We start from the raw sequence: 576,716 nt of genomic DNA, 5'->3' as shown, positions 1-576,716 counted from the left end.
ATTGGAAGTTTTTCTACAATATGCCTAGGCATTCATATACAGGGTATGAAAAAAAGCCCATCAATACTATTTGGAAGTAGTTGTCAATTGACAACTCAAATCTTCTTCAAATCAAATCATACTTATGACATTACTTTTTCATATCTGTTTAAATTTCATTGCATAGTCTTTACTTTGTACTTTTTATTTGTTTTTTAATCTATTTATTAACTCCTTCATATTTTCAATTATTTGTGTTCAATATTTACTTTCTTCTTTTATTTGACATGTTTCTTCAATTGGTCTTAGGGTTTTACACTCAAATTTAAATAGAAATTATTTAATTTCTTTACTGAAATTCTCAGTTATACAAGTCATGCTCAACTGTAAAATCTGCCCTTGCTTTTCGCTCCATTCTTTGCTCCCCTCCCCCGGAAGCTCAAAATTTTCAAAATGTATTCTATTTGTTCTAATTGGTCTTTCTTATTTAGGAGTTTGATCCAGAGAAATGGCTGAGTGCTTTTCTCTATCTTTTCCTTACAGCTCTGCCAACATTAAAGTCTTGTAAGTGGTGCATTATTCATTCATGGTTGAAAGTTAACTTTCCTACACTGGGTGCTTGTGAAAAGAACCCCTGTTCTTCCATGTTTTTATTGCTTCTGCCTTGAAAGTCTCAAGCCCTTTTTTCAGCCTGATGCATAACGGGAAGTTGGGAAACCAGCTTAGGGTTGATGACACTGCATATACACTTCTCCTTGGCCAAGCTCTTACTAGTACCTGCTACTCTCATTTCCCCTCTGAGACTCTTAGTGTTTTGATTCAGCTGAATTTTTAAGTGTGTATGAAACATTTGTCAATATCATTTTCATCAGCTACACAGAATGCATCAGTTGTTATCTGTTTATTAGACAGTATAGCCAATTGTATCAATAAAGCCAGATGACCTGAATCTATCATGCAGGAATTCTGAGACAGGAAGAAAGTAGTTGGGGCCCATTGTGCACCCAGAATACCTTTCCCAAATGTTTTCAGAGACATTCCTCAAAATGTTCAGTGTGGTCCAGAAAGTCAACATTTATACAGCTTCACCAAACTCCACCGTACCTGTGAGAAATTAAATGAGGCTCTCATCAAACTAGTTTACAGACTGAATGAATGAGATACTGATTGTCTGGATATTTTTCCAAATTAGTACCCAGAGCTATGCTTCTCTCTTTTTTCTTCTTTGCACTGAATTTATGCTTAGAAAAATACTTCCAAATCAGAAACTTGTCACACTTTAGACATAGCTTCTTTGTAAATTTCCTTCCCTCCTCCCATCATCCTAAATAGAACTTTCTTCATCCTCATGACTCACTGACTTCCTCTGGGTCTATTGAAGATGAAATGCAGGTTCCTTGTCTCCAGGCTTCTTTTCTCCTTAGAAAGGACATGCTTGCATTTCCCTACAACAATCTTAGTTTGGTGTCCCCATAAAATGAAAAGTCCCCAGGAAGCCATATTGTTAGAATTAGATGAGAAATATATGACTATTATGACCATTATGTTCACACAATAATGCAGAAGCTTGAGGTAGGAAATTTTTCTCTGCTGTTTTCACTGGGAGAGCTGGAGAATATTAAGTTTTTTCAACAGCCAGGAACAGTGGCACATCCACTGAGCAGGTGGCACAGTTGTCTTCACAGAGGATAATTATTCTGATTCATAACAGATAGACCCAAAGGTGAAATGACAGTATGTTTAAGACTATTTTTACCAGTAACTTTCCATATAGGTTAAGAAAAGACTCTCTCATGAATTCTCTTTCCTATATTCAATGCTCATTTCCTGTTAACTGTGGGGGTTTTTACAATGCCAAAATACTCACAGCATGGAGGGTTTTGAAAAACTCAATGTCTAGGCAATACCTTATGCTAATGAACCCAAAATATCTGCACGTAAAATCTATGAATACAGACTTTTGACATTCCCTAAAGTGTCCAAGGTTCAGCTATGTCTGAGCATAAAATCTTACTGGTTCCTTATTACTGAAATGGTTGAATAACATCACCATCATATTCATGACTTGGTAACTTTGTACACACATGAGTGAGAGTGTACATGTATCTGTCTGTGTCTATGTATGCACATGGGTGAGCATGCATATGTATGTACGTATGTGTATAAGGAGAGGTTGACACTGAGAGTCTTTATTTAATTGCTCTCTAGTTTGGAGGACAGTCAAGCTCACTGGTTCTGCTAGGAAGCTGGACAGTGAGCTTCGAGAATCCTGTTTCTGTCTCCAGCACTGGGATTACAAGAGCCCACCATCCCACCGTGCTTCTTTTGTGGGTGTTGGGGACCTGAACAAAGTTTCTCATGTTTGTGGTATAAGACGCTTACCAAATGACCCATCTCCCCTGTCCCCAACATGGGAACTTAAAAAATATCAAATCCCAGGTACCATCTCAAAATTGCCACATTAGAATCTACAGTTTGGAAATACCCTATGTTGACAAATACACATGCTTAAACTTAAAAGCACAACATTGAGAAGAGATAATATGTAGAAGATAGTATACAAATCTATTCATATATTAGATATATCCTCCCCATCTAGTTGAGATAATATGTAAATCTCTTATCAATCCACAGTTATTATATGCTATGTATATATGTGTGTGTCATATGTGCTTCATACGTGTACACTCTATGCCGTATTTAATATCCAGATCACTTATTAAGCACATACAGCACATAACATGCAATTAGTCTATTCTCTTTAGTCTCTTGAAATAAACTTTATACCAAAATCTCATGATGCAAGAGGAAACATAAGTAAAATTGATACTGAGAAAGGTTCAGTTTGAAAACAAGCACTAGAATTTTTTTCTAGATCTTTCATAAATGTTCACTGAATTCATACAAAGCATTCAGTGTTAGAAGATTGAATAATAGCAAAATACCTTTATTAGTAAGAAATATGTAAAAACATGATAATATCATAGATACATTCTAATTTTAGAGCACCAGAAGACTAGATTAATGACTAGATAGATAGATAGATAGATACCAGCAACTTAAAGTTGAGACATATAAAAAGATAAAAATATTAGAAACTATAAGCTATAAGAAGAAACTCATTTTAATAAAGCTACAGCTGAGGCTTGAACAGGGCTTCATCAGAAAGAATAAGGAAAAAAAGGCTCAGAAATAGGGAGAAGTTACCATGTTTTAAAAGCAGAAGAATTTCAGTATGATGGAAGAACAAATTAGAAAAATGATGGCATGAAGACCCATGGGAAGGAATTATAGACACAAGCATTGAGAGTCCTGAAGACCTGGTTGGCAAGGAGAAAGTGGACTTTATTCTATGCAGAATGGAAACTCACTGGTAGGAATTATTGATAATGTTTTAATGGAGTAAGGGGGGAAAGGAGAGAGAGAAAAAGGGAGAGAGAAAGAGGGAGGGAGAGAGAGAGGAAGAATAGGAGGAGAAGGAAAAGTAGCTAAGGGAAGGGAAGGGGAGAGAAAGGAAGGGAACAGAAGAGATGGTAAGGGAAGGGAAAAGAAGAAAAGAGAAAACATTTGTGAATTATTCTAGCCTCCATACAATGGTGCAGAGATCTCTACTCCTTCCATTTTATATTTTTGCCAAATTAAAAATAAAATGGCTTCCCAAGCTACATTCTAGAGGAAAATAGCTCAGAACCTCACATGTAGAAAGCATTTATGCCCCACATGAGTGGGGGGCATGACACATTCCGTTAGTCGTCACGCTCTGGACAGGTACCTCTAACTGCATTCAGTAAGAGCCATCAGGTTCAGTGACTAGTTGGATGCCTAAAGTAAAACTTCAATTTTTGACTTTTTCTAGTGGGTGTCTGTAGGACAAGATAAGAACCTCACACCTGCTTCTGTGCTGGCACCACTCCCTTAGCTTAAAAGGACTCCATGACAAGGATTCTGATACCATTGCCTAGCTGAGGAGACTGCAGACAAAGCTCCAGTTATTACTCAACTAAGGAAACTGTGTGACAAGATTTCAGTTGTTTTTATTTTTTTTATGAAAGATTTTTTTTTTTACATTTTCATTCACTTAACATCCTTGTAGCCCTATCCCTCCTCCCCTCCCAGTCCCACCCCACCTTCCTCCCTCTTCTTCTTTTCCTCAGAAAAAGGTAGCTCCCTTCCCACCCAGCCCAGCTCATTAAGTTGCTTCAGGACTGAGCATGTCCTTTCCCCCTGTGGCCTGCCAAGGCAGTCCCTCCAGGCAAAAGTGATCAAAAAGCTGGCAAAGTGAGTCCCTGTCAGATGCAGTCCTCACTTCCTTTACTGGAGGATCCACATGAAGCCTAAGCTGCCCATCTGCTACATCTTTGTAGGGGGCGTAGGTCCAGTTCCTGCATGGTCTTTGGTTGATGCTTCAGTCTCAGCAACCTCCTCTGGGCCCTGGTTGGTTGGTCTTGTTGATTTTCTTGTAGAGTTCCTGTCACCTCTAGATCCATTTCTCTTTCCTCTCACATTACCATAAGATTCCCTAAACATTGGACAATGTTTGGCTGTGAGTCTCAGCATCTATTTTGAGGCACAGTTGGGTGGTGCCTCTCGGAGGAAAACACTGTCAGGCTCCTGTCTGCAAGTTTACCAGAGTGTTCTTTATAGTGTCAGAGTTTGGCCTTCTTTGATAGGGTGAGTCTTTGGTTGGGCCAGGCATTGGTTGGACATTCCATCAATCTCTGCTCTATCTGTTCCATATTTATCAATGCACTTCTTGTAGGCAGGGTAAATTTTGGGTCAAAGTTTTTGTGGGTGGATTGGTGTTCCCCTACCTCTTCTATGAGACTAGTAGAGGCTGTCCTCTTCTGACCTCTGCTACTAGGAGTCTCTGCTTGAATACCCCTCATATCCTCACAAGAGCCTACCCTGACTTAGGGCTCCAGCTTGTCACAGAGATGTTCCAATCCTCATTTTCTCTTTACAGGCTTCTGTCCATTTGCCCTTGCTCTCCCCAGGTCTGTTCTCCAACCTCTTAACTCTCTGTGCCTCCTCTCCTACCTTGTTCCCTTCCTTCAGCCTCTACTTCTGTCTAGTCTGTCTCCCCTTCTGACTGAGATTTATGCACCCTCCCTAGGATCCTCTATGTTACTTAACTTCTTTGGGTCTGTGCCTCATATTATGCTTATCCAGTGTTACATGGCTAAAATCCACTTATAAGTGAGTACATACCACATGTGTCTTTCTGGGTCCGGGTTACCTCACTCAGGATGATCTTTTCTAGTTCCATTCATTTACCTATAAATTTCATTATTTCTTTGTTTTTAATAGCTGAGTAGTTATTCCATTGTGTAAATGTGCCACAGTTTTTTTATCCAGTCTTTGTTTAAGGGACACCTGGGTTGTTTCCAGTTTCTGGCTATTATGAATAAAGTTGCTATGAACATAGTTAAGTAAGTGTCCTTGTATGATGAAGTGTTTTTTGGATATATGCCTAAGAGAGGTATAGCTGGGTCTTGAGGTAAAGCTGTTCCCAATTTTCTGAGAAAGCAAACTGATTTCCAAAGTGGTTGTACAAGCTTACACTTCCACCAGCAATAGAGGAAGGTTCTCCTTTCTCCACATCCTCTGGAGCATGTGTTGTCACTTGGGTTTATGATCTTAACCATTCTGATAGATATAAGATGGAATATCAGAGTTGTTTTGATTTGCATTTCCTTGATGACTAAGGAAGTTGAGCATTTCTTTAAATGCTTCTTAGTCATTTGATATTCCTCTGTTGAGAACTTTCTGCTTAGTTCTGGGCCCCAGTTTCTAATTGGGTTACTTTGTTAATTGGTGTTAAATTTCTTGAGTTCATTAATTATTTTGGATATTAGCCCTTTGTTGAATGTAGGATTGGTGAAGATCTTTTCCCAATCTATGAACTGTTGTTTTAAACTATTAACAGGGTCCTTTGCCTTATAGAAGCTTTTCAGTTCCAAGAGGTCCCATTTATTAATTGCTGATCTTAGAGCATGAGATGTTGGTGTTTTGTTTAGGAAGTTGTTTCCTGTGCCAATGACTTTGAGGCTCTTCCCCACTTTCTCTTCTAGTAATAGATTTAGTGTTATATTAAGGTATTTGTGTTATATTAAGGTATTTGTCCACTTGGATTTGAGTTTTGTATAAGGATATAAATATGGATTTATTTTCATTTTCTACAGGTAGACATCCAGTTAGACCAGTGCCATTTGTTGAAGCTGCTTTTGTTCCCCCATTGTATGGTTTGGGTTCTGTTTTTAAAAAATTAAGCAATAATCAGTATATGGGTAATGTCTATCTTTATTGCTGAGGTGTGTTTATTTTATGCAGCAGAAAGATGAGTCATGATTTTGAATCCATTCTGTTAGCCTGTGCCTTTTTATTGGGAAGTTGATGCCATTGATATTGAGAGATAATAATGACCAGTTGTTGTTACTTTCTGTTATTTTTATGTTGGTGGTGGTAGTGTGTGTGTGTGTGTGTGTGTGATTCTCTTCTTTTTTTTTTTTTTTTTTTTTTACTGATGTGGGGTTATTTATTTCCTGTGTTTTTCTGTGTGTAATTGGCCTCATTGGCTTGGAGTTTTCCTCCTAGTATCTTCGGTAGGGCTGGATTTGTGAATGGGTACTGTTTAAATTTCATTTTGCCATGGAATATCTTGCTTTCTTCCTTTATGGTTTTGCTGGATATAGTAGTCAGGGTTAACATCTTTGGTCTTAGTGTCTGTGAAATATCTGTCCAGCCTTTTCTGGCTTTTAGAGTTTCTGATGAGAAGTCAGGTGCAATTCTGATAGGTTTGCCTTTATATGTGACTTGGCTTTTTTCCCTTTCAACTTTTAATATTCTCTCTTTCTCCAGCAAAATTAATGTTTTGATTAATATGTGGAGGCATGATTTTCTTTTCTGGTACCATTTACTTGATGTTCTGTAAGATTCTTGTATGTTTATAGGCCTTTCTTTCTTTTGGTTGGAAACATTTTCTTCTGTGATTTTGTTGAAAATATTTTCTGGGTTCTGGAGCTGGAAGTCTTCTCCTTCTTTTATTCCTATTTTTCTTAAGTTTGTTTTTTTCATAGTGTCCCAGATTCCTGGATGTTTTCTGTCAGGAGCTTTTGAGATTTAACATTTTCTCTGACTGGTGTATTCATTTCTTCAATTGTATTTTCTGCCTCTGAGATTCTCTCTTCCATCTCTCACATTCTGTTGGTGATGTTGTACATGTAGTTCCTGTCCTCTTCCATAGGTTTTTCATCTCCAGGAGTAGCTCAGATTGTGTTTTCTTTATTGCTCCTAGTTCCACTTTTAGGTCTTGAATAGTGTATTAATTTCCTTCAGGAAATACAGGAAATGTAGTTTCCTGTATTTCTTTAAGGGTTTTGTTCAGTTCTTCACCTGTTTGATTGTATTTTCCTGTGCTACTTGGAGAGCTTTATTTTCTTCTGTTGAGGCCGCTATCATTTTAATCATCTCAGAATTGAAACCTTTTTCTTGCACTCTGGGTGTGATAGCATCTGCAGGGCTTGCTGTGGTAGGTTCCTGGTTTCCAGTGCTGCCATACAGCCCTGAGTTCTGTTGCTTGTGTTCTCATGCTGGTCTTTAGCCATCTGGTTGACCCTGTTGTCTGTTGGTCTCTCCATTGGGTTCACTGTCTGTGTCCCAGGTGGGCCAGGCAGACGGGGATAAGGCAGAAAGATCTCCAAGCCGAAAGCTGGTCCGGTGCCAAACAGGCCTCTTCGGGATGGTGACAATGGGGCTTAGGTCTCGTGCCCAGCTCTTCTCCACTGAGTTCACTGTCTCTGCTGTGACCCAGGTAGTCCAGGTAGTGGGGAGCAGGCAGAAAACTCTCTAAGCTGACAGCTGGTCTGGCACCGCCCAGGCCTCCCGCGCCCTGTTCACCTCCACTGGGCTCTGTGTCTCCCAGGTGGGCCAGCAAGATGTGAGCAGGCAGAGAAGCAATATTTCAGTTCTTGGTATGAGTGAATATTATTGTTTAGCAAAGGAGACTGCATGACAACGTTCTGTCTCCTAGTTGAGTGGATACAGCCCCAGCTGATCCTTTGGTTTCTACAGTGGCTTTTGGATACACTGACTTGTCTCCTATTGTCCTCAAAACATTGGTCACTGAGATGGTCTGGGAGAGGGAAATGAGATGGAAAACCTTATCAAAAGAAGTAATATAAAACTTACATATTTGAAAGTTAAAAGATATCAATAAAGATGAAACTACTGGGCAGGATGTCCTAACTATGTCATCAGAGATGGGATCGAGGCCAAGACTGTGAAAGTAAGCTTTTTTGTTTACTATGAAGTGAAAACATTAATAATGTTTATAGAAAGAAATAAAATAAAAAAATAAAAGTAGAAAGAAAGAAAGAAAATGCATTTTTGAGAGTTAAGAATCAAGGAAAAAGAATGATTGTATAATTTAAAAATCATGTTAATCATTAGAAGCCCCATTGCATTTTACTGGAAAGGCTTAACAATAGATTATAGTGTAGCTTGTTTACAATTTTTAATTTGCTTATTATTAGTTAAGAATTAACCTTTTTCAGATTCTGAATAATTTCCTACCCATAACCATTTAGCTGAACACGAGGCTTCTCCTTCCCCATTTAGTTAAACTTTGTCTACTTGGCCCAGGATCCATGCTCACTGAACTTTATGATTGTTCAAAGATGTTCCGATTCATGTTGTATGAATAGTTACCTATTAGATATTATTTGAAATGCAAATATAGGTCGATGTAATCACTGTTGGAAGATATAAAAATGAACCCCATGGCCCTGGGAAGTCTGTCTCCTCTGTAACCTGCCTCCCAAGTGCAGGAAGAGATACTACATTCTCAGAGGCTCAGAAAAAGATCCAAACTTCTGTCCAGGACAACTTCTTTACATCACCTGCTACATCCACCCTTCTCAAGGCCTGACCTCTGCTGGAGCTGGTATCCAGCACTTCTGGAACTCTATTTTTGCTATAGCCACTGTTAAGTACTGTAATTGCTGAAAGACTCCTGCTGGTGTTCGTTGTGGACTACAGACCTCACCAGACACTCTGCCTGTCCTGAAACATCATCATTTCTTTCCCACACATACCACCTTGAAGTGAGCTTGAAGTACAGTGCTATAGAATAACAGCATCGGTCGGCTTCACTTGGGACCACTTTAACCTTGTAGATATGTTCTAGTGTGTGAAGTGGTGGCACGAGCTACACATACATTTGAAGCCATAAGTCAGAAGGTATGCTAAGCATACAGAACAATAAGTGGCGGATTTGGCCCCTGAGGAATTGAGTTCTTCCACACCAACCTGGACTTTGTCAGCATGTTTGTGAGAGAAAACATCTGTCATAATAATCATCCCTTTTTGGGGGGTTCTGTTACTTTCTGATTAAGGGATTCTCAGCATCCCAGTAACTCTGTGTCAGTGTTTCAAGAGCAACTTCATACACACTATTTGATGTAAAGAGCAGTTGAAAAAGTAAGTGTCAGTGAACCCATTCCACAGACAGAACTGAGGGCAAAGGAGTTATTTGGTTTGCTTAGGGCTGATAATAAAGTGTCACTAGAGAAGAGGTCGGGGGTTTCGGAGCACTCATTCTCAATCGACATGCCACCTTGTCTCCCACCCAGCCTGAGCTCGAGGACTCAGGGTTGGCCAGAGATTCCCTGGTGAAGATATAACAAAAAACCACCACCCTCCTCACCAGAACTCCCTAACGCTGTTTCTCTTGTCTCTGATTTTCTGCCAAGGCTCGTGCTTCCTGTTCCCAGAAGTTGATTCTTATCTTGAACTCCAGTTATGGTAGTCGGACTTCTGGTCTCTTTAGCAAAGTCTGAATGTCCAGCGTATGCTTGCTCCCCAAGCTTCTTTGGTCATTGGTGGAGTGGCTGCCCTGCCTCCCAACCATAGTTCCTAGGGCTGTTCCCTAGATGTTGTCAGTAGCACATCTTTCTCCTCCTGTTTCATCAGATCAAAGTCCTGGCTACTCTTCTAAATCATAGTTATTCAATGTGGCACTGAGTACAATGACAAAAGGTTCTGCATTGGCATTAGTGCTAACTACCTTCTAAGCTGAATGCATTGCCTAACTTGGCCAAGCTATCGTGTCCTCCATAAAGCAGGGACAGAGTATGGAGGAATTTGAATGATGCATGAAATGCTAGCACACAACACCACTAAAAAAAAAATGCTAGCTTTAGTTTTGAAGTTTTCCATCCTTCTCCTCTTCATCCTATCCTCATCTGAGATAAATCTGACCTGATGGCATATATCATGTGTCTAGGCAGTGTTATTGTTGGGGTTTTCAATGGAATTACTTCAAGTCTAGTAATTTGTCTTCTTGTCACTTAACCTCTATCAGATTGAAAGGCCCTCAAGGAAAAGTACCTCTCATTCATTATTTCCCTGGAAATTCATTGCATATGCACACATTTTTGTTAGACTGTTGAAGACCATGAAGTCAAAATGATTCATTTTGGAAATAAGAAAATAAGGCTCTGCTTAGAGAATGTGCCGGTGAAGTCAGTAGAGAAAGTTAATGGCAAGATAGAATAGCAAACCAAGACACATATATCATGTCTGTGTCTTGTTATCACTGCTTTTATAATCTTTCAAATGCAAGAGCAGGTGTCCCCTTATTTAAACCATTCCTTCCCTCCTAGGTTAATCATTTCTTTTTTAAAAATTGTTACTTTTTATATTAATTACAGTTTATTCACTTTATATCCCAGCTGTAGCCCCCTCCCTTATCTCCTCCCAATGCCACCCTCCTTCCCTCATCTTCTCCCATGACCCTCCCCAAGTCCACTGATAGGGGAGGTCCTCCTCCCCTTCCATCTGACCCTAGCCTATCAGGTCTCATCAGGACTGGCTGCATTGTCTTCCTCTTTGGCCTGGCAAGGCTGCTCCCCCCTCAGGGGACAGTGATCAAAGGGGTAGTCATTGAGTTCATGTCAGAGACAGTCCTTGTTCCTATTACTAGGGAACCCACTTGGATACTGAGCTGCCATGGACTACATCTGAGCAGGGGTTCTAGTTTATATCCATGAATGGTCCTTGGTTGGAGTATCAGTCTCAGAAAAGACCCCTGGGCCCAGACATTTGGTTCTGTTACTCCCCTTGTGGAGCTCTGCCCCCCCCCAGGTCTTACTATCTCCCCCTTCTTTCATAACATTGCCTGCACTCTGCCCAAAGTTTGACTATGAATCTCACCATCTGCTTTGATACCCTGCTTGGTAGAGTCTTTCAGAGGCCCTCTGTAGTAATCTCCTGTCCTGTTTCCTGTTTTCTCCTTCTTCCAATGTCCATCCCGTTTGTCTTCCAGAGTGAGGATTATCTTATCCAGGGTCCTGCTTCTTGATAGCTTCTTTAGGTGTATGGATTTTAATATGTTTTATACTATATTGTATGTTTAATATCCAGTTATAAGTGAGTATACACTGTGTGTGTCTTTCTGCTTCTGGGGTATCTCACTCAGGATGATCTTTTCTAGATCCCACCATTTGCCTGCAAATTTCATGATTTCCTTGTTTTTAATTGCTGAGTAGTATTCCATTGTGTAAATGTACAATTTCTGCATCCATTCCTCAGTTGAAGGACATTTTGGTTGTTTCCAGGTTCTGGCTATTATGAATAAAGCTTTTAAGAACATGGTTGAACTAATATCCTTGTTGTGTACTTGAGCATATTTTGGATATATGCCTAGTAGTGCTATAGGTGGAGCTTAAGGAAGCACTATTCCTAATTGTCTGAGAAAGCCCCAGATTGATTTCCAAAGTGATTATACAAGTTTACATTCTCACCAGCAATGGAAGAGTGTGGGTTATTCATTTCTTATCTGCATCTTCTGGACACTATCCATGACTATAACATCTTTTCTCACATATTAGTTTAATTTTGTTTCTAATTTCACTAATGTGAAATCACAGTTATCACAGGATTATACTCAGAATCTGTTACTCCCATATTATCTGATGTAGTTTTTAAAAATTGAAAGTTGACTCAAGAATAGGTGTTGAATTTAACTAGAAAGGGTTAATTCTGGTTTTTATTACTCTGAAAGGTGTACATACTGGCTCATACTGTCTTACAGAAGGGGCAGAGAGTGCCATAAAATTTCACTTGGATTCTTATAGTAAGATAACATTTGTTAAATTCTTCTAGAGTTGTTTGCATATAGACATCCACAGCGACAATACACAAATTCCACTTCTCACCATGTCTTATAACAATCAGAGAATTGCATTGCAGTTGGACCCCACTCTCGACAATTCATCAGCTGAGCACTAGGACACTATGGGAATATTACTGAGTGCTCCCAAATATACATTTTTAGAGAACACCAGGCAGTCAGCTGCATGATTGAAAATCACTGTCTAGATTCACTTTGCAAGTTCAAGATCCTTCAGAGTTTGTGTCCACACTGAATATATTTATATCCCAGGTACCTGAGATGGAGTGAGCCAAAGAAAGTGAAGCCCCTGAAAAATGACTAATTAGGAGGAGGAGAATACATTTAAACAAATAAATATGTATCCATATAAAAGTTTAATACTAGGGTATATTAAGGTACTAGGCCCTCATGGTCTGAGCTATGTCCTCTGCATACATGTTATGGTTATGTAGCTGGGTGTTCTTGTGGGACCCCTCACAGTGGGGTGTGGGATGTATCTCCAACTCTTTTGCCTGTTCTTGGGACCCTTTTTCTCTTACTGGGTTGCCTCAGCCAACCTTGGTATGAGGGTTTCTGCCTAGTTTTATTGTATCTTGTTATGATGTGTTTCATTGATATCCCTGGGAGACCTTCCCTTTTCTGAAGGGAAATAGAAGAGGATTGGATCTGGGGGAACTGGGAGGTGTGTGTGGGGTGACAGGAGTGAAAGAAGTAGAGGGAGGGGAAGCTGGGTTCAGGATGTATTAAAAACAAAAATACAAGAAAATTAAAAATGAAACCAAGACGCAAACAAACAACCAAACTTTAAGTTTATAAGCTGGCACTTGGCCTGTGATTACACAGATCTAGCTTTATTTTTGAAATAGAGAAAACAAGCTTTATTTTTACCACCATCCTCTCCGAATGTGCCAGTGTTTGTCTTCCTTTTCTGACTTTTAATATCTGACTCAGTTCTTTTTGATTGCCTGGGCAGTCTGTCTTACTAATGAACCCAGAACTTAAAGGCTTAGATCTCAAATGTTTTGTTTATTTTTTGTTTGGTTTGGTGACAAGATTTCATTATGTATTCTAGACATGTCTGGGTGTTGCTGTGTAATCCAGGCTGGCTTGAAATTTATGCTGATTGTCTTGCCTCTGTCTGCAGAGTGCTGGGGTTATTGGTGTGTACCAAGGCTATGTCTAGAATTTAGTTCATATTTACCTTATGTGGAAGTGGTTAACTCACCAACTTGTAATGTGTAAAAGTGAAGAAAGAAAGAGAGGAGGAGAGGAGGAAAGGGGAAATGGGGAGGAGCTGATAGAAGAGAGGTGGGAAGAAAAAGGAACAAAGGGAGGGGAAGGAAGGGGAGGGAAGGGAAAAGGACAAGAGGGAAGGGATGGGTGAGGAAGCAGCCTGTGCCATTTACAGGTGATCATCTTATTGCTGTTCAGCCCTAGAGAAGACACGAAGTGCCTGTCAGCGTGGTGAGTCAAGCCGCCAGGCATGATCAGAACTATAACCAAGGCCAAGTTGAGCATTATAGATCTGTGCTCCACACTCTGCCCCATCCCAAGTCTTGTGTCATGTTTGTCAGTGGCAAAACTGTGTGAAAGACTGAGGAGTATCTGTAATGACGAAACAACAAAGTACTAAACAACAATTCAATAATAATGAATTAAACATGAAACAAGGATTCTTGTTTCTTATTTAATTGTCATGTCTTTTATAAAAATTGATGAATATTGACCAGTTTTTCCATTAGAACTGCAAGGGACTAATTACTGAGGAGTACTCGAATATCTTGATAAAATATAGCAAATATCATAAATTATTTTCCTATCAAGTTTTCTACATGCTGTGATAGAATCTAGTTATTAAGTATTGATTTAACTTTTACTTAATTCTGTCAAATTGTCATAAAGGGCTTGTAGGGGTATTTTACACCCTCAGAGTACTGCGTGACACAGAGTATTGGGTTTATTCCAGAGTGGATATCTTGGTTCTAATTCCAGGTCCATTGCTATCTAAACACTAAGCATCAGCTGTTTTAGACTCATCAAAGTAAGTGAGAAGTAGCAGCATATATATCTTCAGGCTGACAATGATGTGCACAAAATTGTTGCTCCACAGCTAGCATCCAGCTTCCTGCAGAAGCTGACTCACTAGGAAAGGCGATGCAGCTAACTGTGACTGTCCTTTCAAAGCCCTGTTGATCACGGCAGCTTAAGACCCTACAGAGAGAAGTAAAGCTGAGGACACCCTCAAGCCCAAACAAGTAGTGTTGACTACCTTGTACTTAGACATGGGTGGTAAAGAGTCCTTCATTCTGCCCAGATGCATGAAGTCAGTTTTGTTTCCTGGTTAAAGATGTTCTTCCTCCATCTGACCCTAGCCTCTCAGGTCTCATCAGGACTGACTGCATTGTCTTTCTCTGTGGCCTGGTAAAGATACCCCCACAACACACACACAAGGGGAGGTGATCAAAGAGCCAGGCACTGAGTTCATGTCATGCCCCTGTTCCCTGTTCCCCTTACTAGGGAGCCTATTTGGTGACTGCCATGGGTTACATCTGTGCAGGCATTCTAGGTTATATCAATGGACTGGGAAAGGGGCATAGGAGAAAAGGAAGGGAGGGGAGGATTGAGAGAAGAAGGGGGGCGGGCGGGATTGGGAGGGGGCAAGGGAGGGGGCTACAGCTGGGATACAAAGTGAATAAATTGTAATAAAAATTTTAAAAATAAAAAAATAAATAAGATATTCTTTCTTCTTCTCTATACTCCATTAGGTTATCATTTTATAGTACATTCTTATGAATCTTGTCTTTCAGAGAAGTTACGTAAAAACATGCTATGGTGGCAAAAATTACCACCACAGCTGAATAATAAAACGTCACATTTTAGTTCAGCAGATGAGCTCTAAACAAAGGGCAATGTTTCTCATCCTTCTTTATACCTGAAAGTATCCATGTAACGAAATTCTGGCCATCCCCCACTCCCTCTCCCTCTCCAACTCTCTCTCTCTCTCTCTCTCTCTCTCTCTCTCTCTCTCTCTCTCTCTCTCTCACACACACACACACACACACACACACATCAATGTAGGAGATTTGAAGCACTTTCCATAATGCACCTCTTTTCCACTTTCTTCTTTATCCATCTGCCCCTTGTACTGCTTAGAATGTAACCTCTACCATTTCAAATTATGGGTAGGGATTGATTAACCTTGGCAGAGGCTGAGCCCCAGAAGAATCCAAGAAGCACACCTACCAGAGTACAAATTCAAGAAACGTACTTTTCTCTTCTTTAAAACATGGTTGTTATTGTCGAGTTTTTTGGAGCATTCTTGATGTTGTTATTGTTCTTCGTGCTGATGGCATTCTTGTTGTTGAAACACTCACATCTAAACCAAAATCTAACTTATTTAACCACACAATATAAAACATGTGTGTTAGATAAGATTTCTCTCAGATTTGGACCAGTACATTGATGATGTTCACATCTATATTTCAATATAAAGTTCAGTCTGGAATTTGTTTTCTACATGGAGTGAAATAAGGGGACATTCTATGGCAAAGATTTCACTAGCTGGAGGTATTAATCAGGAAAAGTACAAATATTGTTTGCTTAGATACAGAATGTTCCTGGGGGTAGAATGGCAATTTTAATCCAGGCTGTTTGTCTAGAATGATGTTCTATGACTTTGATCTGATCCACAGGGAATTGTCCTCTTACAATGACGCATGATGAGGCTGATTGCCAGATGCTTTGACATTTGCAGAGGAAACAGTTTGCAGACATCCTGGCCTGGAGCAACACCCGCTTCTGCCTGAATACTCACTCACCCAGGGCAGGAACAGAAAACTCTGCAAAATGTCATAGACAAGAAGGAAATTAGCAGAGGGCCAATTATCACTTGGAGAAAACAAGCTAATGGCAATGGCTGCTCCCTAATAAAAATCTTCAAGGTAACTCTTTCCCAGAATCCAAGGTGTTCAAAGGGGCCTCTAAACCCATTCGAGAGGGGATTAAATTAAGTTCCGTGTTTTCTCTTTATGGGATGGATATACCTTTTCCAGAGAGCTTCAAAGATGTCAGTAGCTTATATTGTTCTAGAAGTATACAAAAAGTAACATATGCAACTTATGTTGGTTTACTGTGGTACTGTAAATCTAGCAAAGAATTATTCTGACAGGATGCTTGAATGTCTGCTTCCCAAGAGTGATTGAAAATGTTAGGCATGGATCTTCCCTCCAGTACTCAAGAAGGATTTGTACAGGGATGCTGTTACCTTTCTCTGGGAACGTTAAGCCTTTCCTAGCTTGTCCAGGTTCCAGCTATATGTCTGCTATGTTTTCCTAGTATTGTAGATTTTCTCAATCCTTTTCTTAGCTCGGTTTGAAATCTGAATGCTGCATGATGCTTACACCTCCTTACGTCTTGCTTCTCAGATGATCTGCATGCCAGCTCCTGGAAATATTATTCCAATGCTTCTCATAATCAGTTCTATGCAAATTACTCTCAAAATTCCTTTCATGCTTTTAATCAGTTATGGTCTGCTTGTATTATAAGACTGTGATATAAAACATGAAAATCAGAGTGTTTCAAACAAAACAAAATGAAAAGTATTTTCATTTTAATTTCTTCTCTTTTTCAGTATGTCTGCCTCAATTAGTGACCATGACATCACTTTAATTTCTAGGATACAGAATGCAGAGCTTATTATCTGTTCCCCTAACACATGAGCTAGTCACAGTCCTCCAAACAGCTGACTTACCCCGAGATCAAGCACAAGGAGCTTTCTCAGATGGATACAGAGGTCAGGAATCGTCTTCCCAGGGATGCCAAAGAGCAGATACCAGCCCTTACGACTCCACACCCACAATAATTCTTGTGTTTAGCCACTTATTTTCATTCTGATAGAGTCTATCCATTGCATAAGTTTCTGTTTGTTCATCATCATAGCCTGTCTCAGTCTCTTTCCAATCAAATAATCCTTCATCTTATTTCTGGAGGCATCAGCTCTAAAAAATATTCAATCCAAGCATTTATCTATTAAAAAATAAAGTTCAATTGAGAATCCATATTTCTGCCTTAAGCATGTATCTCAACACAATATGTTTTGTCTTCTCAATGAAAATTAGGGAGCACACAGAAACCTAGACAGTGGAATGCACAATACCTGCACTTATAAAGTCTAGACTGAGCATAGCGCAGCCACAAACAATATTAAACATCAAATCTCCCAAATCCAGGACCATCATGGAGTAGCAATAAAAAAATAAATTCCAGCTATAGATAGTGATTCAAAAGTAATTCCAGTCATTACAAGTTATTCTTACACAATATTACCAGAAATTCAATTTATATCCTGCTGTAACACTTCACAATATATATTTTCCTCTCTTGTCCACTAAAATTCCACTTTCTCGGGAAATGTTGTAGAGTTTATTATTTGTTTACTCCTTCAAATTCTTCCCCAGTGTACCCAAGTAGCATTTCAGTTTTTCTTTCTGGCTTCAGATTTCAGGGCTTTTGTTTTGACTTGTGTTGTTTTAATCCATTACGCATATTCTGCAACATAAAGCAAATATAGGAATTGATCCTTGTAACCCAGCCAGTTCTGACAGAATGCCTTGTTTTATTCAATAAATAAAGGAATAAATAAATTAATAATTGCAAGAGTAGCACCTGCTGTAGAAGGAAGACCTCTTCTGTTGAAAAATGGAAGCAATACATTTTTGAATATTTATTTTTTAAAGCATTGTATTTCAAAATTAAAAGAAAATTGACAATGGGATTTCTTAGCTATGATTCTCTATTGTAGAAGAGGAAGGAAGTGGGGCATGCCAGTGGAACAAAGCTTTCAGATGGAGGTGGATGGAGTTGAACTGAAAGAATGAATTCCTTTACAGAGGAAGGTCACAAAAGCATCCCATTTGAAGCAGGACATAGAATAGGCCCGGGATTAAAAAAATTACAGTGTCTTCATCTCAAGGCTGGAAATATATGCTCCATGTGAATACATGACTCACCTTGGAACCACAGACTTGTATGCAAAAGAGAAGGCAGCAGAACTCCTGGCCTGGGTGTAGAGCCAGACTCACCACGGACCAAGAAATCCAGAAACTTTGGCAAGAGAAACCAAAGAACTGTCAACTATAGCTACCCAGATATGTATGTAGAGAGAAAGGTAACATGTATCTCTCGCTGTCTGTTTGTCTGTATCTGTGTAACCATGTGCATTTAACATAAACATGAAGAAACATCATAGAATGTAAAGAGTCACCTGAGACCTGGAGATCTCAGATGCATTGGGTAATTAGAAATGACTGTTGGCCATCCTGTGGAGGTGCACACCTTTCATCACAACCCTCGGAGGCAGAGGCAGGTTGATCTCCGTGAGACAGATCAGAATGGTCTACAGAGTGAGTTCTAGGACAGCCAGGACCATTCATTAAAACCCCATCTAAAAAAACAAAGCAAAAAATCTAAATGAATTAAAAAAAAGAAAAGAAAATAGAAAGGAGAAATAACTATTATTCTTACTTTCTACATCCTGAGTTAGACGCCTAACTTTTGGAAAGCCGGCCTTCCCCATTAGAAGGAATGGAGAAAATAATTCAAATGAACTTAGAAATTGTTGCTTACTGTGTGCAAAGAAGGCATTAATGAGATCCATGGGCAAGGAGAAGGAAAGGGAATTATGGGCTGAATATTCCTGCTCTTTCAGCATTAATTCAATTACAATTTTTTCTTTTTCAATCTGACATATAGATGTAAAATTTCATGAATTATTATCCTCTGCTTCCCACCCTACACCATTACCATCAGTGTGATGGACCGCTTTTCTTTTCTTTTCCTATCTTTTTTCTTTTAGTCTTTTCTTTCTTAACATACGAATTTTCACAAAACCACTAACTAAAGAATAAAATACCTCTGAGTGCAGCTACCTATCTTTTCCTGTAACTATCTAATTAAAGGTAAAGTAAATATTTTCTGTTTCATTCTATCATTTTTGTTGTGGTACCTCTATCTGGATGCGTATGTGTGTAGACGGGTACTGTTTTTCAACCTTCAAAAAAGATCCAATATTATGAAAATTCCCAACAAATTGCTTTTTATTTAATATGAAGCTATGAAAATCATTCCGGTTGGAGTGTTTAGATGTATTCATTTGTTTTCATGGTTATGTGAAAACCCAGTGTGCAGACTATTCAACCATCCTGTCTTATGCAACACAATAACACCACAATGTCGCGACCACCTCGACCAGCAAGGAAGGCACGGCACACGAACTCTTCTCCAAGTAGTTTATTCAGGAAGGTTGAGCAATCTTCTTCTCCCAGGAGAGCCCTCCCCAGTAATAAATACCCTGGAGCCAACTAATCCCAGGAAGCCACGTAGGAAGCGCGGATAGGTAGATGGCAGATCATCAGACACACCACAGCCAATAAGAAGTTGTTTATCCCGAGAGCACTCGCCGTCGGGATGGCGGAAGGCGGAAACCTGCGCCATCTTTAGGGCGCGGCACACGCAGCTCTCCACACCAGGATCTCTGCTTTCACTGAGGCCCTTACTTCTCTTTTCTTCAGGATTATGTGATCACAAAAAGTGTTGGAGTCAGAAGAGACAATAAGGCAGTGATTCCACACAGTTTAAAGTAAAATACAAGTATATGTCACATGGGACAATCACACTAAGGTAATAAAGCTACCAAGTCAAGAAGGAACTTCGAGAACTAAAAACTGTGTTTTGAAAAATTCATTTATGCTGACTGAAAACATATTGGACTTCAGAAGGAAAAAAATGGATCATTCCTCGTGGTCCCAGGAGCCCGCTGCAACTAGCTTAGTCTAAACTTCCAACTTATGGTTGGAAAATATTCTGTCTTGAGGCAACAAGGTGGAGAGTAACAGGAGACACTCAACATCGTCTGGCCTCCACATGCACAGGGAGGCTGACACACACACACACACACACACGCACACACACACACACACCAATTTAAATAACAACATGAAGGAAAACAAGGAGCAAGGAGATGTGTGGCTTAGACACTCATTAGCAGGGGATTGCTTCACAGACACAAGACCATGGTTTTTCATTAATTTATTTTTTATTAGTTACAACTTATTCACTTTATATCCCAGCTGTAGTTCCCTCCCTCAGCCACTTCCAATCCCACCCTCTTTTTTTTTCTACTCCCATGCTCATCTATCATATTTGAGAAAAACATAAATACATAGATTTAAGAATGTTAAGAATCCCATATAGGCTAACAATTTATTTTTTATTACAATTTATTCACTTTGTATCCCAGCTGTAACCTACTCCCTCTTCCCCTTCCAATCACACCCTCTCTCCTTCTCCCCCTATGGCTCTCCCCCAGTCCACTGATAGGAGAGGTCCTCCTTCCCTTCCCTCTGACCCTAGCCTATCAGGTCTCATCAGGACTGGCTGCATTGTCTTCCTCTGAGCCTAGGCAAGACTGCCCCCAACCCCCTCCCAGGAGGAGGTGATGAAAGAGCCAGCCACTGAGTTCATGTCAGAGATAGTCCCTGTTCCCATTACATGAGAATCCCCTTGGAGACTGAGCTGCAATGGGCTACATCTGTGCCGGGGTTCTAGGTTATATCCATGCATGGTCCTTGGTTGGAGTATCAGTCTCTGCAAAGACTCCTGGGCCTTTCCTTTTTCAGGGAAAGGTAAATGGAAACCATCTTTTCACGAGTATTAAAAAAATAAGGTAATGGGAATAAATGAAAATAATCATGAGTTAGTGAAAGTAATCTGAGGTAGTGGCTCAGAATGAGGTCTTCAGAGCTAAGTTTACCCCATTTCCATTTAAACCTCATCCATTTCAATTACTAGTTCTATAAATATGAGTAAGTAACTTCTGTAATTCAATTTCCCTTGTACTGACAGTGTCAAATTATTTCAATAGATTATGCATATTATATAAGCTAGTATGTGAAAAGAATTTAGAGCATAGCCTTGGAGACCCTAAACACTTACAGATAATTTTAAATAAAATAAGAAGCTTGGAATAGCAGGGTTGAAGAAATACAGGAATAAATAAAATATAAAGATAAATAATATAAAAATGAATGTTTTTTTTGAAGCAGGTCTCTCTATATAGCAACTTACCATGTAGACCATGCTGGCCTACATGTATCTGCCTGCCTGTTCCAAGTGCTAGGAGTAAAGACATGTGCTATTATGGCCAGCAGAATGTATTTTCTATATAAGATTTTTTTATGTATCTCTGCTTCCATATCCTAAAATTAGACAAAATGTAGTGGGTATTAAAACATAATGACAATTCCACATTTTCATGTTGACAGTGTTACTGATATTGAATTTAATATTCAAAAGAATATGTCTTTATGTAAAATATTGTTTTAAAATCTAAACAATATTTATTACTTGAAAATTGGGTCCTGGTCGTATGAATTGTAATTCAATTCAGGTATCAGTTCAAGTTATATCTTAAAGGTATAAATGTATGTTTATAGCATATAATTTCCATATATTATATAGAAATGAATTATTTTGTTACTATTCTAATTTAATTTTGCAAAAACCTAATTTGACTTTTAAAATCAGTGGGTCAGTTTTAACTTTTTAAAATATATGTGGCCACACTAAAAACTGTTTTAGTTCTATGATAAAAATTCCAGAAAAGCTCCACAAGGAGAGCAACAGAACCAAAAACTCTGGACACAGGGGTCTTTTCTGAGACTATACTCCAACCAAGCACCATGCATGGAGATAACCTAGACCCCAGTACAGATGTAGCCCATGGCAGTTCAGTATCCAAGTGTGTTTCCTAGTAATGGGAACAGGGAATATCTCTGACAAGAACTTTGATCACTGCCCCTAGAGGTGGGGTTGGAATGCAGCCTTACCAGGGCACAGAGGAAAACTATGCAGCCAGTCTTGATGAGGCCTGATAGGCTAGGGTCAGATAGAAGGGAAGGAGGACTTCCCCTATCAGTGGACTGGGGGAGGAACTTGGGAGGAGAAAAGGGAAGGAAGGCACAAAGGGAAGGGGCTGAGGGAGGGGGCTGTAGCTGGGATTCAAATTGTAATAAAGTTAAAAATAAATTTAAAAAAATCTTAAAATAAAAACCTCCAGAAAAATTTTACAAAATCCAGATTTATTTCAAACTCTTTTGTTGTTATTCTGTGTTGGTATAATGTTCTTTTGGAATGTATACAATTTACCCTTGCTCATTCAAATGCTGATTTCACTACCCCACTATCTGGTTTCAATCTGGACATTGTATTGTGATGTATATTCTAAGCATCACCTGTCTCATTTGTGTAAACACACCACCATTTGTTCTCTGTGTTGTCAATTAAAACAATCAACCATAATGCTGTGCAATGGAGAGAATAGGGTGAGACATCCTGGACCTGGAGAAGAGAAGGAGAGAAGGAAGAGAGGTCTGCAGGTGAGGACTTGGAACCACTTGGAGACATGAGCATGACTAAAAGCAAGTAAAATGGGTAAAATCTGAATGGTAGGAAAAGCTGGAGGTTTGGAGTTTTAGGATGGAGTAATCATTGCCCAGCATTGTGCGTAAGGTTAATTAAATAAACCGTAGTCTCTGTGTGGTGATTTGGGTTACAGCTGGTTTAGGAATAACTACTGTTTAACAAAAAGATAAATCAATAGTAAGTACTAATAACCCACAACATTGTTGCTATTATTTTGTTTAGGGATGGGATCTGGGTGTCCCAGGGTAACCTGGAACCACCTTTGCAGCCAAGGATGATCTTGAACTTTGAATACCACCTGAGCTTCATCTCCACCCACACCTTAAAATCTTTATTATAAAATATGATGAGCACAGCAAGTGAGCTTTATAAGGGATACTTAAATTTAGTTATTCATTAGAAAATCACTATACGCTTGGAGACAGAAGTGAATAAAATGTACACAGTGCCAGGTTTTTTATTCCTATTACCCAAAAGCTCTGAATTGACAGAGCATTTATATTTCTGACTCAATAGAAATTATAAAGAAGTCAAAAAGTTTCAAAATAAGCTTCAGCAAAAAAAAAAAAAATACTGCTACTTCCTTCCTACTTTTCTTATTTCTTATCTGTTGTTTGTCTTGCATATACAACATCACTATAAATTGTCTCTAGTACTCTGGAGGACACACACATTCCTTCATATGTCTCTGAATTTATTATCTCTTACAAACATTTTACTTAAATTCATGTTTTTCATACTTTTGCAGTCACCCCTCCTCTGACAATAACCCATTAGCAAGAAGACTTGCAGCAGCTAAAGACTAAATTGGAAGCAGATTCTAATTCACATACTAAATTACTTTGTGACTTTTACAATACTAGAGGATCACTTCATGCAATAAAACACTGCAATTCTCTGATCCCCCAGAGTATAACTATAGTACAGGTCTGTAACCCTTGATTTATTCCCATAATCTTAGCTGTCTTCGGAGTATTTTTATTTTTGTACAAAAAACTCAAAATAGTACAAAATAATTCATTTCTGATCAAATTTACTGTACATTCTCCTCATCGTCAGTATTTCAATTTTAAATATATTTGTTACGTTCTTTCAGAGCCATGAGTCACCAACTTGCCACCTTCCCACTCAAACCCAAATCAATTTTTATCTCCAAATTAAACAAAAACTTTCATGACACTTATGAGAATCTTTTTCTTCCAATTATCATCACACTTAACATGCAAACATTACCTAGGGTCTACTTCAGAACTAAAATATTGATAGAGTTTCTGAATTTGCTTTCAGGAATGAGTAATGAAATTCATTTCAGAATGTACAGTCCCATTTTCTTTGTTATTCTGTACTCCTTTCTCTTTGTTGTTCTGGAGTCCAGGATAATGGAGGGGAGTAAACCAAGAGATAGTTAAGTCCTGTTGAGTATGTGGTATCTCTTCCCTAAATCCCACAGGATTAGGAAAGTACAGGTTATGGCTGCAGGAGAAAGGCACAGAAGATGAACCACAGAACAGAAAGGAGGCTGCTACCTCCTTAGACTGATATGGCAGTTTTTCTTAGTTTCCTTTTTTCTTTTCTTTTTATTTCATTTTGTCTTTGTTTTCTTTTCTTTTCTCTTCTATCTTCTCTTTCCTCTTCCTCTCTTTTTCTTTCTTTTAAGCATTTCTTCAGAACATTGAGTGTAGCACAATTAATTATTAATATACTTATATTAATAATTAACTATATTAACTACTATTACCATATACTTGAGACACTTTTAGTGAAAAAAATCAGGCTGGGTTAATACCAGCATGTTCAAGGGAAGAAGGATCCACCCAGCCTCTCCAGCACCAGAAACAGAACTATTTTGTCATCTGGAACACAGGGGGATGGGAGAGAGAAAGTTAAAATAAACACATTGCTCTCTTTATTTCCTAACACAGCTTTTACCTGGAAATAGTATTTGACTCTTCACAGGTGCCTCCTACACAAAATTTCAAAAAGAATTTTTAAAAATCCTTATATTTTTATCATAAAATCCTAGACCTGGTAAATACAGGATGTCCTCCACAAAAGGGTAACCAACAGTTGGATGTAACACCTGTCTCATCATTCTGTATTATATGGCCTTCTCTTATCATTGTTTAATGAGACAGAATCACTTCTAAAATAGCATGCAGACAGGAATTGCATTATAATTATCTATTTGTAACATATTTGTTGTGGGCAGGTAGAGAAACACATGTGGCTAAAATATGCCATAACAGTATTTTTTTTAAACGGTACCTTTTGTACCAGGAAAGCTGTAATATTTTTCTTCTTTTTATGAAATAGTATTATCCTACAGTCAGCATATAAACAACCAAAAGCTAACCAACCATTGGCTCCTCTGTGAATGAAAACAGTCTCTTGTTCTTGGTCACCTCATGGAGTGGGCCTTAAGTCAAATCAGACATCAATTGGTTACTCCCATAAACTTTGTGCCACCATTGCGCTAGCAGATATTTTAAGGACAGCATTGTAAATAAAAGATGTTGTGGCTAGGTTGGTGTTTACATTTCTCTTTTGGTAGCCTAGAGAATAACTTCTCATACCATAGACAATAGAATACAGAGATGAAGGTTTTATGTATGCACCAGCTCTACCTATACATGTTCAGAGTTATGTGACCTAAGATAAAAAACAAATACTACTGCTCAGTAAAAATAATGATAAAATGACTATTAATGATATTCTGCTACTCATAGACAGTTCGTTATTCATCCATCATCAGAGAAGCTTCCTCCGGCAGGAGAAGAAAACAAATACCCATAGCCAGACATTATTCAGAAAAACTGATCTTGTAACACACAGCTCTAAATGGGATGTCTCCATCAAAACCCACCCCACAGAGCTCAGGCAAACCTGAAGAAAATTAGGCAGAAGGGGTGTGGGAGCCAGAGAGAATGGAGGACAGCAGGAGAACAAGGCGATCTTAATCAACTGAGCAAAGCTCATTTGTACTCAGAGACTGAAGCAGTATGCACAGAGCCTGCACAGGGCTGCACCATTCCCCTGCATTTATATTATGGCTTCCAGTTTAGTGCTTTTATGGGATTCCTGAGTGTGTGAATGTGTGGGTCTCTGGTCCTTGTGCCTTCTCTTGGGCTCTTTTCCTTTTGTTGGTTTGTTTTGTCCAACTTTGGTGTAATAGGTTTTATTTTAACTTGCTGTATTTAATATATTTTGTTATTATCTCTTAGAACCTGTTCTTTTCCAATGAAAAGCAGAAAGGGGGTGGATCAAATGGGAGGGAAGGAAAGGAGAGGGGAGGAGAAACTTGGAGGAGTAGGGGAGAGAAAACTGTAATTAGGTTATATTGTATGAGAAAATATCTATTTTCAGTAAAAGAGAGAAGAATGAAAACCATCAAGCCTAACCACTCATTACTGACAGTTGTCTTCCCCTTAATCACGAACGCTTCCATGGTAATCCACCAAGTGCATTTAACCTTTTGACATTGCCATATCAGGCTGCCATCTGCAAAGTTCACACGAGAATCTCTCAGTGATGATACAGAAAAATGATTTCGAAAACATGCATCATCCCCTCATATTTTATGTAAGTGTATGATTTTGTGTTGGTCTGCACTCATAGCCATGATTTTTATTTTTCCCAATTTTACTTGTTCTTGATATTTACCTACAAAGAGATCACTGTGTGGTATGTATATATTTGGTGTGGAATAGCATGAAGATTGTACATGTCCATAGATGTTTATCAAAGACAATCTCCATGAAAACAGTAACTCTCCATACACTATCTGCGCAGTACTTTATCATCATAGTATATAAAATAGTAGCATATTTGAAAACTGTGGTGGTTTAAAGAAAATGGCACCCATAGGCTTATCCGATTGGAACTGTTTAGGAAGGATTAGGAGGTGTGGCCTTGTTGGAAGAGCTATGACACTGAGGGTGGGTTTGAGGTTTCAAAAACCCATGCCATTTCCAGTATTTGTGTCTTTTTCTCTGTTTGGTTGTGACTGTATCTTAAAATGTAAGTTCTCAGTCAGTTAGTACTCTAACAGCATGCCTGCCTACTGCTGTGCTCCCAGCTATGATGATCATAGACTCAACCTCTGAAACTGTAAATCTGTAATAAGGTATTTGTATGAGTTGTCTTGGTCATAGGGTCTCATTACAACAATAGAAAAGCAGCTAATAGTATAATAGCATGTTTTTAGTGAAAAGGATCTAGTAAGCATCATTTTTTTTAAATTCTTAATAAAACAATAAATGTTCATATTATTATTTACTACCAGTCTAGTTTTTCTTAATTGTTTAAATTTACATTTTAGGGCATCAAGTGTGATACAGTATATATGCGTATCTTTTCCTCCAAAATAGTGAACATTATGCCTCAGTGATGTCTGTTTCTCATTGATTTTCAATTGGTATCCAATCATTACTCATTTTTTTCCTGTTGTATTCAAAGAGCTGTCACATTCAACATTCCCCACTAGCCAATTATTCAGACTATTAAAACCATGTTGCAATGTGAAAATTCAGCCAGATTGACAATAAAAATACAATTTCAGTAGCTTAAGTTCAAAAAGATAAATAAAATTAGATTTTTTTTCCATGACTAAATGTTGAGGACATGAAGTTTAGCTGAATGATTAGAGTATGAATTATCTAACTTCATTCTTATTTGCTGTTCTTGCTGTAGAACCTCACTGTGATAACAGATGGGTTTTTTCAGTTCTATCTATATACATTTTCACAGCAGTTTCAGTCAAATTTCACCATAGAGGCCCAGAGCCAAGACTCTTTCTTTGTAATGAGGATTCTAACAGCAGGAACAGGTGCTGACCAGCAGCTCACCACAGGCTCCCATGTAGGTAGTGGAGGCCTTTGGAGTCCATTCTGTTCTGATAGTATAGTTTGTTCTGATACTGTCGCCTTAGGAATTCCGCTTTTGTGCTCCCTCCTTTGGGGGTATCCTGCTTATTCCGAATCCTACTTTCATGACTACATTTCTACTTCATATATAAAAATGTATATTTTCTCTTTTTGTGGGATTTTCTAATTTTTTATTTCCTTTTCTTCTTATTTAGTAATGATTGAAAGGCTCAGTTCATTAGCCCCATTCCTTCGGATGTGACATCCAGATCATTTTTTCTACATTAATTTGGGTCTCATTCTGCTAATAGTTTCTACATGTCAGTTATCCTAAGACCTCTGTCCAACAATAACTGCTGACCCCAATGACAAATGTAGAAGAGAGTCAAATTGTGTCATTTATTTTCAGAGGAACTATTTACTAGACACATACAAATATTATTTAGCAGCGAGCAAGAGCTGACCAATGCTAGTTATAGCCACAGGTGCCAGGTCGCCAGCCTACTGCCAGCTCACCAGTGGGCTTATCTCTAGCAAACAGATAATCAAACTAGAGATTAGAAAGGACACAAAACTTAAAATGATCACTGGTCTAGTAGAGAGCAGAGATGGGATTTAACCCAATGGCTCCTAAATCTAACTCTGGTACTTACTTTTTCCTGCCATGTTTTCCATAGGCTGTCAAGCACTCAAAGCAGAAGGGAAATAAAGACTTTTGGTTAGTACCTTCCTCTGTTAAGGTTCTGATTTTAAGCTGTCCTTAATTTCCCTATGCTTAAGCTTTCTAACCATTAATTATTTGCCACTAAATGAAGTTGTCTTTAGAATTTATGAAATTATGCTTCAGGATAAGCATAGACATAAACTACTGCACAATTGCTTTTAGCCTAAAATGAGTCAGAGTGCATCTAGTGGGAATTAAGCAATAAATCTTAGGAAGATTCTAATATGTGTTATTTTTTGTTGTGAGACTGCGTGGTGCATTGAAAATGCATGTATTGCAGACAAGAAATTATATAATGCCTCTAAAAGAGGACTGCATGATTGGTAGCTGTATCTGAGAGAGATGAGTCCTTTGGAAATCAATGGAGACATACAGTCCATTTATGTGACAAAGCAGAGCTTTACTAAGAATATCTTATTTCTACTAAACCACGCTAGTGGCATGTAATAATTATTCTAAATTGTTTTTGTTATAGCATTAAACATAACCTGTCACATATTTTAGTTATGTTCACCTTTGCTAGGGAAAACCAAGAGGAAATGCAGTGGCCCCACCTTTGGTGAGAATAGGAGCACCTGCTTTATATATATTTGTGTTTAGAGTCAATTGTAGCAATTCCAATTTGCTTGTACCAGCATATCATCTCACCTTCTCTCTCTCCTCAACCAACATGGCTAATCTTTTTATTATGACTTTTATGGAATAGCAAAGCACTTGACAGTTCATGTTTTAAATTCGATCTTAAGCAATAACCATGTTTATTTCCTCTTATGCTCTCTCCTTTATCTTTTGGCACTTATTAAACATTTTTCTTTAATTACTTTTCATGCAAAATAGCAGATTTTTAAATGGCATTTCCATGCGTACTTGGTTTGGTTTGGCCCTCCATCTGTCTTTTCTCTCCTCCATCTCCCTGTTCTCATCCCTGTTTAAACCCATCCACTCCCAGCAGCTAACCTTTTACTTTCATATCACATGTGCTCAGTGACCCTCATTTCCCATCTCTTTTAAAGATCCCTTTATATCTTAAAAATAGTTGCCTGGCATCTCTCTCATAGGTTTGTATATATAAAGGCTAGAAGCTAAGATCTGGATATAAGAACATGGTATGTTTGTATTTCTGAGCCCAAGTTACCTCAACTTAATATTTTCCAATTGCACCCATTTTTCTGCGCACTGCACAATTTCATTTTTCTTTATGGCCGAATGACACTCTATTTTTGTATGTACCCCATTTTCATTACGCATTCATCTGTAGATAGATACCTAAGCTGATTCCATTTTTTTGCTGTGGTAAATGGAGCAGCACTAAATGTGGTGGCCAAGTTTCGTGTACAGACCTTTGTGTACGTGGCCGGAAGTGGCAGAGTTGGCCACCTTATTTAAATCTTTTGAGAAAATCTGTGGCACGGATCGCCACAGATGCTGTGTCATTTGTCACTCCCACCAACAGTGAATAAGAAATACCATTTCCTCACACTCCACAGCATGTGTTGTCATTTGTGATGATAGGCACTCTGACAGGGGCGAGATGGAATTTCAAAGTAGCTTTAACTTGCATTTTCCTAATAGCTCAGCATGTTTAACACTCTCTAAAATGTGTCTTAGCCATTTCTCTTTCTTCTTTTGAGAATTCTGTTGTTATAGTTTTTTTTTATACCAGTTGGGAACCATCGAGACACACATTCAATGGGGATTCCAAAAACAATTGTATTACATCTGACTTATTTATTACTCTAGTTCTATAATTGAACACAAGCATGACATGTGACATGAAAAACATAATAATGGATGTCTGAAAAGGTGTGTTTATTCTTTTTAAACAAATGCATAGTTATAATAATGTTTCCTGGTTTTTCAAGCTCAGGTGACACTATTGTAGTTTCAAATAATTTCCTACAGATATTACAAATTTCTTCCATATCTTGGAGACAAGGGCAGAGGATAGAGGGTGAAGAACATTAAAATAAAATAAATCTACTAACGTTGTAGAAAGTGTTAGGCAGAAACTATGATGTGGAAAAAAAAATGAAGTTCGTGTTCTAATAGGGCATCAAGTCAGAAGATCTAGCCAACGATTTTTTTATTTAACTTTTATTAATTATACTTTATTCATTTTGTATCCCCCCATAAGCCTCTCCCTTCTCCCCTCCCGGTCCCACCCTCCCCCCTTTCTGCATGCATGCCCCTCCCCAAGTCCACTGATAGGGGAGGTCTTCCTCTCCTTCTTCCTGATCTTAGTCTATCAGTTCTCATCAGAAGTGGCTGCATTGTCAGGGTTCTAGGTTATATCCATGAATAGTCCTTGGTTGGAGTATGAGTCTCTGGGAAGTTCCCTGTGTTCAAATTTTCTTGTTCTGTTGCTCTCCTTGTGGAGTTCCTCTCCTCTCCAGCTCTTACTATTTCCCACTTCTTATATAAAATTCCATTCACTCTGCCTGTCAGTTGGCCATCAGGCTCAGTATCTGCTTTCACAGTCTCCACGGCAGAGGCTTTCAGAGGCCCTCTGTGGCAGGTTCCTAGGTTGTTTCCTGTTTTCTTCTTCTGGCTTTAAGAGGCCCTCTGTAGCAGGTTCCTAGGTTGTTTCCTGTTTTCTTTTTCTTCTGAGGTCCATCCTCTTTGCCTTTCAGGATGGGGATTGAACATTTTAGTTAGGGTCCTCTCTTTTGCTTAGTATGTTTAGATGTACAGATTTTAGTGGGTTTATTCTATGCTGCATGTTTATATGAGTAAGTATATACTGTGAGTGTCTTTTTGCTTCTGGGACAACTCACTCAGGATGATCCTTTCCAGGTCCCACCATTTACCTGCAAATTTCATGATTTCCTTATTTTTCATTGCTTAGTAATATTCCATTGTAGAGATGTACCACAGTTTCTGCATCCATTCTTCAGTTGAGGGGCATCTGGGTTGTTTCCAGCTTCTGGCTATTACAAATAAAGCTGCTACAAACATGGTTGAGCAAATGTCCTTTTTGTGTACTTGAGCCTCTTTTGGGTATATGCCTAGGAGTGGTATGGCTGGATCTTGAGGAAGCACTATTCCTAGTTGTCTGAGAAAGTGCCAGATTGATTTTCAGAGTGGTTGTACAAGTTTACATTCCCACCAGCAGTGGAGAAAGGTTCCCCTTTCTCCACAACCTCTCCAGCATGTGTTGTCACTTGAGTTTTTGATCTTGGCCATTCTGTTGGGTGTAAGGTGAAATCTCAGGGTTGTTTTGATTTGCATTTTCCTAATGGCTAATAAGGTTGAGCATTTCTTTAAGTGCTTCTCTGCCATTCGATATTCCTCTACAGAGAATTCTCTGTTTAGCTCTGTTCCCCATTTTTTAAGTGGATTACTTGGTTTGCTGCTTTTCAGCTTCCTTAGTTCTTTATATATACTGAATATGAGTCCTCTGTCAGATAAAGGGTTGGTGATGATTCTTTCCCGATCTATAGGCAGTCGCTTTGTTTTGATGACTGTGTCCTTTGCTTTACAGAAGCTTTTCAATTTCATGAGTTCCCATTTATTGATTGTTGCTCTTAGAGCCTGTCTAACCAATGATTTTTAAAAATCTAGAACAAGAGGTAGGAGATTCAGAACACAGGGAAATGGGGATGACGTCTAAATGGTTACTGCTGGATTGGGGGGCTCTAATATGTGTTTGCAAAGTTCTATATGGGTGACACTCTGAGGAGTGAAAAAGAAAAATTCTGGAGGAGAGATGCGTGGCAAAATGCTTTCCTCCAGAGTAAATGAATGGCATTATTACAGACCTGGGGTCTTCTGACACCTTCAGGTTGTCTCTAGAATGCAAAACAACCCAGTCAGTCTGTAGAAATGATATGTTGCAAAATTATTCAGCAGCTTTCATGAAAAATGGAGATATGCAGTTTCTTTGTTCTCATCAGGGCATGTTCTCCTTTCTTTTTTATTTATTTATTTTTTCTTTTTTTATAATTTTTATTTTTTATATTAATCGTAAGTTATTTACTTTGTATCCCAGCCATAGCCACCTCCCTCATTACCTCCAATCTCACCCTCCCTCCTCATCTCCTTCCTGCCCCTCTCTAAGTCCTCTGGTAAGGGAGGTCTTCCTCCCTTCCATCTGACAGGTAGTTTTTCAGGTCTCTTCAGGACTGGCTGCAGTGTCCTCCTCTGTGGCCTAGCAAGGCTACTCCTCCCTCTGGGGTGGGGGTAGATCAAAGAGCCAGCCACTGAGTTGATGTCAGAGACAGTCCCTGCTCCCCTTAATAGGGAAACCCCCTTGGATGCTGAGCTGCCATGGGCTCTATCTGAGCAGGGGTTCTAGGTTATGTCTATGCGTGGTCCTTGGTTGAAGAGTCAGTTTCATAAAAGACTCCTGTACCCAGATATATTTGGTCCTTGTGGAGCTCCTGTCCTCTCCAGGTCATACTAACTCCCTCTTCTTTCATATGATTCCCTGCACTCTGCCCAAAGTTTGGCCATGAGTCTCAGCATCTGCTTTGATACACTGTTAGGTAGAGTCTTTCAGAGGCCCTCTGTGGTAGGCTTCTGTCCTTGTCTAAGGGAAGGAAATGGAAAACATAACCCAACAAGGGCAACAAGAAGAAGGAATTTAAAAGAATCAGTCTCAAGCAAGGCTTACCGTGGATGCCACTGAAATGTGATGGTTACTCATGCAGCTGGGTACTCCACTCAGCTTTGTCTCAGATGAAGACTCAGGATGTTATATGTACAGCTATTTGCACTAAACGCACACTTTCAAAGTCGAGAATTTTTAAATGTCAAGGATGTTGGCACTGGGATATTTGGAGCTAACACTGTCAGAAGCGAAGCTACATCTTGGTTGTAAGACATTAACCATTGTTTACAACTCAGTGACTCATTTAAACTTTTCATAGATAATAAGAATTAATTATCAGGCAGATCTCAGAGAGATTTTAGAAACAAACGCACTGACCTCATCTCATTGTGCATATGTAGTCAGATCTTAAATACTACCAAGTTTAGTGATGTATAACTGTAATCTCCACTTCTAGCACCCTAAGACTGAACTGCTGATATCCTGCCAGTACTTCAGGAAATATGACAGGAGGAGATGATAAAGGGATGACATTTAAAGGAAAAGGAGATATCAAACCAAAATAAATAGCTAGATTTTTAAAACATTGCAATCAACATTAAAATGGTGGTCACATAATAATTCACATAAACAGTCCAGTTCTATTCTGTCTGTTCTATTTGCCCAAACCTGTCTTTAGGGAACATCCAACAAATAATTGGTCCAACCTGAGACCCAACCCACAGTAGAGAGTCTCTGACACTGTTAATGATGCTCTGCTATGCTTACAGTCAGGAATCCAACTTGACTGTAGCATAGGAGGCTCCAACCAGCAGCGGATTGAGATAGATGCTGGGGTGAAACTCCTGGGGTCCTGTTGAAGTGTTGGTGGGAGAAATGGATGGACCTGAGGGAACCTCACAAGTAGAGCAACAGAGACAGCTAGCCCAGTTACATGGGGTCTTACAGAGACTGAGACATCAACTAAGGAGCATGCATGGTCTTGACCTAGGCCCGTGCACATATGATGGGCAGCTTGGTCTTCACATGGGGTGCCTGGCGAATGGGCGACATGGACTCTATTGCATTTGGATTGCTTACCCCTGGCAGTCCTGTCTTGCTGGCCTCAGGGGATGAGGATATGCTCAGTCTATGTGACTTGATGTACTGGGGAGGGCTGATATGGCAGGAGGGGCTCCTCTTTTCTGGGGAAAATGGAAAAGGGAGGAGGAGGAAGAGGGACAGGGGAAAGGGATACTGGAAAGAGAGGAGGAAGGGGGCACTCTTGGGATGTAAAGTAAATAAACTGAAATAAATAAATAAATAAGAAGCTTGGTTGTTATTAATTGTACCTAATATTTATTAACCTCTTTTATATTATTTATTTTACATTACTTTATGTTTTCCTCCTGTAGAAAATCAGTATGTGTCAAGTATCCAGTAATAGTACCTCCTCTGAGAATCTTTTCTATAAAAGTGCCTTCAGTGAGTTTTAGCATATTGCTGTCAAGCTGATGTTGCAATTTCTATCTAAAAATGGACCTTTCAGAGCTATCATTATGCTTTAGTGAATGAAGCAACCTTCTGTTTCAGGCAAGGAAAAGTCAAGGAGAGAAACAGGGGCTGGATACTGGAACAGGGTGTTACAGGAATGCAAAGTGAACACCTCACAGAAGGCTCTCTCTTTGCTCAGCTCCCAGAATGTCTTTTACAAGTATTACTTCCTCTTTATTGTAGCTGATTTTTTTCAATGACAAAAAAAGAATCACCTTAAAGATGTTTTTAAAAAGCCATATGTAAACTTTTCATCAAAATGTACTCCAACACAAGCAATGCCATAGCTCTTCTTTGGTGGAGAAAGTGGAAGTTTCTGTCTTCAAACAATATCCAACATGACCTTTCTTCCTAAAGTGTTAAGAAACTTTTAGCATGTTAAAGTTCTGAATTTTTTTATAGTAAGGAGAACTGTCCTTCTTCTCTTTCTAGAGCTTCATAAATGAGTTTGGCCACAGAATGCCTGCATTGCTTAGCATTGACTATTAATGTATTTTATGGATCTCTCTATCTATTACTAAAATATCATACATGAAGGATAAAAAAGAAAAGAAAAAGAATGTAATTTAACCAAGCCAAAAATCTGGTGCACAGAATTTCTTCAGAATATAAGGATCAAAGAGACTCAAAATTCAGATGATATTTAATTAATTAATTAATCAATCAATCAATTAATTACAGTTTATTCACTTTTTATCCCCACTGTAGCCCTCTCCCTCATCCCCTCCCAATCCCATCCCCCCTCCCTCATCTCCTCCCATGCCCTCCCCAAGTCCACTGATAGGGGAGGTCCTCCTCCTCTTCCCTCTAGTTTATCAGGCCTCATCAGGCCTGGCTGCTTTGTCTTCCTCTGTGACCTGGTAAGGCTGCTCTCCCCTCAGGGGATGGTGATCAAAGAGCCAGCCACTGAGTTCATGTCAGAGACAGTCCCTGTTCCCATTGCTAGGAAACTCTGTTGGAGATATTCCAAATTCTGAGTCATTCTAGGCAAAGCATCTATTTAAAAATACAGAAACACATCCTCTCCAGCATGTGTTGTCACTTGAGTTATTCATCTTAGCCATCCTGATAGGTGTAAAGTGAAATCTCAGGGTCATCTTGATTTGCATTTCCCTGATGACTAAGGATGATGAACATTTAAGTGTTTCTCTGCCATTCAACATTCCTCTATTGAGAATTCTCTGTTTTAACTCTGTACCCCATTTTTAAATTGGATTATTTGATTTGTTGCTGTTTAACTTCTTGAATTCTTTATATATACTGGATATTAGCCCTCTGTCAGATAGAGGGCTGGTGAAGATCCTTTCCTTATCTGTAGGCAGTCCTTTTGTTTTGATGACAGTGTCCTTTGCTTTACAGGAGCTTTTCAGTTTCATGAGGTCCCATTTATTGATTGTTACTCTTAGAGCCTGTGCTGTTGGAGTTCTGTTCAGAAAGTTGTCTTATACACTCACTTTGGAAATCAATTTGGCGCTTTCTCAGACAATTAGGAATAGCATCCTCAAGATCCAGCTATACCGCCCCTAGGCATATATCCAAAAGATGATCAAGTATACAACAAGGACATCTGCTCAACCATGTTTGTAGCAGCTTTATTTGTAACAGCCAGAAGCTAGAAATAGCCCAGATGGCCCTCAGTTTGAATAGATACAGAAATTGTGGCACATTTACACAATTGAATATTACTCAGCGATAAAAAAAAAAACAAGGAAATCATGAAATTTGCAGGTAAATGGTGGGAACTGGAAAAGATCATTCTGAGTGAGGTATCCCAGAAGCAGAAAGACACACAGGGTATATACTCACTCATAAGTGGATATTCGACATATAATATAGGATAAACATACTAAAATCTGAACACCTAAGGAAGCTAATCAGGAAGGAGGATTCTGGTTAAGATGCTCAATCCCTATTCAGAAAGACAAAGATGATGGACATCAGAGGAGGGAGAAAACAGGGAACAGGACAGGAGCCTATCACAGAGGGCCTCTGAAAGGCTCTGCCCTCCAGAGTATCAAGGCTAATGCTGAGACTCAGTGAAACTTTGGGCAGAGTGCAAGGAATCGAAGGAGGAGACAGTAAGACCTGGAGAGGACAGGAACGCCACAAGGAGAGCAACAGATCCAAAAAGTCTGGACACAGGGGTCTTTTCTGAGATTGATACTCCAGCCAAGGACCACTCATAGAGATGGCCTGGAACCCCTGCACAGAGGCAGCTTTTGGCCGTTCAGTATCCAAGTGGGTTCCATAGTAATGGGGACAGGGACTGTCTCTGACAGGAACTGATCGGTCTGCTCTTTGATCACAGTCCCCCGAGGGGAGAGCAGCCTTACCAGGCCACAGAAGAAGACAATTCAGCCACTCCTGATGAGACCTGATCAGAGGAAAGGTGAAGAGGACCTCCCTTATCAGTGGACTGGGAGAGGGACAGTGGTGGGAAAGAAGGAAGGTGGGACTGAGAGAGGAGGAGGGAGGAAGGTACAGGGAGATACAAAGGAAATAAACTGTAATTAATAAAAAAATGAAATAAAAAATACAGAAACATGCGTGCACACACAGATATGTAGATAAATAAGTTAGGTCAGAAATTAGAGCAGGAGTAATCTCTCATCATGATGCCCTGGGTTACAGAAAGTTATGACAATTGTCTGTATGCTCATGTTTCCAAGTGGTTCCAAGTCCTCACCTGCAGACCTCTCTTCCTTCTCTCCTTCTCTTCTCCAGGTCCAGGATGTCTCACCCTATTCTCTCCATTGCACAGCATTATGGTTGATTGTTTTAATTGACAACACAGAGAACAAATGGTGGTGTGTTTACACAAATGAGACAGGAGATGCTTAGAATATACATCACAATGACACAGGGCTGGAGAGATGGCTCAGTAATTAAGACTGTGCTGCTCTTGTTGAGAACCTGAGTCCAGTTCCCAGCACCGATGTTTGGTTGTTTTCTTTTTTTTTAATTGTATTTTTCTTTTTTAGTTACATTTTGTTAACTCTGTGTCCCCGCTCCCTCATTCCCTCCCCAACCCCACACACCCTCCCTGGTCTCCTCCCTGCCCCTTTCCAAGTCCACTGATAGGGAAGGACCTCCTCCCCTTTCATTTGACCCTGTTTTATCATGTATCTTCAGGGCTGGCTGTAGAGTCCTCCTCTGTGACTGCTCCTCCCCTGGGGGGAGGGGGGAGTCAAGGAACCTGACCTTGAAATCCTGTTAGAAATAGTCCTTGTTCCCCTTACTTTGGAAAACTACTTGGTTCCTGAGCTACCTCAGGGGACATCCGAGCAGACGTTCTAGGTTATATCATACATGGTCCTTGGTTGAATGTCAGTCTCAGAAAAGACCCTGTGCCCGGATATATTTGGTCCTTGTAGAACTCCTATCCTTTCCATACCATACTAACTCCCCTTTTTTCATATGATTCCCTGCACTCTGCCGAGGGTTTGGTTATGAGTCTTAGTGTCTGCTTTGAAAACACTGCTAGGTAGAGTCTTTCAGATGCCTTTTGCAGTAGATTCCTGTCATACCTTCAATGCACATCCCAATTTGTCTTTCTAAATGAGGATTGATCATCTTCGCCCGTGTCTACTTTCTTGATTATCTTCTTTAGGTGTGTAGATTTCATTATGTTTATCATATCTTGTAGGTCTATATAAGCGAGTATATACCATGTTTGTCTTTCTCCTTCTGGGATACTTCACTCAGAGTGATCTTTTCTAGATCCCACCATTTGCCTGCAAATTTCATGATTTCCTCCTTTTTGATTGCTAAGTAGTATTCCATTGTGTAAAAATATCACAATTTCTGTATCCATTCCTCCACTGATAGACATCTAGGTTGTTTCCAAGTTCTGGCTATTACAAATAAAGCTGCTACAAACATGGTTGAACAAATGTCCTTGTTGTGTACTTGAGCAAATTTTGGGTATATACCTAGGAGTGGTATAGCTGGGTCTTGAGGTAGCACTACTCCTAATTGTCTGAGAAAGCACCAGATTGACTTCCAAAGTGTTTGTACCAGTTTACATTCCCACCAGCAATGGAGGAGGGTTCCCCTTTCTCCACAACCTCTCCAGCATGTGTTATCGCTTGAGTTTTTCATCTTGGCCATTCTGATGGGTGTAAGGTGATATCTCAGGGTCATTTTGATTTGCATTTCCCTAATGGCTAATGAGGTTGAGCATTTCTTTAAGTGTTTCTCTGCCATTCGATGTTCCTCTTTCGAGAATTCTCTGTTTAGCTCCATTCCCCATTTTTTAATGGGATTACTTGATTTGTTGCTTTTCTGCTTCCTTAGTTCTTTATATACACTGGATATTAGCCCTCTGTCAGATAAAGGGTTGGTGAAGATTCTTTCCCAATCTGTAGGCTGTTGTTTTGTTTTGATGACAGTGTCTTTTGCTTTACAGAAGCTTTTCAGTTTCATGAGGTCCTATTTATTGATTGTTGCTCTTGTGCTGTTAGTGTTCTGTTCAGGAAGTTGTCTCCTGTGCCAATGAGTTCTAGGCTGTTCCCCACTTTTTTTTCCAACTGATTTAGAGTATCTGGTTTTATGTTGAGGTCCTTGATCCACTTTGACTTTAGTTTTGTGCAGGGTGATAAATATAGATCTATTTTCATTTTTCTGCATGTGGACATCCAGTTGGACCAGCACCATTTGTTGAAGATGTTGTCTTTTTTCCATTGAATGGTTTTGGCTTCTTTGTCAAAAATCAAGTATTCATAGGTGTGTGGGTTTATTTCTGGTCTTCTATTCGGTTCCATTGATCCTCCTTTCTGTTTCTATGCCAATATCATGCAGTTTTTATTACTGTTGCCCTGTAGTACAGCTTGAGATCAGGAATGGAGATACCTCCAGATGATCTGTTGTTATACAGGATCGTTTTGGAGATTCTGGGTTTTTTGTTTCTCCATATGAAGCTGAGAATCTTTTTTTCGAGGTCTGTAAAGAATTGAGTTGGTATTTTGATGGGAATTGCATTGAATCTGTAGATTGCTTTTGGCAGGATGGCCATTTTCACAATGTTAATCCTACCAATCCATGAGCACGAGAGAACTTTCCATCTTCTCATATCTTCTTCGATTTCTTTCCTCAGAGACTTGAAGTTTTTCTCAAACAGGTCTTTCACTTGCTTGGTTAGAATCACACCAAGGTACTTTATGTTATTAGTGGCTATTGTGAAGGGTGTTGTTTCCCTAATTTCTTTCTTAGCCTTTTTGTCTTTGGTATATAGGAGGGCTTCTGATTTTTTTGAGTTGATTTTGTATCCTGCCACTTTGCTGAAGGTGTTTATCAGCTGTAGGAGTTCTCTGGTTGAATTTTTGGGGTCGCTCATGTATACTATCATATCATCTGCGAATAGCGACACTTTGACCTCTTCCTTTCCAATTTGTATCCCCTTGATCTCCTTTAGTTGTCTTATTGCTCTGGCTAGGACTTCAAGTACTATGTTGAAGAGATATGGAGACAATGGGCAGCCTTGTCTTGTCCCTGATTTCAGTGGGATTGATTTAAGTTTCTCTCCATTGAGTTTGATGTTAGCTATAGGCTTGCTGTATATTGCCTTTATTATCTTTAGGTTTGTGTCTTGTATCCCTGATCTCTCTAAGACTTTAAACATGAATGGGTGTTGGACTTTGTCAAATGCTTTTCAGCATCTAAGGAGATGATCATGTCATTTTTCTCCTTCGGTTTGTTTATGTGGTAGATTAAATTGATGGATTTCTGTATGTTGAACCACCTTTGCATGCCTGGGATGAAGCCTACTTGGTCATGGTGGATGATATCTTTGATATGTTCTTGGAATCAGTTTGCAAGTATTTTATTGAGTATTTTTGGGTCAATGTTCATAAGAGAGATAGGTCTGAAGTTCTCTTTTTTGGTTGGATCTTTGTGTGATTTAGGTATCAAGGTGACTGTGGCTTCATAGAATGAATTTGGAGTGTTCCTTCTGTTTCTATTTCGTGGAATAGTTTGAGGAGAATTGGTGTTAGCACTTCTTTGAAGGTCTGGTAGAATTCTGCACTGAAGCCATCTGGCCCAGGGCTTTTTTTGGAGGGGAGACTGTTAATGACTGCTTCAATTTCCTTGGGAGATATAGGGCTATTCAGTCTTTCTACCTGATCTTGACTTAGTTTTGGTAGATGGAATCTGTCAAGAAAATTATCCATTTCATTTAGATTTTCAAATTTTGTGGCATATAGGCTTTGGTAGTAAGACCTAATAATTGTTTGGATTTCCTCAGTGTCTGTGGTTATGTCCACATTTTCATTTCTGATTTTGCTGATTTGGATAGTTTCTCTCTGCTTTTTAGTTAGTTTGGCTAAGGGTTTGTCTATCTTGTTGATTTTCTCAAAGAACCAGCTTTTTGTTTCATTGATTCTTTGGATAGTTTTATTTGTTTCTAATTGATTGATTTCAGCCCTCAGTTTGATTATTTTCAGCCGTCTGCTCCTCTTGGGTGTATCTGCTTCTTTTTTTTTTTTTTTTCTAGATTTTTCAGTTGGGCCATTAAGTTGTTTGTATGTGATGTTACAAATTTCTTCTTGCAGGCACTTAGTGGTATAAATTTTCCTCTGAGCACTGCTTTCAATGTGTCCCATAAATTTGGGTATGTTTTGCCTTCATTTTCATTGAATTCTAGGAAGTCTTTATTTTCTTTCTTTATTTCTTCCTTAACCCAGCTGTCATTGAGTAGTAAGTTGTTCAGTTTCCATGTGCGTGTCGGCTTTTTGTTGTTCCTGTTGTTATTGATGTCTAGCTTTAGTCCATGGTGGTCAGCTAGTATACAAGGGATTATTTCAGTCCTTTTGTATCTGTTGAGGCTTGCTTTGTGACCCATTATATGGTCTATTTTGGAGAAGGTTCCATGCTGTGCTGAAAAGAAGGTGTACTCTTTTGAGTTTGGGTGAAATGATCTGTAGCCGTCTATTAGGTCCATGTGATTTAGGGATTCTGTGAGTGCTTTTATTTCTCTATTTGGTGTCTGTCTAGTTGATCTGTCCCTTGGTGAGAGTGGAGTGTTGAAGTCTCCCACTATTAAGGTATTAGGATCAATGTATGATTTAAGCTTTAATAATGTTTCATTTATGAATGTAGGTGCTCTTGTATTTGGGGCATAGATATTCAAGATTGTGATGTCCTCTTGGTGGATTTTTCCTTTGATGAGAATATAGTGGCCCTCCTTATCTTTTTTTTATTAACTTGGGTTGAAAGTCTATTTTATTAGATATTAGGATGGCTACTCCAGCTTGTTTTCTGGAACCATTTGCTTGAAAAACAGTTTTTCAGCCCTTTACTCTGAGGTAGTGTTTATCTTTGTTGTATAGGTGTGTTTCTTGGATGCAACAGAATGTTGGATCCTGTTTCCATAACCATTCTGTTAGCCTGTGTCTTTTTATTGATGAGTTGAGTCCATTGATATTGATAGATAATTGTGACCAATGCATGTTATTTCCTTTTGTAATGGAGTCGGTGATCTAACCCTGTTTCATTGCTTGTTTTCTTTTCATTTTTGTTGGGATATTATCTGTATGCCCTCTTTTCTTGGGTGAATTTGTTTTCGTTGGATTGGAGTTTTCCTTCTACTATCTTCTGTAGGGTTGGTTTGTTGTGTAGATATTGTGTAAATTTAGTTTTGTCATGGAATATTTTGTTTTCTCCATCTATGTTGATTGAAAGCTTTGCAGGGTATAATAGTCTGCGTTGAAATTTGTGATTTCTTAGAGTCTCCATGATATTTGGCCAGGCCCTTCTGCTTTCATAGTTTCTGATGAGAAGTCCGGTTTGATTCTGATAGGTCTACCTTCATATGTTACTTGGCCTTTTTCCCTTGCTGCTTTTAATATTTTTTCTTTGTTCTGTAGATTTAGTGTTTTGACTATGATGTGACATGATGTGTTTCTTTTCTAGTCTAGTCTATTTGGAGTTCTGTAGGCCTCTTGTATATTTATGGACATCTCTTTCTTTAAGTTGGGAAAATTTTCTTCTATGATCTTCTTGAAAATATTTTCTGGACCTTGGAGCCTGGAGTCTTCTTTTTCATCAATTCCTATTCTTCTTAGATTTTGTCTTTTCATAGCATCCTTGATTTCTTGGATATTTTGTGATTGGAACTTTTCTGATTTTACTTTTTCTTTGAGAGAAGTATCCATTTCTGCAAGTGTGTCTTCAGCTCCAGAGATTCTCTCTTCCATCTCTTGTATTCTGTTGGTGATGCTTACTTTTGTGGTTCCTGATCTTTTCTCCAAGTTCTCCAGTTCAAGGGTTTTCTCATTTTGTCTTTTCTTTATTGATTCTAGTTCTGTTTTCATGCCTTGCACCATTTCTTTCATGTGTTTGAATTTGGATTCCTGTCTCTCTATGATGGCCTCTATTTCTTTGTTCATTTCCTTTTTATATGCCACTAATTTTTCCTCTACTTGTGTATTTATTTGTTTGGCTATGTTTGCCTGTGTTTCTTTAAGGATTTTGTCTATTTCTTCTTTCTTTACCTCCAATTGACTGGCCAACTCTTTGAAAGATTTGTTCATTTCCTCCTTATGAGCCTCAAATAATTGGGCAAGCATGGCTTTAAATCATTTTCCTGTGCTTCTGATGAATTGGAGTATTCATTGATTTTGGGGTTTGCTGGTGACATCATGATGTCCTGATTTATGTTGGAAGTGTTCTTTAGCCTACCCCTGGCCATTGGCTTATCTGAAACCTTCCCTGTTTGTTTTTGGATTCTGCAGATCAGACTGGTGCTGTCTCTCTCTGGTGTCTGGAGAGTTCTTCAGGAAGCTGAGCACTCTCAGGGTGTGCTGAGGACTAGCTGTACCTGTGGGAGGAAAGTACGCAGGTGCAAACAGGGCAAATGCAAGTGTGTGCGCGCGCGCGTGTGTGTGTGTGTGTGTCTGTGTGTGTAAGTGTGCGTGGACGTGTGTCTCGAGGGACAGAGTGATGGTTAATGTTGAACCCTTGAGTGTGTGGGAGGGGCTCTGCACTGTATATGTTGCAGGTGCTAGTGATGATCGCAGCGCAATTTCTGGCATTAACTGCCTTAACTCCTCAATTAGACCCACAGAGCAGGAACTTCAATGTCCCTAGTGCCCCTCTGTTTCCCAACGTGGGTATGTGGGTGGGAGGGGGCTCAATGCCAGGCTTCTGTTTTAGAAGGACCCAGGATCTGGGGATCTGCAGATTCTCAAGGGTGCACTCACTTACAGGCGGGTCACTTGGCAGAGATCGGGATATCTGGGCTCTCTGCTATCTGGTTTGGCCCTGCTTCTTTGATGTGCTCCGCCAGTTTTGTGCTGCTGTCACTGCCAGGTTCTGAGGTCTTGCTGCAGCTGGAGATTTCAGGGTGGTCACGTCAGTAGGGATCGGGATAATCAGGCTCTCTGTTCTCTGGTTTGGCCCTGGTTAGTCTTAAATTGGAGGGCTGTTGTGCCCCGCCAGCTCAGTGCTGCTCCAGCAGCCAGGTTAGAAAGTCCCGCTGTAACTGGAGACTGGGTCGCTAGTCCCGATGCTTTCTGGGAAGTCCTGGGGTCTCTTCACTGTGCTCTCCAAGCTTGGGAGGCCCAGCACCTGGTGTGTCCAGGTTGTATGACGTTTCTGCCTGGTTTTAGTGAGTATATTGCGTATTCTCTGTCACTGTGGGATTGGGCGGGCCATACTGTCAGTGATCGTGATCCTGTGGAGCTAGTATGGCGTCTAGCAGACTCGGGCCCTGGGAGGATGGTGCAGCCGCTGAGTGAATCTGGGACTCCGGGACAGGTACTGTTGGCCTTTGCCGCTAAAGGGCTTGGAGCTCCGCCTCAGGGGCTGTAGACCCCAGGCAGTTAGGTCTGCGCTGAGAAGGACCAGCCCGCTGTCCAATGTTTGTTATCCCACAATTGTCTGTAGTTCCAGCACCAAGAGTTCTAATACTTATGGTGTCTATGGACATCTGCACCCACTTGCAAAAACCCACACATAGTCACACACATATCAAAATAAAACAAATATTCAAAAGGTTACATATCAATGAACTAAGAGAATAACTCTCTGTGTCAGTGTGAAAACTTAAGCGTGAGCCCTTGTACCCATGTGAACAAGCCAGGCACAGTGACACATGCTTACACTTCCTGCCCTGGGAGGGAAGACAGAGAGGGACCCCTGGAGCTCCCTGGGCAGCTAGCCCAGCTACTCCGACAAGCTTTAAAAAAATTCAGGAGACTGGAGAGGTAGCTCAGCAGGTAAGAGCAGTGGCTGCTCCTCCAGAGGACATAAGTTCAATTCCCAGGAGCTGCATGGTAGCTCACAACAATTTGATACCCTCCTCTAGCCTTCAAGGGAACCAGGCGTTCACATGATGCACAGACATACAGGCAAAACAGCCAAACACATATACACAATGAATAAATATAAATAAAAATGGATAGCACTTGTGATGCAAAACAGCTGAAGTTGTCCTTGGGCCTCTTATACTATAAGTGTGTGTGTGTGTGACACATACACACACAAACACACGATACTCTTGAGTTCGCTTCATATTTGGCCATTGCTGATTTTTCACCAACTTATGGAGCCTAATGTTGAATAACAATATGGTTTCAATATTTTAAAAAAACCTCTTCCAGCTCAAAAAGGAACTGAAAACCCATGTTACTTTAAATAGACCAATGTGCATTTGGCTATGAGCTGGTTTTCTAGCCTTTCCACTGAGAGCGCTTGACTGTTTCACACAGCTATAGTCCTGAGACAGCAGGATTTAAGAATGACCCTGATCAATACTTCAGCATTTTTCCAGGCACGGTGATGTATGCCAGTAATCCCAGCACTCGGGGAGGCAGAGGCAGGGGCAGGGGCAGGGGCAGGGGCAGGGGCAGGGGCAGGGGCAGGGGCAGGGGCAGGGGCAGGTGGATCTCTGTGAGTTCGAGGCCAGCCTGGTCTACAAATCTAATCCAGGACAGCCAAGGCTACACAGAGAAGCCTTATCTCGTAAAACAAAATGATCAAAACCACTCCAGTATCCACCAGTGAGAAGGATAGGAAGGTGAGTCTGCTCAGACGTCCCTCCCTGCTCTGAATCACCCCTTCAATCTACGTCCCGCTCCGCATCTCTTTTAATGCTGTAGCAGCTCTCCTTCGTACACTGATTCCAAACCTCTTTCAGGCAAGTGCACAGCCATCATCGCGAGGGCTGAAGAACAGGTGGGGGCTTCTTTACAAGGGCTGTGCTGAGAAGTTAGGGCTGCCAACAGGAGGAATGTAGAGCAGAGACAGCTGCAAGGCTGTGATGCTTGTCCATCAAAACCTTAAGCTAGATTCCTCCAATCATGACACACCGAGCAAGGAGCTACTCAAACTTAGTTCAAACTGAGGAGCAGATCTCTACTTTCTACTTCTTCTAGATGCGAGCCTGAAAAGCATTTGCCCTGGGTGTCCCATAGCTAGAAAGAGCAAAAATGAGTAGATGGACCCAGTATTTGAATTACTTAAATGAGCAGTTCAGAACAGTCATAAATTGTAATACAATGGCAGCAAGTTTCCTTTTCGAATTACCTTGAATTTCTGTGGAAGTCTCATTATTTTCAGGTTCATCTTATCAGATCATTAAGAACCCACTGCAGCCGTCTACCTCATCAACAACCAACATTTGTTAGTAGCTCATTGTACTGGCTCTGCTTGAAGCCATTTCACAGACAGAATGCCTGTCCAGAAGATTTACTACAGGGACCTATACTTCTAACAAAATGAAATGGAAAACCTGTTGGGCCATTCGCTTGCTGTTCTTCAATGGAGGGCCTGATTTATGTGTCCAAGCTTATTTCTATGGTAGAATTAGTAAAGACCTGTGTTCCAATTTCTATTGTTGTCTGTATTACACAATAATCTATTACAGTTCTAAATTCATTTTTCATTTTTAGAGTCATTAAGTTTTACAAATACACTTATAAAAATTCCTTCAGAGCCATCTAATTTTGTCTTTTTACAGCGTTTTCTGGTAAAATTCTAATTTTAAAACTTGTCTTGGAAATTTATGCTTAGCAGAAAAAAGAAAGTTTTGAATTTCTGAATCTGCGCATGAACCTGGACTATAAATTGGAGGAATGAAAAGAGACTGGAGACAGTGGTGCGGCTCATCAATCTGCCACACTTCTGCGTTTGTTCCTACTTTCCGACTCGGATATTATGCCGAGGGTAACGCTTCAGCTTCTTCCTGTGAACATGTTCTGCCAAAAATGCTACCAAAAAAGAATAATGTTCTAGAGGAACCCAAAGCTTATGCAAAAAAATGTAATCTACTTATAATTTTAGTTGTTCACATGCAGTTTTCTGAAGAACAATTGTTCCATTGTATTTGTGGTAGTTCAGCATCTTTTGTTGACATGCATTCTTAGCTCTGATTTGGTCAGCTAGAATTTCACCTTTCTATTCCCTGTGACATGCACAGGGGCTTCTCTTTTCTCTGGGGACTGTAGTTTCAGGCCTCAAACCAACATCCAGGCAAGCAAATAACTAGCTGGATCCTTTCTATGACCTTGCAGCTTCAGTCTGTTTTGTAATGGCTGTGAACCATTTTCTACATAGTATCAAGTATAAAATGCTTTCAAAGAGCTCATTTCTTCCCCATTATGTAGATGCAGGTGGAATAGTTTCCTCCTTCTTCAGTGGACAGGTAATATTTTATCACCTTACTTGAATGATCTGGTAGATTCACATGGAATCTGAGAAAAATTTGTTCAGACTATAATTCCTTTGAGATACATTTTGCTAATACAGAACATTAATTGTAACTAGAAAGACTAGAAAGTAATAACCAAAACAAAGAACACATTTCAGATTGAAGAGACTTTTTTAGACTTTGTAAGTTTGGGAAAAATATTAACAAATATTAAAATAGCCTACTCTGTAGTATTTTATGCATCTAGTATATATTTCTTATAGATTATCCTGGTGTAAGTCTACCTGGCTGGTTAAAGATACAGCAGTGAATATAAACAGGTATGCTGTGCTACCTCATGATGGTCACAGCCTGGTTGAAATTCACCATATTCCCTTTTATACATCCATCTATATGCACAACTCTCTTGTTGCAGAGAAATTTTAATCTAGCAACGTGGCTACTCTGGCAAAGGATCACATCCGAAGACCTAGGCCTATGTGATCTGGCTGGAATATAGACACACCATTAGTCCACACCTTTAATCCCTCTGGCTGAAACACAGAGATGCCTTTAATCCCAAACAATAGTGTCTAAGTGAGAGGTCGACAAACTTGTAAGTCAGAGAAACATTTGACAGAATGTGTCAGAGAGAGGATACATCCAACTCTCTCAAGAACAGATGGAAAGGAGAGGCTACTCAAGAGAGCTCCGGGAGAGAGAGATTTTGTGGTTCCAGAGAAATAGAGCTCAGGAGTACAGTACAGTACAGTTCAGCTGAGTGCAGTTCAGTTCATGGAGGTCAGAGACAGTTTTTCTGAGCAAAGCAATTCAGAGAGAAGCCAGTTGGAATCAATTAGCTTGGAGAGTTTTGAACTAGAGGTGCTGACTTGAACCAGCCAGTTAAATTTCCTGAAAGAATTAGAAAAGGTGACCTTATTCAGCAGTAAGTCTCAGAGACTGAAACATATAGGATAGCTAGAACAGAGAAAGAAATGCTCTGGGTATAGCCCACACTGTGTATTTGTATAGCTTGTGTATATCTTTCATCTGAGGTCATAAAAACAACATTTACATCTTTTTTTCCATTTTCTTAATTTCTATAAATATGGTCAAATAAAGTAGTTAAATAAGATGGCACCAAAGATTTCTGTAGCATCATGTTAAGAGAAACATTAAGTCTGTCACAGATGATTGATCTAATGGAGTCTTCCACATGTACCTTTCAATTCAACAAAAGCAGCGGTAACTTCATTTAATTATATCAGTAACTTTTCACATATGTATATAAGAGACAGGGTTATTCAGTTATAACAAGTAATCATAATAAGTAATGAATATTTTTAGGGCATAGCCAATTTTTATTAATTTAAAATATTCAAGAATTTCTTACAGCATCGTTTAATTATTTTTACCTTCCCCCAACTCTTCATAGAACTACCTACTCTTTCTCTTCCTATACAACTTTTTGTCCTTCTGTTGTTGTGCCACATCAAGGACAACTTGTGATGCCCAAATATTTTTGATATGTGGTTTTCTATTAAGTTGTGGTTAACATATCAGAGCTACATTTTCAGAAAAAAAAAATGACCTCTATCTCAGCAGCAAACAATTGCCAATAGCTCTTCGTCTAGTGATGAAACTTGATCTCTAGCTCCCCTTTTCATGTGGTCTGTGATCTGCATGTGCTTGCATGTGGTCTGTGTTGATCTTGCACAGGTCTTGTGCATGCTATGAAAAATGCTGTGAATTCATGTGTACAGATACCCTGCTGTTTCCAGAAAACTCTGTTTTCTTCTATTTCTCTACTACCTCTGGCTCTTACAATCTTTCTGTTCCCTATTCTACAGTGGTTTCTAAACCTTGGAAGAAGGAACATATATTTAACTCTGCAAATAGAGCCTACTCTAATAAGTGTTGAGTAGTGCCTTGATGTATAGGTAGAAGGACAAGCCATTAGGAGTTGGTTTCTACTATGTTAATTTAGCAGAATAATAGTAAAAAATTCTTTCTTAAGGTCTATGATCAGTTTGGTCATAAGTTCTTGACCTAGCAATGGTGTTACATACAAGTTCCTTACATCCATTCAGAAAGTGGTTAGCTGCTACCATTACATTCGTGATACTATTGCACCTCTGGCTGTGTCTGTCCAGGCTGGTCTTCACTCTCCTTCACTATGATCAGAGCTGTGTGAGGTTAATTATAGGTTTTATTCTATAGTACTGTACATAGTACTATCCAGCACTATGAAAGCTGCCCGGTAAGGAAGAGGCTACTGGATCCTACCAGCTTTATTTCTCCATGTTCTATGACTCAAAATAGAATGTCATCAGTAATAGAGTCTTGCCATCAAATTCTGGAGGGTAACACTGGCTATAGCTCATAATGTTTGAGATTTTGGAAACCATATTGCTCAACATTCCCAAAGGAATGAGTATCCTTTTAATAAAATATCCACATGATTTCCCCCCTTAAGTGAAAACTTTAAAATATCTCTGTCTAGGACAGACTTCTAATTTCCGTATTATATGTCTATATTTTTTGCAGTTGAGAGACACTGTAAAATGAAATACATTTTTCCAACCATTTTTTAAATTGTATGCCACCATTTTCATTTTCAGGGATGCATTAACGATATTAGACACATTACAAATGCATTTTAAAAAGCAATTTTCACAGGTGTGTGCATGTGTGTGTGTGTGTGTGTGTGTGTGTGTGTGTGTGTGCATGTGTGAGGGCATGAGTGCATGCGTGAGTGTTTGTGTTGGAGCTAGAAATCAGGGCTTAAGGCATGTTAGGCAAAGGTGAGCTACAAACTCAGCCATTTCACAGATACAGTTTATAAATACCTATTGAGGATATAATCCTATATGATCCCAAACAGTGAATGTTTTTGTATATTCTGTCTTAAAAGCCAATACAGATTGCTGAAAAATAGAAATAACATGTTAATAAGTGTAGCCACTAATCTTTTTTTTTTTAAATTCACTTTACATCCTTATTGTAGCCCTGTCTTTCTTCCCCTTTTACTCCCACCTTTCCTCCTCCCTCCCACTTTCCCTCCCTTTTTCTTATCTAGCCCAGTTTATCAAGTTGCATCAGGACTGAGTGTATTCTTTCTCTTGTGCCCTGACAAGGCCGTCCAACCAGGGGAAAGTGTTCCAAAAGTTGGCAAGTGAGTTTCAGTCCAGTGCAGTCCCCACTTCCCTTACTAGAGTACCCACATGAGGCCTAAGCTGCCCATCTGCTACATCTTTGTAGGGGGCCAAGGCCAATTCCTGCTTGGTCCTTGGTTTATGCTTCAGTCTCAGCAAACCTCTCTGGGCTCTGGATAGTTGGCCCTTTTGGTCTTATTGTGGAGCTCCTGTCACTTCCAGGTCCTTTTCTTTTTCCTCCCACTTTTCCACAAGAATCCATAAGCATCAACCCAGTCTTTGGCTGTGTCTCAGCATCTGTTTTGAGGCACTGTTGGATGGTGCCTCTCAGAGGACAACTTTGTGAGGCTCCTGTCTGAAAGTTTACCAGTGTCAGGGGTTGGCACTATCCAATAAGTTGGGTCTTTGGTTGGGCCAGGCATTGGTTGGACATTCCATCAATCTCTGCTCTATCTTTATCCCTGCACATCTTGTAGGCAGGGTAAACTTTGGGTAAAAGTTTTTTGAGGGTGGTTAGGTGTTCCCCTCCCTCTGCTAGGAGACTAGTCTAGTTAGAGGATGTCCTCTTCAGTCTCAATGGCCTCTGGTACTAGGAGTCTCTGCTTGAGTCTCCCTCATATCCTCCGAAGAGCCTACCCTGACTTATGTCTCCAGCTTGTCACAGAGATGCCCCCACACTCAGTTTCTCTTTTCTCTGCAGTCCTTCTGTCCTCTCACCCTTGCTCTCCTCAGGTCTGTTCTCCAACCTCTTAACTCTCTGTGCCTCCTCTCCTACCTTGTTCCCTTCTTTCAGCCTCTACTTCTGTCTATCCCATCTCCCCTTCTGACTGAGATTTATGCATCCTCCCTCGAATCCTCTATGTTACTTATCTTCTTTGGGTCTGTGCCTCATAGTATTCCATTGTGTAAATGAACCACAGTTTCTTCATCCATTCTTTGTTTGAGGGGTATCTAGGTTGTTTCCAAATTCTGGCTATTGTGAAAAAAAGCTGCTATGAACACTGTTGAGTCCTTATTGTATGGTGGAGTGTCTTTTGGATATATATCAAGGAAAGGTTTAGCTAGCTCCTAAGGTAAAGCTATTCCCAATTTTCTGAGAAAGTACCAGATTGATTTCCTAAGTTGTTGTACAAGTTTACACTCCCACCAGCAATGGAGGAGCCTATTCCTTTCTCCACATCCTCTCCAGCATGTGCTGTTGCTTGAGATTTTGATCTTAGATATTCTAAACAGTGTGAGATAGACTCTCAGAGTTGTTTTGATTAGCATTTCCCTGATGACCATGGTTGTGGAGCATTTTAAAAAGTGCTTCTCGGCCATTAGAGATTTTTCTCTTGAGAACTCTTTAGTTCTGTGGCCCATTTTTTAAACTGGGTTATTTTGTTTTTCAGTGTTTGATTTCTTGAGTTCATTATATATTTTGGATATTAGTCCTTTGTCAGATGTAAGACTGGCAAAGATATTTCCCCAGTCTGTAGACTGTTGATTCATTCTATTGACAGTGTCCTTTGCCTTACCGAAACTTCTCAGTTTCAATAGGTCCCATTTATTAATTGTTGATCTTAGAGCCTGTGCTGTTGATGTTCTGTTCAGGAAGTTGTCTCCTGTGCTAATGAGTTTGAGGTTCTTTCCAACCTTTTCTTCTAATAGATTTAGTGTATCTCATTTTATATTAGGTGTTTGATCCACTTGGGTTTGAGTTTTGTGCAGGGAGATGAATGTGGATCTATTTGCATTTTCTACATGTAGACATCCAGTTAGGCTAGCACCATTTGTTGAAGATGCTGTCTTTTATCCATTATATGGTTTTGACTCTGTTGTCAAAAAATCAAGTGACTGGAAGATGGTTGTTCCTGAAGGAGGCCTCCTCAGCTTTTTGGGTATGGTCACTGAATGGCCAGTGCTTCTCAGGGATTTGCCACAGCTCACCTCAGGTATATGGAGCTGTGGTATAACTGTGGTCGTTGGTAGTCAGGGGGGTTCTCTTTTCACCGGGAGAGAAAGTCCTGGAGACAGCTGCCCTACCAGTGGGTTTCTTGCTCTGAATTCAGTGATTTACTGCTGCTGCTCTTAAGCTGTGTTTGCTGGTTAGTTTAGCTAGGGAGACAGGTTGTGCCTTGGAGCAGTATCTGGGGCTGATCCCTTGGATCCCAGGCTTCTGTAGTTCTAAGGTTGAGGTTGTAGCTCTGTGCCCCAGTACCCAAGCAGTAATCAGCGACCAAGCATGCTAGAGTATCGAGTATAATCAGCAAAATGGTGAGCAGAGATATGAAAAATAAGTTGACAGTGGGAGTTAGGACAACTGAGCCAGAGGTCAAACTCAGTCTTCCTTAACTTACAGGATCGAGGGACTCCCAGAATTTACCTCTTATTCACTGAACTAAAGGAGTAAAGTTTTGACCATAAGGTAAAGAAGTGATTAACAAGATGCAGACGAATCAATATATTCCCAAGTGCTTGAATGCGCTCAGTGTCACAGGTAGCACTGGGGCTGTTCTTAAGGAGCTGAAAGAACTCATTGACACCGTCATGCTGGGGAGGACAGGCAGAGGCCTAAAAGCCACAAAATGGCAAACTTTGTGGAAAAAATTCTAAGCATCCTGCATAGGACATGATGTCCACAAAGTCTCTCAAGACCTTAAAATATGAAACATGATTTAAAAAGAAGTAGAATAAGTTGATCCTTTAAGGGATCTCTTAAAATGTTAATTATAGTTATTTGTGTTACGATGAGCACAGCTTTATTATGGCAAGACACATGTCACTATTATCTGTGCTTGACATGTAATGGGACTGAGTACACATATGTGCTCAAAAAGACTCATTACAGCGAATGAATGGATAATTTGTCTTCTTACCATATTTGGAGTCAAATGTGTGGGATGACCTGCTAAACCATCCATGTTTTTCAAAATCCCATAAAATCAGACAAATGGTGGTCTTGAGATTCTACTACAGGTCTAGCTTTGTCTTTTTCCATCCTATAAAAGATATCTTCAAATATTAAAAATGTTAATGAGTAATTATTTTAAACCTTTCCATTTGAAACAATCACACTCCACCTGACTTCTGATGTGAGAAATAACTTTAATAATGAAACACAAAAGATAAAAGGTGACATAATTAGTGAATCATTATTTCTATTCCCACAGGGAACATTCTATTCATTATTTAATTTTATTTGAATATACATACACACACACACACACACACACACACACACACATATATATATACACATATATATAACTTTTGCCATAGCAATGATATGTTTTGATGGTGAAACTATTAACTCTCATGGGAACAAAAAGTAAAACACATAAGAATCATAGAATCATAGTAAATATCCTTTTACTTTCAACAAGTTATTTTGACAAAACTAAGACTCCAACCTCTAGTCCATGTAATAAACCAGCACATTAACCTCTCCTGGGAGCCTGCTCTGGGGATTTTCCCCTCTAGTCGCTACAAAGGTAGTGACTTAGAGCCGAAGCTTTTGTGAATGGGTTAGTGACCCCCCCTCTCCGCCCCCCCTCCCCCAGGCCTCCACCATGATACGTATCTTTGGGTGAAGCTTGCTTTTCTTTCTCAACCGAACTGGTTTAGGCATCTCATGTTGTCTACCTAGGTGGATCTTATGTGCACTTCTTGTTACTTTTGAGGATTCCTCATGCTCAGAAATAGCATGAATAGTACCAAGTTCACACGAGTAGCGTTCTCTGCTTTGGTTTCTCTACCCAGACTGCCTGATTTACTCACTTGCCTTGCTTTTCTTGCATCGTAGTATTCATTTCTTCCCTTCTCTGTATGGGTAATGGCTGGATTAACATGTGCTGTCATGCTTTGTACTGAAAGGTAGCCTTATGTTTGAATCTACAATAGACTGTGACATAAATAACAGTGACTGTGCCCTATGGAGACTTCTAAGCAGTTAAGATCAGAAAACTTTGGAGCCTCCTTTCTCACACACTCAGCCTTAAAATATTCCATCACAGTACTCAGCAATTATATTATGAGAGTTTCAAAGAACACAGAAAACTGTACATAGGACCTAAAGTTTATGTGTGTTTTGTTTTTTTTGGTTTGCTTTTCTTTTTGTTTATTTTTAAATAAATTTTTATTTTTTTAATATTAGTTACGCTTTATTTTTATTTTTATTTTTATTTTACTCTGACATCTTTTATTTTATTTTATTTTATTTTCAATGCAGTTTATTCAGGAACCTTGAACAATCATCGGACCCTGGGGAAAGCCAGCCCACAGCTTAAATAGCCTCTGGGTAGCCAACCCCAGCGTGCCACATGGGCAATGCAGATAGGTCCACATACATGGAAGCAAGCCAGATCCTCAGCCTTAGCCAAATGTGGAGTTTTTTGTGACAGAGAGCACTCACCATCAGGAAGGGGGAAGGCGGAAACCAGCTCCATCTTTAAGGCGTGGCATTACACAGCTCTCTACAGCTCCCCCTTTTTGTTTTAGACGCATCAGGCAAGAGTAGAGGTCTGATCTCTGATATTAGAAATAAATTGGGACTTTGTACCGATGTTCATTTAGGTGTCATCCACCCAAAGAGCATCAGACCCGTCTAATACCTTTTTCTCAGAGGCGGGACCTGGGGCATCAACCCGCATGCAATCAGACTTGCTCTTCTCTGGGTCCAAAGCGGCTGACCCTGAGTGCAGTGCTTAGCCTCGCATCCTGAGCATAACATTTTAGCTTTTTATGGTAGCCAACCATGCTTGGGGAGACTGTCCTGCTTCAATGGCTGTAAAGGCCTGAATGATCATGGCTGCATTACGCTGTTATGAGACTCTAATCTTGCATATACACCACAGGCAAACCAAGGAGACCAACACCAGAAAGCCTGCTAACCCTCCCATGCCCGCCCATTCCTTCAGATGATTCATGGCTGCAGCAATCCATGGTGATAATCCTGTGACTAGTCCTGTGTCCACTCTGGTAGAATTTACTGTGATAATGGCCACTCTCAGCTGCTCCATCGTAGTATCGAATTCTCCAGTCCAATTACCTAAAATATAGCTAGACAATTGTTTAGACAGATTTGCAGCACAGGAAAAATTCTCATGTTGTATGCTAGTGACACAAAGTCCAGCATACTTTCATTGATAGCCAGGTTGAGCAATTTGCCATAAGGTATCAATTTGCTTCTGCACGAGGTCAATCCTCTGATTGAACACCATCAAGCCTCCTTTTAGTTGAGCATTAATTCCTTTTTGTACATCTAAGGCATGAGCTACATTGGCTAAAAGATTATTCAGGGTCTGAGCAGTCTGCACAGTATGACTCATGGCTAATTTTCAAGGCAGGGCATCTTTGTGAACCCTGGCTCTCCAGTATGTCTGTAGACCAGGCTCACCTGGAACTCAAGAGATCCAGCTGTCTCTGCCTTTCAAAAGGGATTAAACGAGTGCACCACCACACCCAGCTAAGACTTCAGAGCCGCAAGAACATTGATCTAAGAGTCAGCATTTCATTGAACCCGCTTAAGAGATCTAGGACACTGTGTTCCAATAGACTCCTCAGACTGCACTTTCAGCTGAAAAACTGAAACCACCACATCAGTCAGCGTCCTATTACTATAACAAATTCCCAGACAAAATGAAGTTAAAATGAGCAAAAGTTTATTTTGGATGAATTTTTATATATTAATATTGCAGGCCATGGTCAGTTGACTGTGTTGCTCCTGGGATAGTGGTAAGGACTGTGGGGGAGTACACAGTGAACCTAGCTGCTCAGATCATCCTGTCTGCAAGAAAGAAAAGAGTAGAAATAGGTTCCCATTATTTACTCAAGGGCAAATGGCCAGAAGACATTCCACATACCTTAATTATTAAAGCACCTGTCAAATGAACTCAGTGGCCAGCTCTTTGATCACCTCCCCTTGGGAGGTGCAGTCTTGCCAGGCCACAGAGGATGATGATGCAGCCAGCTGCATTGAGACTTGTTAGGCTAGGGTCAGAGAAAAGGGGAGGAGGTCCTCCCTATCAGTGGACTGGGGGAAGGGCATAGGGAGAGAAGAGAGATGGTGGGTGGGACTGGCAAGAGACAAGGGAGAGGGCTACAGCAGGGATACAAAGTCAGTAAATTATAATAAATAAATTAATCAATCAATCAATCAATTAAAAAATAAAAATATAAAAAGCACCTGTCAAGGACCCTGTAGACTAAAGACCACATCTTTAGAACATGAGTTTTAGTGCCATACATGCAAAGGCCATAGGAAGCAATCATCTGAGCCTAGTGAGACCATGAAGTCACGAGAAATAATAAAATGGCTGTTTCTTTAGAGCACTAAGTTGAGAGGCAGCTGCTCCACACCAGCTAAGGCTACATCAGCTACACACAGCTAAGGCTGTGTCTACAGTGATGGACCTGGATCTTTTTATCTTTCTCTCTCTGCTTCTAACTCTAGCTTTGTAGTTTTTCCCTCCATAGTTTTTATATTTTCATATAATTCTGTTTGATTCCAAACAAACTGAGGTCTGCAGAGACAGATGTATCTTTACATTTTGACATTTTTGTTGAGTCTGAATATCTTCGGGGGTAAGGCTGGAGGGTGCACAAAGCAATTGGTTGTATTGTGGCATTCTTATACATATAAGGTGTTTATATTGTGTTCATTCATGCTATGTTGTTAAATGCTTTTTTACATCATTACTAAATTATTTGAGTAAACATTTTTGGAAAAATGAATTTAACAAAATGTCAAATAATTCTGCATTTTTGACAGTTCCAATAATGTTAAAAAATATTGACTCCAGTTGTAACAGTTGGGCTCATAGTCTGTGTCCCTGATTAAATCCATCCCCAGTTAGAGCTATTTCACTGTGAAATTCATCATTTTCTTGCGAAGATTTTTCAGATAATTCCCCAAGTTTCTATGTTCTTTCATCCAAGTGAAACATTTAGAAACTACTTAATTGTTTTTGTTGTTGTTTTGGTTTTGTTTTGTTGTTGTTGTTGTTTTGTTTTGTTTTTCTGGTCCCTCCTCCTCTTCCAAGTGATTCTTCCAAATTCTGTGAGTAGAGGCAGGTGTATTTGCTGTCATACAATCTCAGAGATCACTTCTGTGTACCTAGAGAACAGGCTTGTTAGATATGGTTGTTAGATATCTAAGTCTGCTCAACTCACCTTGTAGACAAGCCTCTTCATTCCTTTTCTATGAAGACGCTCATTGGTCCTGAAACCAATGCTGCACAGAATGGTCTCTCTTTTAATTTCCCACAGCTCTGTCCTTGTATTTGCTAAACATATCAAAATTTATCATTGTAGAGAGAGCTTATGAATCAATCATTTAACCAATTAATTTCTAAGCTTTAAGGACAAATTGTGTGCCTTGAGGACCTTTCTCGAAACATTTTCCACTACTGTTTATCACTTAGCTGTGCAAAAGATTTTCATTTTCTTTACAAAATAATTAGCATTAATCTATGCCTTTTAGATCAGTTCCTAGAAATCATAAGTTAGACATTCTTGCTCAAAATATCCACACTGAGAAACTAAACTGTGGGAACATTTTATATTTCAAGTACTACAATGCTGACTTTTATCTCTTTTCATCGAAGACTTTTGTCAGATGAGAAACTAGACTGAATGGCTGAGAGCCAATTAATACAATCCTTTTTTTTTTGTCCTTTCAGAATTCAACTTTTGACCACTTGAATTCTTCTCCTGTAAAGATGCTTTTCTACTTCATACAGAGGAGTTACTGCAGTCTCTATTTTGTGTTTCTTGTTCATGTCACATTAAAACCTTCAGGAAAGCCCTCAACATCACCACCAATTGGTTTATTATCTTGGTTCAAAAGAACTGCTTCTTCCTGAGGTTTTCCATTTAAATCTTTTAACTTATCTATTTGGCATGACCCTGGTTCCTTAGTAAAGCCAACACTAGTGGAATAAAAACCATTTTTGTACCTGCACCGTTACAAAAACCTTAAACATGTAGCAAGAAAATGCAGCTATTTATTTATTTATTTATAGAGAATTTGATGGATCACTTTTTAAATGCAGCAATTTAAATTAAAAAGACTCATCTATGAGTTTTCTGGCATATTTTCTACCACCCCCTCTTCCTCTTCCTCTTCTTCTTTAAAAAAACATAAAAAGTAAGACCTACAAAACCATGGAATATGAGCACTTGGATCACTCAAACTACGAATCACCAATTTGATGAGATGAATAAGCCACAGTATTTATGATATTCTAATAGTGTGAGAAAGTTTAAGTAGATGACAACAATGTATTTATTCTGTAGATGGAGCATGTGCAAAGCCTGTGTTATATTCAGATGCATGTGTTCATTTATCAGTTGGCTGAAGGTCAACAAAAGAGAAATTTGACTGAATATGTAAGTGTAAAATCCACCAAGGTATAAATCATATTTAAATGACTGAGAGTGAGTGAAAATATACAGGAAAACCTGAAGCATAAGGAAAGAGAAAACAGAGATGTGTGTCAGGGTATTTTACCAATGATGCAAAACAGAACTAGATCTCAAATCATACAATCCACCCAGCACCAGACAGGGAAAAATTGCTCTACAAAGTGAGTATTTAGGTGCATGAAATGTAGACATAACTGATACAGAAATAGTCCATGGTTTAGCTGCTCAAAAAATATGAACATAGCTGGAGAAAAAGAAGTGCATGATCAAGTTAGAGTTATTTGCAGAAGCAATGGGAAAATAGAATGTTTATCTCTGGAATCCCACAGTGCCTATTTGTCAACTTTCTTTCTCTTCAACTACTTCTCCTCACAGGGCCTCTGGGCAACAAATGGACCTCTAGTTTATACTCCTCAGAGGAAGCAGAAATACATTTGTCAAAGCAGAAGCCTTACGCTTATGGTTTGAAACATGTCTTTCCTGGTCTTACCTCCCAGCACACTGCTCTAATAAAATGAAACAGACTAGGCCCACTTGCCTAGTATAAATGCGACCCTGTATTCAGTTCCTACCACAGACAAAACAAAGAAACCTGGCTTATCAGCACTTCAACCTCTTTTACAGTTTTTAGATATTGGTGGAAGTATGGGGATGTCTATAACAAGATGTTTGGAGAAAGAGTGATAATACTTTTCTGGAGTTTCCTTCTTTACACACGTTTTTACTTCCAGAGTAGTGTGTTTTACTATGTACTTAGTACCTGATAAGACTTGTAACATACACTGTTGAATATATAAGCAAGTAGGATCCTCATGTCACCATTCCTTCACTGAAGATACCTGTTTAGGCATTTCTTCTGCACATCCTGTTTTACTACAAAAAAATAATTAAAAAAGTAAAGATCTCCAGCCTTCATAGGATGGGGACTGATATATCCAAGACAGGAATTCCATATTTCCTGTCAGGTTCCAGCTTGGAAAGAATCTTGGCATCTAACTCTGACTAAGGAGATAAGCATAAAAGGCTAACAAATAAGCCATGCACATTCTGAAACACAGATTTTGTTTCTGAAAACAAATAATAAAAAAAGAAAGGGATGCTGTTTGGCTCTTTGGGATTTTGTTTTCTGGAAATGTGATGGTTGACAATGCTACAGCATTTGAAAATGGTGAGATATGCCAAATGAGAACACACCTGAGATCCCGAGGCAACGCTTGTTCAAACATACATTTAAAAAACTTGTCCTGTCTCTGATCTTGTCAAATGATCTTGTAAGAGTTGTCATTTTTATAACTCTGAGTTTAATTACATTATTTGCAGCTAAAATCCAGCTCTGTTACAGAGCTCTATAGAGTTGGAGTGAGGAGGAAAGGTTAAAGCTCATACAAACACATGCAGCCTTAGCATAGCCTTACTTGGATATAGAAAATAAAGACCATTGATGAGTCTGGGCTTTTTAAAAAATGACGGTCTTAAAAAATGGACCAGAAGAAAGTCCCTGATACCAAGAGATCCAATTTCTTTTTAATAGTATTAAAAGTAAAATACTTGCTTGACATTTTAAAAATCATGATGCAAATAATTCCTGAAGTTCATTGACTCATTAAAAAACAAAATGTGGGAAGGGTGAGTAAATTTCTCATTTATAGCAAAAGTCAATGTGAAAACCGTTCCCTGTTTCAGCATTATCTACAGAAATGTCAGCTGTTCCTCACACTGCCCTAACAATTTTAACTCAGTCTGTGGATTCTCACAGCCACAGACTAAGCCCTTTTAAATCCTTGTTTTTACCCCTTCTTTTGTTTCTCACCTTTATTTCTTTTTCTTTGCTTTAGAGCAAATTCATCACCATTTTAAAGGCAAATTCTACATCCTGCCTTTCCCCAAGCCTATTTCTGTGTGTTATTGTTTAGAATATGTGGGACAACATTCCAAGAGGAGAAATGGAAAACTCAGGTTTCTTTCAGGGACCAAGTGTACAAAACTGTGAATGCTCACACTTCATATATTACTATTTTTTTTTTTTTTTTTTGTTCTCAAAACTTCACAGCTTCAAGCTGTGGGAAACTCAACAGGGTGGATGACCTGGTTTCCACAGCAGATAGCTTATGGAAGGGAGGAGGAAAAAGGACAATGTGAAAGGGGAATTAGAAATAATTTTAATTTTATTTATGTTAATAATTCTCTGACCACATTTTGGAAGTTATTAACTTTCCAAAATTGCTAAAATATTTGCAGATGTAATTGTACTTAAAAATTTTCTCCAAAATAACAAATTATTGAAATTGGGGAGTGAGGAGGTAAAATTATAGTGTATTGTCTTTTCCCATTATCAGAGAATTTGTTGGGAAGAGAAGAGAAGAGAAGAGAAGAGAAGAGAAGAGGAGAGAAGATGAGGAGAGGAGAGGAGAGGAGAGGAGAGGAGAGGAGAGGAGAGGAGAGGAGAGGAGAGGAGGGGAGGGGAGGGGAGGGGAGGGGAGGGGAGGGGAGGGGAGGGGAGGGGAGGGGGAGGGGAGAGGGAGGGGAGAGGGAGGGGAGAGGGAGGGGAGAGGGAGGGGAGAGGGAGGGGAGAGGGAGGGGAGAGGGAGGGGAGAGGGAGGGGAGAGGGAGGGGAGAGGGAGGGGAGAGGGAGGGGAGAGGGAGGGGAGAGGGAGGGGAGAGGGAGGGGAGAGGGAGAGGAGAGGGAGGGGAGAGGGAGGGGAGAGGGAGAGGAGAGGGAGAGGAGAGGGAGGGGAGAGGGAGAGGAGAGGGAGAGGAGAGGGAGAGGAGAGGGAGAGGAGAGGGAGAGGAGAGGGAGAGGAGAGGGAGAGGAGAGGGAGAGGAGAGGGAGAGGAGAGGGAGAGGAGAGGGAGAGGAGAGGGAGAGGAGAGGGAGAGGAGAGGGAGAGGAGAGGGAGAGGAGAGGGAGAGGAGAGGAGAGGAGAGGAGAGGAGAGGAGAGGAGAGGAGAGGAGAGGAGAGGAGAGGAGAGGAGAGGAGAGGAGAGGAGAGGAGAGGAGAGGAGAGGAGAGGAGAGGAGAGGAGAGGAGAGGAGAGAGGAGAGGAGAGGAGAGGAGGTATTGCTGGCAGGAGGAATTTGTGCTCACACAGATAAATATAAATACTAGGGATTCCAGGAGCATAAACACACAGGTTATCTCTTTAACAGAAGTGATGTATAACCTAGGAATGGATATAGTCAATAGCCTGATGGTCTGTGCTATCTGAGGACCAGGTCACATCTGACTACGTTAAACTTTTATACTTATCTGTTATTCTTCCTAGATCCTTATCTTGAAAATTGTTTCTCAGTCAACAGTACCCATCTATATGGAGGAGACCATAGATGCTTTGAAGGGTTTCAATATTATGTCTTAAGCTTTGATGGACACCCAGCATTGAGTTGATTATCATCCAGAAATTTTCCTCCAAAATTGTGCTGTTCTTTTTTAATTAATTAATTTCTTTTTTTATTCACTTTATACCTTATCATAGCCCTCTCCCACCCTCTTGTCCCTATTACCCTACTTCTCAGAAAAGGGGAGACCACAACTTACCAGCCCACCAGAGCATATGAAGACATATCAGCACTGACTACATCTTCTTACCCTGTGACCTGGTGAGGCAAATGTGCCTAAAATAAACTTCCCAGTGTCAGAAACTAGTAGTTTGAAATAATGTCAGCTAATGAGTCATGCTGAACTGGATTTATTTCTTGCCTCCTGGCCATGACATTTGCAAGGATCACCATAAAGAGAAGGGAAAGTAACAAAGGGATGGGAGAGGGGAAGGGAGAGGAGAACAAGGGAGAAAAAGAGAGACAGAGACAGAAAGAAGGAGGGACAGAGGATATCTTATAAAAGTAGTTATCAGGTGAAAAAAAAGACACACAATTGAGTAATTTATTGAAACCACTTGTTTAGGCATTAGAGAGATAATGCCAGGTCCTGGTTATCAGTGATCTACCTGAATAATTCTTTTTTATTTTTTGATGAGGAATATATTTTTATTAATTTATTATTTATTAATTACAATTTATTCACTTTGCCTCACACCTGTAGCCCCCTTCCTCAGCCCCTCTCCCTTCTCCTCCCATGCCCCTCCCCAAGTCCACTGATAGAGGAGGTCCTCCTCCCCTTCCATCTGACCCTAGTTTATCAGGTCTTATCAAGACTGGCTGCATTGTCTTCCTCTATGGTCTGGTAAGGCTGCTCCCCCATTAGGGGGAGGTGATCAAAGAGCCAGCCACTGAGGTCATGTCAGAGACAGTCCCTGTTCCTTTACTAGTGTATACACCTAGATGCTGAGCAGCCATGGAGGACATCTGTGCAGGAGTTCTAGGTTAAGTTCTATAGTACAACTTAAGATCAGGGATGGAGATACCTCCAGAAGATCTTTTATTGTAGAGGATTGTTTTAGCAATTCTGGATTTCTTGTTATTCCATATGAAGTTGAGAATTTTTCCTTCCAGGTCTGTAAAGAATTGTGTTGGTAATTTGATGGGAATTGCACTGAATCTGTAGATTGCTTTTGGTAAAATGGCCATTTTTACTATGTTAATCTTGCCAAGCCATGAACATGGGAGATCTTTCCATCTTCCATAACTTCTTATAATTCTTTCTTCAGAGACTGGAAATTTTTTTCATACAAATCTTTGACTTCCTTGGTTAGGGTTACTCCGAGGTACCTTATGTCATTTGTGGCTATTGTGAAGGGTGTTGTTTCCCTAATTTCTTTCTCAGCCCTTTTGTCTTTTGTATACAGGAGGGCTACTGATTTTTTGGAGTTAATTTTGTATCCGGCCACTTTGCTGAAGGTGTTTATCAGCTGTAGGAGTTCCCTGGTAGAGTTTTTGGGGTCACTCACGTATACTATCATATCATCTGCGAATAGTGACACTTTGACTTCTTCCTTTCCAATTTGTATCCCCTTGATCTCCTTCAACTGTCTTATTGCTCTAGCAAGGACTTCCAGAACTATGTTGAAGAGATGTGGAGAGAGTGGGCAGCCTTGTCTTGTCCCTGATTTCAGTGGGATTGCTTTAAGTTTCTCTCTGTTCAGTTTGATGTTGGCTATAGGTTTGCTGTATGTTGCCTTTACTATGTTTAGATATGTGCCTTGTATCCATGATCTTTCCAATAGTTTAAACATGAATGGATGTTGGATTTTGTCAAAGGCTTTTTCAGCATCTAGGGAGATTATCATGTGGTTTTTTTCTTTCAGTTTGTTAATATGGTGGATCACATTGATGGATTTCCGTATATTGAACCACCCCTGCATACCTGGGATGAAGCCTACTTGGTCATGGTGGATGATATCTTTGATGTGTTCTTGTATTCGGTTTGCGAGTATTTTGTTGAGTATTTTTGCATCAATGTTCATAAGGGAGATTGGCCTGAAGTTCTCTTTTTTGGTTGGGTCTTTGTGAGGTTTAGGTACCAAGGTGACTGTGGCTTCATAGAATGAGTTTGGTAATGTTGCTTCTGTTTCGATTTTGTGGAATAGTTTGAAGAGAACTGGAGTTAGCTCTTTTTTGAATGTCTGGTAGAATTATGTGCTGAAACCATCAGGTCCTGGGCTTTTTTTGGATGGGAGACTTTCGATGACTGCTTCTATTTCCTTGGGGGATATAGGATTGTTTAATTGATTTACCTGGTCCTGATTTAGCTTTGGTAAGTGGAATCGATCAAGAAAGTTGTCCATTTCATTTAAATTTTCAAATTTTGTTGCATATAGACTTTTGAAGTAAGTCCTAATGATTATTTGGATTTCCTCAGTGTCTGTAGTTATGTCCCCCTTTTCATTTCTGATTTTGTTGATTTGGATGGTGTCTCTCTGCTTTTTAGTTAGCTTGGCTAAGGGTTTGTCTATCTTGTTGATTTTCTCAAAGAACCAGCTCTTGGTTTCATTGATTCTTTGAATTGTTTTATTTGTTTCTAATTGATTGATTTCAGCCCTGAGTTTGATTATTTCCAGCCATCTGCTCCTTCTTGGTGTGTCTGTTTCTTCTTTTTCTAGGGTTTTTAAGTGAGCCATTAAGTTGCTTGAATGTGCTGTCTCAAATTTCTTCTTGAAGGCACTTAGTGCTTTGAACTTTCCTCTTAGCACTGCTTTCATTGTGTCCCACAAGTTTGGGTATGTTGTGTCTTCATTTTCATTGAGTTCTAGGAAGATTTTAATTTCTTTCTTTATTTCTTCCCTGACCCAGCTGTCTTTTAGTAGCAAGTTGTTCAGTTTCCATGTATGTGTAGGCTTTTTGCTATTTTTGTTATTACTGAGGTCCAGCTTGATTCCATGGTGATCAGACAGGATACAAGGGATTATTTCAATCTTCTTGTATCTGTTGAGGCTTGCTTTGTGACCAACTATATGGTCTATTTTGGAGAAGGTTCCATGAGGTGCTGAGAAGAAGGTAAATTCTTTTGTGTTTGGGTATAAGGTTCTGTAAATGTCTGTTAGGTCCATTTGATTCATGACCTCTGTTAAAGATATTGTTTCTTTGTTTAATTTCTGTTTTGTTGACCTGTCCTTTGTTGAGAGTGGGGTGTTGAAGTCTCCCACTATTAGTGTGTGGGGATCTATATGTGGTTTAAGTTTTATCAATGTTTCTTTCACAAATGTGGGTGCCCTTATATATGGGGCATAGATGTTCAGGATTGTGATGTCTTCTTGGTGGAATTTTCCCTTGATGAGTATGAAGTGTCCTTCCCCATCTCTTTTGATTAATTTTCGTTGAAAGACTATTTTATCAGATATTAGAATGGCTACTCCTGCTTGCTTCTTGGGTCCATTTGCTTGAAAAGCCATCTTCCATCCCTTTACCCGCAGGTAATGTCTATCTTTGTGACTTAGGTGTGTTTCTTGTATACAACACATTGCTGGGTTTTGTTTATGCATCCATTCTGTTAGTCTGTGTCTTTTTATTGGAATATTAAGTCCATTGATATTGAGAGAGATTAATGACCAGTGGCTGTTAGATCCTTTGAATTTGATGTTGGCTGTGGTCATAAGGTTGTGTGCTTGGTTGCTTTTTGTTTTACTGTAGTGGGGTTATTTATTTCCTGTGTTTTCTTGAATGTAGCTAGCTTTCTTGGGTTCTATTTTCCCTTCCAGTGTCTTCTGTAATGCTGGATTTGTTTGTAGGTATTGTTGAAATTTGTTTTTGTCATTGAATATCTTGTTTTCTCCATCTATGAGTACTGAGAGTTTTGCTGGGTATAGTAGCCTGGGCTGACATCTGTGTTCTCTTAGGGTTTGCATGATATCAGTCCAGGCCCTTCTGGTTTTCATAGTCTCTGTTGAAAAGTCAGGTGTGATTCTAATGAGTTTGCCATTATAGTTTACTTGGCCTTTTTCCCTTGCAGCTTTTAGTATTTTTTCTTTGTTCTGTATACTTACAGTTTTGATTATTATGTGGCAGGAGGATTTTCTTTTCTGGTCTAATTTATTGGGTGTTCTATAGGCCTCTTGTATTCTTATTGGTCTCTCCTTTAAGTTGGGGAAATTTTCTTCAATGATTTTGTTGAAAATATTTTCTGGGCCTTGGAGCAGGGAATCTTCTTTTTCCTCTATTCCTATTATTCTTAGGTTTTGTCTTTTTATGTTGTCTTGAATTTCTTGGACGGTCTGTGTCAGGAATTTTTTAGATTTAACATTTTCTTTGACAGATACATCTATTTCTTCCATTGTATCTTCCATACCTGAGATTCTTTCTTCCATTTCTTGTGGCCTATTGGTTATGCTCACCTCTGTAGTTCCTGCTTTCTTCCCTAAGTTCTTTCTCTCCACAATTTCTTCATTTGTATTTTTTTTTAATTTTTCCAATTTTATCTTCAGATCTTGAGCTGTTTTGTTGGTTTCCTTCCCCTGTCTGACTGCATTTTCATGTTTTTCCATCAATTCCTTCAGCTGTTTGTTTGAGCAATCCACTGTTTCTTTTATTTCATTCAGTGATTTAAGCATTTCCTCTCTAAAGGCCACAGAGACTGTTTGGCTGCAGCTTCCCGTATTTCTTCATGGATGGCCATAATCTCCTTGTCTTTAATTTCCTCCATTTCTTTACAGATAGCCATGATCTGTTTGTTTTTATCTTCCTCTAATTCTTTTTGTATTTTATTTGTTTCCTCTGTTATCTTCTTCATGAGCATAGATGTTAGGTCATGTCCTTGAATTTCATTTATGCTGGGGTGTCTAGGACTATTTGCCCCTGGATAACTGGGTTCTGGAGATGCCATATTGCTCTGGCTTTTGTTGGTTGAACTTTTACGCTGTCCTCTACTCATTGGGCTATCTTAGTTGTTTGAAATTAGTTTCTGGTTGTTCCTGGACTCTTGTAGTGGAGAGAATCCTTTTGGCAGGAAGATGGTTTTTCCTGAAGGAAGACTTCTCAGCTTTTTGGGTATAGTCACTGGATATCCGGTGTTTTTCAGGAGTTGCTACAGCTAACCTCAGGCATAGAGACCTGGGTAATAACTGTGGTCCTGATTAGTCGAGAGGGCTCTCCTCTCACCGGGAGAAGTCCTGGAGACAGCTGCCCTCCTTCTGGGTTTCTTGCTGTAAATTTAGTGATCATCTGCTGTAACCTGTGTGTCTCGTGGTTTGTTCGGTTTTGTTAGGGATAACTGGTTGCCCCTTGGAGCAGTATCTGGGGGTTGATCTCAGGGTTCCCGATCTTTTGTAGGTCTGAGATTGGGGCTCTGTGCCCCAGAACCCAAGAGGTAATCTGTGGCAGGTGAGTACTGCTCTGGTGTCTTGGGGCGCAGAGTTCTGCCTGTAAGGTGTATTTGGTACAAAGCAGGCCTCTGGGCTGGTGGAGCGTGCACCCGCCTGCTAGTCTGCGGGAGCTGAGTTTCCAATCACTCTGTGCTCCCTGTTTGGGCCCAGATCTGTGATGGCTGGCCGTACTTACCTGTTTGCAATCTGCAGGCTGCTAGACTTTCCCTAGGTGACCCCAGCAGCACAGTTTCTTCCTTCCCTGTGGGGTCCTCTCCGGACAGGGGTTCCCAGTCCCTGTTGTACTGGGGCGCGCAGCTTGTCTGTACCCCTGAGCTGAGTGTGCAGCTCTCTGCGCAGCAGGAGCTCAGTTGTGTTGGCGATGGGTACCCGCTGTCTTAGAGACCTTCTGGGGAAAGACTGGGTGACCCGTGATCAGAATCGCAACTTTGCTTCCCTGTGGGGTTTTCTTGCGACTGGGACTCCCAGTCTCAGGCACCCTTGTGCCCACGGATCAGCCTGGGAAAGTGATAGGGACATGCAGGCTTGAGGCTCCAGCCCGGAGACACAAAGCCCGTGATACCCGGGATTTCTCCTGGGTTCTGGCTGGGTAACCGTGAGTGGTCGCGACGGATTCCCACACCGTGGGAGCCTCCCCTCACCTGGGAAACACGATTGATGTAGTTTTAGGGCCCAGAGTTCAGTCTCCTGGTCTCTGCACGGAGAGTGCTGTCCTGCTTCTCAGATGCGGTGTTCTCTCGGCGCCGCCATCTTGGCTCCCTTGATTTGTTGCTTTTTAACTGCTTGAGTTCTTTATATATTCTGGATATTAGTCCTCTGTCAGATTTAGGGTTAGTGAAGATTGTTACCCAACCTGTAGGCTGTCATTTTGTTCTGATGACAGTGTCCTTTGTTTTACAGAAGCTTTTCAGTTTCATGAGGTTCCATTTCTTGATTGTTGATCTTAGGGCCTGTGCTGTTGGTGTTCTGTTCAGGAAGTTGTCTCCTGTGCCAAAGAGTTCGAGGCTTTTCTCTCCTCATTCTTCTAAGAGATTTAGTGTGTCTGACTTTATGTGAGGTCTTTGATCCACTTGGACTTTACTTTTGTGCAGGGTGATAAATATGGATCTATTTGCATTTTTGTACATGTAGACTCCCAGTTAGACCAGCACCATTTATTGAAGATGCAGTCTTTTTTCCATTGAATGGTTTTGGCTTCTTTGTAAAAACATCAAGTATCTGTAGGTATGTGGGTTATAACTTCTGGGTCCTCTAGTCAGTTCCATTGATCCACTATTCTGTTTCTATGCCAGTACCATGCATTGCTCTTGAGATCAGGGATGTTGATACCTCCAGATGATCTGTTGTACAGGATTGTCTTAGCTATTTTGTGGGTTTTTTGCTTGTTTGTTTGTTTTGTTCTGTTTTTCCATATGAAATTGAGAGGTGTTCTTTCAAGTTCTGTAAATACTTGTGTTGGTTATTTGGATGGGAATTGCATTGAATCTGTAGATTACTTTTGGCAGGTTGGCCATTTTCACTATGTTAATCCTACCGGTTCATGAGCATGAAAGATCTTTCCATCTTCTGATATCTTCTTTAATTTCTTTCTTCAGAGACTTACAGTTTTTTGTTTCATACAGATCTTTCACTTACCTGGTTAGAGTCACACCAAGGTACTATATGTTATTTGTGGCTGTTCTGGACAGTGTAGTTTCCCTAATTCCTTTCTCAGACCTTTCATCTTTTGTATACAGGAAAGTTACTGATTTTTTTGAGTTAATTTTGTATCCAGCCACTTTTGCTGAAGGTGTTTATCAGCTGAAAAAAATCTCTGGTTGAATTTTTGGGATTGCTCATGTATACCATTATATCATCTGCAAATAGTGATGCTTTGACTTCTTCCTTTCTGATTTGTATTCGTTTTATCTCCTTTAGTTGTCTTACTGCTCTAGCTAGGACTTCAAGTGCTAAGTTGAAGAGATAAGGAGAGAGTGGGCAGCCTTGCCTTGTCCCTGATTTCAGTGGAATTAATTTAATTTTCTCTCTGTTTAGTTTGATGTTGGCTCTAGGCTTGCTGTATATTGCCTTTACTATGTTTAGATATGTGTCTTGTATCCCTGATCTCTACAAGACTTTAAATATGAATGGGTTTTGGATTTTGTCAAATGCTTTTTTGGCATCTAAGGAGATGATCATGTGGTTTTTCTCCTTCAGTTTGTTTATATGTTGGATTATATTGATGGATTTCCATAAAATGAACCACTCCTGTATGCCTGCAATGAAGCCTATTTGTCATGGTGGATGATATCTTTTATGTCTTCTTGAATTTGGTTTGCGAGTATTCTGTTGAGTATTTTTGCATGAATGTTCATAAGAGAAAAAGACATGAAGTTCTCTTTTTTGTTGGGTCTTTGTGTGGTTTATGTATCAAGGTGACTGTGGCCTCATAGAATGAGTTTGGTAATGTTCTTTCTGTTTCTATTTTATGGAATTGTTTGAAGAGAATTGGAGTTAGCACTTCGTTGAAGGTCTGGTAGAATTCTGTGCTGAAACCATATGGTCCTGGGCTTTTTTTGGAAGGGAGGTTTTTGATGAATGCTTCTATTTCTTTGGGGGATATAAGACTATTTAATCTATTTATCTGATCTTGATTTAATTTTGGTAAATGGAATCTATCAAGAAAATTATCTGTTTCATTTAGATTTTCAAAATTTTGTGGCATATAGGCTTTTGTAGTAAGACCTAATGATTGTTTGGATTTCCTCAGTGTCTGTTCTTATATCCCCCTTTTTTCTGATTTTGCTGATATGGATAGTTTCTCTCTGCCTTTTAGTTAGTTTGGCTAAGGGTTTGTCTATCTTGTGGATTTTCTCAAAGAACCAGCTCCTGGTTTCATTGATTCTTTGAATTATTTTTTTCTAATGCATTGATTTCAGCTGAGTTTGATTATTTCCAATTGTGTACTCCTCTTGGTTGTATCTGCTTCCTTTTTTTCTAGGGCTTTTATGTGTGCTCTTTTATTTATTTATTTTTTATGGGCTTTAGAGGTGTTTCAATTAAGTGTATTCACTGTTCTTTTTTTTTTTTTACCCATAAACCTTTCTTTTTTTTATTTTTTATTTTTTATTTTTTTTCAGTTACAGTTTATTAACTCTGTATCCCAGCCATGTCCCGATCCCTCATTCCCTCCCAGTCCCTCTCTCCCTCCCTCATCTCCACCGTGCCCCTTTCCAAGTCCATGTGCTCTTTTATTTATTTATTTATTTTTACTTTTAAAATTTATTTATTAATTACACTTTACTCACTTTGTATCCCCCCATAAACTCCTCCCTCCTCCCATCCCAATCCCTCCCTTCCTCCACTCTCTGCACACATGCCCCTCCCCAAGTCCACTGATAGGGGAGGTCTTTTTTTCCTTCCTTCTGATCCTAGTCAATTAGGTCTCCTTAGGAGTGGCTACATCTTCTTCTGTGGTCTGTAAGGTTGCTCCCCCCTCTGGGGGGAGGTGATTAAAGAGCAGGCCAATCAGGTCACGTCAGAGACTGTCCCTGTTACTATTACTATGGAACCCACTTGGATACTGAACTGCCATGGGTTACATCTGTGCAGGGGTTCTAGGTTATCTCCATGCATGGTCCTTGGTTGGATTATCAGTCTCAGGAAAGACCCCTGTGCTCAGATTTTTTGGTTCTGTTGCTCTCCTTGTGGAGTTCCTGTCTTCTCCAGTTTTTACTGTTTCCCACTTCTTTCATAAGATTACCTGCACTCTGTCCAAAGGTTGGCCATAAGTCTCAGGATCTGCTTTGATAGTCTTCAGGGCAGAGCCTTTCAGAGGTTTAGTTGTACTTTTAAGTTTCTTGCATGAGATGTCTCAAACTTCTTTCTGGAGGCACTTAGTGCTATGAACTTTCCTCTTAGTACTGCTTTCATTGTGTCCCACAATTTTGGGTAGTGCTTTCATTTTCATTGAATTTTAGGAAGTCTCTAATTTCTTTTTTCATTTCTTCCCTGACCAAGCTGTCATTGAGTAGAGAGTTGTTTAGTTTCCGTGCGTATGTAGGCTTTTTGTTATTTCTGTTGTTGGTGAGGTCTAGTTTTAGGCCATGGTGGTCTGATAGGATACAAGGGATTATTTTGATCTTCTTGTATCTGTTGAGACTTGCTTTGTGCCCAAATATATGATCAATTTTTGCGAAGGTTCAATGAGGTGCTAAAAAGGAGGTATACTCTGGAGTTTGGGTGAAAAGTTCTGAAGACATCTATTAGGTCCATTTGCTTTTGGACCTCTCTATTTAGTTTCTGTCTAGATGATCTGTACCTTGGTGAGAGTGGAGTGTTGAAGTCTCCCACTTTTAAGGTTTTGGGATCAATGTGTGATTTAAACTTTAATATTTCATTTAAAAATGCGGTGCTCTTACATTTGGGGCATAGATGTTCAGGATTGTGATGTTCTCCTGGTGGATTTTTCCATTGATGAGAATAAAGTTTCCCTCCTCATCTTTTTTTAATAATTTCGGTTGAAAGCCTATTTTATTAGATATTAGGATAGCTACTCCAGCTTGTTTTCTGGGTCCATTTGTCTGAAAACCCTTTTCTAGCCCTTTACTCTGAGGTAGTGTTTATCTTTGTTGTAGAGGTGGGTTTCTTGGATGCAGCAGAATGTTGGATCCTCTTTCTGCAACCATTCTGTTAGTCTGTGTTATTTTATTTGATAGTTGAGTCTGTTGTTGTTGATAGACAATAGTGACAAATGAGTATCAGTTTTTTTATTGAGGAGATGGTGGTGTTACTGTGTTTCTATGCTTGTTTTCTTTTAATTTTTGTTGTGAAGTTATCTACATTCTGATTATTCTTGGGTGTAGTTGATTTCTTTAGATTGGAGGTTTCTTTCTAGTATTTTCTGTAAGGCTGCATTGCTGTGGAGCTATTGTTTAGTTTTGTCATGGAATATTTTGTTTTCTCCATCTATGTTGATTGAAAGCTTTGCTGGGTATAGTCATCTGTGTTGGAATCTGTGGTCTCTTAGACTATTCATGACATCTGCCCAGGCCCTTCTTGCTTTCATAGTTTCTGTTAAGAATCTGGTGTGATTCTGATACGTCTACCTTTATATGTTAGTTGGCCTTTTTCCATGCTGCTTTTAATAATTTCTTCGTTCTATAGATTTAGTGTTTTGACTATTATATGAGGAGTTTCTTTTCTGGCCTAGTCTATTCAGTGTTCTGTAGGTTCCTTGAATGTTTATGGACATCTCTTTTGTTGAGTTTGGAAAATTTTCTTCTATGATTTTTTGAAAACATTTTCTGGACCTCGGAGCCTTGGGGTTGCTTGTGCCGCCATGATGTCCTGATTTTTGTTGAATGTGTTCTTAAGCTGATCTCTAGCCATCTGCTTACACATAACTTTTGCTGTTTGTTCCTGGAATCTGTACTTCAAACTGGGTTCATCTGCCTTTGGTGTCTGAAATATTCAGGAAGATGAGAGAGTTCCCCTGGTTCGAGAGCAAATGTTGGTGTTTCAGCTGTAGCTAAGGGAGGAAGGTCACAGGAACATGTGTGCAAGCGAGGAGTGTGTGTGGACGTGTGCCTTGAAAGACAGGGTTCTAGAGCATGGAGATACCTGGAGAGGATGGAGCACAAGCATAGGAGGGAGTGCGGGCACCATTTGCAAATGCAGTGCACATGTGCAGGTGCCCTAAATGCCTCAGTGGCCTACAGGCCTGTTGTACTGTCCTCCAGGTGGTCAGATCTCTCTAGGTTAAACCATCTTGGGTCCAGGAATTGTTTCCCTGGACTCCACTGGAATACCCACAGAACAGGGCTTCAATGTTGAGAATGCTGTCCCAAGGATCCCTATGTTGCCCACAGTGGGGGTGTGGGTGGGAGGGATCCGATGTCTGGCTGCTAGCATAAAGGGCCCATGGATCTGGGGCTCTGTTTGCACTCACTTGAAAGTCCACTAACTTGCTTGCAGGCTTAATCAGAAAGCACAGGGGTTCTTCCTGTTTTCTACTTTCAGATTTGGGCCCATAGAGACAAGTGAAAATGTAGGAGATCAGTCAACTCAGTGGTGTCCACTGTTTGTCCACAGGGCAGGGAGTCTGGTAATTGGGAAAGCTGCCTCTCCCTTCTCAGTCACAGGCTCCTGCTTAGGGCAACCACTGCCACCTCCACAAAGCAGGGAGGCAATGCTTGGGGCAAGAAGAAGTGCAGGGGGTCAAATATTTGCCACTCTCAGGCCCGGAGATGCCCATAGGTGACCCGGATCCACTGTCCCAGCTCACAGGTTGTCCCCTCTCCCAGGAAGCCTCAATGTGGATGTTCTGGCTTCACCTGCCCCTCCACTCACTGGTTTCAGAGTCTCTGAGCCTGTGCCCCTCAGATATGGTGTACGCAGGTCGTCGCCATCTTGGACTTCTCTGAATAATTCTTCATAGGCATCAAAACTTCATTTCAGGTTCACCACAAAATGAATTGCAAGATTCTGAAATATATTTAAATAAATATTTAGATAAATTTTTAGATTATGACTATATTTAAATTTTTAGATTCTGACTATATTTGAAATTTTCTCAGAAAATATGAAATTATTTTTGTTATAGTGATACACTCCTTTATGAAAGACCTTAGGTTCAGATTCTAATATCTTCAGATTATTCATTCGTTTTCACCAATTTGACTTTGTTAATTTCATGTCTCAAGGCTCTGTTACAAGTGTTTTTCATAGTTCATTTTCATTGGCGATACATTACATTGCTAATTTCAAAGTTTGTAGAGCTGGTTTTGGCCTTTCAATAATGAAAGTTGAATTGCTCTCAAACTAACAACAAATGTGGCTTTGCTTTAACTTAGCATTCACCTTGTACAAATTTCACTACATTGAAAAATGAAATTCCTTGCTTGTCTTTGAACTTTGTTATTTTTTAAAAAAATACTTAAAATTCAGCTTGGAAGAGAGCATGTTCAAGAATAGTAAGTGTATGACCTTACATTCTAAATATATTCCTGAAGAAGTCTACATATATACATATATTACAATATGTGGAGGTAACTAGACCAATGGTTTAAATTATTTGTTTTTACTTTGTTGTCATTGTTTTAATATGTGTGTATGTATGTATGTATATATAAAGTATATGTATTTGTTCATGTGTTTATGTATCTGTGGAAGTTCAATGTCAGCTTTCCCTACTTTATTTTTAAATATATTTTTAATTATTCTTTGATTGTTTTATACATGTATACAATATATTTTGATCTTATTTATCTCTCACTACTTCTTTCAGCCCCTTCATCATGTCTCTCTGCTAACTATAGGCTGTTTTTAATCTACTGAGGGCAGTTACTGCTGTCCATATATGCATGCATGTAGGGCCATCTACTGGAATATGAACAGCCTACCAGGAGCTACACCCTATAGGCTTTGTTTTTTAAACCTACCTTATTTATGGTTCCTTAAGCCTCTACCTCACTTCCAACTCCCCAACCCTAGGTAGAAGTGGAAGAGGTTAGCAGGGAAAGAGAATGTAGATCTCTTTAGACTTAATTCCTTGGGGTGATTACACTCTTCATGGCAGGATCTACAGAAGTCCACCAAACCAGCCATCATCCAGCACAGCAATCCAGCAATACAGAAATAGCGAAAGCAGCAACAAGGACCAGCAGCAAGGGCAGCAACAACCGCCTTGAAGCATTCTCTGAAATGTTTCTTTCTAGGAGCATCTCAAAACTACGTATGTTCTCTCTCTTTCTCTTTCTCTGTCTCTCTCTGCTCCTGTTTATACCTTCTCAGAGTCTACACCAGGATGTTTCTCAGCTGGCAAATCCACACCCCTACATGAGGCAGTTTTCTGATGACAAGGATCATGTGCCCTCTCAGAAGGCTTTTATCAGCTGTGGATTCCCAAATCCCCACTTGGGATTACAAAAGCATATTTACATAACATAACCAATACTTCTACTACAGCGTTGAAAGAAAATTGACTTTCTCTCTCTAGTGGCTGTCTATTGCCAATAACTCCTCTGCTAGTTTTGGAATTTCATGAATCTCTTACCCATTCAAGCTAGAATTTTGAATTGCTTGATCTTGTAAAAGTAAACAGAGCCACTGTGAGTTCATTGATGCCATGAAACTGCCATGTCCAGAAGACAATATTTGAAAAAGTCTTTCTCGACTTTTAACTCATAAAATCTTTCTGTCCTCTCTTCTCAAGTTACTTGAGACTTGTATGGCAGAGGTATAATACAGATTTCCTATTTATGGTTGATCACTACATAATTATTTATTATTTGCACTTTGACCAGGGGTGAGTCATTGTATTACATTCTATTCATTACAAAAAGAAGGTTCTCTGCTGAGCATTGAAAGCTGTACCAATCTATGGGTATAACAATAAGTAGTTAAATGACAATTTCATAGTATGTCTATATACCAACATAATTGTAGGCTTTCTCATAGGGCCTATGATTTCTATAGCCAAGGTTTCCTGCCCTGGAAATGAGCTATGACCTACAGAGTGGGTCTTAAATTTAAAAAAAAGTGAGTGATAATATTTATGCCACTATTACACCGATGTGCATATCTTGCTAGGTTGGCCTGTATTGTTCCTTACAGGTTTCACAGCTACACAAGATCTTCGAACACTTTTCTCACCCCACATCCTGTATACCACCTTTCGGTTCTTGAAAGCCAGGGGGTAGGGAGGAAGCTTCCAGTTAAATAGCAGTACTTCCTTTCCCCATGTCCCATGACCCAAATGTAGTACATATTATTTTTGGGTTATTTCTCCACTGAACCTGAATTTCATTAATTCACTAAGTCTGACTGACCAATGAGATCCAAGGATTCACTTGTCTCTCTGGCTCAATGTCTGACTGCATGCGTGCCCGGAGAGCACTTTGTGTGCTCAGCCTTCTTCCCAGTCCCTGAAGCAGAGATTTCAGAGCACAGAGCAATCTCATATATAGGACATTTATCTTTTTATATAATTCAATAATCTGAGCCTTTATCTTACAATTGAAAAGTCCTCTAAGTATGAGTCTTTGTAAAAAATAGGGAACATTTTTCACTGAAAAGCCCAACCTCCAAGTTGTTTGCTTTTCTGTGATCACTAATATATAGGCATGTGGTCAGGCAGCCAAATGCACCTACCATGGATTGAGAGTTTGAAATTCATAAAATTAAGAAGATAGATCACTGGAGAAATATTTGTTAGCACCATTGAGGTCATTGACAGATTGGCCATACCAAGGTGGAAGCTAGAGTATTTTAGCCTGAGAGTGGTGTTCTTAACTGGGCTGCATCCCATAGTTGTGTTTCTTTTTTTAATCTGGCTGCACAGAGATCCTTTAAACTTGCCATTTTTCTGGTCTAATCCTCTTTATCAGCCCAAACTGTTGGTACATCATTAATAGCTTTATCACATCATATCTCCATGATTATGCAAAGATGTTAAATCATGACTTTTAAAAGGATGACGTCAAAGAAAGGAATTGTCCCTTTCTAACCCAGGCCTTTCCCATCCTGATCAACCACTCCCAGACCCAGGATATGTGAATATTCCATGTCCCTCTGTGTTCATGTAGAGGCACCACAGCAACTTGGAGGTATAGCTTTTTTTACCTGCCTTGTCAGAACCATCAGGTTCCTTGTTGAAATTATATAATATGTTAATCTCATTTTTTTTACCTGACATTTCTTCAACTCCTGATATATGACCCCAGCCAGTGCATTCATTTTTTCCTTAGCTATGTGTCATTAGTCTTCCTCACAGGTGAAAAATTTCAATAATTATAGTATCATTTGGTGCAAAGAAATGCTTAAGTTATACCTATCACTGGTGACAGGGGCTTCCCTGGCTGTCAAGAAGCTGTGTGATTAGCTTTAAAACACACATCTATAATGTTCTGATGAGCTGTTATCACTACCATCTCACAGATGCACTTTCCTAAAAGTAAATTTTAAAGAAATAGTCCACAGGAGGTATTTTGAGGAGTAGTATTGAAGTCAACAAGTCAGCAACTGTGAAATGGAATAGGAAGAAGTGGATTGGGTAGAAAAAAAATCAACAAAGCCATCATTTAAACTATCAGTCAGTTCTTTCAGAGTATTGAAGAAGAACAAATAATCTTCAGAGTTGTTCCAGACAGGAGAAAGAAGCTGTGGTCATTACCCAACTGTATCAAGCAGCATCCCTCACCTCTGCCAACTCCAGAGAGCTCTGACATCTGAGTGTTGTCTGCCTATATTCTCAGAATCTCTGTGAAGTCATCATTTCATGTCCTATCTGAAACCGTAAGTCATGCACTTAAAGAATATACATCAGAGAAAGGACAGTGAAAGTGAAAATGGAGCCATATGGTGACTCCATATGGGTGGTTTTAGTACCACTGTGACAATTAGGGGAAGATGATGGGAAACTAGAAAAAGTCATTTGACCAGATTATTTCAAAATACTTTTCATCTAGCTGAATGCTCATTATTATTATTATTATTATTATTATTATTATTATTATTATTGCAAATCTAGAATAGTTGCCAGATGTTAAATAAAAGGAGAAAGTTTATTTGGGCTCATTGCCCCAGGAATTTACCTATCATGTGAGTGTTGAAATGGCTTACAGTCTTAGGAGTGAGCGTATGTGGCAACTGCTTGCTACATGATAGCAATCTGGAAGCAGAGAGCTTAGGAAAGAATTAGTGTGGCTATAGTCACAAAGGCCAACCTCCGAAATCCATGTTTGCCACCCCCATAACCTCCCAAAACAGTGTTAACAATGGGGGACTGGGAATTCCAACACATGGGTCTTTGCAGGATATATCAAACTGGAGAAAGGGCATGACACTATATGTGTTTGCAGGTACTATTATTTACTCAGAGTGTTGACAAAGTCTACTGTACAACGGTGTTTGTATAGAGAAAACACATAGTAAGGGCAATTAATCTGGTCTTCATTGAGAATTCTGGTAGCTAAAGGGATATGGAGAACTTTTGTAGCAGTGATGGAACTGTGACAACAGCAAAACATAAAGAGATAGACTGTTGTCAGTACACTGGAAGGACTTTCAATCCAAAGAGTTTTTATTTTGTTTGTTTTATTTTCATAGTTTTTTTGCATCAGAAATAAATGTTTTAAGGTCTCAAGTTATAATCGTATCCCCTCTGCACCAGGACAAATCAATCAGGGAATATTAAATAGCTACATGACCTAAGTTGGTGCATATCTTTTAAATGATAAAATAATGTGACCTCAGTGAGGGAATTCTTAATAAACTTCGAATTTGTTGGCTAATACGTTTCTGCTATAACTTTACTTACCCATTACCTACAGGTGTTCAGCATCTAATCCTAAAAGATCTCAGAAGAAAAAGAGCTACTTCTTCTTTCACGTGCTTGGCCCTGGATGTAGCTGACGTTTTGCTCTGTCTTTGCTTGACCTGTGTCAATGTCCTGAAGCTACTGCTTCTCTTCCTTTCATATGTTAACTGTTTGCAGTAGGGGGCAGGATGGTGAACCCTCACTTATCAATCATTCTGTTGCTAACTAATGTGTCTTCCCAGGTTCACACGAGTCTCAAGCTGGTCACAGTGATGATGTGAGAGTTTTCTGTGAGTCATTTCAGACTCCCTGGGAAGACATTGCCTGGCCTTATATGCCATCTGCCTAGCCATCTGTGTCTTCTCTTTGGCCTTAAAAAGAATCACTAGACCCTGCTAACTTATTATATGTTCCATTCAGGCAACAGACATCATTAAATGACAACTTTGTGAAGAAGGATCTACAAGGTGAAGCAAGGAAGAATTTCTTCTGAGGGAAGACTTTTTGCACCCTGGGAAGAATGTCCACAAAATATTCTTAATGTTAAAAGATGTACTTGAAAATCTGTATTCCATTCAGCATTTCAATTATCAAAACATGGTAAGAATATTCATCACCTGTATACACAGAATTTACATGCACACATATGCATGATGGCCGTGATGTGGCAGTTGAAATTGTCAGTGGTCAGGTAATTATCCTGGTTATCAATGAATGAAGGTGACACTGTTTCCATTTTTTGATGTTTTACCTTTTTCTTCTCCTTGAGTGAGCAAACCAACTCAGAAATAAAATTATAGACAGACTTAGCAGAGGAGAGAATCCTAAAGGAGGCACTCCCTTTAACCTGTCCCAAAAGGTCATGACATGTTCTTTCCACTCCCGTGTAATAGGCCATGTTTATATCAATTTTAAAAATACCTGCCAAGAAAAATGATGGACAGAGTACCCTTGACAAATTCTTCACTGTGTAAAGTGTTTACACAACATACAGTACATATATGTGTAGATATTTTTCATAGTTATATGCCAGATGTTCGATTGTTACAAAATAATTTCATTTAATCATTCACAGGGACTCATGATTTAATTTTAATAACTTCATCTACACAAATAAACTGAGGCTCAGGGGTAGTTTTGTAATATTTGCATTTATACTTCGAAATGTTCCTACAGGATTTAATGTATCTTGATCATATCTTCCCTTACCTCCCTCGGAATCCTACCATAAACCTCTTACTTTATGTCTCTTTTTCCTTTTGTTTTGTTTTTTAATTTTTAACCCACTGAATCTGCCCATATTCAGAGAAGTGTGGTGTCAACTATTGAGGCACAAACAACCTATGTGGCAAAATTAAACAATGCAGTAAGTAAAAACCCAGTAAGCAACAAGTAGCATCTTGCAAAAGAGCAGGTTCCAAAGGTGAAAATGGACGTAAGGGAACACACAAGGCACAGTGAAGACCATGGGAAGGGCTTGTAACACTGTCAACACAAATGAGCACCTCAAGGAGTCACGACTGTAGCTCAAAAAAGGAGAAGAAAAGAAAGAGGGGTGTTGCTGAAACTAAATGATGCCAAGTCGAATGAAAGGATATTTTAGGGGAACTAGTAAATGTGGCTAGGACTGGAAGGAAAAAGGAAAAGCACTCAAAGAAAAACATACCTTGGCCTCTCTCTTCCACTCTCCAGTTTCTGGAAGGTGACAGTGAGATGCCAATGAAAGAAGCAAGAGAGCCCACATGGTGAATGGTAGAAATTCGGCACTGAGGAGAGGACAGACAGAACCACCAGTTTAAATGCCTTGCTCACATTCACACAGCCAGTGAGAGGCAGTGCCAACAGGCTGTCAACTGCTTTCTCCTGCTGTACAGAGCATGTGGCTTTTATTATGGCTAACCATTTTTCTGTAAATTACTTAATAACTATTTCAGAAGCCACACATATATTCAGAACCAAACAGAATATTTATATTGTATACTTTATAAGAATTAAATTTTTATAAATTGTAGTGTTTTAATACATATTAATTAATGTATTATCAATTAAAGTATATAATTAATTAATTAATGTATATAATGATATGACATGCTTTGTAGTATACATATCAATAAATAGTATATTTTTGTAGGGTTTTTTATTTTTAAATTTTTAGAATTTTATTTATTTTTTATTAAGTATAGTTTATTCACTTTGTATCCCAGCTGTAGCTCCCTCCTTCAAGCCCTCCCAATCCCATCCTCCCTCCCTCCCTCATCTCCCATGCCCCTCCCCAAGTCTACTGATAGGGGAGGTTCTCCTCCTCTTCCCTCTGACCCTGCCCTATCAGGTCTCATCAGGACTGGCTGCATTGTCTTCCTCTGTGGACTGTTACTCCAACCCAGGACCATGCATGGAGAGGACCTAGCCCCCTGCTCAGATGTAGTCCACAGGGAGCTCAAACTCCTTGTGACTTCCCTAGTAAGGGGAGCAGGGGCAGTCACCAGGATGAACTCCATTGCCTGCTCTTTGATCACCTCCCCCTGGCAAGGTGGCCTTACTAGGGCACAGAGAAAGAGGTTTCAGACAGTCCTGATGAGACCTGATAGGCAAGGTTCAGACAGTAGGGGGGGAGGACCTTCCCTATCAGTAGACTAGGGGAGGGACATGTGAGGAAAGAAGGGGAAGGTGGGTGGGATCAGGAGAAGATGATGATAATAGTAATAGTAATAATAATGAAAAAAGGTCGAACCAATCCTTTAATTATTTCCTATGTGCTATTCTTTGCCAGTGATATTTTTTTAACAATATTTCAGTCTTTCTTAGTCATTTTTCTATTGCTGTGAAGAGACACCACAAACAAGACAACTTACAGAAGAAAGAGTTTATAAGGAGCTTATGGTTCCAGAGAGTGAGTTCATGAGCATCATGGCAGGGAGCTTGGCAGCAGGAAAGCAGGCATGGCACTGGAGCCACAGCTTTGAACTCATGCCTGGCCCCAAAGAGAGATACAGATAGAGATGGAGGTAGAGGGTAAAGGGAGAAAGAGAGTGAGGGGGAGGGGGAAGGGGCATAAAGGGGAGGGGGAAAGGGAAGGGAAGGGGGAGATAGAGAGAGAAAGGGAGGGGGAGAGGGAGGGGAAGAAAGGGACGAAGTGGGAGAAGGGGAAGGAGGGGGAGAGGGAAAGGGACAGAGACAGGGAGAGACCACTAGTACACTAAATGGGAATACCATGAATTTTGAAACCCCAAAGCCCAACCAGTGATAAAAGTCTTCAAACAAGGCCATACATTCTAATCCTTTCCAAATGTTTCCACTAAAAGGGTAAAATATTCAAATAATATAAGGATCACTTTCATTCAATCCACCACACAGTCTCTCAACTATTATTATCTGTAACAGTGTTACAGTTAGGCTGGGGTTTGTGTAGTGTAGTGCTCATCTCACTTGTCTGACAATGCTGTATTTGTATCTATTAAATATCTTGCCATTTCTTATTTAAGTTCAAGATTGTATATTAAAATGTCTGTGCTGTAAATCAGAATTTTCATAAATATTTTTGGAAAATTTTAATGAAATTATAGAAGTTCATCTATATACTAGAATTACTAAAAATTCTCCAAGATATCCAATGAGAATCTTGAGCGTGAGTGATGATGCTGTCAGTATTAAAACATATTTAAGTAGGAAAAACCTACTATTTTCAGTTATAAAAATACAAAGAAATTAGCTTGCAGATATATAATTTGCTTTTCTAAAACGTAGAAATAAAATCAAACTAACTTTAGCACATTAAAATACGAAATGACACTAAGACCCCTTGATTCCACGGCCTCCGTGTGAAAGCTGGGTCGTGAAGCCCAATGCATGATCTCTGCTCCTTTTATTCAAGTGAGTGGTGTGTTAAATGAAAAGAACAGACAGCAAAATGTTAAATAAATTATTTGTCAACACTTTTGAAGAGGAAGTTATTACACTTTTTTTTCACAAATTGCTTTTTGAAGTAAGCAGGTTGAACATACTTGAGAAAACATTGGAAAAGATCCAGGATGTTCTGGAAAACATGAACTAACAAATGCAGTTAAATCTGTGGTACCAGATGGTAGCTACCTGAACTTTTAAATTAACCCAAAGATGAAACTGTTGAATTGTTAGCCAAAATAAAAACCCTTTCTTTAGAAGCACAATGCTGCTTAAAAATATATATATATATATAGTTATAGTTATAGTTATTTTTCCAGTGCCATCCTGAACATGAGAAGATTCTCCTCGGAGACTGGACACTGAGGTCAGAGATCATTGTTAAATGTTGAATTACTGCCCACATTAATATTTCTGATTTTAGAGAATGTACTACTGGTTCAGTGAATTTACTGAGACAATAGGAGGTGCATATCCTTTCATTCTAAACAGTGGTGAGGTCCCTGTTTGGTGTTTAGTACAAAGATTCTCTGGAAAAAAAAAAAAAAAACACATCTTAAGAATATTCCCAAACTCACGGACATCAGTCTAATACCTAGGGAAAACAAGTTTATATAATGACACTTAACATTTGATGGATTTTTCAGGACTTCCTTTTGTATCTTCTACCTCAAAGTAGGAGTTTTGCCTCAAAGAAAATGGAATCAGAATATGTCATCTGGCGTCTTTGTCTTTCATTCCATTGCAGCGGAGGTCAAACCCATTGAAACTGAACAATGGTAAGTAGACTCAAGGACTCAAACCATAACTATCAAGTGGAAAGTAGAAACCAGTGAAGGAGGAAAAGCTCAGGGAACATTAGAAGATGTTTCTAAACAGAGCTGTGCTAGAAGTCAACAAGGTGAACACATGAGAAACCGGAACTCCATTAGCCAGAGCAAACTGGGAAAACAACAAGACACAGAAGTGAAGATGCTTTTGGCTCTGAGAGCAAGAGACGGACTGCACTGTTTGGGAATTGCAGTGTTGAATGAAGCTGGCCTGTCTCACCTGCTTGCTGGGCAGCCATCACAGCTGAGCTGGCCAATGGAGTAGCATGAAATGCTGTCCTGTTTCTGTGGACTAGACACTATCAGAGAAGCCCTCCTCCCCTACCATCTGACCCTAGCCTATCAAGACTCATCAGGACTGCTTGCATCCTCTTTCTCTGTGGCCAGGTAAGGCCACCCCACCAGGGGGAAGTGATTAAAGAGTGGGTAATAGAGTCCATGTCAGAGGTCTTACTTCAAAAGCCTATATGTCATAAATGGACAATTTTCTTGATAGATTCCACTTACAAAAGTTGAATCAAGATCAGGTAAACAAAGTAAATAGCCCTTTATCCCGTAAGGAAATAGAAGTGGTCATCAAAAGTCTTCCATCCAAAAAAAGACTGTGTTTCTAAGTGAGGATTGATCATCTCACCCCGGGTCCTCTTTCTTGTTTATCTTCTTTACCTGTATAGATTTCATTATGTTTATCATATCTTACAGGACTATATGAGTGAGTATATACCATGTGTGTCTTTCTCCTTCTGGGATACCTCACTCAGAATGATCTTTTCTAGATCCCACCATTTGCCTGCAAATTTCATGATTTCCTCGTTTTTTATTGCTGAGTAGTATTCCATTGTGTAAAAATACCACAATTTCTGTATCCATTCCTCTGTTGATGGACATCTGGGTTGTTTCCAAGTTCTGGCTGTTACAAATAAAGCTGCTAAAAGCATGGTTGAGCAAATGTCCTTGTTGTGTACTTGAGCAAATTTTGGGTATATGCCTAGGAGTGGTATAGCTGGGTCTTGAGGAAGCACTATTCCTAATTGTCTATGGATGTAGGAGAAAACAAGTAACAGGACAAGAGCCTACCACAGAGGGCCTCTGAAAGACTCTACCTAGCAGTGTATCAAAGCAGATACTAAGAGTCATAACCAAACCTTGGCAGAGTGCAGAGAATCATATGAAAGAAGGGGGAGCTAGTATGACATGGAGAGGATAGGAGCTCCACAAGGACCAAATATATCTGGGCACAGGGGTCTTTTCTGAGACTGATACTCCGCCAAGGACCATATATGGATATAACCTAGAACCTCTGCTCAGATGAAGCCCGTGGTAGCTCAGTAACTGATTGGTTTCCCATAGTAAGGGAAACAGGGACCATTTCTGACAGGAACTCAATGGCAGGTTCTTTAACCTCCCACCCACCAAGGGAGGAGCAGTCCTGCTAGGCCACAGAGGAGGACTTTGCAGCCAGTCCTGAAGACACCTGATAAAACAGGATCAGATGACAGGGCAGGAGGTCCTCCCCAATCAGTGGACTTGGAAAGGGGCAGGAAGGAGATGGGGGGGGATTGGGAGGGAATGAGGGAGCTGGATACAGCTGGGATTCAGAGTTAATAAAATGAAACTAACAATAAAAATAAATAAATAAATAAATTAGATGAGGAGATGAGGTGAATTGGCCAGGCTTGGAAGGGCACTAAATAAATAAATAAATAAATAAATAAATAAATAAATAAAATAAAACTGTGAAGAGTTTTTCCTAATTTATTTACTACAATTTAGTCACTTTGTGTCCCAGCTGTAGCTTCCTCTTTGTCCCCTCCCAATTCTTCCCTCCCTCCTTCTTCTCCCATGGCCCTCCCCAAGTCCACTGATGGGGAGGTCCTCCTCCCCTTCCATCTGACCCTAACCTATCAGGTCTCATCAGGACTGGCTGCACTGTCTTCCTCTGTGGCCTGGCAAGGCTGCTCCCCCTTCAGGGGAAGGTGATCAAAGAGCAAGCCACTGAGTTCATATCAGAGACAGTCCCTGTTCCCATTACTAGGCAACCCACTTGGGGACTGAGCTACCATGGACTACATCTGTGCAGTTGGGAGTATCAGTCTCAGAAAAGACCCCTGGGCCCAGATTTTTTGGTTCTCTTGCCCTCCCTGTGGACTCACTGTGAAGAGTTTAAGTATTTAGAATTATTCAATTTCATGTGTATCTTGAAATAATATGAAAGATATGTGAAGATTTTGATTTAACCTCTAATTTGGCAATCCACTATTGTGGGAGGGCGGGTGGGAGAGGAAGAGGGAGGGAAAAGGGAAAGGAAGAGAAGAAGAAGAAGAAGAAGAAGAAGAAGAAGAAGAAGAAGAAGAAGAAGAAGAAGAAGAAGAAGAAGAAGAAGGAGAAGAAGGAGAGAGAGGGAGAAAGAGAGAAGAAGGAAGAAGAGGTGGTTGTTGAGGGAAAGGGAAGAGAGAAATAGAGAGGTGGGGACGTTCAACACAGTGATTTGATTTGATGTCTGTGCATTTTTGTTTGTTTCTGTTTTAGACACAGGTCTTATTGTGTAAACCTGAGTAGCCTGGAACTTGATATGTAAACATTGGCCTTAAATGCAGAGATAAGACTGTTACTACCTCCCAAGTACTGGATTAAAGGTGTGAACTACTATGCTCAGCACATTAAGGTATTTTAATGGTATAATGCTGACACATATGTCTCCAAGTATTTTAGCACCAGAAACCAATATAAGGGATGAAAACGTCAGTCATTATTTTAGATGAAATTCCACATGCTTCTTATACAAAGTCTTAATCCTCATTATTTTTCGTCTAACAAAAGGAAAAAAATTAACTATCATCAGAATAAAGTTATGTTTCTTAGTTATACTCATTAGCCCATCTTCTCTTCCACTTGAGTATTTCTCATGATCAGATTTAATAATTATTCATGAACGTCTATCTTCTTAAAGCTTTGGGCTAGCCTAGTTTTGTCCACTTCTGGCTTCTAGTACCTGGGATACTATTTGACATATGATAGTTCCTCAAAGAAGGAGTTAGAGTACAAATGCCAGGTACTGGGGACAACCGTGTTCAGGAGACACGGTGTTGAGCAATATACGCAGCCAGGAAAAGGAGTTAGGTCAGCACATCTGGGGTTCACTGACAGGGTCGGAAGCCTGGCTTCATAACATAAAGTAAAAGCAAATATTTTTTCATTATATTTTAGAATTAGAAGTATACAGTTCACACACACACACACACACACACAGAGAGAGAGAGAGAGAGAGAGAGAGAGAGAGAGAGAGAGAGAGCAAAATGTTTCCCTAGTGTGTGCAAGGCTCTAGGTTCAATCCCAGTACCAGGAAACAATGGTTAAGGATTAGAATGAAATATAGATAAAATTAAAGATACATGACTATAAGAAGATAGTTCTAACAACTGTGAGAGATGATGGTAGTTAATATGCAATTATTGTAAACATTATTCTTTTGTTTTATGGACTTTATTTTGTTTGGTTGTTTTGAGACAGAGTCTTGTCTCTCTGTGTATTTCTGGCTGTCTGGAACTCACCGTGTAGACCAGTCTGACCTTGAACTCAGACTGCTTTTGCCTCCCTAGTGCTTTGCAATTGTGCTTCTTTAGAAATTGAATTAGAAATATAAAATAATGAATTTCAGTTTTCTAATGATGCATGTATTCTATCCTTGCGCTTAATTGCCTATCTTTATATTAGCCTTATTTTGCTCTTCTGGACATCCAAACTTGCACTTACACACAACATTTAGATAGTGTTAGATTACTCTTACAAAATTGTCAATATCTCCAAACTTAGGAGCCCAGCAGTGTCCATAGTCCCTCCAGATCAAACATTGAAATATACATTAATATGTACATATCTCTCATCATTGCTTATTTCTCTGGAGTCATTTTAATGATCATAAGCTTATACTGGTATTAGAAATGCTGACAGACCTTCTCCAGGCTCTCAAGACATCTTCTGAATTTGGCTGCAATTTTTTTGCCTTATGGGACAAGTTTGAATCCTGTGAATCAAATTTTAATTAAAATAAATTACTTCGACTGTAGGGTTTCTGATGTTTTTAGTAGCATGGTTTTAATTATTCATTTTAAGTAAAGATCTGGGTTGAGGAAAAACTGGGAAAGATGAGGGCTATTTTTTCTTGAAAAAAAAAATGGAAATGGAAGACACAGGTAGAAGTCAAAGGTAACCAAAGCTTATGATATCTGGTTTTTATTCTTTTTTTAAGTAAAAATATGGAGTTTTAAATTATAAATACATATGATTACTTCCTTTTTCTGAAAATCAGTAAAGGAAAGGAAATAGCTTCGTCTTCCAGTTGTGGTATCTACTAGAAACTGGCAGCAGAGTATACAATGATCTGTGTCATCTGATGAGAGGATTGGCAGGAATGCCTTAGCTTACAGTGAGCTGTCCAGAACTTCTAGCCGGAACTGATGACACAGATAGTTCTCTCACAAGATCCAGTTGTTTCCACCATTACCCAGGAAAGAGAAATGAAAGATTATCAGAAGAAAAGGGAAAAAGAGTTTGAAGAGATGCGGTGTGCTTCCACCAAGGATCCAGGGGTTTTAGAGAGCTGTTAACTTCCGGGACCAACACTCTGGTTTCCTGACTCCACAACAGCCTCACTCAGCTCAGTGAAGCCACAAATTCTGAGGCAGCTCGAGTGTGCTGGGAACATGCTTCTTGAGCCTCAATCTGAGTGTGCACCTGATACTTTTCTAGACTTCATTGTGCAATAACCGGCAAAGTAGAAGCAATTTAATAACCAACTCCAGTAGTGCTCCCAATATTAAGGGGTGATGGTAAGAGAAATTAATTCTGGTTTATTATGTTGAGCCCAGTCAGTGCACAGGGAGGATACATGCCCTGCTTCCATTCTCATAAACCAAATTAAGTTGTTCTACAAAATAGTTAGACTTGCGGAATTTTGGAGAAAATACATAAATCATTAATAATAACTACATACTCATTTCAGAGGGATTCTGAAACAAGTTGAGAGGGGTCATGGAATTCATAATAGTAAGAGGAATATCTTGGATGCAATAAGAGGAAAAACTTTAGAGTTTTTGAAGTATTTTCTGTAATCTGTCTCTGCCTCTGATTCTGCTTATCTCTGTTTCTGTCTCTTTAGTTCTCTGCCTCTGTCTGTCTCTGTCTTTTGTGTCTTTGTCTCTCTCTGTCTCCTCCCTCTCTGTCTATGTCTCTCTGACTCTATCTGTCTACCTATCTATCTATCTATCTATCTATCTATCTATCTATCTATCTTCTCTCTTAGAAGACTGAACTGGATGGATCTCCCTTCACGTAGTGTGCCTTTTGAGAAAAAGCAGAGCCTGAGTGTAAAGCACAATACAAAAAATATTTAAGAGGGCCTAAAACAGACACCCCAGGTGATCCCTAGGCCAACCACAGTTACAAGCAGGAAAGTACGCTAGGCTCCAGGAGGAATGGTGGAGACTGCAGGTGCTGTTTGAAAGTGAGGACTAGGTAATCCATCTGCCTGACTTGCCCTTTAAATCTCTCGTTTGTTTAGTATGAAGATGAATGGGTCCTGCAGATTCTCTGTCTGTTAGAGTCGAAAACAAGCTTGTGCCAACTACAGATGTCCCGGATATGGTATTGTTTCTAAAATTAGGATGACATTTTAAATCTTAATTGAATAAGATCACTGGTCAGGAATAGGCATTTTTCTCTATTTTTCTTACTACATTTCATTCTTGAGTAGGTAATTTATTTACCAGTTTGATAATTCATGTCACATAAAACCATACATGGTGAGGGCTGTCTTTTATCACTGACCTGTAATCACCCATTTACTTTCTTGATTGCTGGCAATATCAGTGTTTCATGTGGTCCATCAAAGGTGTGCTATGCCAGTAGAAGGAGGTCCTTTTTATTCTCTTATCTTGCTTGCACAAATAACATTATAATAACCCTCTTCATACTGTCCTGCATTAGCAGCTTGTGTATCTTGAAAAATATCATTCCAATTCAGTACATTAAAAGCTTTTTAAGTAAGTGCAAATTGTTTCATTGTATGAATATGCTATTTTCACTTAATTTCTTACATATTGACTGACACATAAGTTGTTTTCAGGCTTTTGCTGTTACAAGTATTTTCCAATGACTACTCTGTCCACTGTACCTGTAGCAACTATAGAATAAATTTCCTGAAAGGGAAATGTAAAGTCAAAATGAAAATACCCTTGTGATTTTGATAACAGTTGCATTCCATAGAAATTGGAACAATTTAGACCCTGTCCATTATTTAGCTATGTTCTTATAGTCTTGATTTTGCTGCCCTTGAATAGGGAAAAAAGAGCTGTCGTGTTGGTTGTGGTGTTCATGTCTCTTATTAAGAGTAAAGCTGAGAATGGTTCAGATGTGGAAGGATGGTTATATGTCCACGGTGCCATTTTATACTCCCCACATAGGAAACATACTTTATGATCATCACTGGTCATGCAGTTGGGCAGCAGCAACCTCTTGAGATTCTACTTATTTATCTTTATTTAGTTAGTTATTCACTTTACATCTCAATTGTAGCCCCTCCCTCCTCTCCTCCCGGGCTTCCCTCATCACCCTAACCCCCTTCCCTGCCCTTAGAAAAGGAAAGACAGCCCCACTCCCCAGCAGACACACCCCAGCCCATCCAGTCTCCTCAGGACAATGTACGTCCTCTTTCATAGTTTCCTGGCAAGGCTGCCACCCCAGGGTGAAGTGATTGAAAGGCATGCAACAGACATGTCAGAGACAGCCTCCAGCCCCTTTCTGGGAGGCCCACATGGAGGCTAAGCTGCCTATTGGGTATATGTGTGTGGAGGGTCTAGGTCATGCCCGGTCCTTGGCTGGCACTTCAGTCTCCTCAAATCTCTCTGGGCCCAGGTGAGTTGGAACTGTTGGTCTTCTTGTGGAGCTCCTGTCACCTCCGGGTCATTCTGTCCTTCCCACTACTCTTCTAAAAGGCTTCCTGTGCTCTATTCAATGTTTATTGCTTAAATATCCAGTCCACTGATAGGGGTATAGGAGGAGAAGAGGAAGGGAGGCTGGGATTGGGAGGGGACGAGGGAGGGGCTACAGCTGGGATACAAAGTGAATAAACTGCAATTAATAAAAAAAATAAATTAATTGACAGAGGGACAAGATGGCGGTGCCAGGAGAACACTTCGTCTGAGGAGCAGGACAACATTTTCCATACAGCAACCAAGAAACTGAACTCTGGGCCCTAAAACAACAGTGATCGTGTTTCCCAGGTGAGAGGAAACCCCCACGGCATGGGAATCAGTTGGGTCCGCTCTCAGGTCACCCAGCCAGAACCTGGAAGAGATTCAGGGTCCCACAGGCACTAGGTCAACCAGACCAGAGCCACATGCCTGAATGTCCTGATTACCTTCCCAGGCTGATCGGTGAGCACAAAAAACACCAGAGACTGGGAGTTCCAGTCATGAGAAAACCACACAGGGAAGGAAGGCAACGGGACTGGCCACGGGTCACCCAGTCTTTGCCTGGAAAAGGTCTCCCAGAATGGCGGGTGCAAGCTGCCATCACTGAACTGGGCTCAAGCCGCAAGCACAGAGAGTTATTGCACGCCCAGCTCTCTGGCACAGACAGAGCTGTGTGCCCCAGGGCACCAGAGACTGGGAGTCCCTGTCAGGAGAAAACCCCACAGGGAAGGAAGGAAATGGGGAACCGATTAGGTCATCCAGTATATCCCTGGAAAAGGTCCCGCAGACCAGCTGGCGGGTGTGAGCGCTGCCAGCCCAGAGGCCTGCTCTGCACCAAAGATTCTTCACAGACAGAACTGTGAGCCCCAGGACACCAGAGACTTGGAGTCACTGTCAGGAGAAATCCTCACAGGGAATGAAGCAAAGGGGACGGACTTAGGCCACCCAGTATATCCCTGGAAAAGGTCCCACAGACCGGCCCAACTCAGGGACCTGCTGTGCACCAGATAGCCTGCTGTTACCAGGAGAGCAGTACTCACCCGCCACAGATTACTGCTTGGGTACTGGGGCACAGAGCCCCAGCCTCAGACCTACAAAAGCCCGGGATCCCCGAGATCAACCCCCAGATACTGCTCCAAGAGGCAACCAGTTATCCCTAACAAAACTGACAAACCACAGGACACACAGATTACAGCAACAGATCACTAAATTTACAGCAAGAAACCCAGAAGGAGGGCAGCTGTCTCCAGGACTTCTCCAGGTGAGAGGAGAGTCCTCTCAACTAACAAGGACCACAGTTACCACTCAGGTCTCTATCCCTGAGGTGAGCTGTGGCAACTCCTGAAAAACACGGGCCATCCAGTGACTATGCCCAAAAAGCTGAGGAAATAGCAAAAAGCCTACACATATATGGAAACTGAACAACTTGCTACTAAATGACAGCTGGATCAGGGAGGAAATAAAGAAAGAAATTAAAATCTTCCTAGAATTCAATGAAAATGAAGGCACAACATACCCAAACTTGTGGGACACAATGAAAGCAGTGCTAAGAGGAAAGTTCACAGTACTAAGTGCCTTCAAGAAGATATTCGAGACAGCTCATTCAAGCACCCTAATGGCTCACTTAAAAACCCTAGAAAAAGAAGAAGCAGACACACCAAGAAGGAGTAGACGGCTGGAAATAATCAAACTCAGGGCTGAAATCAATCAATTAGAAACAAATAAAACAATTCAAAGAATCAATGAAACCAAGAGCTGGTTCTTTGAGAAAATCAACAAGATAGACAAACCCTTAGCCAAGCTAACTAAAAGGCAGAGAGACACCATCCAAATAAACAAAATCAGAAATGAAAAATGGGACATAACCACAGACACGGAGGAAATCCATCAATCATTGGGACTTACTTCAAAAGCTTATATGCCACAAAATTTGAAAATCTAAATGAAATGGACAATTTTCTTGATCGATTCCACGTAAGTGGAATCTGAATCAAACTGAATCAAAACAGGTAAATCAATTTTCTCTTACCTTCAATCAGTGCATGTAGTGAAAATTTTTAAATTGATTATCCAAAACCCTTGTTATTCTTTATTTCCAGCAGATATGAATCAACACAGGGAGACTGTTTTGGAACATACCTTATAGCACCTGCCTGTATCCCTCTTCTTCTTAGCAGGGAACATGAATGATTAAAGAAAAATGAGATAAAGGAAATAAAATTGATCTGCAAGCCCAGCTACCCTTTACCTATACGCTAGGTACCCATGAAAGTACTTTAATAAACATTTGCTTAAGTGCAATAAAAAACTTGAATTTTTGTTTGTTTTTGCTGCCCAAACAGAGGTTGTAACACTGAAACCTACATGTCCATTGAATTAGTTAGTACAAAAATATGATTCATGGATAACAAGCCAAACATGGAGAAACAGTCACTGAACACATAGATTGTGCTGTTAGTAAATCAGATCAAGAACACATGACTGCAAGATTCACCAAAACTATCCAACAAAATTAAACTTTCCTTGGGCCACACAGAAGACAACTTATGAGTTAATTATGCAAAAAAGAAGATGCAGCATTTGAGATACCTAGAAACATACAATTTTGACTACCAAAATTATGAAGAAACTTTCCTAAGGCAATTTCACTTTTGCAGTGGTTCTTCAATGTCACTCCTTGTTATGGTAAGCTCTATGAGCACGGTTCTTCTTAAAGGCAAGAATCACTGAGTAAGGTGTATCTTACTTCTTATAAGAATTAACTAAGAAAACTCTGTAGCCATACTAGAGTCAGGCACTGGTTTAAATATTAATTAATCAAATGTATTAATTGATCACATGCCTGAATAGAATGTCTAGGCATAAACAGAGATTTATGAAAATGATGGAGCTGTTCAGTCATAGTTACTAGGTAAGAAAATTCACAGAAGTGGGCATAAGACCTAACTCATCCTAAGGTGTCTTGTTGGAAGATAGAATGACACATTTTACTGGCTCTTGCCTAAAAGAAATGCCTAACTACATCAAATGTTTATGCTGGCCGGTAGTTGCTTATATTTTCTGAGTTGTTATAAGTTAAAAATAAATTTTACTTTTAAGATCTAGAGTGAGGTAAATGATCAGTCTAATAGAATTCAAATAATGAATGGAAAAGTTCATAGAAATTTTAAAAGTCAGATACTGGGGGTGTGGAGGCAGAGCAAAATGAGCTATTTTTAAGAAATAACTCATGTAGCTAAATTATGTCTGTGATTTTGTAGAATTACCCAGCCTTGAAAAGTCCCATGGAATACAGAATGAGGTCACACAAACGTCTCCACTGATCCAGTCAGCTTAGCTTTCGTAGCAATGAGGTTATGGAAATCGACGAGCGGTGCTGCAGCGTGCTTCCCAATGTGCAAATCAATCCACATCTAATTTCTGTTAGAGTTTGTCCATGTTTAAGAGACGAAGGTGGTTAGCCAGTTAGGAATAGCTTGCAAAATAATCAAACTTAATTTAGTAAATAGAAAGAAGTGAAATCAGGTTTAAAAATAAATCATTTTAAACTCACAATTCTCAATAGTCTAACAATTAAATTCACACATTTTTATAGTTTATCAATTTAAAAAAACATAGTAACCTACAGTGAGTAAGATGTCGCTATCCATGGCAGGGCTTAGGTGGCGGATTGCAGTACTTTTTTATTATCATTAAACAGTAGTATATCTCCAGAAATTTGAAAATTTATAGGTATTTATTGCTATGAATGACATGACACATCCGTGTAACCAATACTCAAAGGAAGAAATAAAATGTCATCCAGCCTTGAAGGACTCATTACTCCCCCCTGCTATGGAGGAGTTTCCAGTGTCTCCTAACCTGCAAAAACAAGCTAAGGTCTAACACTGTAGATTCCTGTCCCGTTTTGAAGCTTGTACTACACGCCCCTCCGTGTCTGCCTGAGGTAGTTCAGTGTTTCAGTGAGTTTCTCCCAGGCTGTCTTTAGCTTGCCTCATGTCTATGTTAAGGTCTAATTTTATCAATAGCATCTCAAATGTGTGATAAAGTGCTAGCTGTTGAAATGGAACAGAGGACAGGTCTGACTCTCAGAAGTATCAGTTCATTTTCTGTTCTTCTAATCAATAAACCTCCCTACTTACCAGCTCTGTGCATACACAGTCCCCAGCTAGTTTCCATACTCCTCACCACAGCAGTCAAAATATAGATACTGCAGGGCACATGGAAGCACCCGGTGTTCCTCTAAGAGACCGCCAGGGCACATTCTAGTCCTCTGTGCAGGGGAGAAATAATTCCAGTTCAGGACATGAGTGGCAACCTCGTGAAAGTATTTCATGTTGTGTCAGAAACTCTCAGGAGGTCACTCCCTTAAGGTGCAGTACCTCTAATTAAAGAAAATTCTTTTTTCCATAATAAAGCAATAATATTTGGAATAAAACGTTTGAAAGGTGCAATCGGACTCCAAATTGAAAGACTTATTGGACTCCAAAAAAACTAGATCTGCTTCTGTTTTTAAATCATTCTAATCAGGATCTTTACCAAATGGAACAGTTGGCTGGGCTACCGCTCAGTGCTAGATCACTTCCCTGCATGCACAAGGCCACAAGTTAGATCCTTGGCGCAACAACAATAAAATAATAATAACAGCAAGGTTGTAGATGTGGACATTAAACATAAATATTGCAACAACAAATGCATCAGAATAATTTAGTTGCCAGGAAGTAAATGGAGGAAGAAAGTCTATAACCACCACAGAAGCCCTCCTGCCTAGCAGCCAGCACCCCTCACTGTGGCTGGCTGGGTGTCTATTTTTAGTTGTCTTCTGTTGCTGAGCCAGATGAATGCTGCTCCTTCTTTCGTTTTTGCTTTGGATAATGGCCAAATACCAGGATCTACTATTCTTTAAATAGCTGAGCTCCCATCTGTTCACAATAGGGAAAAAATCGAAATGAGGAACATGCCCTGTCTCCTGGCCACTTCCATCTATTAGACTAAGAAATGTTTGAACTGTGTGTCATGTGATTTCTTCTCCTTCATTTCTGAGGTAGGAAATTAGAAAATTGGCAGTAAAGCAGGGATTTTATAGCAACACATAGTCCACACTTTTCATGAGGAAAAGTGTGTATAATTAATAATAGGTGAGATAAGAGTGGAGGAAAACCTTAACTGGGGCATTCCGATACTTTCCGCAGGTGTCTGTGTTGTCTTCTCCATTTCCTGGAAAGTGATTCACATGTCTAGTTTGATCCATGAATGCATTCATAAACCAAACAGCTAATCTAGGGACTGAAGTAAGGCTGATATCATAAAAATATATGAATCCCCATGGAAGAAAATGTGAACGATACAGACTCAGTTGCCCACCACAGAATCTCATGCCATTGGATGCTGTGTTTGATGCTGTCCTTCCAGCATGACTCTTCTTAGGATGTTTTAATATTTTTTTTAAAAAAAATTGTAATGTAATCACATAATTTCTCCCTCACCTTTCCTCCCTCCAATCCCTCCCATGTATTTCTACCCCATGCACACTCCTTTGATATCTTTCAAATTCATGGCCTCTTTTCAGTGTGTGCATGCGTGTGGGGGTGGGGTGGGGGTTGTGTTTTAAAGCATATTTTGAGCTAACTTCCTCCACAGGTGCTTCTTGGCTGGTGGGATAAACAATACAGAGTGTTACAGAGTGATACCATTTCCTTGTCCTTCTACCAAGGATGTCCCGCGCCTCAACTACAATATGCACACACAGAGCCTGCTCAGTCTGCATGATGTTATGTATGTGTACATGGCTTCAGGGCGGACTGTTTGGAACTGCATACGTACTTACTGTGCTCTTCCCCAGGGAAAGCTCTTTCTCATGCTCTCAGCCTTTCTTAGTTGCCTGCAGCGCTTTATCTTTACCTAGGTTGAGGGCCCTGAGCTTTCTTCTGTCCATGTTAGGAAGTCATAGGTGTTGTCCTTGTTCAGGTCATGTTTAAGCCACCATGCTGGTGAGATTTACTGGATCTTTTAGAAATGACTCAGCAGTTTTCAAAGGTCTTTACCTTGCAAGTACTTTTTTATTTCTCTTGGTTTGGACTGAAATGACATACAACACCCTCACAAGTAACTGCTAAAGACCCAGCTCTAGCTATGTAAAATATTTATCTGAAGTGAAACTTGACAAAATATACTTATTATGCCTTTATACTTGTTATAACATGTAAGAAAGTTGAACACACAAGAGAGAGGAAGTGAAAAAACGAGCAACAGTGAGAAAACAAACATCTCAATTAAAAGATGAGGAAAGATTCTTGGTCAACCCTTCAGCAGAGAATACATACCAATGACTCTCCAGATTACTACCAACACATACTACCAGGTAGCTGCACCTTTTAATGACAATGAGATGCTACTACACCACTTCCACTGGTTCAAATCTAAGGAACAGCATGCTGGCTGGGAGCTGGAATACAGAGACACTATCTCACCTCTGAGGCGAATGCCGTTGTGCAGTCCCTTGGGAAGACATTTTGTCACAGCAGTTCTCAGCCTTCCTAATGCTGTGGCCCTTTAATACAGTTCCTCATATTGTAGAGAACCCAACCATAAACTTATTTCCATTCCTACATTATAACTGTAATTCAGCTATGGTTATGAATCATAATGTCAATATACGTGTTTCTGATGGTCTTAGGTGACCCCTATGAAAGGGTCATTCAACCCCCAAAAGGGTTGAAAACTGCTCGTTTGTCAGTTTTCTACAGAACTAAACACAAACTGGTCAAGAATTGTTATCTTTTGTATTTGCCAATGAGTTGGAAACTTTCATCCATTCAAATGTCTGCAGGTGGATCTGTATAGCATTTCAAAACCTTGCAAGCAAGCCAGATGTCCAGTAAGAATGTAATGTGAGATTAATCTCTTCAGGTAAACATAATTAGGTGGTAAGAAACCTTAGATACTTATTGATAAGTGAAATAAGCCAATTTGAAAAGGCTATGTATTGTGTAACTCCAACTAGGTGACATTCTAGGAGAGGCAAAGCTTGGGGGACAACGAAAGTTTCAGTGATAACTAGGGTCTCAACAGGAAGAATATAATGATGAATAGGAGAAATACAGAGAATGCCTGAAATAGTGAAGATATTCTATATTGTACTGTGATGGTAGAAACCAATTACGTATTTGTTGAAACCTATTGAACACACAAAGAGCAAGCTTTAATGTAAACTTCTACTGACATTAGTTAACCACTACATAGCAATGTTAACTCCTTAAGTGCAGTGAATATGCTGCATTAATATGAAATGTTACTAAAAGGAGAAAAACAGCTCAATGTAAGCGGGGATAGAGGGATGGTTAGGGGTGAAAGCTATACAGAAAACTTTTTTGCATATGTATGTGTGTATGTTTGTGTGCATTTAGCAATATTGGACATACATGTGAAGGCATGAGTCCACATGTGACATGTGTGCCTGTGCATGTAGAGGTCCAAAGTTGACCTCACATGTGCCCATCATTCTCCACTTTATTTATTCAGTCAAGGTCCTTTGCAGAATGCAGGTCATTCAGAGGGTGGCTGCCTAAAACCAGCTTGCCAGGACATCACTTGTTCCTGACTTCTGAGTTCTGAGATTACAGGCAGCTGCCACAATGACTCAATTTTTTATGTTCTTTCTGGAGATCCCAGCTCAAAGCAAACATTAGATCTACTGAGCCATCTCCCAAGTCCAGACAGTTTTTTCCCTCTCTCAATTTTTTTGTAAAACCTAAACTAGCTTAAAAACACACTGTCTAGTAAGTCTTATAAATGGAAAGAAAATAGGTTGATTCTTGTAAGTGTGGGGTTGTCTCTTGAAAATGTCAAGTGCTTCACATAGTCTGTTTCACACTTGTCCGTGGTTTGTCTCATTATCTCCTGTGGGGAACGAGTAGAGCCAGGTCTGGTTGAGATGGTTTTCCATCAAATATAAAGGAGTAGCCTCAAAACCGTGGAAGTGACTTTCTGCTTCCTCCTGGGCACAAACTAACAATGCATGCTAAAACTAATATTTTTGGAGTATATTTAGGAGTCTCCTGTTTAGGAGACTGAAATAAAATCTCTATTAAAATTAAGACCAGGTGTACAGAAGTGACCACACTTGTTCTGTGGTCACACACATGGCAGGAATTACTTTGTAGGATGTAATTATAGCTGTCCACTTTAAAAAAATCATAACTTTATTCTCAAAATTAAAGCCAAAATATACCACCATGGATGCCTGTTCCTAATAAAAGGGTGAAATTTTTATATTAGCATATCTGTGGTAAATTTCCAGAATTGAGGATTTCTAACTGATGAGAAATCTGAGTGAAGATTGAGTAGAGAATGAGGTACAGACACGTTACTACCACAGTCAAATGTCATCGTGTAGACCTGGGGCATTCGTAATGGATTGCAGAGACTACTGACCCGTACGTCTCTTCAAACCTAGTTGCCACCAGGAAGGATCTTCACACAATTGTTCTTTCTGTGACCCTGATCTGCATCCCTGCAGTGTGTTCATCTGCCTTTCTCTTTTTAAATGCAATTTCAGTTGCTGCTTCAGACTGTAGGCTCCTCTAGGGCTGTCTTTAAGACCCATTTGCAGCTCAACTGCCTGTCTCGGTGTGTGTTCAGTAAACACATGTGCTTGAAAATGACAGTATCCATATTTTTTAATTCTCTGAAATTACATTTCCAAAGTATTATAAGTAGTGATATAACTTCTTGAAGACGTGAATAAATGCATACAAAAATCCTGTGGAGTCCATTACTGGTCAGTCAATTCCTCCTGAACATGAGGGCCTGTCCTAGAGTGGCTGACATACCCCCTGCCGTTCCATTTCCCTCTCCACGCAGGGATAAGTGACACGTCAGTGTTAACATTTGACCTAGGATGTTAGGCTAGGATGTCTTTCATTTATTCATTAAATCATTCATCCATTCTTTTTTTTTTATTAACAAAATAAAATATTTTATTTTGCTAAAACCAAAAAATATCACTTCTGAGATGGACAAGACAAACCAAAAGAAGGAAAAGAACTCATTCACTCACTCAGGAATCCCTTGAAACACTAAACTGGAATTTTTTGGTTCATGGTTTTATTTTGTTTTCTTGGCTTGGGGGGTTTTGTTGTTGTACTGCGATTTTGTTGTTTGAGACAGAATTTAAAGTTGGGTGGGTAGGTAGGGGAGGAGGATCTGGAAGGACTTGGGGGAGGAGAAATATAAAAGTATATTTAAATTTAAAATTGTTTTAAATAATTAAAAATAAAATATACTAAAAGAAGATTATTCAGGAAGGAATTTTGGCATCTTAATGCCATGAACCTTCTTCTCCTTAATAGAAGAGTTTGAGCTACATAATCCCCAAGAGTTAGCTGCTTGAGGTGATATTTAACTAGTTCTTATCTGTCATATTACTGTGTTAGGCTGAGTGTTTCAAGAATAGCAATAGAAGTTTCAAAAAAAACCTGAAATCTTGTGTTGAATTTATTTTTTATTGCTATATATTGTTATATTTTCCATTCATTACCATTTGCTCAGAAGCAGAGGCAGTGTTGTAATTTACTGTTATGTGCTATGATATCATAACCATGATGCAGTAATGACTTCCAATGTCTTTCAAACTCTGTGCCACTATGCCCCACCTTGACCGGCATTAATATCATTTATCACCACTCACTCCTTATTTTTCCAGCTTAGCTGAATGTCCTTGTTACGTGTTTTCAACCATTACTTGGACTCTTGCTAACTGCAACCTTTGCACATGGCTCAAGTGGAGCTGGGCATTCTTTTCTTAAAATTCATTTTGTTATTCGTACTGTGTGTGTGAGTCTGCATGTTCATTTGCATGTGAGATGTGAGTATGTGCTATGTACTCTTTTTTTCTTTCCTTTTTTTTTTTTTTGCTATGTACTCTGAACTGCTGAGCTGGGATTCTTTTTACCATTGCCACTAGTGACTTCCTACTCATCCTTCAGCTCTTCCTTTACTCATCATTTCTTGACAGAAGCCTTGTGTGACTCCTTCCCCGATGTAAATTTTGTTCCTTTTGTTATTCATTCTCATAGAGTACCCAGTCATGCACTCCATTATGTCAAGATCTTCGATTGTATGTACAGTATTTATTTATTTCTATAGAAAGACTTCCCTCCCTCACTACGCCAGAGCATCAGAAGCAGAGGAACTTTTCTGAGTTTGTGAAAGGCCCTCATTATTTGCTAAGTGAGTGGATCAAGTTTTAATAAGACAGGAATGAAAATAGTATGTATGGCACTTCTAAAGCTATAGTCTTTAACAAACTCATTAAAAATCATTATCCAAAATATACTTTAGGAAGAAAGTATGTTTCTAATTACAGTAGCCTCTAGTCTTTTTATGTCATAGGTAAACATTGTTCTAAAATAATCCTTTATTTTGTACTTAGAATGCTAAATACTTTTCTGATAGAATTCTAAGCCATTTTCTAAGCAGCAGTCCTTTGAAGACAATATACACACAATCAAACATGGAATTGTTTGTAAAAAGGCCAATAATTTCCACTTTTAAATAACTTTATAGGTTGTTAATTGCTTCCTTACTTAGTCTGGTAAACCTTCTTACCTAACATCTCCAGTTAAAATAATTCAATAGTCTCACCTGGTCCTGGATCCTGCAAGTTATTGTGCCGACATGTAGGCAAGATGTGCCTGCGGGACAATAGTGGCCGACTACTTATGAGGGTAAGCAACTGTTCTCTTGACTGGATTTGAGCCCTGCTCTGCAGGAGGGGATTTATGCCTAGTGTTACAGAAACGGTCAACATCCACAGCTGAAAAGCAAAGGGAGCTACTGATGTTAAACAGTCACATTGCCATGCTGTCCTCTAAATAGTTATGCTTAAATCTGCATATTTGTGCTGATTTCAGGTATGGTCAGAGAGCCCTGCTTGAGCTGAGAGACAATTGGCAGAGGACGGCTGCTGGAGAAAGGACTACTGCATACGGCAAGCACTAACTGGACTTAATGGGTCACTCGAGAAGGGAGCTATGAGTTTAAGAGGGGGACATGTTGGCGATTGGAAGGAGTTAGGGAAAGTTGGAGGGAGGGAATTGGGGTAGATATAATCAAGATATATGGTTTACATAAGTTTCAAAAATGAAATAAAATATTATTTAAAAAGGAAAAGTCCACATTGATTTTATAGCAGCAAGCTCTGTATTTTCTATAACCATCAATTGTTGCTCAACTATTTAATTGATCTTTACAAATATTGGGTGTTGCTTCTAGAGATTTAATGCTCTTTCTATTTTTTACACTATCCTTAGTCAAGCACAGAGCTCATGAATTACATAGGTAATTCTTGCTAAATGAGCTAATTACTAGTTATTTTATTGAATAAAATGTTTTATGAAATCCCAGAAGATAGTTTTGTTCCTCCTGTTTCCACTGAGAATAAGGGATGGATGCAGAAATGGTGATGGAATTTTCATAGTGGGCTAGTGATAGATAGAATTTTCCAGGGGGAACTGATATTTGTTTAGCACCAATTATGTGCCAGCATTTTAATAACTACTTATCTCATTTTGTATTCCTGACAAGCTCATAAGATTGTGACTGTTATTAATCTGCAGTTAAAGAAATCTAGGACTAGATCATCTTCCTCCATGGCCTGGCAAGGCTGCATCACCAGGGACAAGTGATCAAAGAGCAGGCAGCCGAGTTCATGATAGAGGCAGCCCCTTCTCCCCTCACTCAGGGATCCACATGGAGACTGAGCTGCCAATTGGCCACATCTGAGTAAGGGATCTAGGTTGTCTCCATGCATTGTCCTTGGTTGGTGTATTAGTCTCTGCAGGACCCCCTGGGCTCAGATACTTCAGCTTTGTCAGTTGCCTTGTGGAGCTTCCTCTCCTGACCATGTCCCTCTATCCTCATCCCTCTCTTCTTCCATAAGACTCCCTGGGCTCTGCACAAAATTTGGTTCTGATTCTCAGCATTTGCTTCAATCCTCTGTTGGGTGGAGCCTTTCAGAGGACCCCCTACAGTAGTTCCCCATCCTGTTTCCTCTCTTACACCACTTCTGGTATCTATCCTGTTTGCCATTCTGATGAGATTTAATCATCCTCCCTAGGGTCCTCCTTAGTGTTTAGCTTCTTTAAGTCTGTCGATTGCTCTCCTGTGTGATAGGGCTGTATCTGCTTATAAGTGAATGTATACCATGCCTGTCTTTCTGTTTCTGGGTTACCTCACTCAGAATGATCTCTTCTAGTTCCATCCATTTGCCTGCAAATTCCATGATTTCTTTGTTTTTAATAGCTGAGTAGAATTCCATTGTGTAGATATATCACAATTTCCTTATCTATTCTTCCACTGAGAGACATCTGGGTTGTGTCCAGATTCTGGCTATTACAAATAAAACTGATATGAACATAGTTGAGCAAACCAGCCAGCTGCAGCAGCAACCATGGATGCCTATGTCTGCCTACTCCTTGCTTTTCCTACCACCTGCCACTCATAAAATCATTTTTATTTACTGTCATTCTTCTGTGGGTGACATATGGATTTACATGGCAAATCATCTCTCTACATGCCCAAAGTACCTTCAGGTTGGTGCTGTTCTCAGGCACTAAGGATTTGCATGTAATTCAGGTATTTTTAATCAAAGAAGCATAGTGAACTGGCCACAGTAATTTGCTTAAGGAACACAAAACCTGAGCATTGCCAAAAATAACCCCAAAGTCAGTTCCAGCGCCTCCTTAATGTGTGGTCATTTCTTGGCCATAGTCACTCCAAGTAGTGGTTATTCCAGCCAAAGAACTTCTCTGACTAAGAGGGTATTACAAAGGAAAGCAGAGCTCTTAGGATGGACAAAGAGTACCTATGAGCCTGGCAACAGTATGTGAGCTTTTGAACCATGTTTTACCCCCAAAGCAGCATTTACTTTTCCCTGAGAATTTCAGCTAGATGGTCTAATGTGTGAGCTTTCTGAGTCTCAAGCTGAGCTTTTCTGACACTTGTCACAGACCAGTGACGTCCCTTTATGACAGTTACTGTGGACAGAAAGGCTTAATTCTTTAAATATACTTCCTTGTACTTCTCTTTCAGCCTGTGTTCATTTTTCTTTGCCTGCACCAATGTTTATTTTTTACAATAAAACACTAATGCACAATGAAAGCAAAACAAACAAACAAAACCAACTAACCAACCAACCAACCAACCAAACCAGACAGCTGGCTTCTACATGAATTTGAAGAATTTCTGTATTTTTCTAAGTTAGCAATTTCCTTCCAGTTTGCATCAGAGTTCATCCCACTGGCATGCCACACTTTTTCTTCCCAGTTCATTTTTTGTCATTGTTGCTTCACACAAGTATATACCGTTATGTTGCTTGTTTTTCTTTCTTCCCCTTCCCCATTACTTCACTACCCTTTTGCTTCTACTTTCATTTCATATATTCATGTCTAATTTTATGCACCTCCATAAGAATCTAGGAACCACAAATGGGAGACAAAGCATAGCATATTTATGTTTCTGTGACTGGATTAATTTGCTTACTCTGACTAGCTCCTGCCCATCCACTTTTTATTTTTTCAAACATTGTAATGTCACTCTTCTTTACACCTTCAAAAACTCTATTGTAAGGCAGGCACGGTGGTGCACGCATCTAATCCCAGCAGTTGGGAGGCAAAATCAGATGAATATCTGTGGCTTTGAGGCCAGCCTGGTCCAGGATAGCCAGAGTGACATAAAGATCATACAAATAAACAATTAAAAACCAAAAAAAGCACACCATTTTTTTTTCACTTATGCCTCTTGTTAGTCATCTGGCATGGTTGCCTAATTTTGCTGTTTCTAATTGTGCTTAAGTCTGCCCCCTGCACACTCCATGTCCTGGACCACAACCCTATCTGCATTCCTAGTGGCCAGCAGGGACCATCAAATGGGACCCTTTGGCCCACAAATTCCAGTCTGCCTTGTCCTCCCAGCAAACTCAGCAGTGGTGAGCCTCTCCCCATCCTCAGTACACCCCATTCTCTGCTCACACCCACCCTGCACAGACAGGCAAGACACCTATGCCCCACACCCTTACCTGCTGGGTCCTCCTGGGAAAGCCCAGCAGCAGCACCCTATGCCCTGTCCCCTTCGCTCTCCATCTGGACCACAGCCCTATCAGTATTCCTAGTACCTGCTGTCTTACCACCCCACGCCCTGCCTGCTGGTCTTCCTGCAACACTCTCAGCAAAGGTCAACTGCCCCTGCTTCCTGCACTCCATTTTCTGGACCACAACTCCGCCTGCACTACCAGAGGCCTGTCAATATCAGAGACAAGCAGATGGCTAAAGACCAGTGTAAGACACTCCCAACAAGATCCAGACAAACACGACACTCTCAGAGCCCAGCTCTCATGCTACAGCAAGCCCAGGAGATCTTAGCACAGCTGAAGCCCAAGAAAATGACCTTACATTTGAAGATGACAGAGGTCTCTTCACCAACAGAATACAAGAGATGAAAGAAAGAATCCCAGACATAGAAGATATGATACAAGAAATTGATACATCCAGCCAAAAAAAAAAAAAGGTCAAAACATCCAGGAAATTTGGGACTCCAACAACAGTAAAAAACAATAGAAAGCCTACAAAATCATGGAAACTGAATAACTCTCTACTCCATAACCAATGGGTCAAGAAAGGATTAAAGGAAGAAATTAAAGACTGCTAGAATTCAATGAAAATGAAGTCACAACATATCCAAACTTGTGGGACACAAGGAAAGTGGTCATAACAGGAAAGTTCATAGCACTAACACGAAAGTTCATAAAGAACTTGAAGAGATCTCATACTAGCAATTTAAAAGCACAGATGAAAGCTCTAGAACAAAAAGAAGCAAACACACCCAAGAGGAGTGGAGTACAGGAAATAATCAAACAGTGCTAAAACCAATAAATTAGAGACAATGAGAACAATACAAAGAACCAACAAAACCAAGAGCTGGTACTTTGAGAAAATCAATAAGATAGACAAACCTTTAGCCAAACTAAGTAAAAATCAGAGAGACAGTACCCAAATTAACATAATCAGAAATGAAAGGGTGTACATAACAACAGACACTGAGGAAATCCAAAGTATCATTAGGTTTTACCTCAAAAGCCTATATTCCATAAAATTGGAAAATCAAATGAAATGGATAATTTTCTTGATAGATACCATGTACCAAAGTTAAATCAAAAGCAGGCAAACAATTTAAACAGGCCAACAAACTCTACAGAACCAACCAACAATAACAAGAAAAGTCCATGCACTCTGCCCAAAGTTTGGCTATGAGTCTCAGCCTCCTCTTTGATACCTCTATCAGTAGAGTCTTTAGAGGCCCTCTGGGGTAGTCTCCTGTCCTGTTTCCTGTCTTCTACTTCCAATGTCTATCACGTTTCCTCTTCTGAATGAGGATGAGCATCTTCCCTAGGGTCTTCCTAGTTGTTTAGTATAGACTTTAGTATGTTTATCCTATATTTTATGTCTAATAACCACTTATGAGTGAGTATATACCATGTGTGTCTTTCTGCTTCTGAGTTACCTTACTCAGGGTGATCTTGTCTAGTTCCCACCATTTGCCTGCAAATTTCATGATTTCCTTGTTTTTAATTGCTGAGTAGTATTCCATTGTGTAAATGTACCACAATTTCTGTATCCATTCCTCTGTTGAGGGACATCTAGGCTGTTTCCAACTATGAATAGAGCTGCTATGAACATGGTTGAGCAAATGTCCTTCTTGTATAGTTGAGCATAATTCATACATAGACCTAGGAATTGTATAGCTGGATCTTGAGGTAGCACTATTCTAATTTTCTGAGAAAGTGCCAGATTGATTTCCAAAGTGGTTGTAAAAGTTTACATTCTCACCAGCAATGGAGGCAGGTTCCCATTTCTCCACATCCTCTCTAGCATGTATTATCAGTTAAATTTTCTTTGGGCAGAGTGCATGAAATTTTATGAAAGAAGGGAAAGATAGAAAGACCTGGAGGGAACAGGAGTTCCAAAACAAACAAACAAACAACAAACAACAAAAAACAAAACAACAAAACAAAACAAAAAACTTGGGCCCTGGGGGACCTGGCAGGCTCTCTGATCACTTCCCCCTGGGGAGATGCAGCCTTGGCAGGCCACAGAGGAAGACCATGAAGCCAGTCCTGATGAGAAATGATAGGGTCAGATAGAAGGGGAGGAGGATCTCCACTATCAGTGGACTAGGGGAGGAGCATAGGAGGAGAAAAGGGAAAAAGGGAGGGAGGTGTTGGTAAGAGATAAGGGAGGGGGCCACAGCTTGGATACAAAATGAATAAATTGTAATAAATAATTAATAAAAATTAAAAAAAACAATAACAACAAAAACATGGACCAGATGGTTTTACCACAGAATTCTACCAGACTTTCAAAGAAGAGCTAATACCAATATTTCTAGAACTATTCCACAAGACAGAAAGAGAAGGAATATTGCCAAACTTAGTCTATGAGACCACAGTCACCCTGGTACCTAAACCATGCAGAGACTCAACAAAGAAAAAAAATTCAGACCAATTTCATTCATGCACATTGACACAAAAATACTCAACAAAATGTTTGTAAACCGAATCCAAGAACACATTAAAAACATCATCCACTATGATCAAGTAGGTTTCATCTCAAGGCTGGAGGGATGGTTCAAAGTACAAAAATCTATCATTGTAAGCCACCATATAAACAAACTAAAGCAAAAACTAACTCACATGATAATCTCATTAGATGCTGAAAAAGCCTTTGACAAAATCCAACACCCCTCCATGATAAAAGCACATAACTAAACACAATATACAAGTCAACAGCCAACATAAAATTAAATGGAGAGAAGCTTATAGCAATTCCATTAAAATCAGGGAAAAGACAAGGCTGCCCACTCTCTCCAAATCTATTTAATATAGTACTTGAAGTCCTAGCTAGAGCAATAAGAAAACTAAAGAATATCAAGGGAATACAAACTGTTTTCCTTTCCAATTTCAGAAAGAGATTTGAGAATAGCCACAAATAATATAAAATAACTTGGTGTAACTCTCACAAAGTAAGTAAAAGACTTGTATGAAAAAAAATCTTCAAGTCTCTGAAGAAAGAAATTGAAGATGGAAAGATGTCCCAAGCTCATGGATCAGTAGGATTAACATAGTAAAAATGGTCATCTAATCAAAAGCAACTTACAGATTCAATGCAATTCCCATCAAATTACCAACTCAATTCTTTACAGACCTGGAAAGAAAAATTCTCAATTTCATATGGAAATTGTTTAAAAAAACTTCATGATAGTTAGAAGGATCCTGTACAATAAAAGAACTTCTGGAGGTAGCAGCATCCCTGATTTCAATCTGTACTACAGAGCAATAGTAATAAAAACTGCATGGTACTGGCATAAAAACAGACAGGTTGAACAGCGGAATCAAATTGAAGACCCAGAAATAAACTCACACACCTAAGAACACTTGATTTTTGTCAAAGAAGACAAAACCAAATAATGGGAAAAAGAAAGAATCTTTTACAAATGGTGTTGGTCTAAACTGGATGTCTGTATCTAGAAGAATGCAAATAGATCCATATTTATCACCTTGCTCAAAACTCAAGTCCAAGTGGATCAAACAACTCAATATAGAACCATATACACTAAATCTAATAGAGAAAGTAGGGAAGAGCCTTGAACGCATTGGCTAAGAGACAACTTCTTGAACAGAACACCAACAGCTTAGGCAGTAATATCAACAATTAATAAATGGGACCTCATGAAACTGAAAACTTCTGTAAGACAAAGGGCACTATCAACAGAACAAAACAGCAGCCTACAGAGTGGGAAAAGTTCTTCACCAACACTATATCTGACAGTGGGTTAATATCCAAAATATACAAGAACTCAAGAAATTAAACACCAACAAACCAAACAACCCAATTAAAAATTAGGGTACAGAGCTAATAAAAGAATTCTCAACAGAGAAATTGCTAACAGTCAAGGAGCACTTGAAATGTTCAGCTTCATTAGGTATCAGGGAAATGCAAATCAAAAGAGATTCTGAGATTCCACTTTACACCCATTAGAATGTCTAAGACCAAAAACTCAAGAGACAGCACAAGCTGGTGAGGATGTGGAGAAAGGGGAACACTACTTCTTTGCTGGAGGGAGTGCAAATTTGTAAAATCACTTAGGAAATCAATATGGTGGTTTCTCAGAAATTTGGGAATAATTCTACCTCAATACCCAAAAGATGTTCCACCATACCACAAGGACACTTGCTCAACTATGTTCAAAGCTGCTTTACTCATAACAGTAAGAGACTATTAGAGTCAAGTATATGTCCCTCAGCCAAAGAATGGATACAGAGAATGTAGTACATTTACACAATGAAATACTACATAGCAATTAAAAACAAGGACATCGTGAACTGTGCAAGGAAATAGATGGAAGTAGAAAATATCATCCTGAGCTAGGTAACCCAGATTCAGAAAGACACACATGGTATACACTCATTTATAAGTTCATATTAGCCATAAAGTACAGGATCTCCATCCTGTAGTCCATAGACCCAAAGATGCTCAGTTACAGGGAGGGTCCAAAGGAGGATACTTAAATCTCACTCAGAAGGGAAAATAAAATAGATATCTGCAAATAGATATCTGTAGTAGATGGAGGAAGGAAGCCAGGTGAGAGAGGAGCATGGGGGTAGGGATAGGGAGGGAGGGCTGTGAGAGAGAATGGAATATGGGTGTGGGGGAGCTCATCTGTGGGATGGGGAAGGCTCCAGGTGATCTATAGTGGTGACCCTAGCTGAGACTCCTAGCAGCTGGAGAAATGGCGCATGAAGTGCCCTCCTCCGGTAGTCAGACAGGCCTTCCAGGGGAGGCCTTCCATAAATCCTGTGACTCAGCCAGTCAATGAGTGACCCAAATGGAGCCATGAGAGAGAGCCCACCACTGACACTACTAATATTCTGCTATGCTTGCTGACAGGAGGCTAACATAACAGTCATCTGAGTGGCTTTACACAGCAGAACTCGGGGAATCTTTTTTTTTTTCATTTTTTAAAATTCTTTATTAATTAGACTTTATTCACTTTGTATCCCCCCTGTAGTTCCCTCCCTCCTCCTGTCCCAATCCTTCCCTTCCTCCACCCTCTGCATGCATGCTCCTCCCCAAGTCCACTGATATGGGAGGTCTTCTTTTCCTTCCTTCTGACCCTAGTTAATTAGGTCTCATCAGGAGTGGATGCATTGTCTTCTTCTGTGGCCTGGTAATGCTGCTTCCCCTTCGGGGTGGGTAATTAAAGAGCAGGCCAATCAGTTCATGTCAGAGACAGTCCTTGTTCCTATTACAATGGAACCCACATGGATACTGAACTGTCATGGGATACATCTGTGCAGAGGTCTTAGGTTATCTCTATGCATAGACCTTGGTTAGAGTAGCAGTCTCAGGAAAGACCCTTCTGTTCAGATTTTTGGTTCTGTTGCTCTTCTTGTGCAGTTCCTGTCCTCTCCATATCTTACTGTTTCCCACTTCTTTCATAAGATTCCATGCACTCTGCCCAAAGGTTGCCCATAAGTCTCAGCATGTGCATTGATAGTCTGCAGGGCAGATGCAATTCCCATCAAATTAACAACACAATTCTTTACAGACCTGGAAAGAAAAATTCTCACCTTCATATGAAACAACAAGAAACCCAGAATTGCTAAAACAATTCTCTACAGTAAAGATCTTTATGAGGTATCTCCATCCCTGATCTCAAACTGTACTATAGAGCAACAATACTAAAAACTGCATGGTAATGGCATAGAAACAGACTGGTGGATCAATGGAATCAAACAGAAGACCCAGACATAAATCCACACACTTATGGACACCTAAATTTGACAAAGATGCCAAAACCTTTCAATGGAAAAAAAGACAGCATTTTCAACAAATGGTGCTGGTCTAACTGGATGTCTACATGTAGAAAAATGCAAATAGATCCATACTTAATCACCCTGCACAAAACTGAAGTCCAAGTGGGTCAAAGACCTCAACATAAAACCAGACACATTAAACCGCTTAGAAAAAAAAGTAGGGAAGAGCCTTGAACTCATTGGTGTAGGAGACAACTTCCTGGAAAGAACACCAACAGCACAGGCTCTAAGAGCAACAATCAATAAATGGGACCTCATGAAACTGAAAAGCTTTCGTAAAGCAAAGGACAATGTTGTCAGAACAAAATGACAGCCTACAGATTGGGAAAGGATCTTCACCAACCCTATATCTGACAGAGGACTAATATCCAGTATACATAAAGAACTAAAGAAGTTAAACAGCAAAAAGTCAATTAATCCAATTAAAAAATGGAGTACAGAGTTAAAACAGAGAATTCTCAATAGAGGAATATTGAATGGCAGAGAAATACTTAAAGAAATGATCAACCTCATTAGCCATCAGGGGAATGCAAATCAAAACAACCCTAAGATTTCAGCTTACACCCATCCGAATGGCTAAGATCAAAAACTCAAGAGACAACACATACTGGAGAGGTTGTGGAAAAAGGGGAATCCTCCTCCACTGCTGGTGGGAATGTAAACTTGTACAACCAATCTGGAAATCAATCTGGCACTTTCTCAGACAACTAGAAATAGCGCTTCCTCAAGATTCAGCCATACCACTCCTAGGTATATACCCAAAAGATTCTCAAGTACATAATAAGGACATTTGCTCAATCATGTTTGTAGCAGCCTTATATGTAGCATGTATTGTAACAGCCAGAAGCTAGAAACAGCCCAGATGCCCCCCAGTGGAGGAATGGATGCACAAAATTGTAGTATATCTACACAATGGAATATTACTCAGCAATAAAAAACAAGGAAATAATGAAATTTGCAGGTAAATGATAGGATCTGGAAAAGATCATCCTGAGTGAGCTATCCCAGAAGCAGAAAGATGCACACGGTATACACTCACTCATATAGACATATAATATAGGATAAACCTACTAAAATCTGTACACCTAAAGAAACTAATCAAGAGGGAGGACTCTTGCTAAAATGCTCAATTCCTATTCAGAAAGGTAAAGAGGATGGACATCAGAAGAAGGAGAAAAGAGGGAACAAGTCAGGAGTCTGACACCAAGCACCTCAGGGAATATTATGCAAGAGACGGAGAAAGGATTGAGAGTCAGAGAGGTCAAGGATACCACAAGAAAACCTGCAAAATCAACTAACCTAGACCCATAGGGGCTCCCAGAGACTGAACCGCCAACTAGAGAGCATCCATGAGAGGGTCCTAGCATCACCCCCCCACACATATGTAACAGATATACAGCTTGGTCCCTATGTGGGACCTCTAGGAGGTCAGAGGCAGGAGAAAGGGCTTTTCTAACTCTGCTGCATGCCTTTGGTTCCCTTTACTTAACTGGCCTTGTTTATCCTTAATAGAAGATGGACCCAGTCCTACTTGATATGCCAAGGCAGGTTGATACCTAGAAGTCTCTTCTTCTCTGAAAAGGAAGGAAAGGGGGCAGGGAGAGGGAGAATAGGGCAGAGGGAGGGACTGGGAGGAGACAAGGGAGAACTTTCTATGGGGATGTGAAGTAAATAAAGTAACTAATGAAAAAAAATTAGTCGTTATTGTTTTAAATACAGGGTATTCATATCATTGGAAACCCACAGACATTTCTTTTATTACTAAAATGAGTGAAATAAATAAATAAATGGGCTTGGCTAAAATGACTAAGCAACAATTTCTAGGGTTTGTCTTTTAAATTGTAAATAACATTTCTATCTCATTTCTAAATCAATGAAGTTTCAGAGATTCGTTTTCTTTCAAGGAAACAAACTAAATAAATTCAAAATTAAGTGAGCTGAGTTATGAACTGTGGACTGTTGATATTGTCTTACTAAACATCCTCCCTTGGCTTCTTCACTTACCTCCGAAATAGCTTTTAAATCACCCTTTCTGCTTCTTTATGGGGCATAGTCTTTTACCCTCAGTAAAGGAAGACATTAATACAAAAGTGATTTCTAAAGGCAAAAAACCCCAAACCAACTGTACTTTTCATGAAAAAATTAGAAGAGAGAATACAGAGGTGGCAAAAGATAGGTAGTAATTTGTAATTAAAATGGAAAAGCACCCAGATCTATCCCTTAGATTGGATTTTACCCATAATCTAAATATGATAGATCTGACTGCATGCAGTCAACAATATTATTCCCATGATAATAATTTTCAGAAGAAAAATAAAAGATAAAAGGAAATCATATCTCTGGCAAGAACATTTTATAGAATTGTGTTTCCTTTTTGCTCTCTGGTATATATTAATTATACAAATTTCAGGTTTGTTATGAAAAGTTTATACATAAATGTGATGTTTTAAAGGATTCCACTCAACTCATTCTATAATGCTGAGTGGTTCTGTCCACTTACATACCTAGCCATGTATCTATTTATCTATCTCTATATCTCCCTACCTACCTACTTATCTATCTATCTCCTATCTATCATCTATTTACCTATGGATGGGTAGATCATTTATATCTATATATCTATCATCAATAGATAGAAAGATAATGATATGTACACACATAAATATCCAAGAAAAACAAAAGACACATCTGAAACTTCTAAATTAGCCTCATGATTTTTATCTCACCTAATGTTCAATTAATATTATTTTTTGAGACTGGGTTTCTCTGTGTAGCCTTGGCTGTCCTGTACTCACACTGTAGACCAGGCTGGCCTAGAACTCATAGAGACCCACCTGCTTCTACTTCTTCAAGTGCTGGGATGACAGGTGTGTACCACCATGCCCGGCTCAATAAATTATCTCAGGATTATATATTTATGTGTTTTCTGTCACAGTTTATACAACTTTGTTAATATATCTCTTGCTATAATCTCCTAGGAATTAAATTCTATTATTGGCTTCATTTTCTGAGACAAAACAAAAATATGGGGTAGCTGTCATTTCCACATCACTGGTCTAAGAAGGCAAGTACAAAGTACAAACTGGAACCAAAATTGATGTCTTTTGATACCAAAACTGTGATGTTCAAAAGGAGAGCTACTTCTTTTTTTTAAGATATATTTTATTTTTATCAATTACAGTTCATTTACTTTGTATCCCACCTGTAGCTCCCTCTTCCCCTGCATAGGAGCTACTTCTTAATTTTCAATTCATAATAACAAGGCATTATACCATATTCATTTAGTGTGTACTATTAATGTATATTCTGAGATCATAAAGAGAGAAAATTATGAGAATCAATGTCTGCTCCAAACGGACAACAAAGTGGTGTAGGTGAGTCCACTGTGAGAAATGCTGAGTGTTTCACTATCTGTTCCAAACTGATAAGGAAGACGTGTAGCAAAAAATAAAAATAGATTAAAAAAATAAGTGTTGAGTGTTTCAATGCAATGTCCAAATTAGGAAATTATGCAAACGCCCACATTCTCTTTCATATTTACATGTATCTCTTGTTGCATGTGGCTTCTATTCTCCTTTCTCAGGGACTGAATGGGAGTCATCACAGCAAGCAATCAAGCCCAAGCAGACCACACAGCACTGACAGACTATCGCACAGGCGGTCTGGGAGCTAGGTGTTCTTATAGCAGACACATTCCCACTCAAGTTTCACAAACTGATACCTTTGGGCATGGAAAGAAGAACTAAGGAAGTTGTGTTGTGACGCTATTTCATTATCTCTCCGATTGGGTAGCATTTCTTGAGAAACATTTCATAGGCAAATATTTTGTAGAAATACTTCAGAACTACAATTTATAAGGTTTATAATCTCCAAAACACAATGGAGCAGAACTCTGTTCAGCTTTCTGTATGTATAGACGATTAATCATCTCTTTTCCTCTACCTGACAAGAACTTTTTAGCATATGTTTACCCGCATTTCAAATTTCTAATTTGCTTTGTGAAAAACAAAACAAAACAAAACAAAACAAAAAAATCTTCTAATGCACTGACTGGGTGCACTGTGTAGGAATGAAGAAATCTGCCTGCTTCCAGTTGGAGGAAGGGCCGAAGGATACTGATTTATGCCATATGAAGGAGAGAGCATAAATAGAATAAAAGGAAGTAAAAAAATAAACAGACCATTTAAAGACATTGGGAAGAAATGACAATAAAATCAGCTCTACCGATTCATCCCTGGCATTTACACATTTCCCAGTCTGGCCTGGTATTTAGCCATATGGGTGACTTATCGCCCCAGCTGGGTGGTGACTTCCTTTCAGCTCCAGCACCTAGCTCAAAGCTCCATTCCATACCGAGTGCCAACACTTCCTTGGCTGTCTATACGTCACCCAGAACAAAATCGATCTTAAAAAAAAAAAAAAAAAAAAAAAAAAAAAAAAAAAGGTGGGAAGATAAATATTTCTGGTTTTGTGAAAGACATAACTAAAAAGAGGAGCACCCAACCAGGGATGTGAAGGGAAGCCATGGCTCTGAGGTGCTGTGGTGCACAGGGAAGATGATGGCTGACTCTAGCTAGAAGAGGGATGAGACTCATTAGTTCTTGAGCCATCCTTGTTTATGAGCTTTTCATGTCTTCCATTATCTAGCAAAAAGACTAGAAAAGGTACCTACAAAACTTCAGTAGAAATATAAAATTAGAAAATGATAAATTATCATCAGAGGAGACTGGTTAAGACTGTGGTCCTGGGCTGCTTTCAGCCTGGGTCATAGGTACTTCTGTTTGCAGTGGGCACCAGTCCATCCAGAAATGCTGAGGAAGAGAGATCGAGTGCTTAGCCTTAAATGGGATATCTTTGTCAAGGCAACACTTTCCATCAAGGCTCAAGGAACACTGAATAAAAGAAAATGGAAATAATTCAAGAGCTGGAGGTGGAGAGGAGTGCTAAGGAAGGCTGTCTACTGGGCATGACATGAACTCACACCAGTGGTCCTTGCTTGCCTGAGACTTGCACAAGCTCAAGCCCGCCCAAATTTCTGCACAGACAGAGTGTGTGCTCACCAGGACTGGCACTAACTGAGAAGCTACTGGCATTTGCTGGCTGCTAGGTGAGAGAATCATTCCTCTGTGAGGGTGGGGCAGCTGGTAGGTTTCTTGTGCTCCAGCAGGTGGCCCCAGGCCCATTCATCTGTGGACAACACTAATTGGATTCAGTTCGTTATCAGAAAATTTAAAAGATAGTCAGGATAGGGAGGTATTAAGGGGCATATGCTAAATTTTGGAAAGGGGAAAGTGAGGTTTATTATCATATTTCATTATGTTCATGTATAAAATTCTCAGAGTATTAGAAAAATGAAAATAATAAAGAACAATCATGTCTTTTTTCCCCAAATGCAGCATTGATAATGCTGTTGGTGCTAGTGACATGCTTTTGTATACATGTCCCCTGGTGGCTACTATGTGCCTAAGCACTGTGCAAATTTTGAGGGATTATAAAATACAATACAAAAACAAAAGGCAACCACATACAGCCCTACCCTCCCATTTGATCAGAAAATAAAGAAAAAAACTAAGTGACTACAATTATAGTTATTACATAGCAATGAGTAAAACATAAGAACACTGAACAATAAGAAACAGTTATTAGTGGTGGGTATGAGGTGCTTGGAAAACAAGGGCTAATCTGAATCCACCGTGAGTTTGGGGTAAGTGACAAAATTTACTCGCCTTGCACTAACTACCCAAATGTAGCATGTACATGTCCCTCTCATGGTCTTCTGCATAGGGTGTTCTGTTGTATACGAATAGTCGTTGTGTTAAAGAATTTCTACTCCTCTGGTGTCTTTTTTCAGATGCTTTGTCTAAAAATACACTTGAAGAGCCAGGTGCAGTGGCACACACCTGTGATCCCAGTCCTTGGGGAGGCAGAGGCAGACGCAGGCAGATCTCTGTGAGTTTGAGGTCAGTCTGGTCTACAAAGCAAGCCAAGGCTACACAGAGAAACCTTGTCTCAAATAAGTAAGTAAGTAAGTAAGTAAGTAAATAAATAAATAAATATACTTGAGGCCTGAGCGCATATATCTTAATGTTCACACACTTGCTTACAGTATTTTATACACACACACACACACACACACACACACACACACACACACATGAGCGCGCGCGGGAGAGAAGGGGAGAAACAGAAATATATGATAGGTACATAGATAGATAGATAGATAGATAGATAGATAGATAGATAGATAGATGGTAGGTAAATAGGATAATTAGATGATAGATAGATAGATAGATGATTTAATTATTAAGGAAAATATTTTTTTCACTTGTCTGCCATTTGTCAAGGCAAAACATTCCATATTTTCCTATTAATACCTCTTTTTAAAAAGTCAGACATGAAATAATGCCTTGGACTTGTTTTATTTTTGTGTACGCCCTCTTTTATTTCCTGACCTCCTGTCTTATTAGGTGCGCTGTGTTTTGACTCTTCATTGTTTGCTCGATGCTAAGTGGTAAAAGCAAACAACAAACACACAATCAACATCATAATTGCCCTATTATGACCAATATCTCCCCAGCATGTCTCAAAGTAAGTAATTACCCTGTCCTTTTTCATAAGTGTGAGTCCTTTCAAGCACCAGCCGTGGGGAACTGAAGAAATGTGTAGCGTTCATTATCTATTCCAGCCCATCCTCTGTCTTCCAAGTGATTTCAAATCCAATCTTGTTTTAGGGGTGCTCAAAATGATCCTGAATTATAATGCTTTCCAGTAAAACCATCTCATCTATGTGGAGAAGATGCCTTTAATACTTACAGAACACTTGCTTATTCTAGGTGCCAGATTTGTGCTGGAAAGAGGGTGGTAATATCTGTTCTCACAGAGCACAGAAGACTAGAGTAGCAGGATCAGATAAATAATTAAAAAAATATTTTCTTTTCCATTTACCCCCAGCAAGTAACTTCTTACAAAGGCAACTAGTATATAATTATCCAGCAGGTCCTGTTTGCACAGTTTAATCAGTGTGTTGTCCATGTTGAAAGCCGGGGCTGGTGATTCAGCCAAGGAGCCCTGGACTCTATATTACGCTTCTCAGAATGAACTGATCTTGTCCTGGCATAAATTGATGAACCCCATGCTTCTCTAACAAGTCAAGAGAAAATTGGACACTGCTGGGACTCTGCGAAAGCAAGAGCTTAACATTAGGTATCAGGGGATCCACTGAGTTATTCAGCAATGAGGTCACCTGTACAAATGAACAATTCAGCCTTTGAGAATTCCATCTTTGTTGAGGATCCTCACAGCTCCTGTGCAAATTGAACATGTGACTTCTGTATAGGATGTGATTGTGACCACTACCTTGTACCTGAATTTGGTAGTAACTGTCTCTGTGATTGCCCTGAGGATATGGTATTTATTTATTCATCTTGAGATTGTAAGACCTGGAGTCTCACAGCTCAGGAGCTCAGGATCGCGCCCTTCCCAGGAACATTCACAGACCACAACTTGATGCAAAAGCAAGAGGTTTATTCCAATCGTGATGGGGTCGCCCCTCCAAAGACAGGAGACGACCCTGAACATGCAAAGCACAGGGTTTTTATACCTGAAAATCAGACCACTTTTGGTCTATACACTGATAGGTCAGCAAGAATAGCATAAAGATAGTTTACAGCTGGTTGTTTACAGCTGGTTGTAGATAGTTTACATCTAGTTGCTTATGGTTTTTCTCAGAACAGTTCACCCTGCCCTTCAAGAGCTGTCTGCACCTGGCTTCAATTCAAATAATCACAGTTGTTTTTCTCATTCCTGGGTGGTCCCTCAAGATATTGCTAGGGAGGTTGATATCTAGACAGTTCGGTGGGGTTGGTTTTTGTTAGCAGGAATTGCTTTTTGTCTGATGTTCTGTCCTGCCTTGATACAACATTCATGAGCTGGGAGCTAATACCAGTTGCTGAGTTTACCTTCACCAAGGGAGTGGGTATTCATCACAGGTTGTGTCAAGAGCCATGGTGACCTCTGGGACAGACCCAGCATATGGTTTCTATGCATGAGCTGCCAGTGAACACCACAAGGTCAGAATTAGAGTGCAACGATCCCCAGAAAGATCTGTGTATCCCCTTTTCTGGACATCTAGGCACACTGGTAACTAAACACAGGCACATGTGGAAAACAGCAGAGAGTACAATTAGTTACCTCCGAGTGTCACCAGGCTCCAGTGACTCACACAGTTCCGAGATGTGGACAGCAAGTCATCTTTTGTCATGACAGCTCATTAGGTGGTCTGTGTCTACCACAACTAAGCTTATTTTGGTCTAGTGGTTAAGTAGAATCTTAATTATGATGTTTGCACTGTCCAGTTGTGAGGACATTATAATCTTTTACCCACTATGAAGATCTCCAAAATTCACAGACTTTGGGCTAACTAGACTAGCCCTCACCTGTTACACTAATTACACCCTCCTTCATTCTAGTGTGTGAGATGCCACTTACAGTCCTCCACAGCTATTGTCATCCATTGTCCTTAAATCCCAGAAACCATTCTGCTCATACTAGGTTATGGAGTCTAGATCACTTTCATAGAGCATTTCATTTGGTTATCCACATATGCAATGCTGAGTAAATGCAGGTTATCGTATAGAAAATCTCATTAACAGCCCTGTTAACTTACGTTTGCTCTCTAATTCTTTCCAGCTCAATCAGGTCATCTAGAAGGCCCAAGATCCTTTCTTAATCACTCAAAACTATTTTTGACATCATGAGGCATGAGTTACAGTACAGAAGCAGATAGAAGAAAAACATTTCATTATCTCACAGAGAAGAAATTATCCACATGGTTAAAACTCATAAGAGTAACCAGAACTGTTAGTTGAACAAGCCATCCTGTGCCTCCAAGGACAACCTGTAGAAAAACCTTACCAGATGGTCAATAACAGAGGCCTAGTGCTGCAGGCTTTGTGGTGACTGCCAAGCAGAGAATCACATGCTTCTGTATGGGATTGGGGTGTTGCTGGAACACTTTCTCAGCTTTGACCAAGGATGAAGAACACAGGGGGCAGGCACATCTCTATGCACTGTACCTAGAAGTCTAATGGTCAGTGTGTTCCTCTCTAGATATTCAGTTCCAATTTAAATATTTGGACTTGCACCTGAGACTGATTTCTTTCCTTAGGCTGGCTTCTTCTAACCTCCAAAAAAAGTAGTGTGAACACGTGCTGAGCTGGATCGGTGCCTGTCTGGACTGGCACTGCCTGGAGCACTAGTGCTTACTAACGGGTACTTGTGTCTGTGTACTTAAATTAAGCACCATTCCCTTGGGTCATTTTTGCCTATACAAGCTAGATTAAATCTTCTAGAATATACTCCCCAAACCAACTAATTTTTTAAAAGTTTTACCACACTTACAGTAACTCTATCAAATGTCTTTTGTTCCATGTTGAACAAAGGATCCAGAAAAACAGAAAATAACTATTTAAAAAAATACCACATCATAAAGATCTTGCTTAACAATAGATGTCCATGAAATATTTTTAAATTATTGATAGAGCCTTTGCTTCACTCTCTTAAGCTCTTGACCTAACAATATGTTATTGTAACTTAAAGCAATGAACATAAGTGCCACAATTCCTGGTTTCAGTAATACTGTATGAAAGGAATGAGGTATGTGTTTAAGAAAGGTTATTTTAAAATGAACTTCAACTTAATGTGCATATTAAAATGAGTTATTTAAAGTGCATTGTTAAACTTACTGTATATAGTACATATGAAATCATCCTCATCTTTGTTCTTGACATTCATAATGTCACTTTGCAGAAAATAGTTTATTTTCATGCCTTTATCCATGTGCAGTCCAGGGATTGATGACTTTATCAAAATGGCAAACAATTTGGTGACAGTTGTTGCAGTTTTCATCCTGGCCTTGTCTTTATAGTTTGGGTGGCATAAACGGCACTGACTATTACAGCAGTGTGGCTACTATTGAAGGGAGCCTGGGAAGAGCAACAGTCAAGATGTTTACTTTCCTCCTTGGAATCCAGACAACTGAGCAGTCAATGCCAAAACTGAACTCCTGGATCTCACCATTTTCTAGACTTATTCATAAATTGTCATATCCCATCAAATTTAAAACAACATCAGAAACATCCCAAGGACATGGATACATAGTAATTTCAAGGATATTAAAACATCAGATATTTTATCTTGAAATCAGTAAACTATAGTAGCCAGTCCTTTGTCCTTTTGTCCCTCTGCACTTTTATCTGGGTTGCTTGTTAACCATCTTCTTGGGCTCACAGTTGTCTTTTTTCTTTTCTTTTTGCTGTTTTCCTTCTCTGAGAATAGATAGAAAATCAATGAGAACTTCAGGGTCCAATTCTGCTAAATGACTCTGCCCACTCCTCTCAGGCAAGAAGTCTAGGATAGAAATCTACTTCTGGCTGCTTAGGTCACAGTTTTGGCCTCGGAATTCACCTTCTATAATTTAAAATATAGTTTCAAGTAATTAATAAGCAAATATGTGTAATGCTAGTAAGAAAGATCTCATTTATTCTTCATCCATTTTGTGCTGTTGACATCTCACATTTGACAAAATTAAGGCATTAAAGTGGCACAGCACTATTAACTGTACTAACTGAAGACTTTATTGTTGTGTCTCAGTGATGCCCTTTCGAATCCAGAATTTAAATAAAGCAGCTACTAGAATTATTATTCTTTGTGCCTCTTTGGTCACTTTGAAACTATAGCAACCTTTTTTTTTTTTTATGGCTATGGGTTTTGAGTGGTGCTGGTCAGGTGTTTTGTCAAAAATCTTTTACTTTGAAATTGTCTGATTTTTTCCCCCTTGGATAAATTGGAGTTGTAGAAGTTGAGAAAGAATTCTAGCAACCCAAGGTGGCCTTGTCACTCACAAGCTAACAGGATGCCACACATGGCCCCCTGTGACATCACTGGGGATGTAACCTGCCTTACTAGATTGGGTACTGTCGCCAGTTGTCTCCTCTAACGTGTTGTCCTTTTGTTTGCCATAGTCTATACTGTTTTTTAAGCAAGCCGTTAACTTCTCTGAAACCTTTGGAAGCAAAACTGATGGAACCTATTTAGTGTCCTAGGACAGTAAAGGCTGTGAAGATGAAAATGCTGAGTGAAAAAGGACAGATACGTCTCTATGTCCCTGGTGCTCACAGGAGACTCCTCTCTTCTTAAGGTTTTATCTCCTACTATATTGCACCAGAGAAATTAAATCTCACTTTTCTTCTAAACCAGTTTAGGACAGATTCCTATACATACAACTAAAATCACGGTAATTAACATACTGTTTCATCAGATTGTTAGGGAATTAACATAAATAGCATCCCAAGAGATTGTACCTAACAAATGACATGCCACAGAGAAACAGCTAATGTTAATGCAGCAGCCTTCCTTTTGAATCATTTATGTTCAAATGCTTTATGGAAAAAATACTACATGATGGATCTCTCAGTGATGCTTGATAATTTGAGATTTGTCACTTCAGCACTGAATGTTATAGGGGGAAAATGGCAAAAGAACAGCAGCTCTATCGAGGCATTGCTGCTTGCTCAGTTCCTAAGTCATGTTTGTGTTAGACTTAGACACACAAAAAGAGCAGCCTGATATTTGAAGTACATAATTATGCACATTCTTCTTCCCTGAGGAAAGGAACATCAGAGCTAAGTCTTTTAGGCATGAAGCATCTTTGATTCACAAATACTGTGGGTATCCGTAATGTCCCATGACTTTTACCTACAGCAATTTTAGCCTTAACATCAGGGGTTGGGAGGGGGGCAGCATTTATATCTTTAGTGCATTCCTGAATTGATCTGTTATGACACTTATGTATAGTCATAAATGCAAGAAGAACTGGGGCAAAAGTGACTCTGAGTCACTCTCATTTAATGCTTCCTATTTGATTTTTTTTTCACAATAGAGAAATAACTATCAAGAAGTTGAACTTTGAATAGCTCTTTAATGAAGCTGTCCTGATATTTCTGTTTCTCTTAAAGCACTAATTTAAGAACATTTTCACTTTCACCTCTTAGTTCTGATTTTCTAAAGGCACATTTAGTGTGAATGACATGCAGCAGAGAGAAACCGAATGTGTATGGGTCTAAAGTAGGCTGGCCTTGTGCAGCAAAAGCAGAACATGCTTAGGGAGCTGTGTCAATATCAGACTGTACAAGAACTATTTGACACTCATAACCAAACTTTGGGCAGAATTCAGGGAATCTTATGAAAGAAGGTGGAGTTAGGAAGACCTGGAGGGGATAAGAGCCCCAAAAGGAGACCAACAGAGACGTAAAACCGAGCCCTGGGTGCCCTGAAGAGATTGATACCCCAATCAAGGACAGTGCATGGAGAGGCCTAAACCCCCTGCTCAGATGTAGCCCATAGAATCAGTGTCCAAGTAGGGTACTTTAGTAAGGGGTACATGGGCTGTCTCTGACATGAACTCAGTGGCTGACTCTCTGATCACCTTGCTCTGGGAGGTGCAGCCTTGGCAGTCCACAGAAGAAGAAGATGCAACCAGTTCTGATGAGACTTGCCAGGCTAGGATCAAATAGAAGGGGAGGAGGGTCTCCCTTACCAGTGGAACATGGAGGCAGAGTGGCATTGGGACGAGACCACAGCTTGGATACAAAGTGAATAAATTGTAACAAATGATAACAAGAAAAGAGACCTATTTGACAGTGTGGCCTAGGCAATACCCTAGGCAATCAGATACTTCTGTTAACAAAAACAAAGGAGGAGAGAAGAGCTATCCCTGGACAGTGTAGTGGCAAAGTCTGCAGAGGGTGCTGCCACATCTCTAGACCTTTCTACCTGTCCTCCACTCGCTGTAACCAAGTGAGAAAAATTACCCAGCATCCTCTTTGTTTACGGCCAAAGGCTCTTCTAACAGTGCATGAGTGCTTCTGTAAGCACCTATTGAACACTGAGAGTCAAAGTATGACAGGAATGTGTCATAGCGCCAAACCTCCAATATCTTTCAGGTCAGCAGAGAAGTAAAATTAAGTGTACTGATAAGTGAATAGAAGAGAGCTTAGAGTAAGGGAAGACCAAAGAGCTGCAGAGAAGAGATAAAAAGCAACGGGATGGTCAGAGCAACGGTCTAAGTAGGAGCAGAGATATGGTGTCAGAAGCCAAGGGAGGAGTCCACAGAAGACCTTGTACGAAGTAAAAGAAAATATTCTACATTCAGGGACTTCGCTGTGTAGTCCAGGCAGATCTCAAATCTGTAACCCTTCTGCTTCAGCCTCTTTAGTGAAGGGGTCATGGATGGGTACCAACATGTATAGCTGAAGGTTTTTTTGTATAACTACAAAATGCAATTTAAATGAAATAATTCTTACACAGTATTCATTTACTCCTAGAAAACATTAAAACATATAAATATGAGTCCTTTGGGACTTAATAATTTTATGGAAGAAAAGAAAAAAAGAAAGAAAAGAAAGAAAAAGAAAGAAAGTCCTACCAATTATTTAAATAATTTTAGGCATGGGAATGGAGCTTGGTTTGTAGAAGGCTTACTTAAGCCCTAGATCTCCAGTACCACATAACTGGGCATAGTAGCATAAGCTTGTAATCTTAGCATTCAACATTCCAGGCTGAGAAGTTACACTCAAGGCCACGCTACTATACATAAGACTATGTCTCAAAAAAGTCAACAATAAATAAATAATTCTAATAATACTTCAGAAGAAAAAGACAGCAGCTGTAGGAACATCCTCCCCCTTCCAGTTGAAGGGCAAAAAGGAAAGTGTTTATTTTCCATTTCCACATGGTCTAAAACATTTTCAAGTATATTGAACCATAAAAGAAAGAATACGCTTTAATAATATGGTAACTATATTTTTCCTATAGAGGCAGACTGGACTGGAGGCATCAGCTGTCCACAGGGCTCATTAGACTTCTTTAATGAGTGACTCCTCTTTGGAGGCAACAGGCCCCCAAATAAAGATGAAAAGGCAACAAAGAGGAAACTAACTTGCTTTTAAGCAGACAAATCAAAGTATACACATCTGAAAAAAAAAAGATAGAAAATATCTCTTCAAAGTGTTATTCTTTTGCTCGAATTCCCTAACTCAGACCAATGGACAGTCTAATGGAATTTCTCTCTCTTTTTGACTGCAAGGAGGCAAGACTCTTCAGCAAGGCAATGGATACTGTATCTTGTGTTATTCATCCCTTCGCCTACTAGATATTCTCCTTTTGAGAAATCTGTCTTCCTTTAGGGCAGACAGAGTCATTTGTATGGGACTGGACAGATAATCATGGTTCTAGTTTAAGACTGGTCTGCTCATGAGAGTGAAAAGCTTTATCTGTTTTGACAAAGAAACTAAGATTTCCAACTTTGTTGCATTGTGCATGAATGAAAACGCATTTTGGTCATAATGGAGGAATGTTAACACCAGCACAGCAAGTAATGCTTAGTGCAAAGGAATTGTGCTCTCTCTGCTGTGATCAGAAAGAAGGTCCCTCCTCTGTGCCCCTGAGTTATGTCAATCAATGGATACATGTTAGTGACCATTGAGTTGCTGTCACTTGGCACTCGAGTCTTGAGTGCAGAGAATGAGGAACTATACCTTTATGTAGGAACCAAAAAGGGCTTTAAACTGAAGGCATGCCTTGCTCTGTTGCTACATATAGTATGCACGCAACGCCATAAAAATGTTAAGCTCACATCCCCTCAAGAGTGCCTGGTGAGAACTGGAAGGGTGAGGACAGCCATGTACACAGCATTTATTTTTCCTCTTGTTTCAGTCCTCACAGGAGGGGATGAAAGGGTTTTGTAGATAGCTTTGACGGGATGGGCCAGTTAAGGAAAGACTGAATTGTGACTGTGGGTGGAAGAGTCCACTTAGGCGCGTACCTCCACACTGATAGACATACGCCTTCATAGGACTGTTAAAGATCTGTGTGACTTTGTTTCTGCTGGCCATCCTTCACTAATTTTTGATAACGAATATACGTTTATTGAGCATGACTTCAGCAGCTCCCATAACTTCCGTAACTCATTCTGAATGGTCGGGGATCAGGGAGTCATGTTCAACAGAATGCAAAATCTAGGCTCAGAATTTCCTTCTTAAGTGTAGAGAAAAGAAGATTACAAAATTCACTGTCAGATACACTGAGACCGACTGCTAAATTTTCTGATCTCTTAGCTATTGATTCCTGGAAATAAAAGGCTGTATTAAAACTTGGGTAATTTCTGGTCCAGCAGATTCTGGTTTTAACCAGGTATTATTTCAAGCAAGAGTTGTCTCCAGTCTTCAATGCCAATGTCCTTTGTCAAACATTCCTAAGTGATGACTCTAATTTGATGAGCGTGAGAGAAAAAGCTAAAACTATAACTTGACCCAGGAAATATTTGAACATTTCAGTCTTATAATTTAATTTTTTATTAATGTTTTAGTGTACAAAACAATGGATTTCATAATGACATGCACGTACATGATTGTACTTTACTCAAAATCATCTTCTTTCCTATTGGTCCTCTTCTCCGCATAAACAGTCCCTCCTCCCTCTTCCGCTTCGTTTTTTTACAGAGAGACAGACATTTCACTTTAAAAGGAGGGAAAAGATAAAATAATCGTCAAAAATCTAGGTGTGATATAGCAGAGATATAGCAGAGATAGTGGGAAATAGCTCATTTGCAGGTCAGTGGCTTGGCGAGGCCTCTGGGCTGATTTGTCTGCTCGAAAGACGCTTAGGAAACCTGGGGCACATCCTGGGAGAGAGACATCCAAGATGATTCCTGTCTACCCAGCTTTATTTTGCCCCTCACTCCACCCCCTTATTTCGCAGGCAGAATTGGAAAGGTGGGAGGGAGCGGTGGAAGTAGAAGGTAGCGGTTTGGGAAAGTCAATTACAGTTCAGGCAACAGGAACAGTGCCTCCAAGGTCAGGGTGTCAACCAATTATGTAAAATCCTGCGGAAATAGAAGTCGGAGAAGCTGAGCCAACTCTTGCATTTCAGCTTTCTCCAGAGCCCCCTTCCACCTGCCGCCCCATGCCACCCCTTGGCCAGGTCTTTGCATTTTGCCCGCCTTCCCTCATTTTTCGTCCCAGTTCCAACAAAATAAACCTGAAAAACTTTTTCCTCCTCTTAGTAAGTCACTAGCAGAGGATTTTCCTACAATTTAAGACCAGTTTTTCTCAGTGTCTCTGTCTAGACCCCGAAGCTAGGGCTCCTGGGCAGATCCAGAGAGGGTGGGTGGGGGTTGTGTGCGGTGCCCGGCAGCCTGGGGCTGGGACTCTGCGCCGGCTACCCTGGCAGGTGTCTGTTCTCGGGTCGCCGTTTCCCAGGGCAGGGGTCCAGCAGGACTCCAGCTCCCGGAGCCCGAGAGCCGCTGCGGGGACGCGCGGCGAGGGGGTGCGCTGGTAGCGGGTGGCTTCCTTCCGCAGGAGCTATTTTTAGCAGCTCTTCGCCCCCTCTTCCCGGGGCCGCCGGCGTGGTCGCCTCCAGCTTGCGGCCGCAGTTCTGCAGCTCAGCGCCGCCTCCCCCTCCGCGGACGGCTCTTGGTAGCTTCCACGCGGGCAGGTCCGGAAACTGAGCATGTCTGCGAGCGCTCGGCGGCCCCGGCGGCGGCGGGGGTAGAGCCCGGCTGCGTCAGGCTGAGCGCAGTCCGCGCGCGGCCGCGGGAGCGCAGCGCCAGCGCCGCCCGGCCCAGCCGAGAGGGGCGCACTCGCCGCTGCGGGGCTCGCACTGCTCGTCGCAGCCCCCTCCCGCCGACCCGCAAGTAAGTTTGTGCGGCTCCTGGGCGCCAGGGCGAGGGATGGGCGCCGGGGGAGCTCGGGCTGGAGAGCGGGAGGAGCGCCTGGACACCCGGAGAGCGGGCAGCCTTCTGCCTCCGAAGCCCCGCGCTTCTCCCGACCGCTGGGCAGGTTGAGAGCACCTGATTACGTGGATACTCCGGGAAAGGCGAGGATGAGCAGACCCGGAGGGCAGGACTGGCTCAGGGGTCAGGTGAGGGGCACTCGGGAAGGAAGAAGGAGCTGGTGAGGGAGCGGACCCGGCAGGCCAGAAGCCGGCCAGTGCTGGATGGGGAAGGGAAGGTTTGGGGTGCAGGAACCTGCCTGGGAGCAGCCAAAAAGGGAAAGTGGGTGTCCCTGGGAGTGAGAGAGGGTCAGAGAGCAGAATAGCAGGCCAGCGTGTCCTGAACCGGGATGACAGAGGGAAAGAAGATAGATGGAAAGTGGGGCGTGTGAAAAGCGGATTTGTAGGAGAGCAAAGGACGCCAGTGGAAGGGCCAGTGGGCGCTTGATGGGCGGGTGGACTTGGTTAATTTGGAGAATCAGAACAAGCTTCAGTAGATATGATGGAGAGAGGCAGGTTTAATTCAAGCCTCCCGAGGGAGTGTGTGAGGCAACATGTTGAGAATCAGCGGGTGCAGAAAGTGGCCTGGAAGAGAGGGTTGGGAAGGTGATGAGGGATTTGGGGGAATTCGAGCAAGGAGTAGGGCAGGGTTCATGCCTAGGAAGCACGCTGCTGGCCGGTCTGCAAACCTGGGAAGAGGGTTGGAGGATTTTCTTTAGAAGCTGTTCTTTGAGATTCCCTTGCAGCCTGAGTTCCTCCTCCATCTCCTACCTGGCTCGGAGGCTCCCTGCTGATATGGACAGTGATGAAGCACTGAAGGGGTAATCACTTAAGGGGACCCACCAAGTGCTTCGTTTTTGGAAATGTGAATTAGGGGTTCCTTTTAAGCAATGTGGGCCTGGATTTGTAAATCACACAGAGGGGGAGTTGTGTGTGTTGTAGGCCACGGGAATCCCTAGTCTCATAAGGGGTAGGGGAGATGTGTTTTGGGCTGAGAAGTCTGCAGCATAAGCAGGGAGTATACATCCACGCTTGTGGGTGTCTGCTGCCAGCCAGGGGTCCTCCGTGTTGCTGCAGGGAGATCCAGGACTCCAGAGGTACCCCAGCTCAGGATTAAGGGAAACATGCTTCCCTGCATCTTTTCTGCTCCTTTTGCGGGTTACGTTCTTTCCTGGGCCAGTGATGTGCTTCCATAGCCTCTTTCTAGTTACCTTGTATTGAAAACCTTATGTTGCTTGTCTTCCCTGATTTCTGTGCTTGGAGGATGAGTCTCAGGTAGGGCTGTTTCCATCACCTACTCAGGGAAAGAATCCTAGGAGTCCCTCTGTCAGAAGGGCTCTGGAACCATGAGGCCTTCTTAGAGGAATTGGTTCTCCGGGGGTCCACTGGTTCTCTCTTCACCCTTTGCAAGTAACATGATGATGATGACGACACCTATGGACTGAGTAATCAGGCAGCTTCAAATGGACTGGGAGAGGCAGTGACTGGAGTGAGAACAGTGACCATAACTTAACTGCTTTTGGAAAGGGACCTTCTTTCATTTCCGGTCGTGTAAATAAATCACTTAAGAAGGAAAAGGCTAGATTAGTTCAATAAGCAGTCCAAAATCTCATTGCAAAAAAGGCTCATTTGACCATCAAAGACTTTTATGCAGCTAAATGAATCAACAAGGACCTGCAGGTTCCAGGATGAGAAATGGGAATGAAGAGATTGATGTGAGCACGACAGTGTCTTCTCAAGCTCCCGTCTAGCTGACATGCTTTGTCAGTGGTCCCATTGTAAAGCTGCCTTGCTAGAGTAGGAAGTTAGTTCTGGAGCCCTGAGCCATCTGGATAGAAAGAAGGGAGGGAGGCTCAACTCTGTGGCCACAGGCTCCTGCTTCAAATGGTGGGGCCTTGAGATGATGTGTCATGACTGAGATGTTTAGCACATGGAACTGATGTGCGTGTGCGGGGGGGGGGGGGGGGGCGAGGGTCAGAGGAGTTCTTTTTTTTTTTTTTTTTTTTTGCATAGTCCTCTATGGTGCGATAACAAAGAAGACAGTACTGTTCTAATGGCTATTTCACTTCATTGGTTGGCCCAGATTTTTGAGTCACTGTTTGAAAATGTGTCTATTTTTCTAGAGATCTGGAAAGTGGCAAATTTGAATTAAAAAGGTTTTTTTTTTTTTTTTTGCTGTCATCATCTGCTTTTATCACTGTGTGTTTTTAATTGATTGTATAGAATATGTGATTCTTTTAGAGACTGTTTCTTTTTTCTCTTCTTCTTCAGAACATAGTTCTAATAAAATGAAACTGTAGGTTTGCCTGTGTTGACTTGGGGGAGGAGGAGCATATGAAGAGGAGGGAGGGGATGGGAATGGGTGTTCAGCAGAAACAGAGGCAGGAGTCTGAAAATCTTGTGAGTGGGTAGAGGTGAACCTTTATTTATTTACTGCTAAATTTAGTGTGAAATGAGAAGATCCTTCCTCCCAATGTCTTTGTTTTAAATACAGAGGATTATATGTGCCCTCCAGCTACTTTCTCATGCCTGGAGTTCTGAGGTAGAGACCCAACCTTAGAATTCTATGGGAGGATTTGTCCCTAAGCCTAGCTAAGCTTCAGCAAACACTCAGTGAGATCTGCTGCCCTAAGGTAAAGACATTAAAAAAAGTGAGAATAAAAGAAATGTCAGTCTAAGTAGAAGAGAAATCACTTTGTGTCGCCCCAAGAACGGAAACGCTTGATAGGTTAGAGCAGTGTTCCTCGGGTGAGGGCACACTAGCAATGTGTGGAGACATTTCTGTCTTTTATCAACTTTGGGAGAGGGTGTTATAGGCATTGTACAGGTTACAGCAGGAACTGCCATTAGCATTTGATGCTGAACTATATGGTCCCCACACTGGATGCCAGCGCAGCTTAGAAACCATGGCTTTCTGCACTCCTAGGATTATGAATGGTTCCTTTAAAAACTGACTCCTGAATTGACCTTTGACTGCTGCCTGTCTGTGCCATGGCATGCACACCCACACAATTGAATAAATGTTTGTTTTAAGGTGTGTGGATATTGTTTCCAGAAGTGCGTCTCAGCATCAAACATTCATTTTCAGAGATTTCGCTGCAAAATGGTGCCATGTCTGAACTCCAGTCCGGAGGGTCTCCTGCCCCCTTGTGGCCATCATGGGCACCAAGCACACATATGGTACACATACTGGCAGACAAAACACTTCAGCAAATAAAATAAAAATAAGCACATCTTAAAAAAAAGTAATAAAAACTTAAGCTAGGGAATCCTCAAAGGCTGTTTCTAGGCATTTGTGATGTGAACTGAATGGACAATTGTTTTGTCAACAGAATTGTTGTGCAGTATGCTCCAGTGTGTTTCCAGTTGCTTTTTTATAAAATAAAATGTTAATTTGTAAATTGAAATTAACTTAAGATAACGATCAGTAAAGTTTTTCTTTAGTGAGTTATTGAGTCAAATCAGAGGGGAAAATGTTAGATGAAGTCTCATGAAATATTCCAAGGAGAAACCTTAGTGTTCAGATATCTACACAGAAAGGTGGGAGACCCGGATAACTTTTCTGTGTTTAGTTTCCATATTAAATCAATAGAATGCTGTGTACTGAAGGACAACAAGCTTTGTGTTAGCAGCACAATGCACAGGCTAGGAAAGAGGAACAATAGCTGGCACCCATTAGTGAAATGAGATGTGGTGCTGTTCGCTCACAGCCTGCATGCAGGACCTGAGAACACTTCCTGGCTAAGGGCTTTGCCATCATCACACTGAGCTCTAAAGAAAGTAAAGGTTTGCTCAGGGCTTCTGTCGCTCTGCTGGCTTCACTCTCTTCACCCTGTTTATCCTCCCTTGGTTCCTTTCAGATTCATTCTGAAGGGATTGTCATTAGAGCTGCTTCCTTCCTCTCCTGTTCTAAGAGCTGTGCCTTGCACTTTGAGACAGTAATATCCCTGAGGGATTCCTGCAGAGTGGAGACATCGTGCATCTACCAAGTCCTTGGAGACCTGTAGCCCTTCTTCTCCTCCCTCTTCTCTGGTGTGTACAAACAGAAAGCTCTCACCTCTGTCCTGGGGAACAGAGGTTTGTCTCTTGGAAAATGGTTGTGGGGAAAGCCCTGGTTTTCCACAAAGCCAGCCTTGATTCCCACACTGGCGTTGCTATTGGTTTAAGTTGATTAGTTATTGGATCTTTCCCAAGAGAAATAGCGGAGGAAGACAAAACCAGAGAGCAGCACCAGGCTCATAGAAAAGCCTGTCATTGGACGATATGAAAGTATGAGATACACAATATGAACCAATGATATTCATATGTATTAATATTAAAGTGAGATATGACAACAGCAGATTCTGTCTATGATTTGAGGTCTTTGGATTTGTAATAACCTCTGTTTTGTCTATTATTTCCACTTTATAAAACCATATCTGTTTAGGATGATATTTTTATTCATGTCACAAAAGGTATTTATGAAAAAAAAACAAAAATGAATATTCATTTTTAAATTTTGAGCAGTTGTATAAATAAATAATGATTCTTTAAGAGACTTCTGAAGAGTTTCTGATATGCAGAAAGCTAAAGAGACCATTAAGGAGAAAGACTGTGTAGATCTGTGTGTGTGTGTGTGTGTGTGTGTGTGTGTGTCTGTAGAAGAGACAGCCAAGGAGAGAGTGAGATTTGAGTTCAAAGAGGTCAGTCCTTGTCTGCTTTTTTCTTTCAATGGGAAGTGGTTATTGATTTTGTTTGACATCTGAGTGAGGAGAGATGGTTTTCTTGTGCAGATACTTGTTGAATAGATCGTGCCTGTATGGTTACAGTTTTTACCACCGTGGCATAGCAGGTAGTATTTGTTAGAGTGAAGCAGAGGTTCAAATGAGTTCATCCCTGTGAGGCTCGCAGTAAACGTTTTGAAACACACATTTGTAATACACACACCATTGTGTTATACTGTTTGGGATGACCAAAGTGCCTGAAAATGGAGCATGTTTTCTTCTACTTTGGGAATAAGCTGTAGATAATGCCTACATTTAAAATCTTCAGAATATATCATAATGCAGTTTTTGAGAGATAGTGAGAAAGTATGTCAACCCTTTGGCAAATATGCTGCCCATTGGCATGTTAGTCATCATCCCAGCTGGAAAAGGAAAGTGGAGATTTATTCCATCAGTGTGTGTTGTTCTTGGTGATTTCAATAACCAGAGTTTGAAATTAATGCTGTAGCATAGGCAAAGAGAGTTTCTGTTTTATGTTCTACTTGAGTTTATAAGCGCTAAGACTGATGGGTAGCAACTTATGGGAAATGAAGCTTTCCTTGTGAAAGACACTTAGTTCTATAAGTGCTTCCTCATTACAAGAAAGAAGGAGATTGGCACACCTCCCAAGGCTTTCACCCTTCAGCACGATGTGTCTTTCCTATCTTTAGAATGCTCAGTATGTGCCGCTGTGTGCTCTCAGGTGAAGTTTGTGATTTACAGTCTCCCTGGCTTCTTAAAGAAGACAAAAGGCCTGCGCTGTTTACCACTGAGCGCTCAGGGACTGTTGTTGACAGCAGCCTATTCTCTTCAAGGACGTTTTATGCCCTTGACATTTGTCTGGACCATCACTAGCTAGGAAGACACAGAGCTCATCCTTCTGGATTGTGAAGCCTGATTTCAGGGACCTTGATTTGAACAACTGTGTTTAGATGTGCCAGAGTACCGCCCACCTGTTTCCAGGGGTCAAGGTTGGTCACGAGCTTTGCAAACAAACCTGGAAGTCCTTACTAGTTTATGACTTCAGGTCATTTTTATATTTCATGGAGCTTCAACCTCCTCTTCTTTTAGAGAGAAATAGTTATGTTTTTCATTCTGTTTGACTTGGTTACAGTGTTAGAGGAGGTAATCAGAATGATCAAGGACTCTCTTGCTTTATCTTATTTGGGATGAATATAGTTACTTAGGTAACAATATCTCAAGACAAATATGCAACTATGGATAATATTTAATTAGGACTTTTTAAAATTCAAAACTGGCTCTTGTTGATAGTTCTAGCATCCTGATTATAGTGCTTTAAAAAGTGATTTGGTTTCATTGCATTGTGCATTCTTGAAGAGTTTCAGGTTTAAAAAATTTGGAAACATGGTAGAAAGGCAGTCACTGATTGTAAAAACCTTTTCAAGATGAGTGTAACCATGCCCTCTTGGGAGCTTTGTTTTATTTTAAATAATTTCTTATTTTTAAAATTTCTTTCAGTTCTCTTTTTGTATTTTTTTGCACTTTTTTCTTTTTTACAATTTATTCATTGTATATCCCAGTTGTAGCCTCCTCCCTCAACTTCTCCCAGTCCCACCCTCCCTCACTCTTCCCCCCATTCCCTTCCCCTAGTCCACTGAAAGGGGAAGTTGGACCAGCCACAGGCTGTAGGTCTCTACTGCTAAATCTGCAGCAAGAGAATTCTGCTTAGCTTAAGTTTTTGCTTGGTTTTTGGTTTGAGTTTTTTTTTTTTTTTTTTTTTTTTGCTTTGATTTTTGGTTGTTTTTATTTTTGTTTGAGGTTTTGTTATTTATTTGTTATTTCTTTTGTTCTTACTGACTTACTAGTTTGCTAAGGCTATATACTGTATATAAAGACTGCCCCTTTAAAGCTCCTATTGAGTAAAATGAGTACATTTTTATGAATAAAAAAGTGTTCTCCAAAAAAATATGCAACTTTATTTGTTAGACCTATCCCATTGGAATTATTCATTCATTTCCTGGGTCATGGTTAAACTATAGCAAGCTCTGCTATATTTTAAAGATTGCTATATTTTAAAGCAATATTTTATAACTCGCTGTATTTTAAAGGATTTAGCTATATTAAACTATAGCAAGTCCTGCATCATTAATGATGGTGTATTTCTAGTGACTGTTCTAGAGTTTCAAGATGAATGGAACCAGTACACATTACTTCTCTTCCTTCAGTAGGCAACACTAGACTGTGTGGGTAGGCACTGCACTTAATAAATACGTGTTAATTGAATAGGCTACCGTTCTTTCTTTCATGAGATACTTGATAGCATCACTCCACTGTTTTCTGACAAAAGTGAGGGACAGAAATCATTATGCAAGCTGTGAGCTAACATAATAATTCATCATCCCTTGATCCTAGACCGACCTGGCCTTGCTCACTGCTTCTACCTGCCAGATTGCAGTAGACAGAAGGCTGTCGTGATATATGCACTGAGTTCTTCTGAGTGTGCACAAGCGTAGACAGCTAACTAACTGTACCTCTAAGTTCATCTGTCAGGTCTTCGTGTATCTAAAAAAGAAGTTCACTTCTTACTGGGACTGTTTGAAGGAGAGAGGGAGGAGGACAGAGAGACAGACAAAGAGATAGATGAGAGACAGAGGCAGAGACAGAGAGAGAAAGTTGCAGTAGTTTTCTAAGATTAAATGTGGCATAATATTTTGAGTTAATACATTAATGGACTAAAGCATTTTCTTCTCATCTGTTTTGAGCTATTTGCATAGATCACATTGACAGGCTGTCATAAGTGCACATCATACGTTTATCAGGAGAATGTTGACCATGACAAATGGCTTCAAGTTAAAAAACTTTCTTCTGCTTTGTTTGTCTAAGTGATTTAGTCAGGTAAATAAATGTAGCTGTATTATTTTGAAGTGTTTCCAAATGGAATAGTAAAATCGCATTTCTTTTCGTTTTTAGAGTTAGCATTAAGGCCACTATAAATGTAGTCTACTCGTGACATGTCGTTGTATCAGTTGGATTTTCCAAGAGTTACGGACACTGAGATATTTTAACAATCAGTTTGGGCTAGGCAGGTAGCTCAGCATTGTGGCACTTTTTTCACATATTTAAGGCCTTATGTCCACTCTTCCACTGCAAAAATAAGTTAGCAAAAACATATTTTTTTTTTAATTTGAAAACTACGAAGATTAACAATGCATTTATTACCTGTTTTATTGTTTTGGTATCTTAAACTGCTAAGGAGCTCAAGACTTCTTTTTTATATAACTAATGTATCATCAAAGTGAGATTTTAACATGATGCTCTTTCCAGCACATTCTTTAATACATTTAAATTAGAAAACCTATTGAGGACTGTACTGAGATAGCAGGAAACCATTTAAATGATTAAGATCTAGTATTTAGTTACCTGAAATTAGAAATTAATTTCTAACAGGGAAAGAATTCATTTGTTTCACTGAATGATTACATCTACACAGAGCTATTTATAAAACATCCCATTATTATTTTTGAAAATCTTCTATTTCATTCAAGAAAAAGCCAGTGGAAAACTTAAAAGTAGCATAGTAACCGTCATTGATTTCTAGAAAAATCAGACTAATTTGATGACATTGTTCATAATGCTGTACATTGAGTCTTACATTCCAGTACTAGGTATTCATCCTGCTTGTCATTGAATAGCGTGAGAAATTTTTGGGGTGGTACTGGAGTACATAAACTTTTTGGTAGCTTTAACGGAGGTGAAAATTAAATGAATTTGAGAAGCTCAATGGGAAATTATGCATTTATTTCCTTTAAGTTTTGGTTTTGCTAAGACAATAATGGATGCATTATAGGGTTTGCATGAGGACAAGCTTTGAGGCAGTCATTTGTGATACTTGGGAGAAAGAGTAAAGGGACTGTTATAATCTGCAAATCACTTAAATGAATCAAATAGAAAACGGATTATAGTTAATTTAAACAGAAAATCACTCATAGGACCCTTATGGAGGAGCTCATGGAGTTGAAGGACAGATGAAGAAACTCTTAGCAAAGGTTGCATGGCAGGTATGAACGAGTTCTAGCTGTTTCCCGTCCTTGTGTCTCTGCCCTCAAGACAGGATACAAGGAGAGGAGGGAGGGTAAGGAGATTTGAGATGCAGCTCCTGGCTTCAGTGGTAGATTTACATGAAAGGGAAAACAAAGACATGAACCACCACCAATTCAACCTCCGAAAGAAACCTAATCTAAGTAGCTGTCTGCAAGACAAAGACATCATAATGGTTCCTCTGTCTTCCTCTGGAACCCATAGTATGTCTCTAGTGAGCTTCTTTCCAAAGAATATTAATCCAAGATACATGCCAACACTTTTTTACTCCTGTCAATGCAATATATTCTTGGGAAGAGAAATCTAAGATTGGGTTTGGCGTGTTGGGGCTATGCAGAGTGGAGGTCTAGATCAAATTCAGAACTTATTTTTGTGCCACTTGAGGAAGAGGGGATTGAAAAATTGAGCAAAAGCCAATGAAAGACCAAGGACCATAGGGCTTCAGCCTGAGGATGGATCCAAAGACCCTCAGTGTTTACAGCAGCTGTGCTCATTACTGCCCTAAGCTGGAAAGAACTCACAAAGCTATGGTTTCTGCAGCGAATAAGCACATTATAGTCGTGTTCCGTAGGCTAGAATAGTAGTTGGAAAGGAATGCAGGGAGTATTGGTGGTTTCATCTCTGTGTGGATGACTACTGAGTAGAACCCAAAGGGTTGGAGACATGCAGTTCCATGAAGATGTAGCACGTTAAGAATATAGAAAGACCAAGCTGCCCATCAGCTACATATGTGTAGGGCAGAGCACCTGGGTCCAGTCCATGTATGCCCTTTGGTTGGTGGTTTAGTCTCTGTGAGCCCCCATGGTCCTCAGTCAGTTGATTCTGCTGATCTTCTTGTGGAGTTCTTATGCCCTCCTGGTCCCACTCTCCTTCCCCCAAATCTTCCAGAAGACTCACCAAGCTCTGCCTAATGTTTGGCTGTGGGTTTCTGCATCTGTTTCTATCTGCAACTGGGTGGAACCTCTCAGAGAGCAGTTATGCTAGGTTCCTGTCTGCAAGCAGTGTCAGGGGTTGGCTCTCTCCCATGGGGTGGATCTCAAGTTGGGCCAGTTATTGTTTGGCTATTACCTCAATCTCTGCTCTATCTTTATCCCTGTACACTTTGTAGGCAAAGTAAATTTTGGCTCAAAGGTTTTTGTTTGGTTTGGTGTCTCCCTCCCCTAGAAGTCCTGCCTGGCTATAGGAGGTGGCCATCTTCAGTCTCCATATCCACTGTTGCTAGGCATCTTAGCTAGAGTCACCCCCACATCCTCCCAGGAACCTACCCCATTGTGGGTCTCCAGCTTGACCCAGAGACACTCTCCCCACCGGTTTCCTTTCTCTCTCCCAGCCTTTTACCTCCCATCCATGTTCTCCCCTGACCTGATCCCCACCCTCTTTCCTCTTCCCACCCTCTCTCCCACCTAATTCTCTCCCTTCATTCACTTCTGATGTCTGAAGGAGATGGAAGCATCCTCCCTTGGGCCCTCCTTGTTACTTAGCTTCTTTGGGTCTATGGATTGTAGGATGGTTATCTTGTACTATATGGCTAATACTCACATTAGTATCTTCATGAGCATCCTCTAGCAATTAGAGTGGGGGCTGTTCTGATATGAACTCTGTTGTCTGTTTTTGAATCACTTTCCCCTAGGTGATTTGCCTTGTCTGGCCTCAGTGGAAGAGGATGTGCTTAGTCCTGATGCAACTTGATATACTCAGTTTGTGTGCATGTGTGTTTGTGTGTAGGATCCCCTTTTTTAGGAAAAGGGGCGAAGGCAGAAGAAGGTGGGAAGGTGAGACGAGGAGAGGATGGATGGGGCTTCGATAGAGATGTAAAGTGAATAAATAAATAAATTAATAAAAAGAAATAGACTAAGAAGTAGATAAAGATGGTTATGTGAAAAACTGGAATACGTTAGCAGCATGGATTATCAAGATGGAATACAAAGCATGTACTGAGTTACCACAGTTCTAAGGAAAATATTTGAATGTCATCTGACCAATTGTTATATGTCAAACACTACTTATTTTAAGTACGCAATCCCTGTTTTAGAAGTTGAATGTTTCTATAAACACATGTGCAGCTTATTATTTACCTTGAACACAAAGATTAGACATTATTTAAAGTTAAAAATTCTTTAAGATAAAGCAAATATTTCTCTCAAACAAAAGCTGTTACATTGTAAATATCAGGCCCAAGTAGAATTCAGTTAGTAAATGAAGATTGGTAGAGAAAATGCTGTTTTTCTTACAGCTTACCAACCTCTTAGTAGAATTTATCATTTCATTGTTTTGACTTTTTCTTCTAAAACACACCAATATTAATGTTTGTATGACTTTGTTACCAATTAAATTCATATACATTAGTCTGCAGATATTTTCAGCAATCATTTATGCTCACCATAGTATCAAAATTATTGTTTATGTCACATTGTTCTTACATCTTTTTATTTCAGGTGTCATGCTACAAACTTGTCATTTTAAATTTGGGTACTTAATTTCCATTAAAATACTGCATACATTATTCTGAGTACAGGTTATAGCCTTTACTAGATTCCTAGAGACATGCCAGAGTGGATGTAGGAAAGACTGCATGACTTCAGTCCTACTTAAAGAATTATTGGGAACTAAGGAATTCTAAGAGTTGGAGAAATAGTCTTCACTCAGGAAGAGCACACAATGTGTTAACCGATACCAAATGGTCACCTAAAAACATGCATATAGGTAACATTATACAGGCTGAGGATGTAATATTTAGGAAATATATGTATAAGCATATTAACATATGTGTATAACAACAATTAATGAAAAAGGAGGTTATGTATGTTTGGAGGGAAGAAAGGGAAGGGAAAATTATATACTTATATTATGATATCAAAATAAAAGATAAAGACTTTAAGCTCTTTCTTTGGTACAAATCATTTGGAGCAGAAAGCTGGACCTATTGATTGTTAACTGTTTAACTGGTCACACGTGTGCCTGAGCCACTAGGTCCCATGTATCAGTCTGTAGGAAACAATACATCTTCTGGGCAGTCATATTATCTGTGGTTTCTCTAGACCTTGCTCTACAGTGAGATCCATACTGCTCAGGACAGGACTCATATATAGGGGCTGTCCATCACCTTCCATATGTGGAGCAAGATTGATGGCTCAAGATTTTGGAACCCTTGCTGCACAGAGAGGCAGCGGTGACAGATGCTTGTCTAGTAGGTTCAGTCCAGGTGTCTGGGACTCTCTAAGTGGATATTCATGCTGGACTTCATAGATAAAGGATATTTTTCTCAAGATTTAGATAACATTTCAATTACTTTGAACATTTGACCTAGGTTTGACTTTAATGAATGTAACTCCCATTGCCACAATCTCTATTATCCTACTTGTGTTCGCTCTTAAACTTAGCGGTTCTGTGGGCTTTCATGCCAGAAAGAATCATCCAAGTGACTCAAATTCCAGCAAAGATAGTTTTCCCCTGGGCCCCTGAGCAAAGGGAAGGATGCTTTTCCCACGAGTTGAGTTCACAATCACATCACTGTCTATTCTAATGATAAATGTTTTTAGCATCACCAGATAGCTCTTTTTATTATTGGAATCTTTAAATAAGGCTTGCTTCCTCTGGGGCAAAATATACTTTATTTAACTTTTATTATTGATGTGGGTTTGGCCTTTAAACATCACAATTACCTAGGAATTTCCTGAAGTGCAAAAATATGCTCTAACTGTTGCCATCTTGTTGTGTTCCAGAAATGCAGGGCATAGTGAAATCTGCCAAATCAAAATACATTTTGGCAGAGGTCTTAAACTGAAGTCTTAAACTGCATGGAACATTATTTAGCCCTTTGTCCAGCAGTCCCAAATACACATTGCATCTTTCTAACAATTACCTCAGACTCAGGTATACAGTAGGCACACAGCAGGTGTTTTTGAGGTACCTTGTGGGGGTGGTATGTGTGGGAGATATTACTTTTAATGGATGATGTGAGAGCCAATCGGGTGTGGTGAGACTTGTACCAAGGAAAGGAAAGCCTCTTTAGGTTCCAGGCTGGTTAGGTTCAGAGGAGGAGGCGAAGGATGCTCCCGGCCAAGAAAATAGCAGGGTACATCAAGAAAATGAAACAGTGGCTGGGACAGGCATGAGGTCGAGACCTAATGGGAGTGTCGGGTGGCATAGACTCTTCTAGGCAAGGGAAGGGATTTTGGTTGTTGAAGTGGAAAGCAACCTTCCCTCCCCCCCCCCTTTATTGACACACAAGTAATTATATTTATTTTCCACAATAGCTAGCATTATAAAGGGCAGGATTCTAGTATGTGTTGAAGAAAAAGGTATCATCTTTAAACACTGCAGACACGGCACACATCCCACAGTACGTGTGCATTCTTACAGGTGCACACTCACTTCTGGGGAGGACACTTCCAGCTTCAGTGCTAGCACTGTATTCTTTGAGGTTCTGACCTAAGGGACTTCTCACCATTTGGCTTTGTCATTTGTCTTCTTTGAGAAGTGTGTGAAGTTAACATAGCTGGCGGTCTTTCTCTTACCCAGATACTTATTACCTAATAAAAAGCAGACATATTAAGGTGCTAGGGATTTTGCACAGTGGGATGCTTTGAAAGGTTCCCCAGATAAAGATGTTCAGGGGTAACTGAAGCATTTCTACAGATGTTTGTCTGTGTTCTTGGCATCTTTCCCAACAGCATGTCAACAAGATCCTGCCATAGTATCAAAGTTTTGTTCTCTAGAGGGTCCTTTTTTGTTATTGCACCTCTGCATGAATGTGTCTTTAATCCATTTAACCTTCTTTTGTGGACAGATTTGAGCCAAAAGCAACCTTTTCAGCCCTCTGGTTGATGTGTAGGTAAACTGAGCCCTTATCTCTTGTTACTAAGGGTTGCACATGTAATCTAACCAGTCACTGTCCTGTCACCTCTACTTATATGTGACTTGTTCAAAGGTGCCTATTGACCGAAGTGGAAGGATGATGAGAGGTCAAACCCCTGAGAGTGGTCAGACATTAAAGACGTCTTTACCATGGGATTTTCAGTGAGGTCAGTATTCTTTTTAGAGGCATCACTCATCTTTGTCACCAAATGGAAGAAAGCCAGTGAATATGAAGTTGGATCAGTGAAAACCAGAACAAGTAGAAATGTACATCCCAACCACTGACAGCCTGACCTGGAGCTGCTGTGACTCCTGCATATGTGGCTTCTTAAACACATCATTTTCCACTTCTATTTGGGCTAATTTGAGTTGTGTTTCTGTTTCTATCACTGAAAGGAAACACTGATGGTGTCTATAAGCAGAATATCCTATGCTGAAGTGGCAGCAGGAAGCAGAGGCCTGGAGATGTCATCTGGCCTAGCTGTGGCAGGTGGGAACATTTCTTTTGCTTTGAGTCAGGAAGAGTTTTAAGAGGTATCCAAGGATAGGAGCGCTTTTTCTGTTGCTATTTCTTTTAAATGGCATAGAACATGTTGACAAATCTATGTACCTTCTGAGGTAGCAGAATCCTAGATTGCCTGAGAGACAGAGAGAGGAGACACTGTCACCATGCATTAGAGGAACACACGTAAGTGCTCATTGGCTGCACCCCAGTCACCGCCTTGCTGTTTGAAATCCGTGGAGACACTAGGCTTTTATGCCTCTGCGTGTAGCATGAGGCATTCTAGATCTTTTGTTCAACAAGTAAGATATTATAGCCCTGATAATGACTCCTAACTTGAATAACAAGATTAAAAGGACAGACAGTAAAATAATAAAATAATAAAGGATAAATTCTTTTGTTGATACTGTATTTCTAGTTATTCAGCATTAAAAAGCCACTTATGCTCTCATTCGGACATAAAATAGAAGCTATAAGTCAGTCATTTTGGATGCAAAATCCCGTCAAAGCTTCTTTGCATTTGGTACCCTAAGTGATCAGCTTCTTACAGGCACTTCCTTTGAGCAGGGAAGGGAAGCTACACAGTATGACCGTATGAATGAATGTTTCAAGTCTCCTGTGAGAACAAATGGAAAATGAAGGAATTACATGATGCTCTCTCTCCCATCTGCCTGTGAACCCTTCTAAGACCTCCAGTGGATGCTTGAAATGGCTGATACCTAACCTACACTCTTTTTAAAGTTTATTTATTCACATTTCATGTGATTTATTCACTTACATTTTACGTGAATCTGTGTTCTGCCTGCGCATGTATTGTGTGATGCCACCAGGTCCCCCAGAACTGCAGTTACAGATGGTTGTGAGCTGCCATGTGGGTGCTGGGAATTGAACCTGGATCCTTTGGAAGAGGAGCCAGGGCTATAACCATTGAGCATTTGCCCCTAACACCATCTTAAATATAATGCAGGCTCTGTTTCTTCTTTCTTTTCCTCAGTTTCCCTCCCCTCTTCCTCTTCCTTCTTCCCATCCTCCTTCTTCTGCTATCTCTGACCTCCTCCTGCTCTCTTCTAAGATAGAGCTGAACTATTTTGTCTAGGCTTTCTTCCACCTAGTGACCCTTCTGCCTCAACCTCCTAGTGCTGAAATCACAGGCACACTCTATCACACATGACCTGGCACTTTATATATATGTATAGGTATGAAAAAGTTTGCTTTACAAATTAACACAGTAAAAGAGTAACAATAGTAAGTAATTTTAAAATATACCAATTATGAGATTATACTGTGATGACAGTAAAGTAAATGTGATTATTCATTGGTTAACTATGAACTGAATGAAACCTTAGAAAGGAAATTGTAAATATAGCGATGAATGTGATGAAATTTCTGGTGCAAATTTATCCTACTTGCTTGCTTTTAATCTTCTAGAAGAGAGACATGACATTTCTATAAATCAGGACTGTTTGTGGCTAAAAGGAGTCTGGGGTATGTAGGCTATTATTAAGACTCATTTTATCTTAGATTAATGCTTGTTCTTATGGATAATTTCTGTTAAGAAGCGTTGTAAGATAATCACTTAGCTAAAAATAGACTCTGGTTACTAAGCTGTAATAAGAAGTGAGCTGCACATTGTCTTCCGGTGACCAGGAACCACAGTCTTTCAAGACATGTTAGGAATAGTCTCCTAGCATGAGGAGGAAAAGTTAACCCAATTTCCAGAAGGTCTTAACATACCATCATAACAGGAAGAACAGGCTTTCTCTTTATCAGGAAATTTACTGGGAAAACCATTCCATTTCCAAACAAAAATGGTACCCACGGAGAGTATTGTGAGTGATATGATATAAACAGCATTTAGCGAAGCGATCACAAGCTTTCTTCTTAGAGACAAAAAGAAGGAAACAAGCAACACGGCTGGCCTTGCACCCTTAGGTGAGTGTGAGCGAACAAAATGAAGAGCTGTATTCGGGCGTGGAAACATTGTCCTAGTATTGGGTTGTCAGCTGTTGTTTCCTGAGTCTGTGTAGCTCACAGAACAGAGCCCTAGCCCGATAGTGAGCCTCCTAGTCTCACAAAGCTCGCATATACAGGGGAGTGGCGTGTGAATCTAGACCCATGTTTTCCCTAAGTTCTTCTACCAACAGCAGGTTGAAATGCCCTATTGTCATTTTCAAGAACGTGCAGAATGCCTAGGCAGCTGGCTGGAACTTTTGTAGTTGGGCTATGCAAACAGATGGCGTTCCTGGCCAATGCGAATTTTACAGTAGACTACTAGGCAGGAGAGCGTTCGACTTGGAATAACTACCAAAGCAAAGACTTTATTAAGCTGACCGAAATTCAGAGTAAATGACATCAGCTGCAGCTTCAGATGTGGATAAAAATACTTTTTTTAAATATTTATTTCCTTAGTTTTAATTTTTATGCTCTATAGAATTTATTATGTTTTTTTCTTTATTTATACCATCCTCTCCTCTACCTTCTTCTGTAATTCCATCCACTCCCTCTCAAATTCAGTTTAACACACACACACACACACACACACACACACACATGCAAATAAATGTGTAAATATATTTAGTCTTGCTCTTATAGATGTGTTTTTAAGACTGACCACTTGTTAGGGAGCTCACCTCTTGAAAGACTTATTCTCCCTCTCTCTGCATTGATTAATGGCCTGTGCTGTTCATGTAGGAGTGGAGCCTTGTTAAAAATCCCCATCGGTATTGTCATACCGATTGGTATTGTTGTTGTTCAGTTCTGATTTGTGCAACCATATGCTGGGATTTGAGAGGTGCAGTTTCTGGGAAAATACATGTGTGTGTGGCATCTTTTAATAGACATCCTAGTCATTTTTAATTTTTAAATAATTATGACACAATGAGTTTCTCAGGCATGTGTATTAAATGAGAGCATCTGAGTGACAGTATTTCAGTAATACAAGACATGGCTTTACATGCCATGTGTAGCGCTTGCCTGACTCACTGTATAACAATGTTGTCATGTGGCTTAAGATAGACCTATTAATTTCTTCTACTTGCTTGTTTACCATCACCTGTTATTTATGATATTTGCGATATTTGGCAAGTATCTGTGAAATCTGAAGACTTAAATATGTTTTACCAGCTGATCACTTACCTTCCAGTAAGTTTCTTGCTTGTGTCTATGTTTCTTGCTGAGTCAGAGCACTTATAGTATCATTCAGGGTTTTTTCTTGTTTGTTTTTTACCACAAGATGCTGAGCATCTGTCTTAGGGTTTTATTGCTGTGAAGAGACACTATGAACACAGCAATCCTTATAAAGGAAAACATTTAATTGGGTCTTGCTTACAGTTCAGAGGTTTAGTGCATTATCATTATGGCTGAAAGCATGGTGGCCTGCAGGCAGACATAGTGTGGAGACTAGTTGAGAGTTCTGTATCTCCATCCTCAGGCATTAGGAAAAGAAAGAGCCACTGGGCTGGGCCTGAGAATTTGAAACCTCAAATCCCAGCCCTAGTGACATGCATCCTTCAACAAGGCCACACCTACTCTAACAAGACCACATATCCTAGTGGTACCACTCCCACTCCCTATTAGCTTATGGGGTTCATTTTCACTCAAACAACCACAGCATCTATAACGGCAAAAGTGCCTGGTCCGATAACCTGAGGAATCTGTAGAGAAACAGAAGATGGGCGAAACATTGATCTAGCCCTTAGGGAAGAGGAGAGTGAGATAGAGCCGTTCTCGTGCTTCATGTGCCTCCACGGTTAAAGTAGAACGCAAACCAGTCTTCTGAGAGACCTCACAGCCGGCCCGAGGTCCTCTAGCCTAGCCATGTCATGGCTGCTGTTTCTAGGGGCAGTCCCCCAGGTGATGCTTCCATTAGTCCCTGCAGGTGTTCCCACAGCTGTGCCGGTCAGCAGGGAAGGTCCCGAAGACTCGCGGTCTCAGAGCTAGCTTCCACTGCCATCTCCCTCCGGTGGTTCCAGTCAGCACCTCATGCAGAGCCTCCTGAGGGTGTACCCAACTTGCGGTGTTCTCCCAGCACACTTCCATTTTCTTTTCTTCTCTCTCTTTCTGTCCCTCTCTGTCTCTGTCTCTCTGTTCCCCCTCTCTGCCTTGGAGTCACCAATACCTCTGCCAAGTTTCACCTAAGATGGCTTCCTTGAAGATAGCTATCTTACCGCTAGTCCTAAAGGTAGAAAAACAAGGAATTAATGATTTTCTGAGCTTATCCAGACAACAGTGACGTTATTAATGGAAATAATAATGTGATGCCATCAATAATATTTATTGGTGACTAAAATTAGGTGAACCTCTGCCATATGTGGTTTTCCTCTGTCAACTATGGAAAGAGGATATCATTATTAGCCCACTTTGTAGATGAGTAAGCCAAGAAAGAAAACCCCATCAACATTTTATTTTATTTCTACCTTTAATAGGAAACACCTATAAAACCAAGTCCAATAGAGTGCTTCTTCTCCCTTTAGCATCCTGTGACAGACTAAATGCTAGTTATCACCTTGGTTGCCCAGATGACTGGAAACACTGTTCATATTTCAGACAGAAAATATTTTATCTAGTATCCTATCCTATGGAGAAGCAGTGGATGTATGTTTCGTTGGCACTGGGTTAAAGGTTAAAGCTGGAAGCAAGCACAAAAGAGGGGGAGATTAACAAAAGGAATTCAAGTATAACTTCTCACCAGTCCGTTACAACTGTTGCCAAATGACAGCTTACTTTCTATTTACTTATTTAGATCTGAGTTGGTAACAATTGCTGTGTTGACATTGTTTATTCTTGGAAAAATTATTCACTGCCTGGGAAAGGAGACTATGGGACGACTCTAGTCAGTTTCTTCACTGGATTCAGAGGTACTAACACCTGAAATTGCCATGTGCCTTCAGTGCCATATTTATTTATCCATTCTGAGGATCTAATGAGGTTGAATCTACTGTGTTATCAGTACTGCAGTTTGTACAGAGTGGTCTGTGAAGCTGATATCTTTACTATTGATATGATGTAAATCAAGCCTCAGGATGGGGAAGACATGAGATAGACTTTGAGATTATAAAATATAGATATGCTATATCTTAGGTTAGATAATTTTCTTAATGGAAGGGCACCACCACTTATTAAATATCTGCCACTACCTACTTCATGTAGGTTCTTATTTTTAGCAATCATGATTCATTAAAAACGTGGTTGTAAGATACTTTTTCACAGATACACAATTCCTTGCCTAAAATAGCTTGGGAGGAGTGTGTAGAAGTCAACAAAATTAAGGAAATAAAAACAAGTTATAAGGTCATCTAATGAATACAGAGGTTTAACGTGGAGATGAGCTTTAACAAGCGATTGCCTTTGCAAATACAGAAAATCTATCATTGTAAAAGTCAATGATACAGAAATGGACTACAGATAGTCCTTGTAAACAAATTTTGCAGTTTATTTGGTTGGTAAGCAATAAAATATTCTTCTACAATAAATAGGATTTGTTTCTGTGTCAGATGTGGTCTTGTTTACTGACGCATGTCGAATAGGGATTGGGGGAAAATGATTCCTTAAAATAAGAATCCGTCACGATCAATGTAGCTTCTGTCTCTAAATTGCCTGTGTTTTCTGCTTTCTTTCTGTTTTAAAAAGTAAGTGGAATGGAACTAAATTGATGCAAAAATAGATACAGAGCCAAAAATATTCAGCGATGGAATATACACGTTACTGATTTGATCTGAAACAACAAATATTATTTATTTTATTTAGCTGAAGGGAAGCATTTCTAAGAAACCAGTAATAGAAACAGGAACTAAACATATCAAAAAGCATTCTGTGTTTGTTAAGATGGTCCCTGCTAATGTGTACAAACTGGCTGACTCACGCCTCTGTTTTCAGAGGCGCTGAGAAGGATGCATTTATGCATATACATATATCAGCCCATAAGTGTACTGTATATGTGTCCGCATTTATGTAAAACAACACTGATTACTTTTCTAAATAAATAGATACAATAAGTTTGGGATAAACTACATTAAGATGTGTTTGAAGTCAATCCCCAGAATCATAATGTCTTAAACTATAAAAGTGTACTCCTTACTTCCAACATATCCATCACAAGTTCCTAGACTTGCCTGCATCTGGAATATTACCTGTTTTATAATAAGTAAAGGAGATCATAATAAGTCTCATAATATGTTAAGGAGCTTCTGCCCACTTGCATTAGTTCTTTTCATATCATTAAAGTAGGTCAATATTAATAAAGAATAACTAAATACAATCTTCCTACAGAAAACATATCGGTAATGATAATGCACTTCACTATAGCACCGTAGCATGTTATAGGAGCATACAGTGTGAATCCTGTATCTACTCAGGACAATACTGGTGAGTGTTAAATTCATCAAAACTCCAGTGACATTACTTATACAGTAGATTTATAAAACCCCAAAACTCAAATGGGATCACAAAATGTCCTGACTAGCCAAAGTGATCCTGTAAAGATATGCTCCATGTTATATTAAACAGCATGACATGGGCTCCCAAACAGACACACACAACACAGCTGGATCTAGACGTGAAGCTATAGTTCTGCAGCTGTCTGATTATCAGTGTGTGCCAAAAGATACATTGGAGAAAGGATGCCATCTTTATCAAAGGGTGTTGGGAAAACTACACAATAATGTGAAGAAAAAGGAATCAAAATTCTCACCTGCTACAAAAACCATTTCACTATGTATCAGAGATCTCAGTGTAAGACTTGGGACTTGGAATCTACTTGAGGCAAACATGGGGCAACCTTTGCGAGATAGGTATCAGCCCCTGCACAGCTCAGAACTTAATAACAAGAATTGAGCAATGGGTTCAATCAACTTAATAAGCTTTGTCCCCACAGAGGCAGTGATTACCATAGTAAAAAGAAATAAGACTACAAAATGAGATAAATGTTTCCCTGCTAGTCGTGAGCAAGTAATTAACATTCAGAGTACATAAAGAACACAAAGAATTAAACAGAATAACAAATAAGCCAGGCGTGATGGTGGTGCAGACCTTTTATTCCAGCACTCATGAGGCAGAGGCAGGCAAATCTCTGTGAGTTTGAGGCCAGCCTGGTCTACAGAGTGAGTTCCAGGACAGCCGAGGCTACACAGAGAAACCCTGTCTCAAAAACAAAATAAATCAAAAGAGTAATAAATCATCCAACCACTAGATGTACAAATGAATTGAACAGAGAGGTCTACAAAGAAGTACAAAAGGTCAATAAATAGGTGAAAAAAGTTTCTCAACATCCTTGGTTATAATGGAAATGCAAATTAGAGGTGAGGTGAAATTGCACCTCACCCCTGTCCAATCAGTTAACACAAGAAAACAACAGTGGCAAATTGTAGTGTGATGTGTGTGTGTAGGTGCAAGGTAGAAATGAACTCCGATACTGTTGGTTGGTACATGAATTAGTTCAGCTAGTGCAGACATCGACGTGGAGTGCTTGCAAAATAAAAAGCAGAAGTAAGTTGTGCTCTAGCTGTTCCACTTCTTGTATAGGAGGAATGAAAGTCAAAATCCACTACAAATTTTTGCACATCATGTTTACAGAATGATTCCCATTAGCCCGGTTATGGGACCAGCATGTGAGTGAATAAAAGAAGAGTGACACACAGTCATATTTTCAGCCAAAAAGAAAAAAAAAAGACATGTTATTAATAAGAAAATGGATGAAAGTTTAGATGATCAAGTTAAATAAACAATATTTAAAAAGAAAAATACCACATTTTATTTTGTATGTGAGATCTACAATTAATGAAAACACCATCAACTATTTAAGCAGGGTTAAAGTACATGTGTAAAAATATAATTCAACATTAATTTATAAAATAATATGCTAAAAAATCAAAACATTAAAGTCATTGTAGTTTTCAGAAAATAATTATACCCCAGAGAATTGCTTTCTCCTCTTGGTGATTTTTCCTGCTATTGTGGATGGTAGACATAAGTAAGAATAGATACTATTTCATAGTTTTTGCCTAATTGTCTTTTTGTTTCCTTCTCATATTGGTATCATGTCATTATTTAAGTAATAAATGTTTACTCCAAAAGCCAACTTTTCAACCAACTTGTACCTGTTGAAAATCTACTCATTGTTACCCTGCCCTGTGCTTGATAGATTGAGATTGAACTCATAAAGAAACATTCTTTGTTAATGATTTGACGCCTGGAGGAAACAGTTAATATTATTGAAAAAGTGAATTATTTAAGAAGAATAGGAGGACAAAAAGCAGATCACAATTCTGAAGCAGAGACAGGTATGTAAAGAAAGTTTTTACACATTTCTTTGGGTAAGGTTCTATGACGTTATGATATTTACTATTATTTAGAAAAGGTGGATAGTATTTGTCAAGAGACAAGGACTGAGGGAGGGAAATGCCTTTGAGGCAAAACAATTGCATAGACAAAGCTAAACACTATAAAAGAAAGAGTATCAAGTTTGAGCAGTACAGCTATTTATAACTGTAGTTTACTTTTAGAACTCGAATAAAGAGTAGTTGAAAATAAGACTGTTTAGGTTGATTACAAATTAAGAAATTATCTCATGAAACATGTATTATCCTATCAGACTTTCTGAACTTTTGAGTGTCCTCCTGGACCCCACAGCTGTCCACTCAGACCTCTTCCTTTTACCCATCCTGTTCACTTGAACTGGTTCTGGACCAGCTTCAGGCTTTCTTTGCATCCACTGCCTCAGATTCCTATGAGTCCTAATCTACTTTTCTTGGTGCTCATCCAAACCTGTATGTAAATGATTTTTCTTGATGGCCTTTTGTTTGTTAATTGGTTTGTTTTCTGGATATAGTGGTCTAGCTTTAGAGGGTGATCTAAGAAATGTCCTTCTTCAAAATCACTTTCTTATGTTTTTCTGTGTTTCTGTTCAGTCTGTATGATATCCCATGTTGACAGGACCTGATGTTCATGTATTTAGAGAATTGGGTTAATTCACCACTATGAGTTATCAGCAACATGAAGCACTGTTTTTATGATGTTCTGCACATATTCATCAAGAGGCATTCAATGTCTCACCTGTGACATTAGGGCTGTATGGGGAGACATTTCAGAGAGGCCGAAAGATCAAAAGTAATAACCAAGAAAACTATTATTCTTTCTTACAAACCAGTGGTTGTGATATTGGAGGAGGAGCCCCATACATTATGTGTTTAAAAAGTTCAGTTGAATTAAGGTTGAGAACACTGGGCATCAATATTTCACTTCCCATCAAGGGAATGACCTCTCCAGGCTCCTCTTTTCAGGGACTTCTGTGGAAATTTTTGTGGCATTTGTGAAGAAAATATCATTCTTCAATTTTTTTTCCTTACTCCTTATGATGGAAGGACTAAGTTTATAACTGGAATAGTTCAGGGAAGCAATGAAGTCAAGCAAGTCTACTTTAGGAACTAAAAAAAATATATCATACTTGTTTGGTTTGGGTTATTAACCTTCTTGGACCTCAATTTTCTTATCGATTTAAAAGGTAAATGAGTGACAGTTTTGGAAAGTTTCAAAGATTTACAGGGCTATTCTGAGATGTATATGACATAACACAGAGAAATGTTGAGCCTTTTTTGAAACATATAAAACGGTCTTGTTTTCTTCAGATAGCTGTTTTAAAATACATACAAAAATACTTATTTTCAGGAATCAGAAATAAAAATGTAGTCTTGTTCATTCTTTCTTTCTAAATGAAAACAAGTTTTCCAAAGCAGAAGAGATAAACACTAAAATCAGTTTTTTAGAATGGCTGATTATAAGGATAAGAATGGAATAGTCAAAGAAAGAAAAGCTAAATAGTAGGAAGAACAAGGTTGTCTGGGGGGGGGTGCTGGTGTCTTGATTTTTTGAGAGTTCATGGCCATATCTGACCTATCACTGAGTAAAGTTCTGGAGTCATTCTTCCATTAAAAGAACTTTGGGGATACAAAGTGAATAAAGTGTAAAAAACAACAACAACAAAAAAAAAAAAAACACCAAAAAACTTTCTGGAGTCATTCCTCCATTTAAAAAACTTCCTACTGTATTTTAATTAAGCAGTTTGTTTTTCCATAACTTTTGGTTCAGTAAATTTTACAGCATAGGAACAGTATTAAGTAATAAATATTAAAAATTTGAAATTATTTAGAAATTATGACAACAGTACAGTGGTAAAGTATAGTAAAATAGAAAAAAGCTATAAAGTGAATGTTTAAGTTAAAAAAGGGAAAAGGTTTAAAGCATATCTGTCTTTTCTGAATTACAAATATGAAAAGGGATGCCTGGAGTAAGTTAGCCTAATATTTTAATTTTCACATAAATATGGATGCATTTGCTACAGATTTGAAAATCTCCATATTTTTCACGTACAGAAAAGGGATAAACATTGGAGATTCACTCTGCCAGGGACTTGGAAGTTTTTGTACCTGCCCTCATTCACTCAAGTAAATCTATTAGATTAGAAACCAGGATTCCAAGTCACTGTTGGTAAGAGCATTATTTGCTTTAGAGTGATTAGAAACACAGATTTCTATTTAATGAATTAGTTTATATGATTTGGAAAATAATACATACCAGATATAAACCTTTTTTATTTTAGACAGGGTCTCTCTATGTAGCCTCTCTGTGCTGGAACTCCTAATACAGACCAAATTGACTTCAAACTCACAGAGATCCACCTGCTTTTGCCTCCTGAATCTAGGATTAAAAGTGTGTACTACCACACCATGCCTGGCTGTAAACTTATTTTAATAAAAAGTTAAGTGAATGTTGTAAAATTAATGTGGCTTTCTTTCCAATATTCATCAGATGAGTACAGTCGAATATGTAATTTGTTTTCTAAAAGTGAAATTCATCCTTGGGAATTAATGCGTTTGTGTTTCAGTTATCCTTGCTTTGAAAAGAAAAACAGTAAGATAACACCTCTGTTCTTAAGCTATGTAAATTCTTTAATAATGATTGCATGCATACTAAAACCACTTAAACTGTCTCATATTTCATAAACTAAAATGATTTCACTATATATCTTTTTTTTATTTTTTAAAGATACTTTTGCAGGGAAACCGATTCAATCAAGTCTTTCTGACTACAGCCTGGAATCCTGATTAAATCTGGACAGTTTTAAATTAAATCCTCTCTAATTTAGTCCGTTACTTTATCAAGAGTTAATCTGTTTTTAGTCTCTAAATAGTAACTGGTCTTCTATGATGAACACTAATCTTGACCTTATTTCCCCACATTGCCAGATATTTGCTGGATTCCCTGTAAAGGGCAATCAGGCAGAAGATGCACGAAGATCGGTGGAACAGCATTTGCCTAGCATGTAGAATGTTCTCTTTCCAATATCGGGCAGCACACAGTTTCCCCAACAAAAATTAATAATAATCAAATGTAAATTTAAGCAGTAAAATATAATCAGCTATCTTCTTTACCCAAGTTCACATTCTAAAACTTGGGCTTAAAGACATCTTTTTCTTGGATGAAGGTTTTCAATTTTGTCTTTCGTGTTGTGTAAGTCTAAACCAGAAATTATTCCAAATAGCTAAAATCTCAGGAATAGTTTAGAAAAAAAGAAACAATTAATGAAGAAAGAGGCCATGAATTTGAAAGAGAGCAAGGATGAGCATGTAGGAGGACTTGGGAGAAAAGGATAGGGAGAAATATGGCTATTTTTAAGAAACCTTAAAAGTAAAAATGTAAAGCCAAAATGGGCATACTTGTACAATTTGTATTAAAGTGAGAAGTAGGTATCTTAGAGAGATGTATCAAACAGATTCTGTTTTGTTTAAAGTCTCTAAGGCCAAGGTATGAAATAGAAATATGGTGTGAGCTACATGTGCTGTTTTAATTTTTCATGGAGTTAGGGCCAGCAAGATGGCTCAGAGAGTAAACACATGTGCTCCAAGCCTGGTAACGTGCGTTCCATCCCAGAACCCATGTGGTAAAAGGAGTGAGGAGATGCACATGTGCGTAAATTCTCCTCTCAGCTCCACATGTGTGCTTTGGCGCACAAGCCACCTCTCCCCAGAAATGAAGGAATGTAATAAAAATTAGTAAATACACTTTTTTTTTCTGGTAGAAAAATAAAAAAAAAATCAAACATAAAACCAGGTGGGTAAAATTATTTTTAGTAATACCCTTCTAGCCCAAGGTAATAAACGTTTGTTTCAATTTGTAAGGAAAGCCATTACTGTAGTATTTCCCGCTTTAGTATTACCATCCAAATATAGTGCATACATTCCACGAAGAGCACATCTCAGGTAGGTTTAAAGATTTAGCTCCTCCGTTGTCCTTTTCAAGTGCTTGTTGGGCACTTCCTGCAATTTGTAAGTAGTGCTTGATTAGGGGAAACATTGTTGCAGTCTCCGCCTATGATTAGAGAGAGTTTCCGTTCCGCTTTTGGAGTCACTGGTTGGAAATCATCATAATATGACTGGCTATGTCTCGTATTTCAACTAATATACAGTTAAAAGCCCCATGCTCAGTTCGTATGCATTATTTTACTGAAGATAAGATGTAATCTTCCACACCAGGAACTACCTTTCGTTTGTTACATTCCATTTTAAGTGGTATAATGTTTAAAAATGAAAACAATGAAAGCTACACTCAGAAGTTTCGTGCCTTTGTCTTGTAAGTGAGCAGAAATTACTAGCTTTCCCAGCTAAAATTATTACATAAAAAATTATATTCACTTATGTTGACTATGTTATGGTACTTTCTTTTCCAAGAGCTGCCTCTGTTAATTAATTATGCTTTAATAATTTAGGCTTTTGGCTTGTTCACTACTTTTATTCGCAAAGTCTCTGCTATCTAAATTCTTTCCCCTAATATTAAAAAAGATATCTGTAAGCCTGGCGTGGTGGTGCACACCTGTGATCCCAGAAATCTGGGAGGCAGAAGCAGGTGGATCTCTGTGAGTTTGAGGGCAGCCTCCTCTACAAAGTGAGTCCAGGACAGCCAAGGCTACACAGGGAAACCTTGTATGTAAACAAACAAACAAACAACCCCCCCCCAAAAAAAAAACCTCAAAATGTATTTATAAAATTAAGTATCTATGGCTTAAAATGTAACATGGGTGGATGTCACATTTTTTTCTTGTGTGTTTGTATGGGTATGTGGTTCATGTATGTGTGTGTGCGCACGCATACGTGGTTGCGGGAGTACACATGCTGCCACCGGAAGAGGTAGATCTCAGTGTCTGCTGTCCCTGTCTACCTTGTGTTTTGAGAGGGGCTAGGTCACTGAACCTGCCGCTCACTAACTGACTGCCTTGGCGGGTTGGTAACCCCACTGTGCTCCTCGCTCTGCTTCCCCAGTGCTGTGACTGCACTTTCTTTTCTTTTTCTTTTTTTTTTTTTTTTTTAATGGGTAAACTCTGGGCCTCGTGTTTATGCAGGAAGCTTTTTACCTACTTTTTACCCACTGAGCCATCTCCATAGTCCCAACGCATTTTGGAGCTTTACTTTAGTGAGGGAGGTTTAGTTAAACACTTTTATATGTTAATAGCTCTGGCAGAGTCAAACCTTCTACTTAAATGAATCTAAAGTAGCCTGGGTAGATTTAGGGATCACTCTGAGAACTTGCTTATTTCTTTCACTATAGGAAAAGTCATATTCTATATGTTTTACACTAACTTGAGAAACATTAGATTAAAACATTATTTAATGCTTTGTTTAGCTGTGGAGAGATGTTAATTTCTTACGTTCTTTTTTTTTTTTTTTTTTTACCTTTAGGCATCCCCCAAACATGCCTGCCTTATTCTCTCCTATGCCTTTGTTCATACTTTGTTGTTTTAAATTTCCCATTACACCTCTTTTCCTCTGGGCCCCAGTATCTTCGTGAGCAGTGTCTGTCAAAGATTCAGTATGTGTTCTGTATTTTCACTTCATCGTAATTTGTAATCTAGACCCAAGGGCTCTTCCTTCTGTTTGATAAATGGCAACTGGTATAGAGGGGGTTTTCTTTTCTGGTTCTATCTAGCTTGAAGCCACAGCTGATACCCTAGTGTGAAGACTAAGGATTCCTCATCTTCCCACCACACCCCAAGAGTGTCTATTTGGCTTGGGCTCTGGGAAAGTGTGGTGGGTTTTCCCCTGTTCTGATGTCTAAGTTCTTTAGAATTTGCCCTATCCTCAGACATTTTTACTACAATGCAACATGAATTACATTCTTTACGTTTTGACGATCCTTTGGTACTGTTATACAGATTAATGTTTGGAAATTTCCTGCACCTAAATGACTTGCCTTTGGCAACATTAAAGGAGTCTTCTTCTTTTTTTTTTTTTCTTGTGGCTCCTAAATTGTAATTTTGGACATAAGAAGTAGCTTTAGTACCCATAACAGATAATAATAGGAGTGAATAAGGCAGGCATCTTTGAGGAATGCCTGAAGTTAAAAAAAATGAATATAGGAACTTATCAAACTTCTAAAGCTCAAAAAATTAAATAATATTTTAATCTAATGATTCTCAAGTTAGTCTAAAATATTTCAAATGTGATTTTTATTACAGTGAAAGAACTTTGCAATGATTTTTTATCACAAAGTGCTGATATATAAATTCTTAGAATTAATAATTTTATTACATTATTATTTATAATAAAAGGCATTTTAAGGCTGGAGAGATATATTGCAACTTGGCTGCTTTAGGCATTTATGGACCTATGATAAGTTATTGTATTTATTCAAGCCCACATGGAAAGCTTTACTTACACAGCACCTGTGTGTGGATTTTTATAGCATGCATTTTAGGGCTAGAAATTAACTTAGAAGTTGAATTTAAGAATCATTAAATTTTCATTTTAAGTAGAGAGACTAAGGTTCAATAAACTGAATTAATCCTGTTCAGCCAGATGCATAGAGAATAGTTGTTATTTATATTAACTGTAAACTGAGGAAAAAAAAACCCAAGTCTTCACCAGGAAGGTTAGATAATCAAGTTTTATATCAATGCAATGGGACACTACCTCATAATAAAGAGAAAATGATGTGTTGATACAAATCATGGATATCTATGCCTTTATTTTGGGCAAATGTATAACATATTCAATAATTCTATTAAGAATTTCTAGACTAGATAAAACTAATATAGATGATAGAGATAAGAATATGGGCGTCCTTTGGGACATAGAAATTTATCATAAGGGAAGTGGGAGAACTTTTTGGAATGATAGACATGTCCTATACCTTAATAGCAGTGTTGGCTATGAGTTTATACAATTAAGTAACCATAATTCAAGTTTTCACTTTGTATCTTCATTTTGTTGCATGTATCTTCAAAATACAATGTATATATTACTTTCTATTTTACAACTATGTCCAGCCTAGAATAGAATGTAGATATTTACAAGATTGTCATAACAAATGACAACATTAATAAGCTGAATGGGGGAGATAGAAAACATTGCAATGATGGAAGAAGGGGAATCATTGTTGGCTTCCTCTTGTGTAGAAGGGAAAAGGGACACTGACACTGTGTCTATGATCAGCAACAGCTGGCGATAGGAAGACAAAATGCTTCTTTGATAAACCTGCCTTCAGTTTTTAAAATTTTTGATTAATATTATAGTACATATGAGTGTTTTTCAGTCCAAAATTTCACTATATTCATGAAGTATGCGCTGATCAAATGAAGCCTCCCATTATCCATCCTCTAACCACCCCATTTAAGTCTCCTCTGATCACTGTGTTCTCCTAGCTGAGTCTCATTAATATTTTATCTTGCATGTATGAGATAGAACATGTATTTCTTTGTCTGTTTTATTTCACATAACATCCTCTGGTTACATCTATCTTGCTGTCAATGACGAGATTTCATTGTATATGGATAAATAGTACATGATTGAGTATTATCATATACACCACATTTCCTTTGCCCATTCATCAGTTGACTGGATTGATTCCATATCTTCACTATTGTGAATGGTGTCATAGGGAATTGGTCATTCAGCTATCACTTTGTATGATTATTTTATTTTATTATAAACATAAATACAAAGAGGGATATATGGACCAGCCCTTTAATTGGTCTATAGTTGGTGCAGAATGCCAACATTGTTCCTCATACTGCTTGTATTAATGTATATCCTTACTAAGGGTGCATAGAAGTCTTTTCTCTTCACATCCAGGAAAAATGAGCTCTTATTCTTTATCTATGTGGGGTGTTTTTTCTTTATCTATGTGGGGTGTTTTGGCACTACTTATTATAATTGTATTTAGTTTTAGTTTTCATGATCAATAATGATACTGAGATTTTTCATGTTGTTTGCCATCTGCATTTATTCTTTTAAGCATTTTTTGTTTTGTTCTGTTTGTTTTGTTTCACTTGGGGATAGAGAAATTGTTTGGTGGTCAAGAACAGTTTCTCTTCCTGTAAAGGTCCCAGGCATGGTTCCTAGCACCCATGTGGTGATTCGCAATCATCGGCAACTCTAGTTCTAGGGGACAGACGATCCTTCTTTGATGGCTGTGGGCAGTGCTTCCATTCTGTGTGCATGGATACAAGCAGACAAAAACCTGTACATTTAAAATACAATAAATAAATACAGAAAAGACTGGATCACTTTTAATGTTATTTAAAAAATATTTTATAGACTAGAAATATCCCCATTTTCAGAAGAATATTTGAAAGTATTTTCTCCCATTCTGAAAGGCTATCTCTTCACTCTGTTGACTGAGCAGGTTTTCAGTTTTATATTATTGATTTTTCTGTTTTTTTTTTAAACTTTGATCCTTGTGCCTATGCCAGATTCTTGAAGTGTTTCCCTATCTTTTCTTTTATTGTCAGAGTTTCAGATCCTTAGCATGTATTTGTATTGTTACTGTCAAGAATCATCCAATTTCTCCCTCTTCTGATGTCTATCCCATTTGCCTTTCTGAGTAAGGATTGATCATCTTACCCAGAGTCCTCCTTCTTGCTTAGCTTTTTAGGTGTACAGATTTTAGCATGATTATCTTATATTTTATGTCTAATATCCACTTATAAGTGAGTATATACCACGTGTATCTTTCTGCTTCTGAGATACCTCACTCAGGATAATCTTTTCTAGTTTCCACCATTTCATGATTTTCATGAAATGTCATGATTTCCTTGTTTTTAATTGCTGAGTAGTATTCCGTTTTGTAAATGTACAACAATTTCTGTATCCATTTCTCAACTGAGGGTCACCTGGGTTGTTTCCAGATTCTGGCTCTTACAAATAAAGCTGCTACAAACATGGCTGAGCAAATGTCCTTGTTATATACTTGAGCATGTTTTGGATATATGCCTAGGAGTGGTATAGCTGGATCTTGAGGTAGCACTATTCCTAATTTTCTGAGAAAGTGCTAGATTAATCAATCTGGTTGTACAAGTTTACATTCCCACCAGCAATGGAGGAGGGTTCCATCCGAAGAGGAAGGAAACAGGGAATAGGACAGGAGCCTACCACAGAGGGCCTCTAAAAGACTCTACCCCCCACCCCCCAAAAAAAAGACTCTACTCAGAAGGGTATTAAAGTAGATGCTGAGATTCATAGCCAAACTTTGGGAAGAGGGAAGGGAATCTTAGGAAAGAAAGGGGAGATGAAAGACCTGGAGGGAACAGGAGCTCCACAAGGAGAACAACAGAACCAAAAATCTGGGTGCTTTCTGAGACTGCAACCAAGGACCATTCATGGAGATAACCTGGGACCCCGGCACAGATGTAGCCCATGGCAGCTCAGTCTCCAACTGGATTCCCTAGTAATGGGAACAGGGACTGTCTCTGACATGAACTCAGTGGGTGGCTCTTTGATCACCTCTTCCTGAGTTGGGAGGGTGGCCTTACCAGCCACAGAGGAAGACAATGCTGTCAGTCCTGATGAGACCTAATAAGTTAGGATCAGATGGAAGGGGAGGAGGACCTATCAGTGGACTGGGGAAGGGGAGTGGGAGGAGAAGAGGGAGGGAGGGCAGGATTGGGATGGGACTAGGGAGAGGGCTACAGCTGGGATACAAAGTAAATAAATTGTAATAAATTAAAAAAGAATCATTCAATTGTAGATATGTTCCTGTGTTCTCTACTAGCTGGGGTGCATGTCTGTTTAGAAGGAATACATGAAGTTTAGTTACTGTGTCTGTAAAAAAGTATCAGATTTGGGCACAGTTATGGTTTGAGTTTTGCCCCCTTTCTTCAGGATTCCCTGGGCTCTTTAGAATGCTGTTGGAGTTTTGATAGGTGTTATATTGAGTCTATAAATTAATTTGGCTAATGTGTATATTTTAGTACTAATTCTTGCAATTCATAAGCAATCTATAAGTAATATGATGATTTTCACTTTCCATGTCTTCAATGTTTTTATCAGTGATTTGAATTTTCATTGTAGAAGTCTCACTTCTTTGGTTAAATTTCTTCTTAGGAATAGTTTTGTAATTATTGTGAAGAGGAACTTTTATAAGTCTTTGCATATATTGTTATTATTCATCTATGAATATGCTACTAATTTTGTATGATTTTGTAGATTGTATTTCTAATTTTTTTAATTTAATAGTCTAAGTAAATCTTTAATTTTATTCTATCATCTACAAACTTGGATATTTTAACTCTATTCAACTATTTGTATGTTTTTTATTTCTCTTAACTTACTCTGTCTAAAACTTCCAGCATTATATCAAACTCAGAAATTTTTTAAGGTGTTGGAACCATCCATGTTATAGCATAAAAAAAAAGAGGAGAATTGTTTGTAGTAAGCCATGAACATGCTCAATCATTGCTTTTTTGTATGAGTTTCTCCACTAATAAATATATTGTTAGGGGAACATAATATTTTGATTAAAACAATTGAAAGTCATTTTCTCATACCTTTTCAGATATCATAACATACACACAAATAATAACAAACCCCACTGTTTTTAGCACTCTAACTCATCCTTTGTCAGCTCTTTCCTTCCTTACCACAGTCACCATCATCATCTGTTTTGCAGAGTTTGCTTTACTCTGTTGCAGGTGTTTACATATGTTCTTACATAAAGTTCAGACATGCCACATTCTTTGTTGCTTAGACTTCTCTAGTCTTCTGTTTCACTGATCCATGCCATTTTGGTCCCATTTTTACTCTCTGTTCTAATCTGTATGTGTCCTCCAGTGAATGCTGGTTTCGTAAGGCCACAAAGAGATGCCTGCATGTTTATAAGCTATAACTTTGGTGGGTAGCAGAGTGGCCTGGGGTATAGTTGATTTTCAGGAATATTTTAAGTGAATGGTTTGATTTCTGAAAGTAGTGTCATAAGTTTAATAAGTGACCTGATTGCTGACTCCTAAAGAGCCCTCTCTGTAAAAGGGCACAGTTTGTGTATTACAGACATGGCTAAAAATTCTCAGAATGATATGGCAGAAAATTCTCAGAATAAAGGCAGAAGGTAGCACGTTAAGTTTCTGAAAAGAAATGTTAGCTGGTATTAGGATTTTCCACAGAAATGTAAACAATAGAATTCATACAAGTATATTGAAATATATCTGAGGGTCTGAGGGGAAGGATGGATGTCACAGCTCAAAGAGAAAATTCACCATTCCTGTTCTTGTTGTATCTAGACCTTCAAATGATTAGAGAGACTTCTGTAATGGCAATTTTCTTTATTCCAACCACCAACTCACTTTCTAATTATCTCCGGAAGCAGTCTTACACATAACCTAAATCTAGGATCTTTGCAACTATCCTGATGTGTCCAACTGTGACCCTGTTTCCTACTAATTATCAAGTACTAGCTTGGCAAAGCTAAGAAATAAAAGGTGAAGAATTTCTCCCTATTTTTTGTGCTTTGGAAGATTCCTCCCTGTTGACTGCTTTTTATTTAGATGAAAACTCTAAGAAGGAAAATGCACATGAATATCCATTAAACAAAAGGCTTTGTGTGTATCTCTATTGATTAATGCCACAAAACTTCTTTTGTTTTATTGTAAGGCTGTAATTCACTTGACTCTGTTGCAAAAACTACTCAGTACTAAAAATCTATAAAAGAAAATTGAAAGTCACTTAAATGGGTACCTTGATATAGGAAAATTAAGTACCAAATATTTAATTACTTTTTCCCTTATTATTTATGAATTGTTGACAGTTAAACACAAATATTTCTTAGTTTGATATGAGATATAACTTAGATTGAGCTATTATGAAAATCTTTAAATTGACTCTTGGAAGTATATGTACATATGGTCATGGTCTCTTGACAAGACAGAATTATGCAAATCACTTATTAACAAATGCAATTTGTATTTCTCATAAAATTTCTGTTTTGTGTAAGTAAATTAATTTTCTTCATTAGATGAGTGTAAATACACTCATGCAATCCAAAGTTTTTCTGAAATAGATTCTTTCTTGAAACCTACTGTCTTTGTTATCAAGAAATCCAATCTATTTAATTGAAAAATAGGTGATGAATAATCTCTGGAACTAAATTTTTAAAACTTAGAGCAAGTGTGCTGTTCAAAAAGTATATATTCAATGAAAATATTTCAGTTATGGACCCCATTCAGGATAGTTTCTACAAAAAAAAAAAGAACTTTCTATTACTCACATCTATGAACAAAATTTAAATTTTATACTGAGCAAAACATCTACAGAAAAATACAATCAAATGTGCAACATCATAGCAAATTACCATTCACGAACCTATATGCACACCTCAAATTATATATACTATGTACGTATATGTATGTGTGTGTTTATGTATGTATATGTGTGTATGTATCAGGCTTATATGTGTATATTCATATATACATATATATTGTTATGTGTATACACACGTGTCTAATACGTGTACATACTTGTATGTATCATATATACCATATATACATAGACAATATAAAGTAGGGGAATACATTTTAAAATCTCTTATTCCATTAAACTGTAACAGACCCATGTCGCAGATCCATGGTGACCTCATTGAGTATACTTTACTGTATGTTCACTTTATTTTGGTCCTTTACATGAATATGTGAATAACTGTTAATATTTTGTCATGTGATTGTCAAGTTTTTCAGAGAATGATATTTTGAACTCTGTCGTACTAAGCTGGTGGTGTTCTTAGAACTGGGAGGTGGGGATAGTTGTGGTGGGTGGGACCATTCTCCATTATAGGTATTCTGTGGTGTGTACTAATTTTCCATTGTATTTATGAGACCTGACTGTTGGTATAATGTTCTTTTAAAATGTATATGCCTTACCCTTGTTAATTCAAATGCTGATTTCCCCACCCCCAACTCTCTGGTTTCAATCCGGATATTGCATTGTGATACTCATTATAAGCATCCAGTCTCAACTCTGTATAAACAGGACAAAATAAAGCAACTAGATACAATGTTGTGCAATGGGAGGAGCCAGAGGACAGGAAAGAGGGGAGGAGCCAGAAGGCAGGAAAGGAGTGGGAGGAGAGAGAGGAAGGGAGCGAGGAGAGCAGAGCTGGAGGAGAGAGCTTGGAGGACATGGAACATGAAGCAGACCTAAGATTTCACAAAAAGCAAGTATAATGTGGGAAATCTAAATGTTAGGAAACTGAGGGCTTGGAGGTTTAGAAGGGAGGAAATATTGCCCAGCATTGTGTTCTAGGTTAACTAAAAACCCAGTCTCTGTGTGGTGATTTGGTTATACAGTTGTTTAAGATTAGCAGCAAGCATTACTAGAAGATAAACAAATAGTAAATATTAATAACCACCTACAACACCTGACCTTTACCTGTTTCTGGGGCCTCAAACTTGAGTTTAACTTTTTGTGAAACTAAACTGCCAATGGCAAAATTCCTGGGCTCTTTAGGGCTGCGTTTAAGGCCTATATGCTTTGTAGGTGATCACACAGCCCCTGCCAGCCCACCTCCTTCATGAATGTCTTCCCCATTCCTAGTTTTCTGTGACTGAAGAATGAGTTGAGTATGATTCCTCCTGCTCCTTTATGCCATCACACATTCAGCTTTTCCACATATGATAAGGCAGTTTCCCTTCACTGTTCTTTCTGTTTCTACCACCCAGCCTCCTCTCTCTGCCTCTCTGTGCCTTCTTGGTTCTGTTATTACTCTGAATTTGTGTTTTTTTTTTAAAAGCTCATTGAAAACTCTAACCCAGTTTGCCCTCTGACAAATTCAACCATGTTTTCAATGCATCCTAATTATAATCAGTACCTCCCTAGTCTCCTTCCTGACCTTATCTACCCCTCTTTCTTATAAGTCTATCTCCCACATGCATGTCTCTGCTTCATGACCCTGTGAATTGAACTAGGGCTGTGTATGTGACTGTAGGTCTAAAAGTATCCATTGCAGCTTGGTGGGCTCACTAGTAGGTACACAAGGGAATACAAGGTCTCCCCATCTCCAACAATGTATGTTTTGCTACGAGTTCCACAGGTTGAGTCCTTCCATCATCGCTGACTGCTGACACATGCAATCTTATGCAGACCAATGACAGGCAACTGCAGCTGCTGTGATTCACAGTTGCAAAGACTGTCATTCCCAGAAGGTAGCTTTTTGCAGTCCCCTTCCACCCCCAGATATTCTGGATCCTATGTTCTTTCTGCATCCTCTTTTTTTTAAAAAATTATTTATTTATTTATTTATTACAATTTATTCACTTTGTATCCCAGCTGTAATTCCTTCCCTTGTCTCCTCCCAATCCCACCCTCCCTCCCTCTTCTCCTCCTATGCCCCTCCCCTAGTCCACTGATAAGGGACAACCTCCTCCCCTTCCATCTGACTCTAGCCTATCAGGTCTCATCAGGATTGGCTGCATTGTACTCCTCTGTGGCCTGGTAAGGCTGCCCCCCCACCATGGAGGAGGTGATCAAAGAGTTAGCCATTCAGCTCAATCTCCAAGTGGGTTCCCTAGTAAGGGAAACAGGGGCAGTCTCTGTATCCTCTTTATTGATGTTTCTGGAGCCTTCAAGTAAGTGATATATGTGTCTTGGTTATGGCAGAGCACTTAATAGTGACTTATTCTCAGTACCTCTAGCAGAAGGAAAGGCCCATTCGTTTAGAGGTCATTGGTGTGCACTTGTAAGAGGGACAAGAGGCTACCTTGCTTTGCACTCACTGATGTTGTAAAGAGTGGATTTTATGAAACTTTAGCATACTTTAAAACCAAATGTAGCTGGATAACCAGTTTTTTGATGCAGTTTCTCTTACTTCATGAGCAAAAGCTCATAATGATAGTATTATCAAACACCATCCTGATTAAATTAGGATAAACAGCTGAACTCAGCTTTAGCTCAGTCTGGAACAGGTTTAAGTCTCAGTGGGGATTACTTTCAGGAAGAAATGGGAGTAAACATAGGAGAACACTTTGTTTAGTTCAGGAAATATCTTCCAGGCAGTCCTGGTCAAGGAAGTATTCCTTTTGTACCCAAGATTGCTTCCTATAGCATACTATTCAAAGGAAAAGCATATCTGTGCGCAACGCATATTGTGGAAACTCCCTCCTGACTATGCATTCTTCATTCAGCTAGTTAATTTAAGCTTATAATATTATCTCAACATAGATCCTTCTCCAAATATCCCTGCCCTGTGAGGCTTACATTTGTTTAACACTGCACAGTTAAGTCTTTTTAATGTTTTAATTTTAGTTAAAAAATAATTATATCATTTCCTCTTTTCCCTTTCCTTCCTTTAACAACTTCTATCTCTTCCCCTACTCCCTCTCAAGTTGGTGGCCTGTCTTAGATATATATCTTTGTGTCTATGTCTCCATCTATGTCTCTTTCTATGGCTACAGCTATGTCTCTGTTTATCTCTATCTGACTATATGCATATATGTATATAAGTATATATATGCAAAACTATATAAATTGCTATATTAATAGCTGAGTAGTATTCCCTTGTGTAAATGTACCACAATTTCTGCATCCATTCCTCCATTGAGGGGCATCTGGGTTGTTTCCAGATTCTAGCTATTAATAATAAAGCTGCCACTAACATATTTGAGCAAATGTGCTCGTTGTATACTTGCACGTATTTTGGATATATGTCTAGGAGTAGTATATCTGGATCTTGAGGTAGCACCATTCCTAATTGTCTGAGAAAGTGTCAGTTTGATTCCAAAGTGGTTGTACAAGTTTACATTCCCACCATGTTAAGTCCATTTCATTGCTTGTGTATATGTGATTTCAGGGTTGACTTTTTTTTTTAACTGAATAATTGTAAGAGGCTTGTCCCTTGAGATTTATAGACTAATTCTCTCTCATCCATTATTAGTTGATGTAGTTCTTTTGTGCAGTGAAATCTTTATATTTAAAAGATGTGACAATTCTTTGAAAATCTGAGTACATTTTTACCTATCACTATAGAATTTTTTTTTTTTTTTACTCACTAAACAACATTTTGAGAAATAAACATCTACAAAGCATTATAGGTTGGAGAGATATTAGCTATCCATTGCTATGCAACACATTTAGACAGCTGAATAGCTTAAAAACATGGCACCTGTTTCTCATATGCTACAATCTACTATGTTTGTATCTCCTCCAAGTTTATCTGTTGGAAGCCTCACAGTGATGAAATTAGGTGGTGTGACTTTTTGAAGTTATCAGGCCACAGGACCACAGGACTGTGCTTTAATGGATGGGATTAATACCTAGATGAAAGGACTCTGAGGGATATTTGTTGTCCTGTCTACATATGAGGGCTCAAGACAGTACTGTTCTGTAAGCTAGCAAGTGGACCTTCATTAAACATCAGATCTCCTAGATCCTTAACCTTAGACTGCTGTAATCTTAAGGCCAGGAGAAATAAAGTTCTGTTTTATAAACCACCTTGTTTATTGTGTTTTGTTAGAGAAGAAGTCCACCTATATGAAGATGGCATCTCACATATTTTCTGTGTATCAGAGTACTGGAAGCAGCTTGTTTTGGGTGCTTTTAATTCAAGATTCCTCACAAAATGGAGTTCATTAGACAGTCAAGCCTACAGCTGAGCCATGTCTGATGGTGGGTTATCTTCTAGATGTTTTATTTACCTGGTGCTGGTGGTTGGCTTGAGGTTTTCCCAAATGGAGCACTCTGTGTATCAGCTTGGCTCTCACAAGTGTGATCAATGCATTCAGAGCGGGCAGATTTGAATGTCATCTATAACCTGGCTTATGATATCACATTCTTTGTTTCCTAAGAGAATAGTTAGCTCAATGCATTCTGGGAGAGGAAGCACAGTAATGCAAACGACAGGGACGTAAATCACAGAAGGCCATTCATTCTGTAAGTTACTGCCACACTGGAATTTGTCCAGTCTCCCTCACTCATTAGATTATGCTTGCCTGACCAGTGTTTGCAATTTCAGATGAGTTAAGTCTTGCAGTGTTACTCAGGAAAAATCAAAATGTTAGTATTTTGAAAGATATTCATAAAATTAAGTCAACCCATCAGCCAACATATTTCGTGATGTTCTATGAGTTTCCTTGGCAGCTAACTTGGTCATCTTATATGGGTCCTTATATTCAGCTCTGAAAAGGTACCTTTTCAATTGTTACAGGTCCTCACATTGTACACGTCTGCTCTTTTTAAATAGGTAACAGATGACCTCCACATTGAAATTTCTCTCTGAAGGGCCAATACACAGAAAGTATTTTGGAGGAATTTTCTCATTTAAAAAAAAAAAAAAGGTCAGTAGAAAGCTGGGCAAAAAGACCATCAGAGATTTCTTGGCAATGCAAAATTTAGTGAAGGGGGGAGAGATTTTTATTATTTTAATTTCAGTATGTATTTCTAAATTTTTATTAAATATTAAAGTAGTCACAGTACCTGGTGACATCATTTTATGATGGTTGAATACTAACCTTCTCTTGTTGAGAAATAGTTGCCTTCCTTCGTGGTGTGGAGTTAAGGTTCTGTCTTGTAAATTCCAAACTCTTCTAAGTTCATAATTTTTTTTGGTTGGGGGGAGATTGTTGTTTCAGTTTGAAGTCCACTAGAAGCCAATATAATTAGGGTACAGCATATTCTGTCTTGCAGCAAATTTTAGAAACATGTAAATGAGGCACACTATTTACCATGGTCATTTGATTTTCATTTGGTTGCTTTGAATTTAATGAGGTTTTCTTAATTTGGTGTCCAGCAGTTGATGCTGCATTTCACTGTGGAAGGGTTTGATAACAACTTCAGTTATCAATTAAGGGATACATAATTCTATTTGGTGGGTAGAAGGAGCCACGCTAATCCAATACAGAGTTTTTTTAACCACTGTTAAAACAAAATGAGTTCTTCCAACTATATCATAGCACAGAAATACATTATTTCTATGGCAGGAGTCCATGGCCAAAAAAGTGTGATGAATATGTTTATGGAACTGAAATAGTGGATGTAGGTAGGACGTGTAAGACTCCCTGCCATATGCTGTTCTCATCAAGCAGGCCTCAACACTGCAGTGGTGACAATTTCAGCCCTCACACCCTGTAATAGGATTTATTCTGAACACCGGTGAAATCAATAACACCATTCTTTTCTACTAGAGAAATCAAGTGAGGACCTTGGCCCCTGCTCAGATGTAGCCCATAGACTCAGTCTCCAAGTAGGTTCCCTAGTAAGGGGAGCAGGGGCTTTCTCTGATGTGAACTCAGTGGCAGACTCTTTGATCACTGTCCCCTCAGGGCTGGGCAGCCTCACCAGGCCACAGAGGAAGACAATGCAGCCAGTCCTGATGAGACCTGATAGGCTAGGGTCAGAGGGATAGGGAGGATGACCTCTCCTATCAGTGGACTAGGGGAGGGACATGGGAGGAGATGAGGAAGGGCAGGTGGGCATGGGAGGAGATGAAGGAGGAGGCAACAGCTGGGTTACAAAGTGAATAAATGATAATAAATAATAAATCAGTAAAAATTTAAAAATAAAGTGTTAGCATTATTGTTGCTGTTGTTGTTGTCTTCATCCTTTTAGTACAGACTCCTAGGAGGATGATTGAATCCAACAGTGTCCTTAAAACCAGTTTTTATAGTTCTTATGCAAAAAAGAGAATTTTAATCTCATCAACTTTTGGGGAATTTTAAGTACGTAAACAAACAGAATTTTTTAGATCGTCATAGAGCATGTGAACCTCATGTGAACAACCAGATGGGTTGTTCTTAGAAAAATCCAGTGTTTCAGAGAGCTACTTTTGTTTATTTAAGATGAGGTCATTAGGCCAGTGTCTGTGAAATACAAGCTTGCTGTTCTTGATAAGAAATGACCTCTCAAAATGGATATTTTAGACCAGAGGCAGTCTCACCAGTACTTAAGGAAAGGCAATATTCGATATGTTAATTAGTGATGGAACCGAATATAATATGTTCCAGTCTAAATTTAGGTTTAATTATTTCCATATACATGAGACTGAGCACAGTGTGCCCACTGCCAGAACTGAAGTTAAATGCATAGAGAATTTGAATTCTGTGGCTTTTCTATGGTGTGGACTTCAGTGATGTTCACATGTATGGAATGAATTGTTTGAGTCTCCTCTCTGTCAGGCAGTAGGCTCAGAGCTTTGTAGTTGAGAACCTATAAATTCTTACACCGGGGCACACAGAGGCTCAAGTAAGTGATCTAAGGTTCTGTAGTCAGTGACACACTGAAGGAGGAGCACAGAGCCTGCCCAGTTTTGACTTCACGTGAGCTCTCACTTCTGGTATATATACAGACACAGAGAGAATGCTAACAACCCATGGTAAGCCATGTGCTCATCAGAGAAATAACATGATTTAGATGAAAATACTAAGGCCTTGCCTAGATTTTTAAAAGATGCTGGTGTTCGTGAGAATATAACACTATGCGGAATCTCAGTTTTATCTCTGTGAGGGCTGTGGTGTTATTGGATTGAAATGAGCGACAGAGAAATTTTATTTTATTTTTTATGCCCATGGGTCTTTTCCCTGCGTGTATACTTGTGTACCACATGAGTGCCTGGTGACCGAAAATGCCAGAAGTTGGCTGACTGGACCTGGAGTTAGAGGATTGTGAACCACCATGTGGATACTGGGAATGAAACCCAGTCCTCTGAAAAGCAGCCAATGCTTGTAACCACCAAACCACCTCTCCAGGCCGCCTGTCCCCAACACAATTTTAAAGAATATAAAAATGTATTTTGTTAGAGTTCTGGCTTCTTTTTGTGTTTGTTTCTATTTTCCCCTCCCCCACATTTGGCATTTACTAGAGTGGCATTGCAGTGATAGAAGGCACATATTATGGAACAGACAGTATCAATTTTACCTCCTGTCTTTTCAGTTTCAGGACTACCTTAAGTTTCCATTTGTAACTGAAGTTAAATTGATGTAACATATTTTCAACACCAAGATAAAATGTAGGAGGATTTCAGTTGCTTAATGTTCTCCTAAATTTATTGAAACCCCAGTTAACATTTTGCATGCCATTGTTTTTTAATATCAGATTTGAATCCCTGCTCATCTCATAGTTAAGAAATATCCATAACCACTATTATTACTTCACAGCTAAGACATAATGAATAGTTTACTTAGAGTCACAGATATGTGGAAGAATCAGAGCGGTGGAGCTGGCCATCCAGGTACAGCTAAGTGACAGAGGTCTTGCATTGCATGTGTTAGACACCGGCTTCTAACCCCATCTCTTCTGTGGCAGTAGATGAAGTCACAGGACATCATTTTCACCTACACTGAATGCCTATTCTGATTCCACAGAGAATAATTCTGGGTGAGATTAGCTGGAAACAAGAGGCAGAAAGAGTAGATGTTAAAACATTATATATGCAGCTACTTTAAAACTTTCCCATGAAATTTAAAGGAATTATACTGTATCCAGTGGTACAAATGGTAATCCCAGCTACTCTGAAGACTGCAGCAATAAATCAGAGTGATTTACTGAGATCCTGCCTCAAAATCAAAAGAAAAACAGTGGTTTAAGGCCTGTTGATAGAGTGCTTGCATAGTATGTTGGAGATCATAGGTCTAATTCCCAGTGTGTTAAAAAATAATAAAGCTATACATTTATTTCAGTCATGTGGATCAACATTGGTAACATAATGCGTAAAGAAACTCCTAACCACCAAAGAAATGAAGACATCTGATTGGGTGGGACTGTAAGCCCCAAATTAAGCATCTTTCTTTCTTTCTTTCTTTCTTTCTTTCTTTCTTTCTTTCTTTCTTTCTTTCTTTCTTTCTTTCGTTCGTTCGTTCGTTCGTTCTTTCTTTCTTTCTTTCTTTCTTTCTTTCGTTCTTTCTTTCTTTCTTTCTTTCTTTCTTTCTTTCTTTCTTTCTTTCTTTCTCTTCCATTCCTTCCTTCTCCCTTCCTTCCTTCCTTCCTTCCTTCCTTCCTTCCTTCCTTCCTTCCTTCCTTCCTTCCTTCCTTCCTTGGAGATGGGGTTTCTCTGTGTAGCCTTGGCTTTCCTTGACTCACTTTGTAGACCTGGCTGGCTTCGAACTCACAGAGTGAGTTTGCCTTCCAGAGTGCTGGGATTTCAAGCGTGTGCCACCATTCCCTGCTGCATTTTCTTTTAAAAATTTCCATGAATAGCAAAGTAACTAAGAGACCGTGGATTTGTTCCCCAACACTACATAAGTGAGGCATAATATTTACATCTATAATCTCAGTAGTTGGAAGACAGAGGCAAAAGAATCAGGAGTTTGAGGTAATTTTTGACTATAGAAGATTGAGGCCATTCTGGTTTGCATGAAATACCAACTCAAACAAACAAGCAGACAGACAGAACTCCAAAGCTTTTTGCTTTATCTGTTAGATGTAGCCAGACATGGACTAATACAAATATCCAGAGACCTTAGTTTTCTAGGATGAAATAGTTGCAAAATAATGACACACATCATACTTTGAAGGCTACAATCAATCTTCATTGAAAGAACACAAACTGAAGACATGCAAGGCTGCTTGGCCAATCCTGCTTCATTATGGTTCACATTTATCTGCTGTCTTTCCTCTTGTAGTTGCTGGAGATCATAACCTTTTACTTACAGTGATGTTTCTATGTGAAGGAAGAGAACTGAACTCACAGTATTAAATCCTATTAGTGTTTCTTTGTTTCTTTTGGATCCCTGTAAAGATTATGTTGAGCTTCTCCAGTACAAGCTTAAGAAACAGTGAGTCTAGTAACATGAGTGGCTTTAGTGTATTTGTTTCTCTTTCAAAATATAGTAAAATGGATATATTTAATTTTGAACATTATTGTGGACTTCTTTACATGAAAGTTAATGCAAACATGATTGAGAAGACAGATTCAGTGCTTTGTTTTGGTTTAAGTGGCCATTCCGAGTTTAAGATGGGATTTTAAACATTGATGAGTTGTAGTAATGAATTTTGCAGAAAGTACAAATAATCTTAGTGGATATTTCCCATCGGTTCATGCCAGAGACGACTTTCTAGCTTGGATGCTGTCAGAGCACATAGAGAGGGGCAGGGCAGGGAACCCGAGAGGGAGAACAAAACGATCCTCCTGGCCCATCAGAGTGCTTCCCGACATGGCCTGTTTTGAATTTAGCTGCTATAGAAGAAGGCCTTGGCCTATGCTTCTCTAAGAGACCTTCACCACAGCTCCCTCTCTCACTGACCATTCTTTCTGTCTATTAGAACAAAAACTTTTTTTTAATAGCTCAAAGACTGTGTTGTTGTTTTCTTCAATATTAAAACTCAGAGAACAGTTTTTCACCAGCCACAACAAAGGATGTCAAAATTCCAGTCTGTCACTTGTAAACGAGGAAACCAAATAAACAAAGAAAATGAACTGGTTTCATTAATAATAAAATTAAACAGGGAACAAAAAGTTTAATATAGGTCAAAAGGCCATGGCAAATAAACCTGGCTGCATTACTTCACTGTAGTCCCTTTTCCTTAAAGGTTATGTATCCTGAGTGTATATACTGCTTGTAATCCTGCAAAGAATTCTACCATAATTGTAATAGGATCAACAGTGCAAATTATATATATACATAATGTCCTCATAAATGTACACATGCAACTCTAGACCCAGGGCCTTGGAGATAAACAGCTAGTGCTCCACCTCTGAGTTTTATTTCTAATCCTTAAAAGCTGTGGTTACTGATGTTTATTGCAACTATTATTTGCTTCCACTTTAACGAGTTGTCAGAATTATGCCATCTCTCTGAGTGGCAGCTTTCTTTGAAGCTTTTTCCTTGTTGCGCTATCTTTGGTAGCCTCTTGTGTGGTACCTGCCACTCTGTACTGTTTCCATCCTTCTTCAGCGCTCTTGGAATTGTGGTCAGATCCTGCCTAGCATTCCTATTCCTTCTCAACAGACAGCTTGAGTTTCCTCTCTTGAGAAACGTTCTAGTATTATTCTTTTGCTGAATGGGAGCTGATTTCCTTTCCTCTTTCTCTTACTTACCCCATTCCTTTATTTATATAAAATGGTTCCATATATATTTTCTCCTATTTCTAAGTGGTTGGAGAACAAATACAACTTTCTTTTTAAGTTTTTCATTGCTAGAGCCTTGCATGATACAGAGATTAATCAAATGGTATGTCTATCTGTAGCTGTCATTTAGCAATTGGGAATGTCTCCCTCATCTGTTAAATGAGGGAGGAAGGATCCAAAGTGCTCCTTCTTCGGCATTGAGTATATTATTCATGTTGTTTAAGTAGGTGGATTATTTGAATAGTTCATATTTCAGTAGTTTCTGTATTCCCAAGGCCATTTATATTGTTCCTATGTGCTACCCACAGTCTTTATCATAAACCAGGGGCTTCATAATGATCTGTTATACAATTAATTAAACTAACTTAGCTGTATCATAACCATTTTCTTGAAATCAATTGCTTTGAAGGCTCTTCTTTCCTTGAGATCTTCCAGAAGAAGTAATTTAGGGTTGGTGTCAGTCCAAAAACCTTCCTTGGAGCGGATGGTGTGAAATTGAACTGTGCCCAGAGAAACAGATGGCGGAACACTGACCTTCCTCCTTAAGGGGCCAGAAGGGCAGGCAATGAAGAGTTTTGCTTTCACTACAGAAAATCACATCCCACTAAAGCAGCTCACGTTCAGAATGGTGACTGGCCTATTTTGTATTCAGAAGGAAAGCAATTTCATGAAAAAGGAGAGTCCTTTCAGAGAATTAAACTTTTTGTCTTGGTTGGGATCGAAGACACAAAGCACATCTTGTGTACCCCAAGGAGAGCAATTATAGCTCTTTCTGTCTAAAAGAGGAAACTCAAACTCCAAGGGAATTTTAAAAGGCCTTACCTGGTGAAATATGACAGTTTGCAGAAACCCTTTCTGCTTCCATTTACCCTTTCAATGAGGGAACTTATCTTCCTGACAAAAAATGTATTAACAGCAGCTATAGCCATTTCCCCTCAGGCCATGTTATAGGGGAATATTTGAGAGGATAACTCCCTGAAGATAAATGGTTTCCTTGGAAGCCTTTAGCAGGAGGAAGAAAGGTTCTCCTTTATTTGTTATACTGTAGACATTTCTGTGAATTGGCCAGTTATCCCAGGTGGAAACTCAGCAAAACTGTTTGATGAGTGATGACAAATGCCTTCAGAATCCTGCATCATCATCATCGTCATCATCATCATCATCATCATTATTATTATTTGTCCTCATTTAACGATAGAAGCAGGATCATGAGTGAGTGAGTATAGTCTCTTTTTTTATGTTTTCACATTGGATAAATTTTGAGAAGTGACCTTTTGTGGACTGGTGGGAATCTGAGCAACCGAATTAGTTGATATTCTGGAATATACCTCTTCATTTTTATGCTGGTGCTCATGGGTATTGGAGCTGAAGTGGTGGCTATAGACATTCAGTGATGGCAATCACATCACATAACACTATGGAAACCTCCTGGACACCCTCTGATATAGCTAGGTGGATGCTCAAATCATAGTGTTCTAGACAGTCCTTGGTGGGCCGCACTTTCTTTCTGTCACAGATCCACAGGTATTTGCTTCTCCATTACTGCCCACTCCTGCCTTTGCATCTCCTTATTACAATTTTATACTTCCCTGAGTACTTGTTTTTACAATGGTGTTCTGGATATATCAAAGACAGGATGGGAACAATGTTATCCTGGGGGATTATGAGCACTTACATTTTACCATTTTAGCAGCTGACCTGGGAGCCCACATTTCTCTCACTCTGCCTGGAGCGGCGTTAATTGAGTGTTACCTTTCCTTTAGAATTCAGAGGACAAATATATTGCACTCTATAAACTAAGAGTTTTCTGTGTATACCAAGTCTCTTCCAGCTCTGAATGATAAGTATGAAATCATTGTAAGTCTCATTTGTTCCCTCTTCTGCATCTACCTTTCTCTTACTCTACCTTTTTATTTCATTCTTGATGAATAAAGAATTTTATCAAGAATTTCATTCTTGATGAATTATTGATTGCTTTCAGCATTTGGCAGATGTGTTGTATTTGTTACATTAATATTTACTATTGGTATATCTTTTAGTAAAGCTGCGGTTAATCCTGAACAACTGTATAACCAAATCACCACCCAGAAACTGAGATTTATTTAATTAACCTAGATCACAATGCTGGGCAATAGTTATTCCATCCTAAACCTCCAAGCCCACATAGTTTCCTACTATTCAGATTTTACCCATTATACTTGCTTTTAGTGATATCTTAGGTCCGGTCCATCTCTCTACGCCGTTCCAAGACCTCTCCTCTAGCCTCTGCTTTCCCAGCTTCTTTCCTGCCTCTTCTCCTCCTCCGCCTCCCACTCCTTCCTGTCCTCTGCTCTGCCCCTCTCCCTATTACTCCTTCTTCTCCATTGCTCAACATTGTGGGTGGTTGTTTTATTTTGGCATGTTTACACAAAGTTGAGACAGATGATGCTTAGAATAAGTATCACAGTGCAAAGTCTGGATTGAAACCAGAGAGTGGGGGAGAGAAATCAGCAATTGAATGAACAAGGGTAAGGTGTATACATTCCAAAAGAACATTATACCAACACAGATGAATATATTAACGTGCAAAACATGTAATAATAGAAGTCTATAAAAATTCATGTGGCAACACCACTTTTAAAAATCTAGGATCTATTTGAACTCTGCCAATCATTTGTTGAAAGAAATGATCTTTATATAAAGTGAGTTTGAAATCACAACTTATACAACAGAGCTTCATGAACATTTTATCTGCTGATGAGTCAAATGGCATTAAGTAAATTCCTTTTGTTATGGTTTTGGCACACAAGTCAGATTTCAAAGAAAACAATGTGCTTTGCAGTTTGACTTGGGGGATAAAATTTCAGGGAAGCAGGAATGAGACTGATAGCAACTAGAGCCCCAACATGCAGGAGACACAGGGCAGAAGCAAAGGTTTGAAGGAGCAGAGCTACTCGCTGAGGGCGGTGGTGCTGGGAACATAGTGTCTCTAAACAACCCTAGGTTTTACTCAGTACAGAGAACAAACTTATTCATATTTAAAGGTGTTAGATTGTTTTGGGAAGTTACTGGGTGAACAGTGAGAGGTACGAGTGGGAGAGAGAGGAAAAAACATAGCTGCCTGCCAACTAAAGGCACAGGTCCAGATTCCCCTCCAGAGCGGGTCTAATTCACAGTAGAAACACTTTTTACGTCTGCTCACAAGGGGTTATTTTATGGAATGGTGCATATGCAAGTGTTATAAGACAATGATTTCTTTAACTGGAAACTACCAGATATGTATTGTTTGGTAGTGGAAAATCTTGGCACTGACTTTCCCGAAGAGGGTGCTACTTTCTTACTTTGAAGGTAGATTGGTTGTAATGCCTCTTTACATACTTCTTTGTGTATATTTATTAACTCAGTTGAATAAATGCTGAGTAATAACAACATATTATATGACAGAGTACTGAATAATGCAAAGAAAGAATAGAAATGTCTCAATATCTGTATTGCCAAGAATGAAAGCCTTGCTTTTATTTGTTTGACACTTTTGTTTCAATGTATTTTTTATTAAGTTTTTATTTTTTATGTTAATTATAGTTTATTCACTTTCTATCCCAGCTGTAGGCCCCTCCCTTATTTGCTCCCAATCCCACCCTCTCTCCCTCATTTCCTCCTAAGTCCACTGGCAGGGGAAGTCCTCTTCCCCTTCGCTCTGACCCTAGCCTATCAGGTATCATCAGGACTGGCTGCATTGTCTTCCTGTGTGGCCTGGCAAGATTGACACCCTGCCCCAGGGGGAGGTGATCAGAGATCCTGTCACTGAATTCATGTCAGAAACAGCCCCTGTTCTCCTTACTAGGGAACCCTCTTGGATACTGAGCTGCCGTGGGCTCTATCTGAGCAGGGGTCTAGGTTATCTCCATGACTGATGTATTTTATGAATTAGATGGCAAGGTTGTATACAGAAGAGGGCCTGTCACTATGTGTAGGCAGTGGAGTCTTCCCCTGCCTCACCCTGCCCTGGTAAGTGCCCCCTGTAGACCTCAACCACACATCTGTTGAACCCTCACCATATGCCACATTCTCTTACATATAAGAAAGACAAAAGAGAAAGAACATTTTGGAAATATTTAGTAATGAAGGCAGAACCCAAGGCCACATTTATTCCAGGCAAACATCTCACAGCTGAGCCACATATATCCCCAGCCTCGTTTACTTAGCTCTCAGTCTGTTGTCAAGTACCACATTCTGCCAATGTTGGAAGGAGACTTGTTCGTTGGGGCGTCAGACGTGGCTGAACAGTTCATAACGCGGACTGCTTTTGCAGAGGACCCAAGTTCAGTTCCAATCACTAACATTGGGTAGTTCACAATCACTGTAACTTCAACTCCCAGGGATGTGACACTGTCTGGTGGCTTCTGTAAGCAGGAGAATTTTACATAAACACACAGGCACACACACACACATACAGGCACACACAGGCACACAGCAAAAAATAAAATATTCTTTAAAAGAAAACATGGATTTTGCTAATACTACCCAAGCCTATGAAATTTCTCTTTATTTGTAATCTGCACATGCTTTCCTTTGTTTACTGTGACTGTTCTTACAGAGGGCCCCCTTGACCATGCTGGAGATACAGCAAAAGCTGAGGACTGAAATACTTTTCTTGAGTGTGACACCAACTCTGATCTGAACCTTTACAGAATAACTTCTTTTCCTTGTTTCCCCTTCCCAACAGTAGTTCCATCTACGGCATAGGCTTGTCGTGAAGGCCGTGCTGGTGAGTATATGAGCGCCCCCTTTGCACAGATGATGGACATCCTTATGCATGCTTACTCTTTAATCAGCCTGGAATTTTCCAGTCACAGTTATTTCACTCATTCAAAATATCCTATTTGTATCTGAATGTGCTAATAAGATGTTAAAGAGAAAACCATAAATTATATTTTACATTTATACTTCTGTGCTTTACATTTATGCTTCTATGCAAATATCAGAATATCTTGGTTTCATCTACTTTTCAAAAATGTGTAGTACATTTTAACTCAGTTTTGCTAGGATATAAAACTTCCTCTAAAAAAATCGTATGTGAAAAATTGTAAAGGAATAAATTTGGATACTATCTATGTAAAGTAAAGTTCATTTTCTGGCTTATAGTAGATGACAGGTGTGCTTAGAACCATCAACATTAATCAATTGTACGGACTCTGGACTAGGGAATGTATCTAAAGTAACCTGCATTGACATCTTCAGAGTTATAATAAATGTGAATGAATAGTTTTGACTGATAGCTGGTAGTATAATATTTGATGAGGATGGAGTAGAGCCCTTTGACATATGTCAAAGTTCATTTTCATTATACATAATCCCTTAATCATTCATCTGAAGAGCACTGTCAAGGTGGATCCTCTATACTAAGGGAAGAGCGGCTCTTGTCATGCTTCAGAGTGCGAAGCCACAACTCAGAAGGTGCTGGGTTTCCTGGTTAGGAAGTCTTCCCAGTAGACCTGGATATTAGTATTAGATATTAGTATTCAGTGAGACAAGAAGAAAAGGTAGGAAAGAGATGTGGAACAAAATAGATCTTTTCCTAACGTATATTCTACCTTTCACAAGTCACAATGGCTGTTTCTCTATTAGAGATAGAAAAAGAGTAACTACTGAGTCTCGCCTGTTGTTAGTAGACTTTCATTTATCTAATCCAGAGCTGGCTCACCTTTTCTTTGCTCATTTACTTAAATCTTTTCCAGAAAGTCATGGTAACTTCTGGCATCCCATCTTACAGCATTTGTACTGTTACATTGGTATCTATATTAACTACACTGGGATGAGACTTTTCTTTATGAGCTGTTTTATTTATATAAATTCTTCATTAGTTACATAAAGTTTAATTTTAATTTATTTTATTTTTTTTAATTAGCAAATCATAAGACCTTCTCAGGTCATTGTGCCACAGGAAGGACTTGAGAGTCTTGGGTACTTAGTACATTGGGGCACCTCCTTCTCCTTTCTTCTTCTTCTGCTTCTTCCTCTTCTCCTTCTTCCTCCTCCTTCTCTTCTTTTTCTTCTAATGGCTCCTACTGCCCTTCTACATTTATCTCTTTCATTTCATCCTTCTGATTTCCTCAAACTAAAGAACACTATGTATGTCTGTTATGCTTTGACATGTTAACATTATTTTGGCTCAAATTATAGTACTCGTAAAAGTTTTCCCTCATACGCTTAATTTTCCCTGTAGACAGCTTTTTTGATGATTACAGACAGAGTTATAAATTAGAGGATCTGTATTACATTTGCTTTCATTCAAGGCTGTCACAGTCATTCTTTTATTATTCATCTGACAAATGCTTTTAGATGCCATGACATTGGCTTCTCTAGGTACTTGGAATATATCAGTGAACACTCAAGATAGGATTTGCTATGTACTTTTATAAAACAGGAATACAGCATAAATAAAAAAATTAAAAACATTTAATGAGTAGGGCATGGAGAAATTTCATACTAGCATTATTAAGCTTAAAATATGTAGTGTGCTACCAGGGGCTGAAAGTAAATGGAAGTTGCTGGGAGGAAGTAAGAGGCAGTGTGGGACAACTTTAAATATGGTAGCAACAAAGTGGATTCTTGAGAAAATGGCATTTGAATACAATCTTGAGGGGACAGGAGAGTGACTTGTGACAGTGACAGTGAAAGGAGTATTTCAGACAGGGAGGACAGTCTGTGCAAGGACCATGAGTTTGGAGTGTAGGCTGGCAGCACGCAGAAGCGTTTGGAGTGTTAGTACCTGGAGCAGAGTGACCAAAGGAAGGTAGCGTGAAGTAAGACAGAGTGACAGTAAGGAGGGGCAGAGAAGCACCACAAAAACGTTGTAGGGCTCTAGCAGCACCTTTGATTAATTTTTATGCTAGAAACATTCTGTATTAAAAATGACATATTATAAGAATAATACTGTGATTAGTATATATTAATACTTTGTGAGAAAAGTAATTTGATTATTTTATATTTTAAGAAAAGTCACCATTATACACTATACAATTAATTTCCATCTATGGTGAATTTTCTGCTTACAATGTCAATAATGAACTATAACATAGAAAAATTTTCTCTGTTTGACCCCTGGATTGCTTTCTGTTGTGCCACATTTAGTTTGCATGAAGAGTCTGTGTTGATCCGGGCATTGCTCTCTTGGTCAGTATTTTCCACGAGATAGTTCAAAAGCAAATGGAGGACTTTGTAGGAAATCAAAATGTAGTGAACAGTTTCATGTCTTCCCCAAAACTGCAGTGTGAGTCTGGCAGAGGCTACTTCTTGCTCTTACTCTTTGACTTCATTTTACTTTCAAAACTAATTTCATGCGTTTAAATGTTAATTTACTATAAGAGTCTTCAACTTTAAATCCAGGGTTATCTATTATCTGCTGTGCTAATTTCTTTTCTGATTAATTGCGAGCATAGCGACACAGCACAGAAATAGCAGAGGTCAGAAGCTTAGTAGATGAGATTCTGATACAATGTATAATTCATGAAATGTACTCACTCTTGTGTTCCATCATCTCTAGTTGAGATGTGCTTTGCTGAATGCTCTCTACTTTGCTAAAGACAGTGAATTGTTCAGCTTCCTACTGGTCTTATACTTGAGAGAACATAATTTTGTCTGTTTTGTGGTTTACTGTATTTCTGAATATTGCTTCTAGAACATACCCGTTTGGTTTTCTCTCTCCAGGTTCGCTAATACTCGGTTGCATTATGCCAAAGGAATTTTGAGTAACAATTAATAATTGAAGTTAATCTAATGACTAGAAAAATAAAAATTTGTTTTACTACATAATGGACCTTTTAAAAGCCAACGCTGCATTATTTTGGGTTTCAAATGAATGAAAAATTTGCTGTCTTTGAATTGGTCCACAAGATTCTTCCAGAGCCAGTGGCAGAAACCCAATTCAAATCAGCTTGTTGTAAAAGAGATGGGAAGGGAGTGATTTGAATCTAGCAGATCTGGGGGGTTGAAACAATACAACTTGGATTCTAGATGTCCAAGTGTCTCCCTCACATAAGTAACTTTTAATTTCAGCATCATTTTTAAGACAGCAATTGTCAGTAAATTAGAAAACGGTCACCCTGCAGAACATGGCCTTACAGCTAAAAACCTCAGAGATGGGGCCGTGCTTCTCCTCCCTGCAGTGTTCACAGTGGCCATTCTCGCTCATGATACACACCTGGATCATAATCTTCAAGTAGAGGAGTGTGAAACAAACATTGTTGAAGTGCTCAACTGAGGCCTGCAGACAAAGTGAGAAGCATGAATTGTGGGTGTGGAGTTGCATCTGAGAGGCTAGCATAAAAGCCAGAACGTCAGCCCTTTCTGATTCCAGGTAATAGGGTGATAGTTATGTTTTTATTATTTTATTTTTCACATTTTCTCATTTATCTATCTATCTATCTATCTATCTATCTATTATTTATTTATCTGTTTATTTATTTATTTAATCACTTTATAGCCTTGTCCCCAGGCCCCTCCCTCATGCCTTCCTTCCTCCATTCTCCTTCCTTCTTCTCAGAGAAGCAGAGGAGTGGAGGACCCCCAATAGGTACCAAGCCACTCTGGCAGCAGGGCTATTTGCATCCTCTCCCACTGAGGCCTACAGAACTTTTTTTTAAGCAGTGTGCCAATGCTCCATAGAGCCATGGACAGCTCAAGCACACCTGTAGTCAAGAAGCAGAGCCTCTGAAAGGACTTTCTCTGCTGACCATGCAGTGTACTCATGTAGGGATTTGTAATAGAGGAAGTAGAGTAAGGCATATTTTTGTCCAGTCAAGCAGCATTCTTTCAAGTGTCAAAATATAAGACTCAGGAGCCTGTTTTATGTAAGACAGTGAATTTTGGCTGTTCCATGAGCTATTTGACAGTGGCCCATTGTCAGTATTATGAGGCTCTTTTGATCCTTCTGAAGATGTGTAATCTAATAATAGTGTTTTTAGTGACATTTTTTTTCTCAATAAAAGTGAATATTAGGCAGTGTTTATTCTTTCTTGCCTTTTCCATATGGTAAAGTATCCATTCAAATAAACTATTCTACTCTGAAGGACATAAATAAATTCACTAAGCAAAGGATATGCACCTATACTCTTGGGCAGCTCTGTAAATCTGCTGTGAAACACATAGCACAGCTCTGTTTGAAGCTGGTTAGCTGGTCCATATAATTAGCAACATCAATCATATATTCATATATTATGGAGATGACAATTTTACCTCAGCATCAAGAATAAAACAAAAAGGAACAAGAAAGAGGAAAGAAGAAGGAGGAGATTGTCCTTTGAGAGGTTCTGTTTCTTGACTACAGGTGGGATTGAGATGTCCATGGCTCTATGGAGCATTGGCACACTGCTTTGAAACAAGTTCTGCAGGCCTCAGTGGGAAAGGATGCACTTATGGACAGGAGTAATATCACAACAACATTCCTTATCGCTTGCTATCATTTTAGGTCAGAAAATCTGATATGTCTTAGAGGTTATCAAAAGCATATCTCATCCCTTAGTCATTGTTTAGAAATCTGAACACCTTACCTTGAATTGGCACTCTTGGTTGGCCATTGCCGATTCCCAAGTCGATGGCTTCTCGCCAACAGCCATGATTGGATTTTGGCCCTGCAGCTACCTTGTCTGCTCTGAGGTATGTCCTCTCCAACCCATGCTTCACTATAGGTTCAGGTTCGCCGTTCTGAAGAACAAAGCCGTTCTTGGTACATCTCCGTATGGTTGGTACTCAACAGTGGCCTGCCCACAGCTATTGGGGAGAACACAGATTTTCCCTGGCTCTTTGAATTAGATTTTGATTGCAGGGCAGAAGCTGTTCTCCCTGCGTAAAATCATAAAAGTGAACTTCTTATATCTTAGTTTCTTCATCAATAATGGAGACATTGAAATAATATCAGCCTTATAGATTTGTCATGTGAAGAGTCAATGAAGAAAAATATCTGTGTGATGCTCGTCATGACATTAGGCCTAATGCTGGGTGTGCCTTTCCATGGACAGTCTTTTCGACATCCCTCATATCTATCTAGCCTATGGTAGCCACAGTACATGTCTGTGTATATTCAGCTGTCCATTTCTCTCACTATACTAAGGAGTTGAAAATTCGCAGTCATATTTACCTGAGTTTAAAGTCTTCACTGTGATGCCAGAGGATTACTTGTGTAGTTCAGACAACTGTTCATGCTTCACAGCAGAACTGGCTTCATGAACTTGCTTCAGCTCGGTCTCTGAGTGAGGGGGGAGGTGCAGAAGCTGCATTGCACAGGATATCTCACCGTAAGGGCCCATGTGCTGGTGAGGCTGCTGTTTGGGCTGAGTGTGATAGCTTCTTGAGAGACATAATCCATCCATTTAACTAGGTAATTTTATCTAACCCTCAAACTAAATGGTTTAAAATTTTTATTTGTGGGACCAAAACATTATCTCCACAACACTTTTTTTTTTCCAGGAATGATCTTTGCCTACTGTTTTGTGCTTGAAGAAAGGGTTCACATCTAATGGGTATTAAGAACATGTAGATTGTGGGTTGTCTTCATAAGACCCCTCTTTTGGGCACTTGGAAGAACAATGCTAATTATAGTTCTCAGTTGCTGAGATGACCAGCTGTAACATCCCTGCATGAAGACCTGGTGCTCTCTTCATCAGTAATGGAAAGCTTAATCAGTGGTCTGACCCTGATAAAACCATCAGTTTTATTTTTTTCAACAAAGAAATGTGTGGTTGCTTCTGGAAAACTTCTAAGAACTTGGAAATAGTAAATGCCTATAATCTCCACAAGGCAGGTTTAATAATACTGATCAAATGGCTTCTTAGAAATAACAGTCGAGAGATGAAAAGCGTGAACGGCTGGCAGGAATCGTCACTCACATTGTACGCTGAGATGATGGAATTTCCCTGAGCACAGAGTAGTGACTCAGTGAGCCACACAGCCCATAACTCACTGCAGTACAGTGGGCAAGTCATGCTGGAGGCTCACTTCCTTCTTGTATGTGACTGACTCTTCCTTCAGTATTGTTTGACCTATTCTGTAAATAATTAAGTTCCCCTGATCTCCTGCTCTCAAGTAAGCCAACATCTCATCCAATGACAAAAGACTACTGATGTGTTTAGTTGCATAACGTCAACAAAACACTCAAAATTAACTTTATGCAGGTGATAGGGCTCTTTCCCATTAGTTGATTAAAATGAAGTATTTGAGAATTTGCGTCAAGTGTTAACAATTGAAGTTATTGTTGCCCCTGATTAATTTGGCAGTGAAATACATATGTGGCTATGTTTAGTTTATTTTCAAACTTGTTGAACCACAGTGTTTCAGATGTAAAATAAATTATGCAGTTATTTTAAATGTTTCATATCAGCCTAATAATACAAATATAATATGCTATGGCGTTGAAGTTACCCATTTTCGATCACAGAAAGAAATCACATAATAAGTTTTTATTTTGCAAACGAAACTACTGAGTGGAGTATCTTTAAGGAGATGTTTTTGGCATTCCTTGTATGAGCACGTCTCAGAGCATAGTAAAGTTTCCTTCTTACCCATGCACGCTAGTTTGTTTGCTTGTTTTCATAAGGTGGGCGGTCATTTGAGGGATGAAATTTAAAATGACGTCTTATGTTAATGGACTGTGAAGCAAGTATGAGTAATGGTCAAGGGGGACTTAACAGAATCATAAATTAGCAGCTTTGAGATTAGAGCCAGCTGTTCTGGGTCTTAAAGATCTGTATTTGCCACATTTTGTCTTTGTGCTGGAACTTTTCCAGTCTGTTCTCCACTTTTTTAAACTTGAGGGAAGAAACCTGACATTTGATTGCTTGAGTGTAGGCGGTTAAGACACTGGCTGTGCTTCCTGGAAGTTGCTGATGCCTGCTCCTGCTTGATGCTTATGAATCTGAGCTTTGGTCCTACCCAGTTCATTGTTGTCAAGATGCTGCAGGTACTAAGGCAAAAATTGGCTAACAGGAGAGAGAGAGGGGGAAATTGGCTTTGGAGATGTGCACCATATAACTGATATCTGGCCTGCCATGTGTGTCCCATACTTGATCTTCTTTGGGTAGCATGCCACCATTTAAATTATACAATGAAATTTCCCCTTTTTCTGTATACAACTTAGGGAATACTTTTAATATCTCCACACTTTAAAAATCATTATTGCCATCAGGTTCTAGAATACTCTGGTACTCTCTATAGAATCCTCTTGCCATTGACAGTGACTTTATATTTCTCCTTTTCCCCATTCCTTATGCCCGTGATCTGTTTTCTGTCTGTATGGGCATCTGTATTATGGAGATACAAGCAGGATTCTACAGTATGTGACCTTTGTGTCTGATCTCTTTGTTCAGCATGTTTTCAGGTTTCATCCACATTATAACATATATTAATATGTTGTTCCTTTTCATGCCTGAATTGCATTCTGTTGCATGGCTGTACTGCATTTTGTTTATTATCACTTGTTGGGATGGATTTATTTTATTCTTTGTCTTCTGTAAAAATGTTTCTGTGAACATTTTACAATAAGTTTTTGCACAAGCATGTGTTTTCAATATTCTTGCCTAAGAGTAAATTTGCTGATCAGATGGTAATTCTGTGTTCAAACTCTGAGGTCCTCTCAATGTTTTCCACAGTAACTGTGTCATTTTACATGTCACAAAATATGAATGAAACTTCCAAACTATTAACATTGTGTCCAACATTTTAATTTTGTTATAATTTAAAATTTAATGGAGTCACCCATCTTTTAATATTGAAATTTAAGAGGTTTTAAAATGTATACTTTCTGTATTCTAGATGCTTACCAGACACATATATTTAGAAATATTCTACCCCTCATATACTTAACTTTGAGGCAAAAAAAAGTACATAGGTTTGAGGAAATCTGTTTGTTTGCTTTTCTTTGGCTGCTTGTGATGCGTAATTTAAGCTAAAAAAACTTTCACTTGTCTTTTCTTTGTAGACTTGTATGCTGTGAGCACTTCCATTTAGAGTCATGATCTGTTTTCTTTTTAATTAATTTTTTATATTAATTACAGTTTATTTACTTTGTATCTCAGTTGTACCCCCTTCCTCATTCCCTGCTACTCTCACCCACCTTCCCTCATCTCTTTCCTGTCCCTCTCTAAGTCCACTGATAGGGCAGGTCCTCTTCCCCTTCCATCTGACCTTAGCTTATCAGGTCTCTTCAGGACTGGCTGCAGTGTCCTCCTCTGTGGCCTAGCAGGGATGCTCCTCTCTTGGGGATTTTGGGGTGGGGGGAGTCAAAGACCGAGCCACTGAGTTCATGTCAGAGACATTCCCTGTTCCTCTTACTAGGGTAGTCACTTGGATACTGACCTACCATGGGCTACATCGAGGCAGGGTCTTTAGGTTATATCCATGCATGGTCCTTGTTTGGAGTATCAGTCTCAGAAAATTCCCCTATGCCCAGATATATTTGGTCCTTGTGGAGCTCCTGTCCTCTCCGGGTCTTTCTAACTCCCCTTTCTTTCATATGATTCCCTGCACTCTGCCCAAGGTTTGGTTATGAGTCTCAGCATCTGCTTTGATCCACTGCTAGGTAGAGTCTTTTGGAGGACCTCTGTGCTAGGCTCCTGTCCTGTTACTTGTTTTCTCCTACTTCCAATGACTGTCCCGTTTATCTTTCTAAGTGAGGATTGATTATCTTACCCCAGGTCCTCCTTCTTGTTTAGCTTCTTTAGGTGTACCAATTTTAGTAAGTTTATCCTATCTTATAGGTCTAGTATCCACTTAGAAGTGAGTATATACCGTCTGTGTCTTTCTGCTTCTGGGATACCTTACTCAGGGTGATCTTTTCTAGATCCCACCATTTGCCTGCAAGTGACAACACATGCTGGAGAGGATGTGGAGAAAGGGGGACCCTCTTCCATTCCTGGTGGGAATGTAAACTTGTACAAACACTTTGGAAATCAATTTGGTGCTTTCTCAGACAATTAGGAATAGTGCTTCCTCAAGATCCAGCTATACCACTCCTAGGCATATATCCAAAAGATGCTCAAGTACACAACAAGACATTTGTCCAACCATGTTCGTAGCAGATTTATTCATAATAGCCAGAACCTGGAAACAACCCAGATGCCCCTCAATGGAGAAATGGATACAGAAATTGTGGTACTTTTACACAATGGAATACTACTCAGCAATTATAAACGAGGAAATCATGACATTTGCAGGCAAATGGTGGGATCATGATCTGTTTTATATTGGTTTCGTATTTGGGGAGGCTGGCATCTGAGGTTGGGATTTGCATGCAGGAGGCCAAATGCTTCAGGACTCCAGGCTGACCAGTCTCTTCTAGAGAATCACTTGGCTGCTGAGGAGGGCTTTCCACTAGACCACTATTATATCCTAGAGACCTTGGCGTTTTCATTGTGCCCATGCCTCAGTGCTGCTGTCGCTGTTTCCCCGTGGTAAGGTGGGGAGTGGAGGTCCTCCCAAACTACTCTTTCTCGAGATTGTTTTTGGCTTTGCTGGGTTCCTTGAATTTCCAGGTAACCATGGAAATTTAAAAGTGAGTGTTTTGTTTCTCTATAAATGAAAAAAAAAAAAAAGATGGGAATTTCATGGAATGTGCTGGTAATGGTAGGACTGACATTGTTAGAACCCGAGTCTTCTGGCCCACAGCCCCGGAGAGCTGTGCTTATTTGGTTTTTCATTTCTTCCAATAGTGTTTAATGGTTTCAGTTTTCACATATTGTAGTTTTTCTTTTAAGTGAACTAAAGAGTCAAGTTTTCTATTTTATAAGTGGAATTGCTCTCCTGATTTCCTTTTCAGAATGTTCGTTGCCATATATAAAGAAAAAAACCCTGAATTTTGCACTTTGATTTTGTAGCCTGAAATCTCAGCTCATTTAGTTGAAGAATAGTGTGTTTTGAAAACTCTTAGAACCTTATGTGTAATAAATATGCACATGAAATCTTATTATCTATAAACAGGTTTATTTCCCGTTTCCAGTCTCTGCTCCATTAATTTCATTTCTCTCTTACTTCTCCTGGATAGACCTTCTAAAAGTGCTAAACATAAGTGGGAAAAGGAGGTATTCTAATCTTATTCCTGAACAAAGGAGAAGCTTTTCATGTTTGTTGATGAATATGATGTTAACTGTGAGGTCTGAGTACCGTGAAGATAAGTAGCAGGCAGAACATGCAATGCAGGTAAAATGCCCATGTAATGCATATCCATCACGGCAATAAACAAACAAATACAAAAAGCTGGTACAGATCTTAAGGAGATTGTCATCAAACAAGATGAATAATAACCCCTGTACCGACCACTAGGAGTCATCCAGGCTAAACTGTAGAAAGCAGCTCCCCCCTCCCCACTGTACAGGCAACATCCTAAGAGCGTGACCAGCCATTTTCCAGGCCACGCTGTGGGAACACTCAGGAGCCATCATCCAGGCCACACCCCGTAAGTGCCGGCACTTGCTGCATGTTCCCCCTTTCTGCTGTCACTCTCTCATCTACCGCTTTTAACATTTGCCCAATCCACTGCTGAAACTTGTTAAACTTAGTGCTGTCCTCCAGTTTACCCTCCATCTTGAGGTATGACAGTGCATGTTTGATCACATCGTTATGGCATATTCTTGTCCGTGAATCTGTCAGTAGCTTTCTCTGACTTCAATGATAAACACGAACTTCAGCCAGAACTCCTTAGTACACAACATCAGCATCTTCTCTTCTCTCTTCCTCTTCCCCTCCTCCTCTGGCTCTGACTTCCCCTTCTCTTTCATTTCTCCTCTGTCATGTTCTCTCTCTGTCTCTCTCTTTTTGTCTTTCTTTCTCTCTCAACTATTTTTATGCCCTTTGTGATAATACCACACTCTCTGTGGCCTTTCCGTACCTTATTTCCTCTGCTTAATTTACCAATCCACACAGCTTCAACCTTCAAAAAGCTCCAAAGCCTTCTTAAGGAGGTTTGTCTAGACTTAGGTGTACACTGGCTTTGCATCTGTTGTCCTTTCTAGACCCCAGATGAAAAATTATCAATCATGTTAGCATTTCATTTACAGCTGTATCACGCACTGTCACTATGAGCTTGCTGTAATATAACTTTGTGTTAACACTCGGAATATCCCAGGATAAACATTCATATGTAGTAAATGCTCAAAAATATTTGAATGAATGCATACTATAACACTAATGTTCACACTGCCCTCCAGAACCGAAGACCAAGTCTTACACCATTCTTTGTGGGAGGTCATGACTCACTTCTGCACTTTGTCCCACTGTGTATGTGTCATTATAATACCCACTTCACAAGATTAAACCAGTGGGCATTTCTAGATCATTTGATTCCTATTTTGAGTGGTAAAATTCTTCCCATTAGGACAGTTGGCCTCTTAGTAAATTTTTACATGGCTAGCTAGACACTAAAGATAAAAGGTAAAAGGATAACTTTAGTGCAGGCATCCCTTTCCTTAGACCCTTTGGCAATAGAGCAAAAGTTTCAGGGATGAAGGAGATGCGAGGACCAGTTCCTCCAAGCCACATCAGGCGCATAGTAGTAAGGTAGAGCAGGGACAGAAGAGGGTGCCAAATGGCTCTCTGGGGATTCTTGTAGTGGGCAGTGTAGGGAAGAGTGGCAGTGTTCTGGTAGGGATTCAGAAATGCCATTAACAGTTCAGAGATGGGTGTCCTTCCTTGGGATGCCCTGGTGCTGGTCACATGAGTCACTTGCTGTGGATGCCATGGGCTGGAATGTACTCAATCACAAACCGGCCCCCTTAGGTCCAAGTGACCGATTTCTTCGTAGTGTATTACTGCCTCATGTTTGCGTTTCAAGGTAAGGTAAACTCAAACTGATGAATTAAAATCTAAATGCAAAATTAGATTTCAATTTTGGGTAGTTTGCTGTTTCCATTTACCACCCCCCATATCTCATTCCTGTGAGGAAAGCATTAATGGCAAGCCTCAATGATATTGCCTTCAGCTTTCTCTACCAAAAGTGTGTACTTCACGGGGAACTGCTGTGCCAAGCTCAGCAGATAAAATACCAAGGAGGAGAGTTTTTGAACTGTGACAGATTGCAAAGCCTTTCAGTATTTCGTATCATTGTTACTGGGTTAAAACGACTTCTTAGTGCCTTGGAAATGTTTACATAAACCAATGCCATTACTAATAGTCACTGAAGCTAATTCATATTTTGTTGGACAAATGTCTATAACGTGATGATAGGGTATAATATGCTTTAGTAAATTCAACTTATTTGTATTTTGTGGGTGTAAATTTAAGCAGTTAGATTACACAGTTTTCTAATTGGGAGATAATCTGTTAATTATAAAGCAAGAATGAAAATATTTAGATTTCTAATTAACATGACAGTACAAATATGATTTATGAATATGATGTTTTTTTCCAGATGGGATTTTAATTACGGTTTTTAAAAGTCAAATATCTTTAATATATGTTATGCTTAATTAATGTATAACTGTGAAAATATTATGTAGAATTTTATAGCCTAAATATATTCTGCACTCTTGGGTTTATGACTAATACAAATAAATTGAAAGTAGAGCTAATGTGAAGCTAGCACACACTACTTGAGGGATGCAATGCAAGAAAAGTCAAAATATGTTTGGGGTATTATAAAATACTTTGTTTGCTGTGCCACACAGTTGGTGACCAAGGTCAGCCTCCTTGTTCCACAGAGAACAAGTCTGACACTGTTAGACAGAAAGCCCAGCTCACTGTGCATCACCGTTGTAATATTACTCTGCTCACTTCAGAACAGCCCCATCGATGCCTGTTGATCTAGGTCCAGGAAGTTTTAAAAGTTTATCAAATTTGTTATTTAAGTTTTTTATGTTAGAGTTTCAAACACTAGAGGTTTAAAGAAAAAAGTGAAATAGTCTCTCTAATGAAGAAGTGGAATCCAAAGTTTAGACAGCTACCTTTTCTTATGTGGCAGCATGCACAGAATTCCTTTTTCTGTGTAAGTGATTTTCAATAGAATTTTATTTCATTATTTATAATTGTGCATAAGAAGAGCCCAAAATTATGACTAGCTATCTGAAAATATAAAGTAACATCCTATTCTAGAGGTCGAGGAAAACAAATTCTTAAATATAGGTGGAAATCTCTAATCATTGTAAGTTTGGTTATACTTAAAGCAATCCGTAAGTGTCATTTGTGTGTGAGTGTGTGTGCGCGCACGTACATGTAGGTATGTATGTTTTTGCCTGGGAACATGTGTGAAAGCCAGAGGTCAATCTTGGATGACATTCCTCAAAGGGCCATCCATCTTGTTTGATTATTTGTTTCTGAGCAAGTATTTCATTTTTTAAAACAATATATAGTATGTGTATGTACCTGTTGGTCTGTATGTACATTCCATGTGTGCATATCACATGTCCGCTGAGGCCAAAAGACAGCATTATGCCTGGTACTGGAGTTATAAACAGTTAGGAGCTACCTGATGAAGGTGCTGGGAACTGAACATAAGCCCTCTGTATGAGCAGCCAGTGCTCTTACCTGGTGAGAACATTTCCATCGTGAACTAGAATTTCTTTTTCTTTCTTTCTTTTTTTCTTTCTTTTTTTTTACTGTTTTCAACCAAAGTTTAATGTAGAATTTCTTAAAGACTTGGAGCTCACTGAGTAATACAAGGTGGCCAGCCAGTGATTCGCAGGTATCTTCCTGACGTAAAGAATAGCTTTTTAATATGGCTTTCAGGGATTTAACCCAGGTACTCATGCTTCTAGAGAAAGCGCTTTACTGACTGGTTTATCTACTGAATTCATACAAATCTCAGACTGTCAATGTCTCCTAAATTCCTGTGTTTTATGACTCGTCTGTATGGCAATTCCATTTAGATCACCTTCATACATGAATATAATTTAGGAAGCTTCTTTCTTATTATTCATATCCCCTTGATCTTTTTCAGTAGCCTTGTTATTCTAGTTAAGACTTCAAGAACTATACTGATTTAAGTATGGAGAGAGTAGACAGCCTTGTCTTGTTGCTGATTTTAGTGGATTTTGAGTTTCCATTTAGCTTGATGTTGGCTGTCTGGTTGCTGCAAATTACCTTTATCACATTGACATGCATCATTTGTAGGCCCATTCTTTCTAGAACTTTTAGCATGAAGGGGTATTGGATTTTATCAAAGTCCTTTTCTGCATCTAATGAGATAAGCATGTAGCTTTTGTCTTTCAGTCTGTTTATTGATTTCAGCCTTCAGTTTGAATATTTCTTCCTGTCTATTCCTTTTGGGTATTGTACTTTCTTTTTTGTTCAAGAGCTTTAAGGTCTGCTGTTGTTACTAATATATGACCTCCTCCCCCCTTTTTCTTTTAATATAGGCACTTAGTGCTGTGAACTTGTTTCTTAGAACCACCTTCATTGTGTCCAATTAGTTTGGCTATATTTTCATTTCTATTTAATACTAAATAATTTTTTATTTCTTTCTTGACTTATGTTTTCATTCAGTAGTGAGTTAACTTTTCATGAGTTTGTAAACTTCTGTTGTTTTCCTTGCTGATATCCAGCTTTAAACTCTGGGGGTCGGTGTTTTAGTGTCACAGTTGCTGGAATGAAACACTGTGACCAAGGCAACTTGGGGAGCAAAGGGTTTACTTGGCTTATACTTCCATAACACTGTTCATCATGAAAGGAAGTCAGGACAGGAACTCCAACATGGCAGGAACTGGAGGCAGAAGCTGAAGCAGAGACCATTGAGGAATGCTGCTTACTGGCTCCTCAAGGTTTGCTCAACTTGTTTTCTTATAGAACCCAGGACCACCAACCTATATATGGCGTCACCTAAAATTGTCTGGGCCCTTCCCCATCAATCAATAATTAAGAAAATGCTCCACAGGCCTGCTTACAGCCTGATCTCATAGAGGCATTTTCTCAAATGAAGATCCCTCCTATCTGATGATTCTAGCCTATTTTTTTAACTCGGTCTTTTCCCTTGATCTTTTAATATCATTTCTTTGCTCTGTATGTTTAGTGTTTTACTATGTATTATGGGAATTTCTTTTCTGTATTTGGTATTTTGTGTGCTCCTTGTATCTTGATAGGTACCTTTTTCTTTAGGTTGGAGAAATTTTCTTCTATGATTTTGTTGAAAATATTTTCTGTGCCATTGACCTAGGGTTTTTTCTCCTTCTTCTTCTATTCCTATTATTCTTACATATTTTTTTTTCTCATGCTCTCCTGGATGTTTTTGCCTGGTATATTTTAGACTTAACACCTTCCTTTTATTGAAGTAGGTTTTCTGGTCTCTAGTAGAGACAGATAATCCTGGCTGTTAATGCTTTTGTTTTTATTCAGGTTTCTAGGCATCTGGGTTTCAAATGATTGTAAAACTAGGAGTTTATATCTGGCCTTGTCTTTGGTGGATAAGTTCTCTTCCTTGTCTGCTCTGTATTCTAGGGATATGTTATGTCTGTGGGTTATGTGGTAATGAGGCCTTCTGAGTCTCTGCCAGGTATGACTGTGGGGGATTATGGGTAGAACTTGTTTCTCGGTAATGAGAGCTAGCTGGTAGGAATGGGGATTTGGTCAGAAGGGCAGAAAGCTGAGAGAGTTCACAGGAGGAAAAAGAAGCTGGGTCTGCCATGAGGATCTGAAGATATGATTCCTGGTAGCTGTGAGCACAGGGTTTCCAGGGAGAGACTGTCTGTGGTATTGGTGGGTGAGACTAAAGGATAGGGTGAGGATGGAAGGCTGTAGATTTGTTTCTTCCCCTTTAATGGGGGCACAGAGAAAGGGCTGGTCTGTTCCCAAGCTAGGGCTAGGGTTGGGGGCCAGGGACTTGGAGGATGGAGTTGGGGGATGGATTGGAGGACAGGGAAGACAGTGAAAAATTGCCTCCCTGATTCCCAGGCTGTCTGGCCAGCTGGCTTTTAGCAGGGGTGGGGGATGGGAGGTGGGGAGTAGGGGGGTAGTGGAAGAGGAGCTGCCTCAGTTGTTGCAGCATGTGAAACAAAGGGGAAAATTATTTCTGTCTTGGTATTCTTCCATTTACTGTTATTTCTCTGGTTCTTAAGGGAAGATCTGTAGTTTGGATTTCATTTTTGCTGTTCACAATGAATTTCCATGCTTCTGTTTCCTTAGAGAAAAACTGCTTTGAATATGTACTTTTGGGGTCTGTTTCCCCATTGTATGCGTTCAGCTCAGAGCATTAATAAACTTAACAAAAACAGGTAGAACCTATAAGCACAGGCCACTGTGAACAACGACTTTGCACAGCCATTAAGAGCAGCTTATTCTGCCCAACCTCACAGCAGTGAGAGCAACCCACCAACACCAGCTGAATACTGAAATACTCTACATTGTCTGCCTTCTCTCTGAAGTCTAAGTAAGCACAGCATTTAGCTTTACCCCTTTATTAGTAAACACCAAGGAGGAGCTGCTTTTTTCTCCAATATGAAGGTGATGTAACTGAGACAGGGAGCTTAAAGCCCGAAGGATTAGATGTACTAAGGTAGTAACAAGTTGGAAATATGATGAGCACTTCAGATATTGTGATGTATAAATATAAATTGACTAAAAATTATCAATAAAAATAAAGCCTAATAAATATTAGTTTTCATTTTCTAATGTGTAAACAATGTCCTTTGCACTCAGATTATTTCTTTTATCAAGATCAAGTTTATAAAACACAGTTTTCTAAGATGATTAAAAATATTTTACAAGCCTATACTTCTGTAGGGGAGACTTAGGATCATCATCGTTCATTCAGATTTTTCCAAAGGACTTGTTTTCTTTTAACTCTTCCATGATGGTCCTGATATTTTTGTTGCAGCTCTGGGCTGTGACTGGAGCAGTCATCAGCAGCTGGCCTGTGATTGGACCAGTCATCAGCAGTTGGTCTGTGATTGGAGCAGCTTTCAATGGTAGACAAAAAGGAATTGTTCTGATTCAAGTAGATCCTAAAAATGACCTGCCAAGGGTCAGTAATTTGTTGAGACACACTAAAATCACTTTTGTGCTGCCTGTTTGAGGCAGCATAGTGTGCATAATGATATGCTTTAAAACTGCTGCCTGAAATACCAGACATCCTAATTTTATTTTTGATACATTTTCAACCCTTCATTGTCCATAAAATGTGAGAATTTAGGTTGTTCTCTTTCAAACTTTGTCCCAAATTCTTACCTCTGTTGAGCTTTCCCCTCTCTGATTATATCTGAAATCAAAATCTGAGCACCTCTAGAGACATTTTTATTTACAGCATTTTTGTATCTTGGTTGGATATGTCCCTTTGATATTTTGTGTTTTCTTTTCTTTAATAGGACTTAAATCATGCAGTGACAACAGTGTTTTCCTTTTCTCTACTGTAATTCTGGCACATATAACTGTCCCTGTCGTTTGAGCATGTGTTGAATAAAGGAGGGAATATAAGAATTCCCCCCAAACCATGATTTCACTTTATGCTTCCTATTATAGTGTTAGAGCCTTAAACTTTTCCTTGGAAGCCTTCTGTATAATTTTACATTTATAGATGTTTGCAGAGCCTTTGCAGCAAACCTTGCAAATCCCAAAGCCACATTAGGCAAACTTGCATCATTCGTAGTGCACAGATCAGCAAATAGAAACAGTAAAGGAATTGAGTAAACCCAAACTTTGACATCATTTTTGACTCAGGAGAATAGAAAACATGCTTTCTTTTTTTTTCAATTCAATGGCTTTTTAAATTTTTTTTTTCATTTTTGTTGGTCTTGTATTCTTTTTAAATTTTATTAATTATTTATTACAATTTATTCACTTTGTATCCTGGCTATGCCCCCCCCAATAGTCTCCTCCCTCCATCCATTTTCTCCTCCTATGCCCCTCCCCTAGTCCACTGATAGGGGAGGTCCTCCTCTCCTTCTCTCTGACCCTAGCCTATCAGGTCTTATCAGGGCTGGCTCCATTGTCTTCCTCTGTAGCCTGGCAAGGCTGCACCTCCCCTGGTGATCAGAGAGCCTGTCACTGAGTTCATGCCAGAGACAGCCCCTGCTCCCTAGGGAACTCAGTTGGAAACTGAGTATGTGGACTACATCTGAGCAGGAGTTTTAGCTACTCGCCATTAATGGTACTTGATTGGGGTATCAGTCTCTGCAGGGCCCCCAGGGCCCAGGTTTTTTGTTGTTGTTGTTTTGTTTTGTTTTCTCTGTTGGTCTTGTTTTGGGGCTCCTGTCCTTTCCAGGTTTTTTAATCTCCCTCTTCTTTCATAAAATTCCATGCACTCTGCCCAAAGTTTTGTTATGAGTCTCAAGCTCTGCTTCCATACCTCAATTAGTAGAGTCTTTCAGAGGCCGTCTGTGGTAAGCTCCTGTCCTGTTCCCTGTCTTCAGCTTCTGATGTCTATCACCTTTGCCCTTCTGAATGAGGATTGAGCATCTTCCCTACGGTCTTTCTTGTTGTTTAGCTTCTTTAGGACTATAGATTTTAGTATGTTTATCCAAATTATATGGCTAATATCGACTTATAAGTATATACCATGTATATATGTATATACAAGTATATACCATATATGTCATTCTGCTTCTGGGTTACCTCACTCAAGATGATCTTTTCTAGTTCCCACCATTTGCCTGTAAATTTCATGATGTCCTTGTTTTTAATTGCTGACTAGCATTCCATTGTGTAAATGTACCACTATTCTGTATCCATTCCTCAGTTGAGGGGCATCTAGGTTGTTTCCAGATTCTGGCTATTACGAATAAAGTTGCTATGAACATGGTTGAGGAAATGTCCTTATTGAATGATGAGGAATCTTTTGGGTATATGCCTAGGAGTGGTATAGCTGGATCTTGAGGTAGCACTATTTCTAGTTGTGTAAGAAAGCACCAGATTGATTTCCAAAGTGCTTGTACAAGTTTATATTCCCAGCAAAGGAGGACGGTTCCTATTTCTCCACATTCTCTCCAGCATGCATCATCCCTAGAGTTTTTGATCTTAGCCATTCTGATGGTTGTGAGGTAATATCTCGGGGACATTTTGGTTTGCATTTTCCTGATGAGTAAGGATGTTGAACATTTCTTTAAGTGTTTCTCTGCCATTCAATATTCCTCTATTGAGAATTCTCTGTTTAGTTCTGTACCCCATTTTTTAATTTGATTACTTGCTTTCTTGGTGTTTAATCACCAGTTCTTTATACATTCTGGAGATTAACCCTCTGTCAACTAGAGGTTTGGTGAAGATCTTTTCCCAATCTGTAGATTGTTGGTTTGTTCTGATGATAGTGCCCTTTGCTTTACAAAAGCTTTTCAGTTACATGAGGTCCCATTTAGTAATTGTTGATTTTAGAGCCTGTGCTGTTGGTGTTCTGTTCAGGAAGTTGTCTCCTGTGCCAATGAGTTCAAGGCTCTTCCCCACTTTTTCTTCTATCAGGTTTAGTGTATCTGATTTCTGTTGAGGTTTTTGATCCACTTGGACTTTAGTTTTGTACAGAGTGATAAATATGGATTTATTTGCATTTTTGCACATGAAGACATCCAGTTAGACCAGGACCATTTGTTAAAGATGCTGTCTCTGGTGAGGGGGGTGTAGTGTTACTACACAGTGAATAAACTATAATAAATAAATATATAAATAAAATTAATTAAATTAAAAAACAAATAAAATAAAATACAACAAACAAACAAAATGATTATACTTCATTTTGTAAATTACTTGCATATGTACATTTTGCTGCATTAACTCATTCATTTTTCCATGTCCTGGCTTTAATTGTATGTCTTGTGCTTTCTTTAGTGACATTTCGATTTCATATTTCCATAATTTTGGTTTGTTTTCAGTAAATGATGGCCTAAAAATAAATAAGTAAATAATAAAAATAAATTCGTGGCCTCTCTTTTTCTTGTTATTCCATGCACATTTATGTACTTGCATACATATTCCTAAATCTAACTGCTTAGTTCATATAATGCTACTTCTGCATATGTTTTTAGGACTGACCATTTGGCACTGAACAAGTTTCTTTTGGAACAGGTTTCTATCTGTCTGTCTCTGTGTCTTTTTTGAATCTGAATCTTTTATGTAGTTGCTTTTGCTGAAAAACAAAGAAGTGTTAATAATTTTAAATAATTAGTTGGACCCAGATAAAATAAGTGAATCAACAACTGTTGAATTTGTTTTTGCTTTTGTACACAATCTAAAAGACCTACAAGTAATTCTATTCTACGTAACTATTACTATACATTCTTTTGTTATCATCTTATTTTTATTCTATGAAATGTATATTCTCCACCTTCATAGCCAGAAACATCAGACTGGACATTTATTAAATAAATAACTATGGCTTATGTAATTAAATATTACAGTGTTTATTTCTAACAGTAGTCTTCTTTCACTGAGGTAAGCCATAATATGAAGGAAATTTGAGAAATATATACAATATATAATGAGACTAAAAGTTTCCTGAGTTTTAAATTATTGATACTTAAGCTGGACTTTATAAATTTTTTATTCAAGGAGAGGAGATTTCTGGAAGCAAGAACACAATGATCTTTCTGTCTGTTCTGAAACATATGGGCATGGAGTTGATCAGTTTATTCAGAGAGAACCCAGGCTTGAGTTGACAGGACTTAGAGGGCTGGAGGGGTGGAGGCAGATGAAAGTTGACAAATAGGTCTGTGCATTGATGGACACTGAAACAATCTTTGGGCTTGGAGGTGGGAATCCATCTGTTTATATACTGCATTATATTCTTAAATACATTGTTTATAGGAGGTTTTTCTCTTTCCTCCAGAGTTAATTCTAAATGTTGAAATGTGTATGTTCTGAGAGTACAGAAAGATTCATTTAATGTGCGTAAGTATTTTTTATACTTGAAATAATTTTTTAAAATTCAATCTGCTGCTTTGTTTCTTTCTGTTTTTAATTAAGCCAAATTTTGGCAGTCTTTTTGCCTGGCTCATGCACATGGGATTGAACCTTTAATGACTCATCAAAGTGTATTGTAAAAGCTGAAAGCACTGGCTAGTTTAGACAGATTGTACTCTTTCAAAGCTTGATATTTTAGTGCTGCTCCTGAGTGCAATAATGTGCACCTGGAAGATGTGAGTTTGGAGCTGAAGACTTAGTTCCAAAGTGCAGAGTGCTGTACACAGCCTTCAGAGGAAGGAGAAAAATCGTCTCACTGAAGAGTGGGTATTTAACGTGAGTGGAGAGAATCCATAGGATAGACAGATGTGAAGAGGATCCTGAGGGCCTCCTAAACAGGGACTCTGAATGTATCTGCATCTTGTTAAAACTGTTTTAAAATATTGTTTGTAGTGTTAAAGGCAAGTTTTCACAGCTAGTATAATGAATTCCAGCTGATGGTACATGTAAAGAGTACCTCAGAAAACACTGGTGCTTAGGTCCTCATCAGACAACAGTGACTCCCACTGAGTGCTAAGGGTTTGAATTTGCACAAAAAAGCTGTTGAAATAAATTCCATTTCATTTATTGCATTGGTTCTTTTTTAAAATTTATATATGGCCAGGCATAGTGGCGTACCCCTATACTTGGTGAGGCAGAGGCAGACTGATCTCTGTGAGTTTGACGTTAGCTTGGTCTACAGAGTGAGTCTAGGACAGCCAAGGCTACAGAGAGAAAGCCTGTCTTGGAAAACCAAAACACAAAAAGTTATATATAGTTCATGGTTAATGAATATGAAAATATTGGCTAAGACTATAAAGAGTGTGGACTTGAATGTGTGCAGAGATTGAAGACTTCATTGCTTTCATGATATGCATGGTGGAAGGGTAAACAAAACAACAAAAGCAAAATCCAGCAACTCTTGGTGAGTGCATGAGGAACATCCCTCTAGACTGAACTTAGACACTCATGTCCATAGGAAATAAATGGTGGTTCATCATTGGAGCAAAATGCCAGCTGGGAATGCTCATATCCAGTGAAGAAAGTCCACAAGGATGAAGTGGATTCTGACCAAAGGCCAATGGCTTTCTTGATTAAATCTTGGCTGGTTGGTTGGTGATGGGACTATTCAGCTGAAGATAAGAAACACCAGTTGGTGGTGAACAGGGGACAGCAGTGGGTCTAGACTAGTGCATTGTAGACTTTGCCACTTGAAGCAAAAGAAAGCAAAGGCGCTATCTCAAGTCAGAGCTCAGGCAGGCAGAGGATGCAGAGTCAGGACCACAGAAGGAAAGAAACAATAAGAAGATGTGGAATGAAGAGGTGTAGGCAGTAGAGTAACATAGTCAGAATAGATGGGTTCACTGAGCATCTAGAATGTTGTCTTTTAGTTCGAACAAAATAGGATGAATTTGCCTCATAAAAATTCAACAATATACTGCATAATCAATTATCTGGATGAAGGAGAAAAAAAGCCCAACCCAGTTTTAGAGTGATCTCTGCTTCCAATAATAATGTATTTTAAAATTGCTCCAAGGTCATTACTGATTATTTCTTTGAATGTGACAAAGGCTTCCTGTAATTTGGAGATGGGAGCTATTTTGGATGCACATACTTGAGACTCCTGTGTATACAACTGAGTCTCTGGAATAAATGCTTTACATCAATTACTGACATACCCAATTGAATACTAATACTGCCCATGAAATGACTTCAATACAATGAATATGACAGCTGCACTACAGAGAAAAGACACATGAAGCCTTGCATTAGCTAGTCTCCAAGGTTACCATCTGTTCTGATCTGAAGTTTCAGTGTGGGAATTTTTCAACTGGTGCCAAGATAGTATTTTCAGGGTAGATATCAGTGGCTGTAAAAACAGCTTGGAAGATCCTTGAACATTTGTAGAGGTTCTGTCTATGCTTACTTAATCACTCAGGTGTTAGAGAGGGATACATTTCTGTATCCTGCTTAAAAAAAAAATTATGATTACAGAAATTTCTAGAATGTCGTGATTATTTGACCCTACTTTGCACACAAAAAGATACTAATTTGTATATTATACTGCTAGCTTATGTTCTCAATAGAATCAAGAGGCAAAACAGTTTTGAAAAGTGACTTATGCTCTGGAGTTAATGTATTTCATATTTTAGAGCTGATAAACAAACTTGAGTAAGGATAAAATAGCTCTAGAATACAAACACTTTCAGCTAGAGAAATGGGTTGTAGAGCACTTGCCTCACATGGGTGCAAACCTGGTTTGATCAGCAACACCACTTAAAACCAGGCATTGCGGCTGCCAGCCCGTGAGGGTAGGACTCAGGAAGTGGCAATGGAAAGGTTACCTTTGCGGAATTTCAAGGTCATCCTCAGCTATGCAGTGAGCTTCAGGCTAGCCTGCTCTACACGAGCTCTAGTCTCAAAAGAAGAAACGAACAAATGTACATACATTTAAAACTTAAAAATAATTAAGCATCTCAGAAGTCCCAAACCTTTAAATTCAGCCTCCAAATAAAAGCACAAACAATAAAATTGTATAGCTGAAAAGAGGCAATTCTTTTAGTAAGTATCTTGAAGAATTTTTCTTTGTTATTACTAGTACTTAATAAAGTCATAGAAAAATGTTTTTGTCACTCATGGAAGGATTTGATATTGCCTGCCTCATAAGAGTACAAAAAAAAAAGATGATAGGAAAAAAATAATGGCAATGGCAATGGTGCTGGAAATTTTTTCTTGTAACTATAGAAATTCATTCTTAGTTTTTCAGCTTTTCCTGGCATGGTGCTAGATTTTAGGTCTGTTTCTGAATCACCATGTGTGTTCCTGGGTAGGCTGGACTGTCCCACTATGCAGCTGGGTGACAGGTATTTCAGGGTCTGCAGCTGAGACTCGGGTCTTCAGGCTATCTCTGTAGTCAGAGCGGGAAGATCTTCTAGTGAGTCACTGGACAGAAAAGCCTGTGTCTACTGTTGAGAGGAGCTAAAGCTGAATAATAGGGCTGTTTCCCGAGCCACGATAGGAATGAGGTTATCAGGTTGACTGTCAGGACTACTGATTGTTCTTCCTCTGGCTTCCTCTGTGGCCAAAGACTTGTTACCTTGCAGCTGAAACTGGCCTGAAATACTTTTCAGGGTGATTTCCGGATATTCTGGAAGATCTGTTTTGACGGTACAGCCTGTGTGGCTGGGCAGGTTCTTGTGAGTCAGTGGGCTGGCAGATTTCTTCTGACGTTAGGAGATCAGACTGTGCCCAGTTTGGGGTTATCACCTTCCTCTAAGTACTCTGTGTCTTGTGAAATGATAGGTTTCAAGCTATTCCTTGCTTCCAAGTGACTGTTTGTGCATTGTAGCACTTGTATCTATGCTGATTACAACTCTGAGGCAGAATGACTCTTTCTCTTGTTTGTACAAACAAGAAATCACCTTCTGTCTTGTATGGCATGGTCGATGAGTAAAGTGTATCCTGCAGGTAAGAAGGGACAATCTATTAACTGATGGTAAACTGAGATGCTATAGCATATGGTTCTGAACTTATCAAACATGGCAAACCAGCCAAGGTTATAACCTTCTCACCTGAATAAAAAATGATGAATATACAAAACACGGACCTGCCATCCAACATGCTGTGTATACACCGTGGCCTGGACATGTGACATCTTCACTATCCCCGATGCACTAGTTCGGCATTGTCTCTGATGCTTCATTTGATCCTCTTGAGTCACAGAGTCTCTACCTAGTCCTACATCTATCTTCTCTTTGCTCCGAGCCTGCCCTTCCCTGAACCAGCACTATCTTGAAATGGCTAAGTTCTGTGTGACTCTAACAGATCCCAAACTGTGTTTGTGGAAATGGCACTCAACCACCCGCAGTGACTCTTTGTCCTAGGTCAGCTCTCTGCCCCTCGCCTTCAGTAAGACTTCTTTCAACTCTGCAGCCTCTTTATCTCTTCTGTAGCTGTTGTGTAGGTTGCGTAGATTTTGAAATGAAATGTGTGATCTTTGAGTTAGTAGTGCTTGTGGTTAAGAATGGAATAGAAAACCCATGATTGTCAGTGGCCACAGAGTTAAGTGAAATCAAGATTACTGGGTAAATTTTAGTAGGTAAAACTAATGTGGCTTGTGACTATATTATTGTCCAATAAATTAGGGCATGTCTTTCTGTGTTCTGACATGGTACACTCTCAATCCTGTCGCTATCTATTAATACCTGGAGAGCTCTGCATACTCAAGAATGTAGATACAAAAGACTCAAGTCCCTTTCTCTCTAAACTGACAGCTTATTTGGGAAAGGACAAACACCATACATTTTATTGCTAAGTTTGATACCACTAAATTCAGAAAGGCAGGAAGCCTTGAGGCAAGGGCTCACCAGGTCTGTGGATTTTGTACATGTACCCCGAGTAGGTGGATAAGTGAGAGTAGAAGATCAGTCTGATGGGTGATTGAGACTAATCAGCCCTTGTGTTGGATGAAGGGATTGGTAATGAGCATTGCAAGCAAGCAAGCTCCCTGAGAACACAGTCTAGAATTTAAAATATGGTTCCATAGAGTTAGTTTATAACAAAACCAAGAAGCAAGTGATAACTAAATATATCTAAATTATGTACAAAACAAGACTTTAATATTCTCATGATAATTTGCTTTTTGACATGTTTTGGATCTTCAATATAAACATATTCTCTTTCTACCATTACCTTTGTCTTTTGTTCATTTATGCCCATTGTCTCTTGCAGTACTCAGAGTAGAATTTGAATGAATGTTCTACCTCCTCACCAATACAACATAACACTTAGAGCAGGATGGATCATTGGTTTTAAGTTAGAATATTGTATTTGGTATCCCTTCTGGGGGTCCAAAGTTACTTTTTCTTTGAGCTGTAATTCATGGCATACAGTTTGGACATGTTTTTGTTTTTAATGTAGCTTTATTTATATAGTTAGCACATGTGATTTTATGGCCCAAACCTCTAAACATTATGATTCTTATTCCAAGTAATATTTTATAGCTTTATTATCTCAAATATGAGATATATGCAACTTGCTTATTATGCATTGAGTTAAACCAGTATTCACAGAATTTTTAGATTCAAACAATACAAAACAGCAATGGGACTAGGTTTTGAAGCTGCTTCTTTTGTGTGAATAGACTCACCTTACAAAAGTTGTTTAGAATATTGTGTTAGTTATTTGCAAAGTCATTGCAACTAGAAGACCTTGTTAAAATCTCATACTTCTTTCAGCAGGATTAGAAACATAAAATCTTATTTATGAATAATAGACATTTAAATATGTTATTCAGGCACCATCTCGGTAATCCATTATTATGTTTAAGAGACCCTCATATTTATAATGACTATATTAATTATAGGGTCTTTGATTAGGCTCACAGGCTATTTTCCTTAATATCATGCTAAAAGAATGACCAAAAAGGAACAATTGTATCTACACTTACAATTTCCAATCCACCTGGCTATTGAGGGATGTCATTTTACTTCAGATGTTTCTAAAGGTTTCGTCTAACATGAAAATAAGCTGTATTTCACTACAATGAAGAGACAGATAATGGTTTATAGTTAAGCTACATTTTGGCTGAAAGCTATAAATTCAAATTCAAGTTGAGAATAATATTTTTCCTAGCGTTACTCTAACAGAACGTTTTATTGTGAATGCTCATAAAGACAGTATTTTTGTGTTGGTGAATATTCTAATAAACCCAATGGCTCATTTTATAGTTCTAGTCTTTGCTTATTATTTTTTCTAATCATATCTTCCAATGGAAACTCTTAGTAAACTTTCACAGTATAATTCAGTAAAGAAAATTTGATTGTGTACTAAAGTAATGATATCCAGATACACAGCTCTCTAAGGGCAGAATTAAACACATCCAGAAGAATGTATTGTATTGGAAAATGCCCCATGCATACTGTTTTTGTTAACAGAGTTCTTGGTAAGTGTTAAGCAGTATTAAGAAAGGTAGAGAACTGTTTGGATGATGGAATATGCAGTTTCTATATTCTTAGCCATGTACATATACATGTCTTAACATTAACTACAGAAGGGATGTACTTGACAGTTTCTTTCAGAATGTATTCGGACAATTTAGGGTGTGAACCTTCATAACTGCTTATTCTATGAGAGGATCAAAATTGTTTTGGCAGTCAGTTTCTGGTCAAAATTGGAATCCATTAGAATTAAGTTTATTTCTCTGTTATGCCATAGTACCTCATACACACTGGTACAAACCCACTGATTTTTATTTCATGTTTAATTTTTTTTTATTTATAGATGCATATACTTTATTAAGCTTGTATTTTTCTTTATAGTTTTAAATTGCTGACAAAATTAAACTGAAATGTAGGAGGATTTGTTTTGGATTACCACCAGTTCAGAATTTTAGTACGTATTTTTTACTCCATTAAATCTGGATCCCAGATGAGGCAGGGTACCACGGTAACCAAAGGGTGTGGCTGAGGCTCCTCATTTCATGGCAGATAGGAAGGAAGCAGAGTCAGTTGACAGCAGAAGCCCACTAGGGCAAGGTTTAGCCTTTAAAAATGAAACCCCAAACGGCCAACTTCCTCCAGCCATGTCCCAATAGTCTATCTCCTGATCACCTATTCAAACTTTTAATCCATCACCAGGTGAGGGCAGAGCCCACACGACCTAATTATCTCCAGACAGGCCCTCACAGAGCATGTCTAGACATGTGCTGTCCTGGTTTGGTAAGCTTTCTCATCCAGTCAACTGGCATGCAAGATTATGTACCACACAGTTCTTAGCACTCCTTTTAATCTGGTGACTAGTTGGGCACAAGATATTGTTGAGCACTAACCAATCTAGGCAACATGAGATTTGATATTTATTATTATAAATTATACAAGTAAAATTATTTAGCCAGTCCTAAGCTGATTCCACCTCTCTTCTACTGAATATTCATTCTTCTTTGAAGGACACAGAGTTTATAAAATATTTCATGGGCAGACCACTGGTATTCTTTTACTATCTGATGTAGCTTTTCTTTGCGACAGACGCATTAGTATGTATTTGGGTGGAGAAATACCCAGAGAAACCACTGCATGTTCTTGTCTTTCTTTGAAAAGCTAGGCTCTCTGATCGATAAAATTCAAGTAGAATCATTATATGTAAATTTTAGGACACATAATGTTTTTATTTTTCCCCTTTCTGATGCCTGGAGTGCCAACACTCAGTGAAGCTCAGCAACCCAGCTTAAGGTCAGGAAGAGGACACATATGTTGAAACAAGAAATAAAAGGTCTCTTACCATGAGGAATTATCCTATTTTCATGGACTTTATTTCTTCCAGTTCCTTTATGTAAGAGACAGATAAACTGGCCTTCTTGGACATTGGATTTTAAAAATATTTTAGCTAAGCTTCTTGGTAGTAATTTACGGGCTTCTTCAGAAAGTCTTCTCAAATCTCAGTAACTGAGCTAGAAGACTCTCTCATTTGTGCCTATATGTATGTACCCTGGGGTGACTTTTGTAGAAAATCTTCTCCAATTTCTGTAGTGACTTTTTTTTTCTTATAAAACCTTGCTTGGAAATAGGATCAGTGTCTGTTTTAAGTGTCGTTCATCTTTCCTCCTAACCTATACTCATGTCACTGTTAGTGAGTTGAGTATATATTTAATTAATATTACTTATTAGGGTGATAGAAAAGCCTGAGTTGTTTAAAGTGATAACATAAATGAGTTACCTTTGCTCTGAGAAAATTTTGGTTCAAGATTATAGGGCAGTATACACAATAAGTACTCAAGCAATTGTGTGCAGAGTTATTTGTTGTGGAAGAATGCTCCAGCGTTCTCCTCCATGCTACTTAATGTCATTTCGACACAGAACAGCAATGAGTGAATTTCTATTAGTCTTAGATGAGTAATGTAGTCATAACTCATGCCAAGGCTTTGTGTTTGTCTTCACACACACACACACACACACACACACAAACACACACACACATATATTTTTCTCTCTCTGCATGTACACCTGCATGCCAGAAGAGGGTATCAGATCCCAGTTTAGATGGTTGGCAGCCACCATGTGGGGAATTGAACTCAAGACCTCTGGAAGAACAGATAGTGCTTTTAACCACTGAGCCATTTCTCCAGCCCCCTTGTGTTTGTTTTTATTTATTCATTTATGTATGCACATATTTATGTTTGTCTTCTAGTGTGCCTGCTATACATTAATCAGGATCTTTGATTCTTTTTTGTCTTTTTTAATTAGTTAGTTAATTAATTAATTAATTATAATTTATTCACTTTTTATCCCCCTACAGCCCCCTTCCTTATCTCCTCCCTATCCCATCTGCCCTTCCTCTTCTCCCCTCTATGCCCTTTCCCTAGACCCCTGAGAGGGTTGGGATTCTTCCCCTTCTATCTGACTCTAGCTTATCAGGTCTCATCAGGGCTGACTGCATCATCTTCCTCTGTGGCCTGGCAAGCCTGCATCCCCCAGAGGGAGGTGAACAAAGAGCCAGGCACTAAGCCCTTTGATTCTTTTTGTCACAAAATAACTGACTTAGTATAACCTTATGGAGAAAATGTTTGATGCCTCTAAAACTACTTTCTGTTCTTCTCTATACTTTCAATTTCAGAGAAAGAATAGAGGGATACAGCAAGGATATAAAGTGAATAAATTGTAATATATAAATACATAAATAAAATTAAGTTAAAAATTAAAATATAAAACATTAAAAAAAGGTAACCATTCAGTTGATTCTACAGGTGAAGACTTCCGCTCCTCATATGGTTGATTTAATTTTATTGCTGATGTATAACATCTCTTTTGCCTTAAGAAAAATATCGTTCTGTGGTGTGACTTTTTTATATCACAGCTTTTAGTCTGGTTGAAAGATTCTGTCCTACAGACGTCACTGTTTTGATTTTCTTCGCAGGTCCTCCCAGGCCCTAAGGAAACAAGTGGTCTGTGCCTGCTCCACAGCAGAAAGTGCAGTGGTCCTGTCGAGTGCATGTCCTGATTCTGATTCTCACATCCAGAGAAGACTCTCCACAGATCGCTGAAATGTCTGTATCTAATCTATCGTGGTAAGTGAATTACATTCTAATATCAAGAACAAATGAATGTACACAGTAAGTAGGGTTTTGTGAGAGTTCTACTGTCAGAACCTGGGCATTGAACTTTAAAAATTGGATTTTTTCATGTTGTCCTATATCAGAGTGAAAAGAAATTTTTTTAAATCTATTTTTTGATAATTTCATATATGGAGACTTTATTTTCATCATTTGCCCCTTCCTTCTTTTCTCCTCAACTTCTTGTGTTCCCTGCTCCTCAAATTCATGCCTGCTTATTTTTCATTATTGTTGCTGCTTATGTGCATAGACACCAGCTGCTGAGTTATTTAGTGTTGCCTATGTGTTTAGGGCTGACTGAATAGGATTGGATAACCTAGTAGGGGCTCATTTTTAGATTCTTTCTCTGTCTCAGTAGCTATTGATTGCCTGTAGCTCTTCATCTAGGGGTGGGACCCTGTGAGAGTTCAGTTATCCACATTTAATATTCTCAGGGCTATGCCATCTGGGGACTTGACAATGGGTCCAAGCCTCAAACCAAAACCCAGTAGTGTCTAATAACCTTCTTTCCCACACTAGGGGAATGAGAGTTTGGGGAGTATGTTTTCCAGTGCACGTATGCACTCCCTGACTTAGGATTAATAAGCCAAATGTGTAGCTTTGCACATCGAATGGATATTTGCTCATCAGTATCTCTTCTCTTCAGCCTTCATGTCTTACAAAATCTACCTAAATTAAATGACATAGGACTCAAAATTCCATTGTGGGTTTGTATTTCTCAATAGCTCCATTGTAGCTCACCTTTGGCTTTCAGTTCATGTTTAATCCTGCCTGTGACTTTAAAAGCGAGAAGTGAAAAGATAATTTGCTGGTAAATCAGCAGCTTCTCTATGCCAGTGAGGAGCAGTAACATCCAGGATGAATGTGAAACCATTCACTGAACTTCAGGATTCTTTTTAATGTAGAGAAATGAATAAATGATGCTTACATGAACTGATAGTATTTAATATAAGACTATAAGAGAAGTCTGGTACCTCTCCATTTCTTTAAGAGCTCATTTCATATTCTTCTGCTAACAAAAATAGCATCAGAATCAGGATTCGCTTGATGATTTGTCATAGCTCCATGAATACATTTTTAGATAAATAAGCAATTTATTTAGGGCAAAGGGTATAATTACTTGTTTAAATTTGAAATAGTTTTTCTGAATGACCTACTTCTTTATGGCTTCCATAGAATGTGGCTTTGGATCCTTAGGCCTGAGTGCTGAGTGCCTTATTGGAAATAAAAACAAACAAACAAACAATAGAATTAAAAGATTTAAAATATATTCTGTAAGACACTAATGAAATACTTAAATAGTAAATTATCACTATAGAATGTAATTTACCTTATAATTTTATTAAAATAAGATCATTACATTCCTGGAAAGTCTGTGGGAAATCAATCTTCAAGGATCAAACACATGCTAAAGAAAGAGGAAACATTGCCACCCAAGCATGAGGACCTCAGTTCAATCCTCAGCACCCATGTATGGACTACTGAGCATGGATGTGCATTCCTGTGATTCCGGGGCCTAAGAGATGGAAACAGGAACATGCTTGGGGCGTGTGTCCACCTACTCTACCTGAATTTATAATCTACAAAACTAAGGTTTAGGACAACTGAAGAAGACAGCCATCATCAGCTTCTGACTGTCCGTGTATGTGGACATGTGCACATATGCACTAAGGAACACAAGATTAAAACAAATAAATGAAAAACACATAGCACATCAAAGAAGGAGGGGCATCAGGGGAAGGAGAAGGGAAAGGAAGCAGAGGAGGAATGGAGGAAGAGTATGAGGACATGGAGGAGGAAAGAGGATCAGGGGAAGTAGGAGGGTGAAGAGATTAAAGCTGACGTGACTGTCAAATCTCAAGACAGGAGAGTGTGACCCAGTACACAGAGGCGACATAGTGCTGACACAGGGGCCTGTCTTTGGGAGCCTCACTTCACCCTGGTGTGAGGGGATGATTTGACTTAGGGTCAATTGAAACACAGTGAGCTTCACCAAGAGAGATAATGCGTCATTCCACCTTAATTGTCTGTCAAGGCTCCCACAAGTTGGTAGGTGTTCTGCAAATAGATGCTGTTGAAATGAGTAAAAAATGCAAAACAGGCAATTTAATGAAAATACATACCTTCATTCTAAAAGTAAAATTTAAATTCAGAGGGCAAGACTCCCAAATGTCTGAAATATGGAAAAATGTTTATGTTAGAGGCTTGAAGATGGAGAAAATGATGCCAGGGTGCAGCAAGCCTGCATTAGATTATTCTGCAAAGGGAGCTTCATCTGTTTCCTCAATATCGCCATTACACAGGCATGTCACCCTTCCTCTCAGCATTTGAGCTGCCTCTTTCTAGTCAAGAAGAGTGTGAGGAAATGAGTGTGAGTTTTTTAAGTCCAGCCACAACTCCTGTTTCTTACTCTGGTAAGAAGTGACTAACTTTTTCCAATTTAATCCCTGTAATTTTTCATATCCCCTAATAATTATAGTCTGTACTTTGAGGGCACATGATCCTGTAACTATTTGCTTAGGAATGTAGCAGAGCCTACTAATTTTCCGTGGGAACTCTTCATAAAATTTTATGAATTTAATGAAATTAGTATTGGTCTATGAGAGGGCTCTGTTTTGAGTTTAGAAACAAAGATAGAGGTTCACTGCCTCACATTGGAAATAAGTGGAATTATCAGGCTTTTAGCTGCCATGCAACATTTGAGTGCATGGATACCTGGGTTGTATTGAAAATTGTGCTCCGTCTTGTTGACAAGAAACTGCAAAGGAAACTAAGCCTGCTGTGTGCTGATGACAGCAGGTGTAGCAAGGAGAGCGCCATGTTTCTAAGATTCAAAACCATGAGGAGAGGACTCCTGTAACAGGATTTCTCCTCAGAACAGATTCTGTCTAGAAGTGTGACTAGCAATCCTATTATGTTCCATGGCTCTCTCAAGTTGTACTTTTGAAATACTCTCTTCTTGTTAATTTAAAACCGAGTTTACGGTGAAAACTCATGTCAGGGCTGACAAGATGGCATAGGGGCTCAAGATGTCCTGCTGCTGAGTCTGATGACATGAGTTTGGTCCCCAGAATGTGTATGGTAGAAGGAGAATCTGCAAGTTGTTCTGTGACCTCCACATATATGCTGTAGGGTGTGTATCTAACATATGCACATACATACAGAAACAAAGAAATAAATAAAATATTTAAAAATCTTGAGTCATTCTGGGTGCATTTTCGCCTGCCTACCATAATATAATCTTGTATCCAGCCTTAATAACCATGTGCTGATTTTAAAAGTAAACATTCAACGTAATGCATAGGAATGTATGGAACATCAACCCCTTTTCCCATGCTAACATAGGAATTAGGAAAAATGTAAGTTAACATACTTACATTCATTTTTACAGGTATCCAACCAGTAATCTTAAATAGCTAGTATAGGAGAATTTATTATTTACATAGATTTTAAAAATCTTTCTTACCTAATATATATATATGTAAGAAATATATATATATGTATGTATGACACTTGTTTTACACACACACACACACACACACACACACACACACACACATGCACACACACCTACCTCTAAAAGCAGTAGGCATTACAGTGTTTCCAGATTTCCAGAAAGCTGTGGTCTCAGAGAGGGGAGCAGTGGGACTTGATTATGAGCCTTTCATAGAGATGAAATAGATGTTTCATAAGTCTTTCTTTTTAGTAATTATCAGATTGAGGCAATGGCTGAGATGTTGTTGTAAATAAAATAGTGCTGGCCTATATATTGTTTATTTTTTGCCCTATGACTATCCCAGTCGTATTATTTAACCCACTATCACTATCAAATGTCTGATAGTAGACATAATTAACGGGAGACACAAGAAGCTCTAAGAAAGCAAAGGAGATGGTGTGGGGCCATGAGTGCTTCACAGAACTAAACAGTCTTCCTTCCTAATTCTCAATTAATGCCCTATTGTTTGCATTTTATAACTTTGGATGTTTATATCCATACAGCAGTTAAAATGTGTGATTTTTGTAGCATGCAAGTTTAGTGAACATTTTCAAGAGCGAATGTTTGCATTGCCTTTCCTATGCACCAGACGCTGTTGGAGAGTTTGCAAATATTAGCTCATAATTGTCACTTTCTCAGGTATGTAAAATGTCATTTTCATTTTTGTGGACATGGGGGGCGATCTTGCTGTGACACGTGTCACCCATTGATCTCCAGGGTTGATTCGGCTGATCTGGCTGGTTAGGCAGGTGTCCCCTTTCTCCCTCACTGATCCATGTGCCTCCCTCCGGGAGGTGAGCACTTCTGGACAACCTTCCCTGAATAGAGGACTGTTTTTTGGTCAAGGGTATGGGAGTAGCTGCGCTTCCTGCTAGAACCTCTAAGCAAGCTCAAGGCCATTTTTGTGAATGAGAGAGGTGAGGCTCAGGACTCGGTGTAACTTGCCCAACAGGAGAAAGCCACTAGGTAATGAATGGATTAAGCTAGTACCGGATCCAACTGATATCCGAAACTATTTCCCTGTACAAAAACCATATACCCCAGCTTTGTTTGTGTGGCTGACCCCAAGCAAATTCTATAGCTTCATTTCCAATCAGGACTTTTCCCTCATTCAGTCTACATATTGTAACTCATCTTTCAAAGAGCATGATCAAGTAGTAGAATAATGTTGGAAGTAAGGATGCTGGTGATAAGCCCTGTCATTTCCTGGGTAAGCAGTGAGATAGGTAATATTGGAGATTGAGTTGAATTTTAGAAAAATATGTAAATTGAGCTCCTTAAATTACAAGTTATACAGAAGGTAAGACCGTGTTATTATTATTATTTTTTTTAATGAAAGGGTTTCAGATAACCCACTCTGTTTAAAATTTGTTATGCAGCTGAGTATGACTTTGAACTCATGATCGTCCTGCTTCTTCCTTACAAGTACTGTGGTTACATGTGTGTACATGACCCTGGCACAATTTATTGACCTTGCATGGTTACTAAAAGGGTTTCCTTCCAGAAAACAAACAAACAAACAAACAAACAAGCAGAGTATAAATGTAGGAAGAGCTTGCTCTGATTCAACTAGAATGGCTGTTTAGTCCCTGGCTCTTGGAGACCCTATACTAATGCCTATAATATATATATTTTTTATTTTTATTATTTATTTATTTATTTTAATTCTTTATTAATTACACTTTATTCACCTGGTATCCCCGCCCTCGTGGTTCCCTCCCTCCTCCCTTCCCAATCCCTCCCTTCCTTTACCTCCCCAAGTCCACTGATAGGGGAGATCCTCCTTTCCTTCCTTCTGATCCTAGTCAATTAGGTCTCATCAGGAGTGGCTGCATTGTCTTCTTCTGTGGCCTGGTAATGCTGCTTTCCCTTCAGGGGGAGGTGATCAAAGAGCAGGCCAATCAGTTCATGTCAGAGACAGTGCCTGTTCCTATTACAATGGAACCCAATGCCATGGGCTACATCTGTGCAGGGGTCTTAGGTTATCTCCGTGCATGGTCCTTGGTTGGAGTATCAGTCTCAGGAAAGACCCTGTGCTTAGATTTTTTGGTTCTGTTGCTCTCCTTGTGGAGTTCTTGTCTTCTCCAGATCTTACTGTTTCCCACTTCTTTCATAAGATTCCCTGCAATAAAAAACAAGGAAATCATGAAATTTGCAGGTAAATGGTGGGATCTGGAAAAGATCATCGTGAGTGAGCTGTCCCAGAAACAGAAAGATGCACACGGTATATACTCACTCATATAGACATATAATATAGGATAAACCTACTAAAATCTGTACACCTAAAGAAACTAATCAATGGGGAGGACTCTTGCTAAAATGCTCAATTCCTATCCAGAAAGGCAAAGAGGATGGACATCAGAAGGAGAAAAGAGGGAACAAGTCAGGAGCCTGACACAGAGGACCTCTAAAAAGCTCTGCCCTGCAGACTATCAATGCAGATGCTGAGGCTTATGGGCAGCCTGTAATCTTTTTACTTCCACAGGCTCTGCTGCTTTCGCACCCTGAGTCTTCCTGGTTTTGGTTACAGTATCTACATTGATTAGTATTTGTAGGGAAATCACAGTGTGAACTGATTTTGCCAAATTATAAGTTTTTGCAAATTTATGATCCCCAAGCTATTTTGTACCATGATACCTACATACACTTCAGGATTTGTTAAAAATATCTTAATTTTCATTCAGGAGACTTAGGCAAGAAGAAACCAAGTTTGAAGCAAGTCTATTCTAAGACCTTAAAAGAAGAATAATTAATATTTGCTTGACTACTGGCAGCCAGATAGAGAAAAAGAAATCATAGCATTTAACTTAAGAAGCCAAATAGCCAGGTCCACTGACCAATCTTTGTGCATATGTCCTATGGTGGTATGGTGATGGGGCAAAGGCTTCTCTTAAGAGAACTCATGCAGCCAGAGGGCTGAAGATTAATTAAGTACCCTGACTGAGGGTGACGAATTCTCTAAACATCTGGAATGTTTTTGGAAACAAAGTAGGAGCTGGTTTTTTCCCACTTGGGGTGAAAGGTCTTACTTTTCAGAAGAGTTGGCACAGCTCTTGCAGTTTTCCTAACTAAAGAAGCATGTTACAATAACTGAATACTACTCCACAGTCAGGAGGCAGAAATTAAAAATCATTTGAGTGACAGAAAACGAGGTTAAAAATGCTGAGGTATATTAATTTCTAAATATATTCACATTTTTTTCTTGCAGAGTACTCATTCCATAGATGATATTTTGACACCTCCTGTTTTCATGAACAGGTTACGCCTGTTGCTTTATTTGAGTATGAAGTGACATCATCAGGGAAATGCGTTCACAGTTAATGAGAAGAGTGTCACTAATTTCACCCAGATAGGCTGAGCCTTCAGTTGTCTTTTGGTTTTCTTCTTTAAAACATCTTTTACTGTTGTAATTGATTCTTCTCCTGTTTCAGGAGGCACAGCCCCTCAGTGTGTTTGTTTCCTTGTGTGAACTAGTGTCTCCTCCTGATTTAGTTCCTGTGAATACTTAGCACTATGCTGTCTAACATTTATTTCTAGTTGGCTAGAAGAATTTTATCAAAAGCTAATAAAATTTCTGTTATCATATCTAAAGTTATAGCAAAGCTTGAATTATTGAAATAATTAATGTGTTGACTGCATTTATAAGAAATTAACTATATTTCCTATGTAGGCTAATAGTTTAAAATGCTATTATGAACATTGACAAATTCAATTTTACTGTAATAGGACCTGAAAACTATTTTGAGTTAATTTTCACCGAATACATGTAATATGAATCATATGTCTGTAATGTAAATATCACATGTAATATGCATTGCACATTACATTCTATGTTGTGCTTATATATGCTTTCCCTGTTTCTGCCTCTCAGAGGCAATTCTCGTGTTTGCAGCAACAAAGTGGTTGAAGCTTGAGCTGTGTGTTGGAGAGAAGGTTTATTTAAATTGAGATTTCAGGAGTGATTTTAGCCACAGCTTTATGGTAAAGAATAAAATCAGAATAGCCTACAGTTTGTCGCAGACAAGGAGGAAAATGGTTTTACATAAACTTAAAGCCATTTATTTCCCATCAAAACCAATGAGAATTCCTTGTTAGAGAAAGCTTCCTTCATGAAATAGCATGAGTATTTTCCAGCATGTCAAGTGCACATTGGGTAATTAAGATACTGGGAGGAGAGAACTTGCTTTCAGACTACACTCAGACACCCTCTTGTTAAGGGCAATGACCATGAAAAGTGGAGGACCATAAGTGTTGGCAATAAAGCAGAACACAAGAAGAGTTCATTGGGTTTAGGGGAAACTAACTTAGCAGAAACCAGGAAACAATAGCAGAAACAAGGAAACAATAAAACAGACAAAACAAGAGCTCAAGGAAAGGAAAACTTGCCCCCATCCCAGAATGTATAATACTTTAAGATAAGGACTTATGATTTGAAGTAAAGTCAAGATTTTGAATTCTGTAAAATTTCAATATGCCTTTCCATTGAAAACATGCCTTTTCAAGTTGAAATCTCTTCATTAATAAAATGATTAATACCAATTTGGTTCTCAATTGACTCTTCAGATGAATACACTGTATTTTTAGAATCCTTCAGTATTTTGAGCTTCAATGAAACACTTTTAGAAATAGCTTTTAAAACTTTAAAAGTTATAGGAAGCCTCTTAAATATTTTTCCTATCTACTACAAATAATTTTTCTTTTTCGGAAGCAGACTGTTAAAAAGCAAGGCCGCTCTAAATGTTTGTTGGGGCTCTTTGTACCAGGCTGTTTTTCTTTGAGCTATTGGCCAAATCGTGACACAGCCCATTCAACCCTCTCAGGAAGTGAACTGGATATGGCTATCTAATCTTGGAATTCTAAACTTTCAGACTGTAAATGAATCTCTTGACAAACAGCCCACACTGCATATTTTGTTATAACAATACAATGTACAGTTACCAAGCAAAAGGTCCTTAAGAGCTGCAAATGATTGGTGTATTTTCCTCTTAATAATTTCCAGATATCTCTCTCGTGTTGCACTTTCTCTTATGACTTACACTGAGTTTTCAGTCATTCACTGGATATGCTTACCTGTATGTTTTCTTATCCTACAGCCAAAATTTAATTTACCATTGGGTGTCTCTGATTTTGACATCATGCTTTTGTGACAAAGGAGGTATCTTTGGAGTCTTTCCCCTATATTTTGTACTCCATTATTTTTACTGTGTGTATTGGCTAGTAAGCCAAATCCTGGAAAAGACAGTAGTGATAGAAATGGCAGGATATGGCTGTGTTGGTCTCCTTTTGGAGCTCCTGACCCCTCCAGGTCTTTCTATTTCCCCGTTCTCTTTATGAAAGGGTTCTTCAGGTCTTTCTATCTCCTCCTTCTTATGCTCTCTACCCAAACTTTGGCTATGAGTCTCAGCATCTGCTTCAATACAGTAGAGTCTTATCTTTTGATACAGATAGCCTCCGTGTCCTGTTCCCTGACTTTTCCTGCTTCCAATGTCTATCACATTTGTGCTTCTGAATGAGGATTGAGCATCTTTCTTAGGGTCTTCCTTGTTGTTTTGCTTCTTTAGGAGTATAGATTTTAGTATGTTTATCCTATATTATATGTCTTATAACCATTTATGAGTGAGTATATACCATGTTTGTCTTTCTGCTTCTGGGTTACCTCACTCAAGATGATCTTTTCAGTTCCCACCATTTGTCTGCAAATTTCATGATTTTCTTATTTTTTAATAGCTAAGTAGTGTTCCATTGTGTAAATGTACCACAATCTGTATCCATTCCTCATTTGAGAGACATCTAAGTTGTTTCCAGCCTTGGGGGCCCTCCAGAGACTGATAACCCAGCCATGCATGGAGAGGACCTAAAATTCCTCCTCAGAGTAACCCATGGACTCAGTCTCCAAGTGGGTACCCTAGTAAGGGGAACAGAGGCTGTCTCCAGCATGAACTCAGTGGCAGGTTCTCTGATCACCTCCTCCTAGGGGAGGGAGATGCAGCCTTGCTGGGTCACAGAGGAAGATGATGTAGCCAGTCCTGATAAGACCTGGTAGTATAGAGTCAGGTAGAAGGGGAGGAGGACCTCTCCTATCAGTGGACTAGGGGAAGGACATAGGGGGAGAACATGGAGAGAGGGTGGGATTAGGAGGAGATAAGGGAGGGGGCACAGCCGAGATACAAAGTAAATAAATTGTAAAAAACCAATGATAACTGAATAAGAAAAAAAAAAAAGAAAAAAGAACTGGGAATGTACATTCTATGTCATCGTATGTTGTAAGCAAGTTATTTTTAAATAATAACCATTTTGTGTTTGGAAGAAAAAAAAAGAAATGGCAGCATAGGTCATGCCCTCCAGTATTTTAAAGATTCTTTTATAGAGCAACTTAATTCTGTTCTTTCTTCTCAGAATGTCTCACTAGGACAGGAGATTAATCATCGCCAAGGCACAACTAATATGGAGAAAAATGCATAGGTATTCAAGCCAAGGACTGTCCAGTGGTGGATGATAGGTCCCAAGGATCCTCTGTCCTTCGAGTACTGTCTAGGTCAAAGAATGGAATTGTTATCACTGTAATCTAGAATCTAGTGCCAGTCAGAACTGATATGAATTTTTCCTAATTATATTCTTGCTCCCAAATTAAATTTCTTGTAATTTTCTAAAAATATATGTATTTTAAATTTTACCCTATGACACTCTTTCCCATTTTTCCCAGGCTATCCTCCAAACTAGATTCAAGGCTATTTATAATCTGGTCCCCATATGAATTTCTTCTGAATAAACTTCTATTCTAATATATTTTTTAAGAAAAGAAAAATTCAAATAATAAATGAAAAGTAATATTCTTGTGTCTCTGTAAAACTAATTTAGGGACTCTAACATTCTATGTGAGTGCACTTCCAGTGACATATACTTTCCAGAAAAAAAAGAGTTATTACTTTATTACAAATAGTAATGCCAGCTAGACTTGAAACATCTCAAGGCAGAGTATTGTTTGCACATCATAGTATTCTGAGAGAGTTTCCACTTTCTTGGGATAATGAGTCTCAGGCTGCAAGTTCAATCCCACAGGCACTAATTAGGTCTGCTCTCTGTCTAGTTCTATGGGCTTGACTAGCCTTCCTTCACAGACATGCAGTTGGTCACTGTCACTAGGACAGGAGATTAATCATCGCCAAGGCACAACTAATATGGAGAAAAATGCATAGGTATTCAAGCCAAGGACTGTCCAGTGGTGGATGATAGGTCCCAAGGATCCTCTGCCCTTTGAGTACTGTCTAGGTCAAAGAATGGAATGCTGTGTGTTGAAATATGTTTTCTCCTTATTTTGGGGCAATCATACTTTATTTTCTTGCAAAAAACAAAGTTTAGGGACTAATAATGTCAATATTTCTTAGACCATGGAAGCTTTAACATAAAACTGGACAGACCATTCTAGTTCTCAAGGCACAATGTTGCCTTTGGGGCTTGAGCCATGAAAATTGTAGTTTAAAAAGTAATAAATGATTTATGATATATTTTCAGTCATTAAAATGGTTATATACTCTGAGATATGTTCTTTTCAGCATGATCAAAGAAACATGACGTCAAGTCTCTAAAATTATGTTTATATCAGTCTGTGAAGTTAGCATGTCTCATCCTAGAAAACACATTTTCATCTGTCTTTTGTTCATTTTCTGGGTTTCATGTTCGTTTTATTTTATTGTAAAGAGATTTGACTTGATTTTATATCAGTTTCAGCTTAATCAACAAAAGAAATGAAACCAATATTCTCCAACAATATCGGACATTTACTAAACGTTCACTCCATCCATTCATTAATTTATTCTTTGCTTTATGTTCCACTTTTAAATTATTATGAATCTTATGGATAATTTAGTTTATGAATGAGTAGGGACTTAAAAATACTTCTTCCACAATTTAATTGATGAGTTAATACAGTTTAATGATGTATAGACTAACATGATATTATTTTGGTATAAATAATATATTATTTCTTTTAACTACTGCTTATCTATTTCACTGTAGATGGCTTCACTGTATAATTTTTTAATGCTGTAGGTAGGATGGTAAGTGAAACAGACATCTCTAATGTCGTGAAGCTTACATCCAGGGCTGAGATGCACACATGAGCACTGTCAGGACAGACAGTGATACATACTCCAAGGACAGTCAGGCAGTATGTAGTCAGCCCTGGAGGTTAGGCTTCGTAAGGAAAGGCCTTTTGGAGGAGATAGCATTGAGGAAGATAGCTATGTGAAGCTTCAGTCTTCAGAGAACCACCCAGCCACAGGCTGTACTGCAGCTGTCCATGTAGTGTTTTCAGGTTATTAATGAGTGGTCCACTCACAGACTCGAAGGATACTTTCGTTATAAACAGAAGCCTTCATTATATGATGAGGTGGAAAGGCCCCGGTGATGACACGTCCATGGTGTGTCTGATGGATCATCTTTGATCTCTTGAACATTCTTGATTGGAGAGGAGGTAGGTGGCTGGCAGCTACCAGCACTGAAACGAGAGCAGCCCTCGGCGGTGAGCTCAGCAAGCAGCCATGATGTCAACCATGTGTGAGGACAGACAGGTGACTGGATAGTATTCTTCATGTGGTTGGATAATGCTGTCACTTGCTGGACCTGGTAAAATGTCACAAAGAATGCAGGTCCAGGTAAAGCCATTAGTGGTAACAGTCTAGTACAAAAGGCAGCTTTGACATGATGTGCTTTACAGGTCTAAAGGACTTGTCTGACCTGTAGCTTATGAGGATAGTTATATTGTGCTTGTAACATAAACACTCAGAAAATATGCTTAATGAGGTATAACAATGAGAGAAAATAATAAAATAATGAAAGTACTTTGTAACAATAATAAAAAAATCTGAAAAAAAAGAAAGTACTTTGTAAGGATATAGTTTGTTTTTCATTATTGTCAATTTAAAAACACTTAATGATATATCTATACTCTTCTGAAGAATTAGAGGCATAATATAAAGACTATTTCATCTATTAAAACATTATTTGCATTAAAGGTTTTATAGTAGGCCAGTAAATGTAAATAATAGAAATCAAGACCATTTTTTTTCTGTGCAACCTACATTTGAGTCTTATTATTATTCCTCCTCCCCAAATTAAGTCTAAAGTTAATTTCAATATATAAACAGGAATATTGGGATAATATATTGTGTTCCATACACATCTGGCTTAATGTGGGTATGGTTTTATTGAAGATATATAATACAATAAACAGCCAGGGATAACATGCTGTAGAGAAAATGATGTCATAGAGTCTATGACATCCTTAGGTGCCAGTTCTTAAGGGAAAAACATCATCTCTGTTCTAAGATTTTAACCATTCTATACTTTTTGTGCTAAGTATGGTTTACTTATTGTACTTAAATGTACAATTTGGGATTTATTTAGCAAAATTTGGAAACAGTCTTAACCTACACCTCTTCCCTTCTTAGTGTTTTTTGTGAGTGTTGTGTGCGTGTCTTTCATTTAGAACATAAAATCAAAAGGTCTGGAATCTCTGTTGTCCTAGGAATTAGTGTAGACTAGCCATATTCCAAAGTAGATGAGGTAAGCATTTTATGATTCTGATTACAGAAGAGATGTCTCTTGGGTACTGCAATGGCTTTTGCCTAGGGCTTTGCTAGAGTCAGTGTTTTAAGAAAAACTTCAACACAACTTAATTAGGTAGAGTGATTGAGTAAGTCCAGATGCACCCACTCTCCTTGAGTCCTCTTTTGTTCAACGTGTGTCCGCTGCAGCCTATATAAGGAACAGCTACGTGGACCATTTTTGAACCTTTTCATTTGATGTCTAATGAGCATCACCAGACATTCACAACTGCTTCTTTCCTGGTCCTGCCTTGTAGTCATAATTAACATTTATGAATTGTTTTTCTTACTTTGAATAATTACATTTTCTTTAATGGAGAGCATTAATGTTCTTCTAATAGTAATTTGGACAGACTTAGGTTGTTAGAGTAAAAATTAATTCGTAGCACCATGCTACTCAATTTTCCAGTTAAGGAATATCATTTTTCAGAACTAGGCTTAAATGTCTTAATTTTCCAGAATTTGGAAAGTTAAATGCTGATGTTGGTACTTAGGCTGCATATATTTCACTCAAAGACTTGAAACTATTATAAATAGTTTCAAGCATCTTTCTTTTATTGTATGTCTTTTACCCAGTGTTCATGGTTCACAAGTTGCTCAGAGCAACTGAGCAGCAGCTATAAGTAATGGAATAATCTCCACTGAGCTCTGAGCTCCCACAGGCCAGGTACACCTGGTTTCCCTGCTTCTGCTCTGGCTGAACGCTAAAATCCTGGCTTACCTTTTCATGGGCAGATTTCATGGAGTCTGGGTACCAGTGTTGCAGATGAGTTTCCAGCCTTATGCCTTTTCCTTTGATAGAGTCTTGGTGTAATAAAAAAAATCAGTCTGCAGCATAGACTTTAAACAATAGATTAGGTTAACTGCTTTTTGTATTTTGATTTCTGATACAAGATGCTTTCATGAACATGACAAAAGAAATTCAAATTCAAATTAAGTGATCTCCCTGAGAGCATTTTCATTTAGATATGTTCTCCTGAGGTTTTTGTAGTATCCTAAAATTATATCCAGAAGTAGAATTTGTATAGATTCAAGCTCATAGAAACTGAAATGATCTTTTCCAGCTCATAATATTCCTTTTAACAATTTTGTTCAAAACTATTTATATACTCAGAATGACTGTAATGATGTTACTATGTAAGTTTAAAATGCACCAATTAGTTTGTTTGCTTTGTAAGAGCATTCATTATGTTTTGTTTATTCCTATAGGTGCTCATGTAATGACTAATAGAAAACAATTTTTCTAAAGGAAGAATTTTCTTAACATCCTTCTATACTTTCCCCAATCCAGTCTAAACATTTGAAGAATAAGGTGGCCATGTGAAATGCTGGCTATATTTGGCAAGTTTTAAATGTTATCAATTGAAGTCAAGCAGGAGTTAGTACCAACACATTGGCAAGGCGACCCATGTACTTATTTTCTCCTTTAAAATATACACTAGAAGTCTGACCACTAGGAGACAGATGGGTTATCCTACTTAATCCTGGCAAACAAGTCCAAGAGGTGTTTTGTATTAACAAATGGCCAGAGCTTTCGGTCTGATTCCCAGGCAGGCAATGGAACACAGCACATATACATAGCATGGGTTGGAGATTCTTGGCATGAAAACAAATGTAGCAGAAGGTGAGGTGATTTGGCTGCTGGAAGCTTCGACTGTGTACTGTGTCAGGGCGTTTGACACTGCTTACAGAGGAAGATTGTGGCAATGTTTTCCCAGGGTGAACTAAAGCTGTGGATTATTTGACATAGGCAAGAAAATAAGACGGTTGTGTACAAGAACTATTGATGGGCATTTACCTAAGATGGTGGAACATTTTGAAGAGGTGAACTCTGCATCTCCAATGGTCATGTGTGATGTTGGTTACCATGTCTCCGCAATGGACAAGTCGTTGACTTGGACCGGTCCAGAATTAGAAATGGTAACAGTAGGTAACAGCAGGCTCATGTTGCTAATGCTCCTTTTTTCTACAGTGCTGTGCTTTTGGTGTTAAAAGAATCACTTTATGAAATAATTTATTGGTATTATTTTGTCTATTGAATAAAATGAAAATGTATCAGTCTCCTTGAATTTTATGTTTTCATCAATTAGTGGTGAGTGAGAACTGCTGATGTAGTTGGACTAATTACTCAAATCATATATCTTATCACCGCAAACCATAAAGAAGGCATCTCAGCTGTTTCTGAAAAGCCTTCCTTTGAACCTTGGTCTGCATGGGCTATGCTTTCTGTTTCTGACCTTTTCTCATGATTGCATGTTGACCCTGCACTAGCTCTACATGTATAACTCTAATTACTTCTCTTTAAAATTACCTACAATTATATATGCTATGTCCAAGAAAATGAGTTCCTAAGTACTTCGCATAGAACATTAAAAGTGGACTATATTACAAAGAAAGGGTAATTACAGTCACAAATTTGGGAAGCAGTCACTGAAACAATGTATTGCCTAACTTTAGTATTTAAGACATTCTTATTGGCACAAGTCACGTGCAAAGCATTTATAAAGTGGCTACTATGCAGATACTATTCTCAAGTATAAATATTTGGGAGAAAGTTCTAGTAATCTGGTTTCCAAGTTATATTGTTATTTTTTATTTTCTTTTTTAATAGTGTTAATTCAATAGCTAAACTCAATAGACCAAAACTTTTTTTCACAGTTTTCCTTTATTTTTTTTGCGACCCTATAAGTTACTTGTCTGTATGTTTTCAGGGCTGGCCATTTGTTACTGGACAATTAGAAGGTGTGCTCTTCTCTGGGGAAGATCACTTCACCACTTCCAGCTTACGTCATTTGCTTACAGTTCTTTGTGCAAAGGAAGGGCTCATAAAATTGTAGGAGACACGAGTAGGGAGTTTGATGAGAAGTGTTTGTCTTCTAGTAAGAACAGAAGCTACATTCATAAAGCCTTTAACTTGCCAGCCTGAGTTGAACAAGGATGTCATCAATGGACATGTCATATTTTGGATGGAAACAAGCCAGCAAAAGTGCTAATGCACAGACTCAAGTATTGTTGTTTTGATTTCTTTTATTTAAAGAATTCTTCCTGTGCCCATATCCAAGGATTAAAAGCAATTGTCATAGATTGAAGGTATGGAGACTGCCAGGCTCACCAGTAGTATGCAAGTAAATATGACAATGACTCCATCTCTCCATGAAATTGATCAGTAGCAAACAAAATGAACCATATCTTTTCCATGACTGTTGGCAGGGCTATACTTGTTCTTGCTTAGAGAAAACTTTCTTAAAATTTCATTACTCTCCAGATACATTTTGATAGGAAAGTCATTTCACTAAATCCAAATTAAGGTCATAAATGGTCATTCTATCTTCTATTCCTTTCCTCCTTTTTTTTTCACCCAGGTCATCAAATGTTCATAAATGTGGACATTATGCAATTAATCATGAGTCAAGAATAAGGCAGTATATGCATCTATAAAAAGCTATAGGTTGTAATTACATTGTTTTTGTAATTTTTTAAAAGTGTATACTGTTTTACAATTTCCTCTAGTACTCATTCTTCCCTGACTCCTCATGTCAACACACCAACCTCTAGTAAATGGGCAATGAGAATGTATGTACTTCTTTGTGCATTACAATGCACACGCATGCACAAACCTTAGAATCATCACTCTAAGTACAAGTATATATTTCTTTTTTTATTTTCAAATGTCAAAACATTTTTCTTTTTAATTTTATTTATATATTTATTTATTACAATTTATTCACTTTGTATCCTCACTGCAGCCCCTTGTCTCCTCCCATTCCCTCCCTCCCTCCCTCTTCTCCCTCTATGTCCCTTCCCTAGTCCCCTGATAGGGGAAGTCCTCCTTCCCTTCCATCTGCCCCTAGCCTGTCAAGACTCATCAAGGCTGGCTGTATTATCTTCCTCTGTTTTTTCTGAATCATCTTCCTCTGTATTTTCTTTACTCCTTTCTTGGTTATGTGCTTTTAGGTATCCCTACTTTTCCAACAAATGTCGTTAGCTTGTTTTTGTTTACAAAACATGGTAATAGGTGAACCCAAGCATGGGCTCACTGCTATATTATATTCACTTTTGCTTCATGCTCTGCCTCCAGTTATAGCATCATGGTTATTAATCCTTACCTAGAAATTAACAGTAAGCCCGTATCTATGGAAAGACTTGCCTTGTTAGAGCTGGTCATCCTATCATGTAGATGTCTTTATATATATATTTGTGTGTGTGTACATATATGTATATATATACATATATATGTGTGTGAGTGTGTGTGTGTACATGTGTACATATATGTATATATATATATGTATGTATATAAAGTAGTCAATCAGATTTGAAAGGAAACGTACACACTCAAGCTGTCGCAGAAAAAGACAGGTTATTACAGAAGATAACTGAAACAAACAAGGGTGTACATCATGGAAACCTGTCAGGGCACTTGTATACCCTGAGCTTTCTTATTACTGAGATGTACAGAACAGAATGTAGTTCAAGACCTGGATGGTAATTAGGATGTGAAAATGCAGTAGAGATTCTCACATCATTGCCCTCCTCTACAATCAAGGAACTAGTTGTTATTGAACTTTCCTAATTCTCTGGTATCAGTCCAATTCACTAGTTCCCTCCTTTTTAATGACCTGCAAACTCTACTTCTCAGGGGCCTAAATCTTGTATCTTTCCAACAAGAGTGGAATACACCCTGCACTACACATTCTGTCTTAGACAATAGTTTTCCTTCCCATCAAGCAGTTGCTTAACTAAAGAAAATCTAAGGTACCAGAGGGATCATATGGCAGATTTGACTCTTAATTACAATTGTGTGTCAACAATTGTGTAGATAGGTTGTCTAGAAACATGACCACAAGAAAACTAAGTAGATTAGTAAACAACCGTGAGAAGTTCTAGAAAACTCAGTCCCTGGACCAGCAGAATTAGTGTCAGCTTTGCAATCCTGCTTGCATCAGGAATTCTGAAAGAGGCATCCAGCAATCTGTATTCTGTCAGGCCTCCAGGTGATTCTGATGAATGTTCAAGTTTGAGAGCAGATGGTACCAAATTATCTCTCTTGAGTCAGGATTTATAGCATGACTGCCAAAAATAATGACTTTGGGCATAATTGATATGCAGAAGATCCTTGCAATAATATTAACTAACAGTTTCAGCTGATTTTCTAAGTTTTGACAGGAAGAGATTGCTGGTGGCATATAACATCATCTTTTTTTTCTCCTCTTAGTTGGCATCTAATTGATAAAAATTCTGGACCAACTTTTTCAGTAAGCTTGTATTTTAAAATGAATGTAGTTATTTTTTTGGTATTTAAAGCATTAACTGAGAAATTTGTTTCAGTAGAGGACATTTCTGCCCACTCTTGTTCTCATGTTAAATTTTAATGTGAGTTTTGTTGATGTGCAATTCATAAGCCATTAATCCCACCCATTTAAACTATGAGAGTTTAAGTTTTCAATATGTTCACGTTTCTCATCCATGACCAACATAAACTGAAGAATATTTCTGTTATCTCCAAAAGAAATTCCCTTCATTTTATCAGTCTATTTTCTTCTTTTTAAAAATCTCCCATTAAGTATTTATGTGTAAGAACGTTTTGCCTACGTGTGTATCTGTGTACCACATGCATTCCTAGTGCAGGCATGAAGCCATTCAAGGTTATAAGATCGCCTGGAACTGGGGTTGCAGATGGTTGTGGCTGCCGTGCAGGTGCTGGAGATGGAGCCCAGATCTGAAAGCACAGCCAGTTCTCTTAACCACTGAACTATCTCTCCTACCCACTCCCCATTTTTCAGCCACAGTCCATTTTTCTTCCCTTTCACACAGTCGTAAGTAACTAATCTGATCATTTCGTCTACCTTATGTCTCTAGATTTAATTATTCTGAACATTTCAACTTAAATTAAGTCATATAATTTGTGATATTTTATTTCTAGATTCTTTTATTCAGCCTGAACTTTTATGGTTAATCCATGATGTATCACATAGAAGAACTCCATTCTCTTTGAAGACAACCTTCCAATGAGTAGACATGACATTTTATTTATCTACTCATCAATTGGTAGGCATTTCCACATTTGGGATAGAATGAATGAATAACCCTTCTGTAAACCTTCATGTATGGGTTTTTTTCCTAAGCATTCCCTTCATTTCTCTTGGGTGTACATTGAGAATTGCTAGGTAACACTATAACTCTATGTTTAGTTTTCAAGTAACAGTTTTTTTTTTCCAAAATAGATATATTATTATGAGTTCTTACCTGCACTCCTTTAGTGTTTCCATTTATTTCCATCACCAGTAGATCTTGTTCTATGGATTTCTTCCTTCTTCTTTTGGCTTGACACAATACCCTTGTTTATGTTTACTAAGTTAATGCTAGGTCTCAGTATTATCTTACTTTGGCTTTGGTTTGTACACTCTGAACTTCAATTAATGACATTGCATAATTTTCTGTTTGCTTGTTGGTAAATGCCAAGACATGCTGTTGATATTTCAGATAGGTATTTTTTATTATTGAACATAAAAAGTATCTGTGTTCGAGTTGCCCTGTTCAGGACTGTAAAGTACGTTCGTTTTGGTTTTGGTATTTTGAGGTTGTCTTTGGGGGATTAGGGGAGACTGGACAAGTGTTCTCTCTGCTCTGTGCTATGTTAGGTGCATGGTAACATACTACTACCCTGGAAGTTGGGTTTTCATTGCTTTGTCTGAGAGAAAACAAGATAAATATCTCACCTACATATGTGGCAGAAAATGGTTTGAGCCTCTGACAGCTAATGTCCCTCTTTTAGTTTGTGGACTCATTTGGGGCAACTATGGAGAGAAAGAGTACTGGCCTTACAAGGGATAAGAATGTAATCGCACATGAAAGATGTGAAGAACATGGAGAAAGAAAGACTGATGATCATAATTTTGGAGAGCTTGTTCATTTCATTTTAAGGTGTCTGCTTTCATGGAAATCATGTCTTCACACTGTTAATAGTTAAGTGTTTATAAAGGCAGTTGCCATCCCTTGAGTTGGTTGTGTGACGAGGCAAGAGCACTGTTGATCAGTACTGTAATTAGGTTATAGCATGAAAAACACTCACAAATTTCTCTATGTGAAACTTCCATGCATTTACATAGTCAACATCATTTGTTTCTGTACACCTAAATTTGTATTCAGCACATTTAATAAGCTAAGCTGTATTGAGCTGGAAGTATATTGTTGATGACATGTGTTACATCCTCTAGGCAGCGAAAAAATTACATTAAGATGAATTTTGTCTTATAAGCCAGATGTGTGCTCCTGCCATTGCACCATTTTAAACACTGCACTATGAAGAAATTGATGCAACACTGAGTAGATCTACTAATATTATCTTATACATGTTTGACAATATCAAAGGAGCATGCCAACACTTCTCTGCATGAAGGCCAGAAGTTCAGTATTTATTGAGTGTATACTTTGGGCCAAAAGATAGGGTGGTCAAGATTGAAACTCATCTCCACAGTTTGTATGAGAGACAGTAATGCAATTGGATTTTCAATACTATGACATAAGAATTTTATGTTGTTTATGCAGTCTGCCTAAGGGTCCAAATACTTAAATCACACATACCAAATTATGCTGTGTCTAAGCAGAACTCTTTTATCATGAGGCACTTAAGGTAATGTCCCCATTACCCATAAAACTACACAATGAGAATAACAGCAAGTGCTCAGGAGAAAAGCCCTCAAACTTCATTCATCCTTAAGTCGATACAAATGTAAAGTGTGCTGAGCTCCTGCGTCTGTTGAGGAGGTGAGTAGAAGTAGAGCACCTGAACAAAAGCCAGAGGTCACCTGCAGCTGCCCCGGTAACCTCACGCTGGTAAGATGACGCTCACAGAGGGCTTTATCTTAACACTGAAGAAAATGGGAAGTGTGTCCATAAGAAGCACATATAAATAGAATTGTACCCAAGGGTATGTTTTAATTACAATATGTTAGTCCTGTGGACATTTAGAACTGGTCAAAAGTGCTATCATTAATAATATTGAATATATATGGCATCATGTCAATGATCTGCACTTGCCTCCCATGTTAGAGATGTTAAAACAAGAGTACAGAGGCTATTGAATTTTTCAGGGGTGACATCATCAGGATGAGAAAGAGTCCAAGTCCTTGTCTTTAATGATAAAGTCCTTTGCAGCTCTGTCCTAGGACACAGCAGTTTGTAAGAGGACAGAGAGCTGACATAGAGATAGGGATGCCACCCAGCAACTGGGTTAAATTTTTCGGACATTGCCAGTGCATATGGGAAAGAATTTCCTAATCAGCTCAAAGGACAGCTGGAGGATCTGTCTGCAGTGCATTCAGAGCCAGGGAGGCCCTTACTCTGGTCTGTTTCTGCTCCTTCTACTAAACAAATGAAGGCTTTTCAGTTGTCTGGACATTAAGAGTTATGTAAAGTTTTGTTAGCTTATTGTCCTTACTTTGTGATTTAAGACTTAGTAGATGGCTCATGGGTAAAATAGTTGGTCATGAAGACCAGAAATCCAGTCTCTAGAATGAACATTATATCTGGGCACAGAGCGTGAGTATCTGTAATCCCTGCACTTTCATGGGGACATAGGGGACAGAAAAGCCTCAGGGGCTAATAGCACGCTAATGTTACATTTGCTGTGGAAAAGCAACAGAGAGACCCTGTCTCAACAGGTGAAAGATGATGATCAACACCAGTCATTGTTCTTTAACCTATGTCAACATAGGGCAGATGTGCATAAAGACCTCTATACAGATGAGTTTACACGTGCGTGCTTGGTGTGTGTGTGTGTGTGTGTGTGTGTGTGCGTGCGTGCTCTCTATTTCTCTCTCTGTCTCTCTCTCTTTCTCACTCAATTCAAAACAATGTTACAGGACATTGTATTATTTCCCACCATTAGTTCCATGATGGACTCATGTATTTTACCAGAGATGGAAATAAATTGCTTTTGTTTAAAAACTCAGAGTAAACCTCCCAGATCAAGACTGGTGTCCTATACTTGTAATACTTTCTCTAAAGGCAATTATAATCTGTGACTTTTCTAATTTGAGGCAAATCAATAAAAATTTTTTGGTTCTTTAATAATGATATTGTATGAGTGAGCTGGCAGTAATAGTTCTTTGGCAATTGGCAAATGTCATATGTCTTATTTAATACAAGTCTCTGGTGAAGATGTTCACCTAGAAAAAATTAAAAATGTATCTCTAAGTGCAAGTAACTAGTATTTATTGAACTCACATATGTGGTGAGCACTGTTCCAAGCACTTACATCCTTCTGCACTTAGTTCACATGCCAATCTGGAGAGTTAATAAATACGATCATTTTCTCCGTACACCTAAAAGGATTGCACAGGATGAGGAGCTGCCTAAGGCCACAGGGAGGGCTGTATGATATACCTCTTGGCTCTTGGACCTCTTACTATGCAGTTTCCAAGGGCAGCGGGGCTTCTATTGGCTTCTCAGTATGCAGTTGATTTTACTAAGGAGCAGCAACTGGTTTCCCCTTGTGGTGCACACGCAGTGTGAGTATTGCAGACCAGTTTAGTTAACATATATTCACATTCAAGACTGCCGCTGGCATTCTAGAATTTGAGAACCCTCAAGGTGTAATCTAAGACTCCTTTTCTGCTAGACCTCACCTGTGAACTAGACTTTGCAGGGCATATTTGGACATCCAACACACAAAATGTGCTGAAGTAAGATACAGGCTTGACAGGAAAGGCTGCTGTGTGCAGGTCTGGCCATTAGCTTTACATCTGCTTAGCAAGCAGTGGCAGCAGAAAAATTGCTTTCTAGAACATTCTGTGGTATGATTGCTAGTTTTAATGCCTATTTAAGATTATGTTGCAAACAAGGTCTGTGATTGAAGCAGAAGACTCCACACATACAAAGGGTGTTCATTTACAGGTCCCTCAAGTACTTGGAAGTGGAACAAAAGGCCTGCCTTCAATTGAAAATTCTGTTTTTCTTTAAGAGAGAAAACAAGATGGGGCAAGAATAAGTTCCTATATACATTAATTTAATACGCCAGTTATACCATAGAACTCATTGCTTCCATCACTGAGTTAAGTGGGTCACAAAAGAAAATGCATTCTGTGAAATAATGTTACTTGAAAAAAAAAAAAAAACACAGCCACCACCATCACTATCACAACAAAACTAACTCATCATTTTCAAGTATAGTAAAACTTAAACAGTTAAAGATTGTCAAAATTGATATTACTATTGTGTCAAGACCATCAATTCTGCATAAATTGAAATAGAATGAGAGTTTCTGCCATCTTTCTCTAACTCTTAGTTTTCTTGATCTACTTGTCCCCCAGCCACACACCCACATGAAAGAGGAGATGGATGGCCTTTGGAGGGAGACAAGCAGGATAACAAAGGTGGCATCAATGGAAGGGCAGAGTCACTGAGAAGGACAGGGTAGTTTTGAGACACTGAGTTTGCAAGCTTAGCTGGGCAAATAGAAGTGCAGAGAAGTGGAAAGATAAGGGTGCAGAGAGGAGCTCTGGAAAACATAAGTCTTTTATTGTGTTGATTTTGAAGCAGACTTGGAAACAGACGTTTTAAAGAATGATAGGAAATTTGGATGCTTGGAAGTGAAAACAGAAAAGAAAGGATAGTTATGAAGCCGTTTCTGTTACCCAGCAGTGAGAAATAAGAACATTGAATAAGCAGCTCTCATGTAAAGGATAGTTAGTAAATGAGAATGGGTCTAAGTTAAAGCATAGAAGGTAGTCCAGGGGAGCTTTAAAAATATTTGAAAAGGGTTTCTTTAGGGCTATAGATTTTAGTATGTTTATCCTATATTATATGGCTGATATCCATTTATAAGTGAGTATTTATCATTTGTGTCTTTCTGCTTCTGGGATATCTCACTCAGGATGATCTTTTCTAGTTCCCACCATTTGCCTACAGATTTCATGATTTTCTTGTTTTTAATTGCTAAGTAGTATTCCATTGTGTAAATGACCACACTTTCTGTATCCATTGCTCCGTTGAGGGACATCTAGGTTGTCTCCAGATTGTGGCTATTACGAATAGAGGTGCTAAAACATGGTGGAGCAAATGTCCTTATTAATGGTGGGACATATTTTAAATATATACCTACGAGTGGAATAGCTGGATTTTGAGGTAGCACTATTCCTAATTTTCTGAGGAAGCACCAGATTGATTTCCAAAATGATTGTACAAGTTTACATTCCCACCAGCAGTGGAGGAGGCTTCCTCTTTTCCTGTATCCTCTCCAGCATGCATCATTCCCAGAGTTTTTGATCTTAGCCATTCTGATGGGTATGAGGTGAAATCTCGGGGTCATTTTGATTTGTATTTCCTGACCCTAGAGAAGATGCTTTCTTCTCATTCAGAAGGGCAAACAGGATAGACATCGGAAGTAGGAGAAGAATAGGAACAGGACAGGAGCCTTCCATAGAGGACCTCTGAAACACTCTACCCACCAGAGTATCAAAGGAGATACTGAGACTCATAGCAAATTTTGGGCATAGTGCCAGAATCCTTATGGAAGAAGAGGGAGATAGAAAGACCTGGAGTGAACAGGAACTCCACAAGGAGAACAACATAGCCCAAATACCTGGGCCCAGTGGGACCTGCAGAGACGGATACTCTAAATATGGACCATGCTTGGAGAGGACCTAGACTCCCTGTTCAAAGGAAGCCCATTGGCTACTCAGTTTACAAGTGGGTTCCCTAGTAAGGGGTACAGGGGCTATCTCTAACATGAACTCAGTGGCCAGCTCTTTGATAACTTCCCCCACAGAGGAAGATGATACAGCCAGCCTTGATGAGACCTAGGGTCAGATAGAAGGGGAGGAGGTCCTCCACTATCAGGGGACTAGTGAAAGGGCATAGGGGGAGAAGTGAGAGGGATGGTGGGACTGGGAGGAGACAGGGATGGGGCTGCAGCAGGGATACAGTTGAATAAATTATAATAAAGAAATGTATAAATAAAGTTAAATTAAAAAATTTGGAAAGGGCTGTCAGTACTATGTCTCAGAGGCATAGCTCAGAATGATGCTCTAATGAGGCATAGATAGTGATCCTTGAAGCATTATTTTAAAGTTTCAATGTTAAAGCAGGCAGCCTAGTGGTGGATGAAGCTTACAGACTTGCCTATTCTTTCTAATGGTTTGTTAATGGAAACTTGCTGATAATGAGCGCTGCATGCCCCAACATTTCTGGGAATTCATAGGAAACCCCACTTGCCATCTGGACACAACATTTACAAGATGGCCTTAGGTAGAGGCCCATGGGAATGATCTCATGGGTCTAGGGAAAGAAGATATTCTTTTGAACATAGGGGTGAAGACTCCTGGCCCACACCAGCTCAACCTCTCTGCATTCAGTAAGCCGTGTGGAATTTGTCCTTAGCAATGGGGCCCCCTGTCAGTTTTCTGAGAGCATCCTTCTGGCCTAGCATCAGCTTAAGTTGTTAGGGATCTCCATGAGACCTCATTGGCCAACAACTCAACCGATTGCAACCCAGACCCAACACTGGAAGCTTTGCCTGGCTACAAAAGATGGCCAGTTCAGACTCTTTATCCTCCATTACTAGGACTCCTCATGAGAATCACACTCATAGATTCCAGGAAAATTCCACTGCAGTAGGTTTTCACACCACCTCCCAAATAGTCCCCAATTCCAGGCATCTCTTCCCATACTCTCCTTTCATGCTCCAACACCTGATTACCAGATCTGTCTGTTCACCCACCCACCTTCCAGTCTACCCACAGAATCTATTCTATTTCCCCTTCTCAGGCAGAGCTAGGCCTTCCCCTAGAGCCCTCCTCTTTACCTAACCACTTTGAGTCTGTGGACTGTAGCTTGATTATCATTTACTTAATGCATATCATCCACTTATAAGCAAATGCATACCGTATTTATGTGTCTGGGTCAGGGTCACTTCACTCAGGATGCTTTTTCTCCCTGGTTGCATCCATTTGCCTGCAAATTTTGTGATGTCATTTTTATTAATTATAATTTATTACAGTTTATTCAATTTGTATCCTGCTTGTGGCCCCCTCCCTTGTCTCCTCCCAATCCCACCTCCACTTCCTCCTCTCCCCACTATGCCTTTCCTAGTCCACTGATAGGGGAGGTCCTCCTCCACTTCTATTTGACCCTAGCCTATCAGGTCTCATTAGGACTGGTTGCATTCTCTTCTTTTGTGGCCTGGCAAGTCTACACCCACCAGGGGGAGGTGATCAGAGAGCTTGCCACTGAGTTCATGCCAGAGAAAGCTCCTGACTCCGTTACTAGGGAACCCACTTGGAGACTGAGTCTGTGGAAAACTTCTGAACTGGGGTGTTAGGTCCTCTCCATGCATTGTCTTTGGTTGGGGTATCATTCTCTTCAGGGCCCCCAGGGCTCAGTTGTTTGTTTTTTTTTTTGCCTCTGTTGGTCTCCTTGTGGCGCTCCTGTTCCCTCCAGATCTTTCAATTTTTCCTTTCTTTCATAAGATTCCCCGCACTCTGCCCAAAGTTTGGCTATGAGTCTCAGCCTCTGCTTCCAAACCTTGAACAGTCTTTTAAAGGCTGTCTGTGGTAGGCTCCTGTCCTGTTCCCTGTCTTCTCCTGCTTCCAAAGTCTATCGCATTTGTCCTTCTGAATGAGGATTGAGCATCTTCCCTAGGATCTTCCTTGTTGTTTAGCTTCTTTGGGACTATAGATGTCATTTTTTAAACACTCCTTCGTGTAAATGTATTACGTTTTCTTTATCTATGATTCAATTGAAAAACATGTTAAGTTGTTTCTAATTTCTGGATATTATGAAGGTAGACACAGCGAACATAGTTGAGCAAGTGTCCTTGTGTAAGATGAAGTGTCCTTTCAGCATATGTAAGAGTGGTATGGCTGGGTTTTGAGGCAGATCAATTTTCAATTTTTGAGGAAGAGCCATATTGATTTCTATAATGGCTGTACAAATTTTCACTCCCACCAGCAATGGAGAAGTGTTCCCCTTGCTCCACATCCTCACCAGCATGATCTGTCACTTGTTGGGTAATTGATCTTAGCCATTCTGACAGGAGTAAGATGGAACCTTAAAGTGGTTGTGATTTGCATTTCTCTAATGACTAAGGATGTTGAATATTTCTTTAAGCATTTCTTAGCCATTTGAGATTCCTCTATTGAGAATTCTATGTTTAGATCTATACCCATTTTTAATTGGATTATTTGATTTTTAAATATTTAGCTTCTTGAAATTCTTACATATTTTGGCTATGTGTCTCTATCAAATTTGAAGTTGGTAAAAAATCTCTTTCCATTCCATAGGCTGCTGCTTTTCTAATTGATGACATTCTTTGCCTTACAAGAGCTTTTCAGTTTCATGTGTTCCCATTTATTAATTTGTGATCTTTGGTGTCTGTGCTATTGATGTTCTGTTTGAAAAGTTGTCTCCTGTGCCAGTGCATTCAAGACTGTTCAGTGTGTCTTGTTTTATGTTGAGGTTTTTTTTTATCTACTTGGACTTGAGTTTCGTACAGGGTGATAAATATGGATCTAATTACATTCTTCAACATGCAGATATCCACTTTGACCAGCACCATTTGTTTACGATGTTTTCTTTTATAAGTATAAATCAGGTATCCATCTACAGGCTATGCAAAGAGAATTTTGGACAACAAACTGGTCACATAATTCTCCACACACAGACTGTCCTGCTTACAAAATATGCTAGGGCAATGTTAGCACAGAACTTGTGGGAGTGAATAACCAATGTTTGATTTAATTTGAGGCCTATGCAGTGAGAGGAAGCCCATGTCCTACACTGCTGGACAGCCAAAGACTAAATAGGCCAGAAACCTAAGGTAGAACCAAACCCGATTGGCAGAGAAAGAGAGAGAGAGCAAGAGAGAGAGAAATGATTCCTAATGATATATTCTTCTATACTCAGATTTGTGCCTTGTCTAGTTCTCATCACAAAGGATTCCTCTAGCAGCAGATGGGAGCAGGTGCAGAAGTCCACAGACAGACATTATATGGAGAGTCTAAATTGGAGGTCCTAATCAAGTCCTTCCCCTTGGACACTGGGGAACCTTGCAAAAGAGAGAGGAGAGATTGTAGGAGTCAGGGGGTGGAAGATACCAGGAGAACATGTCCCACTGAATCAACTAAGCAGGACTTGCATGGGCCCACAGACTCTGAAAGGGCAAGCACAGAGCCTGCATGGGCCTGTACCAGCTCCTCTGCATGTGTTATGGCTTTTAGCTTGGTATTTTTATGGGATTCCTAACAGTGGGAGTGATTGTATCCCTCTTTGACTCTTTTGCCGGCTCTTGAGACTGTTTTCCTCCTATTGAGTTGCCTTGTCCAGCCTCTATATGACGGCTTTCACCTTGTCTTATTGTATCTTGTTTTGTCCTCTTTGGCTCTTGTCTCATGGAGGCCTGCTCTTAAGAGTAAACAAAGACTGGGTGGATCTGAGGGAGATAAGAGGGAGGAGAAACTGTAGTTGGGATGTAGTTTATGAGAGAAGAATTTATTTTCAGTAAAAGTAAGTTATTCTTTTGAAAATATCATCCATTCCTCTAAGATTATAAATCTAAATTTTTACCGCCATTCTCTTTTTACTTATGAATCCTTTAAAAGGTGACTCTATGAAGGTATTAGGATTTTTAGCTAGTAATGGCACAGCCAAGGGTCATAAACACAGTTCAAAATAACTTTTTTTTTCCTTTGTGGAAAATTACAAGAATTAAAAGCAATTGAAGCCTAGGATTGTGTCTACTATAATTTAATTTCAGGTGGATTATTGAAGATATGTGCTACAGACCAGGCCTACAACTGCATCTACATGTACATGCAACTTCCCAAGTAATGAGCTTGCTTAGGTTTTCATTATGCTCCAGCATTTGAATACTGTGCATCAGTTCGGTACCAAGCTTGTAGCTTAAGGAGTTCTGAGTCCACTTAAGACACTACTTTATTTGTCTCCAGGTAGCTTGCTCTTTAGTGACAGCTATCCCAGTATACACTAAGGGCCAGAAATCAAGGTTAAAGTAACTTACATCCCAAAGTAGATATAACAGTACCTGTCATCTGAAGTCCAAGTGCTTTCATGGGTTACCCAGTTGGGCAGTCAGTTACTTTAATTGTCAATCTAATATTACAATGCTTGGACTGTGGCTTCTTAGATATTAGCAAACTAGAAGCAACAGGTAACTGGAGGGAGGAAATGATGACAGTGGAAAATGTGCCTTGTCAAGAAGGTAAAGCCAGAACATTTTACTTCTTTAAGTGTGGGTGAAGATAAATATACTTCTGTAGTCTCAGTGGTAAATATTGAAAGGCCCAAATGTGGGTAGAACTCTTGGGTAACTTTTTACAAGTTCTGGGACACTGCTGTCCCATCCATGCCTGCCCATTAGGGTCTGTCTTTAAAGACTTACAGTCTTTGACCTGGTCTAGTGCTGCAGATAAGCTATCTCTTCTCAATTTTTCCTGGGTACTTGTGCTCCTCAATGTTGACTATAATATAATGGTACCTAGGAAGCTCTAGCATTTTACTTTCTTTTTCCCACTTTCATGTTTTAATGGCATCATGCATGAGCTAGGGTGGCAAGCCAAGTTAGCAATGCCAAATTCTTTGAGCTGTAGAAAACATGGTTCTTTTCCAACAAAATTCATTTATTCAGCCATTTCAGAAGAATTTCTCACTGGGATAGTCTCGAATTTCAGATGTCTAAGAATTCACTTCTAAATATTCTTCATAGCGGCTGGATGGGAGTGATGAAGTACAGCTCTTTAAAATCAGTCATGGCTACAAAATGAAAGTTCAGTTTAGACCTCTTCATTCTTTTTTAAAAAAATTTATTAATCATTTATTACAATTTTTTCACTTTGTTTATAGACTGTGGCCCCCTCCCTTTTCTCCTCCTAATCCCTCCCTCTTCTCTTTCTATGCCCCTCCCCCAGTCCACTGAGAGGGGAGGTCTTCCTCTTCCTTCTGACCCTAGCCTATCAGGTCTTATCAGGACTGGCTTGCATTGTCTTCCTCTGTGGCCTGGGAAGGTTGTACCCAGCAGGGGGAGGTGATCAGAGAGCCTGCCACTGAGTTCATGCCAGAGATAAGCCCACACTCCCCTTACTAAGAGACCAACTTGGAGACTGAGTCTATAATAAAAAGTGAAGAAATGGGCTGGAGAGATGGCTCAGAAGTTAAGAGTGCATACTGTTCTTGCAGAGGACCTAAGTTTGTCTCCCAGAATTCATGTTGGCTCACAGCTGTCATTCTAGCTGGGTGGGATCCTTTATCTCTGGCCTCTGAAGGCACAATTACTCACCTGCATACCCTCCCAACTATCCCTCCACATATACATATTTACAAATAACAAAAGTAAGTCTTAAGAAGGAAAAGAAGAGTCATAGTTGTCTAGAGTGGAAGAAAGGCTTTTACTAACCAGCCTTTTGTTCCTCTGATTTTTGTGCTACAAATCACATTAAAAGTTAAGTCATTTCACTTTAGCTTAACTATCCTGGTCCTGTGTTACTTAAGTTAATCTAAAGTAAAATGACTTTTTAAATTCAGTTGGTCATGATACCTCTTTCAAGCAATATGTCTTTGAGAGCTTCTCTTCTCTAGGTGAAAATACAGTACACGGAGTTTGAGAGCCAACTCCGTGTGCTACCCACCTGTCCTCAACGGCATTCCTTAGTATTCCTCCATCAGGTGCACTCTCAGAACTCACCTTGATGTTCCATAGAGAGCTAGCCCGTGTGCTTAGCTAGCCACTTCATTTGCATTACACTTAGTGTTACAGCTGCCAACAGTTCTAGAATTTCCTCATCATCATTTCCTCTGGTTCTCAAGTATTAGTTCTCCTGACTGGGGACACATGAAATAAAAATGAGTCATTGTGGATCAATTTATAATCCAATGGAGTTGACCTCTCCAATGTATATTTTTTTAAAAAAATGGTAGAATGCCCCCATTGTATATTTTTAAAAATGTATATTTAAAAAAGTGGATATAATGGACTGTTACAGTGACAGATGTGACAAATAATATACAATATTTGAAACAGATTTTATTGTCCCCAAGGAAGTTTTTCTGAAAGTATAAGACTGTGATTAGAACCATCTTTATATAAAGGTAACACAGAACTGTAAAGAGAATATAAAGTAAGTCTGGGAAATGTAGCAGGTGGCATAGGAAGGCATCATTGTCGTTTTCTGTGTTCTACAAAGGAGGAGCTTGATTAGAGAGGAGACAGAGTACTTTAGGACATATAGCTACTTAGTGACAAAATAGCCTTTGATTTTAGCTAGTACCTTTGATTCCTGTCCTGCTAGTGCCTGCTTACAGTCCAAGCACTTGGAGGCTGAGGGAGGAGGATTGAGATATCAAGGAGAGTCTGACTTCTTTGAAAGTCTGATTCTCAAAAACAAACACATAGTTGTATTTATAATGCTTTGAGGATACAACAAATGCTCAGGAACTCCACAAGAAGACCGATGAAGCCAACAAATCTGGGCCCAGGGGGGCCTGCCAAGACTAATGCACCAAGGACCATGCATGGGGAGGACACAGAACCCCTGCTCAGAGGTAGCCCACGGGCAGCTCAGTCTCCAAGTGGGTTCCCTAGTAAGGGGACCAGGGGCTGTCTCTGACATGAATTCTGTTACCTGCTCGACGATCACTTCTCCCAGTCAAGGTGGCCTTGCAGGGCCACAGAGGAAGAGCATGCAGGCAGACCTAAAGAGACTTGATAGTCTGGGGTTAGATGGTAGGGGAAGAGAGCTCCTCTTTTTTGTTTGTTTCCTGAGGACTAAGGATGGAGATAGGATGGAAGAGGAAGAGAGGGTAGGACTAAGAGGAGACAAGGGAGGGAGATATGATCAGGATGTGAAATGAATAAATTCAATTTAAAAACTGCAGAAGAAAACAAGCCAAAAGCTTTGACCTCCTTTGTAATAAAATAGAGCTTTGTTCTCTTTGTAATAAAATAGAGTTCAATGACCAAGTGTGTAAGAAGTGTGGCAGCATCAGTGGGAGCAGGACAAGAAAGGGGTGTGGAGGAAAAAGATTGAAGTACATTTTATCCAAATGCTAAGGTATCAAAATTTGAAATTCTCCTTTACAAAATCCTCAGTGAATTTTATTCTTGCTTTAACTTTCATTGTTTCTAGTTAATTAAAGAAAACTTATCACCAAACAGTTATATGTAGCATGATGCACTTTGTGTTCATTCTTTTTCATTTCCTCACACTCCTAATTGGTTTTGGTTTGTGTTATATATAATATGTTTTGCCCTTTCAGAACATACTTCTTAATTGCTGTAGCCTTCCAACTATTTCTATCAGAGCTTGACGTGGATCTGTTAGCAGCTGCATATGTTGTCTCCCTTTAATGAGCATTCACGCTGTCCTCTGAATGTTTTCTTGCATCAGACAATCCTGTGTGCCCCATATTCCTGAACGTACTGCAGCCTGCGTCAGTCAGGAACATTGTGCATTTACTCTTCATAGCCCTACCAGTGCATAGCACACATGCTCAAGGGGCTCTTCTTGTGGTAAAGTAAGTAAGTTTCACTTAAAAGACTGGAAATCATGGTTATATCCAATAAAGTTGCATATATATTATGAAACTTCATATATAAGACTCTCTTTGCATGTATATATTATAAAACAGTCAGTTTGAAAGCCATCATGCTTTAGTATTATGGTGTTATAGCTATGCTCTAAAATTGCATCTTAAGAGGTAAAATACAAACTATTTTTGAATTCGAAGAATCTCAATATTTCTAATACAAGCAAAAATATTTCCTCTATTAGTTTTACCTCTTTTTAAATTATAGAATTAAAATGCTCAAAATATTATAAACCCTTATTTGTGTTATGATTTTGTATTCAGATGTGGCAATTTACTTTAGTGGGTGAAATACTAAATTTTAAAATCCTTTTTTTAATGTAGAAATAAAAAAGACTTATGTTTGTTTTTTTGCAAAATTAAATATTTTTTCTGCTTTTTTATTGAAAATATATTCTTCTCTCATATAACACATTCTGAAAGCAGTTTCCCAGGTCTTTCCACAGCTCACACAAACATGCACATCCTCTTTCGCTGGGATCTATTTCCCCTCCATTTCCCTTCAGAAAAGAGCAGGCCTCCAAATGCCAACAACCAAATAGGACCAAAACAAACAAACAAACAAACAAAACAAAGCAAAACAAACAAGCAAACAGACCGACAAAAACACATACACAGTAAGGGAAAAGTCCTCTTACCAAGGTTAGAAGAGCCTGGAGAGCAGCAGAAGAGTCAAAGACATCTGCTCCCACACTTAGGAATCCCATAAGAAACTAATAACAGCCACAGAACATAGACAGAGGACCTTGTGCAAACCCCTGCAGACCCCATGCTTGCCACGTCAGTCTCTGGGAGCCCGGCTTAGTTGATTGAGTAGACTGTGTTCTCCTAGCGTCCTCCATCTCTGACTCTTACACTCTTTCCTCTCCCACTTCCATGGGTTCTGCGCGCTGTGCCCTATTCTGAGGTGATGGACCTGATGGAGACCTCCAGTTTAGAATCTCTTTGTGGTCTTTGCAGTTGCTCCCATTTGTTGCCAGGAGAGACCCCTGATGAAAGGTCAACAAGGCATCAATCTACTGAGCCATGGAGTATAAGAATATCAGTAGGAATTATTTCATTGATGGTGTTTGTTTGTTTTAGCAGCCATGTTTGGTTCTACTCCAGGTCTCTGAGCTGTCCAGTCTCCAGTTCCTGGCAATCCAAGCAGTGTCAGACATGGACTCCCTTTCCTAAAATGGGCCTCCAGTTAAATCAGGCATTGGTACGCCTTTCTGCAAGTTCAGCACCACCATTGCTCCAGCACATCTTACAGGCAGACTAGAATGCAAGGGTGTAGGCTCCATGTAGGCACCAGCTCAATTTCTCCGTATACAGTGAGCTATGAGGATGTTATCCTCGGCCATGGGACACTAGGATTTTCACACACACACCCTCAATACCCACTATTTCCAGCAATCTTTCCCCACATTCTCTCCTTCCATCCTGTCTCCTTCCCCACCTGATCCCTGCTGCTCCATCCCCGCACACCCCAGTCCACCCATAAAATCTATTCTGTTTCCCCTTTCCAGGGAGATCTGTATGTCCTCCCTAGATCCCTACTCTTTACCCCACCTTACTGAGACTATGGAGTGTAGATTGGTTATAATTTACTTAATGGCTGATATCCACTTGTAAGTGAATACATACCATACTAATATCGCTGGGTCTGGCTTACCTCAGTCAGAGTGATACTTTCTAGTTTCATCTATTTGCTTGTAAATTTCATAGTGCCATTTTTAAACAGCTGAGTAATACTCCACTGTGTAATGTACCACATTTCTTTATAAGTTCTTTGGTTCAGGGATATCTAGGTTGTTTTCAGTTTGGGGCTATTATGAAAAAAGTTGTAACAAACATAATCAAGCAAGTGACCTTGTGGTCGGATGGAGTGTACCTTGCTAATGTGCCTGAGAGTGGTATAGCTTGCTCTTGTGGTAGATTGATTCCCATTTTCTCAGGAACTGCTACACTGATTTCCACAGTGGCTATACAAGGTTGCACTCCCACTGTCCATGGAAGAGAGTCCCCCTTGCTGCACGTCATCCCCAGCCTGAGCTGTCACTCTCACTATTGATCTTAGTCATTCTGACAGGGGTAAGATGGAACTCAAAGTGGTTTGGATTTGCATTTCCCTGATGGCAAAGGATGATGAACATTTCTCCAAGCATTGCCCAGTCATTTGAGATTTCTCTATGGGGAATTCTCTCTTTACATCTGTACCTATTTTTTAACTAGAATTTTTAATATGTCATTTAATGGATTCTTTATATATTGAGAATATTAGCAAATTATCAGATGAGGAGTAGGTGAAAATCTTTTCCCATTCTATAGGCTGCAACCTTGTCCTAATGAAGGTGTCTTTTACTATACAAAAGCTTTTCAGATTCATAAGGTCACATGTATTTATTTAATATTCATCTTAGTACCTGAACTATTGATGTTCTGTTCAGAAAGTCCTCTCCTATGCTAATGATTTCAAGGCTATTCTCCACTTTCTTGTTTATCAGAGAAGAATGTGGGTTTTATGTATCTGGTTTTATGTTGAGGTCATGGATTCATTGCACTTGAGTTTTATACAGGGTGCTAATTTCGCTAGGGGTTATAGGACTGTTTAAATGGTTTAATCTGATCTTGATTTAACTTTAGTAGATGATATGTATTGGGAAAATTACCTATTTCTTTTAGATTTTCTAATTTGGTGGAGTACAGGTTTTTTAAGTGTGACCTTATAATTTTCTAGATATCCCATGTCTGCTGTTATGCCATCCATTTAATTTCTAACTTTGTTCATTTAGATATTCTTTGCACTATGATAAACCCTCATCCCTCTGAAACCATGAGCCAACATGAAAATTTCCTTCTATCAGTTGTCTTATCATGGTGTTTTTTCAGAACAACAAAAAATTAACATGGTGCCTAATACCTGGGTTGGGAAGTTGATGTACCCTAACGAGACAGCGGTAAGTGTACATCGTTGTCCTTTCCATAGCCGTTAACGTGCTTCCAGGTAGAGGCAGCTTATCGACAGAGGCAGGAAAATGTGTATGTGCTAAACTAGAAGCTGTCCACCAGATCTTAGGCGATGCGTTCATTCTCTCAAACAAGGAAATCATATCCATTTGCTGCATCATGCCGTACACTGGCATTTGCTCTGGTCTTGTCATTCATTGCAAAACAAAAAGCCAATCAGTGGGAAATAGCTTAGGATCAGAGTGATTGAGTGGCAATCACTCAAAATAATTATTATAAAATAATACACACAAACACGCAAAATAATTGTTATAAAAATAAAAGCTAATCAAAACAATGTCTGTGCTCTTTCTTTATACTCACAAATAAATGAATTAAAGATGGATGATAGGAGGCAGAAGAGTTGAGCGACTGAACCACATAATTTGGTTCTTACAGCATGGTAAAGTTACTATGTAACAGTAATAAAAAAGTAACAATGCAAATAGTAAATTACCCCTTCCTCCCAGGGAGGAGCAGCGTTGCCAGGCCACAGAAGTGGACATTGTAACCAGTAGTTTAGAAACCTGATAAGTGCTAGGGTCAGATGGAAGGGGAGGAGACCTCCCCTATCTGTGGACTTGGAAAGAGGCAGGGAGGAGATGAGGGAGGGAGGGTGGGATTAGGAGGGAATGAGGAAGCAGGCTACATCTGGGATACAAAGGTAATAAACTGTACCTAATATTTAAAAAATAAAAGAAAAAATAAAAAAAAGGAAATAGTGAATTACTTTACAATCCAGGAAGTGTGAACCCTGTATGGGAATACATAGGATAATTCCCATTCCTATCCTTGTTTACAAATGAAGCAATTTAAGTTCAGAGGGACGAGTACTGCTTAGCTAATGTGTAAAAAAGCAGGATTTGAACTTTGGTGGCTAGTTTCCAGAGCTCAAAACTTATACCACAATGTTGCCATATAACCTAGGTAAACAAGATTTTAAAATTTGCCACAATACTCATTCCATCTTTTAGCTATTATTTGTGCAAGGTGACTGTACTGGATATTTTATTATGCCAACTTGACAGGAGCTAGAATCATCTGGTAGGAGGGAGCCTGAATTGATAAAATGCCTCTGTAAGATCAGGCTGAAAGCAAGTCTGTGGAGCATTCTCTTAACTAATGATTCATGGGGAAGACCAGCCCAAGGTCTTTTCTGGGCTGATGGTCCTGGATTCTAGAAGAAAGAAGGCTGAGTAAGCCATGGGTAGCAAGCCAGTAAACAGTACTCTCAAAGGCCTCTGCATCAGCTCTGCCTCCAGGTTTCTGCCCTGCATGAGTTCCTGCCTGCATTGCTTTTGATGATAAATTGGTGTATGAAACTGTGAGGGAAGTAAATCCTCTTTCCGGAGTTGTTTTTAGTCGTGGTGCTTCATCACAGCAGTAGTAACCCTACCTAAGACAGTGACTTTTCAGCCTGTTTTAGCGAAAATAAATAAATAAATAAATCTGTTTCTCTTTATTTGAACCCTGGAAAGCTTCATGACTTCAGCACATTGTGCAGATTTAGAACCGTGTCTGCAAGAGCTCTCACACACTTTCATCACATGGATTGTTTATCTTCGGAAAATTGTAAGGTGCATATAACATGTCCGTGATCTCACACATGTAAAATCAGCACTAGGAAGGTGGGGGGTGGGGTCAGGAGAATGAGGAGTTCATGGCCATTCTGGCTACAAGAGCTCCTGTGTCAGAACACAGAACAAGAAACAGAATACAAACAACAACAAAAATACATTACGTGATTACTTAGCTAGAAGCTGATTTATTTTGAGGCAGGAGTATGAGATGTCATATCTATCTTTGATTGTCATATATATGTGCATATATGGGCTATATATGTGTATGTATGTATGACTGTGGAAACAGGTGATTCTGATTCTCTGTTCATTTTGATTGCTAACTTAAACTCCTTCCAAAACCCCAAGGATATCTTTAAAACGAATCCGAAGTATTGATAGAGCTAGCCTTTTCTCTACCTTTGTGGAACATGTCAGGGTTTTTGAAGTGTTTTAATATGTCACATGTGCATATCTGTGATGGGCTAGCAATGACAAGGATGTAACTTTGAAATTGATGCAATCTTGGGCAATTAAAATCACTGCCAATGTAATAATGCTGGGATTTGTCCAAAGGGTGAGCAATTTTGCCTTTGAATCTGAGTAATTTTTCCCAGAGGGGCTTGCAAACCAAGCCTGCATTTCTAATCACCTTGCAGTACCCAACTTATTAGAACTGCTGTTTGATTACTGCTCACTGCAAATCAATATAACATGAAGGTGTCTATCTTCATGAGCAGAGAGACTCTTATAAGAGACAAAAAAGATTTATCAAAGCAGTTCCTAATCTTACAGGGCACTGGAGGCCATCTACTTACTGAGCACGATCATTTTATAGACTGAAATGATCAGTATACAGTTAGCCAACTTTCCTAATTGCATAGCTAGTTAATGACCAAACTGGACAGGACGTTAGGCCATGTCTCAGTGGTGCCAATTGTCTGGAATGTGTTAATGCTAGAAGGACAGAAGGACAGCAGGACTTTCCCTTTGTAAGTGGAGAATATTTTGGCTGTGAAATTCTAGTGTTGATCTCAAGTTTAGTTTATTCCTGAGCTTTCCCATTGAATATATTAATGAGGAAAGAATATAGATTAGCTTTGCAGTCTATTTTTTGTTCAATTCAGAAAAATACAACCAAAAACTATCATGTTTGAGAAGACTTCAACTACCTTCTTTAGGCATGGATCACAGAATCCCACCGTACTTTATCTTACCCCTCTGTTACACCTGCAGTTGAACCAAACAGAAATTTTACTGCCTCTGAGTCATAGCTATGCCTCAAAATATTTTTAATTGTCATGACTTGAAGATGTTGCTTGTTGGAAGCCAGTCTGCTCAACACCTTACAGTACATAGTCACCTGTCCCATCCACCAAGAAAAAATTCTCCACCCAAAAATATCAAGAGCGACATGATGTAGGGAGACTTTGTTTGAAAGCATCAATGTCCTGAACCTGCTTGCTGTGATCAGGAACACCCCATTATGCTGTTTCAAATAACTGACGAGATGGACATTTCAGGACACTAAGAAATATGTGACAATTCATAGGTTTGTTTATTTGTTTATTGCTATTTCAAAACAGCCCAGATGCCCCTCAACTGAAGAATGGATGCAGAAATTGTGGTATATCTACACAATGGAGTATTACTCTGCAATGAAAAATAAGGAAATTATGAAATTTGTAGGTAAATGGTGGGACCTAGAAAGGATTATCCTGAGTGAGCTGTCCCAGGAGCAGAAAGACACACACGGTATATACTCACTCATGCAGACATAACATAGTATATACCTACTAAAAACTGTACATCTAAAGAAACTAAGCAAGAGAGAGGACCCTCAATCTCCATCCTGAAAGGCAAAGGCAAAGAGGCTGGACTTCAGAAGATGAAGAAAACAGGAAACAAGTTAGGAACCTGCCACAGAGGGACTCTGAAAGCCTCTGCCCTGCAGACAATCAAAGCAGACGCTGAGACTTATGGCCAACTGTTGGGCAGAGTGCATGGAATCTTATGTAAGAAGTGGGAAATAGTAAGAGCTGGAGAGGACAGGAAGTCCACAAGGAGAGCAACAGAACCAGAAAACTTGAACACAAGGAACTTCCCAGAGACTCATACTCCAACCAAGGACTATTCATGGAGATAACCTAGAACCCCTGCACAGATGTAGCACATGATAGTTCAGTGTCCAAAGGGAAGAGGGATTGCCTCTGACATAATCTGATTGGCCTGCTCTTTGATCACCTCCCCATGAGGGGGGAGCAGCCTTACCAGGCCACAGAAGATGACAATGCAGCCACTCCTGAGGTGATCTGATAGACTAAGATCAGAAGGAAAAAGAGGAGGACCTCCCCTATCAGTGGACTTGGGGAGGGGCATGCATGAGGAAGGGGGAGGGAGGGAGGGACTGGGAGGGGAAGAGGGAGGGGCTTATGGGGGAATACAAAATGAATAAAGTGTAATTAATAGTTAAAAAAAGTAAAAAAAGTCTTTGCAAAAAACGTGAAATAAATGTATGATGTAAAGATAAAAAAAATTCTTGGTATTTTGATATGAATTACATATCACGACCAAAGTTATTATTGGTGAGACTTCTCTTTCTCCTTTTCCCCTTTCTTCAGTTCTGGGCCTCTTTTACAAGTTTTTGGGCATAGAGTATATAACTCACTATTTTAAGGAGAGGGAATAAAGTCTTCTTCAGTTATTTTGCTTCTGAAGAAATTTTTTGTGCTTTGGTTAAAACAAACTAAAAATATACTCATGGTGAGGTTGGGGGATAGGCACCTCTGTCCTCTTATGGGAACTTTATGTTAGCAATTTAGTTTTACACATCTTTTCAGTTTTTTTTTTTTTTTTTTTTTTTTTTTTTCTGATCACTGGAGTCTTTTCAGGGTTGGAGAAGGGGTGAAAAACCAATCATGCTAAGATGCGGGTCTTGTTGGAGTCAGAGAAGGGACAGGCAGACGGTGCGTAGCCTGTTAAAGAGAACTTAGCAGTAAGCCCCATGCAAAGGTCTATGATTTCTTTCATTCCTGACACTTTGACCCTCTCGTTCCCTCTCCCATGCCTGCTCCCTGGTAGGTCTCTGTGCTGCTTACGATGGTTGGACATGGAGCAAAGTGACCACACACACTCTCATCTCTGAGTATAACCTTTCCCAAAGTTGTTGGTTGTCATTAATTTTTGCAAAAGCAAAGAAAATGAAGATCATCACTAGACTTTGGTCAACTAAGAGAAAAATCACTATCAAACACAATAAAAACTTTTTTTTTTTTTTTTTTTTTTTTTTTTTTTTTTTGCCACAGGCAGTTTTACTCTTTGGAAATGATCATATATTTTGGCCTTGGAAACTCTACTTAAAATTGAGAAAACATTTTCTTACCAAAGATATCAAATTATTTTGTTTCATGTAAGAAATAACAAACATTTAAATGTATTCAGTACGCAATACCAATGACATTGTGAAAGTAATGTGCTTCTAGTCTGAAACATTTGGAGCAATTTTCCTGAGGCTCAGGGAAATGGTGTCCAGTGGTCGTGAACTCACAGTGCCTAGACAATGCCTCAGTGGCATTGTGACATGTCCCCTAGCTTGACGTAAGAGAATGGTATAATTGAGAGGTATGACAGTCTTCCTCAAGACAAGCCTTGGCATAATTATAGCAAAAGAATGATATTGTATGTCTTTTCTTGGAATTCACAGAATAACACTATGGTCTTTAACATGAGCTCAGAGAACTATTTATTTCTTTGTATTTTCTTATTTTTTTTTGTCTCCTTAGAGAGTCATCTTGGAAATGATATTCAAGTACATATGACAAAGTCTTCTACCAATAAAAGGCAAAATGATATTTTAATTGATTTTATAATATTTTTGTTGAATCTTTGAGAATTTCTTATAATGCAGTTTGATTATATTTACCCACCTCTTCCTCCTGATTGATAAATGTCTGCAAGCAGGGCAGGGATAAAGCCCCCTTATACAGCCTTTGCCTAGCGTTTGTTAGAGGCTGGTATACAAGCAGTGGCACACGAACACATGTATCAATACCCAGCTATGCCCTTTTAAAGCTTTCTAATAAATGACAGTTCGGGATGATAGTGACTCTGTAATTCCCAGTTATTTCAATATGAACTTGATAGCTAGAGGATGAAAACATTTGATTTTGCTTTTGACTTTCATTTTACTTCTTTCCATCAGAGAGGAAATAAAAGGACTGTGTGCCTGTTCTTCTGCAGACTGATTTATAGGGGTGCACACTTGGCTAGCTGTGACATTCCATTCCAGCAGAGGATTTGCCAAATAAATGACTAGGCTGTAGTTGGCTCTCTGGGAAATAAGGATGCTAGTTCCTGCTTCCCTGAACACCTGCAATGATAATCGGTGTCTCTGCCATGTAATATAGTGGTAGATGTCGGCACTTAGTGAGTTAGCCTTTGAACAGGAAGTTGGTTCATCATTTCCTAAATCAATTCATCAGTAAAGACCAAATTGCAGCTTGTTTCAGGAAAAGGAGGCCTGAGCTTTCAGAAAGCACTGGCCTGTAAGGACACTGAGCCTTCTCACAATTGGGTGCTGTCCAGGTGGGCAGCCAAGTGTTAGTAAACATAGCAAAGACAGACAAACTTCTGTGACTTAAACACATAAGGTGTGGATGAGGTAATACAGGATGTACTCAAATAGCAGAAAATTTATTATATGGACAGCTCATCAGCATAAGTAATTACTTGTTATTTTATTTTGTAGCTATTGGTATCAATTCTCACAATTCTCAAGTTATAGTATTAATTTTTGTATGTGAAGCTCCATTTCTTTTTTCTCTGACATTTCATTTTCCTTATCATCACCCCTTCTTGGGCCTTTTTGTATGTCTCTTCCTCTGCACTGTTCAACAGCACAAAGCTTAATCCCAGGACTCCTAGTGGACTTTCTGACCTTCCAATACTGATTAGGTCAGATCTGTCCTGGACTGGTTATGATATGCATTATCTCTCTCTCTCTTTTCTATTTCTTTTTTCTTTTTTCTTTATTTATTATTTTTATAATAATTACATTTTATTTACTTTGTATCCTAGCTGTAGCCCTCTTTCTCATTCCCTCACAATCTCACCCTCCCTTCCTCATCTTCTTCCTGCCCCTCTCTAAGTCCACTGATGGGGGAGGTCTTCCTCCCCTTCCATCTGACAATAGTTTATCAGGTCTCTTCAGGACTGGCTAGAGTGTCCTCTTCTGTGGCCTATCAAGGCTGCTCCTCCCTTGGATCGGAGGGGAGGTCAAAGAGCCAGTTCATGTCTGAGACAGTCCCTGTTCCCCTAACTAGGGAACCCACTTGGATATTGAGCTGCGATGGGTTATATCCGGGCAGGAGTTCTAGGTTATCTCCATTCATGGTCCTTGTTTGGAGAAACAGACTCAGAAAAGACCCCTGGGCCCAGATATATTTGGTCCTTGTGGAGCTCCTGTCCTCTCTAGGTCATACTAACTCCCTGTTCTTTCCTATGATTCCCTGCATTCTGCCCAAGTTTTGGTTATGAGTCACAGCATCTGTTTTGATACACTGCTAGGTAATAGTCTTTTAGGGGCCCTCTGTGGTAGGCTCCTATCCTGTTACTTGTTTTCTCCTATTTCCGATGACCATCCTATTTGTCTCTCTAAGTGAGGTTTGATCATCTTACCCAGGGTCCTCTTTGTTATTTATCTTCTTTCTTTATACAGATTTTAGTATGTTTATCCTATCTTATAGGTCTTGTACCCACTTGTAAGTAAGTACATACCATGTGTGTTTTCTCCTTTTGGGATACCTCTTTCAGGAAGATCTTTACTGGTTTCCACCATTTACCTGCAAATTTCATGATTTCCTTGTTTTTAATTGCTGAGTAGTATTCCATTATGTAAAAGTACCACAATTTCTGTATCCATTCCTCAACTAAGGGACATCTGGGTTGTTTCCGGGTTCTGGCTATTACAAATAAAGTTGCTACAAACATGGTTGAGCAAATGTCCTTGTTGTATACTTGAGCATCTTTTGGATATATGCCTAGGAGTGGTATAGCTGGATCTTGAGGAAGTACTATTCCTAATTGTCTGAGAAAGTGCCACATTGATTTCCAAAGTGGTTGTACAAGTTTACATTCCCACGAGCAATGGAGTAGGGTTCCCCTTTCTCCACAACCTCTCCAGCATGTGTTATCACTTGAGTTTTTGATCTTAGCCATTCTGATGGGTGTCAGGTGAAATCTCAGGGTTGTATTGATTTGCATCTCTCTAATGGCTAAGGACGTTGAGCATTTCTTTAAGTGTTTCTCTTCCATTCTGTATTCCTCTACAGAGAATTCTCTGTTTAGCTCTGTACCCCATTTTTAATTGGATTACTTGATTTATTGCTTTTTAACTTCTTTAGCTCTTTATATATTCTGGATATCAGCCCTCTGTCATATATAGGGTTGGTGAAGAACCTTTCCCAGTCTGTAGGCTGTCGTTTTCTTCTGACAACAGTGTATTTTGCTTTGCAGAAGCTTTTCAGTTTCATGAGGTCCCATTTATTGATTGTTGCTCTTGGAGCCTACTTTGTTGGTGTTCTGTTCAGGAAGTTGTCTTCTGTGCCAATGAGTTCTAGGCTCTTCCCCACTTTTTCTTCTAACTAATTTCGTGTATCTAGTTTTATGTTTAGGTCTTTGATCCACTTGGACTTTAGTTTTGTGCAGGGTGATAAATAGGGATCTATTTTCGTTTTTCTGCTTGTAGAAATCTAACTGGACCAGCATCATTTGTTGAGGATGCTGTCTTTTTTCCATTGAATGGTTTTGGCTTCTTTGTCAAAAATCAAGTATTTATAGGTGTGTGGGTTTATTTCTTGGTCTTCTATTCGGTTCTATTGATCCTCCTTTCTGTTTCTATGCCAATGCCATGCAGTTTTTATTACTATTGCTCTGTGGTACAGCTTGAGATCAGCGATGGAGATGCCTCCAGATGATCTGTTGTTGTATAGGATCATTTTGGAAATTCTGGGTTTTTTGTTTCTTCATATGAAGTTGAAAATTTTTCTCTGAAGGTCTATAAAAATTGTATTGGTATTTTGATGGGAATTTCATTGAATCTGTAGATTGCTTTTGGTAGAATAGCCATTTTCACTATGTTAATCCTACCGATCCATGAGCACAGGAGATCTTTCCATCTTCTGATTTCCATCTTCTTCTATTACTTTCTTAAGAGACTTGATGTTTTTCTCAAACAGTTCTTTCACTTGCTTAGTTAGAGTCACAACAAGGTACTTTATGTTATTAGTGGCGATTGTGAAGGGTGTTGATTCCCTGATTTCTTTCTCGGCCCTCTGGTCTTTGGTATACAGGAGGCCTTCTAATTTTTTTTTTATTTTAGTTGATTTTGTACCCAACCACTTTGCTGAAGGTGTTTATCAGCTGATGGAGTTCTCTGGTTGAATTTTTGGGGTTGCTCATGTATACTATCATATCATCTGCAAATAGTGATGATTTGACTTCTTCTTTTCCAATTTGTATCCCCTTAATCTCCTTCAGCTATCTTATTGCTCTAGCAAGGACTTCCAGCACTATGTTGAAGAGATATGGAGAGAGTGGGCAGCCTTGTTTTGTCCCTGATTTCAGTGGGATGGCTTTATGTTTCTCTCCGTTCAGTTTAATGTTGGCTATAGGCTTGCTGTATATCACCTTTACTATGTTTAAGTATGTGCCTTGTATCCCTGATCTCTCCAAGACTTCAAACATGAATGTGTGTTGGATTTTGTCAAATGCTTTTCAGCATCTAAGAAGATGATCATGTGTTTTTTTTCCTTCAGTTTGTTAATATGCTGGATTACATTGATTTCTGTATATTGAACCACCCACCCCTGCATACCTGGGATGAAGCCTACTTGGTCATGGTGGATGATATCTTTTATATGTTCTTGGATTCGGTTTGCCAGTATTTTTTTTAAGTTCTTCATTTTTTTAATTTATTTTTTTAATTAATTATACTTTATTCACTTTGTGTCCCCTCATAAGCCCCTCCCTCCTCCCCTCCCGGTCCCACCCATCCTACCCCTTCTTCATGCATGCCCCTCCCCAAGTCTACTGATATGGGAGGGCCTCCTCTCCTTCCTTCTGATCTTAGTCTATCAGATCTCATTAGACGTGGCTGCATTGTCATCTTCTGTGGCCTGGTAAGGCTGCTTTCCACCTCAGGGGGAGGTGATCAAAGAGCAGGCCAATCAGATTATGTCAGAGGCAGTCCCTCTTGGTTTGCCAGTATTTTATTGATTAATTTTGCATCAATGTTCATAAGAGAGACAGGTCTGAAATTCTCTTTTTTTGTTGTGTCTTTGTGTGGTTTAGGTATCAAGGTGACTGTGGCTTCATAGAATGAGTTTAGTAATGTTCGTTCTGTTTTTGTTTTGTGGAATAGTTTGAAGAGAATTGGAGTTAGTACTTCTTGGAAGGTCTGGTAGAATTCTGGGCCGAAAACATCTGGCCCTAGGGTTTTTTCAGAAGGGAAACTGTTGATGACTGCTTCTATTTCCTTGGGGGATATAGGGCTATTCAGTCTTTCTACCTGATCTTGACTTAATTATGGTACATGGAATCTATCAAGAAAATTGTCCATTTCATTTAGATTTTCTAATTTTGTGGCATATAAGCTTTTGTAGTACAACCTAATGATTGTTTGGATTTCCTCATTGTCTTTTGTTATGTCCCCCTTTTCACTTCTGATTTTACTGATTTGGATAGATTCTCTCTGCCTTTTAGATAGTTTAGAAGGTTCCATGAGGTGCTGAAAAGAAGGTATATTCTTTTGAGTTTGGGTGAAAAGATTTGTAGACATCTATTAGGTCCATTTGATTTAGGGCCTCTGTATTTCTCTATTTGGTTTCTGTCTAGTTGATCTGTCCCTTGGTGAAAGTTGGGTGTTGAAGTCTCCCACTATTAAGGTATTGGTATCAATATGTGATTTAAGCTTTAATAATGTTTCATTTACAAATGTAGGTGCTCTTTTATTTGGGGCATAGGTTTTCAGAATTGTGATGTCCTCTTGGTGGATTTTTTTCTTTGATGAGTATGTAGTGCCCCTCCTCATCTTTTTGGATTAATTTTGGTTGAAAGTCTATTTTATTAGATATTAGGATAACTACCCCAGCTCGTTTTCTGGATCCATATGCTTGAAAAACATTTTTCCAGCCCTTTACTCTGAGATAATGTTTATCTTTGTTGCAGAGGTATGTTTCTTGGATGCAAGAGAATGTTGGATCTTTTTTCAGCATCCATTCTGTTAGTCTGTCTTTTTATTGGAGAGTTGAATCCATTGATGTTGGTAGATACTAGTGACCAATGAATGTTACTGTCTTTTGATGTGGGGTTGGTGGTGTTGCTGTGTTTCATTGCTTGTATTCTTTTTGTTGTTGTTGTTGTTGTTGTGTAGTTATCTATGTTCTATGCTTCCTTGGATGTAGTTGTTTTCATTGGATCAGAATTTTCCTTCTAGTAACTTCTGTAGGGCTGGGTTACTATGTAGATATTGTTTAAATTTGTTTTTTTCATGGAATATTTTGAATTCTTTGTCTATGTTGATTGAAAATTTTGCTGGTCTTTATAGTAGTCTTTGTTGGCATCTGTGGTCCCTTAAGGTCTGCATGACTTCTGCCCAGGCCCTTCTGGCTTTCATAGTTTCTGTTGAGAAATCTGGTGTGATTTTGATAGGTCTACCTTCATATGTTACTTGGCCTTTTTCCCTTGCTGCTTTTAATATTTTTTCTTTGTTCTGTAGGTTCAGTGTTTTGGCTATGATGTGACGTGAAAAATTTCTTTTCTGGTCTAGTGTAGTTGGTGTTCTGTAGGCCTCTTGTATGTTTATGGACATCTCTTTCTTTAAGTTGGAAAAATTTTCTTCTATGATTTTCTTGAAAATATTTTCCGGATCTTGGAGCCTGGTGTCTTCTTTTTTATCTAGTGCTATTTTTCTTAGATTTTGTCTTTTCATGGTGTCCTTGATTTCTTGCATGTTTTGTGTTTTGAACTTTTCTGACTTTATTTTTTTCTTTGAGAGATGTACCAATTTCTGCAAGTGTATCTTCAGCACCTGAGATTCTCTCTTCCATCTCTTTTTTTCTGTTGGTGATGCTTACCTTTGTGGTTCCTGATCTTTTGTCTATGTTCTCCAGTTGTCTGTTTATGTATTCTTTATTGATTCTAATTCTGTTTTCATGTCTTGCATCATTTCCTTCATCTGTTTGAATGTGGAGTCCTGTTTTTCAATGATGGCTTCTATTTTTTTGTCTGTTTCCTCTCTATATGGCATTTATCTCTCTAGACGAGTTGTAAATAATAAGGCTATTTAAGACCCGGCCTTGGAAGCTATTTCCAGAACTCTTTCAAGTTGTCACCAAATACAACAGTGTACCAGAAAACATAATTAGAACCCAGTAGACCCCACCAATGTTCTTATTATTTTTAATAACTTAATTTACGTTGACACAGAAAGTTCCTGAACAAACATTATAATTTTTCAAGGTGAAGTACACTGGGTGTCAAGAGGTTTTACACCCGGGACTCTGCCGTACAGTAAGTAACATTGTATTCCTGTCAGCCAAACTGAGCCAACATTGCTACTGGATAAGTGAACTGACTGAACTTCAGTTCCTAGGAGCATTTGTAGTGGTTATCTTAAAATTCTTCTGTTGATTTTCTCTAAAGAGTAAAATAGATAAGTATTGCTTAAGTAAGAAAAATATGTTCACATCTGTCTACCAGTCTGACTGTATAACATTGCATGATGCTGCCAGATTGTGCCTGTTATTTCCATGTTTTTATTTATTTGCACTGCCCTGTGAAATGAGTACTGACACTCAGCGTGTTACAGATACCTACGAGGAACATATGTTTTTCTGTAAATCTTTTTTTTTAATACCTGAGTTTTTACAACACACTAGTTAATCTATTTGGCTGAATGTAACTCTAACAAACATATTTGGAGATAACTGAAAAAAATATGGATTTCAATCAAAGCTTATTTTTGTCTTCGTATAATTTTAAATATATATATATTATTAGTATAGAGGTTTTGGTATGTTACATTCATCATGGTTGACTCCTATTTTTGATAATTTTATGATAAGTTGGGGTGTTGGATATGACCTAACAGTGTGTCTGAGCACACAGCTATTTGATATTAGGCTAAAACATGGATTCTGTGCAAGTCCAGACCTGACCCTTGGTGCCCTATGATACGTTCCAAGGACACTCACTACTCACTATAGCAATACCTTCTCCTTGGATTCACTGGAATTTTGAAAATGTATTTGATGCTGTGGCTGCTGAACTTCTTGTTAAGACTCAAAAAGTCCTTAACAATGTGAAATACTCTAGACAAACTTAATGATCACTAAATGAGTTAAATTGGTATAAAACCCAATAAGGGCAAATTTTCAGCAACGTTGAAAAGATTAAGGAGATTAGATGAATAATAATAGTTAGGTTTTTTGGCTCCATACATTCTGGAAATATTTATAATTGCGTTTTTTCTACTTTTCAAATGTAGACCCAGTTTAAGTACGCTTACGAGGGTAAATCCCAAAATCACATTAAAACACATCTAGTGGTTTATATATGTTACATTTAGTTAGTGGTCTACCAATCTGTTGTCACTTCTATACTGTACTTATTTTTCTCAACCAATAGTAATATTTCACTCAAAATGAGGAGCTGATTGTTAAACTTTGGAGCATATTTTGATAGTTTTTGCTGTACTCAGGATTGTGTTTTGTGGGAGTAGCTTGAAAAGGTATCAATGAGAATGTGTCACTGATGGGGTAGGGGGTATATTTCTGGTGTAGTCAGCATCGAGAGACCATGTGTCTCTCCTAGATGACAGAGCAAGAGTGGCTTCCATCAAATGTAATCTCAAGAGGGAAGAGATCATGTTGAGTTGGAGAAACCATGGAAAAAGAAGCCAGCTACATTAGCTATTTCACCCTTCATGAGACATTACAGCAAAGGGATAAGATGTAAGATCTTCTATAATAAATGCCAGGTCACCTAGCAAAGGGAAAAATAAAAATTTTCTCATCTAAAAACAGTATAACTCTCAACCTTACCACTTAAATCCTTAAGTGTGCAACACACTTTTGAGCTAGTTCTGGAAATCTCATGCAGCTTTGCTCATGTACACAGAACAGTCATGGGCCAGGAGCGAAGGAGCAGAGGATGGACCCACCAGGTGGTGGTCAGAAATCAGAAGCGGTGTTTGAAACCAGTAGCAGTTAGGTTTGAGAAAGCCAGAAGCACCTTTGGAAGAGTGGTCAGAATACAAACGGCAAAGGCAGGGTTGTAGACAAAATGTAAAGGACTTTTGAACGCCAAGAGAAGGAGTATAGACCTAATTAGAGAGGCAGTGGGGAGCCACTCAGGGTTTTCTGTGGAAGAGCAATATGATTACAGCTGACAGCAGTCTTAATAAGACTTAATAAATAGTACAGTTTATAACCCTAGGCCTACTGCTGAGCTAGAGCCGAAGGCTGTGCTGCAAACTTAGCAAGATGATTACTGTGAGGGCTGATGGCTGGATTTCATCCCAGGCAGCCTTTGCACTGAAGTGGAAACTCCTGGATACACAAACAAATATCTGTAGTGACAGGTGACACATCTTTTCAGAGCTGACTTCCCTGCAGTGACACCCTATCGAAATGGCTTGAGCAGCACCACAATTTACTTTGCACCATTTTAGAAAAACCTCTTTTTCTTCATAAATATTCAGTGTTCAGTGTTCTTTATGACTTTTCCTGGGCCTGGAAATCCACCACCATCTGTCTTATTACTTGCAATGGTGATGTGCCATCTTTTGTTGGTATTAAGATGTTTGCTGAACAGGAAGATGTCATCATATTATCCAGTTTGATTTAACAGATAATGTTGATGACAAAACAATACTGAAATTTTAACTCTCCATATAAAATGTTAGAATAAATAAATGGTGTATCTACTTAAATGTTTTGTTTTTAGTCAGATGCCGACAATGTAAGAACCAGTAAGCCCCTCCTCTGTGCTTTTGTAATTAAAAATGTTTTAATTTTAATTATGTGTCTCTGTGTGGGTTTGTACATGTGAGTACCAGAAGAAGGCATTGGATGCCTAGAAGGTGCAGGTACAGGGAGCTGTGAGCAACCCAAAGTGAGTGCTGGGAACCAAACTCATGTCATCTCCACGAGCAGTATATGGTTATAACTGGTGCGCCATCTCTCAACCCCTTTACTACTGTATGTCTAAAGAAGTTTGAGGGTGAGAAGGAGAGGCAGACAGAAACAGATAGCAGGGGAGGAGAACAAGAATGAGAGAGAAACTGGATTTCTATAGGTTGAAAACAAGCTGTCTGGAGATCATTCTCCAGCACGGAAGAATTTCTTATAGAGAATCTTGACTAGATTGTGGCACCAGAATCTATCCTCACTCTTGCCAGTCCTATAGTCAGAGCAAATTTGTCCATCGTATTATGCCAATATCCTTTTAAGTCCCTCCCCAACAGACTCTGTAAGATGTTTTCATGTAGTTGATTTATATTTGTGTATCTTGCAAATGGCCTATGTTCAAATCATTGTTCATTGAATTTGAAGTTTTGTTATCTTTGAACAATTGTTGGTTGCTTTGTTCACTAACCAGGTTTTGAAGATATCTTGAACGTTATGCCAGGTGTCTAGAACATTCCTTACAAGGGATGAAGTCATTAAATTGTCTGTAAGTGCTTTTGGAGCAGTTTCAAGGCAGAGGCAACTCTTATGTACAGATGACTAATTATAGATGATATTTTAAATGAATTGTGGGAGATTTAGAATATATGACAGGAGTCTACTGAGCACATCTGAAAGCCTCTAACTAGCAGTGTTTTCAAAGCAGATACAAAGACTCATGACCAAACCTTCGGCAGAGTACAGGGAATCATAGGAAAGAAGGGGAGTTAGTCTGATGGGGAAAGGATAGGAGCTCCACAAGGACCAAATATATCTGGGCACAGGGTCTTTTCTGAGACTGACATTCAACCAAGGACCATGTATGGATATAACCTAGAACCTCTGCTCAGATGTAGCCTGTGGTAGCTCAGTAACCAATTGGTTTCCCAAAGTGAGGGGAACAAGGACTATTTCTAACAGGAACTCAATGGCTGGTTCTTTGACCTCACCACCTCCCAAGGGAGGAGCAGTCCTGTTAGGCCACAGAGGAGGGCTTTGCAGCCAGTCCTGAAGATACCTGATAAAACAGGATCAGATGAATGGGGAGGAGGTCCCCCCATCAGTGGACTTGGAAAGGGGCACGGTGGAGATGAGGGAGGGAGGGAGGGTGGGATTGGGAGAGAATGAAGGAGCAGGATACAGTTGGGATACAGAGTTAATAAAATGTAACTGATAAGAAAAAAATTAAAAAAAAGAGAAGGCAAACAGAATTACAGCAGCATATTCACGGGCCTGAGTATGAAGGAGAGAGTGTGGAAGCAGACTGTAGCTGATCTCACACCCGAAAGAAGGAGCGGTGAGGGGTGAGGGGCACTTCTAGACCCAACACGCTCATGGTGTTCTTTATTGTGTTGTTTCGAGACAAAACTCTCACTGTGTAACTGAAGCTGGCCTCAGCCACCACATCCTTCTACTTTTGCCTTTCTAGACCTGACACTGCAGACAGGGGCCCCCATTAAACTAATAGAACCCAAGTTGGTTCTGTTAACACACAAAGTCAGTGGTGGTTAACATTTCTCTGTTACACTTTAAAGTTAGGACCGTGAATTTCTGATAAAGCTATTAGTCAGTGTGACTACCCATTGATATTTCTTTAAAGGAAAAAAAAAATGATGCACTTAAAGCACTTATGGAACCAGGTAAGGTTCTTCCATCTATGCAAGGAGGATAATAACAGTAGCTAATTAAAGCCTGTGAGGCTTAATGAGAGAATAAAAACAAAGTGATTGTCAAAGCACACAGCAAAGAAACAAACAAAAACGACCTCAGTGTTATGGTAGGGAAATGTCTCATTTCACTTTTGGAGGAACAGACAACTAGGTGTGAAGATTGTGGCTGGCAGCAGTGCCCAAATCTGGTTAATAGTCCCTTAAAAGCTATCCTAGTTTATGATTTTTAATATATTTTATGTATTGTTTGAAATTTTAATGCATGTGTATAATGTATTTTGATTTATTCACCACCACACACTTTGCTCCTCCTGGACTCTCCATATTTTCCCTCTCACTTTCGTGCCCCCTGAGTCTAATTAGTGCTGTACATGGATATGGGGCCGTCCACAGAGCACAGAAGACCCAGCAGATGAAAGGCATGTTTACCACCTTAGGTCCTGCTCATTTGTTGTTTCTGAGTTTAAACCTTAAGTCAGCTCCCAGATGTTATTTCATTGAGTGACTTGCCATTTTGTGGCTAGTACAACTTGGGTGGAGCTTTGACTCATGGATCAGATAATTTTCTCTTAGAATTAGCTTTAATGGTCAACATTGAGATTCACATCACAAAGAAACAGGATGGAAACATAAGAAGAACAGGAAGTATAAAAAAACAGAGGAAGATTGCCCATTAGAAGGATTTCTACCTTTGCATAAACATCTTTTTACTGTCTTAAATCTAACACCTGTGTTTTGAGTTAAGTTTCAAGTCTCCCTTATACCGGATGCATGACCTTATCTGGAAAAAGATGACAGTATTACCTGTGTCATCAGACTAGAGGTGATTAGATAAAAATTAGTATAATATGCGTAACATGGTGGCTGCAATTTGTTAACATTTTCAAACAAATTACAGCTATTGGAGTGCCACTGTAATACTAATATGACATAATCATGCAAATAAGGGAAAATGCATTTTTTTTCAAATTTATCATTTGCATACATTTAGGGTTTATTAAATGTGTTTCAAAATTATTTACCTATCAATTTAAACTTCAAACCTTTAGGAATTCATTTATTTCAAACATGATTAAAGAATTAACATTTTAATATCATACATAACTTTGTTTTAAAGTTTATTTATCAGAAGTTTTGGCCTTAAGATATATAATATCTACAAAATTGTTGCTGTTCACAGAAAATGCTTTAAGTTTTGTGGTCAGTTTAAATGTTTGATATAAGCAAGGATAATGTTGTGAAGCTATAAACAACATGTACTTTGATAAGGAGATCTAAAGCCAGACACTGTTTATTTAAAGCTATATCCAGAAATGTAATGTGTGTGAATTTGTACCAATAGAGATGTGAAGAAATCACTGGGATATTGTCAATGGTTGTCTTTTAGTAGCCAGTGCTTGCTATATTAATCCTCAGAGTATAAACTCTTTCTAATTTTGGAAACAGGCTCAGAACCAAAGCATGCAAGAATTAAAGCTATAGGAACTCATATGGCACACAATTGTAACCCCAGCACTTGCAAAGCTAAGGTATAATGATTGGGCATTTGAAGCCATCATGGGCTACATATCTGAGATTTGTCTCAACATAAAAGTAAAACCAAAACAATAAATCAATTATATAGGCTGCCTATCAGTAAATATTGGCAGTGTCTATCTCATCTATAATACCATTGGTTCTATAGAAATGGTCACATTTACTTATTGCTAATGAATTTGTAGGTGACCTTTTATGCAATAGAATTTCAGTGTTGCTTGAGTCTTTCTGAGCACTGTGGTTGAGAAAAATCCTTACCCTGAGCATTTTCTCATGAGCTCACATTGTCCTGAAAGGATGTGCTATCTGTCTCCTAACAACCCTCAGTGGCAAACGAGTGGCAGGCTATTTCTTATCCTCTATTTACAGAAAGGGCCCGAGGCACTGAATGGTGCATTGCTTTGTTCAAGGTCACAGCATGGGTCTGTCAGCGGATCTGGAAGGAACAACTCAGTCCCTGGAGTCTGGAACCAGTCAATAGCCTGTTGGCTCAGAAGCTAACAAATGATAGATGAGCTGATTGCGTGGCTGGAGGGAGGGAGCCAGCGGGACCTTGTTCTCTGCCTGCTGGGGCAGCAACAGACTCTTCTAGACAGCATGGTTCATATCCTTCCTTCGCCCTCTGGTCTCTGGATTTCTTGAGAACAGACTTTCAGTCTCCCTTTGGTTCTTTACTACTTTCTTTGTATAGCAATTTAGCAAAATTTTTCATAATCTGGACTTCATTTTTCTATCTAACTACAGTAGTATGAATGTATGGATATATTTCATCTTATAAAAATGACTATGTCTCAAAGCATCTTGGATATTAATATGCAAGTTAGACTTTACACATAAGCATTTATTCTGAAAGAAAGCGATTGAATCTTAGACAAACACATATACATTGATTTGAACTCCCAGTTGAAAACAGTTGAAAATACACTTTCAGAGGATGAGTAAACTAGAACACTGCCGATAGCAGGAAGACAATATTTATGTAAAGGAAATTGCCTAAGTGAAAAAAATTCCTTTAAATATGAACATATATGAGCTTTGTAGAATGATATTAGGAGACAAAAAAATACTTAAGATGGGCTTGTAAATGGAATGTATTCATGAGAAAGCCAGCTGGATTTAGGCATGGCAGTTTTAAACTATTCTTTAAAACTTTAACTGAGAAAAAATGCTTACGAATTGAAGCCCAGATGAATGTATTAATTTGTAGAATTTTTGTTCTACTGTATTTACTTTTATTTATGAAATAACGTATACGTTTTTACAAATTTCCTAACACCATAAAGATATGTCATTTCTTTCTAATAGATTATATAGTCATGTAATATTCTATCCTAATAAGTTTAGCCAACTAAGATTTAGTTTTCATCCTTACCAGCCTAGAGCTATTTTAGAACATTCACTCAGCATTCACAACTTCCTGAGATCTCTCTTGTCATCATTTTAGTCTCCAGCTTTACAAAGTGAGACCTAATAGGTAAGGCTCCCAAGGTCACAGTGGCTTGATAGGAGGCAGCACTTGAATCCTGATTTTATCCCTTGTTGTTCTAATTTTTTCAGAATTTTGTGCAATGCATTGTGATCATATTAACTCCTCCACTACTCCCAGATCCATCCCCTCCCCTGTATATCAACTGTATATCAACTCCCTCACCTTTTAAAAAATCCATTAGGTACAATTTGCAGTGCCCATATAATCTTGGCCGTGTGGCCATCCATTGGAGTCTGGAGTGGCCTATCTATAATGGACCACAGCTTTAAAAAACAAAACAAACAAACAAAAACAAAACACTGACTCCCCCTCAGTTTTCAATCGCTCCTCAGTTAGTGGTAGGACTTCATGCTACCTTCCCACTCTGTGATGGAATTTTGTCTGCCCTGAACTTGCATCAGACTTATGCATGTCATCAAAATCATTGTGAGCTTATATGCTCAACTGTCCTGTTGGGACTGGAAAATTATTTTTTATATAGTCTTCTACCTCTTCTGGCTCTTAGACTATTTCAGAACCCTCTTATTCAAGAATTTCTGAGCCTGGGGAAGAAAGGGTGAGATACACATGTCATACTTTAATACATCCCAAGGTCACTTCTTATATGAATTAATTACTTCCCAGTAGCCAATGCATCATGCATGTGTGTATGTGTATTACATATGGTGCATGCATTTATTTCTGTGTTCTCATTGTGCAGGTACATGGACATATGTATGTGTAAAGGTCAGAGATCTACAACACAGGCATTTTATCAACAGGCCATCGCTCAAGCCCTGGCCCCATCCCCTAACTGTTTCCCTACCTCAAGTCTGTTATCCTGGAAACTAGGCTTCCAGCATGTACACGTTTGGAAGGTACATGAACCCATATCAAACTATAGCAACTATACAAGTAGATTCAGAGCATCAAAACAGCTCAGCATGCAACACAAAAATAAACACTGTATTTAGAAATTAAAATAAAAATGCACACATGTAAATACATGCCATATATAAGAGATGTTTGGAAGTCATAAAATTGGTATGAACATATGACCATAGCCTTGGAAGACTCCTCAATATTAATTCTTATCCTAACTAGCATGGGTATGTATTTAAAGATTACTTTTAAAACAGGATCCAGAGGATTGTGATAAAAATGTAGGAAGCTAATTTCCTAAAACTTCATAAGCACTTTCCAGCTGAGCCCAGTCTTGGACATTGAGCTGGCCCAAGGATGAAAAAGCTGGGGCTCTCGTCATTCAACCATGGCTCACATTCTGGCTTTTTCTATTTAAAATGTGATCTTTCTACAACCCACATGTGCTCACATTTGTTTGCTACAAAAATTTTGTTGACAGTGACCGCACTGCTAATGTAGAGTCCCAGCGACTTAGTCCTCCTCCTCTGCCCTTCTACAGTTAACGAGCATGCCCAGAACCTTATTCTTTTCAGTAGTTTACAGTTTCTACAGACAGTGTTTAGATCTCAGCAAGGACTCTAGCACACATAACAAATGATTACTGAATGATTTATGATGGTGATCTTTTAAATATCATTTTATAATAATAAAGTGTGTATATATACAAATACATATAGATTAATTATGGTTCTCGTTGCTTGGACAAGTACCTGAAAAAAAGCAATGGATGTGGAAAAGAATATTTTCTGGCTTACAGTTTTAGCAAACTTTAGTTCATCCTAGCTAAGAAGGAAGTGTAGCAGTGGCTCAGTCTGTAGGGGCAGATTACAGCGTCAGGTAGGCCTCATGTCTCAAAGACTTTACAGTGGAGACCAAGTGTTCAGACCCAGGAGCTTATGTTCTGATGGGACATTTTGTTTTAAACCATAATAATGTGTGTGAGTGTGTGTGAGCGTGTGTGCGTGTTGCTACCCCCAATTTCTTTTTTTTTTGTCTTAGAATTATTTTTAATTTTTTATTAATTATACTTTATTCACTTTGAATCCCCCCATAAGCCCCTTCCTCCTCCCATCCCAATCCCACCCTCTCTCCCTCTTCTTCATGCATGCTACTCCCCAAGTCCACTGATAGGGGAGGTCCTCCTCTCCTTCCTTCTGATCTTAGTCTATCAGATCACATCAGGAGTGGCTGCATTGTCATCTTCTGTGGCCTGGTAAGGCTGCTCCCCCCTCAAGGGGAGATGATCAAAGAGCAGGCCAATCAGATTGTGTCAGAGGCAGTCCCTCTTCCCTTTACTATGTAACCCACTTGGACACTAAACTGCCATGGGCTACATCTTGCAGGGGTTCTAGGTTATCTCCAAGCATGGTACTTGGTTGGAGTATGAGTCTCTGGGAAGACCCCTGTGTTTAAATTTCTGATTCTGTTTCTTTTGCTCTCCTTGTGGAGTTCCTGTCCTCTCCAGATCTTACTATTTCCCACTTCTTACATTAGATTCCATGCACACTGCCCAGCAGTTGGCCATAAGTCTCAGCATCTGTTTTGATAGTCTGCAGGGCAGAGCCTTTCAGAGGCCCTCCGTGGTGGGTTTCTAGCTTGTTTCCTGTTTTCTTCTTCTTCTGATGTCCTTCCTCTTTGCCTTTTGAGCTACTCCCAATTTCAAATGGGTGTGACTAAGTTTTTAACCAGTCTGCTTTGGTATTTCTCATTTTTGCTAAGAAACATAACTGTGAATTTCTCCTAGAACCTATTTATGTCTTTTGTTATTTCTATATTATATTTATGGCTTATGGGTGTTCAACATAAACATTTTCCAGTAATCTCTGTACTAACTAATTCCTTTGAATATGTGGCCATAGAAATTTACGTCCTTATAAATGTAAAAGTAAAAAAAAAAAAAAAAAAAAAATAGAAGGCTTTTGTAGCATTTTATGTTTAGGCATGTGGATAAAATTTTAGTGCTTTTATTTATATAATGAGTTGGTTGGTGTCTTTTGTTCTCTGTAAGCACTTTTCCTAAAGCTGTAATCCCTTTCAGAATGAAGGATTTTTCAAACATCAAAAGACATTTGCAAAGTGTTGAAAGAATTTTATATGTTATGTAAGCCAATGGGCTTATTTTGTTTGCTTAATCTTAGGAAGAAAACAATGGGGTAAAAGTAGATGGCCTTTAAAAAGTAGTCTACAGTCAAACCTAGCACAGATTGAAATGAGTTGACCCCAAACTCTCTTCAATGTAGGCTCATTTTATTACATATCTACTTTATTTTAGAGCGAAGAGAGAAGCATTTAGTACAGTTTCAGGTGCCTTGATTTTTAAAAGCTGCTTTATAGGTTATTGATCCTTTTATAACACTAAGAATTACACTTCTTTTACCTTTCCCCACTTCTAAGCATCTAACATTTGTAACATGATACCCTACCTCTACAGAAACAAAGTTATTACCTATTTTATAGAGTCAGAAGACTGAGAAGTAAGTGGAGACAGAGCTCAGAATATTTTAGAGTTGATATTTCCGTCTGTCTTCCTATCCTAGACAAAGTGGAAGTCTGTGAATTCCATAGTCAACTATCAATTGCTTTCAAAGTGTACTCAAGGTAAAATGGTTTTAGCTGTGTTGTGCAAGTCAGAAAGGACAAATTAATTGTAGGGTATCTTAGAGGTACCACAAATGCACTACAGTAATGAATATGATCAGATCTGCTGTATAAAACCCTCACAGTATAAATAAAAAATTACTTAAACAATTTCAACATTCTTTAGCATCAGGGAAATGCAGTTAAAAGCTATTGTAAGATTCAACCTAACCTGAAAATGGCCATTATCAAGGCTGTAAATGACACCAAAAAATGTTAGTGATACAGAGAAAAGGGAATCCTTACCTATTGATGGTAGAAATATGAATAGTGCATACACTATAGAAATCAAACATGAAGCTTCTCAAAAACATTAGAAATAGATCTACCATATGACCCAGATATACCACTCCTGAGAAAATATGTACTCCGTATTATATACATAATTTTTATGTAATTTAATATTATATATACACTATGCACATTATGTATATATCATATGTAATGATATGTATTATGTATATATAATATGTAATATACTATATCCAAAAAACTCTTTATCCACCTACAGATTTGTGCTTATCCATTCACAAAAAGAAGAAATGGACTCAGACTACATGTGCTGTGCATTAACTGAAAAATGAATAAATAAAGTATGCCCTGTACACATTGGAATATTATTCAGCTCTAAAAAGCACTGACATTATGAAATTAGCAGAAACATTATGTAGCTGGAGATTATTATATTGCATGAGTTAACAGGCCCAGAAAGAGAGACACTGCACATTCTCTCATGTCTGTGTGTCACAGCTTCTAGTGTTACATTTGAGTCATGTGGGATGAATTTAGAGACCTGAGAATGACAAAGTGGCCATGGAAGAGAAAGGAAAGGCCCTGGAGCGCTCCCTTAATGAGGCCAAAAGAAATATTCTCTTCTCATGATTTCTTTTCTGAATACATTTTGTATTTCATATACAAAATTTAAATTTCTCACTGTCTGTTGCTAATAGAATGTTCTCAAACAATAAAAAGCCCTTTTGATATTTAGCATAAAATTTACCATTTCATGGTGGAATTGTCAAGTGTACATGTGTATATGATGTGTATAGATACAGTTCCTGCTTACCATCTCTTTCCTCACAAGATTAAAAACTTTTGTTAGGTAAGATTTTCTGTCATTGAACATTCTCTAAAATAGTTTTTATTTTATTTGTTTTGAGGATTTCATATAACATATCTTGATCATATTCTTTCTCCTCCACCAACTTCCTAGATCCTCACCAGTCTTCTTTCCTGTTCAACTTCATACTCTGTCTCTCTCTCTCTAAAATCATTAATATATAGTTTTTATGTCTATAATAATGGCTGGCATAAAGGAACTCTTAAATATTAGTTTAAATGAAGAAATATAGTAAATGTATTCTTTATTCAAACTCCATACCATTTATATCACATAGGATTTGTTTTATGGAAGCTGTGGTTTCTCAGCCAACATTACCTTCTGTCACTTTGAAACAGGGTCTTTAAATGTACTCCACCCTAGTCTAGAAATTACTCTACAGCCCAGTCTGGCCTCAGATACTTGATCCTCCTGTCTCCACCTTCTCAAAACTAAGATTATTGACTACCCTACCTAGAGTACAGAAGCTCTTGAATCTTTTTTATTTCTAACCCATAGTAATTAATTAAAGAGTAATTTTAGTCACAATTGAATTGTGATATAAAATTGAATGAGCTATCCCCATATTTGGGGGGTTACAATATGGAGTAGGTATTATAGTTTTCCTTTACAAGGAGGCCCTTTGAGAGTAAGGAACATGTCTTTGGTCAATAGAGGGCAAACTGAAGAATTAAAAACAATTTCCTGGTGCCAAAACAATGCCTAGCCATATACTGTGCCTTATCTCTACAATGATGCCACTGCTGTAGTACTGATTGAATACTGAAGTGTTAGGAGTCACCAGTATTTCAATAAGCACATGTGTGCGTACATACACACACATGCAAACACACACACACTCACACACACAAGCTTTGCAGTCATGTACTTAGACCAAGACTGTAAACTTAGGTGTACTGCTTTGTACTATGACCTCATAGCAGGTTTCCAATAGTGCTGTTGAACACACTGGAAAGCAGGTAGACATATTCAGTGCCCATGACAACATATATATATATATATATATATATATATATATATATATATATATAAGTTCTGCACGTTAGCTTCCCCTGTAAAGAAAATCTCCAAGAACTTGCTACCTTGCAACTCATTATGCTCTGCAGGCATGGAAGTGCAGGGTAAAGGAGTCTTTACGCAGTTGGTCATACCTGAAGCATCAATATAATTTTGCTTACCTAGTTTCATTTTGTGCTTAGTAGAATATAGACAGGTGTGGTATTTTTTCCAGAAGGGATTGATAGTGGTGATTCTTGTTGGTGGGACCTCATTAATGATGCTTAAAGTAGACAGCAATTTTAGAAACTCAAGTGTGTTATCTAGATATTATAGTCTTAAAGTTGGTTGTTCTTACACCTTCATTTTACCAAAAAGCTTTGGTAGAATAGGTTTTTTTAAAATTTCAGTAACAGGACTTCCTGTATTGAGCTCACACATGCCATGTGGGCCAGTAAGAATTTTGTCCTAAATGGTAATCAATGTTACAGGATGATCTTCATAATATATATATATGGGAATATGCTATTTTTCCCTTTTCACAACAAAGACCTGCTGTTCTCCACAGTGGAAGAACCTTGCTCTAGAGGGTTTGTGTTATGGTGAACTTACAGACATACTGAAAGCAGTAAAAAAGAATCTTGTCCATTTCTTTTGTTTAGCTCTTCATGACAGAATAATTTCAAACTCATGACCATTTGAATTTTACATCTGCCTATAAAGTTTATAGTGAAAACCTAATTACACATTTTAAATTGTCAAACCAGTATGAATAGCAACTGCCCTATAGGCACTGTCTTCACTCTTATTTATTTTTTTTTTTTTTTTGCTTTTCAAAGAAGAATGGGATTTGGTTTGTAATTGTAAGTCTTTGAGTATAGGTAATTAGAGTAATATTGAAGAGGCAGCTTAGAAGTTTGAATACTTAAATATGAGTCTAAGAGTATCTTTAGACTTTGAGCATCCATTAAAATAAGTGGCATTATCAAATTGCATTTAACATACTAAAGCAGCATGTTAGCCCAGATTAACACAAGGATTTTTTTCTAATTAGATGATTCTGAGATGAAAATATTAGCAGCTTCTCATCCCAAATACGACTTCTAATTATTTTCTCTCTTTTATTAAATATTTGCATGAAAGATAATTGACTATGTTCTTTTCATAAATATATATTATTGCACTCTGTTCTTATTATCTAATAAATTTTAATTCCAAAGCTCTTTTAGAAATGTATGTGTGGATAGACATATACAGAAATATACATAAGAAATTCACACTATGCTGATGTTAATGTTAGGAGAATTTAATATACATTTCTATATTTAAGATCAAAAATAAAATACTTTGGGTATGATCAAGCAAGAGGCATTAGGTCTTCAGGGGAGACTTTTTCTGATATTTCTAAGCTCCTTGTCTGATGAGCCTCTTCACAGAGCTATGTGTTAACAGGACATCAAAGGGAAGCTGCTAAAGCAGGTCCTGATTGGCTCCAACTGCTCTCTGTAATTTAAGGACCTTGAAGAGTGGTATTCATCAAACACACCCTTCTCACCTGTTTTATTTTCAGCAGATGCTCATTGGCTGGTGGGAAGTTGGCCGTGATTTAGCAGGCTTATTCATGCACCAGCACCCATCAGTGATGAACTCTGAATCATAAGCAATGTGAAATGCCAGGATGGAAATTACCGCAGGGCTCTTTTAGTCTTCTCTGCAACACTGTTAGTGCCAGGCAGGGCATCTGCGTGATACCAAGGGAAGCAGTCTGGTGGCCACACTTTGCAACAGCTCATTACTAAGGGGCTTATATTCAGGGTATCCCCACATCCAGTACTCTAGATACCAGAAATCCAGGGTACCCCCTATCAGCACCTATAGACTTTTTCACTTCAAACTTATTCTAAAAGTCCACCTAGTCAAATTTGGATAAAATGGCATGTGAAGAAATAAATGGATATGCATGCTGATTGGCTTCTGTTTTGGCATGACTCCAGTTTTCTTTAAGAAGAATTACTTGCCATGGCAAGACACACCTTTGTCCTTTTCTTAAATCTGACAGTTTCTCTGAACAAATATTGCAAAATTAAATCTATCTGCCAGTCCAAGTGATGTCCTGCTTCACAAGCAAGTTGACCTTAACTTCTTCCAGTGTGGAAGTGTTGGCTAACAGAATCATTGGCAAGGTTAGAGTATTGCCATGCATTCCAATCTGACAGCAGAAAGGTGCAGGGAGGACCCTTAATGAGTTATACTGTGGAGGTTGGACTTGTGGTAGTTTCCCCGCGCCCATTTCAGAGTGAAAACATACGAGTGTGAATAGAAAGGGCTGGTCATTCTCCAGCCCTTCTCCAGAAATCAGAAGAGTGTACCCTGAACACTTGTGTTGGAACGAGGTTGGTTCTCAAGTAGTTTGGCTTGATATCTGAGGAAAACTGCTACTCAGTCCTTCTGACATTAATAATTGTGGCTTTACCTTGGCACCGTCCTAGCTAATGGAGTTGCAGGACTATAATGGGTCTTTTTATTGACAAAGAAGAGTTTACAATGATCTCTGGTGGGTGAGGAGAATCTAAAAAATATATTAGGCCTCACTCGACAGCCTGTAAGTACATGATTTGCTCTTTAAGCTAATTCTATTTGTTAGGATGGTTGTGATTTCCACTAGATTTTTAATATACTTTCATCTTCCACCTCTTTTATTTTGATTGTTTGTTTCTGTTTTGGGTTTTTGAAATAGGGTTTCTCTGTGTGGTCTTGGCTGTCCTGGACTCCATTTGTAGAACAGGCTGTCCTCGAACTCACAGAGATACACCTGCCTCTGCCTCCCTGAGTACTGGAATTACAGGTGTGCGCCACCACACCCGGCTCGATTATTTTGGAAATACAGTAACCAGAGTCAACTAACTTAGACTCATGGGTGCCCGCAGAGAGGAAAGCACCAGCCAAGGAGCATGCATGGACTAGCCCTAGGACCCATACACACGTGTAAACAATGGGCAGTTTAATCTTCCTTTGGGGCCACTCGTAAGTTGAGGGGGTGCTGTTTATGGCATGGTGTCTTTGTTCCCTGCTTTTGATGCAGGACTGCCTTGCCTGGCCTCAGTGAATGAGGATCAGTTCAGTCCTGATGTTACTTGGTGTGCTGGGGTAGGTTGGTGGTGGGGCCTTCTCTTTTCTGAGAAGAGGAGGTAACATAGGGAGTAGAGAGTGTAAAGGAGAATCAGGAGGAGAGGAGGGAGAAGACTATGACCCAGATGTAAACTGAATATATACACTAAAACAAATAAAAAAAATAAATAACAAAGCTGTTGTGCAGGTGTGAGTATAAAAGTTTTCAAGGATAGTAAGTAGACTTTTAGGAACTAAGATGTATCCTGTAGATTGTTTTATAAATCACTCGGCTGACTATGGTGGTGACACCTTTACTCCCAGCACTCAGAGGGCTAAATAAGACAACGAGGAACAGTATCCTGTTGTGTAAATGTACCACAATTTCTGTATCCATTCTTCAATTGAGGGACACCTGGCTTGTTTCCAGATTCTGGCTATTACGAATAAAGCTGCTACAAACATGGTTGAGCAAATGTCCTTGTTGTATACTTGAACAAATTTGGATGTGTGCCTAGGAGTGGTGTAGCTGAATCTTGAAGAAGCACTATTCCTAGTTGTCTGAGAAAGCGCCAGATTGTTTTCCAAAGAGTACAAGTTTACATTCCCACCAGCAGTGGAGGAGGGTTCCTCTTTCTCCACAACCTCTCCAGCATGTGTTGTCAGTTGAGTTTTTGATCTTAGGCATTCTGATGGGTGTCAGGTGAAATCTCAGTCATTTTGCTTTGCATTTCCCTGATCTCTGTTAAACATTTCTTTAAGTTTTTCTATGCCATTCAATATTCCTCTATTGAGAATTCTCTGTGTAGACAATGGAATACAACTCAGCAACTAAAAACAGGAAATCATGAAATTTGCAGGCAAGTGGTGGGAACTAGGAAAGATCATCCTGAGTGAGGTATCCCAGAAACAGAAAGGCACACATGGTATATACTCACTTATAAGTGGATATTAGACATATAATATAGGATATTCATACTAAAATCTGTACACCTAAAGAAGCTAAGCAAGGAGGACCCTGGGCAAGATGATCAATCTTCATTAAGAAAGGCAAGTTGCATAGACCTTGCAAGATGGAGAAAACAGGGAACAGGACAGGAGACTACCACAGAAGGCCTCTGAAAAACTACCCACCAGGGTATTAAACAGATGCTGAGACTCATAGCCAAACTTTGGGCAGAGTGCAGAGAATCTTATGAAAGAAGGGGGAGATAGAAAGACCTGGAGGGGACAGGAGTACCACAAGAAGAGCAACAGAACCAAAAAATCTGGGCCCAGGAGTCTTTTCTGAGATTGATACTCCAACCAAGGACTGTGCATGGAAATAACCTAGAACTCCTGTGCAAATGTAGTCCATGGCAGCTCAGTCTCCAAGTGGATGACCTAGTAAGGGGAACAGGGGCTGTCTCTGACATGAACTCAGTGGCTGGCTCTTTGATTACCTCCCCCTGAGGGGATCAGGCAGTCTTACCAGGCCACAGAGGAAGACAATGCAGCCAGTCCTGATGAGACCTGTGAGTCAGAGGGAAGGGGAGGAGGACCTCCTCTATCAGTGGACTTGGGCAGGGGCATGGGAGGAGATGATAGAGAGAGGGCAGGATTGGGAGGGTATAAGAGGGGGTTACAGCTAGGATTCAAAGTGAATAAATAGTAATAAAATAAGACAAAGAGAATTGTGAATTCACAGCCAGATTGGGCTATATATCAGTACCCCCTCAGTACCTGCCTCAGTACCCCCAGCTCCAAACAATCCCTAAATTTGCTAACTTTTCTGGTAGCATATAGAAAGAATGTTATTTCTGATGAGATCAGTGTAATCAAACAAGGGAAATAAAAAAAAAACTAAATAGCAATAACAACAAGTTCAAGAATGCAGTTTTTCAGGGAAGAGTTCAATCGCAATTTCTTACGGTGACAGGTCACATTGACTTCCAGCAAGTTCCTCAGCCCTGATGGGTTTTCTAGTTTGTTATGCTTGTTTTTATTCTGCTAAGTAGAAATATAAGAAATATCTCTTCTATAGGCCACCGTGAACCTTAGTAATGGATTAACATGCTTACCACACAGCCCAGAACGTGCTAAGAATACAATGAAATTTGACAATAGCAATGTCAACATCTTGAGTTCTTGTTGATTAAATTATATATATATATATATATATATGTATATGTATAATATGGGCTCCATCTCTAAATGACTCCTGCATTGTCTTTGCAAAGTAAACATTATACTTCTTGAAGTATTTCTCACATGTTTATTTGAAGTCCAGTTGAAGTCAGTGACCCCCTTGGTGGAAGTCGTGAAAGCTGTGTATTTTGACAGGGGGGGCTGTGTGTGGTGTGGAGCGCTGGATCTCATCTTACCCCGATCTTTACCTGAATAACTGGCTCCTGGTGGAGGTGGTGGGTGGAGCATGTGAAACTTCAGAGCACACAGGTAAAGAAGTCTTGCCTGGCTGATGGAGATCCAACTGGGCTCTCGGGAGGCTGTAAGGTCACCTGCTGCTTGCACAGAAATGACCAGGGACAAAAGCAGCTCCGGGTAGGTGGCACCTGCCAGTTTCCATCTGTTGTTCCTTCCTCAGTTAGGGAGAGCATGTCTCTTGTTATGAAATCATTTCTTGATTGCAGTGCAAGTGGGAAATCAAATCTTTGTGTTTATAGGACCAAACAGATGTTTTTTTCTTCTTTTTTTAATTGCCATTTTATTCCTGCAAAATGAGGCCATAATCATGGCATATTGTCATAGGCATAGGTGCTAAAGAAATGTATTTGGCTTGGTCCTTCTGGCATAATTAACTTCCTGTAACCAGTACCTCTGCTCCCTTTCAAAACCATATTTTTTTCTAACTGTAAAAAAGAGAACACTTCTTTTAGTTTTTGATGTTACAATGACATCATCTCCCCTTTCCTTCCCTTTCTCCAAGCCTTGTCTTATACACCTCCTTGCTCTTTTTCAAAGTCATGGCTTCTTTTTTCATTAATTGCTGTTATAATATTCCTAAATATGTCAGTACAAACTGCTCAGTCTATGTAATGTTACTTGTGTGTATGTTTTAAGTGCTGATCGCGTGGTATTGAGTAACCAGCTAGTGTGCTCTCTGAGGAAAACTTTCTTTAGACCTCAGTGTTTCTTACTTGTCTGTAGTTCTTCATGCAGGGCCAAGGCCTCCTGGACTTTCTCCTGTCCATTGTAGCATGTCTATTGTAGTCCTTGTTCAGCTCCTGTTTAGGTTATGTCTTTGTTACTTTTCTTGCTGTGCTAAAACACCATGACCAAGGTGATATATTTAAAAAAGGTTTATTTGGCTTACAGTTTCAGAGTTCATTCCTAGCAGGTATGGTGTATAGCAGCAAGCAATCACATAGCTGCAAGCTTATATTTTGATATGAGCTTGATATAACATCCTCAAGGCACAGAGAGAGAAGGAGGGAAGGAAGGAGATGGGACAGAGGGGAGAGGAGGGAGGGAGGGAGGGAGAGAGAGAGGGAACTGGGAATGACAGTGGTTTTTAAAACCTCGAAGCCTACCTCCAGTGACATAAATCCTCCAATAAGGTCACATCTCCTCGTCATTAGCAAAGAATTCTACCAACTGGTGGACAATTATTCAAATAAATGAGCCTGTTGGGGCTGTTCTCATTCAAACAACTGTAGGCAGTCATGTTGGTGAGGTGGTATGGGTGCAGCATCGAACTTTCCCAGGAGTGGAAAACTCCGTTTTTCTCAGGCTCTTACAGTCTTTCCGCCTAGTCTCCTAAGATGATCTCCGAGCCTTGGAACTGAGCTCCACAACTCTGCATTTTGCTTATCTGTGGCTTCCTGTAATGGTCTCTGTCTGTTGCAAAGAGAAGCTACATTGATTTGAGGTGAAGACTGCACTTATCTGCAGACAAGTATTTGAAATGTAGTTAGGGATTGTGCGGATTTAGTGAAGTGGTGGTTATAATTCTTCTGGATCCATGACTGCATTAGCCTTGAGTAGTTGACTAGATTTCTGGTACCAAGTGTGACTTCTCTGTGGTACAGGTCTTAAATTCAATTAGAGAACTGTGGGTTACCCAGTGTATGTGTACTTGGAGAGTAGAGGAGCAATAAAGAGTGAATAGCAGAAGACAAGTGATTCTAGGGGAATGGGGAAAATGGAGGGCTCTAATTAGGAAACAGGGGGGATACATATGGAAGAAAGAGAGGAGGGTAAAGTAACCATAAATCCGTACTCTTATCTCTGAAAAGTCATAACAATCATGCTATTGACTATCTACCTAAAAACATAATACATGTAAGTCTGAGTATAAATTTACATATATGGATTTAGTGAAATTTCCCCGTCTGGGATGGCAGATTCCCCCAGAAACATAGACCTTCTAACTAACTTCCAGCATCAGGCATGAGAAGCCTTCTTTTCAGTTGGTCAAGGTATTCGAGAGTCACCCCCAATACATCAAGACTCGTATTAGTCCTATTTGTTCTCCCCCCAGGAGTTCGGAAAATCCCTACTTTTCAGGTGAATCTCTGAACATTCACTTCCGACACAGGTCCCAGAGGCCCCAAGCTAGAACTGGCTTCCTAATTTTTTTGTTTGTTTGTTTCCTAACTTTTAAGTGGCATTTTTTTTTCTAATTTTACCTCAACACTACCTATCATTCATCAAAACTTCTTAATGTGTGGCCTCAGTGATTTCAGATGACGTGGACAGATAATAATAAATGTATTCCTTGATTATGATATTTAAAATACTTACATAGTCATAACATTTTATTTAATTTAAATGTATTCTTTAAAATTATTTTAAAAATATCAATCTCTTTAGCATACTAATTGGCATCTAAACAGTAATAATGATAACAATAATAAATTAGATAAAAACAAGGAAATCAGAATAGGACAAAATAAACAAACTGAGGAAAAGCATAAGAAACACAAAGACAGAGACACCCATTCACACACAGAGAAAAATCTTATAAAAACACAAAATCACAAAGCACACACACACACATACACACATATACAATATGTATACACACACATATATACACAAAAGAAATGTGTATACACAAACACACAAGAAATAAAAGGTTGATAAAAAGCTGTGACAAAGTATTATAAGATAAAGACCGTTACAAAGGGTCGCTGAGTTTGTCACATGTTAACATCTGCTGCTGTGTGCAGGGCCTGGCCTTAAGAGCGGTGTGAATGGCCCGCAGGATTCCTTTGGGAAAGCTGTGTTTTCCTGGTGAGTGGCCTCTACTGGAGGTAGCTTCCCCAGGGCTGTGGGCTGCTGTCCACTTCCCCATCTGTGCATGCCCTGTGTGCTGCAGGCTGTCAGTGTCTCACCTGCTGTGCTCAGAAGGCCTGCTTCCTTGGTGTCTTCCATCCCTTCTTTCCAGCTCCTCTTCTGCAGGGTCCCCTGATCCCTGAGGTGAGTAAGTTTTTATATACCTAATAAAATTACTGCTGTCTTTCCTTTCTGATATGAAGTTTATACATGGGAAGGTGGGAAAAACACAATTCTTGAAACATGAATATTTAATCAGATTACTTAATTAGCAGGGTGCTGCCTGTCCTGACATTTACATTTGACAGAGAATTTGCATTTGGAAGCCAGAAACCCACAATTATGTAGAAACTCGATTATTAAAAATACGGAACTTTTTTTTGCAACTAAAGCATGTAGATAATCCAGGATTTGAAGGCTCGTGAAGTTCTAACCTGATGCAGCTGACGTCACCCCTTGCTCACTTCTGACTGTTTAATAAGACAAGAGTTTGTAGCTCTTCTTACCGTCTTTTCATGTATATTTAAAGACTAAAAACCACCCAGAGCACTGAGCCAAAAGCAGGTGGTGCTGTAGAATACAATTCCGTTTTCTAAAAGTTTCATGACCTGTTGCGATGCCTTATCAAATTATTTCTTTAGAAATAGCTGCCGCAATTTAATACAGGCTACGTAGTGTTCAGCGTGCCTGTGTATTGATCTGGATACCCCCCAACTCCCACAGGATGTGCCTCTTTACTTTCTCTTCTCAGTAGCAAGTGTCCTTGCACCCTTTCCTTTCTTCTTAAACTACAGTCACATGTATGTTGGTTTATATTTTTAAACAAAGATGAAAATGGTATAAATACTACGTTGTGTGTTACACCTAGTCACACATCCCAGCACTTTACTTCTGGTGGAGGCGGGGAAGAGGAGAGGGGAAAGGATGGGAGGTGGAATGCAGCTCAGCTTTGCATGGCTGTGTATTTCACATGATGAGTGAACCATGATTTATTCATGCTATGCTGCGTGCTCAGATACGTGGATGGTCAGTTGCCTGGGGTTTGGAATAGACAACTGACCAAGAGTTAAATAACCCAGGAGCTTTACCAGTGCTATGGTCTGGTTATGAAGTCATTCCTCACCACACCACAGCAGTTCTGTGATCTTTTGATCAAAACCATGCCTGGATACATCCCAAACTCCTATTGTTTAAATTATTCCCTGCCACCTCAAAGAATGCAGCTTCATAGTCATCTCTCCATATTTTCTTTAGTTTGGAGCACCCAAAAAATACTCAGCAAACGGAAGCTGAGAAGTCCTCATACAATGTGAATTTTTTCCTGATAGAAGAAGGTCACTAAATCATTGAAGTTCAGAACTTGGACTAGAATGGAAAACCAAGCAATGAAAACAAAAAGAGGTACATGGTGAGGCCATGACCACATCCTTGAGGTTATCTCCTGTCATGACACAGAAGCAGCTCAGCACACAGAGCAAACACCACTTCCCACATTGCCTGGAGTTCCATTCATCCATCATAGGAAGGTGCTTTCTTCTGCTTTAAAGTAAAACTAACCTTCAGCTTATTGGCTGTGAAAGTTGTAGCGCCAGTGTTTGTGAAAAGTCATTCATTCGTTGTGTTTCCAAGGTTTATTTTATTGGTTTTAATAATGTGTATGTCTACGTGAAGGTATGTGCTTGTTTGTGTGGGGTTTGTGTGGGGTTGATGGAGGCCAGAGATGTTGAATTCCCAGCTTAATTTCAGAGTAATTTTATGTGGATTTCTTTTAATTCAAATAACAAAAATGACTTTTTTCAAATATTAATTGGGTTAATTTTAAGTTATGTCAATGGAAATTTAAATCTTTTAAAATAGAACAGGAACAGTGATATTACATACCCTTTATGATATATATTTTAATTAGCTTTTTAAAAATTACTTATTGGAATAACAATACAACTTTAACGATTGTATATGTATCTATAGTTAAGTTCATATACATTTTTATGATTTGGGTTCCTGCAGGTCTCTTAAGTTGGTATTATGAGGAAATCCAAAATGAATAAAAACCTCTTCCTCCGCAGTTTTACAGGTTAGTGGGTAACTTCAAGAGTTACATCTCTAAATAATTAATGTGATGTAAGAGCAGGAGGCTGCCACCTGCTCAGAGAAGTGGGAGTCAGATATACCTACAAATATGACATGGCCTCAGGGACAGGGGCATCCTTGATTAAATGTCCACTGTGTACTAGGCTCAGAGTTCCAGAAAGAAGAAAATGTTTTGTATGTAGGATACATGGACCATGGTTTGACTGCTGACACAAGCACTGAAGTTCTGTCTACTAAGATCATGTGTATAATTGTTTACTCAGGGTGAAGAATGAAGTAGTTTATTCTTAAATAATAATTTAAAGATGATACAAAAAGGGTGTTCAACCTCACAAATACACAAAAGACAAGAGTGATGGCTACTTTTCATTCCATGCGCTTTTTTAAATTATTAAAATCAATGGAAATATGAAATCTAAATATTCTGTAAAAATGAAAGTGCATGAAATAATATAGAATTAACAATTATATATATTTTCTATACAGCGTATATGTTTATTCTTTGAGATATTATGTTACAATGCACATATAGAAACATGTTCAGAAAATAAAAGAGTAGTTTTGAATGAGCTAGAATATTACTCCTTAATTTGTATCTTTTCCAAAAATCTAAACATATTTTTAAACCACTTTGTATCTGTGACCATTTTTGTAGTTACATCAAAATATTTCATAGAATAATTCCAAATTTAAGATCACCTTCTCTACTTGATATTGTATTTATAAAGAAATGAAAGTTAAAACAGATCAACACTTTCTTGCTCTTAGCATCTTAATTAAGTTTAAGTTGATCACCTACCTAAATGAGAGCCACAGGCAACATTTCCTCCTTTATTATTTTGTAAACATTGAGAACTTTTTAAGGTTGTTTTTCCTGAAAGCCAATTTAGAGGATTAAACATTTGGAAGTCCTATTAAAGTAACAGAAACTAAAATATGACAACCCTGTAGTCGATCTATCATCTTCCAAGTTTAATGGAATTAATGGAATTAATGGAATTTAATGGAATTAATGGAATTCATTAGTGGAATTTAATGACATATAAGGCTGTAGGGTCACCTGCCTTCGTATCCATTCCCTCTGCTGAAAAGCACACTGAATTAAGCTGTGTCCAGATGTCAGAAGTTGCTCGAAGTGCCTTCCAGTCTTTAGCCACTGTGTTTTATGCTGACTTAATTTAGCCCAGAATGTCCTCACAGATATTACTGAATCGACTACTTCTTGCTGTTATTTCTCGAGTTTGTGGACAAATGGTACTGTCCCTTGATGACACTTTCCAGGAAGTTCTGTGTGCCCCCTAAGCTGGCCTAGTGCTTGCATTGCCTCTTGTTCCCAGGCCTTCTCTGAAGAATTGTCAGGTCTTTGCATGCAGTGCCTCAATGTTGCCTAAGTTAGCATTATGTCTAAATTCGAGCATGTTTGAATTGTTGTCATGTTGTACCATGCGTTTCCATGAATGTGATGGGAGCGAATATTGCCAATGTGTGTTTTTGATCGTGATCTATGAGTAGTTACACCCTGAGCAGAATTAAATCTTTGTTGTCCTCTGTTGTTAGCAATGTTGTAATTCAATACCTAATTATATCTCACCCAGAACATTTCAACACCTTTTTCAACAGCACCCCAACACACTTCATTCTTTTCTTTCCTTCTTATATACACCTCTTTATTCAATCCTCTCTCACTCTTGAGACATTAATATTATAGTGATGTGCATACTCCAGGTTTTCAAGGCATGGATCAAGATTCTAGCATTCTGAGATCTAGGGTGATGTCTTATTTTCCAGCCAATATGTCTGCAGATTCAAGCACGGTGGCTGGCACAGTCTAGAAGCACGTATGCAGATGCTCATGATCTTATTTAATTAATGACTCGTTAATTATTGTTAATTCTGTGTACCACTAGAAAAACATCTGCCAATTCAACCTTCTTACACCCTTAGAGGATTTATTTCCTTCTTGTTTAAAGAGCATTTTTAGCAGCGTTGTCAAGGGAAACCAAAGTATGTTTATTATATATCACTTGAATATGCATTCTAAAGAGGATAAAAGCAAAATGAAGATTCTTGTTATCATTTCATGTTTAAATAAATATGTGATTTTTGTAAGTCTCTGCTATGGAAACATCAGAGTTATTACTGTTCATATTTTTTCACTGTCTTCTACTTCAGGAGTTTTGATGTGCCTTCAGAGGTAGAACCAGTATCAAAGCTGCCCACTGGCCAGCGACATCCTGCTTTTAACTCAAGTGGTAGAAAAAAAGTTAAATAAATGATGACAGAAGGGTAGGGAGATAGATAGATAGATAGATAGATAGATAGATAGATAGATAGATAGATGATAGATAGATAGATAGATAAATAGATAGACAGACAGACAGATGAGTAAGGGAATGAGGGAGAGAGAAAGAGAAATATCTAAATGCCAACAAAATGCTTTAACATAGTAGGATATGAATATATTGTGTTACTAATAAATGGATCTCCATCTCTTTCAGCATCATCTCTTCACCACTCAAAAACATCCAGTTTTACTCTAGACTATGAGATTTTTGTGCAGTGAGGCAGATTGCTTTTTAATCTGGTGCTTTTCCATTTTGGATATTAACTTTGGAAAGTATTATTGTTTTTAATTGATACACAGTACATATTTATGTAATACAATGTACTGATTCAATACCCACATTAAATGATCAAACACGGGCAATCGGAATATACATTAGCTCTATTTTTTCTCTTAGGAACATTTAACATACCCTCTATTAGCTACTTTGCAGCATATAATTAATTGTTGTCAGTTGTAATCACCCTACTGTACTACAGAGCTTTCTCCTTTCCAGGCGCATGCCTGTGCTCATCGCCCTCTCTTCGTCCCCCTACCCACTCTACTCTTGCAGCAGTGCTGTGCTCTGCGCACATGCTGATTGTGCATAACCATTACTCAGCAAACATAACAGACTCTAGCTTGAGGTATTCCTTTTCTCCAGTTGGTTATGGAATGGTATGGCGTGAGAGGGTACTGGTCCCAAGTTGCTCTGTGAGGTTTTCTGATGTATGCTTGCATGTGACTAGTAGTACCTTGCTCAAGCTATGCCTGGTAAGGTCTTGCCAGATGGGTTTAATCAGACTCTCTTTGAATTCTGCACGGGATAAGGCCGAAGTTCTAACAAACAAATAACAACAAAACCCACTAACCGAATATTTGTGTAATTTTCATCAGTGTTATACATTTTGTTTGACAATAAATAATTTGCTCTTTAAAAGTTATTTTTTTTCCTGATGAGACCTGATAAACTAGGATCAGATGGAAGGGAAGGAGGACCTCCCCTATCAGTGGACTTAGAGAGGGGCAGGGAGGAGATGAGGGAGGGAGGGCGGGATTGGGAGGGAATGATGGAGGAGGCTACAGCTGGGATACAAAGTAAATAATTTGTAATTAATATAAAAAATAAAAATTATATATTAAAAAAGTTGTTTTTTAAAGACAGGGTTTCTCTGTGTAACAGAGCCCTGGTGTCCTGAGCTTTTGTAGATCTAGCTGTCCTTGAACTCAGGAAGATTTGCCTGCCTAGTACTGGTGTGCACCATCACGCCCAGCCTGATGTTTAAAAGTTTTAAGTCAACCCAGAGATCACATCCTAAAAGAAAGGTTACTTAGAACAATTACAAGGAAGGCTTCATAGAGCAAGTCTGAAGTCTTAGTTGGAATGCTTTCTGCTAATGAAAATGTCAGTCAACATAAATGTAGGTTCTCTAGAAATATCTTTCAGGCTTGTTTTATAGTTTTAAAATCAAGTATATGTGATTGCCCTCATGTTGACCATACTTCTGTCTATTAAAAGAATTCTGATAAGATGGTTCTCATGGAGACCCTGACAATCAGATGGACAGTACTATTCAAAATGCTGCCAGCTCTACTCTGATGCAGCCACCTGGCTCAGTGGGATAACATGTGCTTGCTGGGTCTACACTTTGTAGATTTCAAATAATTCATGGAGAATTAAAATGTGAGGGAGAATTTTGAGATTGTCACAGACAATGCATTTAAGGTTTCCTGGTTCCTTAGACTGACTTCAAATTCCAACAGGACTTTGTCTTCTGTGTGGGAAGAAGGTGCTGTTCAGTTCCATAATTCAAAACTTTGTATAATACCCTCTAGCATTGGCATTGCTACTGGGTGATACAATGGAAATGACATTTCACTTCACATAAGGGGTTGTTGATTACTTTGCATAACAGATCAAAGAAGGAATGGGCTCATTTTGTGCTGTTAAGCTTTTCAGAGGAAGTGATCTATTATGTGGAGCTGAACAGGGAACTTCTTAAAGCAACCACAAGTCCCTGCAAGCACTCAGAAAGAGCTGTGACTCACCACAGGTCACCCAGAGGCTGGGGCGAGAGCTGGAAATAGAACACAGACCTCGGCCTCTCCTCCCCACCTACTTCCTCTGACGACTCGCATCGATCTGTTGAGTCATAAGACCATAACGTAGTGCAGCTGTTTCCTGAACAGCTTTTCATTACGGATTTTTTTTTTTTTGGCTTGTTCTAGTTTATTCAGCAGAAGCAGAAACATTACTTACTAAATAGGCATCGGATTTTTATGTAGTGAAAAGGAATAGAACACTTTAATTTGCTTATATATAGCACCATTGTCTGGTGTTACTCTCACTGATGAAACAGTTTTGTCAGGCATTGTTTCGTACCATCAGTTTCATTTGAAAGAAAGAGGAAAGCAACTATCATTAGTGATGAGCTGTTTTTCTCTGTGTCAGGATTTTTTTTCTAGAACCTCCACATGTAATAAACAAGGCAGCAGTACGGCAGGCAGCTGTGACTACCTACTAGCTGATCTCTCTGCCTAACTGCTAATGGAACTCTCTCTAGAGAGCCATCTGTGGGGGAATGACAGATGAAAAAAAAAGCCTCACAAATCCTACGGCACAAATACACACAAATCTTCAAGTGTGATGTGTGTATATGTAGCCTATAAACTGCAGGGTCATAGTAATCAAATTCACCACTAAGTGCCTCAGACATATTGACTGGTAGAATTTTTGAACAATTTTCATCAAATATTTTAGTAACACCCCATTTGGTAAGTGAGGATTTACTCACTTAAGATAGTTATTTTTTATTTTATTTTTAAAATTTATTTAATTTTTATTAATTACAGTTTATTCACTTTCTATCCCAGCTGTAGCATACAGCTTATGCTACAGCTTATCCCTTATCCCTTATCCCCTCCCAATCCTGCCTTCCCTCCCTCATCTCCTCTCATGCCCCTCCCCAAGTCCACTGATAGGGGAGGTCCTCCTCCCCTAGCCTATCAGGTCTCATCAGGACTGGCTACATTGTCTTCCTCTGTGGCCTGGTAAGGCTGCTCCCCCCTCAGGAGGAGGTGATCAAAGGCGCCAGCCATTGAGTTCATGTCAGAGACAATCCCTGTTCCTGTTATTGGGGAACGCACTTGGACACTGAGCTGCCATGGGCTACATCTTTCAGGGGTTTTAGGTTATCTCCATGTGTGGTCCTATTAAGTGCTTGGAATGTACCAGTGACTGCCTAGAAATGGAGTGCACTGGTGAGCAAAAGAACTACGTCTCTCTTCCTTGCTTCTAGAAACTTATGGAAGAGCCATCTTTCTTCCTGTGTTTATCTAATTAGATGGAAGGTATTCAGCTTCTAGGTTGCAGTTTTTCACTGGGAAAGATTATCCTAAATTTGAAAAACGTAGGCGTAACATCTGTCTTATGGTTCTTATTTCCTGTAATGTTTAGGCCATGACTTTGCCTCATTTGTACATGCCAGGTGTTTCCTACTGCAATTACTCCTTTGTTCATTCTCATTTCACTAATATAGTAAATATATTTCTCATGATATTTTGACGCAAAGTTCGTAAAAAATGTGCCATTATGGTAAACTTTCAACAGGTGTCAACAGGTGTCATGAACGAGCTATCCCCAGGTGCCTCTCTTCCTTCAGCAGTGGAGCAGATTATTGACTATCCGCTGACTTGTACACTTACTCACTTATTATGTACCTTTTTTTTTTTTAAAGAAAAGAATACTTATTGCTGGTGTTGTACAAGCACAGGACCATGTATGCAGTGCCATGGCTGATGAGGCATACATGGCCTTATTCTTACTGTTTACTAGTCACCTTGAAGTTACTTTTAACACAATGTCTTTCCATCAGTTCCTTGACATTGAGAATGGTCCAAACTGAAGAGAAGCGCTTTAAATATTTGCAGACTTCCATTATCCTGCTGAAATTGCCTATTCCCTCAAAAGTTGCCATGGTCAGTTTCCACAAGCAAGAAACGAGAATCACAATACATTATATTCTGCTCCCAGTTGCCTGGGGACATTGGTTAAGAAAAATCCACAAATTGTAGTGAGACACGAAGACCGGGGTTTCATTTCCTGTTTGCCATTACCTGGCATTCTAAACACATTCTCAACAGGTAAAGTGACAGCCCTGGTTTCAAGAGCAGCTGTAATGATGATGACTCCTGAGTTTGAATGCAAAATATAAAAGTGGCCAGTGTCTCTTCCTTGTGCCTGTGCTAGATCAGGACTATGTACTGATACAACAATTTCTGTAGAGAGGATAATTTTCTAAAACCAAGTTAATTTTACAAAAGTTACAGAAGCATAGATTTTGCAACAGTGCTGTCCTTAGCATGGACATGTAAGAAAAACAATTGATAAAAGACAGAATTCTTCCCTTTGCTCTGAAAGTACCAACTATGTGCTCTCTAAAGGAATGACTGGCAGTTAGAGCAAAACCATGATGATAAAAAAGAACTGCTTCAATGGAATCGCATAGAAGACCCTGACATAAATCCACACACTAATGGACACCTGATTTTTGACAAAGATGCCAAATCCATGCAATGGAAAAAAAGACAGCATCTTCAACAAATGGTGCTGGTTTAACTGGAAGTCTACATGTAGAAAAATGCAAATAGATCCATACTTATCACCCTGCACAAAACTGAAGTCCAAGTGGTTCAAAGACCTCAATATAAAACCAGACACACTAAACCGCTTACAAGAAAAAGTGGGGAAGAACCTTTAACTCATTGGCACAGGAGACAGGCTCTAAGAGCAACAATCAATAAATGGGACCTCATGAAACTGAAAAGCTTCTGTAAAGCAAAGGACAGTCATCAGAACAAAACAACAGCCTACAGATTGGGAAAGGATCTTGACCAACCCTATATCTGACAGAGGGCTAATATCCAGTATATATAAAGAACTGAAGAAGTTAAACAGCAAAAAATCAAGTAATCCAATTAAAAAATGGGGTACAGAGCTAAACAGAGAGTTCTCTGCAGAGGAATATCGAATGGCAGAGAAACACATAAAGAAATGCTCAACCTCATTATTCATCAGGGAAATGCAAATCAAAACAACCCTAAGATTTCACCTTATACCCATCAGAATGTCTAAGATCAAAAACTCAAGAGACAACACATGCTGGAGAGGTTGTGGAGAAAGGGGAACACTCCTCCACTGTTGGTGGGAATGTAAACTTGTACAACCCCTCTGGAAAGCAATTTTGTGCTTTCTCAGACAACTAGGAATAGCGCTTCTTCAAGATCCAGCTATACCACTCCTAGGCATATATCCAAAAGATTCTCAAGTACACAATAAGGACATTTGCTCAACCATGTTTGTAGCAACCTTATTTGTAATAGCCAGAAGCTGGAAACAGCCCAGATGCCCCTCAGTGGAGGAATGGATGCACAAATTGTGGTATATCTACACAATGGAATATTTCTCAGCAATAAAAAACAAGGAAATCATGAAATTTGCAGGTAAATGGTGGGATCTGGAAAAGATCATCCTGAGTGAGCTATCCCAGAAGCAGAAGGACACACACACACAGTATATACTCACTCATATAGACATATAATATAGGATAAACCTACTAAAATCTGTACACCTAAAGAAACTAATCAAGAGGGAGGATAGGGGACTCTTGCTAAAATGCTCAATTCCTATCCAGAAAGGCAAAGAGGATAGACATCAGAAGAAGGAGAAAATAGGGAACAAGTCAGGAGCCTGACACAGAGGACCTCTGAAAAGCTCTGCCCTGCAGACTATCAATGTAGATACTGAGACTTATGGGCAACCTTTGGGCAGAGTAAAGGGAATCTTAGGAAAGAAGTGGGAAACAGTAAGATCTGGAGAGGACAGGAACTCCATAAGGAGAGCAACAGAACCAAAAACTCTGAGCATAGGGGTCTTTCCTGAGACTGCTATTCCAACCAAGGACTATGCATGGAGATAACCTAAGACCCCTGCACAGATGTAGCCCATGGCAGTTCAGTATCCAAGTGGGTTCCATTGTGATAGGAACAGGGACTGTCTCTGACATGAACTGATTGGCCTGCTCTTTAATTACCTCTCCCTGAGGGGGAAGCAGCATTACCAGGCCACAGAAGAAGACAATGCAGCTGCTCCTGATGAGACCTAATTGTCTAGGATCAGAAGGAAGGAAAAGAAGTCCTCCCCATCAGTGACCTTGGGGAGGGGCATGCATGCAGGGGGTGGAGGAAGGGAGGGATTGGGAAAGAAGAAGGGAGGGAACCACAGGGGAGATACTATGTGAATAAAGTGCAATTAATAAAGAAAAAAAAAGAAAAGAAAAAAATAACTGCTTTATATGTTTATATATAAATATTTATAACAGCCTAACATTTTATATTATGTACTTATTGTATATAACTGACACAAGTACTTGTGTATTATTTATCTTATGTACATAGATATAAGAGAGAAGTAAGTGTCCACCCCAAGGACAGAAACTAAAGAGACAGAGCTGAGCACGTGTACCTTATACCTGCTTCATTTGCCCTGTGTTGCCTCAACTTAACATAGGGCCTCTTCCTCGCAATTTAGTGAATGGATTTCAACTAACTATGAGAAGATGCTTTCTCTAATTCAGATAAGGCCAGGGTAAATGTCTTGGGCAATGATAAGTTCTATTTCCTAGATGTATTTAAACATGGGAAGTTTGAAGGAGAGTCAAACATTGACCATAAAGTTGGAACAGATAACCTTTAGAAGTTATTTTAGTCCTGAAGATGCTGGATTCATGTTGATTATGAGTTTCTTTATTTGTACCTCAGCAGTAATAATACCTGTCTTACATATCATGGGTTGTTATGCATAGCAAACTAGATGATGCACACTCACTGTCCCCCAAAATACAGAGAATAAGTATTTCTGCTACACCAAAGGAAGTGACTAATTAATGAGAGCGAATGAGACCTGAGTAATGCCCCAGTTATTCATTAGCATCTATAAGGAACATCCACATTAAAACACACAAAGATATTGAAGGAGCTTTTATTTAGAGAAAAGGGCACTGATTCACTTTAAAAAGATGGGTTTACTGATAACATAGTTTTCCTTTGTGTTGATTTATCTGGTGTTTTAGGTTGGTGACAATGTAAGATACTACCTACTCTTATAGGCTGTCCTTGGTATGGAGTCAAGGTCACAAGGTTTCCGAATTGATTTGCTTTAAGCATCCTACAAAAGTATACATAAGGCATAGTGTTGTTCTTCACATATGCTATTTCTGCGTTAGTTTGATTTTTCTACTTGTACTTCAATCATAATTCATTCATATATTCTTCAAAATGCCTGTGGTGAAACGTGGAAAAGCACAGTTCCTTCCCTGAATGAATAAAAACGGTGGTATTTTGGATATGGTCTCAAAATCTAAGAGGGTCCATGTCAGAAAAAAGCATCATCCTAGTGAGAACATGGCTCAGCATTACCAGAAGCATCACTTTGATCGTTCTAAAAACACTTGGTATATTAAAAAGGAAACAAATCTTGTCCTGTTAGGTTCTTGGCGTGGATGGATTTGCCACAAAGAGCACTACATCAAGAGTGATATCACTTGGCTCTGACTCTTGCTATTTTTTGACCTTGAATGATGTACTAGATCCAGTGATTCACGTCGAGGATCAAAATGATAACCTGTACAAGGTCATGTGCATGTTTACAATTCAGCTTAGTGAAACAACCTACTTTCTTCCTTCCATGCCTGATATTTACATAGTTATTTATTATTCTTCTCCTTCTTGTCATTTATCCCTTCTGTTTTGTGGACAAGAGATCTCAGATTTAGAGCGTTAAAGGCAATAAGAGAATGTAGTGGGAGATGTCATCTCCACTCTTCAAAGTACTTGTTTATTGATACCAATATTTTATCTACCTTGGAGAAACAAAATCAGCAGAGAGGAAAATATATGGAAAGGAGCCAAATATCAACTTTAAACAGGCTTTTTCCTCTCCTTACTCTTCCATATGACTTTCAATTACAATAGTTCCTAAGTGGTTTTGGGAAGGGATTTAACAGGAGAGAGGATTTTTTGAACCAATTTTCAATTTAATCCACAGAGTAATGTTTGGATTTTTGGAGTTAATTCAGCCATCAGTTAAAGTCTGTATTTCCCAATAGCTTCTTACTTGAAAACCTAGTTTTATTACAAAGCTCAGGCTTGTGTGGAACTCCCTATGTAGCCAAGGATGGACTTAATATTGTGATTGTGCCTTAAATGCTGAACAAGAGCCTTCTCAGCCAGCTCAATAACCATGTAGCATTTAGAACTAAGAGAACCTCATAGGAGTGTTTGGTTCCAGCACTGCAAAGCAATAATGATGCAAATTTTTTTTTCTTGTAAGTCTGTCTGTTCTTTTGGACATAAAGCTAAGTTTGTGTGGCAGATTGGATGTGGGTGTGAGTGAAAGAGAAGAACCAAGGATATGTTCAAGTATTTTTGCCTGAGCAGCTGTAAGGATGGTGTTGCCATCAACTGAGATGGAAAGGTTGGGGGTGGAGGAGTTTGAGGAAAGAAAAGCTTATTTGGGGCCCTGTATGCTTATGATGACCATTAAGTAGTCAAATGGAAATGCCAGTAAGTTTTTTGAGGTTTTGGGAAAAGCCTGGTTTAATTTGTTAGTTGGCAACATGTAAATAGAATGTAAACCTGGGGCTTGACTAAGGCATCAGACATGAATAGAAAAAAGACAAAAGTGCCAACTCACCACTCTTATTCAGTATCATGATAAAAGGCTTAGCTTGAGCAGTGAGACAAGATAGAAAGGTGAAATGATACAGGCTTGAAAGGATAAAGTAAAAGCATCTCTATTCCATACAACATAATTCTATACAGAAAGACCCTCAAGACCCCAGCTGAAAATTCTCACATCTTACTGCTTTACCTTCAATAAAGTAACAAGAGATTAAATCAGCAATGTGTAGTCACAATATAACCCAATAAGAATGTGCTTGCACTGTACTGCAGAGCCACAGTAATAAAAATACAACATGGCGCTGGCATAGAAACAGAAAGGGGGATCAATGGAACTGAATAGAAGACCCAGAAATAAGCCCACACACCTATAGAGACTTGATTTTTGACATAGAAGTCAAAACCATTCAGTGGAAAAAAAGACAGCATCTTCAACAAATGGTGCTGGTCCAACTGGATGTCTACATGTAGAAAAATGCAAAAAGATCCATATTTATCACCCTGCACAAAACTAAAGTCCAAGTGGGTCAAAGACCTCAATATAAAACCAGAAACCCTAGACATAAAACACACTAAACCTGTTAGAATAAAAAGTGGAAAAGAGCCTGGAACTCATTGGTACAGGAGACAACTTCCTGAACAAAACACCAACAGCACAGGCTCTAAGATCAACAATCAATAAATGGGGCCTCATGAAACTGAAAAGCTTCTGTAAAGCAAAGGACAGTCATCAGAACAAAATGACAGCATACAGATTGGGAAAGAATCTTCACCAAACCTATATCTGACAGAGGACTAATACCCAGTATATATAAAGAAGTCTAGAAGTTAAAAAGCAACAAATCAAGTAATCCAATTAAAAATGGGGTTCAGAGCTAAACAAAACTCTCAATAGAGGGATATCAAATGGCAGAGAAACACAAGAAATATTCAATGTCCTTAGTCATCAGGGACATGCAAATCAAAACGACCCTGAGATTTTATCTTACACCCATCAGAATGGCTAAGATCAAAAACTCAGGTGATAGCACATGCTGGAGAGGTTGTGGAGAAAGGGGAACCCTCCTCCATTGCTGGTGGGAATTTAAACTTGTACAACTACTTTTGAAATAAATCTAGCGCTTTCTTAGAAAATTAGGAATAGTGCTATCCCGAGACCCAGGTATACCACTCCTAGGCATATATCCAAAACATGCTCAAGTATACAAGGATGTTTGCTCAGCCATGTTTGTGGCAGCTTTATTTATAATAGCCAGAATCTAGAAACAACCCAGATGTCTGTCAAGGGAGGAATTGATACAGAAATTGTGGTAAATTTACACATTGGAATACTACATTTACACAACTAAATACAACTTGTTTTTAATAAATTAAAAACAAGGAAATAATGAACTTTAGAGGCAAATGGTGGGATCTAGAAAAGATCATCCTGAGTGAGGTATCCCAGAAGCAGAAAGACACACATGGTATATATTCACTTATAAGTGGATATTAGACATATAATGTAGGATAAACATACTGAAATCTGTACACCTAAGAAATTAAGCAAGAAGGAGGACTCTGGGTAAGATGCTCAATCCTCATTCAGAAAGGCAAACAGGATAAACTTTGGAAGAGAGAGAAAACAGGGAACAGGACAGGAGCCTAACACAGAGGACCTCTGAAAGCCTCTGCCCAGTAGGGTATTAAAGCAGATGCTGAGACGCATAGCCAAACTTTGGGCAGAGTGCAGGGAATCATATGAAAGAAGGAGGAGGTGAAAGACAATGGAGGGGACAGGAGCTCCACAAGGAGAGCAAGAGAACCAAAAATTCTGGGAACAGGGGTCTTTTCTGAGACTGGTACTCCAACTAAGGACTATTCATGGAGATAACCTAGAATCTTTAAGGGGGAAATCCCTAGTAATAGGAACAGGGACTGTCTCTGACATGACCTCAGTGGCTGGCTCTTTGATCACCTGCCCCTGAGGAGGGAACAGCCTTACCAGGCCACAGAGGAAGACAAGGCAGACAGTCCTGATGAGACCAGATAGGTTAGGGTCAGAGGGAAGGGGAGGAGGACCTCCCTATCTGTGGACTTGGGGAGGGGCATGGAAGGTGATTAGGGAGGAAGGGTGGGTTTGGGAGAGTACAGGGGATGAAGGAGGGGACTACAGCTATAATACAAAGTGAATAAACTTTAATTCATTAAAAAATAAACACATTAGAAAAGAAATAAAAAGGAGGAATGTACTTAGAAATCAGAAAAAAATAATCACTTCCATGGTAGTATCAAAGAATCCTTATGAATAAACCTAATCAAGGAGGTGAAAAACTTTGCAAACAAAGCATAAAGGTACTGAAGAAATGACTTGAAGTAAAGATAACAGAAGACCTTTCATGCTTGTGGAAGGGCCAAATCAACATTGCAAAAATGTCTATGTTAACAAAGTAAACTATAGACCCAATGGTAGAGACATCATATTTTCTCTCAAATGATACAAAAAAGGCATAATAACCAAACAGCCTGGTATAACAACAACAAAAACAAACAAACAAACAAACAAAAAACACGAATGCAGCTCATTAGAATAAAAGACTTGGAAAGAAACCTACACAGCTGAAACCACACAATCTTCAACAAAGTTGAAACATAAAAACATATATAGAAAAACAGTACATTCTTTAACAAATGGTGAGACAAACAAACAAACAAACAAAAAACCCAGAATATCTGCTTGTAGAAGAATGAAACTCTGTGCTCAGTGTAGAAGGTCATTCATCAACTATGGACCTGCTAAGTAAGGGACAATATAGGTTCCAAGGATAACAGCCTAGAATTTTTCTTAGTGTTGAAGTTTCTTCATTGTTGAATGGGCCTCAGCACCAAGTTAATTATTCAGATTTTCATATAATAAGAGATTACTTTGTTATTTCTAAACTTTGCACTCAAGAACATTCAGAAGGCTTCTGATAATTGAATTAAAATGATTGGCATATAATTAATCAACTTTGAAGAGGAAGATACGCTTGTTTTTACCACATATTTTGAAATAATTTTAGGCCTAGAGGAATGTTACAAAAATGTTTCTCATAATCCCTTTGACTCAGCTTCTCCTAATATTAATATTTTATGTTACTATAGTTAGAGTAGTGAAACATGGGAATAGGCACAAATGCAATTCGGTTAAGTCATGAGCCCTATTAAAATTTTAGCATTTTATACAGGTTCCCATTTCTCTGTTTCTGATCCAGAAAGAACCCTACATTGCTTGTCCCTCCTCTGAGAAGCTGGAGGACAGCAACCTACTGAGGGGTCCCTGACTAGTTAGCATGTCAGCGTCGTCATTCATTATCAGACCTAACCAGATAAATCTCTCCACCAACTACGAACAGCCAGGCACCACAACCTATGCCTGCTCTGTTCTGAAAGGAAACTGTAGTGGCTCTGAGGAAGAGGGGAGGTATGGAGGGAGGGGTACAACTGTGGTAGGCATGTTTGAGAGAAGAATAAAGAAAAGATGAATCAGAAGGATGCTATAAAAGGTTTAAATAAGTCCTACACTGCATTATCTAATGTTTCTTTAATAATCCCCCAACTGTGTCATTTTCCCCTATATTTTTAATGACTTTGCTACTTTTAATGAGCAGTGGTTAGTTATTTTATAGACCTTTGAATGTTTCTTTGTAATTGGATTCAGAAAGTTAATAATATATCAGCTAGTATGCATTTGTTAGAAAAGTCGTAATATGCTGTAAGAATGCACTTTTGTGCATTCATAGTTATATATAATAGTTATATAAACTTTTAGATACATAGATATACAAAATTATTTTAAACATTCTGAGCAACATTGAATTGCCATTTTCTCCAGCCTAACTTATTGAGATGTTCTATTTACAAATTAAAAAAATGAGTCAGTAAACTGAACAAAATATTATATAGTTTTGGCTTTGGAAACAATACTGAACCATATGATATAATCCTTAAGTCATGGAAGAGACTTACATGGTTTAATTGTATTAATTGATCATTTGTGATGCTTTAATAACGCTTCCTTTTAGCAGTAAACTCATATCTAAATGTGTATTTAATTTTATTTTTAATTTGTAGCTATTCACCCAGAAAAGTCAGTCTCTGGGTTGTCTGGGCTACCGGATGGCTACATTTTCACAACTATCCTTGTTTATCTTAGGCTGTGAGGTATTTTTTCCTTATTTTCTGTAAAATCTATGTAGCAAACTCTGTGGAAAATTCTGTTTCACTATCATTTTTAAACATATACGACACTACTGTAGCCTACAAAATCTGCTTTTCACCAACTTTCTGTCAAGTTTGAAATTTTGACAGCAAAGTTTGATTATACTATCAGGAAATAGAGAAAATGCTCTTAGTGCATTAAACAGATTCTTGTGTGGAAGTTCGCATTGCCCGTGCCAGCTTTCTCCCAGCAGTAAGGCAGGATGAAATGTAATGCCAGTACACAAATAAGCTACTGCCACCACTGGACACCTGGTAAGGCTCCTGATGATGGTGATTAAATAAAGGTCAAGGAATATCACTGCATTCTAAACGTAGTCAGCATACAGCCCTAGCCTTTCTCAGGCTGGCTTTGAAAAGACTAAAAGAAATGTGTTTTGTTTAGGCAGCAAATGCTCTCATTAAGCATCTCAGGGTTTCTTCAGAAAAATAAAACAAATGCTAGGGTTCTGAGTACTCAATTGAAGGTTTAATGGAAAATTAAGTGTAACCTTTTGTTATGTAAAATAATAAACTCCTAAGATAAGCAGAAAGGCTTTCTTTTAACACAAAGTGCATGTCTTCTATTTTCTAGAAGGCTGTGAAAGGAACCATGGGATCTATCCTGAAATGTGTGGCTTAAAAGAGAGAGAAAATGATAATAATAAGCTGTGGTAAAGTGGAATTTAATAGTGTAGAATTTCTAGTAAAGAGCACGGAGATTTCTGGGAGGAATTATTAGGAGTTATACTAGCATGGTATGCAAAATATTTCAGTGCTCTTGGTGCAATGGCCTGTTGACTCAGAGCAATGCACTTGATGCATAGAGTTCAATCAGAGGAGTTTCAGCTTCACCTGTTAACAGCATCGGACAAATCCAGTGAGGAGCCCTTGCTTCCTTCTGCTTCCTACCTGTGTCTTTCTCTGCTACTGATACTCGGTGGAAGGTAGAGACACTTCCGATGTAAGAGCTAAAGCTGGATTGCTTAACTGTGCTATGTGATCACAAATCTGGAAAGAGTTATACTTTGTATGTTTTATGTGAGTTTTTTTAAGGGTATAAATGTAGGTTTATTGGAAGCAGCTCTTGGTCACCATGCACGGGGTTAAGAGAGAGGAAAAAAGTAAAATCTCCAAAATGTCCAGATTACATGGTGAGGAGAGGAAGTCCCTGTCCTGAAAAGGTCAGGGTGGGGTTGCCAGCCATGCCCAGCAGCAGATGGAGACTGAGGAATGCTGGAAGAAAGTGGAGCTATTGGTCCTGGGCCTGAAGAACACCATTTCAGCCTTTTATTGAGAATAAGTGGATCAATCAATTTTGTTGAGAATAAGTGAAAAATCAATCATCGTTAGCTACTTCCTGCTGACACTAGGGTAGTGATAGGGAGGTCAAAAGGCTGACATGTTGGCCGAGTCCAGGAAGAGTAGGCTGTTTTGATGCTGTCCAGGGTCTTTGGGAACATATGTGGTAGGTGCTTTGGAGCTATTATGGATGTGAGTTTTTGTCTAGCATTCTCTGAGGACTACAACATAAGGATTGTGCAGGCACTTACAGTGTAAATATGACTTTGATGTGACATGGTACGTATTGCTTTATCCTGAGTCCACTTAAGGAATGTAAGCTTTTCAGCATCTCTCCATGGAGAACAGTGTGGGATTCCACAGGATTGACATGTGCTCACCTCTCTGTGCCTCAGCTTCTCAGCTTGAGATGAGAAAATATAAATTCTAGTCTCAGTCAAGGAAAGTTTTTAGATATGTAGAAGCAGGGGTGGAGACTGGTCTGGCTTTGCTGGTCTAACTTCATTAGTGCCTGTAATAGCATTGTCGCTGTTTGTATCCACTCAAGATGTTTTTAAGAATTAAATGGGAGGTTGGGACGAGGCTTAGTGCATTTTCATAGATGTTAGCTGCTATTGTTAAATATTCAGCTTTAACTGTGGCTGTGCTCTGATGTGATGTTGGCCACAGGGCAGAAAGCTGCCAGAATTAAAAGGAACAAAATCAGTGTTATTACCTGTTTTGAAACACTGATAGGTAGAGTCTTTCAGGTGCCATCTGTGGTAGACTCCTGTCATATGTCCAATGCACATCCCATTTGTCTTTCTAAGTGGGGATTGATCATCTTACCCCGTGTCCGCTTTCTTGTTTATCTTCTTTAGGTGTATATATTTCATTGTTTATCATTTCTTGTAGGTCTATATAAGTGAGTATATACCATGTTTGTCTTTCTCCTTCTGGGATACTTTACTCAGAATGACCTTTTCTAGATCCCACCATTTGCCTGCAAATTTCATGATTTCCTCCTTCTTGATTGCTAAGTAGTATTCCATTGTGTAAAAATAGCACAATTTCTGTATCCATTCCTCCGTTGATGGACATCTGGGTTGTTTCCAGGTTCTAGCTATTACAAATAAAGCTGCTACAAACATAGTTGAGCAAATGTCCTTGTTGTATACTTGAGCAAATTTTGGGTATATACCTAGCAGTTCAGCAGAAGGGGAGTTAGTATGATGTGGAAAGGATAGGAGTTCCACAAGGATCAAATATATCTGGGCACAGGGGTCTTTTCTGATACTGAAACTCCACCAAGGACCATGTATAAATATAACCTAGAACCTTCGCTCGGATGAAGCCCGTGGTAGCTCAGTAACCAATTGGTTTCCCATACTAAGGGGAACAGGGACTATTTCTGACAGGAACTCAATGGCAGGCTCTTTGACCACCAACGTAGGAACAGTCCTACTAGGCCACAGAGGAGGACTTTGCAGCCAGCCTTGAAGATACCTGATAAAACAGGGTCAGATGAAAGGGGAGGAGGTCCCCCCATCAGTGGACTTGGAAAGGGGCAGGGAGGAGATGAGGGAGGGAGGGTGGGATTGGGAGGGAATAAGGGAGCAGGATACAGTTGGGATTCAGAGTTAATAAAATGTAACTAATAATAAAAAAAAAATAAATTTTAAAAAAAATTTAAAAAGGAACAAAATGAAAGGAATTCAGGGGTGGGACCTTTATGTTGGCATATACCAAAGGTCAGTGGTGACAGCAACCTCAACCTGACAAAGAAATTATTAACTAGGACTAATGAGCTTGGGGAGTGATGTCATGTAGGTGAGAGTTTACTATCACCAGGCTTTCTGTTAGTGACAATTCTACAAAGTCTGCATGTGGCTGAAAAAAAAAAATCTTAATTTTTTTGCTTTATATTATTTCACAAAGCACACTACTCTGTGTGTGTGTGTGTGTGTGTGTGTGTGTGTGTGTGTGTGTTTTAGTGAGACATGGTTTCTCTTTGTAGCCCTGGATATTTTGGAACTCAGTCTTCAGAGCAGTCTGGCCTTGATCTCACAGAGATTGACCTGCCTCTGACTCCCTGAGTACTGGGATTAAAGGCATATACCACCACTACCCAGTAGCACACCGCTTTTTATTGTTTTACTTTTCTTTCTTTTTATTTTAAGAGAGGAATTTTTTAGCCAAAAAGCAATGAGTTCAAAATAGTGTATGGATTCTTATACTCTGACATTTGGCAAGGTAACATTTTGATTCATGTGGAAAAGCAGAGTAAAAGGGCAAACGAAAACCTCACAGAGTTGAATTCATTCATGTCTGGGTGAAAGAGCTGAAAATTTGCTTGTCAGAAAGAATATGAAGTGCAGTAACTGGGTAGAGGAAAATTTTATGTTTGTTTCACTGGACTTGGCCGCACCCAGAAAAGAACATTTTTTTTTCATTGTAAAATGTGAAATTTGTTTAAATTAGGATTTCTTTTTGTTTGTTTGTTTTTCATTTATTTATTTTTTATTAATTACACTTTATTCACTTTGTATCCCCCCCATAAGCCCCTCACTCCTCCCCTCCAATCTCACCCTCCCTCCCCCTTCTTCATGCATGCCCCAAGTCCACTGATAGGGGAGGTCCTCCTCTCCTTCCTTCTGATCTTAGTCTATCAGATCTCATCAGGAGTGGCTGCATTTTCATCTTCTGTGGCCTGGTAAGGCTGCTCTCCCCCCTCAGGGGGAGGTGATCAAAGAGCAGGCCAATCAGATTATATCAGAGGCAGTCCCTCTTCCCATTACTATGTAACCCACTTGGACACTAAATTGCCGTGGGCTACATCTGTGCAGGGGTTCTAGGATATCTCCATGCGTGGTTCTTGGTTGGAGTATGAGTCTCTGGGAAGACCCCTGTGTTCAAATTTCTGGTTCTGTTGCTCTCCTTATGGAGTAGATACATTAGGGTGAAAAAGACCTTGCTCTTCAGGAAGTCAATGTTTAAAGTTAACACAATCACACTAATAACTTCAAGAATTGTTGCATTGTGTGAAGGAAATGTCATATAATAAATATCTCCTAATTTTCTGGGTTTTTTTATAACAAGTTCATTGTAACTTAGTGATGAGAAAACTTCACCTAAATTACTTTAATTAAAACATTTTAAGAAAAAGTTGTAGAAAGTGTATGTGTGTATATTAGCCTGAACATGTATATTTTATTTAAAAGATATATATCTATATCCTTTGATAGTTTTTGTTTCTTTCAACAATTCTGTTCTGAACCAGGGTCAGTACTTTTGAAAGTTTCTGTCTGTTCTTCACTGACTGCTTCAGCAATTGAGCACCTTCTTAGAAGAATATAGAAAGGAGCCATTTTACAAAGGTTGATAGAGTTGATTACAACTCTATCTTCACTTAATTAATTATATTAACAGATATTTAACATTAATTGTTAGCTTTTGCTGTGAATATTTCACTAATGCCAGCGAGCAATGCTGTATTTTACCGCATGTATACATAGATATACACACAGATGTAGCTATACATATACATATAGATGAAAGCACAGCTATGGCCATAGATATAAACTGTTTACATTGCTCTTGGACTTAAGCCCCAGCTTTATACACTGCTGCTGTGTGCATTGTAAATCACTGTACATAATCTATCCAGCTGCTGCTGATATATATATATGCTGATCCATGGGCTGCCTCATCTAAGTAATCAGTTTTTTCTGCTTTTCACAGTATGACTTCAGCCTTCTCGCCAAATCTTCTTCTCTAGTAACAGGAAACAATCACTTTCACTGAATTTATTTACAAAATTGTTGAATTACATAAATCTGGAAAGTATGGGTACTTTATTGCACCCCACATCAATCTGTCCCCGTTTTTTGACAGGGAGTGGGGGGAGCATGTTGAGACAAGGTCTCTCTGTGTAGCCCTGGCTCTAACTTTCTTGGTAGATCAGGGTGGTCTGGCATTAGTGACCCGCCTGACTCTGCTTGCCAAGTGTTGGGATTAAAGGTGTGTGCCTCCACAGCCTGACTAATGTAGACTTTCTTGATCCCTGTGTACTCTGCCCAAATAAAAAAGAACGGGAGGTGTGGTGTTTATGCTTACAATTTAGAGATGGCCAATAAATTAACATAGAATTTATATGAATTACCCTTTTGTATAAAATGCCTCTCATGCTCTAAGTCTATCAGTGTTCATACCTGTCTGAACTGGAAGTGGCATTTTTGGAATATAAATATGTCAACTTAGAGTTAATTCACCAGGAATCTTAACGTAATTTAGGGAACAAGGCTAAAATGACACTAGTGACATGAAGACAGTGCTGGCGTGGTGACAGTCAGTTTTCTGCTGCGAAATTGTCTGCTTATATAGGCTAAGGCTACAGCAGTTGAATGGTCAGTATCTGACGAGCATTTTAGTACCCCTGAACCTCATGACTTTTTAACAGCTGTAGAAGCCGTGCTGCACAGTTTTTGGAATTCCCTAAGAACTAGATATTGTCATTAGTCTTTAAGCTATAAATGACAGGCAGTTGTGATGGGATGGAAAGATAACGAAGGGAAGAATCACTGACCGACTAATTGACTTTACCATCACTCCCGCCATGCAGACCCAACTCAGATCACCTCCTTCTCTGCTGAGTTCTTTCGTTATCTTGCTTCAGAAATCCAGGCTATTACAGCAGTTTCACTTTCTGCATTTCTTTTTATAAGGGCATCATGTGAGTAGGTTTTACTTTCATTAAGCTTTTGAAAAAGCACTGATTTTTGTAGCTATAATGATGCTTCTTTTCTTCTTACACATTATCACATATTGTCCTGTCTGAGTGGTTTGCTTATCTCTCTGGGTATAGCAGGATAATAAACTAAAAAATTATTTCACTCGTGGATCATTTGAGTGAAAGCATTTTTTTGTTTGTTCCTGATTCTGCCTTGTTTCATGAGTTGGTGGGTGTTGAAAGGAGTTAGGCAGAACCTGGGAGATGTCATTGGAGCCACAGCACTAGGGTAAGTCTCAGCGCCTCCACACCCATATGAATGAGAAAGTGTTTGGTTTTTTAATTAATTAATTTATCCACCTTACATCTCAATCATGGCCTCCTCCCTCCTCTCCTCTCCTCTTTCTGTCATAGCCACTGGAGCATTTTGTTTAAACAACAACAAAGCATTGCCTGTTTAAATATTTGAAAACTTCCAGTGGGGTCAGAGCACAGGACTATGGTCAGTGGTATTGAGATGTCAAGTCCTGGGAGCTGCAGCATCTATAACAAAAGCCTATCTGATGGACAGTGGGGTGTGGGTGAAGACGAGGTGTCACATGCTGTGGCATGAGCAGCAGGGAGCTAAAGGTGTGAGCAGGCATTACCCCGGGGCTCTGGCCTTCCCTCCTAGGAAGGTGTATATGCCGCCACACCTTAGCCCTGTGTCAGCACACAAGAATCATAAGTTCAGCATGGCTTGTTCAGGGGGAGGGACAATGTTCTGTTGATATCTTTGGGTGACAACCTTAGGGAAATGTAGGTATAAGACATATTTTTTACCGAACATACCTTAGGCTCTGCTGCTTATTCTGGAATCCCGTGTTGTGCTCATTCTGATTCTGTGTTATCTTTTATTCTTGTCCACTCCTTTCAGATACGATTCTTTGATGCTGAACTCCATATGTGAACAGTTTCTCCTTTTCTAAATTCAGTGGCAGGAGAATTCTCCTTGATACCTAGACCTGGGAGCACTCCGCTGGCATTCCCACTTCCATAACTGGCCTGGCTTTCTTCTCCTCATCTTTCTTTCCCACTCCCAAATTTATCTTTACTGACTTTCACAAATACTTGAGTCAGTGTTTCGGTTAATCTTTTACACAAACCATAGTGCACTGTCACTGATTTCTAGAAGCTTTCCCCCACATTTTTTCTTATCTGAAATGTTAAATGATCTATACTATTAATGTGGCCGTGTATCACTTCTTTCTAATCCACACAAGCAAGCCACTGTGAAAATATTTCTCATGTAAGATGTTCCATTTTCAAGGCTGAAGAAGTCTTGTGCTTGCTGGTAACATTTTTGCATAGCCCTGCATGACAAGGAGCTGTGTGGTAAAAGGTGGCCAGACCAAGAAGGGCAGCCACTTGGGGTGTGGGACCTCCTACAAATTGGTGTGTGTCACCTCACCTGTGCTTCTGCAATGAAACTAAGGAAGAACAGTTCTTGAGGAATCATTAAGATGGTTGATGTTCTTACATAGCATGTGCTGGGGGAGAAAAGTGGCCAATTTTTTTCCACATTTAGCAGTGGAAAACAAAGGAAAATGGCGAAAAGTTGCATAAATTATGTCTCTCAAACTTTCTGGTGTTCCATTTCCATTAGAAGGTTCTGCTGAGAGTGCACAAGTGACATGCTACTCACATACAAGTTACCCCTCATCAAAGTCTTCTGCTCTCCTTAGATGGTGTCAGCTCAGAAAGACTCCAGAGGAAAACTTTAAGTAGAAAGCCAGGCTTCAGGCATGGAAGCCTACAAGCATCTCAACAACATAAAATAAGAATATATAAAATATATATATATAATAAGATAAATATATATAAATTAAGAAAATAAGATCCTGGACTCTGTGAGGTACCCAGTATCAGGTTCACTGTCAGCACACTGCGGCCATCTGGGGATCTCTGCAAACTCCAGGCCCAGCAGAGGCAAGAAGGAAATCTGGTTCAGCACAACCCAGCAGCTGGTGTTGCTTCAAACTCCTAGTATCTGACCCCAGGCATTTTATTTTAGGTGTATTTAAGTACAGTGAAATTTTCAAAAAGTCTTCTGATGATAACTAACTCAATCTTGTGTTAACTTTAATAAAGCTTAAAACGTGTTTACATTAAAACTCTTTACAGAGTACATGTGGCCTTTTCCATAACGATGGGTTGTGTTGACTTAGCAACAGTGCTCAAGATAAGGGTTCAGGGAAAAGACATGCAAATTTAAAACTTTGTGGGCACTGACCATGCCTCATTTCTTCTTTAGAAAATAGGGTTCAGTATGTACCCTAATCACTCAGAGGACCATATCAGATGTCAGAAAGAGACAGAAAGGTCTGTGTGGATAGTAAAGACCCATGAACTACTGTGAACTCCATTTTCAGAATAAGGCTATTGCAGGTCTTTTAAAGGCTGCTGAGATGTAAGGGAATGTGCATCAGGCCTTGCACTGTAAGGTGCAGGACTGTAAGGGCCTTCCACTCTACCCACACATTCTGTAGCCGACCCTTCTCCTAGCGTAGAGTTTGACACGTTGTGGGAGCCAAGCGTTCTTAAGCATTTGGGTTTGTTTTTTCAATATTAGTATTTAGCTCTTTTGTAGAAATTGACAAAGAACTTAAAACTGCTTACAGTACTTTCTCACAAATTCAGTGATTTTTTTTTTCTTTTTAAAACTATTCTTGATGGCATTTCACTACACTCAGTAGACAAATACTGTAAGGAATGAGATGAGCTCTAAACAGAACCCAGGTTTGTAAGTCTGAACCCTCTGTAGCTTTTGCGGGAATCTTGCTTTATCAGCTTTCAAGTGCAATAGACAGTCAGCCTGCAAGTCCTAGCTGTGAATAAGTGACTGTATGTTCAGCCCCCGTCACTTGCAGTTCTGCGGCAACTTATTGTGTGTCTTTTCAAGCTTTAATATGCGAATGCATAACAGAGCATCTGGCCAGAAAAAGGTAGATGTTGCCTGGGACGAGACACTGCACCTTTAAACTTTGCCCTTCTCCTGTCTGCTGCTTTAGTGACATCTGCCAGCATCCAGTGACAGCAAAGCTCTGGGTCTGCATTCTAGGTGAATCTGGTGCACATTAAAGTTTGGGGTGCACAGTAATATTCTACCCTCCCTTTCAATCTTAGTGCAGCACTGTTTGGTGTTTATTGATTGTGTACTTATTGAATTTGTCATTTATCCCATGCAATCAAATCTGAATTCAAAGAGAATATAGCTTTCCCACCTTGATGCGTGGAAGTACTCGCAGCTGGCTGGAGCTGAACCATTTATCCACTCACTATTTACAGATGATTCGTCTCACTAAATGACTGACTACATGAATGCTTGGTTGATAACATGGTTACGTGCATAGAAATATAGGATTCATATATTATTATACAATTTTTTTGCTAAAGAATATTTTATCACACAAAGCTTATAAGTAAATGATTAATTGTGTCAAATCTTGTATTATGGGCAAGAACAATAAAACAATATCAGGCAATTATTGGGAATTTGGGGGTAAAGATTTGTGCTGGTCTTGAAAGAAGACAAAAGATGTAGAGGGAAGGATTGAAATAAGACAACTTTTAATGGCTTTTAAAAATACACACTATCTTGTCTTCTCACCGGGATCAATTACGCACTTCTGCCATAGGAGGCTTTTCAGAACAAAAGGCAGGAGTTTGTGGAAGTTCATTTTCTACCTTTGATGGGGTCCTAAACTTGCAGGGGCATAAAATGTGACTCATTGGATAAAGGCTCTTGCTGCCAAGCCTGACGACCTAACTTCAACCCCTTGGACTCTCATGGTAGAAGGAAGAAACTCCTGCATGACCTCACTTACACACACATACACACACACACACACACACACACACACACACACACACACATACACACACACAGAGAGAGAGAGAGAGAGAGAGAGAGAGAGAGAGAGAGAGAGAAAGAGACAGAGAGAGACAAAGGGGGAGGGAGAAAGGGAGAGGGAAAGAGAGAGATTTTAACATCCTAAAGACATTACTATGTATGTGTTTTGATGCAAAAGAAAAACAGTTTTTTTAAACAATATTTTTACTTATTGAGTAAGAATAGTTCTTTTAAGAACAATGACTGGAGAAAGGAATTTCCCTGAAACCAGGGAGAATTTGATCAGAGCCAAGAGGCAAGGTTGTCAACCTTCTTCTTCTCTACCAATGTTCCCCTTTTGGTGGGAATTTTGGTGTTGACATTCATTTTATCAAAATCAAATTAGGTGGCATATGTAGATTTATGTGTTTCTTAACTCTGCCATCATTAGTAATTTTGATATGATAATGAGCATGGTTTCTAGCTATGAAGTTATATAACACATTTCTGCTTACTGTTCATGATAGATTTCTGGGTTCTGCTAATGTCACTTTAGTCATACATGTTCCCAAGAGTACATTTCCTAGCACAGATGCTCAGATCACAGACAAGCTGTATTCCTAACATACTCCAGCATCCGGAGTGACTGTCATGTTCATCAGAACCACTGTCTGTGTGAGTTATGCAAGTAGAACATTTATTGCAGGAAGCTTGAGAGACAGTTCATAAACCCTTTTGCTGACTATGCAGTAGGCTGAGGTGCCTGGAGCTGACTAACTTGGTATATTGACTTAGACAAGCCTGCAGCCTGAATCTTCCACAGTTGGTACAGGGACTTAGCTAATGTTGCAATTTGAATCAGCAGACTTAATTTTTTCTGTGTGCGTGATTGTGACCAGTAGGTCTTTTCCATCAACTAGATGGTTTTGCAGTCATTCAGTTTGTATTTCTCTATAACACTGTACCGGCTGCTTTCTTCTTAATGTAAGGAAAAGTTATTAGTCACACAATACTCAAAAAAGAGTCATAGTAAAAGCTGAACGATATAGTGTTAAAAAAGTCATCCGTCGATGCTTTTATCAGTTAGTGCTCTTGGAAGTGTATTTGATAATGTTTAGATTATTATTTAAACATAGTTTATATTCAGTGAACCTGATATTTCTCCCAGTTGTGTTTTCACATGCCAGTGTGTAATTAACTAAAGTTACCTTATTTGTGATGAAGATGGAGAGCTTCTAGAGAAATGTGCATATGTGTCTGTATCAATAAATGTATATATGTGAATGTGTATATGTGCATGTGTGTGCATTTGTGGATGCCAGTATGTGTGAATGTGTATGTGTGTCTGCATGTATGCATTTGTGTGTATTTGTATGTGTATGTGTGTGAATATATTTTGTGTATGTACGTATGTGTGAGAGGGTGTGTGTTCACTGAATATCAGACTGTAGACAGATATACACTGTTAGAAAATTTTGGATCTTCCCACTACACAATATAGACATTTTAATTTCTGCTCATTTGTAGTCTTATCTTTCTGAAATATGTATGTGCATTTCATAGAAAAAATCAATTATAGGCTTGATTAATACACTTTTAACTGGGTTCATATCTGCTGGTCTTTCATTTCTGACTTTATTTTTTATTTTCATTTTTTTATTTTTTAATATTAGTTACAGTTTATTAATTTTGTGTTCCAGCTGTATCCCGCTACCTCAGTCCCTCCCATTTCCACCCTCCCTCCCTCATCTTCTGCCTACCCCTTTCGAAGTCCACTGATGGGGGAGGACCTCCTCCGCTTTCATCTGACCCTGTTTTATCAGGTATCTTCAGGCCTGGCTGCAAAGTCCTCCTCTGTGGCCTAGCAGGGCTGCTCCTCCCTCGGCTTGGTGGGGGGCAGGGAGGGAGGTCAAAGAGCCAGCCACTGAGTCAGAGACAGTCCCTGTTCCCCTTACTAGGATACCCACTTGGATACTGAGCTACCATTGGCTACATCTGAGCAGGGGTTCTAGGTTATATCCATACATGGTCCTTGGTTGGAGAAACAGTCTCATAAAAGACCCCTATGTCCAGATATATTTGGTCCTAGTGGAGCTCTTGTACTCTCCAGGTCATACTAACTCCCCCTTCTTTCATACAATTTCCTGTACTTTGCTGAAGGTTTGGTTATGAGTTTCAGTATCTGCTTTGATAGAGGCAGAGACTTTCAGATGCCCTCAGCGGTAGGCTCCTGTCATATTATTTGTTTTCTCCTACATCCAATGTCCATCCTATTTGTCTTTCTAAGTGAAAGTTGATCATCTTACCCAGGGTCCTCTTTCTTGTTTATCTTCTTTAGGTGTAAAGATTTCTGTATGTTTATTTTATCTTATAGGTCTAATATCCACTTATAAGTGAGTATATACCATGTGTGTCTTTCTCCTTCTAGGATACGTCACTCAGAATGATCTTTTCTAGATCCCACCATTTGCCTGCAAATTTCATGATTTCCTTGTTTATAATTGCTGAGTAGTATTCCATTGTGTAAAAGTACCACAATTTCTGTATCCGTTCCCCTATTGATGGACATCTGGGTTGTTTCCAGGTTCTGGCTATTACAAATAAAGTTGCTACAAAAATAGTTGAACAAATATTCTTGTTGTGTACTTGAGCATCTTTTGGATATATGCCTAGGAGTGGTATAGCTGGATCTTGAGGAAGTGCTATTCCTAATTGTCTGAGGAAGCACCAGATTGATTTCCAAAGTGAATGTAGACATTTACATTTCCACCAGCAGTGGAGGAGGGTTCCCCTTTCTCCACAACCTCTCCAGCATGTGTCGTCACTTGAGTTATTCATCTTAGCCATTCTGATGGGTGTAAGGTCAAATCTCAGGTTTGTTTTGATTTGTTCCATGCCCCATTTTTAATTTGATGGTTTGATTTATTGCTTTTAACTTCTTTAGTTCTTTATATATTCTGGATATTAGCCCTCTGTCAGATATAGGGTTGGTGAAGAACCTTTTCCAGTCTGTAGGCTGTCATTTTGTTTTGATGACAGTTTTGCTTTACAGAAGCTTTTCAGTTTCATGAGGTCCCATTTATTGATTGTTGCTCTTAGAGCCTGTGCTGTTGGTGTTCTGTTCAGGAAGTTGTCTCCTGTGCCAATAAGTTCTAAACTCTTCCCCACTTTTTCTTCTAACTGATTTCATGTATCTGGTTTTATATTGAGGTCTTTGATCCACTTGGACAGCATGATAAATATTTTTGTATTGTATAGTTTTGTACAGCATGATAAATATGGATCTATTTTCATTTTCCTGCATGTAGACATCCAGTTGGACCAGCACCATTTGTTGAGGATGCTGTCTTTTTTCCATTGAATGGTTTTGGCTTCTTTGTCAAAAATCAAGTATTTATAGGTGTGTGGGTTTATTTCTGGGTCTTCTATTCAGTTCCATTGATCCTCCTTTCTGTTTCTATGCCAATACCAGGCAGTTTTTATTTCTATTGCTCTGTAGTATAGCTTGAGATCAGGGATGGAGATACCTCCAGATGATCTGTTGTACGGGATCATTTTGGAAATTCTGGGTTTTTCATTTTTCCATATGAAGTTGAAAATTTTTCTTTCAAGGTCTGTAAAGAATTGTGTTGGTCTCAGGGTCAGCCACTTTCGACCCAGAGAAGAGCATGTCTGATTGCATGCGGGTTGATGCCCCAGGTCCCGCCTCTGAGAAAAAGGTATCGGATGGGTCTGATGCTCTTTGGGTGGATGACACCTAAATGAACATCAGTACAAAGTCCCAATTTATTTCTAATATCAGAGATCAGACCTCTACTCTTGCCTGATGCATCTAAAACAAAAAGGGGGAACTATAGAGAGCTGCGTAATGCCGCACCTTAAAGATGGAGCTGGTTTCTGCCTTCCACCTTCCCGATGGTGAGTGCTCTCTGTCACAAACAACTCCCCATTTGGCTAAGGCCAAGGATCTGGCTTGCTTTCATGTATGTGGACCTATCTGCATTGCCCATGTGGCACGCTGGGGTTGGCTACCCAGAGGCTGTATAAGCTGTGGGCTGGCTTTCCCCAGGGTCAGATGATTGTTCAAGGTTCCTGAATAAACTGCATTGAAAAAAAAAAAAAAAGAATTGTGTTGGTATTTTTATGGGAACTGCATTGAATCTGTAGATTGTTTTTGGCAAGATGGCCATTTTCACTATGTTAATCCTACCAATCCATGAGCACGGGAGATCTTTCCATCTTCTGATATCTTCTTCGATTTCTTTCTTCAGAGACTTGAAGTTTTTCTCAAACAGGGCTTTCACTTGCTTGGTTAGTGTCACCCCAAGGTACTTTATGTTATTAGTAGCTATTGTGAAGGGTGTTGTTTTTCTGATTTTTTTTCTTGGCACTCTTGTCTTTGGTATAGAGGAGGCCTTCTGATTTTTTTTTTTTTTAGTTGATTTTATACCCAACCGCTTTGCTGAAGGTGTTTATCAGCTGAAGGAGTTCTCTGGTTGAATTTTTGGGGTCACTTATGTATACTATCATATCATCTGCAAATAGTGAAACTTTGACCTCTTTCTTTCCAATTTGTATCCCCTTGATCTCCTTTACTTGTCTTATTGCATTAGCTAGGATTTCAAGTACTATGTTGAAGAGATATGGAGAGAGTGGGCAGCCTTGTCTTGTCCCTGATTTCAGTGGGATTGCTTTAAGTTTCTCTCCATTGAGTTTGATGTTGGCTATAGGCTTGCTGTATATTGCCTTTACTATGTTTAGGTATGTGCCTTGTATCCCTGATCTCTCCAAGACTTTAAACATGAATGGGTGTTGTATTTTGTCAAATGCTTTTTCGGCATCTAAGGAGATGGTCATGTGGCTTTTCTCCTTCAGTTTGTTCATTTCTGACTTTTAATGTGTGACTTTTTGTTTCTCATTGTAATTTCTTTTTTTTTTTTACTTTTTAAAAATTTATTTGTATTTAAAAATTACAGTTTCTTCACTTTATATCCTCTCTGTGGCCCCCTCCCTTATCCCCTCCTAATCACATCCACCCTCCCTCATCTTCTCCCATGCCCCTCCCCAAGTCCATGTAATTTCTTTCTATAAATTTGATTATAGTTTCCATTCAATAGTAGACACTGAAAGTTCTCATAGAGACTATTGGAGGTTCACATATAATTTGGGCTATTAATCCCACCATGAAATATTGTTATAAAATACAGTTTTAACAAAATGATCTATTGTTTGAACATCAGGTATCATCACTATTGAAGGCAAACAATTTTCTCAAGTGTTTCTGATATTTATTGTTTAAATAATGAAAGCACATATGGACTATTTTTCATGACTGTTTTAAAAATAAACAAATCAAGGGAGCAATTCAAATATTATGAAAATATTTTGGGATAAATATTCCCTATGCAGAAATAATAGAAATATTGTTGATGAGTGAATAAGTTTCATGGCACAATTTAGAGCCATGTATTATTTATTTTTTTAAAACTTTTATATAAAAATACAAAGTCTATCCTTTAAACTACAGCATAATCCTTAGAAATGTAAATTCTGTCATACTTGACTCAAGACCGATGTTTAAAATCATGCTTGCGTCTTTCCTTATATTTTTGGTTGTGAGCCTTTAATAGCTGAGCCGTCTCGCCAGCCCATAGTTTCATCTTTTCCTGTTCTAGTGTGCTTGTGTGTGCCTGTGTGTACACATAGGTCAGTTAGATAACTGATTCTGATATTTTTTCCAGGACAATGTAATGTGGCATTAATTTTCAACATTTTCTCATATGGCAAGAAACCAACTAAAAAGGTTGTGCCTTTGTAGCAAAAAAAAAAAAAAAAAAACAAATAAGAACACATATACTTAATCCCATTTTCTGTGATTAGATCAAAGATAAATTTATTATATTTATTATTATATTATATTAAATTTATTATTATAACTATTAATTCCTACTTTTGCTTTAAACTAATACTTATTCTAATGAAAAATAGTAATCTTTATTTAACAGTGGTCAGTTAGGGTCATCCTGAATCAGCACACATTTAATATGAAATGTCTTCTTTTCAATCTCTTGACTCTCAGTCATTCAAACCACCATATAAGAAGGCTCCTGTTTTTCCTATTCTGCAGATTTGCCAGTAATAATGACAACATGGACTCATCCTCAAATATCAACAGAAATTTAATTTCCCCAAAACTTATGTAACGGTTTGCTTTGACTTCCTTGAAAGGATGAAAACATCCTCAGACCATTACTGCACTGCAGTTGCTGCCCTTAATCCAGTGAGTGCGTGACAAGAATTAGAAACAAGTTTCACAGACCTCACTCTTCGTCTTGAATTTTTCCTAACGTGTAGAATCTTGTTTGATGCTTCACATCAGAGGAGAAAGGATGCAAACAGAAGTAGTTGACATGCACGGGGAGATGAAGCAGTCTCTAGGTTCTGAGTCCAGAAATACCCTTGAGCTTAGATAGGAGCACGTGCACTAGCAAAGAGAACTTCACTTTGCTGAGGCTCTGGCTTGCTTGTCACTGCCTCTGCAGTGACTTGCAATTGCAGGCCATTGTCTGAGTAGTAAAGCAGAATTTCTGTTGCTTGTGACATTGAGAAGTGAATGCTACATATATAGTTAAGAACTTTTTCCTTGCTTACTGTGACAAAAGTCAATGAAGCAAGGATTGTAAATAAGGACTTCTGTCTACCTTCTGGCTATAGTGCTTTATGAGTTTGGTAATGCAAATTGTCATCACTATGTATTGACTCCTTAAATCAGGTCCTGAAGAATTACTCTAGAGAGCAAATGAGTTTAATCCTTAAGCACAAGCACAGCACATACTGTCACCAGACAAGTCATATTAAGGCTTCATTCTTGTGTATGTAAAAAGTCTCTGTAGAAAAGCAGTCATTTCTGAGTAAGAGACTGTTCAGAAGGAAGTGCCTGAATGTGTAACAGTATCACAGTATCATCTAAACCCTATTCTCAGCACTGAAGATCTTTGAGTTAAACAAGTCAGGCAATCCTGTCACTCTTACATCAGTAATAAAGAAACATAAAAATAAATCAAAGTTCATAAATATTTCTCAAGAAAACACATCCATGATAAATGGTCTGAGCAAAACACAAATAAATTAGAGTCAAGGTTGAAAGACGAGAACTCTCATTCTGAGTTGAGGCCTAGATAACAAAGAGTTCAAAATGTGAATCTTGCAGAAGATGCATTTAAAGCACAAGCAACTTCTATTTTGATGCACCAGGGCTCCTTCAAAGTCTGTGTACAGAATAGAAGCTAAGTCAGCAGAACAGACAGTGTGAGGGGGCACATGGACAGGTCATGTGGGAGCTAGCAGGTCAGTGAGCAGCTTGAAATCTGCTTATAGTGAGGTGGTCAGCCCTTGAAGTCACTCACTCACATGATCTCAGTTATATATATAACATATATATTTTAAAGAAGAATGTGTTCTCTATATACAAAATTCATTTAAAAAGAGAAAAGAATGGTGGAAGCTGTCCACAGTGGAATTAAAGAAGATATTGACAGTGGGTTAGCCTAATATGGTAGCCAGAGAACTTTTCCAAGGACTCTCCAATTTACCTGTGTTCTGAAGTTACTACTGTGTACACAGAGTAAAAGTCTAGTTTCTACAAACTCTCCCACCTCTGTGGAAAGAGAAGGTGAAGTACTTTCTCCCCAACCTATCTCTACTCTAAGACTTATGAGCAGTCCTCTTTTATTCACCTAGAATTTTTTATTTGCCAGGTGATTAAAATCAAATTACGTATACTTAGACCATTGTTCTTAAACTCCAGTAAGCACCTGATAGACACAGGAGAACTTAAACTCACCAAGGTGATTTTAACTTCAAGAAGGTTAAGATGTTAATGTTCATAATCTACAATATTTTGGGGGTTGAGCTATAACCTGAAAGGCATTATTTTATACCCAATAACAAAAACTCCATCAATCTATAAAATTATTCTAAAACAATTTTCATACAGTAGTCTTATATACAGACTGCAGCATTTCTTTAGAAGCTGTGCTGTTTAGACTCAAAAGTACAAGTACCATATTCTTCCATAGTTTATAAAAAGATGTGACTATGAAAGAAGAGAGTTTGGGGAAACAGAAAGGTGACCAGTGGGCAAAGGGAGCAAGAGCTTGCTGTGAAGAAGGGTAAATGAAGTTTTTTTTTTTTAATATTTGGGCAGAAAATCATAGTAAAGCCATTATCTTCCATAAGAAATGAATTCTAATAAAAAGCAAAACTCTGTGTATTGGAAAGTTACTGAAGGGATTTTTGTCAAGCAGCCTGGTAGGGCTGATTCATGAATGCAGCACCTGTCATGTGCTCCACATTGACCTCAATGCTCTGCAGTTTGTAGTTCTTAGTACTTAGTTCTTAGTACTACTGTTTGTAGTTCTTAGTACTTTTAATAAGGGCCTCTTTTGTTTCTGCATAGTACTGGGCCTCCTAAATGATACAGCCTGTCCTTAGCCTGGGGCTCAGATGCCCCAAAATTTCTCTGCCTCTGCTATGAGTCACATAGACATAGAGATGAGATTAGTGGATCTGAACAAAAGATGAGTTAAATAAGGAAAGTCACCTATGGAATCTGAGAGTGATTTCTCTGGTGTGCCCCAGTACCTGTGTGCACCCTGTGCCTAACTGATTTTTACTAATCCATGGCAAAATTCAAACATCAGTGGCAAGCAATGCCTTCAGGATTATTTTGATTTTTTTTAATAAATCAGCTTATTCAGTTTAAATATCTGTTCTTTATTCTGATCTTTGGTATACCTCCCCATTTTCTTCCAACATAGCTCTTGCTTTATATCATGTTGTAATAGGTAATGTTATGCCCAGTTCGTGAGACCCCCAAAGACCACCAGCAATCAACTTCACTGCAAATACAAAAGGGTTTATTGTATATGTGCTAGAGCCCAGGACACAGAAACTTCCTGCAAAGCAGGAAAGGAATGCGGCCCTGCTGTCTAGGGGAACAAGGTTTTTAAAGGGGAAAAAAAAAAAACGCAAGGAGGGAGTTACATGCCTTGGTGTTACATGATTGGGTAAGGGAAATTGACTTTTGAAATGATTGATTTACTTTAGGCTCCAAGACCACAAACAGTTCTGGCCTGGCCATCAGGGCCGGTTTCCTAGCAACTGTATCTCTAGTGGGCAGGAAAAGAATTCAGTAAGGCTGGTTCTTCCCCATAGGTGGCTGGACAAGTGTCCACCTGGCTGGCCTTCATTTAGGCTTGTGCTTTAAACTTTAAACAAAATAGTGACATTTCATTTAATCCTAGTGCTTCTACTCTAACTTGGCCTGCTTTTTTAATTTTTTTGGGGGGAGGGGCGTGTGGGATTTTCAACACAGGGTTTCTCTATGTAGTTTTGGCTATCCTGGACTCACTTTGAAGACCAAGCTAGTCTCGAACTTACAGAGTTCTGCCTGCCTCTGTCTCCCTGTGTGCTGGGATTATAGGTGTGCACCACCATGGCAAACTTGTCCTGCCTTTTTAGAAACTAATTCCAATGTCATTTTTTTCTTATTCTAATTATTGCTAAGAGCAACAATTCACCATTCACAAAAGTCTGAGTCTATTTTCTTACTTTTGAGTAAGAGTTATTCTGAAATAGATCATGAACATTCGAAAACCTTTTAAGGCAAATCCAAAATTTGGGAAAGGTACTACGCAAACACAAAACTTTCTATGGTTGTGTAGACCTTTCTATGGTTTTGTTTTATAAGTCAATACCCTTATGACTTGAAATATAACAATAATCTTTTTGTTGTGGTTACCCCAGTTAGTAGAAGGCAGTGGACTGTGCAAACTTCCAGCCACTTTATAGAAAGTAAATGAAAGAAAAGAATAACAAAGGGATTAAAATTTAGAGACCTAAGGGAATGGCTCAGTTTGTAAAGTGCTTATTGTGTAAGCCTGGGTTACTGAGTTCAGACTTCCAGTACCCTTAAAAATTTGGGCATGGCAGCTTGTATCTGTAACCCCAGTGATGGCGATAGACAGAGACAGCCAGATCTTTGCAGTTCACTTGCCAACCAAGGTAGACAGAGCGCTCATCGGAGAGCTCTAGTTTCAATGAGAGACCCTATCTTGAAAGAAAGAAAGAAAGGAAGAAAGAAAGAAAGAAAGAAAGAAAGGAAGGAAGGAAGGAAGGAAGGAAGGAAGGAAGGAAGAAAGAAAGAAAGAAAGAAAGAAGGAAAGAAAGAAAGAAAGAAAGAAACACCTATTGTAAAAAATACTTGATATCAACTTCTGACCTTTGCTTACATACACACACTCACACACACACACACACACACACAGTCAGCTTGAAATAGCCCTGCATTAAAAGGATCTGACTCTGTTTTCACTACATTCATTGGTTCTTTCAACCATTTCTTAGTAAAGGAGTAAGAGCCTTACAAAAATTTAATAAAGGTGTATTAGTCTGTGCCAAAAAGGCCAAATTATCTATCTTCTCTCTTTCAGCAGAAATTGGAAGGCATGATGTCTGAGGCAGAAGCTCCCTAAATTAAAGCTGGTATTCTGAAATGCATCCCATGAGCCAATAGCTAGCTGGCACCCAAAGCCAATGTAAAAGTTTGTAGATAGCAACAAGATTCTTAAGGTTTCTGTTCTTTCAGGGACCCTGTCCTGGCCTCAGAGCAGGAGTGAGGGGTGTTCCACTAAGGAAAAGATTCTTTGGGGTAAGACAGAGAACGCAGAGCAAACCAGAAGCCTAAGCTGTACAGCTACCACAGTTGCCTGAGATGTCTACAACAGAGAGCCACTGCGTGCTGAGTACTCTGAAACTTAAATGGGAACGGATGCTTGTTTCTCACTGACAGGAAGTGATCCTGTAAGAGAGAACACGACTGTGAGAGTCTTCTTAGATACTGCCCTAGAAAGCTGTGTATGGGGGAAAAAGTAAACGCACCAGAAACAGCAGAGAGGCACACTCCCTGACTGTGCAGCAGGGACTGTCTTAGTGACCCTGGCAAAAGCTGCATTCATTCACAGAGTGGAGACTTTGGCATGAGATCTGATGTGGCAAAGCTACAATGAACTCATAAAAAAACCTCGCTCAACAGAAGGAGTCAGCTTTACATAGGCAATGAAAGGCAGGAGCTCATGCCTGCAAGGAAGATCCTTGCAGGGTAACATTTGAACAGTGAAGATGACTCAGCTGACAATGAGTGGATACATAGACATGCAACCTTGTGAAGTTAAACAGTCTCCAAGTGAGGTCCCACTAAGGGGAGCAGGGGCTGTTTCTGACATGAACTCAGTGACAGGCTTACTGATCACCGCCCCCTGGGGGGTGCAGCCTTGCCAGGCCACAGAGGAAGACAATGCAGCCAGCTTTGATAAGACCTGATAGGCTAGGATCAGATAGAAACGGAGGACCTTCCCCTATCAGTGGATAAGGGGAGGGGCATAGGAGGAGAAGAGGGAATCAGGAAAGGATTGGCAAGAGGGGTGGAGGGAGGCACATACAAAGTGAATAAATTGTGATAAATAAAAAAAAATTAAAGGAAAGTCTATCAGCATCGCACAAATGATAGAGCAGAGAGGTGCAAGCTAAGTGTCCTATTTCAAGTTTCTATCTAGTCTGGGGTACTAAATAAGATATAGGCCAGACTAAATGGTTTTTTCATATGACTGCAGCACAGTGGATGAGTGCAGAACAGCACCCTTCCAGTGCCACTGTCAAGCTTGATTGGTAACGTGTTTGTAAGAGGTCTTCAAGACTGTGCTTCCTGGGCTGTTTGTATCTTCCCAGTGAATCTATTTACTTTTTGGTGAGTCAAGCTTTTAAGGGTCATTAATATCACTCTCAGGGTGCAGGGTACTGGAAGTTCAAATATGCATGGGATAAACCCTGATATGAAATAGTTTCTAAAGTGTAGATTAAGTCAGCATAACCCCAGTAGATACCATGTCTGTCTCTGACCCTGAGCCAATGCTGTCTACAGATTCAAAGGCCTCCAATCCAGAATAACCATATTTTATTTCTCTATCTTTCATGATAATCACAAGAGTGTGCTGATTTTTAAAGAGTTATATAGGGATTTGTGGAAATGTTTATGTAATTGTATGTGAATCTGTACTTTTTCATTGCTCCTTTTTTCTCTTGCATCTGTTAATGTATTTAGTTCTCTGCATGAAAACTCCACTTGATTTATTTCCTTTATTGCAACTTCAATACCTAAAACTATGAGCACCGAGAACCACAGAGTAAAATTCTTGTTCGAACAATACCTACCACCCAGCTCATGTTTTCTAAGGTCTAGCTCCAGCCTACTTATTAGACATGCATTCAACCATGATTCGATCCAATTTTAATGCATTTCATTACAACAGTGAGTCCATTAACAAATACCATAGAAGTAACAAAGACCATACCTTTCCAAAAGATGTATTTTCATTTATGCATTTTTGTCTGTATGTGTGTGTGTGTGTGTGTGTGTGTGTGTGTGTGTGTGTGTGTGTGTAAGTACAGGTACATGTGGGCCACAGAATACATGTGGAAGGCAGTGGAAAGCATTTCAGAAGTCTGTCCATTCCTTCTACTCTGATTTTGAGGCAGGGTCTTTCTTGTTTCGGCCACTTTGCCCTAGAAGGTGGCATCCAGCTGAGACTTCTGCCTCTACCAACCCTGTCACTATAGGAGTGCTGTAGTGAAGATTACAGAGAGAAGTGCCCATACCTGGTTCTTCTCCCTGGCTTCTAGGAATCAAACTCAGTAAGTCTTTTACCTGGCGACATTTTTGCTAGCCCTACCATCTTTTGAGACATCTCTTACTGGCCTAGAGCCCAGCTCCCCTCTCAGACTAGGCTTGCTGGCCAGAGAACTCCTGGGATCTGCTTGTCTCTGCTTTCCTAATACTGGGATTTCAAGCACAAACTCATGGCTGACTTTTTTTTTTAATGCAAGTTCTTGCCATAAAATTCAAGTTCTTGTCCTTTCAAATCCAGAACATTACCAATGTAACTTGTCTACTCAACTCCAGTATAACATTTTCTTAAAAAGTTCCTTTTCTTCTTTTGCCACCCCTAGAGATTGAATGTAAAACCTCATGAATGATGGTCAAATGCTCTGCCATTGAGCTACCTCCTATCAATTAAAAAACATCATTTCAATCCGTAATATGTAACTCATCATAGAATCTAATATTTAAAGAAAATTAAAAATATCATTTTCATTTAAATATATTTAGGATGACTTAAGGTTTTTCCGTATTTATCAATAGGATGATTTAAAGAGATCCTGAGATGCTAGATAAACCAGAAAGATGTTTTCTATCAAATTTCTAAATTAATGTATATGTGAAACACTAACATTTTTCTGTTCTTTCTTGTTCCTATTTTGTGTGCCTCTGAAAAATTAAGAGGACAGCCTTTTGTCTTTGTTGTCAATTTGTTTGTGAACCTCCAGGCTTTGCCCAGATTATCACTATCCACAGAAGAATATCTTGATTAAGTTTGGAGTTGCCGTATGCTCTCTATAAGCAAAACTTCCTTTGAGTCTGAGAGTCCATGTGCTTTATACAGAATCTTTGTAATAGACCCTGTTAAAAATAGATTCCTTTAATCAGTAGGGTTGGATAGGAGCCTAAAGTCTTAAAATAGTCTTATGTGTTCTGATTTCTTCTACCTTAAATGAGTAAACAGAATGCAATCGATGTAGCAATCATATGTTACAAATCATTTCTTCAGAGGTAATGAAATTAAATTTCAGCTCTGAGAGTTATTATAGAAGACTTTAACATATGAAAAATTTGACATCAAAATCCCTCAAGCCCTAATCTTTGGATTTACATAATGTTTTTCCTCTTTCAAGCTCTTCCAGCTGAAAGGCTCTGAAGTTCCAAGGCAAAAAACAAATTAAATTGCATATTTGCACAATTTAAAAGCGAATGCTTTCAATATAATGACATAATCAGAAAATGCATGGAATGGGAAACTCATAAAAATTTTACTAATACTAATTTGCTGCTTCAAAATTTTTAGCAAAAATATGATGTTCAAAATTCTTAATGGTTTTTCTAAGACTATGTATCCTTCTATTAATATGATTAAAGTATTTTAATAGTAGGTTATTAAAAGAAGTACATCCTGAACTTGAACCCAGCACTTTGTTTCCAGAGTTGTGGCTCATTAGACTGCACAGTTCTATCATTGAAGCTGTCTGCACATCAATGTTAACATATAAAGTGTTAGTGAACTATATAAAAATGTTGAGATGATGTGGTTTAAATTTATAATAATAGTAGGGAGGTGAAATAATTTTCCATTCTAATGAGAGTTGGGAACAAGGTGTGGTTGTATAGTTTCATTAAATTAATCATTAGATCAGCTGAAAACAGTCTTACTTTTAATTGATTTGTATTTTTTTTATATATTTATGCTTGTGTTCTTGCATGGTTTGCTGTTCGATCTCCCTGTGGTGAAACCCATTCAACTCTTTCTTCACTAAGCACCTACTCTGTGCCAGGCACTATGCGAGGACCCAGGAATAAAATGGTGACAAGTCCCTACATGTGTCATGTGTAGAATCTGTATGTATGCATAATCAAATGGAGCTGCTGCTGAGGAGCTCCAACAGAAAGGCCTTTTATTCTCTTTTCTCTGAGCTGCTGCCACATTTCATATATTAGCAAACCAGCAGAAACACTTAGAGGGCGTGGTGTCTTTTCAATGAAAGTTCAGTAAAAAATGAGAACACTGTACATTAAGATGTATTGAACACTGGGGAGGAAAAGTTGGTTAGGATTTACTTTCTAGTATTTCTATCATAACATTAGCTTTAACTGCAAGGACTGATTTAGTATCTTCCTATATTATTTCCTTATTTAAAGTGACCCGCTTTCAAAGTTAAAATTAATCATATTTAACACAGAATTTTCGTTCCTACTAAGATTTCACCTATAGCTTGGTTGTTCAATTTCCTGATTTGTGAATATTTGTGTATGACAAAGCATGAATTTCTTGGAATGAAGACAAGGTCAGACTGATATTTTATGATAACAAGCTAATTCTGATGTCCTATTAGCTACTACAATTCTAATCTGGATTCCCAAAGGATACTCTGATTTAAGCTTTTTGCATTGGTTTGAAAGTACAAATGAAAATTATAATTTCCGATTCAACTTAAAGAATAAAATGGCTACTGCAATCATGAAGTTAGCCAAGATTGGCATTTTTCTTTACCCCAAGAAAGTTTCCTTGTTTTATAGCATAAGTTTCCAATCTGCCTTTTCTTCTGAATATGAACTGAGTAAGCCTGATTTTTTTCTTCTGAGTTTGTTTGTAGCTGCTGACTTTTCAGTTACACTGTATACTGGGGGTAACAAAAGCCCTTAATTTGCAATGTGATTTTTTTAGGCGTTTGCTCCCTGAAGCTCATTTTCAGTGAGCTGAGACTCTTGCAGAAACCACAGTACCCAACTTGGAAAGCCTGCATTCTCAGCAGCTTCACTACTTTAAACAATACCCTTACATTAGCTCCTCTAGAAAGCTAGGAGACAGCTTCTCCAGCGTAATGAGATGTGTGAGCCACAGATGGCCTGCTGGAAATTACTAGAAGGATTGTAAGTGTTGAGGCTCTGGGATACACAGTCATCCAGGTACATACAGGTTCATATTTGAGTACTGTACAAGAATCACTTGGCACTAGGTGAATCTGAGTAGCTCCTTTTAGCACTGTAAATTCTGTTTGTTAGCGTTACCACCGCCTTCACATATGTCTCCTATCTTATTCTCACATGGCTTTCTTATCTAAAGTTGTCTCACATCATGCATACCATTATCTAGGTAAGAATTCAACTGCTCAAGTTTTTTTTCAGGATCCTATAAGACCTGGACAATAAGGGATAAAATTCACCTCTATCCTATAATTCTGCATGTGAAATTCAATTCTAAATGTTCTGGCTGGTTTCTGGCTTTACTAATTTGTAGCTTCATCAATTTGTGATCATCTCTGTTGAGCCTTCTGTGTATAGGAAATATGATGCCTTCCTCTTAATTGTTTGTGATCAATATAATAAATAAAGCATGACATTATGGCCATGTATATCATACATTATAAATGGTTGACTGTTCATGTTTTCTTGCTTTTGGTTAAAGCAAAAACCTTTAAGGCATTAGCGTATGACAACTATTCTTCCAACACCTTTGCCAAATGTCAATTTAATCCCCGTGTAAATCTTTCACACTAGTATTAATATCTCAGCTTAGAAATGAGAAAACTTAAACAAGAAGATGTTGAAAATCTTTTCAAGTCTAAAAAGCTAGTTCCTGTGAGGTTAGGAATAGTTCCAGGAAGTGCCCCGTCGCCTGTGGTCTCACCCCTGTGCTGTTACTCTAAGGTGCTGTTACTCTAAGGTGCACAGTGGAACATATGGAATTGTCGCTTTTAGTTGTTGTTACCGTTGCTTTTCTCATCACTCTGACAGAAGAAACTGGCAGGTGCACACACAGGGAGAAACTGTTTATTTTGACTCCTAATTAGTAGTGGCCCATTCCATCAGGAGAAGGAAGACGTGCTGGCTGATGTGGATCCCTGTGTACTTACAGGAGTGTGAAGGAATAGCTAACTCCTCATGTCCTCACATCTAGGGAGATCAATCGGGTAGCAGACAGCCTGGATCAGACCGCAAGTAGATTTCACTTCGAAGGCCTGCCCCTACCAATCTACTTTTGTTACGTAGTCCACCATCACAAAGGACCCACAGTCAGTCTCCCCAAACAGTGCCACCATCTGGTGACCAAACGTTCAAACGTCTGAGCTAGTCAGAGACATTTCCATTCAAACTATAAGGTAGGCTAATGTTATATCAACATGAAATCCTGAAGCAAAGAAACCATTCCTGATGTACTGTTGCAGATTTGATCAACTGTTGCTGCTACTTAAGCTACCATCAAAGGACTATAGTAAAAGAACAGTAGATTTGTTTTGGTTTGGGTTTGGTTTTTCAGTTAGTTACAGAACTCAGGAACATAATTAGTCATAATGCAGACATAATTTGAACACCAATTTATGGAGGGGTGGCTAATTCCAGTTAAGAAGTTGGGTTAAATGAAAATATTAATTTCCTGTATTTAAGGCAGAATGAAAACATGTAGTATTTAGACCACTGGAATAACAAGACTATTGAAAGATGTAAAACATGATAGTCAGGGAGAGATAGAAAGCATGGCTTTGTCATACTTGAATAGAAGATTAAAGAAGATCAGACAGGAACCTCATATTTTGAGAGGAAGAGAAAAAGGGTAAGATCCAACCTACAAGAGAGGCAATAGAAGAAAGGACTGCCCATAAGAAGAGCTTCTCCCTGTCAGAACTACAACGTCTCTGGTCATGGCAGGCCATTTTCCTAACAATGGAGATAATGTACTGTGAACGATGGAAATATTGAGCATGTACTGCATGTGGCATAAAATTGTGGGTCAGTGGAATTGAGGATTATGAATATTTGATTGTTATGTGAGGTCTTAAGGAAAACTTGTCAAATTTGAAGCCGGAACATCACTGGAATAGTTCACAACACGTGGCTTTTCATTTAGGTACGTGAACACTATAGGTGGCTCTTCATTTGGGTATGGAACACAATGTATGACTTCAAAGTTTGAGTGCTTGTGTTCAGAATTGAAGTATCTGTGCACTCTGCTCCTCAGCCAATAAAAGTCTCAGTTGTGAAAAAGAGCTTCTGCACGCTGAGAGCTGCTTGGTAGAGTGGGACGGGCAATTGGGAACTTTTCTCTGATGTGAGCAATGTAAAGCCAGGTTCAGTCACAAGGTCCCCAAGCTCTGGCTTCCAGGTGTCCATTCAAACTAAAAGATGTGTGGATTGGACTCACAACTGGACAGGGATTCTGATAAATACTCAATAAATTATTCAAGGGTAAGTGTTGCTGATATCTTTTTAAATTGTCTAGTCCTGGAGACTTCCATCAGTTTATTTATTATTTATTATAGTTTCTGTGACATCATGTTTCATCTTCAACACATCGTACTTTTTTGATTCTTATATGAAATGTTCTTGCACCTTATTTTTACAGAGTTAAAAAAAAGTCTAAGTCCTCTTTATAGGTCATCTGTTCTCCTTCTTCCTTGTCATCCCCCGCACTCCTCGCCTGATCCTCCTGAGCTATTCTTTCTGCTCCCACTTCCACGAATTATGTATGCATGTATGTATGTATTTGTTTTCTGAAATATTTGAAGGCTGTTATTGAAATGTCACTTTGTGCACCAAGCACAGGACTTCTTTTACCTTGATCCCTTACTCTTCACTCCTTCAAAATTCACCTTCCAGAATGTGCACAGCTTCTTACCAACTGCATGGCCTTTAATTTCATCAAACAAAGGTTCTTTGCTGCCTCTTAAGAGATTATTTTGTGTCTTTTTGTAATGTTTTACTTTCACAGGGTATTTTATCTCTTACACACACCTACATATTTCATTATTCTATATTTACAATTATTTAACACATTTAATTAAGAACATTGATTAAATTTTAGAGAGGCTTCCTCCCTCATGGAATTTGGAAAGTGAAGGTAGTATTTAGCAAGTTTCCTTGTCAACTATATAGTTGAGTTCAGAACTTTTAGGGAGTAATTCAATTACCCACACAGTTCTGTTTTGTGAGAATGTACAAAGGCTTAAGCAAGTTTTTTATTTAATTAATTTATTTTTTAATGTCTGTAACAATTTTTATTGCATATAATTGTACATATACTTTTTTGTTGATACAAATTTAAGGATATATTTTGTTACTCCATATGGTATACATGTTTCAATTCTTTTTTTACTTTATTTTTTATTTTTATTAATTACAGTTTATTTAGTTTGTATCCCAGATGTATCCCCTCCCAGTCCCACCCTCCTCCCTCTCTCATCTCCTCCCGTACCCCTTCCCAAGTCCACTGATAAGGAAGGTCCACCTCCCCTTCCATCTGAACCTAGCCTATCAGATCTCAACTGGACTGGCTTCTTTGTCTTCCTCTGTGGCATGGTAAGGCTGCTCCTCCCTCAGGGGAAGTTGATCAAAGAGCCAGCCCCTGAGTTCATGTCAGAGACAGCTCCTGATCCCATTACTGGGGAACCCTCTTGGAGACTGAGCTGCCATGAACTGTGCAGGGGTTCTAGGTTATCTCCATGCATAGTCCTTGGTTGGAGTATCAGTCTCAGAAAAGACCCTTGTGGCCAGATTTTTTGGTTCTGTTGCTCTCCTTATGGAGCTCCTGTCCTCTCTAGGTCTTTCTATCTTCCCTGTCTTTCATAAGATTCCTTGCACTCTGCCCAAAATTCAGCTATTAGTCTCAGCATCTGCTTTAATACCCTGCAGGATGGAACCACTATTCCTAATTGTCTGAGAAAGCACCAGATTGATTTCCAAAGTGATTGTACCAGTTTATGTTCCCACCAGCAATAACAAAAATAACAAAATACATCACCCTTCAAGTCTCAATTGGGAAATATGTGTATTAAAGAGGCAGAGAAAGCAGGACAATACTGCTGTTTTCTTCTTTCTTTGGCCTTTCAGACTGTAGCATCGCAGGCTCAGCTCATTCCAGAGAGCTTAAAAGGTTAGTGGGCCACTTTGAAGTTTCTCAGAACTTTATTACCTATCACACCATAAAATGTAAGCTATCATGCAAATTGTAATGCATTGCTTTGTTTACTTACTTGCTACTGGTGCCAGGCAGTGACTGATAGAGTAGCCTTTCCAGAAAGGAAGGAAAAAGCCATTTTAGCTCAGGGGCAGTAGCCATCCTCCATATGGAGAGCATCCATCCTTGCCAGTTTTGCTGTGCTCTCTTAGTTTGGGAGAGTTAAGAGGACCGAGGGTTTCATTCCAACCATTGTCACTCTGATTTCTTTGTGTCATTAGCCATGAGAGTTTCATGTTGGATCTCTAATTATGGATAATGGCCACTGTGGTCCTTTGCAGTGTACCTGTAAGATGTCAATCAGAAATACAGCTCAGTCTATTCCCCAACTGGTTATCTTGCAGAATGTTTCCTACTTTCCTATAGTTCCTTTCTCCAACTTCTTTAGAAGAAGGAATTGTCCTTTCAGAAACACCTGTTGTTCCTTTATGTCAGCACTGCCATCTCCAGAAGTGGAGGCAGGAGTTGCCCTTTTGGTTAACTGTTTCCTAATTATTCTTCATTAACATGCACTAAAATAAACCAGTTGCTTGAATTCCCAGCTTTCGTGAAGACCCACTTTTTCAAATATCAGTAATTTAAAAAGGTAGTTCAGTGCTGGCTTGTAATCTCAGCCCATAGGGAGGCAGAGGCAGACGGATCGCTTTGAGTTTGACGCTAGCCTGGTCTACAAAGTGAATCCAAGACAGATAAGGTTACTAAGATAGACAAAGAAACCCTGTCTCGAAAAAGCAAACAAACAAACAAAACCAACTAATATTTAAATTGCAAAAATTTGCTTCTAATAAATTTAGATTTATGTTGGATTGGGCAACATGATTTCTTTTTTAAAAAAATATAACAAAATAAAATATAGTAAGATGGAACAAATGCTATCACTTCAAAGTTAGATGAGACAAACCAACAGAAGAACACAGACTAAGAGAGAAGCACTAGAATCAGAGACCCGTTTGTTTGAACACTCAGGGATCAAATAAAAACTCTCAACTGGAAGTCATAATTTATAAGCAGACGACCTGCATCTAGCCCCATGCAGGCCCCATGCTTCTTCAGTCTCTGTGAGTTCATATGACCTTTGTTCATGTTCATTTAGAGGGCCTTGTGTTTGTAGGGTTTGTTTTGTTTTTGTCGTGTGTGTGTGCATCTCTGGGCATGTGTCTTTCATTCCCTCTGGCTCTTATACTTTTCCCACCTTCTCTTCTCACTCTCTCTGTCCTGAGTTCCAAGGGGAGGGATTTGATGGCAACATCCCATTAGGGCTGAGCGTTAAATGTTTTCCTCTCTCTACATAATGTCTGGATGTTGGGCTTTGTATTTATTCTGTCTGCTTCAGGAGAACATTTCTCTAATGACAGCTGAACAATTCACTGATCTATGATTACAGTAGACTTTTATTAGTAACTTTATCACTGTTTAATTTTTTTGTCCTTGTTTTTTTAAGACCAATAATACTTGGTTTTACTCAAGGTCTCTGGGATATCTAATTTCTCATATTGGTCACCCAAGCAGTCTTGGGCATGGGTTCTATTTTGTGGAGTGGGCCTTCAACCAAATCAGTTGCTTGCTGCAAGCTTTACTCCCACAAGCTTTGTGCCACCGTTGCCCTGGCATATCTTGCATTCAGGACACCACTGTAGATCATGGGGCTTGTAGCTGGGCTTGGTATTTGTGTTCCTCTTTTGGTAGTATGCAGAGTGCCTGCCTGTCCCAAAGATGCGAGTGAAGGGCTGAAGCTCTGTGTAGGCACCGCCTGGATTTCTCTATTTTCAGTGAGTTTTCTAGGTGTTGGCATCAGCAGTGTGGCCTTGCTGTCAGTCTTTGGAGAGCAGCCTATTGTCTCGAGAACAGCTTCTGTTGTTCCATGGTAACCCCTTGGCCAACAACTCAGTTAGGTATAACCCAATTCCAGAACTGGAAGCTTCATTTGGTGGGAAGAGATGCTCAGCTGGGACTCTGTCTCTCCTGTTACTTGATTTGATTTAGATTGTCTTCACATGTGTCTGTATTTTAGGAAGTCTCTACTGTACTAGGTTTCCATATGACCCTTCAAATGGCCCTTAATTTTAAGCTGTCTCTTTCTGTATTCACTCCCCCAACTCTCTGTTTGTTCTTCCTCCCCACTTGATACCTAGTTTTTCGATATAAATATATATATTTAAACACACACATATGATATTAGCCATCTATCAAATATGTAGTTGGTAAATATTTTTCCATTCTGTTGGTTGCTGATTTGTCAAAATGATGGCATTATTTGCTATGCAAAAGCTTTTCAGTATTATGAGGCTCCGTTTATTAATTGTTTATCTTAGTATCTGTGCTATGGTGTTCTGTTCAGAAACTTTTTTGTGCAAATAAGTTCTAGGATATTCCCTGCTTCCTTTTCTTTAAGGTTCAGTATAACTGGTTTAATGTTAGGGTCATTGATTTGTGTTTTGTGCAGGGTAATAAGTATGGAACTATTTGTATTCTTCTATATGCATATATCCAGTTTGACCATCAGCATATGTTTTGAAAATGCTGTCTTTTTTACAGCACAGGGCTCTAGTTTCTTTACCAACAGTCAGATGTGGTGTCCATCGGTGTGTGGACTTATGTCTGGGTCTTTCAGTTCTCTCCTATTGGTCAACATGTCTGTATTTGTGCCAATACCATGCTGTTTTTAGTGCTATAGCTTTGTAGTACAACTTAGAATCAGGAATGGTGATTCTAAGATGTACTACAAGGCTCCCTCCTCCATCTGTTCCCGTTCTGTTGGTTTAGCTATCATGTTTCTGTCTTTCTTTTTCTTTCTTTCTTTTTTCTTTCTTTCTCTCTCTTTTTTCTCTTTCTTTCCCTCTCTTTCTCTCTTTCTTCTTCTTCTTTTTTTTTTTCTGTTTCTGTATGAAGGCGAGAACTGTCCTGTCAACATCTCTGAGGAATTATGTTGGAATTTTGGTGAGGATTACATTGAATCTTTAGGTTGCTTTTGGTAGGATTATCATTTTATTATGTTAATTCTACTGATCTATGAGCATGAGAAATCGTTCCATTTTCTTTTATCTTCTTTAGTTTCTTTTCTTCAGTACCTTGAATTTTTCATACAAGTCTTTGAATTGAGTGGTTAGAGTTATCCCCAAGATATTTTATATTATTTGAGGCTATTGTGAAAGGTATTTTTTTCTGATTTCTTTCTCAGTTTCTTTGGTATTTATATATAGAAGGGCTACTGATATTTATGAGTTAATTTTTCATCCTAGTACTTTGTTGAAAGTGTTTACCAGCTGGTGGAGTTTCCTGGTGGAATTTTTCTCATTACTTATGTATACTATCATATCCTCTGAAAATAAAGATACTTTAATTTCTTCCTTTCCAATTTGTATCCCCTCAATCTCCTTCAGTTGTCTTAATGCTCTAGTTAAGACTTCATCTACTATATTGAATAGGGATGGAGAGAGTGGAGAACCCTGTCTTGTTCCTATTTTTAGTGGAATTGCTTTGAGTTTCTCTCATTTTAAGTTGATGTTGGCTGTGGGCTAGCTGTAAACTGCCTTTATTATGCAGAGGGATTTCCATTGTATGCTTATTCTCACCAGGACTTTTATCATGAAGGGGTGTTGGGTTTTCCAGAGGCCCTTTCTGCATCTAATGTGATGAACATGTGTTTTCCATCTTTCAGTTTCTTCATAGATTACATATATTAATTTAGGTATGCTCGAATATCTTTGCCTTTCTGGGATGAGACCTACTTCATCATGGTGGAAAATTTTTTAACGTGTTCTTGGATTCAGTTTTCATGTATTTTATTGAGGGTTTTTTTTCCAAACATATTCATATATTCATAAGAGAATTGGTCTGCAATTCTCTTTCTTTGTTGAATCTTTATGTGGTTCAGCTATCAGTGTAACTGTGACCTCGTGAAATGAATTGGGCAATGCTCCTTCTGTTTTATCTTGTGGAATAATTTAAGGAGTACTGGCATTAACTTTTCTTTGAAAGTCTAGTTTAATTCTATGCTAAAACCATCTGGCCCTGCACAATTTTTGGTTATGAGACTTTTAATGACTGCTTCTATTTCCTTAGGTATCTTAGTTCTATTTAAATTGCTTACCTGATCTTGATTAATTTTTGTAAGTGATACATATTGAAAAAAAATATATCTGTTTCTTTTAGCTTTTCAATTTTGGTAGAGTCCAGTTTTTTTAATTCTTTTTTATTGTCTGGATTTCCTTGGTGTCTGTTACTATGGCTCCATTTTCATTTCTGATTTTGTAAATTTGGATATTCTATGTCTGCATTTGGATAAGGGTTTTAATCTCATTAATTTTCTCCAAGAACCAACTCTTTGTTTCATTGATTGTAATTTTTGTTTGTTTGTTTCTATTTTATTGGTTTCAGCCTTGATTTTTATAAATTCTTTGTCATTTGGATGTTGTATATTTTTTGTTCTAGAGCTTTCAGATGGACTGTTAAATTACTAATATGAAATTTCTTTCATTTTTTTATGTAGGCACTTGGTACTATGAATTTACTTGCCTTTGAGAACCATCTTAATTGTGTCCTATAAGTATGGATTTGTTGTGTATTCATTTTCATGCAGTTGTCGAAAGTAATTTGTTTCTTAATTTTTGTCTTAATCCATTTTGTTATTCAGCAGAGAGTTGTTCAGTTTTCATGTGTCTTAAGGTTTTTATTGTTTCTATTTTTGTTGGTATCTGCTTTAATCCATGTGTCCCATGAGTTTGGATTTGTTGTGTATTCATTTTCATTCAGTTGTTGAAGTCCTTTAATTTCTTTCTTAACTTCTGCCTTCACCCATTTGTCATTCGGTAGAGAGTCATTCAGTTTCCATGTGTCTGTAAGGTTCCTGTTGTTTCCCATTTGTTGATATCTACTTTAATCCATGGTGTTCAGATAGGATGTATTGAGTTATTTTGATTTTCTTGTATATGTTGAGACTTTCTTTGTGTCTGAGTATGTGGTCAATTTTGTATATAGTTTCATTAGGCATCTGGTATTGGGAAGCTTATAATTCTAGGTGTTGCTATCTGGTCTTGTCTTTGTTGGGTGAATGTTTTGGTTCTTTATTTCTGTTTTGTTGTTGTTGTTGTTGTTTGTTTGTTTTTGTTTTTTTCTCTAGTTCTTAGGAGAGTGTTATGGCTGAATGTTGTCTGCTAGGAAATTATTCTGTGGTCCTGACAGGTAATGCCACTCTGCGTTCTGGGTATTGGGAGCCAATACCCAGAATGGAAATGGGTACAAGGATGTGGCTCAGGGGATTCACAGAAGGAAGGAAAGCAGAAAGGTCTGCCAAGAACTGCTTAATTAGTCCCCTGGGAATGGGAGCAGTGAGTGAGGCCACAGCAGAAGATCTGCAGTATTGCTAGGTTTGGACTTGGAGAAATGGAGGAAATTATGAAGAGTTGCAGTTAGCCTACTTGCTGTCCCAGTCAGAATGGCCTGTGAGTTCACCGGGAGTTTACTTAGGCCTGGGAAAAAGGAATGAAAGCAGTGAGGTTAGAGGGAGACCTGTGGGATCTGCAGGAGATGGGTGTGGTGGGGGAGGAAGGCTGCAGCAGATGTCCTGTTGCAGAGCTGGTTATGAGACTGGGGCATTGGATTTGGAGAAGCAGAAGGAGAGGTGAAGACTTGCAGTCAGGCTACCTGCTTCCCTGGCTACAGTGTGTTTTACCTGTTTTGAACCTTTTATGAATAGAATCTTAGACTAGAATCTTAACACATCTCTGTTCCCATTGCTATGGAAAATTCAACGTCACAGACTTTAATAGCACTTTCTGTTTCTGTGTACTATGATTAGTGCTGGTATGAATATTCTTAAGTATGACTTCTAGGTGGGATCTAAAGATACATACCTTAGACTGCAGGAGACATGGATAGACATTTTTTCTAATGTGATCTTGACAAGTGTCCTCCTACTGGAACATGGGGCTTCCAGTTACTCCTCATCACCATGGTTACAAGTATTTTATATTTTTTTGCCACTGTCCTGCATGTGTTCTGAATACAATGTGCTTTCATCCTGTATGTCTCAGGAATAATGTTGTTGAACACATACATTTGTCACTGATTTGACTGAATTATTTTCATGTGTATAACAGTAACACAGGTAGTATGGAAATAAAACAGTAATCATAACCGGTGATAATTAATTGACTAAAGTTCATTATACAGTTTTCATTAATGAAATTGTACTAACCTAATAGGACACATTCCTCTTTAAGGTTTTTTGTTCTAGTACATTTAATTCAGTAGAAACTTACTGAAGGCAAGTTATAAATAAGACCTTTAGCTGAATGTCTGAAAGCTGCCCCGGCCCATGTCTGCAGAGGCCACCATTAAGCTAGACAGTTGGCCAGTGCCGAGCAGGCTCTGACACTGGGGCATTAGGTAGAAGCCGGCTCTGGAAACCCTAAACATACAGTGAACGCATGATTTTTGGGAAATTACAAGTTTTTAGTTGTGATAATCATAAACAATGAGGACGATTGCCACACTTGCTATAGGGAACTAAGTACTTTTTAAAATGGCACATGTACTTCCTGAAATACCAGGGGCTAATTATAAATTAAGCTTAAGGCCTAATAATATTAATTGCATAGCCTAAAATATTTGAATGTTTGAATTTAACTCATCATTTGCCAGAAATTTTTTTCAACCCCAAAATCTACAGAAGTGCAAAAAATTATTTTGTGGGTCACCGTTGACTTTTCCCATCAAGCCTCACCTTCTCTTGAAAATGTAGGAGTGGAACATGGGAAGAAATGGTGCGAATGCCATACATTCTGACATAATGTTAGAAGTTGGAGTTGGGGAGATGGGTTAGTGGAGAATGCCCTTGCCTTGAAGGTATGGGAACCAGGGACAGATTTCAAAACCTTCATAAAATCCAGCTGAGGGATGGATGCTCACCTTCAATTCCAAAACATGAAAGTCAAGAATGGGGGACCTCTGGGACAAGCTGGAAGATGAGACCAGCTGAGTCTCTGAGCTCTTTGTTTCAGCAAGACATCCTGTCCCAGGAATTGAGTGGGAGAAGAATCGAGGAAGATATTGATGGCAGCATATCATCATTTGTGCATCTGCACCAGCACACATACTATGTGTGTGTGTACATGCAGGTACACACATACACACACACTCCAGAAACATGAGAAAGAGAAAAAAGATATTAATGTATTAGTTAAAAATGTGAACATATCCTTCTATTTTGCTGAACTGGAGTTACTTATTTTAACTAAATTTTACTGGAGTACTCCTTTTAGAAGTAAATTCAATGATCAAAAGCATGTCTTGCTACTTAGTACAATCTGGCCTTAAGCTCAGGGTCTTCCTGACTTAGCTTCTGACATTCATTGTGTGAGTGTGTCCACCAATGCTGGGTCAAATGCATCTCTTTCATGTGACGACCATCTGCTCTTTGCTATCACTAAAATGATAAAAATTCTTCGTCACATTATGCGTTGATGTATCTTAATGAACCTTTCAAAATGATTAGACAGATTTTTTTTATTGGCTTAAAACCTCTTTTTAAAATTTATTTATTTTAAGTATATGAATGTTCTATCTTCACATACACCTACATGCCAGAAGAGGGCATCAGATGTCAATATAGATGGTTGTGAGCCACCATGTGTTTGTTGGGAATTGAACTCAGGACCTCTGGAAGAACAGCCAAGTGCTCTTAACCACTGAGCCAGCTTGGCTTAAAGCCTCTTTAACTATATTATCTTAAAATGTTAGAGGGAAAAAATGTTAGAGAGAAATTTTCTACTTTCTAAATATAGTAGGTTCTAATTAAAGACCAAATGTAATTCTAGTGCTAAAAATAGAGTCATTATAGATGGTTGTGAGCCACCATGTGGTTGCTGGGAATTGAACTCAGTGGTGCCCTCTTCTAGCGTTCAGGGGAATATGCAGGCAAAACATTATAGACATAAAAAATAAATAAGCAAATCTTAAAAAATAAAAATAAAAAGAGAAGCCCACAGGGGAATAAATGAATGGTAGGATACTGACAATGCTTGAAAAAAAAAGGGGGGTGGGGGGTCATGATGAAGATAAACATACAAAAGTATCTCTGGAGTCAGTATTCACACTGTGTGATGTTCTGCATCTGTAGGTTGAAGAAAAAGTCCCAGTCAGTGGATATTACTGCTCCAGGATTCAACCCTTTGGGTGGTGCAGGAAAGCAAGCACCACAGGCCAGCAAGCCCCCGGCACCCAAGACTCCCATCATCGAAGAAGAACAGAACAACTCAGCAAACACTCAGAAGCATCCTTCCAGGAAGAGTGAGCTCAAGAGGTTCTACACCATTGGTGAGTGCCAGGGGCTTTATAAGTGAACCGGTGCCACTTGGACAGCTTTGCGGGTGCAGGATCTGCTTGGTTAAATGATTCTTTGTTGCATAAGTGTTTGTCTTTATGATGGCTTTTGTGGACATTTTCTTACATGGTCGAAACAGAGACATGGAAGATGGAAAATTACTGAAACCTTAACAAAGTTATGTTGAAAAAAAAATGGGTTCAGTGGCCATCTATATCTGAACGCAGGAGAAATAATGTCTTCAATTTTTTACCTCATGTGTTACTATTTTCATTTTAGCCATCCTCAGCCCACACTGTTCTTATATTTTGCTTTTGTTCTTTTCATTTTCCCTCTGGGCTTCTAAGTCTCTGACCCTGTTCTGTCAGGTTGTAAAAACAGTGGCTGACATCAGCCCCTGGTGGAGCCATTAAGAAGGGAGACTGTTATTGTATTCTGAGGAACATCAAGTTACATTGGAGCACTGTTTGGGTTCCTCGCAATGCCAAGGTTGGGGAGATGGAGTTGAGAAGTAATCATATCAGAAAGTGGTAGGCTGTGAATAAGGTCTTGTGGTTGTTGTGCTCCTATGTACCCAGACAGAATTGTTACAGTAATTATGAACTTTGTTGTAGAGAGTTACATGACAGGACTAAGTAAGTTGAGCTGAAAAGTCTGTGTACCTGCGTTCCCAGCAGGTCTTTGAATAAATTATTTTCAACAATAACAGTTTCCAATATTTCAGGTAAATATGAGAGAAAGGGTTTTGTACTTGGCTACATGGCAGGTAGTGGTAAGTCCTGGGGGTAGAAGAGGAGGATGGCTTCTTGGTCCTGCATGCTCCTCTGTTTGCAGCAACTAGGTCATGCTTGAGTCTCTGTAGTGGTGAATCGGGCATTGGTTAATCAAAATGCTATCAAGGAAGTTGAATATTTCTGGCACCTACAACCCCACATCCTCCATATGGGGTGTTTGCCTGAAGACGACAATCTTTTTGTCAGGTATTTTAGACTTTATATCACTATACATTGTAGCCAGGAAAGTAGGTTTCTAGTTCTGAAATCCAGGGCATGTTCTGGTTGCTTTTGAGTCATGGCTTCCTTCAAGCTTGACAAAATGCCTCCTGGAGGATGGGTGCTGTTTCAGAATTTGCCAGTTGAGACTGCTTTCCCTTGCTTCCACTGCAAGTTTTCGTCCTCAGTCTTTTCCTCTGTTCTGATTAATGTTTTCTTTTTTTAATATTTTTTATTTTTAAATAAATTTATACATTCACTTGTATCCCAGCTGTAGCCCTCTCCCTCTTTCCTCCAGTCCTCCCCTCCCTCCCTCATCTCCTCCCTGCCCCCTTCCGAGTCCAGTGAGAGGGGGTGTCCTCCTCTCCTTCTATCTGGTCCTAGCTTATCAGGTATCTTCAGGAAGGCTGCAATGTCCTTATCTGTGGCCTAGCAAAGCTGCTCCTCCCTCAGTGGGGAGGGGAAGCTCATGAGTTTATGTCAGAAACAATTCCTGTCCCCCTTACTAAGGAACCTACTTGGATACTGAGCTACCATGGGCTCTGTCTGAGCAGGGGTTGTAGGTTATATCCATGCATGGTCCTTGGTTGGATTAATAGTCTCATAGAAGCCCCTTGTGCTCAGATATATTTGGACCTTGTGGGGCTCCCTGTCCCCTTTGGATATACTAATGCCTCCTTCTTTCATATGATTCCCTACACTCTGCCAAAGATTTGGTTATGGGTCTCAGCATCTGCTTTGCTACACTGCTAGGTAGAGTCTTTCAGGTGCCTGATTAATGTTTTCAAGGCTTGTTTTTTAACAGGTAGGAAGCCTGGTGTTCTTTGGGGTAACTATCATCAGATACTGTTGGGTGATCAAAGAAAGTGAAGCCGACAACTGCATATTTCCACTTTCAAAACTTATGTTAGCATAGTTCAAAAGATGAATCAAGCAGAAAGTCCAGTAAGGCTTTTGTCACTGCCTGTTTGCCAGGATCCTTACTCCTGACTTTTGTCACAGATGCAACCTTATATATATTTCTCATTTATGAACTGATTATGAAGAGTGAGTGTTTTGCCTTCAGGTAATAAAATTTATCTTATAAATGTAATATTCCTTCTAAGTAAGACAACAAGGGAGAGACTTATTTGCTTATTTGTTGTGTGCCTTCATGGGTATGCATGTATGTATTAGGTACTCTTACCTGTGTGAGTACAAGCTTGTGCATGTGTGTACTGGGTGTACTTAACTGTGTGTGTATGTGGAAATCCAGACATTGACTTCAAGTGTCTTCTTTTTTGTTCTTTATCTCTCAGTAAGGCTGGAAATTCTCTAGGATCTGCTCTGTCTACCCCATTAAGGGCTAGTGCTACAGACATGCGCCGCACACCTGATTTTTGTGTAGGTGTTGGGTATCTGAACCTTGGTGCTTGCACTGCAAACACTTCCCCACCCCTCCCAAGCTATCTTTCCAGCCTCATGGCAAATTTTTAATTAATGAATTTGCAACAGTTTGATTTATTATCAGCATCAATGACACGTATAAATGCTGTGTTGAACTAGTTGAATTTGAATTCTCAAGTTTATTGTGTATATATAACCTCTCTTCTGATTTGGCCCCCAAAACGTTATTTTTAAGTCTAAAATATATAAAGTATGTAACTGAAAGTTCATTTCATAAAACAAATATATTTCAGTATCCTTTCATGAAAGTACTTTTAACATAAAACAACAGCATTTTAAAGTTTTCATGTGTATTATAATTCTCTTGAGTAGAACAGAAAGGATGAATATATATTTAAAGAGGATTTAGTAGAGTGGCGTACAGGCTTTGGTCCAACCGTTCCAACAACGGCTGTCTCCTGTTGGAAAGTCCAAGAATCCAGTGGTTGGCTGTTCAGTCCATAAGGCTGGGTGGAGTCTCAGCTGGTCTTCAGTGTACTCCGGAATTCCAAAGCAATAGGCTCTGATGCCAGGGGAGGAGTGAGGGCTGGTGTGAGTGAGGGCAAGCAGGCAAATAGCAAATATTTGTTCTTCCATGCTTTTTAGTTAGGCTGCCACCAGATTTAAGGTGGATTATGTAGCTCATAAGATTAGGACTTAGGATGGGTCTTCCCATCTCGAAAGATAAAATGAAGAGACACGCCCCACAGGTGGACCCAGCCACTTGGGCTTTGGTTAACTGTAGATGTAGTGGGTAGTGGGGTGACAACCGTGACAAGCCTTCACACTATGCATTAGTACTTTCACATTCCAGAAGAAGATAAGTGCCCATATACTATCTCATGTAATCCCCAGAAAAACTGTTATGCTCTGTCTTTACAGGTGAGGAATCATGTCTAAAAGAAGCAAAGGAAGGGGCCATAGATGATAGGCTCGGCAAACAAAATTCACTTGATATGTTAGCACTTAAGAGAAACCCCAGCTTAGGTGTAGTCCATAGACTCAGTCTCTAAGTGGGCTCCCTAGTAAGGGGCGCTTTCTCTGGCATGAACTCAGTGGCAGGCTCTCTGATCACCTCATCCTGGGGGAACAGCCTTACCAGGCCACAGAAGAGAACAATACAGCCAGTCCTCATGAGATCTGGTAGGCTAGGATCAGAGGGCAGGAGAGGAGGACCCTCCCCTGTCAGTGGACTAGGGGAAGGCATGGGAGGAGATGAGGGAGGGAGGGTGAGATTGGTAGGAGATGAGGGAGGATTGGATTATGAGGAGACGAGGGAAGGGGCCATAGCGAGATACAAATTGAATAAATTGTAATAAATGATAATAAAATTAAAAAATAAATTTAGAGATTTAAGGGGAAAAAAGTCAACTTTGTAATTGAACAGGACTGCTGAGTTGACCAGAGATATTTCAGTGGATGACACCTAGGAGGTGTCCTGAATAAGCTCACGGAAAGAAAATATTCCACTCAACCCCTTCTCCAGCCAATCTGCCCTTTCTTTGAAAGGTGTCTTTCAGCATTTCAATTCAGTTTGCACAACTGAAAAACCCAGGGAGCCCTCTGGTGGCACAGTTCAGTACTACAACGAAGTTGATCTCTGCCACTCCACAGACTGTCACTGCATTTGAGTCAAGCTAGAGGAACTTTCGATTTTAACAAGAGCTAGAACAATTTGAAGTGCCTCTTTAGGTTAACCGGAGGTATAAATAGCTTCTCTAGAAACTGATTTTTGACCTCAGTTATCTTTTTCAATCTTCTGTAGAGTACCTATGTCCTACTGAGAGGAACCTCAAGAAATGTTCTCTTTGTACACATGCCTGCCTTATGTTCTTAATTAATCCTAATAAAAGACGTTTATTAAACATAACATTGTATAAAAATTGCAACCACGTAAGCTCACTTTTTATGGAATAACCACTCTTTGAATAGGTATAATTGAATTTCACATATTTAGAATAAGTAGGGGGAAAGCCACCCTCTGTCTCTATGAAACACCTGCATCTTCATGTGAACTTTTAAGAAGTTAAAAGAAGTCACCAGATCAGTACTGTGTCTCAGGCTAGAGCTTCTTGTGTCGACCTTTCTTACCAAGGGGACTAGATTTGGCCCTGACTTTTTCGGCTGAGCAGTGGAAGAGTTGGAGGAAATGAGTGTGTCTGCGCATTTTCAGCTGGGGGGGGGGGGTGGCGGCATGTGGCAGAGCCGGGATTTTGTTTAGGGTGTCAGAAGCCTGAAGCAAGCACCCAGGCTCGGCAGGGCCCTCGCATGGTTTGGATTAGGAAAAGAGGTGCCTTGAAGCTCCTTCCTGTTGGGGCTCAAGTCCTTGCTGCTGTAGAACTCTGCTCCTGCCCTCCTTGCTGGTTGCTTGGCAAGGTCCACCCTTAGCTCCAAGAGGCCGCTTGCCTTACTCTGACATGTAAGCCCGTCTGTCTCTAAGCCAGGTCACTTAGTGTCCAGCTCTCTGGCTTTCCAGACATGCTCTTGGACAGCTAACCAAGAATGTTCCCTGCTTTTAAAGAACACTTGAAATTAGTTTAGCCCACCAATTCCTGTCCACATACCCACATTATGAAAGAGAGGAAGTTTATCCCACTCACGGTGCTGAGCACCATGTATGTGGAATGCCAAAAGTGCGGGCAGGCATCTGGAGACCTGCCTTCCATACTGTCTGACAAATTTTACTCACCTTTAATGATTACATGCTCAAATATCAACACGAGCCAGACAAAATTCCCTGAGAATCCTCTGTTCACTTGTTCATTCATTCATTCGTTTCTTTCTTTCTTATTTGTTTGTTTATTTGCTTGCTTATTTATTCTCTGATATTTTTATATTCAATCTATTTTGTTTTTTTTTTTAATAGAATCTCAACTCACTAACTTGATTTCATAGCCTGTTAATGACTTATTTGTGGCCCAGACCTTGGGGAAAAAATCGCTGAACTGGCTAGAGAACCTCCAAAGCCTAAAACTAATTTTTTTTCGAGAAATATAGAATTATTAATTATAACTAAAATAATAAGATAAGCATTACCTCAGTAGACTAGTTTAATGGTAAGTAGATGAAAAATGAATTTTTTCTGTTTCAAGTTTGTTCGTGCTCAACAATATACCACAGGTTAATGGTATGTATTCGACGCATGCATTCTTTGAAACCATAGCCTCCACTTAAAGAACATGAAATAAACCATAAACTTAGCTGTAATTCTCTGTTCAGCCTACTGCTCTTAACTCAGAAAACCATATGTATTTACTTCTGAACTTTTTTCTCAGATTTGGCATGAAGGTAGTGAAGAAAGCTATGCATACCGCCTCAAAACATGAGTGATCACGCCCTGGAGGGCTCGGGGAACTCTGATGTATTTGTTCCTTGCGCTTGGAGTCTTAGAACTCATATATCATTGTCAAGTTGCTTAAAGAGCTCGTACCTTTTCCACACTTACAGGACGTTTACTTCCCAGACAGGAATTAGTACAGCTTGAGGGCAGATGTGTCTGTGCTCCATCATTTGGTGAGACACAACAACCGCTGATCCTGATCAGTGGCTGCTGTGTGAAAGCGCCGCCACCGGGGAATCTCAGAATGGAGCCAAAAAGATACCCAGCCCTGCTTTCACCGGAGTCATCATCCTCACCTGTGGACGAATGTGGGCAACCGGGCATCTAAGGTGGTGTAGGTACACAGTGGGGGGAGAGGGGGGAAATGCAAGACAGAATCTCATCAAAGCCCTCACGAGGAACAATGAACTAGGAAGCCAGCAGCGTAAGATGGGCTTAGAGAGCTGTGAAGTTGTAAAGATTCAGACATCACATCAGCTTGTGAAGACATGCAGAGGATCTTTCCTGGTTCTGCAAATCCAGAGCCTACCACCACCCTTGCCTTTAGTTTCTGTAATGGCCTGTTGCCCTTACCTTCTTATTTTGACCATATAAGTAGTCAGGGGAGCAGGGTCCCCCACTATCCCTTAGGCTGTGCAAATACTACCTGCAACCTCATGGGGAGAAGAGGGGGATGTCAAAGACGCAAGCTCTTCTGTCCAGGGGTTTTCAAGTAGGTCATATCAGGAGACTTCTTGGAGTTGTGCCTCTGAACTTGCTTCAACCAAGATTCTGTCCTCCTGGCTTTAGGTTTCCATGTAGAACAGGCAGCCTACCAACCCCTTAGTATCAGGTAGTTCTTCTCATAGATGAGGCTTTGCCTTCTTTCCTAAACTAATCTCACTCCAAAACCATATCCTGGTTAGAGACAATCTATTGCCAATCACTCGATGTTCCTTGTACTCAGCCTTTCGAGTTAAAGTCATAAAAATTAATTCTAGTTTTATCTGGGAAATGTATGTAAAACTCAAACTTTTCTACTTATGTCTATTTTCTTATGAATCTATTCATTTATTAATTCAGTAAAAATTTGCTGAATACCTATTATATTCTAAGCCACATCCAAAGATCTGGGAAGATACAAGTAAACAAGGCCAAATTCACTGCCATGTGCTCTTATTCTAGCAAGGCAGATGGGCAATGAATGCGTTATTATATCTTAATGCATAGTCAAGGGATGGTAGTTTTTCAAAACCAATAAAGGAGGTTAATGGAGGAGGGTGACAGGTTATCCGTGGAAAATGTGTTTGAGTATTATTCAATTGTTTTGAACTCTCTAGAGGGTACATTATCTCATCTCTCATTGAGATATCAGCTAGGCTTGTTTCAATTACTGGGCCCTGGCTGTATTAATAATGGGTTTTTACAGCAGTTGGTCTTTTATTTTCTTTCCAATAGAATTAATTTATAAAAAGACTAATGGAATTAATACTTGTAGCATAAAGAAAGATAAAAAAATAAGATTCAATGGCACTTGAACAACCTACAAGCACCCAGTATTGTTTTCAGGGAAAGATGGGAAAATGTTCTTGTTCTTCATTTCTAACAATGCAGGTTCTGTTAGGACTTTGGAACAAAACCTGCTTTTGATTTGCCTAGCAACTTATGATGTCATCATGTGTTGCAGGCCAGGTGGCCACACCTGGAAGGCATGATTACCTTGCTCCTTAAAGGGACAGCCCAACATGTGGTCACTCTCTTGGTCTCTCTTGTTCCTGGCCTCTTGGCCTTTTTCCCTTGCTCTATGGGCATCCCTTCTCTCTCTCTTTCCTCTTCTCTCTCTTTTCCTCTCTCTTTTCCCCCATCATGTCCTCCTCTCCCTGCTCTCCCTTCTCTCTGCTCTCCCTGCTCTCCCTCCCTCCATCTCCACCTAATAAACCTCTTTTATATGTAAGATCTGTCACATGCCTAATTGTCTTTATTTAATTTGTCCCATAACCTTACAGATTTAGCTGGATGGAGAATACTGAAATTAAATATAAGGGAAAATATAGCAAATTTCAGAATTAGCTATAGATTTTTTTAGAGTAGTATAGAAAGTTAAGATTTGCAAAAATTTAAAGTGATTTTATCAGTTGACAGTTGAAATATGGCCATTCAGTGTTTTGTTTTGTTTTTTTTTTTCCTGCTCACAACAGCAAATTAGTGAAAAGAAACTCGACTTCCCAAATGGATGTTTAAGTTGGGCCTTATTGCTCCTCCTAGCTAAATGATCACAAATAGGGTAGTTAGGGTCTCAAACCTCAGTGTCTTCAATCAGAAAAGGGTAGCTTTGAGGTATAAATGGAATGCTTATAATATTTACTGAAATGTACACATTCTCAATAAATGTTACTGAACTTGGTGTGTGCATAATAACGGTTTCATGGTCCTACCCTCATGAAATAGGCTTTCTAACTTGATCTATGCAGATTTTGTCTCTTTTTCCCCCTGTTGAAAATCATGCAGTGTCTCTCATTCCTTTCAAGAGGAAGCTGACACTCTATAGAAGTTCCCTTTCCACGCTCTGCCTACTTTGCATCTTCATTACAAACTCCAGCTCTGCAATGAGGCATGCCAAGTGCTTCATGGTGTACTATCCCCAAGATTCTGTGTTCTGTGTAATGGGGGACTTCTCTTTAATTTCCTCCAGCTGGCTTTCTGCTATCTTCTTCTCTTTTAGCTTCTGAACAACTTTAAGGATATCTAACATATATGCACTAACTTATTATGATCCTTCTACAGGAAAATAAATTATATCATCTCTATTATGAAGCATTCTATGGAGTTACATCCTTAAGAGTTGAATACCTTATTCATGATCATAGGATATATGGAATAGAAGGGTAGAATTTAAGTAGGAGACCCAGTGGTTAAACAGCCCACATCTGATATGTTTTCAGATGAAGGGGAGGAGCTTGGGAGAAGAAGAGGGAGGAAGAGTGGGATTGGAAGGGGGTGAGAGAGGGGATACAGCTGGGATAGAAAGTGAATAAATTGCAATAAATAAAATAAAGTTATATAATTGACAGAGATCTCATTGAGTAGTTTCTCAAGTGCTGACCCTAACCACTGATGCTAAAAACATGATTTTAAACAGAGCACTAGCAGGCTAAGGAATTGTCTAAGTTTGTAATGTGATTACTGTGCAAGCATAAGACCTCAACTCCGGAGTACCCATGTAAAGCAAAGCAAGGTGTTATGTGTTTGTAATTCCAATGCTTCTGAAGCAAAGACAGACAGTCCTTGGGGATCACCACCCAGCCTGTCTATCCAAACTGTCAAGCTCTGAGTCCCAGCAGCACTTTTTGACTCTTGACTAAAAAAGATAAGACAGATAGGTTCTTCTAAGGCTTAATCTCTGGCCTGCACATACATGTGTGCATGTGTACCCAGAGAGACATATGCCAGAATAGACACAGACACACACACACACACACACACACACACACAGGAATTTTAATCTAACAACATGGCTGCTCTGGCAAGGATTCACATCCAGGTCTGTGTGATCAGCTCCAATGCAGACAAGCCACACACCTTTAATCCTTCTCTTTGGAATACAAACGCACACCTTTAGTTCATCTGGCTGGAATACAGACATGCCCTTAATACATACCTTTAATACCAAAAACTGACATCTAGTTGAGGAGCAGACAAAGTGATTAATTACAGAAAGATTTGACAAAATGAGTCAGAGATAGGATACGTCCAACTCTCAAGAGAACAGGCAGGAAACAGAAGCTACTTAAGAGCAGTGCAGTGGGAGAGAGGGAGTTGAGTATGATACAATTCAGTTGACTGCAGTTGACTTTGGGCAGAAGTGCTGAGGCAGTTGCTTCAAGCAAAGCAATTTAGTGAGAAGCTGAGAGAAACCAGTTTGAGTCAGTCATATTGAAGAGGAGTTTTGAGCCAGAACAGCTGAGTTGAACCAGCCAGCCAGAGTTCAGAAAGAACTAGAAAGGGTGAGCTTATACAGCAGAAGCTGAAAACACTCTAGGCTTGAGATAACAGATGGAGGCCAGAAGCTGAAGCCTTCAAGGTCAGGGCTTGCAGAAGACTAGATTGTATGAAGGCTAGAAACTTCCAGGCATAGGCCTAGAGATAGATGGGAATGCTCTGGGCTCAGCCCAGGCCATGTATTAGTAAATCTTTGGTAGGGCTCTCATCTCATCACATCATCTGGGGAAATAAAAACATTTATACACACACACACAAACATGAGAGAGAGAAACCTAGTTATTAATGAGTTCATACTTCTTCAATTAAAGTGTCTTTTTTCTTTTTTTTAATTTCACATTCTTTCTTTCTTTCTTTAATAACTTTCAGATCTGCTCCCAGCCCCCTGCTTGCTCTCTTTCCAGTTCCACTCTCTTCCCTCCAATTTTTGTGTTTCTTTCTATCACACTCCTTTTGGGTTCCTTTTCCTTTATTCTTCTCTTCTTCCTCTCTTGAATTATTTGTGTTATAATGAGATGTTATTTGTGAAATCATAGTTTAGTATATTGACTAAGTGGTATTTTATAAAACATTTCTTTTTTATGAATTATTTATTTTACATCCTAATCAAAACTTCCCCTCCTTCCTTTCCTCTCACTTCCTCTCTCTTACAACCCCTCTTCCTGTCCCCCATCCTTTTCTCCTCAGAGAAGTGGAGACTGCCCATGCATATCAACCTTGGTATTTCAAGATGCAGTTGGACTAGGCGCATCTTTTCTTGTTGGGGCTAAAAAAGGCAGCGCAATTAGGGAACAGGGATACAAAGTGGGCAACAAATCAGAGAGAGCCCCTGCTTCTGCTGTTAGAGGTCCCACATAAGGACTAAGGTCTACGTCTGTTACATATGTGTAGAGGACCTAGGTCCATTCCATGCATGCTTTCTGTGAGCCACTATGGGGCCAAATTAGTTGCTTCTGTAGGTTTTCTTGTGGTGTTCTTTACTTCTCTGGCTCTTTCAATCCTTCCTCCCCCTCTTCCATAAGATTCCCAGAGCTCTGCCTAATGCTTACCTGTGGGTCTCTGCATCTGTTTCCATCAGCTACTGGATGAAGCCTCTCAGATAGCTAGGCTCTTGTCTGCAAGTGTAGCAGAATATTGTCATGTAATACTATTAATAATGTCAAGGGTGGGCTCTCTCATAGCATGGGACTCAAAAAGGGATAGCAATTGGTTAGCCATTCCCTCCCTTCTACTTCCTTATTATCCACGCACCTCTTGGAGGCAGGAAAATTTGTGGTTCAAAAGTTTTATGGCTGGCTTGGTGTCCCCATCCCTCCATTGGAAGTCTTGCCTGGTTACAGGAGGTGACCATTTCATGTTCCATATCTCCTGTTGCTAGAAGTCTTCAGTCACCCTCTTAGGCTCCTGGGAGTTTTCGTTGTTCTAAATTCCTAGCTTGCTCCAGAGATGCCCCACTGCTTCTTCTAGTTGCTCTCCTGCCATCCTCCCCATGCTTGATCCCCTTCTGTTTCTACTTCCCACCTTCTGTCCCACCCAGTTTCCTCCCTCTATCTACCCCAATTGTCTATTTTATTTATTCTACTTTTATATTTATATATATTTATATTTTCTCTTATTTGTTTTATTTCATTTTATTTTCACTTACCTAACTATGTTCATAGCAGATTTACTCATAATAGCCAGAAACTGGAAACAACCTAGATATCCCTCAATTGAAGAATGGATAAAGAAAATGTGGTACATTTATACAATAGAATACTACTCAGTTATTTAAAACAATGAAATTTGTAGTCAAATGGATGGGACTAGAAAGTACCTGACTAAGGTAGCCAAGACCCAGAAAGACACATGTGGTATGTGCTCACTTATAAGTGGATTTTATCTATTACAGTACAGGATAACCATACTGCAGAACACAGACTCAAAGAAACCAAGGACAGCCCAAGGGAGGATGCTTGAATCTCACTGAGAAGGGACGACATTTCTTTTAATTTACCTTATTTACCAAATATCATCAGGAAACAATCATTCTTAAAATTTTACCAGTTTCTGAAAGTATAAAGTCTCAAATCTTGTCCTTTTTCCTGCCTTCAGGTTAGAATACCTTCAACAGTCCCAATATAATGAAGCACAATCAAATGCAAATGTTTAACTCACTCTTCCTAATCTGAAAAAGAGACTCTGCAGAATTAGGGGCTCCTGGGAGTTCTTCTCAGTGGTTGGTGAAATTAAAGCAGTAATAACTAGCTTTGAAACCCTAAAAGGAGAACATCAAGGCACATATTTATCTGCTTTTTAATTGCAGTAGAGCAGACATTTAGACTTACCATCCCATTCCTGATATGCTTCTGATTTTAAAGCCAGACATTTTAATTATAAGAATAAAAAATATCAACGTTAAAAAACAACAACAACAACAACAACAAACTTAAAACCTGTAACAACAGGTTTAAAAAAGAAAGAAAAGCTAATGTGGCTGGAGGTGACACATCCTGCAGCCTGAAAATAGGTCACCAGTCAATTGGAACTTAGTCTCCTGGCAAGAAGATTCGTCATGTGAGGGCTTGGAAGTCCCTGTGATTTAGTCAACTCAACCATCTTGGCAGACAGGTCACTGTCTCAGAGCAGGGGAACTAAAACTGCTCTGAGGGTCCCAATTAAATTATGTTGCTGAGAAAAATGACTTTGTTTTGAATTGAAGTTGGTTCTGACAGTTTGATGACTTCTTATATTTTATAGGTCACAGGAATGTTAGAGGAAATTATTTCATGGCTGAAGTTATTTGTCATCCATGGAAGCTAGAATTACCTGAAAAGGCCTGAGCTTTCCATACATTTCAGAGAGTATACATATTTTAAAGAGATGCTCAACATTCTTAGCCATCAGGGAGATGCAAATCAAAACAAACTTGCAATTTCACCTTACACCCATCAAAATAGCTAAGATCAAAAACTCAAGTGACAACACATGCTGGAAAGGTTGTGGAGAAAGGGGAACCCTCCTCCATTGCTGGTGGGAATGTAAACTTGTACAACCACTTTGGAAGTCAATCTGGAGCTTTCTCAGACAATTAGGAATAGCGCTTCCTCAAGACCCAGCTATACCACTGCTAGGTATATACCCAAAATTTGCTCAAGTACACAACAAGGACATTTGTTCAACCATGTTTGTAGCAGCTTTATTTTGTAATAGCCAGAACCTGGAAACAACCCAGTTGTCCATCAACGGAGGAATGGATACAGAAATTGTGGTATTTTTACACAATGGAATACTACTCAGCAATCAAAAATGAGGAAATCATGAAATTTGCGGCAAATGGTGGGATCTAGACAAGATCATTCTGAATGAAGTAGCCCACAAGGAGAAAGACAAACATGGTATATACTTGCTTATATAGACCTATAAGATATAATAAACATAATGAAATCTACACACTTAAAGAAGATAAACAAGAAAGCAGACATGGGGTAAGATGATCAATCCTCACTTAGAAAGACAAATGGGATGTGCATTGGACGTATGACAGGAGTCTACCACAGAGGGCTCTGAAAGACTCTACCTAGCAGTGTATCAAAGCAGATACTAAGACTCATAACCAAACCCTCGGCAGAGTGCAGGGAATCATATGAAAGAAGGGGAATTAGTATGACACAGAAAAGATAGGAGCTCCACAAGGACCAAATATATCTGGGCACAGGGGTCTTTTCTGAGACTGACACTCTACAAAGGACCATGTATGGATATAACCTAGAACCTTTGCTCAGATGAAGCCCGTGATAGCTCAGTAACCAATTGGTTTCCCAAAGTGAGGGGAACAGGGACTATTTCTGACAGGAACTCAATGGCAGGCTCTTTGACCTCCCCACCCCCCAAGGGAGGAGCAGGCCTGCTAGGCCACAGAGGAGGGCTTTGCAGCCAGTCTTAAAGATACCTGATAAAACAGGCTCAGATGAAAGGGGAGGAGGTCCTCCCCAATCAGTGGACTTGGAAAGGGGCAGGGAGGAGATGAGGGAGGGAGGGTGGGATTGGGAGGGCATGAGACCCCCGCGGGATACAGCTGGGATACAGAGTTAATAAAATGTAACTAATAATAAAAAAATTTAATTTATAAAAAAGAAAAAAAGGACAAATTCTTACACACTATTCAAGATGTTAAATTGTATAACTTTTACAGTTGTTAAAAATGTATATTGCTAATATTGCAAATAAAAAAGAAATGGTATTGTATTCAAAAAAAATAAATAATTTGAAGTGTCAAAAAAAAAGAGTACTCAGGTCAGGTCAAGTTTTAAGCTGGTGGAACTTGATGACATAAAAGGTCCCTATCAGTGGACTGTGGGAGAGGGATAGGACAGGAAGAAGGAGGGAGGGTGGGACTGGGAGGAGATGAGAGAAGGGGCTACAATTGGGATACATATTGTAAATAATGATAATTTTTAAAAGATCCAAGCGTTTTGTTGTTGTTCATTTATAGAATGCATAGAGCTTCGCATCAATACAGGATTAGGAGCACTTAAGTCACTGTGTCTGTGGTGAGGCAATAGAGGGGCCTTAAGGACATTGACAGGGCTGTGTGGCAGTCTACTAGGGAAAGGCTTTCTTTCTGGTTAGAGTCTACCTCTGACCTTGGGTGAACATAGGGTATTCCTATCTGCTCCAAAGATTAGAACATTACACACTAGTGTTTCCTCCCTTTAAGAGTCAAACCACTGAGCTTGTCAATCACCTGGCCATGAGACCATCCCTCAGAGATTCAGGTTCATCTAAAGCCATGCCAGTGAGGTGAGAGGAGTAACTATTTCCTTAATGAAACCAGAACCAAAATCTAGCCCCTTGTTGAGCTTTAATCTTGGAGCACCAAGTCTTCCTACTTTTCTGAATTATTCAAAAAGTGTAACTTCTCATTTTTCTTTTTTCTGTCTTTGGATATTGTCCAAAGTCTAGGAATGCTCCCCTGGATGCCCTGGGCTTTCTTTCTCTGTTTCTCCAAAGCTAACTGCCTTCCACCATTCAGCTACGTGTGTGAGCTAAGGCTGTTTGCCAGCTTCCATTCCCCTTTCATTGTTCTCTAAATCTCTAGTAAAACTGTCCTCAAACTTCTTTCTCCAACCATTTCTAAATTTTATTATTAATGAGACTAGGAACCTAAAGAAGGAACCTTGATTTCCATAATAATAGTGGGGGCAATTTATTGGATAATTTTTATTTAGCCTATTTAAAATTCACTTTTAATCAAGAAGTCAAACACACACGCACACACACACACACACACACATAAGAAAAGCACACCATTAAACTCTAGAATAAATATGAAAGCTTTACTTCAAGGGAATTAAGATTTAAAAGAAAAACTAAACATGTCTGTAACTTTAATAACTAAATTTTACTGAGTAGCAGAAACTATACTACAAAGAAAGAACAATGATTGGATTTCTGCTGATTGGTAGGGCTTATGGCATGCTTTGTGAGCTTGCCAGCTCTGATTGCGTGTGGCTAGCACCATGTTTTGTCAATTTGCTTCTTTCATTTTTGCCCTGATTCCTTTATTGTTCTCTGTCAGAAGCAATCAAGTCAGGATCAAGAAGCACAGCTTAATCATAGCTGTGATAAATGGATTAAAGAATGTCAATAACCCTGAGGTTTCTGTCAGCAAATTGTAGTGGTTTTGTATTTTAGTTGGAACATAATAGTCTTATCACTTATTAAAAACAAATTATACCTGTCAACTTATGTAATGATTTCTAACTGCCTAATTAAGCTTATGTTGGTTTAAATTGTAGGATAATTAAAATGGCATTGTTCATGGTTGAAAAATAATCATAATTATATTTGAAATTTGCCAAGTCCCTCATTGAAGTAAGTATTTTAGCACTATCAGTCATCAAAATGTATCCATTCCACCTACAGCACTTCCATGAATGTTCATCTTCACTGAACTATAACTATGACCATGAAAGAAAATGATGGACTATTAAGAAAAGCTTATTATTCTCAACATTTAAGGATAGAATTTATGATACTTTGGACAGTGAAATATTTCCAAATTTTCCTAGTATTTCTATATGTAATGGTTGTTTTAAATACCAACTTGCACAGACTTTGAATGAAGAATTGTCTAGATCTAGATTTCATTAATTGAGGTGAGATGAATTTATTATTGTGGGTAGCTCCATTCCTTGGGTTTGGGTCCTGGATTGTATCCAAGTAATGATGAGACTGAGCACAAGAAACCTATATGCATTCATTTCTCTCTTTTCTTGAATGTGGATATAATATGACTAGCTGTTTTAAGTTCCTGCCACTGTAACATGTAATTATAACCTGAATAATCCTTTTCTGCCCTGACTTTCTTTTTGTGCCCAGATATTATATCAGAGTGACAAGAAACAGTATTAGCACATTATTTTTATGAGTATAGATTTTAAAAAATTTAAGATAATATATACATTCCAAAATAAAACTATTTCTGTCTTAATTACTTCCCTGTTGCTGTGAGGAGTTATCATGACCAAGGCAACTCTTATAAAAGAAGGCACTTAATTGGGGGCTTGCTTAGAGTTCTGTAGGGTTAGTCCATGGTGATCATGGCTGGCAGCAGATAGAGCATTTGGTTATTCATTTAGTAGTCCATTCCTATAAATTCTATGTATGTTTTATATTTTGTGGATTTCTGTATTTTTTATGCTCATAGACGTTCTAGGAAGAAAGCAAATAGAGTACTTGGCATGCTGTGGACCTGGTCACAGAATGGTTTAGAATGGAAAATTGTCACTGGGGAAGCAGGGAGGATGTATTGCAGCCAGTTTTCTAGTGAGCAATTTGAAAATAATGCTACAGCCATTTGAATTCCTAGGAATCTGATTACTTTAATTGTACTTTAATTTAATTTAGATGTATTTTAACTGACCATAAAGACATAAAACAATGTGTGTGTGTGTGTGTGTGTGTGTGTGTGTGTGTGTGTATCTATATATGGGATACCATGCATCTGGTTTACAAGTAGCTTAGTAAAAATATTAACAAACAGTATGCTGTGAATGTGCATAACGGTGCATGGGTATGAGGGCAGAACACGGGAGACCTCCAGTAGCCGCGCTTCACCGTTACTGCTTGCTATGTTGTTACTTCAACTTTAAAACACATTAGCACATAAGCCATTGATTTCCACTTATAAGTCCTTCATCCAAAAGGAGTAAAAAACATTTCTGGGACGTACTGGAGATAAAATATAAGTGCCCTGAGAGAGTTGAACTTTGTGACTACATTTTTAGAGCATCTTAAAAACAAATTCAGAAAAGGTTCCTTTGCAGTTAGGTAGTTTGTGTCTTGAGGTCTTTTCAAGAGTTATTTCAACAGAGCCAAGAGCAGCACATAACATGCACTCGAAGAGCAGAGCCCTGGCACGCTGTTTCAAACAAGGAACTTACTACAGTCTGTTTCAACACCTCCCCCAAGCCGAGTATGGTGACACTGAAGGACTGTGAGTTCAAGATCCTGTCAGAAAAAAAAAAGTACAATTAAAAGGCCCTCATATTGCAGATCCTTTTGATATGAGAAACAGTCTTAAAAATAAACAGTGTGTGGTGTGGGCTGAGGTGGAGGTGGACTCCAGGGCGCTTCACAGGAGATACTGGCAGGCATAAATAATGATGTCCAATGGCTAGATTACTGTGCTTTTTTTCTCACCTTTGCCTCTAGATAAGCCTACACAAGCTTCAATTCAGTGGACAGTTTTCAAAATGACAGAATGTCTATCATTGTAAATAGTTACAGAAGAGGCTCTAAAGAGAAGAAAGCAAGGTGAGGACTTGTATGTGGTACTTGAAAATTTATGCTTAACTTTGGCATTTTGGGAGCTTGGAAAGATATTTTGCTTTGTTTTGCTTTGCTTTGCTTAGAAGAGGGTCTTAATATTTTTTCTTTATGAAGAGCTGACTCCGGCATCACGGGAGGATTTGATGGTTATATGTGTGCTTATATAGAGAAGAATATTGGAGACATACAGAATATTAGATAAAAGTTGTCACATGACACATTGTTTTTGAGATTGGATTCGAGGATAATGTGTGCTTGGGTGTGGGTCCTAGTCCCTCTGTTACTGGATAATCATTTACCCTCCCTGATATCTAACTTCCTTAGGAAAGCAGAGGATATTCTCCTTTGCCACTCAGGTTTGTAAGATGGCTTGCTCGCTCTAATGCTTTTAAATTGATCACTAACACTTGGCACACAGTAAGCATGTGGTAAATATTAACTGAAAGGCAACGTACCAAAATCGTTCTGATGAAGAGTGATGAGTGAGAGAGAGGTAACATGATCCCAGAAAGGTCAATGTCATAAATCCAGAAGAACTGGTGACAAACTAGAGATGAAAGGGGGAAATGTTCCTGTTACATGTTCTACATACATTGGCATAGAAATCTAGGTCTATGGTTTCTAGCTCCAAAATATTATAAAGAATGACAACTAACATCATTCAATTAAAAATATGTCTTCTTTAATGAGAAAATGAGGCTCTTTGTGTACAGAATGGAAAAAACACATACATTAGTATGGAAGGAATGGGCCTTCGGAACTAATGCATATTGAATTTAAAAGCATCCTATTCGTTATAAATATTAGCAAAATTATGAATTCAGTACATGGAGGACAGCTCAGTAGGTATGGTGCTAGTACACTGTCAGTAACAAACAAACTAACTAACAAAACAAACAAACAAACAAACAAAACCCTTACTTTTACCATACTTGTTACCCTGTATTCTTTGAGGCTCTAGGACCATATCCAGATCCCAAGCTGCATTTAGTTGCCATGTGTCCTTTTTTTAAATTAAAGCTTATCAGATGTTCAATTCCATTTAATAAAACAAACAAGCAACCATATAAACCAAGAAAGCACAAACACACACAGTGTCTGCAAATACAGAATAAACTGGGATTTTCTTTGCTGTCAAAGTCATAAAGGTGTTGAAGAGTCATTATACTTCTCCTTCTGTTTGTTCTCTCTTCTTCACTGGCCCAGAATTCTAAATACAAAGCAGCAGCTGCGTTACTCATTGTGGGCTTCCAACTGTGCACATTCAACTCAAGGTGTCTTGTCAGTCTTCTTGTTCTTCTGAAATTGAGCTCTTACAGCCTCTGAGGATCTCTGAGATTCTATGTAATGGGCATAGAATGTTAATAGGCTGAAATGCAGCTGAGAAGGGTCTGAGGTGGGGGCCATCTTTGTTATTTTCTTTCTGCTACAAGAGTCAGTGTGACTATTGTTATTGGTTATTGGCCACTTTAGCAATATATAAAACTGTGTCATTCACAACAGCTGACTATGATGAGACCTTGAGACATCACAAGACTAGGCAATAAAGCCATTTTATTGTCTGTGTGGAGAAAAGAAGAGATTATTCATCAAAAGTGGGAAAGGTATCATCACCTCTTCTTTAGTCTCCATTTACGATTCAAGTATTCTAGAATAAGAAGTCTGTCAAGAAAATGTCTGGGAACAATAAGAACATATCACCATTTAAAAGTTACTGTATGTTTTAGCTGTGTTAGTCACAAATTACACTGATCAAATTTGTTCATCAGAGAATAAAATAGAATAATTCCTAGAAATCAGTCAGTATTGAATCTGGCCTGTAAATGTTAAACAACTTGCTGATATTAAAGTAAGAGAATGCCAGTGACGAAGATGTTGTGGAGAAGTACTAACTATTCAGTAAGTATCCAGTACCAAGCAGTACTAGTTTATGGAAAACGTGACTGGCACATTGTTTGTATGCCTGCATATTATTTTGTCCTGAAAGTAAACACAAGGCTTGTGGATAAGGCTTACTATTAGGGACATGAGTAGCATACTGGCTTTCCTTTCTACAGACCCTCCCCCATCAGTGTGGGGAGAAGCCAGACATTTGAGACACAGAGAGAATTCTTTGTTCATAATGAGTAAGAAAATCTTCTCTGGGAAAGGGCCTATGGAAGACCTACATAACAGCTCAGGATTTAGTTTTTCCTAAAATGCTGACATGCATCCTCCAGACAACTTTCTGTATCTCTCTTGTGACATCTGTTCTGTTACCCATTATCCAGATACCAAGTTTCTTCACTCAGATATCCTGAATATTTAACAACATGAAACATTGTCATTGTTTCTCACAGCAGTACATAAGGTAAAACCATCCCTAGTAAACTGTTCCTACCTAATCTTTCTTCCTAGAAAAATTTTAAGAACCTACTTTTATTTTGAAATGGCCACTGTTAAAAATATCATTCTTCTGTTCTTGTAAACATTTCCTCATGTAAATATTTCCTCTTCTTTCTGTCACTGCATGTGTGACTTGTTATAAAAGTAGAAAGCAAATTTGCAAGACTCAACAATGCAGCTTTCTAGGTTGCAACTGACTCTAATTCTGATGAGTGTTGTTCCATCCAGGTCACAGTGGTGTACAAAGTACATTGACCAGTAGCAGGGCTGTGGGCTTGCTCTCTCTGCAATACCAGTATTGTGGATAACACGTGGTCACTGCCAAATGCAGGAATGAATGACTAAAGGATAATATTTCCATACAGTTGCTAAAGGGCAAGCTGAAAAGGACCACAGAAGGGTAGAGGAATGTCTTCCCTATAGACAGAGCCAGACTAGAGGCTATAAGAAAACAATGTTTATAGAGCAACCAGACAGGCCTTTTAAGATAGGTGGTTATGAATCACAGGAAGCTAATAATTTGAAAACATGAAACATGAAATGCAAAACAAAACAAAACAAAACAAAAAAAAACCACTGAAGCAAGGATGAGAATTGAATAGTAATCAAAAGCACCCACACATCATGTCTCAGATTCATGGGCCATCCTGGTTTCTGTTGTTGTTTCTGTTTTTTTCCAAACCAGAGTTAAAAAGAACCCTATCACAAGAGGAAATATCCAACTCCCCCTAAAAAATTCAAATGAACACTGGATATGTTATCTACAGATCAGTTGTTGTCTGTTTAGACAGCTATGACAAATTTCCATGGAGTAGATTTAAACAGCAAGCATCTATTGCAGAGACTGGAAAGTCCAAGAATATGATGCTGATGTTCTTGGTGTCTGGTGAGGGCCTATTGTAGATGACCGTATTTTCATTGTGCCTCTGCAAAGCATGAAAGCAGAGAGTGAATGAAGAGTCTCCCCTGTCATTTTTATAAAGATGCTAACCACATTTTAAAGGCTTCACCCTCATAACCTGATAATATCCCGAAGACCCTGCTGCTGAGTATCATTATATTGAGAATTAGGCATTTATGACTTTGTGGAAGGCAAAAATGTTGATTTTGTCATAGCCATACACTAGGTGGTGTAGAAATTAGTACAGTAAATGGGTTTTAAGAGCTGGCAGCTAGTACAGATGATCAAAGACAGTGACTGCACAGTGATTCCTATGCTGTACAGCTTGGGGGCAAAGTACCACGGGGGTTTAAAAAATGGAAGCTCACATCTAACAAGAAACAATGGTGGTTTTAGAACAAAAAGAGTGTGTTCTATTTGAGGTGGAGAAGTCTGTGGTGCTGTAACATTGGGAAGGACTGGAGTACTCTAACAGTGAAGCACTGTGGAGACAGTAATTGAGAGTCAAATATAGATTTCCCCAGCGAAACTATGCTGTAGGGCTGAGAGTAGTGGGAAATATTGACTCCAATGTGGAGGTGGAGCTCAGGGGAGGAGTGAAAAGAGAAGAACCAAGAATAAAGAGAGAGCTGGGTAGGAGGGAGAAGAGGAAGAAATGGGTGTGATAGCCCTTCCTCTTCATCTATGACCCCTGGATGTCTGTCAAGGGGTATGCTAATCCAAACATTTTAACTGTTACTGGGAACTTGAGAAAGAGTTGTGTGTTAGTTGAATTGGGCAGAAATATTCTTCATGGTCCTGTAGGATAGATCCAGTCCCAGGTGGCCTGATCACAACTAATAATTCTTTTTCTTTGTAATTTCACTTTATTTACTTTACTATCCACAGGTGCCCTCTCCATTCTCCCTTCTTACCCTTTCCCTTTTCCCTTTTTTCCTTCCCCTTTCCCCTTTCCCCAAGAAAAGGGGATCCCCTTCCCCCCATATCAACCCTTCCCAGTTGATCAAGTCACATCAGGACTGAGCATATCCTCATCCCCTGAGGCCAGGCAAGGCAGCCTTCCCAGGCAATAGAGTCCATGTTATTAACAGCCAGGCCCCTCCAGGGGACCCACATGAAGACCAAGCTGCCCATCGGCCACATATGTTCAGTGGCCTATGTCCAGACCATGCATGCTCCTTAGTTGCTGTCCCAGTCTCTAATCTTCCATGGGTCTGGGTAAGTTGTCTCTGGGTAAGAAGTCTCTGTCTTCTTGTGAGATTCCTGTCTCCTCCAGGTCCTTTCACCTTTTCTGCAACACTTCCACGGGACCCCCAGAGCTCTGCCCCATGCTTGGCTGCAAGGCCCAGCATCTGTCTCAATGATCTGCTGCTGGCTGGAGCCTCCCAGATGACAGTCAAGTTAGGCTCCTGTCTGCAGACATAGCAGAGCATCATTACTAATATTAGGGCCTGGCTCTCTACCTCAGGGTGGGTCTCAGGTTGGACCAATTATTGGTTGGACAGTCCCTCAATCTGTGTTCCTTCTTTATCACTACACTTCTTGTAGGCAGGGTGATTTTGGATCACAGGTTTTGTTGGTGGACTGTTGGTCCCCTTCTTCCACTATTCCCACCTGAATAGGAGGTGGTCACTTCAGTCTTCATGTCCCCCTCCCCGACACCCCTGTTAGGAGTCTCAGCTAGAGGATGGTTTTGGCTTCTTTGTCTAAAATCAAGTACCCATAGGAGTGTGTGTTTATTTGATCAACCTGTCTGTTTCTATGCCAATACCATTCAGTTTTTTGTTGTTGTATGTGTATGTGTGTGTGTGTGGTTTTTTTGTTTTTGTTTTTGTTTTTTACTATTGCTCTGAAACATAGCTTTAAAATAAGGGATGTTGATATCGCCAGAAATTCTTTTATTGTACAGAATTGTTTTTGCCATAGTGGCTTTTTTATTTTTCTGTATAAAGTTAATGGTTGTTCTTTCCAGGTATGTAAAGAATTGTCTTAGAATTTTGATCGGAATTGCATTGGTGGGGTTTGGCAGGATGACCATTTTACTGTTAATCCAACTGATCCACAAGCATTGGAGATGTTTCCATCTTCTAAAATTTTCTTCAGCTTCTTTCTTCAAAGAGTTGAAGTTCTTGTCATACAAGCCTTTCACTTGCTTGGGTAGCATTATACCAAGATATTTTATATTATTTGTGGCTATTGTGAAGGATGTTGTTTCCTTATTTCTTTCTCAGTCCTTTTGTACCTTGTATAAAGGAGGGTTACTGACTTTTTTGAGTTAATTTTGTATCCAGACACTTTGCTGTTTCTATTTTGTGGGATAGTCTAAGGAGTATTGGTGTTAGCACTTCATTGAAAGTCTGGTAGAATTCTGTGCTCAAACCACCTTGCCCAGGGCTTTTCTTGGTTAGGATGCTTCTGAAGACTGCTTCTCTTTCCTTAGGGGTTATAGGTTTATTTAAATTGTTAACCTGGTCTTCATTTAACTTTAGTAAGTGGTATCTATCAAGAAAAGCATTCATTTCATTTAGATTTTCCAATTTTGTGGCATTCAGATTTTTGAAGTGTGGTCTAATGATTCTTTGGATTTCCTTGGTGTCTGTTGTTATAGCCCACTTTTCTTTTCTGAGTTTTTTGATTTGGATACTATCCCTCTCTCTTTCAGTTAGTTTGGTTAAACATTTTTCTATCTTGTTGATTTTCTAAAAACAAAACAAAAAAAAGAAATGCAGCTATTGGTTTTGTTAATCCTTTGTATTGTTCTCTTTGTTTCTGGATTATTGATTTCAGTCCTGTGTTTGATTATTTCCTCTTGGGTGTGTTTGATTCCTATATATATATATATATATATATATATATATATATATATAGTTTTCAGGTGAGCTTTTAAGTTGCTAGTATGAGCTCTCTACACATTTTTTATGAAGGCTTTTAGTCCTCTGAACTTTTACCACTGCTTTCATTGTGTCTCAGAGTTTTGGTATGTTGTGCCATCATTTTCATTGAATTCTAGAAAGTCTTTAATTTCCTTCTTTATTCATTCCCTGACCCAGTGTCACTAAGTAGAATATTGTTCAGTTACCATGAGTTTGTAGACATTCTACTGTTTCTGTTGTTGTTGAAGTCTAATTTTAATCCATGGTAGTCTGCTAGAACACAAAGTGTTATTTCAATTTTCTTGTATTTTTTGAGGCTTACTTTGTGTCCAAGGATGTGGTCAGTTTTAGAGAAGTTTCTGTGAGGTGCTGAGAAGAAGGTATATTCTTTTGTATTTGGACGGAATGATCTGTTGATGTTTGTTAGGTCCAATTGATTCGTAATGTTGGTTAGTTTCCTAATTTCTCTGTCGAGTTTCTGTCTCCATGATATCTGCCCATTGTGGAGAGAGGTATGTTGAAGTCTCCTACTATGAACATATGGGGTTTAATGTGTGATTTAAGCTTTAGTAATGTTTATTTTACAAATGTGAGTGCCATTGCATTTGGGGGATAGATGTTCAGAATTCAGATGTCATCTTGGTTGATCTTTCCTTTGATGAGTATGAAGTGCCGGCCCCATCTCTTATTAATTTTGGTTGAAAGTCTATTTAATCAGATATTAGAATAGCTCCTTCAGCTTGTTTTTTTTTTTGTTTTTTTTTTGTTTTTTTTTTTTTTGTCCGTTTGCTTGAAAAACCTTTTCTAACACTTTATTTTGAGGTAATGTCTATCATTATTGCTGAGAGGTGTTTCTTGTATGCAGTAGAATGATGGGTCCTATTTATATATCCATTCGGTTAGCCTGTGTCTTTTTATTGGGGAGTTGAGGCCATTGATTTTGAGAGATATTAAAGTTGTTGTTACTTCCTGTTATTTTTATGTTGTTAGTGGTAGAGAATGTGTGTGTGCTTCCTTTCTTTTGGTTCTGCAGTTGTAGAGTTATTTGTTTCCTGTGTTGTCCCTGTTGTATTTAGCCTCCTGGGGTTGGAGTTTTCCTTCTAGCATCTTCTGCAGAGCTGGATTTGTGGCTAGGCACTGTTTAAACATGGTTTTGTCATGGAATATCTTGTTTTCACCATCTATGGCAATTGAAACTTTGCTGTGTATAGTAGTCTGGGTTGACATCCATGTTCTCTTAGTGTCTGCATGAATCTTTCCAGGCCCTTTTCGCTTTCATAGTTTCTTTTCAGAAGTCAGGTGTAATTCTGATAGGTTTGACTTGGCCTTTTTCCCATGCAGCTTTTAATATTCTTTCTTTGTTCTGTACTTTTAGTGTTTTGATTACTGTGTGACAAGAGTATTTTCTTTCTGGTCAAATCTATTTGGTATTCTGTAGGCATCTTTTATGTTTATAGGTGTTTCTTTCTTTAGGTAGGGGAAGTTTTTTTCTATGCTTTGGTTGAAAATATTTTCTGGAAGAAAAAAATAGAAGAAGATATCAGAAGATGGAAAGATCTCCCATTCTCATGGCTTGGCAGGATTAACATAGTAAAAATGGACATCTTGCCAAAAACAATTAACAGATTCAATGGAATTCCCATCAAATCACCAACACAATTCTTTACAGATTGTGAAAGAAAAATTCTCACCTTCATATGGAATAACAAGAAACCTAGAATTTCCAAAACGATCCTATACAACAACAGATCATCTGGAGGCATATCCATCCCTGATCTCAAGCTGTACTATAGAGCAACAGTAATAAAAACTGCATGGTACTGGTACAGAAACAGGCTGGTGAATCAATGGAATCAAATAGAAGACCCGGAAAGAAGCCCACACACTTATGGACACCTGATTTTAGACAAAGAGGCCAAAACCATATAATGGAAAAAAGATAGCATCTTCAAAAAATGGTGCTGGTCTAATTGAATATCTACATATAGAAAAAATGCAAGTAGATCCATATTTATCACCCTGCACAAAACTAAAGTCCAAGTGGATCAAAGACCTCAATATAAAACCAGATACACTAAACCTGTTAGAAGAAAAAGTGGGGAAGAACCTTGAACTCATTGACACAGGAGACAACTTCCTGAACAGAATAGCAACAGTGCAGGCTCTGAGATCAACAATCAATAAATGGGACCTCATGAAACTGAAAAGTTTCTGTAAAGCAAAAGACACTGTTGTCTGAACAAAACGACAGCCTACAGATTGGGAAAGGATCTTCACCCACCCTATATATGACAGAGGGTTATTATCCAGAATTTATAAAGAACTTAAGTTAAACAGCAACAAATCAAGTAATCCAATTAAAAAATGGAAAACAGAACTAAACAGAATTCTCAATAGAGGAGTACCAAATGGCAGAGAAACACTTAAAGAAATGCTCAACATCCTTAGCCATCAGGGAAATGCAAATCAAAACAACCCTGAGATTTCACCTTATACCCATTAGAATGGCTAAGATCAAAAACTCAAGTGACAACACATGCTGGAGAGGATGTGGAAAAAGGGGAACCCTCCTCCATTGCTGGTGGGAATGTAAACTTGTACAACCACTTTGGAAATCAATCTGGTGCTTTCTCAGACAATTAGGAATAGTGCTACTTCAAGAGCCAGCTATACCACTCCTAGGGATATTTCCAAAACATGCTCAAGTATACAACCAGGACGTTTGCTCAGCCATGTTTGTGGCAGCTTTATTCATAATAGCCAGAACCTAGAAACAACCCAGATGTCCCTCAACGAAGGAATGGATACAGAAATTGTGATACATTTACACAATGGAATACTACTCAGCAATTAAAAAAGAGATCATGAAATTTGCAGGCAAATGGTGAGAATCTAGAGTGAGTGAGCTATCCCAGAAGCAGAAAGACACACATGGTATATACTCACTTATAAGTGGGTATTAGACATATAATATAGGATAATCATACTAATATCTGTACAAGTAAAGAAGCTAAGCAAGAAGGAGGACCCTGGGTAAGATGATCAATCCTCACTCAGAAAGACAAATGGGATAGACATAGGAAGAGGGGAAAAAAAGGGAACAGGAAAGGAGCCTACCACAGAGGGCCTCTGAAAGACTCTACCCAGCAGGATATTAAAGCAGATGCTGAGACTCATAGCCAAACTTTGGTCATAGTGCAGGGACTCTTATAAAAGAAGGGGGAGATAGAAGACCTGGAAGGGTCTGGAGCTTCACAAGGAGAACAACAGAAAAAAAAAATATCTGGTCCTAAGGGTCTTTTCTGAGACTTTTACTCCAACCAAGAACCATTCCTGGAGATAACCTAGAACCTCTGCATAGAGGTATCCTGTGGCAGCTCAGTTTCCAAGTGGGCCCCTAGTAAGGTTAGAAGGGGCTGTATCTGACATGAACTCAGGGGCTGGCTCTTTGATTACCTCTCCTTGAAGGGGGAGCAGTTTTAGCAGGCCACAGAGGAAGGCAGTCCTGATAAGATCTGATAGACTAGGGTCAACTGAAATGGGAGGAGGTCCTCCCCTATCAGTGGACTGTGTAAGGGGCATGAGAGGAGAAGAGGGATGGAGGGAGGGTGGTATTGGGAGGATAGGAGGGTAGGGCAGCAGCTGGGATACAAAGTTAATAAATTTTAATAAATAAAAAAAATCTTAAAAAAAAACTATTTTCTGGGCCTTCAAGTTTGGAGTCTTTTTTCTTCTTCTAGTTCTATTATTCTTAGGTTTGGTCTCTTCGCATTAACCAAAAATTCATGGATATTTTGTGTTATTTTTAGAGTTAACATTTTCTTTGACTGATGTATCGATTTCTTCAATCATATCTTCTACACCTGAGATTTTCTATTCTATCTCTTGTATTATATTATAGATGCTTGTGTCTGTAGTTCCTGTTCTCTTCCCAGGATTTTCTATCTCCAAGATTGCTTTGGTTTGTGTTTACTTTATTGCTTCCATTTCCATTTTTAGGTCCTGGGCAGTTTTAATTCATTATCTTTTCCCATTTATTTTTATTTTCCTGTATTTCTTTGAGAGATTTATTCAATTCCTTCACCTGTTTGGTTGCATTTTCCTGCAGTTCTTTTGTGATTGATTTTCTTCTTTTAAGACCTGTATCATTTTGTAACCTCAGATTTAAGACTGTATTTTTGCTTCCCGTGTGCTAAGATCAGGGCTTAGTGTGATAGGATAGCTGGGGTTATATGGCCCTGTGTTTTGTGGCTGGTTTTCTTAGGGACATCTAGCTGTTTGGTTGACTCTGTTATTAGCAGTCCTAGCGGTCTCTGATGGTAACAGTTCTCTGGGGGCTCTGCATAGAGTTAGGGGTCTCAGATGGCAAGAGTTAGGGGTCTCAGATAGCAGCAGTCCTATGGTTTTCCTGCAGCTCCCTGATCTGTGCTGGTCTCTAGGGCCTGAGATCACAGTAGGTCCTGGGAAATGGTGCAGGCCGAGGCACTGGGGTATAGGGCACACAGGAGAATTGGGGTGCATAGAAGAATTGGAACACAGAGGGCCCTGGGCAGACCTGGCCACTGTTGCTGGCAGGCTGTGGCAGGCCAGTAGATGGGGAGAGGGTAAGTTCTGATCCACCCTGGTCTCTAGGGCAGATGATGGGGGTGGGTCTCATGAAAAGGTGCAGGCTGGGGCAACTAATAATTCTTAATAATGGAAAGACAGGACTCCAGATCAAACTGTTAAATCCATTTCCACCTTTCCTAAATTGCTTATAGTCCTTGGCATGATTGGATTCTCTTACTTGCCCCTGCCAAATTAGGTCATTTTGAATCCTCCTGATCCTCATGACTTCTTAAAACCTCGAATCCTCAGTGTTACCCTTTGTAACTGAGATGCATGCTTTTGGATCCAAGTGAAATTATTTTGAGCATTGAGTTTTTAGCACAGAACTTCTGCAAGCAAATCTCAAAATAGCATCTTGTTTTGAAAAACACGTTCAGCTACTTAGGCCATCTCTTCTTGCCATGTTTGTTACTGTTTCATTAAATTCTGCTGTTCTAAAACTAAGATAGGCTTTTCGTCCAAAATATGAAAAATTTTTCTTTAGTGACCATGTTCTTTGTTTTAGTTTCAGGAACCCGGTTTTGAGAAACTCCATGATATGGATGTCTCATATCCAGGAATTTGTGTGCATTAAGACAAAGCTAAGCTTGATCATGTGTCTGTCCATGGGGAGCAGGTTCTGATTGGCTGAACACACACTAGCAGCGCTCACACAGCAAACTCTGGTGTTAACAGGGTTCCTAGTCTTCATTTTACAGATTCTGAGTGATCCCCTGGTGTGGTGACATTGGTATCACCTTGCTTGTAAGTGTTAAAAACAGGATCTAAGTTCACATTTAACTTCAGACCCCATCTTCTTTCTATTAAATTTTGTTTTTTCCATAGTACTTGTCCTACTGCCTAGTGGCAATTCATTATGTGTGATCATGCCTATCTCAGTTCTGTGTGAATTATAAAGTGCCAGACAACTCTTGCTGTTGTTGTAGTTAAAGTGGGATTTCATTTACACTTCCTACGGAACAATCAATAAACAATGATGACCATGGTTACGGGCCAAATCTTGTTCATATGTAACTTAACTTCTCATATGTTCATTTGAAATGTCTTTTTATTATTAATATAGTGCTCTCATTGAAGCATTAATCATGGCTTAATTTAAAATACATGTATTTTAAATTAAGGCAGAGTACCATCAGTGCTTAAAAACTCTCTGTGTGGTTCAGCTTGGGAAGTGTGTGTGTGTGTGTGTGTGTGTGTGTGTGTGCATAGTCTCTAATAAAAACTTAATAGGACTGTTCAATGTGTGTGCTTCACACCCTCATAAATCCAGAATCTATAAAATTTCAGTTGTATTTATTTTAGAAATCAGAATTAAGCTCACTAAAACTGCTCTTACTTGGGTCCTAGAATAAATTCTTTGAGTCATGACAAATCCTGTTGCTGTTTTTAAAATGAAGACTTAAGGATTAGAAAATATATAATTATCTTGATTTCAACAGAACCTTTTTGCAAATTCTTTAGGACTTTCAGTTAAAAAGAGAGGAAAATGCACATAAAACAAGACTAAGACTCCTAGTTTGAGAGCAGTTAAAATGTTGGCTCGAATGGAGAGTGTCCCCCAAGCTTCTGAGATCATTTCCTTTCCCTTGTAGTCCTTCTGTATTATTTTTCATTTGGGACCAAGTATTAATAAGAATTGGTAGAAGAGCCAAGTGAAGTCAAGTCAAGTAATACCTGGTTTAAATGCTAGGTGTGAGCCCATAAGATGAGTTGGTGGGTGAAATTCCTGCCCTGCAAACCTGATTGCCTCAGTTCAGTCCCCACACTCATAAGAGAAGGAGAGAGCCATCCCTCAAGGAAGGTTACCCTGACCTTCATTCTGACATGCCTTTAATTAATCCCAGGAGATGGAGGCAAGCAGATCTCTGAATGCATGGCCGGCCTGGTATAGAGTGAGTTTCAGATCCAGGCTTGTGGTGCATGCCCTTAATTCCAACACCCAGGAGACAGAGGCATGCATCACTCTGAGCTATGCTTAGGCAGTTCTGTTGAGTCAGGTTGTTGAGAGACAGTGCAGAGTTCAGTTTGTAGCAGTTCAGTTTGTGGAATTCAGAGGAAGTTTTACTGGGAGAGTTTTGCAGAGACAAGTTGAACAGAGAACAAGCTAGACACAGGTGAAGACAGAACAAGACAAAGAATGAAGAGGAACCAGAAGATAAGAAAAAAATGCTAGAGTTTGTTTGAGGCTAAGCAGAACTGAGAGAAGCCAGTTTGAATCAGTCAGCCAGGAGAGGAGTTTGAGCCAGAAGAGCTGAGTTGAACCTGCCAGCCAGCATTCAGAAAGAACTAGAAAGGGAGAGCTTATTCAGCAGTGAGTCTCAGAGGTTAATCTAGTCTAGGCCTAGATGAAATTGTACTGAGGCTAGAAGCCTCCAGGACTAGGCCTAGGTTAGCAGATGATTAATAAGTCTCAGAGTAGACAATTAAATCAGGAGAATAAAAGTTGCTTTAATACTCCACAGATGTTGATAAAACACATACATTGTCCACCAAAAACAACAGTAGTTTAAAATTTTAAATTTAAAAGTGAAATAAAAGGTTTCTTTTCCCTGTAACACAATGTTACAGGAATTTTCTTTGATTTCAAAGTTTGAAGTTCTTTGAACTTCAGTTTCTGTATTATTAAATAGATGATGACATTGACAGTCCAAACACTAAATGTGAAAAAGCACATCTTTAAATAACTATATCTTTCAAAATATGTTAAATGTTTAACCACTAAGACATAAATAGTAGTCTACTTCTGTTGTGGGGACCTGAAAAGATGGCTCAGTACTTAATAATATTGGCTGCTTTACCAGAGGACTGTGCTTTGATTTCCAGCATCCACATTACAACTCACAACAACAGTCCATATTCTTAAGTCCTTATAGGCACGCCAAGCACACAGGAAGTAGTGGATAAGTGGAAATGAATAACTGCTATGTTACTGAGCAGCAAATGTATAATGGCGTTCCCACGACTTCTTGTTATTCAGAAGGGCCTGAGACAAGCAGATTGCCACCAGCCAGGTGACTCCACCATAAATTACAGACTCTCGACATGTATTCTTTCTAGTTTTTCTCAGGAAATATAGCTGATTTCATTCTTATGCTTTAACAAAAGAAATGCAGTGGTCAATAAATCTAGGAATTAGGGCGAGAGAGACGGCTCGGGGGTTAAGAGTCCCTATTCTTGAAGAGGACTCGGCTTGTATCCCTAGCACCCAAACGGTAACTCACAACTCTCTGTAACTCCAGGTCCAGGCAATCTTATGCCATCTTCTGCTCTGACAGACACATGGTGCACACGCATGCAAACAGGCAACACGCTCACACGTAAAAAACAAAGCAACCATATTTACATATTTTTTAATGAAATGGAACTATTTGAGGGTTTTGAGGAGGCAGGGAAGGGGAAATGATGAAATTATATTATTACTTTTAAATATAGCAGAGTGAATGGAATTTTAGGTAAGAACTGGGAAATAGTAAGAGCTGGAGAGGACAGGGTCTCCACAAGGAGAGCAACAGAACAAGAAAATTTGAACACAGGGAACTTCCCAGAGACTCATACTCCAACCAAGTACCATGCATGGAGATAACCCAGAACCCCTGCACAGATGTAGCCCAGGGCAGCTCAGTGTCCAAGTGGGTTACATAATAATGGGGAGAGGGACTGCCTCTGACATAATCTGATTGGCCTGCTCTTTGATCATCTCCCCCTGAGGGGGGAGCAGCCTTACCAGGCCACAGAAGATGACAATGCAGCCACTCCTGATGAGATCTGATAGACTAAGATCAGAAAGGAGAGGAGGACCTCCCCTATCAGTGGACTTGGGGAGGGGCATACATGCAGAAAGGGGAGGGAGGGTGGGACCAGGAGGGGAGGAGGGAGGGGCTTATGGGGGGATACAAAATGAATAAAGTGTAATTAATAAAACATTTTTAAAAAAAAGAATTGGAAAAAATAAAAAAATAATTAGTAAAAAAATATATTATTAAAAAGCTAAACTGAATAAATTAAGCTCATTTAAAACATTGCACCCATATTACAGAGGCAAATACAGTCTCCCTTCATGGAAGTTCTGAGGCAGTAATTTCAGTTTCTGGTGATCAAACCCCTTACATAAATATTATGTGGCATTTGTGTGCTACCTTGTTCAATAAATAATGGTGAGGGGAAAATGACATTTTCACTATAGACGCAGTTTCCAAACTTATTTTTCCACATGTTCCAGTGGTGTGTGTGAACACATATTTACATGTGGATGTGTGTGTGTATGTATGTGTGTGTGTGTATGTATGTGTATGTGTGTGTGTGTGTGTACATATGCAAATATGCATGAAATGAGATGGAACAAGGACTTTGGTCTGTCTTCTGTACAAGAGCTGTAATCCCTACCCCCGTTTCCAGTCTCTGATAAACAGAACTTATTATTGCACTCATTTAATTGGTTACTTCCTGGGATCTTTACAGCTAATGCTCGAGATGTAAGTAGTCTGCTCCAGCGCTAACATCACACCTCGAGTCTGCTGGGAATATCACAAACTGAAATCCAAAATGAAACAGTTTTACAAGAAAACAAATGATAGTGTCATCTGTTAGCTGATGGCATGCCCAAACATAGAAAACACAGAACTTAAAAACTCAGAAATTATGGGGATAGAACTTCTTAGACATGAAATTATTATAAAGAACTTAAAGTTTATAAAAACATCGTTGAAATCTATATTTCTGCCAAGGTTGTTTTTTTTTTAGAAAATTACACATATGAATATATTTGCATAAATACGACCAAAGAATTATTGGTTTTAGGTAACTTCCAATATGGTTTATAAGCTTGGGTATTTTTAAATTCTCATTCTCTTCATTAAAATAATTATGGCAGCGATGCATATCATTAGATTCCCTTAGATGTTTCAAATCTGTTATGCAGATAGAAAACAGCAAACAAACAAACAAGACCCTGTATTTCTCGTTATTTGGCTTGAGGCCAAGGCGATGATTCCTTAGATGTTTCAAATCTGTTATGCATATAGAAGACAGCAAATAAACAAGCAAACCAAATCCTGTATTTCTCATTATTTAGCTTAAGGCAATGTGATGAGAGAAATATATACATGTGAACTCTGTGTAATATTTTCTGGGCTTCATGCTGAAGGGTTATTTCTAGTGTTATGGGGTCAAGAGCTTAATGATTCCTATGAAAGAATATAACAACTATTATATCTACACCCAAGAAAAGGGAGGAATTTTTTCTGTAGACGTTATGTAATTTGGACCCACCGCTGATATGTTTAAATTGTAACAGCTACTGTCTTTTTTAGACAGGTGAGCTGACTTTTAACAGCAGTGAGTGAATGTGTCCCAGTGGGCCAATGTAGAGCTTGTATGTGAGATATGCTTAATGATTAGTTGATTCTGTGTTGGCCAGGATTCCCTTAAGAAAGCAAAAAGTAACTTTAAGGATTTAAGCAAGAAGTAACTTCACAAAAAGAATTATGTGCCCACAGAGTATAAAAGGGCTGAAAATGGAGGGTAGAGAGAACTGTTGCTGCTTTTCAAAAGACCAGGAAGTGCCAGGACAGGCAAGAAGTCTTGGCAGGGTTCTTGGCTGCCACAGCATTGATGAGAAAGATTAGCACAGACTTCAGGGAACCCTCCAAAGATTTGCAATCTGTACCTGTTCTGCCTTTGTCATTAAAAGAGGAAAGCAGTGGTTTCCTGTGGTCTCCTTTCAAAGATCTTCAAAGTACCTTTTCTTGGTGGAAACGAAAGGCAAGCTTCACTTCCAGGAGAATTTAGGAAAATATGGACTTTGTGCCTCTAAACCCTTCAGGCCGTTTTGAGTCCATTCAGTGAGGCCCGTACACCCATTGCCGTGATTCAAAGAGTACACTGGATAGCGCAGAGCTTGTATGCGGTTCTGTGCTTTTTCTCAACGGCAATGGCTTGAGCAATGTTGAAAGAACATTGAATAAACATTCTAAATGTTTGCATGTTTGTTCTTATCCTGCTCCTTAACTGCAGAGAAGAAACTCTTCATTTTGAGTGATTTCCACGATGATATTCTTAACAAAACATAATTCGAAAATTTGACTGTTTCTTCCTGTGGGGAAAGAGATCTGTGCAACACACAACTGGAGAGCAAGTTCCCTAGCAGCCGCCAGGAGCGCAGCCCTCAGCAGCCCACTGCCTTTCTGAGCATTCTGGTAGCAAGCAGCTCCTGTTAAAGGGGCAGCAGGCAAGGGTATCTCAAGGTTTTCCCTCAGCTGGCTTTAGAACATGGCCAAACTGTTTCTTAAGGTATGTGCTGGTTATTATTCCTGTCGGAAATCAATCTATCAGTGGGAGATGTGCCTGAGGAAAACAAAACCAACCAACCACACAAAACACACGGCCCACCTTGGGATGGCAGATTACTTCTTATTGACATTCAGCTGTGGAAATCTGTTTTTGATTTCCTCTATAGATAAAAGTAGTGAAAACAATTGTAATTCTAAAACTCATCACAGGAGATAGTCTGCCTGAAGGTTTTTAGTTGACAGCACATCTCGTTTAGCACATTATAGCCACACTATTATTACTTCAACATTTTTCTATATAAAAATTATTAATGAACTGTTTTACTTTAAAAACCAAATCTAAAATTCAGTAGATTTGATATTTTTTATTGGATACTTCTATGAAGATAATGATTTCTTTTAAATTATTTTATTACATTGATTATCTATTTATTTGTGTGTGTGTGTGTGTGTGTGTGTGTGTGTGTGTGTGTGTGTGCACGTGTGTGCACATGCCTTGAAGCATGTGTCAGGGGCTAGAGGGTGACATACACTGGTCACTTCTCTCCTGTCATGTCGGCTCCAGGGACCAAACTTTGCTCATGCTTAGCAGCAAGTGTCTTTTTCCACTGAGTCTAACAACCAGACTGCAAGGTCCTTCACTGTATAGTTCAATAACATATATCGGCTGTTCTCAACTCATGGTTCATGGCTTCTTTGGGGGTTGAACATTCCCTTAACAGGGTCCATCAGCAAACACAGATATTTACATTATGATCAATAACAGTAGCAAAATTACAGTTATGAAGTAGAAACAATTTTACGGCTGGGGGTCACGCAACGTGAGGAGGAACTGCATTAAAGAGTCACAGCATTAGGAAAGTTGAGACCCACTGTCCTAGCAGTATTTTGATTTTCCATTAATCCCCTGATCGAAAATTTGACTGTTCCTTCCTGTAGGCTAATGCAAAGAATCCTGTTATAAATATAGTTATGCAAGTGACTGTCTCTACTTTCGGTTCTTTTAGTTAATCTCTAAGGTTTTGAAGAGCTACCATACTCTCTCGCACCAGAAATCTAAATTTTCATACCCTTCCCAATACTTTATTCTGTATGCTGCTGTTTCTATATTGAGGCTGCTATGTGCATGAAACAGTGTGAATCAGGCTTTATTTTTTTAATAATATCTTTATTAATTCTTCGAGAATTTTGTGTATCCATATACTATATTTTACCCAGAGGAAGTCCTTAACTTTTATATTATGTTTACTGTAGCTGTAAACAAATATCAGGCGAGAAGCAGCTTAGGGGAAAAGGTCTTATTTTGAATTACACCTTACGGGAGGAGGCACGGTATCAGGAGCAGGAAGGGGCTGGCCACCTTGTGTCTGTAGTCAGGAAGCAGAGAACTGACAGGAAGTGGAACTGGGCTGACAAATGTCAAAGGCCAACCACCAGGGACTCAGTTTCCTCCAGTAAGGCTCTGTATCTGGAAGGTTCCATAGGCTTTCAGAACAGTGCCACCAGCTGGGCACCAATTTTTCTAACACATGAGCCTGTGAGAGATATTTGACACCCAACTCACAGCAGCTATGATCTAATTACACCCACTCATGCCATAGACAACTGCAACCCAGAGAATTCACACCACTCCTGACTCCTCCTCCAGAGGTCCTCCCAGACAATCAGAGGGTTCTGAAAGTGTACTGCAAGATAGGCAAACCAGAAACTTTCCTCTCTATTTCGTGTATCACCTTCTCTTGGTTTATGGCTAAATGTTTGTAACTTCTCAACACATAGCAATAAATAAATAAGAGAAATATAAATCTATAAATGAAAGACCTATAAAATATTGTATCATATAAAGGCTTCATTGGAAAAAAGAGCAACTATTTTCTCCACACGTAGTGCACAAAAGTTGACTAAAAAATGGTTGAACTTTTCCCACTCAGCATTGGATTGGCAAACACATGGAGATCTGCTAATGTATGATGTGTAAGAATTTGGAGGAAGTTGCTGGGTATGAGAGTGTGAGATCTATTAGTGGGTAGACAGTGACTATTGCTGTGTCATTTTTTATTCATGTGAAGAGATTTGGGCTTGATTTTCAGAGTTTAAAATTTCCAAAATATTTGGGGTTTAGAGGCAACGTAGATTGTAAATGTTTGAAAGTGTGCCTAAAACCAATGGCAGAAAAAGAGTTGCTTGTCTAAACACCAGTCACAGAACCCTTCCTTCCTCGCTGCAATTGGTCACAATACAGAAATAGTCACAGCACATCCCTGAACATCTTGAAGTGGAATAAAGTGGTTATTTTGTTATCAGGAGTGATTGTAACAGCCTCACAATCTCAAAGACATGACCACTGGCAACGGCAGCAGTAGAGCAGCAGTGAGGTGAGATGTGAGAATTAGAACACGCTACACAGAAACAGCTTCTTCAAGCAAAGGAAATTCTAATGTCACAAATTTAGCTACAATATACCCCATTCCCCCCCCATTATAAAGCATATCAGACACCTTTCACCATTATATTCAGCTGGACCTAGTCTTCAAACTACAAAAAAAAGCTGATAAATGATCATTTCTGTAGGGATTTATTCCGTTGCAGATAGATGGGACACACACAACACATAATCTGGTGAAACTGTGACTTAAAAACACTGGATATGAGCAAATATTTGTGAGCAAAATTTAGAGAGTTCTAATTTTTACAACTTCTGGAGTTTTACTTTGGCACTGGACACCGAGTGTTCTTCCTTACAGGTATCACATCGTTCCTGTTTTTAAAATGCTCTCGTCACTGTTTAGTTCCATCCTTCCTGGTAGGATGAAACACAATAGAACGTTTCCTTATGAACATCAGACATGTGTTGCTCGAAGAGTCTGAGGCTGAGAAGTCCAAGATGAATGTGCTGGCAGGTTTTCTTGGCTCATTACCGGCTCTTATCTCTCCTGTCTTCCCGTGTGGAAGAGTGGGAGATACTCTGGAAGCCTTTTGGTTGTAAACCCTATTTTCATTCAGAAATAGTCTTCACTCGTCTAGTTATTATCCAGTAGCTTCACCTTCATATCCCATCTCTCTGGAGACTATAGCACAAGCCCTGACCCTCTGTGATGTTGCTACTGTTTGGGAAATAACTACATTTGATGGTGTAACCCACACATATAATCAATATAGCGTATCAACTACTTGAATTCTGGCTTTGGGCAACGGCAACTCCAAACCCAAGTTCAGTATTAAAAAAAAAAAATGTGAAAGGAATTTCTGGGTGAGGTTCCTGTGTAGTTAAATTCTTATAAATATATTTGATCTATGATGATGTTCTTATTTTCTAGATAATTAAGGGAATGACTCATAATATGTGAATATTTGTACAAAAAAGAGAGGATTCTTTTATTTTTGAGAGTATCATGGTCTAGCTTGGGGAATGGCAACTGTCCCTCATGGCCCTTCCGTACATGAAGTTCATGGTTGAATTTCATAAGAAGAGTTGCACCTGAGACCAGTTGGTATTTTTAAAAATTGATTTGTTCTAAGCAGCTCAGTTTCTATGAATAAGAAAGTACATTTTGTTCTTGTCCCTCAGTTTCTGTAAGTGTTCCTTGTTGACAGATGTGTTTTCTATTTTTAGGCAGAAATATGTGAATCTCAGTCTCACTCTTAGAACATTTAGAAATCAAAGTTGAATTGAATATCTTCAAGCCTCCTGAAAGTCCACGAGGACCTCAGAAACGTTAAATAGCAAGCCCTCTCCCCACAATGAGGGCAGCATTTGACTACTAATTAGCCAGACCTAATTCTGAAAAACCCCAAAGCAGAAATGTGATGGGAGTCCATTTGTTGTTGTATCTTCCTGAGAGAGGATTCAGTGGGTTTTTTTTTCTCTTTTTTTTTTTTTTCACATGTGCAAGAAATAAAACAGACAGCTCAGACAGCTCTTCCAAGAGAAAGAGGTAACCAGAGATTGGGATTGCATTCAGTTTTCTCTTAATGGTTGTTATGATAGTACGTTCTTGATTTCCTTAAGTCTCCAGTTTCTGTTGTCCTGAGTGGGATTAAAATAGTGAGTCAACTTGATGAGACTGTGAGTTTTATTGGGGTTACTTATACAAATATGGATGAGGAGTTATTTACAGAAGCAGAAATGACTCAAAGACAGCTGCATCACCAAAGCCCAGCCCAGCACAGGTCACCAAACTGGAAATCTGAGCACTGCACAGCCTGGATGAAGCTTACAAGCAGAGAGTGTCCCTTCCTGGTGACTCAGTCAGATGGATTTTCCTCTAGGCATCTTAGCTAGTCTCTGATTCTTTCAGGCGGCTTGACTTGTGTTAGTCTCTTCTAGACTACTTGTCTGGTTTCTGTTTCTTGCAGGTAATTCTGCTGGTCTCAGCCTTTTTAAGGCAGCTCCTCTTGTCCAATCATGATTCCTAACAGTCTTTACTGCTTAAATACTATTTGGGAGGGAGGAGCCTAATAAATATTTTCAGTTTTAGGAAATTCCTGAAACTATTTGAGTTGTTTACTTCCAGTTTTATGGAGGATCTTGTTGCTTTACTTATCCATAAATATCCTGTCTCATTTGTTCAACCATGTTAGGAGAAGCTTTATTCATAATAGCCAGGATCTGGAAACAACCCAGATGTCCCTCAGCTGAGGAATGGATACAGAAATTGTGGTATATTTACACAATGGAATACTATTCAGCAATTAAAAACAAGGAAATCATGAAATTTGCAGGCAAATGGTGGAATCTAGAAAAGATCATCCTGAGTCAGATATCTCAGAAGCAGAAAGACACACATGGTATATACTCACTTATAAGTGGATATTAGACATATAATATAGGATAAACATACTAAAATCTGTACACCTAAAGAAGCTAAGAAAGAAGGAGGTCCCTGGGTAAGATGATCAACCCTCACTCAGACAGACAGACAGGATGAACATCAGAAGAGGGAGAAAAGAGGCAACAGGATAGGAGCCTACCACAGAGGACCTCTGAAAGACTCTACCCAGCAGTGTATCAAAGCAGATGCTGAGACTCTTAACCAAACTTTGGGCAGAGTGCAGGAAATCCTATGAAAGAAGGGGGAGATAGTGGGGCATGGAAATGTCAGGAGTTCCACAAGGAGAGCAACAAAACCAAAATATCTGGGCACAGGAGTCTTCTCTGAGACTGATACTCCAGCCAAGGACCATTCATGGATATAACCTAGAAACCCTGCTCAAATGTAGCCCATGTCAGCTCAGTATCTAAGTAGGCATCCTAGTAAGGGGAGTAGGGACTATCTCTGACATGAACTCAGTCGTTGGTTCTTTGACCCCCTCCGAAGGGGGAACAGCCTTACAAGGCCACAAAGGAAGACAATGCAGCCAGTCCTGATGAGTTCTGATAAGCTAAGGTCAGATGGAAGGGGAGAAGGACCTCCCCAATCAGTGGACTTGGAGAGGGGCTTGGGAGGAGATGAGGAAGGGAGGGTGGGACTAGAAGGGAATAAGGGAGGGGGCTACAGCTAGGATACAAAATAAATAAACTGTTATTAATATAAAAAATAAAAATGTAATTAAAAACTGTCCTGTGTCTCAATGTGCTTCTCTCCAAGATGGAAGGTTTTATCCCTGAAAGAAATGGCCATACAGCACTCCACCCTTTCCAACAGTCTTTACGTTCTCTCTACCCTGCCTGCTATCCCTGGAAGAGCTGACCTACAAGTCTAATAATCCTATAATTCTAGTGAGGTGTTGAACTTCTGTGTCCTTTTACTTGTCTTTTTGTTTCCAGAGCACGGGTGGTGATCCTAGGTATTTCTTTTTCTGTAAAACACTAGTGAGGAGAATTCTGTCTTATTTTAATGATCCATGTCAAGTTTATCTTAAAAACTTTTAATTGATACATATGAGCACCTGTTTCAGTACAAGTTGTGACAGGCTTCATTCCACTGTGGGAAGATGAGTGTCTACCTGACTCACATGGTGTTTGTTAGTTTGTTTTGCATTATCTTGCTTGTTAACTCACCCATGTAACATCAGGCATGTGGGATTTGTAATGAAGGTGAATGGTTAACGCAGAGATTCTTTGTTTGTTTGTTTTTTAATTTCTCATGCAAGAATGATTGGAGGTAGTGTACAAATAATAATGGAGCCCAATATTAGCATCTTTGTGCAGATATCATTATGGGCAGATCCACTGGGCTGTCTTTGTTCCTGCAAGCCAGAGGGTGTCCAGCCTGTTTACACCTGCTTCATCATTAAGATCTCATTAGACAACCCCCCTGCAGAGGCAGTGCTGGCTCCTTCCTCGAATTGCAAATCTTTCTGCTGTTCCTTGTCTCTGATCTTCAATCATTGTTGAGCTTCTGATCTTCAGGGAAAGAGAGCTAGGCAGTATCCCTTGATTGCACTGTGTGTATACAAAGGTCATATGTCCTCCACCTTGGTTTTCTCAAGAGCTATACTTTCCAAAGCAAGTTCCCCTTCTAGGGAAGTCTCCTGCAGATTAATCCTATTGCAGGCATTTACTGAATAAAGCAGCTATAATTATGCCTCCCTGAGACATCATTTTTATAGCAACAACAGATGTGATGAGAGATATTTACAAAGATAATCTTGAAACTTCCACCCTTATTAAAATATATTTGTTCTCAATATTGTCATTTAAAATGAAATATTTCTAAGAATATTTTTCTTCTCATATGAAAGACAATCAAATTTTCCACATCCAATAAAATAATTTTTTAGTCATTTTTAAAACAACATGATAATGAATAAGAAAATAGTACTTATTGGTGTCAGAAAGTTGTCTAAGCTTACTTTTGCCATCTGTGCAGAAATTAAATTTGATTGTATGAACTATTTTTATTTAAAATTTTGCATATGTTCCATTCTACCTTTTATTAATACTTATATCTCTGTTAGGCAAAAACAATTTATAAATATGTATTTTTAATGTCCACGTGGCTTTGGAAATAAGTACAATATTTACTGATACCCATTATTGGTCTATCTAACAATGATAGGTGTGAGGTAAGTAAACCCTGATGTCCAAGCAGTCTGGAAAATAACTCCCTTTCCAGCAGAGCGGTTTGTCAGACATTGCTCTAGAATTTTTGTTAGAGGGCGTATGATGCCACGAAAAGAATGAACAAATAGGTGCATTCAGAAAGTGAGTATTTTGCATCAAGCAGGTGTTGAACAAAATGACTGTCCAACACAATCAGTGTGAATGTGCTCCTTCAGACTGTGCGTGAAATGAACATGATGGTTGTCACTAATGAGTCCTGTAGTCATTGCTTTTTTCCAAATGTTTGTGAGGTGACCTTTCCCAGTGTTCTATTCAATTTGAACGGAAGACTTTCTAACCTCTGCTTAATATGTGTAATACCCGTTATGACCCTAACTAATGTTTTAAAGCAATGCTTTTCTGCACTGACTATGAATGGACTCTGGGAACAGTAATGAAGTTGGAGATTAGTAGTGTAGATGGCATGCTGCAGACTCATGATGGACTCTAACTTTAGGATACTTTTCCTACCATTTTAATTTTAGTTTAAAACCAGAGCACTGTGAGCCTCTGTAAACAAAGTAATCGATCAGTCGCTACCAGCAGTTCTTGTGAGAGGGCAGAATAATTTGATGGATTCCGGACAATAGAAAAAAAAATGGATCAAGCAAGGCTCACTTAACAAGGCCTTGGATGCTGACATGATATGATAATCTCCTGGCTCTAGACTCATTTTAATTATCACAGATTTGGGCCTAATGCATATACATTCTTTAACTTACTGGAAAGATCCATTCATTGATAAACACCTCCCTTTGATATTCTGTATGTTTTTGTGTATCCAAAGGCTAAAACTAAAAAGAATATAGTCATACATCGTAAGACTAGGTTACTAGTCCCAAATTGAAAATGATATTTTCCTATGACATTGAGACTTCAGTGGATATCAACTGCTTCCAATACTAGAAACAATTATGGAAAGTGTCTTTGAGGAAGAAGGTAAAGTTAGAGGTCTGAAATGTGCCTTTTCCATTAGTATTAATCGCCTGTGAAGCTCTTGATAAAGCTGAGAGATCCATAGAGTAAGAAGTATATACTTGGCCATTTGTTGATTATCAGCCAAGTGTTTGTCTGTAAGGAAAATGTGCCACATCCCTTTGAAAGTCAGCTCTATCCAACTGTAGACTGACAAAGGAGGAAAGCAGAACCATGGATGTTGCTTCAATTCATCTAAAGATTGTAATGAGAAGACTGTCAGCTGATATGGCAGAAAATCTCCAAAGTTAGGAACCTTTAAGCACTGCAGAAAAACTGTGTATTCCTGTTTCTCTGGCAATCATGTTGACTTTCTGAATAGTATGAACACCAACAATAGCTGAGAACTCTACAAAGAAAGCATTGAGCATGAGCCTTGGTCGGGACCTGCAGCCAACTAGCGTGGTGGTAATACTGTGAAACAAAGGGAGGAGGAAGCTGGGACACGTCATTTGACTCTAGGTACAACAGGGAAGGCTGCTCAGTAGCAAGAAAGAATCAACATCTAGTTTTATATTGTGTTCTATTTTATGAATATAAATATATTTAAGTTATATTTTATTAGAATTTGTTTAGATAATTTCAGGATAAAAAATAATAATTCTTGACAGCAGTGAAAAATGCTTTATATTTAATACTGTAGTGAGGGGTCTGAAGAGATGGTCTAGGGCTTAAAAGCACTGGCTGCTTTCCCAAAGGACCAAGGTGCAATTCCCAGCACTTGCCTATTGGCTAACTGTCCATAACTCCAGGGAGTCTTCTGCCCTCTTCTGTCCTCCCTGGGTACTGCATGTCTGTGGTGCACAGACACACATGCAGAAGAAACAGCAATGCACATAAAATAAAAGCTAATCTTCAGAGGGCAAAAGAAAAGATGGTGAGAGGCTACACACTGCTTGGATGAGAATGTGTTGGGACCCTGCCTATGCTGATGGTAACCATGTGATCTGTGCAAAATGTTGAAAATCTCATGGCCACTAACTTTACTTATGCTGTAAAGCAAGAGAATGGATGGAACTAATTTATAAGTTGTTATAATTAAAGGAGATCATGCATAGAGTGCTGAGCATAACAGGGAGTCAGATGTCCCTAAAACAAAGAATATAAGAGGAACTGAAACACTTCAGAGAAGCCCATGATTATGCAAGATGGCCATGGAGAGCCAAGCCTGTCTTTTACATAACGTGCCCAGCTGCTTATGTAAGGCTCTGTTGATGTGGCTGCACACTCGCTCTTCTGTCTCTTTGCTTCACCACTAAATGTTCTTTCTAGCTCACTGTTTCCTAACAGCTAGGCTGATCTCTCCTTCCATAGCTCCAGGTCAAAACTTGTTCTCATCAACCAAGACTGAGCAACTCAATTCCCTCATTAATTTTGTAACCTTGAAGGTATTTAAGCAGTCAGAAAATACCCACCTGCAGGTTTTTCTATTTGTGTGTTCTTATATGAATGCAATCCTCCCTCTTCTTTTCACACATATTGCACAAAAACTCCAATTCCCTCTTCCCCTTGGTGTTTTCTCTAATTGTAGTTAATGAGACATTTTCTATATTGAGTTGTTCCAATTAATTAAAATTTCCTTCTTTTTCTAATAATGGAGTCATGACCCATTACCTGAAGAACAGATCAATAGAATTTGAAGAGACCTTTCCTTTTTGTGATACTCCTCAAGGCCACTTCAGTTTCTTTATGTCCTTATTAGCGTAGCTGAGGCGTCGGAAATAGCACCCTGCACCAATGTGAGTTAATGCTTATTTAAAATGAGATTTTAATGACATAAAGCACAGAATTAAGGTTTCTGTTGTCCATTAAGACTATGGATCTCCCTTACAATTCTGCTAAAGAAAAGCATAACTGAGAGCCAACTCAAGCAAGCAGAGCCTCCTAGACACGTTTATGTGAGCCATATCTGAAAATTAAGAGAAAGCATCTCTGGAATTCTTCCTTCTTTGGGAGAACAACTTTGTGGCAAGGCTGTGGCTAAGAGGGAGAGATTAAACATTCCCCTAGATTCTGTTTGATGCATGCATCACATAGACGCTTTGGCATCAAAATGAGTTTTGAGGCTCAGCATTCACTCTCTTTCCACAGGTAACCAAGGAAGAACCTAGCATGCAGGTAGAATAAGTTTTTAGAGTCACAAGTGAGAACTGTAGCCGAGGTGGTGATCAGATTCCACTCAAATTGCTGTCAAAATCATCTGTTCTGAAGTAGAATCTTTGTTCTGACTATATTTTAGAGGCATAACTATATATTAATAGTAAAATTATATATATTTATATAGAAGAAAATATACTAATGCATATTATATATTAATAAAGAAAAATTAACAGGGAATAATGACAATATATACTATTCCAATTAGTAGTCTATCTAATAATGATGGTTGTAAGTAAAATAAATCCTGTGACCCAAACAGCCTGGAAAATTCCTTCCCAGTAGAGCAGTTTGTCACACCATGCTCCAGAATTAGAATTTATAATTAAGAAATTATATATGTATATATAGTGTTATATAATAAATAAAACATGAAGGAATGATTTGAAGATAGTTAACTCATAATGAAAATTGAACACATATCAGCGAATTAACAAATCCTGCCCCGTTCTGTGGTTATTAACCTAGTGACGTGTATTTTTAGTTCAGTTGCACGTATTTAATACTTATTTGTTCTGTCGTTCTGGTTCTGTTGTTAGTCTGCTTTTAGCAAGGGCTTCATGTACTCGGGCTGGCTTCACATTCACTACATATGTGAAGATGATCCTTAAACTCCATCCTCACTCCTTAGCCACCTATGCCTGCATGAACATGCCCGAGTCATCCACAGTGGCTTGCCATCACATCTAACTGGCTTTGAATTCTGCCTTTATAATTGGATAAGATTGTCTGTTGTTTGTTTATTGGTTGGTTGGTTTTAATTTCTGTACTTAAAAGAAGTCATCTCACCATCCTGTACTTCATTTTCCTCATGTGGACAGTGGAGACGCCAGTCACTTCATGGAATTGCAATAAATTTTTTGTGAATATTTATATATAATTTAAAAATACTATTTTTGTTTATGATTTGAAAATGTCGGATGTTTGTACAGTGTGTCTCAGTTTTATCCCTACCCACTCCCCCAACCACTTCCCCAGGGTTACCTCAAATATATCGTATGCCCCTTCCAACTTTATGTCTTTATGTATTTATTTTATTTTTAACACACTGAATCCATTTCCTGCTGCCAAAATGCACCCAGTTATGTAACATGTAATTTCTGGTCCATTCTTAAAGAGGCCAGTCTGGTAACTAGACCCATACAGCTTTTTGCATTAGTAAGCTATCGCTGCATTATAAACCCGCTCAAAAGCAAACAGCCTAAAAGAACAGGGACCAATCTCCAAATTCTTTATGTCAGCAGCATAGGTTATTCATAGGTTATTCAGGGTTATTCACTAGCTCTCCTCTACGTTCCCACCCATTCAAAAGAATGAGTTTTTGTTTGTTTGTTTGTTTGTTTGTTTGTTTTATTTGTGTTTTTCCCTTATTTACGCTGATATCCAAAACATTGAATTGTAGTCAGTTTGGTGGAAACTTGAGCCAGTCAGATGTAATCTATTTGCATTTGACATCTTCAGCTTGGATGCTGCCTGATACAAAATCTATTTGTTGTGAAGTCTGAAAATATTTCTCATACAAGCTGGTTGGATGCTGATAGTCCCATCTATATTTTAATCACCTTCTTTCTAAATTCCCCTAAGCTTCTTGGTGTCTGTTACATTCACTCTTCAGTTAGCACTGGTGTTTCCTGTATTGCAACACCAAAGACTTGCTTACATCCGTTTGTCTTTACATCTTTAAATCCCAGTTAACCATTATTAACATTAACTATAGCTTACATAAATGGTTCTTCAGAATTGGGCCACGATTCTTAATTGAAGAAAAAGTGGCAGCAATTGTTCTTAGGTTAAAATTTTTCTTGACTTTTATGTCTGCTTCATTTTTAGTATAACTTTAGTCTTCTTGCATTTATATTGCATATATATTGGGACATAAACTGTCAAGAGAAGCCAGAGCATAACACCAATACTTTGTTTGAGTATTTTATTATATATTCTAGTTTCTTACTGCAATAGTTTGTCATTCATAAGACATTTGGGCATGAACACTGTTCATTCAAGCTCTTCGATGTTTTATAACGGGATGGCCTGTCAACTGCCCTAATTTCCATTTGATACAACATAAAGAAAAGTTCACAACATCTACATTCTGTCAATGTCCTAAGCATAGCCACTCAGATAACTTCTAAAAGATGAAGTCTTTCTGATCAGCCTCTTCTAAACTTTCACCATAATCTCCCTTCAGTTCCTTTTCATATTCATGTTTCCAGTTTCTTCCACTCATTGCCCAATACAAAGCAATTTTCATGTTTGGCGTCAGGGTGGGGTGGTGGGGTGAGGGTGCTATATCTGCTGTAGCAGAAATTACTTTGTACCAGTCTTTTTATTGAGCTATTTAGGTTGCTGTCACAAATTTCTGGGTCCTTTATGAAAACAGAAATTGTTACAGTATGGAGACTGGGAATTTAAGATCAAGACACCAGTTGATTTGCTTTTTAATGAAAACTGTGCTTAATAGATGGCGTATTAAAGAAGGAGTAGATAGCTCCCAAATGCTTTGTTAAGGCCTTTCTTACACATTATGTCAAATGGTTAAAATCACTGATAAGGATAAAACTATAATCAGTAAAGAGGAAGACAGAATGCTTAGGGTGAAGCCCATGAGTCTGTATTTAAATACAAAATTCTTATTTGTACCAAAGTTAGAAAACCACTAAGTACCTACATTTTACTTAGGTGAAGAAGTCAAGCTTGAAGAAGCACTGACTTGTATAATAGTTAGGTTTGAGATAGTCACTGGCTTCTGATCTATAGAGTGGTTAGAGCTTTGTTTCAGTACTCTTCATAAAAACCCCACCCTTTCTGTCCTGGGAGAATTGATATACCCAATTCACTTTCCCTTGATGGGATCTATTGTTGAAAATTTATTAATTTGGTAAGTTTTTCCAATTCAGCTAGCTCTGTAATAATTGAGACAGAGAACTGTTGATTTATTCAACAAGCTTTAAACCCAGTAACTGGGCAGATATGATTTATATTGATTTCTAAGCTAGTCTGGCTGCTTCTGAAGCCACACGCCCTAAGTTACTTGCCAAAATTGGTCCTATCTGGGCTTCATCTGCTCCATCAGGCCTTGTCCTTTCTTTCCATCTTCTTCTCTTCTTTTTTCTCCCACCTAATCCCTACCTGAGACCCAAGCCCAGGAATTGAAGCTCCTCCCTACCTCTCTTCTTCCCAGTTATAGGCTGTCCAGATTTTTTTTAATTAACCAACCAGAGATAATTGGGGAGCCAAGCTTGCACAACATTGTTGAGTGTAAGTGAGGGTGCATTTGTACAGACTGCAACCAGATCTTGGGGCTGGAATTTGGCATCTGAATATACAAAGCACCTGAACAACCCCCAACAGGGAGCTATGTAAAATTTCAGTCAGGCAGTGGCTTCTGATCTGACAGTGGCAGGTAATCGCTGGACATTCGTGGGAGTATCTGTAAGCCCTCAGAGTTTCATCTACAGAGCATTATAACATAGACTACAGATTGTGTTGAGGTCGCTGGATAATCCCCAGGATCTGTAACTCATAGATCTCAACTCTGATCAAACCATACTGCTTGAGATTTTTTTCATTTATACCCAGTATACTTCTAGCTCAAGAACTTACTTATTTCACGTGTCTGTGTTTCCCCATTCTCTGTATCTCGCTGGGTGCAAGAAGACGCAGGCAAGGACTGGGCCTCTGCACGTGCATATGTTAGATTTTGAATTCATATCTGTTCAGGGAAGGTGAACCAAACATTTCAGGTAGGTTCTCTGGGCTTTAAAAATTTTACCTTTTTTCCAGATGCTCTATGACTTTAGCAGTAACACTGGCTTAATTCACATCCCACCCCCAAAGAAGACAGAGTTGGTTTCATGTGTGAGTTTTGTTTTGTGCTTCTCTAAGAGAAAAATGAGTTGAAAGCTTTTCTTAAAATGAGTTACTTGAAGCTGCAGAAATAGCTTGTGGTTAAGAGAGCTTACCGATCGATATGACAGGATCTGGGTTCAATTCTCAGGACTCACATGATGGCTGACAACCACCCATAACTTCAGTTCTAGAGGATTTGACATCCTCTTCTAAACTCCACAAGCAACAAGTAAACACATGATCCATATACATACACACAGGCAAAACACTCATATAAAATAAATACATTATAAAAAATTAAATGAGCTTTCTCTCTTAATGTGGCTTATGAATACTCATTGTGATACCAAATATAAATGCTATTAATATGAACTTTTTGGAAGCTTATATTGGTGTGTCAAAATGGTAAATATGTAAATTGAAAACCAAATCTTTGATGCTTCCCATCAGAAGAGAAAACACTCATAAATATTTGCTAAAGGTAATGGAAGCTAAATAGAGGTAATGCAAAGTAAATAATTTCTTAAACAATAATTTTCTGTAGCTCTCCATTCCAGCTTGCTTATCAATATAGGATGTCTTCATTGAGAACGTGAATGAGATTTCTTCTATGACACTGTATGTGTTGACCACATTCTGTCACTGAATAGTTTACTATCAGGCACTGAACACTGGCTGCCAGAACGTAGGATCGTGGCTTCATAATTCACATTGCGACATGTGAATTGTGATTGTTTCTCCCCAGTACTATGAGATTATGAGTCTGGACAAGGTTCTTAGCCTCTCAGAGCCTCTGCACTCAAAAAGCCATAACGAAAATGAGGCACGTGGACTTCAGGATTCTTTTCTAATCTAAAATGTTAGGACACGTAGGTTTTATTATATCTTGTTTTCCTCTGTTCTGTCAACCATGTAATGAAGACTGATCCCAGCCTCAGATATGAATTTATAAGTTGTTTCTTTACTTCCTAGCCATGTGAGCATGAACAATATTCCCTTTTCTGGGCTTCTTCATGTGTGAAAAGTAGAGACTGCCTTCCTCCTGAGGTCACAGGACCAATCAAGAACTTTCAAAAGTACCTTCACTGGTCATGTCTTTAGTGAATCATATTCTTTTCTTATATTGAGCCATTTTAGGAATCTCAGATGTGCCTTTTCTATGGCCATCGTCTCGCCTCTGCTGTCTACAGGAAAGAGTGCAATTGTTGAGAGTATGCTAGAGCGATAACAAGGTAGAGGTGAGCACCACAGCTGATAAGGTCTAATAACCCTTTTGTTGTCTTTTTACTCATTTTGCCTTGCCTTGCTAGGGAAAATGATGACATTTGTTGACAACAATTAAATTATCCTTCTTGATATTTCTTTACTTTTTTGTCATTGCGTTCTAGCATCAGCCACACTTTCATTAAAAAAAAAAATATCTGAGTCTTTAAAAAATGGCTTGTTTTCTGTGGGATCTCAAATCTTGCTTTTTTTTTTTTTTTTTTCTTTGAGACAGGGCTACTTTATGTAGCCTTGGCTCTGGCTCTCCTGGACTTGCTTTGTAGACCATGCTCTCTCTAAATTTTTAAACTTTAAATTTTACATGACTTGGTGAATTACATAAATCATTAAAAAGTAAGCCAGTACATGAAATTCAGGATAAACATGTTTTCCAGTATTGCTTTATGTAACGTATCATATTTTCTAACTTCAGAAAAATACATGTAGCATATTTACAAAACATATATCTGGGTACAAGGCCAGTGTCATAAAACAAACTCCTCAAACTCCGGAAGATATCCTGTTTGCTTCAGGGTTTAGGTTCACTAGCTTCCATTGACAACATGCTGTTCTCAAAGTCTATTATTTTAACCCTAATATATGATATATTAATATACTAATATATATTACACTGTGTGCTTGTGTCAGAAAGTATAATCCTACATCATCACATTCAATGCTTATGTAGTATTCTCTAGTACAAATAGAGTCAAAACTTCTTGACCCGCTTTTGTTGGACTGGCGTTATATTTTGTTCATTCACTCTTGCCAGTAATAGGTTTTTTATCTACAGCTTGTAGATCAATTTATTCCCTTCATCTTTTTTCTCTATAACTATTTTTATTTGTTGAAAATATTTTTATTTCTTGTGAATACTACATTTACGTATTTTCCTTTCCTCTTCTCCTCGGAACTATCCCCCAATTCCTTCTCATACTCATGCCCCCTTCTTCTTTACTTACTATTGTTTCATGCATGTCATCGATACATATAAATTTATAAACATATCCTGCTGAATTCACTTACTATTCTTGTATGTGTACATGTTTAGGGCTGTCCTGAGGATTGACTCTATCAGGGGACTTGTCCCTGGAGAAGACGTATTCTCCCTCTCTCAGTACCAAGCACTTGCCTGTAGTTCTTTGTGTAGGGCTGAGGACTTATGAGACTTCTCACATCCACATGTATGTTGTGTCTCAGGAATTTTATAGGCAACCATATTGTTGGGGAATCAGGAGCAGAGCCTCCCTATCATTTCTTGTAATCTCACAGTCGTCTTCCTGGTCCCGTGACATTTATGGTCCCAAGATTTAGGTATAGAGATTACCGTGCAGTTATATCATCTGAGGCTGGCCATCCCACAGTCACTTATTCTCGCATTTTTGTGGTCTCTCCAGCTGCAGCTTTCTGTAGCAGTCTCCCTCTGCTGCAAAACGAAGCTTCTTTGATGACATGGGGGAGCTACACTTAGCTGTGTGTGTAAGGGTGAGTTTTTAGAATGCGTTTAGAGTTGACACTGGCTGTGGACAGTGCCAGTAGTAACTGTTGTGCTAGGGTCCTTGAATTAGCCGCCACTAGTAGTGATCTGGATTTACAGGGTCTGCCAAGCCATCAGCTCCCTCCTCTAGCGGGGGCCCTAAGCACAGTTAGCGTGGTTACTCCTCAGGGGAGAAGTGACACTGTGGTACTTTTAGAAGTATCTTGCCGTTCTTGTCCTTGTTGTGGGACCATTGATTGCTTTCCTTCTTTAGCAGATTGCATAGCTCCTTCCAGTAATGAGAGCTAGTCCTCAGAGAAGTGTTCCAGCTCAATTCTTTCACTCCTGCTCTTCAAAGTGTGTGGTGTCTTCAGCAATAGGCTCATACTTTCAATTTCTGGAAGCCAACCAAAAGAATTGGCAATAGCCTACATTGTTCTACAAGTCTCTTGGACCATATAAATGACTATTTCATAAGATAATTTCTAAAAGAATTGTCAAATTTAATTAATCTTACAATTTAGGAAAATACTACATCTTGCCAAGTAGTTTTCTGAATGTTTATGTTAATTTACATTTTAATCAGCAGAGTAACTTCATTTCCCTGTACTTTGATGGAAACTGTATTAAAAATACAAACAATTAGCTTTAAAAGATCATTTTAGGTGTATAGATTTCATTATGTTTATCATATCTTATAGGTCTATATAAGTGAGTATATCCCATGTTTGTCTTTCTCCTTCTGGGATATTTCACTCAGAATGATCTTTTCTAGATCCCACCATTTGCCTGCAAATTTCATGATTTCCTCCTTTTTGATTGCTGAGTAGTATTCCATTGTATAAAAATACCACAATTTCTGTACCCATTCCACCGTTGATGGACATCTGGGTTGTTTCCAGGTTCTGGTCTGAGACTGACATTCAACCAAGGACCATGTATGGATATAACCTAGAACCTCCACTCAGATGTAGCCTGTGGTAGCTCAGTAACCAATTGGTTTCCCAAAGTGAGGGGAACAGGGACTATTTCTAACAGGAACTCGATGACTGGCTCTTTGGTCTCCCCACCCCCGAAGGGAGGAGCAGTCCTGTTAGGCCACAGAGGAGGGCTTTGCAGCCAGTCCTGAAGATACCTGATAAAACAGGATCAGATGAATGGGGAGGAGGTCCCCCCCCCATCAGTGGACTTGGAAAGGGGCACGGTGGAGATGAGGGAGGGAGAGAGGGAGGGACTGGGAGGGAATGAGGGCTCAGGACACGGCTGGGATACAGAGTTAATAAAATGTAACTGATAAAAAAAAATAAAAGAAAAAAAAAAGATCATTTTATACCAAATGTTGAATACCAAGGAGATGTAGAACATTCTTTTAAACACTTTTAGTGAGATTATTTGAAACCCACAGGGATGTGGTCTTACTGAAAGTATACAAAATTAATGCTATTTAGTTTTATTATATTGGTTAATTTAGAAGAAATGATAGATAGATAACAAAGTACATATATATATATATATATTCCATTGACGTTCATATCAGTACACTCACTATACCATTTTTTATCTTCTACAATAAAAATCACTATTAATAAATCATATCTCACATTTTAGTAGTTTGACATTGCCAAATGAAATCAATTCTAATCTGGTATGAAATCAGAACACTATAAAACTTTGTGAAATGCTTGTGATATGCACATTTCCTCTCACAGAGTCAAATGTTAAATATCTGCGTGGGAGCTGTTTTTACAAGGCAAATGCACTATCATTTATATCTCTGGGTCTAATGCTTTGAAATGATGGGCACATGTAGCAGCTGACTATGGACTTGCATAATTTTTCCAACTACTACAGTTTTGTCAGCATGCTGTCAAGGTAGTCTGCAAGGTTTGGTCTGAGTTTGACCCCTGCTTGTGATTCATGCTTGCATTTTTATGAGAACAATAAATCCAATAATACCTAGTTGTACTTCCTGTGTTTTCTCATTTGGGATTCAGGACAGTAAATTCATGCTGCCTCTACTGTGTCTGTATCTCTAGATACGTGTTGGGTTTTTTTTTTTTTTTTTTTCTCTATTAAAGAATTCAAGGCTCCCTGAACATCCAGGGCCAATTACTTTCTACTCTCATACTGCATCAAATTCAATTTAATATAGTGATTTAATGATTACCAAGATAGATTTTTTTCCCATTTTCAGAACAGTGAACATGAAGACTTAAGAAGAAGGAGAACTAAGAGAGGAAAAGGAAAAGAATTAAAACAAAATGGTTAAACAAGACATTGAAATGAGAAATACAGAAACTTGCACTTTGATGTATGCTACAGCGAAAAAAAAAGATAAAAACTAAGCAAAGAGAACACTTTTATCTGTAGGGAATGGAGATTACTATGGAAAAGGAAGGAGCCAAAAATTCAAAGGAAACATTCCAGCTGGAACGCACAAGCGTAACCAAGAACCAGGCCTAGTCCCCACACCTGTTTTAAATGCATAAGCATTCAGTGAGGTGTGTAGACCTCTGTCTGGGAATGTGATGCTTTTTATTTGAAAGTTCCTTAAGTTTTAATTATTAAAAACAAACCCACACGTTCACACACTCATGCATACACACACGTGCACGCATGCACACTTGCAGGAGTAGCGGTGGGTATGAGCTGCAGTGTGCAGACTGGCTTAGAATGATTTGGAAAAACCTGGAAACAGCTCCCTGAGAAGGTCAAGTGTGCAGCAGCTGGTGAGCACCAGAGCAAAGAGCCAGGGCACGTTAGTTACTAGATGCTAAAGTCTCCAAAATCACCACAGTCGTAGTTTTCTTCTTTTTCTTAAGAGTCAGTAAAATGTACCCAAGTTGGAGGACATTAAAGTTATCTAAAAAAGATCTGGAAATTCTTTTGTTCCCCTAATTCAGGGAACTTGTTAAAAAGTCCATAAAATTGGTAAGGCTGGTTTGACCCATTTTCCGACCCTCGAATGTTAAATGTTGTCTCCTTAGGTCCCTTTTTATCTGTCTGAAATTGACTAAGCATCTAACAGTCTGGTACACAGGAGTTTGCACTTACCGGATGCGAGTCACAGGAACCATTAGCATTGGGGATCTTCATGGGCCTTGCTTCCCCTCTCTCTTAATGGAAAACCTACCTTCACATCAAATGAAATAGAAGGCAATGTCTGTTAAAAACTAGGAGGATTTTTTTTTTTTGCTGTCATATTCCATACATTACAAGAGAGGTCTGCAGAAGTTTATGAAATTAAAAGCATACCATAAACTTCTAAATAAGTTAAAGAAAAAGACAAAGAAGAAAAAGGAGAAAATAAAGCCATCTTTAAGGGGGGAGGAGATTAGTATGATCAGAAATGAGAGATGAAATTAGTGTTGGCTTTAAACCATGACTATGCCTCAGTTTCTTATTAACTTTATCGGGATGTCTTTTTAAAATAACGACAAAATGTACTGTCTTATGGCTTCTGTAAAGCAAGGCACACCATCATCAAAACAAAACGACTGCCTACAAATTGGGAAAGAATCTTCACCAACCCTTTTTCTGACAGAGGGCTAATATCCAGTATATATAAAGAACTAAAGAAGTGAAAAGCAGCAAACCAGGTAATCCACTTAAAAAATGGGGAACAGAGCTAAACAGAGAGCTCTCTGTAGAGGAATATCGAATGGCAGAGAAGCATTTAAAGAAATGCTCAACCTCATTAGCCATTAGGGAAATTCAAATCAAAACAACCCTGAGATTTCACCTTACACCCATCAGAATGGCCAAGATGAAAAACTCAAGTGACAACACATGCTGGAGAGGTTGTGGAGAAAGGGGAACCCTCTTCTACTGCTGGTGGGAATGTAAACTTGTACAGCCACTCTGGAAATCAATCTGGCGCTTTCTCAGACAACTAGGAATAGCGCTTCCTCAAGATCCAGCTATACCACTCCTAGGCATATATCCAAAAGAGGCTCAAGTACACAATAGGGACATTTGCTCAATCATGTTTGTAGCAGCTTGATTTGTAATAGCCAGAAGCTGGGAACAGCCCAGATGCCCCTCAACTGAAGAATGGATACAGAAATTGTGGTACATCTACACAATGGAGTATTACTCAGCAATGAAAAATAAGGAAATCATGAAATTTGCAGGTAAATAGTGGGACCAGGAAAGGATCATCCTGAGTGAGCTGTCCCAGAAGCAGAGGGACACACATGGTATATACTCACTCATATAGACATATAACATAGGATAAACCTACTAAAATCTGTACATCTAAAGAAACTAATCAAGAGAGAGGACTCTGACTAAAACACTCAATTCCCATCCCAAAAGGCAAAGAGGATGGACATCAGAAGAAGAAGAAAACAGGAAACAACCTAGGAACCTGCCACAGAGGGCCTCTGAAAGGCTCTGCCCTGCAGACTATCAAAGCAGACACTGAGACTTATGGCCAACTGTTGGGCAGAGTGCATGGAATCTTATGTAAGAAGTGGGAAATAGTAAGATCTGGAGAGGACAGGAACCCCAAAAGGAGAGCAACATAACCAGAAAGTTTGAACACAGGGGTCTTCCCAGAGGTTCATACTCCAACCAAGTACTAGGCATGGAGATAACTTAGAACCCCTGCACAGATGTAGCCCATGGCAGTTCAGTGTCCAAGTGAGTTACATAGTAATGAGAACAGGGACAGCCTCTGACATAATCTGATTGGCCTGCTCTTTGGTCACCTCCCCCTGAGCTGGGGCAGCCTTACCAGGCCACAGAAGATGACAATGCACCCACTCCTGATGAGATCTGATAGACTAGGATCAGAAGGAAGGAGAGGGGGACCTCCCCTATCAGTGGACTTGGGGAGGGGCATTCATGAAGAAAGGGGAGGGAGGGTGGGGCTGGGAGGGAAATAGGGAGGGGCTTATGGGGGGATACAAAGTGAATAAAGTATAATTAATAAAATTAAATTAAATTAAAAAAAGCAGTCTACAAATACAGACATATAAGAAAAGATGTTTCTACCAAAAAAAAATATGCTGGTCAGCAGCCTAAGTACAAGTCAGAGAGGGGGAAGTCAGCAATTCCAAACCATGTGACAAATTACTTCTCACAGATAGGAAAGCTTTGAAGCCAAAGGACTTTGTTTTTGAGTCTGTGTTAAGGATCAGTATCAGGATTCACTGAGTGTTTATAATACCACTTTGACAGTGGAGGTACATGATGCAAAACACAGTTAATTAATACTTTAAATTGTCAGAGAGACATACAATATGTTCAGCCTTAATATTGTGGTGTCTAAGGTATTTTCTGTAATGATGGCTTGATCAACTATCAATCAAAACCAGAATGCTAAGTGTTCACTGTAACACTATCCAAAGGAAGGGGAAAGAAAAAGGGAAGCATTTATACACACTGGCATGAAGAAGAGTTAGCTACTATTCTTCAGATCCCTTATCCTCATTAACAAATGTAGAATGTCCCTCTAAATATAGATTAAAACAAATATTCCTATTTAAGGTTTGCTGGGTATGGTAGTTTGGGTTGGCAGACTCTCAGAGTCTGCATGACATCTTCCCAGGCCCTTCTGGCTTTCATAGTTTCTTTTGAGAAGTAGATTTAGTGTTTTGACTATGATGTGACATGAGGAGTTTCTTTTCTGGGTCTAGTCTATTTGGTGTTCTGTCGGCCTCTTGTATATTTATGGACATCTCTTTCTTTAGGTTGGGAAAATTTTCTTCTATGATTTTCTTGAAAATATTTTCTGGACCTTGGAGTCTGGAACCTTCTTTTTCATCTATTCCTATTATTCTTATATTTCGTCTTTGCATGGCATTCTTGATTTCTTGGATGTTTTGTATTTGGAACTTTTCCGATTTTACATTTTCTTTGAAAGATGTATCAATTTCTGCAATTACATCTTCAGTGCTTGAGATTCTCTCTTCCATCTCTTGTATTCTGTTGGTGATGCTTATTTTTGTGGTTCCTGAACTTTTCTCTAAGTTCTCCAGCTCCAGGGCTTTCTCTGTTTGTGTTTTCTTTATTGATTCTAATTATAGGTTCAAAACAGTGACTGAGTTTGCAGTGTCAGCATGGGGGCCAGCTCAAAGAGGAGAGCTTTTTCTGTGCCTTTATAAGACATGGAAACTTCCAACTTAAATAAAAAGGGTGCTGAAAAACAAGACACTTTAGGAGAACATCAAGAAGTTTCTGTTAAGGCTTTTGCCCACGATCTTGGCTGTATAGTGGCCACTACCCTCTCTGTGCAAAGACTTATGGAGCTGAGAACTCTTTCCATGAGGGAAATGACTGAAGACAGCAGCAACTTGAGAGGCAGGACCAAACCTTGGAAAATGGGCAGTGTAACCACAAATGGATGCTTTTCTCTGTCTTCCAAGATGGTTTTTGAGTGCAAATAACAGAACATCACTGTTAAACTTATTAAACAAATCCAACATTCAAACTGGCTGAAAGTTTAGGTAAGGTGAGTTCAAATGAGGCTGGACCTGTCTGCAGAAATTATTCAAAGCAAAGAAAAACAAACAATTTTTATGCTCTCTCCATTTCTTGACCTTGTTTTGATGGTGCCCTTTTCTCTGTTTATACTTCATGGTCCCAGAATGGCTATCTTTTTCACATCCCAGACTCTTCATTATTAAAATGTCCAATCTTAAGTAGCTAGCCTTCGGGGAAGAGTTAACACTGCAAATCTCATAATGCTGTCTCATGCACATTCAGCAAAGCAGAATACAAATGTTTGGCTCTGAAGCAAAAATTTTGTTTGGCTTAAATGAATTAACAAAGCATACTTATCTCCCACTATCCCAATAATGTATCTGGATTTAAAATTATACCAAATGGCTTAGGTTTGTTGGATCCTATTTTTATTTAGAGTCATACTAATTATTCTTGAAGAGCATAAGCTATGTTAGTGAGGGGTGGAATTATGAAGGAACTGGGGTACTATTGCCATGGACAAAAGAAACATTTTCCAGGTAGCCAGAGAGCTGGTAGACTGCTTCCTTCTCACTGTGTTCTCACATGAGAGATAGAAAGAGAAGGAAGGAGGAAAGGAAAAACAGAGAGAGAGAGAGAGAGAGAGAGAGAGAGAGAGAGAGAGAGAGAGAGAGAGAACTGGGGTGTCCTGTCTTTTGGGCACAAGTCACCATTCTAAGAACTTCAACCTCACGACTTCATCTAAATTTAATTGTTCTCCAGCATCTTCTTTTCCAGGTATCATGCCATGGGACTATGGCTTCATTTAGCATGTTGTGTTGTGAGAATGTGTTAAGTTCACAGCATCCTTCCTCTTCCCACTCATAACATATGACTGTTTCATCCCAACAGTTGCAAGCCATTCCTAATAAATTCTAAAGTTTAATGTCCAGATTCTTTTCTAAGTGTTGTGTGAGCCAGGTGTGGTTGACATAAACATGTTTCAAGGCTGGAGAGTTGTCTCAGTGATTAAGAGCTTTCTGTCATTCTTGCAAAGGACCAGAGTTTATTCCCAGCACCCACCTCAGGCAGTTCACAACTGCCCATAGCTCCAGCCCCATGAAGTCCTCTTCTGGCTGCTGTAGGTACTACACCCAAGAGTGTCTCCCCGCCTTTTTCCCCCTGCTGCTGCGGAGTTGCTTGAAGGGGGAGGCTCGGGTGCTCAGCCTCACCCGTAACCCACCGCCATGGCCGAGGAAGGCATTGCTGCTGGAGGTGTAATGGACGTCAATACTGCTCTACAAGAGGTGCTGAAGACCGCCCTCATCCATGATGGCCTAGCACGTGGCGTACGTGAAGCTGCCAAAGCCTTAGACAAGCGCCAGGCCCATCTTTGTGTGCTTACATCCAACTGTGATGAGCCATGTCCATCAAGCTGGTGGAGGCGCTCTGTGCTGAGCACAAGATCAACCTGATTACGGTTGACGACAACAAGAAACTAGGGGAATGGGTAGGCTAATCGATCGAGAGGGGAAGCCACGGAAAGTGGTTGGCTGCAGTTGTGTAGTGGTTAAGGATTATGGCACAGAATCTCAGGCCAAGGATGTCATCGAGGAATACTTCAAATGCATGAAATGAATTAAATAAAAATTTTGGCTAAAAAAAAATGAGTATATCCCCACGTATTGAACATACATAATTGAAAATATCTTAAAAAACATCCTGTAGTTTCTCTTCATGGTCCATCTGCAATAAACTCCAAGTCTGCTAATATCTGATTAATGTCTTTGCAGTAAGAGCCTGTGAAAACAGACAAGTTCCATGCTTCCAAAATATAATGGTGGGATTGGCTAGGATATTTTGACATCTTCTTCTGAAAATAGAGAGGTACAAAACAGGAAAGATGATGTTCCAAGGACATTCAGGTTAGTGGGGCAAATGCCATTAGACCTTAAAACACTGGAAGAATCCTTGGAGTTCTGACCTCCAAGCCCTGCAAATGGCGGCTCTCCCAGCAGCTGTCTGTTTGCACGCCTATATCTCTCCATGCTGATTCCTCCCTGGAGACACTAGCAAACAGCCTGTTTACTTATGCTTGTGTGCAACCCCGATGATGTTTGAATAAGTTCTAAGTGACTCGTCTTCATTTATGAAGGATATTCCAAGTATTATTAATGTAGCCTGGAGTACAAGTATTTGTGGATTTCGCAAATAAATACAATGAGAAGTGTCCAAGACTCTGAGTTTCTGATCATTTCTTCCTAACATTCCTTTTGAAATCATTCTCCCACCTCAGAGTTCACTAAAATCGGTAATACGACGCTGAAGCACACCTTCAGTGTTTTGCTTTGAAATCACTTCGGCTAAGTGTTGTTTGATTGCTTGCCAGTTCTGCCATCCACAAAACACTCGTGCATAAATCAATATGCTTTTTGCTGCTGTGTAACAAGGACTACCTTCCTTCTTGTTCCAGTAAAGAACCACTGTTTGTCTGAGGAATCACCAAAGTTGGACTTATTTATAATTTTTTGTGAAGATCTCATAACTACCAGTTTCCAGCTTCTGCTCAGTTCTGAAATTCTTCTTGTTTTAAGAGCACACTTGTAAGAAACATGGTTCAAAATATTGACATATTTTTCAGTGTCAGAGTTTAGTGAATAACAGTAAATTCACAAGCTCAGTTGGTTTCATTGGCTGCAATTTTCTAAGAAATCCCAGTTTTCCTTGCAAACTGGCCATTGGCAAGAACTTTTAGATCTTATATTACATATTGCATAGTAATTATGAGTAATTATAATTTTTACACATGTATTTAAGACAAAAGAGAGAAGCAAGCAACCAAACAAACCAGAACAGCTACAAAAACAGTAAGGAGACCACAGGGACATCCAAGGTGTCCAAAGAGGACATATGAGAGACAGGGTAAGAAGGCTGAGAGAGATGCCTAGAGAGTCTTCATGGTAGTGGAGGCGGGGGATGTGTTATACAGGGGTATTATAAGTTAATCTATTGGCTTATGTCTGGAGACTCCATGGACCAGCCATGGAGCCAAACTACAGGATTTTCAGTGTCACAGGTTTTATCTGAATCTTAGCATTGACTCAGTCTACAGAGAAAATAGGGAGGCCTTAGAAATGGGTCATAGGACTGGGTCCATGTAAACTTAGATGTTGGCAGATGAACTGTAATTTGAGATAGCCATGCCACAGTGAAGGCATAGCTGAGAGTCCTCTGTCTGGAGGTCCCTTGTTGCGCATACTGGTGGTCAGATGACTGGTTAATGGAGGTCATCACTACTGAAGAGTTAGTTGTCTCCTCCCTGTGGGGCCCAGGTAAGGGCATTCTTACAGCCTTTCATAGTGTGGCATGTTGGATAATTTCTAGAGTCTAGACCTTCTGATAATACTTTTAAACACCTAATCATGCATATGGTCCCAATGTGCTTTAATAAATTTATAAACTTATTCATGGGTGGTGCTGTGCAGAGGAGATTTTTTTGCTTATACAAAAAGAGGTAGAGTCATTCTGCATTCCTTCTGTGTGTTTGTACTCAGTGGAGGCAAATGATGATTGTAAAATTGAATCTTTTAAGGGAAGAAAGGGCCTGAGAAACATAGATGATACCAGGTCTAATTCACAAATCTTACATTCACGCTTGGGAACCAAGAAAAGCAGACCTTTTGGTCGAGGTGGAAATGTCACAGATGGTGGTACCCCAGCTTGAGTAGTCAGGCAAGAGTCCTCTCTTCCTCTGCTCTTTTGTTCTCTTAAAGTCTTCAGTGGACTGACAGTCCCCATCTGTTTAGGAAGGAAGATCTGCTTTACCCAAACTAGCAATTCAAAATGTTCATCTCATTAAGACACACACACACACACACACACACACACTTCAGTCATTTAATACATACTTTTGGGGGGAAAAGCGAAGCTTGAAGTTTATCTCACACTTTTAGAAATAAATATGAGAAATATTAGATGTTGTATATTTCTGCAGATTGCAGCAAAATTCCCCTGTTAGTAATGATTCTGCTGAGTAAGTACTGAAATGCAAGTCAGGTACTGACACTTCGCAGACATTTTTTATTTAATCTTTTAATTGAATGAGAAATATTTTGGGAGAATCTAAAAGAGACTGTAACATACATATGTAATTTTTTTTGCAGTTTTTAATTTTAGTTAGTTGAGGTCAGAGCATAATTTGTAGGAGTCAGTGCTCTCCTTCTGCCATGTGGGTTTCAACAATTAAACTTAGGTTCTCAGGCCTGGTGATGAGCGTTTTAACCCTACCCACTGAGCCATCTCACTGGTGTGTGTGTGTGTGTGTGTGTGTGTGTGTGTGTGTGTGTAAGAGACAGAGATGAAAAGAAACATAGAAAGAAGCAAGAGAGTTGGAGAGAGAGAGAATATATTGATTTACTTAAATGAAGGACGCATCACTTATGTGCCAAATCCAAAGTAGTTTTAGACATTAGCTTTTCATTTCAGAGCACACTAACTCTGAATTTAGATAAGATCTTAACACATTAGATTTTATAGTTTTTAAACCCATGGAAGACTAGAAATGGCAAATGAGAAAAGAGCAGTGGACTTTTAAAAAACAAATAATGATAACAAAGACAAAGGACAAATAGAGATGCTTATTCACAAATATATGAAATATTTATCAAAATTATGTTTATTGTTATAGTATAATTATGACTCAGTTATCCTAAGATATTAAAAATATTTAGATATTATTTTACAATGAGTTTTAATACCATGTAAAATACCTTTTAAAGAAAAATGCTAACTATATATTTGTAGATAAAAACTCAGTGACAAAAATGGCATTGAAAAGCCTCACTGTAATTAACTACATTGAATAGTGACTATTATTTTTCTTGGGGTGGTAACCTTTTTTTTCTAGTTTGTTTAGTAGTTAAATTTGCTTACACTATGTAACATATTACTCTAGCTAAAGTAATTAAGTTATATAACTTGTAAGCAATATTCTGGAAGTTTAAAGAACTTAGATCATTGACATAATCTGATTGGCTTGCTCTTTGATCATCTCCCCCTGAGGGGGGAGCAGCCTTACCAGGCCACAGTAGAAGACAATGCAGCCACTTTTGATGAGAACTGATAGACTAAGATCAGAAAGAAGAGGAGAACCTCCCCTATCAGTGGACTTGGGGAGTGGCCTGCATGCAGAAAGGGGAGGGAGGGTGGGACCGAGGAGGAGGGAGGGGCTTATGGGGGGATACAAAATGAATAAAGTGTAATTAATAAAAAAAAAGAACTTAGATCATTATCCAAGTTTGTATTAAAAACATAAAATTATATAGTGAATGTTGTTTTCCAAGATAATTAAGAAAATGTCCAGCTTGGCATCATACACTTCTTGCAAGTATTCTTGGGAAGATAAAATCTCTTTTATAAATATTTTTATCCGTATTGCAAAATTAATATCTAGTATAAATAACATGTAAAATGGAAAGTAGCAGATATATAAAACGTGTAACTAGTGGAGATATTAAAAGTGGTAATTTAAGCAGTAGTGTTTTGGGACTGTCTGCTGATTGCTTTTGAAGTTAATTCTTCTGGGAAGTAGTGGTGATGGTGATTGGGCATCTACAATGACATTTCAAAAGTGAAAATTTACTTTCGTACATCATAAATTACATATTTAGAAAGAGTATTCTTGCCATATAGATAGCACTGAAAATACTTTAGAAGGAAATTTATAATTCTGGCCAGGCTTGGTGGCATTTTCCTGTGACTAGCTAGTTTTGAGGCCTGGACAACAGTAAGGTCCTATCTCAAAGGAAAAAAAACACACACACAAACCAAACAGCCAAAAATTAAATAACACTTCAGGTCAATATAGTAACTTTAGTGTTTTAGCCATGAAGCACCTCCATTTTTTTCCTATGTGCTCATTTTGGGTGTAAGATAGGAATGTGTATGCTGTTTTGTAGTGTGTCCTTGCTTGAACTTTTTCTTTGTATTTTGCAAGAGTGACTTTTAAATGCCTTAATGTAGAAAAATTCAGTGGAAACTATTCTATTTATAAACTGTAAACTGTATCCTTTAATAAAACTTAAAATTGATCGTCAGATTTTGCAGTGATTATATCTTTTTCTTTCTTTAAAATTTTTTCAGCTAGCACAGAAAATAATGGGATTAATAATAGGTTTTCATACATGTGTATCACTTTACTTTGATACTTAAATAACTTGTACTTAACGTGTTTGTACATGTGCTGGTGTTTAAATTACTGTGTCAGAACTGAACCAATCCTTTTGTTGTTTTTTGTAGAGTAAGTTTCTGCGTCCTACATGGGGTGCCAGAGGGAAACCTCACGGCTGACACAAATGTGTCTCCTTAATTTCAGTTTGTTTCCTGTATTTTTCCAGCTACTCTCCCGGCATTGGCAACTAAGATTAATTCCAGAGGCAGCTGTGGAATCTGGCTTACAGAATCATGCCTTTGTGTCAATCTCTTTGGCAACTTCATCATCAATCAACTGGCAGGTCCCGTGACAGCCTGCAGATATAGGAGATTCACATTTACTAAATTAAAGCCCAGAATAACCAGATCAATTAAATCGCAGATTAAACAATGGATAATCATTTAGTGTGACTTTGTTCAAATATCTTATTTTAGCTGTGTGTCCTGTGTTTTATCTGTAGCCTTGTGCAGGCTCTGCTCTCTAAGCCTGTTTTAGTAATTCCAAACCCTTCTCTTGGCCCCTGCTCTCATTTAGTTCTTTGCAGTTCCCACCTTTGTGATCACTGGGGATATACCCATAGACCTAAAGGATCCATCCTTCATTTTAGTCTGTGTCCTGGCTGCACTGACTGACTGAACACGAGTTCCTAAAGCACAAATGCAGGAGTCATAGGATCATCTTATGTCTGAGTGTTTTCGTGCATGCATTGCTGTGGACACACTCGAAGAAGCTCTGATGGGAGCTTAGCTGGACTTGGTCTGTTTCCTAAAAGAGTAAATTCTTCTAGAGAATATTGATAGTGGATAAGGGATGAGAACTGTTGTAACCTTTTCTCATACTTAGTATATTTTTATGTACATTGTGTTCATGTGTTTAATAAAAATGGACGGGGCCACAAAAGGGAAAAACAACAGACTTATTGTGGCTGTAGAAATAGAACAATTCTTAGTTTATAAAATAGATTAATTTATTGTCCTCCTTCATCCAAGTTCTGGACCTCTTGAGCACTAAGTGAATATGCTATCCAAGTACCCAACCCGCCTGGCTACAGAGTAATCGGTGGTATGGTGTGGCTGCTTGTTGTTCTTAGCCACAACTCCCATGAATCTGCATGGCGCTCTTGCCATCATCCAAATGCAGCCACTACCACAGTGGATGCTTTGGTAGCTTTGGCCTCAGTTACCACCTAAATAAGCACAAGCAGTCTTCCTTAGAATGAAATTACACCAAACCTCCAGAAGTAATTGCTGCCTTTCATATTGCTGATAGAAGCTACCTCCACGTAGATCCCAAAACTCTATTCCATCTAGTTTTTGTGTCTGTAGCCATGACCGTTTTGATGGTAGAGTCTTTAAACTGACTCTGACTTTGCTCAGGCCACACTGGTGGCCTGCTGTGGGCTTTGTCACACACTCTGTTTATGGCTGTGTTTGGTTATGCACTGAGCACCTGGAACTCACTGCTGCTGTTTTATTCTTCTAATTGTATGCGCTGAGGTGGAGCTCCTTGTTTGATTTATTCCAACTTCCTCTGTCCTTTCTTCTTACCTGAGGTCCTTTGCTAGGCCTGGCCTGTTGCTTCCCAGGCCTGCCAAAGTACAGGATCTTGTGATTCTGACTAAGGAAACTGGCAGGAAAGTCTGGGCACAGTGGGAGGAGAAAGTCCCATTTCTACATGCCTTGTCATCCAGGAAGGGAGGATGTTGGAAAGCCTCCTGACTGAACTTGCTGTTTCTGGACTCCTATGTCCTGAGCTTAAATGTAAGCTGTGCTCACTAGACTAGCTGTGTGACCCTCAGAAACTTTCTTTACCTTCCCGCCTGCCTGTATTCACTGCAATGTAAAGAGAACATACAGGCCTCAGAATATTCTATAATGCTAAATAATTCAAGTAAATTTCCTAGAAAGTATACTGTACATAAAAGTAGTTAAATGTTTGCTGTTTTTTTTCTAATCAACTCTTGATACCTTTTGATGATTCTGCTTAATTCCTAACATTGGGTAAACTATCTGAATGACCGGTTTCTGGCTTCTGATTCAGATAGAGCACTGTGGAGTAAACCTAACTTTCTTTACACAACTATTGCTGCTCCATTTTTGTTTAACCTCCTTCCTTAAGCCAAAAGCAAACAAAAAAACAAACAAACAACAACAACAAAAAAAAAAAAAACAGGGGGAGAGGAATCATCATTAACAGCATAGCTCAGAATCTTAGGTTCTGTTTGATAGATTGTGAAAACCCAAAACTGGAGTAACCACAGGTATCAGAGCAGCATGCCCACTGCTAAGTTGTTGATGTATGCAATCTTACTTGTTCTGCACTTTGGAAATGTGGATTAAAAAAAAAAGTACAAGGCTTACACAGTGTGCCCAGAGCCACATGACAAATAGTCCACAGCCTTGAGCCCCTTCATGCTGTTAACCAGGATCTCCAGTCCTTTCCAATATCACACAAAATGACAAAGCTTTGGCAACTTATCAGGGCGTCATGGGGTCTGAAGAGAACAGCGATAAAATAAAATATTTAAAGGACCCAAATAATCTATGCAGTCAAATTTTTATAGTTATGAAATTGATTCTAAAACTTGACCTTAAGAATTATGGAAACAATAATTTTGTTTTCCCAGTCAGAAAGCCCTTAGCCTCGGTCATTCCTTTTGTAAAATAAGTTATTGTTAATGATAACAAAGACTCACTGTTTGTCCGTGCCAGAGACTATGGTAACAGCTCCATGACACGCTGTTCCTGTACTCACTCCCTATACGGAAATGATAAAACAAGCTAAGGCTCTGAATGGCTCAGCCACTCGCCCAGAGTTACACTCTCATCACGGGGGAAGGGTTTAAACTCCAACAGGTCGAGTTCTAATCCCACATACTAAAGCATAACACTACCACATCTGCTTTATTTTATATAGTTGATCCTTCATGGTCTGATCAGCTCTGTGTGTAAGTGAAGTGTGGAGAAGGAAAAAGCCATAAACAAAGACAGGAAATGTTCCCTGTCTCAGGGCAGCCACCCAGGTGCTGTCACCATCCTGGGCTCACAAGCATTCCCATTGACCTTCACTGCTGGCTAACAGCAAACAATCTTTCATCATTATTTAGACTGACTTAGCCTATAACCAGCCACTGAAGGAGCATGTGCCTCTTGGTTTACCAAACAATATTTTGAACAAATACAGTAGACAATATAGAGAACATTTTAAATAAATATTCTTTAAAATAGTGCTCTTGCTCATCTTCACCTTAGTCATTTTAAGTGTGCAGTTAAATTTATGGTATGACACGGGTATACAGAACTTTTTGTCTCCTTGAAACTGTATGTCCATTAAATCACCTCTCTTGTTTTTTTCCTGTTCTCAGGCCCTGGCAGCCACTAGTGTACTTTTGTTTCTATGAATCTGAGAACTTTATGTACTTCATAAAAGTAGGATTATATGGTATTTTTCCTTCTGTGACTACTTTATTTCACTTAGAACATCAGGTCTCAACTTGTCAATCATGACTCCCACATATTAGGAAGGTTGAGGACCACTGACTTAGAACAATTTTCTTAAAGTTTATGTAGTAACACTTTCTTCCTGGTGAGGGCTAGTAATATGTCCATGTTCCCTATGTATCAAGGTATCTAGGACATCTGTTCATGAAGAGCACTTGAATGGATTCCCATCTTGACCACTCTGGGCAGTGCTGCTCCCCATAAGGCTATGAGGTATCTCTGTAAGTCCTACTCTCTCATAAGATTCCATGTACTCCACAAGGAGAGCAACAGAACCAAAAAATCTGAGTGCAGGGGTCTTTCCTGAGACTGATACTCCAACCAAGGACCATGTGTGGAGGTAACCTAGAAGCCCTGCACAGATGTAGCCCGTGGCAGTTTAGTGTCCAAATGGGTTCCATAGTAATGGGAAGAGGGACTGCCTCTGACATGAACTGATTGGCCTGCTCTTTGATCACCTCCCCCTGATGGGGGAGCAGCCTTACCAGGTCACAGAGGAAGTCAGTGCAGCCTCTCCTGCTGAGATCTGATAGACTAGGATCAGAAGGAAGGAGAGGAGGACCTCCCCTATCAGTGGACTTGGGGAGGAATATGCCTGGAGAAGGGGGAAGAAAGGTGGGATTGGGAGGGGAAGAGGGAGGCTTATGGGGGGATACAAAGTGAATAAAGTATAATTAATAAAAATTAAAGTAAATATTAAAAAAAAATCCTACTCTCAAGTATGTTGAATATACATACTCCCACCCGTGGGATTAGCAGATTCTACAGCATTTCAGTTTTTGATCTGCTGAGGAAATCCCGTAAGCTCTGTATCACACTCCCTTCTGATGCATTTTACATTTTCACTAATAGCTTTTAGTGGCTCCAGATCTTCAAAGGCACTTATGATTAACTGGGAAGCATTGCATCTTTTTAAAATTCTGTTTTGATATAACAATATATGTGTATGTCAGCAGACATAGTATGACTTAAGCTAGTGTTTCACAAGGAATGATGGATGCGAGACAAGCACAGGACTCTAGACCCATAAACATGTTTAACTGTAGAAGCTAAATATTACCCTGGGACATTCCTTAAGTAAATGAATAACTCGTCCTTTAGAACCTAAAACACATACTCTTTCCTTAGGCTTTTAGCCATCCGTGTCTTGCTCAGAGTCAAAAGCTTCTTAATGTTAGGCCGAGGGAGACAGTAGGAAGGCATAGACCTTTTACTTCAACCATCTGCTGAAGATGAAGAGAAAACCAGGCATTTCAAAGACATCCTGGACTTGGAGATTCACATTTCAGGATAGCACCAAACCCAGCGAATAGCAAGAACTTTTGAGACACAGTGCAACGAGCTGCAGCCAGATGCCTCGATTCAAAGAAGATACCATCCGCAGTCATGAGGCTGAAAAGTGAGTTTCCAAAGTCATGTCTTCCTGTTCTTTAAAATCTTTTTATTTGACTGTAAATCATTTGTTAGGGAAATTGAGACTTAATACTGAAGCACAGCCATTAACCAAATAGCAAGATTTTATACAAACAACACATTTGGGTATTTGTATAGTGTATGTTCTTCTATGAAGCGTCACAGATTGCTTACCTTTAAAGAAAAAAAAATACTTTTCAGTATTATCTAATATTTTGATTCTATGCTGCAAGAAAAATTTTAAAATCTTAAAACCTTTATATTATTTATATTCATATTATTTGTTTTTAACTTCTACCTTCCATTTCTTGAGTACAAACTTAAAGAATCAAATACCTTTTTTTCATTCTAAATGTGCAAGTGAATAAGTAATTTAAAATTATAATGTGCTTACTATCATCCTTATTTATTTTGTGAATGTTGAGATTCTATTTATAATTGAATGTATTAATGAATAGTTTTAGCATCCTATAGCCAGTGAAAATGAAATTTTCTAAGGCCATTAGATAATTTTTAAAACATGGCAAGCTAAACAGACTTGGGTTCATGATATAGCTCCTTGGTGGAGTGGCGGTGAGACTCCATAGTCTTATATGCCTGAAGTGCTAGGTTGGATCTCTAGTCCCACATAAATGGGACATGGTGGCTCACGCCTGTAATTCTTGCACCTGGAAGATGGAGGCAAGACAAAGTTCAAGGTCATTTTCATTTACATGAGATCCTGTCTCAAAACAGTTAAGCAAAGAAAAAAGCCGACGGATTTGTTTAAATGGTCACACATAGAAAGAGCCCAGTGATGACAACATTTAGACCTAACTTGAAGAGAAAAACATATAAAAGTCTATTTGGTTAAATAAGATAGTATTCATGTGGGCAGATCCTAGTTAATAATAAATTATAAATAATGCCCTTGCTCTATGTAGCAGTTAAAAATATCAAATCTGAGAATAAGTATTTCTTCCAATAGAAGCTCTAACAGTGCCCTGGTTAGCAAGCATGCTAAGAAGGACACATGGCATGTCTAATTTTCTACTTCTCTTCTTGGTGTTATTCAGCAATGGAGACCACAAAAGGAAAACAGACATTTTAAAGCTTTCTTTGTTTCTTTCTTTGATCCTTTGGTTTTTTTTTTGTTTTTGTTTTTTTTTTTTTTTTTTTTTTTTTTTTGTTTACTGTGCTTGTAAATGTTCACATGGAATCAGTTCTCTCCTTCTCCCACCTGGGGCTGAACTCAGGTCTTTAGCCTTAGAGCAAAGCACCTTTATCCACTAAGCCATCTCAACAGCCTCCATTTTAAAATATTTTAATCCAGTCTTGGCTCCTGTTTAAGGCAAAATTCGTATTGAAATTATGAGAAATGGTTAATAATAAACTTAGAGCATAATGCCATGGTTAATACAGAGCAAAATAAGTCAGAGATGCACAGCAGTGTTATTATATTTCCAGTATTCAAAACACAATCACGGGGCTGGAGACATGGCTCACTGGGTTAGAGGACACCTGTTTGGTTTCCAGAATCCACAGGTTGACTTGCAACCACATGAAACTCTAGTTACAGTATTCCTATTTAACAATCTTATGGCCAGCATGAACTAGTTTCCTGGTAGTCACCTACTTGCATCTGAATTTCAGAACACTAAGCCACAGCTGTCATATGGAAAAGTACTTCAGAGTGTACCCTATTTCCTGGGCCTGCTGATGGGGCAAATCTTCTGTTACTCCCTTAAAGAACGTTCACTCCCTTTAATCAGAGTACTTATTTGGCCTGAACCCATTGGGGAGGGGGAGGGGCTTAAAAGAAGATGCATCAAGACACTAACCACTTTCTCTGAAGTCATTCTATCCCAGCATGTTTCCTGTCTGTAATTTTAAGGGCATGTGTGAAGGGCATGCTAGGAACATAGACTATGTGATGTTTCCCACCCTCACGTGTAAGACGTGGACACGCTTGTCTACCGCTTCCCTTCAAAGTTAAGACAATGTGCTGTTTCTCTGGCATCTATAATTCTATGACAATAGTTATGCTATATAAAATGTTTACCCTTTATTTACCACTCTAGCTGTCAGAGTGTGTCTTGTGCAGTAGCCAACTTTATCCAGATCGTCAGGCAGTTTATACTCTGCAGGTTAAGAAGGTCACATGAGTAGAGTACATAGTCACAAGGACAAGCCAGCTGTGGCAATAGTGTGTTTTCCATAAGGACATAACAACAGCTGAAGTAATCGCACCCTTAGCTGCTATATCTGGGAAAGGCACAAAAACACATTACTAGAACAACTCCGGTGTTTTGAAGATACTGAGGCCCCAAAACTGTTGTCTTATTTTCTTGGAGTTTTCTTACAAACTCAGAATTCTCACAGGACTACAGTTTTAGATTGTTTCAACAACCATTAACTAGATTTTTATTTGGAGGGGTTTGTTTGTCTTTTCCCAGAAAAAGACAAGTTGAAGTTAGTTGTGTTGAAAAGTATAATTTCTATAAATAAAAAATTAATTAAAAGTATAATTTTCTCATTAAATGTAAGGACTTCCAAAATGAACACTTTAACTTCTGAGTGAACATAGAGTGCACAAGGCCGCCCCTCCCCACTGCCAAGAACTCAACCTGTAAGACTGATAGATCAAAGTACAAAGTACATAGACTAGATTCTCTTAAAGTAGTTTAAGCATCTTGAAGTCAGGACTGCAAAGATTTCCAGGAAAGGGGGCAGATCAAATGCAACTTGAAAGATTCCACTCTTTTTTATATTTAGTAGTTACAAGAATTTTGCTAACGTAGGAGAGAGAGTCCAAAAAAAAATTAACCATAGATGTGGACCCTACCAACAAAATAATGGAGTTGAACAGCAAACCTAAAAATTTAAGACTGGTGGGGAAAATTGAGAAAGATTAACTCCACAGAAAAGAACTGGAAAAAAAAATGGTGGGATTAGTGGGATTAAAAGTCTTTCTTTAAAAGACCTAAAGGTACTGATGTTTATTTACAGATCTCTTAGGTAGCAATTCACCATAATGTTGACAGTAAATACTATAGTCTACAAGCACTGAGGGTCGCTGTCAATAGTTTTTGTTATTGGCCTATTTCTTTATTTGATTTATATATAATGGATTAGTTAAATGATGTAAAAGCATATAAAGAATAATAAAAATGTACATCCATCAACCAGCTTAAAAAAGTGAAGCTTTGCAAAAATAGTTGAAGGCCCCTGGTATCTCTCATTAATCTTTCTCTTCCTTGTACCTGCACATCTCCCGGTGTAAAGGTTACCATCATCTTGAATTTTAGTATTCTGAAAAATATCTTTATACCTATGTCCTACCTATGACAAGTGTGGTTCATATGACAAGACACATTTAGTTTCCTCTTGAACAGAAAAGCCACTCAAGGAAAGAGACATCTGGTATGAGAACACTAACAAAGCTAAGAACATATAAATAAATAAATAAATAAATAAATAAATAAATGCCTTGAAGTAACAGAAAATATGCAAAAAGAAAGAACATCTGTTTGTTCGTTTGTTTAAAAAATAAAACACATTCTTAACAGTCTCAAAAGAATAAAGTATAGTGTAGGCATGAAACCAAAATAGGGTAAGTCAGATAGACAAGTTCAGATATCAAAAAGGGAAAAACTCTAAGAAATTAAATCTGTAATTGCAGAAATTAAAAACACAGCAAATATTGGTTGGATTTTGATGGTGTTTTTCTTATTTTAATCTATTCACTTTGCATCCCAGCTGTAGCTCCCTGCCTCATCCCCTTCCAATCCCGCCCTTCCTCCCATGCCCCTCCCACAGTCCACTGATAGGAGAGGTCCTCCTCCCCTTCCATCTGACACTAGCCTATCAGGTCTCATCAGGACTGTCTGCATCATCTTCCTCTGTGGCCTGATAAGGCTCCCTCCTCTCCCCTGCACAGGGGTAGGTAATCAAAGAGCCAGCCACTGAGTTCATGTCAGAGACAGCCTCTATTCCCCTTACTAGGGAACCCACTTGGAAACTAAGCTGCCATGAGCTATACAGGAGTTCTAGGTTATCTCCATGAATGGACCTTAATTGGAGTATCAGTCTCAGAAAAGAACCTTGAGCCCAGACTTTTTGGTTCTGTTTCTATCCTTGAGGAGCTCCTGTCCTCTCCAGGTCTTTTTATCTCCCCCTTTCATAAGATTCCCTGCACTCTGCCCAAAGTTTGGGTATGAGATACAACAAGGACATTTGCTCAACCATGTTCATAGCAGCTTATTTGTAATAGCCAAAATCTGGAAACAATCCAAATGTCACTCAACTGAGGAACTGATACAGAAATTGTGGTACAATTTGCACAATGGTATACTACTCAGCAATTAAAAACAAGGAAATCATGAAATTTGCAGGAAAATGGTGGGAACTAGAAAAGATCATCCCAGAAACAGAAAGACACATTTATACTCATATACTCACTTATAGTTGATATTGGATATAAAATATAGGATAACTGTACTAAAATCTGTACACCTAAAGAAGCTAAGCAAGAAGGAAGACTCTGGGTAAGATGCTCAATCCTCATTTAGAAAGGCAAACGGGATAGACATTGGAAGATGGAGAAAACAGGGACCAGGACAGGAGCCTATCACAGAGAGCCTCTGAAAGACTTGATGGTATTTTTTTAAGACAGGACAAAAGAATAGAAGTATTGAAAACAAGATAGAAAAAAAACGAGATGAGAGTACTAGTCAGGAAATTGCATCATTCAAAGAAATGATTCAGAAAGAAATCGCAGAAAAGAGAAAGCTGAACCATCAAAGAAGTAAAACAAGAAAAAACTGTGCAAAACTGAAGGACACCGTGTTTCCAAATTCTAATAACCCAACATCAAGAATCATGACTAGGCTGGGCACAGTGACACAGTCCTGTAATCTCAGTACTTGGGGAGGCAGAGGCAGGTGGATTTCTGTGAGAGGCCAGCCTGGTTTACAAAGTGTGTCCAGGACAGCCAAGGCGAAACAGAGAAACCCTGACCAAAACAAACAAACAAACAAACAATCAGAACTAAAGTAGCCTCACCTAGGTATGTTATCAAGAAGCATTCTAATATTAGTGCTAAAGACTAAATCTTCAGTTTTGATAAAAACGTATGTTTAATGAGTCAATAGTCACAATAATAAAGGCACTTTTTTTCAGCAGTACTATAAACTTGGAAATAATAGAGCATGTCTTTGAATTGGAATGGCAATTATCCTTAGCAAGCATTCTATTAAAACTGTAAATCAAATGTCAAGAAGTACCTAACCAATTTCAGATATGCACATTTAAAATTATTCCCCCATGCATATAATGTGTGGCTGTATGACAAAACAAGAGAGAAAAATATAAGGAATCACAGGAACCAGGGCTCATCAGGAAGAGGTGAAGGGGTTCATGTGCAGGACCATTTGAGTACATCATAGATAGAAGTCTTCCAGGTTAGAACAGCACAAAGTGAAGGATCAGAGGGGAGGCTATGGGGTATGTAAAAATGGAAGAAGGCCAAGTAACTGTCTCTCATAAGATGTTCAGTGGAACTTGTGATTTTCTTTAGTTCTTGTGGAACTAAAGATACAGCTGAGCATTAAAAGAAATAAAGCCTTATTAAATAATCATGTTTTTATAAGGCATGAAAGTAAAGGGAAAGGAGAGTAAGAAGAGAACAGAGTCATTAAAAGTGATCAAAGGACATTATGAGTCTATGGGAGTACACGATGAAATCACTTACTCTGTGTAATCAATATATGCTTCAAATGAAAAAGAACGAAAACATTTTGTGCTCCTGAACCACACTTGCACAGTACTAATTTTTTTTTGTTTCTGCACTTACTGTGCTTACTTTCTTGAGATTACAATTTTTTCATAGTCCCAGTTGAGTTTTCACAAAGATGGCACTGGTTAAATGAAATAAGACACAAAGCAAAAGCAAAAACATTAATGGGAAAAGGGGGCTGATAGGGAAGGGAGTGGTATTGCCAGACAAGGAGAGAGATTAAAAAGTGCAGGAGGAAATAACAGTCAGAATATATTAGATTAATGTAGGAGACTGTCACATGAAAAAATTAATTTTAAATAAGTTAAAAAGTTGTTCAGCTAAAGATATTGAATGAAAATGAATCTGTAGTTAATGATTTCCAGTATTGTGTTGGAGTTGGAATCAAAGTTTGGGCTTACAGGTTCTCATTCTAGAATAGGGTTCTCAATCCTACTTCTAGAAAATTCTATTCAAATCACAAGTTAGCAAGCCAAGTCTCTAATTTTAATGGACCCTTATAAACCTACTTATTTTGTTATAATTTAGTGTATCACGTTTTCTAAGTCTCTTTTGCTATAAACTCAAGACATTTTTATTTAATATGATTTATAATATATGCATTTTACCCAGCTCAAGTCTAACTTAATTGCCTAATTGAATTCAGTGTTCTATTTAAAATTTTATGATCCACCATCTCACCTGCTTTTTAGGAAATGAAACAAAAATTTTTTTTCATGGAGAAACACATCAGAAGGTAGAAAAATAAGTAACGATAGAAGAGATAGAGACATACACATAGCAAATATTTTAGTAAGTGGAGTGATGAATGCTATGAAGTAAGGGAGTGTCGAGCCAGGTGAAGGAGATGAGAAGGGTGAGACCAGACATACACCTGTTTCCTTTAACAGAGTCTGCCACATTGAGAAGATGGCAAAGGTAAGCTGACATTTAAAGAGACAGGGAAGTTATCAGGTACAAGCAAATGGAATCCAATGAAGAAGAGGAGCAGGTCATTGGGCTAGAGCAGGTAAGAATGACTCACTCAGAATAAAGTGGTCGTGGAGAGAGTGAATACATGTTGGGGGTGTGACAGTATAGCATATTAGAAGCTGTAACTCTGAATGACATGACTACAGTCCTTATTCTTAGTGAAATGAATGATTATTGATAACCAATGGTTATTACTGACTGGCAAAATCTGCCTCGCTCTTTGAAAGATTTTTTCTAATCGCAATGTGGAAACTAGACTATTAAAGTGAAAAGAGAGAGCATAGTTAGGAGTTATAGCTGAGATTCAATGATCATCATAGTTCAAAAAACACCACAGGTGGATACATTTTGTGTGTGCTTTAAAAGTAAACAAACAACTGATGGTTTTCTTGTGGGGTGTAATAGAGAGAAAGAGGAGGCAGAAGACAGAAAGGGGAGTGGAGTGTTCTTCAAGAGCAGTTTAACCATGAAGTCACTTTCATTCAATTCAGAAAAGTTTCTAACTTCTTTGTTGATTTCTGTCTTGGCTGATTTTTCATTCAGTGGTGAGTTGTTCAATTCCCATAAGTTTGTAAACATCTGTTGTTGATGATATTTATCTTTAATTTATGGTGGCCCGGTAGGATGCAGGGTGTTGTGGTGTTGTTTCAATTTTCTTTTCTTTTTTTCTTTTTTTTTTTTTTTTTTTGAAACTTGCTTAGTGTCCAAGTATGTGATCAGTTTTAGGGATAGTTCCATGAGCTGTCCAGAAGAAAGTATTGTTTAGGCAAAATGTTCTATAGACGTCTGCTAGGACTATTTGACTGATGCTATTGTTTAACTCTAGCTTTTCTCTATTTAGGTTTCGTCTGCATGACATGTCTATTAGTGAGAGTGGTGTATTGAAGGCACCCTCTATCACTGAATGATTGTCATCGCTCATTTACTGTTAAAAGAAGCAGTTTCTTATAATGCCATGTGGCGTGAAGCTCCCTGTAAGAGCTCTGTATTGTCTCTGCACAATTCTAGGCAGATTACTTAATCTCCCACAGTTTTGTCTTCTCATATCTAACTCAGTATTGTAGTGAGTTACACAGTATGATGGTCTATCAGTTCCAATTTACTGCTTACTCTCCATTTCTGGAAAACAGAACAAAGCCAGAAACAAGAACTGTAGCTACAACCACAGACCAGTTCCTGCAAGTCCTGTAACTAACTGCTTACCTATTGGACAAAGGCAGCAGACAAGAATGGGTCGTCCTTGATCCCTGAACTAAAAGATTCCATTTAAACACTTCTCCAAAGGTATCAGTTCTTTGCTTATCTGACAAAAGATAATGACTTAATACAAAATGTAAATGCCATGTTACTCATTTAGTGGGAACCAGGGCCTTAGAAACTGCAGGTGCCTCTCTCTCAAGGCAGTGCTGCCATCTGCTGCTGGTGACACCATTTTCCTTGCATATCTAATGCTGTTTACAGAGGCACATCAAAGAGGAGACCAAAGCCCTGAAACTGAAAATATTGTCCTGGATGGAGGCAGGTTTTTGAGTCAAATACTGAAAGTCATTTGTTCATTTATTATCTTACCCTGCTCCTATTAAATTAAAAATCAGAGTGTTCATTTCATTCCCATTAACATGCAGAGCCAGTAAACATGGAAGAACATCAGTATAAATAACATTTATGGGACTCTCTGAGTGCTTAAAACTAAAGTTTTCAAGGCATTGGTATGGATTTAGTAAGGAGAGTAGAAAGGCAAAACCAAGAAAACTAAGAAATAGCAATGAAATTGAAAAAATCCGCCAGGCATTTGAATGTGCAGGAAACAGTAAGAACAAAGCCCCCAAGCAGTGAGTTTGGACTATGAAGAACAGAAAAATAAAAAGTCATGAGAAAAGCAAGCATGGGAAGGCAGGCATGTGCCTGCCTGTAATCCCAGCATTTGGGAGGAAGAGGCAGACAACAGGCAGTAATAAGTCATCATGTGTATGCACTGTGATTTTTTTTTTTTTTTTTTTTTGGTGCCTGGCCCTTTAAAGAACCCTATGCCCTTCAGTTCAGTTACCTCTTGGAATTCTGGGAGCAGGAGAGGCTCTAAAGGATCAGTGGAGGCTGAGAGAGATTGAGTAGGATTGCAGAGTAGGCAGTGGTGGGGTACAGCTAATAGGAGAATAAGATCAGAGAAGAAAGTTGGTGTAGGAAGAAAGAAGAGAGAACTGGGCTGGAGAGAAGAAAAGAGATTGAGCTAAGTGAAAATAGGAGCCAGCTGGAAGAGAATTGGGCTAGCAGAGTGAGGAGAGAAGACACTTGGTGACAGTTGAGCCAGGAGAAGTTGAGCCTAGCCAACGAATATATTGTTAGGAGATAGTAAGAAGAACCAACGAAGAACCCACAAACAAGGTAGCTTAAGAAAAAAATAAAGACAAAAAGCTACAATCATGAATTAAAACAGTACATTTGAGACGGTTTTGGGATACAGGAGACACTATCTCGCCTTCTGTCCCCCAGAAAGGAGAGGCAGGAGCATGCAGGATGGCTGAAATCCTGGAAAGGAGAAAGGAAGCCATTGAAGGACTTTTAGCCAGAGGAGTGACATAATTTATGATTATAGGGAGCTTACTAGACAAGTTGAGAAGAACATAAAATGTAACATGGGGCAACTGGTAATTTAACCCACCAAGACCCCTGGAAGTGTACCGTCCCTAACCCCTAGAGAGCCCTCACCAGAGCATGCAACCTAGTTCACATTTGATGTCCTTGGGCTTCTCACTGTCACTCTGAGAGTTATCCAAGTACTAACTATGGAAACCATCTGATGATAGAAAAACAAAAACCTCCTGTAATTGCATGTCATACCATCCAGCTTATGTGGGGCTGCTCACTTTTCTTCCTGTTGTAACCTGTTGTAAGCAGGTGAAATTGAATTTGTAGCTATGTCAGTCACCATGTCTTTAGCCTGGTCCTTGCAAAGTCTAGACTTCACATTATGTACTTAGCAATAGAGTTCTTTTGATATCTCTTTTTTAGAAAATTACGAAGAATAACTCATGTTTCTAAATGGGAAACTGCTTTATACTCAAACTTTCTTCCTAGCTGTAGAATGCTTTGAAAAGATTCTGTTTTTTTTTTTTTTTTTTTCTTTTTCTTTAGTTAAAAGTATTCTTTTTGAGGCTGCAGAGATGACTCACCAGTTAAGAGTGCTGGCTGGGGTGCTGACTCCCAGCATCTGTGTGGCAGCTCACAACCATCTGAAACTCCAGTTTCTGGAGATCTGGTGCTCTCTTCAGGCCTCTGCAGGCACCCAGCATAGACACTGTGCACAGACATACATACAGCCAAAGCCCCATACACATAAATAAGTTAAAAAAAAATCTCCTTGCCAAAACTTTAAGGAATTTGTTATAAAATCTTTTAGCCACTTTGTATCAGTTTGTTTACGACTTAAAGAGAGAACATGGACTATCAGAACTGAGTTGGAAGGTCAGATAATCCTTGGGCTTGTTCCTTTGATTTGTAGATTCAAGTGACAACAGGGTAATGAGAACCAATTTTTTTCCATTAAGTGAAGTTGTGTATGGTATGTGGATCAAAAGAAGACATGTTTAGCTATTGGTAACAGAGACCCAAATATAGTGCTTAAAGAATAAATAAGCTCTGTGCTCATGTAAATTCATCAGAGATAACCAGCTCAGATTCTACAAAGTTATCATCCTCCTTTTTTTTTTTTTTTCTACGCTATGTCCGTCTTTGAGAAGGGTATGGGGCTAGTGCTCCAGCCACTGTGTTTTCCGTCTACCTCACCTGAACACCTTTCCAGACTACTGTATTCTAGTGTCCCTGGAGTCCCCAGTTATCTTTAGAACATTAATTGTTTTACCTGCTGTGAGCCCATTACAAAGGTAGTTGGCCAAGGCTGTTTGGGGGAAAAAAAAATCCAACCTAAACTCTGCTTGATAAGCTTAGCTCCCCGGGGAGGTTGTATCCACCAAGAGGAGTGTCTCCTTTTGTTTACTTTGTATACAGGTATCATAGAGTACTGGCCTCAGAATGGCAATGGGTTGTAGAGTAAATTGGTTTAAAATTAAATCCACTTGCAAAAGAGCACCCCATATTAAGACCGTATTTATCCAACACTTCCATCTCCTGAGCATCTAATTACTTTCTCAGTATGATCATTCTCTCTCTGAAATATCACAACTACCTCCTCAGGTCTTTAACTCCTCTCACTGGGGCTTTGAAATGCCTCTTGCTTCTCTTGTTCCTCTGTTTCCATTTGTTTACCTGCCATTGCTAAAGCATAGCTCTGAACTGTTGAGAACACTTCAGCTTAAGGACTTTGGAGTCATCAAGGGACCTGACACTTGCTCTACAGTTAGTAACCTAGCCACCATAGGGACACTGACTTTTTGGCCTTTAGTTCTTACTTGCAAAAGAGAGGCAATGCTAAGCCATCTTTTGTGGGCCTCTCAAATAAAATTGACACAAAGTGCTGAATGACTGTTAGCTGTTTTTTAGAATTATCATTATTTTATACTGAAAATCACTTGTGAGAGGTACACTGAATTAAAAGCAGAATTCACAGCTTGGCCTATAGTGTTTCCCACATCATGGACCCATTCTACAAATAAAGCCTTCTTGTGTATTCTGTGCATCTGGATTAATAGATATAAACTCTAGCAATACTGAAACCTGTGACATTTTCTCAACATATCTTGTGTTCACCTGCCTTGCTTCTTGTTTTGAGTGTTAGATTCTATTCAGAATTGTTTTTATTGCCTCCTTTCCATTGCAGCATACTTTTTAAGAATTATTTGCACCATTAGCATGTCCATGCTTTAGTATTGTCTCTTTAGTATTTAGTATTTGACTCTTTACAGAGGCATCAGACCAAGCCTGTTTGTGGGAGAAATCCAATCTAAAGTCAGCTCCCCAGGCTGAGACCCCTAGTAGAGACTGGACCCACCAAGAGAAGTGTCCATTTTTGCTTACTTTGCATAAAGGTATCATTGAGTGGTAGGCTCAGAATGACAGTAAATCACATATCAGTTCACATTACTTGATTCTCATTAATTAACCCGATTTGCAGAATTAAGATCAAAGTTCAAGGTATATGGTTTCTTTGGACATTTACCATGTCTATATGCAGATAGTAACTAATGGATTATGGCATCTTACCAAATCCCAGTGAGTAGGTACTGTATCTCAGGTAGCTTAATGGCTTGTGTGAAGAGGTAAACCAATTTTTAGATGATGTGTCTGCTTCCAGATCAAACTGGAGCAAGCCAAATTAGAAACTTCTATTATGGTTTCTTATGGCATAGTCTCAGGCAGGGTCATAGAATACCCAAGGGAAATAAAACACAGGTGTTTGCTAGAGTGTGCCTTAACTTTTTTTCCCTTCCAACTGGCAGTTTAAGGAGCTACAGCTCTGGCTGCTGTGAGGACTGATTTTTTTTTCTCCAAGTAAGTAAAGGTTGCAATGGCATGTCAACATCAATATTTCTGTGAGAGCTCCTTGTCTTCCTTGACTCTTTGTTGCATGCCAAGGCCTACGTGTATAGATCAGAGAACACTCATGGGAATCTGTTCTCTCCTTTTACCGTTCAGAGTACCAGGCTTGGCAACAGATACCTCTACCCTTTGAACCATCCCACTGGCCCTTATCTTCTTTTAAATGGATTCATATCAAACTCATTTATCATGTTTCAGCTTGTGATTTGTAAAGATAGTATTAAAACCAAAAAAGCCAAGGATTGTGCTCTGTGTTGCACACGAGAATGGAGGGATGATGTAAGAATACCATAGAAGCCTTAGAAACACTTTGCACACTCAACGTCTCTCTTCAGCACCTGACCGGGTGAATTTATTTAAAAACACTAATGTTCAGTTGAGAAGCAGAGCTTCTGCCTGGAGACCTCTGATCTTCCCTTATGTCTTTCTGCCTTTGCTCTCAATGTGCTCAGACCCTCTCTTCTGAGAACAAGTTCAGTTGAAATAGCAAAAATGGTTGGCACCTGAATAAACAAAAGGTGATTGCCAACAGTCATATGAAGCATGGGATTTGGAGCCCCAGGAGACTTGTGAACCTGACTAGTAACAATTTTGCTTATACTCAGAGCTGATCTGTGGACACTGAGAGAGAGATTACTAATGAAAAACTTGGTTTTTCTGCCATTCAAAGGTGATCCATACTTTCCATACACATTTTTCCATACTCCCAGTGCAAGTGCAGACATGGCAGACAATGGTTAGACAGAGATGCTGGAACTAGGAAACTTCTGCCTGACCAGACAGGCAGCACATGTTAACTCTGGTGAGAAATGCCTGCCTATTGTTGCCAAATATTTCAGCAGAATTTCACATTGTGGTTTAGATAAAAAGCCTCTCGTTCTTCATATGTTGTCAAATTAATTCAAAGATATTTCAAAGCTCATAGAAAAATATACTCCCCTTTGTGCAGGCAAGATGTGGACTGATGGTCACCAGGTTGCTACTCTTGGTTTAAAATTAGTTTAGAGACTGAACGCTTGCTGCCCTTGTGAAAGAACCAAGGTTCTTAGCACCATGTCAGGTGGCTCCCAATTGTCTGTCACTCCAGTTCCAGGAAATCCTAACTCCTCAAGTTCCCATAGGCAGCTGCAGACACACATCAGACACATATAGGTAAGTACAGTCACATGCACACTTAAATTTTTTTTAAATATTTAAAAATAAAGCTAGTTTGGACAGCTAGTTTTCTGCCTCATTAACTACTCAGGAGTTGCTGCATTTGCTGTGCAAACAAGGAGCCTCATCTCAAGAATGGTCAGAACTATAGCTCAGGAGGAATGAAAAACAAGCAAGAAAGGTAACATTTGTCTTGTTCTTAAGATTGCATTTAAAAGCATGCAGTAATGGTGGAAAATGACATGTCCTCCTTGCTTGTAAATGAACTCACAGGCATGATAGAAGTGAGGCATAGCCAATAAAGGTGGTAAATAAAACTGCTAGAGCAGCAGTCATGTTCCTGTAACCTGATGGAATTGAAATTCAGTACACTTGAGTGTTTCTGGAAATATATGACTAGAGCTTCTTAAAGACTCCAGTGCAAGGAGACTAGTAAATAGGAAGCCTTGTAAAAGAAAGTGTGGGTCAAGGCCTTATGCCTGGAAAAACTGCACTCTAAAGGTTTCTGCTTCCTGATTTGTAACTTTCTTTTTCTCTTTCTTTCTCTCTCTCTCTCTCTCTCTCTCTCTCTCATTCATTCATTTTGTATTTGAACCAGGGCTGTACCACTGATATATGCCCCTGACCTCTACTTTGTTTTTGTTGTTGTTGTTATTTTGGTTTTTGGTTTTTCTGGTTTTTTAATTTTTGTTTGTTAGTTGGTAGTTTTTGTTGTTTGTTTGTTTTTGTGACAGGGTTTCTTTGTGAAGCTCTGGCTGTCCTGTAATTCTCTCTGTAGTCCAGGCTGGCCTCAAACTCAGAGATCCACCTGCCTCTGCCTCCTAAGTGCTGGGATATAAAGGCGTGTGCCACTACCGTCTGGCTCACTGATCTTTATGTTGTAATTTCAACTTGCTGTATGTCATTTTAAAACTGTAAGTTCCGAATAGCTCACCAGAGGTCTTTGCTTCCATTCATTAGGTTCATCCGGTTCTTTACTGAATACCCTCTAGCCCCATGTGTGCCTCCAGGTACTTGAGAACCATCATGAAAAATATCATGCAGTGTTCTGCCCAAGAGAGACTTAAATTCCAGAATAAGTAACAGTTTTCATGGTATGTCAAAAGGACACTATAACATGTAATAATAACACATGCTACAGGGCTAAAGACAGGGTGTGTACACTATATGTTTAAATAGGGAGACCACGATGGGCTCCGGGACCTCCAAGTAATGAACAAAGCAATGGCAGGTAGTTTTGTTGTTTCCCCTTGCATTTTCTATTTGGTGGAATAAGTGTTTCTTTCCCTTTATCAAATCAATGTAAATTAATATGTGAAGAACTAGTATACTATGTATGCTTATGGAATAACTCTCTTCTCCTCACCTCCTTCTCTTTGGCTTTTATGGCACAAGGTATCTCCCTCTGTACCTCAAAATGGCTTACAATTTTGTGTAACCCAGGCTTGCCCCAAACTCATAATCAGTCCTTTTGCTTCAGCCTTCTGAGGGCTCTGATTGCAGGCTTGAGCCATACATACCTGTCTCATGTTTAAAGCAAAGAGAGCAAGTGCTGTAACTAGAATGTGTTCATCTCCTGAAACTCATGTAACCCTAACCTCCAAGGTTCTTTGTTAAGAGCCTTTGTGACTAAGATAGATCATGAGAACAAAGCATTCATGATTCATATTCTCATGAGAGGCACTAGAGAGATGCCCCCTTTTTCTTCCCATGTTAGGTTAGAATGGCACATGGCTATCTAGGAAAAAGCAGCTCCTTATTGCATGAAATTTAAGCCTGTAGCTTGATCCTGTAAAATATTAGAAGGAAATTAATTTTTTAAATAATTCACCCAGTTTGTGGTATTTGGTTGTTATAACCTGAAAATAAAGGAAGACAATCTAACATCAGTAGTAGTTCAGTTGTAGTTCCTATAAAATTTTACTGTATACAAAAAAAAATCAATAGATTTGTCTTAATTACCCATTGCCAGTTGAACTTATTGCCTCCCTCTGATTCCCTAATTTGTAAATCACATGATCCACAAGGTCCCTCCTGACTTAGTCTCTACTCACCATTCTGAATCTTCACATCTTCATTGTCTACACTGAACCATATCAGGCTAATACCTTTTCTTATTTTTTAAGCTCTCTTTCTTGCATCAGGACCTTTAGAGATGCTTCTTGTTTCCTCCAGCTATCCTCTAAAGATTACCTTAGTCTCATGACTTGGGTCTCTTCCCTCTGATGAGCCTTCCCAGGTTAGACTAACTGTGAAATCAGTGACCCCACATACTTTTCCCCCTGCACCCTAGTCCAGTCTCCATCATAGCATAGGCTTCTCCTTTAGTGCATGCTTGTTTCCTTATTTGTGAGCTGCCTGAGGGCACAGCTGCTGTCTGCATCTCTAATAATTTAGTGCTTGGTTTAGGACTCCTACGAGGTTTCAACAGACTAACTAACAAACTGATTAATTCTTTGTCCAGACAACTGAAAAGCTGTAGTGCTAAACTTGACCATAGTATATCTCCTATGTCCTTCTTTCTTCTGTAGCATATGTGTTTTCTGGTTGTTAGGATCTGTCTTGACAGTTTCCCTTTATCATCCCCTAATATGACAACATTATTCATGTTTTTGAATTTTTTCCTTACCCTTCAAGATGATAGCTTAGTGCCTTTAGTCAGGACTCTTCTGTTGAAGTGTCTCCTACAGATACATTTCTGGTCACCCTCCTCATCACCGTTCTGCCACTGCAGAATAGATGGCAGCTCCTCTTCTCTTCCTCTTGGCCTCTTTGGCATTGTTCCAGTTTGGGCCAATACTGCTGTCTGGCAGTTTCCATGTCCTGCTGTCCTGTCTTCACTCACAAAAAAAAAAAAAAAAAAAAAAAAAATCAGTCTGTTCAGTGAGCTCTGACTCAGTCCTTCAGAACTGCCTGTCCTTTTGCCTTCTCTTGCTAAGCACGCATGCTTTATAATGAGGGAAAGTGCCCACAGATCTCTTCATGCATCTGGAGAATCAAGACTTTGTTGACAGAACAATTAACAATAAGCATCATTAATTCAAAGGGAGATATTGTGGGAATCGACCATATATGTCAAATGAAAAGGAAAAAAACAAGAAAGAAACAGAATGCTGAGAATTCCTCTTAATCACCCCCCCTAAAGATAATAGTAGCAGATTGATGGGGAGAAATAATAGTCAATGTTGCAATTTTATTTTTATTTTTTAAATCCATTTTTGAAGTGTTAGAGACCAATCTTAAGGCTTTGAACATGCAAGGGAAGGCTTCCACCACTGTGCAGTAACTCCGGCCCTTGACTGTTAATGCCCAAGGGTTTCTCAACACTTTTTTAGTCAAACTTTCTATCCAAACACAGTGCTTCATTTGTCTCTCACAAGCTCTTAGAGCTTCTCTTGTAGATGAGGTTTGAAAGACTTAGAAAGTTCCAGTGATCTTCCCAGTCTAGGATGACACAGATGTTACAGGACAAGGACCTTAGACTAGAGCTTCTTCTGCTCATTGTTCCATGACTCACCCTTTGTTGGCTATACTTTCAATGCCCTTCCACCACCTTCTCTCTGTTTTAATATAGGGACTTGTCCATTGACAAGAGTCTATCAGACAGAATTTCTTCATCCACTAGAAAACTCTCAGTTGACCTATAGTGCAAAAATGGAGAATTCCAGTGATTATTTTAGGTCTTTTTTTTTTCTTTCTGTGTATGGTTTTAACTACTTGGCATGTAGTCAAGGAAAGAGTGAAAGTGGAGTTTATTTTGCAAGTATAAACAATATGCAAAAATATTCACTCCAAACATACATACAGTTTATACCAAAGAAAAAGATTAATATAAATGATTGTGCTGATGGCTCCCAAATGTGTAGGCTTGTGTCTTCATGTGTTTTATAATCCTCTAATTTTGGGAACACTTTATGAAATCAACCAGCTCTCTAAGGAGACAGGACTTTCTGCAAGCATATTACCTCAAGACTTACTATAGAGGATCCTCCACCCAACAGGGGATCAAAGCAGATGATGAGAATCACAACCAAACTTTGAGCAGAGCTCAGGGAGTCTTATGAAGAATGCAGAGATAGAAGCACACAGAGGGGACCAGGAGCCCCACAAGGAGACCTACAAAGCTAAAAAACCTGAGCCCAAGGGGTCCTTCAGAGACTGATTCACCAACCAAGGACTATGCATGGAGAGGACCTAGACCACCTGCTCAGATATAGCCAGTTGGCAGCTCAGTCTCCATGTGGGTACCTGAGTAAGGGGAGGGGAGCAGGGGCTGTCCCTGTCATAAACTTGATTGTCTGCTCTTTGATCACTTGTCCCTGGCAATGAGGCCTTGCTGGGCCACAGAGGGAGAGGATCCAGGCAGTCCTGATGAGTCTTGATAAGCTATGGGCAGATGGCAAAGGAGAGCTCCCCTTTCAGTGGAGCAGGGGAAGGAGATAGGGGAAAAGAGGGAGGGAGTGTGAGACTGGGAGGAGGTGAGGGTGGGGCTTCAATCGGGATATATAATGAATAATTTATAAGAAAAAATATTTAAAAAGGAAAAAAACTCAGAGTGTTTAGGGCATGAAGTTAGAACGATTTGGTCAAAGGATAGTGTATTAGTTTCTAGTCTGTTAGTATGACTGAATACTCTTGTCAAGAAGCAATTTGGAGTCGAAAGGGGCTTATTCTGTCTTATAATCCAGAAGGGACAGAGTCCCCCATGGCAGCCTGGCTGAGGGTGAGGCTGACCTGGCAGTCAAGAAACAGAGGGCTCACTTTTCATTCTCATGCAGGAAGCAAGTGAGACTAGCAAGGGAAGGCTGGAGACCTCAGAACCCAAACCCAGACATGTGCTTCCTCCCACAGAGTTCCTCCTCCTAAAGGTCCCACAGTGTTCCAAATTAACATTACCCAATGGGGACCGGTTGTTGAATACATGGCCCCAGGGTGAACATTCTCATTCAAATTACCGAATTCCATCCCTGGCCCACAGGGGCTTATGAGCATTGCATTTCCTTCAACTTCCATCATCCCTATAGTCTTCAACCACCCCTAAACTACTCAAAAGTACAAAATCCACACTTTCTTCTGAGACTCAAGCAGCCTTATAACTGTGGCACATGTGAAATGAAACAAATCATGCACTCTCCCCCCTCCAAAGAAAGACTTCACAAAAATGATTATTACTCATATGTATGAGTACATTCATAGTAAATCATATATGTGAAACAAAAACTCTTGAACACTTGCAGTTATGCTTTGATTTTTACTTGTTTCTCTAATATCTATGTTTTAAATATTGCAAAATTCAAGATGACCGTTTTTCTTTTTTCTTTCCTTTTATTGAAAATAGATTTTCTCCTCTCATAACCTCATTACGGTTTTCTCTCTACTCCTCTGTTTCTCTCCACCTCCTCTCCCTTATGAATCCAGGATATTAAGGGATAATGATAAAATAAAATATATAATATAATATGTGTGTATAATAAAAAAGAAGAAAAATATTTTAAAAAAAGGAAAAGCTCTGACTGACATTAGGAGAGTAAGATGATCTTTTCTAGATCCCACCATTTTCCTGTGAATTTCATGAGTTCCTTGTTTTTAATAGCTGAGTAGTATTCCATTGTGTAACTGTACCATAATTTCTGTATCCATTCCTCAATTGAGGAACATCTGGGTTATCTCCAAAATCTGGCTATTATGAATAAAGCTGCTACAAACATGGTTGAGCAAACATCCTTGTTGTATACTTGAGCATATGTTGGGTATATGCCTAGGAGTGGTATAGCTGGATCTTGAGGTAGCACTATTCCTTATTGTCTGAGAAAGTGCCGGATTGATTTCCAAAGTGGAGGTACAAGTTTATGTTCCCACCAACAATGGAGGAGGGTTCCCCTTTCTCTACATCCTCTCCAGCATATATTGTTACTTGGATTTTTGATCTTAGCCATTCTGATGGGTGTAAGGTGAAATCTCGGGGTCATTTTGATTTGCGTTTCCCTGATGGCTAAGGACACTGAGCCTTTCTTTTTAAGTGTTTTCTGCCATTCGATATTCCTCTATTGAGAATTCTCTGTTTAGCTCAGTATCCCAGAAGCAGAAAGATAAACATGATATGTACCCACTTATAAGTGGATATTAGACATATAATATAGGATAAACACACTAAAATCTGTACACCTAAAGAAGCTAATCAAGAAGGAAGAACCTGGATAAGATTATCAATCCTCACTCAGAAAGGCAAAAGGGACAGACATCGGAAAAGGGAAAGGGCAGGGAACAGGACAGGAGCCTACCACAGGGGGACTCTGAAAGACTCTACCCAGCAGGGTATCAAAGCAGATGCTGAGACTCATAGCCAGACTTTAGGCAGAGTTCAGGGAGTCTTGTGAAAGAAGTAGGAGATGAAGGGCCGAGGGGGTTGAGGGGACAGGACTGTAGCTCCACAAGAAGAGCAGCAAAACCAAAGGAGATGGTCTTTTTTGAGACTGATACTCCAATTGGGAATCATTCTTTGAGATAACCTAGAACCCCTGCACAGATGTGGCCCATAGCAGCTCGGTCTCCAAGTTGTTTCTCTGGTGATGAGAACAAGAACTGTCTCTGACATGAACTCAGTAGCTGGCTCTTTGATCACCTCCTCCCTGAGGGAGGAGCAGCTTTATCAGGCCACAGAGGAAGATGATGCAGACAGTCCTGATGAGACCTGATAGGCTAGGGTCAGAGGGAAGGGGAGGAGGACCTCCCCTATCAGTGGACTGTGTGAGGGGCATGGGAGAAGATGAGGGAGGAAGGGTGGGATTGGAAGAGAATGAGGGAGGTGGCTACAGCTGGGATACAAAGTGAATAAACTATAATAAAAATAAATTAATTTAAAAAAAAGACTAGGAACTGCCAAAGATGCCACTGCTTTCATTTTCTGTTGACCATACGCTTCCAACCATGAAGCCTACTCTTGAGTTTGTTTCCTCAGTGAGACTCTCTTTGAGAATACTAAATTTTCATTTGCAAGTGGTTATCAGTTGGAAATAGCTTCTGGATTAGGGGTGAGGGCCTGTGTCAACCTCTCCTTTCAGCCCTAGGATCTGTTTTGGTGCAGACCCCTGCAGGCCCTCTACATGCTGCCTCAGCCTCTGTGAGTTCAAATGTGCACAAGACAACTGTTTTTTTGTATAACACAGCTATTTAATATTGAACTTGAATATTTTTTAGAACAAATAAAATTATTTATGAAAAGGAAACTGATAAGCAGAGCTGATGCTAGTTTGAAGTGTTTGGTACTCCAGTTGCCTACTCTCCCAGATGGAAGATCTGGAATAATTTCCACCTTTGAATACAGCCTTCAAAAGCATAATCTTATAGCTATGGGGGATCTTGCTTGCGGAAAATGTATAGGAGCCTACTGTTTTAAGTACATATTGCTTATCTAAATTAGAGGGAATTCTTTTGTCTTTACTTTTAAAAAGTATTTCAGCTGCGTGTTGATGCCACACACATTGTACCTATAATTACAATGCTTAGGCTGAGCAGTTTATAAGTTTATAAGTTCAAGGCCATCCTGGGCTACATAGTGAAAGCCTGTCTCAAACTCAAATTATATACATACATACATGTATACACATATAAGTTAATTACTTGTCTTATAAATTGAATTAAAATAAACGAGAAATTGCTAAAGTCAAGCGGGATTTAGAGAAACATATTTGTATTATTATTTAGCTTCTTCTAGAAAAGATGAAGTTATAATTTTATGTACAAATAAATGAGAAAGAGGCATCCTGTGGACAAGATCAATGGCTTGTCCTAGTAGGCCTCATCTACTTTTAAGGAGGCTCATGTAAGGTTCTTTTTTCTCATATGCAGGAATAGTTTTCCTTTCTCCCAGTTTCTATTTAGGGTTAAAAGGAATAAAAATTAATGACAGTTTTTATCAGATGATAATTGTGCATCTCAAATGGTAAAAATTGGTTGTAGAACACAAAGTCAATCAAATTGGCTTTAAGTTGTACACAAATAAAAGCAAATATAGTTGTAACTCAGTGGATGAAAATAATAAGGGAAATTGATTCTGATTTAGTATTTATACCAGAGGGACTTCTCACTGCATATACCTTCCTTTTATGTCTGAATTGGCTTATATTTACTTTTCAGTGAGGAACAAAATGAGATACTTTTTTTTCTTTTGGAAAATGTATGTCTTTGCTTGCTATGAATTACTTATGGGGAAAGGTTAAGTTAATATTTCGTTGCAAGATAAAATTTTCAAAGTAAGCTATAAGCTTAAAGAATAGGAATTAGAATCCCTGAGCTAGAATGTCAAGGCTCAAGGGGTAGAGAAAAGATTTGTATGACATACAGTGAGGATTATTTTTGGTGTAAAGTTTATCTCTTTATTAGAACAACTGTTTTAAGTTATGACTTTGTCCTTTGTAACCGTGTTTCAGAATAAATATTAGAGAGTCCAAAAGTAGAAATCTATGTGTTTACTTGGAGACAGCAGCTATTAAAATGAGTGAATCCATCATTCTGAAAAGTAGGAGTGCCAGAACCATGGGACATTAAGAACATATCTAAAGATAGTTATCCTACTATATGCCTCCCAACCAAAACACATCAGCACACCAAATGAGGCTCTCCAGTTTGCTGCCAGCCTAGACCACAGTTTCTTTCTTTCTCATCAGGACTTGCATCTTTTTTCTTACACATTTCTACCAGTAGTTGTTTACTTTCTATTTGAACAGTTCTGGTGTCAAGAACTCATCAACTTCTGAAGCCACAAGGTCTTTTGTGTCTCATGTTACCATTGGGGTAACAGTAGTCCCTCACACTGCCTCGGCTTAGTTAATGGTAACAGCGGGTTTCCCTGATCACCTAGAGCCAAAAAGATTTCTGTTTGGTGACTGTTATTTGTGTTTTTGTCCCTACTGAAGGCTCCAACTCTTTGTTTGGGAGGTTGGAGTGGGGGGCAATCAACTCTTGACATGCAGACAGTCTTCATATTTTAATATACTATTCCAGTTGAACTTATATGACATATGTCGTATAAGCTGATCTCAGAAGAGTCTGCTGTCATTAGCATTTCAGCCTAGGGAGACTCTCTGACCAGAGGATCCAGAAAAGCCACAGTCACACTCAGGACCCAGAGGAAAGGGGGGATGATGGAAAGGATGAATTCTGAAATAATAAATTTTCATTGTTTATAAAGCCCCGGATAATGAATAAAAATATAGCAAATTAATACAAAATGAATGATATGGTTGTTCTACATGGTGAAACTGAATAGACCATTTACAAAGTCACTGGGATGCTCAAGCAAAAGATAATGGCAGCTAGGAACAAGATTGTAGCCGTAGAAATAGACAAATCACATTTGGAAGCAATAAAGGACTAACTTATGATAGAATTTGGAGAGTGACAGAAAGAACCTAATCAAGAGTGAGTCTTGGAATTTGAGCACGAACAGATGAGTAGTTAGTGATTCTATAAAATCTATCTATCTATCTATCTATCTATCTATCTATCTATCTATCTATCTATCCATCCAGACATCTATCTATCTATCTATCTATCTATCTATCTATCTATCTATCTATCTATCTATCTATCTACTATTCTTGGTTTTTCGACACAGAGTTTCTCTGTGCAGCCCTGGCAGTCCTGGAACTTGCTTTGTAGACCAGGGAGCCTTGAGCTCAGAAATCAACCTGTCTCTGCCTCCTGGGTGCTGAGATTAAAGGCATGTGCCACCATAGCTCAGCAGTGAGGCTTTTTTAAAAGTACTGAAAGGATAGAGGAAGAACATTTCAGCTGTGGAATAAGTAGAAAAAGACAATGCTCTGACTTAAAACTATATTTAATCAAGTTAGAATGTAGGTATACTTTACATGTATACATGATACACATATGCAGATATATAATCCATATAGGGAATTCAATGATATATGTATATAACAATGGTATATACATATAAATACAAGTATATGTGTTATTTTAAGCATTATTCACTGATCCCTGGATAGCTATTTTAATTTTCTTTTAAATTTTTTTTGGTGTCCTAATGAATGTTCTTTTCTATATTTTTGAAAGTTTTTTTTTTCATTTTTTTTGTAATTTTTTTTATCTCACAATGCTTTTCTGGGCTTTTTAATTTTAATCTTATAGATTTTTTGTTTATATATTACAGTTTCCATTTTATTGTGTTCTTATTATGTAGATTGTATATATGTATGTGGTGTGTGTGTGTGTGTGTGTGTGTGTGTGTTGCTTGCATATGAGTGCCTTTTATTGCCATCTGTATCACTGTCTTGAGGCAGGGTTTTCTCACTGAACACGAAGGTCTCTGTTTCTGCTAGGATCCCAGATCACCAAGCTCCTGGGATCACCTAACTTTATCTCCAGTACTGGGCTTGCAGACATGTGCAGACATACCTGACTTTTCATGTAGGTGATGAGCATTCAAACTTAGGTCCTCATGCTGTCTAAGCACACGTGCTTAGTCAATGAGGCATTGCCTCAATGATTAAGGCTTTGGAGTTTTGTTTTGTTTTTATTTGTTTTGTTTTTTTGTTTTTAAGTTAAACCTGATGTCACACTTTAGAAAAATGATTTATAATCACACTGTCTGCTCTTATGTGCATAAAAGCCATTTTATCTTAAAGGTATGCCTCAGTGTTTGATTACATCTATTCCTTTTCCTGCATGGCTTGGGTGGACCTCCCTCACTATTAGCAAGCATCATAAGGAGGAGATGGGCCAGAGCACCATGCTTCCTCTGCAAAAATTTCCCCTGACATTTCACCTGGCATTTTGTAAGATTGTATCTAGCATCAGAATGCCCTAATGTTATTCTCACCTGCAAATTAGCTTCTTAATGTAAAAAGAATATAAAATGTATTCTATATAATTTGACCTTAAAAATAAAAAGCTTCCTGTTTTATTTTGCTGTAGATTTTAAAGATATAATGTAGATCTAGCTGCTGTCCTTCTAAGATTAAAAACCCTTAGTAAAAAAAGGTATCACATTCAGGAAATAGGAATGTATTTATTGAGTAAAGGGGTCTGTGTTATAGAATAGCTGATTCCTCTGTTTCCTCTGAATGTGAGAACATGCTGTTATCGCTCCCCTCCCCCTTTTTTTCTGTCTTTCCTAGACATTTAGTTCTGACATGTAATTTTCTCTGGGGGGGGACAAAGGTTGGGATAATGCCTTAAATTTTATTTTTAGGTTTTGATTTTGTTTGTTTGTTTGTTTCTGTGCTGCAAATTGAAAGCAAGGCCTCACACTAGCTGGCCAAGTACTCTTTCCAGGAAGCTGGGTACTCTTTATACATTTGTTCTGAGACAAAATCTCACTACACTCCCTAGATTGGCCTTGAACTGGTTTTTCTGTTAGACCCTGCTGCTAATGAGCTTCCTCTCCTCCTGCCTCAGCTTCCTAACTAGCTAAAATTACAGCACGTCTGCTTTGCTTTAAATTTGAATAAGTACTTTAAGATGTTTCAGGAAGAAATATTTTTGAAAATGTGTTGAAAAGCAATAACACACAGGAGTAACCTATAAATTATAGAAATGAAATGAAAGATTTAAAAACTCCACTATCTGTTCTGTATCTTATTTAGGCACTGGGGCCTGAATAAGTTAAATATCTGTAAAGCTCCATTAACAGCCTTTAAATGCTTCAAATATCTCTTATGACTATGTCAGGGAATCATTGTCAAGACCTGTGTCCCCTCTGTGGGTTGCTAAGCCATCATGGTAAAATCTGGAAGCTTGGCTCGCTGGGGAATACTGTGGCACTGCACAGTCAAACAGCCATGACACCTTTTAAATGGCATTTGAAGACCACATTAAAACATTTTATGAATGGTAGTAATATCTATTTCTTGTGTGCTAAATTGTCTGCTACATGCGTCATATAGCCGAAGGGAGTGGGAATTGTTTGATTTTTGGCATGTTGTTGTTTGTTTTGAAAACTTGTGCATTTTTTAATTTTTTTTCAATACATACGGACTGCCTCCCGACCTTCCATTCCTCCCAGCCTCCCCACTTCCCCGCTTCCCCAGATCTACACCTCTGTTTCCTTTCAACAAAGAACAAGCCTCCCAGGAATATTAACCGAACACAGCATGAAAAGATACAGTAAGACCAGGCATAAACCCTCATTTTAAGGCTGGGCAAGGCAACCCAAGAGCAAGTGAAAGAGTCAGAGACATCCCTGCCCCAACCCCACTGTTAGGAGTCCCACCAACACAGGAAACCAATAACCACAACATACATGCAGAGATCCTAGTGGGGTAACGAAGGCTGCAGGGTTGCTGCTTCTTCCTCCTTGAGCCGCTGTGACCCCATCTTAGCTGATTCTCTGGCCTGTTCTGGCGTTTGACCCCTCTGGCTCCTACAATTCTTTCTCCCTCCCCTTCTAGGTGAAAGAGAGAGAGCCAGACTGGAGATCTCTATGGGATACCTCCACTTGGAGGTTGGGGACATATAGAGACATATTTAAATTCCCATCACTCTTAATCACCATTAGTGACTCACAGGTATGCTATCTGTGAGTCAGATAATAGATAAATATCTGTTATCATATTTTTAAATTTGAGTTTATAGTTTATTTTTAATCTTTTACTAAATTCGTTCTTTTTATTATTTTTTAAATTCCATACATAAACATAGTTTATTCTGACTACTGTTGCCCTCCCTCACCCCTTCTCTTCCTCCCACCTTCATTATCCATCCCCCCAAAAGATCCTTCTCGCATTAATGTCTATTGTTCTGTCTTTTGCCCCATTGAGTCTAATCAAAGCCATCTCTGTGCCCACAGGTTTGGGGTTATACATTGGAGCTGAGGGGTTTCATCTGTGGGTACACAATTGAAGGGAGTGTCTTGCACCCTCCAGTTCATCAGTAGCCCACAGTTCAGCAGGAAGAGATAGGACTAACCAAACCCCTCCTGTGACTTGATTGACTGGTGACAGGTCCAGTCTCATGCAAACCCATTATAGGCAGCGGCCACAGCTCATGCTGGGAGTTCATGGTCACCTCAGTTGTGTCATACCCCAAAGGTGGCATCTCGCAGCCTTTCTTCCTATCTATTCTCTTCTATTTCTTTCCTTCTTCCTTTTTCTTTATCCCTTGAGCCTTGAGTGAGTGTGATAAATGTCCTGTTTAGGGCTGAGCAGTAAACAGCCACTTTTCCTCAGTACCTTGCAGCTCTTTGCTCACCACCATTTACTCTGCAGAGAAGTTTCTCTGGTTAAGACTGCAAGGAGTCACATTTGTTTGTAAGTACTGTGAACACTGCTTTTCACAGACACATCGAACAGGATCTCTCTTGCTCACCGACTTGGCTTCAAGCTGGACACCCCTTCTTCTTTTCAACCCCCAAACACCAAGTATTGTTATGGGTGGAACATTGTTTATTGGAGGTTGGGGAATGGAAGGAGGAGGTTAAAGGGGATTATTACAAAGAATAGGAAACAGTTCAAATTTAATAAGGAACATCACTCTTCCTCTGAATTTTGGGCTAATTCTCCTTAATCATTCTTCCTCCTCATACTTAGGTCACTTGACAGGTTGTTTGACTGTCTGTATGCCTTTGTTTCTCCATGCTATCTTTATAACCACCATTCTCCCAGCCCCCTTTCACTGCAATTCTCCCAAATTTTTTCAAACTGAGAAGGTTGCTATGCTGTTTAGATGTCTTTATCCAGCTCTGTCAGGGCTGTGATCCTGTTTGTAAATCACTAACCCATTGAGGTATTCTTCTGTGTAAAGCACCGTTGCTCAGGATCTCCACCTTTACCTTTCTAAAGGACTGACAGGGGATTTGAAAATTTCAAAGCATCTCCTGAATCAAATTCTACCCTCCAATGACCTTAATAAACTATAGTATACCCTGCACACTGAGTTTCCAGAGAAGCATACCCATGTATAGATTTGATATAGAAAAAGGTAGAAAGAGATGCATGATGTGTGTGTGTGTGTGTGTGTGTGTGTGTGTGTGTGTTTATCCATGGATCATGGTAGGATGAATATATAAATAGGTAGATCGAGAGCCTGAAAAAGAAAGAAAATGAAGGAGGAAGGGAGTGAGAGATTTTTAAGGTATATGGCTATGTTATTATTGGAACTAGCAAGTCTGAAATTCGTATAACAAGCTACTAAAAATTAGTCCACATTCCACAAGACAGGCAAACTGGGAGCTCAAATAGGTATTTTCTTACACTGTAATCTTGAGAACAAATTGTTTTTTCTTTGGGAATCTTGTCCCTTCTTATATGACCTCTGGGATTGGATAAGTGTATCCACCATTTATATAGAGCTTTATTCAAAATCTACCAATGTCTGTTAATCAGATCTTAAAATATCCCTCCAGAGCATTGAGCTTGATGTTTGAGTGAATAACTGGGCATCTTCAACCAACCAAACTGATTCATAAAATTAATCTACATCATAGAAGACCTAGACACAGCTGTGGTCCTACCCTGGTGTGCTTCAGAGTAGTTGCTATCTAACGAGCTGCTAATTAATTAGATTCGTTAGATTATATAAAATTCTGCCTGTCCTTAGGAGTGTAACTGGGCTTATGTGTGGGGGAATCATCTTCTTCAGTGGTAGACCACTGATCAGTTGCTCATGTTTCCATGAACAACCCTTTTCTTGTGCTCATAAAAGCAACTTTAGCAAAATTCAATAGGTGCAAAAATGGACATCAAAGTACAAAGGGACAAGTAGGAAGAGTGGTTCGGATGGGAAAGAGAGAAATGAGAGACAGTAATTGAGGGTGAAAATGACTGAAGTTCATTGTATACATTTATGAGATTGTCAGAGAAAAAATTACTTGCAGGTTCAGTGCAATTACCTAGCAGTTAAAGATGCTTGCTCCCTTGCCTGACAACATGAATAGATCCTCAGAATCCACATGGTGGAAGGAGAGAATTGACTAATGCATTTTGTCTGCTGACCTCCACACATGTTACGGCATGCATACATCCACACATATACATGATACATAGTTGTTAAAAAATATACAGACTTACAAAATTAAAGCCCAGTGTCGTGGCCCATGCCTTTAATCCCAGAACTTGGGAGGCAGAGGCAGGTGGATCAGGAACTAAAGTTTGAGGCCAGATTGGGCCACATGAGATCCTGTCTCAAAATAACAAAGAAACATTTTAAAAGAAACAGACATAAAAAGATTTGAAATATTCAAAATTACTCCTTCTGAACTCACTCATATGTTTTGTAAATACAGGATAAATACAGAAAACTTATGTATTTGTGAGACTCAGTTTCTTCTTAAGTGTTAGCTTGCATGACTCAAAATGTGGGACCAAAAGGAGAGAGGAAGAATTTATTGAATAAGCCTTTCTAGTGAACAGCTGCTTAACAAATGGCAGGGCAGCTGCTTGTAATGGCATGAGAGACATGTCTAACTTTTGATCATTGTTACATAAGCCTTCCTTTTTTGCTCTTATAGAGTTGCTCACAATATGCTTATGTAATACGACTGAAACTTCTACCGAGAAGTAAGCAGTTCAGAAATGATGTTAGCTGGCCCTTCGTGTTTAAGAGCATGTGAGTGTGGGCCTGTGCACATGTAGGCACAGTGATTTGTTCATATCTTTACACAAAGGGCTTGAGTTAACATGGGATGTTATTTGTCCTGGGCAGACTTGCATATCAGATGATGGTTAGTGCTTGGTCAAATGACCTTCGATTTGTGAAGCCTTACAAACTCAATGAGGCAAGGAACTGGGACTTCCAATTTTCCCTGAGGTAAAATTATTCCTTTGTCCTAAACAGCTGTGATAAAAGGATTCTGGTATGAAAAGCAAATTTTTAGGCATTTGCTATAGAATTCATGGAATGAAATTCATGAAATGAAAACTGTGTAATGAAAAGTGAAACCAAACATTTTTTTTCAGAAAACAATTACTTATCAAATTTACAGTAGTCAAACTTAAGACATGGCTTACAACTTGTATAAGTAATTTGGTTTCTGGGACTCCATTTTTTTCTTGTACAACAAGACTCAGCCTTGATTTACCAATTGAGCCAACCACTTTCTGTAGTATAGAAGTCAAGACAGAAATACGTTGTTATTTGCATTTTTCCATTTACTTAATTGCTTACTTGCTTGATGGCTTGCTTATGTGTGTGCCTAGTTGGGTACTGTGTGCACATTGTGGGTCACAGAATAACTTCCAGGGGTCAGCTCTTTTCTTCCACCATATGGGTGCCAGGGATGAAACTCAAATTCTCAGGCTTGACAACAAGTACTGAGAACCACCTCAGTAGCTCTAGACATAGATTTTAATGATATAAGTAAAAGGGTTTTTTATAAACTTCAAACAGAATACCTCTTGCTTACTTGGTTTGAGACATCATAAGCACAAAGTTTCAAAAAAATGAAAATTAGTTGTGTTCATCAGACAATGCTCATGTTCATTTTTAAGAAAATGAAAACAACAAAATCAAGTCATGCTAACAAGCATGCAACCATTAGATTTATCTTAGTTTTTATCACAGTCATTTCCTGGGATATGATGCCATTCTTGTAGTATGATGCCATGTCTTTAGATAATAGCTATATTGTATAGTATTTTATGAAGGATGATGACTTAGCTACTTGTCTCAATACTTTGGGAGAATTTGGAGGGGAAAGTCATAAGGTTGAAGGCTGAGGAATTGGCTCAGTGGTATAGCATTTCCCTAGCATGTGCAGCGCCCTGGATTTGATGCCTAGGATGAGGGCAGTGAGGGAAGAAGAGGAGAGGAAAGGAAGGAGATGGAAAGATAAATGACAGGAGATGAGAGGAAAGGAGAGGAGAGGAAAGAAGAAGAAAGTGGAGTGAGAAAATATGAATTATTTTTAAAATTTAAAATTTGCCTATTTTATATCAGACTGGGTCTGATTCTCTATGCCCCCATTTTATTGTCTATAAAATGATGACAATAATTATAGTCTTGTGCATGACATGTGAAGTATTTAACAGTTATATTTAGTTTCTGTTGGATTTGTAGTAATTTACCAAACAGTTAATAGTTTAAATAACAAAAATATAAAATCTCAGTAGTGCAAACTCCAAATCCATCTTTCTACAGTAAAGATAGGTTTCAGGAAGGCTATCTTCTCTTCTAGAAGCTCCAGCGGAGAGTCTACTTTCTTGCTTTTTCGGGTATCTAAAACCTACATACATTTCTTGGCTCATGGTCTCACAGTATCTTCAAAGGTTCTCATATCTCATCCCTTGGATTCTGCCCTTCGTGCTTCTCTTTCCACAATAAGGGACTCTTATGATTATAATAGGCCCTCAAAAGTGATCAAAATTTTTAATAATTCCTACCGCAAAATCAGCTGAGTAGCAAATATTTCATCTGAAAAGACATTAATTTTCCATCTTATGGTGACATTCATAGGTTACAGCAACCAGTATGAAGATACACTTAGAGGCCATCATTCTGCCAACAATATCAGAATACCTGCCATTCGGGAAAACGCCCAAAGAACGCTGGCCCTGCTGTAGAGGAAGAGCCCTTCCCTGTATGCCTTGTGATATTTAGGTGAGAAAATGCCAACTGACCAATGTCCCAGAAACCAAGTGAGCACAAAGCTCCAGCTCACCGAGTTTCAACACCTTGTACAAACACTAGTTTGGGCACTCTGCCCAGAAAGCTGGAAAAGAAAAACACAGCCAACAACAGAGCAGCACTGTCATGTCTGACCTAGAGCCCTGTAATTTAAAGCTGTTCCACCTTCTCTTTGCATGCCTTTTCTTTCTTAAGGATATGTTACTGTTACAGCAACTTACTTATATACAGCAGACATGTCAACAAAAAAAAAGGAAGTTGAGTGCTCACCCTTCTGTCGAGGTTAAAGCTCTGCATGTCCAGCTTTGGGGCTGGCAACTCTCCGAAGTATTCCACATGGGTTTGACCTCATCTCCAGAACCCTAATATATTTCTTTGACTCACACTATCTGTTTGTTGTTAGAGAAACAGATTCTCTCTCACATGTTTGTGAACATTTGGCATCAGATGCCACCTAATATTCCCTAATACCTTCTGGAATTTCCTCAAGGAGTCTTCCTCCCTAATGCTGTCCCAGTGTAATGGCACAGGAAACATATTTCACTTTTCATCATTTCATCACAGGCTTCCTTATTTGTTCTCAGACAGTTGTTTGTAAAAATGCCCAGGTCGTATGGCTGAAGCATCTACCAAGATGGAAGCATTCCAGAAATTATCTAAGCTGGAAGTTTTATCTGTGGAAGCATGGAGGCACCTTTAGTGTACAGATGTAGCCTGCTTTCCTTCCTTGCTGACTTGTGCCAGCACCCAAGAAGACTCAGTTCTCTTCTTTCCATTTATGCTACCTTAAATCTGTCTTCTGCCTTACTGAATCAGCCCTTGTCAGTATGCTAAAGGGCACCAGAAGCTATTTTTAAGCACATACCATATGCCAGATCCCATGTTTAGACATTCTGCATATATTTTCTCATTTAATCCTAATTTAATACCTAGTAGGTAGATATTATTTTTCCTTTTTTACTGTAGATGCAGCTGAAACACAGAGAACTTTATGTTGTCCAGCAAAAGCAGAAGGGTAAGTGTAGCAGGGAGAATGCAATCTCAGATTCGCCTGATTTCCAAACCCCTATTTTTACCTATCCTTTATGAGCCTGTCATGTAATGCTGGCGATAAGGTATGCCTCTCTTTCTTGCTTAAATTCATGTATTCTGCAGCAGATCTTGCAGTGACCTAATGACGGATGTATCATTCTTGCTCATGTGTTGGTGGTTTCAGTGGGCAGCGAGACACTGCAGTGTGTACTGTTTTGATCACTGGGAAAACGTCTTCCTTGTAGGTGGTCATGCAGATTGACCCAGGTATATTTCTCATAGTTTCTGACTATAACTGCGGTTAAAGAAGGAAGAAAAATGTTCAGGTTTGGGTGGCTTTGAGCCACAATAAGTATCCTAGCAAAGGAAAACAATCCTGACAGATCCATTCTTTTTTTCGTTAAAGATCAGCCCTTAGTGTACCCAGTGGCAGGCCAAAACATGCTTTTCTTCTTTGAACAAAACACCCACAAAGGAAACAGAAACCAGTTCAGCAACTTACATAGGGAGTGCAGAGGCTTTCTTGTAACTAAAACCTCCCATTGTGTCTCTCTGTTCCTAGTAAATTTGGAATGCTGCAAGATTGATATAGTCCTCTACTTAAGAAGAAAACGAAAGAAAGAGAGAGAGGGGGAAGGAAGGAAGGAAGGAAGGAAGGAAGGAAGGAAGGAAGGAAGGAAGGAAGGAAGGGGAGAAGAGAAAAGAAAAGAAAAGAAAGGAAAAGAAAAGAAGAGAAAAGAAAAGAAAAGAAAAGAAAAGAAAAGAAAAGAAAAGAAAAGAAAAGAAAAGAAAAGAAAAGAAAAGAAAAGAGAGCAAGCACAGTAATAGCTTACTTCTTTAATCCCAGCATTTTAGAGACAGAAGCAGGCAGATCATTCTGAGTTTGAGGCCAGTCTTGTCTATAGCATGAATTCCAGAACAGCCAGGACTACATATAAAAACCCTGATTCAAATACCTGCTCCCACAAAGAAAAAAACAACAAAAACATAATGCAACTGAAATAGTATGGTCTTTAATAAGAAAATCACTTTCTAGGACTTATGTTTTCCTACTCATGAAACAGCATCAAATCAAATGCTACATACAAAGGGGTCCATTTGGGAACCTATTTACATAAGTAGTCTTGCCCTCATGTGTTGTATCTAGATGAGAAAGTTATAAGAAATTGCCTTTTTAATACAAATAAATGAGAAGTCATCCTCCAAACATTGTTATTTCTTTCACAGGAAGGAAAATGCATCTTAAGTAATCAGTTTAATTCGTGAATTTTGTGTGTATATGTAATCGGGGAAGCTGAACAAAAATACACTAGAAATTAATGCAGCCTAGGCCATTACTGGACTAGTACTCAAAACTGGGACAGAAGCAAGAGATTATTAAGAAATGTATTAAATCAATGTGTAGTTTACTCAAGTCTAAAAGTTACATTGATGTATTTTTAAATCTATACTCATAAAAAGTATACATTTAAGTATATACAGTAGAGGACTATAATGTGTGTAATTTATTGTCAAATGGGTCAGCAAATATTTAAGTGTGTGTATGTGCGTCTCTGTGAGTATGTGCATGCTTGCACATATGTGTATGTGGAGGAGAGAAAACACAAACACAAAGCAGTGATAATGGCTGAAACTAATGCAAAGACTGCTTTGCTTCTCGCTAATGTCAGTTCATATCTATGATGCTGAAATCTAAACTCCTCTCCCCGGGAATTACCACAAACTCCAGAGCGACAGGGACAACCGCTTCATAGGCATGTCCATCATTTCAACATCAACTCTCCAAAGTTGATTTTGTATCATTTCCCCTTTAAACTTGTTTCCTTCACTATTCTGTGATACCAAACTAGTTCTTTCCTCTCCTTTCCAAGACCCAACAACATTGCCACAGTCAGGCAAAAAATCCAAACCACCCTCTAAAGCCTCTTGAATTAATCCACCTCTCTTAATCCCTACTTCCGCTATCCTGCTTCAGAGAGCATACACATTTCAGTCTTCAGCTCAGAGGTGCTCTCCTCCATTCAGGATGCATCTGACCCTCAGTAATCCATTGCATGACTTGTGCCCAATTTCTAAAGGTCAAACCTGATCCTGTTAATGCTCTGCTTAAAATCCTAATTATCTCCCTGTGGCTCTGAGATTAAAATAAAAATTGTCAGAAATAATTTTCAAAATCTACAAAGGCACTTGTTTCTTGGAATGGCATTTCTCTTCCCTTTCCTGTCCCCTCTAAGCCACAGTGAACTTCTTCATGAAGAAGTGCCTTGAGAACTTTCTCTATGCCCCATCCCCAATCACAGCTAATTTTTTCAACGATAAACTCCTATTTACTTGATTTATTAGTACTTTAAATCCCAATTTAGATGACATCTTAAACTCCTAGCATCCCAAGAATGATTAATTTAAAAGCAAATTTAAAATATAATACCATTATGATAAATGTGTTTATTAATCTAGCATTTAGCATATGTACTTTCCATCAGTTCAATTTTCTATAAATATTTGTTGAACACCTGTTGTATGGCTAGCTACTTCTGTTTGGATTATAAACAAGCATGCATTGCTGCCTGACAGTATTGGTTTGGATGCAGGAACTGTGTTGAATACCCTCCATGCTTAAATTTTAGTTAATATTAACTAGCCATATAATACATGGCTTAAAAAATAAAACAATGACGTTCAGTTTTTCACAACAATTTCCACACAGATGTTCAAAATATACTTAATGTGGTATAATTCTACTCTATATGCTTTTTGTATGGTAAAAGCAAAAAAGTAAGAGATCTGAATGCAGCTTACTGACAGAGTGCACAATGAGCATGCGCGGGACCCCAGACGGCAAATGAATAGAATGAAGTCAATCATTATTTTCTAAAGACAGCGTTATTTTTCCAATATACCTGAAAGATCTTGAACGATTTTCCAAAATGATTTATATTCCATTTCCTTTTCTTATTCATCGGGATTTAATCATTCCCATTTCACTTTATTATATTTTGTCTTTGTGTGATATCCATCTTAAAGATTGCCTCTGTTTATTTAAAAAACATGATAATGTTATTTCAAGTTTCTGTTAAATACATATAAACAAATAAAATAGAAGAGAAATCAGAATGGGAAATAAAATGAAGTGAAAACAATGTACCTGAGGAAAAATCCCAGCACAGTGAATTGTATAAGGCAGGAAATTAAAATCATACAACTCACAACAGTCATCACTGTGGTGCTTTAAACCTGTAGTCCCAGCATTTGGGAGCACGAGGTAAGAGCATTTCAGTGAGCTCAGGGCCAGCCGGGGCCAAGAAGAAAGACCCTGTGTCCAACCCAAACCAAACCAAGACAGTCTCCATTCTTGATAGTAATATTTAACTAAACACCAAACTCTTTTTATCATTATTTGAGGCTTTTTTCCTTATTTCATTTCCTTTATGTGTGTATTTTTAATTTTTTCTTCCTTTTTAAATTATTTTTAATTTTTTATAACTTACAGTTTATTTACTTCATATTCCTGCTATAGTCCCCTCCCTTACTCACCCCCAATCCCACCCTCCCTCCCTCATCTCCTCCCATGCCCCTCTCCAAGTTCACTGATAGGGGAGGTCCTCATACCATGCCCTCTGACCCTAGCCTATCAGGTCTGATCAGGACTGTCTGCATTGTCTTCCTCTTTGGCCTGGCAAGGCTGCTCCCTCATTAGGGGGAGGTGATCAAAGAGCCACCCACTGAGTTCGTGTCAGAGACAGTCCCCGTTCCCATTACTAGGGAACACACTTGGAGACTGTTGAAAGACTCTACCCAGTAAGGTACCAAAGTGGATGTATTTTGAATTTTCTAAAGCAAGTGCAAGGAAAACATTTTATTTTCAAGACTTGACCATAAAACATTTCTATGTTGTTAAGGATGTGGTAATAGTATGACTTAACTTAACACAGCAGGCAATATTTGAAATACTAGCCCAAACTTTCTCAAGTTCTGTACCAGAAGTTATTTAAATTGCTATTCAAAAGGTACGTTTTATTTTTTTTAAAAATGAATCCATCCGTAGACAGTAGTTTAACAAAGTGGGGTGGGGTTCTATAAGTCCCCCAAAAGGAACATTTTAACATGAATTTCTGGTTAATTTAGATAAAAGTTTCACAAAATTTATTTTGATTTAATAAAGTAGAAATAATAATTTTATATAGTGAGTACATGACTTGTATCTGAACAGTATAACACTCAATTACAATTTTCTGAAGTTCATGTTACATAAATCATAAACAGTAGCACCATCTGATCTGTGTAAGGTAGATATTATCTTTGCGAGCTTTTAAATCTGTGGATTGATTTCTAAACAAATTAACCTTTGATTATGAAAAAGTGATAACTGTCATAAATTAACTCCACTGTTCTGTGAATATCCCACATGTAAAAAAACAAGGAAAAATTATTTTTGAAGTCTGTGAAATATAGTTAGAAATAACTAGGTCTAGGGGGTAAATTATAAGATCATAACCTGCTTTAACATCTTAATTAAATCCTAACAATTCTCTGCCATGATTGACAATTTTCATATCTTTAAGAACAGGAAGGATAAGTAAACCCCGAAAGAGAGGAAAATTTGTATCTTTGGTGTCTGCTTTCTTCTTGGTCTGCAGGTTGGCCTTCTCCATAAGAGGAATATGCCGTCCATCCAGCACAGTGCTCTTCGCTGCTAGGTTGGTTCTTGTATCCAGTATCTATATTACTTTTCCTGTTGTCATAATCTGCAGTGCTATAGAAGAGTTATGCTTTTAACCTTAAAATTCTTTCCTAAATTAGGGAATAGAAATTGTCCAAAACAATTTTTCATTGTGACATTTTCATGGATGCATGAAATTCACTTTGATCGTATCCACCCCTTTGTGGTCCTTCCTGTTCTTCCTCTAAGTCTTGTCTTTGCCCTTTCAGGTTTCTAGAGTTACCCTTGATTTTCATGGTCTTTCTGTTCCCTCTAGAGTCAATGTGAGAAGAAAAATGAGTGATGCTGATCTCTGTGAGTCTGGTTTACTTAGTTTAGCATGATGATATTCACCTTTGACTGTTTTCCTGCAAATGATATAATTTTAATTATTTTCTAACTAAGTAAAATTCCACTGGGTACTTATCAAATTTTCCTCACACAGTCATCCCTTGATGAGTACATGGCACAAAACTTTACCTTGGTGACTGGGAGTGGAGCAAACATGGGCATGCAGAAATCCTTAGTGTTTTCTGGCTTTGTCTGATTTGAGAATAATCTCACAAGTCTGTGTGTTCTTTTATACCTCTCTCTTCATAAAAGTAATTTGAAGGCTAGCAATTTGCAAGAGTTTATGACATCCTACTTTATTTTATATACCTTAAATTGTTCAATAGTCACAACAACACTTTGTGGTAGAAAATACTACAGTCCTAGTTTCATTGATGACAAAACTGAAAAGAAAATGGGTCAGGTACTCCACAGTCTCAAGCCCAGATGGACTGTCTCCAGGGTCTTTCCTGTACATACATTTGTAATGGTTACATTCAGGAAAGCATGAACCTATATAGCCCAGGGAGAGCAGGGTCACCAGGAAGACTAACGGAAGCAAAGAATGGTAACTATGTCTTCTGCATAACGTGAGACATTTTCCCCAAGGGGGAACCACAGAAACTTTAAGGTACTTTTTGTCTTTTTTCACAAAATATTCTTCCAAGGGAACAAAGAGAAGGAAATAAAAAGTCTGCATTATGTGATGGCTGGAACACCACAATGACCAGTGATGAGTTCCAGTGTTTAGTTGCTTACTAAAGAACACTCAACTTTATTATACGCTATCTGGTCTGGTTGGCCTGGTTATATCATCAGGCTCAGTATCTTTTATGCATGCAAACCATATCAGACTTTTATTATATATTTATGCGCCCAAACATATTTGATATGCATACCCTGTAAAAGCCAGAGAAAGAGAGCTGCCACTGTAGACACGGTTTAGAAATTTGAAGAGTCACTCTTGACTACTAACTCTGCTTCCCAAAATGAAATTAAAATCTGCTGATTGAACTTTGTCACAGCAGAAAACTCCTTGTTTTCTGTGAAGCAGACTCGATTACTCTATGGAGTATAAGTGCCCTGGACATTTTACTTCAGAACTGGTATTTGTCTTCATCATTTCCCCACATTGTTTTACTAGAACTGTACTACCCTGAGGGAAGATGCCTGCAGAGTACATCTTTGATGAATGCACGCTGGAAATAAAATACACATCTCAGGTTGGGGCTGTCTCATTGGCATTGCAACATGATATTAGCAAATGTATCCTTATAATTATACCGTCAGTAAGTAACATCTCTAATTAAGGAGATGATTTCTGACTCAAATTAATTAAATCTTCAAAAGACTATTTTTTCCTACCATACATTTTTCTTCTGTGAAAGGTTATCCAAAGCATCTTTAAAATAAAGAAATCAAGGAAAAAAGGTACAAGTAAATATCCATGTATATATTTAATCATATGTATACAGGTCATAAAAATAAAATAAAAGCCAGGCATGAAGGCGCACACCTACCCTTCAGACACACAGGAAAGAGAGGGAATGATCATAGGTTCAAGCCCACTACAAGCTGTGTGGTGAGATCCTGTCTTAAAAGACTGTGGCTGTAGCTCAGTAGTAGAACCCTTCCCTAGCATGTGCGAAGTCCTGAGTTATGTCTCTATTCAACACTACATCATTAAAAATTACTCAGCATGCATGGTCTTAAAACAGATGTAAGGATGATAAACTGAACTAAGCAAATGAACAAAAACCAAAGATATAAGTAACAGCATTTCTGACCACAACATTGAAAACGTTCATAAGTTAGAACTCCTTGGCAGCCTTTTCCAAAAAGTGACAGGCAGCCAATATTCAAGAGAAACAACACTAATTGCCATGTCTAAGCAAAGTAAATGATTGATTTGCTATTGTAAAATCTTCCAAAACTCATCATAGGGTACTAGTGACTCAAGTCTAATTTTATTTTTTTATATATTTCAATAAAAATAAATTAAGAGAAAATGACAAAATGTTGGTAAATACTTCTCTTATATTGATTTGACTTTATATAGATAAATAAAGATATTTAATTACATGGGTACCTAGAGCATAGTTTATGGGTGTGTTTTATATGGGAGGCTGTGAATGCATATTGGTACTTTCAGAGTTTCATCTTTCATCTTTAAGCATGAAGCAAATTTGGATAATGTCTATGGTTTTGTGAGATTTAAGAATGTAAAAAGCTCATATTGCCTTAGGTTTGGGAGGTTTTGTGTGTGTGTTCTAAAATAAAGTCTTGCTTTAAAACACACACACACACACACACACACACACAAAACAAGTACTTCTTGCTTACTCTTTGCTGCTGTGGTTTCTTGGGAGTCTGCAAGTATGATGAATTGTTTGAGGTTGAACACAGTGACATCTTCAGAATGCCTTTGTCTTCTCATTCTACTTATATAAAGCTGCAGGGGAAACCCTAGAGTTTCACAAGAAAACATCATGACATTACTTTTCTGTGAATAACAGCAAAATTTTGAGAACAGGCAACATCTCCAAATATGATTGTATAGCTAACAAGTGAATATTTATAAATGGCAAAACACTCCTCATCTGAAGACACTGATACTAGCTTCGCTTGAATGTAACAGAGCAGTGCCTAGGCGTAGATTGAGCCAGTAATGGCATGAAGGAGGTGAATGAGCTTAACATCTATTAAACAGCTACTCAAGCAGAGTGCCAGGGCTTGAACTACAAGTTTTCTGCAGGTTATCTGATTTATTCAGTAGAAATTGCTGGAATACTGCTACAGTTCTTGAAGGAGTCGAGCAAAGGGATTGTAATAGATCCAAATGTAGCTCCCTCAAAAAGCACAACACAATGTGTTTTCATATTGGCAGTGAACACCAGCTGCCTCTAAAAGCAGAGGGCTTGATGTCCTTACAGATGACAGGCAGCTTGTTAAGGAGCTTTTATGTCTTGACAAAGAACATCTCCTGTGTGGCATGTCAAATCTAACATGGAACATCGAAGGAAATGTGGACTCCATTTTCATCATGTCATTGTCGTTTATTTCATCAAGTATTAACCATGCAAGTTTTCAATGACTTGGAAAATGTTGCAGTTCTTCTGAATCCTGTCAGTTCAAACTTCCATGATCAGCCAGGAGCAGTGGCACATGCCATAATTCCAGCTCTCAAGGAGGCAGAGGCAGGCAGATCTCTGAATTCCAGGCCAGCCTGGTCTACAAAACAAGTCTAGAACATCTAAGGATACACAGAGAAATCCTGTCTCAAAATAACAACAACAACAAAAAAATCAAAGAATCTGTAATCATTAAGTTGTCATTTTCTGCTCTTGGCTACTATGATCTTAAGCTCCCAAATAAAAAGCAGCATTGCATCCTTTTAAATTTCCATGCATTGCCAAAGTTCTGAAAGGAGGAAATGACAACAGAAGACTGGAAGGGGCTCTCCACTGAAGTCTTCAGCTGAATTCTGAAGCTTAATATGAACAAAGTCAGAGGAAGCCAGGCCATGAGTACAGCCAGGCCCTGAGTACAGCCAGGCCCTGACTGAGTACAGCCAGGCCCCGAGTACAGCCAGGCCCTGAGTACAGCCACTTGTTTCTACAGTGCTCACAAGGGATGTGGGTTAAGTGTGCAGGTAGGAAATGGACTTGCTACTTTTGTCCATATACCAAATTATTAAGTGTTCATAGGATGGTAAGTGTGGATTTTAGTAGAGAAGAAAATAAGTATAGTATGAAGAAGATTGATGATGTTATGATAAAGCAGCTGGAGATTCCAGGGTGGTGGAGGGTGTCAAACTTGCATTCCAGCCATAGTCAGAAGTATTCAAATACCTGTCAAGATATAGGACACCAACATGGTTAATTCTCAGCTTATCAAAACCATGGGTTTTTTTTGTTTTTGTTTTTTTTTGTTTTTATAATTAGGACTGTAAAACTGAAACTTGTTAAAGGCGGCCATGCCTTTCATTTGCTTTATGATAAGAAGGCAAACAGAAGTTAAACACTGCTTCCCTTATCTCACTTCATGACAGACTGTACAGGGTCAACTTGGTAACACATCATGCAGAACGTGCTGGCACCGATTCCAAAGTGTTCAGCGAGCCAAGCGCAGGTACACAGTCATTGGACAGGTACCGTAGGCTGCCTGTGTGCAGAAATAGAAGCCTGTGAGTTTTACATACTGCCACCAGAGCTCAGGGACTGGGCTGGGCCAGAGAAGAGGCCAGTCTCCAAAAAGGAAGTGTTGTGTTACTGGGGAAGCATACAAACCAAAATTCCAGTCCTGCCTTCTTGAAAGCAGCATAGTGCCAGATGAGCTGGGCGTGAAGGGAGGTCAACAGAGATGTTCTGCACACGCAAAGGTATGTGGAAATGCTTGCCAAGGCACTTGGGGAAATTAAGCAGATTTGAAGGGGTTCAGAGATTTCTTGTATTTTAAAAATCTAGGTGAACTGGCTGAACCTGACAATGCAATTAGAAGTTCTATCACTACTGCCTAGAGAAACGGAATGCTTGGTGAGGAGGCCAGGGCAGAGGAAATGCTATCAAAATACTAAATCTCAAATGAATATACATTTTAAAACACTTTATATGTGTGTGGTTGCCTTGTGATTTGTTGCTGATTAGGATTCTATAAGGAAGTGCTCCAAAAAAGAAAAAAAAATAGATTCAAATCATGATTTTGGTCTCATGTTCAGTGGCATTTGCAAGAAGTTATTAGTGACTTTCTCTCCAGGCCCTAACAGGGAAGCCTTGTCAGCCGGATTTCGGTATCCCCCTTAACTAAAAGTCATACAGGATGTGATGATGACATGCACCATGCTTTTTTAACTCCGTATTTCAGGTTTCAAAGACTTTTGGTGCACTTCATTAACCATTTCCTGACCATCTGCTAAAAATTGGCTTTTCTTTTTCTTTAGTGTCTTGTTTATGACTTTAAGTCTTGTAACCTTCAGAGAAGTAGGAGGTTCGGCAGTTTTATTTCTTCCTCCTTTTGAATGTTTTAAACGTTTGATCAAACAAACCAAAATAACATTATCCTTGATGAATCGACCTGTACTTTTAAATGGCAAGAATAAAGATATAAAAAGAAGCAAAGCATGAAAGTACCCCTTTGATAGTTAATGGCATGCAGCAGATGGAATTCATTATTGACTTTTAAAACAAAATTGCAATACATTATGATTTATTTATAGTTTTTGCCTTTCCAAAGAAGTAATTACCATTAACTAGTCCAGTTTTTCCTCTGTCACAAACAACTGTGTGTCAACATCTGAATATATGATAGTTTGCTACTTAGTCATGAGATTTAATGACATTAAAGTTAGTGCTCTCAAATTAGTAACAAATTGATAGGCACGATGAATAGCCAAAGAGTTGTGTATGTCTTCTTTTCATTTGAATAATTTAAAATTCAATTATTAAACATCATAGAATAACTTATGTAATTTCCGTTGCATAAAAGAGAATGTGTTAAATTACAAATAAACAACTGAATTTTATTTTTCTAGCTCATCACACAGATGTGATGATAATTCTAATATTTGCAAAATCCTCAGGAAAAATATTTAGGCAATTGCTTTCAAGCTAAACAACTATAATTCTAATCACAAATTTTAAGCTTTTAAGTCACTGAGGAGGCTAATCATGACACATAACAAAGCTGTGTTTCTAAGCTACATACAACATACTTAAATTGATTCCGCATAGTAAAAATCTTAATGGTAATCAAATTACAGTCAGTTTTATATGTACATAAAAATGGGAAAATCTAGACATGACTTTCTGGAGTTTACTAAAAAAATATGAAACTCCTTTTCAAAGCTGATGTATCTTTTGCTTCATATTTCTGTTTTCTGGGATAGGAAGATCTAGGGTGAACAGGATTGAGACCACATTTATATTTCATCAATGATCCTAGATTAGTTAAGCTCATTCTTCTATCCATCTGCCATTCCAGCCCCCAATCCCTTTTCTTCCAGTCTCCCTTCTCTCCATTTTTTCCCTCGCATCCCCTGGAAGTTACACATACCAGCATAGTTTTGTACAAGTGGGTCTGTTTCCCTCACCAGTTGCCATCATGCTGAAACTGAAGCATAGCAATAAATATTTCATACCTATAGCACTTAAGCATCTTCACCTCCATTATGCATTATGCTTCTTTGTACCTATTTATAGTCACTTAATAAATGTTTATTGATTGTCAGATAAAATTGTATTATGACTGATTTTTGACAATTGTTATGCTCCCTTGTAATCACTATCACTATATTTCCTTAAGTCTAGGATTCATTTTCTAAAACTTGCTTTATCATTTTTACTAGTAAATATTATTTTACAGTGTTGACCATCAAATATGACATGCAGTCTACTGCTTAGCTGAACTGCAAGACCCACCAGCACCTGCCTTTAAACAAAAATCTCTCCTTCTTGTGTTTTAGCACACAATCAAAGGCATCTTTGATTTGATAAATTCAGCAGTAAATATATGTATGTCTTTCGCTGTGCAATATGCTAAAGTCCGTGTACTTCATATTTAATTATTTAAAAGCACATAATTTTTCCTCATGTGGCTTACCCATGGCCCTGTTTGTCTCTGTTTAATTCTCTGCTCCTCCATGGTGTCTTTGCTGGTGATTCTACCTATTCTTTGTCCAAATGTCTTAAGGGAATCCTGGAAACCACTCAGAGAATATTATTAATAATTTAATTGCCGATGTTCAACTGTAATGAAATGGAAGGGGAACACAACTCTGATTCTAAAGACTAAGCCAGCACACGATTCTGCTTCTCTGAAAAGGCATACATTAAGCAGTATGAATTTCCACAGGCCCACCTAGAGAACTGCAACTGCGTTGTTTCTTTATAGTTGTGAAAAATGATAAAAAAACAGTCATGAATGTGGCTTATTTGCTACTTAGGTAAGGCCTTGGGTTTGATCTCCAGAATAACAAAAACAAAACTGAGACCAGATCTGACTGGTTTTCAGACTATGGGAGGGGTCAGGTATAAGATGCTTGCTGCACAAGTCTGGCCATCTGAGTTCAAGGAGAATAGTGACTCACTAAAGTTGTCCTTAGACCTCTAAATGCACACATGTATTAGCACTCACAGCCATACACTTGCATATCATATACACATGTATACCAATGATAACTGATAAATAAAAACATTGAAGAGTAAATATATCGAAGAATATATTTAAAACCACCAAGTGCTGTTAAATTATACATTTTAAAAATTAAATAATCAGTTTTACGAATCAACATTAAACTATTACTAGGTTCATGTGTTGGAAAAGGTTGATAAAAGGCAAAGAGGATGGACATCAGAAGAGGGAGAAAACAGGGAACAGGACAGGAGCCTACTACAGAGGGCCTCTGAAAGATACCCTGCAGGGTATAAGAGCAGATGCTGAGACTCATAGCCAAACTTTGGGCAGAGTGCAGGGAGTCTTATGAAAGAAGTCGGTAAGACCTGGAGGGGGCAGGAGCTCTACAAGGAGAGCAACAGAACCAAAAAATCTGGGCACAGGGGTCTTTTCTGAAACTGATATTCCAACCAAGGACCATTCATGGAGGTAACCTAGAACCCCTGCATAGATATAGCCCATGGCAGTTCAGTGTTCAAGTAGGTTCCATAGTAATGGGAACAGGGACTGTCTCTGACATGAACTCAGGAGCTGGCTCTTTTATCACCTCCCCCTGAGGGGGGAAGCAGCCTTGCCAGGCCACAGAGGAAGACAATGCATCCACTCCTGATAAGATCTGATAGACTAGGATCAGAAGGAAGGGGAGGAAGAGGACCTCCCCTATCAGTGGACTGGCATGGGTGGAGAAGAGGGAGGGAGGACAGGATTAGGAAGGGAGAAGGGAGGGAGCTACAGGTGGGAAACAAAGTGAATAAACTGTAATTAATAAAAATATAAATAAAAAAGGAAGCAGTTATATAATTAATAATACATATACATTCAGCCTATTTATCATTGTTAATAATGATATTGTCCATAAAAATGAGAATCTGAATTGTATCTGCAGAGAACTTTTGCACATTCTGCCTATTTTGAATCTCGGTGGTGATCATATGCTAGCCTCTGAGAGCTTCTATCCTTTTCTGAGTTAGCAACCCACAGCCCACAGCACCTCCTGCGGATTAAAAATAAAAGACATAGATTCTTCAATTCCTTTCCTATCTTTGTTCCTTCTATTTAAGAAGCAACATAAGTGCTTTTAGCAGTGGATTCTTACATCACTGAAAATCATTGAACAAGTTGTGCATGCCAGTTGTAGTATTAACATAGGCCTTTCCTTGGGGCTTTGCCTTTTAAGATGTCTTTTTGACAGTTTTGTAATTCCTCACATTCAAAGGAAAACACTGAAAGTAGAAAGTGAAAATTAGTCATCTTCATGTGTTTATTTGTGTTTCTTGGTCAAAATAGTTGGTCAAAACCCAACTGTAGCTGACTGTTGGTTTGGTCCTTTGTGATACATAAAGATGTTAAATTAAATAATACGAATACACATGTTAACAAAGCTTCCTCCCGCACACGTACGGGACAAGTTATATGTATAAGATAATGTGACTGAGGAAAATATACAACTCGTAATAGTTATTCTGAGCGGGCCTTCCACTGTCACAGCTATTCTGAGCTCACGTTGAGGGGAGACGATGCCAGAGGAAGTGACCTAAGTGGAGTTGGTCACAAAACTTCATATCCTTTTCCTCAGTTTTTAAGATTATCATCTTACAATTGGCTACTTACAAATGAATCCCAGAAAAGAACATAGCTATGTACAATTACCAGGAAACCAAATTCTTAAGACTTTGAAAAATCAACAATACAAATAACCTCGTTAGGATATTTATGTGAGTGTGTATATTCTATAATATTTGGCTTTAACAAAAGGCAAACATTTAATAATATTAACTAATTAAATAATATTAAATTTAATAAATAATACTGAATTTCACAGTTTCAAAAACATAAAATATGACTAAAATAAATATTATTGTACCTATAAGGCAGGGTTATTCAACTGTTCTTAAGACAGTATGGCTGATTTAATTCTGCTATAGTGACTGTAAAACACAAGATTTGTTTGGGTTTTGTTTTATTTTAGGCTAATCTTTTTCGTCTCTCATATATTATAACCCAACCACAATTTTCCTTCCCTCCTCTCCTTCCAGACCCCCTACCCCCATCCATTCCTCCTCCTCCATTTCCCTTCAGAAAAGGGCAGGCCTGCTATGGATGTCAACCAAACATGGCCTATCAAGTTGCAGTGAGACTAGGCCCCTCCTCTCCTTTTGTGTCTGGAAGAGGCAGCCCAGTGGAAGAAAAAGGGTTCCCAGGACACATGGGAGTCAGAGACTGCTTTTGTTAGGAGTTACTCAAGAAAACCAAGCCACGCAACTCTGACTTCTCTGTAGGTCGAGGTTTTGTAGCTGATTGGCGTCCCAGGCCCTCCACTGGAAGTCTTGCTGCTTACAGGAGATGGCCAGTTGAGGCTCCATATCCCCCATTGCTAGGAGTCTCAGGTAGGGGAACCCTCAGAGTCTTAGGAGCTTCCATTGCACTAGATTTCTAGCTCATCCCGAGAGGATCCCCTCCCGATTCCAGTTGTCTTTCCCTGTGCTCTCTCCCTCCATCCTTCCCCAACCTGATCCCTCCTGTTCCCATACCCACCTGCCCCCAGTCCACCTGTGATATCTGTTCTAGTTCTCCTTTCCAGGGACATGTATGTTTTTCCCTACCCCCTTGAACAAACCTTGTTAATTAGTTTCTCTGTGTCTGTGGATTGTAGTATGGTTATCCTTTACTTTAAGCTAATATCCACTTATAAGTAAGCATATACCATGTTTGTTTTCCTGGGCCCTGGTTGTCTCAGTCAGGATGTTTTTTGTTGTTTTTTTTTTTTAGTTCTATCCATTTGCCTGCTTATTTCATGTTTTTTTAACAGCTGAGTAATACTCCAGTGTGAAAATGTACCGCATTTTCATTATCCATTCTTCAGTTGAGGAATGTCCAGGTTGTTTTCAGTTTCCAGCTATGGACATAGTTAAGCAAATGTCCTCGTGATAGGATGGATCATCCTTTGGGTCTATGCCCAGGAGTGGTATAGCTGGGTCTTGAGGTCTGCCTATTTCCAATTTTCTGAGACACACAGTATTGGTTTCCAAAGTGGCTATGCAAGTTTACACTCCCACCAGCAGTGGAGGAGTGTTTCCCTTGCTCCACAGCCTAGCCAGCATGTGCTGTCACTTGTTTGATGGATCTTAGCCACTGTGACAGGTGTGAGATGGAATCTCAGAATCCCTGTGATTTGCACTTCCCTGATGACTAAGGATGTTAAACATTACGCACTTTTAGGCCATTTGAGACTCCTCTGTTTGGATCTGTACCTCATTTTTAATTAGATTAGTTGTTGTTGTTGTTTTTTTGATGTCCAGTTTCTTGTGTTCTTTAGATATTTTGGAAGTTAGCCCTCTGTCAAATGTAGATTTAGTGAAAATCTTTCCCATTCTGTAGGCTGTCATTTTGTTCTATTGACAGTGTCCTTAGTTAGGCTAATTTTTTAATGAGGGCTCTATAAAGCACAGGGTGACATTATGCTTGTATGGTTGAGGCTAGCCTCAAGTACCAGATCATCCTGTTTCCATCTATAAATTTCTGGAATTACAGGCATGTGCCACCATAGATTATTTCACAAAGAGGTAGATGTTTAATGGACATGCAGGTTTTTTTTTTTTTTTTTTGAGGATAAAATCCTTTTTTGTTTGTTTTTCTTTTACATTTTTTATTTTTTTAATATTAGTTACAGTTTGTTAACTTTGTATCCCTGATGTATTCCCCTCCTTCACTCCCTCCCAATCTCATCTCCCTCCCTCATCTCTTCCCTGCCCCTTTCCAAGTCCACAGAGGAGGACTTTGCAGCCAGTCCTGAAGATACCTGATAAACCAGGGTCAGATGAAAGGGGAGGAGGTCCTCCCCCATCAGTGGACTTGATAAAATACTTTTAAGAGGCAAGAGCAAGAACAGCATGTGCTGTTTTAAGGGATATGTGGGTAGAAATGGGAATGTAAGGACGTTTGTAGTCAGTACTTGGAAATACTGTTTCTTGGAAATAAACTGTTTCTGCAGGCAAAAGTCTTTCAGTATCTTGCTTAAGTTACCTTCTTCATTCCATTCTCACATTTCTTTTGCTGTTTTCTTGATTTTTTTTTTTTTGTCATCCAAGGATCCATAATTAATGCAGAAACCATGTCTTGCTATCACTAAAATGGGTTCTGCATTCAAACACAAAGATGAATATTTTACATATTTTTGCTATCTTTCCCTAAGTTTCTGTCCTCAGTATTACATTCTAGGGTTAACGGCATCAATGACCCTTTGTTTCCTTTGAAATACATTGTTGGACATAAACTTCCCAGTCCAGACAGTTACTGTGTCGTTCATGATGATGGTGATCCTCCAGCATCGAGGAAGAAAAGAGAAAGAATTTTTTTTTTCCACTGATGACAATAAAAACACATGCAAGTCATGGGTTCTACACTAAGCCACATTTTTCCAGCCTCCAGGAGTTTCTTCCATATGCTTTCATTGCAGCTAGATGGAAAATTCCAGTGTTATCTGACTTACACAGAACAATCACACGCAACAAAGAATTGTTACCATCACATTTTATTTTAAGTATGATGTGGCTTTTTTGACATAGTATAAATAAGCTAATGTATAAAATAATGGTAACACAAGTAGAACACAATGGGGAAGATGTAGTGTGAAAACATTTAATTACTGCGTCCTCAATAAGGAGGTTATGGGACTGCATAGTTGATAACTAAGTTTGGAGTCTGGGGAAAGAAACAGACACCAGAAATTAAAGGTCTCACTGAAGAAGCCATTCCAGAAAGAAGTGAGGAATGCCAAAACCACGTTTGTCCTCCCTCACAGCTCTGCCCTACAGTATAGTATAGAACCAATTAAAAGAGATTTTTAAATTTTGTTTCAAAAGATTTGAATCGATATTCCAGGAAAATCAGTTACTAGAGGGACTATTGAATTTAAATTGTGGTAGTATTTACTCAAAGGCATCATATAAACCATTTTGAAGATCAGCTCTTCCAAACTAACTCAATCTCTTCTTTATAGTATTCAAACTACAGGGTACTACCAAAGCAGAACAATAAACTCTGTTCCATATTTTTATATTTGCTAAAGTATTAGACCAGCGTTAGCTTCCAGCACTCAACAGTGTGAAAGGTCAATTATCCTGAGCCTGTATGGTATGAATTATATCTTGTGTTCGTTGCCTGATGATGTCTCACTTCTTTAAAAAGTCAGGCTTTCAGTTAGTCATTTTCCTCATCTCTCCAAGTCAGTCTGGACTTCCCCCACTGTCACTCAAAGCCTAACGGTCAAATCTAGCTTAGTGACAGACTGACGCATTAAAGGTCCTTATCAAGAGAGCTTAGTGGTGGACTTTAAATCAACAAGCAAGTAAAATGATAAGATGTTTAGATAAGAAATGCTAAGAAGAAAATAATAGAGTGATGTGATTGCCCAAGGTAGTAGGTAGGCAAGGTGTAATTAGTTTGGATAATGATGGGGATAATCTCTGAGAAGGTATCATTAGAGCTGGAGTTCATGATACAAAGGAGGCAACATGAAAGGATCTCACTGAAGAGCAAGGTTGGTGTTGATAAAGGCCTTGAGGTAGAAGTGAATTTGCTTTTTTCAACACATGGTAGTGCCTATTTCTATTGTGTGAAGAGACACCATGACCATGGCAGTTCTTATAAAGGAAAACATTTAATTGGAGCTGACTTACAGTCCAGATGTTTAGTCCATTATCATCATGGCAAGAAGCATGGCTGCATACAGGCAGAGGTGGACAGAGGTAGCCGAGAGGTCTATATCCAGATGGGCAGGCAACAGGAAGAGAGTGAGCATTTAAAAATGTTAATTACTATATAGACTTAAATACCATAGAATAGTCTTAAAATAAAACTTGAAAGCTGTAAATATACTAAGTGATTTTTGAAATCATGAAGCATCAAATTTACCTAATAGCTTAAAAAACTTGTCACAACACTGGAGAATTAAAACCTAGATCTATCCCCATTTTTAGGATCCCATAGTGGCAGTCTAAAAAACTAATTACAAAGACCTATAATGCTAAAATGATAGGCCAGTTTGACAGATTCCTTAAAGTGTATGTCTCATGAGAACAGTAGAAATTAGATAAACTCCTTATATGCCTATCTTAAACATAGAAGTAAATGTGTACTCAAAACATAATAAGGAAATGAGCTATTTTAAAGGCATTTATAGCTTTAATGTGCTCAATAACTTCTTTAAAGTGGTAGCTCAAGTTCTCTTGTATTATTTAAAATTTGAATTAAATAATCTTACAGAGCAAAACTATTTAAAAATACTAAAGGCATAAATGCCTTTTTCTCTATGTGTTCACACTTTTTCCAAATAGTCGCCCATAAGCAACAGCACAAATACCAAAATACATGTAGCTGTCGTGTAAGCAATTTAAATCAAAAGTGAAAAAAAAAATCATGTCCTTTTCAACATGAGGTGTCTATGCAGATCCTTCTGAGTTAGTAGAAGGAAGCAGCCCTTCCACACAGTTCAGCTTCTTCACCATCTCTAAGATCCTCCACTGTTCTTTGCCTTTCAGACTTCACATCTTATGTTGACACTCTGCAACAAAATGGCTGCAAGGGACTATAAAAGCGCAGGGCTGCTGCTGTAAGAAAAGCCTGCACTGTTGTGGTTAAGAGAATCTGGGACGTGTTTGTGAAGCTCTATGACAGTGTTTATGTATCACCGGTGCAGAAAGATGGCAGTATTGATCATGCCAGCAAACTACCCAAATACTTTTTTTCTGTTGCTTTCCTAAAGCCAAGAAACAGTGTCCTGATACTTAGATCCTCCATTTCCATCAGGAAATTTCTTGATTTCTAAAACAGCACCTAGACTCCATGTCAACCAGTACTAATAAAAAATATTTCAACAATACCATTGCTTGTGGGGTTTATGGTTAGCATAATTAAGCACTTGGGATGTGAGTCCCGTCTTAGTTGCTTTTCTGCTGCTGTGATAAGACTCCATTACCAAGGAAACATATAAAAAGGAAATGTTTAGGCTGGGGCTGTAGTCAAGAGCGTTAGAATTCATGGCCATCACGTGAGGGAACTGGTGTCAGGCAGGCGTTGGAGCAGTTAGCTGAGGGTTTACATCTCGGGCCACAAGCATGAGGCAGAGAAAGCTACCAGGGAATGGCATGGGCTTTTGAAACCTCAAAGCCCATCCCAAGTGGCATAATTTATCAGACATGGCCACACCTTTTAACCTTCCCAAACATCCACCAACCAGGGATCAAGTATTTAAAACGTATGAGGCCAGGGGCGGGGGAGGGAGGTGCATTCTCACTGAAACTACCTTAATTGTGTTTTCCTTGACTGGATGATTATTGGGAAGGGGGGATGTTTACATCACAGAGGATACCTTACCTCAAACTCCTTCAAGCACTCCCACTTCCTGAGTTCACATCCTCCACTCTCCATCATGGCTCCCAGAGCCTTTCGTGTGTGGTGATCTATCTTTATCAATATCTCTGGTGCTGTCCATCATATTCACACTGAGCTACTGTCAATAAGACTTTCCATTGTGTTGCTGTGAGGGATCAGTTAGAAAATAAGAAATATCGTCATCATTATCATCATCATCATCACTATCATCATCTTTTGAAAATTTACCTTTCCCCAGATGCCAAGGACTGGCCTGGTTTGATTGCTTCTGTATATTCTTTCATTAATATTCCCACACCCCATGAAATATAGACATTTTTATAAGCTCTATTTTACAAATAAAAATATCTAAAAATACAGATTTGGAAAGGTTAGGCAACTCAACCAAGGTCACACTTATAGATAGAAACAGTGTTGTAATTTTATCTACCTACCTCTGGACTTGATGGTTTTATAGCTCTTACTGCTGTCTGGCACAATGCCTTGTGTACAATTCCACTTGATTAAATATTCATTTTTAAAACCGCATTACTATAAAACTTAGAGTGTCTAGAACATTTTCCTTCCTTCCCTTGTCCCCCAAGGTTAGGTGGCCACTGCTTGCTTTGTTGGCTCTCTGTAGATGCCTAGTCTTCATCTGCTTGCTTCCACCATCCTCGTCTTTTCCATGCTGCACCGTGACCATAAGTTGATATCTGTATCTGTGATCTGTGGGGCCGTTCTGTGGGTGCGACATTTGTCTCCACTTAGCATCCTCTGAGCTGAGCACCAGGCAGAGCATACAAGTGTTGACCATTTGTGGGGTGAGGCAGGCTTAAATGTGTCTTGAAGTATATGGCACTCCCTTTAGGGATAATTCCTGCTTCTGTGTGACGTGACGCTTTAGCAACAGGTCAGCCAACACTCAGCTAGATTATTGTGAAAGAGCACAGTGAGACTTAAAAAGTGGGAGAGGGGGAGATGTCAAAGCGGCCATTTGACACCATTCCTCTTTTCTCTCCAGTAAGGGAAGGGCTTATTTTACCCCAAAAGTGAAAGATGCAGGAAGAGAAGCAACACTTTAATACAGTGAAATAACAAGAAAGCCTTTTTGTTTAAGTAAAAATTACACCTTATTCTCTTTTTTTAAAATCTATTTTGCTTATCTACTGTTCCTTTACATAACACAAACACTCACAGAATCACTGTGAGGCACAGAGATGCACAGGCATTCCTAAATTTGTACATCTTGAAGCAGGAGAGAACTCAACTGATAAGCACAGTGCCACTTAGGGAGTCAGCAAAGGCTCTAGGAATGGAGCTTTGATCTTTTGTCCTCTGGTCGCCATCTTCCAACTGCTACCTTGTTTTCTGAACAGTGTGTGGTACAATTGCCAAAGTAAACTTTGTCGCTGTCAGTGTGGTTCTATTTTTCATGTGTGATAACATTTTTAAATGCGCATAAGCAGATGTTTGCCTTCAGTTATTGTCATTATTATGTATTGTTATGTCAAATAGTACAAATGTGTTTCTGTAATCTATATCATCCCCTAAAGAGCTTATACATTTCAAAAGTACTTTATCAATTATAGAACATGTGAATGTTTACTATTCATAATTACACTGCAGAGGAATGTAAACTTTATATAAACTGTTTTAGAGAGAAAAAAAACCTTGAGTTGTAGAACCTCCCCACCATTCATTCTTGATTGCTATTCATTAATTTCCAGGTCCGATACAACTCTGGATGGAGATAGTTATAGTGTGAAACAAAATAATAGTCAATGTGACTGAAATACAGGATGGTGTTTCTATAAACAGCAGTCTTATTCTTAAAAGCAAGAACTTTCTGTATCTGTCTAGGAATTTATAGATGAGCCCCCAAAATCTCATTCTGTTTCCTTGACTCCTCTTTCCACAGGCAAGAAGTTGCTTCAAAGAGGTAAACTTTATAATAGTTGATTCATTAATTTCTTAAGTGTCATTACTTCATGTACAGTGTTGAGGAAATGTCTCTTTCCTTGGCTTGAAAGTTATTGCAAAGATCGGTGATGTGTGGAAAGGGGCTAACTGGCAGACTCTGGTAGACTCTGGGAACTAAGCAAACCGGATTGTGATGTCTAATGCTCCCATCCTCCTATCTCTCACTTGCATCTAAGAAAACAGACACAGGGATGGAAACTGCTATGCCTGTGAGTCTAACAAGGAAGTCTCAAAACCAAGTCTTGCTTGAGTTGGCTCCACTGTGATTCTGGTGTCGGAGTACATTATGCTATTGTTTTGATATTGGGTATTAGGGAAATGTATTGTGTGTTTTACCCTTGATAGCCACAAGACTGATATGCACTTGGGTAGACTATAGAGATCATTAGATAATGCAGAAGAGGAAGCAGCTTGATGGCAGATGAGAAAAGAGGAAGTATAAGGAGACATATTATTAACTAGAACTTTTCATTTGCTACATCTCTCGTTGTTAAATACCACTCTAAATATCTAAGTGTATGGAATTATCAGTACACATTCCTCATATTTGGACATGGTTCTAATTCTGGAACTCTTATTTAATTCCAAGCAGCGATTAGCTGTGAGCAGCAAGGATTGCTGTCTGTTGTGTTGCTGCTTGGGATAGTGTGGTTGGTGCAGAGCTGGAGGTGAGGAAGCTCACGGGTGCTTGGAGTGGAAGGGAGCTGTTACTTGGCATAGAGACAACTAGACTGTTGAAGATGAATTAAATATGTCTAATTCTGGTTCTGTGGTGAAGGATCAGGAAGACCAGGGTACATGTGGTGAGAGAGGAAGGGAAGAATGACTGGAGACTGGAGGTGCTTGAAGATTATCCTTGTAAGAGCTGCATGGGTTCTGTGTGCTTTGGAAACTACTGAAACGTTCTTTCCTTGATTTCCTCATCTGCATAAATAGGACATATGTATTCAGATAAATACAAACATGTATTCCTACAATTATATAATACAACCTCTGGTTTTCTAAAATATGACAACTTTTCAATAAATGCATGCTGTCTGTATAAAGCATAAAGTGTCATCATGACTTTTCCATACGTCCAGATAATATGCTTTGACCCTCCTCCCTATTACTCACTTCTCCCCTATTCTTTTCCACCTTTCACAGCTCCAGTAGCCCTTCTTTCACCTTTATGTCTTTCTCTTACCTAAATTCCACATGACGGCAAATACCCCATGTTTTGTTTTGTTTTGTTTTGGAGAGGTTTCTTCGGTTTAGCACAGTGATCCCCCATTCTTTCCATTTTCCTGCAAATGATGTAATTTAGTTCTTCTTTGTGGCTGAATGAAAGTCCACTGTGTGTATGCCATATTTTTTTATTCATTCATCTATGCGGCGTTCATCTAGGCCGGAGCAAAGGCTTGCTATTTTCAGCATGCGGTGGTAAACATGGATGCGAAGGCTCCACTTGAAGCAAGCTGGCTTTGAATCATTGGGGAGTCACTGGATCACAAGGTAGTGCTATTTTTAATTTTTGAGGAACCTCCACACTGCTTGCCATAGCAGCAGAACTAAATCTGCACCCTCACCAACAGCTCATTAACAGTTCCTTTTCCTCCTGTGTCTTTATAGCATTTATTCACATTTCTTTATAGTGAATGTTGCTACCTTTATGTGGGTATGACAGTCAACTTTACTAAATGGCTACAAATGGAATTTCAAATTGTAAAGCAAATCAAAGTTTTCAGAAATAATCTTCCTTACACTGCTCATGATTTGCATTTTTCATTTATTGGTTAGCAATTATAAGAAAAATGTATCAGAATGTATTTTGTTTGAACTTTTAAGTATATATAGATTGAATTATGAAAGTTAAAATACTTTATAGTTGTGAACTTAGGTTAGGACCATATCGTGAACATTTAACATGTTTTCATTGGATTGTTATTACTTGTCATCTTATTCAGTCAACCAGCATTTATTGAATAGCTACTGTAATTAGCTGAATCAGTCTATGAAGAAATATTGTATCTATATAAAGCCTATATAAACATGTAGCGATTTTTCCATACAAATATATACGGTAGATATAGTGCTAATATGGTCATTTAATTGCCAACTGAAAAACATAATCCCATCAGTGAACCTGTAGGCCAGTTTTCTGTGGAAACTGCCGTGTCTGCTGTTTGTTTTGATGTGTGCTGTAATACTATAACCCTGTTAGGCTGCTATGCCAAAAATATGCTAAATGCTTAGTATGAAATGAATATAAAATCAGAGTCCCTGGAAAAAATTTAGTTTATATGCTAGAAAAGAAGACAAATACTATTGATATTCACTGAAAAAATTGTATTGATATATTCCTTAAAACAAATAATAGGCTAGAAATATTGGCTTCCTAGAAAATTTAGAATGTAAAAAGATAAAACGCTGATCCAATTAGACATACTGTTCATGTTTTAGTAAAAATGTTTGGAGAAATATAATGCTGATTTCTTTGGTTAGGATAAAACAGGCTCTACTATTATTTGAGTAATTAATTATTAAAACACTTTCTGACATTTTTTAAATGGCTGAATTTTGGAAAACAAATTTGCCCTAAAATCAGAATATGTTTTTAAAATGTTTTGTGTTTGAGTAATTATACTTCTTCCAGCTCCTTCTTTGTTTGGCTTTTATCAATAATTTCAGGTTAAATGCATTTAAATGTCCAAAAATAAAGCAAGTTGTCAAATAAGATACGCTTCCTTTATTGGCTAGTGCCTATTCTATATTAATCCAAATTTTGGCTTCAGTGCAATAGACGGATGGAACAATAAGTAGGTGGTTAAAGAGACTGACAGTTACAGAAGGAAAGTACTTTATATGCTGCTCTTTTTCATGTAAGTCTTTGCTTTTTGTTGTTGTTGTTGATAATGATGTGGTTTGCCTACTGTCTCAAGTTGTTCTTTGTTCATGGAATTGCATATACTGTAATCCACATAACACACAATGATAAGCAGGCAGCACTGTGATGATGTCACAACATTTTCTATTCCTTTGCAGTGTGAAAACTCTCCCAAGTAACTCTTCAAAAGTAATAGACTTACAAAATCTTCTGTCAACTGTCTCTTTACTCTCAGTATTGCTTGTCAATTCTAACCTCTTATGCTACTCTCCATATATCATTTCACTAAGAAAGTAAATCTATAGAACAAATATATTCACAGATCTGTAAGAAATATCTAAAAAAAAAAAAACAAAACAAAAAAAAAACCTCAAGGAAAAAGAGTAAAACAATGTTGGACTCATTGACTAACTTGTTTCTGTGCTGATCACCTGAGCTATGGAGGATGACTCTTCAGTTATTCTATGCTGCTGGAATTTATTATAAAGAAGGGATGCATTTACAAATTTTGCTTCACCTTGCAATTGCAGATTTTACATTCACATCAATCATCTGCTGTGGTTATAAAGTCAGTCATATAGTTCTGAATGCATGTGTTGTCTCATATTACCCTCAGCCTCCTTCCGTAGTGTCTCAACGTTCTTCAAATAACAAGACTATTTTGCAGGGGAGGGTCTCTCTAAACTTCACTGGACTATTTCATAAAGATAAGGAAATTCTTAGACTTCTAAGTTCAACATTCAATAACCTCTTTCAAGTTTACTCTCTAACTTAACCCTTTTCTTCCCATCAAAACTACCTTTCTGACACCTAGAAAGGCATGTAATTCATAAAGGATTCAATATATATATTCAATATATATATATATATATATATGATTAAACATCAAACTCCCGTGGTTTTGTATTTTTTATTATGCTGATTGTTTTCAACACACTTTGTATTATATTTTATTATTTACATTTTATAATGAACTACTGGAAACTTGGATGAATTGATGTAAAATATAAACAGTCTCAAATAATCTGAAAGAGGAGTTAAAACATGAAAAGTAAAACATCCAAAAGCTTATCAAGATTATGCCTAGTTTTGTGATATATGCTACACAGAAGCCAGGAAGAGTTCTGCCTCATTCTAGGTGAATCTAAAATGGACAAAGAGTTAAAACACTAGTCTTCAAAGAAATGCTGTAATAACTGAAACATTTGGAAGAAGAAAGAGTACAGGCTTAACAATAAAAACATGCATTTATTGGACACTAAACATGTAATGTCTTCATGGCAACCATATAGAATAAGAATGATGATTTCACCCATTCACAAGTGAAGAAATGTACATAGTAAGTGTAAGGTGGTATATGTAAGAAGTGAGGGAAGCAGAAATTAAATCATAGACATTTGGTGCTAGAGCTGATCTTTAGCACCTCAGTCACGAGAAAAGCAGAGGCATGATATTCATAGAGAAGGAATAGCTCATTCAACCACACAATATTGTAAGGTATTCATACGGAAGCAAGTGAACTGCAATCATTTCGAGCTTTGAATTATCATCATTTGTTATTAAAAAAACAGTTTTGAAGGAAGAATAGGTTAAACAATAACATGGAAAAAAGCACGAAGAAACAGGGTAGCTGGCCCACTTGCCAGCATTGGCATGCCACAAACAAGACCAATGAGGTCTTTGCTAGATGCTGCTTGCAAGTGTGTCACCAGAAAGACTGTCACTGGCACACCACGGCTGGCCTTCTGCAGCCCCTGAATCATAAGCACACCAAGTGACTGATTTATAACAAAAGGTTTGGAAACACTGGTCACAGTATCTAGAGACTTAAGCTGTGGGGGCATGGGCCTGCTGTGTTATTTAGGAACTCAAAAGGAAACATGCATTTTAGTCAATGGAGACTTTTGGTCAAGGGTTAGTAATTAAATTCTACAAATGAAAAAGGACAAATTTCACTAAGTATACTTTAAAATTATGGATTGATGCTGAAATGTTTAAAGTTTAGATACACATGGTAAGCATAAATGTCTGGAGTTTCCCTCCGGAGGTTTCAGCAAAGAAGATAGCAGTGACATTATTCAAACATGACAAAACCTTAAAAATTGCTGGGTTTGCGCCATTGCTTATTCTATACTGCCACAATGGGGTGTGTTAGAATTGTCTATAAACTTGTTCAAGGACTAAAAAAAATTAGTTTCATGCCTAAGCAGTTTTATAAATACATGTTAAAGAGAATTTTCATATAGTAAGAGTGACTAATAATTTATTTCCAGAAATCTTTCTTCAAAGTATCTTAAATCCAGGAGAATTCATTTGATCTGGGGCAATTTTAGAAACTATCCTTACAAATCTGTCAAGCATCTTTTCTCAAAAATTGTTTCACAATAGGTGTTATGCTCTGTGAATGTGACTATGAGTCTGAGACTTAATGCCATGGGTACAACTTGAACAATCTATGATGATGCCTCTGAGTTTCCCTCTCTTCTCATGGCATGCTTTCCTGGCAGTTCACTTTAGTGGCTCACTCATGAACCTTTATGCTACCTACTCATGGAAAAAAAGCATTTACCAGGGAGTCCTGTACTCATCTCATTCTTTTGAGGTTATGTGCATGACACACAGACTAAGGCCTTTGGAGTATGTAATTAACTGGAAACCTTCAAGCTGGTGTGTGCTTGTCATGTAGAAAGCCTTTCAACAGCATATAAATCCCTTGATGTACTTGCCCACTATAAAGCATATCACATTGTTCTTTCGAGCAAAGAAGTCAAAATTAATTCCACAAACTATTAAAAACCAAACCCCTTTAAACTTACTATCGGGCACTATTTATGGGAGCACATAGGTAGATCCACAGGCTGCTTCTTTAGAAACCCAAGATCAGTTCTCAGAGACCAGAAAATAAATACATCTAACACTCCCAAAGGTAGACGCCCTGCTGCCCGTGTAGGAGCACTAGGCTCTGGCTGCTGCGGTAGGCACCCTAGCTTGACAGAGAGAGGCAGCGTACCAGCATGGATTTGCTTCGGGAACTCATCTCATCTCAGATACAAGCAGCTGCCCTTGGGTGATGCTTATGCTTTAGTGTATTGCTATGGACTATAAGGAATAATCAAGAATGGTTGTTCTGAACCTGTGGGTCATGACCCCTTTGAGGGTCACCAAAGACCTTCAAAACCCACAGATATTTGCATTACAATTTGTAACAGTAGTAAAATTACAGTTATGAAGTAGCAACAAAAATAATTTTATTATTTGGGGGTCAACACACCTTCAGGAACTGTATTAAAGAGCCATAGCAGAGAACCACTGATCTAGAAGAGCTGAGATTTTTATTTAGACAAATATAGGTTAGAAGAAACAAATGAATAACTGAGCAGGCGAGTGGAGAAAATATTAGATCCCACCCTAAGGCAGAGTTGCTGGTACTCAGTGCTGCCTCCTATCCTTAGGCAGGTATACCACCTCCTCAGGCTTCCTATGTAGGAAGCCACATTCCTAGACATGTGTGATTTTCAAGTTTGTAGACACTTGTTTGTTTGTTTTTATCTCCCTCTTCTGTATTGTCCCAGCAAATGTCCAGTCTATAGTCTGTCTCTGATCTCTTGACAAGAATAGCATCCGCCTACCTGGGAAGTCATTCCTTTGACATTTACAAACATGTTCTCTCAGTCTCTCGTTTGTCTCTTGTGCAGCACAATGTTTAATTTTCATGTAGAAAATTGTAATTAGAATAATAAGCATTGCTGGCCTCTTTGCTACTATTAATATTTTTCTAAAATACAGGTATATTTGAGAGATAACATGTTTCTACCTATGTGGATGGGTTTGTGAGGCAGTGTGATTTAGCATTTCAAAATTTAAGGACTGAAAGTAAGAACATATAGTAACATGTCTGCAATCTTATTTCCTTTTCCTATTTGAAAAAGTTATTACAGCTAAAGAAAAAGCTTAAATATATGCACTGACATGTAAGTGAGCATTCGTGTGCACATTTAAATGGGTTCTATGTAGAAGTAAGACAACAACGTAATACAGCTCAAGAATCATCTCCTCTCATGGGAAGATCAAGGCATAAAAGTAAACACATGTTAAATAAACACTGGGCTTGCCTTCCTAATGTGGAAGCCAGTAATAATACAGACAATCCAAAGAACAACCTATAAAATGGACATATTTATAGATGGAAATCACTGCAATGAATTTTCAGGTAAAAAGCACTGGCAGAAAGTCACTTCAGTGTTCATTGGACAGAATTTCCATGGAAAAGAATGCCTTTACTTATAAGCAAGAACAATTTTGCATTGTTATTAGCTACGCAAAGAACAAAAATGCAAATTAGCTCCTGTAGAATATAAATTCTATGACCCACAGCAGCACATTTTAGTTACAGGTATAGATGCTTTTTATTTTTACTTTTTTTCCCCACAATATTCATTACATATCCCATTTGAAGCCCCCTCCCTCAAGTACTCCCAGTCCCACCCTCCTTCCCTCCTTCCCTCTATCCCCACTGAAAGGGGGAGTTCTTCTCTGCCAACTGCCCATAGCTTATCAAGTCTTATCGGGACTGCCTGGATCCTCTTCCTCTGTGGCCTGGTAAGGCCGCAGTACCAGGGGCAAAGAGCAGGCAACCAAGTTCATGACAGAGACAGCCCCAGCTCCCCTAACTGGGGAACCCACATGGAGACTGAACTGCCAATCAGCTACATCTGAGCAGGGAGTCTAAGTCCTCTCCATGCACGGTCCTCAGTTGGTGCATTAGTCCCTGCAGGACCACCTGGGCTCAGATTGTTTTGCTTTGTTGGTCTCCTTGTGGGGATCCTGTCCCCTCCAAGTCCTTCTACCCCCTCCCCTTCTTCCATAAGACTCCCTAAAAACAAGGAAATCATGAAATTTGCAGGGAAAAGGATGGAACTAGAAAAGATTGTCCTGAGTGAGGTAACCCAGAAACAGAAAGACAGGCATGGCATATACTCACTTATAAGCAGATATTAGCTGCTTAATACTGGACATCTATTCTAATGATGGATTCATGAAAGTGCTTGCCTCATATTTTATTGATGAACTTACAGCTGAATTGGCTATTGGGAGGCAGGACTTTTGGGGGGAAGTAGGAGAAGTAGTATGTGTCTTGTTTTACTCCTTCTCTCCTTTTTCTCCTCCTCTCTCTCCTCTCTTCTCTCCTTTTCATCTTATCAGCTTAATGAGCGTTAACTGAGCAGTTTCACTCCAAACATTTCTATACCACGATGTCCTTCTTCCCTGCAATCCACAGTCTAAGCATTCGCTGACTAAATTCTGAAAATTTAGCCAAAGATGAAAATTTCTTTTGTTTTTCATGGATTTTTTTTCTACAGCAAGAGGAAGCTGACTAATACACATGATAATTAAGATTATTGTCCTCTGCTTAAACAGATAATACTCGTGGAGATCTTAAGGGTGGGTATACAGGCCTCTGGATAGAGCTGTTTTATATTTGTTAATTTTTTCAAATAAGCTTAGCAATTGTTTTCACCATGGCATTTCATACACACTTTATTTTTGCTGGTTCTCTTCTGGACTTTTCCATGTCCCAGCCCTCACCCCAGCTCCCACTGCTCTTCTTTATTTCCCACTAACCACCTCCTTCTTCTACATGTGACATGCGTTAAGCTCTGTTTTATTTTATCTTAAACTCATGGTTGCTTTGGGGGAGGGGAGGTAATAAGTATATCAACTTTAAAGTACAGTAACTCCCTGTCTAAAAATAATTCATATACACATACATACATACACATACATACAGATGAGCACACACTCACACATATCCACAGATACACACGAAAACACTAACATAAGGCGAATACACAGTAACACACTCACACACATACAAACCCTCACATACACAGGTGCATACACACTCACACATTCACATGATAGACACACCGATACACATACCCACAGGCACACACACACACTTACATGCACAGATAGATATAAATAGAAATTCGATAGCACGTAATCTTTACGTTGAGAAAAAATCAATCTATAACATTTTTTGGCACAATCCACTGTTACTTTACAAACCAATGTTCAGACACATGCATGTATTAAAGTTACATCTGGTAAAAATAAACTTAATCTTCTGAAGTTCAAATTCTGCCATGAGACAATGTTTAAACACAAATTCTTAAAGAAATGTTTTTCAAAATGTTAACCAAACACATACCATATTTAAACATAGTATTTGAAAGAGGACCCAGCATACTTTTACAAGTTCCCAAATCAAACTAAAATATATGCATATAATAAAGTTAAATTTACTTAGCTTTATTCATTACAAGCCATTGCCCAATTTCAGTGCAATCACAGAAGAAAAATTCATTTCAAATTTCATTAGGTGAAGTTTTCAGAAAGCATCTGCATAGGTGGCAGTGTAGCTTTAGACCTATTAAATACATGGTATCATATTAATAGTGTTCACATTCAATGTTAGTAGCCAAAGAAGTACCACTCTGCCCACAGGGAGGTACTCCTCACACTGCTATGTTCTTCCTTCAACATATGGACATATATCACACCGTTTTTTCAGTCCCAGATTCCGCTGTGCTAATTGCAGCTAAGTTCAATTGGTGTAAAGAGAACATCAGAGATGAGGTGTCTTAAATGGAACCACAAAGCTTCAAAAGTTATTAGATTAAAAAAAAAACATAAAGATGAAAGAGAAAGCAGAGAAAGACATGTTTTAAACTAGCAGCAATGTGGCACCCCTTCCCCATCTCTGTGAAGTAGATATGAAAGCCAATGGAGGGAGGCTGTCTGCAGGCAGAGCACAGCAAGTGCAAGTGTTAAGGATGTTAGATAATGTGACCAGATAGATGCAGGATAAAATAAGCCTTTCTTAAGGCATGCCATAAAAGTTCCTGGGGACAGGATGTGGTGAAGAGTGGTTAATCTCTCCTCACATCTCCTCCAGCAGTATTTTCAGTGTGGGCTCTATTGAAATTTGAATCTGGACACTGAAGGGGCATCTGAGTATTGTGTCATTGTTGGCAGCATCCTTGGCCTCAACCTAGCAGGTTGAGTTCTAGCAGTATATCCTTTCTTTAGCAGGATCTCCAGGTTTTACCACATCATTTCTGTAGGAAGAGTTGCCATACTTAATAAGTAAAATGAGGAGACACCTAGGTAGAATTTGAATTCCAGACAGTAAAGGACATTTTTGGTGTAGGTGTGAGCCATACAAATACTGTTTATCTGAGATGTCCCATGAAGAGGGCTCCTGTTCATCCCAGAGCCCTACTTGGGTGGACAGTGAAACACCGTACCTGAAAACCCCTATGCTATGAGTGTCAGTGAAAAGAGAATACACAGGACATTCTTGACTGACCCACCCGATGCTGTCTCCTTCCTGGGATTTACAGACCCTGATCTCCTGGTTGCACAGGGCAGCTCTATGACCTCCTTCACAGAGACAATGTGAGTTATACTGGAAACAAGATGTGCAACCTTTAGTGCAGTGCCCCACATAGGAAACAAGACATATGAACCTAGCCAGTGATTCCTCAGGAGGTATTGTCATATTCATTCTTCTCTGGAGCACCATTTCATTAACAAGACAAAGAGCTGAAATAGACATAACAGGAAGCCTGTAAGAACTCTAAATATTAGGTGTGCATTGAAGTCATCTGAGAAGTTTCTTGCTGGATATCTATGACCAACAACAGATAAGTCCATATTTAATGGATCTTGGTGTGGCATGAATGTGGGCTTTTTAAAACTTGTCAGGTATCCCAAAATATGTAAGCAAAGGCTGAGTACCTTGGTGGAAAATACCACATAATAATTGGTGATCTAGTAATGAAGAGAGGAAGGAAGCTATCTTTATTCCTTCTGATTTGGGGGCTGTTGAAAGCATCTTGGGTAAAACACAGGGAACAACAACAAGTATTTCTCCCGTTCACTCAACAGTACCCTACCTGAGCACCATACCATAGTCTTTTTTTTTTTAAGAATTTATTTCTTTATAATTTATACAATGTTCTGCCTGCATGTGTGCCTGCATGCCAGAAGACGGCACCAGATCTCATTATAAATGGTTGTGAGCCACCATGTGGTTGCTGGGAATTGAACTCAACAGTCTTTGGAAGAACGTCCAGTGTTCTTAACCTCTGAACCATCTCACCAGCCCCCCGCCCCCCGACCATAGTCTTAAAAGGGAAAATTTCTGCCTTCATTGTTGTACTACAGAAAGACAGGAAATAAAGAGGAGACATATTAATCTAATTTTAAAGTCTAGAACTAAAGAAATACAGCACCAGCAACAATCAAGCTCTTGAAAGAAAGTGTGGGCAGCCGTAATAAGAAAGGAAAATGGGAAGAAACCATTGTGTTTTGACAAGGTATTTGCTCAACTTGCTCATAGCAGTAACATAAGCATGAATGACACATTGCCAGGTATGAATCAATTACTAAACAGTGGCAGAAAACTCTTCAATGCATGTTAGCAAGGCCAACTGTGAGGTTTTAAGTATGTAGAAGAAACTCAGCATAGGGGAGGTCACATGCTAGCACCAGACAGGCAGGACCAGGGAGAATCTCTTTGGAAGAAGCTGTACATTGTTTACATTATAATTAGAAGGGCAAAGTTTAATTCCCATGGTGCTTTCTTTGCAGTCACCAACAATGAACTGAACTAAGGAGAACTGAAGTGTCAGGCTGAAGAAATGTATAAACTAAGATTAATGGAGGATATGAATATGGGATACTCACAGCTACTGTGTGTGAGTGCCAACTCCTTGGTCCAGGAAGCGGAGTTACTGAGAATTTTCATATGTGGCTACAGAACCACAGACACTTTGATAATACATTTAGAAGAAAAGTGATATATCTGGCAAATGTATACTGTACCTTGTAACAAATATATTTATGGGATAAAATATTGGAAGTTTGTATTGCATTCAGTTCTCAACGTGCTAAGCTTGCAGTTCCTGGGAGTAGCTAAGTGAGGAGTGGTTCTCTAAAGGTCGATCTGTGCACCTAGGCTCACCTCCAAGTTCCTTGGCCGCTTCGGCTTCATCCTCTTCCTCCCGTCTGAGGCAAGGGCGGCTAACTGTGCCAAGGCTAAGTGCAGACTTAATCTACCTGCCCCTGCACCCAAGCACTGGAACTACAGGTATGCACCACTACACCACTACACCACTACAAGTGTCCGTGTTACTTGTAGCATGTGGCTCAGCCATGTTTCGTAGCTGGAAAAGGAGCATTGAACCACCTGGTGCTCTTCTGTGATGGGGCTGGCAACAACACACACCATTTTTGTAATCCATCTTAGGGTAAGAAATCAGTCTCTTAAGAACCTCAGTCTAAAAGGAATCCAAGAAACACAGTGTTGCTATGTGCTTAGGATAAATGAGATTGGGTAGCAGCTAGCTCTTCTCCGTCTGGAGGAGAGAAGCATGCCAGACTGTAGCTGTGAATAATCTGGGTGCATTAGCTGCATTCCATGGTGATGGGATGAAACACCCTGACCAAAGTAAATCAGGGGACTTACACTTCCAGAAAGATATGGTCCATCAGTAAAGACATGGCAACAGGATGCAAGGTATGATGGCTGGAGTGTAAGCCTGGTTAGTCATAGAGCACTCACACTCAGAGCAGAGAAAGACCAGGAATTTGGGCAGGGCTATAAAACCTCAAGGTCAGTGAGTCACTTCCTCCAGTGAGTATATACCTCCTGACGATTCTAGAACCTTTACAAACGGCTCCAGTGGCTGGAGACCAGAAACACTAGCTTACAGGGAATACTTCACTTTCAAACCAACTTTCAGAAAGTGGTGTTGAATACGAACTGAAGGATACAGAAACATTATAGGGTTGAAATAATTTGAGGGGCTAGGCACAGTGGCACACATCTTTAATCCCAGGTAGGCAGAGGCAGGCAGATCACTGTGAGTTCAAGGCCAGCCTGGTGTGCAAAGTGAGTCCAAGGACAGCCAAGGCTATACAGAGAAACCCAGTCTCAAAAAAAACAAAACAAAATTAATAAAATAATAATAATAATAATAATAATAATAATTTAATGAGAGGAAGACAGTGATCGTTTGAACTCCAAACTTTAATTTCTTCTACACAGTAGACATTAAACAAATCTGCCTTGTTGTTCATAAATTAAGCTCATCACCTAGTATTTTCAGACTTCTTTAAAGTATCCAATGAAAGAAAATCATTGTCAATTCCAGAGTAGTTGTTTTTAAACCTTCTTCCTTATCACTCTCTTTTATTTTATTCAGTATCTCCCTGAACAACGGGGGCATATTTGTGGTTGATTCAACCCAAAGGGACATTAAAATGACACTATGGATGAAGTAGTTTCACGGTGATCTCAGCAGACCAGACAGGTAACAAAATTTTTCTGAAACAAACGAGAGTAAAGACTTCAGGCCTTTGAGGTCGTAAGTTCTTTTTTCAGCTTGCCATCTCTGTTCTGAAGCTCTACAGCAGCCACAGACAATGCATAAATGACCAGGCATAGTTGTGTCACAATAATGCCAAACTGGAGCCTTAGGCATGGTTTCCCACTTCTTGGTATACAGCAATAGATAAAATCAGAAGATAATACATCTAAATTTGTTCAGTCCAAAAATAATGTGGCTACCACTGTCCATGATATTATACCGTCTCTGCACATAGATAGACTCCTTAATAGGCATCGTTTGCTCTTGTTTTAAATAATACTTAAATTTCAATAAACCTATCCTTCAGAACAGTCATAGCTGCATTTCACAATCGGATAACCATGGTCACTCTAGCACTTCACCTATGTTTGGGTGGACTGGGAACAGAACAATTAATCTTGAGTAAAATGTGGATGGACATTTGAAGTGTCAGCACTTCCTATGGGGAAGCCCTGGATTCTTCTGGCTCTGCTCTTACTACCGTGGGAGATAGTCTGCACCAACCTGGCCCTCGTCTCCCTAGCCTACTAATGGAGCTAATGGAGCTGAGGCAGATATACCAGCCCTTCTCAAGCCTGACCTTAAGGCTGCTAGTAATGTCTTACAGAGACGACCTTGGCTTTCAGCTCTAGACATCCCCTGTGGCCCCAAACTGAGGCTATAGTTCTGAAAGGCCTCTGATATAGAAACAAACATATGTATTAACTTCAAATTCATGTTTTCAGGTTGTAAAGGTATTTATTGAGAAAATTTGGGTGATTGGACACTAAAATCTTACAATATATCACAGATAACTGATAAATTTCTTTTCAGCTTTAGTGCCTCTCCACTCTACCCGTTTTATTTTGATTCTTTGTTGGTTTGTTTCCGGTTATATACATTAAGAAGATCTTTATTGGCATACATAAGAATTTCAATTTCAGTCTTGCAATCTCAGAATATTCTTCAGAGTGTGGAAATGGCAGAATGTGCCTGAAAAACAAATGTATTAGGCTGAGAACATCAATTAGGTTTTCTTCTTGCATAGGATTTACTAATGCAAACTACAATTTCTGAAAGCTTTCTGGGTAAGCTAGGTTTCAGTTACAGTATTAAATGTAGTCTTAAACCTCAGTGACTTGTAGAATAAAATCTTAATTTCCTAGTGAACTATTGATTATATTTTCAGTTCTTCACAATGACTCGCTGATGACTTACGATCTGATGCCCTGCCTCTGCACCATTTGGAAAACTTCCTCTACTGGGTGCTGAGGCAAGAGCAGCGTCACTCTGGAGAGTAAAAGGCTGACTTCTCTTTGAAGATGTGTATAAAGCATATAGGAAATTTCTGCTCAGCGGCTGCCAGAATAATTTTATAATTTACTGTACAGTTGAAATTAAACATGTAAAAGCACTTGGCAGAATTGTGAAGACTGATCCAATAGTTTAAAAAATACAGACTTATGAGTTCTCACTCTAAATTACTTGAATTAGTGTGTCTAGATAGACCTAGGGAATTTGCTTTAAAAAAAAGTCCCATAGCTGATTCTCATTATCAACAGGAAGTACTGTGAACAAGTGTATTTAATGCAGAGAAGATGAGGATTTAAGATTACATGTCTCGAGAGGGGAGGCGGTCCTCCCCAATCCGTGGACTTGGAAAGGGGCAGGGAGAAGCTGAGGGAGCGAGGGTGAGATTGGGAGGGAATAAGGGAGCGGGATACAGCTGGGATACAGAGTTAATAAAATGTAATAATAAACAATAAAAAAGATTAAAAAATTATAATTTCAAAAATAAATATATAATTTTGTTAAAAAAAAAAAGATTACGTGTCTCCAATATTGGGCTGGACTGAAGAGGAGAAAGTGAAAAGCCAGAAAGATCACTCTGTGGTTTTTAATGAGAAAGGATGCCTGTGTCCACATATCGTGCTGTATGTTAGCAGAGGGATCTCAATCCAGTTTCCTAACAATGTTTTAATTTTTCCTTATATTTTAAGATTCTCACCCCCACCCCTTCCTTCCTGATTGCTAAGAAACTAGAAAAGCAAGTATAAAGGACAGCCAGCCAGTCCTTGTTCAGTTCAATCAGTAATTGTCACTATGCTGTTGAGAGCTGAGAACTTTGGTGAAGGATGGGAGAGATGGAGGGGCCTTCCCTGCTGCTCTTGTGGGGTAGCCGAAGGGTCAGCTTTACCTGTATGCCTGTTAGCATAGCACAGACTGTAATTCTGCATGTGGATGTATTGCTATGTCTGCTTTTTTTTTCTGGGGAGACTGAGAAGTAAATATAAGACTAGATCTGCTGTGAAATCAAAGCTCTCTTGTCACTGCTAGATCATTTAAGGATTCACTGTCCAGGTTTGTGTTTCTTTTCCCTTATGCTGGCATTTCTGGTGCATTCTCCTGGTATCATTAGCATTGTTTTCATTGGTGTTTGGATCAGAGTGGTGGGGAGCTGGCATGCTCCACACGCTTACAAAAGGAGGATGGTAATAAAACATTGATCTTCCACTCTTCCCATCCCGGGAGAGATGAGTGGGAGCTCATGTCATTCCTACACTCCAGCGTGTCTGAGGCTGGGCCACCACCAGCTTCAGGTCCCACCCGCTCCATGACTGTCTCCCCTGAAGGGGGAATTATGGCTTCAATCCTACAGGGTAAAAATGGAATCCTGGATTTTTGGCATGGAGCAACAAATAATGGTAACAGAGTTAGTTCTCCCTAAATTATAGCTGCCCTCCCCTTTACAGTTTTCATATTCCTCATTAAAAAAAAATACAAATCCAAAGGCAGGGAAAGTATTTTTAATCATTTTAACCTTGAGAATCTCTAATTATAATTAAATGTCATGTAACTTTAAAATGTGTCTGAATTAACATTAAAATAAGGTATTTAATATATTACAAATGTTTTCCTAAGCTTTTTATGGTGTAACAAGTATGAATAGTTTATTAAATAAATACAGTAATCCAGAGCAATATGAAAAGACCCAACATAGATCTGATAGGAGAGGGAAGGGAATGAGAGCAGAAAGGAGGGTCTTGAGGACGTAGAGTCGCAGCACACCAAGACTGTGAATGCAGTCCACTGGCAGTCACCCTCCGTACTACAACCAAAGGAATCAGACAGACACCTGCAGGAAAGGGAACTGGAATGCTTACCTCACAGCATGCCACTCCTCCCCGGAGATGAGGATCCTAAACTCTTCTGTTGAGTTCTCACAACTCTGGGGAGATAGAATACCCTTGGCATTCACTCAATGAGTTGAGTGAAATTGATCCAGAAGGCCCAGAAGCTGCCTCATTCCAGGTATGGAGTATTTAAGGCTGTAATTATGTAATTGTAATTATTACCTTCAGTAGGATGTAAAAATAGTACAGAAATAATTCTATGTTAAGTTGATGTGAATTATTGTGACCTAGGCTTTAATAATTCTTAATGATGGTATTGCTAGGTCCCCGTCCTGCTTCACTGACATGGAAATGGTTTTCTGACAAGAGTGAGAACGCTTATTTTTAATGTTCAGAAAAAAAGTGACTTGGTGTATAGTAGGGATGGCAATGGTTATAAACGCAGGGCAGTATCATCATATCCTTCCCTACTCTACTGGAACCATATTAAAGCTTTTAACCGTGCTAACAGCTAAGTAAGTTGTCTTTCTCTGACACATTGGGCGCCTCCTCTTTGACAAGATGTGTATGTGCAACCCTTTCTCTGTGGGGGAGAGGGAAAAGGGGGTGTTAAAGAAGAAGAGTTAAAGTCAAGGGTAACCAGTGTGGCTGGGGACTAGGTCAGGCTGAAGGTTAACTGTCAGATCTTGATGTGCTGGTTGTGTAGGAGAAGCCTTCCGTTGGCTAATGCTTCCGTTGGCTAATGCAGCTTTGCATAGTGTCTGTTTCACTGATTCTATCACTTTGAGTGCCGCCATGTCTATGCCATAGTAGGTCGCCAGGTGGATGGTCTAGCACAGTCTGATTTCTTGAGGGTGCAGGTTTTTTTTCTATGTTTATTAATGCGGCTAGCCTTTTAATGAGAACATGAATTGAATTTTACCATTTCGTTTAAAGATTTGCCATCAGATGTACTGCACTCAGGTACTTCAATTAGAGAGAAGATGTTTATATATTCTAAAAACGGTACTGTTCTGCTTTCAGGTCCCACTTCTCCTCCAAGATCCAATAATTTCCTTGGCATTAGGAAGTATTTTGAAAAAGTAATGAACATAGCAGCGAATCTTTTCCTAATAGTTTCAGTGATCCAGGAAGAATGCCAGGAAAGAGTTATTAATAGAAAAGCCATGTGATGTCAGGATCACAAAAAGATAAGATATGAGCTTGCACTGGGAGAACTGAAAAAATGTAATTGACTAATGATGTGGGTGGGAGCTGAGGAAGGATCACCAGGATATCAACCATGACTTCATCAACCCAGCAGAGTCACAAATCAGATGACAGTTTCCGTAAAACATAAACAACCCAGGAAGAAAATTGGAAAAGCACAAACCAGTATATTTTGGAGATACAGTTTTTTTTTAAATGATTCAATATATCACTTCTTGGTAGAATAATAAAATCAGAACGATTTTTCTAGTTTCCTCCTCATCACTGTTTTTTTATATGTCACTGCTATCAGCTGAAATTGCCTTATTGGTGGGCTAGGGATCCAGCTCGGTGGTAAAACATTTGCTGACACACACTAGAGACACAGGCTTGATCTGCAGACACCCTAAAAGGGTGAAACGTTCGTACTTAAAGAGAAGTACTGACATTATTTAAACAATAGACACTGCAATGTCATTTCCAAAATCAGGAGAACGGTGTTTCCTCTAATGATGTTGGGGGCGGGAGGAGACTTTCCTTAAATTCTGGGGAATGTAAGGGAGCTGTTGTTTAATTAGCTAATCATTTCAGTACACACACACACACACACACACACACACACACGATGCCAACCAATGAGCAGAATGCTTTTCTGTGAGTTTTTTCACACTATCTTTTTTGTTAAGTAAATGTCATATAGTTGAATACTCTTGGAACTTATAACACAGCTTTGTTCAAGAGATTGTAGTAAATTCAGTTCCAAAAGTACATCACCAATGAAGTTGCTCTAACATGTTTTAGTATAAAAAAGCTTCAATATAACTAAAGTTAAACAATAGATAAAGTCCCATTTGTGCTTTAAAAAGAGAGCTACACATGTCTACGTACACACTCGCCCAAGCCAGTGTACATTTATAGAAGGATGCATTATGTATAAGCACACAGGAGTCAAGGAGGGATGCAAAAGAAACCAGAGGCTTGACTTTGCCAAAAGATGAAAACTTACCACTATATAGCTTCTAATACTCACTGAATTTTTGTTTCATCATGTGTATGTGTTCCCCCCTCCCCCTTTTAAATGCGAGTGAAAATTAGATTTCAATGAGGCAAGATATCACTAAGGAGAAGACAGAATAGTCTTGCTTTCTAAGAATGAAATATGGCCATTTTGTTTGAGACTTAAGGCAAGAGAGTAAAATTTACTTTCTGGTGAAAGCCTGTATCACATTTTCACAAGTAACGTTTTTCTGATTGGAAATTCTACATATGCCATAATTACTTTAAGATTGGACCCACAGCACAGAGTTCCAAGGTAATGAATGATGGCTTCTGTGTTTGTTTCTCTTATTTTTAATGTGTGTGTGTGCATGTGTATGTGTGAGCGTGTTTGCAAGTATTGTATGTTGCATGTGTACAGCGGCCCTTGGAGGCCAGAAGAGGGCGTGAGATCCACTGGGACTGGAGTTAGAGGCGGTTGTGAGATTATGAGATGACGGTGTGAGTTCTGGTTGTGAGATTATGAGATGACAGTGTGAGTTCTGGGAACCAAACTTGTGTCCTCTGGAAGAGGAGTAAGCTCTCTCAACTGCTGAGCTCCAGACCATGGATTAGTTTCCAATACTATTATTTCTTGCATTGAAAAGGTTCCCTTTAAATGTAAGGGGAGCAGGGACTGTCTCTGACATGAAATCAGTGGCCTGCTCTTTGATCACCTGCCCCTAATGGGGAAGCAGCTTTACCCGTTCACAGAGGAAGACAATCCAGTCCTGATGAGACCTGATAGGTTAGGGTCAGAGGGAAGGTGAAGAGGACCTCCCCTATCAGTGGACTAGGGGAGGGCCATAGGGGGAGAAGAGGGAGGGAAGGCAAAATTGGGAGGAGCTGAGAGAGGGGGGCCACAGCCAGGATACAAAGTGAATAAATCATAATAAATAATAATAATTAATAAAAAAGAAAAATAAGTTGTTATACTAAAAGTTATAAAATAACTTACATTTACTATGGTACTAATATGCTTCAGGCAATCACCTACACACATGGAAGATGTGTGTGTGTATGTGTGTGTATGTGTGTATTCATGCATGTGTGGTAGGGTAGGAGTTGCTTTTTAGGAACTATACACTTTCTTTTTTAAGACAAGGTCTCCCATTGGGACCTGGAACTCCTGACTTAGGCTGGACTTGCTGGCTAGTAAGGCCCAAGGACCCATGTATCAATGAAAGCACTGGATTAAAGTATGTCTCACTATGGCCAGCTTTTTCATTGGATGGTGAGGACTGAACTGAGTTCTTCATGCTTACATAGCACATGCCTTACTATTGAGCTGTCTCCTCAGCCCTGGCTCATGTTTTCTTATTAAATCTTCTCAATGTTTCTATTTCATAGGTAAGGAGTCCAAAGGATAGAAAGGTCAAGTCTGCTGTTTCCCATTGCACGTTAGTGGACCTATGGCAGGTCTTGGGGCCTGTGCTTAGCACTGAGGCAGCACTGCATTCTGGGCCATAAATACTATTTTCCCGTCACCCAAGCCTATGTAAAGATTACCCTTGCAGAGAAAGAATGGATTAAACTCTTTGCAGAGGAACTAGTGACTAAGAAATACGGCTTTTTATCTTTAAATACTTTTGACGAGAACTGAGTAACAGTTAATTCAACATTGCATAATATCACCACTTCCTACAAGACAGAACACACTCAATGAAGTATTTTAAACTTATAAAAACGTTTTAATAGATTATGAATAAACACTGTACAACAATGAAAATTTCTTCCTCCCTAATCTAAGTTACTTGTGCCAGAAAGTACCAAAATTACCTTTCTATTTCTTCCATTTTTTTTTTCTTTTGATACAGGGGATTGAAGTGAGGGCCCCATATGTTGGGGAAGTACTATAGCATTGTGCCATATCCTCATCCCTTTACATATTGTATGTGTGTGTGTGTGTGTGTGTGTGTGTGTGTGTGTGTTGAGGTGTAGTTTCATCGAGTGGTGCAACCTGGCTTTGAATTTATTTTGTAAGACAGACAAACTTAACTTTTTCACTTCTTCAACCTCCCAAATAGCTGAGACTACAGTCTTTAACTCCCAAGGTTACTAGATTTTTATATGTTCTAACAAAATTTTATATGTGGAAATATATACTTTGTTTCATTTTCCAAAATGGAAGTTTTCCTCCATAAATTCTTTTTTCAAGATTCTTTTTATTAACCATACCAAGAAATCTTTTCATTCCTTCAGTCAGTCTCACTGTGTAGCCCAGGCTGGCTTCAGTAATCCTCCTGTCCCAGTTTCCCAAGTGTTTGTGTTACAGGTACAAGTTATTATGGCCAGCAAAAACAAATGGTTTTTAATTTTTGAGTACATAAACATCATATTTCTTTGTTCATCACCATTTAAAATGCTTTCAATATTTTGCTATATTAAACAGAAAACCTTATAATTTCAGACATAAATAGGATCATCATAAGAAGTTTGCTTATTGACTCAAAGTGGTTATGCTTAAAAACAAAAACAAAAAACATGTGTATGGATTCTGCCAAATGCCCTCTGCAGGAAATACAACTTTATCCTCACAACTTTATCCTCCTGTCTTGTGAGTAGAAATCAGTAATTTCTACTCACTGTTACCAAAATGCTATTAAAGTGCTTTTGACTCTACTCTTCTAATAGAAGAAACTGGTTATTTATTGGCAGCTAACTGCATTTCATTGGCTACAAGTAAGGAGCTTTTCTTAGGTTATATGAGCTTTGGGTATCACTGCTAAGTGTCCTTTGCCAAGTCCAAGAAACTTAAGATTTCTCACACTTTCTATTTTACTTTAAGAGTTTAAAGGTTTTCGTTGTTTCTTTGAGGCATGTCAAGTTCACATGTGTGTTTGGTGCGAGGAGAAAGTCATTCCAGAACTGTTTGTTGCAGACAGTCCCCTCACCCACCGCTGCCCCCCTCCCTCACCCCTGCATTGGATGGCATTTGCCTCCTTGATGAAAGCCAGTATGTCATAAAAGCTTATTTTTTAATGCTTAATTCTATACCATTGATCTATATGTCTATCTTAATGCCAATATACAATATGTAACTTTATATTACCTTTTGAAATTGGGAGATAAAAGACCTCCAACTTTGTTCCTCTTTTTGCTTCTTTTTAAATTGGCACTTTGTATCATCTTGAAATGTCAAATGAGCTTGAGGATAGTTGGAAGTTTAATAAGGAACATATCAACATGTAGATTTAAAAAAACTAATTTTAACATTCTTTTGTATATAGTTAACTGAAGTATGTCATCAAAGAAACTTAGATACATAGACACATGATTATTAATGATAACCACAAAATCAGGAATATCCTAATATCCAAGAACTGATGAATGGGTAAATGTTGTCTCTGTACAGGGGAGCATCACATGATAAACAGACACATTTGCAGCATGTATCACCAGGGATGGTACATGAAGTGAAGGAAGCCAGACAGCAAAGATCAGTATTATACAATTTCTTTGTATGAGTTGTTTATAAACGAATGTCTATACATAGTATATTAGTGGTTGATTAGGGCAGCCAGCAGAGTGGGGAGTGTCAAACAGGAGACTTACTTTCACATAATAGAAGTGCTTAAAGATAAAAGTTTTGGTGATAGTTCTGTCATTTTTATACTTTAGATAGATGGATTTTATGGTATGTAAATTATTTGCCAGCAATGATACATTAAAAACCATTTTTAATGCAAAATGGTAGCCTGCAAGTGGGTATGGTACAGAAGGAAAGTTTATTTTTATTTTTATTTTTTATGGACAGCAGAAATTTATGTTGTTGACTTAGAATAGAGGAGTCACAGGTTGGAATGTCGCAGATAGTGCCAACAAGACCAAGATCAAATAGATTTTAAGGGTAGGCAGGGACAAGAGTAAGGCCCTCTTTCTGAGTAAAAATATGGAAAGAAACTTGTTAGAAGAATATGAGAAAAAGGGGGAAGAAAAATGAGCATTCATATATGATGGGCTATGATTCTCCGGGTCTCGTAGAAGGCAAGGTAACATGTAGAGTGATGAATTTGGTACTAACATAGGACAAGAGGTTGATTATAAAGAAGATAGTCAGATTTAGTAGAATTTAAGTCAAGTTTGTAAAGTATTCAGTCAGTAAGACAAGCAGTGGGTCCAGTGGTTCTTGCTTTCTGCGATACAGATGCAAAAATGGGGGTGGGGTTAACTTCTTGTAAAATTGTATTTGAAACAGTAGAATGCAGATTCCTGCTGTTTGGATGTACGAGTGGTAAGAACTCAAACACTATTTCCTTATGCCAGTCACAAAGCAAGTCAATTTAATGAGAAAACATAACCTAGAAAGGTAATTTCATATTATCAAGAATTTCTTTAAAAATATTTTTGAAGAACTCTCTCATTCTTTCCTCCCCTCTCCTCTCTTCCCTCTCCTTCTCTCTCCCCCTCCTCTCTCTAAATTTTATTTTGAGACAAGTCTTGGTAAGGTGCCCAGCTTGGCTTTGAACTTTTAATCTTGCCTAGTCTTGCATTAGAGCCAGAATTGCAGGCCTGTGTTTACCAAACCTTACTTGTATGCTGTGACTCTCAAAGAACCCAGGGAAGGTACTGAACTGAGTAATGCCTTCCACTGAAATGTAATTCTCAGATACAACCAAAACAAACTAATGACTGTTCTAAGTAAGGATGTTAAAAGGAAGTACCATTCCTGGGCGGTTTATAGATAACAAACATTTATTTTACATAAGTCTAGAGTCTAGAAATTCAAAATCAGAGTGCCAGGCCAAGCCAGATAGTTTTGGGAGTGCCGTCATCTAGGTACAGACTGTCCAAGCAATGGATCCTCACAGGCAGACAGTCAGAGAGCTCTTTGAAACTATTTACCAGGGCACTGATTCTGTTCAAGAAGACTTGAAAATCTCAGTTTGGGGATGAGAAACATTGCCATTAAACGGCCTAAGCAGTACGTCCTTAAGAGAAGGAAGGCTGGAGCAGTTTTTAAATCAAGCATGTTTCACCAAGTATGTTTTTGAACATATGAGTGCTTGTTGAGAATGCAGTCTCTTTAGCTTCTCTGTGATGAACACTGTAAATTAGGCATTCTTAGGAGGAGGCCCGCACATTCTATATTTTAACCAGGTATAAAGGTGATGCTGAAGTTTATTCAGTCAAGTGAGAATTTCCGCTGATAATGGCGAGGGCATGGGAAAGAGATGAGTCAACCGGTTAAAAACATTGATCAGAGGACAGCAGCCTCAGGAGGGATTATCTTTAGTACTTTTGTAACTGGAAGTAAATTCTCCATTTCATTATTCAAAGTCCTTAGCAAAGCCCTGAGCACTTCACAACTTTTCCTCAGATACTGTAATATGTTGGTGATTCCAAGGATGAGGGCTCCTTTAATTTGCGGGAAAACTATAAACAGACATGAAAAGTCTAACCAGATCTCACAGGAAGCAAAACCGAGTAGTAAGTGTGTGTCAAAAGTGACTGGTCTTTCTCAATCCCTTCTACCTAAAAAGCGGATCTGTTCATCAGAGCCTCCACTGGACTGGATTCCTGCAGTCAGTTTAGCAGAAGTTCATAAACTCTCAGCGAACTTTAAACATGGCCACTGACTTATTGACACTGCGACTGCGGTCGTAACATTTAAAGTATCTATCACTTCGCTATTAATTTTTTTTTTTAGGTGCAAGTTTTTATACGGCTAACGCTCCCTCCCCCGTCCCGCCCCACCCCCATACACACGTACTTTCCAACACCCTCAGCAAAACTTTTGCTAGGTCCTTGCACTGTCTGTAAGTCCTGGGGAGCGTCCAGGCGGGCTGCGGGCCCCACCTCGCCCTCGGGGAGCAGGCGAAGGGTCCTCCCTGGCCCGGCGGTCCAGAAAGTCCGGCTGTGTCCCGGACAGGACGGGACGGGGCGGGGCGGGGCGAGGCGGAGTGGGGCGCAGGCTCGCTCCACCGGGTCCGGACGGTGGGGGGGGGGGGGGACGGCTCGAACCGGCGCGGGAGGCCTGGAGGGCGCGGGCTTTCTGAGCGCGAGTGCCCCCGGGGAGGAAAGACGAGGTCGGCCGCGGGGAGCCGCGCCGGGAGCGCCGGGCGGGAGCGCCGGGCGGAACTCCTCGGGCCGCCGGCGCGCCCGCCCTCCCCCGACGCGCCGGCCGGTGGTGCGCCCCGGGCCGGAGGAGGCCCGGCCCGCGCCGGTCGCCTGGAGGCGCGGAGCCGCCGCCCCCGGCTCGGCAGGCGGGGCGGGCGCTGTCGCGCGGCGGCGCGGCCCAGGACTCCCGCGGCGACGGGCGGCGGCATGGACTACCTGACCACGTTCACCGGGAAGAGCGGCCGGCTGCTGCGGGGCACGGCCAGCCGCCTGTGGGGGCTCGGCGGCGGCGGCGGCGAGGCGCGGCAGGTGCGCTTCGAGGACTACCTGCGGGAGCCCGCCCCCGGCGACCCGGGCTGCGGGCCGGCGGAGCACGGGCCGCCCGCGCCCGACAGCCCCGAGGGACCCGGTGAGTGCCCCGCGGCGGCCCCGCGCGCCGACGGCCGCCCGGCGGAGCCGCCTCGCCGCGGGCGCGGCAGGTGTGCGGCGCGCAGGTGTGCGGGCCCGGGCGTGCAGCCGCGTGGCGCCCGCCGCCGCCGCCCGGGCCGGGGCCGCCCCTGTCCCGGCTCCGTGCGGGGCCGCCCCGGCCTCTCTGCCCCTCGGCCGGTTGTGACGTGCGCGGAGGTAGACTTCCAGAATGCCGAGTCCGCGCAGCCCTCGCTCTGCTCGCTCGTTTGGCGTGGTGCGAGTCAGCTGCGGGGACTCCCGTCCTAACTTTAAAAACAAATGGCACTGGGTAATCGGAAGCGCCTCGCTCCTCTGGGAACCTACGTGAGTTTGCACCGAGGCCGAACGTGGAAACTTTGCCCACTTGTTTGTGTCGAACTTGTGCTCCTTCTCTTCCACCACGGCAGCTTTAGGCTACTCTTTCAGACCTTAACTTGGCATGATACTACTCCCTTACTGAGAAGGGAGAAGTGCTGAATATGCATTTTGGAGTGATGCATTCGGTAGGTTTTCCAGTGTTACTGGCTTCCTGTGGATCAGTCATATTTTTTTGGCAGCTTGTCTCCAAAGTGTTTGTGGACGCTTTAAGAGTGGATATCTGAGCATTTCAGCCTTAAAAGTACAGGAAAAAAAAATCACAAAATACATAAAGTTTATCCACAAGCTCACAGCACTATTTATCTTGAAGCATTGAAGTCATGAGTACTCATCACTGTGTGTGGGTATGTAACTTAACTCTTTGAAGACACTGGACTTTTAAAATCTAGTTTCAGCACGTTCCTTTAAATATACCTTTCCTTACTTTGCACAATTTTCATTTATTGGAACTTCAGTTTCCCTGTTTTTGAAATTACAAAAAAATTAAGGGGGGAGTAATTTTGTAAAGTTTTTGGCCAGCTTACAAATCTGTTAAGTAGAGACCAGGAATGAAGAATAATACTTGAAAATGTTTAGGTAAAGAATTTTTTAAACGAATGAAATTGTTTCCTACTTGAAGACAGTTGCTATTGATCAACCTCTGGCTGGGTGATTGCATAATATGTGGAGTTACCCAAGAAGAAAGGAATATAATTAATATGTAGCAGATAGGCACAAACATGTACAGACCTTTCAGCCATGAACATACATTGAGCACACACACCACTAGGTCTGATGTTTTTCTTCAGATTTACAGCTTCAGGAGCTGTACAGATGTTCTGTTGACACTGCTTCTGGGTTCATTGTACTCTTTCTAACGTTTTTTCTACCCCGCCCCCCAATCTCACAGTTCGGAGAGGCCTTGAGATGTCTTAGAGGTGTGCCCACAGCAAGTGGGGATGGGTAGTCCTAGCTTTAACTTCTCAAAGAACTTAAGTTACCAAATCCCTCGGGCCTGTATTTCCTTGTCTGTGAATGAGGGTGGTTAAATGATCTCGAGGTTCTCAGCCCTGGAGTTGTCTCTTTGGAGCAAAGCTGGTGAGAATGATGGGCAGTAAAGCTAGGGAAGAGCAGTTAAAAACATGTCTCGGTTATGATGTGGAGTTCTGAAGACAATACAAGTTCTAAACAAAACTTTGATAACTCTTGTGCCCTAACAGTCAGTGATTGCTGAGGACACAGCAGAAGTAAAGCATCTGAGCAGCATACTTAAAGTGGGGGTAACTCCTTAAGTTTTAATGCTTTAAAGGGGCAGCATGCATGCATTCGTATAAAACAAACCACGTGAGAGTTCTGAGGAGTCTCGAAAATGAGAATTTTCTTTAGATCTTGCAGCTGGGTTTGGGCTAGGTAGAGTTGTTCTTGTATTCGTGTCCTTTAGGTCCTGCTGTCCTTTTGGATGGGTTGGTTGGTTGGTTTGTTATATTTTGTGTTTCCACAAGCCTGTCTTCTACCTTGAAAAATACCTGAGTCCTTTGGCAGTGGTTCCTATTATAGACACTAACATTCCTATAGGTTGTCTGTAGTCTGGAGCCCCATTTGTTGCTGGAGATCTTGCTTCTTACCATTTCGTATTTTTATACTGCTGGAGTGGTTTTGCCATTGATGGTTTCATGAAAAGACCAGAAAAAAACAGGCCATGCATTCTGATTTGACACTTTCTACAAACAAGCCAGAGTTTCTGCTGCTCTGACTCCTCTCAGGGCCTTCTCCTTTGTCAGTTTTCAGTGTTTGCTGACTTTTGGGTTAAATCTCCTTGGGAAAATGGTAATTGAGACACAGTTGAGGCACAGTAAGGATGATATCAACATTATTGTTCTCAGTAAAAATTACAGAGGAAACAGTATAATCCTACCTGTGGTCTGATTGTAAAACATGCACCCACCTTAAACATTGTTTTTGTAGGGGTTAGGACTATAGTGTCCATGGTATCACTGTTAAAAATATTTACTGAATTATATTTGAAGCAAGTAAGTACAGATCAAAGGATTGGACAAGTTTAAATTTTTTAATTACTTTAATATAAGCATCAACTTTTTCAAAACTCTGTTATATCAATTCTGTCTTCCTAGTAGGTGACAGGATCTTTTAAATTTTTTTTTCTAAAGAAACTAATCAAGAGGGAGGACTCTTGCTAAAATGCTCAATTCCTATCCAGAAAGGCAAAGAGGATGGACATCAGAAGAAGGAGAAAACAGGGAACATATCAGGAGCCTGACACAGAGGACCTCTGAAAGGCTCTGCCCTGCAGACTATCAATGCAGATGCTGAGACTTATGGGCAACCTTTGGGCAGAGTGCAGGGAATCTTAGGAAAGAAGTGGGAAACAGTAAGACCTGGAGAGGACAGGAACTCCACAAGGAGAGCAACAGAGCCAAAAAATCTGAGCACAGGGGTCTTTTCTGAGACTGATACTCCAACCAAGGACCATGCATGGAGATAACCTAAGACCCCTGCACAGATGTAGCCCATGGCAGTTCAGTGTCCAAATGGGTTCCATTGTAATAGGAACAGGGACTGTCTCTGACATGAACTGATTGGGCTGCTCTTTAATTACTTCCTCTGGAGGGGAAAGCAGCATTACTAAGCCACAGAAGAAGACAATGCAGCCACTCCTGCATTGAGACCTAATTGACTAGGATCAGAAGGAAGGAAAAGAAGACTTCCCCTATCAGTGGACTTGGGGAGGGGCATGCGTGCAGAGGGTGGAGGAATGGAGGGATTGAGACGGGAGGAGGGAGGGAACCACAGGGGGGATACAAAGTGAATAAAGTGTAATTAATGAAGAATTAAAAAGAATTTCTTTTCTCTTAACTTTTAGTACTTAATGTAAAAATCTCTATCTCAAAGTCTAGGAGTGTAGAGCTTGATTAATGTACATCAGGCCCTGAATTCAAAACACATAGTTGAGCTGGATGTTTACTTTAAACTTCACCTCTTCTCACTGTGTCTAGTTCCTATGAGTTGGATTTGGGGTGGAAGAGGGGTGTGGCTTGCTTCTCACAGATATCTGCCTCATGCCACTTCATTATTCCCCTGTTGACTGTCCGGTGAGAGGACACTGAAGCAGGGTTCCCTTGTCTTAATTGTTCCCTTCCCTCTGAGTGGCAGGTAATAGTAAAGGACAGCAAAAGTGGGAGTAGTACTGGAACCATTAATGTAAATCGCTGTTATGTCTGTAAGTTCTGACCTCAAGAGGGAGCAGTTCTTTCATCCTTGAAAGGGGGACATTGCTGTCTTTAATACCATCCATAGACTTCAGCTGCAAACTGTTGAACTAGGCATCAAGCCATTTGTGTGTTATGCGTATGTCTAGAGCTGATGAAAAAATAACCCAGGAAAGGGGGATGGGTATTAACCCAGAGCTTTTGAATTACTTCATCCTTAATACTTCTGTTTCAAAAATTGTGTTTTAGCTGGCGTTTGTTTGTTTGTTTAACTTGGGTAATTTAGCTTTTCTCTCAGTTTGCTAAAGTGTTTATTGAATTTTATATTTGTTCTTGGGAAATATAGAAAGCTGAATTAAAACGGTTCATATAGCTGTCAGGGTGCTTACTTTGAAAAACAAAAGTTATATTTTGTTGCCTTGCATTTGAACCACAAGGTCACTGAAATAAATTCTGTGATAGAGCCCATTATATATTTTGCATTACTTCATTTACTGTTTTCAGACTGTGTTTGGCATCAGGTAACTGAAGCAGGGTGACAGGTAAGACAAGGGACAGGGCCCTCCATAAAGGGCCTTTTGTGTAGGCACCAGCAGACCTATCGTTAAGAGATTCCCCACAGTGTTTACTACTGTAAAAAAAGGGAACGTGGCTTAAGAAAAGGCACTAATGTTAAAGAGTAAATGTTTGGATTTGTTTACCAGCAATTATGTAAAAAAGCAAAATGTGATCAGATATAAATCAATATCCCTAAGACAAAGATCAACCTGATTGCGTAAAAATAAACACTACAAAAACAACCACTGAAAAAGAACCATCACTGTCGTAAAAGACTCCAGTTTTAAAGCTTTGGGTTTTTGTTGTTGGTGTTGTTGCATGTGTATTTATGTGTGATGTATGTGCCTGTGTGCATGCATGTTTGTTTGTGTAGACTCAAGTTTTTGTGCCAATATGTGTGGAGTGTCTTCTTCAGTACTGTCCACTTTATTTACTTGAAGCAGAGACTCCCTAAGCTACTCTGGTTAGCCACCGTGCTTTGAGGATCTCCTGTCCACTTCCAATAGCATGAGATTTCAAGTGTCTGCCACATTTGCCAAGCCTTTACATGGCTGCCAGAGATAAAAACTCAGGTGCTCACACTTGCCCCAGAAGTGTGTGTTTTACCTAAGGCATCCCACCTCCAGCCCTTCCAAAGGTCTGTTTGCAAACACTTAAATGTAGTCAGTGGTGATGGTGTAACAGCTTTATATAGGGACAGAACAATCCAGGTGTGTACTGTCTCAGGATCTCTGGATAGAAGGCGGGTTAGGGGTGTTTAGATTTTAAGTTATAGATTATGAAATGAAACCTCTAGATTTTCTAACATGGAAACGTTTTGCGGTATTTGTAATGTCCAGTATGATAGCTATTGTGAAAATATAAGTTATAAGTATTTTAAGTGTGACTTAATGACTTATAAGTATTTTAAGTGTGGTGAATTTGTTATTTTTTAAAATTACATTGAGAAATTTGGCTTCTGATTTTGTAAATTTTATTTTGAGTATTTTCAGTTTATATTTGGCAGTGGTAACTGACATAATACTCAGTCACAAATACTGGATTCAGTAAATAAGACAGCTAAAGTTAAAGGAAAAATTTAAGGATATTTGTTGAAGAGTGGTTTGCAACTTTATAGGATCATTATGTAATTTTAGGGAACGTAGAAGCAGATTTTGCAGTAGGTAAGAGATTCTAACCCTTCTTAGCTATAGCAGGGGATAATTGGAAGTTCATAACCAGGGTAGAGTGGAAGTAGGAAGATGGAAAAATGACAACAACTAAGGAGGATTGATTCATCAGACCCAGGTGATCAGACTTAATGAGCGACTGTAGAGGATAAACCTGAAGAGATCTGGAAGGTGTTTGATATGCAGGGTCTGAGTGAGGGTCCGGTGGAGTGTCCCGGTAGGCTGTTAAACTGACTCAGCAGAGTTCTAAAACTGGATTTCAGAAGAGCACATACAAGACTTTTTACTATTTTTTTTGGTAGAACTGACCTATTTATAAAGAAGCTATACATTCTGAAGATTATAAATCATTTTAACCTGAACGTTCAGAGACATTATTATTGGATTAAGCATTGTTGCTAGAATCTCTTCTTAATGTAAATAAATGTAGAAAAATGGCTAGTTAGAAAGGAGGGTGGATCTTAAGGAAAGATCATACTTGTTTCCCGAGAGATTACTCCTAATAAGGTGTGTCTGATTTCAAAGCATTAGCAAGTTGGTATTGTTAGAATCTTTCTTTTTAGTGGAACATTTTAAATATGATTTTTAGAACATGAGCTGTTTCTTCTGCCATTCTTGCTTTTGATAACTTGGCATTTACTTGCTGTTATTTTTACAGTTTATATGTTTATAACATTCACAGTTAGTTTTATCAACCACCCTATTATAATTTATAGACCTTTTAGTGTGTGTTCATTATCTAGGGTTCTTATTTTGATGAGACTGCTATGGTTTAAATCCTGTGGTCCTGAATGATAGCTTCATATGTGTGCAGTTCAAACTGATTTGCTTTTTCTGCATGAATTATTGAATAACTCTTTGATATTCCATTCACAGTGATTTAACCTGGAACAAAAATGGGAACTGGTTCATGGGCATGCATACAATTTGTGCAAAGTAATCTTGTAGGATGTTCATCCTTCCTCCAGGATTTGTGCTGATGGAGGAGCTGATATGTGAGAGTCATCTCTTATTGCTAGTGCAGGAAAAAGAGAGCTTATAACTTAATCTACCAGGAAGACAGATTTCTGTCTTTGGTCCTTTGGATGAAGGAAGTCATGTCTCTCTCTGACATCAAAAGAATGATCAAATTTATTTTATATTTCACAGGGAGATATATGAGATAATGACCTGTAGACTTATTTTGCATTGTATTTTTGGCTCCCTCTATTGGCTACTTATGAAGGAGCAGAAATAAATTTCTATTTAAAATAGTTTATTCTCTCATCCAGAAAAGCAATTGTATGTTTCAGAGATGTACAGGAAGGATAAAAGAATATACCGATGGGCAAAATTAGCATTATTTTAAAGAATTTTAGCATTTTGCACTCCACCAGAAATATGGGCCACTGCCAATTTTCCTTCAGACAATATGTAGTTAAAACATTTGAATTTTTACTCAGTCTGGTATGTGGTAAATGGTGTCTGTGAACCTAAAAATCTTTGAGTATGTTCAAAGGCCTTTTTTTTTTTTTTTTTTTTTTGCATTGCCTTGTGAGTTGTCTGACCTTGCCTTTTGCTCGTTTGTTTATACTTGAGTTTTAATAGTCTCTCCTCTTTTAGTTCTTGAGATGATTGGGATACAGAGGTAAAGATGTATCTGTTTCTGTCCATGCACATGCCCTGGTGCCTTTGTGAAGTACGCACCTTAACTCCTTGTCTAACCTTTCAACATGTATTTATTTATTTATACTGTGTGTGGGGATGTCCCAGAGATGGGCTGACCAGGCTTGGAGACAAGCGCCTGAACCTGCTGAGCTCCTCATCTCATTTTTCCTTATGGAAAGTTTACAACAGTTACAAGAATTAGGGTAGTACTAGTTTAAATTGCGTCAGAATGTGTCCATTCAATTTAGTTGCTTGCCATGTTCTAGGCCCTTCATTAGGTATTGAGGAGAATTTGTAGAGTGAAGCAAACTTCTATCTTGGAGGTTGTAGTTTCATGGGAGAGAGTGAAAACATGATGGCAATTCTTAAAGTATTCCAGATGAAGTGAAGATGTAAAGTTTTGTAGTTAATGGCAGTTGGTCTTGCTTATCAGGAAATATTAGGACAGCTTTAACTGTTTCGGAATTGGCTTTGGAAGAATTCGACACTGTTTATTGCTATTTAAGCTAAACTAACTGATCTATTGGTTACAAATAACTAAATTCTAGTGTAGTCACAGTGTCAGTTAAGTTCAAATAGTGGGAGAACCAGGAAACCTGCGTTTTTCTAGTTTTAGTTTCAGAACTAATCTTACTTGGAGAGTGGTGGTTTTAGTTTTGGATAAACACGAGACTTTGCTACTTTTGCTTTCTTATTTATTCTGAAACTTGGAGCAAGTACTTCACAGGATCTCCTGTTAAAAATCGAAGATGTTTAGATAGGGTGGGGTGTTACTACTTCAGTATATGTAATCATTGCTAAAAGGAGAATAAATGAGAAGATTAACAAACACAGATTTCAGGCCTCAAGTTTACCGTAGCTGATAATAAACCTCTCTTTGTTTATATATTTCATTTGAGTGCTGTGCATGTTTGCACACCAGAAGAGGCCGTCAGATCCCATTATAGGTAGTTGTAAGCCATCACATAGTTTCTGGGAATTGAACTCAGGGCTTCTAGAAGATTGGAGCAGTCAGTGCTCTTAACCACTGAGCCAACTTTCCAGCCCCTGTTGCTGAGGATGAACAAATAAAACTTAACATTTGATCTAAAATTATGCAGTTTTGCATTATACTGTATTGACCCTGTCTTTATGACCTACAGAGAATTTTTCCTGTCTGGATTTATGGTATTCTTTCTAGACATTAGTTAATAAAACTAACAACAGTAATGCCAATGTCTCTCTAAATCAGTGCATTTTATGTCTGTCTATGACCTCCTCCCGAAGTTGTTGGCATTACTCTTAGTGGGAAAATTTAACAGTATTTTGCTTTTTTTTTTTTTTTTTCTTAGACACTGGCCAGAAGAAGACCTTAGACAAGAAAGATGGGAGAAGGATGTCCTTTCAGAAGCCTAAAGGAACTATTGAGTATACTGTAAGTTACTTTGGCCAAAGCAGTTTGTTTGTAACAGTTTTACTAGAGGCATTCTCTGTTTGATGAGTCAAGTATTGTTAATTGCCTCATTTTAAAAATCTGACTTCTTTCATAGAACTTTCCTTAATAATAATTCTTAAATTTTATGCATTTTATGATTTGTTTTCCTTATTGTGTTCTACAAAGGACAGTTATTCTGGCAAATTAAATTTAATATTGATGATAATTTAGACTCAGAATTCCTGTGCTGCAATAATTTTATTAGATTAGTCTTTGGGAAAATATTTACCTTTTTAAGAATGCTCCTAATTGATTTCCTAGTGGTGCAAATGTTAGTGCTAATGACAGATGGGACCCTTACAAGCTAATTTGAGTACTGAGTTTCCACAGCTGTGAAAGCAGTTTTTTGTTTTGTTTTTGTTTTTGTTTCCTTGAAACAACCCTTAGATGTCTGTGATGGTGTTTCTCATTTCTGGTTACTGTGGACAGCTGAAGTGACAAATTAATTTTGGAGGATACCGTTTTAGTTACTTAGTTGAATGTAAATATGAGTTAGATGGTGCTAAACATATTGTAAATAAATGTATTAATCCAGATCAATTTTGTTACTTTGTATTTTTCTAACATATTTTAACTGTATTACTCAATATTATGCATATAATTGATACTTGCCATATTAAACCTTTTCAAAGTGTTAGAATCTACATACGTATGTAGAATTAAATTAACTACTGTCAAAATAAATGGATTTTAAAGCCATTACAAACCTAAATTATGCATGTTTGTGAGAAAATGTGTTCAAATAGTAAAAATTTAAGTAATACAATTTAGTATATTCTTGAATGTTCACAAAAATCATAAGATTTGAGACTTAAGATATATCTTTATGCTATAAAGGTATATACGATATGGTTTTTGATATCATGATCATAAACTATATGTTTTTATTGCTTTTGATTTTAGGAATTTGCCATTCTTGGCATATAATAAATAAGCAAATTAAAATAACTGTTATTGTGGAGTGAGGAGAGGCCATTAAAAACCTGAAAAAAAATTTCTTCTCTTATGATTAATTCTTTAAAAACTCACATACTGACCAGCAGTCATATAAAACATCTAACAGGTTGTTTTCAGATATATTTTTTCTTTTATTCCGCATGTCAAATTATAAAAGAAAAGAATAAATTTCAAAGCTAGGTAAGATATTGTTGTTTTATACTCTATTTTTACTGTAATCTATCAAATCTTTACATAACATGACTTTGTATTGGCTGCAGTATGTATTTCCGAAACGTGTTTCTCTTAAGATAAATTTGTGTATCTCAATTACTCTTTAAGTTTTTTTTTCCTTAAAATATTATGCTCCATACTTGGTAGAGTTGTGTGCAATTGTAATCCCAGTGCTCTGGAGGCTGAGGCAAGGCAGGATTGGTTGAACCCAAGAGTGCCAGGAACTTGGCCAAGCCATTCGAAAAATATAGGTTATGTAGCTTAAATATATGGCCAGTACTATCTTATATGCAGGTAGTATGAAGTTAATCGTCGTATTTTAGGTAGCTTATAAGCTAAAATCAGAACACACACACACACACATACACACAATACAGTTTTAATTATAAAGTCACTTTAAATGGGAATTGAGGTGGACCATAAAAATGTTAGACATACAGAATGGGAGATGGCTGGGTTGGTAAAGCACTGACCTTGCAAACATGGGGATTTTAGTTCAGATTCCTAGGACCTGTGTAAAAAGCCACTATGTGCCTGTAGTCTCAGTGGAAGGTAGATCCCTGGAGACAGGAGGAGACAGGCAGATCCCTGGAGCTTGTGTCCAGCTAGTGTAGTTTAAACCATGAGCGTGAGCGTCAGTGAAAGATTCCATCTCAGAATATATGCTAAAGAGTAATTGAAGCAGACTGGCCATTGACCCCTGTCCTCTGCACATTCATGTACACATGTGTGCAGACACATGCATACATACGTGTCTACAAACTCTACATGCACATTCATACCCATACACAATGTTATACTTTATCATTTTTGATCATTTTGTATGCCTTTCTACTGAAATATTTTCCATTTACTAAAACCAGTGATGTTTCATTTTTGCTGTTCTTTATTATCTATTTTACATTTTTTTTTGTTCATTGTCTATTTCTATTAAATTCTCAAGTGACCTGCAAAATAATCAGCTTCATTATGGAAGTTTCATACATGTGGGGCATTATATACTTTGTTCTAATTGGGTTCTTTTCCCCAGGCACACATTACCCTCTTCTGGCTGCCTCCTTTCCTTCCTGCCATATGCATTCTATTTACCCTGTTTTTCCTCCTTTCCTTAAGATCCCTCTATTCTCTCTAACGTGTTCTTTCTAGTTTCATGACAGATTTTGTTTTTCCCTATCCATACCTTCCAGGTGCTTGCATTTTCTGCTGTCACTTCCTGTTTTGGGAATTATAGCTCTTCTCATCCACCCGTCTTTCTGTTTCTATCACGTGTGTAATAAGGGCACACGAGGCAAGTTATTTCAGATCCATGAAGCTAGAGTCTCAGGCTGTTGTGAGCTGACTTGGGACTAGGAATCAGGTGCAGGTTCTCCACAAGAGCAGCCCAGCCCATGCTCCTGACCCTGAGCCATCTCTTGACCTCAGTCCTCCTAATGCCTTTGTAGAGTTGAACTTGCTTTAAATTCTTACTTTGTATTTGGAAACTGCTTGGGTTGTTGGCCAGTATGGACTGTGGTCAAGCACGCATTTTAATGTACATGTTCTCTGTCTTGGTGGGCTGAGGTCATTGCAGAATATGATATTTCTTGAGGGTTCTCTCAAAAATTATGATTTATGAATCAAGTATAAGACTGTTTTCAAGATGTATTAATATTAAATAATCATTCTTATAATTTAATTTTTCTGTTTTAACTGATGAAAGTAATTTGTTTTTCATTTTAAACAGGTTGAATCAAGGGATTCTTTGAATAGCATAGCCCTGAAATTTGATACCACACCCAATGAACTTGTTCAGTTAAATAAGTTATTCTCCCGTGCAGTCGTGACTGGACAGGTATTGTTATTATTTAAATGTGTTGATGTTTAAAATTATTAGGTAAGATATATCCATTTCTACATAGTTAACAATGTTGAAAATGTGAGAACATTTTTTTTGTGTTCCTGGAACAAATTCTGTTGGCCAAATAAAAGTATCTGTTACATCTATTAATTTCCTTCTTAAAACAATTGAAAATCATATTAGTTATGTTTCAAATATAGTCTTTTTTTAAGACTTATTTATTTATTCATTTATTATGAATGCAATGTTCTGTCTACATGCACACCTCCGGGCCGGAAGAGGGCACCAGATCTTATTATAGATGGTTGTGAGCCACTATGTGGTCGCTGGGAATTGAACTCAGGACCTCTGGAAGAGCAGCCAGTGCTCTTAACATCTAAGCCATCCCTCCAGCTTCCTCAAATACAGTCTTAAAGAATATTTTAAACACTTAAAGTAGTTCCAGTATTCTTAAAAGTAAGCTATCCTTCCAACTTAGCCTTGCTTTCTAGATACAAGTTGTTAACAAATTGGATGTTGCAGAAATACCTAGCCTTTATCAAGGGATTTTGTTTGGGTCTTTGAGCTTGTCTGTGACCCTTAGAAAATGTTCTAAGTAGACAACTTTTACAACTTTCCTTGTCTGTAATGATGCACACATAGTATTGATACAGTTCTGTAACTAGCCACAGTAAGGTTTCGTGTGTTGCTACTCTCTTGCTAATGTTAATAACACTGCTGTAGTGAACACTTGTATGTATCTATTTTATGTATACTCCATAGCATAAATCCTATATGTAAAATTGTCTGGTCAAGGAAAATATGTACAGTTAATTTCTCTAATTATTGCCAAGTTGCCTTTAAGATGAGCCATCATTTAGTACTGTAATATAGTAATATAATAACTGAGAGTTTTTATTTCTGTACTATGTTAACATCTTATTTTAATAATTATTTCTAAATTAATTTGTTAACTTAATTTTAAAGTGTTTATTTTTATTTTCTATGCTTTCTATGATATATAATATACTGATCTTTTATCTGAATTCTTTTTATTGCAGCACTGTCTAATAATGCTTTTTTTAAACATTATTTGGCCACTAGTGTTTGATTTTTTTGAAGCTGTGTGGATGTTTTCTTCCAGGTTTTATACGTTCCTGATCCTGAGTATGTCTCCAGTGTTGAGAGTTCCCCATCTCTAAGCCCAGTAAGTCCTCTGTCGCCAACGTCATCTGAAGCTGAGTTTGATAAAACCACAGTGAGTACCTTTCCAGTTCCTGCTGTACAAATAACAGCGTGCATGGTCACTATTGTGTGTGTTTTCATTCTACTTGACTGTTTCATTTTATTTTGTTAAAGTGCTTACCTTGGATTGATACACTTTTGTCAGTAATGGTCTAAGAAATTCATCATTTCTATCTGATAACTATGACATCTAATTTTTTTATGGAATTATACTTAAGAAACATGAGATAAAATCATGTTCCGTTTAAATATTTTCTGGAATCTGTATTTGTGTGTTGGGGTACACGTACACACTGAATTGTAGTACTTGGAACTCTTTACATTGAGTTTATTTTTTGGTGCACTGGCTTTGAAGAATAAAAATTTGTCATCCTAACTATTCCTCTCAGGATTGATATAGTAGGTCAATTCAGAATTTGTAAGGAGAGAATATTCTATGTAAGCTAGATTTATAAATGAGTTTTAAGAAATCAAGTTGCAGCCAAGGGAAGGGGCTTCAGTTGGGATATATAATGAATAAATTGTGAAGAAGAAAAAAAATTAAAATTAAAGAAAAATTTAAGTCCAAAAAGAATTTTCTGTGTAGAAACTAAAACTGACCTCAATTTCCATTTGTAATTCTTATTGGTTGCTTATTAAAGTATCTTCCTCATGAGGTGACTTAGAGTCTTGGGAAGCTGTTTGATGTTGCTCTATTTACCTTAGAAGACACCTTTTTTATTTTCTACCCCAGTTTGCATTCAGAATTTGTTTCACATGGCAAACTGATAACCAAACACAAATTATATATTAATTTGCCTCACAATTATTTAAGCTCTAGACCTTCTTAAATAAAGACATGGAGAATTATTAACATTTAAAAGCTTAGGTCTTACCTGGGCAGACTCTAAGCTGAGTTCATCTAACTTCATCCCCGACGATTTTAGGCCATGACCCGCCATGTGGCAGGTTCCTTACCTCCCTCTCTGCTATGGTCGATCTGTCCCTTGCCATGTGATTCTGGTGAATATCCCCTCTACCCCGCAGGGACCTGTTTCTGTATGGACATTCTGCCTTCCCTTTCCTGCTCAGTTCTTTTTTTTTTTTTTTTTTTTTTTTTCAGCCAGTAGGCAAGTGAGGAAGATGTTTACAAAATATGAGGCCAGTGATGGGCCATAAGAATAACAGTAAATACACAGAGACCCACCTTTACACAGTACACCCCAACACTCCAGTATTTCACTTTTTGTCTCTTAAGTTTGGTATTCTAGTTCCCCCTACCCTGGTGTGTGTGTGTGTGTGTGTGTGTGTGTGTGTGTGTGTGTGTTTTAAATTGTCACATTGATGATTATTTTCCCCTCAGTCCAAGGACTTTTTACTGTATGAGAGCAGTGGGGTGTTTTTTGGGCTTCTTGTCTTTATAAATATGGAAACAGTATTTTAGTGTGCAGCCACATAGAAATATGTAGAGAGGTTGAGTACCCTTTACCAGAATGATCGAACCACAGTGTTTCAGATATTAGGAATATCTGCATATGTATGGTGCATGTGTGTGAGTCTGTTGGTGTATATGCATGCGTGTATATTAAGAGATGGTGGAAAAGAAGAAAGGAATGGATAAAGGGAGAGAGATGGAAACCTTGGGACTAGAAGTATTCCTAAATACACAGTTATATGTCCTACATGTACACTGTACACTTCTGTGTGTACTCTTGAGAGCGGCCTGTCACTCAAGGTCAGGTGTGGACTTTGCTGCCTGGGCTTTCGCTGTGGAGAACGTTTTGGATTTCTGAGCATTTCAGATTCTGAGATTGAGAGTGCTCACTCTGCATTATATTTATTCTCATGGATAAGAGTGGAGTCAGAGTTTAGTGGTGGGTATTGCTGACTAATAACACAACAGTAACTTGGAAAACGTTTGTACTTTGGGCAGGGATGTGCCCGGTTTGATACAGAAGGAGAAGTAACAAAGGAGAATATAGTTGGAGGTGGATTTGGATTGGCTTCTAGCCCTAATGTAGAATTAGGTAGAATAAATTGCAACACCTTTTATGACTAGAAACCTGTGGAATTCCTGTCAGGCAACATCTGTCTACCTCCTGGCTTTACTTGAGAGCTTAAAATAAAAAGCCAAAAACAAAACAAAACAAAAAGCAAGCAGTTCCCTCCTGTGCTGAAATGGTTGTCTGTACTTTGCCATGTAAGTGAAAGATGGGAGAATAACAGAGCCCTGTGAGTGACCCCTTAACCCTAGTGATTCTAGTGTTTTCAGAAATGGTCAGAAGGTATCCTTTCCTCTGGCTAGTCAAGAAACAGAAGAGCTCAGGAAGCGTTCTCCACCTGGGCAGTCATTGCCTTCTTCCCAAGAGACTCCGTACCATAGTTAGAACATTATTTTGAATAGTGATTTTATAAAATGTAAGTTTATTATCTTTTGCCTGAAATTTTATTATCAAACTAAGATAATTTTCCTATGTATCTTTTTGTATATCTCAGGTAATTATATTTTTGCATTATAAGTACTTTTGCCTCATATGCTGTTATATTTGCAATAATATATATTCTTAGAAGACAGTATTATCTTTAATCTTTACATATGATTAAATATGGTGCTTGCTAGCATCACATTAAATGTCTGTTAGTATTTCTACTGTGTTTCAATTTATTACAGAAATTGTCAGTCACTGTTTGCAGTGAACCTTGATTGGCTTCCAGAATGTTGAGCTTGTGCAGTACCTTATGTAGGAGGCTAAACTCTTATATTTACAACTTTGCTACCGTACAATTTTTGATTTATATTTTTAAGTAATTTACTTCAGATAGAAATACTATCTTTGAAAATTTAAACTTCCATTTTATTCATGTGATGAAAAACCATAAGTAACTATAGAGTAGAAGGGTGAAAGCAGCTACAATTTACTGTGTTAGGTACGATTATATTTATTTATTCAGTTGTTGTTTAAAACATCCCACAAATCCCCAGCTATTCTTTTTTTTTCTGTTTTTTTTTTCTATAATTTTATTTTTCTCATTAGTTACGTTTTGTTAATTCTGTATCCCAGCTGTATCCCTCATTCCCTCCCCAATCCTACCCTCCCTCCCTCATCTCCTTCCTGCCCCTTTCCAAGTCCACTAATTGGAGAGGCCCTCCTCCCCTTTCATATGACTCCCTTTTGTCAGGTATTTTCAGGACTGGCTGCAAAGTCCTCCTCTGTGGCCTAACAGTACTGCTCCTCCCTTGGGAGGTGGGGAGGTCAAAGAGCCAGTCATTGAGTTCCTGTTAGAAATAGTCCTTGTTCGTCTTACTATGGGAAACCAATTGATTACTGAGCCATCACGGGTCACATCCGAGCAGAGGTTCTAGGTTTTATCCTCTCATGGACTTTGGTTGAGTGTCCATCTCAGAAAAGACCCTGTGCCCAGATACGTTTGGTCCTTGTGGAGCTCCTGTCCTTTTCACATCAAACTCCCCTTCTTTCATATGATTCCCTGCACTCTGCCGAAGGTTTGGTTGTGAGTCTTAGTATCTATTTTGGAACACTGCTAGGTAGAGTCTTTCAGATGCTTTCTTCAGTAGACTCCTGTCATACGTTCAATGCATATCCCATTTGTCTTTCTAAATGAGGATAGGTCATCATACCCCGTGTCTGCTTTCTTGATTATCTTCTTTAGCTGTATAGATTTCATTATGTTTATCCTATCTTTTAGGTCTGTATAAGCGAGTATATTCCATGTTTGTCTTTCTCCTTCTGGGATACTTCACTCAGAATGATCTTTTCTAGATCCCACCATTTGCCTGCAAATTTCATGATTTCCTCCTTTTTGATTGCTGAGTAGTATTCCATTGTGTAAAAATCCCACAATTTCTGTATCCATTCCTCCGTTGATGGACATCTGTGTTGTTTCTAGGTTCTGGCCATTACAAATAAAGCTGCTACAAACATGGTTGAGCAAATGTCCTTATTGTGTACTTGAGCAAATTTTGGGTATATGCCTAGCAGTGGTATAGCTGCGTCTTGAGGAAGTGCTATTCCTAATTGTCTGAGAAAGCACCAGATTGACTTCCAAAGTGGTTGTACCAGTTTACATTCCCACCAGCAATGGAGGAGGGTTCCCCTTTCTCCACAACCTCTCCAACATGTGTTGTCATTTGTGTTTTTTATCTTGGCCATTCTGATGGGTGAAAGGTGAAAGCTTAGGGTCGTTTTGATTTGCATTTCCCTAATGGCTAATGACGTTGAGCATTTCTTTAAGTGTTTCTCTGCCATTTTGTATTCCTCTACAGAGAATTCTCTGTTTAGCTCTATCCCCATTTTTTAATTGGATTACTTGGTTTGCTGCTAAAAGGGGGACATAACTACAGACACTGAAGAAATCCAAACAATCATTAGGTCATACTACAAAAGCCTATACGCCACAAAATTTGAAAATTTAAACGAAATGGACACTTTTCTTGATAGATTCCATCTACCAACATTAAGTCAAGATCAGATAGAAAGACTGAATAGCCCTATATCCCCCAAGGAAATTGAAGCAGTCATTAACAGTCTCCCCTCCAAAAAAAGCCCTGGGCCAGATGGTTTCAGTGCAGAATTCTACCAGACCTTCAAAGAAGTGCTAATACCAATTTTCCTCAAACTATTCCACAAAATAGAAACAGAAGGAACATTACTAAACTCATTCTATGAAGCGACAGTCACTTTGATACCCAAACCACACAAAGACCCAACAAAAAAAGAGAACTTCAGACCTATCTCTCTTATGAATATTGATGCAAAAATATTCAATAAAATACTTGCAAACCGAATCCAAGAACACATCAAAGATATCATCCACCATGACCAGGCAGGCTTCATCCCAGGCATGCAAGGGTGGTTCAACATACGGAAATCCATCAATGTAATCCACCACATAAACAAACTGAAGGAGAAAAACCACATGATCATCTCCTTGGACGCCGAAAAAGCATTTGACAAAGTCCAACACCCATTCATGTTTAAAGTATTGGAGAGATCAGGGATACAAGGCACATACTTAAACATAGTAAAGGCAATATACAGCAAGCCTACAGCCAACATCAAACTCAATGGAGAGAAACTTAAGTCAATCCCACTGAAATCAGGGACAAGACAAGGCTGCCCACTCTCTCCATATCTCTTCAACATAGTACTTGAAGTCTTAGCCAGAGCAATAAGACAACTAAAGGAGATCAAGGGGATACAAATTGGAAAAGAAGAGGTCAAAGTGTCACTATTCGCAGATGATATGATAGTATACATGAGTGACCCCAAAAATTCAACCAGAGAACTCTTTCAGCTGATAAACACCTTCAGCAAAGTGGCTGGATACAAAATCAACTCAAAAAAATCAGAAGCCCTCCTGTATACCAAAGACAAAAGGGCTGAGAAAGAAATTAGGGAAACAACACCCTTCACAATAGCCACTAATAACATAAAGTACCTTGGGGTGACACTAACCAAGCAAGTGAAAGACCTGTTTGAGAAAAACTTCAAGTCTCTGAAGAAAGAAATTGAAGAAGATCTCAGAAGATGGAAAGATCTCCCGTGCTCATGGATTGGTAGGATTAACATTGTGAAAATGGCCATCTTGCCAAAAGCAATCTACAGATTCAATGTAATTCCCATCAAAATACCAACTCAATTCTTTTCAGACCTTGAAAAAAAGATTCTCAGCTTCATATGGAGAAACAAAAAAACCTAGAATCTTCAAAACAACCCTGTACAACAACAGATCATCTGGAGGTATCTCCATTCCCGATCTCAAGCTGTACTACAGAGCAATAGTAATAAAAACTGCATGGTATTGGCATAGAAACAGAAAGGAGGATCAATGGAACTGAATAGAAGACCCAGAAATAAACCCACGTACCTATGAATACTCAATTTTTGACAAAGCAGCCAAAACCATTCAATGGAAAAAAGATAGCATCTTCAACAGATGGTGCTGGTCTAATTGGATGTCTACATGCAGAAAAATGAAAATAGATCCACATTTATCACCCTGCACAAAACTAAAGTCCAAGTGGATCAAAGACCTCAACATAAAACCAGATATGCTAAATCTGTTAGAAGAAAAAGTGAGGAACAGCCTAGAACTCATTGGCACAGGAGACAACTTCCTGAACAGATCTCCAACAGCACAGGCTTTAAGAGCAACAATCAATAAATGGGACCTCATGAAACTGAAAAGCTTCTGTAAAGCAAAGGACACCATCATCAAAACAAAATGACTGCCTACAGATTGGGAAAGAATCTTCACCAACCCTTTATCTGACAGAGGGCTAATACCCAGCTATTCTGGAAACTACTGTTTTCTGATTCTCCCGTTTCCACCCTCCCATGCTGCCCTGGCCCAGTCCTGGTATTGCAGGTATATGCCACTGTGCCTGGTTTATGGATACTGGAGATTGAGCTCAGGGTTTTATGCATTCTAGGCCAGCACTCTACAATTTAACTGTATGTCCAAAAATCCCAAATACTTTAGAGAGTCCGTTCACATTTGTTGCTAACCTCGGATTTAAGAGGGAAACACTGGCTCTGTGCATCTTTGCTTGTGTCCATTATGTTCACTGTGCATGTCTGTCTTTTTTGTTGTTAGTTTTTGGTTTTTTGAGACAGGGTTTCCCTGTGTAACCTTCACTGTCCTGGACTCACTTTGTAGACCAGGCTGGCCTTGAATTCACAGCGATCTGCCTGACTACCTCCAGAGTGCTAGGTTACAGACGTGCACCAAGGTGCCTACTGCATGTCTTGACTACATCTTTGGGACCCTTTTTCTCTTGGTACTGGTATGTCTGGACCACTGGCAAAAGTTGAGAGGGAAGAAATGAGGCCTAACTGAGAGCTTTCTTTTCCTAACTCCCTCTACATAAAGTCAACATGAAGTGGCCCTGCCCTTCTTCGGCTCACCTGACTGTCTTTTCCTTAGAGCCTTTCTGTTCTCCTGACTGGACATCTGTTTCTCCTGACCTCTTTAGAGATAGCTTTGTTCATGAAGATCCTCTGTTGTTGGCCTTAAGACTGGTGTATGCTATTCGGACCTTTGTAAAAAACTTAGTGGACACTCCTAGAGTCACTCAGTTTCTTGTTTGTAACTTTGTGTATTGCTCCTCAGTAACAGGAGTTAGTTGGTGTTAGTGTTTTTGTTTGTTTGTTTGGTTGTTTGTTTAATAGGGATAGTGGTGTGTGTGTGTGTGTGTTACCAATACACTAGTATGTCTGTTGTACAGAGGAAAGAATTATAGAAAAGATATTAATGAATTTGCATCTAAGGCTACTCAATTTGGGTTCAGGACCTATATTCTATGTTAATTATTGCTTTGTACTGGAAATTGATCACTCAATTCAGTAAATAATTTCACTCAGGGAGCGAGGTAACATTTATCCATTATTAGTGGGTATGGAAACAGCTGCCAGTTCCTACCATTTCTTCTTTGGAGTTGGTCTGTTGCTGTGATAAAACACTCAAGTTAGAGGAGGAATGGTTTATTTGTTTTACACTTCCAGGAAATAGTCTATCACTGAGGAAAATCACGCTAGGCACTCCAGGCAGAAAATTGAGGCAAGAACTTTGGAGGAATGTAGCTTACCAGCTTGCTTTTTGCCTTATCCTAAGCTTGCTGTCTTCCATAGCTCATAATCTGCCTCTGTAGGGATAGTGCTGACAGTCATGGGCTGGGTTCTCGCACGTTGACTAAGTCTCCCACCAATGTCACTATAGGTCAGTCTCATAGAGACTTTACTTCAAGGTCCTTCTTTCCAGGTGGTGCTAGGTGTGTTTGGTTATGAGTAAACATTAACCAGGACAGAGTTCTACATTTCACATTATATAATAAGGCTATTGAAGGTTAAAACTATATGGTGAAACCCAAAGAGAAAATGATTAAATAATAATGTGGTGAGATGGGTTAATATTGAATGATACTCTCCTAACGATTGAATATACAGGTAGTTATTTCCTTAACGTAAAATACTTCATAGTATAGTCAGTGTAAAAGAGAGTAGTAGTAGAACATTTGGATAGCTAGAATTTAAATAGAAGTGCAGTATACTCTGGACAAAATAGCTTTAGAAATGTTAAAGGATCCTAGGAGAAACCTCAGCAATCCTGAAGGAGGAAGAAGCAAAGGGAGCAGCAGTGTTCAAGGATACTCAGAGTTCTTCTTACAAGTCACCGGGTTTTGCTGCTGCTGTTACTGTTGCCTCATACTAAATCCCACCTGTTCTCACTTTCATCCAAGAACCTCAGGACTTTATTTAATTTGCAGTGCTTATAATATCCCCTTTTAACAACAGAATTAAGACACAGAGAAGAGAGTGAGTAATCTATGTAATGTCACAGTTACTAGGCAGTAGACATCTACGTCTGGATCTTGTGTTGGGATAGCCACCCGCCTTAGTCGCTGTTCTCTTGCTGTGGAGAGACACCACGATTATGACAACTCTTGTAAACGAAGGCATTTAATTGACGTCTTGGTAGTTTCAGAGGCTTATCATCATCATCATCATGGTGAGAAGTATGGTAGCAGGCATGGCAGCATAGTGCTGGAGAAGTAGTTGAAAACTACAGAAGTAGTTGAGAGGCAGAGAGAGAAACGCTAGACTTGTCATGTGCTTTTGAAACCTCAACAACTACTCCCAGTGACAAACTTTCTCCAACAAGTCCACACCTGCCAGTCCTTCTACTCCTTTCAAACAGTACTAATCCTTGGTGATTAAGCACCGAAACATATGAGACTGTGGGGGACATTCTCACTCAGACATCCTCATCACACCACCTTGAATGTTGCCTTAAGTAACCATTGTGTGAACTAACAAGAACCGATACTGTGAAGCGATGACATGGGATTTAAGAAAATATGTGTCACAGCTTGTAGGAACCAGAGAGTTCATAGAGGTAAAAAGTGAAGTACAAAACTTTGTTTAATCAAATAAAAATGATTATATAGTTGGCTGATTATTCAGAAGGATGGTTTAAACTGTATCGTCAAACAGAAGTATTGCTTTTTTTCTTTCTGAACTTACAATTAAGGTTATTGGGGAACTTTTTTTGATTATTTATTTATGTGTCTGTATGTCTACACATCTATGCATGTGTTCAAGGAGGCCAGTAGAGAGCGTCAGATCTCCTGGAGCTGATTACAGGCTGCTGAGAGGCTCCTGGTTCAGGTACTGACATCTGACGTGTGGTGCTTGGGAAGAGCAGCCCCTGTGGTTTTCTTAATGTGCTCTTTCTAAATTACTTAAATTTTACCCATTGCCCCTGTTCATTTTCTGGTATTTCTCTAACAAAAGACTCTAAGTTGAGTGTTTATAGCAACAGAAACTTCCTGTCCTCCAATTCTGGAAGCCAGAAGCCTGCAGTGGTTTACAGAACCATTACCTCCTCAAAACACAATGGGTCCAGTCTTCTGCTTATCTAGCAAACACTAAGCTCTCATGTTCGCTAGAGCTTACACTTCTTTGGCTTGAAAATGTATCACTTTGTTTTCACATGACCTGCTTCCATGCCATCTAGTTTAAGAGCTCTTGTGCTTCCATATGTCCTTTGATAAACTAATTAAACCAAAAAAAGGCCCATATCCATATCAAGTCCCCATTTGGGGTCCTGGGAGTTGAAACTTCAGTGTATCTTTTGGGAGACAAAATGCATAACATTATAAAATTTCTAGAAAGTTACAGTTCATCATCTTAACTTTAATTTTTATCATATATTTTAATCACTTTTAAGAAATGAAGGACTTTAGCATAGTTTTTGTTTGGGGCAGTACTAGCAGTGTTTAAAGGCATCTGGGAAATACTGTTTATTTCTACATAGAAGGCACAAAGAAGTAAGGGTAACTTCTCGTAAATGTGGACGTGCTTGTTAATGTTTGACTCCAAGGAGAACATATCCCTCTCCTTCTGTCGTTGTCACTTGGCATCTTGAAGTTGAGAACTGGCTTGTGCATTGATTGCAGATAATGGCAGACAGTCACCATTAAAAACACTGGATCCACCTCAGCAGTTTGAAAGCTGAGTATCGCCTGTGCTTGAAGAGTTTGCTCGCCCCTGTGTCATTCTTAGGTCATAAGCCTCTCTCTTTTTTTTTTTTTTTTTTTGTTTGTTTGTTTGTTTTATACTCAGTGTGAAAGAGAGTAATCCCTATTTTAAAAATATACATTATAAATAAAGTAAATTTATCTGTGTTACCTGATGAGATTGGGTGCATTCTGGGTGACATGACCATAGACTAAGGAGTAGTAACTAATATAAATTAGAATTTTAACTTAAATGATTTTAAGCATAAATCTGAATCTCAGAATATATACACTTTATGTTAAATCTAAACCAATTATTATAAAATTATTTTAATGAATTCTTATGGAACAATGATGCATGGATAATCATATATTAGTTTCATGTGTTCCTTTTCAACTCTCTTTAAAATAAAAAATTTATTAGTGAGTCATACTTTTAATATATATTTAATTCTTTATTTTAGATTTATTTACTTTTATTTGATGTATTTTAGTGTTTGTATGCATGTATGTATATGCCCTTTCTATGTGCCTGTGCCTGCAGAGGTTAGAAGAGGGTATTGGGTCCCCTGGAATTAGAGTTGTAAACTGCAGTATAGGTGTGGACTCCTCTGTAGTTCCCCTAACTACTGAGCCATCTCATTAACCTCTAGTGTATATTTTTCTAAGAGATTATACTGCAGTCAGACGTTGGTCTTATATTCTCTGAATAAAATTGCATGGCTATATCTGATGAAGTAGATAGACCATTACAGTAGGGCTTTGTATTTAGGTTTTAGGAAAACCCATTTATAGAGAAGGAATTTCCACATTTGCAATACCACACAAATGAATAAATTACTGAGTGACAGTTTGCTTCTGGATGGGAGTCTCAGTCTGTAATTAGAACTTAAAAAGCAAGGGCCCAACCTTAGAAAAAGAACTGCAGTCAACTGAGGAATTTTGAGAGTGGGAAATAGGCTTCCCCAGGGAGGAGCACACTAATTGATTATTCAATGCCAAATGGACATTCCTGAATATTTATATGTGTGCCTTTATACAGACAGAGGGCTATAGTTACATATTTGGGTATATATGTAAATACATATATACAAGTATATGTAGCAACAATTAAAAAGGGGCCGTGAAATTGAAAGAGAAAGAGCATAGAAGTTGAAGAGAAGAAAAGGAGGGGGAAAGTGTTGTAATTATAATCTTAGGAAAATTAAACATATGCTGTTTTTCTTTTAGACTGATGATAAAAACGTGTAGTCAATCCAAAACCAACATGAATGCCTTTCAATTGCACCTTAATTTTTTTCATCTTACTTCATTCTGCATCTTGTTTTAAGCTTTCTCAACTTCTTGATTGTAATAAGTAGAATAAAAATGAGTTAATGTGTGAGTAAATCTAACTTACAAGAAGAGGTAAATGATTTTACTAAAATTATTTTATTAAAATTTTATTTTAAAATTTATGTACCATGCATATGTTGGGTGAAATAATTACATATTTTTTTCTGTACCACTCTAGCTCTTCTTTCTCAGACCGTCTGTGTTTTACATACATGTTACTAGAGAATATGTCTGAAGTCATCGTCCCATGCCCCTCCTCCCACTCTCACACCCTCATTAAAGCACAGGTACATACACACAGCCTAGGCCAAAGGAAAATTTTATGGAGAGGTTGCACTTACTACAGTCCTTTGGCTTTTCACAGTTGCATGTTTGGGGCAATGCTGACCTAGCTAGATAGCTGTATTTCTACTCAAGAACCTTTCGTAGTTAAAACAATATTACAGAACATCAGAAAGCCCTCTAATGAGCTTCAAAACCATTGCATCAAGAGCCAGACTCTTAGTTCAAACAAGCTCTCAATAGAGATAAGGACATCTTGAAAATGGTTCGCACTAATGGAAGTTATAGTGGGGTCACAATCCTCTGAACAACTTTGATTCTTTTAGAAAGAAAATGTCTTCTTTTGCCACATCTGAGAATATGCTAAGCTAACTCCTGTGTTCTTTATAATACGATTACATTGAGATATTTGGATTGTTATAGATACTGAGTTGTAAGCATTGAGACTGTGTGGAAGCTGCAGCTCACTGAGGCATACCTTTAAGGAGAGCATTTGACAATATGTTTTGAAATATTTGTTCCACGAATAACGTCTCATTGTAGATAGTGATACTTGTGGTAGACAATAAATCTGTAATTTGAGAGTAATTAAACTGCTATAAATGAATTTGTTGGTAGCTTTTTGCTCTGTCTTGCACTTCCTGATAGTTCTGTATCATCTACTTTTTGGGGTGGGGCATTTTACTTCTCATCTGGTGGGAGATTTGAAGGGAAAGTGTGTATTAGGGCAGTTCTTTAACTGGTTCTGTATCACCACCCAGATCTGTATGTCAGCTTGTTCGTACTTGTTTGGCCAGTTACCAGAATTTGGCTAAACACAGGCAAACTCTGAGTTTGACTGAGGGATGCTTTACTAGTGCATAAGATAGAAAAACAATAGAGAATAATTTACTGCTGAACAGGCCGCAGGTCTCAGGTCTCCACATGTATAAGTAACACATGTACTCGCATACCCGCAAACTTGCATATGTAACACAGACACAGTATATACACAGTTGAAAATTACAGAAAAAAATAAGTTGAAAAATACTCCTCAGATGAGTTCATCTACTTGCTTGCTCTAGACCAGATACCACTGGCCAGCTCTTCCTTCCTCCATGCTGTGGCATCTCATGGGTGCCACCTTAGTGTTATCAAAACCAGTGGTTTAATTCACAGCATTGCACCAGGTGTGTTGAGCATGGAGGAGATACAAGCTACTTATATTTTAATGCTTTCTAGGTGTGTGTGTGTGTGTGTGTGTGTGTGTGTACGTGTACACACGTGCATGCATGTGGGTGCATATATATGTGCATCCTTGTACTTTAAGCATTCAAAATGGAAGTTTATGTTGTATTTAAAAATCTTTATTAAAAATGTTAATACCAGCCAAGCATGGTGGTGCACACCTTTAACCCTAGCCCTTGGGGAGGCAGAGGCAGGTGGATCTCTGTGAGTTTGAGACCAGTCTGGTCTACAAAGTGAGTCCAGGACAGCTGTGGCTATACAGAGAAACCCTGTCTTGAAAAAAACAGAAACAAAACAAAAAGACAATATCTTTATTGTTACAATTTGTGAGACAGTGCAATATTTATCTTACTGTGGTGAGAGGGAAAGAAATAGTACATACTGGGGATGCTATTTGTTTGTCATTCACAGTGTATGTCATTAGTTTCCTAAGACAACATTTTTGTATTTGATTTTGCTTTGCTTAGACTCCCGATGTAGTCCATCCAAAAGAAGCACCTCCTTCATCTACTGTTAGTGGAATCCGGCCTGCAAGAGTTGTATCTTCAACATCTGAGGAAGAAGAAGCATTTACTGAGAAATTTCTTAAAATCAATTGCAAATATATCACCAATGGCAAGGTAATGAACAATGAACAGTGTCTTAGAGTGGACTTTATCATGCTTCAATTTTTACTGAACTATAGAAGCTTGACATGTGTATTTTACGTAAATAATGTCAGCTACTCCTAGGTATTTTAACAAAGTTTTGGTAATTATATTTGAGTTAGAATGGACCTTGTCCATGACTTAGAGTCTGATGATCTGTGGCATTAGTAAAGGTTATAGGATATAAAAACATTCACTAGGATCTGCTTTGATACCCTGCTGGGTGGAGTTTTTGGGCCAAGTGTAGGGAATCTTATGAAGAAGGGGGTGATGAAAGTCCTGGAGAGGACAAGAGCTCCACAAAGAGAGCAACAGAACCAAAAAATCTAGCCACAGGGTTCTTTTCTGAGACTGATACTCTAACCAAGGACCATGCATGGAGATACCCTTGAACCCCTGCATATATGTAGCCCATGGCAGCTCAGTTTCCAAGTGGTTTCCCTAGTAAGGGGAATAGGGGCTGTCTCTGACATGAACTCAGTAGCTGGCTCTTTGATAACCTCCCCCTGAAGTGTGGGAGGGGCCAGCCTTACCAGGCCACAGAAGATAATTCAGACAGTCCTGCTGAGACCTGATAGATAGGGTCAAATGTCCTCCTCCCCTATCAGTGGATTGAAAGAGGGCCATAGGAGTAGAACAGGGAAAGAAGATGGGACTGGGAGGAGATGAGGGAGGGGGCTACAGCTCGGGTACAATGTGAATAAACTGTAATAAATAAATTTTAAAAAGATAACAGAAAACATTCACTAGCACAAAGCACATGATTTTTGGTAAGATATTAAACATATCTTTAAAACAGCAGCATTGATTTTAGCAGAAATGCTAGCTTTGGAAAAGTTGACGTAACACAGAAATTGAGAGATTATTCGTCATTAGTAAATATGTACATATATATGGTAGAAAGAATTTGAGGTATGTTAATTTAATCCATTACAAATAGGAATAAACATTCCTGCTTTGGGGCATGTACATTACTTTTTGAAGTGCTTTGATATGTTTCTAAATACTTAGAGATATTGTATCTCTCTTGGTTTGTTTGTTTCTTTCTTTTTGGTTTTTCCGTTCAGGGTTTCTCTGTATAGCCCTGGCTGTTCAGGAGCTTGCTGTGTAGACAAGGCTGGCCTCAAACTCATAGATTCACCTACATCTGCCTCCTGAGTGCTGGAACTAAAGCTGTGTACACCATCACCTGGCTGCAGGTATCTTTATGTTAACTAATTTCTGATTGGACTCCATGTGGTCAAAGAATATCCTACTACCATTTGAAGGTTTAATTTAATACAGAGTGATTTATTTCCTACCCAGAATCTCTTGGTAAATCTTGTGTATATGCTTTAAAAAAACATATATTTTGCTTCTTCTGAGTGGAATATTTTGTAGTACCAGTGAATTCAAGTAGGTGCTGGTATTCTTTTGTATCACTCTTCCTTCCTTCCTTCCTTCCTTCCTTCCTTCCTTCCTTCCTTCTTTCCTTCCTTCCTTCTTCCTTCCTTTCTTTTTGTAAATTATTGACAGTAATGTGGAACTATCTCATTGCAAAAAGTATTTTTTTGCTTTCAGTTCTAGCAGTTTATAATTCATGTTTTTCAAAGTGCTAGACTATGTAGAAATAGTTATCATTCTTATGTTGTCTTGAGGAATTGACTCATCATGAAAAACCCACATTAATCTTGGGAATCTTTGCCCTGAATTCCACCATGGTGGATACTGAACTTCTTTTGAGAAGTGTTAATATGGGTTATCCTTTCTATCCTTTCTTTATAAAGTGTGTTTTTATGAGTAGTGTATGGTTTTAAACTTTTAGTCAAAAGAGCTTGAAATTGTAAATTCTTGAAATGTTCATAAATATAACCATGAGGAAAGAAGTTTAAAGGATTTCCCTCTGCATTCCTTAGTCCCAGAGTAGATTCCTACAAAGTTAAAGCAGACTAAATCCAGTGGGTAAGGTGTTACCTACTTTAATCCTGAAAATAGAAGCAACTTGAAAGCCCTTTGGTTGCACTAATGTGTACACAGAACTCGAAGCATTCTCATTGCACTGGACCTCTTGTTCATTTGTAGCTACTTAGAATTATCTCCTGAAAGTTCTCTAAAACGTAGCATGTGATGTGTTGACGTTATGAACTATATCTGCTAAGGGCTGGGATTGTAGTTCAGTGGGAGAATACTTGCTCTGAATGCATGATGCTCTAGATTTGTTCCTCACTAGTTCCAAAAATAGACAAACACAAAACCCAAGAAACGATGGCTTAGGTTGATATGTGTTTTAGCAATATAAATTGCTGCAAATGAAAATGGTGCTCAAAGGCCAAATAGGCTAAAATGTATATAAAGTTACTCCTCTTTGGGACATTCATTGTCTGAACTAAAAGAATTGCTGACTAGGGGCCTTGGAGATGGCCCAGTGGTTAAAGACCCTTGGGAGCAGAACACTGCAAGATTTCCTGTGACCTCCTTACACGTGTTCTAGCACATATGCTCATGTGTAATATGCATAGAAGCACTCACCTGCACACAGTGAATAATACTCCTCAAGTGCTGGTCGAACTCTTTTAGAACATTTCCGCCACCAAGATGTCTGCATAGGTACTTCTTATTGTGGTGTTACACGGGTGTACTATGAGTCTTTTGTGCCTATACTATCTGCTAGTCACTTCTCTCTCCTTCAGGAGATTGCATCGGGAGTCCATCAAACTGACAGAAGGCAGCATTGGCCATAAGTTACTTTGCATTTTCTTTAAGTTGACTGTACCTGTGCTTGGACTTGAAAAATGGTGTGATAACAAATCAAGCAGGGTACCTGTTTTTCTCTTTCCGTGACACTTAAGGAAAAAGCAAGATGACTTTAAATTACTACTTAATTTTCAGAAATTTATCAGTCTTTTTACTTTTTTGCATTAAATATAGCTTGGAACAAGAGTAAGGGATGTTTCAAACCTGATTTGGAATGTATATATTTTCTGACTTGGACACTAAGGAGTGTGGTGAAAGAACGTACTACTCAGACTTTGCATCCTGTTGTTTTGGTTTTTTTTTTTTTGGACAAATTGCCCACTTATCCCACCCTTTGTTTCCACATTGTCGAATAGAACTTGTGTCTTTTTAGAGCTCGGGTAGTGAGCATCAAGTTGGCAGTTTACGTTCAGAGTACGCTATACGTGAGGCAGTAAGTATTCACACCAATGCCGTCCATTGTCTATACACTGATGTGTAAAGAGAGTAGACTCTTGAGATTTATATCACTGTTCATATAAACTCAGTTAAAATGCAGTCTTTAGTGGTGAATGAAAAAATAGTTACAATTCAATATGAGTTTTAACTAATCTACCAACTTTATAGACTTTTTTAAATGTGCCCTGAAACTTTGCATACTGAAGGTCCCATAGCTTCAAGCAAAAATAGTTCTTTTTTCAAACAATATTTCTATGAAATTATTCCTTTACCACTGATAATGAACCAATCATTTGTAGACAATTTGAACAGGCTTGCACTATGCTCATATTTGGTACTTGTATTGGGAGAAGAACACGAGAGGTGATAGGCAGATTCCCACAAAACGAGGCTTCATGCAGTGTGTTTTCTTCATAATCTAGTTTTACTTTGTAAAACTTAATTCCTACATGAATTTTTTTTTAAGGGAGAACATGGTATTTTTTGCATTCTCTGTCAGCTAAGGATGAAAGAGTTTACTAGAAAAGCAAGTTTTCATGAGAGCATACAGTGTCTGACTATACTGTGTATAAAGTACTTGGCTAGAAATCAGATAAAAGTGTAGCAGAGGTATCTCAAATCTGTTCTAAAATTATGAACATTGAAGATTGAATGATACTTTTTTTTTTCCACCTTAGGGCACAGTCAGTGGCGTCCTGCTAATCACTCCAAATAATATAATGTTTGATCCACATAAAACAGACCCCTTGGTTCAAGAGAATGGCTGTGAGGACTATGGCATCATGTGTCCAATGGAAGAGGTGATGTCAGCTGCCATGTACAAAGAAATTTTGGATAGCAAAATAAAGGAATCATTGCCCACGTAAGTGTGTTAATGTGCTATTCGTCGCAGCTTTTCTTTTTTTATTTATGCATGTATATAGTTGACACTTTTCTAATGTTCTTATTTTATTATTTTTATTGCAACTGCTCTTCATTGTCATTAATGAAACACGCTTAATGTGCCAAGTATATAGTTAGTAATTTTGTTAGGTTTGTATTCATTTGGTCAAAGAATCAGATATTTGACAAGTAACCCGAAGTATTCATGTAATTTAGTGGTTATCAGACCTTTGTTATTTAGACACAAAATCAAAAATTTTACACACTCTGTATTAGCAAAGATAGTGACTGTCAAGTACCATGCAAGTTCATCCAGAGCAGCATGTGGGATTTGAGTGTGCCATGGATAAAGACCTGGCATCGCCGTAGCTAGAACGTTTACATTTACAGTTGCACTTCTGGATGCATAAAGTGTAAAACATGAAAGCGAGAAACCTCCAGGCTGCACTAATGAAGAGTTGACTTTGGGAGTGGGGGTGTGGGAGTTTGTGTGATAGCAGAGTGTAGATAGGAGATTCCAGTGTCATGCTGAGCCTCTAAAGTGATGTGCACAACCAGAGGAGTGAGCAGAGCTGTAAGAGACTGAGAAAGAAAAGATAAAACAGAGACAATGGCGTGTAACAGAAAAGAGCCTCCCTCCCACTCCATACATGACTGACAACTGTTTAAAACAATAGGTTTAATCTTAACTTGAAAACAAATAATTTACAGTCTTACTCCAGTTTAAAAATTAGGCCTTGGGGGGAAAAAAGTTACAGTGGAAAAGGAGCAAGTTATTTTTTCTCAGGTATCATATGTAAGCTACTAGGATGCCTGTGATAGGGTAAAACACCTTCGTGGAAAAGAGTCCATTTCAGCCTCTAGTGACAGATACTGTTCTGGCTTTGTAAAATAATCTTTAGAAACATAAATAATTTCTAGGATAAAAAGTACTCTTAAGCAACTAGATACATTTTAAGTTGTCAATCAAAGCCAATTTCAGGAAAACAAAATAAACAAAAGAAAATACCAAGCCCCAATTACTGAGCTGACGTGTGGAGATGAGCTGCAGACTGGAGGACTCGCTTCAGAGAGAAATAGGAAGGCTGCTTAGTTCTGTTTTGTGCTGCTCTGCAAGGAACGTCTAGTGCTCCTTGCCTGTTAAGTGGTTATCATTCAGCATATGACCTGGGAGGATGGGAACCTGGGTCCAAGCATTTTAAACAATGTCACCGGAAGGAAATGGCCTGAAGTCTAGGTTTGTATGTTAATTGGAATCGGAATTTGTCTGCAAACAAGATAAATGCAGTGAATGCCTTTGCAAGTAATGTTTTATTTGCAAAAGTTAGGTAAAGATGTTAATGGGTTTCCAAGGTAGTATTTGAACCATTAGCATTGTAATACAGTAATACAGTACCATTAGCATTGGTGTTTAGCCTCAGAATATTAAATCTCAAGCTAGGAAATTCACCTGTTAGTTTCTTTTGTTTGTGTGTTTTTAAATCTCTTAGCAGCTAGTCTCTTGATTATATTACATTTATAGATGAAATCCCCCAAAGTTTGTGCCCACTTCCTTGACCCTGTGGCTGCAGTTTAAGCGAATCACCAATAGATGGCACCATTGCATATTCAGTATCACCAATTAAATGCTTTTATTTCTTTAAAGATGAATCTAGTACAGAGACAGAAGACAGTTCAACTAAATCTTTAAGATAAATACATTTTACACATATCACTTAGAAAAAAATATGTATTTTGTACAAAAACTTGAAGACCACAAAAAAGCTAAATAGGAAGCTTATTCTGCTTTAATGTCCACAGAAGGCCACTAATCTTGTCTTATTTTTAGTCTTTCTATTTGGTATATTTTTGTTCTTTAGCCATATGTGCATAATATTGATACTTGATACTTGATACTTCAAGCCACTGAGACTTGAAGAATTTCTGTTTATTATGAAGCAACTTTAACTGTCATTCTAAATTGCTAACTTTAAATGATGTTTATTTTAGAACTTACATCTTGTGAACATTGGTGTTTACCTAAACCAATGCCAGTAAAGGTGGAAGTGAGAGCCAGCTGTAAAACAGCCAGAGTCTAACATCTTAAGTCCTAACTGAACAAATTCTCTTAGAATTGTTCTGAGTTGTTAGCATAGAGATACTGTCTTAACTCTTTTGCTGCAAGTTGGTTTTAACCTTTTTGTTATCTATGCATTTTAGTTTAATCTGTTTGCATACAAATAAGCACTGCCTGTGTGTGTGATAGACTGAAACATTCTGTTCTTAGTTTACCAATGAATGTTTTAGTTCACTATTATAATTTTTCAGGAACTTGTGTCATCAGACTGTTGTAGTGTACTTACAAGGAACTCTTCCATTGATGTTTCCCAAATGCTAAACAGCTGGTGAACAGTTGTGACGCAATTCCGTGGTACATATGAAAAACATGGTATTCCTGTATTCTGCTGAGAGCTGAGCTTTGCCTTTTGTGAAAAGCCACTTCTGTGATACTATTTATTATTTGGTTGTGGAAGGCAATGTTACCGTTTTTAATGTCTAATAATTTTTAATTTATTTAATAACAGAGAAATAGATCCGTTGTCAGGAAGGGGCTTCTGCCATTCAAAGAAAATGAGAGGAGTCAGTGCTGAGGAAATGGACTCAAGGGTCCGTGATCCTGGTAATGACAGTGCCAGCACTGCTCCCAGGAGTACCGAGGAGTCTCTCTCTGAAGACGTCTTCACAGAGTCTGAACTCTCCCCTATCCGCGAGGAGCTCCTCTCTTCAGAGCTGCGACAAGATAAATCATCTGACGCGTCCTCAGAGTCTGTGCAAACTGTCAGTCAGATTGAAGTAGAATCCTTGACAGCCACGTCAGAGTCTGCTACTATTCCCGACCACATTAAGTCAAATACTGGACATTCTTCAAATGAAGTTGGGGCTTTATCGCATGAAACTGATTTAAGTATTCTGCAAATAGCCACCAAGGAAGGAGACAAGGCTACAGAAAAACTCCAAGAAGCCTCAGACCCTGAAGAACAAGGCCCAAATGTAAAAGGTCACCATGACCAGGATTCTTTCCATCATGAAAATTCACTCCCACAGGATGGCGGGAAGGAAAATGTGTCTTCTAGAGGAATGGTGGAACCTAAAGAAAAGCAAAGTGTTCAGAAGAGTAAACAAGGGTCAGAGCAGAAACGGGACTCAGAGACAGAAGTGGAAGAGCTGCGCAAACTCTGGAAATCTCACTCTATGCAGCAAGCTAAACAGCAGAGAGACACTATTCAGCAGGTGTCACAGAGGGAGAATAAACACGAAAGTGCCCCTGTGGACGGACAGGCAGACGGTAGGTGTTAGGAGCGCAGTGAAGTTATTTTATTGCCTGTTACTTTCTTTCCCCTCAGTCCGAATGAGAATCAAATGGTTCTTGAATGGCATTACTCATTGGCCTGGCCTCTGATGTTTTTTCTGCCATCTGTAAGCACTCCTGTCTCACTGCAGTCTCTATAAAGTTTGTCTTAGGAACAGTATCACCCACACTGTATAATACACTGATTGCTTCATTTTCTTTTTAATGTCTTGGTATGATTTTTATTATTGCATACATAATATCTGAATTGCAATTAATAACTGCCAAAGTTTTAATCAAGTAGTTTATTTTAGGAAACACTGTTGGACATAAAAATCTACTTGTATAATTTTTGTACATAGGTAAAAATCTTGTTCTCATCTAATTAAATGGTTTCTTTTAAAAACAAGCACTTGGTAAAAGTTACCACTTTCTGTCTTAGTTTACTTTCTAGTAACATGAGAATTATAATAGTTTCTAATATAGTGTGCTTTTGCTTAATGCATTATGGCTTAAGTAGCTATGGCTTAAATAATGTAGGGACATTCTCTCAATTCCTTTGAGGGATTGCTCATTAATTCAGTTTTATACATGAGCTTTTTTACTTTTCTAATTTAAAGTTTTAATTTTACTGAAATACTTTTAAGAAAAGTAAAATTTACTATTTTGACTTTATTGTGATAAAATGGACATATAAAATTTACCATTTTATCATCTTCTCAAAGGAAAACAGTACTTGACTGAGTAATAATCTGCCACCTTCCCTTGCCCTGGTCATCACCGATGTGTTCTGTGTCTTTCTTCCCGCCAGGCACTTCACACAAGTAGAACCTACACAGTTCTGAGTCGCATGTTTCACTTAGCTTCATGCCTTCACCATTCATCTGTATTATAGAAAATGTTAATGTTTCCTGTCTTCTTGAAATGTTATTTATCTATTGGTCTTATAATTACATTTCCCCCTTCACTTTCCTCCTTCCAAGCCTACCCCTCTTTGCTATCTTTCAAACTCATGGCTTCTCTGTTCACTAATTGCTGTTATATACAGACTGAACGGGATCAGGTCATAATTAGAAATATATATGTGTATATATATTCACATATATGTATGTCACAGGGTTTCCTGTCCTTTTCAAGCTAAAGAATTAACATTTCTGCATATAACATGTCATTTTATTTGCCAGCAGTATGAAAGAATCTCTGGGTGGTGCAAAGAAAATTCAGTCATCTGTATAGTATTTTAAATCATACTTCTGTGAACAGATTTCGTACAAATATTTATTTGAGTCCGTCTTTCCAGGATTTGGGGGGGGAGCATGCAAAAATAGGAAATGCTAGATCACATCATAATGGCTTCCTTTTCTGAGGATCCACTTGTTTTCTACAGTTGCTGTGTATCATTTTCATCTCTCTCAGAAATTCAGAAAGGTCTGGCTCCATCGGTGATGATGCAAATACTTGGAATTGCCAGCAGTTCCAGTACCTGTTGGCAGAGGCCAGGGCCAGAACATTCCCTCAGTTGTGAGGCCAGTCTTGTCTGTTTCAAAAAGCCTAAGAAATATTAATGTTTTCAGACAAGATTTCTCCTGTCCCAGAAAGACAGGCCTTGATCCTCCTTCTGTCTTCAAAACACTGGCGTTTTAAGCATGAATGCAACTTTCAGTTTTAAAATACTGAATTTTCTTTGTGTCATCCAACTGAGATAATATGAAAACCTAAGATTATACTCAATAATTATTAAAGAATATACTTACTGAAAGCAGTTTCTGTCATAGGTGAACTATGTCTTCTATGCTATATTTCCTTTATTCAGAACACAATGAATACTTACTAGGAAACATTGTCAAATACGGGAAATTAAAACAATTTTTAAAATCACCTGGAATTTATCACAAGGATGATCAAGTATTATCATTCTTGCCGATCCTTGAAAGGCACTTTTGGTTTTGACTAATATTTGCATTTATATTTACATCCAGATTTTAATGTAAATTCAAGATTGTGCCTATATATAGTGCTATTTCCTGCCTCCTTTTGCTTAACATTTGTGTGCTGTATGCTGTTATATGTTCATTATAGTGTTTTTAAATGTGGTTTTATTGTTCTTATAATTTATCTAACCATTTATCTGTTGTTTTTAACAATTCATATTGTTAAGGCAATCATTCCCTTTGATATAAGTAATGTTGGCATGGTGATCTTTGTACACGATATTTGTCTGATTTTTTTTTTGACACCTTTGAAACCACTTTTTAACAAAGTGGTTTCTGTTCATGACTAATTTGGTAAGCTATTTTATAGTTATGATAATTAATATATAATAGATTATTATAACCAAATACTGAAAGGAGAAAAAGTAGTAGGTAGTTTCAGATACCTCTGTCTGGATCATGGTTTCTTCTTTTTAGTAAAGCAACTATTAATTTTACATGACCAGTTTTAATAACAATAGTTATTAAAGTACTTTATTATGCAAAGCTAGAAAACACTATAGTAAATATTAGACTGTAGGATGCAATGATGGAAAGAATGGCAAGCATCCCTCCTTTTAGCCAGTTATTAATGCTAGAGCCATGGAGATTGGGCACTTGGCACAATGCTGCGTGGGATGGGGTGGGGTGGGGGACAGGACTGTTAGCAGGGAATCTCTCGCCAAGTGCACTGTCCTCCAAGAGGTGCTGCTAATGTCCTTGTTCCTGGATGTAATCATGGTGTCCAACTCCAAATAATTTATGTCTCTGGTTGGAGGTGCCTTAGATATAATTAACTGTCCAAACATTGCATTGCAGCAAGTAGTATATTGTTGATTTCTCACGCCTTGGTTTATATGTATGAAAAGACTAGAGATTTCATTAAATTTTTTATTTGAATAGGTGTATTAAAATAGCCATTTAGAAATTCTGTAATTTTTAAAGACTAATAGATGTAATTTTTAAAGACTAATCAAGAATATACAGACCATTTTACATGTATATGCAGTTTAGCAAAGCTATTATTCACAATTTATTGAAGAGTCTCTGAGCTTTGAATTTTTTCCTAATAGCCCTCGACAAAATTTAACTCACTAAGTTGGCTCTTTCATTTAATCTTGCTGTTTCAGTAACTATGTATTCCATGCAAAAAAAGTACAAGGTAGTTAAATAAGTGTGCCCAAGTACCAGTAAGATGCATTATTTTATATTGAGAAACTAGGATGTAAAATTGCTTCATTTAAGCTACTTCAGTATGTTCTGTGAGACCTGAATGGCTACTCTTTGCATATCACTTCTAGGCTCTTCACTGTTAAAAGAAAAGAGAAGGCATCGATTACATAAATTCTTATGTCTAAGAGTTGGAAAACCGATGAGGAAAACATTTGTATCTCAAGCAAGCGCCACAATGCAACAGTATGCGCAGAGAGATAAGAAACATGAATATTGGTTTGCAGTGCCACAAGAAAGGTAACGTAGAAGCTTCAAAATATCTATTTACTTACAAGATTCTATTTTTATAATTTATTCATTTATATAAATTACAGTTTATTCACTTTGTATCCCCCCTGTACCCCCTCCCTCAATCCCACCCTCCCTCTATCATCTCCTCCCATGCCTTTCTCCAAGTCCACTGATAGGTTAGGTCCTCCTCCCCTTCCATCTGACCCTAGCCTATCAGATCTTCTCAGGATTGGCTGCATTGTCTTCCTCTTCCTCTGTGGCCTTGTAAGGCTGCTCCCTCCTCAGGGGGAGTTGATCAAAGAGCCAGCCCCTGAGTTCATGTTAGAGACAGTCCCTACTCCCCTTACTATGAAACCCACTTGGATACTGAACTGCAGGGGTTCTAGGTTATCTCCATGTATGGTCCTTGGTTGGAGTATCAGTCTCAGAAAAGAGCTCTAGGCCCAGATTTCTTGGTTCTGTTGGTCTCCTTGTGACACTCCTGTCCTCTCCAAGTCTTTCTCCCACTTCTTTCATAAGATTCCCTGCACTCTGCTCAAAGTTTGTAGTCTCAACATCTTCTTTGATAACCCTGCTGGGTAGAGTCTTTCAGAGGCCCTCTGTAGTAGGCTCCTGTCCTGTTCCCTTTTTTTCCCCCTCTTCCTATGTCCATCCCATTTGCCTTTCTGAGTGAGGATTGATCATCTTACCCAGGGTCCTCCTTCTTGCTTAGCTTCTTTAGGTGTACAGATTTTAGTATGTTTATCCTATATTATGTGTCTAATATCCATTTATAAGTGAATATATACCATGTGTGTCCTTCTGCTTCTGGGATGGCTCACTCAGGATGATATTTTCTAGTTCCCACCATTTGCCTGCAAATTTCATGATTTCCTTGTTTTTAATTGCTGAGTGGTATTCCATTGTGTAAATGTACCACAATTTCTGTATCCATTCCTCAGTTGAGGACATCTGGGTTGTTTTTAGATTCTGGCTGTTATGAATAAAGCTGCTACGAACATGATTGAGGAAATATCCTTATTGTATACTTGAGTATATTTTAGATATATGCCTAGGAGTAGGATAGCTGGATCTTGAGGTAGTGCTATTCATCATTGTCTGAGAAAGCACCAGATTGATTTCCATAGTGATTGTACAAGTTCACATTCCCAGCAGCAATGTAGGAAGGTTCCCCTTTCTCCACCTCTTCTCCAGCATGTATTGTCACTTGAGTTTTTGATCTTAGCCATTCTGATGGGTGTAAAGTGAAATCTCAAGATCGTTTTGATTTGCATTTTCCTAACGACTGTGGACATTGAGCATTTTAGTAATGAAAATAGTTTCATATGTATAATTCACAACTTGAAAGAAATAGAGCCAATTGAATAAGCCAGTGATATTAAAATGATTATAATGAAAGGTACAACATTGGAGTTAAATCTAAGAAAGATTTAGTTTGCTTCATTTTTATTATTTTTTAATCTTTACATGGAATTTGGTTCTTAATGTTCTTAGTTCCAGACTTAAGTGTTCCAACCTTAGTTGGGAAGAGGTTGTTGGTTCTCCTTGATTGAAACTAATACTTTCCCACCACCACCACCACCACCTCCACCCACATTAAAAATTTCATTGAAAATATAAATAAGCTGTGCCTTGGCTTTTATTAAGGTTAATGTTACTGGAATTTTGAACTTTACCATAGATAGAAAATTTAAGAGAATTGCTGATAGTGATTAATTGCCTAATTATGAAAGAAAAGAGAGATAGAAAGTAAAACTTATTCCTCTTTTGATATGTCAGGTATCACATAGCATTTTAGATCAGGAGATGAATGCGTAAGTCCTAGAACCATTGCTATTGTTTGTTACACGTTAGCTGGGAGTTCTTGTGATTCAATTATCCAAATAATTAAAGCCAATACACACATGTGTTTTAAATGTGTGTTTGAATTTTAAGTGTGTTTATTGAAGAGTGTAGCAACCAATATGGATTACTACAGTTATCAAAATACAGGAAAAGGGAAGCAGGTATGTAAAGATCTGAGTCCCTGAAGCAAGAAATCACTGTGTATTGCTGCGTCAATTCCAATGCTACACACTGACTTTCTTCCCACTGCCTGAATCTTTCCAGAGGAAAGCATTGCTCTGCATTTTCTATAGGTAAAAATCTTCCAAAAGTATTCTTAGTACAGCTTTTTTTAGCATTTGACAAGTCATAGCCAAGTCAGTTTTTAAACATAATGTCCACCTGATAATGGACTTCAGTGTATTTTGAAAGTCTTTAACTTCTATCAAGACATTTCACAAATGTCTCTCACTTTAGCTAATAGCATATAATACTAGGCCTATTAACAGTCATTTGTTCTAACAGGACAGACCACTTGTATGCCTTCTTCATTCAGTGGAGTCCAGAAATATATGCAGAAGATACTGGTGAATATACCAGAGAGCCTGGATTTATAGTAGTAAAAAAGATCGAAGAGTCTGAAACAAATGAAGATCCCAGTGGTGAGGCAGCAGCCAGGGAATGGGAGGTAAGGACAGCAAGGCTGAGCAACTTTGTCTGCTTCGTTTTACTCTGTTGAATGGAGAGCCTTATGGTTCTTTATAAACTAAACATTCGTTCCACAAAAGCAGTTTTTTGAAGGCCTAGTTTATAGTCGTGCACATATGTTTTTATTGAATGAATCTGAGAAGGAACTTTAATGCCCCTTGTCATTCTGCCTTTACAATAAAATATAGGATCATTAACAATAAAGTAATTTTTGTATATTTTAGCATATTTAAAGGAAAATAACATGGCAAGATAGAAATAACATTGCTATTATGTTGTCATAAAGACTTCCCTATTTAATTTATCTGTATATTTTTTTCCTGCATGAAAGAACACCCATTTAGCATATTTAGAAAAATTAGCTGTCATTTCCAAGTTTCATACCTAGCAAGCTTTATCTTAACATGAATTTGGGGATATTAATGTTAGGGCAATAAGTTGTTACTAACTTTATAAAAGAATAGAGATTTTTATGTGCTTAAATTTAATGAGTTTGTAAACTGTTGATGTTAATACTGATAAGCCTTTTTCAAAGCCCCCTGTAGATAAAAATTTTTGAGAATATGTCATTTTTTTATGCTTTGTCTTAGGATATTGTTAGGGTAACAATGCTTTTATTGTTTTGGTATTCTTATCTTAATCTCTTAATGTTATTAGACACAGAGCAGATGCTAAAATGTGATAATAAGTGGAGTCAAATTTTATTATCCATTTGGTTAAAGTTTGTTGTTACTTGTGTGTATGAGTTTACTGTGTGTGTACTTAGCATGTATAATAATTAAGATATACATGATATGTCTTCTGTTTAAGCTATGTTCCTGGTTTTAACTGTCTAACATTATTATGTTTGTTACATACAACATCATCAATATAATGAAGAGAAAGAAATCACATATATTGTACATTTATTTTAATATTAAAGTAATAAATTATTATTCTTAATTCCAGCTTTATTTGTAATAGCTCTAAATTAGAAGTGACCTAAGTTACTCTCAGCAGAATAGATGGATATATTTATAGGTATTTGTAGAATTTTAAGTAATACAACAATAAAAAAGAAATGTCTAATAATATAAGCAATCATGTGGATGAATCTCATAGATAAGTTGTGCAATACAAGAGAAAGGCCTGAAGTCAAAAGAGTGAAAGCAGCTGAAATGCATAGCTTTTCAGGGTTCCTAAAAATTGAGGTGGGTAGCAAAGAGGCAGGAAGGAAATCGTGGGGAGTGCTGGGCACAAGCTTCCTTGTGCTGTGGATGGTGGTCACATGGTAACTGTGTGCTTAAACTCTATTCTTAGTTTTAGAAGGTAAATTTCTCTGATTCCCAAAGATCTGTTGTTGAGGGTTGGTCTGATGCTTATATTTTGATGCTAATTACAGGCCCTCAAGATCTGGTTACTGCCCTGTACACCTATCTTTGTTTTGTAAACCTGCCTAAGACATTATACCTGATTGTTGGTTAAAAGGCCTAACCTGGGCAGAGCAGAATGGTGTAGGTGTGTCTAAGATTCCCAGGCTTTGGGAACAAGAGAATCATGGAAAACAGATAGAAAGGCAGGAGGAGCCAGGATGGGTAAGCATGGAGAAGGAACCATGTGGACCAGGAGGAAGGATTCCAAGGATGGCAGAAAGCACCAAGATGAAAAATAAAAGCAAGTATCTTGGGCTTATGGATGGAAGGTAGCCCAACTAGAAATGGTTAAGGCGGATGGTACTGGACTGGGAGATGGATGTTGAGTGTAGGTAGAATATAAATAAGGCAACTATAAATCTAACAGGTGTTTGTGTCTTATTTGATTGTGATAGCGGGTTATATAATAACATTGAAATAATTATAGGACAAAGAAAAATAGCATTATTTAGCAAGACACCAATTTTATTTACAGCAATGATGTGTATAAGTTTTAAGATAACAATAAAAGTTAAGTACAAGAGGAAATAAGTTAGTACCTCCTCATTTGTACTAGGAAAATGTACTCAAAACAAAACAAAAAGCAGTAGGAAAAGTTTGCTTTGTAGCAGTGCTGTTTTCTACGCCTGGAAACAGCACTGTGTGGTCTAATGCACTTCCCTGTCGTGGTCTAATGCACTTCCTTGTGACTAGAGCACTTGAACATAGGTAATGCGACCAAGGAATGGGAGTTGAAATACATAAAAGCTGACCCCTCAGCCATTTAGGTTAATTACTCTTCAGAGTGTTTGGACAACTGGTGTACATGGGTAATAGTGTTAGCTATAAATTTCATGAATTCTGGATGTGGATTTATAAGCTAGAAAGTACACTTTTCTGCTGTCTCTGTTCTCACTTTGTGTTTTATACTAGTCTTTTGTTTTAACATCAGTGATAGAAAATTTATGACCTGAAAGCTCAATGTTTTTCATCTTAGAGCAGTTCCCTTAGAAAGTCTTTTGTTGCTATGTTTTATCTATTTGTGTTTATCCTTCTTCAAGGGAACATCAGTAATGAAAAGCCAAGTTTTGGATATATGGCAATAATGTGGAAAGATGGACTGATCATTCCTTTTAATCATTTCCCAGAACAATTTGCCTTAACTCCGTTGTTTGCCATTATAGATTATTTCCAGACCAAGTGTTACCTTCATCGCTGTTCTGAGATTTGTTAAAACATTTTTATTCATGGCACTCAAAAATTGCTAAGGTGTGCAGTTTAAATAGGAAAAGTTTAAAGACATATTCAAAAATACTTCCTCTACAAAATACAGATATTAAATCTTGTGACTGTACATAGAAGATGTAGGAATTTCAGAATTAGAAATAAAAGGACAGTAGGAAGAAAGTGCAGTGTTAGAGATTTATTTTTAATTTTTATTTTTTATTATTATTTTCAGCCAGTATTATTAATTACAATTCATTCACTTTGTATCCTGGCTGTAGCCCCTGCCAGATCTCCTCCTGGTCTCACCCTCCCTTTCTCTTCCACCTCTATGTACCTCCCCTAGTCCATTGATAAGGGAGGGACTCCTCCCCTACTATCTGACCTTAGCCTATCAGGTCTCATCAGTACTGTCTGGATCCTATTTCTCTGTGGCCTGAGGTAAAGGTGATCAAAGAGCAGGCAACCAAGTTCATGCCAGTGACTGTCCCTGCTCCCTTTACTAGGGAACCTCCATGGAGACTGAACTGCCCATGGGCTACATCTGAGTAGGGGGTTTAGGTCCTCTCCATGCATGGTCCTTGGTTGTTTCATCAGTCTCTGCAGGATCCCCTCCGCCCAGAATTTTTGGCTGTGTTGGACTCTACCCAGCAGGGTATCGAGGCAGATACTAAGACTCATAGCCAAACTTCGGGCAGAGTGCAGGGAATCTGATGGAAGAAGGGAGAGATAGAAAGACCTGGAGGGGACAGGAGTTGCAAAAATGTTAGAGATTTAGAAGTGAGCTCTGGACAAACTGACCAGGAGAAGTCTGCTCCCACGAAAAAGGGGAAAGTTTAGCCAAATTTCAGCAGTTAGATCCTGTAATGATAAGAATAATCATTGTATTATGAACAAGGATCTGAAAAGTATCCATTCTATTTGCTGAAGTCAGAAGAAATTACAGGAGTCGGTCCTTCTACCATGGTGGTCCTGGATATTAGGTCATCCAGCTGCAAGCACCTTTGCCAACAGTGCCATCGCCTAGCTGGGGTTTCATTTTTTAAATGATTGTTATTGACAGAAGAGGCTCTGACTTATTCTCTACCTCTGTCCCTTACCAAAGCATTGATAAATTGGTGATTCATTCGGTGTTTAGTTTCCTAGACCCTGATTCTCTTTTTAGTATTTGATGTTACTCAGACTTTCTCGGTCACTCAAAGCTCAGGCATCTACTTAAGTTTAAGTGAAATATGTTGCCTGATTATGACATAAACCCCCAAAGGATTATTCAGATATTTTAGTCTACTTATGGCTTAAGTTTTCAAATTATTTATATGATGATTTTGATTATAACTTTCAGTGTTCTCCAGTTTGATTATATAAATGTAAATATTTAACCTAATCTTAGTCCTCTACACCATTAAGCTCGATTATAACATTTCTGGGTTTTTTTTTCTTCCTGTTGTGTGGAATCACTTCTGTTTACACAGCTGTCATGAGATTTATTGCCATAGTCCCTCATTCGATTTTTCCAAAGAACATCAGTGTAACACCCCTGATGCTTCCAGTGAGCACCACGACTAAGACCTGCAGTTGATTACTTAACATGGTGTCTGCTGAGCTGCTGGCTCATAAATGATCTTAGGTATATTTTCCTAAATCTCATCATCATTATTAAAGAACTAGGTAATCCCAAAATAAAATTGAGTACAAGCAAAAATGTTTCACAGTCTTTTCTCAGCCTGGTCATGAAATGCTCAACCCAGTTGAAACTATGCAAAAATAAAGGGAGTCTTCATGTCTAGAGTCAGCACGGGGAGATCACATTTCTCAGGTGCGGCTCTTTTCTAGGCAGCATACAGAACAGGCTGTGCTGTGCCTGTTATCTTCTGCTTGTTTTCATATCACACTTCATTTTGAAGCACCTATTTTTGTCTTTCAGAAAGATTCTGTATTTCTAGTACTTAAGAGAGGTTTTTTAAATGCTCCCCCCCCCAATTTTTTTAGTATGCTTGGTGGCTTTGTTATGGGAGTTTGTGCTGAGAGGATGGACTATGACCAGAATATGTTTTATATTTAAGGAGTGTGGTTGAGAGTAGCAGGGAGGGGCACAGCAGGTGTACAGGGAAGAGCGCAATAACTGCATGCTGAGCTCTGGGACACAGTGCTGTGTGTTCTTAAAGAGTAGTGTGTATTGAGGGAATGGCCTTGTTTATTATACATAGCAAGTTGATGGTCGGATAAGTTTACCTTAAAATGAAAGAAATACCTGGACATTACCATTATAGCATAGCTAAAACTGAGCTCCAGGCAATTTTAGTTTACTTCTAAATTAAATGTGGCTATAGTTTACACATATGTTTTAAAAATAAGCTTCTGCTTATATTCCGTGTACTCCTAATTAATGAAGTATAGTATATGTAGCCACAGTAAATATAGTATCTTTCAGTAAATAATATGCTAGGAAACATAAAATGAGCTTTTTATTTATCTATGAATAGTCTCATTAAAGATTAAATTTTGTAGAGTTATTAGCTACAAAGAATAAATGTCTAACAAAAAAGAAATAGAACAGGACTGTGGAACTATATGAACAAATAAAAATAAAAAGAACATTTTATTCTTTGCAGTCATATGTGTGATTTGGGAGGAATTCTGGAAAGTGTACACAGTGCATTACTTGTAACCATGACACTTTTAGTTTCTCTGTTAGTGCCATGGAAATATGTGCTCTGCCTCTTTAAACTTCTGAGCCTTTTCTTTGCACATTTGGGTGCAGTGCAACCAAACTTAGGCATGGGAAACAGTCTCTTCCCTCCCCAGCTTTACAGTCTCCACTCAGGACTATTTGCTCAATGGATACGACTTAGTGATTAGCTCTCTGTCATGTCAATCAAATCTTTGTCGCTAGCAAACTGTTTTGTCACTGTAGCAGGGCTCTGGTGCTGGAAATTGATCTTTGACAGAGGAAGAATGCTTTTGAAAACAGTTCTTCCGTGATTTGCTGAAGCTTAATGTGGCCTGGGAAGGAAATGTCCCGTCTCTGGTATGGGAAAAAAGGGAGACGACATCAGCCAGTTAATCATAAATACACTCTGGTAAATTTTGATCAATTGCTGCAGTTTCTGTATCTGCCAGTCTTCTGTCAATGCCATTATGCAAAGCTATTGTAGTATTTGTATAAGCAGTGTATTTATAGAGTAAAAACTTAATATGATTGCAGACAAGTTTAATATATATTTAAGAATTCTAAATACTGTTTAAAAGGGAGTGAATGTTACTAGAATTTTGCTTTGTAAAAACATGGTGTTTTTTTAATTCACCTTAAAGGAAAGCAGATCTTTATTACTGCTTCAACGTTTTCATTTAAATGTAATCTTGTAGGAAAGGATGCAGATTTTTTTTTCTTGATTAGAAGAAGAGAGTGAAAACAATTTTATTTAATAGATCACTATCTAGATTCCATTATAATATCATTTAGGCAGTCTGAGAAAATGCTATTATTCTGTAGTCTCAGATGGTTTTTAAAGCTATTCAGAAAGTTCCTGAGCACTGCTACTTAACACAGACCTTTAAAGACCATTATATACAAGAAACTAAATCATATTTCAAGGAATCTTGTTGGTTTCCGATATAATTGTTTTCTACATTATTTACACATTATTGTGTTATGAAATGTACTGTCAATTTTTTCCCATGGTGATGTAGGACTGTATTTCCTTATGAGTGCCGATTGTTTTGCTGTAATTGAGGAAGTTAAGTAGAGACACACTGTCAGTGTCTTCAGAAAATGCTTCAAAGTCACTACTCTCCTAACTGTTGAACATGTCAAATATAACAAAATCGCGTTAGTTGATGTTATTTAATTATAATTTTAGGTTTCTAGTTTTCTATCACTAGAGCACGGAAGGCTTTATTTACCAGGAAAAAAACATTTTTAAAGTTGTGATCAGGTTAGCTACTTAGCGTAGCCTTTTGAGTTTTTGACGAGGAGCAATAAAGGTATTCATATTCTGTATTTACAGTTTAAACAGATACTAATTAATTTTTAAGGTATTTTAATTACAAATGTGGGCAAATCTTGGGTGTTTTGAACTTCGTAGGTCATAATGCTGCATCACACACTTCCTGCCCTCACCGGCCCTGTCATTCTCTCAAGAGGCTCTCTTGTGATTTTTCTCAGGTGATTTTTTTTTTCTTAACGACTATGTTTCTTACTTGTCATGTGTGTGGTATAGACAGACAAGCAATATTTCATTTTATTTTCTTCAGAACTTTGAAAATGCAGTCATGAGGTGAGCAGGCATGGAGGGTTCTCTGGACTCAGGTGAAATTTGGTGGCATAGATTCAGCTGGAAGCCAGCAAGGTTTCACTTCACTGGTTTGTCTAATGAAGGTGTTCTAGGTATATTGACTTGTGTCCTCACATGAATCAAGCTCAGTTCCCAGTTTTCCTACTTGAGACAGGTCTTCCTGAGAGTGTGGGACAGGGGAAGGGCTTCTAGTACAGTGGGTTTGTAACAGATGGTTGAGAGTCGCTGTGGTACACTTCCTTACCAAGGCTCTTCTGTGTTGAAACTGAAAGCAAAACATGTTTCTCCTAAGAAATGAACAGTGTTTCAGAACACAGGAAAGCTGATATTTCTTCTCTGTGCCACTGCTTTTTAACATGCCTCATGTGTTTTACACAGCTGATCAATAGTTATACACTTTAAACTGTCTTACATAGCCAGTAAGATAGCATGAGACAGAAAAATCCCACAGAAATAAATGTAAAAGTGATGTGATAATTTTAATTTTGGGTAGCAGAATAAGATCTTCATTTTATTCTTATGCCTTATAATTTATTTAGCTATGATATACTTTCAACTAAGTCAAATACAATTGTCTAATTCCAGTATGTGGAAGTACTGTGACTGTCTAGAGAGGAAGATGCATTACTGGCTGTACAGCACCCTAAAAGGTCATTAGTACAGCAGCCATCCATGCCTCCATGCCTCCATGCCTGCTCACCTCATGACTGCATTTTCAAAGTTCTGAAGAAAATAAAATGAAATATTGCTTGTCTGTCTATACCACACACATGACAAGTAAGAAACATAGTCGTTAAGAAAAAAAAAATTTGATCTTATAGTTACCCCATATGTTGATAAGAAATGTTTTCATTTTACAAATGAGATAATTTAACTCAAAGATATTAACAGGGGTGGCAAGATGGCTCAATGGGTAAAGATACGTCCTGCCAAACCTGATGAGCTGAGTTCACTCCCCAGACCCATGGAGAGGACTTACCACTCACAGTTTTTCCCTGACGCTACATACGCACCGTGGCACATATACACCCACACATACACAAAATAAATACATTTTTAAGTCATTAATAATAATAATAATAATAGGGAAAGTATTCCTCGTACAAAATTTATAGATTGAAATTAACCCTTTGCAACTTAGCTTTCATGAGAACCCTATTTCTCAGTCATGCTTAGCTCTCTGGTTTTTTCCTTTTATTTTTTTTTAGCTTTACAGATGATTTTAAAATTCATGCTGACATCTTCAACTTGAATCTCCAGTCATTTATTTGCTGAGAGATAGTCATGTATTTGGTAGACGCTTGTGTATGTAAGTTGTAATTTGCTTCAAAGTATTTGACAAAAACTTAGACTTAGCCCAATTTATCATCAACATTAAAGTCATTATATACCAACATTTTATTATCCTTATTTTCACCATTTTGATTATTTTAGTTTATCCTCATGTGAAAAAAACAGGTTGTCTTTTTCCTTTCCTTTTTTTTTTTTTTTTTTTTTTCTGCCTTCTCATGCTGTCTACCTGTAGTAGTGATGGCTGCTGTACTAATGACCTTTTAGGGTGCTGTACAGCCAGTAATGCATCTTCCTCTCTAGACAGTCACAGTACTTCCACATACTGGAATTAGACAATTGTATTTGACTTAGTTGAAAGTATATCATAGCTAAATAAATTATAAGGCATAAGAATAAAATGAAGATCTTATTCTGCTACCCAAAATTAAAATTATCACATCACTTTTACATTTATTTCTGTGGGATTTTTCTGTCTCATGCTATCTTTCTCAATTGATAACTATTAACCTGAATATTTTTATCATTTCACTCATTTTTCATTTTAGTGAATAGAGTTTACATTTATTTACTTTTATGAGATAATTATAAAGTATAATAAAAATGTAATACAATAAGCTAAAGTAAACTTGTACATCAGAATTGGACAGAACAAACGAAAGGAAAAGAGCCCAAGAGAAGGCACAAGAAACAGACCCTCTCATTTGCATAGTCAGGAATCCCATAACAACACTAAAGTGGAAGCCATATAGGCAAACAACACCCTTTCTGCCTCCTTTTCTGTGGGGTTTCCTGAGCGCTGAGGGGAGGGATTTGATGAACACATCCTATCTAGGGCTGAGTTTTCAAGGTCTCTCACTGCATAATGTCTGGCTGTGGGTCTGTATTTATTTCCATCTGCTTCATGGGGAAACTTCTCTGATGATGTTGAACAAGGAAGACACTAATCTATGAGTATAGCAGAGCATCATTATTAAAGGCAGTATTTCGGTTTACCCTGTGTCCCCAGGCCACCTAGTCTCAGATTCTTGGTTACCCAAACAATGTTGGGTGTGGATTCCATCTGAGGAAGTGGGCCTTCAGACAGATCAGATACCAGTTGGTTACTCCCACAAACTTTGTCACCATTGCCATAGCATGTCTTTCAGGCAGTGGTTTAGGGTTTACACAAGAATTAAGTAGGAAGCATAGTTCTCATATTTTTTAATCCCTTGTATACAATTTCCCCGACTATCTACATGTCATTAGTGAGGTATATTTGCTAAGAGTTATGAACCAGTATTGACATATGATAATCCAATGCTCATGAGTATCATTAGAAAGAACTCTCTTTTATATTGTATATTTTATATTGACAAATGAGTAATTGTAGCACCGCAGTACACTTTAACCTCATTAAAAACTGCTGGGGTGATGGATATTTACTCATTCCCTATTCCCTGTCTAAAGTGCTGACACCCACTAATCTTTTTAACAGTTTCTATAAATTTGTATTTTTCAGAGTCATATAGTGGAAACAATACATATAGGATACTAGCAGTATGCATTTAAGACTACTCTATAGTACTTCATTGTATAGATCTATATTTCTGACTGTTCATATATTCTGGATTGTTTTTGTTATGATTTGGATTTTGAGCATTTATCAAAACAGGAATTGACGTTCAGATTCTGTATAAACATGTAGGTAAATACCAGGTAGACCAAATTAAATGGTAAGAGTTTAGTTTTATGAGACGGTTCCAGAATGGCTATACTGTTGTGTATTATCTAGCAGGAAGTATAAATCCAGTCAGTTGTTGGAGGTTTGTTCATTCTAACAAGCACATAATGATATCCTATTGTCTATGTTGCTTTTTTCATCTATTTTTGATAATGGTTCATTCATTTTCAATTATGTATTGAAAGGAAATCATTTGTGGCTTGACTTCATAGAATTGTTACTTTTTAATCATATCTAGCTTCTCAGTTTTCTCATTCATGATTATTCTTTTGGTATTCATTTAAAAATAACTCTTCAAACCTGTGGTTACCTTGAGTTTTCAACATATTTAAAGAATCTTATTTTTTCATTTTCCATTTAGGTCTTTGACCTATTTTAAATTTTTTTGTGCAAGATGAGATTTGTTTTTCTCATTCTGCCGTACTGATCTCTGGGGTAGTGACCATCCTCTTTCCATTCTTGTCCTTCCTCTGTTGCCAAAATCAGTTGCCATATTTGTGTGGGTATATTTCTGTTCTGTTGCACGGATCTGTCTGCTAGTTGCCAGCCTTATTTTCTTGCTTGCTGCAGCTTAACTTAAGTTGCAAAAATGAGCAGTATTGATGCTGCAGGTGTTTGTCTCAGCTGTTCTGGATCTTTCTGTATAAAGCTTTCAGATCAACTTTCGAATACCTTTTAGCTACAGACTAACTTGGTGGAATTAGAGTTGGAGTTGTGTTGAAACAGTAGATGAATTGGGAAAGGTTTACACCTTGGTAACATTGAATGACTCCGCCTACTCATGAACATAGAACACCTCCATTTGCTTAAACCTCTGTTTTCTTCATCAGGATTCCAGGCTTTTCTTCATGTAGATCTTCTATGCACTTCATTCGGTCTCTGCCTGAAGCATTTCATAATTTATAACTGAAATAATGTTAATGGAAGGAGTTGGTTTTTGTGTATCACCCTGGTATGCTAGAAACGCTGCAGCCACTTAACCTAATCCCAGCAGTGTTTTAGTTGATATTTAGATTTTCTTTATTCACAATCGATAGCTTTTTTTAAAAAAAAAAAAGACAGGTTTAATTGCTTCCTTTCTAATGTGCATGTCTTCTATTTCATTTCTTGTTTCTGTTGTGTTATCCAGGACTCCCTGTAATCTGTTGGATAGGAGTACTGAGGGGAAATCTCCCTGCCTTGCTCCAGGTCTTAACACAAAAGCATCTTGTTTCTCCTGGCTGTTTGTGATAGTAACTACGGGATTATTCTTTTTTATATGTTCCTTATCAAATTGCATCCTCTATGCTTCTAGACTGCTGATTGTTTTCATCATAAATGTATATTGGATTTTTCCCTACCTATTGATTACTGTGATCACACTATTTTTCTTTAGCTTCTGGGTTATTTCAATTACTTTTCAGGTATTGAACCAGCCATGTATACTTGTAATAAATTTCAGTTGATCATTATGTATATTTATTTTCATGCATTATTTGACGGCACTGGCTAATATTTTGTTAAATATGTGTGCATGTATTTTCATGAGAGATAATGTTTTATAGTTTTCTTTTCTTGTAATGTCTTTATTTGTTTTTTTATTAGGGTAATGCTGGCCTCACAGAATGAGTTAGTAAGTATTTCCTCTGCTTCTATTTTCTACAAGAGATTGTGGAGAATTAGTTTCATTTCTTCCTTCCATGTTTGACATTTACTTATCAGTAAATCCATATGGGCCTGGTGTTTCCTGTTTTGGAAGTTAGCTCTTGATTCTGTTTAATTAAAGGATAGGTCTAATTATATCTGTCTCTTCTTGTATGGCTTTTGGTGGTTTATGTCTTTTGGGAATTGATCTCCCACTCTTTTCCAGCCATTTTAATTAAATGGCTTATGTTTTCACTTGTTAGCATTTCAATTATATTCATTTTAATTTTTTCTAGTGCTTATCTTAATATTTGCAGTACATATTTTTAAGGTATAGTTTAAGGTAGGAAAATTCCCTTCATTCTGCACTTTTTAGTATACAAAATTATGTGTTCTACCTCACCGTCCAATAGATCTACTTTTCTAAGGGCACATTGCTGTATTTCCTGTGAGCTTTATTTCCCCGCCAGTCTTTGAGGAGGGTGTGTTGTTTGGTACAAAGGCTCTTTTGTGGTTATGGTTGTTAGGCTTTTCATAGAATTCCAAGTATTTTGTTCTTTAAAAGTCTTGTTAATCTATTTCTCTTTCTAAGCAATAAAAAGAATCCTTAATACCTTTGTTACCCATCCTTCCCTTTTCCCAGTTATGGGCTGTTGAAGTATTCATTGTTCTTTTCTCACAAGTCACACTTTTACTGTTTTATTAAGCCAATACTTAAATACAGGTACACTAGATATTTTAGTTATTTTTTTATTGCATATATCTCAGATCACCCTCTGGGGATCATTTTCCGTGTTGACATTGCTCTATGAATTTCTTCTCTGAAGACTTGTTGATGATGAACACCCTTTGCTTGTATCTCTAAAAGTAAAAGTATACTAAAATAGAAAACTCTGCTGAGCATGCACAGATTGTTTTCTTATTCTGAAACATTGTCTAGCATTTTCATTGTGTCAGATATGGAAGTACATCATGGCTGGTCGAGAGTCTACAGGAGGTGGAGTGTATGTGACTTGAGCACCTGGGAGTTTGGGCTTCCACACTGACCCAGCTCCTCATGGATAGCTGAGGCACAGCTAGCTGTCTTCTGGATGGTTGGTTTGAGGTTTTCTTTCTTTTTTCTTTTTTTCCCCCATCATCTTGCAAAATAGTTTTACTTGGATAAACCATTTTAGGTTGGCCATTTGTTTTCTGCCATGTTGTGATCTTTTGTTTGATAATTATTTATTCTGGGTTCACACTTACCTATACAAGGAGCCTCAGGACCTGAAGAAGAGGCTGTCACTCCCAGAGGATTCATACCTGCTCCTGGAAAGTTTGCCTCCAGGTTGAGATTTGTGAATTTTCTCACTGGTTACTTAATGAAACAACAGCAAAACAAAACCGTGTCTTTACATATTATGAAGTATTATTAGTAGGTGGTGTGTGTGTGTGTGTGTGTGTGTGTATGTGTATGTGGGGGGGTTTAGAGAACAGAATGCTTCTTAAATCTGTAGATCCATCTTTAATCAGTTCTGGAAATTTCTCAGCATTACCCTTTCAAGTGTTTTCTTTTTAACTGGGACCTAGTTGAAATGAGTATCTTATCAGTCTCCTTCCTGTGCTGAGCACTTCAGCTTTTCCGCTCCTTGCTCTTAGACTGTGTCTGCAGAGTGGTTGCAGGTATGTTTCCTACTTTTCTAAGCTACTTGTGGGTATCTGCTTTTTGACATAACTGATCGTTTCATAGTTTGTTTATTGTATAAGTTCCTACTTGGTTATTTTTCAGATATGCTTAGGCATTTCTTCCTGCTTGCTTAGTTTTAGAATTAAAAAAAAAAAGCGCATAAAAGTTCCGTCTGATAATTTTAGTATCTAGAGTTGATTTAGTGTTTATGCTAAATTAGGTTATGATGTATTATGGCCAATATTTGATTTATCTTAATTTGTAAACCTCTTGAGGTCCTGAATTGAGCATGTTCTCGTTCTCATAGTATGTTTTCTTGACTGATTAGGTTTCTTGAATGGGATCATATAATCCTATTCTTGGGGTTGCTGCCTTTGAGGGTCAGATATGGTGTGCATACCTTGCCTAAAAACAGTAACAGCAACACAGCTCTGGGTTTTATATTAACCCCTTGGAATAAATCACCTTGGTCTTCACAACTGCCACTTTTAAAAAATGATAAGGGCTTAAGTAGATTCATTGAAAATGTTCATTGAAGTCAGAAATAATAGTGATTGAATGAACTTTATCAGTAAAAAGATCAGTAATTTAAAATCATTAGGTATTCAATAAAAGAACTGAGTAAGGGCCAGCAAGATGGCAGAGCAGGTCCTGGCATTTGCCATCAACCCTGACAGTGTGAACTCTGTCCCTGGAACTCACACAGTGAAAGGACAGAACTGATAGAACAGATTTTCCCTTTGATCACAATGTATATGCTGGCACATGCATGCCCACACCTACATATCATGTGTGCACATTATATATAAATATAATAAAGCCTTTGAAAAAGAGTTGTTTAATATTAACCTTTTCATTTCCTTAAGTGTTAAAAACCTGTTTCACAAAACCCTATTAAATCCTCAGTAAATTCATATTCATTTGTCAAAGAAAGAATGAATCCAAAAGAACCTTGAACGACTGTGTTTATACTCCTTGAGAACTGCCATTTTGCTTCAAGAACACAAACACTAAGGTACAACAGATTGTGTGAATGGGTGTCTTTTCTCCTGATGGGGTGTAAATCGGATTTTTCCTTTTATGAGATTCACTTTTTATATTTAGCATTCCTAAAAACTATTAGAGCATACATATTCTATAATTAAAGGGCTTTGAATAGTTTCTGCTTTCTTAGGAGAAACTGAGTAATCTGTATGATTAGGAAATCATATTTACTTATTTTTTTTTTTTTGCAACAAAGTCTCTTTATTATGAATCTCCTGGCACTCACCCTGTAGACTAGGCTGGCCTTAAACTCACAGAGCTGTGCTGCCTCTGCCTCCCCAGTTCTAGGATTAAAGGGTTTAGGAAGAAAATTTTAAATGTAGATTATTTGAAATTCCTCTGTGTGTAGTGTCCCAGTAGCAAGCGGTGAGGAGGGGAGAAGAGGACTGACAGTGAGTCCATCTGTGCATCTACCTGGTATGTCCGGAAAACAAGGGTTCCTGGATGCCACCCCCTCCCTGAGGATCCCTGTGTCATTTAGGGGAGAGGTGTGATGATGACATTTAGAACTGAGCACGTGAGGTCTTTGCTCTGTCCATAGACTGGCTGTGGTTCTTGGTTAGTCACCATGTGTTACCAGGAGAAGCTGCTCCAGAGACAGCTGAGAGGCCTTTTGATCTGTGGGTCTAGCGGTAAGTCATAGGAGTCCTAACACTGTCCGCTCAGCAGACTGTCGGGTGCATGGACATACTCTCTTCATGAGACTGGGATTGAGAGCGACACTGAATTTTACTTTCTCTACTCCCTAGTTTGCTACTGTTGTTGCTTTTTGGCCATCTAAAATAGAGTTGTATAAATTTTATTCCACATCTACATTAATAACTATGGAAATAAATGCTTACAATGCTTTCTGCGTCTGAGGGCTCTTCAAAGACAAGAGAGACTACAGGGTGCTGTTTAATTCTGTGGCATAGAGAAATCGTGATTGGTCTTTCCACTGGATTTAGTGATGTATCCAAACCATTTTATTACTGAAGACATGACAGTAGCCAGAGTGAGCATGCTTTTAAGTGTAAGTTCTTATTTGCCTTACTAGTCTATGTTTAACCATCAGTAGTGTGATACACAATATAGAATGGAAGGTATCGTTCCTTTTAGGATAATCTAGTAACTTCTGCACATAGATCGTGAGTTACCAAAACATAAAAATTAATGAAAGTCTTAATTTAATACTTTATATCAGAAATTTTTCCCATGATTTTTTAATTCATTTATTTATTAATTCACTTTACATTCTGTTCGTAACCCACTCCCTCCTCTCCTCCCAGTCCCACCCTTCTTCCCCAATTCCTCCTCCCCTATTCCTCAGAAAAGGGGAACCCCCTAACCACCCTCCCCAGCTCACCAAGTCTCTTGAGGACTGAGTTTGTCCTCTTCTCCTGTGGCCCCATAAGGCAGTCCCTTCAGGGGGAAGTGATCAGAAAGCAAGAGAATCCATGTCAGAGACCACCCCCACACCCCTTACTAGTGGACCAAAAGAAGCCTGAGCTGCCCGTTGCCTCTCCATGTATGGAGAGGACCTAGGTTCAGTTCATGCATGGTCCTTGGGTATGGAAAAGACTCCACAGGCCTCTGGTTAGTTGGCTCTGTTGGTCTTCTTGTGGAACTCCTGTCACCTCTAGTTCCCACCACCTTTCCCCACCACCTTTTTCACCAGACTCCCTATGCTTTGCCCAGGGTTTAGCTGTGAGTCTCAGCACCTGTTTTGAACCTTTGCTGAGTGGAGCCTCTCAGAGGAAAACTCTGGTAGTCTCCTGTCTGCAAGCAAAGCAGAATATAGTTAGTAGTATCAGGGGCTGGTTCTCTTCCATGGGGTGGGTCTTGGTTTGGGCCAGGCTGTGGTTGGATAGTCCCTCAATCTCTGCTATATCCATTTTTGAAAAGAAATGCACTTCTATACTCAGTTTCATTTTTTTGTATTTACAGGCTTTATATATGATAGTATTTTGTGTCTTCCTTCCCCATAGTGTGATTATATATTAGCATTTAAAGTAGCATGAAGCCAAGTGATGCCTCTGTAATTCTAGCACTTGAAAATGGATGCAGGAAGATGAGGGGTTTGTCGTCATCTTCAGCTGCCCATCAAGCTTGAGACTTTCTCAAAAATATAAAAAATACAGTAAGAAACCAATGCATTTATAAGGCCTGGGAAGGAAGTAATACATACACACATATGTATCATTATTATATAATTTATTTTATCAGTTAAAAAATACTGGCATTATTATTATTATTTTTCTTTTTTTTTGAGACAGGGTATCATTATGTGGTCTTGGCTGTCCTGGAACTAATTATGTAAGCCAAGTTGACCACAAACTCACTGAGATCTGCCTGCCTCTGTCTCTGAAGTTCTGGGATTAAATCTGTATGCCATCATGTCAGAAACTATACAATAAATTATGTATCTATGTTTTATATAAATTATAAATAATAATTTATATTATAAAATATAAAAATATGATCTACATAATTGTTTTAATATGAATGGTCCAGGAAGATGGCCCAGCAAGTAAAAATGTCACTTGCCACCAAGCCTATTGACCCTCGTGCTCACATGGTAAAAGATGAGAATGACATCTGCAAGTTGTCAGGCTAAGGTCAGACACATGTGTGCTCTCTCTTTCTCTCTTCCCTCTCTGTCCCCTCTCTCTCATACTCACCCACACGCACTTTAATAAACAATGTGAATGAGGAAAGATAGGCTTCTAACATTCTTAAAAATGGGCTTCTGACATTAAAGAAACTTATAAACTCAGACTTTCAGTGACAATCCTTCATTCTATCCATGACTACTATTTCAGCAATGTCTATAAAACGGGTTTTTTAAAATGTTTATAAAACCAATCCTTTTTGTGAGCATAATTTCATTTCCGCTCAGGAAGTGTGTTTAATGTTTACACACAGAAGTAACATTTAAAAGTAGCTATAAGAATTAGAATAGTGCTGACTAGGGAATGAAGGGATACATACCTGTTTCAGGGTGTGAAAATTCTTATTGAGGAGACTCATGATTAAATGGAGCAGTATATTTGGTCATAGGACAGCACATAAAATCCTGTTTGGCCCACAGGAATATAAAATATGAAAAAGTAGTCCGCTGATGGGGGATATGGGGGAGGTCCTCCTCCCCTTCCATCTGACCCTACCCTATCAGGTCTCATCAGGACTGGCTGCATTGTCTTCCTCTGTGACCTGGTAAGGCTGCTCCCTCCTCAAGGGGAGGTGATCAAAGAGCCAGCTACTGAGTTCATGTCTGAGACAGGCCTTGTTCCTCTTACTAGGAAGACACCTTAAGACTGAGCTGCCATGGGTTACATTCTTTTGTCCTTAGTTGGAACATCTGTCTCTGCAGGGGCCCCTGGGCTCAGATTTTTTGGCTCTGTTGGTCTCCTTGTGGAGCTCCTGTGCCCTACAGATCTTTATCTCCCCCTTCTGGACATAGGAAAAGAAGAGGAAGGGATGGTGGGTCTGGGAGGAGATGAGAGAGGGGGATACAGCTGGGATACACAGTGAATAAATTGTAATAAATAATAAAAAGTATACACCTGTATTCTTTAATCTTTTTTTATTATGGGGTCTGTGTTACTGTTAATAGCTTAAAGTGTTGCTCATGCTGTTTTAAGCATGCTTTCTAAATGGTAAAGAATTAAATTGGTGCAGTTTTATCTACAACAGAAGGCAGACTTTAAGTTTTTCTATAAAGCATATTATTGTTACTGTCATAGTATTATTAATTGATATGGTTCTTTTGTGTTAAAATTGTAATAAATTATCTTTATTCTTCAAAAAAAAAAGAAATACCAAAAAGTAAAGCAAGGCCAGTACTTTTCATTTTTCGTATCTTAACTTTTCTTTCATCCTTATCAGAAATTTTATTATTCTGGCATGATGCCACATAGATTTAATACCAGAATCCCAAGGAAGAGGCAGGAGATCTCTGTGAGTCCGAGGTCAACTTTGTTTATATAATCACTTCCAAGCCAGCTAGGACCATATAATGATGCCGAGGCTCAAATATTTAAAAAAAGAAAGTTTAACCCAGTATTTTTTTAACTGATAGCTTTTTCTTGTTGTCAGTCTGAAACTGAAATTTTAATTTCAGAACAGTCATCCACAATATACAAAATCGTCATCCTTAACCTAAAAGGAAAGCTACAGGTAAATAAGGGGTCATTCAAGCTCTACTTTAATCCTAAGGTAACCGGCAAAGTGACAGAGTAAAAGTAGCAGCGATAGAGCTCTCAGCAGACACTGCCAGTCATTCTTCAGTCTTCTGTAAACACATCCCTGTTTGCTTTACTCAAACCTGTTTGCCTTGTACTCATTAAAGCCAGCTGTAGCAGGGTTGTAGGGTCTGGAAGGTAAACCACCACTGTTATCTGTTGGTAGAATCACCTACCTGCGCAAAGCCCAGGATCCCGAGCAAATCCCGGATAGCAACAGTGCTCTCCGGGGACATGCCCAGCTGCTTCTCTTCCTCTAGTCTCATGTCTTGCACAGCTTTCGGCCACCACCGAACACAGAACTGTCCCTGTGTTTAATGGTAGCCCTTCACGGTCGTTAACTGAGACGAGCCCTTCAAAGCTAACTGAAGTCTGGCCCCTCTGTATGTGAGCCAACTGCATTTTGTAGCCACAGCCTCTAATACAACCTCTTGAGGTGACTCACAAGAAGTGTCCAGTTCAGAAGAATCACCTCGTGTTTATGACATCTCTACCTTCACTGTATCGTAGAAGTTGTTGTAATTATGTTGTGGTTTAGAAGGTCTGTAATTTTGTTGAGCTGAGGAAACTTGTGAGGTTTTTGTATGTGTTTTCTGTAATAGTTTTTACCTGTAATGAATGGTTTTCAAATTCAGCACCAAGCAAGGAGTGATTAAGAACTTCCCTTGGGAATTCAGAATGTGGGAAAGTAAAGTTTTTGTCATGAATAACCGCTACAGAACAAGCCAAAGGAAGAAATGGGAAGCAGGAAAACCTGGAAGAAGATGCAGTCCCTCAACAAGACATGCAGTGGGAGGGAGGCAGAAATCCCAGGGCCTTGCCAGCCAGCCAGTCCAGCTAGGCCATAGGCTCAGGGTTTGTGCGGACACTTCTTGCCGTGTCCTCTCACCCCAGAAAGTTCTACATGGCCTTGTATAAAAATAAGTTTAAAGCCGGTGTAGTGGCGCATGCCATTAATCCCAGCACTCAGGGAGGCCGAGGCTCTCTGTGATTTCCAGGCCAGCCTGGTCTACAAAGAAGTTCCAGAACAGCTAGGGCTGGTACACAGAGAAACCCTATCTTGGGGAAAAAAAAAAAAAAAAAAAAAGATTTAAAAATCAAACATATATCAACAACAAATCATAAAAAAATTATTTTTAAACAATCCTTTGGTAACTTATCAAAAACAAAATCTGTGTGTTAATGAGATAGATGTGCTTGTTTTTGCATAAGGACTTAAATCTTGGCTGAACAAATTTATTTATTTATTTATTTATTTATTTATTTATTTCTCAGTTTACCAAATAATGACAGTCTTGGAAAAATTCTTTTTTTTTTAAATAATTTTTTTTTATTTTTTTTATCAGTTACATTTTATTAACTCTGTATCCCAGCCGTGTCCCGATCCCTCATTCCCTCCCAGTCCCTCCCTCCCTCCCTCATCTCCACTGTGCCCCTTTCCAAATCCACTGATGGGGGGACCTCCTCCCCATTCATCTGATCCTGTTTTATCAGGTATCTTCAGGACTGGCTGCAAAGCCCTCCTCTGTGGCCTAACAGGACTGCGCCTCCCTTCGGGGGTGGGGAGACCAAAGAGCCAGTCATTGAGTTCCTGTTAGAAATATGAACAAATTTATTAATGTAAACCATAAAATATCATAATATAACATTTTTCAGTTAATGATTTGATAATTGTCACCTCTAAGATTACTACATAGATATTTAGTACAAACTGACAAAAATGTGTTTAGGAACATTTCAGAAGTTATTGAAAATTCTAATTGTAAGTAAAAATTTATTGGGGGTGTGTACAAGTGTGTGCACAACTCATGAGCTACTTATACAGCAGTTTTGAAATAAAATTTTCTAGCAGTACAGTTCAGAGATACATTAATTTGATACTCTCATACTGGGAAATGAAATTAAAACTATGTTTTTCAAAATTAAGCCATTAATTCTTAAAGCCAGAAGACATTGAGTATCCCGTGAACACTGCAGATCCTAATACAAAATAGTCCAAGGAGAGGTGGCGTTGGCCTCTGCTGTCATAGCAGGGCGCAGTGACAGAGCAGTAAAAAGAATGTGTGTTGTGTGCTTGGACCCGAGGAAGTGAAAACTCACAGTGTAGCAGCAGTGAGCCTGCAATACCTTCACTGCACATTGGTCTTGTTCTTGGTTTTTTGTTGTTATAGTTGTTTTTTGTTTTTTTCTGTATTGTGATCTATTTTCTGTGACCAAATTTATGTATCAGATTTAAGAACTTGTAAATTAGACATGCTTCTGAAAACTTTCCTGTTTTACTGGATTTTTTTTTCTTTTTTTTTTTCATAAATGAGTTTTATTCTTTTCCTTGCTTTTTTCCCCCTTTCCCCCTGTGATACAAATGGGTGTGCTTCTCACATGTGTCTAAAGAAATTTTAGGACCGTGGCTGTTAGTCTGCTGTGTTGGGTGCTGTGATGATTGGTTGCCACTCTCTGTAGACGGGAAGGCAGCTTTGATTAAATGCCATCTGTGTTGGTACAGCATGTTATAGTTTCCTCCTTTGAAAATCTACTTTAAGTCCACTCAGTGTTAAATCACCCATAAAATAAACATTTTTTTCTACTAGCCGAATGTAGCAGTAAAACCCTCTCATGTACATTTTAACTGTAGTTTCTATATAGATTTCTTCAATTTCTAGTGTGGACTAGAAAAAGATGCCTTGGTTACCACTCTCTTCTCGCATTTAAATCTCTCCCTTTACCTTCTCTTTCTCTCCCGTCTTTTCTTTTTATGTGCATATTCTCTTCTCAACTGTCAGTGGAATTATTGTCTTCCTGTTTCCATATTCAGGTAGTGTCAGTGGCTGAGCACCACCGCAGGATCGATGCTCTAAACACTGAGGAGCTGCGCGCACTCTGCAGGCGTCTCCAGGTGCCCTTCTGTGGTTTAAACTCCTCTGGAGATTGGTGCTCCCTGTTTGTAGTGTCCCTTCTCAAGACAAATCTCACAGTAAAGGATTTGTCTTGAATGAAAGCACTAAAATAAGCCACCAGGAAACTCCTTTTTGCCTTAAAGAATGATTTTGCCTTGGAGGGCTGTAATACTACATCTCTCTCTCTCTCTCTCTCTCTCTCTCTCTCTCTCTCTCTCTCTCTCTCTCCCTCCCCCTCTCCCTCCCACCTCTTTCTTCCTTTTTGCTCTCTTCTTTCACTAGAAAAGTTTTCACAATTCTGCCATGTGAGAACTATTCTCAGCACTGTATTTCTTTGAGCTATGAGTTTTCATTTAATTTTGACATTGGAAGAATATTTAGTTTTGTGACTGGACCTTCATTGACTAATATCTGAAAGATACCAGATGGTAGGAAAATTATAAAAATCTTAATGGAAAGTAAGGCTTAGGTATTTTCTCTTCAAGACTATTTCAAGTGCATAAACTATGGATAAAATCTTAATGGGACAAATTAGTTTGGGGGGCATTTTTGGTTGATATTAAAAATGCTTTGGGGTAGTATAGGGAAGGCATCTGAGCTTAGGTACATTATTTAAAATGTAAAACAATGTGTTGTTTAAAAAATAAGGCATTCAAATTGAAAACTCATTTTTCTGTTTGTTTTTTCTTTTTATAAAAGTATGCTTTATGCTTTCATTGCTTTCCTAGACTGACTAGTTCTCTTTTAATTTTCCCAATGCTGCCTTGGATTTCTGTTTTGTTCTATTTTAACCTTTCACATCATTGAAATAAAGGTAATACAATGATGTGAAAGTCTTCATATTTAGCTTCTCATCAGAAACAATACAGTTCTTGAACATGTATTGGCTGAAAGTACATACTGTCCAGACTTAGCAAGAGATGTGTTGAAGGGCCAGGATTCCACTCCTCAGTGGCACCCAGCTCTTAGCTTTGCTGCATTTTAGTTATCTGCTCCAACAGGATTCTGTGGGGTTGAAATGTTTCCTCAATAATAATTATGTTTTTTATTTGTTAGGGTTACCGTGTTTTAGATTTAATAGAAAATATAAGTACTAATAATAGATTATAAAGTAGGTTTTTTTTAATTACCATTTTTTATCATTTTCTGAATACCAGTGTGCTGATTTCTACAAATAAATGCAACCAAGTTTCTAACCTTATATTGTGAACAAATTAATTTTAATATTTGTTGTTTGGTCCTAGTAGATGAAAAACAATTGTTTTAGTAAGTTAAAATAGGAGGCAGTTTTACAAAATGGTAGCTTTAATGAAGCAAAGAAATACATCCCAATGAAAAGAAAGTTACCAGTTTTAATCTGTTATTCTTTAAAATGTTGATAAAAGAATTAATAATTTTGACAATTTTTATATTTGTGTGAAAAAAAAAATCATAGCACTTTAAAGAGCACTCGGTTCACCAGCTGTCTGTCAGCTTCCTGTCACCCAGACACAGGAGAGAGCACCTGTGTGGCCAGCTCTCCCTGTGTCATGGATGCAGTGGTCTTGTTCTAACCTCTTGTGCATTGACACACTGCCGGCCCTTGAATGGGACCATCCTTTGCTCTGGGAATCTTTAGCTACCTGTGCTTAATAAAGTTTGGTTTAACTCAAAAGGCTGAGGCGTGCAGAACTTCTCACAACTGTGTGTTGACACCGTGCTGCTGTTTACTTTTTAGATTACTACAAGGGAAGACGTAAACTCAAAGCAGGCAGCTCCAGCGAAGGCAGACCTGGAGCCTGAATCTTTCCGACCAAACCTCAGTGACCCCAGTGACCTCTTACTGCCTGATCAGATTGAAAAGGTACGCCCTGTCACCTGCCGTGTGTGAGAGAGTGTGCACCGAGAGGAAAGCAGCCTCTTCAGTTACTGGCCACAGGGTTCCTGCTGCTACTGTTCTCACTGTGAAGAGGAAGAGGGCGGAGCAGAGCATCCAGCAGCTAAGTTCTAACTTAAGTAAAGCCTGAGTGGACACTAGGGGAGTAGGGAGGGCATGTATGCTATTGGTTCTGGTCTTAGTGTGGAGCCCAAGCTGAACCTCAAACCCCTGATTCCCTGCCTCAGCCCTAGTGCTAGGATGATAGTGCCTCATTCTCCTGGCAGTCTGGTTTGTTATGTGCCCAGTTGCGTGTTCTATGTGTGTTATTTCATGCCTCTGTTATCAAAGCTCTTGAATTACAGATTATTTTTGTGCATATTATTGGTAGTTGAAGAAAATTTTATGTAGAGACATTAAATAATTTATTTGTTCAGTGTCCTGTTTCTATAAAAGATTTTCAATCTCTGATAATATGACTTCTTAGTCTATTGGAATGGTCAGGCTAAAAGTTGACTCAATATTTCATTAATTTGCTATAGTACAAGGGATAAGTTAGCCGTATTTCTTCTCTCTGTTGGGGACTTTGTTTTAGCATTGCTCATTTTCTGATAGATGATTATATTTCTTGCAGAGGAGTGTGTACCTCCTATTGCAACATCACAGAATCAAAAGAGTTTCTGATGTTTCTTTTTTAAGCCTACACTGTATTTGTTTGATTAAGTTGTATCTGCTGATGCTTGCAGTCAAATAAATATGCCATTTGTTTCTCTAAGCTTACTAAGCATCTTCCACCGAGAACCATTGGCTACCCATGGACTCTTGTGTACGGAACTGGGAAGCATGGCACAAGTTTGAAGACCCTTTATCGAACAATGACAGGTTTAGACACTCCAGTGCTGATGGTGATTAAAGATAGTGATGGACAGGTATGACAAACTAATTCATAGAACCTTTATCCTTTTAGAATACTTATCTGATAAAATGTAATTCATTGGTGTATTTCAGTGCATGATTGTTAATTACTGATTGTTTCCTTGCACAAGGCAATATTGAATATTCTAGATGCTAAATGTAGGCATCATAAGAGTTTTATGTTGAAAGAAAACAGTTGTGGTAGAGATGATTTGATCATACCAATATCTTTAAAGGTGGGCATAATACAGCAGGTTGATCAAGAGCCCAGATAAAGTGTGTCTGTGAGGAAGAGTGAAGCTTATGGAAAGGAGAAAAATGGACAGGCTCTCAAATGAATAGATGTTTAAAAATATTTTTGCATTTATTCTTTGATGATTTCATGTATTAGAATGATGTAATTTGCTCATATTCAGCCACTAATACCTTCTATTATTCTTATAGAATTAAACTCCTTTCTCTTCCCAAAAGTCCCCTCAGCCCGGTGTGGTGGTTGACGCCTCTAATCTCAGCACTCTGGGAGGAAGAGGCAGGGGGATTGCTGTGCATTCAAGGCCAGGCTGGTCTATAAAGCAAGTTCAAGACAGCTAAGGATACACAAAGAAGTCCAGACTCGAAAAACAAAACAAAACAAAAAAATTTCCCCTCCTAACTTTCACATTGTGTGAGGTTCATGGGGTTGTGTGTCCCATTGTGTTTAGTTAGGGTTGACTGCATAAGTTGGGGGTTATTTCTGGAGCATGGGCCTTACTAGAGGCATACCACTGAAGAATAAGACCCCTTCCTGATTGATAGTTAATACGTAATTTTTAAGAGTTAAAGGGTCTTTGTGCAATCATAAAAGCAAAATCCTATAAAGACAAGAGAAATGTTGGACAGTCCTAAGAGGATGGAGAAGGATATCAAGTAATAGAGAGCAGTAGAGCTACTAGTACCTTGCCTGTGTTTATTATACACCATTGTTATACACTCATTGTTTGTTACACACTCATTGTCTGGTGGTTGTTTAATCTTAGAAGCCTGCAGATATTAACAGCCATCCCTGTTTTAGAGTTGAGGTCACTTTCCTGCGGTGGTATACTCAAGAACAGGTAGCAGAATCAGTGAAAATAACTGCTGCTACAGACCGTACCATATAGATGAGTGCTGAAAGCATAATACTGCTGTAAAAGTCACAAAGCAATGGGTTCCTTACTTAGGATTCCGCGTATAGAAAATTCATAGTGAGTGAAATGAACTTATAATGATGGTGTCAGATGACACCATCCAGGAAGTGGGGCTGATGAGAAGGGACGCAGAGAGCTTTCCAACCACTGGTGAAGTTCTCTATCTTGGAGCTTTCCAACTACCGGTGAAGTTCTCTCTCTGCCTGAGTCTGTGTTACATGGGACTTAATCGTTTTAAATGAGCTGTGCGTTTATATTCTGTGCACATTCCTCTAAATACAATAACCTATTATATGTACATTTATAAAATAAATACTATAACGATAGAATGTTAGACATAGTGATTGTAAAGATCTATCAAGTGCTACACTGTCCTTTCATGATATGAAAACTTGGGCTCAGGGCACTGAAATAACCACATTTCATCCTCATTTGATTTTTATTTGGATATATGATGTAGGCTTTCAATAGTCAAGCTCCTTCAAACCAAAATGTGCCATTCGGGTGTTTTCTATGAAATGATGCAGGAAGGAAAGGAAATTTAGCTACACTAAAGGACTTGTACTTTTCTTCACAATGTAATTCAGTAGACACATTTATGTACTATAAATAGACTGATTTTGCTCTCTTAAAATCTATTTAACACTTTCTGATAGTATAATCACTGTATCTTTCTACACTTCAAAGCCAGGGAAATCTCTTCTCCATTCATTGAGAAGTCACTATGCTTTGTACTCAATAGGAGTGTGACAGAACAGAAACTTGTCGTTTCCTCTTACGGAGAAGTTGTGTGAATGTCTCCTGAGACATTGTTTATATTGTATTGAAGCATATGTATGGAGGGTAATGAACACATGAACTAAATTTGTGGCTGGATCAGTGAACTTACCCTTTTTATTCTTAGGTTTTTGGTGCATTAGCATCTGAGCCATTTAAAGTAAGTGATGGCTTTTATGGTACCGGAGAAACGTTTGTTTTTACATTCTGTCCTGAATTTGAGGTAAGAAAAATTATTTAAACATTGCAGTTATAAAAAAGTATTATAACAGCTCGTGCAGACTAGTCAGTGCTTTTGTCTCCATAGAACATATCAACTGTTAAGTTTGTAGTTGTTACAGATTTAACCAACATTCATGCCTACGCTCAAACCTTTTGATGTTTTATAAAACTATCTGATAAATGTAATACTTCATTATATGCAGCTGAAATGTCAAAGTGTTATTGAAACTTGTGACCACAACAGTCAGTCTTCAGGAACTTGCCAAAATAACAAAGGGGAAGAGGCATCACCCACTGTAATTTCCCTAGCTTTTAAGAAATATGAAAATCTTCCTTTGGCCGCATACATGAAAACCTCCCAGGAGAGTGGTATTTGAAAGATCAGGGGAATGAGTACGGTTTCTGAAGTAATGATGTCCTGTAAGCAGTTCCATCATAACACTGCAGAGTGCAGTATCACCCAGCTGTCTGCATTGTTGAAAGCAAACAAGCTTAGGACAAGGTTCTCAAGAATTAATGTGCATGTTGAGCACATTAAACACTCTAAGAACTAAAATTGCTTCCTGAGACGAGCAAAGGAAAATTATTTTTAAAAAAAGAAGCCAAAGAGAAAGGAAACTTGGGTCAGCCTGCTCTGCTAAGAGAAGCACACTGTGAGAGCTAATGGAAAGGAGCCTGAGCAGTTGGAGTCCTTTCTTATAAATCTTGTGGCTTAATGTGCAAAACCAAATAAAATTAAAAGCTGGGAAAAGTGTATGCAATAATTTTGAGAAACATGATAAAGATGAAGCACTGGGGCTATACTAATTAGTTTAGGTAAATTTTCTATAAACCGTTACAATTAAATATATAAGACTATAATATTGGGGTACAATTCATTGTTTGAGGCCCTCTGCAATCATGAGGACCTGAGTTTGAACCCCGAGCACCATGAAAGCTGGGCTTGGCCCAGTGATAGAGGACTAAGACAGGTGCCCTGTACTGAAAGCTCGGTGGCCAACCAGATTAGCTAATTCGGTAAGCGTCTGGTTCACAGAGAGACCCCACCTTAACGTAATAAGGCTGAGAGCCATGGATGAAGAGACCTGGCCTCAACATGTGTGTGCATGGGCATCTGCTCCCGCTTAGACTTTTGCATATACAAGAAATGCACAGATACAGCAAGACTGTTAAGTCTAGTTTTCCTTGCAGAGTTCTAAGGTGTTCTAACGTGGAAAAGCATAAGCACTGTTAATCTAAAAATAGTGAACAGGAGCTTTGAACCCACAGAAAAGATCTTGGCCATGGAGCAATTTATAAAGATTTATATTTGATGGTAGAAAAACAGTTAATATCAGAAGAGAAATACGTGTGAGGAGTCATGGTCTGAAAAGTGGAGTTGGAGAGTTAGTTAGAGTTGCCTATGCACTTTCCAAATGAATCAAACACTGACATGCAGTTTCTACTACAGCTTGATGTTGTTCGTCTCTTGTGAAAATGCCCTTGAGTTTAGGAAGACGAGTTGTTGACCGTTTTCAAGTACATATTCAGCCTTTTTGTCTTCATTTATGTAGGTCTTCAAGTGGACAGGAGATAATATGTTTTTTATCAAAGGAGACATGGACTCATTAGCATTTGGTGGTGGAGGGTAAGTCTTGAACATTTCACTATGAGTCTTTTGTTTAGATTATTTACAAAAGAAGTTATTTTTGAAAATTTTGGCAATAGAATCTAAACTTGTGGGCTGGAGAGATGGCTCAGAGGTTAAGGGAACCAGCTGCTCTTCCGGAGGCCCTGAGTTCAATCCCCAGCAACCACATGGTGGCTCACAGCCATCTATAGTGAGATCTAGTGCCCTCTGCTGGCGTGCAGGCAGAACACTATACATAATAAATAAAATAAATATTAAAAAAAAAAGAATCTAAACTTGTATGACAAAGTATGTTTTTAAGGCACTAAGTATAATATTTTACATAGTTGTAGTTTTTTATTTCATTTTAAAATGCTGGCTAGCTTATTCCCATTAAAATTTTTCTTTTGCTGTACTATTATTTGGCTCTTTGACATTTGAAATTTTACTTTTTAAATCTTCTAATGTCATGAATATTTAAGGACACATGATAGTGCCTTGTCTCTGTCACTGTATAGGACAAAACCAATAGTTTTCTTTCAAATTTCTCTGAAAATTATTTAGATCTGTATTTCAGACAATTTGAAAAGTTTGTTTTCCTGTAATAAGATTCAGTGACACCATATTAAGTGTTTTTCTTTTCTTCAATAGTATGAGCCTATTTGTTTAACTCCTTAGCCTAAAATCCCTATGGAAACCTTTTTCATTTTTTTCATATCCTAGTATCCCAATTTTGTTTAGTCATGTGATATTATGGTAGCCTCCTGCTGCTTGCAAGGAATAGGGGAAGGTTTAGAAAAGTTCATGGTCCTAGAGTTAGTGGGCATTGAAAAGCCCAATTAATTACTTTATAATTTAGAGTATGAGTTTTCTTTTTTTTAATAATTTATTTACTTTTATTTTATGCACACTGGTGTTTTGGCTGGATGTATGTCTGCGTGAGGGTGATGGATCCAGGAATTATATACATTTGTGGGCTGCCATGTGGGTGCTGGGAATTGAACCCAGGTCCTCTGGGACAGCAGCCAGTGCTCTTAACCACTGAGCCATCTCTCCAGCTAGAGTATGAATTTTCATAGCTGTTGTTTTGATGTATTTCAGAGGAGAATTTGCCCTTTGGCTTGATGGAGATCTCTACCATGGAAGAAGCCATTCCTGTAAAACGTTTGGGAATCATACACTTTCTAAGAAGGAAGACTTCTTTATCCAAGACATTGAAATCTGGGCTTTTGAATAAGTACAGTGCTCTCGGTCATAGCAGGACATGGGCCCAAACCTGAATGGACAATGCATAGCTTGGAATGTTCAAGAAGCAATACAATTAACATGTCACTCGTGCTTTAAAATCAGTCTGTTTTGCCATTTACTATAACTATAATTTTAGAGTTTATTTTTCAAATCATGTTTCTGTCCCAGAGTTCTTTTGTTTACACCATGGCCTGGGTTCCTGTAGTGTAACGGCTAGGTGGAGCTTTTGTCCGCATATTGTAGCACTTTGATCATCGAGGCCACCACATTTTCAGTTCATGTTATCTCAGTCTCCTAATTAGATGGTGCTCTGCTGTACAACATTTTTTTTAACCTGTATTTTTTTCTTTTTATAGAGCAGTGTACTTGGGACCTTGAGGAAATAAGGTATAGATACTTTTGTATCTGGTGGAGTTGACACAAGTAACATTTGGCCTGCTTACCATTTTCTTCTGAATGAGAAACCATATGCCAAAATAATACATGTTTCATAGACCTCTTATGGTTCTAATTCACCACAGCATTCTCTTTATTCATTTTGTAAACATTCTCGATTTCATTTTAAGAAAATGAAATTTGAGGAGAAGCCTGATCGGCATAGACAGCAGCACACACAATCTGCAGGTTTGGGCGCATGTTTTCATCACTTAATTGTCAGATAAAGAGTTACAAATTGACAGAGGAGAATGGGAATTCAATGATTCTATTGGATTTAATATATTAAACAAGTAATACTATTTACATATTTGTAGCTTAATAGGGCATTATCATAAGTACTACAACTAAAACTTGCATATTTCTTCAACATTGTATCAGATATACTGTTTTACAGTTCTGTTGTTTTAGCCTTGTTGCATACCAACTCCCCAAATACATTTTCGATTTGTTTTTTTCTGCTCCAAAGGAAATAACTTGTTTTGAAATAAAAACCTTGTTTTTTTAAGTGTTCTATGTTCTTAGTTCCCGTTAGCATCTGCACTGTCACAGGACAGTGACTGTAGTAGACAACACTGTAACTCAGTAGACTTGGTGAATATGCAAGCTTACTGTCAAGTGGCCTCAAATGAAGATAGAATAAACTAGCAGTTGTATTTTTTCTTGTAGGAAACCAACAATAAGCCATTGTGGCAACAATTCATCAGTTAAATTTCAGAGCTTCATGTTATGCAAAAAATAAATCCTGCTGTTATATATGTGACAGTGACTCTGTGCTGAAAATTCAGCTGTTCCACACAAATGTTGTATATCTTGTAAATTGATGTTTAAAGATAGTTTTGTTCTTATAGAAAGTGTTGACTGCCAGGTTGCTTATAGCACTTTAAATTATTCTGAAAATGAAATTACCAGCCAAGTATGTTGGCTTAAATAGTTTTAGTTATATAACTCTTAAAAGTACCTAGTTCTTTTGGGAACAGTTTAGATAATTATCTGAAGAAAGCATAATGTTAATCAAAATCTCTGGTGTTCTATGACACGCTGTTACTGAAGATGAATAGAAACGGCATCGTTTCCTCGTCTGTGTAAAGCTCTCATTACAAGTTAGGTGATAGTGTCTAGGTTAAATGTTTATAATATAGGGAATTGTAAATACATGTATCCTTTCCCCCATTAGTCTTCCACAGCAGTATTATTGTCTTTGTGGAGGTGACTAATCATAAAACTTTAAAACATCCTGTAATGGATTTCAACTACAACAAGGTCATAGAGATGTATACCAAATAAAATTAAATGCATAAATGCAAATGAGTTTGGATTTATTCAATAATCAAGTTATTTCCATATCTAAGCACTGGAAGCCTACTCCTGTCTCCTGACAAGTGTCCTGCTAGCATGCCTTGTGTTGGTATGGCAACCAGAAGTGATCCAGGTTTGATTCAGTTATAGGCAACACCAGTGTTTCCAATGTTTGGAGAACCATTTGCCGGAAGAATGGCGTGATATGTTTGAAGTGTTGGCAGAGGGGAGAGAGTGCATGACATATGTCTCAGTGACATAAAGAGCCAGCCTCATGCACAGCACCATGCAGTTTATTTTTTAATCTCATGGAGCTTTTGAAAATACTTGAGTGGAGGAATCACATAGACAGATGTGTCGTTTAGGAAAAATTTTTGTGAAAAAATAGATTAATAGAGGAAAAACAAGCAAGTCTATTGTAAAATCCGAGGAAAAAGAAATGAGGTCTCAATAAGAATAAAAAAGGTATAAGGAATGAAGTGAGAGATTTAAGAATTGGGCTTAACAGAAGCTGGCTGCCAGCTGGGTGTCAGCATTTAAGGTAGCTGTGACTGAAACACATTCTGTATGTACTTCCTGAGTCTTGCTTAAAGCCGTGATGACTAGTGCTGCTTACATTTATGCCAATAAATGAATAAGGAATAAATAATCTATGAATGTTCAGTGGAGCAAAGTCTTATACAATTGCTGAATTTAAAACCAGAGATATTTTCCTTCCCATTCTAACAAAGAAAATGCCATAAAACATACAGGTCACCAAAACAAACAGACAAAAGCAGTATCAGTTCTACTGAGGCAAAGAAAAACCTCATTTAATACACGGAAGTTAACACTGAGTTTCTTATAGTCAATGCTAACAGTGACCAATATTTTTAACTAAAGTATATAACTCTGAAACCAAGCTAACTATAATGTGAGACTGAATTCAAAAAGAACTGCTAAAATTAAAATGGTTTATAATACTTTGTATTAAATACAAAATGTCAAGTTATGTCTAAAAATAATAAGAATCCATTATTATTACCTGTTAGACAAAATACAGATTTAACTCCTTTAGAAATTGTTAAGAATGACTAAACTGAAATTCCCAATACTTTAAACACATGATTTTGTTTCTAAACTAGTTCGAGTCATTAGTCTTAATATTTCTAGTGAAATCTCTTATGTGTAACATGCACATCTGTTGCCACAGTGAGAACCTGTCTGCCTTAAAAAAAAAGGAATGAGTAAGAACTGTTGCATTTTTTGTTCTTTAGATTAGATTTCAAAACAGTGTGTGTGTGTGTGTGTGTTTGAAATAAAACACAGAGTTGAACTTGGGATATTCCAAGTTCCTGTTATCAGGATTTCAACTAATGCTTCCTCTTCTCTGCATGGAAAGATTCTGCAGGTTCCAGGATAAAATATTCAAAGTTCAACTTTTTTGAATTTAAGAATACACTGGTAGACTAGGATCAGATGGAAGGGGAAGAGGACCTCCCCTATCAGTAGACTGGGGGAGTGGCATAGTGAGAAAAGAGGGAGCAAGGGTGGAATTGGGAGGGGATAGGAGAGGGGGCTACAGCTGGGATACAAAGTGAATAAGCTATAATTAATAAAAAATAAAATATATAAAAAAGAATACATTGACACCTGTCCTGTTCCCTGTCTTCTCCTGCTTCGATGTCTATCACATGTGTCCTTCTGAATAAGGATGGAGCATCTTCCCTAGAGTCTTCCTTGTTGTTTAGCTTCTTTAGGTGTACATATTTGAGAGATTTTATCCTTTATTATATGGCTAGTATCCACTTATGAGTATATACCCATGTGTGTCTTTCTGCTTCTGGGTTACCTTATTCACAGTGATCCTTTCTAGTTCTCACCATTTGCCTGCAGATTTCATAATTTATTTCTTTTTAATAGCTGAGTAATATTCCACAATTTCTGTATCCATTCCTCTATTGGGGGACATCTAGGTTGTTTCCAGCTTCTGGCTATTACGAATAGAGCTGCTATGAACATGGATGAACAAATGTCCTTGAAGGGAACAGGACAGGAGCCTACCACACAGGGCCTCTGAAAGACTCTACTGATGGAGGTATCGAAGCAGAGGCTGAGACTCATATACAAACTTTGGGCAGAGTGCAGGGAATCTTAAGAGAGAAAAGGGAGATAGAAAGATCTGGAAGGGACAGAAGCTCCAAAAGAACAACAGGACCATAGAAACTGAGCCCTGGGGGCCCTGAAGAGAATGACATGCCAACCAAGGACAATGCATTGAGAGGACAAAAAAACCCCAGCTCAGATGTAGCCCATAGACTCAGTCTCTAAGTGGGGTACCTGGTAAGGACAGCAGGAACTTTCTGGCATGAACTCAGTGACAGGCTCTCTGATCACCTCCCTCTGCGGGGTGGGGGGTGCAGCCTTGCCAGGCCACAGAGGAAGACAATGCAACAAGTCCTGATGAGACCTGGTAGGCTAGGGTCAGACAGAAGGGGAGAAGGACCTTCTCTATCAGTGGACTAGAGGAGGGGCATAGGGGAAGGAGGGCAGAATTGGGAGGAGATGAGGGAGGGGGCCACAGCTGGCATACAAATTGAATAAATTATAATAAATGATAATAAAAAACTTAAAAGAATACACTGACAATCCTCTCTATATTGTATTGCAAAGCAGAATCACATCCATACTCTCCAGTGCCAGTTTCTTTCCAGATTATCAGCATTTCTTCTGGAACTGGAGTAACTCCATGTAAGCAGGAATTCTGTGAATGAGAAATCTAAGGTCACTATACCTCTTCTGCTAAGAAAACAATTTATTAGTTCTTCTGAATAATGCCCAACTGTAAATTCAGAAACTAGCATCTTTAGAGGGAATGCTATTTGTAAAGGATAATCTGAAGATAATCAGTTTTACTTCTTAGAAAGTATGTACTTGAAGTATGTTCATGAAGTGCAACAAAGATAGATTAGCCTTAACCTCTCATTTGCACCCCGCTTTCCAGGTAATGAACCATCATTATTGGTTTTATAAGGCCATTGATAGCGTCTGTTTCTACGTACTTGAGCAGAAAGAGGAAAGCTGACTAAAGGAACCCTTCCGGAATTGAACCACAAAGAGAAACTTAAGCATTTTTATTGAATACTGACATTTATTTATGCACCAAAGATGATGCAATAATTTTTCGAAAAGACTGGAGAATATTCTGGTAAATAGAGTACTTCCGTAGCTGGCATGAGGCTCTGGTTTTGATCCCTAGCACTTCACAAAGTGGCAATGATTGAATCTAAGCCTGTAGTCCCAGCGCTAAGGAGATAGAGTCTGGCATATAAGGGTTTGAAGTCATCCTTAGTTAAATAACATTGGAGACCACTCACTTTTTTAAGTCAAACTTAATTTCATACAAATTTTCCCCTAAAAAAAATGACTTACGTTATGCCGCTGTTCTACTTTATGCAATGTCAGTTTTCTTACCTGTAATGTGTGGTTTTAAATCTATAATAATTTTATCAATGAAGGCCAAGTATTTTTGCCTAAAAAGGTAAGTGAAATTTCAAATATCAATATACTTGTTATGTATGATAGTCTGTATTCTGAGTGTATTTTGCCAAGATCTTCATGTAGTAACCTCATAGAAACAACACCAAACGCCATTTATATAAAATCATTTTATTGAGACCATTCCTGAGCAGCAATACCTTGTAATACATTATCATTTAGCAGGAGAGCAACGGAGAGTTGATTTGTTGAGGTCTTACTCAAGGAGAGTAATCACAACATGGTCGTCTTGGCCTTGCCAGAGCATCTCTCCTTCGAAGTGCACCAGTCCATGCTTCCTGGCACGCATGAGGATGCCCACCACTTTATCTGAAATTCGAACATACCTATCAAAGAGTTCCCCAAAAGTAACCTGGATTTTGCTATCTCGTCTGTGGCGGGCCATGGTGCGGATCACAAAGCACAATTCCATAATTTCCCGGTAGATGTGCTCCTCGGCTCTCTTGGCTCTTTCAGCTGTCTTACTTCCCTCCTTGGGACGGCCATAGCCCTTGTCTCCCTTGTGTAGCCGAGTGGACATGGCCAGGTCATAGTCGAATTCATCACTGAAGGGGTTGAGCTTCTGTGACTGTATGTGCTCATCAGCCCACTGCTGCCACCTCCCTTTCAGGTTGTCCACTTGGCTGTATTTCCGATGGGCCTTACAGTTGAGCGTCTCTGAATATCTGTTTGCCCTAAAAGAGAAGGTGAAGAAGCAAGGTTAGCATGCAAACAGGAAGTACCATTTCCCCTTCGTACTTCCCATGTGCAGTTTCTATCATGATAAAATACATGTCACTACTTACCAAAAAATACATAATTTTTACTTTCACACATATCATTGATCACAATAACTATGGATTAACGATAACAATGGATTAACCACTAACATCAAATTCAAGTTAAAAAAAATTCTTCCTTACATATAGTATGAAAGTATCTACTTCTAACATGTTGCATGTTTTGAACATTCCTGAACTAGAATCAGTTCTTATATGGCTTCTGAAACCATTTCTTTCCCAAACATGCATTTTGGTACTACTGAAGATTGGAATAGCTATATGTGGAATTTCATGTTTTTTTATGATAGCCTATTTACATTAATAGTGATGTGCACACATTTTTTAAAGCATCAGGTTGCACAAATAGAAAACATCTGCTAGCAGTAAGAACACATAATGAATGCCATATACTGTCATTCTTCCAAACACTTCGTTACTATTCTCCACAATCATCTATAAGACACATAATATTTCAGCTGTGTAGATGAAGAAACTGAAGATAGAAAGATTAAGGAACATATTAAAGATAGATCTGTTAAGTGATAGACCAAGACTGGAATTGGAAGCCAAGTTAAGCTGTCATAAGAGGTCAGTTCAGTATGTAACTCTTAAGAAATACAGCTGAAGAATCTGTAGCAGCTGAAGAATCTGCAAAAACCGAAGCTAAATGCAGTGTGATGCCACTAGCACTCGGGTAGCATGTGATAAGGGGTTGTATTTCAAAGGTGTGTGCGTGTGTGTGTGTGTGTGTGTGTGTGTGTGTGTGTGTGTTTCCTTGGAATTTGGAATGCATTTTCTTTATTAAGCACAAAACTTTTGAAATCCAGCATTATTCTATATCTCCAGTTTAGCAGATGTTTTCTCACTTTTCTTTGTAAAAAAGGAATTACTCCATCTTCAAAAAGCACCCACCTTTCTTCCCCAGAACACAAAGTGGCCTCATGCCTGGAAGCATTGGAATTGAAGATATGAGTTCTTGCATTATCTCTATGAGTGGCATGACGGGACCCTATGAGCACTCATAATTCACTGCTCTACGCCCAAGAGTAAGCTAAGGTTAGCTGTCAGTGTGCAAACTTCCTAAATTCTGCTCGGGCGACAGATGAGTGACTGAATCACACGGTAACTGTTTCTAAGGCTTTTTAGTCCTCTGTCCCTGTGTCATGAGCTCCGTTCTGTCCGGATAGCCCTGAGATTATGAGACTCATGACATCATTACAGAGTCAGGGGACATGTGTTTGCTGTAAGGAAGATGTGCAGCAGCAAGTGCAGACACCAGGCCTGTATGTGCTTTAAATGCACCCTCGCAATAAAGTCTTTTCAAAGAGAAAACATCCACTAGATGGCGAAATTTCATTATTTCCCATGTTTGTGTTTCAGAAAGTCTTAGGGCTGTATGGCTCAATTAGTAGGCTAGCATGGAAAGGGATGCTCTGATCCAATATGTGTTTTTTGTTGTTGTTGTTTTGTTTTGTTTAATAGCCATGTGGAGAAAAACATGAGACCAGTTTAACTGGGAAAACAGCACACAGTATTTTATACATGTTTATTGCAATCCCTTGAGTTTGAAAAAGTGCTAAGAGCAAACACTGAAGTGGATTTCACTCAACCCCATTGCAGCGAACTGTCACCGCTTTGCCATCAGCTGTCTTGCTCACCTACCAGCGTGGGCTGCAAAATCTTAGAAGAGTAAACTGTCTGTGCCCTTGAAGCCACAGTGATGAAGACAGGTGTAACCTAATGATCACAGCTGCCTTAAGTTTAAAAAAAAAAAAAAATCTAAAGGTGCCTTTGAAAAAGAGCATGTGCCACCTACAAGGAAGGCATGATGTCTTTCAGGAGGTACAAACTTCTGAAATTCTGTGTAGGTGACAAATGTGTGATGCATTCAAGTCATTAGCACAAACTCGGGGATCTGGCCCATGTTAAAGATTCATATGCTAGCCTTTGAGAGCTGGCTGCTTGGCCACTCCATCTGTCCTTTTTTGGACACCTTCTAAGCACTGTTTGGGTAGCCAGTACATTGTGGGAAAAGTCCCCTAAGAGACATTATTAATTTGCAAAAATAATTCGAGTAACTAACGTGTAGAGGCACCAGGCTGACGAATTTAGTGATTTTAGGCACAAATGAAAAATGTTACATTGGCATCCTGGTGATTAGTGAACTTATAACTTCAAATATTATTCTTTTTCTAAACAAAAATATGATATTCATTAATTCTATATTCATTATAGGTGAGTTTTAGTAGCAATACACAGAATTTTAAGGACTTTTTATTTGGTTTTATTTTTTTATTAATTACAGTTTATTTACCTTGTATCCCAGCTGTAGCCCCCTCTCTTGTTTCCTCACAATCCTACCCTTCCTCCCTTTTCTCCTCCCATGCCCCTTCCCCAGTACACTGATAGGGAAGGTCCTCCTTCCTTCTGTCTGACCCTAAGTCTATCAGGTCTCTTCAGGGCTGCCTGCACTGTCTTCCTCTGTGGCCTGGTAAGGCTGACCTGCACTCACGGGGAGGTGATCAAAGAGCCTGCTTCATGTCAGAGACAGTCCCTGTTCCCCTTACTAGGGAACCCACTTGGAAACTGGTGGGGTTCTAGGTTATCTCAATGCATGGTTCTTGGTTGGAGTATTAGTCTCAGAAAAGACCCCTGTGCCCAGAATTTTTGGTTCTGTTGCTCTCCTTGTGGAGCTCCTATCCCCTCCATGTCTTTCTGTCTTCCCCTTCTTTTATAAGATCCTCTGCACTCTGCCCAGAGTTTGGCTATGAGTCTCAGCATCTGCTTTAATACCCTGCTGGGTAAAATTCTCAATCCTCATTCAGAAGGCAAACAGGATAGACCTCAGAAGATGGAGAAAACTGGGAACAGGACAGGAGCATACCACGGAGGGCCTCTCAAATATTGTTATTATGTGAGTGTTATTTTTAATTTTGATGAAGGAAAGAAAGGGATAGTATAGAATCGTTCACACTAGTGTCCAGAGGTGATTTGTTTAAACTGCATGTTTTATGACTTTCTGGCTTTTGCTTTTTAAGGTATAATTTCTGTCTTTCACTTTGAATTAGCAGTGTAGATGCTCTAAGTGTTGGAGCTCAATATTGTTTAAATAAAAGTTTTTGTTGGTTTGGAAATAAATCTATGAAGAAGCAATAATCTTTAAAAAGAAACAATATCTAAATCTCATTACATTGTAATATTGTTAAGTCCCTAAAATAAGAGGAAATGGAATAAAACAATAATTAGAAAATAAGTCTGTTTTAAAATACTTGGAAGATATATGTCACAATGGCTCTTTTCTATACCAACAAACATCCTGTATGGTTTTCTATTTTAGATTGTTAAAATGTATGAAAGTGTGAGGTTTAAATTGGAATTATAAATCCTTATATCCCAGGATCTTTTTGGTCACTGATAGAATGATTCCATGTAACTGCATGCTTTAAATTTTCAGGTGAAAATAGTTTAGATTAATGGTTCTCAACCTGTGAGTCATGACCCCATAGGGTCAACCATTTTTTTCAAAGGTTTGCCTAAGACCATAAGAAAACACAGATATTTACATTATGATTCATAACAGTAGCAAAATTACAGTTATAAAGTAGTGGCAAAAATCGTTTTATGGTTGGGGGGTCACAAAACATGAGATATTAAAGGCTTGCAGCATTAGGAAAGTTGAGAACCACTTCTTTAGACTGATCTTTGAAAAGATAATTATAGTACAAATTGACAACAAAGCAATTCCCTACATATTTTAGGAGGCTAACATTGAATTCAAAATCTCCACCTGTCATAGATGACAATTATTTCCTCTCTAAGGAATATGCATGGTGACAAATGCTACCAGATATGATAGGCAAAGTACATCAGAAAGTTTAACTTCTTTAACAGAAACATATCACAAACTTACTCCTAATTTACCAACTCTAAAAATGGCATCAGCTTAATTCTGCTCTCTTACCTGAATGCAGCTTATTAATAGTATAGTGAAAATATGGGAACTACTTTTCTCATGTTTCTGTCATTCTGGAGCAGTTATGTGAGTGTTTTAATGCAGTAATATTGAAACAGCGAGGGTTGTTTATAACCTGTTCTAGTGGGTGGCACTGAACGTTCTCTAGTGTGTGTCCTTCACTCAGCTTCAGTTTGTCAAGGGGGCATCAGAGTGAATTTCCTAGCACACGTTTGGGATAGCTATGAACTGGTGGTGTCTTCACCTGACAGTTGGTACCCAGTTGTCTTTGTGGCTGGAAAACCTCAGCTCCTCATCCCACTATGCCGAGAACTACTGAGCGGAGTTTACTCCTCTCCGAATTGGCACTGACCAGGGACTATCACTTATTTGATCAATGGATCAATGGGGTCATATGTGTCAAGATTGCTATCTAAACTGTAGTGTCATTATTACCAATCAGCAGCTATCATCTTTGTTTTCCTAAGAAGCTTGAGCCCCAGGCCTTTGATTTACAGATTGGTAATAGGTCCACGGAAAGCAGTAAACATCAAGCTGGGTTGGAAAGATGGCTCCGTGGGTGAGAGCCATCTTTCTTGCTATGCAAACATAAGGGTTTGAGTTTGAGTCCCCAGGTCCCACACAAAAATCAAATAAAAATGCATTCTAGGCATGGCCAACATTCATGTAAGCCCAGCACTGAAGACAGGTGGATTCCTGGATGCTCGCTGGCCAGTCAGGTGAGCCAAAACAGCAAGCTTCAGGTCCAGTGAGATACCTTGTCTTGTATCTAAGAGTGGAGAACAATACAGCAAGACACGGCCTTCCCTCTCTGGCCTCCACATCCGTGCATATGCATACATGCATACACAGATGCATGCATGCATTCACACACACACTCGCGCACACAAATTAAAGGCCGTTATTTTTGTTTTTGTTTTAAAGCCCTTCAACATACTTGTACTGAAACCCTGCACTTTGGAGGTTACTGTGATCAATTAAATGGATACTGTGCCTTATGCTAAGAGAATGCGTGTAACACGGGTTAAAACGCAAGCTCTGGTTCAGCCTTTCTGGCTGCCTCACTCACTCTTCCTGTGCAAGTCTAACTCAGGAAGCCTGAAAAGGGTGCTGACACCAGTCCCCACTCGTAAGTGAAACAGTAATGGTGTGGACCACAACGGCCACATCCGAGGTTAGCACTGGCCTTTCAGGCCAGGGATGGGCTGCCCTAGAGGACCCACTCTAACTGGCAATACATCTCTGTCTATATCCGTTGCTGGTTGGAGCTCCCTGATGATTGAGACATCGGAAGCATTCACTTACTGGGAGAGCAAGGGGCGTTTGATCCTGGCAGCAGCCACCTGCACTGCATCTTGCTCAGGCCTCTCCTCCATGTCCCCTCCGTAGCCACTGTCCTCTGTGTCTATGCTGTCACTCTTCCACTTGGGCTCCTCCTGTTCCATCACTTTCCAGCCCTTGGTCAGCTCGGATACCAGGTTGGTGCATTTTCTTCTCCGTGTGGGCGAGTCATGGCTGAGGAGGATTCTGTCAATGTCATTCTCTGGCAGAACAGCCTCGGTCCCGCTGCCGTCGTTCTCATACCTGTGGCTCAGGTAGTTCACATCTCCTCCTCTCTCATAAGCCTTGCTGACAACTGTTTTGGTCACCTCTTTCCTTTTGATGTGGGAGACCTCCGCGGCTTCTTCTGAGCATTGTCTCTCTCCGTGCCCATCTGGCTTTGGAGAAGGAGGTTTGGGGGCGTGCTGGTGGGGACTGGGACACACCCCTGGTTTAGGAGTGTGGGATGGGTCCTGAGTTGCTCCAGGCAGCCAACCTGTCGGCTCCTGGGCCTGCCGGGTGCTGTTTTCATTCGCCCACTGCTGCCAACCTCGGGCCAAGTTGATAACCAGGGTTGCTGTGCGTACCTTCCGGAGGGCACTCTTGGCTGGCCCCGCCTCCCTTTCCGTTTCTCCAGGAGCCATGCTACCTGTTTCTTCTCTGCTGACAGCCTGGACACTGGCTAAAGAGGGAATGTGGTAGGGAGAGGTGCCTGGGATTTAAATAGAAGCAGGGTGTGCGGGGGAAGGAGAGTCCGTGACGCTGGAAACTATGCAAAGCATTTCTTGCCAAGATGTGGTGCCATCGGCCTGACAGGATTCTGTTTTTAAACCCTGACAGGTCCCATTTCATCACACAGAGGGACATCTCTGGTGGCCAAAGAACACTGATATGTTCCCTCCTTTCTTCTCCAAGTGCCAGAATGGAAAGTACGAGATTGAATCATGTGCTCAGCTTTAGGTTTTCCTTGACCTTAAAATCAGATCCTGCCATTTATAGGAGCATACAGTTATGCACAGATTGTCCGAGAGTATTAAAGGCTTGTTCTCAGCGAACCCTCGGTAGCCCTCCATACAGCTGGTTATCTGGTCCCATTCCATAGCTGAGAGAAAAGATATCTAACTTCCTGCAGATAATAATATATGAGATTCAAATCCTGAGAGATGCCAAGCTTGAGCTTCCTTCCGTTCTGCAACCATTAGAAATAACTTGTAGAAAATTGTCTCATTGGATCCTCATTTTCCAGATGGAAACATTGAAGCCCAGAAGAAAAATAAGGTCCAGATGGTAAAAGACTAATTATTGTTTTCTATCCTCTTTTGGAGAGAAAGCTTATTAATAGACATTAGCATATAATATATATTAATTTAAAACAGTAAACTATTCTAATGACATAAAAATTAAATTTTTAAATATTTTAGAAAGTATTGTTAAAATTGATCTTTTAAGCTAACAAAATAATTCAATCCATATAAAGACAAAATAAATGGATGCTATCTGAAGCATGCTCTCAATTCTATTTTATTTTATTTTGAGATAAAGGCTCATCATGTAGCCCTAACTGACCTGGGACTTGCCATGTAGAACAAGTGTTTTTCAGACTCTCAGTATTCCACCTGGTCACTGAGTGCTAGGCTGAAAGGCATGTATCAGCACCTCTTTGTTACTGTTTTCTTTTTCAATGCAGTTTATTCAGAAACCTTGAACAATCCTCGGACCCTGGGGAAAGCCAGCCCACAGCTTAAATAGCCTCTGGGTAGCCAACCCAGGCGTGCCATGTGGGCAATGCAGATAGGTCCACATACATGGAAGCCAGCCAGATCCTCAGCCTTAGCCAAATGTGGAATTGTTCGTGACAGAGAGCACTCACCATCGGGAAGGTGGAAGGTGGAAACCAGCTCCATCTTTAAGGCATAGCATTCCGCAGCTCTCTACAGTTCCCCCTTTTTGTTTTAGACGCATCAGGCAAGAGTAGAGGTCTGATCTCTGATATTAGAAATAAATTGGGACTTTGTACCGATGTTCGTTTAGGTGTCATCCACCCAAAGAGCATCAGACCCGTCTGATACCTTTTTCTCAGAGGCAGGACCTGGGGCATCAACCCGCATGCAACCAGACATGCTCTTCTCTGGGTCCAAAGCGGCTGACCCTGAGTGCAGTGCTTAGCCTCGCATCCTGAGCGTAACATTTTAGCTTTTTATGGTATCCAACCATGCTTGGGGAGAATGTCCTGCTTCAATGGCTGTAAAGGCCTGAATGATCAAGGCTGCATCACACTGTTGTGAGACTCTAATCTTGCATATATACCACAGGCAAACCAAGGAGACCAACACCAGAAGGCCTGCTAACGCTCCCATGCCCGCCCATTCCTTCAGATGATTCATGGCTGCAGCAATCCATGATGATAATCCTGTGGCTAGTCCTGCGTCCACTCTGGTAGAATTTACTGTGACAATGGCCACTCTCAGCTGCTCCATCGTAGTATCGAATTCTCCAGTCCAATTACCTAAAATATAGCTCGACAATTGTTTAGACAGATTTGTAGCACAGGAAAAATTCTCATGTTATATGCTAGTGACTCAAAGTCCAGCATATTTTCATTGACAGCCAAGTTGAGCGATTTGCCATAGGGTATCAATTTGCTCCTGCACGAGGTCAATCCTCTGATTGAACACCATCAAGCTTCCTTTTAGTTGAGCATTAATTCCTTTATGTACAACTAAGGCATGAGCTACATTGGCTAAATGATTGTTCAGGGTCTGAGCAGTCTGCCCAGTATGACTCATGGCTAATGCCCCGGTGGTAGCTCCAACAGCCGCCAATGAGATGGTAGTAACAATGGTGGCTGTAGTTCCAAGATCCCTTTTCTGTCTGAAGAGAGTCATAGCGTGAGGGGCATCAACGGGCACAGGCACGCAGTGAGGCATGCGAGTATACTGTTTTCTTTTTAATGATTAACTGTTAACTTAGTTCATTTTTAAATTATTTCTTAAGTTACAATATAATTACACCATTTTCTTTTCTCCCTCCAAGCCTTCCAAATGTCTCTACATGTTCTTTTTCAATTTTATGGCCTCTTTTTTCATCAATTGTGAAATGTATGTACGTGTGTGTGTGTGTGTGTGTGTGTGTGTGTGTATGAGTTTACTAAGTAAATAAGTGCAACCTGCTGGTCTATACAGAGTTATTTGTATGAGGCCTCAATCCTTTTTTGTTTGTTTGTTTGTTTGTTTGTTTTATTTTTTTTTATCAGTTACATTTTATTAACTCTGTATCCCAGCCGTGTCCCGATCCCTCATTTCCTCCCAGTCTCTCCCTCCCTCCCTCATCTCCACCGTGCCCCTTTCCAAGTCCACTGATAGGGGGGACCTCCTCCCCATTCATCTGATCCTGTTTTATCAGGTATCTTCAGGACTGGCTGCAAAGCCCTCCTCTGTGGCCTAACAGGACTGCTCCTCCCTTCGGGGGTGGGGAGACCAAAGAGCCAGTCATTGAGTTCCTGTTAGAAATAGTCCCTGTTCCCCTCACTTTGGGAAACCAATTGGTTACTGAGCTACCACAGGCTACATCTGAGTGGAGGTTCTAGGTTATATCCATACATGGTCCTTGGTTGAATGTCAGTCTCAGAAAAGACCCTGTGCCCAGATATATTTGGTCCTTGTGGAGCTCCTATCCTTTCCCCATCAGACTAACTCCCCTTCTTTCTTATGATTCCCTGTACTCTGCCAAAGGTTTAGTCATGAGTCTTTGCTTTGAAAACACTGCTAGTTAGAGTCTTTCAGATGCGCTCAGTAGACTCCTGTCATACGTTCAATGCACATCCCATCTGTCTTTCTAAACAAGGCTTGATCATCTTACCCCATGTCTGCTCAATTGATTATCTTTTTAGGTGTATAGATTTCATTATGTTTATCATATCTTATAGGTCTATATAAGTGAGTATATCCCATGTTTGTCTTTCTCCTTCTGGGATATTTCACTCAGAATGATCTTTTCTAGATCCCACCATTTGCCTGCAAATTTCATGATTTCCTCCTTTTTGATTGCTGAGTAGTATTCCATTGTATAAAAATACCACAATTTCTGTACCCATTCCACCGTTGATGGACATCTGGGTTGTTTCCAGGTTCTGGCTATTACAAATAGAGCTGCTATAAACATGGTTGAGCAAGTGTCCTTTTTGTGTACTTGAACAAACTTTGGGTATATACCTAGCAGTGGTATAGCTGGGTCTGGAGGAAGCACTATTCCTATTTGTCTTAGAAAGCGCCAGATAGCTTTCCAGAGTGGTTGTACCAGTTTACATTTCCACCAGCAGTGGAGGAGGGTTCCCCTTTCTCTACAACCTCTCCAGCATGTGTTATCGCTTGAGTTTTTCATCTTGAGGCCTCAATCCTATACAGAACACTACAGGCAAGTAAGGAATGCTTAGAGCAGGAGAAATAATGTTCCCCAGAGAAGAGCCCATCAATGGTTATTCAACACCAAATGATCAGGCCTGAAAACACACATTCCTCTTTCTTTTTAATATTATACATATTGGGAGTAGGCAAAGACAATTTTTTGAACCTTTATAACATCAAGTAAATAAGTATTTTTAAGAGGACTGGAAAAATAATTCATGTGCACAGAAACAGCATCTGTTCAGTATATTAGACCAGATTAAGAAAATGTGCAGGACTCAGCATTGGGTAATTTCTGGAAGACAAGTAGTCTTTTCCCCCATTCGCCACTACTTTAGACTGTCCATCCCTCTTTCCATTCCTTCAAGCCTGGCATACATTGGAAACTGTTGCCTGTGAGCATTATGAAAAGTATAAAAGTTAATTTTGTCTGCTAGACACATTCACTTTTTAAAAAACTGGTGTCAGTTTTTCATCGTGCCAGTTATTCATGCCCTGGGAGTCAAACAATTTTGGAAATATTATAAAACTCTTTCTAGAAACCTGTCAGATGTGTTCTCTGAGCTCAGCGGCACTTGATAATATCAATAGCACAAAGAAAGAATTGCTCTTGATTAACTAGGGGAAATGGGATCACAAAGGCAGGGACTATTATAAACAATAATTTAAATCTTGGCTTAAATTCCTGCCCTTCCTTTCTCAAATGTAGGTCCATTAAACTCTGCTGAGTTCTGCTTGGATTCCACTCGTCTCCCTGGAAGGTCATGGTAGAATGGCTTCCTCTGAGCTCTCAGAAGTGTAGCCCAGGGCCAGGTTGATTTCCATCTCTACCTTCGAGCTCAGTATTGTTCAGGCTACATCCTGATAGGGAAGAGATACGCTGAAGATGCTAACAGGGCCTCATAATCTAGCAGGCACTGCAGACAGCTGCCTGAGCAATGAGGTTGTCAGCAGATGGCCTTTAGGGGACAGGGAGTGGCTCCTGAAAAGATCTGTTCATTCATTTGGCTTTGATGCCAACTGCAGCCCTTCAGACATTTACAGAGGAGTTTAACATTCTTTTCCTCTTCCCGTCCACTTCAGGCACTCCCACTCTAAGTAAGGCCTGCGTGCCCCCAATCTTTTGATTACTATAAAAATGTTAGCTTCATGTTCTCGGTCAGGGTCCAAGTTCTTAAGAATTAATTCTCTAATTAATTATGTGGTACAAAAAATGAAAATCATAAATGACAGAGATTTGTATAAATACTAGTTTATAGTGAAAGCCTCATGAAATAAGACTTAAGCCTGTTGCCACAGAGGAAGACAATGCAGCCAGTCCTGATGAGACCTGATAGGCTAGGGTCAGATGGAAGGGGAGGAGGACCTCCCCTATCAGTGGACTGAGGGAGGGGCATGGGAGGACAAGAAGGAAAGAGGGTGGAATTGGGAGGGTATAAGGGAGAGGGCTATAGCTGGGATACAAAGTGAATAAGTTGTAATAAATAAATTAAAAAAAAACTGTTAGTGGTTATTTCTATGAATAATCTCCTGTCTCAGTGTTGTTTAAAAATTGTTCTCCATCATCTCTAATAAAAAGCTGAACAGCCAATAGCTGGGCAGGAGAGGTAGGGATGGGCTTCTGATCCCAGATAGGTGGGTCCCAGATGGGAGAGAGAGAGAAGGTCATGGAGAAGAGGAAGGTCACTAGGAGCCATGAGGAGTTTGTGGTGAGGACAGACAGATGAAACAGAAGCAGCCCAGGCAAGACTAGATGGCAGGTAAAAGGGCACCTGGCTGGGAAATAGTCCAGAGCGGGGTGGATGGGTTAGAATAAGTGAGTATCTGCACAGCTTAGTGCTTTACAGGGTGTCAATAAATGTGCTAGGTCTCTGTGTCGTTATTTGCTAGCTAGAATGGGTGTAGAAAAAAACATTATATTATCTTTACTGAGGCCTGAAGTAACTATCTCTTGAGTAATATGCCACATAAGTAAATTTTAAAAATGTATTGGTCACTGGGGCTAGACAGATGACTCAGCGGATTAGATCACTTGCTGCTCTTGCAGTGAGCCCTGAGTTAGTTTCCAGCACACACAGAGTGGGTTACAACTCTCTATAACTCCAGGTCCAGAACTTTCAAAACTGTCTCCTGGCCTCCACAGGCACAAAGCATGCATGTGGTGAACATACCTAAACGCAGGCAGAACACTTAAACACACACACAAATCAGTGTTGGCTTAGTCATTATATGATCACATGAATGGTGGTGGAAAGGGCAAAGAGATGCTTACACACACCTCCCTTCTAAGTCAAGTGCAGCATCATAAGGTCACTACAAAGATTTTTACAAATCTAACAATTTCTAAAAATTATTATATCCTATATAGACTCTTTTTGATAAAACCAACTAAAAATTGTTTTAACAATTCTGTTAATTATACTTCCAACCTAACACATTAAACCCCAGCCCTACTCATCCTCCATACCTGCTACTTGGTAAATTTAGCCTGTGTTTCCTGACAAGTTTCCCCAGCACTGCCACTGGTAAGCATTGTTATTTTCAATTTGACATTGCTGTGTTTAGGTACGATGTGTTTTTGTACATGTGTTCAGCTAAGCCTAAGTGTCGTGGTGTAATAATATTTATTATTGATTTATCTTTTAGTTAAGCAATTTGTTGTTGGATATTAATATATACTAGTGATATATCTTTTAGTTAATCATCGGTTAATTCTAATCCAGCTGTATACCCATATCACCACACAGAGACTGGGATTTATTTAATTAACCTAGAGCACAGTGCTGGGCAATAGTTATTCCATCCTAAACTTCCAAGCCCACATAGTTTTCTACTATTCAGATTTCATGCATTATACTTGCTTTTAGTCATATTTTAGGTCCAGCCCATCTCTCCACGTGGTTCCAAGACCTTTCCTGTGGATTCTCTGCTCCTCTCTTCCCCCTTCCCCAGACCAGGATGTTCCACCCTATACTCTCTATTGCTCAGCATTGGGGCTGATTGTTTAATTGTCAATACAGAGAACAAATGGTGGCATGTTTACACAAAGTTGAGACGGTGATGCAATGCAATGTCTGCATAGAAAACAGTGGGCTAGAGAAATCAGCATTTGAATGAACAAGGGTAAATTGTGTACATTCCACAAGAGCATTATACCGACACGACATGTCTTCTGAATCCATCTATGCCGGATCAAATTACAGTATCTACTGTGTTTAAGACTCATTAGTTACCATGGGGAGACAATAAAGTTGTTTTCACTTGTTGGCTCTTGTGAATAATATTGTAGTGAGTATGGGAGTTCAGATATCTTTTTCAAAAAAAGGTATGTTTATTTTTATTTTATAAAAATGCATGTATGCCTGTGCGAGGGTGTTGGAATCCTGGAACTGGAGTTACAGACAGTTGTGAGCTGCTATGTGGGTACTGGGAATTGAAGCAGGGTCCTTTTATTTTAAAGAATATTTTGCTTATCTTCTTTTTTTGAGAAGACATATAGTTTATTTCATATCATTCTCCAACCCCAATTCTTCCTAGATCTACTCCCCCCTTCCTATACACCCAACTTCCAGTTCTCTCTCTTTAACCCCCCCCCAAAAAAAAACAAAACAAAACAAAACAAAATGTAAGTTCCAGTTACTATTGGCTGACTACTCCTGGGCCTGGAATCTGCCTTGGAGTATGGTCAATATACCAAGTGTCATTCTGTTGAAGAAAACTGATTTTTCCTTACCCAGAAGCAATCAAATGCCAATCTAGGTGGGGTTTCCTGTTCTTCCCACTTCTCCATGCTAGGAATTTGTCTGGCTTGAGATTGGACAGCTTTTACACAGCCCGGCTACCATAGTGTCTGTGAATTCATAAATGATCTTTTCTGTTGTGTCTGGAAAACAGTTTCCTTGAGATCATCAAGCACCTCTGGTTCTCACAGTCTTTCAAGCTCATCTTCTGCAGAGAGCCCCAAACCTTTGGGGAAAGTGTATAGATATCCCATTCATGGATGAGCATTTCAAAGTCTCTTATTCTGAAAAATTCAGATATCCACATGGAGACTGAACTGCCAATCAGCCACATCTGAGCCACATGCATGTCCTCTTCATGCATGATTCTCCGTTGGTGCATCAGTCTCTGTAGGAGCCCCTGGGCTCAGACCTTTTAATTTTGTTGGTCTCCTTGTGGAGCTCCTGTCCCCTCCATGTCTCTCCAATCCTCATCCCTCTCTTCCTCCCTGTATTTTGCCCAAAGTTTGGCCCTGAATCTCAGCATCTGCTTTGATCCTCTTCGGGTGAATCCTTTCAGAGAACCCTCTATAGTAGACTCCCATCCTGTTTCCTCTCTTCCACTGCTTCTGGTGTCTATCCTGTTTGCCATTCTGAATGAGACTTAAGCATCCTCCCTAGGATGTTTAGCTTAGTGTTTAGCTTCTTTAGGTCTGTAGATGGCTATCCTGTATTATATGACCAATATCTGCTTATTAGTGAGTGTATACGATGCCTGTCTTTTTGTTTCTGGGTTACTTCACTCAAGATGATTTCTTCTAGTTCCAGCCATTTGCCTGAAAATTTCATGATTTTCTTGTTTTTAATAGCTCAGTAGTAGATCTCTGAGTGAGGGAGTCAGGGTCTGCCTCTATAAGGAACTCTGTTGACTGCTTTCTGATCACTTGTCCCTGATGATGCAGCCTTGCCAGGCCACAGAGAAAAGGTATCCAGGCAGTCCTGATGAGACTTAACAAGCTATGGGCAGATGGCAATAGTGGAGAACTCCCTCTTTCAGTGGACTAGGGGAAGGGGAGGGGGAGAAGAGGGAGGGCAGGTAGGACTGGGGGAGTTGAGGGAGGGGGCTTCAATTGGGTTATATAATGGAAAAATTGTGAAGAAAAAAAACATAAAAAATTTCAGATATCCTTGTTGGGTTTTTTTGTCATTGTTTTTTGTTTGTTTGTTTTGTCTTGTTTTGTTTGTTTGTTTGTCTTGTCTGTCTTTTCAAGACAGGCTTTTTTCTGTATAGCCTTGGCTGGCTCAAATGCACAGCAATCTACCTGCCTGTGCCTCTCTGAGTGCTGGGATTAAAGGTGAGTGCCACTGTGCCTGGCTAAGAACTCAGATATCTTAATAAGATTTTATCTGCCTTGGGTATATACCTAGGATTTCTGGGTTATATAGTACTTCTATTTTTAATTTTCTGAACAGCTTCCACAATGTTTTCCAGAGCAGTGGCTCCAATCTATAATCCTACCAACACTTCACACCCAGGTTTCTTTTCTCCATAACCTAACCAACAGTTAGCTCCTGCCTTTTTACTAACCACTAAACAGGTGTGGTGTGATACCCCCTAATGATTCTAATTTATATTTCTCAAATGATTATTGATGTTTTCATATACATATTATACTTTCTTATGTTATAATTAAAGAAATGTTCAAGTTCTTTGTTCATTTTAAAATTTCATTATTTGTATTAATATTATTGAGCTCTAAGGATGCTTTGCAAATTGTGGCTATGAACTTCTAACCTGACATGCCGTTTCCAAAACACTTTTCACTGTGGTGGATTATTTTTATTTTTATTTTTTTTCTATGAAGAAACTACTCAATTTGACCTAGTCCTCAAACTGCAAAATTTTAGTTTGATATCCAAATATCATTGTAAGGCCAATATCTAGAAGCTTCTTCCTTATGTACTTATCTGCACATTTTATGATTTCAGAGGTTACACTTGGGCCTTTTATCCATTTTGATTAGGATGGTATATTTTCTAAGGGAAGCATCCAGCTTTATATTTTTAGATATGGAAACTCAGTTTTCTGAACCCCATTTTATTGAAGAGGCTGGTCTTTTTCTTTATGTTCTATTGGTGGCCTCATGACAGTTAGCTGACTATACACGTGGACTTCCAGAATCACGTGCTGTGTTCCATTGGTTGTATTCCATTGGTTAGTGTTTCTGTTTTTATACCACTAATATGCTGTTTTGATTAGAATGGCTTTATATTGCAATTTTTAAATCGAAAGTATGATACCTTGAATTTTGGGTTGAAAGTTAATATTGTTTTTTTTTCTACTGTGAAAATTCTGATGGGAGCTTTACTGTCGGTAAGAGGACATTAGTCAAAAAAGACAGTAGAATTACTAACAGAATCTTGGGTAGAAAGAGCTCGTTAAAGTCTGAAAGAAGAAAGATTTGTTAGACATAGGACTCAGTAGGAGCCATGGTAGAAAGAATGAAGGATGAAGTGGAGATTTCAGAGCTAAGAATTGTGATCAGCTTGGAGTAGGAAGAAGGATGGAGACGGTGGTGAGAACTGGAGCCATATTGTAAACCATGGAAGCTTTGGGACACAGGTGAAGATACTGAGTAGTCAGGTGTACAAACTGTGTGATTAGGGAAAACCAGGTGAAAATGTAGGCTCTGTTGGTTAGCTGCATGGCCTGTGACATTTCACTTCTTTATAATTCAATTTCTCATGTATAAAATGAACATTATTTTCAAATTTACTTCTTATGGTTGTGTGAGGTGTAACTATGCTACCTGTGTAATTCACAACCCATCACGCTTGGCATATTAAACTCTCCAAAAGTCATTACTATTATCCTGTTCAGCCATAGCAGTTAGAAAATTAAAGCTCACGATATTTTGTTTGACAAAGAAAAGTACTGATAGCAGGTCAGAAGCAGTAAGTCTCCTGTGGAGGACCAGATAGGGGCGTCTATAGAGAGCAGAGGCTGCACAGAAAAACTTACTGACAGTGTCATATTTCAAGGGAACTTAAACTGGGGCATTTAAGGTGCTGTCCTAAAAGTTTCTCTCAGTCTACTGGAGATGTCAGATGAGTTCTCAGTCAATCAGTAGCATTAACTGAAGAGTAGTCAGACCCTCACTCCTGGAAGCTCACTGACCAAGGAATGCAGCGCTTCCTAACCAACAACATTGTGACATTAACATCTCAAATCACGTGGCACTACCTATGAAGCTACTAAATTACTTTATCTACACACAGGTCTTCATAGAATCTGGCACCATCTAAATCGAATATGCTGTAGAGTTGAGAATTATGCTTCATCCTGCTAGTCTGTCTGGAGTTTATCAGACACTCAGCATCAGGCTTTAAAACTGTAGTGTCCAGTTGAAAGTTCAGCAGACTGGTTCGCTCTCTAGATCATCTTTTATAAGATATGTACCACCCAGAAGAGTTATTTAACTCCTTGTTTATTCAATAACTTTACTAGATAATGGTATTTAAACAACACCCTCCCCAATCCATTTTACTATCACGTATTTGGTGTGATATGTATGAAAACATTTAGCTCAGAGCCAAATATACTAAGCATGCTTGAGTACTACATGTAAGATTTTAATATTGTTACTTGTAGCATATTATCAAGGATAACAATGGAACTTTCTGAATAAAGAGTCAGTTTCATAGAGAACATATCAATACACATAATACAAAACAAAAATTCAGCATCGTGAATGATAACAAGTTACAAAATCAAAGCCCAAAGAAAAAATTAGAAAGCAAATGTTACATTCATATATTGCATTCAGAAAGCAAACACAAAAATCGGCTGTTATGTTTAATTTAATATGAAAAACAGAGCTTAAGAAAGTAGTCTTATAATTTTGACAAAAACGCTTTTCATAGAGTAATGGTTGCTCAAAGTTTCTGTGTTTGTAACACTAAATTGATTGAGCTCATCCATAGTTAAGTCCATGCTTCTTTAATTCAGATGGATATCTCAATTCTGTAAGATAGGCTAATCCAACTCCACGCACCACCAAATCACTGCCTAACTGCTTTGCTCTCTGAGCCTCACACTGTAACTCTTCCAATATGGCACCCTCTTTTTGCCCATGTGCTATAGCTGAATATGTCTGGAGAAATACTCAAGGATATATGAAAATCTCTTTCAGATTTTGATCTGAAAGAGCCTCATACACTGCACAGCTTCTGTATCCCTATCGTCTTTTCATTTTTTTTTCTTATCCTGATGACTATTTTGTTTTCCTAAACCTCTATTTTTTCTCCCCCTATCTTAAGTTCCAACCATTAGGTTTGGCATCCATTTCACTTAGAACTAGCATATACTTGAATGCCTCCTCGTAAGCTGTCCACTCGTCTGCACCCATACTTGTAGTCACGCCTTTGCTGTTGATGCGGTGTCATCCATCAGTACTCCAAGGAAGAACAGCCAGCTAGTTTTGCATCCTCATCTGAGTGAAGACGCTGAAGTGGTCTTTTTTCTCCTTTTTTTTCTCAGTTATTTCTTTCCATTGTCATCTCATATAAACAAGTCAGTATTTGTTTTCTTTCTATGAATATGCTGTATTTCTTGGCAATCATATACATAACAGTAGCATTATACATACTGAACAAATTGTATTTGTTTGCGGAGGAAAGTATATGAAGGTTTGGAGGATGAAGGAAAGGGAAAGGATGTTAATTATATTTTAATTTCAAAAACTAAAAGAAATACTTTTTATTAGTTTCTTTTTATATTATATTCTTATTAATTCCTAAATTTTTCATAATGTGTATTTTGATCATATTCACCCCTCCCTTCTCCCCCTAACTCCTTTAAGACCCAAATTTTCATTCATACCTTCTCCCTCTACTTCTGTATTTCATGTCTTTACTTTGTTTGTTTGTTTTTGTTCTTTTTGGAAGATAATGTCTGGCAGCAGATATCCTGGTTCTCTGGCTTTTAGTCTTACTGTCCCCTCCTTCTGCAATGTTCCCTGAGCTTTAGATGCAGGAATTGTATTTCAGATATATCAGCTAAGCACAGGTACCACATGAACAATTTTTCTTTGCATTTTTACCTGTTACAGCTTCCTGAAGTGTCCTCCATCTGCTGAAAATTAAAAGAAAAAGAAAGCATGTAAGGATAAGTGTTTAGAATTTAGTCAGACATTGCTGGTTTAGGAACATGGATTGGCCTCACTGGCCACAAGCACCTAACTAAGCTTACAGTACCAGGCATGACTTCTCCTACTGCCCAAGCTTTAAGTCCAATTATGTAGCTGTTGGTTAACCACACTGTGGTGCCACTGTTGCGCCATCTGGAAAACCTTGTCATTCTGGTCCTTATTGGGGTTTGCAGTTAGTACAGCCAGGTTGCTTTTCTCCGTGAGCAGCTTGCACAGCTTTTATGTTAGTATGAAAGACAGTCCAACCTGTCTTTCTAAGAGTAAAATGTCTTGAAGTAATTCATATATAGAAAGCCTATTTCTAACTTCGCCCAATCCAAACAGGTGTTAGCTTCACTATAAAACTTTTCTTTCCTGTCACCAGTAATTTTCACATCGATAAATCTGATGGTGATCAGTTACTTGTCCTCAATTTACTTGTCTTATCAACACCCTCTGACACACTAAAGCGCTCATTTCTCATTCAATTCTTGTCCAGGGATTCTGAGAAAACAGTCTGCTGTTTTCCTTTCTTCAGCACTGGGTGCTTCTTTGTTTCCTTTAAACTATCTTCTTAATACTAGAGTGAGAAGAGCTCAGCCTACATTCACTTCCCTGGTGATCTCATTCTTCAGCTATTACCTTTATTATGACAGTTACCAGATAAGTAACTTCAAGGTGATGATGTCTTTTATGTGTCTTGCTTATACAGTCAGACATTTGGTGGACAACTGTCTGGTGACTCACTCGCCTTTAGTTTCAGCAATACTAAACTCTATGTTATTGTTCTAATTTCAATTCTTCACAGTATTCTTCTCTTTACAACTTAAAAGTCAACCTTAGTTTATCAACTATTTTGAAGTAATATCTTATTTTTTCCCTCTCATATAGTTCGCATCCAAGCCTCCAACATATCCTCCTGGACTCATGAGATCTGTTCAGAATTTGACCAGTTATCCCCTTCTGTACTGGCATGGATGACCTGCCACCTCCCTACACACACGTCCCCCTCATGCATAAGCCACTATCAACCGAGGCAGGGATCATTACCCAGTCTCCTCAATCGGTCCCTCCGCTCCAGCTCATGCCACAGAGTACTCCTCACCCAGATCCTTATACACACACATCATATCACCTTGTTCAAAACATTTTGATGTCTTTATCATACTAAGCTAGAACAAAAGCATTGCCTGATTGCGGTCTGCCAAATCCTCCATCGCCTCATTAGATGCATAGCTGCCTGCCACTTGCCCTAGTATTGCCTCAGTCACGATGACTTTATCTTGCACCTGCCTCAAGACTCAGATCCTGGCTCCCTTTGTTCTGGCCGTCATAATCTCTGCAAAGCTTAAGATTCTGTATTTTCATATCTAAAGGGCCCATTAAAATTGTGTTCTAAACAGTATATTTCAGATATTTCTTCAGCTGGAACAGTTTCTTCTCTCTAAAATACATAGTCCAGGTAAAACCTTCACTTTGTCTCTCCAAAGTGGGGATTAAGGTATCAGGTATAGTACAGTTTGAAGCAGGGAAGGTAAATAGGCACAATCAGACTTATAATGAATACCGCTTTGTTAAACATATAAATAAATACATAAATAGCTTTAACTTACGATACGTCATAGAATCATTTTGAAAAAAATTGCTATTTTAGTCATATGGGGTGATATTGGAATGGTATGTGGATATGCAGAGTAAGAGAAAACAATTAGTAAATGATAGCAACAGTATAGACAAAACTAGATTTTAACCTACTTCAAGGATGTGGCAGTCAGGGTGTAAAGGACCAGGAGCACTTCAGGTGGTATTAATTGGTGTGGCATATAGGAGCCCTTCACAACTAGCTGTTAAATATAGAAAGAAATGAAGGTCTTTGAGGTACATATGGATGTCTTACTAGAGTTTCTAAGGAGAAAATTTGCTATGAATGGTAATATAGGAGAGAGAGGTACAAGCTTTGGGATTGGAGAAAATATTGCATTGTGTCTTGGGTATACTGACTTTGAATTACCTACAGGACATACAGGACATGCTGTTCAGCATTATGTGACGGTTGGTCAGGGAAAGGTCTTGGGTATTGCTTAGGTTCATTGTTTAGCATCACAAAGTCTGTCACTAGAGTCTTAGAGCCAAGGAAAAGTTCCACCGGATCAAGCCCATGCACTGTGGCTCCAGAATGAAAACTGTTGAGGTCTGTGCCTTGAGAAAATCCCTTCCTCTCTCCTTGTTTTCTTCTCCACTCTGAAGGACAGAACAGCACAAACTTGTGACACCACTTTCTAAACAAGCTTCTTACGAAGGTCTAAATATAGAATTCCTTAGCCGTGACTTTCAATTTGATCCTGTAAAATTTTCCTTTGCTTATTAAGCCAACTTTATTAGAAAAGCATTCTACCCTTCTTGATTTACCACCGGTTCACCTTCTCAAGTTTTCCAATAAAACTACTGTTTTCATGAAAAAAGTCAAACTAGTCCGCAGGAGCCCACCCCGTCACCAATTCTAAAGAACATTTTTAAGTCCCAACTTGTTTTAGTCTTTTATATTTGATAATCAAGGTCATATCCACATCCAGACATGTACACACACAGGTGCACAATGTGCGCTTGAATGTGTTTGTACATGTGTGTAAGAGAGAGAATCATGCCAGAAAGGTAACAAGAAAAGCCAGTAAGAAATGGCTGTCCATAATGATGCCACACTCAGGAGGCTCCTGCATTAGGCACACATTTCTCACAAAGCTGCAATCTCCTGAAAGCTTGATTGGATTCTTTTTGGGTCTCGGGCTGCATTTTGAGTTTTCTTTAAAGAAATGTGTGATCACTTTTTCAATATGGCTTTATATACCACATTCCCCTAATAATTTAGAACCTTCAAAACATATCAGTAGTGTTATGAAGACATCTTCTCAAACTTTATCTTCAGAAGTATGGGACATGCATAATTAGCAGATTCTAACATGTGTGTAACGGCCACTGAAACTAGCCAAGCTCAGCACTCGTCTAGAAGAAAGCCAAAAAGAAACTACGATATCCTGGCAATGATGGGTTACAGAAAGATGGCAGGAGCACATTTTTTGAAATGAAGCAGTCCTTTGCTGGTGTAGAGGTTGTGTGGCTTACCTGCTACAGTGGGTGAAGATGTTTGGTGGCAAAGATGGGTGTGTTTGAGGATGGAGAGGCAGCTGCGTTGAGCAAACATGTGTCTGCAGCATTATCATATGTACAGGAAACAGTTGATCTGTGTCAGAGCTCAAAAGATGGCCTGGGCAAATGGAATCCTCTAGCCCTCCCACAACTCCCTCAAATTCAGATCATTCAATGACAGACAATGTTTTCTGAACAGTAGGTCACAAGCCTAAGGAGGCTAAGAAGAACGTGGAGACGTTTATTAAAGATATCACTAGCACTCACCTAAAGGGGTTGCAGTGAAATGTGAGCTCTCTGCAATGGACTTAGATATAGACATCTCTTTGAACGAAGAAAGGCGAGCGTGGAGGAAAAAAATGAGGCAAAAATACCCTGATCAGAGAGATATTTTAAAAGAAAGGATGGTCAATTATTGAACAGTATTAAATTTATTAACATTGATAAATACAGAACCATGCTTAAAAACAGAGCGACCCATTCATGAAAGTATACTCAAGGATGTTCATCTCAAATCAGTAGGACATAAATGGAGTTTCAAAGGATGCCTGTGAATTCATACATTGAGTGTAGAATGATGGTTCTAGATACCAGAGGAAGGCAGGTCAGGAAAAAGGGCTGGAGCATTGATCATTGGGTACTAAACTGTAGACAGGAACAAGAAGTTCTGCTCTGAGGTTACATAAGCAAATGTGAAAATTCATGGCAGAAGTGAGAAAAATACTGCCTTGTCTATTAAAGTAAAAATAAGCTAGAGAAACGAAGGGAGCAGGAAAGTGGGGAATGAAGAGATAAAAGTACTCCAATTCACAAGAATTTGTTCTGATACATAGAAAAGATAAAAATACAGAAA

At 38.9% G+C, this 576,716-nt stretch overlaps 2 protein-coding genes, 2 long non-coding RNA genes and 1 pseudogene across 20 annotated transcripts; 2 read left to right on the top strand and 3 right to left on the bottom strand.

Moving 5' to 3' along the window:
* Nucleotides 1-126,740: 126,740 nt before the first annotated feature.
* Oxr1 (oxidation resistance 1) lies at nt 126,741-549,826 on the top strand. Of its 16 annotated transcripts, none has more exons than XM_060389497.1 (17): nt 126,741-126,877; nt 207,133-207,283; nt 331,588-331,784; nt 487,689-487,771; nt 490,725-490,832; nt 491,962-492,075; nt 505,392-505,544; nt 509,420-509,604; nt 512,189-512,949; nt 516,224-516,392; nt 518,736-518,898; nt 540,210-540,290; nt 542,009-542,134; nt 542,923-543,075; nt 545,132-545,227; nt 546,780-546,853; nt 547,937-549,826. In XM_060389497.1, the coding sequence occupies exons 2-17, from the start codon at nt 207,261-207,263 to the stop codon at nt 548,070-548,072; spliced, it is 2,622 nt and encodes an 873-aa protein (XP_060245480.1). In that variant the 5' UTR covers nt 126,741-126,877; nt 207,133-207,260; the 3' UTR covers nt 548,073-549,826. The 16 variants fall into 16 exon arrangements, with proteins under 16 accessions (XP_060245480.1, XP_060245479.1, XP_060245491.1 ...); XM_060389496.1 differs by lacking the exon at nt 126,741-126,877 and adding an exon at nt 126,968-127,104; XM_060389498.1 differs by lacking the exon at nt 126,741-126,877 and adding an exon at nt 141,009-141,102.
* LOC132655831 (uncharacterized) lies at nt 353,825-416,839 on the bottom strand. Of its 2 annotated transcripts, none has more exons than XR_009593710.1 (3): nt 416,719-416,839; nt 393,247-393,367; nt 353,825-357,014 (listed from the first exon to the last, which is right to left on the bottom strand). It is a non-coding gene; the product is annotated as an uncharacterized LOC132655831 (long non-coding RNA). The 2 variants fall into 2 exon arrangements; XR_009593711.1 differs by lacking the exon at nt 353,825-357,014 and adding an exon at nt 386,248-386,294.
* LOC132656012 (small ribosomal subunit protein eS12-like) lies at nt 390,285-391,674 on the top strand (annotated as a pseudogene).
* LOC132655830 (uncharacterized) lies at nt 468,178-478,744 on the bottom strand. Its single transcript, XR_009593709.1, has 3 exons — nt 478,606-478,744; nt 470,700-470,864; nt 468,178-468,528 (listed from the first exon to the last, which is right to left on the bottom strand). It is a non-coding gene; the product is annotated as an uncharacterized LOC132655830 (long non-coding RNA).
* A 3,654-nt stretch (nt 549,827-553,480) lies between the features above and the next one.
* Abra (actin binding Rho activating protein) lies at nt 553,481-560,079 on the bottom strand. Its single transcript, XM_021628408.2, has 2 exons — nt 559,394-560,079; nt 553,481-554,028 (listed from the first exon to the last, which is right to left on the bottom strand). The coding sequence occupies exons 1-2, from the start codon at nt 560,050-560,052 to the stop codon at nt 553,551-553,553; spliced, it is 1,137 nt and encodes a 378-aa protein (XP_021484083.1). The 5' UTR covers nt 560,053-560,079; the 3' UTR covers nt 553,481-553,550.
* Between the last annotated feature and the right edge of the window lie 16,637 nt (nt 560,080-576,716).

The sequence above is a fragment of the Meriones unguiculatus genome, chromosome 8 (genome assembly GCF_030254825.1).
Source record: "Meriones unguiculatus strain TT.TT164.6M chromosome 8, Bangor_MerUng_6.1, whole genome shotgun sequence".
Lineage (NCBI taxonomy): Eukaryota > Metazoa > Chordata > Mammalia > Rodentia > Muridae > Meriones > Meriones unguiculatus.
Note: the sequence above shows the minus strand (reverse complement) of the source record. Positions and strands in the feature narration are given on the sequence as shown.

Coding starts and splice junctions, on each gene's coding strand:
- Abra (XM_021628408.2), bottom strand. CDS start 560,052: ATGGCTCCTGGAGAAACGGAAAGGGAGGCGGGGCCAGCCAAGAGTGCC. Junction 554,029..559,393: donor AAACGCCCCTTGCTCTCCCA/GTAAGTGAATGC, acceptor CTTCTCTTTTAG/GGCAAACAGATATTCAGAGA.
- Oxr1 (XM_060389497.1), top strand. CDS start 207,261: ATGTCTGTATCTAATCTATCGTG. Junction 516,393..518,735: donor TTTGCAGTGCCACAAGAAAG/GTAACGTAGAAG, acceptor TTGTTCTAACAG/GACAGACCACTTGTATGCCT. Junction 546,854..547,936: donor TTAGCATTTGGTGGTGGAGG/GTAAGTCTTGAA, acceptor GATGTATTTCAG/AGGAGAATTTGCCCTTTGGC.